The sequence below is a fragment of the Chiloscyllium plagiosum genome, unplaced genomic scaffold, assembly GCF_037043375.1.
Source record: "Chiloscyllium plagiosum isolate Xiang-an unplaced genomic scaffold, Cpla_swu_hap1 HiC_scaffold_11, whole genome shotgun sequence".
NCBI lineage: Eukaryota > Metazoa > Chordata > Chondrichthyes > Orectolobiformes > Hemiscylliidae > Chiloscyllium > Chiloscyllium plagiosum.
Window position 1 is genome coordinate 56,481,476 of NW_028270149.1, and position 576,716 is coordinate 57,058,191.

Below are 576,716 nucleotides of genomic sequence, written 5' to 3' on the forward strand. Positions count from 1 at the left end.
GTGCACCTAACCTGCACATTTTTGGATTGTGGGAGGAAACCGGGGCACCTGGAGGAAACCACGCAGACACGGGGAGAACGTGCAAACTCCACACCGAGAGTCGCCTGTAGCTATTTTAAACATTTGTATCACTTCTTCACATTAAAAATGACCTACTGTGTGACTGATGAAGCATTTACACTTACTAACTGGGCACAGTCTGTGCCTATGAGGTTTCTTTGCTCTATAATGATGGCGTGAACTGTTAGTGTCTGATAAGCAAAAGTGAGGACTGCAGATGCTGGAGATCAGAGTCTAGATTAGAGTGGTGCTGGATAAGCACAGCAGGTCAGGCAGCATCTGAGGAGCAGGAAAATTGATGTTTCGGGCAAATGCCCTTCATCAGTTAGTGTCGGATGCCTGTTCTAATTGTTACATATTGCATGCAGATATATTTTTTGCTGTTTTGTCCCTTAAGAATTGAATAGGCTCTGCTGATTTCCTGTACTAAACTTGATCTTCGTTTCCTGGATTGATCTGTGATCCATCCAGACTTATACTTCACTCACTCTTTGAATGGCTTCCTCTAGAGTGAGGTCTTCTTTGGAACATTGTAAATCTGACAAAAAAAACATCAGACATTCATATAACAATTCTGTCCCTAAAGAATTCTGACTTGAAAGCACACAATTACATTTGTCCAATAATATTTAGAGATCATTAATTAAATCATCCACAGCTGCTCTGGAATTTTTTTTCTATTACATCTAGCTGTTTCAAGAATTTTATTGATTACTGGTAAAGGTTTTTAGTGCCTTATCAAAAATGTACTTTATTCCTTGCTGAGCCATTAATATCATCATCATATGTTCTTCCAATATGTGTACAGAGCATATTTGCTTGTTCAACTTCTGACTTAACATCTTATTTGAAGTCATTTTGTATCTCAAAAAATATTTTCTTCAAGATGTCCACTTTTGTGCTCTTTTTAGCCCACTTCTAGAATTAATTGTTCTTGATAATACTATTACGGATTTCTTGTAATTCTAAAGTGAAATGTAACAATGTGATTGTATATTTTCATAGTAATAGCGATTCTGCTGATGTTTATTGCTGTATTGGAGGTTTTCTATGTTTTGCAGGTAAAATGGTTGATTTACCCCTCACATTTAAAATTATTATTGCTGTTTTGCTATAGAAATTCTACTGTTCATAGCATTAATAAATGATCCTTCCTTTAATTGAATGATACCTGTTCTTCATAGTCTAAGAATAATTGCTGTTTTTATCATGACTCTTACAAAAGATTTTCTGCCTTTTCTGCAACTTGAACAAAACCCTCAAACTCTTTGTCTCTGTTAGATCAGCTCTGCCGAGGCTGTTAATCTGCCCAATGTTACATATTTAATTATCATGATTCGCAGTGTTCACAGATCTGTGATCTCAGATGAATATTTCTTCCTGGCTCTTCACGTCAATTTTTGTAGTCATGTCTCATGGTGCCTGATCGCAGCAACATTTGAATGGAACAATAATTTTAAGAAAAATTGTTGCTTCTTAGGAGTTGGATTACTGCATTATTTTAAAGTTACTCCTGCCAGCCAGGGATTTTAAACTTTACACATTGAAGTACGTATGTCTGATCATTTGCCACTGAGTTCTGAGTTGGGGATGTTCCCACAGATGATAGCCTTATGTAGCCTGTATCTGCTTTGGAGTTACTAATTCTCTTTCAGAGAGTTGTTAAATCTCTGTTGCAGCACATTCTTGCCAGGTCTGAAATGCTTTTACCATTTACTGGAATATTCTTCCTTGATGAGGATTGTCATGAGGGGTTTTGTCTGTAAGGTTTTTAAATTTTCAACTCTTTCCCATTACTGAATGTGCTGTATGAGCAGATGACTCAAAACTGGATCTGAAGATCTCACACTGCCATTCTCTGTATATTATATGAGCAGTCAAATCAAATCCACACCACTGCCTACCATGTGATGCTTAGGTATGCCAGTTCACTACGCTGTGTGACAAAAGGTGTATTTTTCAAACCATGATTTTAAACCAGTATTTGTAGTTGCAGGTGGAAGGAATATACACAATTTTAATTGTGTTGCTTATGTCTCTTCATTGAGAGTTAGTGGAAAATAACAAGGTATAATAGATTGCGGTAGAATACAGTTATCTAGTGTTGGTCATGGCATCAGTATAAAATCGGTTAAAAGTTAAATGCTATTCAGATCTTTATATCTCATTGTCATCAACTTGCTTAAATCTGTATTTTTCTGTGATTGTCAAAAATTGTCTTAGATCTCAAACTTCTTTTTACCTCCTGCTGTTAGCTGCAGGTTGTTTTTTGGCGGACTCTTTCATCTTAGCAAAAACTGTTAGGCAGCGCAGTGCACTTATCATTTCTCTGAGAGGGAAACAGATCTGTAGCAAACGAAGAACAGTGAATGATGATTACAGTATTTGTCAGGCAGTTTTTATTTCTTACACATTCACCAAACATATTCTATCTTTGATCATTGTTTCGATAGGAAACTGAAAACAGATTAGTGCTGAAATGCCGCTGGAAACAATTGTTTGCTGTTAGCCTGAGGGTAGAGTATCGGACAGACTTGTCTATTTATTGTTTGATTTTATGGCATGTGGGTGGCAGATGTTTGGGAAGATGTGCTCTCATAGCATCAGTCCGGTTAAATATTGATGTTGCAACAAAGTGAAAATATCACTTCATTGTGATGTCCCATCTTATCCTGAATGGTTCTGTTACTGCTTTCTAAAATGTCTATGTAAACCAAAAGTCATTCAACATATTCCTAACAGCAAACTGTACATTTATGGTGAAAAAGAAGACATTTCTGACTATAATGATTGAAATAATAAAACATTAACCTTCTCCCCTCTTACAATAAAGTCAAAACTGTTTCCTCTCCATGTACAATAAAGACTGGTATTTCACTTTTATAAATGGAGAGAACATGGGAATCGTTGAAGTTCCTACTTAGTATTAATTACCAATATTTTTCTAGTGTTTTTCTGCTTGTAAAGTAAAACTCAAATTTCGGCTCTGTCTCCCTTCATAGAGTTTGTTTAGAATTTGCATATCTGACTAGTTGAAGTGTTATGACAAGGGGTTGCAGATGCAAGGGGTTGCAGGTTCTGAAAAGACCACTCCCTCCGTGACTCCCTTCTGAGGTCCACATCCCCCACCAACCCAACCTCACCTCTCGGCACCTTCCCCTGCGACCGCAAGAAATGCAAAATTTGCGCCCACACCTCCCCCCTTACTTCCGTCCAAGGCCCCAAGGGATTCTTCCATACCCGCCACAAATTCACCTCCACCTCCACACACATCATTTGCTGCACCCGATGTGGCCTCCTCTATATTGGGGAGACAGGCCGCCTACTTGCGGAACGTTTCAGAGAACACCTCTGGGACACCCAGACCAACTAACCCAACCACCCCGTGGCTCAACACTTCAACTCCCCCTCCTGCTCCACTAAGGACATGCAGGTCCTTGGACTCCTCCATCGCCAGACCATAGCAACATGACGGCTGGAGAAAGAGCACCTCATCTTCCGCCTAGGAACCCTCCAACCACAAGGGATGAACTCAGATTTCTCCAGTTTCCTCATTTCCTCTCCCCCCACCTTGTCTCAGTCCCAACCCTCGAACTCAGCACCACCTTCCTAACCTGCAATCTTTTTCCTGACCTCTCTGCCCCCACCCCCACTCCGGCCTATCACCCTCACCTTAACCTCCTTCCACCTATCGCATTTCCAACGCTCCTCCCCCAAGTCCCTCCTCCCTACCTTTTATCTTAGCCCGCTTGGCACTTTCCTCATTCCTGATGAAGGGCTTTTGCCCAAAACATCAATTTTCCTGCTTCTCGGATGCTGCCTGACCTGCTGTGCTTTTCCAGCACCACATTCTCGACTCTAATCTCCAGCATTTGCAGTCCTCACTTTCGCCTGGCAACAAATAGCTGATTGGTCTGTGGAGTTGAGATAATTTGTTGATGCCAAAGGCTTTCTGCCTTCCAACAACTATGTGGTTGGCTCCCAGGTAACTGAACAGCTTGTGGGTGTGAATGAGATAACCAGAAGCCTTCACACCTCCAAAAGGAGAGGTGGTGTCCTTTTCTCTGCAGTGGAAGAATATACAAAGCCTGAAGAAAGTTATTTTCACCAACAAGTCAGAAACTTTATAAGTTGTGAATTAGTCCCTCTGTACCTCCTGCAAACAAGTGAAAATACCTGGAGGTGTCAGGTGGGTGACCAGACTCAGCCCAGTTGAGATTCTTACATTGGAATTAATGTCTCATTAAAGGCTTTACCCTTCTACTGCTCTGAATCGAACAATGGTGATAAAGGCAAGCTTAACCCTTAGGCTGCTGGAAAATAATAGTGGGCCTGAAAGGAAGATTAGATTTAGATTTAGATTTTAGTATCACATGTACTCAAGTGCAGGACTACAGTGAAAAGTATACAAAGTCACCATTCTCCAGCATCATCTTAGTGGACATAAGACAGAATTAAAAACAGAAACAGAAATAAAAGAAACAGCTATAAGAAAAGGAAATGTCTAGATCACTCCCCTGACTCTGCCATGAGTCCTCACTGCCAGAAGAACAAAATCACAAAGTCCATCCCACAGTTTGTGAACACTCAGGTGCCCTGAATCCCTGCAGTGTCAACAGAGACACTTATCATATTTATATCTCCCCACTCGCATCCTCAAACTCTGTCGTCCCAAAAAGTCTCATCCTCTCCCCAGCCTTCACAGGGGTCTGTTAGCCTGGCCCCCATGAGATTCCAGATGTACTTGAATGTTTCGTCCATCAGTGACCACCATCTCTTTGTCTCACCTGCAGTACCAGCAGTGGGCACTGTTTCTGTTGGTGTTGTTGATTTTTTTTCTTTTTTCTTTCTTTTTTTTATCTTTTTCTTTTTTTTATTTTAACCCCCACACTACTACCTAAGTGCGGTAGTGCTTATTTTATCCCCAGCACCCATGGTGTGTGTGTGCAGGTGTGAGACACAGTGAAAGACACAAAGTGTTGGTGTTGTTGATTTTTTTTTTCAGGAAATCAAAAAGGGAGTGCAAACGCCCACACCCAATGTATACGTGGTCCACAGACTCCACAGCGCCACAGAACAAGCAGTTGGGCTGGGAGTCCGTGAACCACCGCAAACTGCGGTTGCAGGGGACTGCTGCGTGCAGCACCCTCCACCCCAGATCCCCGAGAGAAAGGGGGAGGACTCCCGCGTAGAGAGCCATCCACTGGGGATCCCCACCGCCCGGTGGCAAATGGGGGTATAGCAATTTTTTTTTCTCTCTCCTGAAAATAGACATCTGTTTCTTTTTTTTAATATATATTAACCCCCACACTACCACCTAAGTGCGGTAGTGCTTATTTTATCCCCAGAACCCATGGTGTGTGTGTGCAGGTGTGAAACACAGTGAAAGACACAAAGTGTTGGTGTTGTTGATTTTTTTTTTCTTTTTTTTTTCTTTTTTTTTACAGTGGAAGACACAAAGTGCACGAATCTTTATTCAAATTCCCACTCCTGTTTATATATATATATTTTTTTTAACCCCCACACTACCACCTAAGTGCAGTAGTGCTTATTTTATCCCCAGCACCCATGGTGTGTGTGTGTGCAGGTGGGAGACACAGTGAAAGACACAAAGTGCACCAATCTTTATTCAATTTCCACCACCAGGAAGATAGGAAAACACCCGGGTGGCCAGTGACAAACACTGCCCTTCACATCAAGGGACAGTGCTGTGTGATCAAAACAGTGAGGGGGAGGGTAGGGACTAAATCAAAATAGAGTTGGAGGGAGAAATAATGCACTCCACTCCCTGCGGCGCCCACCTCTCCCTGAACAACTCCAGGGTGTTGGTCGACACCGCGTGCTCCTTCTCCAAGGACACCCGGGCCCTAACGTAACCGCGGAAGAGGGGCAGGCAGTCGGCCTTAACGACCCCCTCCACGGCCCGCTGCCTGGACCTGTTGATGGCCAGTTTGGCCAGGCCCAGGAGCAGACCCACGAGGAGGTCTTCAGACCTGCCCTCCTTCCTCCGTACCGGGTGCCCAAAGATCAGGAGCGTGGGACTGAAGTGCAGCCAAAAACAGAGGAGAAGGTTTTTAAGGAAATCAAAAAGGGAGTGCAAACGCCCACACCCAATATATACATGGTCCACGGACTCCACAGCACCACAGAACAAGCAGTTGGGCTGGGAGTCCGTGAACCACCGCAAACTGCGGTTGCAGGGGACTGCTGCGTGCAGCACCCTCCACCCCAGATCCCCGAGAGAAAGGGGGAGGACTCCCGCGTAGAGAGCCATCCACTGGGGATCCCCACCGCCCGGTGGCAAATGGGGGTATAGCAATTTTTTTTTTTCTCTCCTGAAAATAGACATCTGTTTCTTTTTTTAAAAATATATATTAACCCCCACACTACCACCTAAGTGCGGTAGTGCTTATTTTATCCCCAGAACCCATGGTGTGTGTGTGCAGGTGTGAGACACAGTGAAAGACACAAAGTGTTGGTGTTGTTGATTTATATTTTTTCCCCTTTAACCCCCACACTACCACCTAAGTGCGGTAGTGCTTATTTTATCCCCAGCACCCATGGTGCATGTGTGCAGGTGTGAGACACAGTGGAAGACACAAAGTGCACCAATTCTCCTGGTTATATTTTTTTTTCTTTCTTTTTTTTTCTTTTTATCCCCCACACTACCACCTAAGTGCGGTAGTGCTTATTTTATCCCCAGAACCCATGGTGTGTGTGTGCAGGTGTGAGACACAGTGAAAGACACAAAGTGTTGGTGTTGTTGATTTTTTTTTTTTCTTAGGGACTAAATCAAAATAGAATTGGAGGGAGAAATGATTCACTCCACTCCCTGCGGCGCCCACCTCTCCCTGAACAACTCCAGGGTTTTGGTCGACACCGCGTGCTCCTTCTCCAAGGACACCCGGGAAGGGGCTGTTTATTTTTTTTTTTTTGCTTTTTTTTTCTTTTTAAATTTTAACCCCCACACTACCACCTAAGTGCGGTAGTGCTTATTTTATCCCCAGCACCCATGTTGTGTGTGTGCAGGTGTGAGACACAGTGAAAGACACAAAGTGCACTAATCTTTATTCAATTTCCACCACCAGGAAGATAGGAAAACACCCGGGTGGCCAGTGACAAGCACTGCCCTTCACATCAAAGGGCAGTGCTGTGTGGTTGGTGTTGTTGATGTGCAAAGCTACTGGCCTCCAATTAGCTGGCAGCTCAATGAGGCAGAACCTCTTTCTGATGATGATAGAAATCCCACTTAACACTAATTAAAGAGCCACCATCTGAAAACTTAAAGCAGAATCAGACACAAATTTTTAATGCAAGCTGCTTATATAAACTGCCACACATGTTAAACCTAGTCCCCTGGGCCGGATGTGATTTATCCTAGGATCCTCTGGGAAGCCAGGAAGGAGATTGCTGAGCCTTTAACATTGATCTTTAAATCGTCATTGTCTACAGGAATAGTGCCAGAAGACTGGAGGATAGCAAATGTGGTTCCCCTGTTCAAGAAGGGGAGTAGAGACAACCCTGGTAACTATAGACCAGTGAGCCTTATTTCAGTTGTCGGTAAAGTGTTGGGAAAGGTTATAAGAGATAGGATTTATAATCATCTAGAAAAGAATAACTTGATTAGGAATACTTAGCACGGTTTCGTGAAGGGTAGGTTGTGCCTCACAAAACTTATTGAGTTCTTTGAGAAGTTGACCAAACAGGTAGATGAGAGTAAACCGGTTGATGTGGTGTATATGGATTTCAGAAAAGTGTTCGATAAGGTTCCCCATATGTTGTAGAAAATGCGGAGGAATGGGATTGTGGGAGATAGAGCAGTTTGGATCAGTAATTGGCTTGCTGAAAGAAGACAGAGGGTGGTGGTTGATGGGAAATGTTCATCCTGAAGTCCAGTTACTCGTGGTGTACCGCAAGGGTCGGTGTTGGGTCCACTGCTGTTCGTCATTTTTATAAACGACCTGGATGAGGCCGTAGAAAGGTGGGTTAGTAAATTTGGAGACGACACTAAGGTCGGTGGAGTTGTGGATAGTGAGGAAGGATGTTGTAGGTTACAGAGAGACATAGATAAGCTGCAGAGCTGAGGTGAGAGGTGGCAAATGGAGTTTAATGCTGACAAGTGTGAGGTGATTCACTTTGGTCGGAGTAACTGGAATGCAAAGTACTGGGCTAATGGTAAGATTCTTGGTAGTGTAGATGAGCAGAGAGATCTCGGTGTCCAGGTACACAGATCCCTGAAAGTTGCCACCCAGGTTGACAGGGTCATTAAGAAGGCATACAGTGTTTTAGCTTTTATTAATAGAGGGATCGAGTTCCGGAACCATGAGGTTATGCTGCAGCTGTACAAAACTCTGGTGCGGCTGCACTTGGAGTATTGTGTACAGTTCTGGTCACCACATTATAAGAAGGATGTGGAAGCTTTGGAAAGGGTGCAGAGGAGGTTTATTAGGATGTTGCCTAGGGAGGGAAGGTCTTACGAGGAAAGGCTGAGGGACTTGAGGCTGTTTTCGTTGGAGAGAAGAAGGTTGAGAGGTGACTTAATAGAGACATATAAGATAATCAGGGGGTTAGATAGGGTGGACAGGGAGAGCCTTTTTCCAAGTATGGTGATAGTGAGCATGAGGAGGCATAGCTTTAAATTGAGGGGGGATAGATATAGGACAGATGTCAGAGGTAGTTTATTTACTCAGAGAGTAGTAAGGGTATGGAATGCTTTTCCTGCAACGGTAGTAGATTTGCCAACTTTAAGTGCATTTAAGTTGTCATTGGACAAACATATGGACATACATGGAATATTGTAGGTTAGATAGGCTTCAGATTGGTCTGACATTGAGGGCCAACATCGAGGGCCGATGGGCCTGTACTGTGCTGTAATGTTCTATGTTCATTGTCCTTCCCCAGCCCTGGTGCCAATGTCACATGAATTTGAAGCAGTTTCTCCCACACCAATCTTTGCTTTGTGTTGTTGATCTAGTGCATATTAGCTAGTGGTTTAAGCAGTAATCCAGAGATTACTACCTCTTTGATTTTGCTTTTCAATTTAACCCCTGTTTGCTCAGCAGAACATCTTTCCTCTATTTACCTCTCACATTAGATTGATGTGTCTTTGGCTACAGTACAGTTGATGTTGATTCTATTCTGAAAGTGTTTAAAATCTCTGTCCACTGGATAACTTGGATTCTTCATTGGGGGGATAACTCCTACTCCCAAAAATTGGTCCTTGACATTATTTGGAGAACCCTTAATCTTATGAATTTTTTATGCAGAGTTACTTTCTGTTGAAACAAGCAACTAACTACCTCTTAATTTCATCCTGAGTTCATTTAATCATATGAACTTCCTTCATGGAAGATGTCCACTCTGATGAAATCAGTTATTTGTTTTGGCAGAATCCTGGATCTTTAATCCAGGTAATTTCTTCTTCAAAGTATCATGGATATCTGTGCCAATTAGTTCTCCTTGACTATGTCCTAACTCACTGAACATTGGTCACCCCAGCTCAGTGAGGCTTCCCTGAAGCCTTATAAGGCCATCTTCAATCTGTGCAAGGAAGTATTTATTCTCAAACTGCTGTGTTGAAGTATATAAACTCGTTATCACCACTTGCAGCACCATTTGGTTGAGTTGCTTGTGAATGTAACATGTTCATTTTCTCACTCATGCTACTCTGTGGATTGTTAGTTATTTAGCATGATTTCTGTCATTGATACTGATGATTCTTCCTTGGAAAACAAATAAATGAAACTTTTCTCTTGAACTTGTGTGTACCATCTTCGGACTTTAATTCAAATTTACCATAAAAACCTGTTTGCCATGGTGTGTTTCTGTCTGAATAATGTCAGTTAAAGATTCATCAATGAGCTCAAATGTTACACTGCTTATTGTTTCTCATGACTAAGGTGTTCTCATAAATGTCACGGATTTTTGTCTTCTGAACTTTCTTCAGTGAAAATAGGATTTGAAAACATTCATGCCAACCATGTATAGTTACAGATTTTCATTCTGTTGCTGGTATGATATAATTCCCCTTGGCCAACTCGGGTAATCCCAATGGATACCCCCTTGTTTTTGGGCTTCACTATGAGTCTAGGAAGCCTCATGAAGTCTAACAGTTGTCCATCTCTGTATAATGAAGGCAAAGATATTAATTGGAGGTGTACATGGAAGTTGTAAACAAGTCACATTTGATTAAAGGTGATTTGGTAAAAGGAAATGTTGCCATTAGAGTTGTGAAACAAATTCCTATTGAAAGGATTTGCTTTTATATTGAACAATAACCTGGCTGGTTTAAAAATATTAGCTTCATCAAGGGTAGTGGAACAATCTGTAGAGGTGAAAGAAACAAAGGTACTACAGAAGGAACACATTGCATATTCTTCTTGCTGTGCTATAACTAGATCTGAGATATGTAGAATTAGATAGGAAGAGGAGGAACCTGACAAAAGAATGACTTGGAAATTAATTTTTCAGCATAAGTTTTGAAAATGTAAATTTAAAAAAGGTGAAGGTAAATAGAATGAGACTGATGTTGAGAAGGTTATAGCAAGCTGCCACTCAGAAATTTAATCACAGCCAATACTTAAGTATTATTTAAAAGACAAGGAAATGGAGACCACCTCAAATCCAGCCGATGAGAAGTGGACTTATTGTTCTAATGACTGGGATAAAAACAATTCCTTTGCTACAGTTTACCATTTTGGATGTTCTTAATAAATCCATAGGATTCAGTCTTTTTGAACTGATATATGAACATTTGGTGACAGGACCCCTTAAACTGATTGAAGATTATAAATTAAAGCTTGGAGACTATACAGCCAACCTGTATTCTCATTTCAGAGACCAAAGTTTGCATGTTGGCCAAAAAGCTTTTGAAAAGTTCTCAACATTGAAAACTAGAGCAGGTAAAATAATCCAAAATTCAAAATTTTATGCTGGAAACAAGTTTTTAGTAATACTGTAAAGGAAAGAACTTCAAATGTTGTAAATAAAAAAAAAAAAGCAGTTGCTGCAGAGACTCAACAGGTCTGGCAGCATCTGTGGAGAGAAAGCAGGATTAGTGTTTTGGTCCAGTGATACTTCTTCAGAATTTGAGAGGCTGGTCATTGATGGTGCCCATAGAGATGTTGGTGCCTGGTTCCAACATGGAAGCCTGTTGGAGCAAGCCGTGACCTGAAGTTATAAGGTTCCTGCTCTGACTTCCATGTCATGAGGTTGGAGCTGAGTTGAGTTGAGTTGAGTTCAGAGGAAACCTATCACTGCGGCTGTTGTGTTTTTCTCTAATTTGTGAAGTTTTTCAAGACAGGAAAATTTGGGACAGAACTCCTAAGGTTGTCAAAATTGAAAAGATTCAGTGAATCAGACTTGTCTAAGCTCATGCCATCAGACTTGCCGAGGAACATTGTCTCCATGGTTTAAGAGTAGAAACTGGAAGGAGTGAGTTAAGTAGAAACTTAAGGAGTTGAGACAGGATTTATTTATTTGGATTTGAATCTCTGTCATGAATTGTGCTAGGAATCAAGTGAAACTTTTATTTTCATATTTGTGTTAAAATCTTTTTAATTGCAACATATTTATTGCCTGTTTTGTTTGTTTTCTTTCTTTTGCATAATACACCTCTGTATTTAAAAAAAAACTGCAGACTTATGAAAACATATTTAGTGACTAACCCTAAAGTTAACTAACTAAATAGATATAAGTTAAACATGCAATATATTAAGTCATGTTTCATCTCTGGTTAGTCAGTACAAGTGGTTTAGTCAGCACTGACCAATCTTTGCTACTAGATGGAGCCTGGTCAATTAAAACTTCATTAGGAGAGTTCAATTTTAAGATTGATTTATAGTAATGACACATTATTTTATTTCTTCAATATTTTAAAATTTACTTTTGATGTTATTGTATTTATAAAGATAGGCACTATTTATAAATAGTGCATATTTAGAAATATGCACTATTTCAACTTAGAGTCATAGACATGTACAGCACGGGATGGAGTGTAGATCATCAAAGGCCTCACGCTCCAAGGCCCAGGGAGGAGGCTTCGAGGAGAAAAGGCAGCCTTAGCATGCCAGTGGTTTTCCTTTCAATCAGCGGGATCTTCCGCCCCTTGCCTTCGACATTTACTTGCCTGAGGTTTTAATACCACATTTTTTATTTTTCATTGTGGACTGAATAGAGAAAGTGACTGTTGTACAACAAAGAATTGAGAAAGGAATTGCTATTAAAGAACAAGTTATTGAAATTCATTGTGGGTTGTATTTACACAGTTGCTTGAAAAGCAGTGGGAAAAGATGGAAGGAGAGATGGCAATCATGGACGTTTGTGTGCAAAGTCAGATTCAGCCGGCAACAATAACTGATTGGTTATAACTGCACAAACCAATCATGAATATCAAAGATCATCAGCTTGAGGTGAGCTCTCCAATTAGTTCCAGGGCAGCTGAAGAGTTTGTGGGTGTGAACAATACAGTGAGAAGTGCTTGGACATTTGGAAGGGGAGATGTTGTGTCTATCTTTCCCCAGTAAAATACCTGAAACTATTTAAAGCCAGGTGCTTTCTCCCACCAGTTGCTGTTAGCTGCTGCTTTTAACCAATAAGTCAGAGCCTTTATAACCTGTGAGCCAGTCCCTCTGTGCCTCCTGTGAAGAAGTGAATGAATTCACTTGAATAGAAAGCTCAGAGAACTAAAGGACGTGGGAAAGAAAAGGAATCCCTCCATCGAATCCTGAGAGCTGATGACATTGAACTGGATTCCCCAGGATTTTCTTTGTGCTCCATCCATAGCACCAATCTTTCTTTGCCTGTCTGTATCAGAAACAGCACTACTCTGAAGTTTTCACTTCAGAGCTGGTGAAGACCACATCAGAAACAGTGTGAACTGGTAACAGTCTAACTCTCGGTTGGCTGCTAAAGCTCTGGAGCTGCAATGTCTGTGAGTGGGCAGCATTGAGATCCTGTCCTCTGTCTTTAGTTGGAAGGATCAGCAACAGGCAGCTAATTAAGAATGGCCTTCGGGACAGTCACTCAGCAGCTCCCACTGTCTGTATATGTGGGCACAGGATTCCCATTTTTTTCCAGACGCCATTGTCCTGAAGCATGCTAAATTCAGCTAAATGCTACTTGCAGATAGAAGATCATTTTTCACAACTTTTATTTCCACTGAAAGTGGTCAAAAAGTGTAGCACTGGAAAAGCACAGCAGGTCAGGCAGCATCCAAGGAGCAGGAGAACTGAAGGTTCGGGCATAAGCCCTTCATCAGGAATGTGCCAGAAATGTTGACCCTCCTGCTCCTTGGGTGCTGCCTGACCAGCTGTGCTTTTCTGGTGCCACACTTTTCGACTTTGATCTCCAGCATCTGCAGTCCTCACTTTCTCCTTTCACTGAAAGTAGTCTACTTAATAACTATTGATCAGAATTTATCTAATCCTCACACCATTCTGTGGTAAATACTGCATTGATGAACAATATGAAACCAAGGCAACATAACTATGCAAACATGAAATTATCTTGTGGATATATAAACAAGTTAATTAAACCAATCCTGTTTGGAATTTTAAAGGTTTGAGTTGAGTGATGAAAACAACTGATGAAATGTGAAGACTGATACGAATATTGCAGAAGTCACTGGAAAAAATCCCTGAAAATCAGTTTGAAGTTCCACAAAACACAGCGGAAAAATATCCTTTTATCCAACACTGAAGGGAATTTCAGAGATGCAAACTGAATACAGATCACATCATCTCCATTTGCTGGGCATCAGACTGCATTCAAACCTCATTAGAGAACGGCCCTGAGGATTCAAGTATTATGTGTTATAGGGCTACATGCAGCAGTAAATCCAATAATATTAACAGCAGCATAATGCAATAGGAAACATCAAGGGCTGAAGTCTACTAGGTTTATAAGCACAAAAGCTGAATTATGTGGGATGTACGGCATGGCAAGTGTTGTAGCCAAGAACTTTATAACGAAGATAGATGTACAGCTAACATTTGAACTGAGATCTTGCAATTAAAGTGTGTAATCTATGTTGCTGTTAAATTATTACTAATTTGTAAAGTTGTTAACAAAAGTAAAATGGAGTGGAGTAAGTGCTGAGAGTTTCCTAATTACAGTAAAGCATATTAAAACTGAAAACCTCTAAGGAAAATGCAATGTATCAGATTAAAAACAAAGCCTTATAATGGAAGTTGGGAGTATAGCAAAAAGAGTTATCACTGAACATTTTATATTGAAGGTAAAGTATAACAGAGAGAGAGAGAGACCATTATTATTAAGGCTCACACGATAAGGGCAGAGATATTTAAGGAATAATTTAATAAGACTATTATAATGAGTATGTCTGTACAAATAACAGAGTGAGGTGATAAGTGGGGCAGAGGTTTTCACTCTTAAGCCTGGCTTGAATTCAAACCGAGAGCAAATGTTAAAATCCACTTAACCCTTCAAGTGTGAACTTTGAGAGAAATTCTAATTTGTGAAAACATTAATAGAAATGTATGCATTACAATTAATTAATTTCATCCAGCTTTTCTTCAAAGAGTGACTTTGGTGAGTGCAAAAATAAAATATTGCTGAGATTCGAAATCCAAAGAATTGAAACCTTCCAGTTCTGCTCATATCTCTGACAAATGCGCATAATAAAAATGCTGAGCTTCAATCCAACTTGAGTTTTTTTTCAAGAAAAGACCTAGCATGAATGAGATGTACAATAGAATTAAGATGTAGATTTTATTTTATACTGATAATATCCTCTAAAGGATGGTTTTGAGTAGTTAGTGACAACGTGTATTTGTAAAGGTGCTGATCTAAAGAAATCCTAATGATCTATGTCTGGAAGAGAGATTTTATAATTCAGACACAAAACCTTGCGAGTTTTAGAGATCTCATCTGAATATCATTTTTGTTCCTCAAAATTCTAAAGTTTTGATGCTTCACAAAGGAGAAGTGAATGCTGAGTAGTAGTAGCAGCATTAAGGGAAAATTGTGGTTAAAATGCAGTTATTCAGAAAACAGAACAAGTGGCAAAGTAGAATAGTTTAGACAATAAGTTTCAGCAGGTAAGGTCCATCTAGCTGGAGTTTCAATAACATATGTTGGAGCAGAAAAGGAGGGGAGAAACAGAGGGAGTTAGAGTCTGAGAGCTAACAAGTGGGTGGCACGGTGGCACAGTAGTTAGCACTGCTGCCTCACAGCGCCAGAGACCTGAGTTCAATTCCCACCTCAGGCGACTGACTGTGTGGAGTTTGCACATTCTCCCCGTGTCTGCGTGGGTTTGCTCTGGTTTCCTCCCACAGTCCAAAAATGTGCAGGTTAGGTGAATTGGCCATTCTAATTGCCCATAGTGTTAGGTGCAGGGGTAAATGTAGGGGAATGTGTCTGGGTAAATGTAGGGGAATGTGTCTGGGTGGGTTGAGCTTCGGCGGGTCGGTGTGAATTTGTTGGGCCGAAGGGCCTGTTTCCACACTGTAAGTAATCTAATCTAATCTAAAAAACTGTCACAGCCTGGGTTTTTGTGCTGGAATATGCTACAGGGCTAAAGGTGTGATGCTGTCCTAGGATTTGTAAATGACGACGAGAATTTTAAACTGAATGCATAATGGAACAGGTAATTTATCAAGTTTGGTGGCCTCAGTTGATAGCCACCTTAATGTGGTGGAGAGGCTTGCATGGAGTGGTAAACACTAAAGCTACTTGCTCCTGATAGGGCCACCTATAGCAGAACATTGATGTTAGGTGCCAAACAAGCTACATTTCAAAATGTCCTCAACAGAACCTTCAAATAAAGAGTATAATTTTCACTGGCTGTGAAGGAAGAAAAACATTAACATGGCAAAAATTGACTAAGAGGTCATTATGTCATATCATCAGAATCTGACACCAAGCCATCAAGATCATGTGGATAATGATGACTCCCCAAATCCAAAATTAAATTATATGCAGATTCCATCAGGATCCATTTTCCAACTCCAGAAACAATGGAGAAGTGACAATGAGATGGGTTTTGAACCTGGGAATACCTAGTCAATAATCAGCCGATTCATTTTGGTTTTTGGCATTGGGACAGTGGTGTTTTAGGGCAGCAGCATCAGTGACCGAGCAGTTCTCTTCACAATACTCTCTGCTCATCCTAAATGGTGAAGGGACTAGGAAAGGTGTCCTAAAAATCAGCTGTCCCATTTTCGCCTGGGTCAGGAACTATCCCCGGTGGGAACACTATCTTCATGGTTAAAGAAAGAAAACTTCACTTCTACAATTTGGAACATTAGAACATTCATTGGACAATCTCAAGGGGGACTGTCTGGAAAGAAGAATCACAATCATTTCATGTGGACCATCAAGACTGCAAATTGACATTGCTGCCCTCAGTGTGATGGTCTTCCTGGGGAGGGGCGGCTGAAGAATCAGGCAAGGCATACACCTTCTAACATAAACGCAAGACTGACAGCGACCCTCCTGTTCACACAGTTGGTTTTTCCAATTAGAATAGCATCTTGGATATACTCCCCAATTACGAAACACTGATAGAACATATAACATAGAACATTACAGCGCAGTACAGGCCTTTCAGCCCTCGATGTTGCGCCGACCAGTCATACCAATCTGAAGCCTATCTAACCTACACTATTCCATGTACATCCATATGCTTGTCCAATGACGACTTAAATGTACAAGGTTGGTGAATCTACTACCGTTGCAGGCAAAGCATTCCATACCCTTACTACTCTCTGAGTAAATAAACTACCTCTGACATCTGAGCTATGTCTATCACCCCTCAATTTAAAGCTATGCGCTCTCGTGCTCACCATCACCATACTTAGAAAAAGGCTCTCCCTGTCCACCCTATCTAACTCTCTAATTATCTTATACGTCTCTATTAAGTCACCTCTCAACCTTCTTCTCTCAAACGAAAACAGCCTCAAGTCCCTCAGCCTTTCCTCATAAGACCTTCCCTCCATACCAGGCAACATCCTAGTAAATCTCCTCTGCACCCTTTCCAAAGCTTCCACATTCTTCTTATAATGTGGTGACCAGAACTGTACACAATACTCCAAGTGCAGCCGCACCAGAGTTTTGTACAGCTGCAGCATAACCTCATGGTTCCGGAACTCGATCCCTCTATTAATAAAAGCTAAAACACTGTATGTCTTCTTAACAACCCTGTCAACCTGGGTGGCAACTTTCAAGGATCTGTGTACCTGGACACCGAGATCTCTCTGCTCATCTACACTACCAAGAATCTTACCATTAGCCCAGTACTTTGCATTCCAGTTACTCCGCCCAAAGTGAATCATCTCACACTTGTCTGCATTAAACTCCATTTGCCACCTCTCAGCCCAGCTCTGCAGCTTATCTATGTCTCTCTGCAACCTACAACATCCTTCGTCACTATCCACAACTCATGATTCTACATTTTAAGCTGAGCCACGATCAAAGAGCCACAGTCACTAGAGATAATGCTCTAACACTTGATTCACATGAAGATTTTAAGGAAAAGTTTCTGTTTTGATTTTGCTTAACTCCTCATGCCCTCTCAGCAGAATCAAAATACATAATCCTTCTTGGGCACATTAGTGCTAGCATTAACCATGACTCTGATATACTAGCGAAGGATCATTGGGAAAAATGGCAAGAAAAGCCATTGGAAATTGTGTTCTCTTGCTGACAAAGTGAGGTCAGTATGACTTCATTATAACAACACTGTCTCTCACCAGAAGGACAAATTCAAAACCACATGGACATATCCTGGATGAACATATTAACACATCTCAGATTAGTGTTATTCATTCAAAGATCAAATTGATGTGTGTATCGCTTCCTCCTGTTTATAAGCTAATAGTTTTGAAAGGGTTGGTTCTGCAGACTGTCTTAAGCTTCTTCCAATCTAATGATGTCACACAGTGTAGGATGGTGAACGGAGGAGTCTTGTTCATGATCCTGATGGAGACAAGATTGTTATTAGTTTATCTTGATAGTCTTAGTTACTATGTACAACTGGTCAATATAACTTGTGGCTAATGCTATCAAGCAAGAAAGTATATCTTATAAAGACAAATGCTTCTTTTTGTTAAAACGCATAATGATTCACCCTTTGTTGCTGTTAATCAAATAGGCCTTTAGGTTTTAGTCTAGAAAAGGGGGCAGTGATAATTTTCCTACCTCAGGACCAAAAGATCCCAGTTTAACTCTTGCCTTTTGCAGAGGTGTGTAATAATATGGCTGGATAGATTAATTAAAACTAAATGCTTAGAAAGGTAGATTGTAATATTCCACCTATGACCGTTACCTGTTGATTGTTTGTTCTGCAGTTCATACAATATGGTGATCAGTGGTGGATATCATTACTTAAATGCCAAAAGGTATCAATGGATGGAAAAAAAAGTCATTGGACCCAGGAGAAAAGATTTTCAGAAGACAAGTGATTTTATCACTTTAAATACATTGCTGCTTTAAGGATATGCAGGCAGTTGGTCAGCAGTTGTAAGCACTTGAACAAACAGTTAACAGAATTCATGGAAGGACCAATATGCCAGAAACAACAGTCCAGGATAAAATCATTACTTCAGAGCTGTTAAGCAGTACAGGAGAAGCAGTATGGGCTGGTATCAGTTTACAAAAACAAGTTGCTCCTGGCAGTTACAAAGTTGTTAGAGAGACTGGAGCAAGTAGGAACAGAGAAAGCAGGAACAGAGAAAGTGAGACTGGGGAAAGTCATCAAATGAAACAAGATCTCTGACTTCTGAGCTAATTGGGCGCGAGGGCAGGAGGGAAGCAAGGCAAGCAAGGACAGAAGCAGGAGGCAAAGTGAGTCAGCAAATGGAAAAAAGGACAGCAAATTGAGAAGAGGGTCAATAAAGAAGAGAAAGGGGGAAGGTAACACATGTCGGGAGTGGAACACCAAATGTCGAGAGGATCAACAAAGTTGGAAATAAACCGAAAAGGGATGAAAGGGTCTGGAAGGAATATGAGGGACTACAGAAAGGTGTCGGCATGTGGCTGTTAAAGGGAGAGAGCAGTTTTAAACATTCACATTTATCAGGTTTACATTTGGGTGTTATGATATCTCAATGGGTCCCATAGACCGTGAATTATTGCAAGTGCATTAATTTGTTCCTAAATTATGCCTGTCATCACATGTCAATTTAAATGCCGTGGTAATTTGAAGCTAATATTTGCCTTGTGTGCTGTGGCTTCATGTTGAATGGAGCATTGCTGATTATTGAAAATAATGTTGGATTCTTCTAGTTCTGCTTCTGTGTGAGTTCAAGTGTGACATATGTCAACATTAAAATGGAAGGTACCATTAATGTATGATGACACACTTAATAAAGGAATAAATGAGAATGAAAACGGAGCCCCTGAAAATCAAAAAGTAATGTCCAAAAAAATCAAAAAATGGTCCTCAAAAAAGAGAAATCCCTTGAAAAAGTGACATATTTTGACCCCTGAGCATAAGTATTGCAGGATGGATTTAATGTAACAATTGAACAATTTAAGAGATAAAAGAAGAGTCAAACAGAAAAAGATAGTTAGATGACTTTTAAGATTACGATAGAAATGGACATTAATAATTTAAATCACAATTTTGGCAGAAAGATTTATTTAGTCCACAGCCACACGACCTTATTTGGAAAATTGTAGAGGAATCATGCAATGTGTTTTATCCTGTGAAAGGTGAAGAAGTGCTCTTTTTGCCTGCAAAAAAAATCAGAAAACCTTTCTCTTGACTGCAGAACGTGAAGAAGGCAAGAAACCACCAATCTGGCCTCAAAATAGCAGGAAGATATCCAGAAACCATACAGAGATATAGCATTGATATTTAACAGAATTGAAAGCTTTGAAAGAAGTAAAATAATGCAACAATATTTTAATACATAATCAAAAGTTTGAAAGAAGAAAACAAAAACCTGTATTGCTATGCTTCACAGTTTAAAAGCTTATAAAACAAAAAAATGGTAAAGCAACATTACTATTGTCCAAAATTAGCCATCTGCTTGATAAAGGTAGAATACTGCAGCACTCAGACAGAGTAGAATTCAAAATATTTGCAAAATAAGAAAACAAATGATCATTCTAAGAAGAAAATGCAGGAGAAATAATGCTGTCAAAAAGATTCAACATCAGAGATGTGCCAAACAGAATCAAGACTGGACATTTTGCAGGAAATAATTCTTATACAGACACAGAATTGCTCGAAACTGAAATTCTAAATCTCAAACTGAGGAAGTAAATCATCTGTTGTATGGCTAATGGTATTATACATTGTCAAAGCATATAAGAAGGCACAAGTATTTTTGAAGAAGTTCTTTAAACTTTTGCCAATGATATGACAACATGTAAAATTCTTGGAAGTGCAAGATTTTAGAGAAGTTTTCAGTGGAATTCATTGATAATTAATAACTTGAACAGATTTGTGGAAAATTGTGACCATGTGTAATGTTGAAATCAAAATTCAGAACTGAGTTACTAAACAGGTATTTACAATCAGTGTTAACTGCGAAGAAGGACACGGAAGATACAGAATGTGGGGAAAAAGAAGGTGACATTAAGTGGGCTAAAAGGAGTCATGAAATATCTTTGGCAAACATGGTTAAGAAAATCCCAAAGCCTTTATTCATATGAAAGGAGGAAGAGGCTAACGAGACAAAGGGTTGGTCCACTCAAGGGCAAAGGAGGAAAGTTACGCATGGAGTCAGAGAAAATTGGTGAGATTCTTAACGAGTACTTTGCATCTGTATTCACCGAGGAGAGGAACATGATGGATCTTGAGGTTAGGGATAGACTTTTGATTACTCTATATCAAGTCAACATAAGGAGGGAGGACGTGTTGGGTATTCTAAAAGGCATTAAGGTGGACAAGTCCCCAGATCTGGATGGGATCTATCCCAGGTTACTGAGGGAAGCGAGAGAAGAAATAGCTGGGGTCTTAACAGGTATTTTTGCAGCATCCTTGAACATGGGTGTGGTCCCAGGGACTGGAGAATTGCTAATACTATCCCCTTGTTTCAGAAGGGTAGCAATGATAATCCAGGTAATTATAGACTGGTGAGCCTGATGCCAGTGGTAGAGAAGCTGCTGGAGAAAATACTGAGGGATAGGATCCATTTACATTTGGAAGAAAATTGGCTTACCAGTGACAGGCAACATGGTTTTGTGCAGGGAAAGTCATGTCTCACCAACTTAATAGAATTCTTTGAGCAGGTGACAAAGTTGATTGATGAGGGAAGGGCTATAAATGTCATATACATGGACTTCAGTAAGGTGTTTGATAAGGTTCCCTATGGTAGGCTGATGGAGAAAGTGAAAATGCATGGGCTTCAGGGTGTACTAGCTAGATGGATAGAGAATTGGCTGGGTAGCAGGAGACAGAGAGTAAAGTGGAAAGGAGTTTCCTAAAATGGAGACCTGTGACCATTGGTGTTCCAAAGGGATCCGTGTTGGGACCACTATTTGTAATATACATAAATGATCTGGAGGAAGTTATAGATGGTCTGATTAGCAAGTTTGCAGATGACACTAAGATTGGTGGAGTAGCAGATAGTGAAGGGGACGGTCAAAGAATGCAGCAGAATATAGATAGATTGGGCAGTTGGACAGAAAAATGGCAGATGGAGTTCAATCCAGCCAAATGTGAGGTGATGCATTTTGGAAGATCCAATTCAAGAGAAAATATATGGTAAATGGAAAAGCGCTGTGAAAAATAGATGTACAGAGAGATCTGGGTGTTCAGGTTCATTGTACCCTAAAGGTACCAACGCAGATTGATAGATTGGTCAAGAAGGAATACGGCATGCTTTCCTTCATCAGACAGGATATTGAGTACAAGAGTTGGCAGGTCATGTTACAGCTGTATAGGACTTTGATTCGGCCACATTTGGAATACTGCATACAGTTCTGGTTGCTACAATGCCAAAAGGATGTGTATGCTTTGGAGAGCGTGCAGAGGAAGTTCACCAGAATGTTGCTTGGTATGGAGGGTGCTAGCTATGAAGAGAGGCTGAGTAGATTAGGATTATTTTCATTAGAAAAATGGAGGCTGGGGGGGGGGGGGGGGGGGGAACCTGTTTGAGGTGTGCAAAATCATGAGATGGAGAGACAAGGTGAATAGAAATAAGCTTTTTCCCAGAGTGGGGGTCTCAATTACTAGGGGTCACAAGTTCAAAGTGAGGGGGAAAGGTTTAAGGGAGATATGCATAGAAAGTTCTTTACACAGATGGTGGTACGTGTCTGGTATGTGTTGCCAGTGGAGGTGGTAGAGGTGGCCGCATTAGCTTCCTGAAGAAGGGCTTATGACCGAAACATCAATTCTCCTGCTCCTTGGATGCTACCTGACCTGCTGCGCTTTTCCAGCAACACATTTTTCAGCCCACATTAGCATCATCAAAGATGTATCTAGACAGATACATGAATGGACAGGCAACAGAGGGATACAGATCCTTAGAAAATAGGTGACAGGTTTAGATAGAGGATCTGGATTGGCGCAGGCTATGGAGGGAATCCTGAGGGATAGGATTTACATGCATTTGGAAAGACAAGGACCGATTAAGGATAGTCAACCTGTCTTTGTGCATGGGAAACCATGTCTCCCTAACTTTATTGAATCTTTTGAAAAAGTAACAAAGAGGATTGATTAGGACAGAGTAGTGGAGATGATCTATATGGTGTTCAATAAGGTGTTCGACAAAGTTCCTCATGATAGACTGGTTAGCAAGGTTAGGTCACATGGAATACAGGGAGAACTAGCCATTTGGATACAGAACTGGCTTGAAGGTAGAAGACAGAGTGTTGTGGTGGAGAGTTGCTTTTCAGACAGGAGGACTGTGGCCAGTGATGTGCCACAAGGATCGGTGCTGGGTTCACTGCTTTTCCTCATTTCTATAAATGATTTGGATGTGAGCATAAGAGATATAGTTAGTAAGTTTGCAGTTGACACCAAAATTGTAAGTGAAGTAGATAGAGAGGAAGACCCTACCTGTCCATCTTCCTTCCCACCTATCCGCTTCACCCTCCTATCTGACCTATCACCATTACCCCCCCACCTTCATCGATCTATTGCCTGACCAGCTACCTTCCCTCCAGCCTCACTCCCTTCTCATTTATATCTCAGTCCCCTTTGGTCCCTCCCACATTCTTGATGAAGGGCTTATGCCCAAAACTTTGACTCTCCTGTTTCTTGGACGCTGCCTGACCTGTTGTGCTTTTCCACTGCCACACTTCTTGACTCTGATCTCCAGCATCTGCAGTCTTTATTTTCTCCCAGCGAAGAAAATTACCTCAGACCAACGGGATCTTGATCAGATGGGCCAATGGGCCGAAGAGTGGCAGATGGAGTTTAACTAAGGTAAACGTGACATGCTGCATTTAGGAAGGGCAAATCAGATCAGGAATTACATACTCACTGGTAAGATCCTGGGAGTGTTGCTGCATAAAGAGACCTCAGAGTGCAGGTTCATAGTTCCTTGAAAGTGGAGTCTCTATAGATAGGATAGTGAAGAAGCAATTTAGTATGCTTTCCTTCATTAATCAGAGCATTGGGTATAGGAGTTAGGAGGTCATGTTGGAGCTATACAGGACATTGTTTAGGCCACTTTTGGAATATTGTGTGCAATGCTGGTCTCCCTCCTGTAAGCATGATGTTGTGAAACTTGAAAGGGTCCAGAAAAGATTTATGAGCATGTCGCCAGGGTTGGAGGATTTGAGCTTATATAGGAAGAAACTGAATAGGTTGGGGTTATTTTCCCTGGAGTGTCAGAGGTGGAGTGGGGAGTATAGATATGTATAAAATCAAAATGGGCATGGATTGGATAAATAGGCAGGGTCTTTTCCCTAGGGTGGGGGAGTCCATAACTAGAGGTCATAAGTTTAGGGTGAGAGGGAAAAGATTTAAAAAGGAACTAAGGGGCAACTTTTTCATGCAGAGGGTGGTAAGTGTATGGTATGAGCCGCCAGAGGACATAGTGGAGGCTGGTACAATTGCAACATTTAAGAGGCATTTGGATGAATAGGAATGGTTTAGAGGAATATGGGCCAAATGCTAGCAAATAGGACAAGATTGGGTTATGATATCTGGTCGGCATGGACAAGTTGGACTGAAAAGTCTTTTTCCGTGCTATACATCTCTATGATTCTATGACTCTACATAATTGTTATTGGAATTACAAATGAGTCTTTGTCAGATTTATTACAGTCCAACAAAGTTTGATTTTGGAGAAAGCTGTTCAGATTGTGTTACAAGCAGAAAGCAAGAAGAATCAAAAATTCTGACAGTAGGGTAATCTTACCACAGAGGAGCATTAAAATCCATTCAAATTATAAGGTATAAAACCTCAAAGACATGTGACAACCCAACACAAACAGATGGTCAAACAGAGATATAAAGAGTCAATGTCAATGCTATCGAACAAATAAAGATCCTCACAAGCAGTAGCCATCCATGTGTGGAGCCATAGGAGACGGGTGAAATAATAAACAACTATTTCATATCAGTATTTACTGCTGAGATGAACTCGGAAGCTAGAGGATTTGGGGAAATAAGCAGTGATATCTTCAAAAGCGTCCATATTACACAAGAGGAGGTGCCAGACATCCTAAAATGCTTAAAGGGGGATAAATCGCTGAGAACCTCATCAGGTGTTTATAGAACTTTGTAGTAAGCTAGAGAAGAGATTGCTGGGCCTCTTACTGACATATTTGTATCATCAATAGTCATGGTGAGGTGCTGGAAAACTGGAGGTTGGCTAACATGGTACCATTATTTAAGAAAAGTGGTAAGGAAAAGCCAGGGAACTATTGACCGGTGAGCCTGACATCAAGGGTGGGTAAGTTGTTGGAGGGGATTCTGAGGGACAGAATTTGCATACATTTAGAAAGGTAAGGACTGATTAGGGATAGGCAACTTGGTTTTGTGCGTGGGAAATTGTGTCTCTGTAACTTGATTGAGTTTTTTGAAGTAGTGAAAAAGAAGACTAATGAAGGCAGAGTGATATACGTTCTCTATATGAACTTCAGTAATCTGTTCATAAAGGTTCTGCTTGATAGACTGGTTAGCAAGGTTAGATCACATGGAATCCAGGGGGGAGCTAGCCAATTGAATACAAAATTGGCTTTTTGTATTTATATAAATGAATTGGATATGAATATGGGTGATATCGTTACTAGGTTTCCTGATGACACCAAAATAGCCAGTGTAGTAGACAGTGAAGATTATCTCAGAGTACAATGAGACCTTGATCCAATGGGCCATTGTGCCGAGGAGTGGCAGATGGAGTTTAATTTCGATAAATATGAGATATTCCATTTTAGTGAGGCAAATCGGGGCAGGATTTATAGAGTTAATGGTAGGGCTCTGGGGTGTTTTGCTGAACAAAGAGACCATGGGGTGCATCTGCATATTTCCTTGAAAGTGGAGTTGCAGGTATACAGGGTGGTGAAGAAGGCGTTCGGCACCCTTGCCTTCAATGGTCAGTGCATTGAGTAAAGGAGTTGGGAGTCATATTGCAATTGTCCAGGACATTGGTGAGACCATTTCTAGAATAAGCATTCAGTTCTGGTCTTTTTGCTTTAGGAAAGATACTGTTAAATTTGAAAGGATTCAGAAAAGATTTCTAAGTATGTTGCTGGGATTGAAGGGTTCAAGCTATAGGGAGAAGCTGAATACGCTGGGTCTTTTTTCCCTGAAATATCAGAGGCTGAGGGGTGATCTTAAAGAGGTTTATAAAATCAAGATGGGCACTGTACGGTGAAAAGCCAAGGCCTTTCTCCCAGGATAGGAGAGTTCAAAACCAGAGGGCATAGTTTTAAGGTGAGAAGGGAAAGATTAAAAGGGACCTGAGGGGTAACTTTTTCACGCAGAGGTGGTGCATATATGGAACAAACTGCCAGAGGAAGTGCTGGAGGTGGGTACAATTGCAATATTTAAAAGGCATATGAATAGGAAGCATTTAGAGGGACATGGGCCAAACACTGACTAGGTCAGTTTGGATGGCTGGTTGGCAGACAAGGGGTCTGTTTGCGGGCTGTGTAACTCTATGATTCTATGACACAGTATGACAAAAGTGTGTTACATCTCTGAAAACTAAAGGGCATGCCTCGAAGACGTCAAAAGGATGCAGTTTCCGAGCAGCAAAAAGTCAGATGTTTATTCATACAAAAACGTTGCTATCATTAGAAAAGACTCCTGAGGGGAAATTGATGATCGAAACCACTTGTGTTTGAGAGAGCATGTATGTCAATGGATATTTTAATAACCTTAATCATTTAATTCAGAGGGAAGTGCTACTGCCTCATCATTTGGAATACAATGGCTAAAGAAACAGTTGTTATAGTGTACAGATATGAAACTAAATAGTACAGGTGGCATGACTCTCAATATTAAAGGTTTCCTACAGGCAATTCTGCAACACAAATGGTATCAAACTGTAGAGAATGTAATGGTACTTCAAATGTGAATTGAAACATAGTGGAATCACTGTAATTTTGGTGAATATTGGAGTTGAATTTTAAATTTTAAGTTAACTTATTTTTATGAAATTTTACTACGCTTGCAATTAACATCTTGCTTAAATTTGCTGCCCTGAGGATTCAAGTTCTTTTCAGTTTTGAGTGGGCTAAAATAATAACCTTAAATAACAGCTTTAATCTACCCTGTGGCTGCCATGTAATAGACCCATTTGAAGCTCAGAAGTATCATTATGAGACGTTCAGTGTGGTGCACAGACAGCAGTGGGGCAGAGTAGAATCATTTGTGTGTTTGGTGAGGAAGGGAGTTTGATGCGGAGGTCAGGGAGGTACTCTTTTTGTTTTTCAATTTTCATCAGCCTCTAGAGATCAGGAGTTGAAAAGCTGCATGAAAGATTTGTGTTTCAAAAAGAGTGACTTCACAGGTGTCCATTAGGCTCTAACCTTCAGTTTATGGATGATAGTACAAAAGTAAGCTGAAGTTATGGCAAGGCAGTTCGGCCATTTGAAATGTCCATCGCATAATATGTGGATAAATGTGGACCCTTCGTGTCGCTAGGATGAGCACATGCAGAAACTGTCACTGGCTGCAGAATTTTGAGCTCCAAGTTTCTGAACTTGAGTGATGGATGGACTCACTTTAGTGCATCCATGAGTTATGTGACTATCTTATTCAGAGAGCTGGTCACATAGAAGGTTAGAGGTATGCAGGCAGATAAGAAATTGGTGACCATCAGATAGTCAAAGAGCATAAGACAGGTTGTGCAGGAGTTCCTGCAGTCCCACTAAGGATCGGCTTTCCACTCTGAATATTAGTGAAGGCAATTGCTCCACAGATGAATATGGTGAGCTCCAGGTCTGCAGCATTTTGGATGGACCAGATATACAGGAATAAATGAAGAAGAATGAAACAGCAGCAGTGATAGGGAATTCACTGGTTTGTTGCTATGAACAACATTCTGTTTGTGGTTTAGTGGTTGTTTAAAGGTGAGAAGCGGAGGCGCGGGAAAGGTCTTGGCGAGGTGCTCATCCTCATCAATAAGGTGTTGCAGGCAGTGAAGAACGTGGCGTCGTTTTTCAGTTCCTGGGAAGTACTGGACAATCAAGGGTACCCTGTAGATTGCAGCTCATGTCCGTCTCCTGAGGAGGTCATTACAGTTTCTCTCTGTGGCACATCGGAACTGGCAGTCAATGAGTTGAGCATTGTAACCCGTTCTTATGAGGGCATCCTTGAATGCCCATCACATGCCTTCTCATCTGAACAGATTCTGCATATGCATAGGCTTGTCTGTAGGGGATGGCTGTTTTAATATGTTTCAGGTGGAAGTTGGAGAAGTGTAGCATCCTGAGGTTATCAGTGGATTTGTGGTACAGTGAGGTGCTGAGAGGCCCAAGAACGAGACAGATACTAAAATGTATTCCATGCTAAGTCTGATGCTGGGATGAAACTCTTTTATATCACTGTGTAGTTGTTTCAATGATTCCTCACCATGGGTCCAGAGGAAGAAAATGTCACCAATATATCTGGTGTATAGCGTTGGTTGGAGGTTCTGTGCACAAAGACGTCTTGTTCGAACTTGTGCATGAAAATGTTGGCATATTGGGGTGCAAATTTAGTCCACACGGCTGTTCCGTGTGTCTGGATGAAGAACTAGTTGTCAAAGTTGTGGTCGAGGATAAAGCGGATGGGTTGTAGAATGGTGCTCAGACATTAGCAGTTGTTGGTTTTGATTATTGAGGCTGTTGCCCTCAATGTGGGGGATGCTGGTGTAGAGTGCTGAAAAGTCCATTGTGACGAGGAAAGTTCCCAATTTGACTAGTCCACGGGTGTTGAGTTTCTGTAAGAAATCTGTAGTGTTGGGACAGAAGCTGGGGGTAGCCTAGAATCATATACAATTGAGTACAGAAATAGGATGATAAGACAGATGAATGCAGAGCTGGAAATCTGATGCAGGTGGGAGGTCTTTGAGTTTCTGGAATATTGTGACTGGATCTGGGCAGGTTCAGGTTGTACCTGAATAGAGCTTCCTTGAGGGCATTTTGTTACCATTGTCAGGGAGGCCATTAATTAACTCTGTCAGGGTGGTGGAACCAGGAGGGGATATTCAAGAATAATAACAAAATACACAAAATACCATAAGATACAGCGAACACTAGAATAGAGAATAGAAAGTTTATGGTTTGAGTCTGAGTCAGGTAGATGTTAGAACAATCAAAATCAGGGTTACACTTCACGCATGTGAAAGCACAGAGTTTCATAAATAAAACTGGTGAGTTTCAGGGGTAGATTTCCATGTGGAATTCTGATTTTGTGATGATATATTCCAAGAACCAAGGACAGAATCAATTTGGCCAGAGCCAATGAATAAGAAGTGTGCAGTTACATTGTTCTATGTAGTCTGGAACTCACCAACCAGCAGGAAGGATGTAGGAATTTAGAATCTGGAAGGAATTTACAGAGAGGTGCAAGTTCTGTGAAGCAGTGTAATTAGAAGAAGGATATTAATTACCTGTATATAAACTCGGATCCTGGTACTGTTAAAGTCAGAAAGGGGAAAAGAATTCAAAGGAATCATTTGCAGAAGTATGTGTCAAGTCCAACAACAAAGGAGGTACTGCTAAATCTGATTCTTGGGAACAAGATGGTGTCAGGTAGATTAAGTGTCAATGGGGAAGCATTGTGGAGATGGTGATCATTGAATCACAAGGTTTAGGTTGACAGAAGAAAAGGACAATGATCATTAACAGAGGGAGAGTCAACTTCAATGTGGCAAGACCGGAGCTGTGCCAAAGGTTAACAGGAGTAACTGTAGCTGAACAGTGGGCTACCTTCAAAGAAAAGATTCTTTGGATACAGTCAAGGCAAATTCCTTCAAAAGAAGAATCCAAAAATCTTCTTAAGGCACATAAGTGGAAAACGGATGGGAAAAGGAGGAGAAGGGTCATGAATGGATCAAAAAGGAGATTTACAGATAGAAATAGGAGACATGACATCAAATGGATAATTTACTTTTATCTTCAGAAAGCAAATGTTATCCAGATCATAGTAACAGAGGTGGAAACACATTCACTAGAAGTGGTCAACATTGATAAGAATTGGATAAGCTGTTCGTACTTAGAGTTGACGAGGCACCAGCACCAGATGAGATGCAGCTGCCAGAGAGGGTTGATGTCGTGTACGTGGATTTCTAAAAGGCAGTCAATACAGTATCACACAACAGGTTTGTGGGAAAGCTGTAGCTCATGAAATTAGGGGACAGTGTAGACACAAAGTTGGCTGACGATAGAATTTATAGTAACAGTTAATGGATCATTTTAGACTGGAGGAAGGATTACAGTGCAGTTTCCCAAAGGTCAATATTGGGAATCTTTGTTTTCCTGCTTTATGTTAGTGATCTGGATCTTGGAGTTTAGGGGTCAATTTCAAAACCTGTGGATGAAACAAACCTGGAAGTATTATAAGCTGTGAGGAAGGCAGTGCAGAACTAAGCAGAACATTGAGAGGTTGGTAGATGGATGGAATGATAGATGAAGGTCATTGTGAAGAAGTGTGGGGTGATACATTTGGCAGAAAGAACAGGGAGAGACAGTACAATATAAAGGGTATGCCTTTAAAACATGTACAGAAGCAGATAAGTCTGGGTGTACATGTGCAGAAATCATTAAAACTTGTAGGACAGGTGAGAAAGTGGTGAATAAAGCATGCAGTATTCTAAACTTTATTAACAGGGGCATAGAGTACAGGAGCAGGGAAATTATGCTGAAACAGTATAGGATATCAGTTAGAGCTCAGCTGAAGTATTGTGCACAGGTCTGAGCACCATTCTTCAGGAAGGATATGAATGTATTAGTGAGAGGGCAGGAGAGGTTTGACAGCATGATTCAAGGGACGAGAAATCTCATTTTTGAAGAGAGTTTTGAGAAGTTCTGACTGTTTTTCTTGAAGAGGAGAAAGTTAAAAGGAGTCCAGATTGAAGTTTTCAAATATTGATGATATTTGATTGACATTTTCAAAATAATGATAATGATAATCTGAACAGAATATTCAGATTATGTCAGTAAACTCATCAAAGGATTGGGAATGAGACAGCACACAGACTGATGTGATTGGCTAAAGAAGTAAATGTGATGCGATGAAAACCTTTCTCATGCAGCTACCAGTTCAGGTCTGGAAGTATGGTAGCTGTAAATTCAAGCAAAGCGTACAAGAAGTATTAGATGATTACTTAACTAGAAAGAACATGCAGGACTGTGGGAAAAGAGTGGGTGAATTGCAGTAAGTCATGATGCTCATTTGGACAGCTGACATAGACACAATAACCAAGTTTAGGGGTATCTTTTTGAGCCTCCTCCACATTTGGGGAAACAGACAATAAGCGGTTCAATTGCAGATGTTAAGGGGTACACCAGTCCCACCATAGATGCCTGATGACCATCACATATTAACTTGGTTGTGGCCTCCAATTATCGCAGCCCTGCCTCTTCTATTACCTAAAGGCTTTGCCTAATGGAGGCCAGTGTGTGATATTCTTTAGTATGCGGCAATATGTCCACATAATCTTGGCAGCTGATGACTGAGTTCACTGACATGGCGAGCTGTGACTACAGGAACCAATTCGCACTACAGCGTCCATTACCTTTTCTGCCACTGAGGACGTTTTGGATTGGTCTTTGTCTTGAATCACCCATCAACATTTGTAAATTATCTTAATGCAGAATCTGGAAAGACCATCCAGCCCACTCCGAAATCATCCAAGCTAACAATGTACAGGCTCTGTATACAATCTCTTCATAGCCAACTGCCGCCGCGACATTAACCGCCTCAACTTCTCCACCCCTCTCATCCACTTCAACCTCTCACCCTGGAACGTGCAGCCCTCCACTCCCTCCGTTCCAACCCCAACCTCACTATCAAACCAGCAGACAAGGGAGACGCGGTAGTAGTTTGGCGCACCGACCTTTACACCGCTGAGGCTAAACGCCAACTCACGGACACCTCCTCCTACTGCCCCCTTGACCATAACCCCACCTCCAACCATCAAACCATCATCTCCCAGACCATATATTAACCTCATCACCCCAGGGGATCTCCCATCCACCGCCTCCAACCTCATAGTCCCACAACCCCGCACCGCCCGTTTCTACCTCCTGCCCAAAATCCACAAACCTGACTGCCCCGGCCGACCCATTGTCTCAGCCTGCTCCTGCCCCACCGAACTCATCTCTGCACACCTCGACATGGTCCTGTCCCCCTTAGTCCAAGAACTCCCCACCTACGTTTGGGACACCACCCACGCCCTCCACCTCCTCCATGATGTTTGTTTCCCCGGTCCCCAACGCCTTATCTTCACCATGGACATCCAGTCCCTGTACACCTCCATCCCCCATCACGAAGGACTCAAAGCCCTCCGCTTCTTCCTTTCCTGCCGTACCGACCAGTACCCTTCCACTGACACCCTCCTTCGACTGATTGAACTGGTCCTCACCCTGAACAACTTCTCTTTCCAATCTTCCCACTTCCTCCAAACCAAAGAAGTAGCCATGGGCACCCGCATGGGCCGCAGCTAAGCCTGCCTCTTCGTAGGATATGTGGAACCGACCATCTTCCGCAGCTACACTGGCACCAACCCCCACCTTTTCCTCCGCTACATCGATGACTGTATCGGCGCTGCCTCGTGCTCCCATTAGGAGGTTGAACAGTTCATCCACTTTACCAACACCTTCCACCCCGACCTCAAATTCACCTGGACTGTCTCAGACTCTTCCCTCCCTTTCCTAGACCTTTCCAGTTCTATCTCGGGCGACCAAATCAACACGGACATTTACTATAAACCGACCGACTCCCACAGCTACCTAGACTACACCTCCTCCCACCCTGCCCCCTGTAAAAACGCCATCCCATATTCCCAATTCCTTCGTCTCTGCCGCATCTGCTCCCAGGAGGACCAGTTCCAAATCCGTACAACCCAGATGGCCTCCTTCTTCAAGGACCGCAATTTCCCCCCAGATGTGGTCGACGATGCCCTCCACCACATCTCTTCCACTTCCCGCTCCTCCGCCCTTGAGCCCTGCCCCTCCAACCGCCACCAGGACAGAACCCCACTGGTCCGCACCTTACACCCCACCAACCTCCATGTACAGCGTATCATCTGCCGTCATTTCTGCCACCTCCAAATGGACCCCACCACCAGGGATATATTTCCCTCCCCTCCCCTATCAGCGTTCCAAAAAGACCACTCCCTCCGTGACTCCCTCGTCAGGTCCACACTCCCCACCAACCCAACCTCCACTCCCGGCACATTCCCCTGCAACCGCAAGAAATGCAAAACGTGCGCCCATATCTCCCCCCTTACTTCCCTCCAAGGCCCCAAGGGATACTTCCATATCCACCACACATTCACCTGCACCTCCACACACATCATCTATTGCATCCGCTGCACCCGATGTGGCCTCCTCTATATTGGGGAGACAGGCCGCCTACTTGCGGAACGTTTCAGAGAACACCTCTGGGACACCCGGACCAACCAACCCAACCACCCCGTGGCTCAACACTTCAACTCCCCCTCCCACTCCACCAAGGACATGCAGGTCCTTGGACTCCTCCATCGCCAGACTATAGCAACACGACGGTTGGAGGAAGAGCACCTCATCTTCCGCCTAGGAACCCTCCAACCACAAGGGATGAACTCAGATTTCTCCAGTTTCCTCATTTCCCCTCCCCCCACCTTGTCTCAGTCAAATCCCTCGAACTCAGCACCACCTTCCTAACCTGCAATCTTCTTCCGGACCTCTCCGCCCCCACCCCACTCCGGCCTATCACTCTCACCTTGACCTCCTTCCACCTATCGTATTTCCAATGCCCCTCCTTCAAGTCCCTCCTCCCTACCTTTTATCTTAGCCTGCTGGACACACTTTCCTCATTCCTGAAGAAGGGCTTATGCCCGAAACGTCGATTCTCCTGTTCCTTGGATGCTGCCTGACCTGCTGCGCTTTTCCAGCAACACATTTTCAGCTCTGTATACAATTGACCAATGTTTGGTTTCTTGAACAACTGAACTCACCCAACCACTTTGTAACCTACATCTGAGTGCTTGTGAACACTTGAATGCATGTGTTGGAGCATCTTTATTGTTTTTTCTTAGGTTGGGTGTCATGTACATAAATACCATGTTCATTTCTTCTAAATGATACAAGAAAATCTGTCTGTATGTGTATTTTACAGTTACAGAACTTAAATAGCAAGTTGGTAAATAAATATCTTGAAAAGTCCTGTGTGGTCAACTGAAGGGTGGAAAGAGAGGGGAGCCAGTTTATCACTTTTCACCTGACTGTAACACTAGCAACTCATTCATACTCACCTGGAAAGTCCCAACTTTTACATTGGGAAAATGTACCAAAATTGAACGAGCAGTTGGACAGACTAGTATTTACTGAATTATACCCTACTGTCAATGCCCAAGACCCTTTTATCAAAAGCAAGAGTGTGTCTTGTCCCACCAGCAACAGGACGCAGTCAGGCAAGAATTGCCTTTAGCGTACTAAACATTGGCACCAGAACACATGAATTTTCATGGCATCTGTTCAAACACAGGCAAGGAAATTTCCTGCTGCTTTCCCTCAGGTGATAAATCAGTGCTCCTCCATGTTGAACACCATTTGGATCTAAAATGCCAGAATTAATTCCTTCTCTGCCACTGCTCTCATTAGTAAAACATTTGGACTCGAAGATGAAACCACTTGATGAATAGATTTTGATCATTTGATCATTTTGAACAATTGGTAACAAGCTCCTCTTGGTCGTCAGTGTCAGTGTGTCTCAGTGAGAGCTTACAGACATCTTTGAAGCGTTTTCTTTATGCTGTCTAGATTGCTGGCCATTTTAGAATTGAGAAAACAGGACCTAGCAGAAGTGACGATTTTCAGCCATCCAGACATATCATCCAGGCCACTGAGATTGATTTTATACCAGTTTCTTCCTGAATGGTTGTGCAGTTGGTGAGTACTGGAGGGGAAGATGATGGTGATGATGTTCCCATATATCTGCTGCTCTTCTAGATGGAAGTGGTCATGGATTTGGAAGGAGCTACTTGAAGGTCTTTGGTGAACTTCTGCAGTGAATCTTGTGGATAGTACACACTGCTGCTGCTGGGCATTGGTGGTGGAGGGAGTGGATGCTTGTGGATGAAGTCATAGAGTCATAGAGATGTACAGCATAGAAACAGACCCTTCGGTCCAACCCATCCATGCCAACCAGATGTCCCAACCCAATCTAGTCCCACCTGCCAGCACCCGCCCCATATCCCTCCAAACCCTTTCTATTCTTACGCCCGTCCAAAAGCTTCTTAAATGTTGCAATTGCTCCAGCCTCCACCACTTCCTCTGGCAGCTCATTCCATACACGTACCATCCTCTGCGTGAAAAAGCTGCCCCATAGGTATCTTTTATATCTTTCCCCTCTCACCCTGAACATATGCCCTCTAGTTCTGGACTCTCCGACCCCAGGGAAAAGACTTTGCCTATTTATCCTATCCATGCCCCTCATAATTTTGTAAACCTCTATAAGGTCACCTCTCAGCCTCTGACACTCCAGGGAAAACAGTCCCAGCCTGTTCAGCCTCTCCCTATAGCTCAAATCCTCCAATTCTGGCAACATCCTTGTAAATCTTTTCTGAGCCCTTTCAAGTTTCACATCATCTTTCCGATTGGAAAGAGATCAGAATTGCACGCAATATTCCAACAGTGGCCTAACCAATGTCCTGTACAGCCTCAACATGACCTCCCAACTCCTGTACTCAATATTCTGACCAATAATGGAAAGCATACCAAATGCCTTCTTCACTATCCTATCTACCTGCGACTCCATTTTCAAGGAGCTATGAACCTGCACTCCAAGGTCTCTTTGTTCAGCAACGCTCCCTAGGACCTTTCCATTAAGTGTATAAGTCCTGCTAAGATTTGCTTTCCCAAAGTGCAGCACCTCACATTTATCTGAATTAAACTCCATCTGCCACTTCTCAGCCCATTGGTCCATCTAGTTCAGACCCTGTTGTAATCTGAGGTAACCCTCTTCGCTGTCCACTACACCTCCAATTTTGGTGTCATCTGCAAACTTACTAACTGTACCTCTTATGTTCACATCCAAATCATTTATGTAAATGACAAAAAGTAGAGGACCCAGCACCGATCCGTGTGGCACTCCACTGGTCAGAGGCCTCCAATCTGAAAAACAACCCTCCACCACCACCCTCTGTCTTCTACCTATGAGCCAGTTCTGGATCCAAATAGCTAGTTCTCCCTGTATTCCATGAGATCTAAGCTTGCTAATCAGTCTCCCATGGGGAACCTTGTCAAACGCCTAGTAAGTCCACATAGATCACATCTACTGCTCTGCCCTCATCAATCCTCTTTGTTATTTCTTCAAAAAACTCAATCAAGTTTGTGAGACATGATTTCCCATGTACAAAGCCATGTTGACTATCCCTAATCAGTACTTGCCTTTCCAAATACATGTACATCCTGTCCCTCAGGATTCCCTCCAACAGCTTTCCCCTCACTGAGGTCAGGCTCACCGGTCTATAGTTCCCTGGCTTGTCCTTACCGCCCTTCTTAAACAGTGGCACCACGTTTGCCAACCTCCAGTCATCCAGCACCTCACCTGTGACTATCGATGATACAAATATCTCAGCAAGAGGCCCAGCAATTACTCCTCTCGCTTCCCACAGAGTTCTCGGGTACACCTGATCAGGTCCTAGGGATTGATCCACCTTTAACCATTTCAAGACATCCAGCACTTCCTCCTCTGTAATTTGGACTTTTTGCCAGATGTCACCATCTATTTCCCTGCAGTCTATATCTTCCATGTCCTTTTCTACAGTAAATCCTGATGCAAAATATTCATTTAGTATTTCCTCCATTTTCTATGGCTCCACACAAAGGCCGCCTTGCTGATCTTTGAGGGGCCCTATTCTCTCCCTAGTTACCCTTTTGTTCTTAATATATTTGTAAAAGCCCTTTGGATTCTCCTTCATTCTATTTGCCAAAGCTATCTCATGTCCCCATTTTGCCCTCCTGATTTCCCTCTTAAGTATATTCCTACTTCCTTTATACTCTTCTAAGGATTCACTCAATCTATCCTGTCTATACCTAACATATGCTTCCTTCTTTTTCTTAACCAAACCCTCAATTTCTGTAGTCATTCGGCATTCCCTATAGCTACCAGCCTTCCCTTTCACCCTAACAGGAATATACTTTCTCTGGATTTTCGTTATCTCATTTCTGAAGGCTTCCCATTTTCCAGCTGCTCCTTTACCTGCGAACATCTGCCCCCAGTTAGCTTTTGAAAGTTCTTGCCTAATGCCGTCAAAATTGGCCTTTCTCCAATTTAGAACTTCAACTTTTAGTTCTGGTCTATCCTTTTCCATCACTATTTTAAAACGAATAGAATTATGGTCCCTGGCCCCAAAGTGCTCCCCCACTGACACCTCAGTCACCTCAGCCTTATTTCCCAAGAGTAGGTCAGGTTTTGCACCTTCTCTAGTAGGTACATCCACAGACTGAATCAGAAAATTGTCTTGTACACACTTAAGAAATTCCTCTCCATCTAAACCTTTAACACTATGGCAGTCCCAGTCGATGTTTGGAAAGTTAAAATCCCCTACCAGAACTACCCTATTATTCTTGCTGATAGCTGAGATCTCCTTACGTTTGTTTTTCAATTTCCCTCTGACTATTGGGGGGTCTATAATACAATCCCAATAAGGTGATCATCCCTTTCTTATTTCTCAGTACCACCCAAATAACTTCCCTGGATGTATTTCCGGGAATATCCTCCCTCAGCACAGCTGCAATGCTATCCCTTATCAAAAATGCCACTCCCCCTCCTCTCTTGCCTCCCTTTCTATCCTTCCTGTAGCATTTCTATCCTGGAACATTAAGCAGCCAGTCCGGCCCATCCCTGAGTCATGTTTTCGTAATTGCTATGACATCTCAGTCCCATGTTCCTAACCATGCCCTGAGTTCATCTGCCTTCCCTGTTAGGCCCCTTGCATTGAAATAAATGCAGTTTAATTTATTAGTCCTACCCTGTCCCTGCTTGCCCTGGCTGTTTGACTCACTTCTGTTCTCCACTGTACCAGACTCAGTTCGATCTCTTTCCTCACTATCTCCCTGCGTTCCCCCCCCCGCCCGACCTTATTAGTTTAAATCCTCCCAAGAAGTTCTAGCAAATTTCCCTGCCAGTATATTAGTTCCCTTTCAATTTAGGTGCAATCCGTCCTTCTTGTAGAGGTCACTCCTACTCCAAAAGAGATTCCAATGATCAAAAAATGTGAATCCTTCTCCCATACACCAGCTCCTCAGCCATGCATTCATCTGCTCTGTCCTCCTATTCCTGCCCTCACTAGCTCGTAGCACCGGGAGTACTCCAGATATTACTACCCTTGAGGACCTCCTTTTTAAATTTCTGCCTAACTCTCTGTAATCTCCCTTCAGAATCTCAACCTTTTCCCTTCCTATATCGTTGGTTCCAATGTGGACAATGACCTCTTCCTGCCCCTCTTCCCTGTGAGAACATTCTGCACCCTCTCTGAGACATCATTGATCCTGGCACCAGGGAAACAACACACCATTCTGCTTTTTCTCTGCTGGCCACAGAAACGTCTGTCTGTACCTCTAACTACAGAATCTCCTTACACAATTGATCCCTTGGAAGCCGACGTACCCTTCATTGCATTAGAGCCAGTCTCAATACCAGAAACTTGGCTGGTCGTGCTACGTTCCCCTGAGAACCTATCATCCACTATATTTTCCAAAACAGCATACCTGTTTGAAATGGGTATATCCACAAAAGACTCCTGCCCTAGGTGCCTACGTCTCTTACCCTTCCTGAAGTTAACCCATCTATGTGACTGTATCTGAGACATTCCCCCCTTCCTATAACTGCCATCCATGACATACTGTTGCTGTTGCAAAGTCCTCATTGCTCCTGATAAGATTTGCTTTCTCAAAATGCAGCACCTCGCATTTATCTAAATTAAACTCCCATTCCAGATCTCATTTGCCCATCTGATCAAGATCCCATTGTAATCTGTGGTAACCTTCTTCGCTGTCCACTACACCTCCAATAACAAGGGCTGTCACTCTTACCTCACCTCTGGAATTCAGTTCTTTTTTCCACATTTGAACCAAGGCTGTAATGAGGTCAGGAGCTGGCCTGGCAGGATCCAAACTGGGCGTGACTGAGCAGGTTATTGCTGCGCAAGTGCTGCTTGATATCACTGATAATAACACCTTCCATCACTTTACTGATGATTGATATTGGACGGGTGGGGTGGTAATCGGCTGGGTTGTCCTGCTTTTTATGTACAGGACATACGTGGGCAATTTTCCACATTCGAAGAATGTGGTGCTGGAAAAGCACAGCCGAGGAGCAGGAGAATCATTAGGAATGAGGCTTGTGGCCCAAGGGGGCTGAGAGATAAATGGGAGGGGGCTGGGGTTGGGAGGAAGGTAGCTGGGAATGTGATAGGAAGATAGAGGTGGGGGTAGAAGGTGATAGGTCGCAGAGGAGGGAGGAGCAGATAGGTGGGAAGGAAGATAGGACAGGTAGGTGATAGGTCGCAGAGGAGGGACAGGTAGGACAGGCCATGAGGGTGGTGCTGAGTTGGAATGTTGGATCTGGGATAAGGTGGGGGGAGCGGAAATGAGGAAACTGGTGAAATCCGCATTGATCACATGTGATTAGAGGGTCCAGAGCAGACGATGAGGCGTTCTTTCTCCAGGCATAAATAGTTAGAGTTTGGCAATGGAGGAGGCCCAGGACTTGCATGCCCTTGGCAGAGTGGGAGGGGGAATCAAAGTGTTCGGTCACTGAGTGGTGCGGTTGTTTATCGAGTGTGTCCGAGAGATGTTCTCTGAAACGTTCTGCAAGCTGGCATCCTGTCTCCCCGATGTACTGGAGACCACATCGGGAACAATGGCTACAGTAGATGACGTGTGAGGACGTACAGGTAAGTCTCTGGCGGATGTAGAAGGATCCTTTGGGGCCTTGGATAGAGGTAAGGGGGGAGGTGTGGGTGCAGGTTTTTCACTTTGTGTGGTTGCAGGGGGAGGTGACAGGAGTGGAGGGTGGGTTGGTGGCGAGTGTAGACCTAAAAAGGGAGTCGCAGAGGGAATGGTCTCTCTGGAACGTAGATAGGGGTGGGGAGGGAAATATATCCCTGATGGGGGGGGCCTGTTTGTAGATGGTGGAAATGGCGGAGGATGATGCAATGTGGTGGGGTGGAAGGTGAGGACTGGCGTGTTCTGTCCTTATTGCAATTGGAGGCGTGGGGTTCAAGGGAAGAGGTGCGGGGAGTGGAAGAATGCATTGTCGATCGCGTGGGCAGGGAAATTGCAATCTTTGAAGAAGGAGGCATAAAAGCTAGGATGTTCTATGGTGGAACTAGTCCTCTTGGGAGCAGATGCAGTGAAGGCAGAGGAATTGGGAATAAGGGATAGCACTTTTACAGGAAGCAGGGTGGGTGTGTAGTAGATATCCATGTTGAGTCGGTTGCCAGAAATAGAGATGGAGAGGTCCAGGAAGGGGAGGGAGGTGTCTAAGATGGTCCAGGTGAACTTGAAGTCGGGGTGGAAGTTGATGAACCTCCTCATGGAAGCACGAAGTGAAGCCCATACAGTCATCGATGTAGCGGAGGAAAAGGTAGGAAATGATGCCCATGCAGCTGTGGAAGATGGACTGTTCCACAGACCCGATGAAGAGGCAGGCATACCAAGGCCCATGCAGGTGCCCATGTGGGTGTCTCAGCCCCCTTGGGCCACAAGCCTCATTCCTGATGAAGGTCTTATGTTCAAAATGTCAATTCTCCTGCTCCACGAATGCTGCCTGACCGTGGTGCTTTTCCAACACCACTCTCTTCAACTCTGATCTCCAGCATCTGCACTCCTCTGTTTCTTCCAATTTTCCGGTGTCGGATAGATGCTTGTGGTGTACTTGTACTGAAATAACTTGGTCTGGAAGTGGCGAGTTCTGGAGAACAAGTCTTCAGTTCCCGGAATGTTGTCAGGACCCATAGCCTTTGTATCCCGTGTTTCCAATTGTTCCTTGACATTAGGTGGAATGAATTGAGTTGGCTGAAGACTGGTATCTATAATGCTGGCAATCACTGGAGGAGGCTGAGATGGATCATCCACTTGGCATTTGTGACTGAAGATTGCTGTGAAAGCTTCAGCCTTATCTTTTGCACTGATATGGTGGGCTCGTCCATCATTGAGGATGGGGATATTTGTAGAGCCTCTTCCTCCAAGGAGTTGTTTAATCTTCCACTACCATTCATGACAGAATATGGCAATACTGCAGAGCTTAGATCTGATCTATTGGTTGTGGGATCACTTAGCTCTGTCCGTCACTTGCTGTATATGTTGTTTGACATGCAAGTAGTCCTGTTTGCTGGTTTCACCAGGTTGACACCTCATCTTCGGGGATACCTGGTGCTGCTCCTAACCTGCCCTCATGCACTGTCCATTGAACCAGTGTTGATCCCCTGGCTTGATGGTAATGGGTGAGTTGGGGATGTGCTAGGCCATGAGATTACGGATTATGCTGGAGTACAATTCTGCTGCTGTTGATGGCCCACAGTGTCTCTTGGATGCCCAGTCTTGACTTGCTAGATGTTCAAAGTCTGTCCCATTTAGCATGGTGATAGTGCCACACAATGGACATTACTTTCTGTGTGAAGGCGGGACTTTGTCTCTTCAAGGACTATGCAACGGTCACTCTTACCGATACTGTCATGGACAGATGCATCTGCAGCTGGCAGATTGGTAAGGATGAGGTCAAGTATATTATTCTCTTTTGTTTATTCCCTCACCACCTGCCACAGATCAGGTCTCGCAGCTATATCCTAGTGGAGTGTAACATGGATCAGTGCTAGGGCCACAATTATTTGCAATATATGTAAATAACTGGGATCAGTAAAAGGAATGTACTAAACTAAGGTTTGCAGATAACATAAAAATAGGTGGGAAGGCAGATAGTGAGGATCACATAAAGAGTCTGCAATGAGATCGCGACAGGTTAAGCAAGTGGGCAAAAACTTGGTAGATGGAATATGATGTTGTAAAATGTGAAGTTGTGCACTTTGGCAGGAAGAATTTGGCTGCTTATCTATGGAAAGATATACTGGCTTTGGAGGCCATCTAGAAAGGTTTCCTGGATTGATACCAGATATGGAAGGATTAATTTATGAAGACAGGTTGAATAGGTTTAAGCTGTACTCGAAGGAATTTAGAAGAATGAGAGGTGGACTTATTGAAAGCTATATGATTTTTAGGGGACTTGACAGGTTAGATGCAGAAAGATTACACCCCCTTGTGAAAGAGTCTAGGACCCGAGGGCATGATCTCAGAATAAGAAGTTGCCTGTTTAAGATGGAGGTGAAGAGGAATTTCTTCTCTTAGATGATGGCGAATCTGTGGAATTCTTTACCACAGAGGGATGTCAAGGCTGGGTCATTAAGTATTATAAAGGCTGATAGAGACAGATTCTTAACAGTATGGGAATCAAGGCTGGGCAAAAGGTTGGAAAGTGGAGTTGAGCATTAACAGATCAGCCATATTGTCATGGAATGGCAGAGTGGACTTGATGAGCTAAATGGCCTACTTCTGCTTCTGCATCTTATGTTGTACGATGTTTGGAGCAGATATCTTAGACATGCTTCAGGATAAAACCAGAATAGAGGCACCAGGAATGGAATGTTGCTAAAAATCAGTTACTTTAAGATATGAAGCTATATGTATGTTGTGTGAACAGAAATAGCAGAGCATAACCATTATGAAGTATAGTGTTCTGAAAAGTGACTATTTCCTTCTTGTTCCTTGTACTCAACAGAATATTTAGAGCATAATCTTTAATGGAACATTTATTTCCTTCACCAGTTCTTACTAAGCCATTCCATCTATCGTCAATTCCCTTCTGATACATTACTGAGTGAGCATGGTAAGCTGTAATTTCCTTGCTGATGGTCTTCTCATTTGGTGTGACCTTATCCTATGCCATTCTTTCATTTCATCTTTCTCCTGCTCCTGCTCTGCCTCCATCACGAGGAGATTAAGCAGGTATAACTTTGTCATATCTGACTTAAGCTCCAAATTCCAGACCTTTGTGTTGGATTTTAACCACTTTTGACTCAAAAGAAATGTGGAATTTTAAATCATCCTTCATAAGGAATAGAAGACGAGTGATTTCTCATTGAATCATGCTGTGCATATCCAGGATTGATAAATGCTGATACTGGGGTTCTGAAATGGAAAGTATTTCATGCCTCAGAACTAACATGCTATATTGTGATGGGCACAAGATTCACAAAAATAAAAATTAATTTGGAACAACTTTGTGAAGGCAATAGTGTGCTTCACACAATAAATTACTTTTTGACTTGCAGCAACTGTTATTTAGCCAACAATTCTGAATCAATTTTATAAATTCAAAGTCGACCAACCTGAACAGTCGACGTATGCTGAATGCCAAGGATGTAAGCAGACCAGTGAGCTGAAGGAAATTCAAACACACTTCTCAAAAATTCTCAGGTGAAATAAGTACAAGGGCAAAAATGAATCTGATCCCAAGCATGAGAAAAAGAATGTTGTAATTTCACTGAGGGATCTACCCAAGTTCAGTAACAGTGGTGGATAACACTTACAAGTGTGGAATGTTTCTATTAGTCTGATTTGGAAAGTCAAAGTAGGAAGACATCTAAACAGATGTTGGTGGAAAAAATGCAAGCATGCATGTTAATGAGCATGGTACTGAGGAGCTGGTCTCCCTGGTCTCTGTTTACAGCAGGTTTTTATGGTGTGGTTTGTTGCTAGTTCTATTTGGGAGGCTTCTGTTCTTTTCAAATATATTTTATGATTAGCAAATTTTAATTGGGCAAGCAAACAGTGTACTCTCTGGGCCGTCAAATCAACATGAACATCTTGTAAGTAATTTGTTGAACATTGTCAGTAATAAGCTACACGAAGCAGCCAGGACATAAATGGGTTCTGCTCTTTGTTTTTCTCTTCACTGAGAAACTATGAATCATTCATGTGGTCCAGAAAGAAAGCAAGCTTCAAAGTGGATGATGCTGATTGGATGTCCTGCGTGATTTGCTGGGGTAGGCCTACTATCCACCAGGGACCCTCCTCTGCAGTAAATAGGGCCTCCAAAGCAGCCAGGGGCACAGTTCACCATCACATAATGATGCAAAGGGTACTCTGAATCAACGTGAGTGGCATGTGTTGGTGCGCCTTGCCATCCCAAGTGATTTCAAGAAGTCTGGCATGTTGATGTGATACAGTTGTTAATGGGTAAACAAAACTGAAGGAACTCTTTGATTCTGAATATTAAAGCAGTTTATTAGCAGGACGAACAAGACAAATTTAAGTAAACTGCCTTAATTTGAATTCAGAAAGTGTCTCAGACATGATCTATTTTGGAGTACTTCAGTGCTTTTATTTCAGGGTTCAATGATATTCAAATAATGCTGACAATTAACTATCATTTAATTAAATTATCCTAATTGTATTTAAAGGAACGCAATAATTTTGATTAGCAGAGTTTAAAGTGTGTGTAAGGGTGAGCATGTGCTTGTTAATGCAAGAGGTATTTCAGTAACATGTCAGGTAGCCGAAGCAATCTGTCTCAGCTTACAATATAGATGCAACGTTGTCTGGTAGTTCCATTTGGAGGAGGAGCTGGAGTGAGATGTATCATAGAATTTTTGACCGAAGTTGGAATTGGTACAAATCAGAAATATCTGATTCAATTCAACATTGTTCACGCGTTGTTACAAAAATCATTTGTGCCTGTCAATAGGATTCCTGTTCGATTCAGAAAGGATATGGCAGTGCTTGTTCTTAAAGTATATGCATATCTTGGCTCCTGAATTCTTTTTACGCAATGGAGGATTTTTATTAAAATTACAACTTGCAGGAAAATAGTCTTCAAGAAACATAAAATGGAAGTTTAATGTCAAATAGCTGTCAGTATACAAATTAAACAGACATAAAAGGAAAGAAAAAGCAGCATTTTGAAACACTTTCAATGAAATGCGAGGAGGATTTATTTATATGGTAATGTAATAGAACCACCAACTGGGTAAATGAGAGCATTTTGTTTTGGTTATCAGTTTCATCTATCTATTGTCTAAGTCCAGCAAGAACTTCAAGTCTTTATCATTCTGAAGTTCCTCTACTGTCAGGGTGTACTGCCATACCATCATGATATTCTCCTATTTTAAAGCTGCATGTGCACCCTATGTTACCTCTTTCCCTCTGTTGTACCATTGGTGATCATGGGTTCAGTTCATCTTTTCAGGAATCTGTTGCTTGTTTACCTTACTTTCCACTCTCCTCTTTATTCAAAAAAGCTTGGTGAACCCAATCCCTTCTCTACTTGCAACCACACATGGTTCACAGTCCCGCACTGTTTCTTCATCACCATTGTAATCTTTTCCTTCACATTCTAAAGTGTTTTGCATATTCTGGCTTGTAGGAGTATTTTCATATATATATGTGTGTATTACACACAGACATATTTATATACGTATGAATGGTAATGTTTTGTTAACACTTCATTATGTTTGCGCTCCTGATTCCTGTTTGATTGCTCTATAAATGTTTTGTGTTTATTTCCAACTATTGATTGCCTAATTAAATAAAGTTGAAGCTGGTGCGAAGTGAAATTAAAAGTTATGTTTTGGAAAATATTCCACATCAAAAAAATGCAAAACACACTGGTAAATAGATCATGAGGAGGACTGGGGTTGATTTTGCTCTCTTTCCCTCCTCCACACCTGTGCAGCCTGTTTGACAGTTGTGCCTTGCCTGTCGAGGCATCTCCATTCCCTGTTTTGATGTCCTAAAATATTAGCATAACTTGAATGTTGCCTGCTCTTTGTTAATGTGGTATGCTGTGAGCAAGAGGTGGAAACAGTCAGAGCATTTTGTTGCTGAACAACATGTTCCCAGGACCTCTTCAAGATGGCATGGTGGCTCAGTGGTTAGCACTGCTACCTCACAGCACCAGGGACCCAGGTTCGATTCCAGCCTCGGGCGTCTGCCTGTGTGGAGTTTGCACATCTTTCCCGTGTCTTCGTGGGTTTCCTCCGGGTGCTCCCGGTTTCCTCCCACAATCCAAAGATTTGCAGGTCAGGTGAATTGGCCATGCTAAATTGCCCATAGTGTTAGGTGCATTAGTCAGAGGGAAAATGGGTCTGGGTGGGTTACTCTTTGGAGGGTCGGTGTGGACTTGTTGGGCCGAAGGGCCTGTTTCCACAGTGTAGGGAATCTAAACAAAAGACCATTGAACTGAGGATTGTGCCGACGTGAACAAATTTCCAGGTTTTCTGACATGCTAGAGTCTTCTTACATTTGTTCTCATGATATTGGTAATATTGTCAATATTACATCTGATTGTTCATTTTGAAAAGATGGTGAATCAGAAGAATATTTACAATAAACTAGTTTTGATTGCCATTTTTCCACTTTCCAAAAATGTAATGGTTCCAAATTCACACTTGGCTACTGTGACATTAAACTGTCAAGTTATGGTATGTTTGTTCCCTATTTTAATAAGGAGATCCACTCATTGTGTGCTCCACGGACATAAAAAAAGAGGAAACTGAAATTTAAAAAGGCTGAAATAATTGATATTGTCTCAATTAGCCCCTTCCGGAGTCCCCCAGCATCACAGATGTTAGGTTTTAGCTAATTTGATTCACTTCACATGAACTCAAGTAAATAGATTAGATTCTATAGATTAGATTCTATAGATTAGATTAGATTAGATTTCCTACAGTGCGGAAACAGGCCCTTCAGCCCAACTAGTCCACACCGACCATCCGAAGAGTAACCCACCAGACCTATTCCCCCTAACTAATGCACCTAATTCTACGGGCAATTTAGCATGACCAATTCACCTGACCTGCACATCTTTGGGCTGTGGGAGGAAACCCACGCAGACACGGGGAGAACGTGCAAACTCCACACAGACAGTCACCTGAGGCTGGAATCAAACCCAGGTCCCTGGCACTGTGAGGCAGTAGTGCTAACCACTGAGCCACTAATAGTACTAGTCATTACAAAGGCTAAGAACTCTGACAATATTCTGACCATAGTACTGAAGACCCTCACTGTAGAACTAGCTGTGGTCTGAGCCATGATGTTCCAATGCATTGCCACCTAATTGCCAAAGTGGGAAGTTTCCCAGGTACATCGAGCAAGATAAATTCAACTTAGCCAATTAGCGCCTTGACATTGGCCTACTGATGGAATGTATCCTTGCCTGTGCCAACTAGTGGTACTTGCTCAGCAACAACCTGCTTACTGATGCTCAGTATAGATTCCACCAGGACTGCACAGCTTTTGACTTTATTACAACATTGGTTCAAGTATGTGCAAAAGAACTAAACTTGAGAGGGAGGGTGACTGACCTTGACAAGGGTCTGGCGGGGGGCGTCCTTTGGATGGTCAGTGCAATATCACCAGCTGAATAGCTTCTTTATGCACTGTGGGGATTCTATAACTCTATGACATCACAACAGCATTTGATTGAGTGTGGCATCAAGAAACCCTAACAAAATTGGAGTCAGTGGGAATCAAATTAAAACTCTCTGCCTGTTTGAGTCATACCTAGCATAAAGAAACATAGTTGTGGTCATTGAAGATCACCCAATCCTAAGACATCAGTACCAGGGCATCTCAGGCTAGTGTCTGAAGCCCAACTATCTTCAACTGCTCCATCAATGACATTCCATCAACATCAGGTCAGAAGTGGAGAGGTTTGCTGACGTTTGCTCAATATTCAGCGTCATTTGCATCTCCTCAGATACAGAAGCAGTCAATGGCCATATGGAGCAAGAACTGGACAACATTCGGGATTCAGACTGATAAATGCCAGGTAACATTTGCGACACATATCTGCCAGGCAATGGCCATCTCCAACAAGGGACTATTTATCTCTTGCCTAAAGGCTAATTGTTGGCTACACAACCATTTTCAACACTGACTCTTTCACAAAAGCAGGTGTAAGGGTGCCAAGATGGAGGTCAGGTTATATATGAATTTTCCATAATAATTCACTAACTCAAGGTAAGACCTAATCTTTGGGAGCTGGGAGCTGGGGTTCCTTTAATCAGCCTCACTTTATTATCCAACTGATTTAACCCAGTTTTGTCAATTCTGTAACCCAAGGAGGTCACTTGGAGCACCAGGAACACATATTTTTCCCTTCTAAGGCACATGCCAACTGGGAGAAACAGTTAAGCACCATATCCAAGTTCTCCACATGCCCTTTATTGGTTTTCCAGTTATCAACGTCATTCAGATTAATGGCAAGCTGGCATGGCCCCTGTAAAATGTTCTGTAAAGTCCACTGGAAAAGGGTGCAGGTTGATGGTACCCCAAATGGCAGTCTTGTACTTTGGTACAAACTGTTATGGTATTAATTATAGTTTACTTCTAGGACTCCTCATCCAGTCACAATTGCAGGCTCATGTCCAGCTTCATAAAGGACAGTTCCCCTGCCAACTTTGCATACAATTCCTCTATGCAAGGAATTGGGTATTTATCCAGCTGGTTTACTGTTTGCTTACAATCCCCACAACTGAGCCATCAGGCTTCTCAAATCAGTATGTCCAATGCATCCCATTCCACAAACTGCCCCAGTGTCACTTGCCCAGAAAATATATCACATTCTTTACACATACTGGGCCCAGTCTTCGACAGAAGGACTGAATGATTCAAGCTTCCCAAATGAAGGCATGATGCCAGAAATACCTATCCCAACTATAAGAATAATTATTGTGAGCAAATGTTCTTCAGGCATACACTGTTTACTCCTGTCATCACTGAAATTACTGCAAGGTATCCCATCACCAAGTCACCCTTAATTTACTTGTACACAGTAGACTGGCTGTAGCCAGCCAGCTCAGAGTCCGTCCTTGACCTGAGGGGATTCTAAATTCCCTGGTTATACTTATTTTTTTCAGAGTGAATAGAACCCCCAACCCTCCTGTTTCCTTTTTTTTGTTTTCTTTTTTAGCAGCCATGTTGTGTTGCGCAGGTGTGGGACACAGTGAGAGACACAAGGTACACGAATCTTTATTCGGTTTCCACCACCAGGAAGAAAAGAAACACCCGAGTGGCCAGTGACAAGCAGTGCCATTCACATCAAAGAGCAATGCTGTGTGATCAAACAGTGAGGGGGAGGGCAGGGATTAAATCAAAATAGAGTTGGAATTGCCTGGTTATTTTTTTTCCCTGGTTATCTTTTCTTTTTTTTTCCTTTTTTCTCTTTTTTAACCCCCACACTACCGCCTAACTGCGGTAGTGCTTATTTTTCCCCAGCACCCATGATGTGTGCGTGCAGGTGTGAGACACAGTGAGAGACACAAGGTGTACAAATCTTTATTCAATTTCCATCACTAGGAAGAAAGGAAACACCCGAGTGGCCAATGACAAGCAGTGCCCTTCACATCATAGGGCAATACTGTGTGATGAAACAGTGAAGGGGAGGGCAGGGATTAAATCAAAATAGAGTTGGAATTCCCTAGTTTTTTTTCCCTGGTTATTTTTTTTTCTCCTCTGACATTCCTGTTTTTTTTTCTGATTTTTTTCTTTTTTTTTAACCCCCACACTACTGCCTAACTGCGGTAGTGCTTATTTTTTCCCCAGCACCCATGGTGCGTGTGTGTAGGTGTGAGACACAGTGGGAGACACAAGGTGCACAAATCTTTATTAATTTCCACCACCAGGAAGATAGGAAACACCCGAGTGGCCAGTGACAAGCACTGCCCTTCACAAAAGGGCAATGTTGTGCGATCAAACAGTGAAGGGGAGGGCAGCGATTAAATCAAAATAGAGTTGGAATTTCCTGGTTATTTTTTTTTCCCTGGTTGGTCAGCCAGGGCTTTCCTGATTGGCTCAGGTTAACAACCCCAATCAGTGACCTCAAAGTCAATGAGGTCTACCATTAGTTCCAATCATGACATATATATAAAAAATTAAAGTTCAGGTCCAGACTTGCCGGTTAGAAAAACTGTAAATGATTGTAGTACGGCAAGGTGAATATTTTTGTCAGTAACCATTCACAAGTATAATTAAACATATCTGTTTACAAGGAATCATTAGTGAAGACATCCTCTGAAATCTAACAGAATAAGGCGCAAGGTCCAGATGTTCTCAAGTCACTATCACAAAGCTCCTTTTGCACGTGCTCAGTAGCCATTGTTAGAGTAAAGGAATAATTAAGCATTTACTTCACATTTCCTTCAAGTTCTTTTTAGGATATTGTATTTAATAATTAAACTGTAACTCTGAACATATCCAAAAATGTGCAGGTTAAATGAATTGGCTATGCTAAATTGCCTATAGTGTTCAGGGCAACAAAATTAGGGCATTAGTCAACAGTAAATGTGGAGTAATAGGGTAGGGGAATGTGTATGGGTGGGTTACTCTTCAGTGGGTCAGTGTGAACTTTGGCTAATTTGGCCTGTTTCACACTGTAGGGATTCTATGATGATATAAGTATTCACTCCCAGTTGTGCTCCACTATTCCAGCAAAGTGTCTTTCCTTTGAGTCATTTAATCTCTAAAAAACACTGTTGACTCTATTGGAGGAACTGAAGAACTTATGGAATTCCTTGTCATTGTTGGGGTCAGTGAATGCAGGAGTCAAGTGAATTGGTGAGCTCTCCGTAGAAAAGAATGTATCTGTAACTCCATCAAAAAGTAAATATGCATCAGTGTTAGGAAGGAGCCATGCCTCTGGACCAGGATCTGTAAGAGGTCCTTGCCCAGCACAATGGGCTACAGGCTGGAGACCAATCTGATTCAATTCCCCATTACTTTTTAAGCTTTTTTTTCCAAATGATCACCCTTATTTTGCAGGTGATCTCCATCCTCAACATAATTTGTTTTTCCAAGACAGTCTCCTGTGAGCTTAAATAAAGGCATTTGTTATGTCCATCAAGATTATATTTGTTTAAACATAACATCATCACTGATTAATTGCAACAGAAAGCTTTTCTCAGAAAATAGTTCAGAGTGACTTGGAACTCTGAATATTTCTGTGAAAGCAAGATTTTTTCCTCCATCACTACACTTCTTTTATGTTGAAAATCTGCTGTAACTTTCTCTTTTTCAGTCTCCAAGGCTTGATTGTATTGTGTGATTGCTAACTGCTGAGCTTTTAAGTCAGCTATCTCATTAAGGTAGTTAAACTACTCCAATTCTTGTTAAACTTTAGTCTGTTTGTGGTCCTTTCCTTTCTTGATTTTAAGCTCTGCCAAGGCATTCTACACCCCTCGAAACCTTGCTGTTTAATCCCTTGCGTTAAATGGAAAATATTTCAAATATGTGCGTTGCACTTTGATGAGCTACAGTTAAAGATTCTAACTACCATTTATGCAGATCAGTGATTTCTGAATGTTGACTGTTCGCACAGTACAATTTGGATTTAAGCATATCCTTTTCCAGGATAGTTTTTTTTAATTAGCTGCTTATAGTTGTCTCACTCCTAATTTCTTTTTGACAGTCTGTTTTTGAGGTTTCAAACTTTTAAGTTCATGTTGATGTTTGCTAAGCATGATTATACAGATGCATACATACAATTTTCTCCTGTCAAAGCACCTCAGGCATCATCCATTCTGCTTGGAGCTTCAGTCATCACGATTCAGCACTGGAGTTGTGAGATGATGATTGAATAATGGCATGATTGAAGATTTCTTTCTAACTCCATAATCTGAGATACCTCAGATGTTGTGGTCACTTTGCTGGCTGTATAATGTTTTAAAGCTCTCTTTGTTTTTATTTATGACAGAACTGGCATAACATCTTATTCTTGTTTTCTTGTAGTGGTCTGGCCTTCTGCACAAGAGAATTTTCTATATTTAAGTGAGTTGTAATTTCTGTTGTTGCATCTCCTTGGTAGGTTTTGTGAAATAAATGCACAATGAATTCCATAATGGAGTTAGTAGGTTTCTGGAGGATGAATTTCAATAGATCAAAGATCTTTGCTAATCTACTATTTCTTGTAATTGATGGTCACAAGCGGCTAACTCATTGTCCTCTTATTTTGTGCCAAAACATTATCACTTTTATTATAAATAAATTTCTTCAATATTCTCACAATAGATATGAAAGTGTGAAAGCAAGAATTGTTTATATTCCAGCTATCTTCTTCCTTTTCCTTTCCAAATGCCAATAATCATCCAAATATAAGTTGCCACCGTCACCAATAGCTGTCCATTGCCAAAGTCCATGTGGCCGCTTGTCACAGATGAGCAGACAGTGAGTAAAGGCAACATAACTGACTGTGGGCAAACAGCCATCCTCAAGGCTAGCCAAGCCTCAAACTGTCCTCATCTGACAATTACAGATCAATTGGGGTTGAATGGGTTCATTGAAAGTTTAGGAGACTAGCTTACTTTTCCCCTCCTAGACAAGGATGTCAAATGCACTTCCATACCATTCTGTCTGTAAGGAATTAGATTGACATAGCTCAAAATTTGATCCTGGAACCTTAACAATGGGTAACTAATATTAACTATGTTACTTCTCAAACAAGCAAATTACTATGTAACATAGATTTTCAAATAAGATGTTGAATTTTCAGATGAACGAACTTTCATAAATGAACTGAGAGAACATTTGAATAAGAGCAGGGAACTTATCCTGAACTCATGAAAAACATTTATCCCCAAAGCTGCAACACTTAAAAAAAAGATTTGATTATTTATTTCATTGCTCTTTGTAGGAATTTGCTGTATACTATTAGTTTTCATATCTTCTTCAACAGTGAAGACCCCTTATTTTTAAGAATAAAGTACCTTTTTGGTCAATTTTACAGTTTGAGACATCTGAGGTTGTGAAAATGGTTGTAAAGATGCAAGTTTGTTGGTTCTTTTTTCTCAAGCTAACATATAGTCTTACCGTTTATCTTTAGATTGTCTGCTAACCCTGTTTCTGGTCTTTCTGATCTCCCTTTACACCCTCCTACTGTTGTGGTGGATTCGTATTTAATATTTTGTTTGGACCTGAACTTGAAGGATTGTGAAAATACCTGGATTGGGTTTTTTTAAAAGGTCAATAAAAGAACTACTCATAAGTCAGATATTCATAAATTGAGCATTGCCTGTACAGATTAAGTGTGTTAAGCAGTTTTGCATCTTCATTAATTAAGTTTTGTTTCATAATGACTCAATAATTTCACACTTATTGAAGAAACCTGGTTGATAGATAAGACTTATACAACAAAAGTATGTAATTGACTATAGGGGATCGGGTAATAAATTAAATTTATGTTCTGACCCATGGAGTAGTCGAACAGGAGAACACAGTACACTTCTCCCAACTTGATCATAACATAAAAGAGAGGCTGGCAGTGGGCTACCTGACTATGACGAGCTGCAATTAGAAACTGGGTAATAGTAATTTGTGAAGGATAATGGAAAAGACACCAGGTTTCTTGTGCATAATTTACAAAATGGCTTTGGCAGTTACTAACACATTTCTGGGGATAGAAGATCTTCCCCTGAATGATTTACAGAAGGTAACTAAGAATAGTCTGGTTAATGATTATAATATTTTTTTCTTATAGAGTCATATAGTGTGTACAGCATGAAAAGAGACTATTCAACCCATGGTATCTTCACCAGTCATCAAATATCCATTTATTTTAATATCATTTTCCAGCACTTGATCCATTGCCTTAAATACTAGTGTTCATTTACAGTTTATTGTTCTTAAATCTCTTAAAGGTTCCCATCTTGACTACCCTTTTAGGCAGTGAGTTTCAGATACCTACAATCCTCTGGATAAAAATAAATCATCAAGAAACCCAATGGACTGTGTATCATATTCTAATCTCTATTTTCAGACTATTGGTCAATATGGGTGTTTGTTTCTTTTGCCCTTTCTGCAGAATCTTTGTTCTCTTCTGTGCTGTGTGTCTGTTTTCAGTTTAATAGGTTATGTCGTTCTAATTAGAGATAACATTTTTGATGTTAACCAGTTTATCCAACTGTTTTTAAGAGTGAGTTTTGTTTTATAATAAACAAAGTATTTTCAGATAATTAAAATATACAAGTGAAAGTCTCTTTTATTCTAGATATCAAAACAAAAGGGAAATAATTGATCAATATTGTGGTTGAATCAAAACATTTATAGTAATGATGTGACTCACGGAGTACTGGATCTTGACTTCCAGTGCATTCCTCCCGTCGCAGTCATAATAATATTTTCCCTTCAGATTACTGGAAAAATTTTAAATTTCTCATTCATTCTTAAACTGCTTTGATATTTTGATTTTACTCCCTTCCTCCTTGACCATTATGAATAGACATCTCTCCTGACTATCCTCCCTGTCATATTTCCTAAGAAAAATAATATCAGGGGAAGCCGAGTAGGCCATTTAGCCCTTCAAGTCTGCTGCATCATTCAGTAAAATCATTGCTAATCAGTTTTACCACATTCTCTCCATTTTCCTTTGTGTCATTGGTATTCAGAAATCTATTGACGTCCACTTTATAAATTGTTTATGTTTCAGCTTCCACAATTCTTTGGGAGACAGAATTCCAAAGATTAATAATCCTCTGACTTAAACAAAAATTGGTCTTAAGTGGCTTCTCCCCTTTTTTGATCTTGAGTCTCTTGGTTTCAGACTTTGAAATAGGTATAACATCTTACCTGCATTTAGCTTGTATATTCCTTTAAAGATTTTGTCGGTTTCAATTAGATCATCTTTCACCCTTTAAGGGTTATATCCAAAACGTTGACTTCTCCACCTACTGATGCTGCTCAGCTTGCTGTGTTCTCCCAGCCTCCTGCTTATCTCCCAAGTACTTTAACCATGAAAGCAAAGAAGGTGGTCTTGACGCCATAATGCTGCTTTGAATGCTTTTCTCTTCTTCTTAGACTCTGTTGGTTCGTGAGGCAAAAGACCAAGTGCAGATAAGATTGCTAGGCAACTATCAGCAAAGGCCTACCCATAGTTGTGAATAAAGCCAGATTTTCCAGCAAATAAAGCTTATAAGAACTTACCCTAATGACTTTGTCTCCCTAAAGGCTTTGGTTGATAATTTTTCACAATTCATTTTACTTCATTTTAGTTAAGTTTAATTTAATTTATTTAACCAGTTGCAATATGGATATTTTGTTTGGAAGATCTTCCATTAGTCTATGGCATCATCATTTTGATTTAATCCAAAAGAAATCCGGTCAATTGTAAGAAGTCATCAAAATTCTATGTTTTATTTTTCAGACCATTAGCCAATAAGGATATTTTTATTTTATTGTTGGCCAATAAACTTGTTGTTATTTCATGATTTTAAAAACATCATCTCTGAAGAGTTCTTTTTCTCATTTGTGTTGAGTGAGTGTATCTGTTTTGGTGTTAAAAGAAGCTACAATTCTAATTCTGGATTACATATTAAATGTTAATCAATACTGCTATTAGTTTTAAAAGTGAGTACTGTTTTGTAATGAAATAAATGGAGCACAGACTGGGGCAACTGTTCTGAAGAACACCTACATTCTGCTCACAAAAAGGACCCGGAACTTCCAGTTGCCTGCCATGCCAACATACCACCATGTTCCCTGGTCGACATCTCTGTCTCAGGTTTGTTGCAGTGCCCCGGTGAAGCTCAGTGCAAGCTAAAAGAACAATACCTCATTCTCTGCTTGGGAACCCTTCAGCCTTAATATCGAATTCAACAATTTGAAGGCGATGAGAACCTTCTCCCACGTTCTTACCCCAACCTTCATCCACCAGGCCTTGTTATCACATTGGCTGCTACCACAAACATTTTCAGCTACTAATAGTCCCCATTGTCAGCCACTAATGGTCCCCATGATCAGCTATTCATTTTCCCAGGCTGACCTTTACCAATTCCTTTGTCTGCCCAACTGTATTTGTTCTCTCGTTCTGTGCTCCATCTCCACATATCATTTACTCCTTCCCCCTTCCCCACCCCTTCTTTACCAAACAGACCAATCTATCCTGAGCTACAATCAGTTCTGAAGAAGGGTCGCTGAGCCTGAAATGTTAATTCTGCTTTCTCTCCACAGATACAGCGAGACTGCTGAGCTTTTCCAGCAAATGCTGTTTTAATTTCCAAGATAAGATGATTAGCAAGATTATTGTAGGTGGAATTTCCTGAAAATGTGGGAGCTAATTGAGGAATCAGCACACTGTTTAAGATTGCTGGAGATACAAGAGGGACCACTTACTCCAAGTAGTGAGTTAGATATAATAAATGTGATTGAGTTGCTATTAAAGCAGCTTGAACATGAAAAAGACATGAAGCAGTTAGAAATGGAATTCCAAAAATACAGAAGGAAACAGAAAGAACTTTGGAATTGAAAAAGCTGGAAAATAAAGCCCAAATATTATCAAACAATGTCAGTTCATAAAATTCCTTTGACAGGACACGTAGGAATATGAAAGACCCAACCCTATAGAAGTCAAGGATTTTATTAGCCAGGTCTTCATGACAATCTGTTGCATTTTGTAACATGCACCAGAAAACTACACAAGAAAACTACGGCATGATATAAAACGGACATCTTTAATTCCCATGCGGTTTTTGAGGAATCATTAAGGGTGTTGGTGGAACAATTACTGGAAACAAAAGTCGGCCACCAAATATCTTTGCAATGAGGGAAATGGCTACTCCATTGTCAAGGACCCACCCTTTAAAACAATCATGGTTAAGGTTGTGGTAGGGAAGCTAGCCCATTTCTTCACTTGACATTGATTAGTAATGGAGGTCCAATCAGATTGAAGTAAAATATCATATCAGGATGATATGAGTTGTCTAAATATAACATAATTAGAGTCTTCTGCATATCACCACAGACATGAGGAACTTTTAAAAGGTGCCAATAAACCATAAGACCATAAGACATAGAAGTAGAAATAAGGTCATTCAGTCCATCAAGTTTGCTCTGTCATTCAATCATGGCTGATACATTTCTCAATCTCATTCTCCCACTTTTTCCTCATGACCCTTGATCCCCTTGATACTCAAAAACCTATCTATCTCAGTCTTAAATATACTAAATGACCTGGCCTCCACAGCCTTCTGTGGCAGTGATTTCCATAGATTCACCACTCTCTGGCTGAAGCAGTTTATCCTTTCTCCATTCTAAAAGGTCTTCCCTTTATCTAAGGTTGTGCCCTCAGATCCTAGTCTCTCTTACCAATGGATCTACTTTGTCCAGACCATTCAGTGTTCTGTATGTTTCAGTTAGATCCCCCCTCATCCTTCTAAACTCATCAAGTATAAACCCAGAATTCCCAAACGTTCCTCATATGTTAAGCTTTTCATTCCTGGGACCATTCTTATGAACATCCACTGAACACACTCTAGAGCCAATAAATCCTTCCTGACATATGGGGCCCAAATCTCTGCACAATACTCCAAATGTGGTCTGACCAGAGCCAGTTCCTGGACTTTCAGAAAGCTTTTGATAAAGTACCACATAGGAGGTTAGTGAGCAAAATCAGGGCACATGGTATTGGGGCAAAGTACTAGATTGGATTGAAAATTGGTTGGCTGACAGGAAACAAAGGATAGTGGTAAACGGCTCCATTTCGGAATGGCAGGCAGTGACCACTGGGGTACCGCAGGGATCAGTGCTGGGACCGCAGCTTTTTACAATATATACTAATGATATAGAAGATGGTATTAGTAATAACATTAGCAAATTTGCTGATGATACTAAGCTGGATGGCAGGGTGAAATGTGATGAAGATGTTAGGAGATTACAGGGTGACCTGGACAGGTTAGGTGAGTGGTCAGATGCAAGGCAGATGCAGTTTAATGTGGATAAATCCATTTTGGTGGCAAGAACAGGAAGGCAGATTACTACCTAAATGGAATCAATTTAGGTAAAGGGGCAGTACAGAGAGATCTGGATGTTCTTGTACACCAGTCAATGAAGGTAAGCATGCAGGTCCAACAGGTAGTGAAGAAGGCTAATAGCATGCTGGCCTTCATAATAAGAGGGATTGAGTATAGAAGCAAAGAGCTTCTTCTGCAGCTGTGCAGGGCCCTGGTGAGACCATACCTGGAGTATTGTATGCAGTTCTGGTCTCCAAATTTGAGGAAAGACATTCTGGCTATTGAGGGAGTGCAGTGTAGGTTCACGAGGTCAATTCCTGGAATGGCGGGACTACCTTACGCTGAAAGACTGGAGCGACTGGGCTTGTATACCCTTGAGTTTGGAAGACTGAGAGGGGATCCAATTGAGACATATAAGATTATTAAAGGATTGGACACTCTGGAGGCAGGAAACATGTTTCCACTGATGGGTGAGTGCCAAACCAGAGGACACAGCTTAAAAATACGGGATAGACCATTTAGGACAGAGATGAGGAGAAACTTCTTCACCCAGAGAGTGGTGGCTGTGTGAAATGCTCTGCCCCAGAGGGCAGTGGAGGCCCAGTTTCTGGATTCATTTAAGAAAGAGTTGGATAGAGCTCTCAAGGATAGTGGAATCAAGGGTTATGGAGATAAGGCAGGAACAGGATACTGATTAAGGATGATCAGCCATGATCATATTGAATGGTGGTGCAGGCTTGAAGGACAGAATGGCCTACTCCTGTACCTATTGTCTATTGTCTATAGATCCTCAGAAATACATCCCTGCTTTTATATTGAAGCCAATTCAAAATAAATGCCATCATTGCATTTGCCTTCCCAACTACTGACTTAACCTGCAAGTTCAACCTGAGAGAATCCTGGACTCAATTCACTTTGCACTTCAGACTTCTGAATTTTCTCTCTATTTAGAATATAGTCCATGCCTCTATTCTTCCGACCAAAGTGCATGACCTCACACTTTCCCACATTGTACTCTATCTGCCACTTCTTTGCCCACTCTCCTAACCTGTCCAATCCTTCTGCAGCCTCGCTGCCTCGTCAGTGCTACCTGTCCCTCTACTTATCTTTGTATTGTCTGCAAACTTAGCCAGAATGCCCTCAGTTCCTTCAGCTAGGTCATTAATGTATAAAGTGAACAGTTGTGGTCTCTTAAGGTGATGATCAAGGCATAATGTGATGAATGTCCTCATGTTTGGGAAAAGGATTGGACTAATGAATCCACTTGTTTTAATCCTTTTGAACTAGTTGATCAACTGAGATAAGAAGCCTCTGAACCTCATCAAGAAAAAGTTTGTAGGAGAGGGGAACAAATTTGCTATCAGAGTCAAAACGTGTGGTGGTGGAAAAGCACAGCTGGTCAGGCAGCATCCGAGGAGCAGGAGAGTCGATGTTTCGAGCATGTGGTCTTCATCAGGAATATGGGACCCCACATTCCTGATGAAGAGCACATGCTTGAAACATTGACTCTCCTGCTACTCAGGAGCTGCCTAACCTGCTGTGCTTTTCCAGCACCACACTTTTTGACTCTGATCTCCAGCATCTGCAGTCCTCACTTTCTCCCGAACAAATGTGCTATGTTAGACTATGTATTTGTGTTCCAGAAGTGGCTCACAGGACCGTGCAAAGAACGAGAACACCTCAAGAATACCTTAGAGCATTACAAACAACTGTGAAGAAATGGGCTGACAAGCATGCCAACTCCTGAACATTTGAACCTGGGATGAGATGTTATTATTACTGCTGAACTGTGTTGAATACACAGTAGAGTAGTCCATATAAGGTAGTCAGAAGAATTGGTAAGGTAAATTAATTGATGAACACCCTTAACTGACAGTAGAACAATCAGATCTGTCATATCAATATGTCAAAACAATATGGGAAGATAAGCCAACTCATGTATATCAGGTAGTATAGACTGTGGAGGATGAAAGCAGTAGTGAGAATAAATAGTGAGGGGAAGTCTGGACAATTTCTACATTGATCCATTGCTGCCAAGAGAAATCTGTTTTTTTGTTCCCCTTGCCGAGTGTTTGTGTCTGCTTTGGGTTATGCAGAGTAGCAAATGTTTATATTTCCTTCTTATAAATGTAGTATATTAACTAGCTTTGTATTCTCATTGAATAATATGTTTCATGTTAAATCAACAATTTTGTGTTCATTGAAGAAACCTGGTTGATGGATTATTTTATTTTAAATTTTATATAAAGAAATTATACAAGTAGCATAGCAGGAATTGGGAAAAACCATTATTACTTTCTTGTGATCTGGGGAGCAGAAAACTGTAAAAAGATAGTGCATTTGTCTCAGCTCAGCTGATGCGTTACAACAATTTCAATAAGCCACATAATTTTCCTTAATATTATAAGGTACAGTTTGAGTATACACTTCCCTTTAAACTTCCAGGTTTAGTTTTCATGTCTTTATTGGTTCATAATGAAACTTCATCCTTTGATAAACCCTTTGTACCTTACAGGAATATATAAGTTTTATACACTTCTTCACCTCTCCACTGAAGATTATCCGTTACTGATTTATTTATTGAAAACAATTAATCTCTCTGCTTTAATTTGTTTTTTAGAAGGCAGATTTCGTTTTACTTTCCAACATTCAAACAAGAGGAAAAGAAATAGAAGCTATTGTGCAAATTAAACAGTTCCAGTGCAAGTAAAGGAGTTCAATTAAATCTGCTTTTTCTATGATTTTAATAGAGCCTTTTCATGTGTGTCATGGGAGGTAGGGAGCAGGGGGATTGCAATATGGTTCACTCAGTAACATTCCCTTGCTTGCTTTCATTCAAAAGTAAGAGGAAGAAAACAAGAGTAGCAGCCTGGGCATGTATGTTTTAAGAGATAGAAAGAGGAATACGGAATATTAATGCCTTTTCATATCAGACTGAATATCAGCCTCACTTTGACAGTGGTGTAAGTAGGGATTCATATTCTTGATGCCTGTTTGATTTGGGGAATCTAGGAAAACCAAAGCTCTGTGCATACATATTTAACTCCCTCTTCACAAAGTCATTCTTATTGACTCTCTATCATGAATCCAATTTAAAACCTTTGTAAGAGAATTGAACATCTTGATATGTTTGTTGATGTTGCTGTTAAGACTATTTGGTGTTTTTTAAATGTTCTAACTATTATTCTCTATTCTATCAAGTTAGTTTCAAATGTCTTATTTATATATTGTACAGCCTGTTCAACCCTGCCCTCGTCTCATGCTCATGCATAATCTATATAACAGTAAGTATTGGAACTCCAGTACACAAGGATTGGGAGGAGGATTAGACATTCAGTCCCTCAAGCCTGCTTCACCATTTAATAAGGCCAGCGCTAATCTGATTGTGTCCTCAACTTCACTTCCCTGTCTGTCCCATCAAGCTGGATCGAGATCAAACAAATAAATCATGGCTGATTTTCCTTCCTTCAACTGTTGCACTGGCTGAGATCAGTTATAGAGCCATAGACCAAAGATCAAATCTGAAACATTTTTGGTCTCTACAAATCTGCAACAAACAGATCCATCAACAACTAAATAGCTTCTACTATTATTAATGCAGGTATTACTGCTAAATTCCATGGGCTATATTAAGATAAATGCTTTTCTGTTGCTACTGATATTGATACACTTTTTTTATTGTTTACTCATGGAATGTGAGTGTCATGGACTGTCACAGCATTTATTGTCCATCCCTAGTTGCCCCAGAGAAGGGAGTAGTGAGTTACCTTCTTGAAACCCTGCAGTCCAAGTTCTGTCGAGACATACAATGCCCTTAGGGAGGGAATTCCAGGATTTTGACACAGTAATAGTGAAGGAGCAGTGATATATGTCCAAGTCAGAATGGTGAGTGGCATGGAGGGAATGTGCATGTGGTGTGTTCCTGTGTATTGCTGCTCTTGTCCTTCTAGACAGAAGTATTTGTTAGTCTGAAGGTGCAGTCCAAAGAATTTTGGTGCATCTTATAGATAGTGCTACTGAGTGTCACAGATGGAGGGAATGGAATGTGTATGTAATACCAATCAAATGGATTGCTTTGCTCTGGATGGTGACAAACTGTTTCAGTTGTTGTTGGAGCTGCATTCATTGGCTAATTAGAGAGTATTCCATCACATTCCTGACTTGTGCCTTGTAGGCTTTGGGTAGTTAGGAGGTGAGTTATTTGCTGCAGTTTTCCTAGCCTTTGACATTCTCTTTTAGCTACTGTATTTTTATGACAAGCCCAGTTGAGTTTCTAGTCAATGGTAACCCTAGAATGTTGTTAGTGGAGGATTTAATGATGGTAACACCATTGAATTCAAAGGGCAATGATTAGATTGTCTCTTATTGGAGATGGTCATTGCCTGGCATTTGTGTGGCATAAATGTTACTTGCCAGTTTTCAGCCCAAGCCTGGATATTGTTTGGGTCTTGTTGCATTTGAACATAGACTGCTCCAGTATCTCAGGAGTCACAAATAATGCGGAATATTGTACCATCAGCCCATTTCTAACCTTATGATGTCATTGATGAAGCAGCTGAAGATGGTTGGACGTCAGACACTACCCTGAGGAACTCCTGTTGAGGTATCCTAGAACTGAGATGACTACCTCCAGCAATCATAACCATCCTCCTAAGTGTCAGATTTGATTCCAATTAGCAGAGAGATTGCCTCATAATTTTCAATAATTCCAGTTTTGCGAAGGCTGCTTCTCCCAAAGGGTTCTGAATTTGTGGAATTCTGCGGATGCAGGGACAGTGAGTATATTTAAGGAGGACCTAGCCAGATTTTTAATTGGTAAAGGGGTTGAAGGCATATGCAGAGAGGCAGGAAAATGGGGGTGAAGAGCATATCAGCCATGATCGAATGGTAGAGCAGACTTTAGATTAGATTACTTAGATTACTTACAGTGCGGAAACAAGCCCTTCGGCCCAACAAGTCCACACTGACCCGCCGGAGCACAACCCACCCAGTCCCCTACATTGAACCCTTCACCTAACACTACGGGCAATTTAGCATGGCCAATTCACCTAACCTGTACATTTTTGGACTGTGGGAGGAAACCGGAGCACCCGGAGGAAACCCACGCAGACACGGGGAGAATGTGCAAACTTCACACTTGATGGGTCGTATGGCCTGTTTCTTATGAACTTATTGTGAACTTATGATGACTAAGTTGATTACCTTTACTGACATCAGACTGTGATCATTGTGAGCCTGGTATGTATCATGCCTTTAAGTTGAAATCATAAGTTTGATATGAGAAGTCACCAAATAAAAATATTGCAACTTTGTCTGTCATCCTCATCTTACAAGTAACCACCATCATGAAATTCACAAAGCACTGAAAATGGATAATTCTCATCATGATGACATGAGAATATTATGTCCTACACTAGGACACTATTCATCTCCTGCTAAAGAAAACAATTTTAGGCCACTAAATGCATACCCAGCTGCAGAAAAAAAAGATTGCAGCAAAAGAAACTCCAAAGGTCTGAGTGTTGTGGACAGAATAACGGTCTGTTATAACATGCACATACTTTGGCTGTGGACTTAGACAGGACCCAAAAAATCAGCTGCACAGATCAGAATATAAAATTAACCTGCTTCTGTTAAGTTTAATGGGGTATTCATACTGAGGAGTCATTTGCATATATTCACTGCTAAATGTGCTGCTGAGCAGTTGCAAGCCTCAGCTGGGCCCAAGATTATGCAATGCCAGCACAACTTTAGGTGAAACTGCATTACATAACATTCCTGATGAAGGGCTTTTGCCCGAAACGTCGATTTTACTGCTCCTCGGATGCTGCCTGAACTGCTGTGCTTTTCCAGCACCACTAATCCAGAATCTGGTTTCCAGCATCTGCAGTCATTGTTTTTACCCTGCATTACATAAAGACAACCTTAATCTCTTTAAGAAGAAGGGCATTCTAGTTGCTGCATGCGTCGGAACCATTTGCAGAAGAAAGAAGAGGAAATGATGGTGCAACAGGACACAAAATATGCTTCAAGATTTTCTGATGCTGTTTTTGGCACCTTGATGGAGAATAAGGCATATGGTTGCATAATTGGAGATAGCAGGAGCTGACCAACAGGGAGAGGTATGTTTTTAGTCCCATGGAGGAGATGGCCATCATTAGAGAGTTCACAACTGAGGCTGAGGGACAGGCTGAAACCAATGAAGATCAAAGAATCACAGACGTGTTCCAGCACAGAAGGAAGCTATTTGGCCCATCATATCTCCATGGCTTTTCCACTGATCATCATTATCTACTGCCACCCCTTGCTTTCTCCCCATTTCTTTGCACATTATTTAAATCCAAGTATTCATCCAACGTCCTCTTTATGCTTCAGCTGAGTCTGCAATCACCACACTTCTATGCTGTATGCGTGAAAAGGATTTTCTTGTATCACATTTGCTTCATTTGCAAATCACTTTAAATCTGTGCCCTATGGTTCTTGAACCTTTTATAAGTGGAAACTGTTTCTGTCCATCTACACTATCAAGCCTGCTCAAGATATTGATGTGCAGAGTACTTTCTAACTGATAAGAGGTTAGACAATCTACCAAAAGACTTAGGTGTCCTTGCTGATAAGTCTTTGAAGGATAACTTACAAGTGCACGAAATTTTAGGAAGGCTAATGGTATGTTAGCCTTTATTACAATCGGGATTAAGTACAGATGTAGTGAATTCTTGCTTCAGTTGGACTGTACCTGAAGTTTTATATGCAAAATCAGAACTCTTTTGGCACACAACTCCCTATGATTTTAACAACCTTAAACAACTCTGGAAAGCATCAAATGTTTTTGCAATCACATTAATCAATATAACTCAGTCAAAAAGTAGCAGTGATGGACATTCCTTTTGCTGCTGAGTGCCAATTAAGCTGGTCAAGGTTGCGAAGGCATTGACTGAAATATTGAGTTCTAAAATTACACCTCTTACATCAAATCAGTGTTATGCTCTGATTGGCATCATGACCTTCCTATTGTGCTGTAGATGACCTGTCCAGAAGCAGTGGCAGCATTATCCTGGAGCAACGTGATAGATCAACTATAAGAAAGTGAGGACTGCAGATGCTAGAGATCAGCTGGAGATCCTCTCCCACCTATCATCTTCTGCCCCACCGTCATCTACCTATCGCATTCTCAGTTACCTTCCCCCCAACCCCTCCCATTTATCTCTCAGTCCCCCGGCCCACTAGCCTCATTCCTGATGAAAGGCTTATGCCCAAAATGTCAAATCTCCTGGTCCTCAGATACTGCCTGAGCTCTTATGCTTTCCCAGCACCATACTCTCAGCAAGTGGATAGATGTCAGAAAATAAAAGTGGATGATTCTTGAGCCCAATTTCTTTTTGATTACAGGAAAGCCTTAAGAAACCCAGGGTGTTTCTGAACTGGCATGGTGCAGACAAAAACTGTTAGAGATTGACTGCATCCAGATTATGGGAGAAACCAGGAGTTTTCCCACTTTGTTGTGTGTTGCTCCTACCTGTTAGACTGTTTCCTTACTCTGGTCTGGAGAATCAGCTTTGTAAACACCTGCATCAAAATGGGCAGTGTAGAGTGGAGAGAGAGAGAGAGGAGAGGGATGCTGTCTGAGTGATTGCATGCAGTGTTAGTGCTTTAGGAGTTGTGATGCTCTAAAAACTGGAATGCTAATAAGCCAAAGACCAGGATGAAACCACATGACCAACTGCCACATGCAGTCCAGCAGAGGCACTCTGGAAGCAATATAGATCGAAGGGCTGCTGAGTAAGTAATTATTTGGACGGGAGGGTTCTGACAAGAGGGATTTTCATCTGGGTATGTGTGTAAGTGTCTGTGTGTAGTGGGGAAGAGGAATGAGTTGAATGGCCAGATATTCTGAGGGATTGACTAGATTTGCACATCAAGATATTGCAGAATCCCAGATATAGGCAGAAGTGGGTACTGCAAATGCTGGAGATTAGAGTTAAGATTAGTGTGGTGCTGGAAAAGCGCAGCACGTCAGGCAGCATCCGAGGAGCAGGAAAATCGACGTTTTGGGCAAAAGCCCGATTTGATGAAGGGCCTTTGCCCAAAACATCGATTGTCCTGCTCCTTGAATGCTACCTGACCTGCTGTGCTTTTCCAGCAGAATCCCAGATATGTCAGATTCCATGGAAATTGCCTGGGAGATCAAAACTTATAAGTTACAAAAACAAGACGGATGTCAGCAGCAATGATGACTCCTCATACTTTGTATCAGATGCTATTGGGTTCTGCCAGTCTGACTGCTGACTAAATTGGGAGGGTACTTTCAAGTAAGCCATAGTGCTCATAGGCACAATCGTGTTATTCTGTGGGACACTTGATATTATGGATGGATTATACAGACTCATGACTTGCAGACAGATAGATTCTCTCCTGGCTTACAGATTCCTCTTCACACAGAAGAGATGAATGTCACAACTGAAAGGTCAGCTTTTGGAGATGGGAAGGATTCAACTTGAAAAGATTTCAACTTGAAAGACAGTGAAAATCATGCTGAGCATCCTCTATCTTTCTGGGAGCATTCTCTATTTTTCTGAGACTGTTATGCTGCTATTCTGTTGTGCTGAAATGTTCCCATGTCTGGCTGGGGTCATAGATTGGTTGATAACACTGGGAGTTGTATCATCTAGTAATGAGATGTGTCTCCGAGCTGGGAAACATATTGCAAGCTATCTATGAAACTCAGCATTTCATCCTTGACCACAATCTGTGCCCTTGACTTATGTCTCCAACAAGAATATGGTTGTTGATGACTTGTAAAATTCCTCTTCAACATGTGCTTACTCTCAGCCATTATTTTTTCAGCTGAGGATGAGTATAGTGGAACATGAGGCAACTCCCTCTGCTAGAAAAGGAACTGGATCGGCAGATGGAAGTTTGCTTAATTGCACAGTTAATGAAGATGACCCACTTTGCTCTATAGGTCCCCCAGGACAATGTTGGAAAATGCATTATGAGCATTAACACTTGTGGTCAGCCATGTTTTTTCTGGAGAATATCTGAATGACTTGAAACACCTCATTGAGTTGTACTGCCCTTCTTACGAAACATCTCTGCACTTGTTATGAAACCACATCACTAGAGTGAGTGCTCAAGTTTCACAGGTTTGACAATCATTGTGACTATCATATTATCCAATATACAAATCCCAGGTGTGATAGGTTGCTACTCTTTTTCGAAGTGCCCGTTAAAGAACAGCTGAAGAGCCTAATCTTTATCAGCATCCCCTACAGATGGGAAAAAAAGTGACATCTATGTACTAGTGACATTTCCAGCCTAGAATTTTTGTCCAGCTGAAATCATGTTTCTTCCATAGGTTGATAGAACACAGAGTTGAAATCTAGCAAAGGTTACTTTTTTATTTTGCTATCAGTGAGCTTCTTAGTGCAAAGAGAATAATCCCAAACAGTATCGTCATTGGTCTCTGGTTACAGGGAAGTAAACCATGCATGAATTCTGACCTGGAGGATTTTGTAAAGCCCTGGAAAATTGTATCTGTTTGGTTTTGATGTGAGCTCGAGAAAGAGAAGTCAATATAAAACAGCATCTCTGGTGCAAATTATGGCAAAAATGTGGTGGAAAGGTTAGTTCAAAAGTGAATGAGATGTGGATTACCCACTCAGGTCTGGGTCAAAATATTATATCACAAGCATTCACCAAATTAATAGTTTGGGAATAAAATAGTTTGTGTTTTCAGTTTGTCCTCTAAAGTTTTACTCAACTTTGGAAACATGGCATCAAACTTTGAAGACCATGATGAGAGGATATTTTCAGGAATGTCCTAATGACTGGAATTCCCTTGTTACTGTTTAGATTAGATTAGATTCTCTACAGTGTGCAAACAGGCCCTTCGGCCCAACCAGTCCACACTGACCCTCCAAAGAGTAACTCACCCAGACCCATTTCCCTCTGACTAATGCACCTAACATTATGGGCAATTTAACATGGCCAATTCACCTGAACTGCACATCTTTGGACTGTGGGAGGAAACCGGAGGAAACCAATGCAGACATGGGGAGAATGTGCAAACTCCACATAGACAGTTGCCTGGAACCAGATCGAACCTAGGACCCACGTGCTGTGAGGCAGCAGTGCTACCACTGAGCCACCGTGCCACACTATGTTGTTAGGGTTACCTCTTCAGAGTCAAGATCTGATACTTTGACATAAAATGAGAGAACCCCCTGAAATTGATTAAAGAGAATTTTATAAATCAAAGCTCAAAGCTTATGGTAGGGCGTTGGGGAGTGTGAGAGACCTGTGAGTGCAGGTACATAGTTTCTGCAAAGTGGCATCACTGGTAGGCAGGGTGATGAAGAAGGTGTTTGCCACACTTGTCTTTATTAGTTAGAGCACTGAGTATAGAAGTTAGGACATCATGTTACAGCTGTACAAGGTATTGGAAAGGCCATGTATGGAGTACTTCATAAAATTCTGATTGCCCTGCTGTAGGAAGGATGTTATTAAACTGGAAAGGGTGCAAAAAGATTTACAAGGATGTTAGAGGGTTTTGGTTATAAGCAGAGGCTGGATAGATTGGGATTTTTTTTCCTTGCAGCAAAGGAGGCTGAGGAGTGACATTATAGAGGTTCATAAACCAGATGCACCAATGGGCTGAGAAGTGACAGATGGAGTTGAATTCAGATAAATGTGAGCTGCTGCATTTTGGGAAAGCAATTCTGAGCAGGACTTATACACTTAATGGTAAGGTCCTAGGGAGTGTTGCTGAACAAAGAGACCTTGGAGTGCAGATTCATAGCTCCTTGAAAGTGGAGTCGCAAGTAGATAGGATAGTAAAGAAGGTGTTTGGTATGCTTTCCTTTATTGGTCAGAGTACAGGAATTGGGAGGTCATGTTGCGGCTGTACAAGACATTGGTTAGGCCACTATTGGAATATTGTGTGCAATTCTGTTCTCCTTCCTATCGGAAAGATGTTGTGAAACTTGAAAGGGTTCGGAAAAGATTTACACGGATGTTGCCAGGGTTGGAGGATTTGAGCTATAGGGAGAGGCTGAACAGGCTGGAGCTATTTTCCCTGGAGCGTTGGAGACTGAGGGGTGATCTTATAGAGGTTTACAAAATTATAAGGGGCATGGATAGCGTAAATAGGCAAAGTCTTTTCCCTGGGGTGGGGGCGCGGGCGGGTCCAGAACAAGAGGCCATATGTTTAGGGTGAGAGGGGAAAGAGAAATAAGAGACTTACGGGGCAACTTTTTCACGCAGAGGGTGGTACATGTATGGAATGAGCTGCCAGAGGAAGTGATGGAGGCTGGTACAATTGCAACATTTAAGAGGCATTTGGATGGGTATATGAATAGGAAGGTTTTGGAGGTATATAGGCCCGGTGCTGGCAGGTGGGACTAGATTAGGTTGGGTTATCTGGTCGGCATGGATGAGTTGCACCAAAGGGTCTGTTTCCATGCTGTACATCTCTATGACTCTATGACTCAATGAGAGGTATAGATAACGTGAATAATCAAAGGTAGGGGAGACCAAAACTAGAGGGCACAGGTTTAAGGTGAGAGGGGAAAGATTTAAAAGGGACCTGAGGGGCAATGTTTTCACACAGAAGGTGCAGTGTGAATAGCAAGAGCTGCAGAGGAAGTAGAGAGGCAAGTACAATTACAACATTAAAAGGATTTTGGACAGGTACATAGATAGGAATGGGTTAGAGGGATATAGGCCAGGTGCAGGCAAATGGGACTGGTTTGGTTCATGAAACCTGGTCAGCATGGATGATTTGGGCTGAAGGGTCAGTTTCCGTGCTGTATGACTCTATGACACTTCCACCCTATGTTTTGAGTTTCTGAGACAAACTAACTGAAGCACATGAGTTGACTGAAAAGCATTTCAAAAGTGTTCAGCAAACAATGAGAACTAGAGCTGTTAAAAGGCTAGAGTTCTGAATTTTGTTGCTAGAAACAACGTGTTAGCATTATTATTTATCACTGGAGAACCATTAAAAGTGATGGTCGCTGGACTTTATCAAATCAAAAGGAAACTCAAAGATAGAAATAGATAGGAAAAACCGAATGCTGGAGAAATTCAGCAAGTCTCGGCAGCATCTGTAGGGAGAGAGACAGAATGAATGTTTCAAGTCTCATAAGCATCGTCTTTAGAACTCTGTTTACAGACCTGCCAGACCTGCTAAATTTAACCAGAATTTTCTGTGTTTAGTTCAGATTTCCAACACTAGAGTATTTTGTTTTTATTTAATATGAGTTATGTGTAGACAGGAAGATAAATCAACAAATGTGACGTAATACTTTGACAGGAAGGATAGTCAAAGGTAACATATCTTTATGGTAGTGAAAGATTTAGGGAGTGAAATAACTATATCAGAACAATTGGAGAATGAATCATAAATCTAAAATTCAAAAAATGTTTTCCTTCAGTACATAACATTATATAATAGGAGGATGCTTAAAAAGATAACTAGCAGAATATTCTATCTTAAAGAAAAATGAAGTGACTGACAAAGGTGAAAGCAAACTCAAAAATTGATATGTAAGAATAGGGCAAGAAAAACATGATGTTAATGCAGGGGATGCATTGTCTATGAAACATCTTTACATGGTCAATCCACAGAATTTAGCTTCAATAAGTCAAAGACTTAATTTCACCAACTTCCAAAAATTCAAGAGATTATGATCAAAAATGCTATTGAAATAAGTCACAGTCATTGGAACTTATCTACCACAATGGTTCTGAAACCAGTGGATCATGAAGATTCTGCATTGACTATGATGAAATCAATTTGATATCAAAAGCAGATTTGTACCCAGTTCCACAACTCAAAGACTACATTAAAGAACTGGATTGAAATAACTCCACAGAGGCTGATATCTCATCATGAAGCCACCCTTTATTTACACGTGGAAAGTCCTTGACACCGATCCAGCTCCCTCGAAGCCAGCTCCCAGAGTTAACAGAACCTCTGACTCTCCTGTTTTTTTTTTCCTTTTTTTTAAACCCCCACACTCCCGCCTAACTGCAGTAGTGCTTATTTATTCCCCAGCACCCATGTTGTGTGTGTGCAGGTGTGAGACACAGTGAGAGACACAAGGTGCATGAATTCTTTATTCAGTTTCCACCACCAGGAAGATAGGAAACACCCGAGTGGTCAGTGACAAGCAGTGCCCTTCACACCAAAGGGCAAACAGTGAAGGGGAGGGCAGGGACTAAATCAAAATAGAGTTGGAGGGGGAAATAATGCACTCCACTCCCTGCGGCGCCCACCTCTCCCAGAACAACTCCAGAGTGTTGGTGGACACGGCGTGCTCCTTCTCCAAGGACGCCCAGGCCCTAACGTAACCGCGGAAGAGGGGCAGGCATCGGCCCTAACAACCCCCTCCACGGCCCGCTGCCTCGACCTGTTTCTGGCCAGTTTGTCCAGGCCAGTTTGTCCAGGCCCAGGAGCAGACCCAAGAGGAGGTCTTCAGACCTGCCCTCCCTCTTCCGTACCGGGTGCCCGAAGATCAGGAGCGTGGGACTGAAGTGCAACCAAAAGCAGAGGAGGAGGTTTTTAAGAAAATCAAAAAGGGAGTGCAAACATCCACACCCAATATATACATGGTCCACGGACTCCACAGCACCACAGAACAAGCAGTTGGGCTGGGAGTCCGTGAACCACCACAATCTGCGGTTGCAGGGGACCGTTGCATGCAGCACCCTCCACCCCAGTTCCCCGAGAGAAAGGGGAGGACTCCCGCGTAGAGAGCCCTCTGTCTGTATGTGTCAGCTAGGGCTCCCTCATTGGACCAGGTTAACAGCCCCAATCAGGGAACTGATATTCCATGAGGTCCACCTGGTTGACCTTGTTACAATCACTGCTGGAAATGTGTTGCTGGAAAAGCGCAGCAGGTCAGGCAGCATCCAGGGAACAGGAGAATCGACGTTTCGGGCATAAGGCCTTCTTCAGGATTCCTGAAGAAGGGCTTATGCCCGAAACGTCGATTCTCCTGTTCCCTGGATGCTGCCTGACCTGCTGCGCTTTTCCAGCAACACATTTCCAGCTCTGATCTCCAGCATCTGCAGACCTCACTTTCTCCTTGTTACAATCACTACAGGATATAAAAAACATGTCACCAAATTGAACTTGTAATAGGAAATTGTACATTTCATTAACCGATAGAGATAAAGGTTAATTGGATTTTGTAATAATAGTTGGATTTTATCAATGTACAGTCATGCTATTTGGAATAAAAAATGCACCAGGAGGTTTCCAACATTTAACCAAGAAAATTGTTGGAGAAATATGCAACTGCATTGTTACCATTGCTGGCTTGATTGCATTCAGCCAAAGCTTGGAACAACAGTTACAGCATTTTAATTGACTCCAAAGGTCTAATTTAATCATAGACATAGACATATAGACATAGAGATGTACAGATTGGAAACAGATCCTTCGGTCCAACCCGTCCATGCCGACCAGATATCCCAACCCAATCTAGTCCCACTTGCCAGCACCTAGCCCATATCCCTCCAAACATTTCCTATTCTTATACCCATCCAAATGCCTTTTAAATGTTTCAATTGTATCAGCCTCCACCACTTCCTCTGACAGCTTCCTCTTCCATACACATACCACCCTCTTCGTGAAAACGTTGCCCCTTGGGCTCTTTTATATCTTTCCCCTTTCACCCTAAACCTATGCCCTCTAGTTCTGGACTCCCCCATCTCAGGGAAAAGACCTTGTCTATTTATCCTATCCATGCCCCTCATAATTTTGTAAACTTCTATAAGGTCACCCCCTCATAGATTTGGCTGAAAGTGAATTTGCCTAAGCAAAAGTGACTTACTTGGACCATAATGTGTGATAACACAAAGTAATAAGCAGAGAATTGACAATAAGGGCTATTTTAGGATTCTGCTCAAGCCAAAACACAAAATTTTGTGATATAGACTCGTAGAGTATTAGAGATGTTCAACACGGAAACAGACCCTCTAGTCCAATTCGTCCATGGCAACCAGATATCCTAAATTAATCTGGACCCATTTGCTAGCACTTGGCCCATAACCCTCAAAACCATTCCTATTCATATACCCATCCAGATGCCTTTTAAATGTTGTAATTGCAACAGCCTCCAACACTTCCTCTGGCAGCTCATTGCATACACATACCATACTCTGAGTGAAAACATTGACCCTAAGGTAGATATATTAGATTGAGTAGGTTATAATTAGAATTTACTATGAATTTCAGCACTGTAGTGGCTCCTTTAACACATTTATTGAAGAAAGGCAAAAAAATTGAATGGAAGGAAATAATGCCAGTCCTTTTAATAATCTGAAATCTCTGCTGGCAGTTGCAGAGAAACCATTCAAACCGATTCCAGCCACATTGATGTAATTGCAATTTTACTTCAAGAAAATAAGGTGGGGATTGAATAACCAGTCTGTTATTTTTGAGGGAATGGAATATTTTTGAGAAATAGTCATTGAGTTGGCTTACATTAATTTGCAAATTACATATCCAACAACTTTGAAGAGACTGGTATTTATTTGTACTGCAATCCTTTAACTTCTTGGTGAATTCTGTAATGAAAACTCAAGGCTGCCTGAGCTTAATATTGAAGCAACACAATTTAAAAATCATTCAATATTGTAGTGGACACTTTGTCAAGAACGTATGTGAAGGAAACAAATGTGATCATAATGGGCTTGCATAAAATATGATCGATGTGGAACTCACTGTGTGTTTAATGTGAATATATTATTTCTGTTAGGTAACAAGAATATTGTCAAGAAGAACCTTTTGATAGAATATGGGAGTGCTCCTTAACCTTAGTTTTCTTTAGGGCGAGGATTAGCAAAAGGCATATAAAATAGTTAACAATTTTGGAATTGTTATAAGAGGGATTTGAAAATCTTTAGAGCACTAGACTTGTGAAAGGCTCAGACCATCAGACTCAGTAAGGAATCGTAAAATGTCTTCACATTCCAAAATTGGAAACTGGAAGGAATTAGTTAAGTAGCAAATAAAAGAGTTGAGACAGGAGTATAATTTTGCTATCCTTAAGTCTCTGTGACAAATAGTGTTGGAAAATATTAAAAGCATTAAGATCTTTTTAATTGTAATATTTACATTACATTGTTTATTTCTTTCTTTTGTGTAATAGATTATGAAGGTACTGTAGCCACACCATAACACATGGAATCATGAGGTGCAACAAGTAGCATTCACACTATACTCAAGCAAGTTGTGTGGTAAGTATAGTTATGACACTCACCTTGAAATTGTATTGCATTCCAAGATCTAATCAAAGTAGCAGCTCACAAACATATTAGGCCCATCTGTGCAAAGATGCTCTCCAAAGATGCAGCCAAAGGCTACAACATGGTACAACCAACCAGAAAACAACCATAGCGGGTCAGGAACAGCAGAAACGAAGGTGCCAGTACAGAGTATTCTTAAGACAGATTCAAGTCAAGACTCAGAGTGGAGCAATATGCAACCAGAAGATGAACAGGTTTTCTACAATGTGAGTGTAATACATTGTGTGGATGAAGTTAATGGAAGCTTTTGCCAGTCAACATCATTTGGATGAAGAAAATTGGCAAATGTACACTCAATTTGGACAGCCACATAAATAAGAAAGGTTTAGAGGGATATGGGCCAAATGAAGGCAAATGGGACTAGTTCAGGTTTGGATATCTGACCGGCATACATGAATTGGATCTGAAGGTCTGTTTCCATGCTATATGACGATATAACTCTGGATGATTGTATGACTCTGTGACTCTATAAAATCAAAATTGCTCCTGAAGCTAGTGTATCTTACCCGTAAAGTCTGAAGGACATGTACCTGAATCATTGGAACTCAAAAGTACAAATGAAAATTGCACAATTAATTGCATAGAACGGATCATAAATCCATTAGTAACTAACAATGCAGTGCAGCCATGGCTCTTGACAGGCATCATCTTCAAAGGAAAACCAAGTACTCATGCCCAAAGTTCTCCACCAGTGCATATTGTTGCAACAAAGACATATGAATATAAGGTGGATGAGACAAATAGTAGGTTTATTGGCCTGGGAGTAATGATGACATTCAAAAGATAGACATGCTAAGCAAGACATACCAGCAACAACAATGTAGAGAACATCTGCACACATATGAGAGTCCATTAGTCTCTTGTTTCAAAGTTCCCACTGATCTATTTACCATAAATGGACAAAGCTTCACCTTAATTGCCAAATATTTCTCCAAATGTCCAGTTACCAGACAGGTAAAAAACACTTCGGGCGCATTCTTTGCCAGGTATTTAGTATAATATTCAATCTGTCTGGTACACCTGAAACAATCATTTCTTGCAATCTACTGATAGACCTATCAGGGATATATGTGCCAGTTGGTGCCTGCACTTTGTCATACCATCACCACTGAGGTGGGAGGTGGCACGGGACAGGCTGATACGAGGTACATGAACACACGAGATGGCCGCTGAGCCATAAGTTGGCCACTTGACACACAAGATGGCTGTTGGGCCACAATATGGAGAGAGACAGCAGAACAAACTCAGAAACTGCCTGGGGCCACCAGAATGCCAGCACAATGCATTCACAACCTAACTGATTAGTTTAAGGTATGTGGGGTGAGAATACACATGAGTAGCATATACTGCCTGCCGAAGTGTCTGGGTCCAGCCAACACCTTTGATAGAAATGCTAACTGTTTGATATGGACTCAATATAAAGTGCTAATAGGCAGGGCTGCAGTTATTGTCCTTCTCAGGAAGAACGATTAGTGCACATTACTACAGCAATGGACGTCCGTGCAGACATTGAAACTGACAATGCCTGTGCTGAAACTGACAATGACTCATTGAAATAAACAAAGAATGCACTGGAACTGACAATGACTACCGAAACTATCTGTAATGTTTACAATAAACAAACTATGTTACAGAGACAATAACCTCATCACTGAACTATTATATTACAAAATGTATAAAAGTATCTTGACATGTGCTCCGCGTTGAGAGAAAACTCGCAGCTGACCACTGTGCTGTTGGTGTCTTTCTCTCCCTGGAGCTCCGGTATTTCCTTGCACAATAAACTCTGTCATTGAACCCCGACACTGACCCAAGGCTGTCTGTGGAGAATAAGTATTAACTATATTAACTGTTGTAAGAATCTGCTGCTGTGTTGAAACAACTAAAGGACAAGGTAGTGTCTGTCTCACAAACTCTGCCCTAAACTGGTTGTTAAGAGGGGTAGCCCCCATCATTCCCCCCACCACCACCCCCCGCCCCCAGTGTGAAGTTTGGGATTTGAAGTGGGAATTGAGGCGCCAAGGACACTAGGAGTTGAGAAGCACAAGTGGCAAAGTCAGGAAACATTGGGCTCTGTAGGGGTGAACAACGCAGAGTCCAGTTAGACTTTAAGTTAAAAGTTGGGTGCTGTTTTGTAATTTTCAGTGTGGTGTGGAAGAGGAGCTGATCACTCTGACCAAGAGTCAAACCTCAGTGGAGCGCACGTAACCAAGGTGGGGAACGTGGACACTGTGAGTAACCATGATACCCTGTCAGTCCGTAGTAGAACGACAGAGCTTGAATAGCAGTGGTGGCCGGGAGGGTAAAGAGTACCACTGGTAGAGAGCACACCGGGTTAGAGGTAGGTTTTTGGGTCTATTTGGAGGCATTGGTTCAGTAGAGGTGGCTGGGAGGGTAACAAGTTCTAATGGTAGAGAGCACACCCTATTGAACCAGCATTCCCAGCTGACAGGTAGGTACCGACTAGTAATGATGGCCGGGAGGATAGAGAAGTCCCACGGTAGAGAGCACACCTTGCTAGGAGGATGCTACAGCTGTACAGACGGTGCTGGGACAGTATTATTGGCCGGGAGTAGAGAAGTTCCCACTGACTAGGAACACTTTGCTGTTGGTGGTATCTGGGGGTACACAAGCTGCTAAATGGCAGATCAAAGTTTAAAGAGAGAATACTGCAGGTTCCCTTATTGAGGGATACAAGGCAGACAGACAGGGTTGACAAAGCAAAGGAAGAAAAGTGGTTGGGATCCGTCCAAGACATTAGCACAACAGAGAGTGTGGATAGATAAACAGAAACGGAATAAAACTAAAAAGATAGGGGTAATGTTAGTGTACCAATTAGCAGGCCTAATTGAACAAATAGGTGCCTCCACTAGCAGGTAGAGAAAAGCCCAAAAATGAATTGAGGAGTGGGAGGATAGGATAAAGGAGCTAGAGCAAGGATTAGAAAAAGTACAGGAGGAAAGGGAGATTGACTGTCTCCCCTCCTATGAAACCGTCCAGCAGATCAACTCTGTTGGACGAACCGTGCAAGAGTATAACTTAGCGCATGTTACCAGAGGAGAAATAGACTCACAGCCCAAAGTGAATCATAAACCCTTCATCCCAGGGAAAAGGCAGCAAATTATGACCTCCCTAGGCAAATTACAGCCCCAGAGTGCAAACATCAGGTTCTGGGAAGAGCTGGATAGTGTATGGGTAGGGCACCAACTATACCTGAGGGATATACATCAGCTGGTCCGGGCAGCCTGCCCAGCGGACAAGTGGAGACAGGTAGCTGGCAGACTGGATGCCACAGTGGCCCGACACTTCAGCGGAGAGCGGTGGACACATGCCGTCACCCTTACAGCTGAGATAGATGCCCAGCAGGCCCCCTTCACCAATTTTAAAGAAGAAATCCAGAGGGTGCTAGGAAATGCTCCCACAAACTGGAGCAAGATCACGAACACTAAGTAACTTAAAGGGGAAGGAGCCTCTGTGTGTGGGGAATGATTATTTAGGGTCTATCAGGAATGCTCAGGGCAAGTAGACCCAGATTGTGGGGTCTAGCCATTCATCCAAGCTTTTAAAGATGGGCTCTCTAGTGCCCAACAAGCCATCCTGAAAATGGGAGTAATAATGTCCCAGGAGTATGATGATCTAGTTGAGTGGGCTAGTAGGATGCAGGAGGCAGAAGCTCCTGAGATAAAGCCAAGACCTGACAAAGCAGCCTACCGGAATGGAGGTGAGAATAAAATAAAATGATCCTGCCACCACTGTGGCCGACAGGAGTACTTTGCTAGAGAATGTAGGGCCCCATGAGCAGGGAATAGAGCAGGGAACAATGTAAAATACTGCAGCCACTGCAGCAGAATAGGACACATAGAAGCGGTGTGCTGGGGAAAGCATAGGGCATCCCCAAACACCACCTGGAACACTGTGGAACCGCGGGAATCCCGAGGTCAGCAGAACTGACAACCAGCTGCCCCCATTCGTGAGGATAAGGGAGAGGGGAGAATTTACGTACCCGCAGTAATAGGAGGGAGGAAATGTGAGATACTAGTGGACACAGGAGCTGCTGTATCCATCACAAACCTACCCTTACACCACACAAACAAAATGATTCACTTAACTGGGGTAGGAGGGGTTAAAACACCAGCTTACCTAAGCAAAACTACCCTCGTAGAAATAAATAACATATATATCCCCATGAAATTCTATGTGTGCCAAAATAAGGAGGGCACCATAATGGGCAATGACCTCATGAGAGAATATAATGTTCTAATTGATTGTGCAAAAGGGAAATTGATTTGTCCCAGACAGGATGGTCAGAAGACTGAGATTGGGAAACTTACAAGCCACGTTGAAACTATTGAAATGGCTACAGTCACCAGTAGGGACTAGAACCTCAAAAAAGGGGGGATTCGGAGCCATCTGTGCCTCCATCCCCGGAGCCTGGGCAGAAACAAAGTTAGATACAGGTCTAATTAACATAGTCCTGATAGGGGTTCCCAGGACGGAGCATAAGCCCCCCACCCTGGCAATAACCAATAAAACCTGAAGCAGAAAAAGCAGTTTTGAAGATGGTGCTTAGATTAGATTCTCTACAGTGTGGAAACAAGCCCTTCAGCTCAACAAGTCCACACCACCCCTCTGAAGAGAAACCCATCCAAACCCATTTCCCTACCCTATATTTACCCCTGACTAACGCACCTAACACTGTGGGCAATTTAGCATGGCCAACTCACCTGACCTGCACATCTTTGGATTGTGGGAGGAAACCGGAGCACCCAGAGGAAACCCATGCAGACAGAGGGAGAATGTGCAAACTCCACACAGACAGGCAGGAATCGAACCCAGGACCCTGGTGCTGTGAGGCAGCAGAGCTAACCACTGAGCCAACGTGCTGCCCAGTACTAGTGAGACAGGGAATCCTGAAGCAACCGGAAGTACAATAATTCCCCAACATGGCCAGTAATAAAGTCTGATGGGAGCTACAGGCTCACCATTGATTATACAGGACTAAATAAGGTCACCCCCAAATTGCACCCCATTGTAGCAGACTCATTTAAATGGCTTGTCCCGTACACAAGATTTTCACTGTTTAGTCATAGCAAATAGATTTTGGTTTATCCCGTTACACCCTGAGTCCCAGAATAAATGTGCTTTTACTGTCAGGGACAGGCAGTACACATGGACTTGCCTGCCACAAGGGTTCCACAACAGCCCCATTATTTTTCACTGGGTGATGAGAGACATTCTGAAGAGAATAGATTTACCAGAGGGTAGCACTGTCCTCCATTATGTCGATGATATCCTAATTGCCTCAGAGTCTGAGTCAGGACACTAGGAAGCTTTAGGGCTAGTATTCCAGGAATTGGCAATCTCAGGGTTAAAAGTTAGTCCCACAAAGGCACAAATTGGCAAAACACAAATCTTTTCCCTGGGACACCTTTATATTCCAGGGACTCCAAGAAATGCCCAACGATTATAAGAAGGCAATCCAAAAGATACCACGATCCACCACTGTCAGGGGAGACAGAAACTTCTGGGGCTATTCAACTACAGTCGGAGCGTAACATCGATTTTCCTGCTCGTCGGATGCTGCCTAACCTGCTATGCATTTCCGGCACCACTCTAATCTTAGCCCATAGTAATGACAGGGGATGTCGTCCTCCACACTAAACACACCCTAGTAGAGATGCTAAACACAGGGAAGCTGAGGGCCATTTCCAATATGAAAAGGGTAAAGTGGGAGGCAGTTCTTTTACCCCAAGTCAGTCTGTGGTAATTGTCAGGGATACAGGAGAAAACCCAGCTAAGGGAATTCTAGACACAGGGGAACCGCCCAACTGTGGGGATATAGATGGGGATGAGGATAGGGAGCGAGTAAAAGATAACCCGCTCAAGACAGCCGAGGAGACCCTCTTCATGAATGGGTCACGAAAATGTGTAGCTGGGTCACCCCAAACAGGATGGGCTGTGATAAATGATAAGTTAGAAACAGTTATATCTGGGAGGATCGATGGACGTCTGTCCGCACAGGTAACAGAACAGCTGTCAGTCACCAAAGCACTGGAACAAGCAAAAGGAAAAATCATGAATATATTATACCGACAGTCAATATGCCTTCGGTATAGTCCATGACTACATGGTGGCATGGGGTACAAGAGGATTCACTACTGCAGGGGGAACCCCTATCAGACACCAGTTAGGAATTCAGGCACTATTGCGTGCCAGTGTACAGCCAAAAAAGGCTGCAGTAATAAAAATAAAAGCCCATCAAAAAGAGCCTATGAAAGAGAGTCCAGGTTGGCTAAAATTCAAAGGAAACCAGGCAGCAGACCGAACAGCTCAGAAAACCCTCAAACAAGAAGCCATTGACGTGGCTGCAATAGCCTCTATTGAATTAGCAAAAGACGCTATCCAAATTCAGCAGCTGCAGGAGAACACCCCGCAGGAAGAGAGAGAATGGAGACTGCAGGGGGCATTCAAAGGGGAGGGTGGTGTCTGGAGGTGAGCAGACAAGGTGCTAGCACCTGTATGTAAACAGAACACATTGCTTGAACTACACCATGAACTCTCCCATACAGGTAGAGAGGCCATGATAGCAAGCCTAAGGAGAGAATGGTGGTAGAAGGGAATGGGAAGAGACATGGCCAAGTCCTGCCACAGATGCATGGTTTATAATTGATAAACAGGACAAAAAGGACAAGGCAAGGTGACCCAAAATCTTCCCTGCAGCGGGAAGCCATGTCCTGACAAACCAGGCTTTGCCCCAAAATGGAATGGGCCATATGATATTTGGGGACACGTGTGCCTGCCTAGATATTGAAGGAAAAGGCACATGGAAGCACTGGACCCAACTAAAACTGTTTAAAGACTCCCGTGACCAAACTAAAGTCATTCCCCATTCCCCAGGTGCAGGTAGGAACGGCGGTCATCCTGGGGGAGAGGGGGGGGGTACTGAAAATCCAACAGGACAAATCACACAGAAGCATGACTGCACCTCCTGACAAAAACAAAGACTTTGACTGATTACTTTATTATAACTATAAAATCTATATACCTGTTATTTATTTTACTGTGTTTAAGTGACTGTTGGGAGCATGTCAGGATTTGAAGATAACCTCTTCTATAAAACTTAAGTTTACATAGGAACCAAACTGCCTGCTACCTACTGGCATGATCAGTAGAATCCCTGCTTGTGGCCAAGCCCGGTGTGGACCCCTCACGACTTGTATACAGTAGACACCTCGGGAATGCCGTGTAAGGGGCAGATAGGAAAATAAAACAGGGACTCCAGGGTAGGTGTGTGCAGCTGGGCAGGACCATCGGCCCATGGGGCTCGGTCCCCCAGCCCAGGGAAGGGAAGGCCCATTTAAAAGCCGGTAATTACCAACTCTGTTTCACAGGGCAGGGTTGGGGGTGCGTTTATGCCCTCGTTCCCAAAAATGACTCATGCGTCCAGACACAGTGCACTCATCAGCACTGTAGAGTCAACAGGGGACAGTTTACCTGTACTTGTAGCGAACAGACTTGAATGGAATGCGCCATACGACGTGGTGATATTTGCGGACACCTGTGCTGCCTAGACATTGAAGGAAAAGGCACATGGAAGCACTGGACAGCAGGCAAACAATTCATATGGATGTAGGTTTGCAAGCTAAGCTGGAAGGTTCATTTTCAGATGTTTCATCACCGTACTAGGTAACATCTTCAGTGAGCCTCCGAATGAAGCACCGGTGGTGTAGCCCGCTTTTTATTTATATGTTTGAGTTTTCTTGAGTTGGTGATGTCATTTCCTGTGGTGACATCATTTCTTATGGTGATGGTACCACCCCCTGAGAAAAAAGAACAGGAAATGACATCACTATAGGAAATGACACCACCAACCCAAGAAAACACAAACATATAAATACAAAGTGAGCTACACCACCACCACACAACAGACACCCCACACCTCCCAAACCTGTTCACGGTAGGGACAATTTGCACCCTTACTGTACCATGTCCCAGCAGGGGACATGTTCAGAGAAGGACAGTGACCCATTCCATCAGTCAGGAGTTTTGTGCTTACTGGCAGATTCCCACCACATTGAGGTTATCATCGGGATATGGATTATTCTTGGGATCTCTATCTTTTGTGGGCGGGGGAGTGGGGGGTAGTGCAGCAGAGGTTGTCAGCGCTAAAAACTGAAATTACCTTGGTGGCCTGACTATCTTAGGCAATAATACCTCGAAAGCTCTGGAAGCAATTAACACAGAGCTGGCTGAACTCAGACTCTACACACAGCAGATACGTTACACGGAGGATTATCAATTAGCACAGCAAGGGGGAGTTTGTACAATCATTGGTGACAATTGTATCACTCATGTTATTCATGCCTCTTATAACATTACAGAACCCATCAAAAATATCTGAGAACAGTGAGATAATTTTCAACAGGAAGCCACAATAACAGACAGCTGGCTAAATTGGTTGCTGGGTAAATCTTGGGGGCTCTAGTTGGCACAAGGGATAGTTCTCCTCATTGCACTCATGCTGGTATTCTGTGTGGGCCTCAGGTGTTTAAAGCTCTGCTGTAAGGCACTACTCACGAGAACTGTACCAGCAGTGAGTGTCACCACGGAAGAGCTACCAATGAAATTGGCACTCTCTAATACCCCTCAGGAGGAGGAGCTCCTAGGGATGACCTACCTCTACATGTAAATTGGGTGGTCTGCAGGAGATCTCCGAAGTCACCTCCTGGACCATAAAGGGGGGGGGGGGGGGAAGAGGGAGATAGCACGAGACAGGGTGACACTAGACACACGGACACACAAAATGGCCGCTGAGCCATATGTTGGCCACTTGACTACATGATGGCTGCCGGACCACAATATGGAGAGAGACAGCAGAGCAAAAACAGACACAGCCTGGGGCCACCAGAATATCAACACACTGCACTCACAACCTAGTTGATTAGTTTAAGGCAGGTGGGAGAGAGAATACATGTGAGTAGCATATACTGTCTGCTGAAGTGTCTGGGTCCAGCCAACATCTTTGATAGAATTGCTAACAGTTTGATATGGACTCAATGCAAAATGCTAATAGCCAGGGCTGCAGTAATCGTCTTTCTCAGGAAGAGCGATTAGTGCACATTACTACAGCAATGGACGTCTGTGCAGACATTGAAACTGACAATGTCTGTGCTGAAACTGACAATGACTGCACTGAAATCAACAAAGGCTGCGCTGGATCTGACAATGACTTCATCGAAACTAAGAATGTTTACAACAAACAAACTATGTTACAGAGACAATAACCTCATCATTGACTTATTATATCACAAAATGTATAAATGTATCTTGACATGTGCTCCAGATCAAGAGAAGACTCGCAGCTGACCACTGTGCTGTTGGTGTCTTTCTCTCCCCGGAGCTCCGGTATTTCTTTGTACAATTAACTCTGTCATTGAACCCCCGACTCTGAATCTGAGGCTGGTGATTTTGCACAACACCACAATACCCTCGCTCATTCAGTTTCACTAATTGAATGATTTACACTATTAAATCAATCAGTCTGAAGTTTAGGACAACAAAGACCTTTGTGTCACCATATTATATTTCAGAATTACATCTCAGGATATGAAGTTCCCATTGCCAAAAGGTATCACTTTTGGAAAACATGACATTGCCAAGCCAACCCAATTCCAAACTAAGTTGCAGGACATAATCTTCCCAAATAAGGAAGAATGAAGATGGCGCATGTTTGGCACATAGGTACAGAATTGCATGAACTACATATAGTACAAAGGGTCAGAGTCAACATGCTGCCATGAGTACATGCTTACTCACACAAGTTTCCAACATACACAGTGAGCTCCTGTTTCATGAAGTCTCTAAACCTAATGAGCACCACTGAGAATGAACAGAAGGGAGCTAAGGGAAGTGTACAATAACGCCAATTGTGCACAACATTATACCCAGACGATGGCAGAGTGATGAATCAACCAACACGCTGATGACATATTCAGTCACTAAGAGCAGATTAAGATGAAATTCGTGTTTCCAGGGGGCTACGACACAACGAGATCCAGAAGTGTTCCACTGAAATGATATATGGGCTTTGAGACTTGTCTACTTTTATTCTAAATTTTACAATCCCCACCTTTGTGTAATTAATTTTGCTCTTATCAAGTATTTATGTTTTTACATTTGTAGCATACAAAAACAATGTTTAGGAAACTTTGGGGGATGTCGTGTTTTTCCCTTTGGAGTGAAAACACAATGCACAGTGCAGAGAACGCATGACCTGTTGTCATGCAGCATCGGAGACACAGACCACATCTGGACATTAATCCATTGTTGTATATATTCGTTCAGCTGTAAAACAAGCTGCTAGAGAATATCAAGTGAAAAAAAAATCTACATAGCTCATTTGTGTTAATCTTAGATAACACAGGAATATTATTATCAAGAATTATACAGTGGTGATACACTCCAGGCTTTAAGCATCCGTGAGTTTTGTTTACAATATTTATAAAATATCTGCTTCCATCCCTATAGCATCCAACTTCAGTTTAGTCTGTTTTTCTCCCTCTAAGTGGCCATAATCCAGGATTAAGTAGACATGCACTGTGAGCAGGCTACAGGTATACATAGGAGAAAGTGAAGAATGCAGATACTGGAGATCAGAGCTGAAAAATGTGTTGCTGGAAAAGCGCAGCAGGTCAGGCAGCATCCAAGGAGCAGGAGAATCGACGTTTCGGGCACAGGCCCTTCTTTAGTTATGAGGAAGCCATGCCAAGCACGTTAAGATAAAAGGTAGGGAGGAGGGACTTGGGGGAGGGGCGTTGGGAATGTGATAGGTAGACGGAGGTTAAGGTGAGGGTGATTGGCCGGAGAGGGGGTGGGGGCGGAGAGGTCGGGAAGAAGATTGCAGGTCAAGAAGGCGGTGCTGAGTCCGAGGGTTAGGACTGAGACAAGGTGGGGGGGAGGGGAAATGAGGAAGCTGGAGAAATCTGCATTCATTTGGAGGGTTCCTAGACGGAAGATGAGGTGCTCTTCCTCCAGGCGTCGTGTTGCCATGGGCTGGCGACGGAGGAGGCCAAGGACCTGCATGTCCTTGGCAGAGCAGGAGGGGGAGTTAAAGTGTTCAGCCACGGGGTGGTTGGGTTGGTTGGTCCGGGTGTCCCAGAGGTGTTCTCTGAAATGTTCGGCAAGTAGACGGCCTGTCTCCCCAATGTAGAGGAGGACACATCGGGTGCAGCGGATGCAGTAAATGATGTGTGTGGAGGTGCAGGTGAAGGATATGGAAGGATCCCTTGGGGCCTTGGAGGGAAGTAAGGGGGGAGGTGTGGGCGCAAGTTTTGCATTTCTTGAGTTGCAGGGGAAGGTGCCGGGAGTGGAGGTTGGGTTGGTGGAGTGTGTGGAGCTGACGAGGGAGTCGCGGAGTGAGTGGTCTTTCCAGAACGCTGATAGGGGTGGGGAGGGAAATATATCCTTGGTGATGGGGTCCATTTGGAGGTGGCGGAAATGACGGCGGATGATACGCTGTATATGGAGGTTGGTGGGGTGGTAGGTCAGGACCAGTGGGGTTCTGTCCTGGTGGCGATTGGAGGGACGGGGTTCAAGGGCAGAGGAGCGGGAAGTGGAGGAGATGCAGTGGAGAGCATCGTCAGCTACGTCTGAGGGGAAATTGCGGTCTTTGAAGAAGGAGGCCATCTGGGTTGTTCGGTATTGGAATTGGTCCTTCTGGGAGCAGATGCGGCGGAGGTGAAGGAATTGGGAATATGGGATGGTGTTTTTACAATGGGCAGGGTGGGAGGAGGTGCAATCTAGGTAGCTGTGGGAGTCGGTCGGTTTATAGTAAATGTCCGTGTTGAGTCGGTCGCCCGAGATAGAAATGGAGAGGTCTAGGAAGGGGAGGGAGGAGTCTGAGATGGTCCAGGTAAATTTGAGGTCGGGGTGGAAGGTGTTAGTAAAGTGGATGAACTGTTCAACTTCCTTGTGGGAGCACAAGGTAGTGCCGATACAGTCATCGATGTAGCGGAGGAAAACAAGGCAGACAAGGGAGGCACGGTGGTAGTTTGGCGCACCAACTTTTACACCGCTGAGGCTAAACGCCAACTCACGGACACCTCCTCCTACTGCCCCCTTGACCATGACCCCACCTCCCACCACCAAACCAGGCCATCCATAACCTCATCACCTCAGGGGATCTCCCATCCACCGCCTCCAACCTCATAGTCCCACAACCCTGCACCACCCATTTCTATCTCCTGCCCAAAATCCACAAACCTGACTGCCTGGCCGACCCATTGTCTCAGCCTGCTCCTGTCCCACTGAACTCATCTCTGCATACCTCGACATGGTCCTGTCCCACTTAGTCCAAGAACTCCCCACTTACGTTCGGGACACCACCCACGCCTTCCACCTCCTCCATGATTTTTGCTTCCCCGGCCCCCAACGCCTTATCTTCACCATGGATATCCAGTCCCTATACACCTCCATCCCCCATCACAAAGTCCTCAAAGCGCTCCGCTTCTTCCTTTCCCGCCGAACCAACCAGTATCCTTCCACTGACACCCTCCTTCAACTGACTGAATTGGTCCTCACTCTGAACAACTTCTCTTTCCAATCCTCCCACTTCCTCCAAACCAAAGGAGTAGCCATGGGCACCCACATGGGCCCCAGCTATGCCTGCCTCTTCGTCGGATACGTGGAACAGTCCATCTTCCGCAGCTACAGTGGCACCACCCCCCACCTTTTCCTCCGCTACATCGATGACTGTATCGGTGCTACCTTGTGCTCCCACGAGGAGGTTGAACAGTTTATCCACTTTACTAACACCTTCCACCCCGACCTCAAATTTACCTGGACCATCTCAGACTCCTCCCTCCCCTTCCTCGACCTCTCCATTTCTATCTCGGACGACCGAATCAACATGGACATTGACTATAAACCGACCGACTCCCACAGCTACCTCAATTACACCTCCTCCCATCCTGCCCCCTGTAAAAACACCATCCCATATTCCCAATTCCTTCGCCTCCGCCGCATCTGCTCCCAGGAGGACCAATTCCAATACCGAACAACCCAGATGGCCTTCTTCAAAAACCGCAATTTCCCCTCAGACATGGTCGACGATGCCCTCCACCGCATCTCCTCCACTTCCCGCTCCTCCGCCCTTGAACCCCGCCCCTCCAATTGCCACCAGGACAGAACCCCACTGGTCCTGACCTACCACCCCACCAACCTCCAGATACATCGTATCATCCCTCGTCATTTCCGCCACCTCCAAACAGACCCCACCACCAAGGATATATGTCCCTTTCCTTCCCTATCAGCGTTCTGGAAAGACCACTCCCTCTGCGACTCCCTTGTCAGGTCCACACCCTCCACCGACCCAACCTCCTCTCCCGGCACCTTCCCCTGCAACCGCAAGAAATGCAAAACTTGCGCCAACACTTCCCCCCTTACTTCCCTCCAAGGCCCCAAGGGATCCTTCCATATCCTTCACCTGCACCTCCACACACATCATTTACTGCATCCGCTGCACCCAATGTGGCCTCCTCTACATTGGGGAGACAGGCCGCCTACTTGCGGAACGTTTCAGAGAAAACCTCTGGGACACCCGGACCAACCAACCCAACCACCCCGTGGCTCAACACTTCAACTCCCCCTCCCACTCCACCAAGGACATGCAGGTCCTTGGACTCTTCCTTCGCCAGACCATGGCAACATGACGCCTGGAGGAAGAGTGCCTCATCTTCCGCCTAGGAACCCTCCAGCCACAAGGGATGAATGCAGATTTCTCCATTTTCCTCATTTCCCCTCCCCCCACCTTATCTCAGTTCCAACCCTCAGACTCAGTACCGCCTTCTTGACCTGCAATCTTCTTCCCGACCTCTCCGCCCTCACCCCCTCTCCGGCCTATCACCCTCACCTTAACCTCCTTCCACCTATGGCATTCCCAACGCCCCTTCCCCAAGTCCCTCCTCCCTACCTTTTATCTTAGCCTGCTTGGCACACCTTCCTCATTCCTGAAGAAGGGCTTATGTCCGAAACGTCGATTCTCCTGCTCCTTGGATGCTGCCTGACCTGCTGCACTTTTCCAGCAACACATTTTTCAGCTACAGGTATACATAGTCAAATACCAGATAATTAAAGACTATAGCCTGACTACAAACGCCACTCTTTATTTTGAAGAGCACTCTCAGTCGGTTACCTGTATGACATCCTTCTGCTACTTTCATGGTGGAAAACCACTGATGGACCTTCCAGTTGTGAGAGCCAACATACTCTCTTTACTTGGCAAGTGGGTTTACCCTCCGACTAATAACTGGCCACAACCGGAAAAATGACAATGAGTGACTGTTTTCCAAACTGCGTGGGCATCTGAGCCCCATTTCTATTTGACAGTGGGATTTAAAAGCCTGCAGAGAAAATCTGGTCCAGGAGATTGGCTCACTTGTCAAGTGCATCGTTAGGATCATTCTTAGACATATCATATTAATGATAATTGTATAACTTCAAAGAAGTGCAGCAAGTTCCCTGACCAAGTTCCAATTAAAAGAGAGAAAGACTTGCATTTATACAGTGCCATTCATGATAACAGGATGTCCTGTAGTGCTTGGAGAAAGTGAGAACTGCAGATGCTGGAGATCAGAGCTGAAAATGTGTTGCTGGAAAAGCGCAGCAGATCAGGCAGCATCCAAGGAGTAGGAGAATCGACGTTTCGGGCATGAGCCCTTCTTCAGGAATGTTGGTGCTTCAGGAATGTCCTGTAGTGCTTTGCAACCAATGAACTGCTTTTGAAATGTTATCGCTGTAATGATTGAAATGGGGGCATGCAATATTTGCAAAGAAAGTTCCTACAAATGGCAATGTGATCGATACCACATTGAATGGTGAATTAATGGCTTTTCGTGAGATTAGGGTGTCAAAGTACATGGAGCTGGTGGATAAATGACGTTAAGGTACAAATCTCCCAGATAATTCATTCCCATTTTGAGGCTGCCACCTGTCTATTTGAATGCTCATTTTTTCATTGTCCATATGCTTATCTTATTTTTTTCAAAACGTATTTGGTTTTGAATTGGCTCAGTGGAAGGCTTATGATTACCTAAAACAGCCCAATGTATAACAAGGAAACTACAGTCTCATAAAATTTGTTGCTAAAATCTCTTTTGAATGAAGTGAATAGAAATCATAGTAGAACATGCTAATTTTTGATTTAGAAATAAAACAGTGCAACATAATGCTAGTGACAACTGTAATGATTTGAAAGTTATATTAAATAATTAATTTTCCTGTAGTGAACCAGGATGAACTTGTTTAATACTAGAAACAAAGAGTTAATTACTGATAAATTCTTGAACTGTGGTTGCAAAATGCAATAATTACTACAATTCTTATGCATAAAACTCTGTTGTTTTCAACAAATTGGAGTTGAAGATTTTGTAACTTCCTGGAAATAAGCAAAAGCAGTTCAGAACTCAGAGATCACTGTGTTCAGTGTTGGATGTCATTATTTCACTTGCCTTAGTATCTCACCCGTGGATTACAGCCTGGGTCTGTCTCTGTTCTCTTGGCCACGGTTCCGCTTCAGTGCCTCAGCAGCCTTTCAAAGTCACAAGCATCATGTTAATGGAAAGACGGCTTCACACATGAGACCACTTTGAGTTGAATTAAAAAAGCCAACGGAGCCTGTAGTCACAGGAGATTCTGACAACTGTTTCCTCTTTTTGCACGTCAGCATCGTTTTGTCTGAGTATCATTCGCATCACTTTGCCTGCAGACTTTACATAGATACATAAAGATCCTGCATTTGTTAGTCATTATTTAAATGTATCTCAGAAAGAAAACCCAAGAAAGTGCTGCAGTTGCTTTTTTTTGAAGTAATATGATTTTTTATCACTCTTTCTCTTTCATACACCAAGCAGGGTACCTTGTTTAACTAAATAGGACAGCTACTGCCATTAAAAATATATAACAATTCTCTTTTACTGTAGCTCCCTCTCAAGAGGGTAAAAAAAACCTAAAATCGTTGTGTGTAATTAATTCAGTCATAAATGAAATTTGGTAAAATGCTTGTCCATATCCAGAGCTTGGTCAAGCAGCAGATTATGTCTGAAATATTAATCAGTGCGTTTCCACATTTCACCATTAAGTCAGTTCAAGATAGGATGCTTTATTTTAATTTTTTATAAACAGCACAAGCCCAGTCACAGTTGCACACACTCTACTGGTCATGTTACAGACTTCACTGCACTATTGGGATGGAGGGCTGGCCTGGGGGTTGGCCCAAGTGATTCAGGATCTAACAGTAAGTGGAAATGGAAGTAGAAGTAAGTCCAGCCTGCTCTAGATGTTGCAGACAAAGATCGTTAAAGTTGTTGACTCCAATCTGGGAGTTCTTGTGGATGGCTTGCCAACTCAATTTGCTCAGATTTTATGAACATTTATTCAGAAATTCCAAGAGGAAGAAAACCAAATTTAAAAAAATCAGGCAACCAGGAGAGGGTCAGCCAAGGGTCAATGGCACTGACCCTTCCTGATGTATCTATGTTTAATGCAATAGTTTGAGGGAAAGCTGGTGGTATTGATTTTGTGGAGTTATCAAGAGACACCTTAGATTGCAAATCAATAAAGGCTTAGAATGTGATTCAAACTTTTCTTCCTTGCGAAATTGTTGTAGATAAACAGAGAAATAAGTGTAGAGGCTGTTGCATGTTACTTGATGACAGTGTCTCATCAAATATCAATAAAGAGCTCACTGAGATGCCTCACCACTTGTGTTAATTTGCCACAAACCAGCTAAAGTATCTGAAAGATCCTTAGTTATGGACATCTGTCTTTAAATGTTTTATTCAATGAGACAATCATCTTACATCACAAATTGATTTAATTGTTCATGCCCAAATCACGATTTGATGGAAATCTGAGCCTGAATCATGTGAGCACCTTGCATTATTGTGCATAACTCAGACATGTGCATAAATCGGTAACAATGGTTTGAATCTTTACATATTTTTGACCAAGTGCAAGTTGTCTGATTTTTTTGGAAGGATTCTCACCACAAGGTCCACTGAAATTCCTCACTGAATCTTAGCCAACGTAACTCATTAACCTCACCCTGTGGCGCCCCTCATTTCTGTTTCCATCCCCATCTTATGATACGCTGTTCCCGGAATAACTGCCATTCACCTGATATCTGCTGAAAGACAGGGATTCCTTTCATCTATGCCATCTTTGAAAGGTTGCTGTGCATCCAAATAAGTGTTAGCAATCTGAAGTTGCCCCTCAACAGTAAAATAATGGCACAACAGCCACAAAGACATCTTATCCATGGCACATAAATAGCATCCACCAGTTTATACATACAACTCTATTTTCTCACTTCTATTGTCATGTAACCACCAAGGTACACAGTTTCCCTGTCTTTAGTTACATTCCATCTTAACACCCAAGGTGGCATTTGCCCTGGACATTTGACTAACTTCAACCAGAAGCCTTTAGGTATTACAGATAAGACCCCTGACCACCATGTTTGCAGCTCACAAGCTGAAGTTACACAATTCCCCTGACTGTCACTGATAACCCTCCAGAACAGAATATTGCCCACTCCCCAGATGGATCCCTTGACAGAGAGTGTCACAAACTGATGACTGATCATGGCCGAGTCTTTCGGCGGTTTGCAGAGTGTGCCTGTGACTGATGGTACAAGGATGCCCTGGCACCCCACTAAGGCTACTGAGGATATAGTTCCTCTGCATGCATAGGTCTTGGGATGGGTGGAGTACTCGGTATAGCCTGGACAGAATACACCACATTAATCTGGTATTCTGTTTTCTGTAAAATTGCAGCAGGCAATGTGATGGTGGCTGGCTGTTGAGGAACTGGGAGAAGTGAAGCAGTCTTCCAAGAAGTAGGATGAGGACCTTGGAGTTGAGGAAACTGTCTTTTAACAAGACAGAGCTCAGCTGTGCCAGACGCTATATGACTGATTGGATCCTGGGATCCAGGGCTGGGTGCAGAAGAACATCATGGGACAGGCTAGATGCAGGAAGGATATTCTCAATTTTGGAGAAATCCACAACTAGGGGTCACAGTCTCAGACTAAGGGATAAGCCATTCAGGACTGAGATGAGGAAGAATTTCTTCACTCAGAGAGTTGTGAACCGGTGAAAGTTTCAACCACAGGAAGCTGTTGGCACAAGTTCATTAGATATATTCAAGAGGGAGCTGGATGTGGCCTTTGCAGCTAAAGGGATCCAGGGGTATGGAGAGAAAGCAGGAGTGGGCTACTGATCATATTAAATAACATTGCAGGCTTGAAGGGCCCGACAGCCTGTTCCTGCACCTATTTTCTATGTTTCTATGGACTGTCAATTACTGTTGGCCATGATGCTCACATTTGGTTAGCATTGTGGGGTGACCTGCAGTCCTTTCTAGTTTTGTTTGTTTTTCCTCTGGTGATTGCAAATGAAACCTCTTGTTTGAAATTGTCTGATTGTTTGCCTGCATATGATGTTCCCCTACTGGACAGTGACAAGATGCAGATCTATAGTGGCATTGGTGACAGAGTAGCAGTAGGTGGTTTTAGCCCTAAGAATGTTCTTCTTGAAAACATTTAGTGTTCTGACCTCAACTGTTTACTCTGGCAAAGAATTACACAGCCTCACCACTCTGGGTGAAGAAATGCTTTCCTCGTGTCAGTCCTAAATGTACTTCCCATATTTTTAGACTGTGACTCTAATTCTAGACTCCCTGGTCAACAGGAACATCCTTCCTGCATTTGCCTTTCTAGTCTTGCTAGAGTCTATCGGACTCTCATGCTTCTAAACTCCACTAAATATAGTCTTAACCGAACCAATCTCTCTTTATACATCATTCCTGCTATCCCAGGAATCAGCCTGGTAAACCTTTGTTGCTCTCTCTCCATAGCCAGAACATTCTTCCTCAGATAAGGAGACTAAAACTTCAAACAATACTCGAGGTGTGGTCTCACCAAGGCCCTGTACAAATGCAGCAAGATCCCTTTGGGACAGCTTGTGAAAAATGCTTGTTCAAAGTATTTCATTTCATTATGACATAGATGGGGTTTCTTTTTCTTAGCCTTGCATCTATGTGCAAAGAAAATATCACTGTTTTCATTGAACTATTTAGAGTGTGGTCAGTTATTGTAGCGCTCGATTATGGAACTAGGAGATAATGGTATCTTGAAACTCTAGGCTGAACTAATGGCTAACCTGTTTTGACAGATCAATACTCTAATTGTTACAGAATACAATGCCACCTCTGAACTCTATACCTACCAACAATGCCCTCTGCTATAAATAATGCATAGATTATTGACTTGGCCCAGTGGAAGTTTCTTCATTGTTAACAATAAAAAGTAACTCAACTGAATAGGAATCAATAATTTTGAAAATGATTCACATGTTCTCTAACCAATACTCACAAGATGGGGCTAAAACTCTTCCTCTTCTAAGCAAAATTTCTATACTTTGCCCTATTGTTTCATAAATTTATTAATATTTAGCAAAGTCCTTAGAATTTTGTGATAGAAGTGCCTAGCTTTCTATCTATATGTAATATGTTCCAAAAGTGATAGTATTTTGCAGAGGGAGTGTGACTTCCAATACAATGTTCAGGAAATGCATTAACTGCCTAGATATTGCAGAGTTAATGCAGACATTTAATTGGATGGAATAAAAGTGCAAATATATGGAAATGTACACTCCAGCAAATGGAAATAAAACTACACAAAACGTTTAATTTTTTATCGTAAAAACAAATATCCAGTTTGGTAAGGTTCAGGATAAATAAGCCAAAATTATTTACAAAATAGGACCATAATATTAGAGAGCATTTAAATGCACCTAGAATTTTCACCCTTTGTTTTGAGTTTCAAGCATGAACCTATATGACAATCTTGCCCATTACCTGTATTTTGGTCCTGCTGTTACTCGTTACCCCTGTATGCTGGTCACAGATGAATTAACATGATGCATCTAACAGCCCACAGGTATTTCTCAGCCAAAATGAAACATAGTTCTGCCAAACTCCCATAAGATAAACTATCCACTTAAATAAAGGCAAAATGCTGAAAATGATAGAGATATTTAATAAAATAAAAGAAAGTGCTAGAGAAACTCAGCAGGTCTGGGAGCAACTTTGGAGAGAGAATCAGAGTTAATATTTTCAGTCTAATGATTTTTCTTTCAGTGTTTAATTGAGCATTTAGTTCAATGCCATTTCTCTTCCCATGCCCACTTTGAAAAAGTTCCGCTCTTTTCTCTGACTGGATTTCAGTTCAAATCTTTCAGCTTGTTCACCTTCATTACTTTCTGTATCCGTCCTGAATTTTGATAAAGTGTTTGCAAGAACTTGTTTTCACAGCTCCATCTCCTTCCTCAGTGACTGCCCAATTCCAAAATTATTCATTGAGCTGGAAACTGTTTTAGAAGCTCACTGATTCTGCACAAGGATTAATCATATTTCAGTACTGTTTGCAGTTTAATCAAATATATTGATTCTGCCACTGTCTTTCCATGACTTCTATTTTTTACAGTTTCACAACTAAGGACATTTTTTGGTTCAATTGCTGTGGGCATCCAGTGGTTGGCTAAGCAGCAATTATTGCCTATCTCTAATGGCCTTTGAGAAGGTGAGGATGAGCTGCCTTCTTGAGTCAGTGCAATACTTAGGGTGCAAGACACCCAATGCTTTTAGTGAGAGAGCTCCAGAGTTTTGACCAAGCAATATTAACTGGAGGAACAGTGAATTATTTCCAAACAACGATGTTGTAGTGCTTGGAGGGTAACTAGCAGTTGGCTGTATTCCCATGCATCTGCTGCCCTTGTCCTTCTAGATGGGAGACGTTGCAGGCCTGGAAGGTCCAATCAGAGTAGCCTAGGTGAGTTAATGTTGTGCAACATATAAGTGGTACACACTGTTGTCACTTTGTTTCAGTAGTGAAAGGAGTGAATGTTGAAGGTATTAGCTGGTTGTCAACTAAGTTGGATGCATGGTTGGATGGTGTTGAGCATCTTGAGTATTGTTGGAGCTACATCCATTCAGAAAATTGGACAGTATTCCATTATACTTCTCACTTGCAGTGACTAAAAAAGGCAATTCACAAACACCTTCTTAAGGGCCATTAGGGGTGGATAATAAGTCATGACCTAGTCATTGATGCTATCATCCCATGAACAGTTGATAAAAGAAAAACCCAACAGCTCTTCATTGCTTAAAAGCAAGCAGGTCGTTGCTGCTACTCATATTTACACCCACCTCAGGCTCATGATCACTGGGATTCAGGCACAGGTAAGTGATGAGGGGAGGATGGAGTAGAGGTCATGGGTGTTTGAGGGGTCAGTCACAAGGTCAGGGAGTTACTCTCAATTGGCATGCTCTTCCTGATGTCAGGTCCCTTTATCGGGCACTGAATGCCTTTGCATCAGAGACGACCCATTGTCCTCACCCAGGGAGCCACAGTCAATTACTTTTCATTCCCCCTGTTTAGTGAGTCTCCCATCTATGTTTGAATACCAGCAATGGTGGGAAAGGCTCTTAATGAGACATTAATTGACTGCTTCAGGGTCTCAATTGGCAGTGGGACAGGATGGCCATCCTTCCTGCCATGAACTTAATTAGGTTAAAGACAGCAAGCTGTCAGGGTCCCCATTGGCTGCTTTCTGATTTGATTTAATCCCACCTGCTGCTACTTGTATGGAGGGAGGAAGCATTCCATTCAGTTCAGGAATCACAGATCCCAATCACTGAACAGCAGTGTTATTGCAAGGTCTCCCAATCTAGACCTGAGGGCAGGATAATTGAAACAAAGATAAGGGGCATTTTCAGACAGTCAGGATTTAAAGAGAAAGCTGTGAGTTTGTTCAGCCTCAGAGGCAGAATGAGGTATCATAGTTGAGTATTTTTATTAAGTTAAAATCAAGACAACCTGCTGACGTATTAAAACATAGAATTTCATTACTTAGTATTGTTAATTGAAGTGCTATTCAATTGAAAATTCAATTGATGTCAAATAAGACAGTTTGATGGTTTAACACTATGTATTGGACTAGAAAATATATACCTGCTTTAAATATCTGATTCAAGTCATTGCCACATCTTGGCATACCCAGTCCTATAAGTAAAACATGTCTACTCCATGGGGTGTACTAATGGAGTGACTGATATTCTATATAAAAAAGTTATTTATTGCATAGCCAAATTTTTCAGTTTCTAGTCATAAGGACTACATTTAAGTTAAATGGTGCATCTTGCTAATATTCAGAATCTCTGAGCTATAAGATAACCATTCAAGATATTTTAATTGACTGAACACATGCATCCCCCAAAGTCCAACAATAAGTCAGGAACAATTATCTAATGGTATCTGAATGAGGAAGGAATTAGAAACTCAATCTGGAACTGTAAAGGATTTTTAGAAATTTCCTCTCTTGAAAACGCACAATAACACATAATGTAAAGGATAAAATTGATCTGAAGATTCCTTTAGTGCTCATCCTAAATCATGGAGGGAAAAAGGTGAGGCATATCCCTAGCTGATTAGATATTACAAATGTCAGAAATCCTGTTCTGTGTCTGGAAGAAATCATGAGGAAGCAATATTGACTGTTCTATTGTCAGATTGAAGGAAAGTCTTAATTTGTTACAAAGGAAGAAGATTTGAAAAAAGCATATTTTTAATATTCAGAATTCCAATATTCTGACCCAAGCATTAATGAACAGACAAATAAGATAATAACTACATTGTCAATGATCCCAGACTAGATGATTTGCAATGGCTGAGAATGGCTAAGAATAGAGGATCAAAAGGCCTGGATCACAAAAGAAAATCATGAGGAGTCATAGATAGGGTAAACAGCCAAGGTCTTTTCCCCAGGGTAGTGAAGTCCAAAACTAGAGAGCATGAGTTTAGGGTGACAGGGGAAAGATTTAAAAAGGACCTAAGGGCAACTTTTTAGCACAGAAGCTGGTGCATGTATGGAATGAGCTACCAGAGGAAGTGGTGGAGATTGTATGATTACAAAATTAAAAGGCCTCTAGATGAGTACATGAATAGGAAGAGTTTAGAGGGATGTGGGCCAAATGCTGGCAAATGAGATGAGATTAATTTAGGATATCTGGTCGGCATGGATGAGTTGAACTGAAGGGTCTATTTCCACACTGTACAGCTCTACGACTTTTAAGTAATCCTTATTATGAAATTGAATATATATTTCATTATTCTATTTACCTATTGATGAAGTAAAAGTTTTAACAAGACATGAGCTGGATTTGGAACAAGTTTTCAATTAAAATGCTTGAATATCAATCACCCTGTCAGGCAGCTTGTAGTTGTGAAAGGTTAGTGTATAAGGGTTAATCAGTTGCCCATACAAAGGCATTAAGATTTTTTATCACTGTTATAAATGAGAAAGAATTGCATAAATACTTTAGTAAAATCCAACCACGTCTCTCATTGTTTATTTTGAAAATGTAAAATAAAGTTGCATATGATGATGATTAAAGCAGGGAGTCATGTTAGATTTTACACTGCATATAGTAGTTACCTCCTTTCATATGTTATGATGTTTATGAATTATGTAGAGAAGAACAGAGCTGAGAATGTTAGAAAAGTGTTGAGCTGCAGGCTAATTCTGATTCAAATGAGTTATAATTGTCTTATAGGCTCATTCTGACAGGGACTCTTTTCTCCTCTAAATTAATTATATCTATAAGTGATCTTTGTTTAAATTTTCCAAATGAGTGCATTCTTAAGAGAAAAGCAAAATACTGCAGGTTCTGGAAGTCTGAATGATCAATGTAAAATGCTGGAAATATTCAGTAGCAGAGGCAAACAGAGTTAATGTTTCAGGTTTGTGACCTTTCACATCTTTCTATCTCCACAAATGCTGCCAGATTTGCTGAGAATTTTCAGTATTTTCTATCGTATATACTCGTGTAAAAGTCAAATTTTTTAGACTATTTTAAAGGTTCAATTTATAGGGTCGACTATTACATGGGCACTGGTTTTGAGGGGCTGAGATGCATGCTGTAGTTCAAAATACCGTATTATTAGCAGAAGTTGATTTGATCACTCAACTAATCCCGGGTAAAGAAGAAAAACACAATGAATTCCGATAAAGGTAATTACTGGATAAAAGCAAGAGAAACAAGAATAAATTACTGGTAGTAAATTTTATTTATACATACTGGTATGAAAATTTAACATGTCAAAAGATTCATTTAAATTCTGCAAAATTACACTGTTCAACATCATCATGGCCTGGTATAATGGCACACTTAAAATGAAACATTTATTAAATGCTGAATGTGTAAATGTCTTGAACTTGCCCGCCAAATTCTTCCGTTTCCCTCCCATTTACTCTCGTATGTAATGAACCTTAGCAACATTAACAAACTGTCAAAGAATTCATTTTCTCGGCGGCAGTTGCAGGGGGAGGGATTGAATTGAATTGAATTGAATTTATTGTCATGTGTACCGAGGCACAGTGAAAGCAATACAGGCAGCTCAAAAAGTTAAGTAGCATAGATAAGTAAATAATAGGCAAACAGCGGCAAAAAACTAAAACACGGGTACAGGCGGATGTTAACAGTTTGTGACTCCATTCAGTATTCGAACAACAGTAGGGCAGAAACTGTTTCAAAACTGGCTGGTGCGTGTACTGAGGCTTCTGTACCTTTTTCCCGATGGTAGAGGTTGTAGAAAAATGTTGCCAGGGTGTGATGGACCTTTGAGACTGCTGGCGGCCTTCCTTGACAGCAGGCCTGGTAGATGAATTCTTTCAATGGGAGGTTGGTCTTTATAATTGGCTGGTCCGAGTTCACCACTCTCTGTAACTGTCTCCGATCTTGAATGGTACAGTTGCCATACCTCGTAGTGATACATCCAGACAGAATGCTCTCAATGGTGCACCTATAGAAATTATTGAGAGTATTTGCCGTCATGTCAAATTTCCTCAACTGCCAGAGGAAGAAGAGACATTGTTGGGTCTATGTAACCAGTGCATCCACAAGAAGAGTCCAAGAAAGCTTGTTGTGGATGACCACTTCCAGGAGCTTGACACTCCACTTGTTCCACTGATTTTGGCCTGTGGGTCTGGAAACGGAGGATCCAGTTGCAGAGAGTGGGGCATAATCTAAGATCATTAAGTTCAATTATCAGTCTCGAGGGGATATTAGCATTGAAGGCTGAATTGTAGTCAATGAATATGATTCTTCCATAGCTGTTCTTGGTGTCAATATGTTCTAGGGAGGAGTGAAGGGCAAGTGATATGTCATCTGACATGCATCTGTTGGTCTGTTAGGCAAATTGGCATGAGTCAAGAATAGTGGGGAGGCTGGAGTTGGTTTATGCCATGACCAGCCTTTCAAAGCACTTCATGACCACTGGAGCAACAACGAGGACCAGTGGTCTAATGGAAAGGTAAAGTTAAAGTATAAAAACTTACCTCATGTATAGGCGAAGTGCATGCTGAGCGGGAGTGGATATAGATCTGCTGGGTAAGTGAGGTTATATATTTGGGTGGTTGCTTTACCTGAAACACTACTCAGGCAATGTCTCCCACCCATCCACCTCTATACAAATACAGGTTTTGTGTGTCAGATTGGTTAGGTGACTAGTTTTTTTTTTAGTTTTCAGTGGTCTCTTTGGGAATTTAGAATAGTGGGAATGGACGTTAGGGCAGTTAAATGTCTCTCCTGTGGAATGTGGGAGTTAAGAGTCTCCACTAGTGTTCCTGCTGACTACATCTGTGGCAACCCCAGTTCCTCGAAACCGCTTTAGGGAACTGGAGATGGAGCCGGATGAACTTCGGATTATTTGGGAGATGGAGGGGGTTATTGAGAGGAGTTACAGGGAGATAGTTAGACCGCAGGTACAAGAACAAGGTAGATGGGTTACCGTGAGGGAACGGAAAGGGAATGGACAGGCAGTGCAGATATCCCCTGTGGCCATTCCCCTCAACAACAAGTATACTGTTTTGGATACTGTTTGGGGGGGATGACTTAGCAGGGGTAAGCCATGGGGTACACATTTCTGACATAGACTCTGTCCCTGTTGCTCAGAAGGGAAGGGGGAAGAGGAGCAGAGTATTAGTCATTGGGGACTCCATAGTTAGGGGTAGAGATAGGTTCTGTGGGAACGAGAGAGACTCACAGTTGGGGTGTTGCCTTCCAGGTGCGAGGGTTCATGATGTCTCTGATTGTGTTTTCAGGATCCTTGAAGAGGAGAGGGATTAGCCCCAAGTCGTTGTCCACAAAGGCACCAATGATATTAGTAGGAAGAGAAATGGGGATTTAAGGCAGAAGTTCAATGAGCCAGGTTGGAAGCTTAGAGCTAGAACAAACAGAGTTGTTATCTCTGGTTTGTTGCCCGTGCCACCTGCTAATGAAGTGAGGAATAGGGAGAGAGAAGAGTTGAATACATGGTTACAGGGGTGGTGCAGGAGGGAGGGTTTGGATTCCTGGATAATTGGGGATCTTTCTGGCGTAGGTGGGACATTTACAAACCGGATGGTCTTCACCCGAACCAGAGGGGTACCAATATCCTGGAAGGGGTGGGGGGGGAGATTTGCTAATGCTCTCCAGGTGGGTTTAAACTCATTCAGCAGGGGGATGGGAACTTAAATTGTAGTTCCAGTTTACAGGAGGTTGAGGTCAGAAATAAGTTTTCAAGGTCGCAAGAGGGCATCAGCAAGCAAGAAGTTGGTTTGAAGTGTGTCTGCTTCAATGCTATGAGCATCTGGATGAACTTGGGTGAACTTGTAGCATGAGTAGGTACCTGGGATTTCGATGTTGTGGCCATTTCGGAGACATTGGTAGAGCAGGGACAGGAATGCTTGTTGCAGGTTCCGGGACTTGGACGTTTCAGTAAGAACAGAGAAAATGAAGGCGTGATGGGGCACTGTTAATCAAGGACAATATTATGGTGGCAGAAAGGATATTTGAGGATTCGTCTACTGAGGTAGTATGGGCTGAGGTTAGAAACAGGAAAGGAGAGGCCACCTTGTTGGCCTCTGAATAGTTCCAGAGATGTAGAGGAATGGATGGCAAAGATGATTCTCGATAGGAGTGAGAGTGACAGGTAGTTGTTATGGGGAACTTTAACTTTCCAAATATTGAGTGGGAATACTGTAGTTCAAGTACTTTAGATGGTTCAGTTTTTATCCAATGTGTGCAGGACAGTTTCCTGACACAGTGTGTAGACAGTCCAACAATGGGTGAGGCCACTTAAATTTGGTACTGTGTAATGGCCAGGTGTTAGATTTGGAGATAGGTGAGCACTTTGGGTGATAGTGACCACAATTCGGTTATGTTTACTTTAGCAATGGAAAAGGATAGATATATACTGCAGGACAAGAGTTATAGCTGGGCTAAAAGGCAATTATGATGTAATTAGGCAAGTTTTAGGTTGCATAGGGTGGGGTAGGAAACTGCAGGGGATAGGCACAATTGAAATGTGGAGCTTATTCAAGGAACAGCTACTGCATGTCCTTGACAATTATGTACCTGTCAGGCAGGGAGGAAGTTGTCAAGTGCGGGAGCCGTGGTTTACTAAAAACATTGAAGCTCTTGTCAAGAGGAAGAAGGCTCATGTTAGGATGAGACATGAAAGCTCAGTTAGGGCATTTGAGAGTTACAAGTTAACCAAGAAAGACCTAAAGAGAGAGCTAAGAAGATCCAGGAGAGGATGTGAGAAGTCATTGGTGGATAGGATCAAGGAAAATCCTAAAGCTAACTACAGGTATATCAGGAATAAATGACTGACTGGAGAAAGATTAGGGCCAATCAACAATAGTAGTGGGAAGTTGGAGTCCGAGAAGGTAGGGGAAGTACTAAATGAATATTTTTGTCAGTATTCACACAGGAGAAGGACAATGTTATCGAGGAGATGCTGAGATACAGGCGACTAGACTAGATGGGATTGAGGTTCACAAGGAGGAGGTGTTAGCAATTCTGGAAAGGGTAAAAATAGATAAGTCCCATGGGCCAGATGGGATGTATCCTAGTATTCTCTGGGAATCCAGGGAGGAGATTGGTGAGCCTTTGGTTTTAATCTTTATGTCATCATTGTCTACAGGAATAATGCTGGAAGACTGGGGGATAGCAAATGTTGTTCCCTTGCTCAAGAAGAGGTGTAGAGACAACCCTGGTAATTTTAGACCAGTGAGCCTTACTTTGGTTTTAGTAAAGTGTTGGAAAAGGTTATAAGAGATAGGATTTACAATCATCTAGAAAGGAATAAATTGATTTGGTATAGTAAACGTGGTTTTGTGAAGGGTAGGTGGTGCCTCACAAACCTTATTGACTACTTTGAGAAGGTGACCAAACAGATGGATCTAGGTAAAGTGGTTGATGAGGTGTACGTGGATTTCAGTAAGGTGTTTGATAAGGTTCCCCATGGTTGGCTATTGCACAAAATACAGAGCATGGGATTGAGGGCGATTTAGCAGTTTGGATAAGAAATTGGCTAGCTGAACGAAGACAGAAGGTGGTGGTTGATGGGAAATATTCATCTTTGAGTTCAGTTACTACAAGGATCTGTTTTGGAGCCACTGCTGTTTGTTATTTTTATAAATGACCTAGATGAGGGCATAGAAGGATGGGTGAGTAAATTTGCAGATGACACTAAGGTTGGTAGAGTTGTGGATAGTGCCAAAGGATGTTGTAAATTACAGAGAGACATAGATAAGCTGCAGAGCTGGGCTGAGAGGTAGCAAATGGAGTTTACTGCAGAAAAGTGTGAGGTGATTCACTTTAGAAGGAGTAACGGGAATGCAGAGTACTGGGTTAGTTGTTGTGGTTCTGTTCGCCGAGCTGGAAGTTTTTGTTGCAAACGTTTCGTGCCCTGGCTAGGCGACATCATCAGTGCTTGGGAGCCTCCTGTGAAGCGCTTCTTTGATGTTTCCTCCGGTGTTTATAGTGGTCTGTCCCTGCCGCTTCCGGTTGTCAGTTTCAGCTGTCCGCTGTAGTGGTTGGTATATTGGGTCCAGGTCGATGTGTTTGTTGATGGAGTTTGTTGATGGATTAACTAAAGTACACAAACCAGACATCCCACTCAGACCCATAGTATCACTACCAGGGACACCATCATACAAACTGGCCAAAGAACTACAACAGAAACTGAAACACCTGATCAGCGGATCCAAACACTCTATACAATCAACACAGGAATTCTTGGACATCATCAGAAATATACACATAGACAAAGAAGAAACCATGGTCTCATTCGACGTGACGGCACTGTTCACTTCGATTAACAAAACCCTAGCCAGAGAAACAATAGCCAACCTACTGGACATACAGAACAGAAAACAGAATGCTGAACCTATCAACAAAGACGGCATACTTAAATTACTGGACTTGTGCCTCACAACACACTTCACATTCAACAACCAGATATACGAACAAATCAACGGAACACCCATGGGATCACCAATCTCGGAACTCATAGCAGAGGCAGTTATGCAAAGGTTAGAACAAACAGTCCTACCACAAATTCAACCCAAACTCTGGGTCAGATATGTCGATGACACATTTGTAATCATTAAAAACACGGAAGTAGAAAAAACACACTGGATCATCAACGCCACACTTACAGGAATCCGATTCACGAGAGAAGAAGAAAAGGATAGCCAACTCCCATTCCTAGACGTGATGGTACAGAGAACACCGAACGGAGAATTCACTACAAGGGTATACCGGAAAGCCACACACACAGACCAAGTCCTAAACTATGAAAGTAACCACCCCAACACACACAAACAAAGCTGCATCAGGACACTATTCAAAAGGGCCTCAACACACTGCAGTACACCAGAACTGCAAAAAGAAGAAGAGGAACACCTATACAAGGTATTCGCCAAAAACGGATACCCGCGCAACTTCATCAATAGATGCCTAAGAGAAAGACCACGGAACGAGAACATACCACAACCAAAAGGACTAGCCACACTACCATACATCAGGAGCATCTCAGAACTGACAGCCAGACTACTGCGACCCCTAGGACTCATAATGGCACACAAACCAACAGCCACGCTCAGACAACAACTCACCAGAACGAAGGACCCGATGCCCAACATGAGCAAAACTAATGTAGTGTACAAAATACCATGCAAGGACTGCACAAAACGCTATATAGGACAAACAGGAAGACAGCTAACAATCCGCATACATGAACATCAACTAGCCATGAAACTACACGACCAGCTATCCTTAGTAGCCACACACGCAGACAACAAGCAACATGAATTCGACTGGGACAACACTACTATCATAGGGCAAGCCAGACAGAGAACAGCCAGGGAATTCCTAGAGGCATGGCATTCATCCACAAACTTCATCCACAAACTCCATCAACAAACACATCGACCTGGACCCAATATACCAACCACTACAGCGGACAGCTGAAACTGACAACCGGAAGCGGCAGGGACAGACCACTATAAACACCGGAGGAAACATCAAAGAAGCGTTTCGCAGGAGGCTCCCAAGCACTGATGATGTCGCCTAGCCAGGGGACGAAACGTTTGCAACAAAAACTTCCAGCTCGGCGAACAGAACCACAACAACGAGCACCCAAGCTACAAATCTTCGCACAAATTTTGAACTGGGTTAGTGGTAAGATTCTTGTTAGCGTAGATAAACAGAAAAATCTTGGTGTCCATGTACATAGATCCCTGAAAGTTGCCACCCAGGTTGATAGGGTTGTGAAGAAAGCATACAGTGTGTTAGCTTTAATTAGTAGAGGGATTGCGTTTCGGAGCCATGAGGTCTTGTTGCAGGTGTATAAAACTCTGATGCGGCCACACTTGGAGTATTGCGTACAGTTCTGGTCACTGCATTATACAAAAGATGTGGAATCTTTGGAAAAGGTTCAAAGGAAATTTACTAGGATGTTGCCTGGTATGGAGGGAAGGTCTTACGAGGAAAGGCTGAGGGACTTGAGGCTGTTTTCATTAGAGAGAAGAAGTTGAGAGGTGACTTAATTGAGACCTATAAGATAATCAGAGGGTTAGATAGAGTAGACAGTGAGAACCTTTTTCCTCAGATGGTGATGGCTAGCAAGAGGGGACATAGCTTTAAATTGAGGGTTGATAGGTATAGGACAACTGTCAGGGGTAGTTTCTTTACTTAGAGTAGTAGGGGTGTGGAATGGCCTGCCTACGACTGTAGTAGACTCGTCAACTTTAAGGGCATTTAAATGGTCATTGGATAGACATAGGGATGAAAATGGAATAGTGTAGGATAGATGGGCTTCAGATTGGTTTCACAGGTCGGCGCAACACCGAGGGCCAAAGGGCCTAAATAGCGCTGCATTGTTCTATGTTCTAATTAAAGATATATGTAGCTGATATATCTCACATTTATTCAGATACAACGGCACAATTCAAATCATTAATTTTTTAACAACATTAACCTTTGAATGTATAGTGATCAAAGTGCAATAAATACCGATAGACTTAGTACTGGTCTGAATGAATGAATGAATGAATCAAAATGGGCTGTAGTAAACCAAGTGGGCTAAGTAGAGTTATGAATGAATAGAGATGCAATATAGTAAACAAAGAGCAATGAGTAGAGTTACCGGTGTGAATGAATGCGATTTCATTGAAGTGGGTTAATGGAGCATGCAGTTGCCTTTGTAAGAGGTTTATAATGTGATACAGTAAGGTCGACTTTTACATGAGATATATGGAAAATACAAGATGTTTTGGCCAAAAATAAGAGGTCAACTTTTACACAAGTACATATCGTATTTTTATTATAATTATGAGAGCCTCAGGTCTGGATTTTCCATAAAATCACCAAAATTGCATTTGAAATTTCCTAACTGTACTTCCAAACTAGCATCCATTTTCACTGCCTTACCTAAGTCAGGTCAAGTGGACATTAACAAAGTTCGTACTGGGTAAGATGCTGAACAAGCTGACTACTAGATTTTAAAGTGCCGATACATGTGAATTTAATCCAGGTTCTGTTAAACCTTGTTGTTAACTAGTAAGATATGGCAGGGATGCTTTACACTAAATGGAATTAGCTTACAGATAATACTTAAATGTTAAAGAATAACTGGGTGAGAACTTGGCAAAAATGAGGACTGCAGATGCTGGAGATTTGAGTTGAGAATGTGGTGCTGGAAAAGCACAGCAAATCAGGCAGCATCGAAGGAGCAGGAAAATCGACATTTCGGGCAAAAGCACTGAGTATTTACAGGGGCCAATAATTAGTGGGTGGGAATGTTGTAAAGTGGAAATGGAAATAAAACTCTGAGTAGTGAAGCATATACCAGGACACTGTCCATCCAACCTTTACCCTTTAGTGTCTTTCAGTGGTGGCAGAGGATGTATAGCTATTTGTAGGTCAACAATTGCAAATATGCTTTATTCTAACTTAAGAATGATTTAGCAAAAGCTTCACTAAGATGACTGAATAAAAATCTACAGTATTTGGATATGATTACCCATTCCTGTTTCCTGAATATAAACCTTATGACCAGTGGAAGAATAAGCATCAGTGTGGAAAAACAGGGCAAAAAGAAAAGTTTTTTTTCAGAATTGGAGATTAATGATATGAACAAGAATGAATGTCTGGACAAATGGTTAACTTGCATGGATATGTATTTTCAAAAAGATGTTTTTGAGGTTGGTCGTATTTTGACAAATTCATAAAGAGTGGAGATAGATTCATAGAAGAATAAATAAGGAAGTCAGTGGATTTAATGCAAGACTACTAAAATTCCTTTTGGAAGTTCCATAGTCTGTAGTGGGATTTACATTATTAATGCCTCGGCATTGTGTTTAGGCAGACTTCTAGTTTTGATGGGAGTCAAATTTCCAGGTAAACACATTGCTGCAACAAATATCAGAAGTAAAGAGGAGATTTCTTTGGAAAACTATCATTTCTTGTGGCACAAATAAGCAACTGACCACGTGACAGAAAGTGGAGGGCACGATGTCAGCAGGCAAGCAAGACTGTTTAAAAATAGGTCGCAGATTACAGTGCAAAGGGAGAAACTTTAATTATGAGAAATGAAGACAGATTTTAAAATTTTGAGATAAAAAGAATTTTGGACTCCCAATAAAATAATGAACAGAAATGCCCAGTGTGTGTCAATTAATACTTCTGATGAGATTCAAAATATCATTAGATCACGAATTGTCCAAAATGGCATATGAGATTATTTAAAACTAAATATGAACCAGAAGAGGAAAATGAAAATATGGAACAGTTGTATTCATTACAAGAAGCTTCAGCCTAATCTCCAATGTGGTAGTAGTGGAATATTTCAATTGTACAGTATTAGACAGTCGATGTGTATCCAGAGTGCGGGAATAGACTGGCTAAAATACTAACGAGTCTCTTGGAGTAACTAGGATCAGAATAAAGTTAAGACATTTGGGAGTTCCACCAGTTTCAGATTTGGGATGAAAAGACACTGAAATCTTGAAGAGGAGTAATTCCTTGTAAAATGTGAAACAATCATTTTATTATCATGGATGTAGTATCCAGTGAAAAACAATTGGTGTTCGGCAGGACATTGATGAAAAATGCAGATGAAACTGGATAGGGAAAATTACAAAGGTATTGTATTAGGAAAATCTGCATTGCATTAATAGAGCATAGCCTCTCCACTGAAGAATTAAAGATGTGTTATTAATACCAGGGGCACAAATGTGGAAGGCAAAAAATTCATGTTAGTTGTGTTAAAACTGCACAGGAAATTTACCCATTCATCCTCCAAAAGTATTTTAGTAAAGAATGCAGGAATAAGGGATAGGAATATAATAAGCAGGAAGAGGTGTGATATTTGTGAGATTGATAAGAAATACTGAAGGACACTATGATAGCCGATGCGAAGTCTGTTCATAGTGTGGGGTTTCAAGGAGATAAAGGCTACAGATTTAACCACAACCACCTGATGAAGGAGCATCACTCCGAAAGCTGGTGCGCTTCCAATTAAACCTGTTGGACTATAACCTGCTGTTGTGTGATATTTAACTTTGTACAGATTTAAAAGTATGAATAAAGAAAACATTCAATTTAAAATTTCATAGATGTGGCAACCAGGTTTAGTCAATTGACAATAATACATAACAAAGTTTTTTTTTAAAAATGTGTATAAGGTAATGAAAAGGTAGATAGGGATTGGATTTGTACCCTAGCAAAATTTCTCAATGACAAAGGGAGTGTAATTTACTCATGATAAATTAAGAAATATGTGTGCATGTAATATGAACATAATAGTTGTGAATACAGCAGCAGAAAGCTTTTTGTCATCAGGGTATGTGAAAGGAATCATACAGTAGTAAACAAAGTAGTTAATAAAATTTTGGCAGACCAAGCAAACTGTAAATTGTTGCCAGCACTGGTATGGGCTGTCCATGCTCAGAATTTGTCACAGACAGAAGTTAAAGTCCACATCAGTTAGTTCTCGATATGAATCTTAATGTTCCATCGGTAATAACTGATTAGTTCCCAGTTTGGGAAGGGTCACAGTTAGCTGTACTTTGTTTGTGCATTTGAATGTGCTATGCACGGGCAGAAAGGCTTTCTTTAAAGTTGAAATCTTATGCCTTAAGACATATAGTGAGGCAATTGTAAAATATGTTTCAATGTGGGAGACATGATTTATTATAAAAGAGAGGGGCTTAAAGAGTGGAGGGGCCTGGGAAAGGCTATTAGTAAATATGCAAAAATAATAATTTTATCATCGGAACCAAATTGTTCAGGTACACTCTTTGAAAAAACTCCACAAAGGTCGTTATCCCGTCACCAAGTTACTCTTTATTTATTTACACTTGCATAGTACTTGACACTGGTCAAGCCAGCTCTCAGAGTCATAGAACCTCTGACATTCCTGTTTGTTTTTTCATTTTTTTATCTTTTTTTGCAGGTGCTGGACACAGTGAAAAACAACAAGTGCATAAATCTTTATTTATATTCCACCACCAGGAAGAAAGGAAACACTCGAGCGACCAGTGACAAGCAGTGCCCTTCTCAACAAATGGCAATGCTGCGTGATCAAAAAGTAAAGGGGAGGGCAGGGATGACATCCCAGTTTTATTTTTCTTTCTTTTTGGGTTTTTGTTGTGGGCTAACCTTAGAGTCCCTCTGTTCAGGATTTGCCTTGAATGAGGCTATGCAATTGCTTTCACTGAAGTGGTGTTCCCCAAGCTCACTTGGACAGGCGAGGCTGTCCACTTCCGTTGGAATACCCTGCAACTCATATGCTCCACATACCACACTTTCAAATGAAAAAGCCAATTGTAGTACCTGTTTGAAGTCCAGTTGGACTTCAGGCGCTTTTGCATGGTTACGTCATTTATCCCTCTCTCGTCACCACTGAAATAACTCCACAGAGACTGGTATCCCATCACCAAGTCACCCTTAATTTACACATGGAGAATCCTTGACAATGATCCATCCATCTCAGACCCAGCTCCTAGAGTGAGTTGAACCTCTGACTTTCTAATCAATTTTTGTTCCGCACCCATGTTGTGTGTGTGCAGGTGTGAGACACAGCGAAAGACACAAGATGCACAAATCTTTATTCAATTTCCACCACCAGGAAGAAAAGAAACACCCAAGTGCCAGTAACAAGCAGTGCCCTTCACATCAAAGGGCAATGCTGACACTCCTGTTTATATCTGTTAGTCAGGGCTGCCTGATTAGACTAGGTTAACAGCCCCGATCAGGGAAGTCATATTTTATAAGGTACATCTGGCTGACCTTGTTGCTGTCACTACATCCCTCCTCCTCTAAGTCCAGGGACATAGGCCTATTCTTTGTCTTGTAGCCTCTCCTGAAGCATTTTCACACGGGTCAGGTTCCTCTAACTCAGCCTTGGATATAGGTGGTGTGTACTAGACCGTGTCCAGCCTCTTGCACCTGGAGTGTCTTGGAAGAAATTAATCCTCTTCTTCAGGCGGTAGAGGCATTGAGGCTGCGACATCTGCCGTGTCCATCCATGGGTTTGGACAGCCTTACTGGCTGTTTTAAGGGCCAGGGCATGTTTTGCTCCTGCCCCGTTCATGAGTTTGCAGCTTTCCTGTGATCCACGTGCTTGTTCAGGACCCTTCACCTACCTGAACTCTATATGTCATGGGCTCTGACCTCACATTGACCATGCCTCTTACCCATGCAGGGCCATTTCCCTGGTTTTGGCACTGCACAAACTTGGTCCACTGAAGTAAACTGTCTCTCTTGCTTAGAGAAGTCTCACGTCTGGTATTGAAATTCCTGATGCCATTTTATTCTTCAAGGCAACTTGGTATGGATTACGTGTGTACATTCGAAAGGAGTCATAGAAAGTAACATGGAATTAGGAATTTCTCATTACCATTTGTTACACAGCGATGATTATAAGACTGTCACAATTTATCTGGTTTTCACATTATAGGAAGGATGTGACTGCATTAGAGAGGGTGCAGAGGAGATTTACCAGCATGTTTTCTGGATTGGACGGTCTGAGCTATAAGGAAAGATTGGATAGGTTGTTTCTTTGGAGCAGTGAAGTTTGGGAGGGAACCTGACAGAGGTGTACAAGATTAGATTTAGATTAGATTACAGTATGGAAACAGGCCCTTCGGCCCAACAAGTCCACACCGACCCGCCGAAGTGCAACCCACCTATACCCCTATACCTAACACTACGGTCAACTTAGCATGGCCAATTCACCTGACCTGCACATCTTTGGACTGTGGGAGGAAACCGGAGCACACGGAGGAAACCCACGCAGACACGGGGAGAACGTGCAAACTCCACACAGTCAGTCGCCTGAGGCGGGAATTGAACCCGGGTCTCTGGCGCTGTGAGGCAACAGTGCTAACCACTGTGCCACCGTGCCGCCCGTACAAGATTATGATGGGCACTGATAGAGTAGATGGAAGGCACTTTTTCTATTAGTATACTATCCAGGGGAGATAGATTTAGGGTAAGAGATCAAATGATAACAGGAGACTTAAAGAGAAATGTTTTCATCCAAAGAATGTAGTCAGATCATGGTTGACTGGTATGGATGTGATGGCTGTAAATAAGTTTAAATCTGTTTATGAGTCTCAGGCCTACGTCTTATCTTTCTTGCAAAGTCTGAGCTGTGAGAGTTTTTTTTCTAAGGGGTATGTCAGTGTGAGGCTTAGCAGATTCTCTCACCATATCTTACTAAATTTGTCACATTAATTAACTTAGCCAGCCCTATAGCACCCATCACATCCATTTCCAGCTCTAACTTACCAGGTGCCATTCCAGAACAAGTCACCATCACATCTATTGAGAGACCAGTATCACTTGGGTCCGTGCCACTATTAAAAGGCCCTGTGACTCCAAGTGAGCACTGATATCTGGACACAGCCTTGCTCAGTGATGGACAGGATCACAACATACTGGAGAAGGAAAATGGGACTGCGATTTTCCAATGTGGACCTGCAGGACCTGGTGTACAGAATGGTTCAAAGGAAAGAAGTCATCTTTCCAGAGGACCCGCAAAGGAGACCACGCTAATAGACTCTGACAGCTTGATCCAAGGTTACCACCCAGGTCAGTGCTGTCTTCAAGATGTGGAAGAATGGCCAGCATTGTTGAAAGCAAGTCACTGACCTGCTCTGCTGTGCAAATGTTAGAACCACATGTGGTAGTTGGGGTAGTTAAGAAATTATCTGTGAAAGGAATAAGTTTCTTCCTGGGAAATAGTTTAGATGGAGTAAAAGATATAGTTTCACCTATGGTGATGGAAAGTCCAGTTGCGGCTAAAGTTATAGAACTTTTGCAACAACAGGTTTTGGGTATATTTTCATTTTGTGTAGTGACCAGAGAATTGTTCATTACCAGAAGTCACAGTAATACCACAAGCAGATGTTAGGAAGCTGAAATTCAGTTTAAGAATCAGAATCATTCAAAAGAAGTGTTTGACATGTCTTCATTAATTGAGGCAGAAGAAGCAGATCCAGAATTACATTCATTAGTACAGACAGCTCACATTAAAGCCGAAAGTGAAGGAGTTCCAGAGTGCTATTCTATTAGAAACTGAGTTCTGATGAAGAGTTGGAGATATCTTCACAAACCTGTGGAGGAAGAATGGAAAGTTATTCATCAAATAGTAGAGCCACCTTGAAATTATAAGGAATTATTATGATTAGTACATGAAGTTCAAATGGGAGAACATGTAGGGAAATGGAAAAAAAAATCAATGAGTAGGTATTTCATAAATACTTAGTGCAGTTCTGTGAAATGTGTCATATTTGTCAAGTAGTAGGAAAACCTCAACATGTAAAACATCTTTGAGTGTTAGCAGGTTATGTAGGGCCATCCCTGAAAATTAAAACAGGGCTTTAGCATATCCTTACCATTTTGGATATGACAACCTAATTCCCAAAAGCCATTTCTTTAAGGACCATCACATCCAAGGCAGTAGCAGAAAAGATAACAGTTTTTTTTTTCACTTGTTATGGACACTAATTGGGATACAATCTGTTCTAACTTTATGTCTAAAATTTACCAGGAAATCATTAGCTGTTTTGGATATAAGACAATTGATGTCAACAAACATGAGGAGAGCATTGGAGCGATACCATCAGATTCACAAACAACACGAATACTCACAGATTGGGAAAAAGGATTTGATTTCTCACTGTTTGCTACCAGAGGTTGCCTAAATTAATCTATTCTGTTTAGTTCATTTGAATTGATTTATGGCCATTAGATTAGAGATCCATTAAAATTGATTAGGGTGAAGTTCTTGAAACAAAATGACAAGACTTCAGTGTTAGATTATGTGTTCGATGATTCTAGAAAAAGACCTGTAGGAACATGTACGGTGGCATAGGAGCATTTGAAGATTTTGCAAGCGATAATGAAAGAATAGACTGATAAGCATTCAGCAACGAAAACATTTTAAAGCAGGAGATGAAGTATTGGCCTTTGCAAGATGATCTTCCTGAAACTAAAATTCATTCATTAGGCAAGGTAATTAAGAATGTTAGTAAAATGATTGATCTAATAAGCACTCCTGGTCATAGAACAAATGATCAATTATGTCATGAAAACATATTCACTTTCCAGTGTACTACTCCAGTAAAACATGACACTATCTATATATAACGAACAATGTGTCAACACAGGTGGAGTTGTATGATGTGTATTTTGAAATAAAACTCTAACTTGAAACTTGAAACTTGAAAAGTGAGACTGTCTCACCAATCTTTAACCTCTTTGACAAAGGGTCAGTGAGACTCGAAACATCAGCTCTTTTCTCTCCTTACAGATGCTGCCAGACTTGCTGAGATTTTCCAGCATTTTCTCTTTTTTGGTTTCAGATTCCAGCATCCGCAGTAATTTGCTTTTAACCTCTGGTGTTTGACAATCCTGGGCACAGAGCTGAAAAAGCTGAGAGAGCTGTGGAGCATTCCACAAAATGCTTACATCATCAGAACACCCTGAGAAACTAGCATGTATGAACTTTTGCTGGTGATCTCAGACCAGTTGTATGTTCAAAGAGTGTAAGACTTTGCAATCTATAAATGCTACAGTGAACACAATGGCAATTACTGCTTACTTTCCAGATAGATGAATGAACGGCACAAAACCCATTGCCGAGGGCACATGGATGGTATCATCTGTGTAATTAATGAATTGATTTGTATGATGAAAGAGGGAATTGGTGACCTTCTCAATATACTTCTGTGTGGCAATCTGTGATTATCATGCAGGTTGCTCATTAAAATTCAGAAAGAACCATGTCAAAATAAATGAACTGTCACCGTTAGGGTCACTACATATATTTCCAGCTGAATCCACAAAGCTGGACAACCTCCTTGGACAGTCTCTGACATCTCTGGCATTGCCTTTCCAGCATCTGCACATTTTTAGCTCTTGTTCTGAAGACACAGTGATAAGCCCATCTTCCATCTTCCCTGAACCCTGACCAGCCTCGTCCAAAGGTATATCCTGCTACTGGCTTTTCAACCTCTGTTGTAAACTGGATGAGAATCCTGCTTTGATGCATCTTAGAGTCATAGAGATGTACAGCATGGAAACAGACACTTCAGTCCAACCTGTCCATGCTGACCAGATATCCCAACCCAATCTAGTCCCACCTGCCAGCACCCGGCCCATATCTCTCCAAACCCTTCCTATTCGTATACCCATCCAAATGCCTTTTAAATGTTGCAATTGTACCAGCCTCCACTACATCCTCTGGCAGTTCATTCCATACACATACAATGCTCTGCGTAAAAAAGGTTGCCCCTTAGGTCTCTTTTATATCTTTCCCCTCTCACCCTGAACCTATACTCTCTAGTTCTGGACTCCACGACCCCAGGGAAAAGACTTTGTCTATTTATCCGATCCATGCCCCTCATAATTTTGTAAACCTCTATAAGGTCACGCCTCAACCTTCGACGCTCCAGGGAAAACAGCCCCAGCCTGTTCAGCCTCGCCTTGTAGCTCAGATCCTCCAACCCTGGCAACATCCTTGTAAATCTTTACTGAACCCTTTCAAGTTTCACAACATCTTTCCGATAGGAAGGAGACCAGAATGACATGCAATATTCCAACAGTGGCCTAACCAATGTCCTGTACAGCCACAACATGACCTCCCAACTCCTGTACTCAATACTCTGACCAATAAAGGAAAGCATACCAAACGCATTCTTCACTATCCTATCTACCTGCGACTCCACTTTCAAGGAGCTATGAACCTGCACTCCAAGGTCTCTTTGTTCAGCAACACTTCCTAGGACCTTACCATTAAGTGTATAAGTCCTGCTAAGATTTGCTTTCCCAAAATGCAGCACCTCGCATTTATCTGAATTAAACACCATCTGCCACTTCTCAGCCCATTGGCCCATCTGGTCCAGATTCTGTTGTAATCTGATCCTCTTCGCTGTCCATTACACCTTCAATTTTGGTGTCATCTGCAAACTTACTAACTGTACCTCTTACGCTCGCATCCAAATCATTTACGTAAATGACAAAAAGTAGAAGACCCAGCACCGATCTTTGTGGCACTCCACTGGTCACAGGCCTCCAGTCTGAAAAACAACCCTCCACCACCACCTTCTGTCTTCTACCTTTGAGCCAGTTCTGTATCCAAATGGCTAGTTCTCCCTGTATTCCATGAGATCTAAGCTTGCTAATCAGTCTCCCATGGGGAACCTTGTTGAACGCCTTACTGAAGTCCATATAGATCACATTTACTGCTCTGCCCTCATCAATCTTCTTTGTTACTTCTTCAAAAAACTCTATCAAGTTTGTGAGACATGATTTCCCATGCACAAAGCCATGTTGACTATCCTGAATCAGTCCTTGCCTTTCCAAATACTTGTACATCCTGTCCCTCAGGATTCCCTCCAACAACTTGCCCACCACCGAGGTCAGACTCACCGGTCTATAGTTCCCTGGCTTGTCTTTATTGCCCTTCTTAAACAGTGGCACCATGTTTGTAACCTCCAGTCTTCCGGCACCTCACCTTTGACTATCGATGATACAAATGTTTCAGCAAGCAGCCCAGCAATCACTTCTCTAGCTTCCCACAGAGTTCTTGGGTATACCTCATCAGATCCTGTGGATTTATCCGCTTTTAACCATTTCAAGACATCCAGCACTTCCTCCTCAGTAATCTGGACATTTTACAAGATGTTACCATCTATTTCCCTACAATCTATATCTTCCATATCCTTTTCCACAGTAAATACTGATGCAAAACATTCATTTAGTATCTCCCCCATTTTCTGTGGTTCCACACAAAGGCCGCCTTGCTGATCTTTGAGGGGCCCTCTTCTCTCCCGAGTTACCCTTTTGTCCTTAATATATTTGTAAAAACCCTTTAGATTCTTCTTAATTCTTTTTGCCAAAGCTATCTCATGTCCCCATTTTGCCCTCCTGATTTCCCTCTTAAGTATATTCCTACTTCCTTTATACTCTTCTAAGGATTCACTCGATCTATCCTGTCTATACCAGACATATGCTTCCTTCTTTTTCTTAACCAAATCCTCAATTTCTTTAGTCATCCAGCATTCCCTATAGCTACCAGCTTTCCCTTTCACCCTGACAGGAATATGCTTTCTCTGGATTCTTGTTATCTCATTTCTGAAGACTTCCCATTTTCCAGCTGTCTCTTTACCTGCGAACATCTGCCCCCAATCAGCTTTCGAAAGTTCTGGCCTTTCTCCAATTTAGAACTTCAACTTTTAGATCTGGTCTATCCTTTTCCATCACTATTTTAAAAAGAATAGAATTATGGTCGCTGGCCCCAAAGTGCTCCCCCACTGAAACCTCAGTCACCTGCCCTGCCTTATTTCCCAAGAGTAGATCAAGTTTTGCACCTTCTCTAGTCGGTACATCCACATACTGAATCAGAAAATCGTACACACTTAAGAAATTCCTCTCCATCTAAACCTTTAACACTATGGCAGTCCCAGTTGATGTTTGGAAAGTTGAAATCCCCTACCATAACTACCCTATTATTCTTACAGATAGCTGAGATCTCTTTAAAAGTTTGTTTCTCAATTTCCCTCTGACTATTGGAGGGTCTATAATACAATCCCAATAAGGTGATCATCCCTTTCTTATTTCTCAGTTCCTCCCAAATAACTTCCCTGGATGTATTTCGGGGAATATCCTCCCTCAGCACAGCTGTAATGCTATCCCTTATCAAAAATACCACTCCCCCTCCTCTCTTGCTTCCCTTTCTATCCTTCCTGTAGCATTTGTATCCTGGAACATTAAGCTGCCAATCCTGCCCATCCCTGAGCCATGTTTTCGTAATTGCTATGATATCCCAGTCCCATGTTCCTAACCATGCCCTGAGTTCATTTGCCTTCCCTGTTAGGCCCCTTGCATTGAAATAAATGCAGTTTAATTTATTAGTCCTACCTTGCCCCTGCCTGCCCTGACTGTTTGACTCACTTCTGTTCTCAGCTGTACTAGTCTCAGATCGATCTCTTTCCTCACTATCTCCCTGGCTCCCACCCCCCCACCTTACTAGTTTAAATCCTCCCAAGCAGTTCTAGCAAATTTCCCTGCCAGTATATTAGTCCCCTTCCAATTAAGGTGCAATCCGTCCTTCTTGTACAGGTCACTTCTACCCCAAAAAAGATTCCAATGATCTAAAAATGTGAATTCTTCTCCCACACACCAGCTCCTCAGTCATGCATTCATCTGCTCTGTCCTCCTATTCCTGCCCTCACTATCTTGTAGCACTGGGAGTAATCCAGATATTACCACCCTTGAGGACCTCCTTTTTAAATTTCTGCCTAACTCTCTGTAATCTCCCTTCAGAGTCTCAACCTTTTCCCTTCCAATGTCGTTGGTTCAAATATGGACAATGACCTCCTGCTGGCCACTCTCCCCTGTGAGAACATTCTGCACCCTCTCTGAGACATCCTTGATCCTGGCACCAGGGAAACAACACACCATTCTGCTTTTTCTCTGCTGGCCACAGAAACGTCTGTCTGTACCTCTGACTACAGAATCCCCTAACACAATTGATCTCTTGGAAGCCGACATACTCCTCATTTCATTAGAGCCAGTTTCGATACCAGAAACTTGGCTGTTCGTGCTACGTTCCCCTGAGAATCCATCACCCCCTACATTTTCCAAAACAGCATACCTGTTTGAAATGGGTATATCCACAAAAGACTCCTGCCCTAGGTGCCGACCTCTTTCACCCTTCCTGGAGTTAACCCATCTTTGTGACTGTATCTGAGACTTCCCCCCCTTCCTATAACTGCCATCCATCACATACTGTTGCTGTTGCAAAGTCCTCATTGCTTCTATCTGTCTCTCCAACCGATCCACTCAATCTGATAAGATTCGCATGCAACAGCATTTATGGCAGATGTAATCCGCAGTAACCCGTAAACTCTCTTTAAACTCCCACATCTGAGAAGAAGTACATATCACTGCAAAGGCCATTTTTGCTCCTTCACAATCTACAGACCCAGAAAATAACACCGTCTTATTCCTCTACAAACACTGGCCCAGGTTAAATTAATAGCTATGGCTTATATTTTAAGTTTAATCAAGAGACTTATCTCCAGAAACATAATCAAGAAAGAATCCACTATACACACTAATACAGCCTTTCTCTTGGACAGACTTAAAACAACAATTAACTTATGTGATTTCTCTCTCTCTCTCTCTCCTTCAAAAAAACTTGCCAAAGTTAATGTTTTGAGTCAACTGTTCATCAAAACTGAAGGAAGTTTGATATGTGATAAGCTTTGTTCTGTCAAGGAAAATGCACGATAATGAACAAGAGAGGAGACAGGAGAGATTAAATTACAAAGGTGTCATGGGCAAAAGTAAAGGGAGTGGTAATATTTGTAGTAAAGAAACAAAACATACTTGTCCTGAATGAAGGTGAATAGGAGAATACAAGGAAGCTCTGTCCAAAATAAAAGATCTGAAAATCAAGATTCATACTGGCATGTAATGATAAAACAGAATGAAAATAGGGGACACAATTCATCATCTAAAATTCTTGAACTAGGTCTTGTTTCCATAAGACTGTAAATTGCTTCACTGGAAGATAAGGGTCTGTTCTTGCAAGAATATTCTTGTGTTACTTCAATGTAACATAAATGAGTATGTGAGTTCTCTTCACTTGAAGCTCTCTGGTGGATTTATTTACAGCTTTAAAAAGTACAATACAGAATAATCTCCAGACCTGGCTTGTGCCTCAAAGACAACATTGTACAGAGACTGTGGACTTGATTTAATTGCATGTTGTCCTCTTAAAGAGGCATCAGTCCAAATGTGATAACCCAATAGTTACTTCAATTTACATTGAAATTCATTGGAACACTGCAGCAGGCTGAGGACAGTGCTGGGTCCACTACTTTTCATCATTTATATAAATGATTTGAATGTGAACATAGGAGGTACAGTTAGTAAGTTTGTAGATGACACCAAAATTGCAGGTGTAGTGGACAGCAAAGAAAGTTACCTCAGAGTACAACGGGATCTTGATCAGATGGGCCAATGGGCTGAGAAGTGGCAGATGGCGTTTAATTTAGATAAATGGGAGGTGCTGCATTTTGGAAAAGCAAATCTTAGCAGGACTTATACATTTAATGGTAATGTCCTAACGAGTGCAGGTTCATACCTCCTTGAATGTAGAGTCGCAGGTAGATAGGATAGTGAAGAAGGCATTTGGTATGCTTTCCTTTATTGGTCAGAGCATTGAGTATAGGAGTTGGGAGGTCATGATGCAGCTGTATTGGACATTGGTTAAGCCACTTTTGTAATATTGCATGCAATTCTGGTCTTCTTCCTATCGGAAAGATGTAGTGAAACTTGAAAGGGTTCTTAAAAGATTTACAGGGATGTTGCCAGTGTTGGAGGATTTGTGCTTAAGGGAGAGGCTGAACAGGCTAGAGCTGTTTTCCCTGGAACGTCAGAGGCTGAGGGGTAACCTTACAGAGGTTTATAAAATCATGAGGGGCATGGATAGAATAAATAGACAAGGTTTTTTCCCTGGGGTAGGGGACTCCAGAACTAGAGAGTATAGGTTTAAGGTGAGCGGGGAAAGATATAAAAGGGACCTAAGGGGCAACTTTTTCATACTGAGGGTGGTGCATGTGTGGAATGAGCTGCCAGAGGAAGTGGGGGAGACCAGTACAATTGCAACATTTAAAAGGCATCTGGATGGGTATATGAATAGGAAGGGTTTAGAGGGATATTGGCCAAGTCCTGGCAAATGAGACTAGATTAGGTTAGGATATCTAGTCGGCATGGACAAATTGGACTGAAAGGTCTGTTTCTGTGCTGTACCTCTCTTTGACTCTATGACTCTATGTAATTGAGAATAAGGTGGTAAATTAAAATGGCAAGTATGCGGAAATATAAAATCATGTTTGCAGACTATATGGCGGAGTTCACACGTCAGTCACCCAATTTACATTTTTTAATAATTCAGAAGAATAAAAACAATAATCATACCCTACTATTGTACCAGCTGTCGCAAATGTTTAACCACCAATTAAATTCCAAGGTGATCAACTTTCATAACAAAGCACCACCCAGCCCAAAGATTATTCACACTAGGATTCATCTTTCATTTGAAAATAGCTGTATTTATTGTGAACAAACATTTTCTTTAACAAATAAATTATGAATTTACTACTAAGTAACTTAAGCCATACACCTTTAAAACCCCATTCATTTACAAAAAAGACTAACAAAAGAAAAGATAATTTGACACAAGTAACATGGATTGATGGGGAAAACCATCTCTGTGGACCAAGGGTGGAGATTCACTTCTCAATTCTTTTGTATTAGTGATGATGACACAATGTTATCTATGAAGTTTGTGTCTATACTTTACAGCTGGTCAGGTAGATCTAGGTTTTTTTTCTTGCATTAGTATTATTTCTTTAGATTCTCTATTTATTGATACGTTCATTTGCAGAACGAGATGGTGAGAGATACATCTTTTTTGCAAAGTTAAAAATTACACAACACCAGGTTATAGTCCAACAGGTTTGTTTGGAAGTACTAGCTTTCAGAGGGCTGCTCCTTTATCAGGTAGCTCTTTTGCAGGCTTCTGGCTGCACTGCACTCATAGGTCTGCAACAAATTATAGCTGCACCAAGCTAGGTGCTTCATTTCATTAACTTAAAGACTCCTAGTGTCATTACGTCTCATAATGTATCCACATCACAGCTTCAAACATAATCTTGTAGAGCTAAAATGGATACCATGCAATCCAACTCAATCTTCAAGTTGCATGGACTCTTCAGGTACCTTTTAACTATATAGCAGTTTTCAACTTCCAATTTGTAGTTCATACTCCAAAAGTCAAAATATATAGTCCCTCAGAATTTTGTCTCCCTGGTGTAAAGGGGACTACATTATGAACAATGAATACAATAGCCCATTTTGAAAGAAGTAGAGCTAAATGCTACTTCACCTGGAACAAATATTTAGGCATAGGCAGTGAGGAATGATGAGTAGAATGGAAGATATTACACCTCTTACAATTGTATGGAAAGGTATCATTAGAAGAGGATGAGGTACTGAGATTATTGTGGAGTAGAGCAAGATGTCACAGAGTTTACAGTCCTTCCAGGATGCTGATAGCAGAGGCATGGAAAAAGACTTTAGCAGTAGCATCATCCGAAGGTGGTGAAAATGATAGAGAATGATTCTTAGAATGTGGACTAGTGGATAGAGTATGACGACAAAGGGAAATGGTGTGAAGGGAGAGAGGGGAATGTCTGAGAGCAGAGATATGGAAAGCGGTTCAGGCACTTGTGGGCTGTGTCAATCACAACAGGGAGTTACTGAAATGGTTTGGGATCTTAGAATCATGGATGTCAATGGGAAAAGACTTGATTGGGAGAAATTTTACAGACTAGATAAGTAGAATTAAGTTCAGTGGGGCAGGAACCGGCTGAGATAATGGGTGTACCAGGGCAGTCACGTTTGTAGAATTTGTTTCCCTCCAAACGGATGGACCTCTGGTTAGCATTATTGCCCTGTCGGACCTGGTAGAAAGCTTAAGTTGAATGTCAAGAACCTAGAGACCACTGGTACCAGCTTTGCAAAAAGCTTTGGATAGATCTTGTAGTTCATCTTGTAGTTCACCGTGGGCGGCATGGTGGCACAGTGGTTAGCACTGCTGCCTCACAGCGCCGGAGACCCGGGTTCAATTCCCGCCTCAGGCGACTGACTGTGTGGAGTTTGCACGTTCTCTCCGTGTCTGCGTGGGTTTCCTCCAGGTGCTCTGGTTTCCTCCCACAGTCCAAAGAAGTGCAGGTCAGGTGAACTGGCCATGCTAAATTGCCCGTAGTGTTAGGTAAGGGGTAAATGTAGGGTATGGGTGAGCCGCGCTTCGGCGGGTCGGTGTGAACTTGTTGAGCCGAAGGGCCTGTTTCCACACTGTGATGTAATCTAATCTGTAATGGAATCTAATCTAATCTCTTCCCCCATAGAAGTGGTGGCCAACTCCATTTGTTGATAGATACTTTGACTAATGTCTCAACTTTCATTGCCATATGAGCAGAAGCCAGCCCATAGAAGTACTGACTGCTCTTATACAAGTTTAGCTTGCTGCCACCAACCTTAGGCTGCTCCCAACATGACTGTGCATAACAAAATTCAATTGGTGAAACAAATTCCAAAGTATTTCACAGCAAGTGAAGTATTTTTGGAATTACTGTTGTTATGTATTTAAAAATGGCAGCCCAATATGTATGCAACAAGTTTCCACCAACAGCTGCGAGATTAATGACTAGAATGATATGTGCTAATTATGATCATTATTTGTGAGGCTACTGGAAAATTTTCCTTGCTGTTCTTTGGATAGTACTATAGGATCTTCTCTGTGATACAGTTGATAGATCCTTATTTTGATATCTCATTAAAAGATTGCATGTTAATTATATTTTAGTCACTGTAATAAGGCTGGAATACTTACCTTCTGGTACAGGGATGATAATGCTGCCTCTGAGTCAAGTCTCACATAACAGTCATGTCCCTACAGTGTGGAAGTAGGCCATTTTGCCCATACCAACCCCTTGAAGAGTATCCCACCCAGACCCACATCCTAACTGTATTCTTCTAATCCTGCATTTCCCATTTCTGCCTGGCCTGCACATCCCTGGACACTATGGGCAATTTAGCATGGGTCCCTGGCACTGCGAGGCAGTAGTGCTAACCACTGAGCCACTGTGCCACCCAGAGACACTACTGTGTAAAGATCACTGACATTCTCTTTGGTCAAATCATTATCTGTAGAGCCAGAGAAACAAGGAAGATCCCTCTGATCCTACAGGGCTTCTGTCTTCAACTTTGAGCTGTTCAAGTCATTGTAAATTGAGATCACCTAACACTGCTGACCACCAGTCAAATTTGGATCTTTTTAGTGCCCTATTGATCTCTATCACAGGAGCTGATACATAGCATTTAGACATTGAAAGTCAGTCTTCACAATTTAGAAATAAATGTAAAAGCTTGTTCAGAATAAAACATAATGTCTTAAGTTAGTGAGTTCCAGTTGATCATGTCCGCAAACCCGACTCCAGAACACTTGTTCTGACCTTGTCAGTCAATATTTCCTTTCTCTCACAATCCTGAGGGCGTACGTCTTGTTAATTCTTACCTCTGTGAACTGGAAACATTGATGGTAACATCAGCCAAGGGTAGACAAGTAAAATCTAATGCACAGTTTTATTTTTACTATGGAATTTGGAAGATGATACACAACACTTTGATCCGTCAGCGCTACCAGAGGGAACTCAAGAGAGGGAGAGAGTCCGGCTTCACTGTTAATTAGACAGCAATGGCTCTCAGCTGTGACAAGGGAAGCATTTTGTTGCAACACATACCTTCAAGGAATCAGTAGTCGAGGAAACCTGAACTGGAGCTACTTTTAATATGACAAAGTGTCTCCTTGCTTTTTTTGTGATGAGCTATTATTTAGCTAAGTTAAAATTTGAAACGTGGATACAATGCTCGCCGTTACGTACACACTTGTATCAAGCCTGGTTAAGGCTGTGTACCGATTAGAACTGAATGTACATTAATAATAATATATGGGTTAGCTTTAAAGAGAAACTAAGTAGTTTCATCTTGATTTTTACCCATTACTTTTAGGTCTTTCATTATCACAATCCATCCTTATAAAAGACGAAGACATTCTGTCTTAGAAACTCTGTAACATATTATTTCTTACAATGCATTGATGAAGATTATTTGAATCGAATTGATTGGATCCTGTTTGTTCTTCTTTTGAAATCTGATAGATAACATGTTAACATTCTAACACAGTTGCTTGAAAACCAACCACGTTCACTCGGAAAATTAGATTGAGGCACCAGAAATTCAGGCCTTGTTATCATCTGCCTGATTATTATTGGTTATAGTCGATGTTCTATTGGTTATAGTCAATATTCTGAATCCAAGGTTCTTGAAATTCTATTTGTAATGACTTCAGTTGCTATACAGTCCCTTTCCCTTCGGGGAAAATTTGATACAAAATAAAACAATGGTTTGAATGGTCCAATTTAAAATTTAGCCAATACATTAGTATCAAAGTTCTGGAGGTGGTTTGGACCCTTTGGACTGGATCTACCTTCCCACCACCCCCACCACCACCACCTCCTCCCACCCGCTCCTACTCCCCTCGCCCAGATGGGAAAATCCAACAAAGAAATTGGAGTGAGCACCTGGTAGATACAACTCACCACTCGCTGTGAACTACCTCCATGTTAGAAACTGATGCCAATATCTCAGGGAAACCTGCATGAGCACTGGCCACATGCACCCCACAGTCAAAGAAGTGGCACCAAACAACGTCTAAGAAATGTAGAGACTACTTTTGCAATTCTGCAGCAAGGACACTATGCACTCGGGGCATGTATCCAACTCATGAACTGAACCAGACTGTCTGTTTGCGCTCATTGCAATCACTCACACTAAGCCTACTCTGTTTCTTACAGTATCCCTGCCTTCCATTGCCTTGCCTTGACTTTTTACACTTTACTCACTTAGCCAGAGACACGAGGCTCATGTTACTGTTGTTTTGTTGTTCCATTTAGTGCAGACAGGAAGCCAGGAAGCTTGTCTTCGTTGTCAGCAGGCCTCAGTCACATCAAAGGAGACAGCCTTCACTCAGGGATTCCTGGCACAATAAGTCAAGGTCAGCTTCCAATACCTGTCCAAGCTGTGCTCAGGGCTGTCAGTGTCAGAATATCTCCTCATAAGAATCAGGAATCAAATGATGACCTGCACACAATATGTCTTGACTCTTTCTGCTCTATTGTGGTTGTTTTCGTCCTGAAATGAGACAGAAGGAATTGTTTCAGGAGATAATAGTGAATGACTCAGCTATGACTGCAGGTGCAGGTGGGCAAGTGTTCTGAAGGAGTGACTGGGTAGCACAGAGGGCTTGCAGAGTTAGTGATGGCAAGGTTGAAGTGGATGAGACTGAGTGAAGGAAGATGTTGTAGGCAACAGTGAGAGTGGTAGGGACTGAGTCTTGGTGGGAGAAAATGGATACAGCAGCAGAGATAGAGTTTATGTGAGGTATCGGAGTGAAAGTGGTAGAAATTTATCCTGGCAGAGAATTGAAGCCCATTGACTTTCCACCTTCGGTGCTGGGCATTCTCCAAACAACTGAATACCTTGACCTGGATGGCAACCTTGGACCAGGCTGGCATGGTAATTCATAGAATCCCTACAGTGTGGAAACAGGCCATTTAGCCCAACAAGTCCACACCGACCTTCCAAAGAATATACCATCCAGATACATTCCCTCACCCTATTACTCTACATTTCCCCTGACTAATGCACCTAACTTGCACATTCCTGAACACTATGGGCAATTTAGTTTGGCCAATTGACCTAACCTTTACATCTTTGGACTGTGGAAGGAAACCAGAGCACTCAGAAGAAACCCACGCAGACACTAGGAGAATGTGCAAGCTCCACACAGACAGTCACCTGAGGCTGGAATTGAGCCCATGTCCCTGGCACTGTGAGGCAATAATGCCTCTGAGCCACCATTCACTGAGCCACCATTCACTGTGCCACCATTCCATCCGTGTCTGGTGTTGTGGCCTCTAATGCTGGGCCAGGGGGAGGAGGGCATCCCACATCAGTACCACCCTGTCCAGCAGGACTTTGAGGAAACTGCCCACTAAATGAGGCACCAATTTGCCCCCATCTGCCATGTCTGGGGCAAATATCATCAAACACACAGGGTGGCTCTTCACTTACCGTGCTTGCCTGGGTGCATAACAGGTTTTCAAAATGGCACAGGCACAGGGGGTGCCAGTCCCATGGTAAATATCCACTGAGTGGCAAGTTATTCTGGGAACAATACTTGGTATGCTGGGACAGAAATCAGCCAGACGTAATTAATAAGGCAAGTTTGGTAAAATATGTTGAGAAAACCCCTTAGACCACACAGTAAAAAAATCTCCAAATAAAAAATGGAACTCAGACATAGTTGAGAGTGTAGTGCTGGAAAAGCACAGCAGGTCAGGCAGCATCCAAGCAGCAGGAAAACTGGTATTTCCCCCGAAACGTTGATACTCCTGCTCATCGGATGCTTCCTGACCTGCTGTTCTTTTCCAGCAGTACACTCTCGAATCTGATATCCAGCATCTGCAGTCCTCACTTTCTCCTAGCAACTCAGACGTAGCCAAAAATCATAAGCTTCAACCCGTGAAGATTACAGTATGGAAGTCTTCATACTGTCTTGAATGCAACATTTCATTGTTGAGCCCCTAACTGGGTATGGGTTTTCTTTATTCCTGCAAGGGAGTGTTACAGACAAGGTCAGCACTTATTGCCCAGCCCAAACAATCACCTTGAACTGACTGAGAAGATTGGCCATTTCAGAGGACAGTTAAGAGTCTACCCATTGTTGTGGGTCTGGAGTCACATATAGGCCAGGAAGCAGACTTCCTTCCCTGAAAGACATTAATTAACTAAATGAGTTTTACAACAATCAATGTAGTCATCATTATATCATTACTAAGACCAGTTAGATGTTCCAGATTTTAGAAATTGAATCCTGAACCAAACAACTGTGCCCTTTTGTTCCACCTTTGTCTCACTTTACCAACCATCCTACATTTAGTTACACCATTGAAATTTACATTGCATCTTTTCTGCCTATTCTTGATAGCATTCCTGTTATGAGTCAGTCTTCCTTTCTCCCTTTGGCAGAATTTTTACCCCAGGCAGGCTTTCTTCATTACATCACGCAACAATTTCTGGCAGCACTCGTTCTGAATCATGTCCCGCCGAAGAGTTCAATTTAGTAAGAAGCATGAAGTAGCATATACTCTCCTGAGCATTCGAGAAGATTAGCTTGCCTTCTGCAAGCCTCATATATCCAATTGGGGAGAAAGTGAGGTCTGCAGATGCTGGAGATCAGAGCTGAAAATGTGTTGCTGGTAAAGCACAGCAGGTCAGGCAGCATCCAAGGAACAGGAGAATCGACGTTTCGGGCATAAGCCTGATGAAGAGCTTATGCGCGAAATGTCGATTCTCCTGTTCCTTGGATGCTGCCTGACCTGCTGTGCTTTACCAGCAACACATTTTCAGCTCATATATCCAATTGGATTTCTGAAAGTAGATAATTCTCACTTATTCCTAAGAAGTCTATGATCGTACATGTAGAACTTGTGGCCTGGAGTTTTAGTACACAATCATGACCTAATGAATGCAAAATAGCTTCTCAGACATCATTGTTGAGAGGGTGATCTGCTTGAAACTTTCTCCTAACTTAACAACAAAACTTTAACACACCATTGAATTTTGGCCTCATTCTCAATTTATGCACCCTCATGCCCTTCTACCCAAGCTGGGGTTGAAAGAAGGGTCTCAGGAAGATTTTGCCCTCTGCCTCCAGGCCTCCTGTCATTCAAGGACTGCTATCCTCCTGTTCATTTTCATGCACTAAGCTGTAAGCTGTCCAGAGTTACATCATGAACCCAGAGTTAAATCATAAAGTGCAGTCTATTTCTCCTTGAGGGAGACTCTTCTGCAACCAATTCCTGCACCTGTTGCTTCCAGACTGTGCAAACTTCACCTATAAGAAGTGCAGGCTTAAGTACTAACTTTAAGTGGTACAAGGTTTGAGGTTTAAGCTGGTAAGTGTACAATGAAAATTACCCAGAGTAAGTTACCTAGGTTGACTGCCAGTTTTTAAAACAGACAAAAATGTATTCAATGAAACTCAAAGAACAAATGATACAATCCCTACAGATTTCAGTCTATCCAAACTAGACTTAATTATGCCATTCTGAATATGCACAACAGTCCCAATAAACAAACCCCTTAAACATAGAGCAAAAATGAAACAGAGGCTTACAGGTCGAAGTTAGAAGGGCAGAAGGAGAGAGAGGCTAGCAGCCTGTTTCCACACAGCCCACTGCTGAACTGATTGACAATAAGAATTCAGCTTTCAGGACTGATCACACCCCTTTCATTATACAGGTCACTTCTAAAACATACACTTTGGCCTAAAGTCTCATTCGTTTACGTACAAAAAAAAGACCTCCCATTACCCTTTCATCTCTGTACCAAACCCAGCCCAGAGCGGTCTATGACTCTCTGAAAAAAAACAAGGACACAGTATCCTTGACAAAAGGAACAGTGTTTAGAAAAAAGGGCCAGCTTTGTGACACTACTTCCATGTAAACTAGTTGGGAGCATTACATTTGCAATGGACCTCTGGAGGTTAATTGCATATCATATTGCCCTGTCCTTTTTTTGGGCCTTATCCAAACTTTCCTCCTTCTGTGCAATGGATAACTTTGCATTCATTCACCTAGTCCTTAAACGTGAGATGAGGCTATTGTACCTTTTATCTAAAGCAAGGATTACTGATGGAAACTCAAGTCTTTGATGTTAGACCATGTGTTATTGGGATGAGAACCCAGAAACTTTATTCAGAAACTAAAAATTCCAGGTCTACACTCTCAGCTTTACACCAAAAGGTACCTGGAAGTTTTAGCTATACCATGGTAAAATAGATCTACCTCATACAAAAATGTGTTAAGATTACAGGATCCCAATGTGATATTGGATTTATAGCTTGAAGCAGTATATTAGATTTAAAGATACCTTTGCAATATTGATCTGTATTTTATTTCAAGAGTAGATTGCAAGATTACATTGCAATATTGTGCTTAGATGTAATAATTTTAAAAAAAGATTGTAATATAAACACCTGATTGTAATGTGATGTTATGTTTAAGCATTGCAATAAATTGCACTGTTTTATGATTTAAAAAATACATTTTAGCATTAAATAGTTGTTATGCGCTATTTGATATAACAATCACAGTTTAAGTTTATAGAAGTTACTGCAGTATTAAAATTGAAGACTGGAATAAGGCTTAAAATTGAATGATGATGTTAGATTTAAAGTTCAGTGTTAAAGAACTCTAATTTCATATTGATTTAATTATTGCACGGTAGGAAAATTGTAATAGTGTATATTTTATTATTAAGATAATGCCATATATTAGATATATGTAATTACATTCAAATTTAACATATTTTGTCACATTTTGGATTAAATATGATGCTAATTTTAGTTATTACAATATAACTAGTGATAAATATTTTTAAATATGACCTGAATGAGCAATCACAATGTGATAAATTAAAATATTGCATGAGACACCTATAACTTTAAATTTAGTTTTAATTATCACTGCTAATCTTAGATATAAAATAATTATGGTAATGATTTGAATAAATACAATATAATATAGAGAATTATAATGTAAATGAGAATTGTAGATTTTAATTTGATCCTAGATTTCAAATATTACATCTTTTGCTATCAAAATTATGATATGAATGCAATATTAAATTGAAATGGCAAAGCTGTAATATGTAAAATTTACCGATTTCAATGTGATATAAAATTGATAAATTGCAATGCTGGATGCTAGGGTTAAGTTTAAATAAATTATCAAATTACTGTGGTTTTCCATTTAATTATTGCTGAGTGACATTTGGTTGCTGATTTACAATTTGTTGTAAGATGTAATGATTCTGATGCGATATTAAATATAAATATTACAGCATTAGATAATTGCAGAAGTATGGTCTCACTTTAGATTCTAGGAATGCAATTTCTTGCTAGGTTGCTTGACGGTCTAATAGTCAGATTAAATGTCATCACTCGATATTAGATTATGGTGAAGTATTACATTTAAGGATTACTAAATTAGATTTAGTCATTATAACAGACTTCTGGATTTAAAGATGAGAACAGTATATTAAATGTAGTTTCAGTGTGATATCAGGGTGTAAACTGTAATGGTGTGTTGCAATTTTGGTAACAACAGATTCTTATCTCATTGTATCATTAATACTAGATTTAATGATTACAATTGTATATTAAAGATAATAAGAATGGCATGATGTTGAAATGAAAAATTGTAAATCGATGTTTGATATAAGAATTATGATATCCTACAAGGTTCTATATTTGCAGTGTGATTACACTTAAGATTTTCATGAGAGTAGATTGCAATATTACAGTATGATAAGCTCTCAGAAGATCAGTAATAATATGAATCCTTAACACAATGTTATCAATTTCTTCTCATGGTTATTTTATTGATCAGTTTGCTACATTAAAATAATAAAGAGGAATTAGGTCTGAGTACATTGAACCTTTACATATTAACACAACCGAATAAAGAATTTAAAAGGTTTTGCTTAAACATAATAGTGTTACACTTGATTTTATGATTATCATATTTTATTGCTTTGGTTTTCAATGTTTGGTAAGACTATAATGTAATAGAAGTATTCGTTTCAATTTTGTTAGATATTAGCTTTGAAGATTAGTGGAGAATATATCATTTTAGTCTTTGTTCAGAGTTCAGTAGCGATTTCAAGGAGTGCCATCTGGATTTAAATCTAAACTATAGACTGTGCAGCTGTCCAAATATTCATTTGTTACTGGGAAAGAACCTGTAATCCTGCTTCCTTTCAAAATCTTCCACATGCTACATGAGTTTCCTGAATAGAAAAAAAGTCAAGCATGTGTGCAAAATTTGACAATCCCCTTCCTAATGTACAAACAAAAACCTTTCTGGGTTTCAGTTTTGCTGTAGAGAACATCAGTAGATGTAAGGAAAGATTTTCTTAAAAAAGAGAGGTTGAGTTGATTGGTCTTATACTCATTGGCGTTTAAAGGAATGAGAGGAAACGTTATTGAAACATAAAAGGTTCTTAAGGAGAGACTTAGAAAATAGAAATAGGAGTAGGCATTCAGCCTTTCAAACCTACTCCACCTTTCATTGTGATCATGGCTGATCATACAAATAAATAGCCTGTTCCTGCTTTTCCTCCATACCCTTAGCCCCAAGTAGTATATCCAACTCCTTGAAATCATACGCTAGTTTAGCCTTGACCGCTTTCTATAGTAATGAACTCCACAGGCTCACCAGTCTCTTGGTGAAGGAATTTCTCCTCATTTCAGTCCTAAATGGTTTGCTATGTATCCTTAGACTATGAATCCTGGTTTTGGATTCCACAGTCATTGAGAGCATCCTTTCTGCATGTTTGGTGTCTAGTCCTGTTAGAATCTTATGGATTTCAATGAGATTCTCGCTCATTCTTCTTAACTCCAGCGAACCCAATCCTAAGCAATTCAGCTTCACCTCATACGTTAGACCTCCCATCTCAGGAATCAGTCTGTAGATATTAGCACTCCATCTATGGTAAAGAACATTCTTCCTCAGATAAGGAAACCAAAACTTTTATACAATATTCCAAATATGGTTTCACCAAATCCCTGTGTAACGGCAACAAGGCATCCCTGCTCTTGTACTTGAATCCTCTCGCTAAGAAGACCAACATCCATTTGTCTTCTGGATTACCTGCTGTACGTGCATGCTTACTTTCAGCAACAGGTGCACAGGGACACTAAACTTTTGTTGCACATTCCCTTCTCTCAACTTACAGCCATTCAGATTCATCTGATTCCCTGTTTTCACTCCCAAAGTGGATATTCTCACATTTATCATATTATACTGCATCTCTCATGCATTTACTCACTCACACAGTTCATCCAAATCACACTGAATCACCGCTACATCATTCTAAGTCCACTCTCCTACCCAACTTTACATCATCTGCAAATTTTGAAATATTACATTCATTACTGCCTTTTGGAAAAATGTCTGGTATATTCCCAGTCTTTATTTCTTTAGCACCCAACAGTCTTCTATCCATTTCAATACACTACCCAGTCCTACATGCTTTAATTTTACTTGCTAAGGTTTTCTGTGGGATTTGTCAAAAGCTGTCTGAAAGTCCATTTAAGCTCCGACTCACCAACTCTACACATTATATCCTCAAAGAATTCCAATAGATTTGATTAGCATGATTGCCCTTTCTTAATCTATGCTGACTTTGATGCCGTTTTCTAAGTGTTCTGCTATTAAGTCTATTATATTGAACTCCAGCATCTTCCCCATGATTGATATCAGACTGACTGGTCTATAATTCCTGCTTTTCTCTCGAACCCCGTTTTTAAAAAGGTTACATTAGCTACACTTCGAAACTATAGAACTGGTTCCAGAGTCTAAAGAATCTTGGAAGATGATCACCAATGCATCCATTATTTCCAGGGCTACTTCCATAAATACTCTGGGATGTAGATTCTCAGGCCTTGGGAGTAATCTATCTTCAATCCCATCAATTCCCTCGACGCTATTTCCCTACTGATACTGATTTGCATTCAGTTGCTCCCTCTCACTAAGCCCTGTGTTCTCTAACGTTTCTGATGTTATTTCTGTCCTCTTTTGTGAAGAATGAACCAAAATATATTTTTACTTAGTCAGCCATTTCTTTGTTCTCCATTATAAAATCCTCTGTTTATCACAGTAAACGACATACATTTGCCTTCATCAGTCTTTTTCTCTTTCCATACTATAGAAACGTTTACAGTAAATCTTTATATTCCCACAAGTGATTTTGAACTCTATTTTCCATTTCTTAATCAATATCTTTGTCCTCCTTTGCTGAATTCTAAAGTGTTCCCACTCTTAGGTTTGTTGGGTTTTTTTTGGCCAATTTGTATGCCTCTTCCTTTGATCTAATACTGCCTCTAATTTCACTTCTAAACCATGACTTGTCAACCTTTCCTGTTTTACTTTTTGCACCAGATAAGAATGAACAATTGTTGCAGTATACCAATGCACTCTTTGAATGTTTGCCATTGCCTTTTCACTGTCATCCCTTTAAGTAACATCCTCTGATTATCATAGCCAATGTGCTCCTCATACCTTCGTAACTTGCACCATTTAAATTTGAGATCCTAGTCTCAGAATTGACAACGTAAACCTTCACCTTGATGAGGAATTCTATCCTATTATGGAACTCATCCCCAAGGAGCCTCAACCAACTAGATTGCCCCATATACTTTTCCCCTGTCATTTGTTTCCTCTTGTCAGAGAGTCTCAGACCAAAGGACGTGATCTCAGACTTAGGGTTCACCCATTTAAGACAGAGATGAGAAGCACTCATTTCCTCAGATAGTAGTCAACCTGTGGAATTCTTTACTGCAGAGGGCTGTTGAGGCTGTGAAATTAAGTATATTCAAGGCTATAATAGTCAGAGTTTTAATTAGTGTGGGAATAAAGAGCTATGGTAATCAGGCAGGAAAGTGAGGACTGTCAAATCAACCATGATCCGATTGAATGGCGGAGTAAACTCAATAGGCTGACTGGCCTCCTTCTGCTTTGACAACTTATGGTCTGATTCACCTCAAGAATCAAAATTAAGCAAAATTTGATATCCTTTGTTTTTGTAGTTTCCGCTGATGGGTGAGTACCGAACCAGAGGACATAGCTTAAAAATACGGGGTAGACCATTTAGGACAGAGATGAGGAGAAACCTCTTCACCCAGAGAGTGGTGGCTGTGTGGAATGCTCTGCCCCAGAGGGCAGTGGAGGCCCAGTCTCTGGATTCATTTAAGAAAGAGTTGTATAGAGCTCTCAAGGATAGTGGAATCAAGGGTTATGGAGATAAGGCAGGAACAGGATACTGATTAAGGATGATCAGCCATGATCATATTGAATGGTGGTGCAGGCTCGAAGGTCAGAATGGCCTACTCCTACACCTATTGTCTGTTGTCTATTGTCTTAAAAAAAGGCTTATATTCACGATCCAATTTCCTTCCTTATCCCTCTTTACTGAAAATTTTATTTCATCATTTAGTATTTGGTCATTTAATCATATTTGGTATCATCGTTTCAACAGGCATCAATCTTCCTTAACATTGAGGATAAACAAGCCATTTGACAGTGGAGGCAAAACCTAAATACAATCTTATCAACACACACACAGCCATCATGGAATCCAAATAAGTAATTTGCTGTGGTGGCTCAGTGGTTAGCACTGCTGCCTCACAGCGACAGGAATCTAGGTTCAATTCCAGCTTTGGGTGACTGTCTGTATGGAGTTAGCACATTCTCCCCATGTCTGTATGGGTTTCCTCCCAGAGTCCAAAGATGTGCAGGTTGGGTGGATTGGCTATGCTAAATAATGCTCTATACAATCCAGTGAAGTGCAGGTTAGCTGGATTAGCCATGGTAAGTGTGGGGTTATGGGGATGGAGAAGGGGTTGTATCTAGGTGGGATCCTCTTCAAAGGGTCGGTGCACACTTGATGGGCTGAATGTGTAAGGATTCCATGATTCCTGATAACGATCAGAAATAAGAACCATCATTAATTTTCCTTTCTCTTCCCAAAAATGCTGAGATAAACTGTAACCTGACACTAATACTAACTGATCAACTGCCAAATTAGCAGGCGTAAACCAACTCCGCACAAACTGGGGAACTGCTTGCTCTGAGTGGTTTAGATTTAACTGCATAATTTTGCTGAAGAATAGGAGTCTAACTTGTTTGGTTGATAGCAATACTGGCATCTAATCTTTTTCAATACACACACTGGGGCATTGACCTTTGAACCTAGAATTTAACGTATGGCCCCATTGATCAGTGTGGGCAGAATCTCAAAGCTTCTGCTTGGCTGTGCAATTTAGAGGGAACGTTAGTTACTCGGCACTATGAGCTCACAATTGGAGCAAGTTAGAGATCAGAAAGAAAAGACTGAAAAGTCTGTTACAACCATTTGTTTAAGATATATACAGATAGCAAATTGACACTTTTACATTCTTTGATTTCTTCTAACAGTGTGTTTAATTCCCCAAGGCGAAGGAGAAAAGTGAACACCACTGATGAACACATGAGAAGCAATTGGCACATGCAATAAAAAAACTCAAGCAAACCTCTGCGCAATCAGAAGACTTATCAAAGTCATAAAGACCCAACAACAAAGTACAAGAGGCAGAAATGCATGGCCCAGTGAGAGGAAGCATTACCTTTCAGCAGAAAAGGATATAAACACTAACTTGGTGCTACATCTTCCACCAAAGTGCCTTTCCAGTAAGGGTGATTTTCTGTTCATTTTCTGACAGGTTTGTAGGTGGAGGCGATGGAGGATGGATTTGTAAAATCCAGTTCACACTGTATCTACTCACCTGCCTCAACTATTTGAAATTTTACAGAGTGGGGGTGGATCCTTTAGCCTACTGAGGACTATAATTGGTCAATTAATAATATTTTAACAGCAGTGGGAGAAACTTACATCATGTTAGAAAACCTGGCAGCATGAATTGCTGCCAGGAAAAATGGAAATTCTTTTGGGTGCCTTCTAGGCCCATCAGATGCATACTTACACACACTTAAGATCAATTCTCTTTAATCTTCTCCCCTAGCTTGCTGAATCTAGCTCCCACAATGCACACCACCTCCTCAACACCGATGCAGACTTACCTGAATCCTCACAGCCTGTAGTCCTACTAGAGGCTAATGTGCCCATCTAGTGTGGCTGGGATATTCTGATTTGGCCATCAGCTCTTAGAAGGTAGGACTTACTCTTGAGACAAGGATCCAAACCTTGCTTTAAAGCAATTAATGCTGCTACCATGCTGCCGTTAAATTACTGTAGGGCAATCATTGGGATTGTGGATGTGTTTCCCCATCCACATTTTAAGACAAAAGCGGAAGGACCATAGTGCCCCTAAAATTCAGCCGAGTATGTGATGTTGAAGGCCATCCAGTTTATATAACTACAATAATATTTATTCAATTCTAATACTTTAAATTTTAGCATTAGTTGATTTTCTCAAATTGGGTATTTTGATTGTCTTCTAGAGGTTTCAACTTAACGGTATCTTGGATTTAGGTGATTAGGTTGTCAGCCCCAGTGAAGCTATGAGATAAAGCAACAAGTTTTTTTTAAATGGATCTCTATAATTAATCTAGAATATAATAAATAGAATAATGGCTTTCAAACAATGCTCCCATTATTAATGTGCAGATTGACCAGCAACTTGTGGCAAACAGCATCCTGTGAATTGCAAATTGCCACAAGTCTCATTTGTGCCATTCTACTGTCAGCTTCATGAAAGTAATATCTTGACCTTCACCTTTACATGGTTTTAGGTAGTCATTGTTTTAGTACAACTGAGATAAAATTGCTCCAACCAATTAATTTAACAATTGTGATCATTACTAATGACTACCAATAAATTTTTCTGGTTTAGAATAAACAATTAAAATTTTTCAGTCATGTTTCTTCTGGTGGTGCCTTGTTGTTAAAGATTTTCAACGTAGCAAGTTTTACATTTTCACTTTCTTTTCCAATCTAATCCTTCTTTTCATCACTTTATTTCTCTCCTGATATCTGCTTTGATATACATTTACCCAGCCTAATTCAACGACTTTTTTATTCATAGAGTCATAGGATCATATAGCACAGAAACAGACACTTCAGTCCAACTTGTCCGTGTCAAACAGACAACCCAATCTGACTTAGTTCCATTTGCCATCATTTGGCAAATATCTCTCTTAAACCCTTTCTATTCATCTACCCATCCAGATGCCTTTTAATTATTGTAATTGTATCTACCTCCATTACTTCCTCTGCTAGTTTGTTCCATCCACACACCAGCCTCTGCATGAATAAGTTATCTCTCAAGTCCTTTGTAAATCTCTCCTCTCTTACCTTAAACCTATGCCCTCTAGTTTTGGATTCTCCCACCTTAGGAAAAAGACCTGGGCTCTTCACCCTATCTGTGCCCCTCATGATTTTATAAATATCTCTAAGGTCATCCTCAGCCTCTGCTCCAGAGGAAAAAGCCCCAGCCTGTAAAGCCTCTCTCTGTAACTCAAACCCTTCAACCCTAGCAACATCCTTGTAAATCTTTTCTGCACATTCTCAAGTTTAACCACATCCTTCCAATAGAAGGGGACCAGAATTATACGCAGTATTCTAAATGTGACCTCACTAATGTCCTGTATAGCCGCAACATAACATCCCAACCCCTAAACTCAATATTCTATCCAATGAAGGCAAGCATGCCAAATGCCTTATTCACCATCTTGTCTACGTGCCACTCCACTCTCAATGAACTATGAAACGGCACCCCTAGGTCTCTTTGTTCGGCAACACTTCCCAGGACCTTACCATTAAGGGTATAAGTCCTGCCCTGATCTGCCTTACCAAAATACAACACCTCCCATTTATCTAAATGAAACTCCATCTGCCATTCCCCAGCCCATTGGCCCATCTGATCAAGATCCCATTGTACTTTGGGATAGTCTTCTTTTCTGTCCCACTGCACCACCTATTTTGATGTCATCTGTAAACTTACAATGCCTCCTATATTCACACCCAAATAATTTATATAAATGATGAAAAGCAATGGACCCAGCACCAACCCTTGTGGGCACTGGTCACAAAATTCAAGCCCCTTTGAGTTTTATTCTGAATTCTTAAATCTCATTGGTTAAGGACATACACTGGGTCTATTGGACCCAGTGAATATTTAGGCTCTAGATATGCTGTTTCTTTTTGCTGCTCTGGTTTCAGATTGTACTACCAGCAGCTTTATGGCCAAAATCCCTTTGAGATGAGGTGTACAGGAATAAATTATCTAACAAGTCATGAGATTCCCCACTTTATGAAATTCTGGGCCATGCATATTAGATTTGTGAAGAACTCAAAGTAGATACACCAAATGTCTTTTGTAAAAATGTTGCTTTTACTCAAACTTAGGGTGAATTTTCCACGTAGGGCCTTTGAGCAACTGGTAACTTCAAGGTAACAAGGGTTTTGCTAATTAGAGCCTTTTATTAAAATTTGGGATTTATTCTTTAAACTTTTTTTGCAATTCTTCTAATACTTCTATCCAGGATAAAAACTTGGAAAATGACAACACTATTGCAGTAAAACCAGTAGCAGTCTGGCAGGTTGTTTTTCTTATTCTTATTATCCTTCCTCTTGTCAAAAACCATTAGTAATAAAAAGGCAGTGATTCATTTCAGTGCCTGCTGTCTGGGGTAGTGAAGGACTTGAAGAGAAAATGCAGATGCTTTTACGGTTCAAAGAGTGTGAAATTAAAAGGATGCACATCAATTCCTCCCACAATGTGGCTGAGAATCACAGAAGGCCACAATTCTGGCTATTCATTTCCAAGGCTGGCTTTATATTGCAACACATCTGTTTGCCATATTGCAACATTTCACTTCCACTTGGGAATAAGGGTGAGATTGGATAGTTCCTGTAGGTGATATTGAGATGTATCATAGCTAGGGCATACTATATTGAATTTATTAATAGAATATTTTGTGTTTGTTAGCTTTTGCACAGGTGTATGGAGGGAATCATATTATATCAATAGCTTATTACCTTTGTGTTAGACTTTGCTGTGGGTGGTTTGAGGGAATCTGCTTAAATTTAGTTTGTTTTTTTTTGAGTTACACCTCAAACATAATTGAAAGTGAACTGAAAGGGCAACAGAACAGGTAAATATAGAAAAGAAACTGACCCTCCAAAGGAAACAAAACAAACTGAGGACTGGAAAATAAAACTTGCAGCAAACTGGACTCATTTATTATAAAGGACATGAATCAGTCTAAGCTGAGATGGACTAGCTGATGAGTCCATTGATATAGTACTTGTAAGCTGAGGAAGACTGCAGAAGGCAGGTCAGATCCAGAAGCTGAGAATAAGTTACAGAGCTGTTATTGTTGCTGATAGTATTCTCGGGCCTAGCCCATTCAGCTGGTGGGATTTTATTAATTCATAGTATCTGGGCATCATCGGCAGGGCCAGAATTTATTGCCTATCTCTAATTGCACAAAACAAGGCTGGTGAGCTGCTTTCTCGAACCACTGCAGTCCATTTGGTATCGGTATGCACATAGTGCTGATGAGGAAGGAGGGGGCTCCAAGATTTTGACCCAATGACAGTGAAGGAGCATGGTAGGTAAAGTAATGGAAAGGGTACTGAGGGATAGGACTTATGAGTATCTGGAAAGGCACTGCTTGATTAGGGACAGCCAGCACGGATTTGTGAGGGGTAGGTCTTGCCTTACAAGTCTGATTGAATTCTTTGACGAGGTGACCAAGCATGTGGATGAGGGTAGAGCAGTGGATGTAGTATACATGGATTTTAGTAAGGCATTTGATAAGGTTCCCCATAGTAGGCTTATGCGGAAAGTCAGGAGGCATGGATTAGAGGGAAATTTGGCCAATTGGATAGAAAACTGGCTAACCGGTTGAAGTCAGAGAGTGGTGGTAGATGGTAAATATTCAGCCTGGAGCCCAGTTACAAGTGGAGTTCCGCAGGGATCAGTTCTGGGTCCTCTGCTGTTTGTAATTTTTATTAATGACTTGGATGAGGGAGTCAAAGGGTGGGTCAGTAAATTTGCAGATAATATGAAGATTGGTGGAGTTGTGGATAGTGAGGAGGGCTGTTGTCGGCTGCAAAGGGACTTAGATATGATGCAGAGCTGGGCTGAGGAGTGGCAGATGGAGTTCAACCCTGCCAAGTGTGAGGTTGTCCATTTTGGAAAGACAAATAAGAATGCGGAATACAGGGTTAACGGTAGGGTTCTTAGTGAGGTGGAGGAACAGAGGGATCTTGGGGTCTATGTTCATAGATCTTTGAAAGTTGCCACTCAGGTGGATAGAGCTTGTAAGAAGGCCTATGGTGTATTAGCGTTCATTAACAGAGGGATTGAATTCAAGAGTCGTGAAGTGATGTTGCAATTGTACAGGACTTTGGTTAGGCCACATTTAGAGTACTGTGTGCAGTTTTGGTCGCCTCACTTTAGGAAAGATGTGGAAGCTTTGGAGAGGGTGCAGAGAAGATTTACCAGGATGTTGCCTGGAATGGAGAATAAGTCGTATGAGAATAGGTTGAGAGTGCTAGGGCTTTTCTCGTTGGAACGGCGAAGGATGAGGGGTGACTTGATAGAGATTTATAAGATGATCAGAGGAATAGATAGACAGTCAGAAACTTTTTCCCCGGGTACAACAGCGTTTTACAAGGAGACATAAATTTAAGGTGAAGGGTGGAAGGTATAGGGGAGATGTCAGGGGTGCGTTCTTTACCCAGAGAGTGGTGGGGGCATGGAATGCGCTGCCTGTGGGAATGGCAGAGTCAGAATCTTTGGTGACCTTTAAGCGGCAATTGGATAGGTACATGGATGGGTGCTTAAGCTAGGACAAATGTTCGGCACAACATCGTGGGCCGAAGGGCCTGTTCTGTGCTGTATTGTTCTATGTTCTATATAGTTCCTAGTGGAGATGGCATGTGGCTTGGAGAAGAACTTTCAGGTGTGGTGTTCACATGTATTTGCTGGCTTTGTCCTTCTAGATGGTAATGGCCAGCGGTTTAGAAGGTACTGTTTAATGTACTACAGTGCTTCTTGTAAATAGTACACACTGCTGCTCTTGAACTTCAGTGATGAAGTGACTGAATGTTTGTGGATGTGGTACCAATCACCTGCACAATGTCTGCACCTTGTCCTGATGGTGCCAGGTTTCTTCAGTGTTGTTGAAACTGCATTCATCCAGATAAGGGTAGGAGCATTTTGTTATACTTCTGACTCGTGCCTTGTAAATGGTGGACAGGCTTTGAGGAATGAGGCAGTGAATTATTAGTACAGGATTCCTCACGTCTCTCCTGCTTTTCCAGACTCAGTACTTATATGATTAGTTTCCAGTCAATGATACCCTCGGAATGTTGATAATGGGGAATTCAGCAATGGTAATGCCATTTAATATCAAGGGCAAATGTTCCTTGCCCCTTGTCAGGCCAAACCTGGATATTGTTTGAGTTTTGTTGCATTTGGACATAGACTGCTTCAGGGTGCAAAGAGTTGCGAATGGTGCTGAATCTTGAGCAGTCATTGGCAAACATTTTCACTTCTGTCCTTAGATTGAGAAAAGGCCTTTGCTGTAGGACTGGAGTCAGATCTGTAAGCCAGATCAGGCATGGAGTACAAAATGTCAGATGGGTTTTTAATGATAATCAACAGTTGTGTCATGGTCATCATTAGACTATTAATTCCCAACTTTAGTTACTTCCAATTCTATTATCTTCCATGGTGGGATTCCAACTGGGATCTCCAAAGTCAGACTTTGTGAATGACGGTGATCACTAAAATCTGAAAGGATTGTTAAGCCAATTTATAAGATTTGTCTTAATTGCATCATTTAATGCACAAATCATAGTTCACAAATTCCTGTTCATTCATGCTTAACTCATATTGAGACCATCCAGAAAAGATCTTTGAAGCACTTCTACAAACAAAGGGTATAGAACTCTCTTCCAAAAATGGCCGTAGGTGTTGGTTTAAGTTAGTTGTTAGTTTAAATCTGAGACAAACTTTTGTTAAGCCAAGGTATTTAGGGATATGGACAAAAGGCAGGTGTATGGAGTTAGGTCACAGATCAGTGATGATCTCACTGAATGCTGGAACAGGCTCATGGGGATGAATAGCCTACTCCTGTTTCTCTGTTGCTATGTTAAATCTGCATGTTAGGGCACAAGAGAGAGATACCATTTAGTCTTTACTTTGATGACTCATCTATAGTAAAGGTTCCTTCGTTTTAAACCATGGAATCTGTGACTGTTCTTTTTGTAAATAACCGGGTTTTTATATTTCTTTTATTTACAAAATAGTTATTGGTCTCTACTGAAATTGTAACAGTGACATGATGATTGACTCCATTCCTGCAACTAACCTAACAATCAAAATAGAATTGGTCGATGTGCAATGTGACAGTTACTCCTTCACCCCTTCTGACTTGCCCTTCAGTACTGAAAATGTCAAACTTGACATGATACTCAATGACTTCACTAACTCTGGCCTTTAGTACAGTCTTGCTGTGTGTTGCTTGACTTATTAAATTTCAGTTCTGCTTCAATATTGTATCATATTTTGTGTAACATAACAATTACTGGTAACTCCTTTGCTCCAGCACACACAATGCTATGAGATTACATCATGCCATAGAGCTCTTCAGAACTCAATTTTACTCAACATGACATTAATTCTTCTATTTATTTCCAATTTGTGTTTTGACAATAGTTCTTACTGAACTGACTTATCAATCACTCTGACTCTACCCCACTGCAGGATTATACTTTGCATGAAATGACTGCTCAGGGACTTTGTTCATATTTGTGACATGTTGGTAAATGCATCTTTCCTGGGATGCACACATAAAAATAAAATCAACATGAGTTAATAGCATATGGACATCTACTATGTTGACAGGGAAGGTGAGAGGAAATTCCTGGAAAAATAAAACTGAAGTCAGATCATCACTTAATAAGTATTGACATATGGCTATGGTATTAGAATTGGGATCATTTTCTGAATTAGATTTGGCATGCAGCAGTGGAATTTTCGGGACTCGCTCAGAGATTTAGAAGCACAGGCACAGGAATGTAGGTGGGAATGAGGCATAATTTTTGTTTCTCAATGGCAAGTTAAAGCTTTGGTCATGAAATATCAGAATGTTTCAGGCAGGGCAGCTTTTCTACTGTTTGGGAACCCAATTTGAATTCATCAGAATGTCATGAATATTCACCTAGCTCAATCGATTCATATACATGGGTGCAATTTTATTAGTCAAAAATGGGAACCACTTAGGTGCACAATCCTAACTATATGTACAAGATTAGCATATGTATTCTGCAAGTTCCAATGATTAATCGATTCATCTATTGCTTAGCTCCTTCAGATACAAGCCATTTTGTTGTGTAAATGCTTCAAGTGTTAATGCTGAAGACTCGAGATATTCAGCAGCTCATGAGAAGGCACATTCCTGATCAGCCAGGCTTCTTACGACAGGATGATTACACTGTTAAGGGTGAAGTTGTATTGGGCCCACTAGCCCGACTAATTGAGTCAGCTACACTGCTCATTTAAACCTATCGGACCAGGACACACAAGTAGAAATTAAATTAAAAGGGGACTATTATGATTGAGGTTCACTTGAACCATAAATAGAACATGAGGTAGACGTGAGGGTACACTTGAACAGGGAATATTTTGAACAGCTCCACATTCCGTTTTTTGACTGCCTCCCCTAGCATCTGTTTTGGGACACCTAACTCACTCTCTTAGGGGGTAACTAACATCCAACCACATGCATAACACCCCTCCCCCATTATTTCACTATTCCCCTTAAATATCATTCAACAATTATAAGTATTATACAGGCATTGTAGCTAACATATGTATATCATCAGGAGTATTTACAAACAAAAATTGGAAAACAATCCTTTTATGGTCTACATTGACATGATCAATCTCAGGGGTATGATAATTCCTAGAAGACATTCTCCCTGGTCTCAGGAATCTTTTCTAGTGTAGTCACCTGGGATTCTGGAAGCTCCTGTTGTTCCACAGCTAGGCCTCATCTCTTGATTGGCTTTTGTTATCCTATGACGCTGCCGTTGTCCTCTCCCTGGGTGTGGTCAAACCTTGTTCAGAGATACATGATTCAGTAAACACCACTGATTCCACCTTGACTGGCTTGGTATTTTGAAAATCATTCCCCTGCTGGTGACGTGTGACAGCTCTTTTCCCAGCAACTGATACAGTGGTTTTAGAACAGTCGCCAGATCAGACGTGAACTTGCCACAGTAATTTACAAATCACAAGAACAATCTCAGATGAGATATATTTGCGGGTCTAGAGGCCTTCATGATAGCCCCCATCTTCTTGGGCATGTGTATAGTCCCTCACTATCAAGTACATAGCTCAGGTACTCAATGGAGACTCTAAAAAACTCACATTTTTCTCTTTTTACTTGTAGGCTAAGGTCATGCTAACCTTTTAGGGCTTGTAGAGTCATAGAGATGTACAGCATGGAAATAGACCCTTCGGTCCAACTCATCCATGCTGACTAGCTATCCCAATCCAATCTAGTCCAACCTGCCAACACCCGGCCCATATCCCTCCAACTCCTTCCTATTCATATACCTTTGAAATGTTGCAATTGTACCAGCCTCCACAACTTCTCTGGCAGCTCACTCCACATATGCACCATCCGCTGCGTGAAAAATTGCCCCTAAGGTCACTTTTATATCTTTCTCCTCTCATCCTAAATCCATGCCCTCTAGTCTGGACTCCCCCACCCGAGGGAAGAGCCTTTGTCTGTTTATCCTATCCACGCCCGTCATGATTTTATAAACCTCTATAAGGTCACCCCTCAGTCTCCGATGCTCCAGGAAAAACTGCCCTATTTACCATCTCCCTATAGTTCAAATCCTCCAACCCTAGCAACATCCTTGTAAAACCTTTCTGAACCCTTTCAAGTTTCACAACATTCTTCCGATAGAAAAGAGACCAGAATTGTACAGACTATTCCAAATGTGGCCTAACCAATGTCCTGTACAGATGCAACATGACCTCCTAACTCCTGTACTCATTACTCTGATCAATAAAGAAAAGCATACCAAACACCTTCTTCACTATTCTATCTACCTGTGACTCCACTTTCAAGGAGGTATGAACCTGAACTCCAAGCTTTCTTTGTTCAGTAACACTGTCAAGGACCTTACCATTAAGTGCATAAGTCCTGCTAAGATTTGCTTTCCCAAAATGCAACACCTCGCATTTATCTAAATTAAACTCCATCTGCCACTCCTCATCTCATTGGCCCATCTGATAAAGATTCCGTTGTTATCTGAGGTAACCTACTTTGCTGTCCACTATACCTCCAATTTTGTTGTCATCTGCAAACTTACTAACTATACCTCTTATGCTCACATCCAATTCATTTATATAAATGATGAAAAGCAGTGGACACAGCACCGATCATTGTGGCACTCCACTGGCCATTGGCTTCCAGTGTGAAAAACAACCCTCCATCATCACCCTCTGTCTTCTAACTTTGAGCCAGTTCTGTATCCAAATGGCTAGTTCTTCCTGGATTCCATGAGATCTAACCTTGCTAATCAGTCTCCCATGGGGAACCTTGTTGAATGCCTTACTGAAGTCGATATAGATCGCATCCACCGCTCTGCTCTCATCAATCCTCTGAGTTTTTTAACGAAGTAAGTAAATCAAGTTTGTGGGATATGATTTCTCATGCACAAAGCCATGTTGACTGTCTCTAATCAGTCCTTGCCTTTCCAAATACATGTACATCCTGTCCCTGAGGATTATCTCCAACAACCTGTCCACCACTGATGTCAGGCTCACTGGTCTATAGTTCCCTGGCTCGTCCTTACCACCCTTCTTAAACATTGGAACCACGTTAGCCAACCTCCAGTCTTCCGGCACTTCACCTGTGAATATCGATGATACAAATTTCTTAGCAAGGGGCCCAGCAATCACTTCCCTAGCTTCCCACAGAGTTCTCGGGTACACCTGATCAGGTCCTGGGGATTTATCCACTTTTATGCATTTCTTCTAGGTTTTTCAAATGCTCCTCTTCGGAGGATCCAGTAACCAAAATAACTTCCAGATAAAACTGGACACCTGAAATCCACTCACAGATTGATCTGGAATAGAGCTGGCACTGGCGTGATGCCAAAATGAAGTTGCTTGTAGTGGAACAGTCACTTGTGTGTCATTATTGTCAGCAGCGGCTGGGTCTCCTACTTCCCATCTGCAAGTAGGCCTTTGACTGATTTATGTCTGAGAATTTCTTTCCTCCTGCCAGTCTACTGAACAGGCCCTCAATGTGTGGGAGTGTATATTGATCCGCACACAGGAGTGTGACGTTAAAGTCACCACAAATCCTCAGCTGTGTTTAAGAGTTTGGAGTATGTTTGGAGTGGCCCAATCACTGGTGGTTATTGGTTCCAGTGCTCCCAGGTTCACCACCCATTCCAGTTCCGCATCCATATTTGGCCAGATGGTGTCTAGGATTGGACGCACCTTCAGTCTCCTGCTTCAACTGAAGTTTAATTTCAATTCCTTCCATCACCCCGGGTTTTCTTGAAGACATTTGTTAGCTTATTAACCACACCCTAATTTAACTTTAATTTCTGTAACCAGCAGCATCTGAATAATGCAGGGTAGCCTTTCACTACGTACAGAGGCAGTTCGGCACACTCACCTCTTGTTTGTACTTTTACCAGTACATAGCCCTTCAGTGACAACACTTGTTCCATGTATGTCCGCAGTGTAATCTTGTTTAGAGACAAAAAAAACCTGCAGATCCTGGAATCCAAGGTAAACAAACAGGAGGCTGAAAGGACACAGCAAGCCAGGCAATCATGGCAGGCTTCAATGGCAGTGCCTTTAACTTTTCCCAATATGTTAATTCAGGAATCAGATACACTGTTGTACTCGCATCCACTTCCCTGTTTACTGTCTTCCCCTCCAATTTGGGAAGAACCCAGAAACAATCAGCTTTACCTCGTACGGACAGCATGCTTAACCAAAATTCTGCCTTTTGTTTCTCCCGCAGACCCAGATGACTTGCAATCTACTCCCTAGGTGGCCACTTGTATCTTATTTCTTGTCCTCTGAAATGTCTTCTTCTGTTTGGATTGTACTAGGCAATATCTGACAATATAGTCTACTTGCTTAAACCTATGGCAATGGGCTTCTTGAGTCTAACACTTGGACATTTTGTGGCCATGCTTGTTGCTCCAGCAGCACTTTACGGTTGGTAATGCACTCTGCTGAGTTATGCACCCGAGTGTGATCACTCAACTGCAGGGGTTGCTTTTTTGGCAGCTAACACCATTGTGGTAGCAATTTTGAAAGCTAGCTTGAAATCCAGGTCTCCATGTTAGTAAATTCCATTGGATGGCTTTGGGTCAGAGACCACAAACCAAAGAGTGCCACAAGGCATCTAAGAGGAACCCTTCAAGTTTGCAATGTTCTGCTAAACTCTACAAGATGGCCACAATTTGGGCAATGGACTCTCTTTCATGCAGTACCTTTATATGAAAATGGAAATGTTCCACAATTATCAATGGCTTTAGTACAAAATAACTCCCTAACATTTTGCATAAATCTTGGTATGTCTTCTCCTCAGGCTTTTCTGGTTGCAACAGACTCCTTAAAATCGCTAAGGTCTTACTCCCAACAGTACTCAAGAAAACCATTACGTCGTCAGCCGCTTGTTCACTTTTAATTATGCATTAAAATGTTCAGTGTACAGAATCCAACTTTCTGTCCCTTCATCAAACAGTTCCATTGGCCCACCATTTTGTTTTACAGCCGGTGGGAATTTTTACTGCCACTTGAGTCTAGTAGCTGTCCACAGCCTGAGTCCTCTCAGTGAATGCTTTCCGTGTGGGTTGCTCCCTCTCCGACCGTGTTAATTTCCTGTCGTCACCTGCACCCATGTCCCCTTGTGACTGCTTTCCTCGACATTACCTTCACAATCTTGTGCCATTTAAAAGTCTGGGTTATGTCCTTCCTCTCAGCAAATAAAAACATTTGCACACAATTTGTGGGCAGGATCCCACTCTCATCACCAGTTACTATGTTTGTGATTCACTAGAACCATAAATAGAACACAAGAGATGGAGGATACATTTAAACAGGAAATAATTTATTATGCATCCTCCCAGCTTCAGAGACGTCTGAGACTGTCTCCCCTAGCTCCTGCCCCTGAGTCACCTGATCTACTCTCTTAAAGGGGCAACACATATCCAACTACATACATAACAGGGATTACATTATATTAGCCTACTTATAGGGTGCTACTTAAGGGACCATCCATAAAAAAGGTTCATAGAAAGGTGGACTGGGTGTCAAGGAAAGGAAAGAAAGGCAACTTGGAGCAATTGTCAGGGTCAGTGGGAGGATCCTGGGAAATGGAGACAGCAAACTGGAATTGAGAGTGGGGGCAAGTTAAAGTAACAGGGCAATGGGGACAATGAAGGGAGGATGTTGTATATTAAAGAGGGGGTTCAACTGTGGTTATTTGATATGATAGGGAGGAAGAAAGGAATGGAACTGAATGAGGTAGGTGTCAGCGTAAGGCTGGGCATTGAGATCCCTGTGAACTTGGGGTCAAAAACTGAGGAAGAGCGAGGAAATAATGAAAGTACTAATACTAAGAAGGTGACATTGAAGAAGGACAGGGGAGGAAAAGGGGAACAATATGGGCATTAAAAGTAATTGGTCAAAATTGTAATCGAAAGCAGGGAAGTGATGAGAAAAATTAAAACAACTTTACCCTAATGTGTTGCATAAACTTGAATACCAGAAGAGTGATTCTGAAATGGAGGGTGTTCCTTCAAAGATGGAAAACTGTAGGCATTGTGCACTTTCACTGCATTATGACAGGTGGTTTTGCTGGATACTCTGCATTAGGAAGCTTCTCTGCATACAGGGGAGTTTGCTGCTTATCCAGAGCTTTCAACTGTGTGTGTTCCTCTTCAGTTTCTGTGGTTGCTCGTAGTGCAGCCAAGTCAGTAGCTCAATACTGGGCTGAGTAGAGGCTTGTATCCTAGCACTCCTCTGAGTGTTGGAGACCTTGCCACTACTTTCTCCTTAAGCTATATGTAAAAGGCAATGCTGTGCTCACCAGTAGTGACTCTGAGATTACTCTAGATTCGTTGTCACCAAGGTGAATGACTCTACACTAGTGGAATGGTTTTACTAAGATTTACAATAACTCTGACAGGCTGGCCTATGAAAATTGCAGAGGACTAGGTCATACCTATCTCCACAACAGAATTGACCAGATCAGGGGAATCTAGAGTGCTGAGCCAGCCCACACATGTAAACAGCACTCCTAGGAATGGATTGGGAATCCCAGAGTTGGTTTTGGCTGCCATTTTCACACATCATAGAGTCTGCCCAATGACTTGAAAATCCCACTTGTCAACTGTACTTTGATAAATACATTCTCCACTTCTCTATACTTAAACTAGTTAAATTTGTGTTATCCTTATTAGTCCAGTTTAAATAGTCTGCTTATTTATTTAGTTAAAAATCACACAACACCAGGTTATAGTCCAACAGGTTTAATTGGAAGCACTAGCTTTTGGAGTGACGCTCCTTCATCAGATGGTTGTTGAAGGAACAGTGCTCCGAAAGCTAGTGCTTCCAATTAAACCTGTTGGACTATAACCTGGTGTTGTGTGATTTTTAACTTTGTACACCCTAGTCCAACATCTGCATCTCCATATATTGACTGCTTATTTATGCCTTGCAAAATTTAAAAGAACTTCTCTCTCAGTTTTCTGATCTCCAAGATAAATAAATTTGGTTTGATGAATTGTTCTTTATAAGTTGGAGTTCTAAGTCCTAAGTTCATTTCCAACACAGTTTTGAAGATGGAGCGCTCACTAACAATCTGTAAACAGTTAGGATGTATTGCCAAGTTATAATTAAAATCCTTGTTGATGTACACCTGTTTTGATTAGTCTTGCTGATAATGTTCAAGTCAATTGAATAATTTCACTGAATGATTAATAATCACTCTGAATCCTTTTACTTCTTCATTTTCTTTATTGGCTACCTTTTCAATATGAGTATATCTGATATTCTTAACGCAATCTCAATTGCATTATATTCATACATTCAGTTGCAATTTCCAAGTCCTTAGATTGTCAACCATTTTTTTACAACCCATAGATGCCCCTCTCTCCCCCGATGCTAAGAAACAGAAGCTTTCATAATTAATATTTACATTGATATAGCTAGCAATTCACAATGCTCCATTCTGTTCCATTACCATTTTAATTCTGTTCCTTTACCATTTTGAGTTTTAATATCAATCTCGCCTATACCTGACATCTGGCTAGCCATGCACTTTTATTGCCATAGGTAAATTTTGTAATATTACAGGAATCTTTACTGTTTAACTTATGATTAAAGTGAACAGATACAAATTTGAAATATGCAAAATTCACTATACTGTGCTTCTAAATTAAGCCTCTTCTTTTTTATTTCATTTTTATTGTCAAATTAATTCTCAATTTAGCTGCTAAATTGCCATTAACTCTATGAACCTTAAGCTTCCTTAAAAGTCTCAAATGTCACACATTGTCAAATGCTTTCTTGAAACTCAATTAAGTGATATCCACTAGATGGTTCCTGTTCATTAATTTAGTTAACTATTCAAAAAATCCCAGTTTGTTTGAGGTAATGTTGATAGCTTATAAATCTAAGCTCTATAATCATTATGGTCTATTGCTCTCTAATAACCATTAATAGCATTCTAGTTAAAGTTCTCAATCATTTCTACTACAAAGATTCTTCGACTAAATATTCTATAATATTCAGATAAATGGTATACTCTTTTTTGGTGACTGGGGTAATATTTGCCAGCCTCACCTATTTTTTCATTATACACAAAGTAAGCAATGTAACTTGAATTTTAAACTTATATCTTACCTTAACTAAAATCCATCTGGATATTGAATTTCTGATTTTTTTTTGGAAAATCTGATTTTAACTGATATTTGTTATTATTTAAGATGCTCATGCCTAAACAGACCTGAAATTTCTCCACACTGTTCAGACCTGGAGACTCAGATTAAGAATTATTCACTGTTTTGCATGTTTTTTCCTGTAAAATAGATGGACCCACAGGTGGATTGCAGAGGGAGTTACATGCAGGATCCCTGGGTTTGTTCATTTGTGTTCCTATTGGTTCATCAGTGATGCAATATCTGTTAAAACTGATATCAACTGCTGAATTACCTCAAAATGTCTCTACATCCCTTTGGAAAAAAATATTCAGAGGTGATGGAGGGAAAACAAGCAAGGCCAGAACATTCCACAACACTTTCACTTCATTTCTAGCTCATTTTTCTTCATATCTAAACAATATGTTTCCTATAATTAGGCAGAATTGTGATGAAATGGACATCAATCAAATATTGACAGCAGTTTACGTAAGAAAATTCTCATCAAGATAAGGAAAGGCAGGAAGCATAAACACATTGGTACATATCATAAGGCATCCAGAAATGTAACTCTTGATTCATGACTAGAATGCCACCTTCGTCATCCTGGAAAACTGTCCTGCAAAATGTTAAGCTACTTTACCAGAACTGCCAAATGCACACTTCCTGAGTATCATTGCACTCTTCACCTTCTTAAAGCAACATTACTACATTTAATCTTTCAGACTATCTTTTGGTTAAAGGAAGCTTAAGCACGGCATCTTGCACAATGATCACACAGTTCCACTAACTTAAACACACAACCCTAAAATTCATTTGTTCTGGATTTGAAGCAATGTTGATGAAGGACCTACTAAACCATTTTACAGTTGTTTCATTCTGCCTTCTCTTTCTATGCAATGATCACCTCCAGTTTACAATTTGTAGTGGTTGCTTCTTATCTCCCAGACACCAGCTCCAAAATTTTCACCTGCAATTGTATGAAGATATGCCATCTCCTTACCAACTAAAAGGAGAAGATTGCCAATGGGTTTAAGGTTAAGGTATCAAGAATTCATGGGTGCTTGCATTAAATTGGGATGATTCAGGAACTTATTAACTACAAAAAAGCTCAGAGATCAATCTTCACAAATATTTAGCAACTGACAGGTGTAATTTTCAAGTTTTTTGTCTTTTTCAAAATCTTCACAACAGTTTTGTTTTTACTTTTGGCACCAATGAAGTGACTTGCAGTTCCTGGCATATGAATAATTCTCATTGCAGACCATGAGACTGCATGAGGGTGTCTCAACTATTGCTTCCCAGGAGTTAGGTTTGCTGCTATAAACCTATTTTAGGGTCAGAATTGTTAGGGCACTGCTGATCTGGAGAGGGGCAGGAAAACCACTTGGAGGATGCACTTGTCTCAAACAAGATGTTTATTGCATGTTTGAACATGGTGGTCCATGGAAGTTGGAAATATACCAGAAAGACATTCAATAATACCTATATTTCTTCTATGATAATGATTGCCTTCGTTATATTGGGAAAAGATGAGCTGCCATGTTGTTTTGTGGACCTATTGAAATGGTTTGAGACAGTATTATTTTCTAAGTGATTGAAGTGGTAGCATTGTAGTGTCAAAGAAAGGCCTTGTTTCCTGGAAGAAAAGGCTTCAGTGATGGTGTGTGCTCTGTTAAATCTTACAGTAGCTGCTGTCTGAGTAGCTTTTATTCAATCCTGTGTGTTAACTGTCCATGTCTGATGATGACATACGGGAGGATGCCCACAGGAAATGCTATGCTGCTGAGAAATCCTGATGGGAGCTGGGAACAAAAGTCTGCTGTTGTTCAGATCCTCTGAGAAACAAACGCAGATGTCTATTGGCAGAATAACAAGAGAAGATAATACTTTGAAAAAGTGTTTTGCTGTTTAGAAACCTGTACTCTTATGTTTCAGGAACTCTCCATTTTTGCCTGTATCAGTTGATCCTAGCAGCTGTTATGCCTCGTAAATCTTAGCACAAGGCACCCAAAGTGCATTAGCACTGGAATCCCAGGAAACTTCCAGCTGCTACACATTGGTTCTCCCTCTGGCATATGCCAATGAGGTGAGTGTGGATAGAGAGTGTGGATTGCGGAATGGATAAAAACATTGTGAGAAGCACGGGGAATGGTGTTTCAAAGATGTACGAGCTATAAAAATAATTTTTAACTTCATTTTGATTTGATTTGATTTATTATTGTCACCTGTACCAAGGTACAGTGAAAAGTGGTGTCTTCTGTGCTTTTCTGGCAGGTTATACTATACAAGTGCATCAGGGTATCAGAACAGAGTGCAGGATACAATGTTACAGCTGCCAAGGAAGTGCAGAGAGAGATCAACATGAACATTAATGAGGTCCATTCAGAAGTCTGAGAAGAAGCTGTTCTTGAATGTATTCATTTTCTCACTAACCCAAATTTTCTAAAATGTTTATACGCTGCTTGTGTTGTGAAATTCACTCTCTAATTTTTAGAACTCTGTCTGCTGCTTACATAATTGAAAATTTTATTTCTATCCATCAAGCAGCTATTTCACATTCACTGAGTTCTTCTAAATAATTGTGGTCCAATATATTAGCCATATGAGAGCAATTGGGAATGCAAATGTGGGTAATTGCATTTCTAAGTAAATAGAAAATGAATAATAAACACAACTATTAAATATATGATCTCAAAACTCATTCACTCAACGTACCTTTTGCTTTTTGTGTTAAATTATGTTAATGAAATGTTAAGACTAAAAAGAGAGGTGAGAGTATTTTTAAAATTGTTGTCATTGCTTCTCTTCCTTGTCAGTGGATGGGGGTAAACGTCTGTCGGTAAGTGTGTCATGGATAAGAGGGAGAAGTAAATTAAATTATTTTATTGTTCTTTTTTCCATCTGTAAGCTGAATTTTTAATTTATTATTTTCAGTTTGAAATGGGCTGCACTTTGTTTCCTCATACTTTATGTTTGTGAAGTCCAATTTTCAAATGACCCACAATAAACTTTCTTCAGGCTTAAAAACAAAGTATTGTTTATTAAAATATTGAAACTCAGGGTATGATTGCCAAAAAAAAACCAAATAAGCATACAAGGAAGAGAACACAACAGAAAAAGAAGAGGTTATATTTAAAAATTATTTATAATTGAAAAATATGGACATTAATTTATGTGATTTTTGCCTGAGTCCCAAACATCAGTGTTCCATGAACATGAATGTCAGAGATGTTTGAGTTCTAGTGGGTGCAATTGGCTAAATTGAGAATCCATTTTAAAGTTGTTGATGGCTCTGAAATTAGTTTAGTGTCCACTTTTTTCAATGGACACAAGGTTTCCCAAACTAGGTTTCTGAAGAGATTTAGACTCAAGACAGGCTTGGCTAGGGCTGGAGTCTGGCTGCAGAGTCATCATTTTTATTCTTAGCAAGCTGACACAATGATAACAGCAAACTGCTTCTCACTAGATGATGCAAAATTTAGAAAGAAACTTTATTTTCAAAGACCAGGAAATTTTGATCATATGTCAAGGCTCCTACATCAATCAGTTAAAATCTAACAAGTATATTGATCTATGTTACAATTGGTTTCTACGTCTCTGGCCAGGACCATTGTACTTTTATATGAGATCAATGGTAAGTATTAGCACCACTTCAGGCATAATAACTTTTAGTAGCTTCCCACTGTTCGGAATTAATTGAGGGAGACCTCTCATTTGCTGGTCTTTTTGCATTTGTACAATGCAACATCCATACAAGGTGAGATTTCCAAGAGAGCTTTCCAAGAGAGCTTTGCAAAAATTCCATCCTGGTAAAAATGCTTCTAGAAATTGTTGTCAATTTGGATCATGCAGCTACTGCAGCAATGGTGGCCCTGTTTTAGTACAGCAAAGTTCATTTTAAAATTTAAAATTTGAAAATGTTTTCAAACAATTTATGACCATGTCTCTTGGACAGGTATAATTATATGGAATTTGTATTAATCTATATAACGTCAGTGTATACAGTATAAGGTGTTTTCTACTAAAATTAACACATGACTGAATTAATATTGCCTGTGATTAATCAGTAATTTATATTAAACAATGCTGTTTTAAACTCCCATTTAATACTGAAAAGATCCATACACTTTATTTGTAAGAATTGGGACAATGGTGAAGGAAATGTGTTCTTGTACTTTCAGCTTCCACAGAGTAAAATGTAGTACTATTCAATTTTGTTCTCCACAAAATGATTACACAGCACTTTGATCTTTGTATCATCCAATTATTATTTCATGAAGTCAGTCAGCTATGTATTTTAGCTCGTCCCATTCATTATCATTTCATTTTCAGCCATTATGAGATACACAAGTCTACACTTTCCTCCACTGCACTAGTTTGTCACCAATTTTTAGAGAAGAGCCATGAAAAATGGTGAATTCATGACAAATGCCAATTTTATGCACATTTTCCCATTTGTTCATTTCACCTTCACAGGGAAGGTCAGCTTGTCTGCTAAAATGTCTGATGGGCCTCTGGAAGAAAATCAGCATACTGGTAGCTTTAACAAAAGGTGTTAGGCAAGGTGATGCTTAAAGAATTTAATCCAGGCATGGAACATTATAATTTATTTATTCATGTTATTAAACAATAGGGTCACTCCTGCAATTACCTAAAGACAAACAATGTTTTAACATGATCATTGGATTTAAGACAATACTCCTCTCAACCAATTAACATAAACTATTTAAAATATTAGACTAGAGAGAATGCTGTAAAGAGTTTAGTTTTTGCTATTATTATGGTAAATGTTATACAAGATATTAGCTTTCCCACCTTTTTATTGGTGTCTGTTATACAGTGTTGCATTGTATTATGCTCTCTAAGTCTAATGGTGCAAATATATTACCCAAATATTGTCAAACTGCAACTTTCAGATTCAAAGTAGGGTAGGTATTCCGATTTGTTCTAGTTCTCCCACATCGGGAAATATTCTAAGATTGTGAGTGAATAGGAAAGATTTACCTGGGTCTTGAATGACATGGGCATTGACCCAATTATGTCACCAACAATGAGAATGGAAAAATTAGATTCTCAAAGTTGTCAAAAAAATATCCAATTTTTCATATAAGGATTCAATGGCTGGATGAAACGTCACTAGTAACAGTGAGTGGTGTATTTCTATGAAATAACATCTCATCATTATCTAATCTTGCCTCATTTTCCAAAAGAGTGAAGAGAAACCAGATGGTATTAATACATGACATGAAAGTCAGAGTATGTACCTGGCAGCTCCAATTAACTGATATCTTTTCTGGGTACTTATCTTAGTGAGCAATCCCCTTGATCTCAGGGCACACTTGAAGGGCAGTAACTGTCTGTGCCCTTCATCTACTGGAATTAGCATCAACCAAGAACTAGCTGCATCACTACTTTGAGACGCATCTCTGAGAAACTTATACAGCTCACTAGTTTAGTAATATGTTTTGAAGCACCCCAGCATGTTAGATTGTAATGTTACTGCCAGAATAGTTTGCATGGAGGGACAGGCACCCACCTCATGTACCCAAACAAGGTACATGTCAGCTCATTTAGTCTTCACTCATTTTGTGTTTACTTGAAAATTCATTGCATCTTTGCCTAACCTTTGTATGCATATTGGGAATGTCTGTTCTCGGGATTTGAGGCAATATGTTGGGCTGAAGAGGAGCCTATAATTATAACAGGAGGGCAACTCAATATATAGAGTCATAGAGATGTACAGCACAGAAACAGATCCTTCAGTCCAAATTGTCCATGCCGACCAGACATCCTAAATTAATCTAGATTCATTTGCCAGCTGTTTGCCCATATCCCTCTAAACCTATCCTATTCATATACCCTTCCAGATGCCTTTTAAATGTTGTAACTGTACCATACTCCATCACTTCCTCTAGCAACTCATTCAATACACACACCACTCTTTGCGTGAAAAGGTTGCCCCTTAGGATTCTTTTAAATCTTTCTCCTCTTACTGTAAAGCTATACCTTCTAGTTCTGGACTCCCTCAATCCAGGGAAAAGCCCTTGTCTATTTATCCTAACCATGCTTCTTGTGATTCTATATGCCTATATAAGGTCATCCCTTGTCCTGAGATGTCCAGAGAAAACAGCCCCAGCTTATTCAACCTCTCCCTATAGCTCCAACCCTCCAAACCTGGCAATATTCTTGTATATCTTTTTGGAACCCTTTCAAATTTTACAACAGCCTTCCAATAGGAGGGAGGTCAGAATTACACACAATATTCAAAAAGTAGCCTAACCAATGTCCTGTACAGCTGCAACATGACCTCCCAACTCCTGTACTCAATGCTCTGATCAATAAGGAAAGTGTACTGAACACCTTCTTCACTATCCTATCTACCTGCGACTCCACTTTCAAGAAGCTATTACTTAGAGAGTAGTAAGGCTGTGGAATGCCCTGCCTGCAACAATGGTAGACTCATCAACTTTAAGGGCATTTAAATGGTCATTGGATAAACATATGGATTATAACGGAATAGTATGGGTTAGATGGGCTTCAGATTGGTTTCACAGGTGGCGCAACATCGAGGGCCAAATGGCCTATACTGTGCTGTGTTTTATGTTCTATGTTCTGTGAACCTGCACTCCAAAGTATCTTTGTTCGGCAATACTCCTCAGGACATTACTGTTAAATGTATAATTCCTGCCCTGACTTGTCTTTCCAAAATGCAGCTCTTCACATTTATCTGAATTAAACTCAGCCCATTGACCCTTCTGATCAAGATCCCATTATACTCTGAGGTAACCTTCTTCGCTGTCAACGCCACCACCAATTTGGTGTCATCTGCAAACTTACTAACTATACCTCCTATGCTCACATCCAAATCATTTATATAAATTATGAAAAGCAGTGGACCTAGCACTGATCCTTGTGGCACTCCACTGGTCACAGGCCTCCAATCTGAAAAGCAATCCTCTACCACCACTCTCTATCTTCTACCTTCAAGTGAGTTCTGCATCCAAATGGCTAGTTTTTCCTGTATTCCATGAGATCTAACCTGGCTAACCAGTTTACCATGAAAAACCTTGTCCAACACTGTACTGAAGCCCATATAGATCACGTCCATGGAAATGATAAACATAGGAAAACAAGGGATACTACAGGCAGGAGATCATTGATGGTAACTACCACCTTCACTGATCTGTCAAAATTCCATCAAATATGAATGACTGTGGGCGTCCTTCATTTTTGTTGCATCATGAGGGACCTGAACTCTGCATAAAGGAGCTTGTCTGGGTCCACAATTGAACCAAAGAGCTAACTTTCCTTTCTGGCCAACCTGCTCTGAGATAATAGTTCAGAAGCAGAGTGTAAAGACCTGTTCCTGTCTTGGATCATCTGAAGTGCTGTGGACCTGGGTTTAAATATGGTATTGGGATTGTGAATGTTACAAAGTCCAAGTCTCAGCAGTGAGCACCTCCACCTCTGCTGCCCCACAGTTGCATGCAATGGATACCGGAGAGGCCAGTTACATTACTATTGGGATGAAGAACAGAAGTGTGTGTGAGAAAATTCATCGTGGACAATTGCAGGCCAACTGCCATGAATCTCACTGAAAGAACATTTTGCTAAAAAATGGGAATGTTCAGCCTTTATGAGATGAGAACAGGGAAATGATGGAATTGTTTAAGATTTCTGCACATAGTTCTGTTCAGAGCAATACAACCAGCATATCATTACAGTCAAGAGGCTACAGAGGAAATTTGGTAGGATGTTACCAGAAATGAAGAACTTTATTTATGATAAAAAAAATCTATGTCCTTTGTCAGAGAGATAAATATCCAGGGGATGTTGATTCAGTATTATTAGCAGTAAAATTGGAGAAGAGTTAAGGATAAAACACCTGTTGAAATAAAAATAGCATTGCCTGAAAGGATGTAAGATCATTTAAAAATTATTGGATATGTGGTTGAAGTTCTATAAACTACAGGATGATGGACCTAGAGGTGAAAACTGAAAATTGCCTGGATAGTTTTAATTTGGCTATCACAGATGATGACCTGAATGGCCTGCTTCTGTACGATACATTTTCAATGGTTCTCATTCAGACACCTAATGTCTGAAACAACAACATAAAATGCTTTTAAGAAAAATACAGCTGTTAGATAGTTTTGAGATGGAAAGCCTCTTTATTTTCATCTGGTTGAATATTTTAGTAATTTTTATTCTCTGTTTGCTTCAATTTTTAAAATAATTCTAGCTGTTTACTATGTGTTAGAAAAGATAATTCATTCAGAACAAAGAAAGTATGTTCATTAAAGGGGAATCTAAGACAAAGTTATTTGATTTTACAGCAGCCTATCCAATAGATGTTGTTAGATCATGACTTAAGATTTTTAATTTCTCCTCATTTGATAGAAATATTACTTCACTGTATTCATCAAAAAGATGTTGACTGCAGGAAATGTAAGAATTTCTAATCATTTTCTAGCTACAATTTGTCATATTGAATGTCAGAAATTCTGAATACTTTGTGCATCCATGTGCTTTGTGTGATGTGGGTACATAAAATGATATTAAAAATATCCTTCACTGTATTCTCTCTATTAGTAAGCTAAACAGTGCAAGGAGAACACAATTGTTCCATAGTTTTCCCATAAGGCCTTTGAATGCTGTCCATTAATGACATTGAGAATATGCTAAGAGCAAGTTAGTGGATTTGACCATGGACGCTAGGAGCAGTGCAAAAAAAATGCTTTAATTGCCAGTAGTTCAGAATGGCAGGTGTGTGTGTCACTTCCAATCAGGGCAGTCGTCAGCCAGTGAGTCACAAATAGCAGTGCAGTGGTAGAAATGGAGTCAGTCTCCCTTTCATTTGCTCCACACCTGTCAATTCAATTATGTGAGTTTGTCTCAAGCAGCAAAAAAAGCCTGATTTACACAAAATCATTATTATTTATATATATGTGTATAGATATCCACCTAACTGAGGAGACTCTTTTATGACAGAAATGTTACTAAATCTATTGATGGTAGTCACGAAAAAAAAGACATTCTTTTGAACTGAGATTCCAAAATGTGAAAATGTGAGCTATTATATTAATTGTATGGTTGCCCAGGAATAAAACTTTTGCACTGGGAGTGAAAAGCATGAGAAAATGGAATGGTTACTTTGGGAATGTGTTACAAGCAGCAACATATTCTGCAATGGGACTAAGAAATTTTTAAAAAGTAATGTTTTATACTGAATGTAAGGTATCTGTTTCTCATGTACTACGTTGGGTGACCTGAGTTCTTTGCATCATGTTTGTGATGTGTTCAAACACACTGTTTCGTTCTAGCTGCCTTGTGTTTTGTGGCATGTTTATTTTTATACTTGGAATTTATAGGAGCATCCTGTCTGTTACACATACTTACTGTTGGTGCCTTCAGCTTGACAATCTATACATTGGGCACACAGTACATTTGCGACTTTGTATTTCTTGCATGCAGTTTTTCCTATATGCTCCTTATAAAATGGGGAATGTGCAATATATGCTGTGTACCACATTACTCAGTTTAATCAGTGTTATACATGTTCACTCAGAATATTCTGGTGCAGGCTATCTCTTGGCATTGCCTATTTTTGCCTGTCCCTCACTGTACAACCATATTGCCAGAATGAAAAATTGCCATTTCCACAAGGCTAACATTGCATTGGCCCAAATTGTCCATCAATGTTGTGATTTACAATTCATGGCCTATCTCTTCATTGTGACAAGTTGTTGAACAATTTGCACATTAATAATGGAATGTGTGTTTAACTTTCTGTTACTCTGGGAGTTCTTTCTGGAGTATTACATTCTGCGGTACAACCTATGCATAGTCTTTGTACGCTGTAATTTATTGAAATTCAAAAAAAATGAATGTTAAGATTTTTAATGTTTGTGATCAGTTTTTCTTTCTAATTAATCACATCTCCTGAACAATCTACCACATTTAAAATTCAGAATAAATCAGAGGACAAAAAAAACACTCCAAATGAACAATTGATGTTTTAGAGATAGTTAGACTCATAGATGTCAAAATTACTCCAGGAGTGGAGACTTAGATCCATGTCCTTCCCTGAGATAGAAAGCATCTTGATTACCAGTGTTGTACACCCAATATTTTGAACAGTCAAACAATATTTATGAAAGATGAGATTTTAACATTCACCCCAGCATTAGTAAATGAGACTGCATAAGTGCAATTCAAAATATTAACATCTAATATTGCCTGAATGAACATTGTAATTCACTGCATCATCCCTTGTCTTGGTCTAATTATTATGTAACCTCTGGGATCCCAGAAAGTGCAACTGGTAGCACAGGTAGTAATAGGTGACAACTAGGATTGATCAAGATTGAAGTTAAAGAATTCTGTGGTTTGATTACTAACTGGAAAGAGGGTACTTTGGAGTGTAAGAGTGTCATATAGATAGCCAGAGTTTATTCAGTAACAATGACACCGAAAAGTATGGAAGAGCAGAGCATGTTTGATATGCTGAATGCGAAACTGTGGTTCAGGATTAGCCTTAAACTGCAATTTATAGTGTAAACAGAGTGGTGGCATGATACGTGGTACATTTACATTGCCATAGGCTGCTGTGATGATATATGACTTATGCTAGCGGTGCAGTGATTAATCATTAGCATATTTAATTCACTTTAATTGCTGTAGTTAATGACCATGTTTTTTATACCAGTGAACAAGCTTTTAAGCCTCCAGGCTCCAAGGCAGTGGGCATAAATTTTATATGCACAAAGTTAATCATTAGGTATATAATTAATATTCATGAATAATGTTTGGAGTATGAAGAAAGACAAATAGTTTGAGTACAACACTGATTCTGTTAAAGGAAGTCTTCAGAATTTTAATTATATGCTGTAATCCAGTGTATCATTATTAGAAACATTGTTGCAAAATATTTAAACATTGGGATAAATTATCACATTTTTGATGTTTTAGTACTTTTGTTGAAGACTGGTCTCTTACTGTATTTCTTGCAAATTATGCAAATAAAGTCACAATAGTCCCACTCTCTTATTAGAGGGACAACTAGTGGTGGTTTAACCTGGGGATCATCATGCCTCAGGCAGGGGAGAGCTTGAGAAAGAGAATCCTTCATAGCAACCTCAGTCAGTGCAGGAATTGAACCCGCATTGTTGGTGTAGTGATTGTAACGAGGTCAGCCAGGTTGATTCATAGAATACGAGTTCCCTGATTGGGCCTGTTAACAAAATAGACAATAGACAATAGACAATAGGTGCAGGAGTAGGCCATTCTGCCCTTCGAGCCTGCACCACCATTCAATATGATCATGGCTGATCATCCTTAATCAGTATCCTGTTCCTGCCTTATCTCCATAACCCTTGATTCCACTATCCTTGAGAGCTCTATCCAACTCTTCCTTAAATGAATCCAGAGACTGGGCCTCCACTGCCCTCTGGGGCAGAGCATTCCACACAGCCACCACTCTCTGGGTGAAGAAGTTTCTCCTCATCTCTGTCCTAAATGGTCTACCCCGTATTTTTAAGCTGTGTCCTCTGGTTCGGCACTCACCCATCAGCGGAAACATGTTTCCTGCCTCCAGAGTGTCCAATCCTTTAATAATCTTATATGTCTCAATCAGATCCCCTCTCAGTCTTCTAAACTCAAGGGTATACAAGCCCAATCCCTCCAGTCTTTCAGTGTAAGGTAATCCCGCCATTCCAGGAATTGACCTCATGAACCTACGCTGTACTCCCTCAACAGCCAGAATGTCTTTCCTCAAATTTGGAGACCAGAACGGCCCACGGTACTCCAGGTGTGGTCTCACCAGGGCCCTGTACAGCTGCAGAAGAAGCTCTTTGCTTCTATACTCAATCCCTCTTGTTATGAAGGCCAGCATGCTATTAGCCTTCTTCACTACCTGCTGTACCTGCATTCTTACCTTCATTGACTGGTATACAAGAACACCCAGATCTCTTTGTACTGCCCCTTTACCTAAATTGATTAGCCACCCTCCAATCCGCAGGAACTGATCCCGAATCTATCGAACTCTGGAAAATAATCACCAATGCATCCACGATTCTCAAGACACCTCCTTCCGTACCCTATGATGTAGACCATCAGGCCTCAGGGACTTATCAACCTTCAGATCTAACAGTGTCTCCAACACCAATTCCTGGCAAATATAAATTCCCTTAAGTTCAGGTCAAAGTGTCAGAGCTTCTGTTCACTCTGAGAGAAACCAGACCAGTGCCAAGTACTATGCACATCTAAATAAAGGGTGATAGGATACTGGCCTCTGTGGTGACAAGAGAGGGATTAATGATCTAACCATGCAAAAATGTCTACTCGCTGAAGCCCAACTGGACTTGAAACAGGCACGACAGCTGACTTTGTCATTATAAAATATGGCAAGTGGAATATGAGTTACAGGGTATACTGATGGAAGTGGACACACTTGACAGGCCAACTGAGTTTGGGGATAACACTTGAGTGAAGGCAATCGTATAGCCTCACTCAGGACATATCCTGAACAGAGGGATTCGTTGTCAGCCCACAGCAAAAACCCCTAAACAAAGCCAAGCCTCAGCCAAAACAAAGCCAAGCCTCTTCAGGATCTAGGCCGGCAAGTCATTGTAGTTGCTGCCAGTAGGGGGTCATGAGACAGCAAAGAGTCCCACTGGTAAAAGAGCTCATAGGCCAGTAACCAGGAGAGTTCACAACCTGGAAAGTCCACCTACATCTGCTTTGGAGCAGTTAAATTGCTTAGCAACATCCAAATCAGAACCAAACAAAATAAATGTTTGGTTAAATGGTCCCCAGTTCTAATAGAGGTTGATATAGGCACAACTGTATCAGTGATTGCAGAACCAGTCTTTAATAAAAATTGCTACCAGCAGTTCTCTCACATTCGTGAGAATGGCCAGGTAAACCCTGACACAGTTATGCGTCAACTATGCAGGCCATTTCATGGGCTCAGCAATCTTAGTCACTGTGGATGCCCACTCAAAGTAATTGGTCATGCATAGAGTTCATTTGTCAAACATGGGGACAATGATAGAAAAGCTACGAATATCTTTTGCAATACACAGATTCCCAGAAGTGTTGGTCATAAACAACAAGCAGGGAATTCAAATACTGCCAAAAGTCGAAAGACATTTGGCTTATAAGGACAGTTCCATACCATCCATTGTCCAATGCTCTGGCAAAAAGAGCAGTCCAAACTTTGAAGGCAGGCTTAAAAAAAGCCTACTGCTTCATTTGATACCAAACTGTCCTGCTTTCTACTTGATTTTCAGAACCAACACCACCCCCCCCACCCCCTCCCCAATGCAACTACAGGGTTAGCTCCAGCAGAGTTGCTAATGGGGAGAAGACTCTGTACCAGGTTAAGTCTGATCTTCCCAGATTTAGAGGGGAATGTGAAACAGCATTAGGAAAGCCAATGCTGGACACAAGATTCCCTTAAGCGAGAAAGACAGTTTACATCAGGGATGACGTTTGGTGTAGGAACTACAGAAATGGCCCTGCCTAGGTAAGAGGCATGGTCGACATGAGGTGACATATAAAGATTGAGTAGGTGAGGTTGTCTTGATCAAGCATGTGGACCATATGAAAGCTGCAAACTCACAAATGGGGCAGAAACAGAACATGTCTGACCCTCAGAACAGCCAGAAAGGCTGTCAGAGCCCATGAGTTCTTCCCCTCCATCTAGGGTCAAGGAACCTTTTAGTCTGAGATGAACATGTGGATGTTGCAGCCTTAATAACTTTACTACCTGAAGAAAAGGATGAATTTTCCTCTAAGCTGCTCTGTGCGCAAGAGGTGGGATATGGTCCAGTATGCGCTGCATGTATCTGAGGCTTAGTCAGAGGAAGCAGAACCGGTGTGAAAATGCTCCAGGAGAGACTACAAGAAAAGGAATCAGCCTATGTCCCTGGACATAGACGGGGAGGGACGTAGTGATTGTAATGAGGTCAGCCAGGTGGATCTCATAGAATAGGAGTTCCCTGATTGGGGCTATTAATCTGGTCCAATCAGGAAGCCCTGGATGACAGATATAAACAGGAGTGTCAGAGGTTCTGTTCACTCTGAGAGCTAGCTCTGGAGAGAGCTGGAGCCGGGACTCGCCACATGTAAATAAAGGGTGACTTGGTGACACAATACTGGCCTCTGTGGAGTTATTTTTGTTGGTGTCATTGCATTGCAGACCAGTCATCCAGCCAACCATACAAATTACCAATAGTGAGCAAAAACAGAAATTGCTGGAAAAGCTCAGCAGATCTGGCAGCATTTGGGGAGAAATCAGAATTAACATTTCGAGTCCAGTGACCCTTCTTCAGAAACAATAATAGCTAGGAATTTTTTTTGTATAAGCAGAAGATTGGGTGGGGGAGAGGTAAGAAGTAAGTGAAAGGTGAAGATAGAGCCCAAAGGGAGAGAGAAAAACAGTTGGACACACAGATGAGTGGATAAGTGGAGTGGTAATTCCTGATGAAGAGCATATGCTCGAAACGTTGGATCTCCTGATCCTCAGATGCTGCCTGACTGGCTGTATTTTTCCAGCACCACACTCTCGACTCTGATCTCCAGTATCTGCAGTCCTCACTTTCTCCCAATGGTCAGACTAGTAAATGAATGGGCTGCTAATTGGGACTAGTAGTGGCTAACAATGGATAGTGCATAATAGCAGACCATGTGATAACAATGCCTGATGTGTGGGGGTTAAGTTAAGGTTATGGGAGAAAGTAACTGAAGCCATACAATTTCTGAATTTGAAGCTCAGCGCAAGCTAGGCGAACAGCACCTCGCTATCTGTTTGGGCACCCTGCAGCCTTCTGGACTCACTATCGAATTGCACAATTTTAACACTTGATGGCTGATGGCACATGCTAATCTCTTGAACTGACACTGTGGTATATGAAAGTGCCAACTGTCAACTAAAACGCTGTGGGCTGAAAGTTTTCAGGAAGTGAAAGTCACAGTGACAGCACTGGATATGCCATTTCCACACAAGCAACATGTTAGTTTCCTGGAGGCACGAGGCATGTCCAAATGATGAGTGGGACAGACAATAGGTGCCTGTGCCAGCTCCACCTGACTCATTGTCAGGTGCTGCCTATATCACTTTTAAAAAGCAGCCAGCCCTGTGTACATCGTTGCCCTTGCTGTGAAGGATTGCCTCTGCAACAGAGCTGACAATCTCTCTGTCAGATTTGAAAACCCAAAGAGCGGACTGGGAGGCTGCTGTCTACATAACAAGGAGAAGGTTCTGGATGGTCCCATGTTTTAGTGCCACCTCCTTTGAAGGACAAGATGTGAGGCTCTCTTTCCAAGCGAAGTTAAAAATCACCCAACATCAGGTTATAGTCCAACAGGTTTATTTGGAAGCACTAGCTTTTGGAGTACTGCTCCTTCATCACTTTTATACACCACAGTATAAGTTCAAGAGAAGATCAACATGTGCCATCAGCCATAAAGAGTTAACTACTTGATGAAGGAGCAGCACTCCAAAGGCTAGTTCTTCCAAATAAATCTGTTGAACTATAACCTGGTGTTGGGTGATTTTTAACTTTGTCCAACCCAGTCCAACACCGGTTCCTCTACAACATTTCCAAGGGAAGATATAGATGGCAGACCAAGCAAGTCTCACCTGAGATCACCAAGTAGGTCCATTGCATGGGGTTAACCCCTGTACTCCTACATCTCCCAAGCTGGTACTGCATGCAGGGTGTCAAACAGGGCAATCGCCTTCTTCACTTGAACATGGTGAACTCTTCATTCTACTCCAATTTGCAGCTTGTCTGTGGCTATGCAAGACAACGTACTCGATGAGGAGGGAGGGTGCTGCTGGGTAATGGCAAGTGGATGCAGCAGCCATCATATTCTTTCATTATATGCTGCATCTCAGTGAGAACCAGTGATCTGGCATTGCTGATATCCACCACATTCTTGGGGGATTGCGAGAGAGAGTGGCACGAACCAAGGACAGTCAAAGGGAATGCAGAACTTGGTTTGTGCCACTTTCCCCACGGATTACGACCCCCGATCCTCCGCGCACCACCCCCCTCCCCCCGCCCCACCACACCTCCCGAACCCTCAGGTAACTTCCCTGTAACCGGAAAAGATGCAAAACCTGCCTCACCTCCATCCAAGGCCCCAAACAGTCCCTACAGGTGAGACAGAGTTCTCACCTGCCTCTCACCTGCCTCTCCTCCAACCTAGTTTACTGCATCAGGTGCTCCCAAATGGTCTTTTCTACATCGGGGAGACCAAATTTAAACTTAGGAACCAGTTCGCTGATCATCTCAGCTGGGCCTGCAAGGGCCGACCGGACCTCTCAGTCACCGCCCATTTCATTTCCTGTTCCCACTCCCTTTTGGACATGACCATCTTTGGTCCCCCTTCATTGCCATAATGAACCAAACTGCAAATTGGAGGAACAGCACCTCATCTTCCGCCTGGGCAGCCTATAGCCTGGAGAGCTCAACACTGAGTTCTCCAGTTGCAAATAACCTCTCTTCCCATCCCCCAACTCCCTTCCTAGGCTCACCCCCTCCCTTCCTCTCTTCCCAGCCACCAACCAGATTCATTCTTCCCATTGGCCAACCAGGTAGTGCCCTCTGCCTCTCTTCACTTATCCCCACTTCACCACCTTGCCTGTGCCTCCCCTTTTTTCTGCAGCTCCCCTTACACCCACCCCGTCCTGAAGAAGGGTTGCACCTGAAACGTTGACTTCTCTACCTCCTTGTGCTGCCTGGCTTGCTGTGATCTCCCAGCATCCTGCCTGTCTACCCTCTAAAGTATGCACAGTCCAGTTTCTCCACCAGTGGCTATGAGCATGCAACTGAGTGATGATGTTCCTTCATCATCAGGATCCAGCTCCGTATGCAACTCATGCACTCACTTATCAAGGTGGCAGCTCCTGGTATCTGAAAGGCTCAGATCGCTGGGAGGAACCTGTGGTGAAGAGAGTGGGCAGAACACAGAGGGGCATGCTTTCATCATCTAGAGCTTGTAGCAAAGAGGAGGTTCTGGCATGAAAGGTATGTGGTATGTGAGAAGGTGCCTTAGGTAAACTACTATCTCTAGTGGCTTTGGCCCTGCCCTATATATGGCTTTGGTTGAATCTGTTGTGACTGTATTTTCTTCTGTTTGATAACTCTTGAAGAACAAAATGGGCTGGGAAAAAGTTTGGAGGGGTTGTCGGATTATGAGAACATTACCTTCTAAAACCTGCCTGGGCAATTTGGGTTTTGTCATGAGGAGGAACAGCTCAGAAGCAAGGAATATAGGGAAACTAAATTGCCATGGGATTGGCATTTAGACTGTTTATTTATTTGTCAGTTCAGAAGACCTAGCATTCCTGCAAATAAAAATCAAGCAAAGCGCACTCTAAATTGGAGCAATTTTCTTTTCGGCCTTCTTTGAGTAGATCCAAGTATTGAAGCAGGGTCTCTCAGAATAGAGCCGAAAATATGGGAAGAATTTTCCCATTTGCTATTTAGGTGTAGGGGCAACATGTTAGTTGTTGGCTGACATGCCACCCTCAATACCAAGAAAACCTGCCCAAATATCCAAAAATCAGCTCATCAAGAGCCAAGGCAAACTTAGACAAGTTTCTCAGAGAATCACTTGCCTCAACACTGGCTTGCATGGCCATCAGGGCCTAGCAGTTTCTAGGCCTTAAAGTTGGCTGATTAAGGCATACTTCTCAAGAGATCCAGCAACAACAACTTTTTATACTTTTCTTGTGGGTTGGTAGTTGTAGGGAAGGGGGAATCTGTCAGATTAGAGGTACAGGCAGGGGGAATGGCCTTCAGAAGCCATTTCCTTGCATCCCACCTGTGCCTCTGATTGCCCATAGATTAGGGTAATTGGAGGCCCCCTCTCCCAGCAAGCAAGTTGCCTTGGTTTTCCAGTCATGAGCCTTACCACCTTTCTCATCCATTAGGGGCGCAGGTGATCTTGGAGCTAGCGAGTTGACACCTGTAAGTGCAGAATAAGTGATTACTTAAAGGCCATAATTGGTGGCAGGTTGAAAAAGTCACCCATGTATCTTTTTTGCACATAATTATTGAGATAGTGAGGAAGAATTAAATATGTCAAGACCACCTTGTCCAATTATTTCCCCTTCTGGTCACCTTGCCTCTTATTTCTAGGGCAAGGACAATCATATGTGTGTTGCACAGTTAGAAAATACAGAACACTGAAGTAAGAAAGAGTAAGACACTATGGATTTGACAATACAATTCCTGCTGATGAAGTGGTGCGAGAGGTCACCAGGTCAATTAATGAGTTTAGATAAGGGAGCCTCTTGGGATTCTGTGCCAGATGACGATAATGACTCACGTAAGAGAGACTTCCCAGACATGCACCTTATTGTTGGTAGCCATGTCAAGGGATTTTGATGCAAGATGGCTGCCAGTAAATGCATCTCAGGTGCTAAAACAATTGGACAGAAAGTGAGAAATTATAAAAACAGAAGCCGATTTTAGTTGGAAAGACTGAGATTGCATGTGTTTCCATATCAGTGTGAGAAAAATATGAGTGCTTCTAACTGTGTGACTTTTATCTTTGCAGTATCAACTAATTAAAATAAAATTTGCCTTTTTATTTGAATTATATTTCATCTATTAATTAATGTTTAAATTACATGAACTTTAATTGATTGTTAAAAGTTGTAAAAATGAAAACTTATTTAGTCTTTTTCTTTCCAATGATATTGTGGTGATTTGTTTCTTTTAAAAATGTTCTTTATGTCTGTAGGGATCATAGACAATTCTGGTCAGCATCTTCTCCTCAGTGGGGCTGAGAATATGCTATTAAGTTGGTTTTTCATCACTTAGATGCTGCTGACTCTGATTATGGATCGATTTCTCTGTGAAGATACATGAAGTTAAAAATCACACAACAGTAGGTTATAGTCCAAAAGGTTTAATTGGAAGCATTACCTTTCGGAGCACTGCTCCTTCATCAGGTGGTTGCTGAAAGCTAGTGTTTCCAATTAAACCTGTTGGACTTTAATCTGGTGTGTGATTTTTAACTTTGTACACCCCAGTCCAACAGCAGCATCTCCATATTAAGATACATGAACTTACATGTCAGCGAGTGGAGTACAATGTGCTTCAGTGATGTGATTGTCATAGTTTAATTGCAAGCTGAGTGAGGTAGGTGTGATACTTGCAGCAAAGGTATCTTTGTGAAGATGAAGAGGAGCTATGAATGTTTGCATTGAATCTTGCATATTGGATTCAGATAGTAAATAGTCAAAGGGGTGTGTTGAATGAAGCAGTGTGTGAGCTAACAGTTCATTGGTCAGGGTGTTGCAAAGATGTGTTTAGTGACTTGCCAAGTTTTGTGAGATCATTGAAATTTTTGCAGTGCTGCATCCAAATCCTTGAGGGCAGATGCTATAATTGACTGTAATAGCAACTGATTCCACTGCCTTTGTAATGGCTTCTGCAAATCCTCCTGACCCCTGAGAAAGATTCTGTACTCCTATTGAATTCTGTCAGCAAGACCTTTAGTGCTGCTTTGGAGATGCTTGGAGGACCATCCCCTTGCTTGTTGCACCATTTCTACTCCTCTTTCTGCTGACAAACTCTTAAATCAGTTCCAGCCTCTCTTGAGGTGGTGGTAGGCTTGCTCAAGTTTGGATTCCCTGCAGAGATGTGCAACCATTCAGTAGCACATTAACACTTCCAATTATTGTCGAGCTTTCTTGCTATCTGCGACATGATGATTGCATCTCTACCTTTGATTGTTCCCAAGGTCAATATGCATTATGGAAAATATCAATATTCCAGCCTTTTCCCAGTTTTTTTTTCTATATGCACTGGGAATCAGATCATCCCCATGTTCCTATAAATTAATTAGCAGCAAAAGGTTGTTCTTATTGACAAGGGTAACCATTCATGCTTTACCACAGACTGATGATTAATTTTCAAGTTGCGTGTATGGTTTTAACTGCTAATGTAATTCACGTATGTTAGCATTTTATTATTCTTCAAAATTGTCTGTGATATTTGTGAGGATGCTGCCCTATTAACAACGTTGTGTTGTCCTTAATTTTTTTAAAGAGTGGTTTTAAAATCAGTAGTGCTGAAATGGCTAACAGACATTGCTTAAGTCCACAATCAGAGGAGGCATTTAGGTTTTTTTTAAACACAATTGTACAATGAAAGGGGAGTGGCCAGTTCTCCTAGCTTGGGTTTATTTCTACTTTGGTTTAGTTTTAGCAGACAGTCAGAAGCTACTGTTAGCAGAGAAGCAGCTACAGTGAAAAGAGGTTCCATGCTTCAAAAGAGGTCTTTCCTGAACTTTCTCTCTGAAGTCTCTCCTGCCTGTAAGACCTGTGTTGGAATTTACCATTTGGTAAGAGGTGGGTTGATGGGATGTTGCGGGATTTGGAACAGCTCCGTTAAGTGTGATAGAGTCGGCTGGGTTTTCAACTAGCCAAGTTATTCTAAATTCTGTTTTCTTTTGTTTGTGTTACAACTGTAATGTGTAAATAAATTTTGTCTTGCTTATAGCCAAGTGGTTTGAACAGCTGCATCACTCCTGAAATATCCAACAAACATCTGCTTTTTAAATTAAAAAAATGTTAGGGTCTGGGATACCTTCTTAAAATGTTTTGAGGAGGTCTGGCATGGTCCATAAAATATTGGATGCATTTTTCTCACTTGTGCATGTTCATCTTGTTTTCAAAACAGTGTGTATCATTTCCCTTATCTGGTTGCACTTCCCAGGTGTGTGATTTTGAACAAATATCTTCTGTTTTTTTCTGATCTCCTCACAGTTTACCATATTATTACACTGATGATAATTCACACTTAACCATTGTATGAAAAACAATACTTTAACAACCAGAGGTGATTTAATAAATCAGATATCTCTTGTACTTGAACTAATTATTAGTCAAAGTGCAGAACAGCTTGGAAAATTGCATAGAGCATAATAGAGATAGGCATTGATTAGATTATGGTCTAGATTAGAGTGGTGCTGGAAGAGCACAGCAGGTCAGGCAGCATCCGAGAAGCAGGAAAATTGATGTTTCGGGCACAAGCGCTTCATCAGGAATGAGGCAGGGAGCCTCTGGGGTGGAGAGATAATTGGGAGGGGGTGGGGCTGGGGAGAAAGTAGCCAAGAGTACAATAGGTAGATGGAAGTAGGGATGAAGGTGTTAGGTCGATGAGGAGGGTGAAGCAGATAGGTGGGAAGGAAGATTGGCAGGTAGGACAGGTTCATGAGGATGGTGCTGAGCTGGAAGGTTGAAACTGGGGTAAGGTGGGGGGAGGGGAAATGAGGAAACTGTGAAGTCCACATTGATGCCACATTGAAGTGTTCTGAGGTGGAAGATGAGGTGTTCTTCCTCCAGGCGTCGGGTGGTGAGGGAGCAGCGGTGGAGGAGGCCCAGGACCTGCATGTCCTCGGCAGAGTGAGAGGGGGAGTTGAAATGTTCGGCCATGGGGTGGTGGGGTTGATTGGTGCGGGTGTCGCAGAGATGTTCCCTAAAGCGCTCTGCTAGGAGGCATCCAGTCTCCCCAATGTAGAGGAGACCACGTCGGGAGCAACACATACAATAAATGACATTCGTGGACATGCAGGTGAAACTTTGATGGATGTGGAAGGCTCCTTTGGGGCCTTGGATGAAGGTGAGAGGGGAGGTGTGGGCACAGGTTTTGCAATTCCTGCGGTGGCAGGGGAAGGTGCCAGGATGGGAGGGTGGGTTGTTGGGGCTCGTGGACCTGACCAGGTAGTCACGGAGCGAGTGGTCTTTGCGGAAGGTGGAAAGGGGTGGGAAGGGAAATATATCCCTGGTGGTGGGGTCTGTTTGGAGGTGGCAGAAATGTCTGCAGATGATGCGGTTAATGCGAAGGTTGGTAGGGTGGAAGGTGAGGACCGGGGGGGGGGGTTCTGTACTTGTTGCAGTGGGAAGGGTGGGGTTTGAGGGTAGAGGTATGGGATGTGGATGAGATGTGTTGGAGGGCATCTTCAACCACATGGGAAGGGAAATTAAAGTCTTTAAAGAATGAGGCCATCCAGTGTGTTCTGTGATTCCAACTGCTGCTGATACATTAACCGCCTCAACCTGTCTACCCCCCTCCCCCTCTACAACCTCTCACCCTCACAACACACAGACCTCCACTCCCTCTGCTCCAATCCTAACTTCACCATCAAACCAGTGGATAAAGGAGGTGCAGTGGTAGTTTGACGCACTGACTTCTACACCGCTAAAGCCAGGTGCCAACTCGAAGACACCTCCTCCTCCTGCCCCCTCGACCATGACACCACCCCTCCCCATCACCAAACCATCATCTCCCAGAGCATACACAACCTCATCCTCTCAGGAGATCTCCCACCCCAGCTTCCAACCTCATAGTCCAGTAACCCCGCACTGCCCAATTCTACCTCCTTCCCAAGATCCATAAACCTGTCCACCCCAGCCGACCTATTGTCTCAGTCTGCTCCTGCCCCACCAAACTCATCTCCGCCTACCTTGACACTGTCCTATCTCCCCTAGTCCAGGAACTCCCTACATACGTTTCAAGACACCACCCACGTCCTCCACCTTCTCCAAGACTTCTGTTTCCCCGGCCCCCAATGCCTCATCTTCACCATGGATATCCAATCCCTCTACACCTCCATCCGTCATGACCAGGCCCCCCATTTCTTCCTCTCCTGGCGTCCCCAACAGTACCCTTCCATTTACACTCTCATTCGTGGTCGTCATCCTTAACAATTTCTCCTCCGAATCCTCTCACTTCCTCCAGACGAAAGGGGTAGCCATGGATAACCGCATGGGCCCCAGCAATGCCTGTCTCTTTGCCGGCTACATAGAACAGTCCATCTTCCATAGTTATATCAGCGTCACTCTTCCTCTGTTACACTGATGACTGCATCGGTGCCACTTGTGCTCCCGTAAGGAGGTTGAGCAGTTCATCAACTTCACCAACACATTCCACCCCAACCTTAAATTCACCTGGACCATCTCTGATACCTCCCTCGCCTTCCTGGACCTCCCCATCTCCATCAATGATGAACGACTTAACACTGATATATTTTACAAACCCACCGACTCCCACAGCTACCTGGATTACACCTCCTGCAAACATGCCATCCCATATTCCCAATTCCTCTGCCTCTGCCAGGAGGACCAGTTCCACCACAGAACACACCAGATGGCCTCCTTCTTTAGAAACCACAATTTCCCTTCTCACGTGGTTGAAGATGCCCTCCAATGCATCTCATCCATGTCCTGCACCTCTGCCTTCAAACCACACCTCTCCAACTGCAACAAGGACAGAGCCCCCCTGGTCCTCACCTTCCACCCTACCAACATCCACATAAACCAAATCATCTGCTGACATTTCCTCCACTTCCAAACGGACCCCACCACCAGGGATATATTTCACTCCCCACCCCTTACCACTTTCCACAAAGATCGTTCCCTCCATAACCACCTGGTCAGGTCCACGACCCCCAAGAACCTACCCTCCTGGCACCTTCCCCTGCCACCGCAGAAATTGCAAAACCTGCACCCACATCTCCCCCCTCACCTCCATCGAAGGCCCCAAAGGAGCCTTCCACATCTATCAAAGTTTCACCTGCACATCCACTAATATAATTTATTGTATCCGTTGCTCCCGATGCAGTCTCCTCTACATTGGGGAGACTGGACGCCTCCTAGCCTAGCGCTTTAGGGAACATCTCCAGGACACCTGCACCAATCAACTCCACCGCCCCGTGGCCAAACATTTTAACTTCCCCTCCCACTCTGCCGAGGACATGCAGGTCCTAGGCCTCCACCACTGCCACTCCCTCATCACCTGATGCCTGGAGGAAGAGTGCCTTATTTTCCATCTCGGAACACTTCAACCCCAAGGCATCAATGTAGACTTCACCAGTTTCCTCATTTCCCCTCCCCCCATCTTACCCCAGTTTCAACCTTCCAGCTCAGCACCATCCTCATGATCTATCCCATCTGCCAATCTTCCTTCTCACCTATCTGCTCCACCCTCATCTCCAACCTATCACCTTCATCCCTACTTCCATACACCTATTGTACTCTTGATTACCTTCTCCCCAGCCCCACCCCTTCCCATTTATCTCTCAACCCGGAAGCTACCTGCCTCATTCTTGATGAAGGGCTTTTGCCCGAAGCGTCGATTTTCCTGCTTCTCGGACGCTGCCTGACCTGTTTTGCTCTTTCAGCACCTCTCTAATCTAGACTCTGATTTCCAGGCATCTGCAGTCCTCACTTTTGCCTGAAAGATTATATTATGTTGTTATTATGAGGCATAGTTTAACGAATGAATGTTTCAGCTTTGCTGAGTCAGTTATGGTGAATATTTTGTTTAAATTACTGCGCAAAAGGGTTGGAGTCTCATAGGCTGGAGAAGTGACAAGTGAAGCTTCATTTGTAATATGCAAATTTTTATTTTTGACAGTAAATGTTGAGGTTAACTTAACCTACTTGACACCAGCAGAGTGTTTTAGTGTAATGTTAGCAACTTCAGAGGTTCTGCTTTGGTCATGAAGTTGGTAGAGGACAAGAAGCCCTGTTGCATCACTCTGACGAATGAATACGTGGAACTTTGTAGGAAAACCATCCATTCCTCTCAAACTTACTTTCATATTAGCTTAGATCACTTCCATGGGTTTCCCTAACTCCATGGATACAGCCTATATTGTGCTGTTCTCATCAATTGTGCATACCATGAGATCTGAATGTTTTTTTCCTGCACTTGAGAAGTGATCACTTAATCTTGACTGCTCGTACTCTGAGATTGCTGCATTTCTGTTCTGCCTTATCTTAGAGAAAACATTGCCTGACTCTGGGGAGTTCCAAAACCTCTTTTATTCACACAGTAAGGTCCAGAATATCGATCTTTGAATTGCAGTTGTTATGATTCCAGCTGATGTTATTCATATGCAAGTCAAATCCCAAATGGAAACCTGGCTTGTTAGATCATATTTTGTTTTGTTTTCATTTAATTGAAGTGGCCTCTCACTGAAACATAAGTATGCAATGCTGCGGATTTTATTTTAACAATAAAACTGAAATTTAGTAACAAAACAATGAAGATTATATAAATAACCATTATATCTACTTATAACTCGAATTCAAAGATTTTAAAGCACGTGGTAAAAATATACTCACCAAACTCTCCTACTCATTCCTGACCCCTTCGGCAGTCAGAGCTCAGTTAACTGTCTTTGGAGGAATGAGTTAGCGATTGTGGCTTCCATCAAAACTTCTATGCTTTCTTCATCGTGAACACAGTATTGAGAACAGTCAGGTTCGTGTTTCTTATTAATTGTCTTAATAAATGAGAGATCAGCTCCCATTGGTCATTTGATTTAGGCTCCCATTTAACCCCTGTTCCATTGGCCATTTCTGAGGCTAGGAATCTCAAGGTGTGGACACAGTATTCCCTCATAATGACAATATTCTTTTCTTTCATTGATGCATTTTGTCCATTTTTCTGATTCAAATCTCAAGTTTCTCCAAGTGGTTTCATTGTCCGCATACTAAGTGAGTAGTGTCTTGAAAATTACAAAGCACCATGGTGTCTCATAAGAAACAGCAGTGACATTTTTTCTTTCACTTTCCACCATTGCACACTATGTCTTTAAATGTTAAAGTGCAATCTAGTAAGACTCTATAACAGTTTGGTTTCATCCATGTTAAAAATGTCCCTCAGCACCTATTTGTTTGGTATGTGGACTAAACAATTTCGCAGCTATTCATCTGTCATTACTGCTGTAACTTCTGCACCCTCACCACTAACTGCAGGGAAGAGGACACTGTTCCTTGTCTTGAAACTGTCCATTCATTCCTGCAGGTGAATTCAAGGTTCTTTGCCAGGGTGACTCGATGTTCAAGCTGGATTAGACCAGAATGGAGACATTCTCCACTTAAGTTACCTTGAATAATTTTAGCAGAGATTCTTTGAATTTGGGATAGGTGACAGTTCTTGTCCTCTTCCTTGTGGGAGAGAAAACCTGCTCGTGAAACTGTTTCAAATTGTTTACTTTGTACTTCAGAATGGTTCATAAACACTGTGGAACTGCTCACTCTTTAATGATGTCTGCTTTTTATTTCTCACCATACTTTTCCACTCAGTCAATCAACTATACCACGGATTCAGAAATATTTTGAGGATTTCACAGGTCTTGATGTTTAATGATGGTTTGCCCGTGATTTTGCACTGCAGAATGGCATAACTCTGTTCTGAGCTGTTGGTACAGTCAAGTCTGTGTGAGCTGGACCCAGAGTTATCATTCTGGAACTTCAGTTTATCTCAGGTATCCTTTGTTTGAATTTCTTATTTCCTGGCAGAACACTGATAACTTTGATATGACCGAATGTTCAGGTTATGCAATATTGATTAATTGCAATTTCTCAGTATTGTGATCGTGTTTTGTAATAATTTTTTATTAGCTTTGTTATGTTGAGCAGTAAAGATGATTGTTTGTAACTGTTAAGAGTCTAACTTTGATTTCTTGTTCGAAGTTGTAATTGCTACAGTCATTCCGATGAATAGAGTCAGAGTCATATAGTCATACAGCATGAAAGCAGGCCCTTCAGCCTAACTCAACCAGTGGACCAAGTTTCCTAAACTGAACTCGTCCCACTTGCCTGCATTTGGCCTTTGTCTCTCTAAATCTTTCCTATTCATGTATCTGTCCAAATGCCTTTTAAATGATGTCATTGTACCCACCTCTACCTGTGGCAGCTCATTCCATAAACACACCACCCTCTGCGTGAAAAAGTTACATTTCTAGTGGCTTGTAAATGATTTTCCTCTCACCTTAAATTTACACCCTCTAGTTTTGGACTCCCCTACCCTAGGGAAAAGACTTAAGCTATTTATCTTTATGTATGCCCCTCGTGATTTTATAAACTCTGTAAGATCACCCCTCAGCCTCCTACGGTCCAGAGAAAATGTCCCTGTCTATCTGATCTCTCCTTATAACTCAAACCTTCCAGTCTAAGTAACATACTTGTAAATCTTTTTGCATCCTTTCCAGTTCAGTAGCATCCTTTTTATAGTAGGGTGACCAGAATTGTATGCAGCACTCCAAATCTGGCCTTACCAATTTTATGTATAGCTGTGACATAACATTACAACTCCAAGTATGCCAAACACCTTCTCCACTAACCTGTCTAGCTCTGATGCCACTTTCAAGAAACTATGTATCAGTACCCCTTTGTCTCTCTGTTTGACAACACTCCCCAGGTACCTACCATTAACTGTATAAGTCCTGCCTTGGTTTATCTTAGCAACATACAACACCTTGCATTTATCTAAATTGAACTCCATCTGCCATTCCTGAGGCCACTGGCTTAGTTGATCAAGATCCCATTGTACACTCAGATAATCTTCTTCACTGGCCATTATACCACCAATTTTTGTGTCATTTGCAAACTTAGTAACCATGCCTTCTATATTCTTAAACAAATCGTTTGTATAAATGATGAATAACAGTGAATCCAGTCCTGATCCTTGTGACACAGTGCTGGTCACAGGTCTCCCGTCTGAACAACAACCATCTACCACCTGATTCCAAGCATCAAGCCAATTTTGTATCCAACTGGCTAACTCTCCCTGGATCCCATGTGATTTAACTTTACTAACCAGTCTACCATGAGCGACCTTGTCGAAGGTCTTAGTGAAGTCTATATAGACAATGTCTACTGCTTTGCCTTCATCCAGCTTCTTGGTCATCTCTTATAAAATTCAAATTTGTGAGACATGATTTCCCAGATGCAAAGAGGGTAGAATATAATAAAATATATGGCACAATGAAAAGGACAAACATTGGAGGTTGTGGATTTTCAAAGTTCAAATTTTTAACATTTCGTGTTGATCTGATCTCAGTCTGAGTAATTGCGTTGCCAGCACTTAAAGAGATTTGGGTATGCTAATGAAACATCAAACATAAAAATAGATTTACCAGTACTATGATAGCTGTCCAGGTACAGAATGGGTGTGATGGAACCACAAATGTTGGAGGGAATATCTCAAGCATCCTTTCTCACAAGTTTAACACATTGCATTGTGTGGCAGAGTGTAGATGTACATTATTTGTCATAGACCTATTAAGAGTATGCATCCAATTAAAAGATAACTACTTTTGTTGTCACCTAATCTGTTGAATTTTGCAGAGCAATTGCACTATTTCCTGTAAAGATCATTTTGAACAGATCCCAGGGAAGTCCATGGGTAGTGGAACTTTTTTTGCTTCCAGTCATTATTATTCAGTTACTTTCATTATTGATATTTTTTATTAATTTTCAATGTTCTTACACATAGGATACCTTTTGCAAAATATTGCACTAAATGCAATCAGCCAGAATGCCAGTGTAAATTATGACCAAAATTACTAATGTGCAGCAAAATCATCTTGGAGAGATCAGTATTAGAAACACACTAGTTAATGTTTAATATTCGTATAAAAGTCCACCTTTATCCTTAAAGATGACTATGAGAGAAATATCAGAGGACTATCAAAACAACACTTACAACAACTTGTCTTAACATTATTCAGTGTTTTTAATATAATGAAGTGCTCCGATAGACTTTATAAGAACGGTATCAAGTTCCATAAGGAAATATCAGGGTAGACTTACATATTGTCATGTACCTCTGCGGCAGTAGGAATTGAACAGACATTTTCTAGCCCAGAGGTAGATATAATATTACCACTGCATTACAATGCCTAACTGTTTTTAATTGACATGCTAAGGCATATTGTAATCCACTGCTGTAGCATGTGTGACTTGATTCGAGATCTTCTTGCCTAGCGTTTGGGACATTACCATTGCACCATTTACAATGTATATTAATGACTTGGATGAAGGCACTGGCTTATTGTAGCTAGATTTGCTGATGATACAAATATTGTTGGGAAAGCAAGTTGTGAGAAGAATACAAAGAGTCTGTAAATGATAAAAACATTTAAATAATGGACAAAAACTTAGATGAAATATAATGCAGCAAAATGTGATGTTATCCATTTTGGCGAGAAGAATGAAGCAGCAGAATATTTTAAAAATGAATAGATTGCAGAATACTGAGATACAAAAGGATCTGGGTGTTCATATACATGAATCACAGCAAAGTTAGTATGCGGGTATAGCAAGAAATAAGGAAGACAACTGGAATGTTGAGCTTTATTGCAAATGGTTGAAGTATAAACGTAAGAAAGTCATGCTACAAATCTTTAGGGCATTTCAGAAACTGCATCTAGAATATTGTATATGGTTTGGGTCAACTTCAGGAAAAATATTTGAAATTGTTCAAAGAAAGTTAACTAAGACTCCTCTTGGCAAAATAGGTAGTCTTAGATGAAAATTGGAGCCAGTTGTGCCTCTAATCATTGAACTTTATAAGAATGAGGGATGATCTTAATGAAGATTTAAGGTTCTTATGGGGCATGACAGGATTGATGCCATATTAATAGCTAAAAACATTCTGTCTCCCCTCAGCTCATTGCCAGTGAAAGGGATGGAGTCTGTGACTGAGGAATGGAGCTTGTGGCTCTTAGCAAATATGAATACAGGCAATATCCCCACAAGTCTCCTCTGTACTCTCTCTAGTGTATTTATATCTTATTGTGGTGACTAGAACTGCATTGGCGTAATGCATATTTTATACAGCAGAACTAACCAGCCATATTATTTCATGTCTTGGTTGATTTAGGCAAGCATCTGGTATAACTACTTTACCTCTTTATCTGCTTGTGTAGCCATCTTCATGGATCTGAGAACATGCACATTATCATCACATTGTTCCTCTCCACTTCCCAGTATTCTATTACGTATTGTATATTCCCTTGCCTTGTTAGCCATCATGGAATGCATTACCTCACATTGTGAATTTCAACTGACGTTTATCCTGTCACCCAACTAATCTTTTGATATCTTTGTGCAACTTACAGCTTTATTCTTCATCCACCACAAAACCAATGACAGTACCATTTGCAAGCTGTTTAATCATACCATATACAGTTAGCGAGTTTTGAGAAGATTTGTAGCTCAGGTTGAGGTGCTGCATGTAGGTTTGCTTGCTGAGCTGGAAGTTTCATTTCCAGACATTTCATCAACCTACTAGGTAACAGTGGGCCTCCAGGCGATGTCACAGTAGAGCGAACAGCCAATGGGGAACTTCAAACCAGCGTCTACAGGAAAATAACACTTACGGACCAAATATTGAACTACAGAAGCAATCATCCCAACACGCACAAACGAAGCTGCATCAGAACATTATTCCAATGAGCCAACACACACTGCAACACAGAGGAACTACGCAGAGCAAAGGAAAATCACCAATACAGTGTATTCAAAAAGAACGGGTACCCAATGAACACAGTCCACAGATTTTTCAGCAACAAACCCAAACAAGCAGACAAAACACATCCAGAAACCTCAGCCACTCTTTCCTACAACAAAGACACCTCAGAAATGACTACCAGACTACTCAAACCCCTTGGCATCATGGTAGCCCACAAACCCATCAACACACTAAAACAGACAACAAGTAAAACTAATGTCATTTGCAAATACCGTGCAAGGACTGTAACAAACACTACATTGGACAAACAGGCAAAAAACTAGCCACCAGGATACATGAACATCAAATAGCCACAAAACAACATGACCCTCTCTCACTAGTATCTTTACATACAGATGTGGAAGGACACCACTTCGACTGGGACAACACATCCATTTTAGAACAAGCCAAACAGATACATGAATAAGAATTTCTCGAAGCATGACATTCCAACTAGAACTCTATCAACAAACACATTGAGTTAGACCCCATCTACCATCCACTGAGAAAAAGAACAGGAAATGACATTACCATAGAGAATTATGTCACCACAGGAAATGACATCACCAACCCAAAGAAACCCAAACATGTAAATAGAAAACAGGAATTATAAGCAGTGCTTCACCCGGAGGCCCACTGAAGATGTTACCTAGGAGGATAGTCTGGAAATGAACCTTCCAACTCAGCGAGCAAACCTACATCCATATACTGTTAAGTCAAACTGTTCATGTATACACCAAGACTAAGTGTGAAGATGAGAAATTGATTACTGAGTGTTCCAGAAACAATTCTATGGTGGCGGAAAGGGAAGCTATTGCAGGTAATTCTTTGACTAAGACTAGTTCAGTGACATCCTCCTGGACAGTAGTAGAGATGTAATGGTGGAAAAAAGTGTGGCCAACACTGTCAAAAGCTGCAGGTGATTTGAGAAGTATGAGGAGGGATGGTTTACCTCCTCGGTGACAGAGGACACCATTTAGAAGTTTTTAAGAGTCATTCTGGTGCTGAGCAGCAGCAATAATTGGATTGGAGGGACTTGGTTATGTAGTTCTGAGAAAGGTAGGCTCATTGGTAGGCAATCACATGTTCAAGAGTATTGGAGAAATAAAGAAAGTTAGGTTTGTGGGCAGTATTCTGCAAAAGCAGGAAATAAGTGTGACATTTTTGAAGAGGGGTTTGGCAGCAGGTATGAAAGAGGGATGACAGCACCTGAGAAGAGACAACTATTAGCAATATTGACAAACATGAGGATCTAAAATCTGGATTTAGGCTGTTGTCAGGAGCAACCATTTAATAATCCAAGATGGAGGACGGGAAAAATTTCTGGCTGTAACAGCTGCTCCTTTTTTGAGGTATTTTTGGTGCTGGAGGTGATTCCAGGAGTAACAATTACTGTTTTATATACTGTTGCATTCGTTTGGAACTTTGGAAAAAAAAAGTCAAAACAACAGCAATTTTAAAAGGGAGAATAACAGACAAAGGAAGCACATGGTGAGGTCATTGGGAGAGAGAGAACCTGCACAGTTACTGCCTTTGCTGTTTGAATTCATGTATCGCTGGACATTGGAATGCATCTAGGAAAATTAACAAACAATAAAATTCACAACTGATCTTGGAGGAACTGTTGGGCGAAGTTCACAGCACAGAATCAGATAAGTTAATTGTTGTTTTAAGTGTGGCTGACAGAGAATCTGCAGTAGTGAGTAGAGTGGGTTCTTTCTTGATTATATGTTTTTGGAGATATTTGTCTTGATTAAACTTAAAATATAAGCCATAAATATTAATTTAACCTGGGGCAGTGTTTGCAGAGGAATAAGACGGTGGTATTTTCTGGGTCTGTAGATTGTGAAGAAGCAAAAATAGCCTTTAAAAGAGTATTTTGTACTTCTTGTCAGATGTGGGAGTTTAAAGAGAGTTTAAGGGTTACTGCAGATTATATCTGCCATAAATGCTGTTGCCTGCGAATCTTATCAGATTGAATGGATTGGTTGGAGAGACAGTTAGAAGCAATGAGGAATTTGCAACACCAACAGTATGTGATGGATGGCAGTTATAGAAAGGGGGGAAAGTCCCAGATGCAGTCACATAGATGGGTTAACTCCAGGAAAGGTAAGAGAGGTAGGCAGCTAGTGCAGGAGTCTTTTGTGGATGTACCCATTTCAAACAGGTATGCTGTTTTAGAAAATGTAGGGGGTGTTGGATTCTCAGAAGAATGTAACATGAACAGCCATGTTTCTGGTATTGAATCTGGCTCTAATGCAATGAGGGGTACGTTGGGTTCCAAGAGATCAATTGTATTAGGGGATTCTCTAGTCCAAGGTACAGGCAGACATTTCTGTGGCCAGCTGCGAAAAAACAGAATGGTGTGTTGCTTCCCTGGTGCTCGGATCGAGGATGTCTCAGAGAGGGTGCAGAATGATCTCATGGGGGAGAGGGGCCAGCAAGAGGTCATTGTCCATATTGGAACCAACGACATAGGAAGGGAAAAGGTTGAGAGTCTGAAGGGACATTATAGAGAGTTAGGCAGAAATTTAAAAAGGAGGTCCTCGGGAGTAGTAATACCTGGATTACTCCCAGTGCTACGAGCTAGTGAGGACAGGAATAGGATAGAGCAGATGAATCCATGGCTGAGGAGCTGGTGTTTGGGAGAAGGATTCACATTTTTGGATCATTGGAATCTCTTTTGGGGTAGAAGTGACCTGTACAAGAAGGATGGATAGTACCTAAATTGGAAGGGGGCTAATGTACTCGCAGGGAGATTTGCTAGAGCTGCTCAGAAGGATTTAAACTAGTAAGGAGGGGGGGTCCCAGGGAGATAGTGAGGAAAGATGTCAATCTAAGACGGGTACAGCTGAGAACAGAAGCGAGTCAAACAGTCAGGGCAGGCATGGACAAGGTAGGACTAATAAATTAAACTGCATTTGTTTCAATGCAAGGGGCCTAACAGGGAAGGCAGATGAACTCAGGGCATGGTTAGGAACATGCGACTGGGATATCATAGCAATTACGGAAACATGGCTCAGGGATGGGCAGGAGTGGCAGCTTAATGTTCCAGGATACAAATGCTACAGGAAGTTTAGAAAGGGAGGCAATAAAGGAGAGGGAGTGGCATTTTTGATAAGGGATAGCACTACAGCTGTGCTGAGGGAGGATATTCCCGGAAATACATCCAGGGAAGTTATTTGGGAGGAACTGAGAAATAAGAAAGGGATGATCACCTTATTGGAATTGTATTATAGACCCTCCAATAGTCAGAGGGAAATTGAGAAACAAACTTGTAAGGAGATCTCAGTTATTTATAAGAATAATAGGGTGGTTATGGGAGGGGTTTTTAACTTTCCAAACATAGACTGGGACTGCCATTGTGTTTAGGGTTTAGATGGAGAGGTCTTTTTTAAGTGTGTAGAAGAAAGTTTTCTGATTCAGTATGTGGATGTACCTACTAGAGAAGGTGCAAAACTTGACCTACTCTTGGGAAATAAGGCAGGGCAGGTGACGGAGGTGTCAGTGGGGGAGCACTTTGGGGCCAGCGAACATAATTCTATTAGATTTCAAATAATGATGGAAAAGGATAGATCAGATCTAAGTTGGAGAAAGGTCAATTTTGATGGTGTTAGTCAAGAACTTTCAAAAGCTGATTGGGGGCAGATGTTCGCTGGTAAATGGAAGGCTGGAAAATAGGAAGCCTTCACGAATGAGATAACGAGAATCCAGAGAAAGTATATTCCTGTTAAGGTGAAAGGAAATGCTGGTTGGTATAGGGAATGCTGGATGACTAAAGAAATTGAGGGTTTGGTTAAGAAAAATAAGGAAGCATATGTCAGGTATAGACAAGATAGATCGAGTGAATCCTTAGAAGAGTATAAAGGAAGTAGGAGTATACTTAAGAGGGAAATCAGGAGGGCAATAAGGGGACATGAGATAGCTTTGGCAAATAGAATTAAGGAGAATCCAAAGAGTTTTTACAAATACATTAAGGACAAAAGGGTAGCTAGGGAGAGTATAGGGCCCCTCAAAGATCATCTAGAAGAAAGTGAGGACTGCAGATGCTGGAGATCAGAGCTGAAAATGTGTTGCTGGAAAAGCGCAGCAGGTCAGGCAGCATCCAAGGAGCAGGAGAATCGACGTTTCGGGCATGAACCCTTTCCTGAAGAATGGCTCATGCCTGAAACGTCGATTCTCCTGCTCCTTGGATGTTGCCTGCCCTGCTGCACTTTTCCAGCAACACATTTTCAGCCCTCAAAGATCAGCAAGGCAGTCTTTGTGTGGAGCCGCTGAAAATGAGGGAGATACTAAATGAGTATTTTGCATCAGTATTTACTGTGGAAAAGGATAGGGAAGATATAGACTGTAGGGAAATAGATGGTGACATCTTGCAAAATGTCCAGATTACAGAGGAGGAAGTGCTGGATGTCTTGAAGTGGGTAAAGGTGGATAAATCCCCAGGACCTAATCAGGTGTACTCTAGAACTCTGTGGGAAGCTAGAGAAGTAATTGCTGGGCCTCTTGCTGAGCTATTTGTATCATCAATAGTCACAGGTGAGGTGCCGGAAGACAGGAGGTTGGCAAACGTGGTGCCACTGTTTAAGAAGGGCGGTAAGGACAAGCCAGGGAACTATAGACTGGTGAGCCTGACGTCAGTGGTGGGCAAGTTGTTGGAGGGAATCCTGAGGGACATGGTGTATATGTATTTGGAAAGGCAAGTACTGATTAGGGACAGTCAACATGGCTTTGTCCATGAGAAATCATGTCTTACAAACTTGATTGTGTTTTTTAAAGAAGTAACTAAGAGGATTGATGAGGGCAGAGTGGTAGATGTGATTTATATGGACTTCAGTAAGGCGTTCGACAAGGTTCTCCATGGGAGACTGGTTAGCAAGGTTAGATCTCATTGAATACAGGGAGAACTAGCCATTTGGATACAGAACTGGCTCAAAGGTAGAAGACAGAAGGTGGTGGTGGAGGGTTGTTTTTCAAACTGGAGGCCTGTGACCAGTGGAGTGCCACACGGATCAGTGCTGGGTCCTCTACTTTTTGTCATTTATATAAATGATTTGAATGTGAGCATAAGAGGTACCGTTAGTAAGCTTGCAGATGACATCAAAATTGGAGGTGTAATGGACAGTGAAGAGGGTTACCTCAGATTACAACAGGATCTTGATCAGATGGACCAATGGGCTGAGAAGTGGCAGATGGAGTTTAATTCAGATAAATGCGAGGTGCTGCATTTTGGGAAAGCAAATCTTAGCAGGACTTACACCAGCGGAAGTGGTGGAGGCTGGTACAATTGCAACATTTAAGAGGCATTTGGATGGGTATATGAATAGGAAGGGATTGGAGGGATATGGGCTGGGTGCTGGCAGGTGCGACTAGATTGGGTTGGGATATCTGGTCAGCAGGGACGGGTTGGACCGAAGGGTCTGTTTCCATGCTGTACATCTCTATGACTCTATAATACATGCCCTTACTAATAACAAATTGGCTTCTCAATGCAAGTAACATAAAGAAACATAACAAAATGGCTTCTCAGCTGCAAATTGACAACTCTGCTTAAAATAGTTTTTTACCCTGCTAAAAGCTGCATTCCTGAACTAACTGAATCAATGATTAGCAAACAATGCTTTCTTCACAGTACGGAATTAACTAAGTTGGATAGGACATTACTAGTCATCCTAGCTGACCTTGTAGACTCAGGTGCTGAGAGATAAAATGTGCAAAACAATGTTGATTCCCAGGAAATATGATTGGGTTAATGGGCTGTCTATAATGTCATTTTATTACCTTTTCTTGGATTTGCTCTATAATTAAGGCTGTACTATTTCTCAAGAACCATATCAAAATTATCTTTGTTTTAAGCCATTTGCACAGTTTCTCCAAAGAACACAGAAGCTTTTAACCTCTGTGTTGCTGGACAACCTGTGGCTGGCCAATATTGATTAAAGTGTGAAATCTTGCAGAACCAGATCGAATTACTAGGGTTCTTTTGATTGATCACGGAACCAAGAGACCCCTCCCGTGTGTCGAGATCTTCAAACATGGGGAGCAGGCTGTTTAGCAGTAAATGACAACATGGTTGAGACTTTAGAGATGGGGCTTATGGATAATATGAGCTCAAAAAGGGCATGAGTTGACAAGAGAAGGAAGCAAGTTGTGGGGTTGGGAGAGAAAAATCTTCAAGGAAACTTAGCCAGATGGATTATTCTCTGACTAGTGGAATGGAAGAATGTGGCAGAGAAATCTGATTGTCACAATGATTGAGATCAGCCGAAGAAATCCATGAGCTTCTTGCACTTGTTATTAGAGCGCAGGTGCAGGAGACAAGGGAGAGGATTTAAAAGGTGGTTTGAAATGGAAGAAAAAAGTCAGGGTTGTTGTTGCATTCTAGAAATATCCTGGAATAGGGAAACATTTTGTCAGAAGAGGACCTAACAGTGTTTTATGTGAGTCAGCAAATGTGATGATGAATGCTACTGTGTCCATTCCAGTCTGCATTCCTTGAATTTAAGGGAGTGAAAGGAGGACCATTCTAGAAGGGAAGCCTGGGTGAGAGGAGGAAGAGTTTAAATGTGGACTATTTTCAAGCGTGGAGGTGAAGGTGCAGTTGAGAAGCACAGTAGGTGCAGAAATATCTCAGCAAATGTTGGGTAAAGCTGGAAAGTTGGGGCTTTGAAAATAAATTATCTGACAGAGAAATGTTTCAGAGGTTGAGACAAAGTAGTACTGGGAGGGAAGAGGGGTGCTTGGTGGAAAACAATACAAAAAAGTGATCAGGGATGACTTTAGCTATCATGATTTGGAGATGCCGGTGTTGGACTGGGGTGTACAAAGTTACAAATCACACAACACCAGGTTACAGTCCAACAGGTTTAATTGGAAGCACTAGCTTTCGGAGCACTGCTCCTTCACCACAACCACCTGATGAAGGAGCAGCGCTCCAAAAGCTAGTGCTTCCAATTAAACCTGTTGGACTACAACCTGGTGTTGTGCGATTTGTGACTTTAGCTATGGTTGGTACAAGAGAAGTGGTGAGACCTTGTGAAATGATAAGGTCAAGACGTTTATGTAAAACTGGGTTGGAAAGTTAAGAGCAAGAGAGAGATTGAGGAAAGATTGCAGAGCAATGAACTTAGTGTTCCATGGGTAGCGGCTGCATGATGAATTGAGATGGAGATGAAAATCATCAAGGATGAAAAGCCAGAGATTATGGGAGGAAAACAGTGAAACAGTTTTAGTAATTCTGGGGTGGATGGTAGACAATGAGGCACTTTAAATAGAAGGCAAGAGGCGTATAACCAGCTAAGATGCTTTAGCAAGTGCCAGAGTTATAGGGACTAGGCTAGGCTAGGAACAGAGGATATATGATCCAGTAATAACCACAACACCATCACTGCTATGGTCTGGGTAGAGGATGCATTGACAGAGCCAGGTAGAGGGGTTACATTTCAGGGGATATCATTATCAATGTTCCCTTTAAGCTGTGCATGCTGCAGCCACTCTGATGTTCCACATACGGTGCTTGGTGTCAGCACACCAACTGTAACATTGACTTCAAATTCTCACTGCCGCACTGGATTTTGGAGGCCTGTAGAGCCAGTACAAAAATGAGAGGGAGTGCTGGTCAATGCATTCATCCACTATAAGCTCATGAATGTCAAGAACCTTGTTCATTTTAATTATTCATTGGATGTGGGCATTGCTAGTTTGGCCAGCATTTATTGCTCAGATGCAGTATCTAAAAGGGGAGAAAGGAAAGGAGTCATGATGACAAGCAAAAAGAACCCAAAAGTTGTAAAGGACAAAAAATGTAAAAGTGACAGTAAATTTTAAAAATAGAAGTGATGGGCTTGTAACTGGGAAAAGGAAAAAAATGAAGAAATAAGGCTAATGAGAAGGAACTCTTCCAATCCCAATTTTCACAGGTCTTCTTGGAGTTACAAGCTAGCATTGGGAAAGCTGTAAAGTTCCATGGTTAATGGTATGTGAAGGTATGGCTAATGTTAACGTCTGCCTCAAATGAAGTGAATGAAATGGAAGAAAAGAGAAGTAGCATGCTAAGGATATTAATGTGCACTTTAACCACAATACAACATATTCCTGACAGAGGAAAACTGCCTTTAGATTAGATTTTTTTTTAGATTAGATTAGATTAGAAAATGAAGTGAATGAAATGGAAGAAAAGAGAAGTAGCATGCTAAGGATATTAATGTGCACTTTAACCACAATACAACATATTCCTGACAGAGGAAAACTGCCTTTAGATTAGATTTTTTTTTAGATTAGATTAGATTACATTACATTACAGTGTGGAAACAGGCCCTTCGGCCCAACAAGTCCACACCGACCCGCCGAAGCGAACCCACCCATACCCCTACATTTACCCCTTACCTAACACTACGGGCAATTTAGTACGGCCAATTCACCTGGCCCTGCACATCTTTTGGACTGTGGGAGGAAACCGGAGCACCCGGAGGAAACCCACGCAGACACGGGGAGAACGTGCAAACTCCACACAGTCAGTCGCCTGAGGCGGGAAGTGAACCCGGGTCTCTGGCGCTGTGAGGCAACAGTGCTAACCACTGTGCCACCGTGCCGCCCACAAACTCTAGGCCAGCAGGAAGAGATTACAGACTTTCCAGTCACTTCAAGGACACATGCAACACAGACTGGATGCTGCTAATAGCAGGAGAGCTCATCACTATCCTTAACCATTTTGCTTCGAGCTACTTTCAAGCCTCTGTATCCGCTAATGTGCTGATCATGCATGCATCAATCAGCATAGCCAACATTTTCATCTTTCCTAATCAAGAACAACAGGAAGATGGTTTGCCAATTTCACGAGATTGTTGCATTTGAGGAAGTACAGGAAGCCGTGCAGTCAACAGGGATCATGTTTGCCCTCTCTAACAACTTGTCTGTTTTCTGTCACATACCAAGTGCTACTTGCTAAAGTCACAGACACCTTTCACTGAAATATCTGTGCTGCTGCTTGCAAATGTTGATGATGCCAGGTACTGTTATGCTGTGGTTCACTGCAGACAGTTTGCTGTGCGAGCCCTACAATACCTGAAAGAGAATAATTGTTACAATACTGCCTAAAAGAGAGAGCTTCAAACTGAACTCACCTTACATTATGAATACAAAATATTGTAGATGCTGGAAATCATACAAAGCAGAAAATGCTGGAATACTCCAAAGGAATGGCAGTATCTGCAGAGAGGGAAATAGAGTTAATATGATAAATTTCAATGCAGGCTTCTAGTTCCCAGTGTCAGGATGTAAAGTGGATCCTCAGCTGGTAATTGTTTAGACATTTTTTGGAAGCAGTCTTCATATAGGCAGCTGGCATGCAAGCCATCCAGTTAAGGACAGCAAGGTAGGCCTAATAATCTGCTGGCCTAATCAGAAGGCTGGTCATTCAGAAGCTGGTAGCATCAGTGAGGTACATGAGCACTGACGATTCAAGCATGAGACCTCAGGGTTGTAAAAGAATGTAGGGCTCTAATAGGATTAACACTGAGGAGTGCCTTACACACTGTCTACAATCAAAATATTATATAGACTTGGAGAAAGAACAGCTCAGGATCTTGAAGGAGTAGGACTTACCATCTGAAGGCTCCACATAATCTCCATAAAGGTGTCTTTCATATAATTTGTACATCTTACTACCATACAATCTTGTTCAAGATACCTTTTGTAGAAAAAGGAGGATGGCAGCAATTCTATCAGAATAGTGCACACAACATGGAGAGCTGTGGTGAAGTTACACTTTACAACATGGAGACAAACAGCACAGATTCCATTTAGCTGCAGCTACAAAACACTGATAGCCATGGAGATGTAAAAATTCTGCAGATACAACTTTAAGCAGACTGTTCATGCCGCTGGAATATTTGAGAGCATTTCGAACTTGTTTCCAGCAAAGATAGTGGAATTCTTTAATATTCTTTAATAGGTTCTTGATAAACAAGGGCAGACGTGTGATGAACATTGTTTAAACAGCCAGGAATATAGAGCAAACAGACCAATCATAATCTTATTATCAGCAGACCTTATGGGCTGAGTGGTCTTTTTCTGTTCATAATTTGTGGGTTTGTGTGAGAATCCTACAGCAGAGAAACCTATGGCAGGGTACAACAAGTCAATTGATGTACAATTGATGGTAGAATTCATTTTGGTAATGTTCTGGTGACCAAAGTTCAAATCCTGCCCTGGCAGATGGTAGAATTGGGGACAGCACAGTGGCTTAATGGTTATCACTGCTGCCTCACAGCGCCAGGGAGCCAGGTTCAACTCCAGCCTCAGTCAACTGTCTGTATGGAATTTACACATTTCCCTCATGTCTGCATGGGTTTCCACCATGTGCTCCGGTTTCCTCCCACAGTCTAAAGATGTGCATGTTACGTGTATTGGCCATGCTAAACTACCCATAATGTTCAGGGACACCTAGGTTAGGTGCATTAGTCAGGGATAACTATAGGGCTGGGGAATGGGTCTGGGTAGGTTACTCTTCGGAGGTTTGATGTGGACTTGTTGAGCCGAAGGGCCTGTTTCCACACTGAAGAAATTCTATAAATTTTAGAAAAAAATGCAGACCTGGCAAGCAGCAAAAGTGAGCTAAGAACTCCATGGAACAACCACCAAATGCACCAAGCCAATTACAGATATAGATTATTGGATCAATGCTGAAAAAGAGTCTGGATTCAAAATGTTGATGCTATAATAGAGTCAGAGAGTCATAGAGATGTACAGCATGGAAACAGACCCTTCGGTCCAACCTGTCCATGCCGACCAGATATCCCAACCCAATCTAGTCCCACCTGCCAGCACCTGGACCATATCCCTCCAAACCCTTCCTATTCATATACCCATCCAAATACCTCTTAAATGTTGCAATTGTACCAACTTCCATCCTGTTGTAATCTGAGGTAACCCTCTTTGCTGTCTGCTACATCTCCAATTTTGGTGTCATCTGCAAACTTACTAACTGTACCTCTTATGCTTGCATTCAAATCATTTACGTAAATGACAAAAAGTAGAGGACCCAGCACTGATCATTGTGGCACTCCACTGGTCACAGACCTCCAGTCTGAAAAACAACCCTCCACCACCACCACCCTCTGTCTTCTACCTTTGAGTCAGTTCTGTATCCAAATGGCTTGTTTTCCCTGTATTCCATGAGATTTAACCTTGCTAATTAGTCTCCCATGGGGAACCTTGTCGAAAGCCTTACTGAAGTCCATATAGATCACTTCTACTACTCTGCCCTCATCAATCCTCTTAGTTACTTCCTCAGAAAACTCAATCAAGTTTGTGAGACATGTTTTCCCATGCACAAAGCCATGTTGATTATCCCTAATCGGTCCTTGCCTTTCCAAATACTTGTACATCCTGTCCCTCAGGATTCCCTCCAACAACTTGCCCACCACCGACGTTAGGCTCACTGGTCTTTAGTTCCCTGGCTTGTCCTTATTACACTTTTTAAACAGTGGCACCACATTAGCCAACCTCCAGTTTTCTGGCACCTCACCTGTGATTATTGATGATACAAATATCTCAGCAAGAGGCCCAGCAATTACTTCTCTAGCTTCCCACAGAGTTCTCGGGTACACCTGGTCAGGTCCTGGGGATTTATCCACCTTTATCCGTTTCAAGACATCCAGCACTTCCTCCTCTGAAGTATGGACATTTTGCAAGATGTCACCATCTATTTCCCAACGTCTATATCTTCCACATCCTTTTCCATAGTAAATACTGATGCAAAATACTCATTTAGTATCTCCCCCATTTTCTGTGGTCCACACAAAGGCTGCCAATCTGATCTTTGAGGGGCCCTATTCTCTCTCTAGTTACCCTGTTGTCCTTAATGTATTTGTAAAAGCCCTTTGAATTCTCCTTAATTCTATTTGCCAAAGCTATCTCATGTCCCCATTTTGCCCTCCTGATTTCCCTCTTAAGTATACTCCTACTGCCTTTATACTCTTCTGAGAATTCACTCGATCTATCCTGTCTATACCAGACATATGCTTCCTTCTTTTTCTTAATCAAACCCTCAATTTCTTTAGTCATCCAGCATTCCCTATACCTACCAGCCTTTCCTTTCACCTTAACAGGAATATACTTTCTCTGGATTGTCGTTATCTATTTCTGAAGGCTTCCCATTTTCCAGCCGTCCCTTTACCTGCGAACATCTGCCCCCAGTTAGCTTTTGAAAGTTCTTGCCTAATACCATCAAAGTTGCCCTTTCTCCAATTTAGAACTTCAACTTTTAGATCTGGTCTATCCTTTTCCATCATTATTTGAAATCTAATAGAATTATGGTCGCTGGCCCTCAAATTGCTCCCCCACTGACACATCAGTCACCTGCCCTGCCTTATTTCCCAAGAGTAGGTCAAGTTTTGCACCTTCTCTAGTAAGTACAAATATGTTGATTTGGATGGTGGATGGTGATTGAAGGCTTTGTGAATAAAGTTGAAACCTCTGGTGAAGAAAGGGAGAACTGAAAAAAAGGCGCAGTTTACAGGTTAAAGTGATCAAAGTCCCTCCAGCTTAGATTAAGCATCACTGCTGTAATTACCAGGCTTCATGTGGTACAACTAAAGTAAGGAAAGGCAAGGCCCACGGAAGCAATTTAAAGTGAGATTACAGACACAGGAATACTGTAAAGCCAAAGTTAAAGCTATGAAGTGGCAATTTAGAAGCCCAAGATGACAAAGCCTAACATGAAGAAATTTAAGGAACTATTGAAGCTACAAAAACGTGCTTAAACTGGTAGATGTGAGATTTTTTTTTTAAACTGTAAACAATGGGACTCATCCAGAAAAAAAAACAATGAGAACAACAGGGATTATTATTATATGCAGCTGACTGTGGGAATTATCTCCAAAAAGATATGAGAGAATGAAATTCGTCTTCTGGAACCACAAAGAGCAGAATTTATTTGGTGAAGTTGTTAAGGAAATCATAATCGTTTATTAAGACCTTAGTTAATAAGATCCATAAAGAAAAGCTGTATTAAACAGAGGAACATCTACTTTACTCATCAAAGAAGGAATATTTAATTTTGCTTACCCAGAAGATTGGAATTATCCATTTTATTTTAAGGAGAAAGGAATCCTCAATTTTGACCAGAAAAGCCTGGAAAAAGCTTCAAGTTTAGTAAAACACAACAGCAAAATTGCTTTACTGCAGAATTCAAATCCTTTGAAGTAAGAAAATTAAATAATCACATTGGCAGGGGATGGTAGAAGAAATGATGTGCCCAGGAAGAGGGAGGCCAAATAGAACACAGTTGGACATCTTGTCAAAATGAATTCTTAAGATACAGAATTGCTTCCAAATCTGGTGCTAAATCAGCCGCTAAACAAGTAAGTTCATTTTTTCTGTACAATTGGGAGTACTCCTGATGACATTATAGCTGGCTAAAGTGTTAGAAAAGCTACCTTTACTGAAGTTGGCCAACCCTTTAATGATATCTTAATCTTAGAACAAACAATGTTCTTTAAAGATTCACTCTAAATGTTCAGCATGCAGGGGAATCCACAGATAATTTAATAAATTATCTCTAAAGGTTAGTGGAAAACTGTTTATTAAGATTTAAAATCAGATTATCTAAGAGATAGATTACTATTGGAATTACTGCTCAGCCTTTGTCAAATTCAATACATTTAAAAGAAGATGTGACTCCAGAGAAAACATACAGATGGTGAGTGAAGCAGAGGCTCAGAAACAACACTGAGCAAACTAAAAGAAAAATCAATCTTTTCACAGGGTATCAGCAGAATCAATTCAATGGTTAAAATACACAACCCCTAAAGACATACTGTAAAAACAGAGCAGTGAATAGGACAGACAGCAATGCTGTGGAGCAAGGAAACTTCACAGCCATGTTATTAAAAAATAATGATTTATCTGTAAAACAATAGGTCACTTTCAGAAAATGTATCAAAATAGGACTCAGCTAAAGAGCAACAAGAAATCAAATGGCTACTCATGCAAAGACGTTCATGTGGTAAAGCAGACTATAAAAGAAAAAATCTAAAGGCAGGCTATTGGAAATAAATAATGTAGAGTTTTTTTGATGAGGATATTAATGTAAATGGACATCTCATTAATTATAAGCTTTATACAGGGGTGAGAATCATCATATATAGGATTGGCAGAAATGTCATTCATTGCTATCAACATTGAAAAGAGTCAGGTTGCGAGAATCAGTAAGAAAATGTGAGTAATCAAAAGCAAATCAGGAATATATATTGCTTGGGCTCCTTGATTAATCTTGAAACAATGTAATTCAGAGTGCAAACATTATTGACAGGTTTAAGTCTGATGTCAGAAGATGCAAAGAGAAAAGTCCAAGTGAATTTTTCTTTTATATTCCCAGTATAAATTCTTATTGACAATGACAGTGACAGAGATTATGTATAGCAAAGAACAACTCTCAAATCCCAAACCTGTGGAGGTGATATATCGGATTTACAGTAATGTATTTGCCGAGAGTGAATGAAAGCGTCCGACCGAATAAATATGTCGAAATAAAGCATCTACACACTTCAACATAGATTTACTTGAGAAAGGATATCTGGTCACATAGGGTGAAGTTTTGGTGTGTACAACCCCATGGAAGGCATCTGAGACAGGATAGCCAACCTCGATAGATTTAGGATAAATTCGAGCATCATTGCCTATTTTGGAGATCCAGGCTTCTTTACAAAGAATGTGCCTTTTTAAATGGGGAGCTATCCTCAATGGAAATTCATGAGATTAAAGCTACTCTAGATATGACAATGAAACAGTTGCCTGTTTTAGCAAGAAAGACATACTCAGCAAAGGAAATCCAAGTGATAAAATGTCCGGCAGGTAGAAAAGACCTGTGGACCTCATAATGTAAGGCACAGCATTAAAATAAATGTTCTTTCATCAAGTGACCTATCAATCTTCCAAGTCTAAACAAAACAGATACTGAGAGAAATGTGAAACCTCCAAACACTTGGAATTTGTGAAGGAGAGAATTGCTGGGAATTGGGCTAGTGGTAAAAGTGATTATATACACAAATGTATACATATTTATAGTAGGAGAAAAAGCTTGAAGAAAGATGTTGCACAGGTGTAATAGGCTGACAGCATTAATGCTGAGATGTGCTTTAAGCAATACCCACTATTTTAATGTTATAAACAGTTGGTGGTAAAACAGCTCAGGATCTCAAATTTGTATCACCTACCATTTGGGTTTTCCTCATACTCTATGTAATGATGTCTACCATATTAATGTAATTTGTACCTGGTCACTATCACAGTATAAAATACACCTAGTTTGAGACGACAGCCTCTTCTCATTGGATTACTAAGTTGTTTTCCTCTACTGCACTAGACTAAACAGCCCTGTAGATCCCTAATATGAAAGACAGGAGAGGGCAGCAAATCTACTGGATAAATCATACAACACAATAAGGACTCCCCCTTACGAAACTCTGCATTTCTCAAAATAGAGGTGCTCTCATACAGGTAAGGAAAATTACAATGCAGGGTATTAAGTTGTGCTGTACCAGGATAAACCCCTACAGGAGGCTCATTGAGCTTTTGATGCCCACAGCCCCAGTTATGGGACATGGGACAACTGCAATAGCAACCACCAGCCTAGACTGCCACAGAAATGCCACTTTGAGGAGGTTTGTAGCCCCTGCATGGGGATGGAGGTTCTCTGCTACTGGCAAATGCCATAGGCTTAGTAATGTTGTCTTTAATTAGGAACTTGATTATACAGATTAACTCCATGAAGCAGGCTGCTAATCTGCCCTATAGCTCACCATTGGGAAACTTCCCATTGTTTTGCAGTCCACTAGGGCTGGTCAAGGTCAGCCCAACAGTTCAGGTCAAAGACCTTCCATCAGAATTTGTAAAGGTTAAGTTGGATGGGAAAAAGAACAGGAGGAGAAAATCTGTGATAGCAAAGAAGACAGATGATGTTAAATGACAGAAAGGGTCATAGTATAAGGCCAGAATAAATAGCAACAGGGCAATTCAATAAAAGGAAAAGGAGGTGTGAATTGATGAATACATGTCATCCAAATGCATAAGCAAGAGAAAAGAAGCTAAAACTAAAGCTTTCAATGACAAAAGGAAGCAAAGCACGTGCAAAGATTGTAATTTGAATTGAAAACAAAAAATGTGGGAAATCACAGCAGGTCAGGCAGCATCCTTGGAGAGAGAATTGTTGAACTGAGACTCTGGTGCAGAGGTTGTAAAATGTTTTATTGAGGGAAGAGCTGCTGTTCCTTGAGATTGTATTTAGATTATTGGAACACAACAGGAGGCTGAGGACAGAGAAGTCAGCAAGTGTTCAAGTGAGAGAATTATAATGACAGGTCACCAAAGCTCAGTGTCATGAGGCCAATTAAACTTGAGGTATTTTCAAAGTGCTCATCCAATCTGTATTTGAGCTCCCTGGTGTACAGCATACCACATTGTGAGCAGTGAATACAGAATATTAGATTCCAGGAAATAGAAATAAATCACCAGTTCCCAAGGAAGGACTGTTTGAACTTTAATAGTGAGAAAAAAGGAGGTAAAAAAGTAGGTGTTGCATCACCTATGCTTGGATGAAACGTCACCGTGGGAAGGGATATTATTGTTGAGGGTCATGGAACAATAGCTCAGAGTATTGCAGAGGAAGAAGTCCCTTCAGAACGATGAAGGGAAGGGACAGAATGATATGTTTTGTAGTTATATCATGTTGGAGGTGGTGGAAACGATGAAGGATCATTAATTGAACGTGAGACTGCTAGGGTAATGTGAAAGGGGAAAGGGAGCAAGGGGAATCCTATCATGGTTCTGGCAGGAAAGAGAGTATGTCAATGCAAACGTGCAGCAAATGGGAAACAAAAACAAATGTTCCTGGAAAAACTCCGCAGGTCTGGCAGCATCTATGAAGAGAAATCAAAGTTAGCATTCCTCAGAAGGGTCTCTGGACCCGAAACGTTAACTGTAATTTCTCTTCATAGATACTGCCGGACCTGCTGAGCTTTTCCAGCAATTTCTGTTTTTGTTTCTTTATTTTACAGCAGCCACAGTTCTTTCAGTTTTTATTTTGGGAAGCAAATGGCACCTGTTAACCGTAGTGTTGGAAAATAAAAGTGAAATGCTGCAGATACTAGAAATCGGAAATAAGAGAAGAAACTGGAGAACACCAGCAAGTCTGGTAGCTACTGTGGTGAGAGAAAAGCAATTAATGTTTAAATCTGATTTGACTTTTCTTTGTAAATATTCTTTTTAGAGCTTGTGCTCCTTTACATGTGAAAGGAAAAGCAAACATTTCATCTTAAGCCATTGAATGAGACAATGAATGAAATGGAACTGGGGACAGGGAGAGTTTAGGGATAGTGTGAAGCAGTGTTGTTGTAGAGAGAGTTTGAGAGTGTGCATGTGGCAAGACCAGGCCCTGAGTGTGGATCTCAGGATGCAGCAGAAGCAGTTGTCTGAGGAGTGTTTCTAAGGCTGGAGAATACTGAAGTCTGGGGCGGATTCAAAACACGTAGGATGGAACTTGAATTGGAATCCATGTGGGGCAAAGCAGAGCTGGAGGCCGTCACCAAGAAGAGAGATATACCTGGGAAAGCACATTTTGGTGAACATTTTATCAAACACTTTGAGGGAAAGAGAAAAAAATGAAGATGAACAAGCTAAAAGATTGAAATAGAAATCCCATCGGAGAGAAAAGCAGAATTTCTTTAAGGAATAGAAGTGGCAGTTATACACACAAATAAAAGTAAAATACTATGGGTGCTGGAAGCCTAAAACAATCACAGAAAGTGCTGGAGAAAACATGGAGAAAGAAATAGGGTTAACATTTCGAGTCCAATATGATTCTTCGTCAGACAGCATAGGTGAGTCCTCTGTTGAGGAAAAATAAGGCACCAATATGGAATGTTTCATCATCAGAAAAGAAACGATGGAGGCAGGGAAGTGGTGATTGAAATGGAGTTCCTACAGGGAGCAGGATGTGAGAAATTGCAGTTGTGGCAGCTGTGGGTGTCAATGGGCTTACTGTGAATATTCGTTGATTGTCTTCAGTTCAGAGAATAGACTATGAAGCAGATGACAGGAGGGGGAGAATCAGATACAGATACTGTGTGGATGAGGGAAGGGTGGAAACTGAAAGCAATGTTGATAAAATATCCACATCAGGGACTGTTGCAAGTTTCAGACCCTCAACCCATAAATTACACATACTGGCAGCTATTCAACTTTCGCAGCCATATCACCTAAACAGTTTACCCTTGCAATACATTTCTCTTCTTCTCGCAAGGTACGATACTTGGAACAGGAAGCAGCAGAAAAGAACTGGAAAGGAAGAACTGTGGTGCAATCTTAAAGGGATGGTGCTGGCTATCATGGCAAGCAGCATCTCTGAGACTGCAGCGCCTGGAGACACTGAGGTGAATTATGATCGGTGTACCTGTGTACCAAATTCTCCTCTCTCATCTCGCTTTACTCTTATTCCTCAATCTCTTCTGATTGACAAGGTGTAAGCATGTTCTTCTTACTTTCTCCTCTCCATTCATCACAACTAAACTCTTATCCCTTTTTTAGTTCAGAGTCCCAGGAATTGAAAGCTGCTCAGTTAGTGGAGGAAGGCAAAGAAATAAACATGAAAATCACTTGAGCTCATAGTGGAAGTGCTGAGCTCAGATATCATGCTATGGTTGAATCCTTCACAGCCCTGAGAAGTGACTTTTGAAGTGCAACAGCTGGGAAAATATCCAGATTTACCTTTGGCATAGTTCTCTGATGCCATCACCTTCTGTTTGAGCATATTAGTGATGGACTGCATCTGGTATTGGCATTCTGCACCTTGGCACTGGTTGTCAATCAAAATAATCAAGCCCCCTTTAAGGATCATTTTCCATATGAATGGAATTTTCCAGTATCGGATTGGTCCCTCAATGGCCTCCTGGCAGGACTTCAGAAAGCCCCCATTGGACAATGCTCTCTGAGTCCCTATGATAGAGTGGTTAGGCTGACATAACTATCACACTCTCAAAAGCATTCTTAAGGAGGAGTGATCCTTCCACACTCACAAATCTGGAAGTTCTGGGCCTTCTTTGCGATGGAACCTCTGACAGCTTCTTCAAAGCAACTTCATTTTGAGGGACCCTCATGCTCATCTTCCATCTCAGTAATGCCTACATCTCCAGGAGGAACTACCATTGGGTTAGTCCTGCAACCCATCTCATTGGGCATTCAAACTCTCAGTTCTGCCTTCTATACTGGATGATGAATGTGGAGAGAGCCTGTGACTTAGCTGTCTCCTGTGTGGCAGCAAGGTCATGCAGAGTTCAGCCACATAGAATATAGGAGCCACTTGGCCCTTTGAACCTGCTCCAACATTCAATATGATCATGGATAATTATCCAACTCATTCCCATGTTCCCACTTTCTCCCCATTTTCTTTGAGCCCTAAGGACTATATCTACATCTTTTTTGAAGGTCGTCAATGTTTTGGTCTCAACAAAAGGCCAAGTGGCCTACGTTTTACCCCAGTTCTGGACTCCCCAGTCACAAACCCTGTCTAACCCTGTTAGAATTTCATAGATTTCTATGAGAATCTCCTTATTTTTCTAAACTCCAACAAATATAGTCCTAAACGATCCAATCTTTCCCTGTTCATCAGCCCTGCCATCACAGGAATTAGTTTTGTAAACCTTCTTTGCACTTTCTTAATTGCCAGACCATGCTTCCTCTGATAATGACACCAGAACTGCACACATTACTCCCGGTGTGGTCTTACCAATGCCCATGCGCAGTTGCAGCAAGACATCCTGCCTCTGTACTCAAATTCTCTGGGCTAGGGTCCCAATTCAATGTCTAGAACATTCTGGTCTGTGCCTACTTTAGAAGCTAGGATCAAAGAATAATCTGCACACGGTGAACCAGGGGCACAAGTGTTTCAGGAAAGGATCGCATATAATTTTTCTTAAATGCCTGTAATGCACATGAGCATGGGTTCTCAAACCTGCTTAGGAGACTTGTTGCAACTGGATAATCCTTCCCAGCCTGTAACCAGCCTTTGGTTGATATGATGGCAACTGGCATAGAGAATGAGAGTGGAAAGAAAGATTTGTGATTGCTTTAGAATAGTGGGTAGTCACCTGCAGGATGAGCTGCCTGTGGTTGCCACCAGCTACATATTGTGCGGTGAAATCAATTTGGTTCTGACCAGTGATAAGGATCATATATAAAGTGTACACAAAACAATATATGAGCAGCCAATGGCACTCTCTGGCATGGGAACTCTGCAATTCATGCAAACCCTGTGCTTATTTGCCTCCTTATCTCTTGTAAGAGGTAATGAGATAAAACGCTCTCATTTTATGTGCAGGGCCTCAGTGACTTTTCTTATCCAGCTATACATTGCAAACTGCAAGCTGTTGCTTACATCTTTAGCAGCAGCCTGGAAGGACTGCAAGGGACCAGGCCAAAAAAGCTACGAGCCATGTTCACCTTGCTTAATGCAGGCAATGTAGACTATGCTCTGCTTTGAGGCATCTGTTGTCTGCTGTGGCTACAGTAGTTGGCAGATTTTCGTCATGGTTTGTTAAATTAATTGAAAATGTTTGATCATTACTGAAATTGAAATAATTGAATTGCTGCCTAAAGTCCTAGTGGATGTGGCCTTCTCCAAAGAACCATTTTCTCCCTTTCCCTCCCTCTTCTAATAGCTTGCCTCAGTTCATTCTCACATCATGTTCAATTGCCAAGAGAAAAGCCTGCTAGGCCACCCATGGAGACAAAAAGACTGCAGATGCTGAAATCCAATGTAGATCAGCCGGAGGCTGGAGGGGCACAGCAAGCTAGGCAGCATCAGGAAGTAGAGAAGTCGATGTTTCAGGTATAACCCATTTTCAGGAAGCAACTTTCAGCACTAGCTTTTAACTCATCAACAAAGTCCTTTGGCATCAGTCAGGCCACACTCTATTGGTCATGGAAACTTTAGACAAATATGGGAAAGTTCCGAAAATACACAGGATTGCTAGAAGAAATAATTCAGTGACTAACCTGTATATAGATCATGATAATTGTAAGTAGTGCTCATGGGCATCCATTCCATCATTTAACCTTGTGTTCAGCTATATGAGATTATGGCAGATCACAGGCTGCATTTGAAAAGACAGTGCTGGCACCAAATCAGCATTGCACCCTGATTTATATCATCATCTCCTTGCTGTTCATGGTGCAACATCATTTGGCACATGTGGGCATATCCCTTTACTATTGGAAATGTGCATCTCAGGCAACATCTTTGAGGATCAGGAGGCCAATTTGCACCTGAAAAAGTGGAACAAGCCACATTTTGTGCCACATAATATTTGATTGGCATCCCTCTTCAGATAAGACAAAGGTTTCCAATCACAACTTTTGAAATTCTTATGTATTCTCCTAGCTGTACTTCAGGAATTGTAAAAGCTTACTCAGGTTTAAATCTCAAATGATATAGCGCCAGCTTCTCTTGATATCATGTTGCTGCATGAAACAAACTTTCATTGACCTGTCAGTTACTTAGTTTCACTAACCTACCGAGTGATTCATACTGGTTTGATTAACATACACTATTGTTTTCCAGAAAATACAACATAACTATTCACATAACGTTTGTAATTTTTGACTTTTTTGCATTTTTGTTGTTTTTCATAGTATTCATTCAATGCTAATGCATTTCTTTTCAGTTTCCCTGTTCATGTAAACATTCCTGATTCTGTTTCTCTCAGACAGTTCAGGTTTCACATTGATATACTTTTGCTGCTTCACTCATTTATTGTTCAGAGATGTCTATTTCAGCTTGCTGTATTTATAGATACCTGTGTGTATAGATCACTATTGCTTTCTACCCTTTTGTGCAGTACCAATGTACTGTGACGTGGAAGTGCATTTACACAGCAGATACAAAGTGCATGAATAGCCAATGAATTCGCAAATTGACTGCAATTAAGGGTATGTAATCCCTAATCCTGACCTGTCTCCAGCATTCTAAACATCCCTGGTCCTGAGGGCTACAACAAGGTAGTAGAAACAAAGCAGTCGATCATTATTTATAGCAAGTTTCTGTTCACCTTTTTAAAACTCTGCTTGCCTGTCATATTTTTGAGGGTTAAATGTACAAACATGATGAGTCTGTGAGAGCTGATATGAGAGGACTTTGTACTTTGAAGAGTTCACATATTGAAAAGCAGAACAAAGGCAATATGTGTCATAAATCCTGTGCCCAATTAGTCTGTATCAATATTTAATTGGCATTTTCTGTGCAGCCTTCCTCCCTGCTCAGTTCAGAATATTAAGTTTCACCTCTCAGATATATTGTTATGACATGTAATGACTACATAATGATATTGGTAATTAATTATTCAAACGTGGCTGAGCTAAAAGAAGGCTTGTTTCTCAGAGAGATGGGACTGTTTTAAATCCAACTTCCCTCCTGTCAGAGTGATGAGATTAATTTGGTTTCGGCACCTTGTTTTGTCTGACATGGTTAACATTCCCATGAGGGTTTCAGAAAAACGGAATTCACGTTGATAATAATGACATCAATGCAGTGTCTCCAACAGCTAGGAGAATGCATCAGTTTTAAAGAGAATATTCCTATAGGATCAGATCAACAGTCTTCAAAGAGAGAAAGAAAAGTTTGCACGGGTAGAATAATTGTGTACCTCTGACAGTACCTTATAATTATGTACAATAACTCATGAATATATTAGAGTTCATTGAAACATGTTTGTGAGAGAAACAAATTAGGTCACACTGTAGTCAATGCATGATGATATAAATGAAATTACAAACTCTGTCATGCGGTTCATTCTGTTTATCTGCACAATCTTCCTATTAAAATAAAAACTAATACTGTCTTCTCTCAGTCAGGGATCCCCTTTATGATCTTACTGACTGGTACACAAATGAGCATGTAGCAACGAATTTCATTTGGTCCCCTGTTTATTAGTACATCAGTTTACAGTAGAGTTTAGATTTCAGTCCAGTTGGTTTTGGCAAGTGACAGTTAAATACCTGAGGGAAATCTAGTAGTATGGTCTTTAGTGCTACTCAAATACCCAACTTGTGACTGTGCATAGTTACCCAAACCAGTCTAGCGATCTGATATTTTCCCATCATACGAGAATGTCAAACTAATGGCCTAGAAACAGACAAACTGCTCCATCAAGCAATTAGTCTGCATCATGATCCCCAGTGTCCTTACCCACTAGTAAGTCTTCTGAGAAAGGCTGATTAAGGGGAAAGTACATAATCAAAACAAATCCCAGATTACCACAATGAAATGGGAAAGATTTATAGGTGCTGAGGATCTCATTCTATACTAATAGTAAGAGAAGAGTTTCAACTGAGCCATTCCAAAACCATACCCCAGAGGACTTCATCTTGTAGATCTTCACCTAAACCTGAGCCTAAAATGCTTAACAATGATCAAGCAATTCAACCTGTATATAGAATATATGTAATCTCCTGCATTGATAGAATTATAGAATCATAGAATCCCTACAGTGTGGAAACATTAAGCCCAACAAGTCCACACCAACCATTTGAAGAGTATCCCACACAGACCCATTCCCCTACCCTATTGCTTCACATTACCCCTGACTAATGCACCTAACATACACATCTCTGAACACTATGGGCAGTTTAACATGGCCAATTCACCTAACCTAGTCCTAATGAAGGGCTTTTGCCCGAAACATTGATTTTCCTGCTCCTCGGATGCTGCCTAACCTGCTGTGCTTTTCCAGCAGCACTCTAATCTAGACTCTGACTTCCAGCATCTGCAGTCCTCACTTTTGTCCAATCACCTAACCTGCACATCTTTGGACTGTGGGAGGAAACCGGAGCACCCGGGGGAAACCCACGCAGACACGGGGAGAATGTACAAACTCCACACAGATGCTTGAGCTACCCACCTCTTTCTCACTCAAAGATCCCATTGGCACATATCAGAGAGAGAAACAAATAGTGCCTTAAGCTCTTTAACAATAATACAGTCTTGTTTGAACATCTCATGTGAAGGATCACGCGTCTGAAAATACACTATTTCAATTCTCTAAACAATGACGCAGATCTTGGCACTCAAGTTCTGCCACATGATAATTTATTATTTGTTCATGGGAAGTGAGTGATGCTGACAAAGCTGACATTTATTACCCATCCATGATTGCCCTAGAAAGGGGAGTGGTGAGTGACCTTCATGAAGCATTACACTCCTTGGAGTGTAGGGGCACATACAGAAATGTTAGGAAGGGAATTCCAGAATTTTAACTGAGCAGCAGTGAAGGAATGGTGATATGCCTCCAAGTCAGGACAATGCATGACTTAACAGGGAACTTGTAGTTCTGTGGAAGAGTCATTGGATCTGAAATGTTAACTGTGATTTTTCTCGACAGACGCTGCAGAGCTGCTGAGTTTTCTAGCCATTTCTGTTTTTGTTTCTGTTTTACAGCATCTGCAGTTCTTTCAGTTTTTATTTTGCAGTTTGCGGTGTTCCATTGCATCCATAAGATCAAAAGAGATAGGAATATAAGTGGGCCATTCGAACCAGTGATTCTGCTCTACTATTCAATGACATCATGGCAGATTGAAAATCTGCAACTCGACTTTGCTGTCTTTTCCCATCACCCCTGATTTACTTACTGATTAAAAATCTGTCTATCTCAGCCGTGAATATACTTGGCGGCCCAGACTCTGCAATGTTTTATGATAATGAATTCCACAGATTCAGTACTCTTTGAGAGAATAAGTCCCTCCTTTTCTCTTTCCTAATTGAGTGATCCCTTCATCTAAAATCATGCTGTCTTGTCCTCAACCTTCCCACAAGGGTAACAATTTCTCAATATCTACCTTGTCAAGCCCATGAAAAGGTATGTATTTCAATAAGGCCATCTCTCATTCTTCTGAACTCAAATGAGCACAATCCCAATCTACTCAACCTCTCTTCATAAGAAAATCTCACCACACTCAGAATCAATCAAATGAACCTTCTCTCGACTGCCTTCATGTTAGTGTATATTTTCTTTGATAAGGGGAGCAAGACTCTCTACAATATTCTAGGCATGGTCTAACTAGTATCTTGAAGAGTTTTAATATGTCTTTTCCACTTATATACACCATTCCCTTTGAAATAAAGACCAACATTCCATTTGCATTCCCTATTACCTGCTGAACTTACATGACAGTTTTTTGCAACCCCTCAATACTGCAGCCTTCTGCGATTTTTCTCCATTTAAATAACGTTGACCTCCTGTATTCTTCCTGCCAAGATGCATGACCTCATATTTTCCCACATTTTATTCCATCCGGCAAGTTTCTGTTTATTTAACTGCCTGTATCCCTCTGTAGACTCTGTCTCGTCCTCACCACTTGATTTTCCAGCTGTTTTTGAGTCATCTGAAAATGTGATGATACGTTATTTCCATCATCCAATTCATTAATATGTACTGTAAATTATTGTGCCCCCAGTACTGATCCCAATGGCACTCTACTGGTTACAGATTGCCATTCTAAAAATGCCCATCCTGTCTTCTATTATGTCTTCTTTCTGTCTTATATTAGTTAGCTAATCCCCTATCCATGCCAACTTATCTTGTTACATGGCCTAACATGTAACCTTATCAAACCCTTCTGAAAATCCAAATGTATTACATTTACTAGGTCCCTTTTATCCATATGGCTTGATACCTCCTCAAAAAATACTTGCATATTTGTCAGACATAATTTCCCATTCATGAAGCCTACTGAAACTGCCTGCTGATATTCTGTGTTTTCAAATACTTACCTATTACATCATTTATAATAAACCCAAACATTTTCCTAGTAACACATGTTAGGCTAACTAATCTATGTCACCATTCTTTTTTGAATATGAATTTTATATTGGCAGTTTTCCATTCTTTTGGGACTTTTCCAGTAGCTAAGGATGCTTGGAAGATTACTACCAGTGAATTAACTATTTCTGTCACCATGTCCTTAAAATCCCAGGATACTATCCAAAAGACCATAAGACACAGGAGCAGAAATTAGGCCATTCGACCCATCGAGTCTGCTCTGCCATTCAATCATGGCTGATAACTTTCTCAAGCCCATTCTCCTGTTTTCTCCCCTTAGCCTTTGATCCCCTTGACAATCAAGAACCTATCTATCTCTGTCTCAAATATACTCAATGACCTGGCCTTCACAAACCTCTGTGGCAATGAATTCCCACAGATTCACCACTCTCTGGCTGAAGAAGTTTCTCCTCAGGTCTGTCAGGTCCAGTGGATAGTATATACCCTTAGACTCATTAGAGTAATTTTACCTTTTCTTTAGTGATAATTATTATATTTATTTCCTCCCCACATTTGGCCTTTAATTGTTTAGTTTTTTTATTAATGTTTTCTATAACAAATACTGATGCAAATTATTTATTCAACTCCTTTGCCATTTTCTGGTTCCCCATTATTATTATTTCACCAGCCTCCTTCTGTAAGGATTTTATGTTCACTTTGACCTGTTTCTCCCTTTGTATGTATTAAAAGAAAATCTTGTTGACCATTTTGATACTACTTTGTTAGTTTACCCTCAAAAGTTTGTTTTCTCTATCTTTATCTTTCTTTGGTCATCCATTGATGGCTTTTAAAACTTTTCCAATCCTCTGGTTCATCACTAATCTTTTTCATATTGTACGATTTGTAAAAGCACAACACATGAACAGGCCCTTCGACCCAACAGGTCTATGCCAACACATAGAGTCATATAGTCATAGAGATGTACAGCATGGAAACAGATCCTTCAGTCCAACCCGTCCATGCCGATCAGAAATCCCAACCCGATCTAGTCCCACCTGCCAGCACCTGGCCCATATCCCTCTAAACCCTTCCTACTCATATATTCATCCAGATGCCTTTTAAATGTTGCAATTGTACTAGTCTCCACCACTTCCTCAGGCAACCCATTCCACACACGCACAACCCTCTGCATGAAAAAGTTGCCCCTTCGGTCTCTTTTATATCTTTCCCCTCTCACCCTAAACCTATGCCCTCTAGTTCTGGAGTCCCACACCCCAGGGAAAAGATCTTGTCTATTTATACTATCCATGCCCCTCATGATTTTGTAAACCTCTATAAGGTCACCCCTCAGCCACTGATGCTCCAAGGAAAACAGCCCCAAACTATTCAACCTCTCCCCATAGCTCAAATCCTCCAACCCTGGTAACATCCTTATAAATCTTTTCTGAAGTTTTTCAAATTTCACAACATCCTTCAGAAAGGAAGGAGACCAGAATTGCATGCAATATTCCAAAAGTGGCCTAACCAATATCCTCTACAGGCACAACATGACCTTCTAGCTCCTGTACTCAATACTCTGACCAATAAAGGAAAGCATACCGAATGCCTTCTTCACTATCCTATCTACCTGCAACTCTACTTTCAAGGAGCTATGAACTTGAACACGAAGGTCTCTTTGTTCAGCAACACTCCCTAAGACCTTTCTATTAAATGTATAAGTCCTGCTAAGATTTCCCAAAATGCAGTACCTCGCATTTATCTAAATTAAACTCCATCTGCCACCCTTCAGCCCATTGGCCTATCTGATCAAGATCCCATTGTAATCCGAGGTAACCTTCTTCATTGTCCACTACACCTCCAATTTTGGTGTCATCTGCAAACTTCCTAACTATACCTCTTATGCTCACATCCAAATCATTTATATAAAAGGCAAAAAGTAGTGGACCCAGCACCGATCCTTGTAGCACTCCACTGGTAGCAGGCCTCCAGTCTGAAAAACAACCCTCCACCACCACCCTCTGTTGATGCTTTTCTGAACTAAAAAACCTTCTGCCTCTACATGGTCCATATCCCTCTATTCCCTGCCTATTCATGTATCCATCAAGATCTCTCTTAAATATTGCTATTGTAATTTCCTCCACTTCCTCTGGCAGTACATTCCTCCACTTCCTCTAGCAGTACCTCCACTGTGTAAAGGTTTCACTTCTCAAATCTCCTTTAAATTTTCCCCCTCTTACCTTAAGCCTATGTTCCCTGGTGATTGACATTTCTACCCTGACTATCAACGCCTCTCATAATTTTATAAACTTCCATCAGGCCAGCCCTCAACCTCTGCCATTCAAGTGAAAACAGAACAAGTGTGTCCAATTTCTTCTCATAGCTAACATCCTCCAAATCAGACAACGTTCTGGTAAACGCTTTTTGGACTCCCTCCAAAGCCTTCTCATTCTTCAGGTCGTGAGGTGACCAGAACTGTATGCAATATTCTAAATGTGGTTTAACTAAAGTTCCATGCAGCTTGCCATTTTTTATGCTCTATGCCCTGACTGATGAAGGTCAGAATGCCATATGCCTTCCTATACAGCATTTTTCTTTCAACTTAATGCTATCCTTATCTTCCTTGGTTAGCCATGGTTAGTTTATCCCCTTCCTCATACCCTTCTTTTTCACTGGGATATATCTTTGTTATGAATCATGAACTATTTCTTAAACATCACTCATTGCTCCTCAACTGTGTTTTCTGCTAAACTCCTTTCCCAGTCCATTCTAGCTAACTCTGTCATCACTCCTTTGTAATTATCATCATTAACATTTTACACAGTTGTTCCTGACACAAGTTGCTCACTTCCATTGAGAATGCTAAATTCTACTATATTATGGTCACTATTTTCTGGGGAATCTTTGGGATAATTTATTAAATCTACATCATTCCATATTATTAGACCTAAAATACGTGATCCCTTGTTGGTTCCACAACATATTGTTCAAGTAAGCTTTTTAAAATACATTCTATGAATTCTCCCTCATGGCTACCTCTGTCAGTTTGCTTTTACCAATTATATGAAGATTAAAGTCATTCATGATTAATGTCCTAACTTGTTATTTACATTCCCTCATTAACTCCTGACTTATTCTGTCTCCTACAGTATAGCTACTATTGGGAGGCCTAGAGACTTCTCCACCAGTGTCTTCTTTCCCTTGTTATTCGTACATTTTGAATGAAGTCATTATTTGAGGCATAAATCAAGCTCTAGTTCATCGTATGTGGTAACTTTTAGTGGGATACCTTTATTTGACAATCAACCCATCTTCATTTCAGACATTTTAGTTCCCTAGTGATGATTTCCTCAGAGGTGCTTTCAGTTTTGCATCTCAGTGAAATTACAACAGTAAGGCAGATGTAGCTCTGAGGAAATTTTCAACATTTCCCTTTTAGAACAATTTCCTTGAAAGAGGTGTTACCCTGAAAAGTGCTTGGTGTGGGGAAGTATGTAACAGAATGGCTAACAAATAAAAGGATATTGATGTCTTGGACTGCCTAGAGGCACCGTTAATGCATTCATGGCAGATCAATGGACATTAACACAAGCCTTAAGAACGTTCTTTATTATTTAATTATTTGGACATAAAATAAAGCCCCTGGATGTTTATTGCAAATCCTAATGGGCCTCCTGCATCTTGACATTGAGCACAAATGATCTTCTTTTTAGGAAATGCGTCCATAATGTTATCCTATTGGTTGCAATTTTATTTGAGACTAAGAACTCCAGGACTTTATGAATAAACTTTGGGCATGAAAGAATTTCTATGTTAATACCTATTTAAATGTGGATTTATTTAACCTTATAAAATCCAAAATCAATGCAATATCACCCTTTTCACACCTGGTGCTCATGTGACAGAGTAACTGGTGCACTTTTTGTAGTCAATGTGATGCTGTTTTTTCCACATGCGGATCAATGGTGTGCCTTACATATTACATTTTTCGACAGGGACACTCATCCCCTGGTAATTAGCTGCCCTGGGGCGTTCGATCATTGGCCGCAACCCAGTGTCCCAATGCTAATGAGGCTTGACCCTCAAAATGGATTGTAGCTCCCACTGGGACTACCGAGCTGCCAGCTAACACATTTTGCCAGCCAAACACCTTAAATCGTTTTGGGGATGAAATAAAAAATTTATCCCACTAATGGTTTAACCTTTCGAGTAAGATGTTTGTTTTAACCTTTATTTCTTTTCACCTACCATTCCCCACTCAATTCCAATTTGAAATTTTAAATTCCTTTGAGGTTCCTTTTTTTATCATATACCCATCGTCATTGAATAGAATTGATAACCTGGTAGAAGTAGAGAAAATTGGGAATGATGAATAAATATTTTTATGACAAATATTTTTGGACACACCAAAATAGAGGTCAGAAATATGAGATATAAGATTACCATGAATAAACATTTGAAGAAATTTATTATAAACTTCTTTATCCAGAAAATGTTTAGAGTATGAAATCTATTGCCACAAAGAGTAGTTGAGGTAAATTGCATTTAAAAGGAAGCTGTAGGTGCATAAGGGGGAAGAACAATCAAGGACTCACTGGTAGGGTTGGATGCATGTAAAAAAGTCATGTGCACCATAAGCACCAATATTGAACAGTTGGTCTGTTGGTCTGTCCCAGCTCCATGCAAGAGCAAATCTGTCAGTCCCACTCTCTTGTCCTTTCTTTGTAGCTCTGCAATTGCTTTCCCTTCATTTAATTCTTCAATTCCCCTTGAAATTCATGATTAAATCTGTCTCCTGTGCACTCTCAGATAGTGCATTCTAGATCCAAAACCATGCCTTGGATAGAAACATGTTTTCTCAGGTTGTCGTTAGCTCTTTTTGACAATAGTCTTTAATCAATGTCCACTGGTTCTTGACTGTTTGCCAATGGGAAGTTTTATCAGCTATCTATTCCAGATAGATCACTCATGATTTTGAACAATTCTGACAAATATCCTTTTAACATTATCTTCTCTAAGGAGAACAAACTCAACTTCACCAATCAATCCCAGATAAGTGAAGTGTCACAAACCTGGAACTATTGTCATAAATCTTTTCTGTATTTTAATTACAATCATACAAAGTACTGGCTATAAGACCAGGTCAGAAGCTAGGAATCCTGCAGCAAGTAACCCACCTCCTGACTCCAGAAATGCTGTCCACAAGGTACAAAGACACAAGTCAAGCGTATGATGGTATACTCTCTACTCACCTGGATGAGTGCAACTTCAGAAACAATCATGAAGCTTGATACCACCCAACACATAGCAGTCTGTTTTATTTCCACTCCATTTACCACCTTAAACATTCATGACTTCCACCACAGATATATAGTGGCAGCAGTGTGTACGATTTACAAGTTGCACTGCAGCATCTCACACAGTTCCTTCAACAGCACCTTTCAACTCACAAAATGTATCATCTAGGCTAAGGGTAGCAGATACATGAGAGCACCACCACTAGCCAAATGTCATCCAAGATACACACTACCTTGATTTAGAGCTATATCACTGTTACTTCACTCTTATCAGGTCAAGATCCTACAACTTTCTTCCTAACAACACAATTGGTGTTTCAGTACCCCAAGGACTGCAAAGGTTCAAGAAGACAGCTCACCACCATCTTCTCCAGGACAATTAAGAATGGACTATAAAGGTTTGACTAACCAGTGATGCCCACATCCCATGACATACTGTGCCATGCAAAGTTGCTGTCCTTCTCCTTCTATTTCTGAGGAACTGCTGGATCTAGTTAGCAAAGACAGCAGCAGACCCCAAGATGGCCACCATTTGCCTTTGTTGCTGGAGCTAGACAGGCAGAACCACCCACCAATTTGATGTCAACCTTGCCTCCTAGCCTATTAGATGATTTACATTTTAAAATCATGTCTTGGTAGTGAGTCAGCTCAGGCGTAGTGTCGGGACCCAAATTTCCTCCAGTTTCAGGTTCTCAATTTCTGCATTGAATATCTTGGCTCGTGAAAACTGATTGCACTCTTTTAACTTCTGCCGTGATGGAGTTTACGTACAGCAAAGATCAAGTTTATTTTATCTTCCCCGAATATATGGCACAATAAACAATAAGGAATTGAGAGATTCCATTTATGAGGATCAGGATTTTATTGAAATATGTCCTTGTGAAAGCCTTTGAAGTGCATGTTTAACTGTAATGAATTTAGAAGCCCCTTTAATTCTGATTCTTAGACACAATTAGAGTGTCAAGGGCCATTTTGGTCATATTACTATCACTTTGTATTCTTAAATATGGTTTTAACACAGTTGTAAATCCTTACAGCTATGAATTTAAAATGCAAATTTTGGGAATTATTAGGGATGGACTACATTAAGTTTAACTAATTTGCCTTTTTCTGATGCAGTAAATCTCTTACCGATGAGTATTGTAGGTTACAATTTGCCCAGACTTTATTACTGTTCAGAGACTTCAACTAATAGGTTTTATTTTTTTTTAAATTATAGCAGAATTTGCAATATAAAATAAATGTTTAATTCCTTCTGAAACACTATTATTCATCATCAACCAATACAAATGATCTCTTCTGGTGTTGTTATGCAGTCAAATGTATGTAGCAAACCTTTGTTTGCATATATTATATGCTTGTAATGTTCTGAATACACAATTAGGCAAAGTTAGGAGGTGCAGTTTTCAAAATAAAAATAATTTGTATATTCAAATTATCATAAGTCACATGAATGCTTTATGAATTAATTAATTACAGCAGTATCTGGAGGATGAAAGGGAGAGACATGTGCAGCAGAGCCTTCTAGAAACAGTGCGACTTATATACACAAGGGAGAACTAGCACGATGATGGAGGCCTTTTATTCTGTAGAAAAAAATGTTAATGCACATCCTGCATGTAGGAGACAAAGACACTCAATTGAAAAAAATGCAGTTTGTTACACAGTTTGATTCCTCAGAGACTGGTTTTCCATTACAAGGAGAGCCACATTTATCCGGTGTGAACTGTTCTAGATACCGTTTTGGTCACACAGGGAACATCTGCAAAAAGTATGAAGAGTAGGGACCTTGTGATGTCAGTCAGAATGTATTGCAGCAATTTTTGAGCTTCATGTTTCAGTTAACGCCATGTCTTAAAACTCACATTCAGCAGCAGAAAGCATCGGCTACTAGCATAATGTATAGTACTTTTAATTTGATTGGTGATTGATTTGTACCTGCTATTGTTTTGATTGTACAATTGTTTGGTGATTTCTAGAGACCTTTAAAGTTGCTAATGTCTACTTGTAGAACAAGTTGAAAATTTTATTAACTTCCAGAATTCTGCACAAATCACCTTCCAAATATTCTTTCTATAAGTAGGCATTGCTCTTGGATTGCAGATTGAGAGGGAAAATGAACAAAGGTGACATTGAGATGGAGTTGCCGAAGGAGATGGAATCTGACCTCATACCATTCGAACTTTGAAAGGGCATTGACACATCATTGAAGTGGGCGCATGTGTGGCAGATGGAGTTCAATTCAAAGGATCGTGAGGTGATGCAGTTTGGTACAAGGAGTGTGGAGAGACAGTATAAGTAAAAGGTACTATTCTAAAGATTGTGTAGGAGCAGAGAGACCTGGTATATAAGTACATGAATCAGTAAACGTGGCAAAACAGCTGGAAAGTAGAAGAACAAAGAAAGAACAAAGAAAATTTACAGCCCAAGAACAGGCCCTTCAGCCCTCCAAGCCTGAGCCAATCCAAATGTACTGTCTAAACCTGTCGGTCAATTCCTAAGCATCTGTATCCTTCTGCTCTCCACCTATTCCTGCATCTGTCCAGACACATCCTAAATGAATCTACCATGCCTGCCTCTACCATCTCTGCTGGCAATACATTCCAGATGCCCACCACCCTCTGTGTAAAGTACTTGTCCCATGTCTCCTCCTTAAACATTCCACCTTTCACCTTGAAAGTGTGACTTCTCGTTATTGAATCCTTCACCCTGGGAAAAAGTTTGTCTCTATCCACCCTGCCTATACCATTCATGATTTTGTAAACCTCAATCAGGTCCCCCATCAATCTCCTTTTTTCTAATGAAAATAAACCTAATCTACTCAAATCCTCAGCATAGCTAGCACCTTCCATACCTGGCAACATCCTCACAAACCCTCTCCAAAGCGTCCACATCCTTTTGGTAATGTGGCGACCAGAAGTACACACAGTATTCCAAATGTGGCCGAACTAACGTCCTGTACAATTTTAACATGACTTGCCAGCTCTTATACTCAACACCTCATCCAAAGAAGGCAAGCATACTATATGCCTTCTTGACCACTCTATCCACCTGTGCAGCAAACTTCAGGGTACAATGGACCTGCACTCCTAGATCTCTCTGCCCATCAATTTTTCCCAAGGCTCTTCCGTTCATTGTATAATTCGCTCTAGAATTAGTCTGGCCTAAATACATCACCTCACCTTTGTCTGGATTGAAAATCATCTGCCACTTTTCCACCCAACTCTCCAGTCTATCTATATCCTCCTGTATTCTTTGATAGTCCCTTACGCTTTCTGCTACTCCACCAATCTTCGTGTCATCTGCAAACTTGCTGATCATACTAACCATGCCCTCTTCCAGATCGTTTATGTATATTACAAATAACAGTGGCCCCAACACTGACCCCTGTGGAACACCACTGGTAACCTTTCTCCATGTTGAGAAACTCCCTTCAACTACTACTCTCTGTCTCCTGTTGCTCAACCCGTTCTTTACCCACCTAGCTAGAACACCCTGCACACCATGTGACTTCACTTTCTCCGTTAGTCTACCATGGGGAACCTTATCAAGTGCCTTATATATGCCTTATCAAGTGCCTTATAAAGTCCATATATATGACATCAACAGCCCTTCCTTCATCCCTCAACTTGGTCACTTTCTCGAAGAACTCTATTAAGTTGGTAAGGCACGATCTCCCCCCCAAAAATCATGTTGCCTATCACTGAGAAGCCCATTCTTTTCTAAATATAAATAGATCCTATTCCTCAGTACCCTCTCCAACAACTTCCCTACCACCGACGTCAGGCTCACTGGTCTGTAGTTATCCGGAATAACCCTACTACCCTCCTTGTACAGGGGGACAACATGAGCAACCTTCCAGTCCTCCAGCACCTCACCTCTATTTAAGTATGCCACAAAGATATCTGTCAGGGCCCCAGCTATTTCCTCTCTCGCCTCCCTCAGCAACCTGGGATAGATCCCATCCGGTCCTGGGGATTTGTCCACCTTAATAACCTCTAGCCTACCCAACTCATCTTCCCTACTTATGCCAACATGATCCAGACTAATCAAACTTCTATCTCTCATCTCAAGATTCATGTTCCTCTCCTCAGTGAATACTGATGCAAAGTAATCATTCAGAATCTCACCCATTCTCTCAGGTTCGACATGCAGCCTTCCCTCATTATCCTTTAGTGGACCAATCCTTTCTCTAGTTACCTGCTTGCTTCTTATATGACAATAAAATGCTTTGGGATTCTCCTTAATTCTGCTTGCTAAAGCTATTTCATGACTCCTTTTAGCCCGCTTGATTCCTCGTTTAAGACTTGTCCTACTCTTCCGATATTCCTCCAGGGCCTGTTCCGTTCTTAGCTGCCTAGACCTTATGTACGCTTCCATTTTCCTCTTGACTAGTCGTACAATTTCTCCTGTCATCCACGGTTCACGAATCTTGCCCTTCCTACCCTTTGCCTTCAACGGGACATGCCTATCTTGCACTATCTTTAACCTATCTTTGAAAGCCTCCCACATATAAAATGTGGACTTCCCTTCAAATAGCTATGTCCAATCCACATTTCCAAGCTCCTGCCTAATTTTGATATAATTAGTACTCTTCCCATATGACCACTCTTTTTTTTATCTACAAGTATTCTAAAACTTACAGAATTGTGGTCACTGTTCCCAAAGCAATCCCCCAGCGCAACTTCTACCACCTATCATGGCTCGTTCCCCAGTACCAGGTCCAATATGGCCCCTTCCCTCGTCGGACTATTGACATACTGCTATAGAAAACTCTCCTGGACGCTTCTTACAAATTCTATCCCATCCAGACCTCTGACGCTAAGTGTATCCCAGTCAGTATTGGGAAAATTAAAATCTCCCATCACCACTACCCTATTGCCTCTATAATCTGTTTACCTATTTGTTCTTCTACCTCACACTCACTGTTGGGAGGCCTGTAATATAGCCCCAACAATGTAACTGCACCCTTCTTATTTCTCAGCTCCACCCATAATGCCTCACTACCCAAGACCTCCATAGCGTGCTCCTTTAGCACAGCCGTGACATCATCCCTGACCAGCAATGGAACTCCAACCCCTCCTCCCCCTTACTTCCCTCCCTGTCCTGTCTGAAGCATCTATATCCTGGAACATTTAGTTGCCAATCATCATGCTCTTCCTTCAACCAAGTCTCTGTGATTGCAATAATGTCATACTCCCAGACACCAATCCAAGCCCTAAGTTCATCTGCCTTACACACCATAATCCTCACATTAAAGTATATGCATTTCAGGCCACCAGTTCTTTTGCGCTTATCTGCTCTCTGCCTACTCTTCCCTTTATTAATGCTATCTTCATGATTCTTACAGTCTCCAGTCTCCACCGCTCTGCCTACTTGTTTTCTCTTCTGGTTCCCAGTCCCCTGGCATATTAGTTTAAAACCTCACCAACAGCAGTAGCAAAACCTCCCCCAAGGACATTGGTTCCGGTCTGGTTCAGATGTAGACCATCCATTTTGTAATAGTCCCACCTTCCCCAGAACCAGTCCCAATGTCCATCAAATCTGAACCCCTCCCTCCTACACCATCTCTCAAGCCATCTCAAGTACTGCTAACAAAGCATTTAATATTCTATGGTTGATAAGTTTGGGCATTGATATATGTGAAAGGAGATTATGATGAATTTATGTAATGCACTGATTATACCTTGGGTGTGTATTTTGTACAGTTCTGTGTATCACACTCTAGAAAGTTTGTGAATGCATTGGAGACAATGTAGAAGAGGTTTATGATAATAGTTTCAGAGATGAGGCAGTTCAATCATGAGGAAAGTTTGAAGAAGTAAGGTCTGTTCCCCTTGGGGAAGAGAAGAATTGATTTGATAGAAGGTTTCAAAATAATAAGAGGCCTGAGCACCACTAGTAAATGTACCAAGAGCCAAAGGGCACAGTTTTAAAGTGTTTTGCAAAACAAGCAAATTAAAGGTTAGAATATTTTCACTCACTGAGTAGTTAGGGTCTGGAATGTGCTGTCTTGCAATGCCATGAAGGGACTAAAGAGTGTATTGAGCAATTATTTAAATAGAAACATAGGTGCAGGATTACAGGAAAAGGCAGGAGATTGGCATTAAGTCAAAATGCTTACAGAGCAGGTGCAGACACAAAGGGTCGAATGGCTTCCGTCTACACTGTAACAATTTTGTGATTCTGTGATCGTGTGAAAAAAATAATAAAAAAAGGGAGAAGTGCTACCAGCAGGGGGCCATATCCATCCAAATCACCTACCTGACCTCAGTGAAGAATCTGTTTGAAGTGTTTGTGCTATAATGAGGAAGAGAGCAGGACAAGAATGACCTTACAGTGGCTGTGTAGTGATCGTGGGAATAAAATTTTACACATTAGGCTCCTTCTAAACTGGGACTAGTGGTATTCCTATCTTCTAGTTTGTCATCCACTGGTGCATGTTTAAAGTAATTCAGACTCTGTATTACTAAAGAATGGAATGCATTTTATTTTCTCTTGCCAGAGAGAAGTAGGCTAAACAAGCATGTGATTTTCTGAAGGTTGTAGGCTTCCACTATACTGCAGAGGTGTTATTGATTGTGTGCTGGATGACAATGGTCAACTCATAAGATGTCAATATTGAAACAGATTTCACTTCCTCATTACCCAGCTGATGCGTGACACAGCATATCGTCCAGGCCAAAGACTGGATCTCAGCAGTAGCTGTGATGCCTTCATAGTGTGCCAATCTGTGGTGTCATCTGTATTTGGGTCACCGCGTAAAACTAGAGTGTGGCTCCGGGGAGACAAGACTATCTTTGGATGATGTGACTCATAATTCTTGAATGCATGCAACACATCCACACCTGGGTGCTATGTATATGGCAAAAGTCATGTTGCCATTGGTAATGTGATAGAGCACATTACTCAGAAACTGACATTAAGCTTCTTTTGTTCTGATCACTCTGGATAAATCCTGCAGTACTTGGCAGAGCAGATATTAAAATAATTTGTGCTCTGATGCATGTTGTAAAACCACAACATTGGAGACACAGCCTCCTGAAGAGCAGGAGAGATGGGAAGACGATGAAGGAGGATGAGGAGGAAGGAGAGCAGGAGGAGAAAGAAGGGAGGCAACAACAACACATCCCCTTTCTGGCCAGGCTGTCATGAACAATTCAGCTGACTGTGGTACCAGTGCTTGCAACTCCAGCTCACCCATTCACCAACAGCCCCTCACCTATTGAACAATCTAATACTACCCCAATTGGCCACAACATAAAATAAAAAGTTCCAAACCAGATTTATAAAACAAACCATGCCATATCACATGCAAACAAATTGCTCATATGCATTTTCTTAGTGCCTGCACCCTGTGTTTTCTAAGTTAAGAGCTGTGTCACAATTTGAATTGGTGACTGTTGTGTTGCTTTGTCTTCATCGTTGTCATTCTGTTCTTTCATCCATGCCTGAGGAGGTTGCTGATCTTCTGTATCTGAAGAAAGAAAAGCACAAGGATAGAGTTAAAGTGAGAGGATAAGGGTCTGCAGAATTAAGAGGTGCAAGCTCACATCATCTACAGCTTGTAACTTAGAAGAGATCATAGATGCACCCATCACATGAAGTGGGATGTGGGAAGGAGAGTTAGATATGAAGATCTTCAATGGTTCAATGGTTTCAGCCCTACATTTGGCCATAGGCTCAAGAATAGTCTGTCCATTGATGGCATACGCTCTATGACAGACTTTATGGACCAACATAAATCCTGTCTTTTAAGTAAATCCCTGTACCTCACTAATACCCAAAATGGGACAAGATTTTAGCTTTTGACTTAAGATGGTGCAATGAAAATACCACTTATTAAAAATATAAATATCTCAATATGATACTATGTCTTCCAAAATGACCTGCACTGAATAAGAGTAAAAAATATCTTCACAACATTAAAAGTGAGGGAGGCAGTATTTCATGAACTCCACATTTTATCAACTGACTTCTGTTGTTTTTCTTCAAATGTATAAATAAATAATAATAATAAAATTTTCATAAAACCTTGCATGTTAAATTGTCAATGAAATCTAGAAAGGTATCTGAAATCTTATTTCTCGGTGCACACTCTGAATTTCTGGAGTAAATAGTTTAATAGTCTCCTGGAAATAGTCATAAAAACTGTTCCAAATCGATGACAGGCAATTGATCCTTCCAAATGTCCAAAGATAATCCTTCCATTCCCACATATTTAGAGCTTATATTCATAAACAAATCAAAATTCTTATGAAACAACATTGAAATGATCATGACATTGATGAGTCATGTTGCAAATGAGACCCCAGAGATATGACAGCCTAAAAATAATATATCTCTTTAATCCGGACTCAAGAGGTTATTTTATTTGGCGGTGGGTAAGCAGATTACTTCCACTATCTTGCCTGCCTCCCCAACAACCCCTTCCCGGGGAACAAAAATTGGACAGTTAACATATCCCAGGGAGGAACTCCTGAAGCATTCAAGGCACTCCCTGAATGATGTTCACCCACTTCCTTTCCATCTTTCTGTACATTGAACTATTTAACAAAGATTCTTCACTGTCATCCACCTGCTCTTGCCTACCATATTAGCCATTGGGTGGTGGATATTTTTATTCAACCTGTCCAGATGTGTTCTTATCCATGCCTAATGCAAATGGCAAGAACCTAGTCCGGAGGAAGGTACATTACCACTGCATGTGGGCTGTCATACTGTGGTCAATAGATTGATAACAATCTCAAGTGACAGATAATTATTCATTTAAAAATGGTGTGCAGGCTTCTGGTTTTGGGAAGTCAGCTCAGGGGTGGATGTAAAGGTGGTAAACTGGACTCCCCTTACATTTCACCTGCCTGCCTGCTTTTTGTGAGAACATGCCCAGTTGGAGGGGAGAGTGGGGATGGTGTAAAATCTAGCTCTTTATGTTGTCTTTTTCCTTTCTGCTGTCTCATGATACATGTTCTGGGGGAGGCAGTGTTCGTTTCCAAGCAACACCATTCACTGGCGTTATGGCTGAATGGGAAGCTGATCCTGAGCAGTAACATGCATTGTCATGCTGAGATTGGTTATCTCCAATTCTGCTCACAGGTCAATCTGCTATGTGGTGAGCCAGAACAGTGATGGAGCAATTCTGTATTGCTCATAGCCTTGTTTAATGCAAGTCAGGAAGCAGCAGGAAAAGACAAAAATGGTGGCCTCCGTGAATTAGAAAATTCTGAAATGAGAAATTTCTCCACATAGCAAGCTTTTATTGAGTCATTAAGGGTTACCTGCCTGACTCACATGGCATATGCCTCCCAGCTCTTAATAATGGATAAATATATTTATTACTGTTTTCTCAGAATGTCATGGGACCATACTTTGAACAGACACCCCATTCTTGATATATACTGCTGCACCTTAGTTTACAGATGAAGAATTGTAGTAAATTCCAACATAGTTATTCACCACTTACTGTAAAACTGCCTTTACACCTGGGTATCTCAAATTGAAGCCCTATGGATGTTAGAAAAGCCAAAAAAATTGCATTCATAAATATGTAAAATATTATTTATCATTTAATGAAATACATTTAAATTGAATTCTCTTGGAAAGGCAGTGTCCCTTGAAGAGCTCCAGATTGTGACATTTCCAAGTAATTGAAATTTTGTTTGCTTTCATTATATATACTTTGAATGCACCAAAAGTCACAGAATGTATGCCCTACACAAGATTTCACATTGTTAAACTGTATGAGGGAATTCTTTTGGATGGCATGTAATTGGATATTACTGGGTGATTAAATTACACTGGCTACCAGGTGATTGAATTTCACTGGGTGCTTCATGCTGGGATCACATCATGTGCCTTGTGATGGGATTACACAGGGTAGTGCATGGTGGGATCACACTGGGTGCTGTTGATAGGATCACATTGGGTGTTGTGTGATGGAATTACACAGGGTGGTGTATGCTGGGATCACACTGGGTGCTGTGTAATGGGATTGCACAGGGAGTTGTACAATGGGATTACACTAGGTGCTGTGTGATGGAATTACAGAGGGTGGTGTATGATGGGATCACACTGGGTGCTGTGTAATGGGATTATACAGGGAATTGTACAATCGGATTACACTGGGTGCTGTGTGATGACTGCACCAGTTCATTTAAATAATTTGATTCTGATGTAGCAGTTTGAAAATAGTTCCCACAACATCGATTTTTTGTCAGTGTGAAATCATAAAAAGTAATAGATAAAAGTGCTTGTGTAGGAAATGCAAAGGTTAAGAGATAAGAAAGACTCTGACCTAAATGAACTGGGCAGTGAAGTTAAGAAACAAAACAATGAATCAGTCATGGAAAATCTTCAAACCATAGATGCATTTAACTAAAGTAAATTGCATTCTCTAAAATAAAAATGGATTTTTATCAAAACAAGCATACCTGTGAATAAATGTAGCTGAATACTGAACTGAAGGTTGAAATACAGGGACCTGGCAAGAGTAAGGAAATTCAAGTGAAATTTTGGAAGTGCCATAGAGAGATGAAATGGAAGATTGAAATTGAAAGTCATCTGAGAAAGGTATAGCTAAGAATGGTGAAACGAATGAAAGGATCTATTAAAATAAAAGATTAATTTTGAAGAGTAGTATATGGCTCAATGATAAGGAGGGAACTCTCGCCGTGGAAAATGAAAGAATGTTGCAGTCATTAAATAAATACTTCGCATTAGGTTGTGCAAAAACTTGCTGAAATTGACGAAGCAAGATATGAAATAATTGTTACATATAACAGAGGAAAAGGAATTAGTAAGTGGAACTAGTAAGTGGAATTAGCAAACATCAATATAAGTGAGTTACCCTAGGAACGAGGAGAGCAGATAACAAAGATTTCAAATTTTGAGTCATACTGTTTGTTTCAAAATATTGGATGGGAGCCAAGGTAATATGTGTGTTCAATGAGGGAGCTACCAAACAAATTTAATTTCTGTGATAGCATTGTTGAATTAGTGAGCAGAGGAAGTCCTTCTTCTGACACTGAGAAGAAATTATAGCATGATCAAAATAGATGGAAACCCAGCAAGAATGTGCCCACTACAAGGTCCGCTCTTCTCATTACTCCCTTACTTTCATTGTGTTGAAGGAATGTCACAAACTACGAATAAATTCGTGGTCAATATCTTTAGCTATATAATCAATAACTTCTTCAAAGCGTTCTATGTCTTTCAAACAAATCTCTGTTGATTTTCCTCATTTAGCCTATTTAGATCCTGGGAAGCAAGATGGCTAAACCACCTGATGCTTGGAGGAAGAATACCTCATCTTCCGCCCTGGGCAACAAATTGTATCAACATTGAGTTCACCAGTTTCCTCATTTCCCCTCCCTCCAACTTAGCAACACCCTTTTGAACTGTCCCCCCTGTCCACCTTCCTTCCAACCCATCCACTCCACCCTCCACTCCGACCTATCACCTATCATCATCACCCCCTCTCACTACCATCTACCTATCACCTTCTAAGTTATCTTCTCCCAAGCCCCACCCTCCCTCCTATTTATCTCCCAAGCTCCTCCCACTACCCCCACATTCCTGATGAAGGCCTTATGCCTGAGACAACCACTCTCCTGCTCCTCAGATGCTGACTGACTTGCTATGCTTTTCCAGCCACACCTTTCAACTCTGACTCTGCAGCCCTTGCTGTTCTCACTTGTAAGAGAGAGTTTGAGAACCAGGATCTAAAAACTGAGACTAAGATAATGGTCTAGTGTCAGGAAGACTCAGTCCAGGATGTAAGTGTGAAGATACAGCACAGTATTGAGTGAGCAATGCAGTCAGAGGAACGGGGCTGATTTTTCATTTCTGAGACTAAGTGTGGAGCAGGCCAAAAAAGGAGGAAGAATTTCCACCTAAGAATGGGACAGATTTATCTGTGTGCTTCCAAATGTTTTGAGCTGATAATATTTTCAAGTGAGAGTAAAACGCCAAATTGTATTGGAGTGTTGGAAGTTTTGAAGCCCAGTTGGGATCTTCCAGGCTTAAATTTTGGGAGACCATTGTTAAAAGGTAAATGGACAGCTCTTCCACTCTCTGTAACCCAGGACCGAGTCCACATCAGCCCATCACTGCTGGAGATGTTGCACACTGGGCAAAAGTCAGTACCAAATTCCAGTTACACATCCCAAGAGGGTACCCTGCAGGGCATCAGGGGGAGAAGGGATGTCCTGTTTCTGAGAGGTGGCCACAAGAGGCCATCCTGAGTCACCAAGACAACCAGGACTGTGTTAACTGCAGAGGTCAGTGTCTTTGGGAGCATCAGTGGACACTGGAAAGCGGCTGGATGATCTCTTGTACACCTCCAAGGTTAATGCCATTGTCTATTCAGTGCCTCATGCCTTATAATTGAATTGGCACAGGACTGCCACACACAAGTTTGGATGCCAAGCAAACCTATTAGCTCCTTTGTGTGTAATCCCTCATTGCATCCACCTACACTGTACTACTTAAAGCACAGTGTCCCTGCGTCTCTCCATTCTGTAAGCATTCACAATTAAAACAGAAAAGGAGCCAAAACATTTAGCAGCTCATGCAGACTCAATCAACTGAATGGCTTATTTCTACACTCTGGAGATTCTACGATTCCAGGCAGTTTCACTTGTTCTCAGATCTTGCCACAATCTGATTCTCATGAGCCAATCTGCCTTGCCTCACTTTTTCCTCAGTGTCAGTGTGTGATACCTCAACATCCCCACCAAATTCTTTTGTGGTCAAGCGACCATGGGTCCATCATTGGATATTCTAAATTGACCCAAAGCCAGAGGAATCAGGCCCAACAGAACATTGGCCAAACTAAACAGCAGCCAGCAGCTTTCAGCTGCAAGGAATCATGAAAACCAAGATCAAAGAGGTTACAATGGTTTAGGAGGAACAAGTTACTCACACAGCCTGAGGGATATACGTGGAGAGGTATCGATCAGACTTCCAAGCAGTGCTAGAGGAAGTGCGCACTGGCTTGGCAACTGTGAAGGGTACTGGTGTGACCCCATTGGATGCTTTGAACTCCACTCATAATCCTACTGGCCAAAACCAATTGGTGAGGTGGATAAAAACAGACACCTGGAAGCCACCACCTCAGCGAAGACTTACAGCAAGACTTGTGGAAGAAAACCAAGAAAACCCAGGAGAAGATCCATCCCAACCTGAAAGACCCACCTTTCAGGTGGCCCTATGTCAGAGAGGAAAAAGATTCAGATGGCCCAGCTCAAACACATAGATGATTGTGGGTAATACCCTTTCTCAGATAGATAGAGTTAGTTGGAGAATAAATATTGTGGGAATTTGGAAAATGCTGAGATGGTGTTTCTATTAAGGAAAAGTTTGTTAAAAAAATAGAATTGAACTGCAAACCGAATTCTGTGTCCCTTTGTCTGCCTCACTGAAAGGAGCGCATGGGTAAAATGTTTTAATTCATAAAGTGGTCAAAGTGTCCAAAACACAGACAACAACTTTGCCCATCTGAGGAGACAGGTGGCTGTTGGATCTCTCTGCCTCTAAATTCTCACCCTGACATTGAACGATGTGGTGTGCAGCAAATAATGACTATTCTAGAGACCCTGTCCAACAAATACTGAAGCGCTCCTCCTGAGTGCTCTTAGCAATGGAAATGCATCTTCAGAAAACCAACTGTCTGTTCAATGATGGCTCTAGCATGTGCTGCACAGTATCACTGTTTGCTATCAGTCTGAGGTCTGAACCATGCTTTGTGGTGGGTACCCCTTATTACCCATGAGCAAGATTTTGAGATGATATTGGATGCATAACATTCCAGGAACCTGGAAGTTGTGTAGAATATGAATGTTGTGACAGCTCCCTGGATAGTGCAAATACATTTCCAGGAATTATTGCCTGTGGTCACAAGCAAGCTGGAAAACATAAGAATGAAACTCTTTCATTGTTAGGAATCTAGCTGGCTGATGCCATAGAGCTCTTAATGCTATTGTGACCTAACTCAGCAATAGCTGCAGACCCCATGACTTGGGCAATTTGGCTGTTTGGGCACATGGTGAACTGGATAAACTGAATTGCTTTCCTATAAAGGGCTTTGGTAACCTCACAAATGCACCTATGTGCTGATGATTGGAAGATGCCAATGGATTTCCCAAATGAGCTTTGAAGTGAGCTGGTTGAAAAGCAGTTCAATGTTGCTGTCCCACAGACATAATGCTGCCTCCCAAACTGATCTGTCTGCCGAAAAGTTGACTGCGCATAGATTGGTACAACTTTCAGAACCCACAACTGGTTCGCCCTGATGCTGCAACATGTACCATATTTATGTTTCTACTTTGTGCTATTTGGTTGTTGCGCACAAAGCAATTTATGCACCAAGTACTTTGTGCATCCTGCACAACTCTCAGCTTCCTGACAATTGCTTTGCATGCATGTGTGAAATAGCACAAAGTGAAGCTATTTGCCCTTCATTACCTTCTGCAATGCGGCCCTTACACTTAGAAAGAATCAGAAAGCATAACGGCTTCATTGCGAAGTTATTAACTTTCACATGCAGGGACCTGTGATTGGTTCTGCAAGGCTGATTGTGCATTAGCACTACCATTATCACTGAAAGTGGATCTCAGCTTCCCTTCTTATGAAAGGTTATTGATTGACTGGATAAGGTGGGGAAGTAATGGTTTGTAATTTTTACAACTTATTTTTATCTTTCATGTTCCTTCCAAGCATGTCATTAAGGTAGTCTAAAGAAGAATCACTAGACTCAAAATGTTAACTCTGACTTCTCTGCACAGATACTGCCAGCCCCATTGAGTTTCTCCAGCAATTTCTGTTTTGTTATGTTTCAGGTTTCCAGAGTCCAGTTCTTAGTTTTGTTTCAATCATTAAAACAGAGGTAATATAAGCTATATTTCCAGTTTCTGTTTGTGTTGCTTCTCTTAGAGTGTGTTTGTTTCTCTTATCACATGCAATCAACTCTGGGATCCTTGCTTTTGCACTGTGCATTCTCAGACTCAGTCTTTTGGAACTCGATTTTGTACAACATGGTTGTGGCAAACTTCACTTTTGATTATTTTCCCCCTCTACCCTCCATTTTTCAAGCACCATTTTGACCCAGTTACTGTGGGTGGCCTGAACTCTGCCCTTCTTCAAAACCAACCTGTGCATATCTTCTATTATTTCCCTTGATATTCCTGCTCTTCCTTCTGAACCCACTGTCATAGAGATGGCAATGTCCACAGCTTCACCATTACAGCATCCCTCATTCAGTTCACAGCCTTCTTCGTCCCCAGCGTACCACATAACCTCAGTGTGTAGCTTACTTAATATCCAGCTCTCATTCGTTGTTGCCCCTTCTACAATAGCTCTGACACCCCCCTTTCAATCCCAGTTTGCTGCCTCCATTCCCCAGGATTCTTCCAACTTGACATCTTCAATTTGTTTTCCTTTTTCTTTCGCATTCCATCTACCGTTCTGTGAAACCTTTTACTGGTGTCACTTTAAGGTAGCACACCTATTTAGGTTAATTTATTTTAATCACATTTTAATATTTAGTCATGTTTACCTGCCCAGGTCAGATTTATCTTAATGAGCCACTTTGGCTGTCTCACATAGGCAGGCTATTGAGCTGGTCTGTCTAACAGTGTAATAATCCCCCAATTGCAAGAAACCTGACTGATCAGGAATGTGCCTTCTCATGAGCTGATGAACATCAAGAATCTTCAGCATCAACACTGGAGGCATTTGCACAATGAAATGTCTTGTTTCTGAAGGAATGAAGTAATAGATTAATAGATTACTCTCCGAAGCATGGAGGAAATGGACTACCATACGCAATACTCTCCTGTACATATAGTCAGAATTTTAAACACGCGTTTCCCAATTTTGACAAACAAAATTGTGCCTGTGAATGTAGTTCCAGTAGACTGGGGTGTCGATGGGTGTTCAGATGTTTTCCTTACCAACTTGCTCAGCAATGGAGCAGATGGGACTTGAACCTAGGCCTCCTGGCTCAGAGATAGTGACACTGCACCATGCCACAAGAGCCCCTGTCAATAAGTATTCATGACATTTTAGTGAAAGCAAAACCGATGCTGACTCATCTGAAACATTCTGAAAACTTTAACTTAATGTCAGGAAACAGAAATTTTGATTCCGCTCCATTAAATTCCTCTGACTTCTCTTATAAATCTTTGGGATGGACTTAGAAAATTCAGCCCACCATCTTTCAGGTGCGACATTAAACCAAGGCTCCATCTACCCTCTTATGTAAAAGATTCCAAGTTTGAAGAAGAATGCAAGATTTATTTCCAGTGTTGCGGCCAGTATTTACTCTTGATCAACATAACATCACAGGCATTTGTGATGTTGCTGCTGTGCCCAAATTGGCTGCTACATTTTCTATTTTACATTAATGGCTACACTTCAAAGGTACTTATGCTTTCTTTAAAGCACTTTCAGATTTCCTGAGCTCTTGAAAGGCACAATGTAAATTAACACTTTTTGTAAGACAGTAGCTCCTCCTACTATCATGTTGAAAACTGATGGTGACTTTAACCAGCTGCACAAGAATTATATTTCCATATAGTGACAGCTAGTTTTCTGGGCTTCAGATTGTGCTGCATGGATACTAAGAAAGGAAACAAGGATCAAAACGTCTGCTAGGTTTGTGGCTGTTTTACAGTACAGACAGGAGGACCACCCTGATACAACACCATTAATGGGAGGAGATTTCAAAGCACCATATCTGCTTCTGATTTACCATGCTAGATTTTCCTTTTAATGTGCCTTCCAGTTCTTTCGAACAAGGACATCTACCATAAAAAATTCCATGTAACATGTAACATACCTCAACGATGTTTAAATGCTTTGTCAGAATACTCAAAGTAGAGGCAATACACAAAAATGAATAATTACAAATAAAATATTCATAAGCAGCTACATTTACAAAATTTTGCATGATAAATATTTAATTTAAAAAATTCACTCGAACCAATGCATCCAGAATGAATCCTGATGCACTAATTAATAAGAACTCAGACACCAGGCTATTTATCAGGATTGTCTCTTTCATCTGATTTTGGTCAGGGTGCAATGCGATTGATGACTAATCTGTCCCATCACAGAGTGGGCTGGTTCTGAAGAGATATATATCAGAATGATGTCAGTCCAGAAGAAATTTTTTATTAAACACTAATTCATTTGCAACATGCTTGGAAAATGCAATGGAGAGATTCTGAAAGCAATAAACCGATAATGCCACTGCAGACTTAAGCTCAAGGGAGCCTGCCTTAGTTTCACTTTGAAAGGATTTCATCATGGAGGACTTTTCCTCCTTGCCAAGCAGATTTTATGTCAAGTGAGAGCATTTGTGTTGACAGGTTATTAGGAGACAGATTGTGGCAAGAGGGAATGATTTAGGGAGGCTGGAGGTTAGATGAGCTACAGCTAAAATTTGAGTCTCCATTATATCTTAGAAAATTGGAACAAATGCAGTTGGGATCTCAGCGATCAGTTGTGGTCAAGGTAAAATCCAGTAGCACAATCATCATGGCCACAAAGAATCTCTGGCTGTAAAATTTATGTATAGTATTGCAAATTCATCTCACATTTTACTGTATATCCTAATGTCACTAGCATTTGAAGTTATAGTCGAAAATATGGTGAGAGTGTGCTTTTTTTTTGGCCTTTTGGATAAGAATAGCAACAACCTTTTGCTAGAACATTTCCTAGCAATAGTTTTGCTTTGTTCAGAGTGACTGACATCTCTCCAAACAAACAAGTCTGTAAAATTAGGTCTAAAGATTAATTAGTACAGGACCACGGTTGACTTTGATATTTACATTGTTATTTACTCACAGTTTGACCTAGGAGAGGTGAAACTCCTTAAATCAGAATTTACCTAGAGCAACATTACTATATACACTTGTATAAAATTCATCTCGGAGTTATTTCAATTGAGCTATTTATACAGTTACCTAAATATATTAAAATAGAATAAATTATTGAATTTGTTAAAACAAAGGCTGGATAAGTGGGCTGTTGTTCTGGTCTCTCTACATTATGAGTTCGATATTAAAAAAATTTCAGCCAGCAGCACAGGCAATTAAATGTCTTATCTGTATCAAATTTTAAATTAAAAATCTATTAACCAGGTTTCTTAACAAATATAATTATTGGTTTATTAACAAAAAAAGCTTTTAAATGAAGATTCAATAATTAGTTAACATCACAGTCAGAAATATAAAAGTACAAATGATTACACATCTAAACATTCCCAAAATGTACACACGCATAAACACTCTTCAGGAAAAGTGAACAACAAATGGATTTTTCTGCAGTGATTTCATGTCTGTAAAAAAACCCTTTTAACAATGAGCTGCTCTTGAAAGCCTAAGGATAAAGTGTAGCATGTTCCAAAGTATGCCACTCTGATGTTCTAACACGTTTGGTCAAATGACTAGTTATGCATAGATGGCCGTGGAATCTTTCAGACAGAGCTAGCTCATAAAATGCAATATTGGAAATTCATTCTTTCAGAAAAACAAATAAGTTTCACTGTGAGCTCAGGAAAAGGGTCTTATTTTCAGAAATGTGAGAAATCAGTGTGCAGCCCTTCCTCAAAGAGTTCTTGTCCCTCCAGTGAAGACCAAATACCAAAGCATTCTCTGACAAATCATTCAAACAGCCATTGCAGGAGTCTGCAGCAAAGTAAGTAGTAATCACCAGTCAAGTGACTTCTGGGAAGTTTTGTTTAAAAAAATTCCAATGTCCACTGTTCTTTCACTGACCTCTAATGAAGAAACCACTTCAGGTGAATCTTGATACAAATCAATTCTTTTCACAATCCTTCAGATATCAAGTCCTCCAAGAAATATTAAAAATGAAGTGCATATGTAGCAAATCATAATCTCTCTAAGTGATTTCCAGGTTTTTGGACCTTTTATAGAAATTTCTAGTTTAGCATACCATTTGCAGAATGGTCTTAGCATACCCTTTTCCATGGAGTAGAGGGAGAGGTACAAAATTAACTTACTTTGTGAATTGTAGATACATGGGAGTGCAGATACTGGGCTAGCCTACTCTGAATATAAACTACAGAAATGAGTAGAAATGAAAGCAGTCATTTCAGTCAATCACTAGACTGATCTTTACCAGAAATCAGCGAGGTTTTAATTTTGGGGGCAAGAGTCTGGTGTTAGAAAAGCACAGCAGGTCAGGCAGCATCCGAGGAGCAGGAGAATCGATGCTTCGGGCATAAGCCCTTCTTCAGTGCCCTTCACTTTCTACTGGGCCTCAATTTTGGCAAATTTCACTTGGGGGAGGGGAGGTTGTGGTTTCTCTCCATGATTGCTTGTGAGATTTTCAATGCCGTTTCCTAAAACTTGCCCTCATTTGCTATGTACCACGGCTCTCTGGTGCCCCAATTGTCATATCTCCCCTCTCACCACAGGCAAAAATGTTGTCACTGTCAGGGCTTGCTAGGATACTGGCACCAGCACCCAATTTACGATATAGTTGTAGACCAGGTCAAAACGTTGAGAGTCCATAGCATTCCATACAGTTCGTGTGAACTGCCCAGGACACAAGGACAAGATAAATTGGGAGAAAGTGAGGACTGCAGATGCTGGAGATCAGAGCTGAAAAATGTTTTGCTGGAAAAGCACAGCAGGTCAGGCAGCATCCAAGGAGCAGGAGAATCAACGTTTTGGGCATAAGCCCTTCTTCAGAAATGAGGAAGGTGTGCCAAGCAGGCTAAGATAAAAGGTAGGGAGGAGGAACTTGGGGGAGGGGGGTTGGGAATGCGATAGGTGGAAGGAGGTTAAGGTGAGGGTGATAGGCCGGAGAGGGGGTGGGCACGGAGAGGTCGGGAAGAAGATTGCAGGTCAAGAAGGCGGTGCTGAGTCCGAGGGTTGGGACTGAGATAAGGTGAGGGGAGGGGAAATGAGGAAGCTGGAGAAATCTGCATTCATCCCTTGTGGTTGGAGGGTTCCTAGGCGGAAGATGAGGCGCTCTTCCTCCAGGCGTCGTGTTGCCATGGTCTGGCGATGGAGGAGGCCAAGGACCTGCATGTCCTTGGCGGAGTGGGAGGGGGAGTTAAAGTGTTTAGCCATGGGGTGGTTGGGTTGGTTGGGCGGTGTTCTCTGAAACATTCCACAAGTAGGCGGCCTGTCTCCCCAATATAGAGGAGGCCACATCGGGTGCAGCGGATGCAGTAAATGATGTGTGTGGAGGTGCAGGTGAATTTGTGACGGATATGGAAGGATCCTTTGGGGCCTTGGAGGGAAGTAAATTGGCCCTGCCTTTGTGCCAGGGATTTGGAAGTTCTGGTGAATGGGTGGTGAAAAGGAATGTCATATTTTTCCTTTAGAATTGGCAGACAGAAGACCACAACAACAGACCTTTCCAGCCTGGTCGATGTTGAAACCCAAATCAGTGCTGTTTACAAGGTCTAGAGATAAGCGCTAAAGATTCCACAAGAAGGACAATGACCTTCTGCAGTCTGCAACCATCTTCTCTCTACAACCTCTCATTTTCTCTGTTACTGCACCATGGTCTACCACTCTCACTATTATATGTAACATCTTCCCTCACTCACTTTCACTCACCCCAACCCCACACTACTAACCTTGTACGAACTTTGCTTTGTTTATTCAGGCCCTTGGGGCACATTACTGTTTATCCCCCATCTCTGCCCACATTAACAGCTACTATCATTTCACTTAATCCTTTCCTTTGTCTCAATTTCAGGGCAAAATGGCCCACAATAGGGAGAAAGAGCCAGGAAGAGTGTGTAATATTTGGCATCTCAATCCTTCTGTCCTATTTAGTGAGGATCATGTCTTTTCCTGTGGTGATGCCAAAAGTTCCATGTCCTAGTAACCAAGAAAGAATCATTGTCCATTAATGCACTGATGTTCAATTAGGACATCTACTTCACTAGGATTGTCTCTTGTCTTCTGCCAGCATCAGTGAAATTTTCACAGTCTCTGCATTCATCAGTTAGCCCACAAGATAATTCCTCCTCCACCTCTGCGCAAGAAGCTACAGATCCCTTGGAGGATGCATTAGCAAGGCTGCCTCCTGTGGGTCCCCCTTCCCAAATGAGCCAGTAAAGTGTACAAGTGTGTTATTAGTGGATCAGCGAGATGCCAAGCAGTAAAGCTGGTTAATGTCTGATACCAGGACCAGAGGATGGAGAGTGCATGCAGTGTGCCCTGAGGTGATGTTGCCTTGTATCCAAGATAATGGGCTGGAGAAGCAGGTAGCAAGACAGTCTCCAGATACCTGCTCCGACTTTCATATTTTCTATTCGATAGGTGAGACAATGGAAAACTGTATATAAATTAGGTGGGTTGGTCAGCTTAATTGGCTGGATGCCTGGTTTGCAATGTAACAGTTATGCCAACGCAATTGGGTTTAATTACTCCACCACCTGAGGTTACCATAAAGGGCTCTCCTTCTCAACTTCTCCCCTTGCAAGAAGTGCGATGACTCTCAAGTTAAGCTAATACCAGTTGTCTCCCTTCAGTGAGGGAGTGGCCCTATGGTCTGATAAGATTGTGGAAATTATATCTTTGGACACATGGAGAAGCAGTTACTGGAAGAAAGATGCCCTTGGTTTATTAATCCAGAGGTACAAATTAATGTCAATTCCTATCACAGCAACTGGTAAGATTTGAATTCAATTTGGAAATCTGGAATACTGCTAGCCTCAGTAGACAAGCAAATCTACCTGGCCTGTCCTACATGTGAATCGAGACACCCAGCAATGTGGTTGACTTTTAACTGGCATCTGAAATAGCCAAACAATACACATAATTTAAGGCAATTAGGAATGGGCAGCAAATGAAAGCCACATCTTCTTAAAGAACTAGAAATCTTTTAGCTGGTTGTTTAATGAAGTTCTTACACCCCATTGTAAGATGCAGCAGGTAAACCAAATTATTTGTTTAAAATTGTTTAGCTATTCTACAAATTGCCTGAAGTTTCGATTGAGCATTTCTTTCTTTCACAATTATTTATGCCTTGCCTCATTTAAATATTATTTCTGATAATCTTGATATGCGAAATTTCATGTTTCTTTCAATATTCTTTATTTCTTTATTTCAGTAAATCATTTACTTGAAAGTAGTTTTACAAAATGTTAGTGGAAGTATCAAGTATGATTGGGAATGTATTATAGACCCCTGAATAGTCAGAGAGAAATTGAGAAACAAATTAGTAAGGAGATCTCAGTTTTCTGCAAGAATAATAGGGTGGTTTTGGCTTTTAACTTTCCAAACATAGTCTGGGATTGCCATAGTGTTAAGGATTTAAATGGAGAGGAATTTGTTAAACGCACAAACGTGGATAAATCCCCAGGACCTGATCAGGTGTACCCGAGAACTCTGTGGGAGGGTAGGGAAGTGATTGTTGGGCCTCTTATTGAAATATTTGTATCATCGATAGTCACAGGCAAGACTGGATGTTGGCTTCCGTGGTGCCACTGTTTAAGAAAGGTCTGTTTCCGTGCTGTACATCTCTATGACTCTATAACTCTAAGTGCTAACATTCTAAGTATTGTGCAAAAGTTTTGGAAAGTTTTTGAAGTTAAACATTCTGATTGGCAGAAAAAAGAAGTATTTATAAGCGTTTTTTTTAAATGACTTTGTTTCAAGGTAATTTTATTGTGTGAAAAGCTGCACCAAGATGTCTTGATAGGTTTAGTTATCAAATAAGTAACACTTATGGTTCTTTGCTTCTCTCAGGTCTAGAAAATAAAAAGTACTATTACTAAGCATTGTATGCCATTACACTTTTTGAGAGAAAAATAGCAAAGTACTCAGTGAAAAGACATTACAATGTTGGTAAACCAAGCTATGTAGCGGTGTGGTTCCTTGAGAGTACAAATGAAAGCGAATAGTCAATGTTTATTTTGAGTTTTATATAAATGGATATGGTGTATAAGGCCAAAGTGAATAAGACAAATTTGTACATGCAATGATAAAATTCTAAATGTACCTTTTAGTATCCCATTAAATCAAGAATATTAAATTCACAGAGAATATGTAGCATTGAACCACTGCCATGATAATAAGAAAAGGAAATTATAGTTACAGCATGTTTGCAATGTTGGGATTGGTGCCAGTAGAGTGGAAGAAACTAAAAGGGAATTGAATAAACATTTTGAATGTTTGAACTTTTTTAGGGTTAATAGTGAAGATTCTATTTCCTCTGGCCAAGAAGAGGAGATCAGGTTGGAGAAATTACTTCATGCAAAGGACCATAATTGTTCCTTTTGTGATAACTAAATACAATATGACACCTCTCTCTGGCTCTTGTTGAAAAGTGGAATGCTTTTGATTGAAGGACCTTCTTTCCCATTATAAAGTGTAAAAGTTTTATGCAAGTGAAACAGGCAGAATGTGATGACGCTGTTTTGGGAGGTTAGTACAATTCTGGACTAGAGTAAGTTTTTAAATATGATGTAGTAATAGCATTCTCACCTCTAAGTTTCCTGAGCCGGAAGCTTTTCAAGAGAATACTGAAAGTCGTCAGTGGCAAGAGACTGAGCAGATTGGGATAGTCAGCATTGTTAAGTTAGGTAAGGTTGTGTCTTACTAAATTAGTTGAATATTTTTGAGGAATTAACAAGGAGAATCGATCTGGGTGTTGTCGACATGGATAATTATGAAGGCATTCGACAAGGTCCTGAATGGCAAATTGTGAAGGAAATTAAAGTCTATGGAACACAGGGTAATGTGCCAAGTTGAATCCAAAGTTGACCCATTGACAGGAAACAAATGGTCATAGTCTACAACTGATTTTCTTCCCAGAAACCAGTTTCTAGTGATGTTCCACAGAGCTTAGTGTTGGGACCCTTACTGTTTCTGCTACATATAAATTATTTCAGAATTAAATACAGGAGGCATGATTAAGAGATTTGCAGATGACACAAAAATGGCCAAGTTTTGGTAGTGGAGAGTGTAGGATTGACTGCAGGAGTTATCAATTGTTTGGTTGAGTGGGTGGAAAATGGCAAATGGAATTCAATCTAGGGAGGTGTGAGGCTGTGCACTTGACGAGGGTACTCAAAACAAGAGGTGACACAATAAATGGAAAGGTATCGAGAGATGTAGAAGAAGTGCAAAATCTTGGAATGCATGTCCACAGATCCCTGAAGGTGGAAGGACAGGTAGGTGTGGTGATTAAACAAGCATATGAAATGCTTTGATTCACTGGGGAGGTATTGAATATAGAATCAGGAATGTAATACTGGAATTGTACAAGACACTGGTTAGGCCACAGGTCAAGTTTTATGCCCAGTTCTGGTCATACATCGCAGGAAGACTGTATTGTTCTAGATAGAGTACAGAGAATATTTACAAAAAATGCTTCAAAGGTTTGAAATGACAGCTATGAGGAAAGATTGAATAAGCTAGGGTCATTTTTCTCACATCAGAGGAGGCTAAGGAGTGATTTGATCAAAGCATAATGAGTGTCTTGGATTCATTGCACAGAGAAAATCTGTTTCCCTAGCAGAGAGTTCATTTACCAAGGGTCACACATTTAAGGTAATTGGTAGAAGGATTAGCAGGGACCTGAGGGAAAACCTCTTCATGCAGAACGTAGTTGGTGTCTGGATTTCACTGCCTGGTTTGGTGATTGTGGTGAAAATCTTCAACTCAATTACAAGGAACCTGAATTTGCACTTGAAGAGCTGTCACTTACAAGGCTAAAGGCCAGAGTGCTGGAAAGTTGGTTTAGAATTAGCAGCTTAATTTATTCCGCTGGCATAGACACAATGGACTGAATGGCCTTTTCCTGTATGGTAACTTTTCAAATATTAGCATTAGACGGTATCCTTTACAATCACCACACAGGTCCACGGGTGACAAGTTATATAGGGAATTCTACATCAGAAATGTTGAGGGCATGTGCCTTTAGGCACCATGAACACTTGGCTAAATGGTTAAATGTATTTTATATAATCACACTTGATATTGTCTGTGGGGCCCTTATCCTATTTTATTAGGGAAATAACAGAGTCTGGAAATAAGTAGTGCAAGGAGGAAATCAGGAGTCTGTTCCACAACATCTTTGAATACTAAGTAGTACAGAAAGTAGACAGAGAGCACCAACCAAACTGCCTGTACTCTTCTTAGCAGCTTGTTTCTTTCATCCACTGGATACTTTCTCTTCAAGTTCCCACCTTATTAGTCTTGCTTTAGCCAAAACATTTAAAGTGACAGGAAAAACTGCAATTAATGTAAATTCCAAATCCATCCCATAAATTGCAATACATTAACAATAACTCTCCACATTTATGGATAGCTTTAGTTACAGGTCCAAGTACTTTCAACAAACCAGATGTTATCAACAATCTTTAAGCATGTATGACATTTATTAATATCACCCTTCATAGAAAATGCATGTACCTCAGCACAATGTCTCAAATCAAAATTATAAAGATACCACTTTAAGACACCAGCATATACACAAAGACATTCAGTAAGACAGAAAGTCAGAACTGAAGACAACTTTGAAAACATTCACAAGCCATTTGGAAATGTGGAATAAGGCAATCAATTTCAGTTTTAATTAGTCATTGAAATCCTTTCAGTCCTCATCTATACCTGAATTCCACTACTTTGTGTTTAAGCAGCTTACATACTTGCCTCTAACTTTGTCAGTGCTTGGTTTACCTGGATTGATGTCTCCTGTGTCTACTACTGTTTGCCTTTTGATTTATTCAAGGCCATGATTTTCTTCCTCTTGGTAAATGAAATGTATAATCAATTAAGTCCTGCCTCTGATAGTTTTGTCAAAATCTCTTCTGGTTCCAGGAAAACAAGCAAAAAAGTAGCCAATGCACTAGTCAATCACTGTGATATATCCTCACAGGCCTCCAAATGGGATTCTTAGATCTCTTTTTTGAATCAATAGCACTCCTTGCTCGACAGACTTCAAAAATTTATCTTCAACATGCTCAGGATTTGTGCCTAATCAATAACTAAGTGAAATGCAAGGAATAATTTGTTTTGTTTTAGGAAGATGTTTATCAGAATGAAGGCTATTAGATATTGTACTGAGGCAAAGCTACATTCTTAATGTCATTCTTACTCACTTATTTACCTAAATTATATTTTCGTTTCCTTAAATCAATGGATGTATATTCTGAGGCAGCTAGCAAAAAATGCAGTATTCTGTTTTTATTTATGGTCTTCCTTGGGTGATATTGTTTTCTTTTGCATGTATTTTGGTCAGGAGTTTTGGCAGTGGTCAATGTTTATTCTCATGTCTTCCAGTGCATATTTAGAAGCATAGAGTCATAGAGATGTACAGCATGGAAGACACCACCACCCTCTGTCTTCTACCTTTGAGCCAGTTCTGTATCCAAATGGCTAGTTCTCCCTGTATTCCGTGAGATCTAACCTTGCTAATCAGTCTCCCACGGGGAACCTTATTGAACACCTTACTGAAGTCTATATAGATCACATCTACTACTCTGCCCTCATCAATCCTCTTTGTTACCTCAAAAGCTCAATCAAGTTTGTGAGACATGGTTTTCCACGCACAAAGCCATGTTGACTGTCCCTAATCAGTCCTTGCCTTTCCAACTGCATGCACATGCTGCCCCTTAGGATTCCCTCCAATAACTTGCCCACCACCGACATCAGTCTCACTGGTCTATAGTTCCCTGGCTTGTCCTTACCACTCTTCTTAAACATTGGCACCACGTTAGCCAACCTCCTGTCTTCCGGCACCTCACCTGTGACTATCGATGGTACAAATGTCTCAGCAAGAGGCCCAGCAATTACTTCTCTCGCTTCCCACAGAGTTCTAGGGTACACATGATCAGGAGATTTATCCACCTTTACCCGTTTCAAGACATCCAGCACTTCCTCCTCTGTAATATGGATATTTTGCAAGATGTCACCATCTATTTCACTACAGTCTATAGCTTCCATATCCTTTTCCACAGTAAATGCTAATGCAAAATACTCATTTCGTACCTCCCCCATTTTCTGCAGCTCCACACAAAGGCCGCCTTGCTGATCTTTGAGGGGCCCTATTCTCTCCCTAGTTACCTTTTTTGTCCTTAATGTATTTGTAAACACTCTTTGGATTCTCCGTAATTCTATTTGCCAAAGCTAGCTAATGTCCCCGTTTTTGCCCCATTCCTATCTGGAAATGGGAGGTGATCTGAGTTGATTGCATCAGTGGCCATGGGTTTGTTATCTGAGGGCAAAGGGTAGTATTGGATACAGGGAGAAGTGACTGTACATCTTAATATTATATTCATAAGACATCAATACATTTCATCATAGCAACAGACTAAACAAGGAACTCCTTGTTGACATTTATTATCATTTGAATATGTGGAGCTCCAAGTCAACATGTTGATATTTAAAGAAATTAAAGTTTTCTCATAACATTTTCCTTGAAATCGTATGTCTTCATTAAAGAAGTGTTACTCATACAATCTTAATCCCATATTATGTAGCCAATTATATTCTTTTAATTTAAATGAAAGAACCATAGACTTGACATGGCCTGATGACACTGCCAAAGTTGAAAAGAAGAGGAAATCATAAAAGTATTAATTGCTATTACACTGGTTTTTAAAAGCCTCCAGGTAGTTAAAAGATGTGAAGAGAGTGAAAAGGTAAAAAAAAATCAATTATTTTGAATTTGTAGGAAAAATTGAATTCGATTACATCTTGATTTCAATGCAGTGAAAGAGGAGGAGTTGCAAAACAATGTACTAGGAACTGTGGAGGAACAAGAAGGGTGTTCAGAGGAGCACAATAATGCTGAGATGGAGAGATATAATAAATGTATAGCCAACAAGATAAAGCCCTCATGTGCTTTGGCCCGAATAAAACCTATAAATTTTTCCTAAGCATCTGGTCCTTCTGAGTGAATGAGACTGCATTCCAGAGCTACAGTGCATGAATGTTACAAAGCACAAAGACATGTTGGAGGTGTTGTGCTATCATTTATATTTTATAACTCACAGAGGTTTGAAAAGAGGATGTTGTGTGTTAGATTGTTGAAAACGGAATATTTGAGGAAGAGCAGGACCTACAAGGCAAAGCCAGACAAATGATGACTTTTTATTAGGGCTGCTTTCGGGTTTATTCCTTTCTTCACTGGTTAGTAAACATCACAGTAATAAGCTGCATGGAATCTAGCCTCAGGCACAGTCAGATTACATGAGAGGCCACAGCAATGTTTATCACCAAAGCCTGACAGGACCATGAAATACAGATTTGCTTTGAAGCCTCCAATATGTTTATGGGAGATCAAATGAAAAAGGATGTGTTCCCCTCTGCTTTGCCGTTGATTCCAATTCCTTTTAACCACGTGTAATACCAGGATGAAGATAATCCATTAGCATTGTTAAACTGAAAGAAGTAGATAATTCACTAATCAGATTATCATAGTTATAGCAAAGAGATAAAGCAACCCCTATACCAATGCCACACAAATTCTTCAAAGAAATCATGTCCTTGTTAGAGTTTAAAACAAAAGGAAAACTGCTGCACACAGTGAACACGTCAGCAGCAGCAGTACACAGAACTGAGGAGATAATATTTTGTGTATTGTGTATGGATCTTTTGTTATCTGTTCCCTCTACGACATACTGGTTCACTCTTTCATTAGCCCAACCAAGTACACTCATTAGCTACTCTCATTCTTCATTTCCCCTTAATGTTCTTGGAGGTGCAACATCTATCCATTCACCTTCTCACTCATCACTATCTAGAGCTCCAAATTCACATCCAGGTAAGACAGTACTTCCTCGTATTCTCCAATATAATATTTTTGTTCATTCTTTCATTGATTTTAAGTGTCACTGGCAAGACTAGCATTTACTGCTATTCCAACTTATCCTTGGGTTGGATGCTGCGGTTCATTGGGTTTAGGTACATCTATAGTGCTGCTAAGTAAGGAATACACTGTATTCCCTACTGGTACAAGTATTGAAGTAAGAATACTTAATTCTTGGGTCCCTAAATCAGAAGGAATATTCAGGATCCTTGAAGAATCATGACAGGCACTGTCCATTCTCTCCCTACTAACTGCCTGCTATCCATTAAAACTCAAACTTGTATTAATAAAAAATGTCAGTCAATAGACTACACACTACATGAATTGTACAGCAAGTCATATCACAATATATCACAGTTAAAATACACTGTCTCTTTTTATCAAGGCCTTATTGATTCAGCCTACACTGCTGAGAAAACCAAACACAGATTAGGTGATCATTTTGAATATCTCTGTCCCACTTTAGACCCTTAAATTGGGCAGCCACTTCCATTCTGACCTCTAAGTCTTCAGTCATTTACATTGCTCCGATGAAGCTGAATGCAAGTTCGTGGAATAGTATTATATTTTTCCACCAGGCACACTGCAGCCCTCTGGTGTTAATATTGACTTTAATATCTTTGGACATTAACTCCCTCTTACTCTTTAGCAGCAAGTGCTGCTGGCAATATATTTCTGGGAAGAACAAGAAGGCAGTTTGATGGTAGGGATAGGCAGCCTTTGATGGAACAATGTATTCCCAAGTGTAGTTTTCACCTTTGGTGTTAATGTGTTTTTTTTTTACCTTCTGCCAGTCTCCTTGGTCATTCCGACCTGTTTCACTGCCTGTTTATTCATGATTACCTATCCACTCATCTTGTCCCCAACATGTTCAACTATTCATACAATCTATGTCTAATAAATGCCTTTTTTCTTTTTTGATTATTATTATTATGCTGCATATGACTTATATTAAAATGTTTTCTGCAACTTTTCCACTTTCTATTCTGAACAAGCATTCCATTCCACTTCTAAGTTTTCTCTTTCACGTTTCCAGTATCTTCAGCTTTTTCTTCTTGCTTATATTGTTAAGAGTCTGTCCTTATGGAAATTGCTTCTGTATTGAAATACTGTCAATTTACATTAACCATTCCATCTATAAAGTTATTTATATATCAATATATGAAGATCTCCAAGTGGTCTTTCTGTAGAAATTAAAAGTGTGATATTCCTCAGATAGTTCCTAACACTAGTTCACTGACAAAGACAAAAATATCAACAACAAAGAAGTAATTTATTGAGACGTACTGTCCACCCCTAAGGCAGACATTCCAGAGATAAGTAAATCAGGACCAAGAACCAGAAATTAAAGTTAGGATGCACTGGGGCTGTTATATGGCTAACTACATGTCCAGACTGCACATATCCAGTGAGCCATTGAGAACAGCACAGTGTTTGGGTTTGTAACGTGAGCAGACTACCTAATAATGTCATATTCTCATTGTGTTGCCACGCTAGCAGAAACTTCCTGCCTCTAAGTGCTCTAAGTAAAATAAATCATGATAATTAGATTTTGTTTGCATTTGCAAATTGGTTAATTTCATAATAAGCTTCTAAAATTTAAAAAGACAATCAGTGTTACTATTATTTAACTGGGAGGGTATATTTGTTAGGCTAAAAGGGGCAACATATTAACACAATCTACTAATTAGACCCAATTTACATATCAGTAGGTTGATTAGAGAATAACTTTTCTCTATAACCCAAATTCCTTAAATGCCTATTATACCTTGGGATTTCTGTGTTTTTTCACGGTAGTTTGCTACAGTTTTTCCAGGGCAGTGAGGTGGTTAGAAGATATAGTAAATAAAGCACTATTTATAATTTCAAATAATCACCTTTTCACGTTGTACTGAAACTGAAGCCTTGAAGATTTTTCATTTGTCCATGGTCAAGATTATTTCCGAGGTTTAATTACCTTTCGAGCTTTCAGATTCATTCTATATCATCACTAATGACATAATATATTAGATGGTATCCGTTGGGATGACTCAGAGACCTTGGGGATTTGAATCATCCCAAACAGAAAGGATGAAAGTCTCTTTCCTTTGATGGGGCTGCATTCTTTGACCTCTGGAAATTCAGTTTCAAACACTGACCAGAGATGATAATAAGGTTCTTCCAGTAATACGTCCAAGTGAAATGCAACTGGACTTTTGGCTTTCACCAAATTCAGTGCAATGCAATGACCGAAAATTGAAAGCATGATACTTAGGGAATTTTTTTTCTGAGACTGGGGACTGTGTATGGGTACATGAAATAGAATTGTCACAATATTGCTTCTAACCCATATTTTATATGTTATGAATAACCTTTTATATTTGCTATTGCTGTAACCCCTCTAATCAATGTATTGGGCCACATCAAAAATATTACTGACATCAGTTACACCTCACTGTTCAACACATAGCCATCACAGCAACTTTACAATCACCATATTCTGGTGAGATGACCTTATGCTGTGAAATTTAAGATTGACTACTGTGTACTACAGGATGCAAAAACAAAATCCATAGAGTAAACAAAATATTGTATATGCAAGGAATCAGAAGAGAAAAAAAATGAAAATGCTGTAAACATTCAACAAATCAATCCAGTTTCTATGGAGACAAGTCAAAAGTTAACATTTTGAGTATAATGCTTCTTCAAAACTAGATGATCTACCAGTAGAAGGTGTAGCCCATTGAATACTATACAGTTGAGACCAAGATTAACTTAATGAGTAGTGTGCAGTATTTGTAAACCACTAAAGAAAAAAGTCAGTCAAGTGCTCCACACTATCAGCAGAGATATTAACCAATCAAGTATTACCCATTCAACAATGAGGTAAACCTTTTGGGTAATGTACTTTGACAGAGATTAACTCATCAAGTATTGCTTCCTGTTAGTTGAGATATTATTTACCTGAGTGCTATTTTCAGTTCACTGAGTAACATATTAAACTTTACAAGTTATGCAAATCATTGCATACAACATCCTATAAACAGTCATTCATCAAATGAGTGCTTGTGATATCAGTTGAAATTAACACCTGTTCAATACTGCACACTATCTGCAGGCATATTAATAAATTGAGTATAACATAAGATTGGTGTGAATTAACATATTCAGTATCACAATATTATTTACCTATTGATCACTAAATAGCATCAATTAAAAGAAGAAAATGATTGAGCGCTACAATCAAAACAAATCTGAACTCATTTGCACAGATTGCTATAAACAGAGGTTTAATCAGTAACTACTATGAACTAATCAAAAACAGAAATTGCTAGAACAACTCATGCAAACCTGACAGAATCCGTAGAGTGTTAAACAAAAGAGTTAATGTTTCAAGACAATATGACTCTTCTTCAAATTTAAAATTTCCAAAATCTGAACTATTTTGTTTATTTTAATTACTATATATAAGGTTTGTAATGTTTTTGTTCACTCACTGGCCAGGTCAGCATTTATTGCCCATTCCCATTTCTTAATTTCACATTCTGTCATAGCATTATTCAAACTATGCACTACCAGCAGAAGTATTATCCCATAATGTATAGCATTTTATCAACATAGCTTGAAATCATCATTCAAAACAATTATTGCATCGTAGTTGATATATACAGCCGCATTTTTAGATTTTCAACATTACTTTAGTCTGTATTTCTTTGTTAGTCATAAATGCAGTGTAAGCAGTAGCTCCATTGATCGTTCCAATTCTGTGCTGGAGTTAATGATTTTAAAACTATCACGCTTATTTTCAACTTCCTCGAGACCTCATCCCTTCTTATCTCTGTCATTTCCTTTAGTCTGACAACACTGACGTATTTGCACTTCTGTTATTCTGGCCCCTTGTACATGTCAGATTTTAAGTCACCATTTGTGGTCTTGTCTGGGTTTGGAATTCCCTTCCTAACCTCTCCCTCTTTAAGTCACTCCCTGAAACTGATCTCTTTGCCTCAGGTCCACCCTAAAGTTTCCTATGTGTCTTGGTGTCTAATATTGTTTGTTGACACTTCTGTGAAGCTGGTTTATAAATGCAAATTGATATCATTATTAATATGCAGAGGGGATCCAAATAGGTGTGATTGCAATTGTCTACTAGTTTCAACTCCAGAACTAAGTCTGGAAAACCAACTTTATCACTGATATTTGATTAAACTTGTCACAGTAATGGTATATTCCAAAAACAATTCATTGCCAAAATCCATGCCACCTTCTTTGAATGGATCTCTGCAAGGCATTGAATACTTCAAGGAATATTGGAATTTGAAGGCCTGATATATAATATCTATGTGTAACACAGCAAGAATTGCTTCATTACTGAGACAGAATTGAAACAAAACTATTACTACCATATAGTTTAGATATCCAGAGTATATTCTAGAAACTTATTCCATTATGGGCGGCACGGTGGCACAGTGGTTAGCACTGTTGCCTCACAGCGCCAGAGACCCGGGTTCAATTCCCGCCTCAGGCGACTGACTGTGTGGAGTTTGCACATTGTCTGCGTGGGTTTCCTCTGGGTGCTCCGGTTTCCTCCCACAGTCACAAAGATGTGCAGGTCAGGTGAATTGGCCATACTAAATTGCCCGTAGTGTTAGGTAAGGGGTAAATGTAGGGGTATGGGTGGGTTACGCTTCGGTGGGTCGGTGTGGACTTGTTGGGCTGAAGGGCCTGTTTCCACACTGTAAGTAATCTAATCTAATCTAATTCTATTGAACCATTTTTTGCCAACTATACTTGTAGAAAATAATATACAATCATTAATTTAATTAGAGCTGTCACATGGGGACATGGGGATTCAAACTTGATTTAGCATTCATTCACTGGTCAGTTGATGAATTCCTCTTCCTTTTTCTTTCTCTTTCTCTCTGTCTTGTTTCTTGTGGGGTTGCATTGTATAATTTAATATATGTTAAACATTGAAAGGATCTTCTTTAAATTAATCTTGCTATAAGATAGTAATTTGTTAACATACCCTCAAATTGATATTTTTTAATTTATATAATGTGGAAATGGCACTGTAACTTGAAATAGCATATCTGGTATAGTGTGCAGTTGGTACAGTGGTTTAAATTAGCAGTGGGATCAGCATAATGTGTTTTTGAAGAGTGGGTTATCACATTATATACTGTTTATCAAAGTGTTCAATGATCGTCGTAGTACAATATCACAGGGTTATTACTGTAATGTGGATCTGAAATATTGGTGTGGGTTTAATAATGTGATGTTAGCACAGTTGATTTGGGCCACAACTGTGGAATGGAATTCATAAAATATTTGGTCAGCACTATGCTGGAGGAGATGAAATACTACAATGGAGTTGAGCTATGCTATTAAATGGAGCACATTGTATCAAAAGATTGTGGATTCAAGCCTCGATTCAGAGCTTGCCAACAAAAATCACAGCTGGCACTTCAGTTCAGAAATCAAAGAAACCTGAGGAACCATCTTTCAGATGTTAAACCAAGTTGTTGTGTATAATTCAATGAAGGTTGCCCAATACCCGTCAGGAGTGGTGACTTCTGCTAATACTTGAGGTAAAACTGAGAATTGCAGATGAGGGATCTGCTGCCAAGGAGAGAGGAGGAGAGGCATAAGAAAGGGCAAGAGGGTGACTCTCAGCAGCCCCCCTCTTCATTCCAAATGTTGAGTCCCTTGAGTTACAACCAAGTAACTTTGAATGAGGCATCTTCCCACTTGGCAGGAAGAAAACCTGACAGGGTTTATTAGACAATAGCCCCTGTCAGTCACTGGTTCAATATCAGTGGTGGCAGTATGGGGCATTCAAATACATATTCATTGCTCATTTAGGGGCCTAAATTGATATCTGGAAGGGAAGGCAGCCCAAATGTCCTCCTACACTGAATTAATCTGAAGTAACTGGCAGGTTGGGGGAATTCACCGACTCATTCTTCTATCTGACCACACAGGCCTCCCACCTCTGAACTTGCCTGGTGAAGGGCCTCAATTCTGCCCCTTGTCTGTCCTCTCCTGTGGATGTAAAAGGTCCCAAAGCATGATTTTTAAGAAGATTGGGGAAGTTATCTCTGGTCAATGTTCATTCCTCAATCAACATGACAAAAACAGATTATGTGGTCATGAATGCATTAATGTTTGTAGGGGTTTGCTGTGAAACAATTAACTGCTGTGTTTCTACATGACAATACTTTAAAAGTACTTCATAAGATGTGAACTGCTTTAGAACACCATGTGGTTGTGTGAAAGGCCCTGTATAAATGAAAGTCTTCCTTTCGATCTTATAATAATGCTGTAATCAAAGTTATACAATTTAATTTAATTATCTTAATACTTTGCATCTTAAGTTAAAGTTTATTTTAAAGATAAATTTACTGACAACATTATAGTGGCAGTTCAGTAGGTCTTTTTTTATATATTGACATATAAATTGAATACATGTATTATTTATCATAGATTCTCCCGAAGAGAGTTGGCAATTTGCCTTGTGTTCGGTTTAGAAATATCAAATTTTCATCTTATGACTCTCAATAGCTTTTATTTTAGGCATTCAAAAATGCTTTTCAGGAAAAGAAGTTGGAATTATGAAGCTCTAGTGGCTTAATTCAGGGTTATACAACACTGGAATAGTTTTCCATAGCAATATGTTTTGAATGCGACAAGTGGAAAAGTATGATTGGATCTAATAATGAACAATGAGCCTGATTAAATTAGTGGAGAAAGTGAGGTCTGCAGACGCTGGAGATCAAAGCTGAAACTTTATTGCTGGAACAGCACAGCAGGTCAGGCAGCATCTAGGGAACAGAAGATTCGACGTTTCGGGCACATGCCCTTCTTCAGGAATGAGCAGAGAGTGTTCAGCAGGAGAAGATAAAAGGTAGGGAGGAGGGACTTGGAGGAGGGGCGTTGGAAATGTGATAGGTGGAAAGAGGTCAAGGTGAGGGTGATAGGTCGGAGTAGGGTGGAGGCGGAGAGGTCAAGAAGAAGACTGCAGGTCAGGAAGGCGGTGCCGGGCTGGAGGGATTCGGCTGAGACAAGGTGGGGGGAGGGGGGATGAAGAAACTGGTGAAGTCCAAGTTCATCCCCTGTGGTTGGAGGGTTCCCAGTCGGAAGATAAGACGCTCCTCCTCCGACCGTCGCGTTGTTGTGGTTTGGCGGTGGATGAGTCCAATGACCTGCATATCCTCGGTGGAGTGGGAGGGGGAGTTGAAATGCTGTGCTACAGGGTGATTGGGTTGGTTCGTCCGGGTGGCCCAGAGGTGCTCTCTGAATCGCTCCGCAAGTAGGCGGCCTGTCTCCCCAATATAGAGGAGGCCACACCGGCTGCAGCGGATGCAGTAGATAATGTGGGTGGAGGTGCAGGTGAATCTGTGGCGGATATGGAAGTTTCCTTTGGGGCCTTGGAGAGAAGTGAGGGGGGAGGTGTGGGCGCAAGTGTTGCACCTCCTGCGGTTGCAAGGGAAGGTGCCGGGAGTGGAGGTTGGGTTGGTGGGGGGTATGGATCTGACAAGGGAGTCGCGGAGGGAGTGGTCTCTACGGAAAGCTGATAGAGGAGGGGAGGGAAATATATCCTTGGTGGTGGGGTCCGTTTGGAGGTGGCGGAAGTGACGGCGGATGATGCGCTGTACATGGAGATTGGTGGGGTGGTAGGTGAGGACCAGTGGGGTTCTGTCCTGGTGGCGGTTGAAGGGGCGGGGCTCAAGGGCGGAGGAGCGGGAAGTGGAGGAGATGCGGTGGAGGGCATCGTCGATCACGTCGGGGGGGAAATTGCGGTCCTTGAAGAAGGAGGCCGTCTGTGTTGTGAGTATTTTGAACTGCTCCTCCTGGGAGCAGATGCGGCAGAGACGAAGGAATTGGGAGAATGGGATGGCGTTTTTACAGGGGGCGGGGTGGGAGGAGGTGTAGTCCAGGTAGCTGTGGGAGTCGGTCGGTTTGTAGTAGATGTCCGTGTTGATTCGGTCGTCTGAGATAGAAACAGAAAGGTCTAGGAAGGGGAGGGAGGAGTCCGAGACTGTCCAGGTGAATTTGAGGTCGGGGTGGAAGGTGTTAGTGTAGTGGATGAACTGTTCAACCTCCTCGTGGGAGCATGAGGTAGCGCCGATACAGTCATCAATGTAGCGGAGGAAAAGATGGGGGGGTGGGGCCAGTGTAGTTGCGGAAGATGGATTGTTCCACATACCCTACGAAGAGGCAGGCATAGCTGGGGCCCATGCGGGTGCCCATGGCTACTCCTTTTGTTTGGAGAAAGTGGGAGGATTGGAAAGAAAAGTTGTTCAGGGTGAGGACCAGTTCAGTCAGTCGAAGGAGGGTGTCGGTGGAAGGGTACTGGGTGGTACGGCGGGAAAGGAAGAAGCGGAGTGCTTTGAGTCCTTCGTGATGGGGGATGGAGGTGTACAGGGACTGGATGTCCATGGTGAAGATGAGGCGTTGGGGACCGGGGAAGCGGAAATCCTGGAGGAGGTGGAGGGCGTGGGTGGTGTCACGGACGTAGGTGGGGAGTTCTTGGACTAATGGGGACAGGACCTAGTTGTTGGTGTGCATTTGTCAAATGGTGATCATTACATGATCAAGTTTCATGCAGCATTTGTAAGACATAAGCAAAGATTGTATATTAGAATTTTGGATTCAAGTAATTTTAATGGCATGAGGAAGAGACTGTGAAACTCTGGGAAACTGCTAATAGCTAAAACAACTGATGAACAATAAAGGATATTCAAAGAAACCCTTAATGCTATTCAGAAGTAGTTCGTACTCATGAGAAGGAAATGCTCCAACTCACAAAAAAAAAGCTTTGGACATCAAAGGAGGGAATGGACAGCATAAAATTAAAAGACAGAATTTACAAAAAATGCAAAGAATAGTCCAGATTCCAAAGAATGGGACAAATATAAAGGCCAACAAAAGACTACAAAGCAGTTTATAAGAGCGGCTAAAAAGGATTATGAAAGGAAACTTGCAAGGGACATTAAAGATAATAACATGAGATTCCAAAGTTATATAAAGAAGCTGGTTAAGAGTATTATTGGCCCATTGAAGACAGACATGCTGAATAATTATTTTGCTTCAATATTCACAGCTGAAAAGGAGGATAACTTGCTGCAGTCCCAAACAAATTACCAGAGGACCAGGGGTAGAGTTAATCAAGAAGAGCCAGCTTGGATTCGTGAAGGTTAGGTCATGCCTGACATACATCATAGATTCTTTGAAATCGTGGCAAAGTTGGTGGACAGAGGTAAGTCGATGTATGTTATTTATATGGACTTAGAGGAAGCTTTTAATAAAGTCCCATAAAATATACTGTTAGCTAAGGTGGAAACCCATGAATTGAGGGCAAATTACTGACATGGACAGGAAATTGGTTGAGTGGCAGGAAACAGAGAGTTGAAATAATGGATAAATACTCAAATTGGAAGGTCATGACTACTAATATCCTGTTTGGGCCTCAATTATTCACAATATTCATTATCGCCTTTGATAATGGCATAAAAATTAAATATCCAAATTTGCTGATGTAACAACATTGGGCAGAGCTGTAGACAGTGCTGGCAACAGTTTAAAATTGCAACAGAATATTGATAGATTAGTGAATGGGCAAAGCTGGGCAGGTGGCTTTTAATATAAGCAACTGTGAAGTTTTCCATTTTGGACTGAAAAAGGAAAGAACAGGACAATTTTTTTAGAAGGCACAAAGTTAAATACAGTGGATGTCCAATGAGATTTGGGGATTTAGGTGCATAGCTGTTTAAAGTTACATAAATGAGTGCAGAAAATAGTCAAGAAGCCTAATGTAATGCTGGCCTCCATGTCCACAGGGCTGGAGTGTAGGGATGCTGACGTTAGGCTGCAGTTATACAAACGCAGGTTTAGAAGGATGGTACCTGGACTTCAGGGGTTAAATTATCTGGCAAGATTAGACAAATTAAATCTTTACTCTCTAGAATTTAGAAGGCTAAGGTGTGAACTAATTGAGATCTTCGGGATATTAATAGGGAAAGACAGGGTGAATAAAGCTAAACTATTTCCACTGGTTGATGATTCTAGAACTGGGGATATTGTTTAAGTATCAGAGCCAGCCTACTTAGAAGAGATGTTAGAAGGCGCTTCTACATCCAAAGGGTAGTGGAGGTTTGGAACTTTCTTCCTCAGAGATACTAATTTGATTGTTAAATTTAAATCTGAGATGGACAATTATTTTATTGAGCAAGGTGTTATGGATCAGGCCAGACCCTCCTCAAAGTATTTCAAGAAAGTAAACTAGTTCCTAACGTTTTCTTATTTTAAAGGCAGATATGAAGTGGGTGTTCCAGGTGTAATGCAAATGTCAAACCTCTCCACTTTAAGCAAAACAGAATTTATTTAAATACTACAATTGAAATGCGAACAAAAGAAAGCAGAATTTAGAGTAACTATTAGAAAACTTAACCGATCCAATAGAGTAGCTATTATTAATTAACTGTTCCAATATAATAACATCCCATAAACATACCCCTTGGTAAAATGGTAAATACAAACACAGGTTCTTACAGGCAGGAGGGAACAACATCCAGAGAGAGATTTTAGAGAAAGTCAGAGGAATCTTTTACTGAAGCTTGCAACACTTTTGGACTCACACATCTTGTGGCTGCCACAGCTAATAAAAAAATTAGAAAGCCTGAACTGGGAGAACTGGCCCCTCCCCTTCCATTGTTAAACAGTTTTTTAAAAACTGGCCTCGTAAACATGGACTGTTCAGCACGTCTGCCTTTACAACCTCTCTTAAAAAAAAAGCCAAGGACAAAATAACCTTTTTAATTTGACAGCATTATCACAAAGGTTTTGAAGAGACATGGGACCAGGGCAGGCAGATGGAGCTAAGCCACAGATCCGATATGATCTTATTGAAAAACGGAGCAGGGTAGAGGGTTTAATGGCCTCTTCCTATTCCTATATTACTATGAACAAAGCTAAATGAGTTTAGAAAAAGCACAATGTGGAAAAAAATTTGAAGCATCCATACTTTATTCATATGAGCATAGCTGAATTTTGCATGCATATTGTGTTCTCTCTGTCTTCTGAGCAAAGATTGCTCATCATATCAGCAGATTGCCACCTATCATTTAAGTTAGAAGCTTTTGGAAAATCAGTCAGTATGACCCAAGGCCTCTTGACTCAGGTTCACAGATCCATGATTCCACTCAGTGATGGTAAGCTGCAATACATTCAAATGTGTAGAAACACACATTCTTTGAACTTTATCCAGGTTCACAGTGACTTTGCAAGCACAATGTTCAAATACAAGTATTTATCTCCTTCTATGCTCTTGAAACATTGATTGTTTTACTCTATAATCTCATAAAATGTCAACAAGTGGGTAATCACATTTATTGTAATGATATGGGTGAATTAAAAACTCAACACCAAGGGCTAATTTTGTCACTGTCATCATTATTAGTTGAGGTGTCATAGAGCCATAGAGATGTACAGCACAGAAACAGACCCTTCGGTTCAACCCGTCCATGCTGACCAGATATCCCAACCGAATCTAGTCCCACCTGCCAGCACCCGGCCCATATCCCTCCAAACCCTTCCTATTCATGTACCCATCCAAATGCCTCTTAAATGTTGCAATTGTACCAGCCTCCACCACTTCCTCTGGCAGCTCATTCCATACAGGTAACACCCTCTGAATGAAAAAGTTGCCCCATAGATCTCTTTTATATCTTTTCCCTCTCACCCTTCCCTATGCCCTCTAGTTCTGAACTCCCTGACCCCAGGGAAAAGACTTTGTCTATTTACCCTATCCATGCCCCTCATGATTTTGTAAACCTCTATAAGGTCACCCCTCAGCCTCCGACGCTCCAGGGAAAACAGCCCTAGCCTGTTCAGCCTCTCCCGATAGCTCATCCTTGTAACATCCTTGTAAATCTTTTCTGAACCCTTTCAAGTTTCACAACATCTTTCCGATAGGAAGGAGAACAGAATTGCACGCAATATTCCAACAGTGGCCTAACCAATGCCCTGTACAGCTGCAACATGACCTCCCAACTCCTGTACTCAATACTCTGACCAATAAAGGAAAGCATACCAAATGCCTTCTTCACGATCCTATCTGCGACTCCACTTTCAAGGAGCCAGGAACCTGCGCTCCAAAGTCTCTTTGTTCAGCAACATTCCCTAGGACCTTACCATTAAGTGTATAAGTCCTGCTAAGATTTGCTTTCCCAAAATGCAGCACCTCGCATTTATCTGAATTAAACTCCATCTGCCACTTCTCAGCCTATTGGCCCATCTGGTCAAGATCCTGTTGTAATCTGAAGTAACCCTCTTCGCTGTCCTCCTAGTATCTTTGTCCTCCTGGTACCTATCTAAATGTAGCAAGACACCAGAGAAAACAGTTAGCAGTTGTCTCCATATTCTAGCTTTGAGGAACATGCTGCCAAATGGCATCATCATCTTCTTTGATTTAGTGAATGTTTATGATGTCAAATTGAGTTCTAGTCCCAATTAATGCAGATATACAAGACAATAAACCAGTTTAACATTGCACAGGTAAGTGAACTCAATTCAATCCAATAGGATATTTATTTTTCAATATTTATTTCTGCAATATATCCACATACAATATTTTCTTGTGCTATTCTTCAATGTAATACTGATTGTTGCAAAGTGATTACATTTTTCTTGTTTGACCTAACATTATGATGAGACTTCATTCAGCTCAGTTTCCTTCTTGTCTTAAACTTCCTGACTGACTGTCAATCGAATAAAGCCAACTGCAATCATACCCTGCACAATTCTTTGAAAATACGTCAAAATAAAGCACATTAACAACTGAATCTATTACAAGTAAATTAGATTTAGCTACCATATACAGTTCTCAGATACAGAATAAAACTAGTTTCCTGAAGAAGGGTTTATGCCCGAAACGTCGATTCTCCTGCTTCTTGGATGCTGCCTGACCTGCTGCGCTTTTCCAGCAACACATTTTTCAGCTCTAAAACTAGTAGAATGCAAGTTTTAATTGGATAGTGTAGTAATTTAAATGTACTAACATAATTGGACAAAGTGAGAACTGCAGATGTTGGAGATTCAGAATCAAAAAGTGTGGTACTGGAAAAGCACAGCAGGTCAGGCAGCATCCAAGGAGCAAAACAGTTAATGTTTCGTGGAAAAGCCCTTCATCAGGAATGTGGGAGGAAGGGGGCTGACAGGTAATAGGAGGGTGAGGGTGGAACTCGGGGTAAGTAGCTGGGAAGGTGATAGGTGGCTGAAGATGGGGGGGTAATTGTGATAGATTGTGGGGAAGGTGGAGTGGATAGGTGGGACACACACACAAAACAGCTCCACTGCCCTGTGGCTAACCTCTTCAACTCCCCCTCCCATACCCCTAAGGACATGCAAGCCTTGGGCCTCCTCCACCACCAAATCCAAACCACCCGACAACTGGAGGAAGAACACCTCATCTTCTGCCTTGGGACTTTTCAATCACATGGCATCAACATTAACTTCACTAGTTTCCAAATCTCCCCTCCCCCCCCCCCAACTCATCCCAGATCCAACCCTCCAACTCAGCACGGCCCTCTGACCTGTCCTATCTGTTCATCTTCCTTCCCACCTATCTACTCTGCCCTCCCCACCGACCTATCACAATCACTTCCCACATGCATCCACCTCTTGCCTTTCCAATTACCTTCCCCCCATCCCCAGCCCCAACCTCTTATTAATCTCTCACTACCTTCCCTCTCGATTTTGCTGATGAAGGGTTTATGCCCGAAACATTAGCTGTCCTGCTCCTCGGATGCTGCCTGACCTGCTGTGCTTTTCCAGTGCCACACCTTTTGACTCTAACAAATTGGACTCCTATTACAATGATTCCCATTCCAGTATAAATGCACCCCTAAGTCTGTCTCTACCAAACACAATTTTGAAGTTGAAAAAATTGAATAGATTGATTCCTACAACAGAAAGATACCAGAGTATTTAGGAGGAATATTGCATCTGAAGAGAGCTTTTTTTCAATCTAGAATATGGTATATGTTCATGCGATTTATAAAAGCAAGAAGAAGAAATGACTCCAATGTGTTTCTTATGATCAACAATCGAGGAATCAGTTATTTATACAATGTTGACAAAAATGGTTTATTTTCATTATCCGTTTTTGTCACAATTATGTTATCAAATTCAAAGGGTGTTTTCTGCACAAGTACTGGAAACCAAGAAGTACGAATGGTTGCATCCAGGTGGGGATTGCTTGGCAGTATGGGACTTTTCTGAGTCATGCTGATTGTAGGAGGTCTGTGGGACATCCACAAACTGAAGGCATGACCGAAAGGTCTGGCAGTTCACATGGAAACTAATGAGCCATTTTCTTCTGAGAGTAGGAAAGAAAACAGTCAGTGATGAAAATTTAAAATGGAACTAAATGCCAAACAGATTGGATCAAGGTGTGCGGCTGCTAGCTCAATCTTCTTCTTTTTCAAATACTAACCTGCAGCGTATTCTGGGAAATGCGAACACCACTTTGTTGAACATTTTTCTAAATTAATTGCCTTTGGGAAATTAGGAATGAATCATCAACTTGAACCATTGCAGTTCATTTGATGTAGGTATTCACTGATACTTAAAGGTTCAAACCACTTTACAAATAACAAATTGCTGTCTGAAGTGCTGTCACTCATATAGGAAAATACAGCAGCTTTGAACACTAAATCCACATAATTAATTAGACAGAGGTAAAGTCACCATAATCTTACCAGACCACAGGGCTGCTCTCTCATTAAAGGGAGACAGCTGGTGGCAGCTAAACCTGAGGGTCACCACACCTCAAGCAAGGGGAGAGATTGAGAAGAATCCTTCATGGTAACCTCAGCTGGTGTGGGAATTGAACCCATGCTGTTGGCCATCATTTTACAAGGCAAACCAGCTATCCAGCCAATTGAACTAACTGACCAGTTCATCCACTCTTGCTGGTTTTGGCTATTGTTATTGTTGTAGTAGTTGAATGACAAAGGTTGATTTAGCAGTCTCTCCTTTCCTTCAGTTAGAGCCATGTATTATATTTGGCACACTGTACCATGCAGACAAGTCCATTGTTTAACATCTGAATTAAAAGAAAACATCTGTGAAACAATGCAGTAATAATTAAAAGTTCTGTTTTACTGGTTAGCTAATATAAATAAAGGTGTTTAGTTGTTAAAAGTGACAAAATACAGGCATGTGCAAAATTGTAGATAAAAAAAAAACATATTACTAATTATATTCAAATGTAAACTACAAATCATAACATACGTTACAGTAATCATGTATTAGTCTGCTTGTTGTGGACAAGGGTCAGACACAATATAAATGAGGTATAATGGCAATTATTGCAGAACCCCAGTACCTTGGAAGAAATGACACTTGAATTTCATAGGCCTGTTTGTTTGTATGTAGAAATATTCATTATGAAATCCACTCTGTGAATAAAATCAAAGACATCACTACCTGAAACGCCGGCAATGAGATGAGAGGTACTGCTCTCAATATCAAGGCACATGGCATCAAGGTGTCCCAGCAAAACTATAGTCAATGGGAACTGGAGCTATCCTAGCATTAAGGAAGGTGGTTATGGGGTGGTCAATCATTTCAGCCACAGGACAAGACTGGAGGAGTTTCTCAGAGGAGTATCCTATACACAACTATCTTCAGCTACTTCAGCAATGACCTCCTCTACATCATAAAGTCAGAAGTAGGGATGTTTGCTGATGATTGCACTACATTCACACCATTCACAACTCCTCAGGGACTGAAACAGTCTATGTCCATATACAGCAAGACAAGAACAACTCCCAGACTTGGGTTAATAATTGGTAAATAACATTTGTACCATACAAGTATCAAGCAATGACCATATCTGACAAGATACAATCTAACCATTGCCTATTGACAGTCAATGGTACTTCCATCACTGAATTCTTATTAGCAACACCCTGGACATACCGTTGTCCAGAAACTGAACTGGATCAGTCATTTAAACACTGTTGCTACAAGAGCATGTCAGAGGCTAGACAACACTCAAGAATCTTGACACCATCCTGAACAAAGTATCGCACTTGATTGGCACCCTAACCATCACTTTTGATATTCAGTCCCTTCACCACCAAGTGGCATCATGGCAGCAGTGTGTATTGTCTAAATGATGCATGGCAGTCACACACCGAGGCTCATTTAGCAGCTCCTTCTGAGTAGCTCCTTACTACCTAGAAAGAAAAGGGCAGCAAATACACAGGAACATAATCACCTTCAAGTTCCCCTTCAAATTATACATTATCCCTGCTCGATACTATGTCATTGCTTCTTCATGTCTGTTAATGAAAATATTGGCACTCCCTTTCTAATAGCAATGTAGGTATCCTACACCCCAAGGACTGCAGTAATTGAAGAGATAATTTCCACCATCTTTTGCAGGGCAATTAGTACTGGGGAGTAAATGTTGGCCGAGCCAATGACACCCATATCCCATGAATGCATTTTTTAAAATGGGATAGGCATCATACTTTTTCAGCTGAGATTGACAGTGCTCCAATGTTAAAGGAGACTGAGATGAAGATGCATATATCTGTATGTTAAACAGCTACTGATATCCCAATTGTGCTTTTCAAATAATACTGGTACAAGTGCATGTATGATCTTACCTTGCCTTTTCCGGATCCTTCAAGAAAATTGTGTGTTTTAACTTATAGCATTTTTAACTGGGAATAGCAGCAAACAATGGTCCAGGGATTGATGCATATCAGTGTGCAAGCAGGACGAGAGAGTTTGCAGTGGTCCTTGTCACCTGTTGCTTATTCTACGCTTCTGAAGGATGGAGGCTTCTGTCAAACCTATGGGATTGATAGATGAAATACCTAAGCATTGAAAAGACACTTGACTCTGTGGAGTACAGTTTGAGCATCCAACTTCATGTTAAGGAGGACTGTAAGATCCAGATGTGAAGTAAAAAGAACTGTTTCTGCCACATGTGCCGGTCAGGTATACATTGCGTTCTTTTGTCTCCGAAAGCGCACAATAATGAATCACATCTTCATTCTTACAACATAGATGGCCTAGATAATGAACATTAATTGCAACAATCGATGAAAATAGGATTAGTTTAAAATGTCTGGCAAGTGAATGGTAGATTTAGTTGAGTCACAATTGCCTCACTTGACAGTAGATCAAGTAATATCCAAAATTACAAATGGGGAGTAATTCATTTCCTGCCAGTCCTGGGACTGGTGCAAAGCCTTCAGTCGCATTTGGATACTCAGAGAGCAGATCTTTATCTGACATCTCTGAAGCTGCTTAAACTATGTAGTTTATCTCTATAACTAAATTTGAAGACATCAGACTGAATCTAATGATTCTTTAGCTAAGTGCAAGTTACTTTGAATTTGGTAGAATAATTAATTTGCAAGGTTGAGGGAGTTTAATTGTTGTATCTTACCAAACCCATCACAATTATTGATGCTTCAGCCCTATGGAGAGTACCATGTCTGATTTCTACTCCAAATTACTAAGCACTGTTCCCAAACAATTCACCACTCACTGGAGATTCGCAAATTGACTGGCATCCCTGGCACCGACACCAGAGTATAAAGGCCATTGTGCACCCAGGCAAGCACTGTCAGCCTGGACTAGCTTTGCATAGTTCTTGACATTGCCCTAGATTTAGCAAATAAAGGAAATCACATGGTCCTAGAACTTTTCCTGGATGGAATGGTGCACAGGCAGGGCTTCCTCTTGCCAAGGACCATATGTGGAGGCCAGATACCAGATCATGCCAACTTGCTCTGAGGTTAGAACAGTCTGAATCATCTTGAGGAATATCCATTAGGAAACAGGTCAGTGTTCTTCTCCACTCTGCAAGAGCAATTTCCATCATTTTTCTGATACCTTACACTCATTCCATCTCTACTAATGGACCAGTGTTCAACCAAGGCTCATGTTCCTTTAATCTCACTATTGCATGTAACATCTTCCCCACTTGACTTCACCTACCCCAACCTACAACACAATTCACTATCTGTGTTTGGGAAAACTCCCTGCCTGCACCAACATTAATAGCGATGACACCCAGTTTTATCTTCAGTAACAGTTGACTGTCCTTCAATGCCGGAGGAAAGCAGTCCACAGTAGGACAGAAAAGGTCAACACGGGTATTTTGACCCTCATTCTTCATCAGCAGTGAATCCCGACTCTGCCATATGCAGAGCCTGGGCTGGTAATAGAGGCAGCAACTGACTTACTGTCCATGGAACCTCTGTGTGATGGCTCTTCTTCTTGATTGGACTGAGATCCATTGACAACCATGTCAAGCTTCCTGGTTATATGTCTGTGCTAAATGGCATAGCACAGCAGTAGTAATATGAGCCTGGAATCTCTGGCTGTGGGGGTAATGTGCAAAAATCAATGCAAGATATTGCAAGGTAGAGATGCTGCTAGCATCCATGTAGGCTCAGAGTGATTGAACACTAGGAGAGCAAGTGAAGAGCCCAGACATGCAGCCTGGTCAGTCCATGAGCTGGGTTTGTGCCCCTAAGCACAATGTGTTCTTGCTACAGCATTAAAGGTTAGTTGCCTGTACAGTTTGAGGTGTAACACTGAAGTGCAGAAGTATCCTGTAAGTGGATCCAATATTCTATGAAGTTTCAGTGAGGCTAGCACACGTCAATGCATCTGTGGTCATGAGGTCCATGTGACTGGTGTCCATGGAGCATGCCTGAGATTTTGGTGCTCAGTGTCCAACATGGAGATTATCTTGGAACAAGCAGCAAGTTGAACCTTTGAAGAACAAATTGCAAACTTGCCAAAAAACCACACTGGTTTTCATGTTGAGTTTTCCCAATGGCTAGCTGTATGGTGAATTAACAAGGCATTTAACAAGTAATAATAAACGTCAAGTGTGAACCAGCTGCTGCTACTTGAGAAAAGTGTGCTACATGTGGCTAGACATATATAACATCAGCGTGGGACTCAGTGAACATCTAGATATTATTCCATCAATCATCTCACCACTCAGTGCCTCATAAGATTCTGCTCAATGACTGCTCTTTAAAGCCCCTGTAGATCTTGTTGGTGCTGCAGGGTGGCACAGTAGCACAGTGGTTAGCACTGCTACCTCCCAGCACCAGGGAGCTGGGTTTGATTCCACCCTGGGGTGACTGTGTGGAGTTTGCATGTTCTCCTTGTGTCTTCATGTGTTTCATCAGGGTGCTCTGGTTTACCCCCACAGTTCAAAGATGTGCAAGTTCGGTAAATTGGCCATGCTGTAATTGTCAGTAGTGTTCAGTGATGTGCAGACCAGGTGGATTAGCAATGGTAAATGCAGGGTTACAAGGATAGGGTAGGTCTTGGTGAGATGCTCTTTGGAGGGTCAGTGCAGACTCCATGGGCTGAATGACCTCTTTTCCCACTGTTGGAATTCTATGAGTAGACAAATTTACTCCTCCTGACACATTTCCTGGCAACCAACAAACCAGTGCACTCCAAATAATGCAAATTTGGTGAATCTAGAAAGATGGATATGTTTCAGGTGCATTTCAAGTTAGTTTCAATTGTCCTTTATCCAAATTAATTGGGTGTGGATACTGTTCTGTACAACTATTTTCCTTAAAAGATTAAATTAAATTTCCTTTTGCTTCAACTATAGAACTGTTAAGACGCAGACTGTTCAAGGCTGAATACATGCTGATGTATTGAAAAATGTGAACAGAGTATCTTGCACAACTCCAGTTTAATATCACAGATATTGACAAGGTCCCAAACTGGGAAGTCTAGGTGATGTGTTAATACATTTAACGTGGAATATTCAAAATGTCTTTGATAATGCAATAAGAAATTATTATATGTTAGGAAAGGATGTTCCCATTCATAGATCAAATGTATCAAATGGTAGTAATTGTTTTTTATGTTTCTAAGATCCCTCAGTTATTTTAATATCGAGCTTAGACAACTCGATCTGTAACATTTTTGTCTCTTCAACTACTCTCACCATTTCCAGAAACTGAATGCCAGAGTGCATTGAAAACAAATCATTTTTAGAAATTATAAGCATAATTAGAGGAAACAAACAAATTTGTTTCAGGGTTCAGAAGTTGTGGGAGATCAGTGGAATGAGGCTGGGTTCCCCCCCCCCCCGCCGACATTGGGGGTCGGGGTTTGGACTTTATAACTGGATGGTGGCACATTCAAACAAGGAAGAGGAAACCATTGCTGGGTCGCTGTTGGCATTCTACCTGCACTCACGGGGAAGTGGAGCGCGTCAGATTTAAAGGGAGGCCGGGGGCTGGCGAGTGGCATTCATTTCCTTTTAAATATCAGCTGGGGAGAAGCTGTCCTGCTCCCCCAGGGTTTCCGGGAACTGAACTTGATGAGCTTACTTCATATGCAGCAGGTAGTTTCAAGCTTCAGTTTTACCGAGTGAAACTGACGAAGCAATTTTAAGGGAGGGTCTCAAACCGATGTCACATCCATGAGCGGTTACAGATCGAAGTCCTAGACACTGATTCCTTCCTCGCTGACCAGGAGTCCCGAGTTTGAAATATGAAAGAACTTAGTGCCCACCAGACTGAGGACTAACTGGGTTCGATATCTGGCACACGGCGGCTGCGTGTACAGAGATTCGGCTCAGTTTAATTTCAGACCAATCCTCAAAGTGAACCCTCATCTGTATGTTCAGGTGGGAGTAAAGCATCCCATTCCTTTTTTTCAACGAAAAACGAGAAGTCCAATACCTACAATCAATCCTCGATCATCAAAAACTGATCCTTCATTTCATGATATTTGTGTAAACTTCCTGATCAAAAATAATAGCTCCAAAATAATCGTCTCAATACTTCCACAGTAAAGGGTCGTTTGTGCATCAATTTAGACTGGCTAAGGATTTAAAACATTCTTTCCTCCTCCCCTTGTTAAATGACCCTCCAATTTGAGCTTCTCCCTTCTGTGGCCATTAGTCACGTGTCATTCTTGCCGTGGTCAGTCCTGTACTGGAGGGAAAATTGGTGCCTCTATCATCACTATCTATTGCTCCAAGCTCCAATAGGCAGGTTCAGGTGTTAAGTGATCACGCCAATAGGGACTGGGCTTGGAAGCGGCGGATTGGCTGGATGGCCATTATGGGTCAGATTGGTGTCAACTGCACTGGTTCTGTCTCCGTTTCGGCTGGTCTGGGCTGAGGATCTTCCTACCTGTGGGTGGAGATCGCGGCGCCGTGAGTTGGAACCTGCCTTCCGGCAAAGAATAAAAGGAGTTGATAGGTCCTCACCTGGTATCCATCCGTGCGCCTTTCTGGATTTTACACTTGGGTGAATTAGTTGTCAGAGCCTCGGGGTCGCGAATTGCTTTCAGTTCAACATAGCATAGGAAACCCCAAGTCTATGTTTAGGTAAAATTATAAGGAGGTGTCTTCAAATGCTGAAGATGAAGAAATGTTTGATGTTCAACGCTGCATTCTGTTTGGAGTTGTTAATTATCTTACTGGGCCGTGCACTTGCGGTGCAGAAAATAACATAATGCAGCAATCATACAATAACGTGTCCTTATGAATATTGATCCACAACCTAAATCTGCCACTACACCAGGCGTTTCGTCTTGCAGACATACAAACTAATGACATGAAAGATCACTGTGTCATCTGGGGTCCTGCTGAATTTCGAGACACACTGTCTAATCATATACCCCAAACACTGCTGCCAAAGGAGCAAGGTGTCTTTTTTTCATCAGATACTAGTAAATAAAAAGTAGCCAGTTCGATGCTATCATCGACGCCAATGAATATTGCATTAAAAAATATGAGAATTGTAAATGAGAATGCTCACTCAGCTTCCTGCATGCGCAGCACAGGTTAAAAAAGGTTAATAAAGGAATCAATATTTTCCCAGCTTTTTAATTATTTTCCATCACAAGAGTGGATTATACTGCAACTGTGTGGGGGAGTCCTACCCTCTCGTGCTCAGATCAGATTCATCACTCGTTTAAAACAATTGTCTTTATTTTAAAAATCCGCTAAACAACACTTGGGGGTGACAGATGACTAGGGAGGACCACTGTGAGTTTCATCACGTTTTAATGTAGGGTCCTGTGGTCAGAATAGAAGGGCATCCGTCAGTAACTATTTTAAACGCTGAATCTACTGCATGCGTGTGTTTCTGTCAAATGAAACTGAAGCCGAAACACCATTTAGTCCCAGCCTTTACCTTAGCTGTGGTAAACCGTTGATGAATTGAAATATAATTGTAGTGCCAGGAACCAGTTCTTGGTGAAGTGAGAGACAGTGCAATGGGTGTTTCTCAGTAGTGGCACCGTCTCTCCTGGTCGCCCAGGACAGGACTGACTGGTGTCCCGTAGCCAGCGGCTGAGAGGAGGTCATCTTCAAGCAGCCGAATATTTATCTTTCTAAATGGTGGATTTATTTAAGAAATGAGTATGCCAGAGGACCCGAAACTCGGCCATTAATTTTTTATGCTAAACCAACAAAATCTCAGACCGCATGAAAGTCAACAACATTGGCGCCACCGCCGGAGATTGATGAGTAAATAAGATATTGAAATGACTGTAGATTTGGGGGATCTGCTGTGACATTTAATGCCTGACATTTCTTCACTTGATATCCATCGCCAGTGAAGCAGAGCAGCGTCTCTCGGTTAGAATTGCTTATTTCAGATAGCGGTGAGAGCAAACGAAAAATGTCTGTATTAAATACGTGCACGTTGTATAAATAGTGCTAAAACAGGGTCATATTGATCATATGGCTGCATTGAAACAAGAGTTTTTGCACTAAACCAGATAACTTGATAAAATCTAGTCGGCTGCACGTGTGTGTTATTTGTTTAAATCATACTGAAGGAACGATAAAGGCCCACATAGTATTGTAAAATGCATCCCTTAACTGACGTATAAAACTCTTAATAAAGCCTTTTGAAGAAAAATACAGTGAAGCATTTTATTCATGTTTAATGATTACTTTGAATTGCATGACAACAATTTGCTGCTGAAGTCCACAAAGCTTAGACGGACTTCTCTCCCGCCACCCACCCCTCTACCCCGTAATGAGCTGTCCAAGGTCCTGAATCGAAGGCCCGTACCCATGAACCTGGCTATGATTGGATGACCAATTTTCCTTTAACAAATGAGCTATGCAGTAATGGACTGCACGCCTCCCCTTCGCGAGCTGTCCACATCACTGGCTTTGGCCTATTGTGACCCTTCTTGAACAGTAAACTGGCCAGAGGTCATCACCTGAAACTGATAGCTGTTTTTAGCAATAAGCTCTGCAAAGCACTAAGCGGTTCAACTCAGGCCTTCTATCAATGACTGATTACTTAGGGCACTGCAATAGTGAGTGTCACGGCCTATGTTAATAGACACTCAACGAACAGCGTCATTTGACAATTTATAGGGTGGGCCGGGTGGGAGAATAGCTTATTGTAACTTGATCACTCTAATGACATTCTTCACCAAGATAAATGTGCTAGCCGCCATGGTGATAGCAGTTGTAGCATCTACCACCTTGAAATTTTCATATAATAAGGCATAAAAATCATTGTCATTCAATTTTTGTTTGACTGAAATACACACGAAAAACACATTTTCAGTAATCAGACTTCACTTATAGCCTTGGCAGTATTACTTAGCAGATGTGAGACTCCAGTCTTAAAAACTCTGCATTAACATGCTCACTAACTATATTTTGGCATTAATTGTAATGTATGGTTGCTAATTATGAGCTAAAACCTGTATTTGGAGAAAGAGGCGGTTATTAAATAAATGTTATTGCTCTGGATCTCATTACAAATTCAGGTGAAAAACAAATCACGAACTTGCACGTTTTACAAATGTGCGTGTGCGAGAAAGTCTATCTATACATCCGACTTTGTATATATCCCATTGCTTTCGATTCCCTGTGACAACAACATGACGTTCGGTCACGTGTAAATTCATGAATTATTTCATCTGTCGTCGTGTAAGATCCGTGCTTATATTCGAACAAATGAGCGATTAAAATCAAACTCGATCACAGGTTAAAGATGAAAACACGCGGAATATATAATAATAGAGGTTTTCCGGCAATTACAATGTTAAAGGAATTATCAGTGGAAGACATCCAGATTAAAAATAAATTCAGGAATAAATAATACATTAGGTGGAAGAGATGGGATCTGTATTTCGTTATATAAATAGAGTTGAATTGTATTACTCTGACGGTGATAGGTCATGTTGAAAAGTTGCATAGAGCGGGAATGGTTACAGGAATATTTACTACACCAGAATGAAACTGCGACTTTTATCGGGGAGCGATTTTTTTAACTTATGAGTTGGCCAGGAATTTGTTAATTATGGAAACTCGCCAATTTAACTGAAATATGACTGCAGTTGAATGGATCTCAAGTACTAACCAAGATAGACATTGCACAAGTGATTTAATCAATAGTTATCGGTTTTCCCGCTCTTTTTTTCTAGTCCGGGGTGATTCGTGATGTTGGGAACTCCTATAATAAAGATGTACAGTACATCCCAAAGAACAGAGGAGGGAAGCTATATTTATACAAGCGAGCACAACTATTAATGGGCTAAAGCTCCGCTTTCCAGAGGGCATAGGCAGGATCATGTAAACGTAACTGGAAATAATCGGCACAACTTCCAACTCTGAAGGAAAAGCAACAATGAGCTCTTATTCGTCAAAAGCGGACTGTCATTAGTCAATGGTTCTCTAAAGTGACGAGAGATCGACGGGCCCTACGGTTCCTCCCTGGTTCCATTTAAACGTCTTCATGTGAACTGAAGAACTTTGCGAAGCAAATTGCTGTACGGGATCTTGAAAATCTATCTGTAAGCATCTTGAAGATGCTTTCAGTACCATTCCACTCTCCTTCAAAAAAGCAACATGTTAAATAACATTGGAAATAAAGTGCATGTTACGAGTTACATTTCGCATTATAGTGGCTAACATCCTTTAAAGGGGCCCATTACTATCTCGATCAGAGGGCAGTGCGTGAGAAGACAACATTTCAGTCATTTTTGAATTCGCTTTTCCAACTGACAAGAGATTAAGTTCCATCGCTTCCGCCTTGAAGAGTCTCTAGCGCACAGTTAATTTATTGTGCTTAATTTTGTTGCCAATTAAACTATTATCGCTGAATAATGTGCTAATTACATTGTTCTAGTCACACGAGATACTAGGATGCATAATGATATTATTCCTCTGCTAATTATTTCGCCATTTCACAAAAGATGCTCAGGTTGAAGCAGCGAGGAGCATTTAGTACAAACCAAGAAATCGCGCCAGCTGGGTGTCACGTGTGGGAAATGAATGAAACACTCTCTCTCCTTACCTAGCGTCCTCGCTATGGAGCTAAACAATCGGTTTGGGATCGCATCTCTTTAAATAGTGACTGGTAGACCGGAGATTACAAGTCTGCACCCCGATTGTCAGCACGGGGACTGTGCTAGAAAATACAATCTTAACTTATATTAACGCGGTTGATTAATATTGCATTGGGTGCATTTAAAACTTTTAAAAGTAACTACGCGACTGGCTTAAATGTGGCTCGGTGACCAGCTGGGTTCATTTTTAATGGTATCTTTTCGACTTTTTGTTCTTTTCCCCCAGTTTTTTGTTGTTGTATTTTTTTTTTGTTGTGATAGAACGCGGCTGGAAGGTTAGGAGCGGCTTGTGCCTAATTCGGAGACACAAAGCGTCCAGTCCCGAGCTGTAGAGAAAGCGATGATAATGTAGTGGTTAAATTATTCTCCGATGGCCCCGAGGCTCCACTCAGGACTCAGACTTCATTAATTTTTTATAGTCATCACTTCACCAAGGTCTATTTATGAAAATGTGCTTTCCGCTTCATGGAAAGAAAGAGTCAGCAGAATCGAGTAGGCAATGGAGGGTTTTGGCTTATTTCTTATTTTTTTTTTAAAACGCCCTCCATACAAACTAGTACAAGCGAGCCTTGCGAATCTTCATCGAATGGTGAAGACAGTAAGACTGGAGACTTGGCTTGTTTAGAGGCTCTTTATTTATATTCCCTTAGCGAAACAAAACTGGGGTTCAGCACAATTTAAAACAGGCAATAGCTCCAACATTTTACATTTCACCTAAAACCTACCGATAAAAAAACGTCCACAATTGGACAACGTGCGTCTACAAATGAACAGAGACTGAAATCGGTCACCGAATTCTCCCACACTTTGTTTTTCGGTGTAATTTTGAATGATCGCCCAAGGGATATACGGGAATGTTTTTTTTTTAATCGTGTTCCTTCCAAATGACTCAGGAAGAGTGTGAACAAGGGAAAATTTGGTGTGTTTTTATACAACTGAGCCCACATGTATAATTTAAAGGCTTTAGCTGTGTCTTTTTTTTTTGCCGTCAGGTTTGCAAACATGTCCCTGGTTAGGCGGACAGGATGATCTTCCCCGCACTAGGGAACTGCTCACACATTAACGTGAAGTGCGGTGGATGAGAACCGAACGACACTCAATTGGTATTCCCGTGGAGTTTCCCTCTTTCAATCTCCTTCATGAATAGTAAAAACAATCCTAATCATATAAGTCTAATTAGCCGCTTGTCATCTTCCACTATGCAATCTATTAATTTCCAACGTGTTACTTCCATTAATGATTTCCACAAATTGGCAGGGGTAAAGTAAGGCCGAATATTGGCGTGAATGTTTCAGGCCCGCGGCGTGCAATATCTCCTCCCGTACCTTGTTAGTCATTCAGGATGGTAAAGCAGCAGACAGGGGTAGAAGATGATGATAGAAAAGATTCCTGCAGTCAGCCTCCGCAACAACTTCGGGAGTGTTACACATTTTCACCTGCCTTGCACACCACGAACTCTGTTATGCTGCAGAGAGTAGCCTAAAAAGAAGGAAAGAAGGCGTCGAAGAAAGAACTACAAGATCAATTTATCTATCGGGAATTGCCAACGAGGTGATCACTACTCAATATAATTGAGGAAGATTCCACACACTGGAATTGTTGCTTTTTCCTCCAACGTGCAGTCAACACTGTTCCAAGTTTCTATTTAAAGCACCGTTTTCTTCGGCCTTATCAGAAATTTTAAACGGACAGCAATGAAGTGAAATGTATCCCGTGCATTAGGTGTAGCCAGTGGCAGGAATTACCAGGCGATACTATGTTTTTTTTTTGGTTGTTGTTGAATGATTTAATAGTGTTTCTGACTGAGTCACTTCAAGCAGCCCGGAGCGCTAAGGGCTCACAGAGCGGCGAAGCATTGTCAGGGTAAATGAAATATTGAACGGAGGCCCAAATATGTTTCAGAGACAAAAGCACCTCATGAGGATTATATGGTAAACTCCGTTTGAAATGTGTGAACAACTGAATGTTGTAATGTTGGTTTACACGTTGGTTGAAGGGTACGTCTGGGCATCACCTCATTAAATAGTGATGAAGGTGCTGTTCCCAATTCATAGGAGTTGTGCAAATCCAAATGACAAAAAAAATCACCAGAGGGTAGAAGGTGTTTTAAAATAATTGAGGACCATCTTAGACAATTCTCCGCCGTACTTTGCAGTGACACATTGCAGCAATACCGGGAAAACTGGAGAAAAAACATTCGCTTCCTGTTCAGTGAACAGCCGAGCCTGTTTCTCTAACAAGTACCTAGACTTTCTCATGTTTAAATTGTAATACGAAGGTTGCAAGTCTTGACGCTTAGGTAGAAAATCGGGGACGAAAACATGTAAAAGTCCCCCGCACCGACGATCTAGCACAATCCGAGGAATTGTTAATGATTATTCACACTGCACGCCAGGTCTGACTCAAGATGCAATTGGTGTGTCGAACGCCCCTGTCAAAACAAACCCAGGCAGCCCCAACAAACAGAAACAAAGCCGGCTGCAACATTGATGAAGAAATTTATAGTGGTGCTTTAACTAAAGCTTTGGGTTCATCTACAGTTACTTGATGCGACGATCCACGAGGGGTTAGTCTCTTGCAGCTTACCAAAAATCAATAGTATCATAACAGCCAGAATTCATTATTCATTCATGATAGGCTTTACAAGATGAAACCAACTAGCCAACAACTGTTTGTTGATAAATTGAGTATTGCCCCATTAACAGCTCGGAAAGATGACAACTGCAACAACAGAAAATCTATTGCCTTACAAGCACCTTTAGCCCCACAATAGAAAACATGGTAAAAAGTTGCAGAAAGTGCCAATAGTGACGTTTTCCCTGACTCTCAACAAAGATAAAGCAACAACCTTCTTTTGGACCGTTAACATTGAGCTGCTACCCCCACAGTGATAAATAAAAACTTTTAAACTTCGAGATAAATCAATTAATTCATTTTCTAAAAGTTGGGCCAAGTGGATGTTTGGGTGAATTTCGTTGTCATTTATTCAGCTTTTTCAACCTAGCTTTCTTTTTTCTGTGGGTAGAAACCATCATATATTACTTTTTAAGGAAGGACGTCGATGTATTTTAAAACCCGCATCGAACCAAAAGGTGCTAATTCAATGAAAGTTTTATTCTGACTGCGGGGACTGGCTGCCCGGCCAACCTTCAATCCGGAATCTTCACCTCTTCTGTTCCTACTCGTTTTCCTTTCTCATTGTCGTTAGTAATCGGTTTTGTTGTTTGAAATTTTCTATTTTTTGAAAAAATAACAAAGCTTCACTTTTTAAAATGACAGAAACAAGAAATGATTTTAACCTGGTAAGGATGGAATGACTTGTTTTCTTGTTTCAAATCCGCACAGTTTTCGGGTCACCGTAGTTGAAGTTAAAGGGAACCGCGTGACACCTTTAACAAGGAGATGGACAGGACTGGTGATGGATTGATCCAGATCACACCCTAATGTTAAAGGCAGCGATACCGTGACAGAGCGGGGCCATAATTCCAATACGTTTGCTCATTCGTTTCCTCAGTAAATCAAAGATAAAAATCACACAATACCAGGTTATAGTACAACAGGTTTATTTGTGCTTCCAAATAAACCTGTTGGACTATAACCTGGTATTGTGTGATTTTTACCTTCGTCCATGCCAGCCCAACACCGCACCTCCAAGTCATCAGTGGATCAAGTTATTTTATTAATTACAATTGTTTGGTTATTTATGCCTGTGTCTTCATAACGACCATTAAACCTCATATATTCAATCTCAAAAATTCCCCTTGCAAATACAGGAAATAAACAGCGATTTCACTGCCCAGATCCCCGTGCAGTAAGATGAGAACGACCCTCCTGAAGACTGCTAGCGCTCATTTCAAGCGAAGTGTGTTCAGAGGGGGAATTTAAGGTGTCAGGGCACATTGTGAGTGGTTCCCTCCATCCCAAGGATGGAGCATTGTGAGTAGATTTAGTTCCTTTCTCTAATTTTCTATTAGCTATATATGCAGCCTGTTCGGGATTGTTATAATACCCTCCCACTCCGCGGCAGGTGAACTTGAACCTTAACCTGGGGTCGGGTCGTTATGACGGAGCCATAATGTCTCCCCAGCTTTTTTGCACCAATCTGAGTAATAATTCGGAGGGTCCCCTGTTTGAAACCGCTCAGGCAGACTCTGGTTAGTGTTCTTGAAGAGATCCCGAAATCTCCCTGAAAGCCGATATTTCCGAGAGCATCCACCTGTCTTTTATCTCCCACACCGAAAACCCAGATTGAGTCAAAAGAGAGAGATTGTTTTGCCCGAGTGACTGAGCAGCTGAGTGCGATCTTACCTTTTGAGTTTATTGGAAATAGTTTCTGCTGGCGGAATAACTCCGCATAGCGAGGGAACTCGAATCTAATACAGTACATCATTTGAAGTATACAGAATAGAGTATAGAAACTGATTGTTACATTGAAAAATATCTAACTACAAAAAAAGTGAACATGGCACTGGGCACCAGGCCCTCGCGTTTTGATAAAACTTTAAATGATTTATTTTAATGTAGTTGCAATTTGTATTCGAAATATGTGTCTGCATTGAGTTCACCTTGTGTAAGGTACAGTTCAAGACCGCATTCTTTCGTTTTGCAGCGTGCGGAGTTTTATTGAAAACTTTGCAGAGTCACATCTGATTAAAAATCACACATACAATCAGTAAAGTAAAATAAATAACACTTTGAGATCGGAGCTAACCGTTGGGAAAGTCAGCATCAGAGAGAAGCGTGTTGCAGGAACAGGGTAGTCTGTGAACCGGTTCCCAAAGTGCACTGTCAGCCACCGGGACAGCAGCAGCGAGTGGTGGGGAGAGAGAGCTGGGTGAAGCGGCTGCAGGTACAGGCCACACGCATTTTCTCTCTCTCTCTCACACACACACACACACACCTACACGCACACACACGGAAATTGGTCTGAGCGATAAATTTCCAGCAAATAAAAGGAGGACAGGAATTTCGCACGCGAGATAAACAAACGCAGGAAGACAGGCGATGACAGTCTCTGCAAGTTCGTAAACTGCCTTCAGACTCACTGACCTCTCGCTTCAAACTTTCCATACGGAACATTCCCCCAGTGTCTCAACTAGTCTATTGTACCACTACATACTTCTAACGTAATTTTGATTGTCAATGCATCGTGAATCCCTTTCAATCTTTTCCAAATTAAATTTATGACTGAACTAGATGGAGGGGAAGGAAAAGAACAGTGAAAACCCCCCAGGGTGGATGAGGTAGGAAACCATTCGTAAACAGTTATTGCAAAACATTTTAAACTTATTTATTATTAATTTTTACTTTTTGCTATTAATATCGTGACTGCGACATTCACTAAACTGAAATGATGTATAAATCATGCAGAGACAGACCTGTGGACTATACAAGAGGTACAATAGAATTCATATGACCCGTTCTTACATAACTAATTGTTTCTCTGCTTTTGTTTTCGAAATGACTTTGCCAAGCCCCCACCTGCCCCAGCACCGTGTCCACTTCAGCTGTAGCTCCAGCAGCCCGGATCAATGTACCAGACCAGATCACGCGAATGAAGGTTGAACGCACACAATTCATTCACATACTATGTACAACCTATTACGGTAGAAAAGCAAACAGGATCTTTTTTTCACAAGAATGTGATTAAACATTATTCAAGTCTCGTTGAGATTATTTGTTACAATATGATTGCCAGATAAGTCACTGATGTCCCATTCTAACCAAAACGTAAAGCTCGCTCCCCTCAAACTCGTACAAAATATACACAATCAAAGCTCATTCTTCAGACCGATCCTTCCGGCTCTCACTTCGTTTTGTCGGGCACCAAGAAAACACAAGTTATTAAATCCTGCTCCGCATCGTCTCAATACGATTGAGCAGTGCCCAGGATGTCTTAATGCGTGGCAGAAAATTTCATCCTCTTTTGTTTCTGTCTCTGATTGCAAAACCACACTCTCACCACATTCTTTTTCAGGTCCAATTTCTCTGCAATTGCTGCAATCTTCTCGGACGAAGGACGGGGCTGGACGGCGAAGTAAGCTTCGAGGGAGCGCTTCTCCGGGGCTGCGATGGAGGTCCGCTTGCGCTTTCTGTCCCCTCCGCTGAAGAGCTCGGGCTTGGTCATTTTCTCCCTCTGAGCCCTCTCGGCTTCGTCCAGCCAAGCCTCCAGGATGGGCTTGAGCGCAATCATGTTATTGTGCGACAGAGTCAACGATTCAAACCTGCAGATTGTGCTTTGACTTAAACAGCCCACCCCCGGGATCTTCAGGTTGGCCAAGGCTGAGCCGACATCGGCCTGTGTCACACCGAGCTTGATCCTCCGCTGTTTGAATCTCTCTGCAAACGACTCGAGCTCCCTGGGGTCGGCCTCGCCGTCGTTCGCGCCCAGGCCCATATGGGCGGACAGGGCGTGTGAATGGGAAATGTTCATAGGTTGGTGGTGGTGCGGGTGATGGGACATGTGGTTCATACCGGGCATGTGAGCATGGGCATGTGATGGTGTGGAGCCGACCTCAGGCCCGGCCATCCCACTCAGGGATAGGCCAGGGTTCAGGTGGTCCAGCAGCTCCCCATCCAGGCCTTGGGCTGTCTGGTGGTGGTGATGGTGATGATGGGGGTGAGAGGTCAGCACCGATGGATGGGGCAGGTGTACAGACGAGGAGGTAGGTGTGCAGGACACGCTGGTCATGGTGTGGTAGGTGACATCTGGCTTGAACGGGTGGCTTTTCTGCGATACAATATCCACAGCTGCCAGGGCTTCGGCTCGGGACAGCAACGTCTCATCGAATCCGGTGAAGATATTGCCTTGTAACTGGAACGGAAAAGGAGAGGGTATTAGTACCGCGACCCTGAACAACAGACTGTAGGACATGGCTGTGTAGGAACATGCCTACCGCTGGCTCCCCCCGAATCCTTGTGAGTATTCCTTCAGCATCATCATTGACAATCTCCAGTTAACGGGTCATTCTTTCCTCTCTCAGACCAACAACGCTTCATCAATTGTGAAAACACATAGAATAATTTTAAAGTGGTTTTGGTCGGATCTTGGCGCATGTGGGAAGTGTCAATTCCTACAGCGATATTTCGTAGGACTTGCAAAGCGATAAAAAGTAGTTAGATTTCACCGCGATTACCCACAGCGGGACGGGCAGTGTGCACTCTGCACCGCTACAGTGCAGCGTGAGTGACAGAGCAAGCACACATTCTGTCTACCTGGGCACTTGGGTCTGGGGCTCCTCCTGATACAATTTCCCAATTGACATCCTTCTTGGTGAGACTGCCAACATTGTACAATACTACAATATAACTCTCTGACTGGAGACCTCCGCGCCTCTTTATAACTTAAAATAGTGATGTAAAATTATAACTTTAAATGCCCACGCAATTTGACAGAGTTCCGGAGAGAAATTCCAACATGAGCTTGTTTTCCATGAGGGTGACTTACCGGAGGAGTGGGCAGGCACGCTCTCCTGATGGCCTCGGTGCTCGAGTGCAGAGTCGTGTATTTGGGTTCGTGCAAGATGGGGTGCATGCCGAAGGGCTGCTTGCTGTTCATGGACATCATGTTTGCATGTGGGTCATGTGCAGGTGAGCGCTGAACTGGCGCTGTCCCTCTCCCACTCCATCCGCTTGTCGCTGAGTTATAGCCACGCAGGCTGCAGGAACCGCCGCCCGGGCCGCCCCTCGGCCCAGATCATTGGTACAGAACCGCCCGACCTGCAGGCGCTCTGCTGGATCCGCCCATGCAGCCTCGTCATTGGCTCAGCCTGGCTCAAACCGCTCCTTCCAGCGATTCCCAGCTCGCCGATGAAATTGGATGAATGTCAGTTCTGGCACAAGAGTTCTGCATAAACCTGCTTACTGACTTTTAGGGAATTGGTGGCTAATACTTTTCCCTGCTTATTTCAAACCCGTCATATCCACGCCCAAGTGTGTGAGCATTGATTCAGCACTTTGTAAACTATGATTTAATTGTGGGACTATTAAAATTAACACACAATGGCATCCACGTTTCGCGGTAATAAAATGTCTCGGTTCTGATAAAGCTCGTTAAACGGGGAGAGAACACTTTCAGTGTCTTGACATTCAACAGAGGTAAGATTGTCAATTGAAAAGACAGGGACCGCTGCTCAGGACCTTGTCAATTCGATTGAGCTATTTAGAGTATTAATCGGATTTTTTTTTCAAGTGGAGAGAGATTGGGTTACAGGAATAACCGGGGCACTGTCAAATAGAGAGAGATAGGGTTAGAATACTAATCGGGATTTTGTCACTTCAACAACATGCATTTTATATTGTGCCCTAAAGGTTAAAAACCGTGCAAGGGCACTTCGCATTGGAAATAGACAGGGAAAGGGACGCCCAACAGAGCGCAGAGATTACAAGGATAACCAAAAGCCTGGTGGAAAGTATGGCAAGGAGCTGAGTGTAGAGAATAAGACGATCAGAGAGGAAATTCCAGTGAGTGGAGCTGCAAAAAGTCTTCTGCCAAAGCGCACGGTCAGGCTCAAAACAAATGAGCAGGTCGGATGAAGAAAACTAGGAAGAGATTCGAAAAGGAAGTCAAAGAACTTAAACTTAACATATGTTACTGAAAGGATTTCATAGTCCACTGGGACAGAGGACATAGCGCGATAGGAGTGGCTGCATTTTGAACGAGTTGGATTTTATGAAGGGGCAGACCAGAATTTCACATTGAGCACATTGGAATCACTACCGCGATGTGGCAAAAGCGACGAGAGCAGAGTTCAGAACAGAGGAGGACCATGTTGTGGCAGGTAGGACTAGGTAATCTCAGTGATAAACAGACAGCATTCCAAAGTTTTACATGATCAGTTTCAGCCTGAACAAGTGGCAAGGCTGGGGAATGAAATCAGGAACAAGTGGATGTAGTCCAGGTGACATTGATAGTACCAATTTTGAATTTATCTTTTGGTGAAGTTTATGGTTATCCCAATGGAGTATGTTAACTACAGGCAACACAGTGTTTCCCTTTCACTTTTGCCACCCAGTGTTTACATGAAGCACACCTAGATCTGTTGTTGTAGGGCCCCAAACAAGAAAGAAACCTAGTGCAGGAACCAATATAAAACCAATATAAAAGGAGTAAGCAAACACTGAGTATGGTGCCATAGAGATTATTTCAGTTCTAATTAAAAAAACTAGCAATATTCCATAATTTCTGCTGAAAAGATCTTTACTGATGTCATTTATTAAATTATGTATATCATAATTTGAACCAATTGCTAATGTTGGATCATGTTTGTAAATAATGTTCTTTTTTTTACTCTGATTCATTTGCAAGTATTTTCAATTTTTAATACCCATCAATTTATCACAAATTTATGGCACTTCCACCATTAGGCAGGAGATTGTGAATTCAAGACCAGGACTAGAGCACAAGTGCAATAGTGCAACATCTAGGCTAATATTAGATAACTATTTGAAGGATCATTGGTTTGATAAAGGTTCCATCCTTTGGATTAAATGTAAAACTTAATATTCATGTTTTAGTGATTCAGGTGTATTTTAGGAACTCCATGAAATAAAAAAAATACCTCTTCTAGTGTCTTGAGTAGCATTCCCACAAGTGCATTCAAATCAAATTAACTGTTAGATAGCTATTATGTTCACTTGCATAATAATAGTGATTGTTCTTTGAAACAATTCATCCTAGTGAGATGCTTTAGAATATTGCTAAAAAAAGTATGCTACGTCTGTTTATAAATGAAGGCTGTTTCTTTAATTGTTGTGGAATATTTTTCAAAAAGTGTTTTTCCCTGGACTCCTTAATACCTTCTGCTGTAACTCTCACTAAGTTTATTTTGAAAGGCTTGCTCAATTATTTCATCTCCCTGGTAAAGTACCTACTGTTAAATATAAAAGAATTAGTTAACTCATTTCCACTGAGATGTAAACATTGCAGTTATTAATTATTTCCATGTTTAACATGTATGAAATTAAAACAACTTATTTGCTACATAATTTTACACTGCTTTATGATGCAATTGACAGTTCAATAGCACGTCTATTTTTTGTCTATTATGTGGAAGATTGAAGAGACCCTTTAAAACTGTTTAGGTCTGGTAGGAGGTATATATGGTTGGACGTGATGTTTTTGTTATTTTTGTCTTTTGGTGAAGATAATAAGTATAAATATTCATGTTAAAGTATATGCTAGACTTAATGTAGAATCTGAAAATGTGTTGCTGGAAAAGCGCAGGAGGTCAGGCAGCATCCAAGGAGCAGGAGAATCGACGTTTCGGGCATGAGCCCTTCTTCTTGTAGAAGGGCTCATGCCCGAAATGTCGATTCTCCTGCTCCTTGGATGCTGCCCTACCTGCTGCGCTTTTCCAGCAACACATTCTCAGCTCTGATCTCCAGCATCTGCAGTCCTCACTTTCTCCTTAATGTAGAATCTCACAAGATGGCACAATCAGTTTAAGGGAAGCTGCAAGATTAGAGATCCTGGTCACATTGTGTCCATAGGAGATCCTTTGTTGATTATGTAATAAATTGATCAGTTCACTGTTGCATAATAGCTCATTCAGAAAATTGTTTTGTAAGTTTGTTGCTTCATCTAGTTATCAAATTTTCTGAAACAAGTAGAAGTGAATAGAATGCAATCACAGTACTCTGATGCACACACTGATATGATAGGAAGTCTCACTTACACTTATTCTCAATGAATGTGTAATCCACCTGTGGAACAAAATGTGAAGTCCCATGCTTCTAAGACTTGTGTATCCTTGATGTAGCAATATGAAGAGATCATTACTTTGCCTTTAGTCTCTGCTGCACTTTATCTGCAATTGCATGTGTTAGAGGGAGCATAATTTGATTTTGAGTCATGCTACACTACAACTTTAAGAAATATTCAAGAAACACTGTGCTGGGAATCTTGCTCTATATTTCACATTGCTCATGGTGTACAAAATAAGGTTTTGATAATTTAGTTTTAATTCTAAAATATGCTCTATAACAGCATTACCTAATAATGATGAAGTATTTTAATTTGAATGTTCACATCATTTTCATTGATAATGACATAAAGAACTAAAAGTTATAACAACATTGAAAGAACAGAAAATATAAGATTTGGGGAATACTTGCGAGAATTTGGGTTATTCACTTTATTACTTCTTTTTTGTGAGAATATTTGATTTCTTCTAAGCATGTTGGAAAAAAATCAAATTGTAAAAGTATTGTACAAGCACTTCCAAAATATCTGGTAGAATATGGGCATCACTAACAGAAGAGAATTTATTGTTTGTCACTAGAGAATGAGAATGTCTTAATTCAGAGATGCCGGTGTTGGACTGGGGTGTACAAAGTTAAAAATCACACAACACCAGGTTATAGTCCAACAGGTTTAATTGGAAGCACTAGCTTTAGGAACACTGGTCCTTCATCAGGGAAGGAGAAGTGCTCTGAAAGCCAGTGCTTCCAAATAAACCTGTTGGACTATAACCTGGTGCTTAGAGAATGTCTTAGTGAGCATTGTTTTTGACTTGTTGTATGCCTTGTGGTGAAGCAGTTCAATGGTTACGTTATGTAGGAAGCTACAGGATTTCAAATCAACAAAGATAATGAATGATCAAGCTATTTTTAGCTTTACTAAAAGCATTCCTCATAAATGTTATGACTTTTTTTTCCTATTATGTCATTTAATTTCTGAATATTTCTGCATTAAGTGGATTAACAAGATGCATAGGGATGCTAACAACCAAACAAAATGACAGTGACCTGAATTTCAAATATTACTTGGAATGTGTGAAGTGTAATCACAAAGTTTAAAAAACATAATGTTGCAAAGTGCAATATTACATACTTCAGAGTGCTATATGTAAGTTTTACTATTGCCAGAATAAATTGTCACAACTATCTGCAGTTAACCAGAATAATCTCACTTGTACTCTGTCACTAATGTACCATTCTCCCATTGTGTTTAAATTTATAAGACTAATAACTTCTGTGAGTAATTGTATTCAAGTGGTGGACATTAATTCGCAACTCACTTGTGCTTCTTATAAAGAAGCAAGCTGAAAGTTTGTTAGTTGGTGGTGCACAATTTTTACATGTGCCTTGTGACTGTAAAAGCACTAGTCTTCTGATCTATCCTTCACCACCTTGCTATCAAAATTCTGATATCATTCTCATCAACTACCTTGCACCGGATGTCTACAGTTGTAATAAAGTATCATTAACAGATCATCCATATGCCCATAATCTACACTACATTCTTCTCTTAAATATACCACACAAAAAATATGAATGGGTTTATGAAAAAATGTGATTACGTCCTCTATTCAGCCAGACATTTGCTGCTTTTTTTCTCCAGATGTAGAAAATCGATATGGTTTCTCCTGTAAATCCAGTTTATTTTCATGAATTTTACAGAAGGAATACTGTATTGTTTTTCTTCCATTCACATACCATATAACTCTTCCAACCAAGCTATTTTGGCTTGGTGGCTCAGTGGTTAGAGCCAGGGACCCAGGTATGATTCCAGTCTTGGGCAATTGTCTGTGCGGAGTTTGCACATTCTCCCTGCGTCTGCGTGGGTTTCCTTCCAGTGCTCTAGTTTTCTCCCACAGTCCAAAGATGTACAGGTTGGGTGAATTGGCCATTCCAAATTGTCCATAGTGTCCAGGGGTTTGCAGCTAGGTGGGTTAACCATGGAAAACGTAGGGCTACAGGGATAGGGTAGCTGGATGGGATGTTGTCTGGAGGGTGGGTATGGACTCAAAAAGTTGAATGCCATGTTTCCATGATTCTATGACTTCACATATTGACATCCATTCTTCAAATCACCACATGTACAGATATCCCTATTCTTGACATATTTGAATGTTTTCTGATACTTCCACCTGCATGTGCATGTTTTTGAACTTTTATATACTATAAGGTTTTACAACTATGTTGGCACTGGTAACTTTTTATGGGTATTTATATCCATTTCCGTTTAAAATCACAGGTGTTAATTTGAGTAACATCTGTAAATTGCTGCAAAGCGATGTTGAGAAGAACCAGTTTTGTGAAATCCTTGTTTTTACTTTTCAGAGGATGTTTGGCTTGTCACTATTGTTTGAATTCTGGCATCTCTTAACTAGCAAACTGTAGATATGCTGTCAGAGTATCTATACATTTAGATTACTGATTTAAAGCAATAGCAACAAAGATTTATTTTATTCCAAAATATTAAGGCTCTGTCTTTATCAGGCAAAGATGTGCATTTTACTCATCAATCATGATAAACAGAAGGATTAAGCATAGTCAACATATATATTTGCAAAATTGTAAAATAATATTTTGGCTGACACACATAGCTTTGTCAATTCTAAACTAAGTCAAATGATCATAGTCAAAAATAATGAGAAGGTGGCAGAGATTTAGTGCATTATGATGATCAAGTTAGCTACTAACACTAACAAGGCACTAAATGCACCAAAAATGTTCCTGAAGGGAGATAACTAAAAGTCTAAAAAAAAACTGGCATTGACACAGAACACTGGACACTCAGTGGATACTTTGCAAAGCTTTAAAGGGCATGTTTAGAGTTTGCACATGATCTGATTGACAGTCAGCATTTACCATTTTGTGGGACATATCACGTATATATCAGTATTCAGAAATAGTTCAGGAGGCTCTGCTGTGAAAATGTAGTGTCAACGGCCATGACAAATGAAGTTGTGCAAAGCATATTAGAAAAAGATAGATGGCTTCATGCTTCACAGAAAGTGTAAAAGGACTAGTCAAATAATAGTTCTGCCACTTCAGATATTGAAGTTGGTCTAGACTGACCAGAGTGAAAAGCATCATTAAAAGGATGAGTGACAAATTTGTGAAAATGACACTGTCTTCTTATACCTCACAGTTTAGAAGGTGATCTGACTGCCAGCCCTGTTTATAGAAAAGTAGATGGACTTCTTTATTAGTCAATTTCGTCCACACTGTATAGGGGTTACTTAAACACATTTATGCTTTATTTACTGAGTTGGTTCCAGGAAAACCTCATACCTGGTTTAAATTGCTATTGTATATTTCTGAATAGTAAGTACATTTAGCCAAGTACAGTCTTATATTTTCAACATACTTTTATCATTACAGGTTTTGTAGAGCAATGAGGTGATGATGATTTCAGTCTGTATTGTCAGAACAGACAGCCTTGTGTCCAATTTCATGAATCTTTAGGTACATTGACAGATGACTGATTGTCTAAAAATACAGTACACTGAATGTGCCATGATGAATCTTCATGGGAGTATTATATTTCCCGTAGACAAAGTGCTCACACTGTCATGTGGTGAGCTTTTGTTTTAGACTCTGATGTCATTGGACAAATCTAATTCTCAGAAGGACCTTGAATCAGGCACCAATCAGATTGTACCTCTTTGCATATCACTGAAATAATAATGAGTTTCATAAAGGTTTAATGAGTTCCTGTACAGGAGGCTTGTGTTATTTTACTAACTGATTATAAAGATATGGTGCCTCTTTTCTATAAAAATACATCCTTATTAAGTAAAATCTAACATCTTTATTCAGATACTTAGTTTAAAAAGGAATAAATACATTTATAAAATGGATATACAAATCATTTTTATCACACAACATGACATTTATTATTTAATTTTACATTTACAGGCCTCTGTTTTACTTTTCAGTCAGTCCTGTCATCTACATAGTTACCAAACTAAAGAGGCAAATATATATTAATACTGTAGAGACTAAGGGATAAGCAATTTTTTGACTAAACAATATGTCCAAACCATATATGCGTATTTATATTATACGTATTATGCATGGTATCGATGGACAGGAAGTGTATGTGCTTAATTGTTATGCCCGGCAAGTGAGAATGCAGTGCTGAGGTAAGGGCTGAATTGTCTGTCTTCTTCTGCTCCACACTCCCCCAAGTTGTGTAAAATATAGAATCTGAATGCCAAATCTGTGGTTCCATTCTGCTGAGCTACATGCTGTCTCAATATTAAATATTGGTGTCCACAGTTAGTGTAATCTTCATGTGCAAGTGCACCTGCAATTCAGTATGCAAAGCAAAGGCAGTCTAATTGTACAATATAAACATAAGTCTTAAGTGTTTCACCTGTGGGCACAGAACATGCATAAATTTTGCATTGATAGTCTACATGTCCAACTATTTATCTCGACTGTAAGTGTTCACATTCTTGCATGACATATTCAGCTTATTTTATTTGCTGTGTGTGTAGCTTAATTGGGTATGAAAGATAAATGTGTAGGGGGCACATAGCTATAGTCCAGACAAACTTTCAGATTAGGGATCTGTTGACTCCATACTGTTCTGCAGTAAGCATTTTACATGCATAATTGGCACACACAAAACCACAAATGTTTCCCAAACTGTGTATTTGGATATATACGACTTGGTTGCATAGTCTGTTTTGTCCAATTTATATACACACATGTTGTGTGTAGAACACAAGCATCAGAGAATAGATCTTTATGTTTATATATTGCCTAAATTTACTTCATGATTTCATGTTGGGCAAAAAAAAACAATATGGGTTTCATGGACCAAGTATTTATAGTGTTGCACATTTGCAATAGGGGAAAGAATTCTGGATGTTAAATGCAGGATAGCTTTTAATTGTTTTCTAAGTTCCCACTGATGGCTAGAGGAGGTCAAGGGAGATGGGAAAGATGGTGCTCATAAAACTTTAGAACATGATGGTGGGTAGATGATGGTGGTGGTGAGATAACAGAAGTCACAGAGATTTAGAGGGTAGCTTGTTTGGATACACCCTGATTCTTTTTGGATCACAAGCGGTGCTTTAGGGATCCCACCCTGTTTACCTCTTTTTAACTTCTGAGTTTCTCTTGGGCAGGAAAAACAAGCTGTCATGAGTTGAAAATGGAAAACATGTTAAAGTAATAAATGTTCCATTTTAATGTCTCTAAAATTTCCTCCATTAATCACCTCACAATCTATATACTGCTTTGGAGGCTTTATTATGTGCAGGTTGGCTGCAGCATTGCCCTCCTTCGTAATCATACAATCACAGAGAGAGGCCATTTCACTCCTTGTTTCTGTGTCGGTCCTTTGAAATGACTTTCCAATTAGTCCACTGCACTACTGTTTTCTAAAAGCTCTGAAAGTTTCTGGTTTCATCAAATTCTTATTTGAAAGATGTTTTGAAACCTCTACACTTTCAGGACGTACATTTCAATTTACAACTCACTGTTTATTCTTTTTTTTCCTCATTTCCCACTAGAACGTTCGGAAGATGACCTTAGGCCTGAGTTCTCTGGCTACCAATTTCTCTCTAACCAGTCTATCAAATGCCTTATAATTGTTAACATCTGAATTTTAAATCCATAACCTTTTTTTGCTTTCACAAGAATAATTATAGCTCTTCCAGTCCACTACACACACCACTGACTCGCTGCATCACTATACTGAAGCATTTTGAAATGTTCTGATAAAATGCTATATCAACATATTTTCCTGCTACTTCCAGAGTAAAGGATGTTACAGCATCTTCTGGTCTGATCTCTACTGAGATGATTTGTTGGCTGCCAGTACAATTTCTGGGGCCATAGTAACGTAGTTATATTCTGAGAGTAAAAGGAATGTTTTCCCCTGTCATTACAATATTTGATTTGTTGACAAAAACCCACTTAAATGCCACATGTCTTTGAATGATACACACATTTTATGTACTAGACTAAAACCAATAATCTAAAAACCTTGCATAATCAAATTGCATATTTTATAATTGCATAAAGGCCATTATACAAAATAAAATGGAGCTCAGAAATTTAACGTGAAAACTCTTCTCTATCCAATTTTTTCATAGTCTGATGTTCTCATTACAATTTCTATATCTGATTATTTCTCTGTACAATTCTTCATCCTCTAAGAAGTACACCTTACATCTAGGTAAAAAAACCATTGGTTTGCAATCTTAATGTCCGTTCATTTAAGTAGTTTGTTTGAAAGACAGATGAATGAGCATGAGTAACCGAGAGATAGTTGCAAAAGGTTTCAAAGGTTTAAGTGTTCGATGTTAGTTTTAGAATTGATGTCAGCCACTCACAAACATGCAAGATAATGCATAGACATAAGTCTACATGTAATTAACCAGAAAATGCATACTTTGCATTGAAGAATAACGGCATACCCTTAATATACAACCATAGAAGCTTATAGTACCAAAAGCTGCCTTTCAGGCCTCCATGTCAATGGTAATTCTACCCTAAGGCAATCCAAAATGAAGCACAGTTTCCATCTTCTCCCAATAGCTAGGCACCTTTTTAAAGCTGGAACATTTTTTGTCCCAACCACTTGTTACAGCAAAACATTTCATGGTTTATCAACCTGCAACTTAAGGACATTTTCCGAACCGTTCCCTTCATTCACAGAGTGATAAACCGGTGAACTTTCATTATTGACCTGACCCACATCCTGCCAAACAAAGAATACCTTTCTTTCCAACAGCAAAGCTTTTCATATGCTTACACATTTTGACTCATTATTATTATTTTTTGCTCCAGTGGAAATTATGGCAGTATCTCAAATCTCTTTCAAAATCATAGTTACTCATCTATGCTTGCTGAATCTACAGTTTGCATTCTGCATGATTTAATGTCCTTTCTGTAACAGGACATTCAGACCCAGAAACCCAGAACGTACCAGCATGATCCCACGGATGCAGATTTTCAGTTACATGGAGCAGTTAAAGAAATCATATATATTCCTTCTTCAAGCAAAACAGGATTAAAGGAAGATTTAAAAGATGTGTTCAAAATTATGACAGATCCTTTTAAGTAAAGAAAATCTCATCCTCTTGGCAAGGTGGTCAGTGACCAGGGGATATGGATTTAGGATAATTAACAAAGAACCATAAGTGAGATGAAGAGAATTTTGCTCTTGTTGTGAATTGTTGTGATTGGAAGTGGACTCAGGGGTGAATAGTGCAAGCAGTATCCTGAAGGGAATTAGTTATTTATTTGAAAAGGAGAAAATTATGAATCTATAACAAAAGAGTAGAGGGGCACCCTTAAATAAATAGCTCTGACATTGGCTCTACAGGCTGAATTTTGTGCTAATCTAATTATTTAATTACTTCATGAGTTCTTACTGTGATTTAGTGAACATTTTGCAAAAAAATCATGTGTTACTTTGCCCTTATCCTTGATGCACCTATCTGTAAAATCCAAAGCACTGCTGGTCTTTTTAAAGGATGTAACTATTTACACTTGCACTGTGGGGAATTATGTATTGGCACTAGAAGGGCTATCTATTAATTTTCATCCTTCAGTCGTTCAATTTTCCACAGATGCTGCCAGACATATTGAGTTTCTCCAGCACTTTCTGTTTTTGTTTAATATTTCCAGCATTCACAGTTCGTTGTTTTATTCTATGTATACTTCAATCCATGCTTTTTCCACTCACAATATATGAATCACACATTTAAACTTTAAATTGGAACTTCCACTTACTTCCCATTCCATTAACATCTCCACATTTTTTGTAAAATCGTCCTCACTGTTTATGAAACTGCCTGTGTATGCAGCATAAGACATTTTTCTGACTTCTTTCTGATATTTTGCAACACGAGAGAGACTGTGTCAACCTCCTCTTGACATTTATTGCGAATAACATTGCAGAATCTGCTATCTTCAACATCCTGAGTGTTAACCAAAAATGTAATAGGATGAGCCACATAAATACTATGGTTATAAGAGTGAGTCAGAGATTGTGAATTCTGAGAGCAGTACTGTAACTCACTTCCTGATTTGCCAAAACCCATCCATCATCAAGTCAGAAGTCTGATTGAATACTCTTCACTTTAGTGGATGAGTACATTGTGCGGCTCCAACAGCCAAAATAATCTTGACACAATCCAGGTCAAAGTAGTTTGGCTGCAATATACATCATCCGCAAAATGCATTACAGCTACTCACCAAGATTTCTAAGACAGTATTCCCCAAACCTGAAATTCTACCCTTGTAAGGAGAATGGCAACAGGCACATGGGAACACAATTACCTCCAAGATCCCTCCTTGTTATACAACATTATGGCTTGGAAATATATTGTTGTTCCCCCATTGTTGCTGGGTCAAAATGCTGGAAATTCCTACCGAACCTAAACCTCATAGTTTGCAACAGTTTATGAGAGAAATCAGATCCCCTTCTTAAAGGAGTTGAGGATGGGCAATAAACACTGTGCTTGTTGGCAATGCGCACTTCCTATAGAAGAATATTTTTTTTAAAAATTGATGATAAATTATGGACTCACATCTCAAATGAGGGATCAATCACTTTCGACCTTCTAGAGGATGGGCAAAGCTCTTATCATTAATTGCTATCTTCGTTGTCGGCCCTCCTTTCTCATCAAGAAACTCTCTTAGCATGCTGCTACATTTCTTCTTCAACCTTATGCTTGAATTCTTCTAAAATATTTGAATTAATAATAAGAATTATTATATTGAATTCTGTGTCATATTTGTAATGTGAAAACATCAATCTTATAGGCTAATTATACAACACATTTTACATTAATCATTTCAGCTTCACCTTGACAAAACCTGTTCAATGTAATTCAGGACCAAATTCAAATGAATCTAATTTAAAGTACACTGGCATTAAAGAAGTGTGAAATATGTTTGATGCTCTTGCTGTTGATTACACTTATATTTCCAACTTTTTTAAAGGTCTGTCAATGGAGTTGTCATCTCCAATTGAAAAAAGTAGAAAGATAAGGGGAGCAACACAAGTAGACTGGCATAGTGTCAGTGTCCAAAGATCTGTACTGCCATATAAAGAAGCTATGAATCGGGGTGTTTTCACACTAAGCATGTTTATGTTAGCTGCAATAAAACTGCAAATGATTCTCTTATTTGTTCTTGCTAGCTTCAACATTTTACTTGCATTTTGATGTCAGTAAACTTTACTTTTCTGACTAAAATGCTATGAATCCATCCATGGTGGCTCAGTGGTTAGCACTGCTATCTCACAGTGGCAAGGACCTGGGTTCAATTCCAGCCTTGGGTGACTGTGTGGAGTTTGGATGCTCTTCAGAGAGTTGGTGCAGACTTGGTGGGCTGAATGACCTATATCTGCAATGTAGGGGTTCTATAATTTCACATCACTTTGCTGTGCTCCACTCTAAGCAGATACTGGTATCAGCTGGTACTTGTAGTATGAAAACCTGCACATTTGAGAGACAAAGAGTCTATTGGGTTAATGAAGTGCCACTGAATTTATTTAGGTACAACTAGATCAAAAAACTGATTAAGGGCTCTTGTGATTTGGAGGTAGTGTCCCTGCCTTTTAGCTATGAGACCTGAGTTCAAAGTCCCATCTACCCCAGAGGTTGATTTTAAAAAATCAAGATATTGGTTTTGTGGGCTCTTTTAGCACAGTGGTAGCATCCCTACATCTGAGCAAGGAGGCATTGGTTCAAGTCCCATCTGCCCTGAAAACAAACGTCTGAAAAAAAGCTGATTAAAAAAAAGCTGCCAGATCCTTAAAAGGATGGAACAGAAATCAAGAGCACAAACTTAAATTAACAAAATCAAGATATTGGTTCAAACTTGTTCATTGACACACATTAAGGGCCTTTAGGCCTATCAACATTTAGGAGCCACTATAGGCACAAATTATAAGAATATCGGACTTGGCACTTACATCAAAAGAAAATCAATTTTGATTCCAACTTCCACCCTTCTCCAATCTTCACCTGTCTCTCTCTAACTCTTCATTTTTCTTCCATGTTCTGTCTGCCTCCATTTCCAGGGATAGATGGTCCATTAATATTCGTTAGATGTTGAGGCTGGGTTATTTAGCGTCATTATATCCAAAGCTGTGATAAACAATCATAGGTTGGGAGTAAAGGTGGGAAAGTAGAATTGAAGATTATCAGATAGGCCACAATCTTACTGAATGGCAGAGAAGATTTGATGGGCTGAAAGGCCTACTTCTGCTCCCATGTCTTTTTGTCCTATGGTCTTATAGAAACGTGTTGATTCCCACAGCTACGTCAATTACATTTCCTCACATCCTGCTTCCAGTATGGACTCCTTCCCATCTCTCACATTCTCTATCTTTATCACATCTTTTGTGATGCTGCTACCTTTCACAATGGTGCTTCTGACGTGTTCGGGTTTCCTCAACCAAGGATATTCCTAATTATCCCCACCACGCCACAATGTGATGGTCATGGCCATCAATTGTGTCTGACTCATGTCCAGCATGTTTTCCCTTCCTCCTAGAACCATGATACTCTTTGTCCTCAACTTCTACCCCATTAGCATCTGCATTCAAAGGGTCATCTTCTGCCACCTGCCACCACTAAACACATCTTCCCCTCACATCCCCCGTCAGCATTCTGAGGGGACCTCTAACAGCTCATCCCCTGCATGTGACATCTTCATATATAATCAAAGGAGATCTACCACTGAGCCTTTATTCTCCTTCATTTTCATTGTCCAAGGCCGCAAATGCAACTTTCAGGTGAAACAATGATTTTCTTGATGTACTTTCAATCTAGTCTACCATGTTCATTACACATAACACAGATTCCTAGGGTCATAGAGTCATGCTACATGGAAACAAACCCTTCAATCTAATTCATCAGTGCCAACCAAATTTCCCAAACTAAACTAGTCCCACTGCCTGCTTTTGGCCCATATCCTTATAAACCTTTTTTATTGATGTACCTGTCCAAATGTCTGTTCAATATTGTTATTGTACCTACATCTACCACTTCTTCTGGCAGTTCATTCCACATACAAACCACCGTCTGTCTAAAAAAAGCCCCTCAAGTCCCTTTGAAATCTTTTTTCTCTCACTTTGAAATATGCTCCTAATTTTGAACTCCCCGCACAACATTGGGAAGACAAACACACACTGGGAGATTGCTTTGCAGAACACCTCCACTCAGTCTGCGAGCATGATCCCAACGTTGCATTCACTTGCCAATTTAATACACCTTCTTTCTGTCACACTTGCATTTCTGATCTAGGTCTGCTGGTGAAACGCAGCACAAACTGGAGGTACAGCACTTCATTTTCTGTTTAGTCCTTTTTCAGCCTTCTGGATAGTGCCATGTTGATAAGATTTGCATTATGAGTATCGTACCATGGATATAAATTACTTTAAAAATAAAACCTATTTACTCAACATAAATGCATTACAATGTAACTCGCTTATCATAATAAGTGATGCAAACAGTGTCCAGCAGACATGTCAGCTGTGTTCGGACTATGATGATAATTAAAGTTTGTATAAGACTTTGAAAGATTTTTCAGGTGATAATCTGTGGTCACAAATAAATTTGCCATCATTACTGAAGATCAAGTGGATTGAAATACCATCATAACTTTGGAGCTGTAATTCAATGTATGAAAGTAGATATGGGTATATAGACCAGGATAGAGCTGGCGATCCCAAAGTGAGTTCACCTGTTAATCTTGAATACATTTTCTGAGCATGATCATAGAAATTGAGGCTGTGATCTGCCAATAAACTTGTTCATATATTTAAAAGCATGTTGGGCTCTGGTATTATTCCCAATATTGAGCGATGTGCAAGTGGCTAATCTTGAAAAGGGACAATAGGTCAAATGTGGGAACCTGCAGACTCACGAGTTTAACTTTGATCATAGATAAATGCTGGAAGGATCATTAAAGATGCATTGAATGATCACTTTAACTGAAAAAGATTATTAGAGAACAGCATGATTTCTGGAAGAGAAGATCCTGTCTCACCAACATGGATAAGTCTTTAAGGACTTTGTGCATCTTGACTTTCAAAAAGCCTTTGATAATATGTTGTGCAAAGGGCTGCTATCCAAAGTTGAGCTTTAGCACCTAACAGTGATTCTGCATTGGAGCAATAGCCAGTTGAATGCCATAGGCTTCAGTGTTAGGTGTGTTGCTTTTCCAATTCAGCTTAAGGTATTGTGCAAATTGCCCACAATTTCATAGATGATGTGTGTAAATGCCTCTTTTTGTTACATATCTTTTAATAAGAATAAATGTCATATAATGTATTTAAGTAGGGGCAACTGTAGGCATACACACCATGGACAGCTACATGCTCAAGATTGTTAAAGAAGAGCTTGGGTTTTATACAGCAATACTCATTGTAAGTCTAAGCTGATCTCATGAGGCTAGGCTACACCGAAAGTATTCTGCCATGGTTGATCTGTAAGTGATGCAAAAACCCTTGAAATGCTTGGGAGGAGGGCCCTTTGTTACCACGATAGAACAGGAGAACTGAGCTGGTACATTTATTAAAAAGAGTCTTTTTGTGGATCAGCTGGATAGGCTGTTCATACCAAACAGACTAGAAAAACATTGGAGACATAAGTGCAATTTTCATAAGCAATAGAGTAGGTTAAATGTGACAATATAATTTTAGCAGAGAGTTACCAACCTTCAGCTCAAATTGACAACACATTCTATGAGCGTGGTGTGACAGTAATAACTTGTACAAGGTTCTGGCATACATATCTATACATGGAAAAGAGGTGAATAGCTGGATGTTGTATCACTCAGTTATTGTTGGCTCCGTAATTCATTAAAAATTAAAATTCATTCATGTAATCTGGCTGTCGCTGGCTGGCCAGCATTTATTGCCCATCCCTAGTTGCCCTCGAGAAGGTGGTGTTGAGCTACCTTCCTGCCAGGTACTGGGAGGTGGGACTAGATTGGATTGAGATATGGTCAGCATGGACTAGTTGGACCAATAGGTCTGTTTCTGTGCTGTACATCTCTATGACTCTATGCTCAGTCCACTTATTGTAGGTAGACTCATAGTACTGATAGGAAGGGAGTCCCAGGATTTCAACCCAGAGACTCTGAAGGATATATTTCCAAGTGTAGATGATGAGTGACTTGGTGAGAAACTTGTAGGCAGTGGTGTCCCTGTATTCCACTGCGTTCTGGGATCAGTGCAAAATTTCAGAGCTCTCCCCAGGTTTTTCTGTTATATACCTCCTCCTAACGATTGCTTTGGGATAAAGGGAGAGTGACAGCATGTAGATTTTGCAGCATGCCAGTATAGGACAGATTAAATGGACCAGCTAGTTATGGCCAGTCTTTTTTTTTATCTTTGTGTGTTCTCACACCTTCAATTCAATATAAAGTGGATGATTCACAGAATGAACACTAAGTTGATCAGTCAAAAGAGGCTCTGGAGGGTGCAATAAGAATGTTTACAAGGAGCTGAATACCTGCAGCCTGAGGCAGTAAATTGGCTGTCTTCCCTGTGCTGCTATTGTTATAGTGGAAGATGCACTGCAGATGCATTATAAATGCTGTTTACAAACAGCATGTTGTCACTTTGTGCAACAGATGGGTGCAGTCTGTGTGTAATAAGGTTCCTGTTTCCTGCCTAGGGCAAACTGGCCCACACACAGATGACATCACATGGCCAATAAATGTGCTGCTGCTCTGTACTGTGAGGTCACTGTTTACAAGATGAACACATTGAAGGTAAACCTGATCATTTCAATTGCTTTGAGCAATACAAATCTAAAAAAAATCTCTTTGAACTACTGGCTCGCCATCACTGCAGCAGGTGCTGCTACAGAGGCACAACATGTTGTTTGTTGATAAAACCACTATTCTTACCAAGCTGTCCTTTTCTGATGGATGATACCCTTTCGAACTAATTTGTAATGCTTTAAAACTGTTGGTTGTAACAAACATGTTGTATGGCATGCAATAAATGAAATGTACTAATTACATGGATTGCATGCTGAAAAGTATTGTAATATAACCTACCATGATATTCTAAAAGTTAGTTTTTGTTGAAGAGCTAATGCTAATATCTTGCAACATGTACCAACATTCATTTACATACATACTGTAATACAGTGATTTGGAGATGCCGGTGTTGGACTGGGATGTACAAAGTTAAAAATCACACATCACCAGTTTATAGTCCAACAGGTTTAATTGGAAGCACTAGCTTTCAGAGCACTGCTTCTTGACAACCAGCTGATGAAGGAGCAGCACTCCGAAAGCTAGTGCTTCCAATTAAACCTGTTGGACTATAATATGGTGTTGTGTGATTTTTAACACTGTAGTACAAGGTATTGCAACACAATATCCTCACATATTTTACAATGCAGCATATGATAAAGTGAGTCTTCCATGGTATTGATTAAAGCCCATTTTGATGGTTTTGCCATACAAGCCAATCTTCTGATTCTTGCCTACAATGAGTGTGTCTTAGCATTGCTTAATGTGTGCTAATTATGATGGTGGTGGGTTGTTTTTCAGTCTAGACCCCTGTGACCAATGGTGTTCCATAGGGATTGGCACTGGATCCACTTTTGTTTTTTATTTATATAAATGTTTTAGATGAGAATATAGAAAGCATGATTAGTAAGTTGAAGGATGACACCAACATTGGTGATATAGTTGACAGTGACGAATGTTATGTAAGATTACAAAAGGATCTTGATCAATTGGGTCAATGGGCTGCTGAGTGGCAGATGGAGTTTAATTTGGATATAAGCAATATATGTTGGTAAAACAAACAGAGACAAGACTTATACAATTAAAAGTAGAGCCTTGAGCAGAGTTATGAAACAGAGAGACCTCGGGATTTAGGTACATAATTTTTTGAAGTTTGCATCAAATATAGATAAGATGCTTAAGAAGGCATTTAGCATGCTTGTCTTCATTGCTCAAACCTTTGAATATAGGATTTAGGACATTATGTTGAGGTTGTGCAGAAAATTGGTGAGGCCTCTTCTGGAGTACTGTGTCTAGTTCTGGTCACCCTGTTATAAGGAGTGTATTATTAACATGGAGAGGATTTAGAAGAGTTTACCAGAATGTTGTCAGGAATGGAGGGTTTGAGTTATAAGGAGAGGCTGGATCGGCTGGGATTTTATTTACTGGAGTATAGGAGGTTGAGAGGTGACCTTATATAAGATTATAAAATATTGAGGGGTATAGGCAAGCTGAATGGTAGATATCTTTTCCCTAGGGCGGGGGATTTCAAGACTAGGGAGCATATTGTTAAGGTGAGAGGAAAAAGATTTTAAGAAGATATGAGGGACAACGTTTTTACACCGAGAGTAGTTCGTACATGGAATGGACTTCCAGAAGAAGTGGTAGATGTGGCTGCCATGACAATGTGTAACAGACGTTAAGATAAGTACATGAATTAGAACTGTTTGGTGGAATATGGGCCAGACACAGGCAGGTGGGACTGGTTGGATTGAAGGGTCAGTTTCCATGTTGTATGACTTTACGACTCTATATCGCTTTAACAATAGGATGCCTGTGAGTTGTTAGAAAGAATACTGATGTTTTATTAACTACATAAATTAACTCATAGGAGTTGCAAGAACTTTGAGCCTGCTGCTTTACTTTAACACACACACATCTATAGTACATATGCCTTGGGACATTATTGGTGTCAATGTTTATTTTAGGTTAGGCATCGATCTTTATTTGTAAAACATCAAGTGCCAAACAAAAATGAAGCTCCACTCAGTTGTTACATTTCCTCTACTTTTTTTCTGCCATTGCACAGACCTTTGAGGTTCTAAGGGTAGCAGAGGCTTTCAAATTGGAAGTCAATGTGGCCACATACCAATTGCCCAAAGTGGAATCTCCGAGTAGCTGCACAGATTAAAAGTAACATTGCCCAAGTGGTACTTCGCCATCACATGTTGCCCTTTCTCAGCTGCAGGGTTGCTCAATTTTAATGCAGCCTGTTGTTAAATAGGACAATGTAAAATGATAGTGAGGACTGCAGATGCTGAAGAGTCAGATAAAGTGTGGCGATGGAAGAAGTACAGCAGGTCAGGCAGCATCTGAGGAGCAAAAGAGTCAATGTTTCAGGCACAGCTCTTCATCAGAACCCTTCCTGATGAAGGGTTATACCTGAAATGTTGACTCTTCCTCCTCAGATGCTGCCTGACCTGCTGTGCTTTTTCCAGTGCCACACTTTGTCAACAATGTAAAATGATAATGACTTGATGATGCTAGTTATTAGCTCAGCAGAAGTTTACAACTTTGCTGCCTCATTTCTTTTATCCATTTCTTGCCAATGATTCCCACAATGGGTATTTCAAATGAGCTAAGGCATTTAGGGTGAGGGGTGGGAGGATTTAAAAGGGACCCAAGGGGCAACTTTTTCATACAAAGGGTGGTGCGTGCATGGAATGAGCTGTCAGAGTAAGTGGTGGAGGCTGGTACAATTGCAACATTTAAAAGGCATTTTGATGGGTACATGAATAGGAAGGGTTCAGCAGAATATGGGCCAAATGCTGGCAAATGGGACTAGATTAATTTAGGATATCAGGTCAGCATGGATGAATTGGACCGAAGGGTCCGTTTCTGTGCTTTACATCTCTAGGACTCTATTTAACTCCTTGATTCCATTCTCAGTGCATAATCATTCATGCCACTTCAAGATAATCTTGTTTTTCAAGTAGAAGAGTGTAAATATATTTTAAAAACTTAAATGAGGATATCAGGAGAATCATACTTTGACACATTGAACTTCTGTCCAAACATTTAGTTGAGGTTAACACTTTGAATTTTTATTATGGTTGTATTTTTGTTTGGAGAAGTATGGTCAGTTACTCACACAGTTCAGCATTGCATTGTCTTAAATATATCTCTTTGTATGAATTGCATTATTTGTTTCATGCCAATACTCTTGGTGTGCTTAATTGAAGATGTCTACCAGCCTTGAATCAATTTCACATTCATCTATTATAGGAGTACAGCATACATTTTAGTATTCCTGCAAGAATTTTTCTTTGAAAGTTAATTCAAGTTGGACATCTTACAGACCACCACATCCCACCAAGTTCTGACAAATCCATAACATAATTACTTGCTGTGCTGGGTGCTTCTGATTCATACCATGCCTCTTCATCTCAAAGTTGGTGTCCTTGCTCCCTGTGTATCATCCCCAGTTTTTTTTGTTCATTAAGATCTTGCCTTAAGAGTGCCATAAGAAACAACTGCATTCTATAGAAAAAACAAGGGCCTGAAAAGGCCATTCAAATTATTGAATCTCTTACACCATTCAGTTAGATTTTGGCTGAATTGCATAACCCTACCAGCCAACTTTGGTTCTATATTCTATATTCACATACACTTACATAATAAAATTCTAGCAATCTGTTTTCAATTGCCCAAGCCTCAATAGATTTTTGGGGATATGTCACTATCTCCTTGTGAGGGATGGTCATCTGCATTGTGTACCAGATTCTCTGTCCTCGTGTTGCCACGTTTTTGGTCCTGAGGATCAATTGCTAGGGTAATGGAGTGCAGGTCTGTGCGCATATCCCGTGAACTCTGAGAGTGCTGGGCCTGGCTCTCCAGGGAGGCAACCCACACAGTTGTATGCTTGAGCCATCTTGTTCCCCATGGTGTAGCTGCAGTCCTCAGCCTCTGGGCAATGAGGGCAACTGCCTTCCACTATCTGTTTGTCACTCCTGTTCTTCTCTATGCGCATGGTTAAAGCCCCTGATCGCCAACATTACAAGGTGCTCTCCTGCCTGGTGCTGGGCAGGTTCCTGATTTCTGGTGGTTCTCTTCTGGTCTGCTCATTCACTGTTTTACAACTCTACCTGTCCTGTTCTGATACTATTAAACCAAAATGGGTAGCCATTCGAACTGAACTTCCTTTAGGTATTCTGGCAATCACTAAAGCCTACACTTTAAACAGCTTACCTTCATAACTATAATCTTCCCAAAATTAAACATTACTTTCAAATTAATAACGTGAGCCATCAACTAGATATTTGCTACACATTGCAGATGTCCTAACTACAATCTCCCAAAGTTCTCAAGAATGGTTCCTACTGATTGAAAACTTATACATCTTCTTGTCTGTTTAAGAAAGGTAAAGTGACCATAGTCTTGCCAGACTAGATGGCTACTCTCCCATTAGAGAGAGATGACTGATGTGTGGTTTAACCTGAGGGTTACCACATCTCAGGCAAAGGGAGAGGTTGAAAAATAAATTCCTTCATGGTAACTTTAGCTTGTCCATAAATTGAACCCATAATATTGGCAACACATAGCATTGCAGACCAGCTGTCCAGCTAACTCACCGAAGAGACACCATTGAGAACGATGAGAGAGGAAAAAAGGAAAACCTTGTTAATACTGTTGTTGGAAAATTATTAGCATCAAAGATTAAAGATAGGGTGATTGAGCACCTTTTAAATGTTCAGTGGATCAGGAACAGCACCATGAGAAATGGCATGAATTTTAATGACCTGATCAAAAGTTTTTGAAGAAGTGATTAAAGCAGTGGACAGAGAAATTTCTATAGATGCTAGTCATATGGAGTTCCATGAATCATTTGATAAAGTCCATCATTAGGAACACCAAATGAAAGTTGAAAATTGTGGAACTGAAGATAAATTATTGACTTAATTGGGAAATTGATGATGTCTTGCAAGAATCTTAGTGAGGTGGAGGAACAGAGGGACCTTGGGGTCTATGTTCATAGATCTTTGAAAGTTGCCACTCAGGTGGATAGAGCTTGTAAGAAGGCCTATGGTGTATTAGCGTTCATTAGCAGAGGGATTGAATTCAAGAGTCGTGAAGTGATGTTGCAACTGTACAGGACTTTGGTTAGGCCACATTTGGAGTACTGTGTGCAGTTCTGGTCGCCTCGCTTTAGGAAAGATGTGGAAGCTTTGGAGAGGGTGCAGAGAAGATTTATCAGGATGTTGCCTGGAATGGAGAATAGGTCGTACGAGGATAGGTTGAGAGTGCTAGGCCTTTTCTCGTTGGAACGGTGAAGGATGAGGGGTGACTTGATAGAGGTTTATAAGATGATCAGAGGAATAGATAGAGTAGACAGTCAGAAACTTTTTCCCGGGTACAACAGAGTGTTACAAGGGGACATAAATTTAAGGTGAAGGGTGGAAGGTATAGGGGAGATGTCAGGGGTGGGTTCTTTACCAGGGGTGGGTCAGGAGTGGTGGGGGCATGGAATGCACTGCCTGTGGGAGTGGTACAGTCAGAATCTTTGGTGACCTTTAAGTGGCAATTGGATAGGTACATGGATGGGTGCTTAAGCTGGGACAAATGTTCGGCACAACATCGTGGGCCGAAGGGCCTGTTCTGTGCTGTATTGTTCTATGTTCTATGTTCTATGTTCTAATCGACATTGTGTCCTGTGTTTATGTGAGATGATGCAACAGAGAGTGAAATATCCAAATTTTCTGTGATTATAAGGATAGACAGCATTGCAAGTAGTGTAAACTCGCAGGATAAAATTACAGAGATACTAATTGATTAAGTGAATGGGTAAAATTGTGGCAAATGGATTTCAACATAAGCATATCAAGAAATGGTTGGATGCACTGGATACAGTAAAGGCTTTAGGCCCTGACAGCATTCCAGCAATAGTAATGAAGGTCTGTGATCCAGAACTTGCTTCTCCCCTAGACAAGCTCTTCTAGTACAGTTACAATTTTGGCATCCACCCGTCAATGTGCAAGATTACCCAGGTATGTTCTGTTACACAAAAAACAGGACAAATGCAACCCAGTCAATTACTGCCCCATCAGTCTAGTCTTGATAATCAGTAAAGTGATGGAAGGTGTCATCAACAGTGCTATCAAGCAGCTCCTGCTCAGCAATAATCTGCTCAGTGACGCCCAGTTTGGATTCTGCCATGGCCACACAGCTCCTGATCTCATTACAGCCTTGGTTCAAACATGGACAAAACAGCTGAATTCCAGAATTGAGGTAAAAGTGACAGCCCTCAAGGTTGCACTTGACCAAGTGTGTCATCAAAGAGTCCCAGCAAAACTGGAATCAATCCATTGGTTGGCAAATAGGAAGTTGGTTGTGGTTGTTGGAGGTCAGTCATCTCACCTCCAGGACATCTCCGCAGGGGTTCCTCAAGGTAGTGTCCTTGGCCTAACCATCTTCAGCTGCTTCATCAATGATCTTCCCTCCATCAGAAGGTCAGAAGTGGGGATGTTTTCTGATAATTACACAATGTTCAGCACCACTCATGACTCCTCAGGTACTGAAGCAGTCTATGTTCAAATGCAGCAAGGTCTGGACAATATCTAGGCTTGGGCTGACAAGTAGTAGGTAACATTCACATCACACAAATGTCAGGCAGTGACCTTCTTCAATAGGAATCAATTTGGTCAGCGCCCTTTAATATTCACTGGTATTGCCATCACTGAGTCCCCCACCATCAATATCCCTGCAGTTACCTTTGACCAGAAGCTCAACTGGACTTGCCATGTAACTACAAGAGCAGGTCAGTAGCCAGAAATACAGCAGCAAGAACTCACCTCCTGACTCCCCAAAGCCTGACTGTCATCTACAAGGCACAAGTCAGGAGTGTGATGAAATACTCCCCACTTGCTTGGATGTGTGCAGCTTCAACAACACTTAAGAAGCTGACACCATCCAGGACAAAGCAGCCTGTTTGATTGACACCACATCCACAAGCATCCACTCGTTCCACCACTGAAGCGCAAGAGCAGCAGTAGATATATCTACAAGATACTCTACAGAAATTCACCAAAGATCCTTAGACAGAATTTTCCAAACTACGCATGACCACTTCCATCTAGAAGGACAAAGGCATCTGGTACATGGGGACACTACCAACTGCAAGTTCCCCTCCAAGCCATTCAGCATCTTGACATAGAAATATATCCCATTCATGCACTGTCGTTGGGTCAAAATCCTAGAATTCTTTCCCTAAAGGCGTTGTGGATCCATCTGCAACTCATGGACTGCAGTGGTTCAAGAAGACAGTTCACTTGCACCTTCTTAAGGGCAACTAGGGACAGGCAATAAATGCTGGCCATCCAGTGATGCCCATGTCTCAAGATTGAATATAAAAGAAGAGTGAGGTCCATTAATTTAAACATATAAAAAAAAGACATAAAAATGAAAACAAACAAGGTATTTTCTAAATGGTGAAAAAGTAGGAAGAGTGGAAACAACTTCAAAGAACTGAGGATGAGGGATGTGGACGATATACATAGATAATAAAAATATTGTTGATAGGCAAAGAAAATAATGAAAGCAGCGAATAAATTTGGTAACCTTTATATATGAATGAGCAGAATATAAGGAGATAGAAACTATAGGGAGATTGTTTGGAATACGTGATATGCTAGGAGCAGTTCCAGGCATTTCATGAAGAATCTATTAGCTTTGGAGGGAAAGTAATGTAATTTTGCCAGAATGCTACCTGAATTGTAGATATTAAATTGCAAGTAGAGATTACTCAGACTGGGGTTGTATTTCCTGGAATTTAAAGATTAAGGGATGATTTGATTAAAGTTTTTTAAGATTTTAAGGGTAAATTGGACAGATGTAGATAGACAATTTCTACTGGTTTGGGAGGTAGCACCTAGGCATAGTCTAAAAATCAGAATCAGCTCTTTCAGAGTTCCAAAAATAAATAATATTGGTCTTGAAATAGTAACTCTTTCTTTCTCCTCAGATGCTGCTGGACTTGCTGAGTTTTTCTAGCACCTTCGATTTTATTTCAGATCTCCAGTTTTCTTAGTATTTTGCTTTTGTTTATTTCAGGAATGAAATTCAGAAATATTTTTACATGCAAAAGGTGCCAGAATTTAGAAATTATCTTGTGCAAATGACAATTGATCTTAGGTCAACAGTATATTTTAAATCTGAGACTGACAGATATCCATCAAATTATTAAGGAATATGGGGAAAGAATGCTGTATGGAGTTATGTCAAAAATCAGCAATTATCTGTTTGAACGGTGACAGAACAGACTCAAACAGCTAAATGACATCTCCTGTACTTTTTCTCTCCCTGTAATCAACCTCTTCAGAGATGTCTGGAACAGGTGGGACTTGAACATAGCCTCCTGGTCTAGCTGTAGGGACACCACCAATGCACCACAAGAGGACCTCAATTCCTGTTCTAATATTCCTAGGTTCCTATCAACTCCTTTAAGCATCTTAATTGCCTCAATTAGAGCATCCCTTCATCTTCTTTACTCAAGAGAATACAAGCATTCTGCTCACAGCACAATTTCAAATCTGTAAATGGTTGGTTTGTGTTTTAAATAGGTAGTAGATAGGATTAGTGCAGTTAGTATTTCTATGCCTTCCCCATTGGGCAATTATAGTAATGCCTGCAATATCATATGAAACAAATAATGTAAAAGTATACATTTATGGATATTCTATGTAAAGAGAAATCACACAACACTGTGCAGTTAAATTGTAATTCATGTAAAACACCTGTCATGTATTTTAAATAATATAGTTTAAGTAGTAAATTGGTGGTCCTTTTATGTTGTGGAGGTAGTGTCCCTGCCCCTAGACCAAGGTACCTGGGTTCAAGTCCCACCTACTCCAGAGGTGTGTTGTAATACCTCTGATAAGGTTGATTAGAAAATAGTTTAAGTGGCAAATTACTTTCAAATGGTAACAGCCTAAAATCATATGTTGTGATGCAAAATTATCATATGCTAATATTCAGACATTCTGTAATAGACTTTATTTTTTAAAAAATACAGAACTATGATTAAAATGTACATCTGTGGTTACCCCTTTCTGTCCTTTTATACTGTTGTGCTTTTCCTTGTCTTTTTGTCCTGGTGCATCCTACACTCTCTCAGTTTTCCAAAGTGTATTCAGTAATTCTCTCTTTTGATTCTGTTTTTTTTCTTTGTTGTAATGTGTCTAGTTATTTACCAATCCCCTGGTATACAGTTGTGGTATAACAGCCTCTCCATTACCCCAAAGTCTACCAGCTATAAACCTGATCAAACTGAAATTCATCAAGACTATTTGATGGGAGCACAAATAGGGCTTTAATGGCAGTTTTCTGGATCTATATTTTATGAAACCAACTAGGGATGAAGCAAATTTAAATCTGATGTTATTTAATTGGGTGGTGCTTATTAGAAATGTCATAATAAAAGATCCACTTCAAAATGGTGATCATAATACAATTGAGTTCTACATTAATTTTAACAACAACATTTCTCAATCACAAACAAAAATTGTAACTCAAAGATAACTTAGGTGTGAGTGGAGAGTTATCTAAGGTTGATTGGTTAAATACATTGAAAGGTATGGAGACAAATAAACAGTAGGAAATATTTAAAGAAATAATTTAAAATGTTGAGGTTGAGGTTGAGTGAAGTGGTTAAGCCACAGTTGAAGAGGGTGAAGACATGACTGCAAAGCTGGTTCAGTGTGCTACATGCTTAATGTGGGAGGTCAACGACTCTGGTGTGTCTGGCTCATATAAGTGTGGAAAGTGTGTGCACGTTCAGCTACTGCAGCACTGATGAAAGAACTCGAGGACCTTAGGCTCATCCGAGAGAACGAGATCTTTCTGGATAAGACCTTCTGCGAGGTTATTACACCAATCGTACCAGAAGAGAGCAGAAGAGAGCAGACAATGAGGAAGGCAGAGAGGAGACAGGTGCAAGAGACCCCAGGGGAAGTACCTGTCAGGAACAAGTTGAATCTTTTGGAAACAGTAGAGACAGATGACACTGCCAGTCCACGAGTTGGCCAGGTCTGTCAATCAAAAGTTGGCGTGGAGACAGAACAGAAGAGTTGGACATCGCACAGAGCCGTGGTAATAGGGGACTCCATAGTGAGACGAACTGACCGGGGTTTTTGTGGCAGCAGATGGGACTTAAGGATGGTGTGTTGCCTTCCTGGTGCCAAGGTTAAAGACATCACAGACAGAGTGCAGGAAATCCTCAAGGATGAAGGTGAAGAGCCAGAGGTGGTGGTACATGTCGGCACAAATGATGTCGGGAAGAAGAGGAGGAACACACTACAGCGGGACTTCGGAGAACTAGGAAGAAGGCTGAAAAGCAGGACGTCCAAGGTGGTTATCTCCGGTTTGCTTCCAGTTCCTCGGGCTGGTGAGGCCAGAAACAAGGAGATAATGGACTTGAACGTGTGGCTCGGGAACTGGTGCAGGAAGCAAGGATTTAAATTCTTGGATCACTGGGGTATGTTTTGTGGTAAGCATAAATTCTACAAGAGAGACGGTTTGCACCTTAATAGGTTATGGACCAGCATTCTGGCAGGCAGGTTTGCTACTGCAACACAGCTACGTTTAAACTAAGTAGCGGGGGGGAGGGGACAAACTGGATGTTTACGAAAGAATTTGGAGGGAAAGTTAGAACAAGGGAAGTCAAGAAAGACAACTGTATCAATGAGGCAGAAAACTCAAAAAGGGATCATGTTGTAAGGTTGAGTGAAATAGGAATTGATGGGAAGGGTGAGGGCAGTAACAAATTAAAAATACTATACATGAATGCACGAAGCATTAGAAATAAGATGGATGAGCTTGAGGCTCTTTTGGAAATTGGCAGATACGATATTGTGGGGATAACTGAGACGTGGCTTCAAGTGGACAAGGCCTGGGAAATGAATATTCAAGGCTACACGTGCTATCGTAAGGACAGACTGACGGGCAGAGGGGGTGGGTTGGCCATGTTGGTAAGGGATGATATTCAGTCCCTTGCGCGGGGGGACCTAGAATCAGGGGATGTAGAGTCAGTGTGGATAGAGCTGAGAAATACTAAGGGTAAAAAGACCCTCTTGGGAGTTATCTACAGGCCCCCAAACAGTAGTCTGGATGTCGGATGTAAGTTAAATCAGGAGCTGAAATCGGCCTGTCGCAAAGATGTTACTATAGTTGTTATGGGGGACTTCAAAATGCAGGTAGACTGGGAGAATCAGGATGGTATTGAACCTCAAGAAAGAGACTTTGTGGAGTGCCTCAGAAATGAATTCTTAGAACAACTGGTGCTGGAGCCGACCAGGGAGAAGGCAATTCTGGATCTGGTTTTGTGCAATGAACCAGAATTGGTCAGGGACCTCGAAGTGAAGGAGCCATTGGGAAGTAGTGACCATAATACAATAAGCTTCAATCTGCAATTTGAGAGGGAGAGGGTACAATCGGAAGTGACAATATTTCTGTTGAATAAAGGGAACTATGGAGCTATGAGGGAGGAGCTGGCCAAAGTTCAATGGTGCAATACCTTAGCAGGGATGACAGTGGAGGAACAACGGCAGATATTTCTGTGTATAATGCAGAAGTTGCAGGATCAGTTCATTCCAAAAAGGAAGAAAGATCCTAGGAGGAGGCAGGGGTGGCCGTGGCTGACAAGGGAAGTTAAGAAACATATAAAGTTAAAAGAGAAAAAGTATAACATAGCAAAGATAAGTGGGAAAACGGAGGACTGGGAAGCTTTTAAAGAACAACAGAGGATTACTAAGAAGGAAATACACAGAGAAAAATTGAGGTACGAAGGTAATCTTGCCAATAATATAAAGGAGGATAGTATAAGTTTTTTTAGGTATGTGAAAGGCAAAAAAATGGTTAAGACTAAAATTGGACCCTTGAAGACAGAAACAGGGGAATATATTATGGGGAACAAAGAAATGGCAGAAGAATTGAATTCGTACTTCAGATCTGTGTTCACTGGGGAAGACACAAGCAATCTCCCTGAGGTAACAGTGGCTGAAGGACCTGCACTTAAGGGAATTTATATTTGCCAGGAATTGTTGTTGGAGAGACTGTTAGGTCTGAAGGTTGATAAGTCCCAGGGCCTGATGGTCTACATCCCAGGGTACTGAAGAAGGTGGTTTGAGAATCGTGGATGTGTTGGTGATTATTTTCCAGAGTTCGATAGATTCGGGATCAGTTCCTGCGGATTGGAGGGTGGCTAATGTTGTACCACATTTTAAGAAAGGTGGGAGAGAGAAAGCAGGAAATTATAGACCAGTCAGTCTGACCTCAGTGGTGGGAAAGATGCTGGAGTCTATTATAAAGGATGAAATTACGACACATCTGGATAGTAGTAACAGGATAGGTCAGAGTCAACATGGATTTATGAAGGGGAAATCATGCTTGACTAATCTTCTGGAATTTTTTGAGGATGTAACTCTGAAGATGGCCGAGGGAGATCCAGTAGATGTAGTGTACCTGGACTTTCAGAAAGCTTTTGATAAAGTCCCACACAGGAGGTTAGTGAGCAAAATTAGGGGGCATGGTATTGTGGGCAAGGTACTAACTTGGCTTGAAAGTTGGTTGGCTGATAGGAAATAAAGAGTAGTGATCAACGGCTCCATTTCGGAATGGCAGGCAGTGACCACTGGGGTACCGCAGGGATCAGTACTGGGACCGCAGCTTTTTACAGTATATGTTAATGATATAGAAGATGGTATTAGTAATAACATTAGCAAATTTGCTGATGATACTAAGCTGGGTGGCAGGGTGAAATGTGAGGAGGATGTTAGGAGATTACAGGGTGACCTGGACAAGTTAGGTGAGTGGTCAGATGCATGGCAGATGCAGTTTAATGTGGATAAATGTATGGTTATCCACTTTGGTGGCAAGAACAGGAAGGCAGATTACTACCTAAATGGAATCAATTTAGGTAAAGGGGCAGTACAGAGAGATCTGGGTGTTCTTGTACACCAGTCAATGAAGGTAAGCATGCAGGTACAGTAGGTATGGAAGAAGGCTCATAGCATGCTGGCCTTCATAACAAGAGGGATTGAGTATAGAAGCAAAGAGGTTCTTCTGCAGCTGTGCAGGGCCGTGGTGAGACCACACCTGGAGTACTGTGTGCAGTTTTGGTCTCCAAATTTGAGGAAAGACATTCTGGCTATTGAGGGAGTGCAGCGTAGGTTCACGAGGTCAATTCCTGGAATGGTGGGATTACCTTACACTGAAAGACTGGAGCGACTGGGCTTGTATACCCTTGAGTTTAGAAGACTGAGAGGGGATCTGATTGAGACATATAAGATTATTAAAGGATTGGACACTCTGAACGCAGGAAACATGTTTCCGCTGATGGTTGAGTGTCGAACCAGAGGACACTGCTTAAAAATATGGGTAGACCATTTAGGACAGAGATGAGGAGAAACTTCTTCACCCAGAGAGTGGTGGCTGTGTGGAATGCTCTGCCCCAGAGGGCAGTGGAGGCCCAGTCTCTGGATTCATTGAAGAAAGACTTGGATAAAGCTCTCAAGGATAGTGGAATCGAGGGTTATGGAGATAAGGCAGGAACAGGAAACTGATTAAGGATGATCAGCCATGATCATATTGAATGGTGGTGCAGGCTCGAAGGGCAGAATGGCCTACTCCTGCACCTATTGTCTATTGTCAGATTGTAAGAACTTTACAAGTATTGGCATCAACAGCTGAAAATTGCATTCCTTGTATCCTGTGAATATGTTATAAAGACCATCAGGGAGACAAGATTAAGCAAAAATGTATTTGTCTTGTTACGTTCTGACACCTCATGACAACTAGAGGATATTGTCACTGTCACCAGAGAAAAAGAGATCAGCTCCAGGTAGTGGTATCCTAATCGGTTGACTTTTCAGCTCTTCTTAGAGCTTCTAGGGAGGGAATTCGATGAAAGACTCAGAGATGTGGATGTTGGAGACAGGTGTCACGTATGAATTTGCAGCTATAACCTGATTTTTTTTTGTTTTAGTTCCTTTTCCTCTTACTGAGCCTTTAACTTTCTACCATTTTAATCAATTTCTTTGAAAAAGGAATATTCATGTTTTCAGAAAGACATATCGAACTATTAAGTCAATAGACAAATTTGTGGTAAATGGAGTTCAGTGTGGAAAAATGCAAGATTACCTACTTTGGATCTCAGAAACACAAATTGGAATATTTTCTTATATTTGGCAATTAATCATATCTATTTTTAATATTGGCCAGGACATTGAGGATAGTGTTAGACTCTTATTTCATCTCCTTTACATAGTATTGTGGATCTTTTATAGTTGGCTGAGAGGATAAACAAGATTGTGATTACATACCAATTTGAAAAATAGCTCTCAACATTACAGCACTCCTTCAGTTCAGTGTTGAGGTGTCAGTCTCAATTATGTGCTCAAGGCCCTTTTGTGGGGCTTGAACGTACTTGAAATTAGAATAAATGTTCTGCTATCGTGAAAGCAAATGTTGGCCAGCAATCTGGAAAAATTCCCCTGTTTCAGAAAAGTGTTATGGGATCTTTTATGCCTGAGAGAGCAAAGTTAAATATATCATCAAATGCTAAAGACAAATGCATCTTTTTGTGGGAACTTGGAAAATCTCACTATAGTTTACAGATTGCATATATTCCATAATGTTTAATTTAATTACATGTGTGGCATAAAGTGAAGATTATTCCAATTAACTGCATCAGGACATAGACAGTCTTGCAAAATGGGTAGACAAGTGGCAGATGAATTTAACATGAAGAAATCTGAGCTGAAGCACTTTAGCAGAAGGGATGGGGAGAGATAATAAAGAGTTAATGACAGAGCTCTAAAGAGCATGCACTTACAGAGGGACATGGGTGTTCATGTGGATAGATTTGTGAAGCTGGCAGAACATATGGAGAGGGTTAGCAAAGTAAATGATCTTTGGGCGTCAGAATTGGGCTTCTGAGTTCAAAAGCTGGGAACTTGCACTAAACTATTATAAAGCTTTGCTTAGGCCACAACAAATGTATTATAATAGTTTTGGTCACCACACTGTAGGAAAGATGAGAGTTCTTGAGGCTGTGCAGAGGTGATTTAATGCTTCCAGTGAGGAGAGACTTCTGCTACAGCAGTGCTTCCCAAACCTTTTCCTATCATGGCTCCCATTCAAAGCTCAAAAATGACGACATGGTGAAAACTTGGGACTCAGGAGAGTACTCAGGCCCAGAGAATAGGGGTTGGGATGGAGTGGGGAATAGGTGGCAGCCTTGTGGCTGCTTTGAGCTGTGTGGTCAGAGATTGAGGAACAGTAAGGCTTGGGTTTGGTATCAGGAGATGCAAAACATTTAAACCTCAGGGTTTTTGTGACTCTATCTTTTCATTGGCTTTTTTAGAGCAGGAATAAGACCTCAAAGCTACCATTAAAGTAATTATGAGGATTTAAAGGGACCTTGCTGCTCTTGACACTAAGTCAGAGCTTTACAGCAGTGATTACTGTCTCAGAGCATGTGCCTCTAAATCCACTTCTGAAATTCTTTGTTGTGTGTTTGGATCTAGCACTACCTAATCTTCCAAAAGTATGTTGTAGAGTCCATAGATCTTTCTACATAACTTTCCATTTACAGCTTCATTTGCACACACATTATCTTTATGTACATTTACAGCTTTTTCTTCCTCACTACTCAATCATGGGACTGTGATATCATTATTGCACCATCCTCTCATATGCTACTGATGTTAATTCCACAAATCTCCATCTCCGATAAAGTCTTTTGCGCTTATTATATTTATATTCTATAAATCTTCCTCAAAATCTCAGACTTGAAAAGGTTAGTCCCTATGATGTTTTAAATCATCTCCCTTATCTGGCCTTGATCTTATTCTGAGGCCATGGATAGTTTTCACTCTTCCTTCTGTAAGTGTGGTTATCGAGCTTTGCTCTACTTCTCCTGAGGCGTAAATTTATGCTTCTTGTTTAATGATATCAATGCACTATTGTTTCACCTTGTAATCCCATGATCAGTTTTAAACACATATGGCCTTAGTTGTGGAGGCTTTTTTCTATTATTATTGTTTCTCTCTGTTGATCTCTTATCCATGCTTTTTCCCTGAGTTGCAGTTCTGGAGACTTTTGTGCTCTATACATTTTATTGAGTTTAATTGTCTCTTTGCTTTTCCTCAGGCTATTTCACTTTGTTGCAATCATTCTAGTAATGTTAGGTTTTAACGTGAGACAGAGATGCAAGCTATATTTTCAATCTCTTCTCCATCAGTAACTGTCAAGGATAACCTATTCTGGAGTGCTGAGCATAAGTAACTCAACAGAACAAAATTTAGTTCCCTGTTTTGCTTCAGAAATGTATTATTGTTCACACTCCTCTCTCAGCATTTATATTCTGTTGAGGATAATTGCGTGAACTCGTAACACAGATGAAATTATATTTATTTGTGCATCCTTAAATTACTCACTTGCAAACTGTGGACCATTGTCACATTTGATGCATAGATGCACTTGAATGATTATATTACATCAGCTGTGATACAGCACAAATGATTGACTTCAATCCATTGTGAATAATAATCAATTGCAACATTCAAGATTTTCCCTTGGAACTTGAATAAATCCATTCTCAGACATTCCTATGGCCTTGATGGAATGATTTAAGATAAGAATGGTTCCATTTTCTCTTGGTTGTTTACAGCATAAGGAATGAGTTAGAAATCATTTCTGGTATAGAGTGAGTGATACCTAGTTATCAGACTGATTGTTGCACTCCGACATGACATTTGCAAATCCCAAGTGTCCTTGGTGAATTCTTTGAAGAATATTAAGTTGAAGAGCTCTTGGTATTACAAGTGTCTTGTTGAAAGCTAGTAAGTCATCAATGGCAGAAACTATTTTTGCTTATTAAATTAGAGTATTGAATTGTTAGGTGAATATTCTAGCAATCCTTAGCGAATACATTTCTTAACTTGTTCTTGGGACTTCAGGTTTCTTTTGCAACTCTCTTTCAGTAGCTAGTAGGTGGTTCCAATGTGTGAGTTTCATCGTCCTCAGTGAAGTTGATGCCATCTTGTCCTTTCCCATTTGATGGTATCTTTGTATGTGTACCTTTTTGTGTGATAAGTCCCCTGTGCCTGCTCAGTGATTGATTCATGCCTCATGTTCATATCTCTCTTAATCCACTCATCTGAGCCATTTAATCCTGGATTCTATCTTGATGACTTGTTCTGTACTCAGATAAATGATAATTTTTGGTCTGTTTCAATTTTGAAAGGTAATGCCATCACAAGTTCTTTCTTAATTGTGACATAATACTTTTCTGATTCTATTAGTGACTGTTCTACACTTTCTATTTTTCTACATCTGAAAGAATAAAGTTGTTTGATTTTCTTTTCAAAAGCACTTACTAATTGATTTTCCAGCACCATTCTAGACCCTGTCTTAAAATCTGATTCAAGGTCTTGTTAACCTCTGCTAAATTGAGTAGAAACCTAATGACTTTTTCAACAATACCAAGGAATCTTTGAAATTCTGTGAGATTCCTAGTTGGGGAAAATTCTATTATTGCTTCAGATTTATTTTGAATCAACTATGATTTCATTAGTTTGAGTGATGTGTATGAGCTATTTTATCTTGGTTTGCAAATATGCACTTCTCATTTAAAGGTGCATTCTGCTGGACTTACATCACTGTTCTGACAATGTGGTTAGGTTCCTCTCTTATGGATCAATGTATTGGTATGTCATCTGTGTGTCATATTACTCCAAACATTCCTTTCAATGTATTGAACATAATTTTCTATAAATATTTGGAGCAAACAAATTTCAAAGGTTTATCTATAAAATAATCTCATCACCAGCATAATCTTGTTAGCAAGATACTCATTATTATAACATATGTTCTATTTGTTCTTTAACTTTTCCGAAGAGTGGATGAAGAACTTTTATTGGATTGAATAAGCTAATTTATTTATGTGACATTGGGCTTTAATTCCCAATGAACTGAGGACAATTTTGAAAACTTTTTTTTCAGAATTCATATGTATCTTTAGTATCAACAATCTCAGACTTACAGATCAATTGCTGTTTTCAACTAACTCTCTTCTGCTATGTGAAAAACATTCCTGATTCTGAATAAAATGCTAAGTTTTCTCTCCCTTTGTTCCCCCCAGAGTTGCTCTTTTACTGTTAATGAAGTTCCTCCCAGACCTTGCAATATCATTGATGATGTTTGCAATTTGATTTGTTTCAGCCTTTTTAATTTCAGCTGCTAATATTGAACTAACGGCTTCAGTATCTGGTTCAAATTTTGTGAGGCATTCTTATAGTTCTACTTTGACACTTCATCATATGTTTTCATTATTAACAATTTCACCTAAGAAGGTTTATTCCTATTCCTATTGTTCTTCAGCCTCTTGTATGTGACATTATATTAAGGATTTTTCTCCTTATGCGTTGGTTGCATTTTAGAATGACAGACTAATTTAAAATGACTGAATTTTTCTGCAATTATGGCATTTGTGCCCTTCCCAAGTTTTCCCCTTGCCATTGTTTCCTTCTATGAACTTCACGTGTTCAACCATTAAATTTTGGCAGATACTGAAATGTGTGTTAAATGCCAATAAATACCTTTTCATATGATGGTGTATTCTCATCAATGTCCTAAACTGAAGGAGTTTAATTTGGATAAATGCAAGATATTTACATTTTGGTAAAACAAACAAGGGCAGGACTTATACAATTAATGGTAGGTCCCTGGTAAGGTTGTAGAATAGAGATACCTAAGGGTTCAGGTACATAATTCTTTGTAATTTGTGTCACAGGCAGACAGGATGGTTAAGAAGGCATTTAGCATGTTTGCTTCATTGCTCAGACCTTTGGTTATAGGTGTTTGGACGTCATATTTAGACTGTACTAAACATTTATGAAGCCTCTCCTGGAATACTGTGTCCAGTTCTGGTCACCCTGTTATAGGAAGGATATCATTAAATTGGAGAGGGTTCAGAAAAGATTTACCAGAATGTTGCCAGGAATGGAGGGTTTGAGTTACAAAAATAGGCTGGATTGGTTAGAACTTTTTTCATTGGAGCGTAGGAGGTTAACGTGTGACCTTATAGAGGTTTATAAAATCATGAGGGGTGTAGATAAGGTGAATATCATGGGTCTTGTCCCTAGAGTAGGGGAGTTCAAAATTTGGTGGCATATTTTTAAGGTGAGAGGATGAAGACTTAAAAAGGACATAAGGGGTAACCTTTTTTACACAGAGAGTGATTCGTGTGTGGAATGAACTGTCGGAGGAAATGATGGATGCAAGTATAGTTACAGCATTTAAAAAGCATTTGGATAAGGACATGAATAGGAAATGTTTGGAGGGACATGGGCCAAATGCAGGTAGGTGGGACTTGTTTAGATTGGAAACATGGTCAGTGTGGACTGGTTAGACAGAGGGTCTGTTTCTATGCTATATGACTCTATGACTTTAAAACTGTCAATATGGCACTTGTGATGGCCCCCACTGAATAAAATCATGTACTGACCTGATCCTTCTGGCCTTTCATGTCTAATCCTGAAGCTGTTCTGCACCTGAAAGATCTTTTCTACTAATTCTCCCACTCCAATGCTTGGTACAGTTATGGTCTCTCAGTGGTTCACAATATCTCCAGAAGTGACAGCTTGGCTTCCATGCTTCTGTTGTGCCCCAGAACATTTTCCAGATGTGCTACTCCATCTGTCCTGCACCTTGCTGCTTCAGATCTTTGATTATTTCTTAAAAGTTACTGGGTTTGTTTACCGGTTTCCTAACACTCCTACGAAATACCCAAAGTCTCAGCAATTCTTTGTTCTTCTAGATCTCATGGCTTAATTTAATTACTGACTTTACATAATTGAAGACTTGTTATGGTACAGAATGAGGCCATTTGGCCCATTGTGTCTGCAATGGCTATCCAATTGTTTGGTTCTTTTTCTTGGGATTCTTACAAACTTGATGCAACTGCAAAACACCAACTTCTGTGAACAGCCAAATTTATTAAGCGAATACAAGCTTTAGAGGAGCCCCTAATGAGGCTTTGCAATGCTTGCAATGTTTTTGAATCCGTGTCAAGAGATCTCCCTAAACAAGGGAGCAGTTCTCCTTTATAGAGGATTTGACATCACAGTCAGTCATGCATACAAGACAACCCCTGCCACTCCCCCATAGTCACATACCACCCCAAAACAGAGTAAAGTAATTAGATTATTTCCAGAAACAATGTGTGATTAGGTTATTCCTCAAAATAGTGTGTGATTAGGTTATCACATCCTGCCTGCAAGATAGAAAACACATCCCCAAAGAACATTCAATTTAGAGTCATAGAGTCATAGAGATGTACAGCACAGAAACAGACCCTACAGTCCAACCTGTCCATGCCGACCAGATATCCCAACCCAATCTAGTTCCACCTGCCAGCACCCGGCCCATATCCCTCCAAACCCTTCCTATTCATATACCCATCCAAATGCCTCTTAAATGTTGCAATTGTACCAGCCTCCATCACTTCCTCTGGCAGCTCATTCCATACACTTACCACCCTCTGCGTGAAAAACTTGCTCCTTAGGTCCCTTTTATATCTTTCCCCTCTCACCATATACCTATGCCCTCTAGTTCTTGACTCCCCCAACTCAGGGAAAAGTCTTTGTCTATTTATCCTATCCATGCCCCTCATAATTTTGTAAACCTCTATAAGGTCACCCCTCAGCCTCCGACGCTCCAGGGAAAACAGCCCCAACCTGTTCAGCCTCTCCCTATAGCTTAAATCCTCCAACCCTGGCAACATCCTTGTAGATCTTTTTTGAACCCTTTCAAGTTTCGCAACATCTTTCTGATAGGAAGGGCACCAGAATTTCACAGTGGCCTAACCAATGTCCTGTAGAGCCGCAACATGACCTCCCAACTCCTGTACTCAATACTCTGACCAATAAAGGAAAGCATACCAATCACCATCTTCACTATCCTATCTACGTGCGACTCCACTTTCAGGGAGCTACAAACTCCAAGGTCTCTTTGTTCAGCAACACTCCCTAGGATCTTACTATTAAGTGTGTAAGTCCTGCTAAGATTTGCTTTCCAAAAAACTTACATGTCAGCAGAAACTCACTGATGATATTACCTAGTATGTTGATGAAAATGAACCTTCCAGCTCAACAAGCAAATTAACCCTTTAACATCTCACAATAAGCGTTATGACTTAATGTCATTTGCCTGCCATTTTCCAATAGCCTTATATGTTGATTCTCTTTAAACAATTATCCAATGCACCTTGAATGACTCAATTTATGCCACCTCCACCATGCATTCCTGACCTGACCAGACCATTTGTTGTGTGACATAGCTTTTTCTCAGATCATATTTTCTGCATTTACAAACTTTAAATCAGTGTTCTCTCATTCTCAACCCTTTTATGAATGAGAATGGTTTCTCATTATCTGATCTATCCAGATCTCTCATGATATGGAAAACCTCCATCAGATCTCCTCTTCAGCTTCTCCTCTCCAAGGAGAAAAGTCCTAACTTCTTCAATCTATCATCATGACTGAGGTTCCCTGTCCCTGGAACTATTTTTGTAAGTCTCTTCTGTACTGCCTCCAATGCATCCACAAATCTTTTCATTCACTCATGGATATGTCCATCACTTGCTCAGCTGTCTTGTCCTTCTCTACTTGCCCTTGAGAAGGTGGAAGTGGGCAAAAGTGAGGACTTGAGATACTGGAAATCAGAGTCTAGATTAGAGTGGTGCTGGAAAAACACAGCCAATCAGGCAGCATCTGAGGAGCAGGAGAATCGACATTTTGGGCAAAAGCCCTTTATCAGGATGGATCCTGATGAAGGGCTTTTCCTGCTCCTTGGATGCTCCCTTGAGAAGGTGGAGGTGAGTTTCCTTTTTGAACTGCTGCAGTTCATTTGGTGGAGATATCCTTCTGATGCACGTTGGAAGGGTGTTCCAGGATTTTGACCCATCTACAGTAAAGGAACTGTGATACATTTCCAAGTCATAGAGTCATAGAGATGTACAGCCTGGAAACAGACCCTTCGGTCCAACCCGTCCATGTCGACCAGACATCCCAACCCAATCTAGTCCCACTGCCAGCACCCGGCCCATATCCCTCCAAACCCTTCCTATTCATATCCCTAATCAAATGCCTCTTAAATGTTGCAATTGTACCAGCCTCCACCACTTCCTCTGGCAGCTCATTCCATGCACCTACCACTCTCTGCGTGAAAAACCTGCCACTTAGGTCTCTTTTATATCTTTCCCCTCTAACCCTAAACCTCTGCCCTCTAGTTCTGGACTCCCTGGCCCCAGGGAAAGACCTTGGCTATTTACCTTATCCATGCCCCTCATAATTTTGTAAATCTCAGCTTCCGACGCTCCAGGGAAAATAGCCCCAGCTTGTTCAGCTTCTCCCTATAGCTCAAATCCTCCAACCCTGGCAACATTCTTGTAAATCTCTTCTGAATCCTTTCAAGTTTCACAACATCTTTCCAATAGGGGGATCTTGCAAATGGTGGTTTTCCTATGTATATGCAGCCTCCTTCTTGTCGAGATTTCTCCCTCTGTTGTCATGGTCTGGTAACATCTACCTCCTTGGGAAAAATAGATAGATGCAAAGCATTCATTTAACATCATAGCCATGTCTCTTCCCTCCCTGTAAATCTCCTTTTGAGTCCCCAGCCTGACTTACTTCCCATTTTATCATTTTTTTATGATTTATATCCCGAACATAGATTAGGGTTTTCCTTTATGTTGGCTACCAGCCTTTTCTCGTTATCCCTCCCTGTTTCTCATACATGCACTTTCACCTCCACTCCAAATTTTCTGTATTCCTCTTGGTTCTCAATTGTATTTTCTACCTGACACCTTTGATAAGTGTACTTTTTCTTCTTTACCGGGTATTACATTTCCACAAACTGGAAACAGAATGGATCAAACTGGATTTGTTCAATACTCCTTCCTACCTGAGAGACCCATGAAGTTTGGAGAAAAAGAATTGATGAACATTTATAGTTATAACAGCACTGAAATCAAAGCCTGTGAGACTAATAAGTGGGATTTGCAGGAAGATGTGGAGCCATTTGTTTATGATCTTCTGTCACTACCAGAACATCCATTTGAGCTGTGCAAAGAGAGGTTGAAATAGGCAAATTATGAGATCCTGAAGGAAATTCAAACCATTAAACCATGATCTTCGTCGGTAATGTCATGGGACTGAGGAAGCAGTACTGAAGTCCACCCTTAAATACGAATCTTTTTTCATGTATTTGTTGTTATACAGTTGATTATGATCATGTTTCTGTCATGTGAATTATTTTGCTGATGTGGACATAGAGAACTGAAACAATTGGCTAAAAACCTAGGCTGAGCAAGAATAGCTAATGTAGGTCTAGCAATGTTTATAGAAATGAAAACTTTACACTTGAAGGGTGGATGTTAACACACACACAAACACCCACAATCCCACACACACACACACACATATATACATACACATTAAAATTTTGAAACCTATTGCATTATTTACTCATACATTGTATTTACTCATACATTGTATTTTGAATGATATAATTGTGCTTTTATTTCTTTCCTACTATATTTACAACTCACTTCAATACAGTTTTCCACTTCAATACCACACCTTGGAGTGCACTTACACCTATAATGGTAATGCTACGGCCAGGCTGCTTTGCATGCAGGGGCAAGCAGCCATCATATAGATTGGACCAGACTGCATCTCCGAGCTGTGTTTGACCTCTTAGCAATTACTCCCTTTGAATGGTTCCAGCTTTGTCTCTGCCTTGTCTTGCCTTGCCTTTTCTACTTTGCTGCCTCATTTGTTACTTACAGGCTCACAGTCCTTCCATCTTGCCTTACTGTGTAGCACAGATGCAAAACCAGACAGCTTGCTGTTATTAGCAGGGATCGGTCAAGTGAGTGGACCTCTTGTTGTACATCAATGTCACACTTACAGAATGTGCCAGCAGTTTATGCATCAAATACACTGCAAGTGCTTCAAGCAAATGACCACATCTCAAAGCCTAAGAGCAGTAGTCCTCATTCAGGCAGTGTTCGCACAGTGAGTTAAAGATATTGTCAGGTTTCATTCCAAATTCTTGGACATGTTCATTGGTCACATCCACAGTTAGGGAGTCCATACTTCTCGAGTTCAGGGATTGGGCAGGTCCAGTTCAACTAGTCTGAGGATTTGTGGTGTCAGTCAGAGAGCTACACAGAGATCAGGCAGAAAACTGATCATCAACAAACTTGCCTCTCCAAGTTAGTCAGAAGCATTAGTCTAAGGGGTCTGTTCACTCAAAGCAAAGTTATGTTATCAGGAGGCATTGATATAGGGGTATGCTGGGAAAGTCAACTGTGGGGATCGGAGGCAGCATACTGGGTTGCAAAAAGAATAATAAATTTGAGGAGGGGGGTCAGCGACTCAACATATAAGGGTGGGAGGTAATAGAGCAAGGCAGGCCAAAAGGAATTGGGGGTGGGCGGGTGTTGGGGAGCGCTGACAGTTGCTACCATCCTGGCCTCACAACGTTTGGCATGACTAAGTTGCGGACCTTGCACATTGGGGCTAACATGAGGAAATGAGTAGTTAAATTACAGTTAGATCAGAATGTGAGGAAGATCAAAGTTGATGGATTTGACAGAACAAGGAAGAAAGGAAGATGACAGTTTTGGGGAGTCACCTAAACTGTGAGGCTGAATCCATGACTCACTCTATGAAGAATGACCTGTGTTGCCATCCTCATCCAACTTGCAAATGCCCAATGGAAAAGACCACCACCACATTCAGAGTGGATGGACTAAGTTCTTTTTCTTTGAGGAACTTTGTGCAATGTGAAGCTTTTTTAAAGGCAGTATCATTAAACAGACACCCACACAGTAGACATGAAAATCATCTGTTATCACAAAATGTTATATATGGATCTCATGCATTAACCTATTGTGTTGACCTATATCCTAGCCACAAGCACTCAGGACCACATCATTTGGCATTATAAATTAATCCTACAAGTGAGCTGTGAGGCTTAAGTAAAGAAATTCACTTTCCAAGGTCCAGAGTCTGCACAAGCTACAAGAGCTACTCACGTCAACCTTGACTATCAACATTCACACCATAATCCTATATGCAAAGCTGCCTTGATTGTGTATTGTGGGGTTTGGGGATGGGGGTAGAGTTTCTCATTATTACTGCCACACAGACAATCTGCTACTTTAAATGTGCCAAAATGTTTCAGCAACAGATAGCTAAAGCAAGTCAATAATGTGCACCTTGTCGGGGAGCTTGATGTCGCAATAGTTGAAAGACGCTATTTAAATTCTATTTGTGTGTGTTGCAACTGTTGAGTGAACAAATCACTGAGGAGCTGCTTTTATTCTCGCACTGCCTACATAGGCTCATTAGAACCAGCCCAATGGATCCAAACACTGAAACTATGATTGTCCCTGTGGCTGCTGCATTAAGAGGTGCAACATGAATGGATGGGGAGCATGTGTCTGTAAGTCTTGAGCTACTAACAAAATCCATTGGATGTGGAACATCCTCCCAAGGAGGAGTTTCCAGCTATAGTTCTCATCATATTGCAAAGAAGATGCAGGGGTCCAACAGTCACCTATCGTCCATGGAATGCCATGCTGATGACCAGGGTCAATGGCTGTATACTGTATCCAGAGATGCAGTCTCTGCAATACAACACCTTTTTCCACTGGGGCCAACAAAGGACAACACTGTCCTCACTGTCCTGATGTTGAGCAGGTTCCTGGTCTTCATTTCTTCCTCAACCAGCTGTGGGGATGTGACAATGAGGTGTTCACCAGAATGTATTCTTGTGTGTACTCTAGTAAATGTACCCACTGAATGGGTATTCATATCTGAGCTGGTAGTGGGTGCACTCTTGCTGGTGCTTTTGTGACAGATCATTTTCCTCAGAGCTGGATGGAGGATGATGTCTAGAGGAACTGCTAACTTCAGGATGGAAATGATAAACATATTGCTGTTGTCTGCAGAAAACAAGGAAGGGATTGAGTTATGAAATAAGAGTAAAAGTTTGGATTTATTAAGAATACATTCATAATGGTGATAGTGGGAGAGCAGCACAGCACTTTAGAATGGTGCTAGGACTTGGATATCTCAGCATCATCACATGAGTGGTCATGACCTTCTGCTGCTTAAGAAACCATTCTGTCTTCATAGGGAGAGAATATCGGGCACATCACCATTTGTCTTGGATTTCTCAGCTCTATTGTGGGATATTTTTGCCTAAAATGAAATGAAGAGAGGGAGTAAGTGAGATGAAAGTAGCTGGCACAGTTGTTATTTCTCATATAGGTGAGGGGAAAATGATGAGTTGTCTCAAGTGAATCTGCAGGCAACACAGACTTTAATGCAGGATTAGTCGTATTGACTGTTGGTGGGAGCTGAGATTGACTGTGGGAAGATGTTGCTTGCAATAGAGACAATGATAGATCTTGAACCACAGTGGGAGGTGGGTGCAATGGCAGAGATAGAGTGTGTGAGGTAGCATAGAGAAAATGGGGTCACCATCGCAGAATTCTGAAGATCATTCACCTTCATCCTGTATTGCTAAACATTCTTCTGAACTGAGTAGGCACTGCATTGACCCTGGTGGCAACTGGACCAGGCTGGCATAGTTGATGCTACATTCTCCTTTGTTGGTCCTTAGGGAAAAGGATCCAGTTCACATTCCATCCACTAGGACCTCCAGTTCCTGTTTATAGAACAGGATGCTAGCTTGCCCCAATTGGCCATCTCTGGGGGAAGTCCTTACAAACAGGAACTGTGAAGGGCAGCTCCAGAATGACAGATTTTGACCTGGTGCAGGGCTAAGATTTAAATATGGTGCTCCCACTGGGAATCCCAGGACACCCTGGTAGTGGCGAGTACTTAGGCTGGTGATGAATAGCATAAACGGGGCCCCATAGTGCTCTGATGCAGATATGATGAGGCAGGATGGATGAGGCATTTCATTAGCACTCATGGAGAGAAACCTGCCATGAAACTCCCCGAAATTGACACTTAGCAAGTTTTTGGCGAAGTTCAGCCCTGTCTGTCCAAGTGTCTCTTATTGTCACTGTGTAAATACTTAGTATTGTTAATAAACTTGAAGACATCCATGTCAGATCCATCCATTGAGCCATATTCCATGTGGTATATGTTATGCAGACTGACTTGTAGTAAAATATCAGCCACATTAGTGACCACTTTCCATACCATTGTCACTCCTCACTGGGATAGTACATTGACATTCAAGCCCTAATATTCCTGGAGTCATCACAAAAGTTAAATATTTGTAAAAGTTCATAAAAACCTCCAATTTGTCTGTCTTTTTTGGCACGTTGACAGAAAGCAAAGACCTTGTTTCTGTACTCAACAGGAAATTACTATTTATTACAAGCTGTAGCTAAAGGTAAATAATTATGACCCACTGACATATAACTCTACTAGTTAACACTCTAACCTTATAAAGCTCCTGCTCAGATAAGTCAGACACAACATAAAATTGCAGAGGGAAACACTGGGAAGGTAGTCCATTGGCCTCTGTCCCCAACACGGGGTAATGGGTTCATACATAAATCACTGACATATCACTAAAATCCACAGCTTACAGCAATTGCTGAGAGGAAATCAACTGGCTTTCTTCTGGCTTCAGGTGTTTCTTTGTCCTACAGAGAAACGGCTAACACTTGATGGCTTCAGACAGAACATTCACACACCCAAGCTGTTCAGCTATCTGGGAGCCAATCTCATTGTTATTTTCAGGTAGAAAATCTTTGACACCAATGACTGGTCTCCACTCCACAGAACAATTGACTACTTATTGTCAGCTGAATCTCCATCTGTACACAGCCACTGTCTTCAGCTCATCTGCAACCACCTCCCCTTACTGCTTGAACAGCAGTGTAAACAATACTTATAATGGGTTTCAGCAACTTACTTTTTAAAAGTGCAGCAATCCATTCTACAGTTTTTAGTTTTTAAAATAGTCATTATTTCATTTCACAATTCACAATCAAAAAGAGAAAATCAGATGATCGCTGTTTGGGGAGGGTTGTCTTATGAAAAAAGGTTGAACAAGTTGGCACTGTACTCACTGGAACTTAGAAGAATGAGAGGTGATCACTTAAGGGATTTGCTGAGAGGATGTTTCCCCTCATGGGAGCATCTAGGATCAGTGGGAATAGTCTCAGAATAAAATGGTGCCAATTTAAAATAGAGTAGAGGTGGATTTTCTTCTCTCAGAGAGTTGAGATCGTAAGACTTTACAACGGATAGTGAGGACAGCTGAGAAGATCATCAGGGTCTGCCTTCCCTCCATTGCAGACATTTACTGCATCCAAAAGGCTAAGAGCATTGTAAAAGACCCCACACACCTCTCACTCAAACTCTTCTCCTTCCTGCCATCTGGCAGAGGATACCGGAGCATTTGGTCGCTCATAGCCAGACTGTGCAACAGTTTCTTCCCCAAACTATTAGGCTCCTTAATACAGTATAATCTTTGCATGACTTTGAATTGCTGCTAGAAAAGTGTCTATTACTTATCATTCTTTTATTACACTGTAAGTTGCGTGTTTTGCACTTCTTATACACTTTATGCCGTGTACAATTGTGTAGTTTGTGCTGTCCATGTAGCACCTCTGGTCCTGGAGGAATGCTGTCTCGTTTTTACTGTATCAGTTGTATGTGGTAGAAATGACAAATAAAAAGCCACTCTACTCTTGAGAGTTTTTGGAACTCTTTGCAACAGTGGGGGCAAGGTTTTTCTGTATAGTTAAAGTGAGACAAATAGATTTTTGATCAGTAGGAGAATCATGGATTATGGGAGAAGGGCAGGAAAGGGGACATCAGGAATGTTAGGTCAGCCATGATCCTATTGAATGATGGAGCAGGTTTGAGGGGATGAATGGCCTACTCCTATTCCTAATTTTTATGGTCCAAAAATAAAAAGATATGGTCTATATACCCCATATGTGTGTCTTCTACTGGGAAAGTAAGAGCAATTTCAAGGCACCATAAATGATACAGCAGTCGGGAGGCATTTTGAACAAAATAAGCTTCATCTCTATTTGCAAGTTATCCACTGCAGGGATGCTCCAGGGGAGAGTGCACAAATACCTACTTTAATGTAATTGCTTTGGAGGCTTCATGCAATATTAAATATCCTGTCATCACAAATTAGGACAACTTATTGTGTGAAAGTACAAGTTATCAAATGTTTTTCACAATGTATCTTTTCCATTAAAGTGCAAATTCTCATCAGTCACTCACCCTTCATTGTGTAACTCTCAACAAAGGTAAAGGTGTGTGATAGCTCAAAACAAAATAGAAATCATCATTAGTAAATATTGGGGTCTCAGTTTTAATTAATGGAATTACCATGTTATGCTTAGGATAGGTGCTCTGTGCTAGTATTGAAGCTTTACTGCTCTGCAACAGGATCTATTCGAAGTAAAATTTAAAGATGCTGATTCAGCTGAAATGTCACAGGTCGGGCCATTGTTAACACTTACTGTGAGTTTTCCCAAGTGATGGTGGATGCCTACAAATGTTGTATGCTAAGTTATCAGCTCCAGTATTGTTGTCAATACTTCCACAACATGTGGCACAAAAACTGTTACTGTGGAAATGAGACATGATGGATGCTTGGTGGCCACCTTGCTTTAAATTACCCTCTCCATCTAACCAAAAGATATTCAGATGTGAGATGTCCAAAAAAAGAGATAGTGGACATTATATTGCTTCAAATTGGAGGGAATGAAGAGGTCAATTTTTAACTCGAGAGACAAAAGCAATCGTTAGAGAATCGAAATCCACTGTCTAGTCTGAGGTTGCCAACCCATGCACATACCTTTGGCTCAGTGTCCAATTGAAAGTAATGCAGTTTGTGCTGAAGTAGTGCTGAAGCTGCATATTTCCAATTGGTTGAGCACACCACTCCAAGTTGTAAGGTCATAGAGTCATAGAGGCACACAGCATGGAAACAGGTCCTTTGATCCAACTTGTCCATGTTGACCAGATTTCCTAAACTGAACTAAACCTATTTGCCTGCATTTGGCCAATATCCCTCTAAGTCTTTCCTATCCATGTACCTGTTCAAGTATCATTTAAATGTTGTAACTGTACCAACATCTACTACTTCCTTTGGCAGTTTATTCCATATATGCACCATTGTCTGTGTGAAAACGTTGCCCCTCAGGTCCCTTTTAAGTAGTACTTTCCTCACATTAAACCTATGCTCTCTTGTTTTGGTTTTCCATACCATGGGGAAAAGACTGTGGAGTATTCACGTTATTTATGCCCCTTACGATTTTGTAAATCTCTATAAGGTTACCCCTCACCCTCCTATGCTCCAGGAAGAAATGTCCCAGCCTTTCTCCTTATAACTTCAACCCTCCAGTCTCAGTGACATCCTTCTAAATCATTTTTGCATCCTTTCCAATTCAATAACATCCTTCCTGTAGCAGGGCAACCAGACTTGCATGCAGTACTCCAAATGTGGCCTTACCAATGTTTTGTACAGCTGTAACATGACATCCCAACTCCTGTACTCAATGCTGTGACTGATAAAGGCATGTGAGATGGTGTTGTCCAGGTTTGCATTAAGAAGATGTTTGAATTGCACTCACATTTTATGGCTAGCTGTGTTGCTCAACCAAAGGAGAGTAATACACAAGGCATTTCTGGACTCTCCCTGGACACAGTCTCAGAATAATTGGCAATCCCTTCAGATGAGGGGATATTGCTTCACTAGGAAGGTGGTAAATCTTTGGAATGCTCTACTGCAGAGAGCTGCAGAAGTTCAGTCATTGAGTAGATTCAAGTCAAAGATCAATAGGTTAATAGATACCAATGACATCAAGGGGTAGGAGATGGGAAAATGGCTTGTGGTAGATGATCAGTCTTGATCCAGAATTACAGAGCAGGCTCAAGCAGCTGAGAGGCTTACTCCAGCTCCTACGTTCCTGTACTAAAATGGTGTCCATTTCATTTCCCTCTTCTGAATGTTTCAGAATAAAACAAATTGAAGAAGGGAATGAGCTCTTCAATGCATGTCATAGAGTCATTTGTCCTCATCAGAATGGCATCTATAAAAGTTACACTTTGCAAGTAGTTTGCAATGCCTCAGGTATGAATGGTACCTCACTGGTAAGAATGAACTACAACAGTTCCCAATACAAGTTTGAAAAACCAACTCAGTTAGAATGAGAGGGCAAAGTTATTTATTCAGGAGCAAAATAATTTAATGAGCCTTGAAGATATCCTATGAGATGCTTATGTTCCAGTGCTTAATTAGCTTGAATTGTTTTGACAGCAATTTTGATGGAGGCAGTGGGTTTAATTTCAAACAAGTAGAACACTGCCAAATTTTTAAAAAATTAAATTCAAATAATTGAATTGAGTGGTTCTCCCCAAACTGGCAGGTAAGTGCAAGGAGTTTTTATGTAGATAATCAACTTGGGAAAAGCTTTACAGAATTCTGAAGGAAACTTCTGTCAACCATTAGTTGGTGCTTCATAGATTCAAGTACGGGTTCAGATTTTCACACAAGTATTAATGCAGTGCAATTACTGATGGAACAGAAATGTATCAAGGGTTTATCTGGGGGAGGGGACAGTTTTCTTCTTTCAGTCTAACATGGATCTCTCTACATGTATTCCTACCTGTCATCCTTTTAAGCCCGTGTTTGATGCCCTGTAGTTTACAGATGCTCTAGTGCTAATGGACCTTCTGTGTATATAATTAAGCTCGGTGCAGTCCCTTGCAGTGGGGCCTTCCTTCACAGTGGTGAATTTTATCTGCTCTCAGATGACAGTGCAGGGATTTGTTGATGAGGAACTCCTTCACAAGCATCACCTTCTGGCTATTCTACAAAGCCCTTGGAGGTTTGCTCGCCCAATCAGTACTCTGTGGCCAGATGTCTGACTCCCAATGGCCCCGCTGAGCCTGCCGCACCTCCTCACTCAGCCTCCCATAGGCTCAAAGATCAAAGGGATCAGCAGTGATAATATAAATTTATCATCTTTCTCTTTCTTCTCATATTTGTGCTCCCTGAAGCAATGCTAAACTCTGCTTTCTGCTTTACAGAGGGAATTACTGCCAGTGTCTGCTGTTTCATTCCAATTCCCTGCTGCCGCTCAGAGCTCAGACAACATCCCCAGCCTGCAGACCTGTACACATAGCTCACCATGTTCATTGATCACTAAAGCTCAGAATCCTGTGAGAATCCCAAGCATAAAGAAAAAGAATCACTTTATACCACAGCCCTACCACAAAAAAACAGGTACACGAGGGTGTAAACAACAAATCTTATTCTGGCAGAAAACTTAACTCTTTGAGAACCCAATACATATTTCTTCAAAAAGAATTATATTAGTTGAATATGATCATTAGATTTTATAGTGTCCTAAAAATATATTTTTTTAAAATTCCAATAAGTCTGTCAAATAAGAACTGAAAACATATGGTGAATGTTATCAGTATAGGCTGCCTCTGGGCAGTTCTTATACTTGGGTCAATTTAAAGCTCTGTTTATACATGATGAATTTGGACTGTTTATATATTATTGTAAGTTTGCAATTATTTTCTTGAAGGTCAAATCAGGACAGAGTATTTTTTGTGTCAATCTGCAATTGTGCCTATTGAGATGTTACTCTGGGGTTATGTTTATCATGGAATCATTCTGCCATTGTGTTTATATTGGAGATGTGATGGAGAGGCTGTACTTATACTAGAGAGGCTATAATGGTACTGGAGGGATGTTAGTGATTCTGTAGGAGCTTTACCAGAGGGAAAGCAAATATATTGGTGATGCTGTAATTATACTGAAGAGGTTGTAATGTTGCTGGAGGAACAATAATGACACTGCGGGTCTGTAATGATACTGGAACAGCTAAATTGATATTGGAGAGGCTGTAACGGAACTAAAAGAGCTGTAATGATATTGGACCTTATCAGATAAGAGACTGACTATATTGGAACTATAATATAATGATATGCTGCAAATGTGCTGAGAGAGAGAGAAATGCTGGGAGTCCTCCTCAGAACAGAAAGGATGATGCTCAGATGAAAGGTGAGGCCAAAAGGCCTGAACACTTTAACAATTGAAATGTAGAGCTTGTCTGAGCCAACTGCTGGGAGCCATGGGAGAAGCTAGTGGGATTGATCGGGGAACACACCCTCTGAGCAGAGAATGGGAATCAGCCTCACAACATAGCAGACCAGCTATGGCCCTGACTGAGCTTGTGAGCCCCTGTAAAGGCACTCCTGAAAATGCAGATAACATTCAACAAATCACAGAGAGCCACTGGAATTTTGTATATAAAGGAGAAGTGGCTGCATTTCCCCAGGATTATCCAATCAAGCCTGTTGTGATCCTGAAGGATACTGGCGCCAGCCAAACTCGACTGCTGGAGAAAGGCATGACCTTCCTATCAGAGAGAACAGTGAATGTCAAGGGGATTGATTGAGGTGACATGCCCATCCTCTTTACAGGCACATTGGGAGTATGATCTTGTGTGAGAACTAGCGACCATGGAAGGCATCCTCACCTTACCTGTGGACACAATCAACCTGCTCCTCAGCAGTGGCCTGACAGGATCAAAGGTAATTGCATCCCCGTGGTCTCCAACAAGCATGCTGAAGTTAGATAGCTGCAGAAGAAAGTATGTGATATTTTCCCTGACTGTATGGTCATGTGATACATGGACAGACAAGTTCAGTCAGTTGAGGTCAAGATGACACTACGAATAGAACACCCTCCAGTCTGATTATCTGAAGCCATTTTTGGAAATATGAAAAAAAAACCTTAAGGACGTAAAAACAGAATTTTCTTGATAGCAGCCAAATAAGCTGACCCACTGTTAAAAACACCCACTCAGATGGCTAACACTGAAGCTGAGGCAGAAATAATCCCTGAATATTAAAAATGAGACACTGTTGAGGAAAAGGAGACCTTCTCATCGATTATAAAGGATGAAATTATGACACATCTGGATAGTTGTAACAGGATAGGTCAGAGTCAGCATGGATTTATGAAGAGGAAATCATGCTTGACTAATCTTCTGGAATTTTTTGAGGATATAACTCTGAAGATGGACGAGGGAGATCCAGTAGATGTGTGTACCTGGACTTTCAGAAAGCTTTTGATAAAGTCCCACATAGGAGGTTAGTGAGCAAAATTAGGGCGCATGGTATTGGGGGCAAGGTACTAACTTGGATTGAAAGTTGGTTGGCTGATAGGAAATAAAGAGTAGTGATTAACGGCTCCATTTCGGAATGTCAGGCAGTGACCAGTGGGGTACTGCAGGGATCAGTACTGGGACTGCAGCTTTTTACAATGTATGTTAATGATATAGAAGATGGTATTCGTAATAACATTAGCAAATTTGCTGATGATACTAAGCTGGGTGGCAGGGTGAAATGTGAGGAGGATGTTAGGAGATTAAAGGGTGACCTGGACAAGTTAGGTGAATGGTCAGATGCATGGCAGATGCAGTTTAATGTGGATAAATGTATGGTTATCCAGTTTGGTGGCAAGAATAGAAAGGCAGATTACTACCTAAATGGAATCAATTTAGGTAAAGGGGCAGTACAAAGAGATCTGGGTGTTCTTGTACACCAGTCAATGAAGGTAAGCATGCAGGTACAGCAGGTAGTGAAGAAGGGTCATAGCATGCTGGCCTTCATAACAAGAGGGATTGAGTATAGAAGCAAAGAGATTCTTCTGCAGCTGTGCAGGGCCCTGGTGAGACCTGGCCTCCAAATTTGAGGAAAGACATTCTGGCTATTGAGGGAGTGCAGCGTAGGTTCATGAGGTCAATTCCTGGAATGGCAGGACTACCTTATGCTGAAAGACTGGAGCGACTGGGCTTGTATACCCTTGAGTTTAGAAGACTGAGAGGGGATCTGATTGAGACATATAAGATTATTAAAGGATTGGACACTTTGAAGGCAGGAAACATGTTTCCGCTGATGGGTGAGTGCCGAACCAGAGGACACAGCTTAAAAATATGGGTAGACCATTTAGGACAGAGATGAGGAGAAACTTCTTCACCCAGAGAGTGGTGGCTGTGTGGAATGCTCTGCCTCTGGATTCATTGAAGAAAGAGTTGGATAGAGCTCTCAAGGATCGTGGAATCAAGGGTTATGGAAATAAGGCAGGAACAGGATACTGATTATGGATGATCAGCCATGATCATATTGAATGGTGGTGCAGGCTCGAAGGGCAGAATGGCCTACTCCTGCACCTATTGTCTATTGTTTATTAAAGCCTGCACAAGCTAGGTGATCCCTCTGATACTCTTTGCTGGTCGTGCAAAGTCGAGTCAAAATGAGGCCCTGAACAAATTAAACACATCCTCTTTATACAGGTCAGCTGGTAATACTCTGGCCACTCCCCTCCCATAACTACATGTTACTCCAGGTACAATAGCAGGATGAGATCATCCTCAGATATAAAGCAAATATAAATGCTCTATTCCTGGGGAATCGTTATGCAGATGATTTCCTGACTCAGTGATTCACCAAGACAATGTAGGTGTGATGTGTCCTAGCTTCGGGGCAGACCTGCAAATGGGTTCTGGCTCATGCTACTTCCCCAGACTATGTAGGTGTGGTAGGCTTCAGCATCAGGGTTGATCATCAAGTGAACCTGATTGACTGGGGGATGGCTATGAAAGTATTTCTGAATGGAAGGTACCGAATGATAGTTTAATTTGATAATAGTAGGGGAGTAGTAGCAAATAACTGTCTAAATGGAGTGGGAGTCATTCGCATTCCTGCATGAATGTCGTCCCCACCCACTTTCAGAATGTTCAGTCAGTGCATTTTAACCCTTTAATATTACATTAATGTCCAGAGAGATCGCCCAATTTAATCTTTTAACATTACACTCATCTCAATGAATAACAGCCTTTCTGGATTAACCTTGGGACAACCAACAAAGGGGTGGATGTATAATGGAGAGGAGCCAGTTCATCCATCCTCTCCCAGGAGCTTATCTATTTTGGTTTTCCAGCTGGAACCATAATGAGCAGAACATTGCCCAGGGTCTGATCATAGCAGTGGTTTTAATCTAAACTACTGCTACCATCTGGGAGAGGATGCCCACACTAACTATTTCAGCAGAAATTATGTGCAATCTTGATGAAGAGTAAATAGATTAATTACATTTTACTTGGTAGCTTGTTATGTTTCACCTGGGGTGCATGAGATTTTCAGGCTCAATCGAAGATTAAAGCACACATTAGTGTTTTAGCTACGTGCAATTAACACAAAGGACCATCACTGAAGTGGTGTACACTCTGTTGAATACAAACATAACTTGTGGGCCATTCCAAATGCAGATTAGCTCCTCACAGGAATAGCCCTTGATATTCTGAAGGGCAGAGTTAATCTTGCCATGTCTGTAAACCTTTTCAGCAATTAACTCTCCTATACAACCTCTACCCTCTGCCTTTTGCCAGTTACTAAATTCTTGATATAATTGTTTCAAACAATTCAATTGCATTTATGACTATCCCCATCTCCCTATGTCTCTGACTTTATAAATGACTGACTACTTAGTTGGGTTGAAAATCTGCTGCTTGAGGATGAAGTACTCAAGCATGGTTTGTTGCTATGGAGCCTTGATGAATCTTTGATTTCCTAAATCTCCTTTGCAGCAGACACAAAATGCAAGTACAGTTAATTGTCACACTGGGCCCTTGTTGGATCTTTGATTTCTCAGGGTTCTTTACAGAGAATGTCCTCTGGTATTGATATCATTTATTTCTCTGGGAGGATCTTTATTTTCCTTAAATTCTTTCAGAGAAAATTGTTGTGTTTCTGAAAGAAGACATTTTTTCTTGTGACTGTAATGAGGTACATTGAATCCTTCCAGGCTTTCTCATATTCGTTTGGATAAAACCATAATTTGATGAGGTTCATTCAATGCTGACAGCTGTTTTGCTTCTATTTCTATTAAACAGTTGAATTGAACGTAACAAAAATCTACCATGAACTCTTAGCAGTTGTGATGTCAAGGATATCAGATGATCAGATTTTGAAGATTTTTTTGTGGTTGGAAGACAATTAACTAATTATCCCGTACCTGTGAAATCAGTGATCTCTTCTGATCTCTGTGATTAGATATTTTTTTAGATTACATTACAGTGTGGAAACAGGCCCTTCGGCCCAACAAGTCCACACTGACCTGCCGAAGCGCAACCCACCCATACCCCTACATTTACCCCTTACCTAACACTATGGACAATTTAGCATGGCCAATTCACCTGACCTGCACATCTTTGGACTGTGGGAGGAAACCGGAGCACCCGGAGGAAACCCACGCAGACAGGGGGAGAACGTGCAGACTCCACACAGTTAGTTGCCTGAGGCGGGAATTGAACCCGGGTCACAGGCACTGTGAGGCAGCAGTGCTAACCACTGTGACACCGTGCCGCCCACGGTGTCACACTGTGGTGGAAAGTTGTCATGCACCAATGTCAAGTGGTGATCTTTTAGGTTCAATAAGCATTCTTTGTGAAACTATTTAGTCTTCCTTTTGATGAATAAAGTTACACTGATCACTGGTAGTTTGCTTCTGAATTGGCTGACATTTCAAAATACTATAGAATTAGAATCATAGAGAGACACCAAGAACAGCTACATAAGAACCCTACTCATTGCCTACAGTTCAGTCTTCAACACTATTATCCCCTCGAGACTGATTAATAAACTTAGTGATCTCGGACTAAGCCCCACTCTCTGCAACTGGATCCTCAGTTTCCTGACCCACAGACCACAATCAGTGAAAATTGGGGACAATATTTCATCCTCACTAACACTCAACACTGGAGCCCCCAGGGGTGCGTACTCAGCCCCCAACTGTACTTACTGTACACCCATGACTGCGTCGCTAAATACCAGACTAATGCCATTTACAAATTCACTGATGACAACACCATAGTCGGCCGAATCTCAGATGGTGACGAAACAAACTGCAGACGGGAGGTGGAAGACCTGGAAAAATGGTGCACTGAGAAGAATCTAGGTCTCAATGCTAGCAAAACCAAGGAAGTCATTATTGACTTTTGGTGGGATGTTACTCCTGCATCCCTACACATTAACAGCACAGGGTGGAACGAGTGGAGAGTATCAAGCTCCTGGGAATGGTCATCCATAACAAGCTTTCTTGGACTCTTCATGTGGACGCATTGGATACAAAGGCCTAAAAATGTCTCTTCTTCTCAGGCAGCTGAGGAAATTTGGCTTGATGGCGAATACCCTTGCCAACCTCCTTAGTTGCGCCATTGAGAGCAGTCTGTCTGAATGTATCGCTACCTGGTATGGCAACTGTACCATTCAAGATCGGAGGCGATTACAGAGAGTGGTGAAATTGGCCCGGACAATCACAAAGGCCAACCTCCCATCTATAGAATCCATCTACCAGGCCCACTGTCAAGGAAAGGCCGGCAGTATTCTCAAAGATCCATCCCACCCTGGCAATGTTTTTCTACATCCTTTACCATCGGGGAGAAGTACAGAAGTGTGAACACATGCACCAGCAGGTTTCATAACAGTTTCTACCCTACTGTTGTTAGAATACTGAATGGACTCACAAACTCTTAACATTCGCCTGTACCTGTGTTTTTGTTTTTGCCACTGTTTACCTATTATTTATGTAGCTACTTAACTATATGATCTGCCTGTATTGCTCGCAAGACAAAACTTTTCACTGTGCCTCAGAACACATGACAACAAATTCAATTCACATCGAGATTTTACAGCATGAAAATAGGCCTTCCAGCTCTCCTTTTCCCTGCGAGTCATCAAACATCTATTCTAGTCTCATTTTCTAGTACTTAGCCCATAGTCTTGAATGTGATGACATTTCAAATATTCATCTAAATAGTTTTTAAATATCTCAAGTGGTTCTGCTTCTATCAACCTGTTAGGCAGTACTATCCAAATACCCACAATCCCTCTGGGTGAATTTGATTTTCCTCAAATCTCATCTGAGTCTCCGGCTACTTGCCTTAAAGTTTGAGAGCCCAAGCATGTGTTTTTCCTCAGAGGTGTGAAGTTTTGATTTCTAATGGCATAAGTTCCATAAACAATTGGTTTATGTATTTTAAGAGAGTTCTCAACATTCCTTTGATGTTATAGTTCCAAAATGAAATTGTCCATCAGAAGGTTGTAATTTTATTATCCTTAACCAAGAACTTTCTCAATTAATACAATAAAGTTTGCTCCAGTGTCAGGCTTGAATATAATTTGATGACCATTACTCTGTGATCTGCATCATTCTGGTTCAGGTGAATCACTTATTACCATAACATGTTCAAATGAAATGATGGCTTTATATTCTCTGCCTTCTTCCAAAAATACTTGCTGTAAGGTGTTAATCTCTGTGCAAGTAGGACTGTTAGTTCTTTGGATCAATAGTTGTTTTCAAATTTTTCACATTCTTAGGAAATGTCCCATTTTCTTACAAAGGATTCATGCATTAGCATTATAACTAGTTATGTGTTTTATAACTCTATATCTGAAACATTAACTTACAGCGTCAAAATTTAAAAGACGTTTTGTGTTGGTCTACCATGTAATGTTTTGATGTTTTTGTACCTTAGAAAGTTGACAAAGTCCAACAAACATTTTTAGTTAGGTTGATTTTTTATTACTACTTTTCCCTTGTGCAGTTTTTCGATTCAAGCTTCTACCACTACTTAGATAGTTCTTTCCAGAATGAGACCATCTTTTCTTTGTAACATAGCTGAAAGAGATAGATCAGAAATTTCAGCAACAATTATGCCTCAAATTAATTTGGATTTAAAATACCATAATTGAAATAATTCAGAAAATGTATAAAGATCATTGATAAATTTGTCTCAGGTTCTTCTGGACACCATACTTCAACTAAATGTTGGCTTTTTCATTATACAGTTGGCAAATAAATTGAAATAATTTAATCAAAGTAATTATCAAATGCTTTTATAATATCATAAAAGGTGTCTGTCCTTTTTCTTACATTCTGTCATCCTGAGACATGATCTGCAATCAAAGTGACAGAATAAAGAAACATGTGCATTTGTTCTTTTCTGTGCTTCTTCTGTCATCTTAAAGTAATTCCATAATGTATGAATTGTCTTTTCCATACCATTCAGCTTAATTCTCTGAATAAACTGCTTGGAGGTGTAAAGTCTTCTTCCATTTTTATTGTACTTAGCTTTATTGGTTTGCTCACTTAAATGATTTACTTGACAGCTGTTGCAGGATTTTATTTTTTTTTAGGTTTTACCTTTCAATATTTAAATTGTACAATCAGTTCAAGTGTATTAATGCTGAGACTTATTCAGCAAGCTTTTAAAAAAAATTGAATATTGCAATTGTTTTGAATTATCAAAGACAAATTGCAAATAATGCTTTAAAATAATATTCTCAGTTGTAATATACAATCTTGTTTCTATTTTCTTTTTACATAAATTTCTATTATCTCTGCTAATTGAAGTTGAAAAACTTCCAAATGTTTCAAGATTATCCTCCTTTTTCTGTTAAAAACAATTATTTTCAAGAATCGAAACATCATTGAAATGCTTTAAAATGAAGAAATGTTGGGTGGAATCTTCCCAGACTCTGAATGATGTGAGCATTGGTTATTAACAACGAACTTGGCCAAAATTTAGACATTACTGACTTCTGAAAAAACTGTTTGTTGTATTTTTTTTATTTTCTCCTGCTAGTTGCCCTTCTTAGAGATTGTTGTACCCTTTTTATAATTATCTATAGTTTGTTCCTTTTGTGTATCTTCTCAGTTCCTTTTAGACCATTTTACATAAAATAAAAGGCATTGACCTGCTTTCATATCTTAAAGCAATAATTCCAGTTGAATGAGAAATAATCTTTCCATCAAAAGACTGATTTTAACTAAATTGTTCTTCAGCCTTCAATCCTTTTCAGTCCAATTAGTTAAATTATATTGCTATTTTTAATGATTTCTTAACAAGCAACCTTTGTTAACAAAGATTCAGTACCTTTTCCTAATAACTAAATAATTTCAACAATGCTTATTTGCTTAACATAGCCATTCAAATTTTCCATCAGCTTCTCAGCTTGGACTTTCTCTCAAATATAATTTTCTTGTATTTCAAAAATGTGTACTTTATTTTAAAAATATCTTCAAATGTAAATATGTTTACCCTTCTAAGGAGCTGTGCTTGCTTCAGAGCTGATAGCTAGCTGTGTATCCCCAGGTTATGATTCAGATGTTTTCTTTACAGTTCATGTAAGAATCTTCATGGTCTACACCAGTGTCTTCAATATTCTTCACTCTTTCAAGCAGTCTCAAACTTCCAGCAGCAGTTTTAGTGCTGTTAATACTTTTACAGTCTTTTGAGCTGTTGCATTTGCAGAGAGTTACTGGCTGTGGGTGCATTAAGCTTCTGGATATGTAAAGATATATTCACATTTTACTGGGTGGAAATTTTTCTTCTTTCTTCTCTTTGTAGCTATAGCTTTTGTAGAACTGAAAATATTTTCCAGATATCATCAGTGTTGGCGGATCTTATAAGATGGTGGTGTCCACCACTGCTTCTATCTTGCACAATGCAGCCAAATGAAATCTTCACATGCCTAATGCTGTCATCATTTTGTATTTGTGGATTCCTGCTGGAACCATTTGGGATGTCTTACATTTGCTTCTACAAATCCTTCTTGCTACGATCTGTCTAAGCTACTGATGCCATGTGAGGAATGATGCCTACACTAACTCTTCACCAGAAGGTAGACTCAATTTTGATGAACAGAAAATAGGTTTATCACATGCTATTTGGCAGCTAGTGATATTATACCTGAGATACGGCACTTTTACTTGTGTGACTATCACACTTAAATGGTGATTATTACTTTAACTGCATGTTATCAATATTTATGACAATCACTAAAGAACCATATGCCTCTGGTGAATGCATGCAGAACTCATAGGATACATCAAACTCTGTCTTCCTCCTCCCAGGAATTGTTTGTCACATCTCATTGGGTAGAGCTTATCTTGTGATGTTAGTTAACCCTTTTTATGTATTTTAACTGTCTTTTACAACACTGGCTATTATTAGGCAGCTGTCACTAAGGACATGACCAGTGGGAGGGCTGAACTTATTGAAAGTCATAATACCTTTCTACCTCATCCTCTTTTTCACATCCCATTTCCCTTCTATCCCACAGTTACAGATAAATATAAGCTCAAGTGCCAGACATTGACAAAACAAAACAACCTAACCAGTTTCACTTGAGACTCAGCATTCCCATTGTCTCCTCAGGGTGCCCAACACCTTCCCATTCTTAAAACTGAGGGCTCAACTTAATCTGAGATATGTTTATAAGGGTGGCTTACAGTCCCAGCAGTGCCCACTACCAAGTTCTGACATTCCCAGGATTACTAAACCCACTGGCTAGCAACTGTTGAAGATGGAGGTTATCCTCCTACTGAGGGCTGGAGTTTCATTCCTGCTCATGAGGCCAATGGCAGCATGTTATCATTGTGAGGTTCCTTTCACTAAGTCAATAAGTTTGTAACTGACTTTTGGAATGGGGTTGAGTTAGCCACTGACTGCTAAAATGTAATTTTTAATAAATTTAGGAAACGCTGACATAAAGATAAAGGGATAGTTGGTAGAAAATAAAAAGCATCACGTTTCCCAGTGATAGAATGAGCATAAGCAAATTTCCTTCTGCCTGTATGTAATCAATATTTATACATAAAAATGGCATTTTCAAATGCCACAAGTATGAAACTTAATTGAAAGTCAATTGACTATTCACTTTTCTCTGCAAGATATTACCTTATGTTACATTTGACCCTGGAGTTATTGAATTGATTGTGTAAAGAATGTATTCCACTTCAAATCTTTATCCTGACTAAGATGAAATAGTATTTTTCTTTCTGATAGCTTTACATTCTTTGCTGTTACTAAATAATTTTTGCTGATTAGAAGTCCCCCAAAAGCAGCTATTTAGTGAATTGACTCCGCAGAGGCTGGTATCCCATCACCAAATCACCCTTTATTTACAAATGGAGAGTTCTTGACATTGATCCAGTTCCCTCAGAGCCAGCTCTCAGAGTGCACAGAACTCCTGACTCCTTGTTTATAACAGCCAGCCAGGACTCCCTTATTGGACCAGATTAACAGCCCCAATCAGGGAACTCATATTCTATGACATCCACCTGGCTGACCTTGTTACAAACACTACATCCCTCCACCTCTGAGTCTGAGGACACAGGCCATTCATTTTCTTGTAGCTCCTCCTGTCATGTTTTAGCACCGGGTCAGGTTCCTCCAACTCTGCCTCTGATACAGGCAGCATGTAATGCACGGTAGCTCACCTCTTGCACATGGAGTGTCTTGGAATAAATTCACTCTACTCTTTAGGCGGCAAAGGCAACAAGGTGACAACATCTACCGTGTCCATCTCAGATTCCAAGGTGCCTTCAAAGATTGACAAAGAGGGAAAACCTGTGGGTTCCTGAACATTTGGAAAGGCAGTGAAAGAGTTGGGCACATTTTGCTCTCTCACCATTTGTGAGTTTGCAGCATTCATATGGTCCATGTATTTGTTCAGGACCATCGCACTGACCCAAACTTTATGCATCACTGGACCTGACCTCATACTGACCATGCCTCTTACCCATGCAAGGCCATTCCTGTGATTCCTGCACCAGACTTCACCTCCTGAAGTAAACTGTCTCTCATGCTTAGCAGAGTCTTGTGTCTGACATTAGCATTCTTGATGCCTTTTCACCCTCACTCACTCCCAGGTCCTGGAAGAGCAGACTTAACCTGGTGTGAAGTCTTGGCTCTGTTAACAACTCTGCTGGAGATGCAGGAGTGGTGCTTGTATAATCAAATTTGAACCTGGACAATTGGTATCTAGTGAAACTTAGGCTGTTTCTTTAAGCCTGCCTTTAACATTGAGCCTGCTCTTTCTGCTAGACCATTAGATGATAGAAGGCATGGAGATGTCCTTATATGGCAAACGATAGCTCGTTATCTGTGACCAATACTTCTGGGAGTCCATGTCTTGTGAAAGATGTGCACAGATTTTCTATCAGCGTTCCCATGTTTGACGAAGAAATTCTATGCATGTCCAGCAATTTTGAGTAGGTGTCCGCAATAATTAAGAACATTGAGTCCATGAAAGGACCTGAGAAGTGTAACTGAGTGTAGGTATGGCTTGGCTACATAACTATTTCCAAGGCTGATCATTTTCTAGGAGTTGTTGCAAGGTAGTAGGATGGAGGCCAGGTTATGTCTGCACTTTCTGCAATAATTCACCAACCCAAGGTAAGACCTATGCTTTGGTAGAGACGTGGGAGTTAGGGCACCTTTGATTGCCCTCATTTTATCTTCCAACAGGTGTACCCCGGTCTTGTTGACACTGTAGCCTAAGTAGGTCACCTGGGGTGCCTGGAATACACATTTTTCTCTTCTAAAGTGTACGGCCACCTGGGAGAACCATCCAAGGACTATGTATAAGTTCTCTAAGTTCTCCTTATTGTCTTCCCTGTTTATAGCACATCATCTAGATACGTGGTGACCTTGTAAAATGTTCTCCATTGTTTGCTGAAAATTTTCACAGGCTGATGATATCCTAAACGGCAGTCTCGTATATTGGTACAAGCCCTTATGGATATTCATTCCAGCATTGTTTGGGGAATCCTCATCTAACCAAAATAGCAAGTATGCATGGCTCATGTGGGTATTTATCAAGATGCAAAAAGCAGTTTGTTTAAAATCCTCACAAAGGTGAACCATTTCATTGGGTTTCCCAGTTGGTGTAACTAGTGCTGCCCATTCCACAAACTGGACTGGTTTGATGATTCCTTTGCTATCCAGCCTTCTGATTTCTGCCTCAGCCTTTGCCCATAAGGCAAATGGAACTGGTGGGCTTTGCAGAATCATGGAATTGCTTCTTGGTCAACTTGCAAGGTAGTCCCAAGACCTTTCTGAAAAACTTCTGGGTATTTAATTAGGACTTCACTCAGGCAGCCATTCTCTAATCAAAAAATGTTCAGTCAATCTTGCTCAAGTAATTTTGCCCCATCAGGCTTGGGCCTGAGCCTTTTACTACAATCACTGGAAACTGAAGCAGTGCTTCTCATAAGAGACCGGAACCAAACTTGTACCCTGAATCTGTACGGTTTCTCCAGTATAGGTTCTCAATCTAGCCAATGTCTTGTGCAAATTTAAGGGTTGGAGTCCAGAGTGAATGTTGCTAAAGGTTGGTTCTGCGAACACTAGCTGCTACGCAGTTATCAACCTCCATTAGAACTGCGTGAGCATTTAACCAGACGTTTATTTTGATTGGTTCTGATTTGGATTTTGCTAAGCAATTTAACAGATCCAAACCAGATGTAGGCGGAGTTTCCAGGGTGTGCACTATGCTGGATACCAGCCTATGAGTTCTCTTACTCCATTTAGGTCTAGTGGGACTCTTTTTTTGTCTTGAGTCTGTATATCAGCAGCAACTAGAATGACTTACCAGCTTAGATTCTGAAGAAACTTTTAACCATTCGGCCAAGGCTTGGCTTTGTTTTGGCGTTTTGCTGTGGGTTTATCTAGAATCCCTCAGTTCAGGATATGTCCTGAGTTAGACTATGCAATTGTCTTCATGCAAGTGGTGTTCCCCAAGCTTAGTTGGACTAGTGAGAGTATCCACCTCCATTGGATTACCCTGCAACTCATGCTTCACCTGCAGTATTTTCCAATGATAAAGCCAGTTGCAGTGCCCGTTAGAAGTCCAGTTGGGTTTCAGCTAGTAGGCACTTTTGCATGTGACATCATTAATCACATTCTCATAACTACTGAAGTAACCCCACAGGGATCAGTATCTCGTTACCAAGTCACCCTTTATTTACATGTGCATAATACTTAACACTGTTCTGGCTCTGTCAGAGCCAGCTGTCAGAGTGAAAGAACTTCTGACACTCCTTTTTTTGCTTTCTTTTCTTTTGCAGATCATGGTCAGTCCCCTCCTTAACACAAAATGGAGAGTCCTTCACCACTGATCCAGTTCCCTCAGAGGCAGCTCTCAGAATGAACAGAACCCCTGACACTCCTGTTTGTTTAGTTATTTATTTATTTATTCCTTCCCCCACACTACTAACAGCCGTAGTGCTTATTTTTTCCCAGCACTCATGTTGTGTGTGTGTGTGTGTGCATGTGCGTGCATGTGCAGGTGTAGGACACAGTGAAGATCAAGTGTGTCAATCTTTATTCAGTTTTTACCACGAGGAAGAAAGGAAACACCCGAGTGGCCAGTGACAAGCAATGCCCTTCTTGACAATTGGCAATGCTGCGTGATCAAAAAGTGAAGGAGGGGAGCAGTGACTAAATCAAAATAGAGTTGGAGGGGAAAATAAAGCACTCCACTCCCTGTGGTGCTTACCGCTCCCTGAACAACTCAAGGTTGTTGGTGGACACTGCATGCTCCTTCTCCAGGAATACTCGGGCTCTAATATAACCACGGAAGAGGGGCAGGCAATCGACCCTAATGACCTCTTCCACGGCCCACTGCCTGGACCTGGGCAGTTGAGCTGGGAGTACATGAACCACCGCAATCTGTGGTTACAGGGGATTGCTGTGCGAGCACCCTCCATCCCAGATCCCTGAGAGAAAGGGGGAGACAGTCCTTTTTATTTTTTTCTCCCCACACTGCCAGCTAACTGTGGTAGTGCTTATTTTTTCCTCAGCACCCATTTTGTGTGTGTGTAGGTGTGAGACACAGTGAGAGACACAAGGTGCACGAATATTTATTCAATTTTCGCCACCAGGAAGAAAAGAAACATCCAAGTGGCCAGTGACAAGCAGTGCCCTTCATATCAAAGGGCAATGCTGTGTGATCAAACAGTGAAGGAGGGGGGCAGTGACTAAATCAAAATAGAATTGGAGGGGGAAATAATGCACTCCACTCCCTGCGGCGCCCACCTCTCCCTGAACAACTCCAGGGGGTTTGTGGACACTGTGTGCTCCTTTTCCAGAGGCACCCGGGCTCTAACGTAACCGCGGAAGAGGGGCAGGCAGTCGGCCCTAACAACCTCCTCCATAGCCCACTGCCCGGACCTGTTTCTGGCCAGTTTGGCCAGGCCTATGAACAGACTCACGAGGAGGTCTTCAGACCTGCCCTCCCCCCTCTGTACCACATGCCCGAAGATCAGGAGCATGGGACTGAAGTGCAACCAAAAGCAGAGAAGGAAGTTTTTAAGAAAATCAAAAAGGGAATGTAAATGCCCACACCCCATATGTACATGGTCCACGGACTCCACAGCACCACAGAACAAGCAATTGTGCTGGGAGTCCTTGAACCACTGCAATTTGTGGGTTACAAGGGATTGCTGTGCACAGCACCCTCCACTCCAGATCCCCGAGAGAAAGGGGGAGACAGTCCTTTTTTTTTTGTTTTTTATAGAATAAGATGTCTGACATTCCTGTTTATATTTTTCCTTTCTTTCCCCACACTACCGCCTAACTGTGGTAGTGCTCATTTTCCCCCAGCACCGATGTTGTGTGTGTGCAGGTGTGAGACACAGTGAAAGACACAAGGTGCATAAAACTTTTTTCAAATTTCCAACACCAGGAAGAAAAGAAACACCCGAGTGGTCAGTGACAAGCAGTGCCCTTCACATCAAAGGGCAATGCTGTGTGATCAAACAGTGAAGGGGAGGGTAGGGACTAAATCAAAACAGAGTTGGAGGGGGAAATAATGCACTCCACTCCCTGTGGTGCCCACCTCTCCCTGACCAACTCCAGGGGGTTGGTGGAGATCGCGTGTTCCTTCTCCAAGGATACCCAGGCTCTAACGTAACCGCGGAAGAGGGGCAGGCAGTCGGCCCTAACGACCCCCTCCACGGCCCGCTGCCTGGACCTGTTTATGGCCAGTTTGGCCAGGCCCGAGAGCAGACCCACGAGGAGGCCTTCAGACCTGCCCTCCTTCCTCCGTACCGGGTGCCCGAAGATCAGGAGCGTGGGACTGAAGTGCAACCAAAAGCAGAGGAGTAGCTTTTTGCGAAAATCAAAAAGGGAGTGCAAATGCCCACACCCCATATATATGTAAGGTCCATGGACTTCACAGCACCACAGAACAAGCAGTTGGGCTGGGGAGTCCTTGAACCACCACAATCTGTGGTTACAAGGGATGTGTAACCACCCTCCACCCCAGATCCCTGAGAGAAAGGGGGAGACAGTCCTTTTTATTTGTTTTTTTGCTTTTTTTTCACACTACTGCCTAACTGCAGTAGTGCTTATTTTTTCCCCAGCACCCACGTTGTGTGTGTGCAGGTGTGAGACACAGTGAAAGACACAAGGTGCACAAATGTTTATTCAACTTTCCACCAGACAGTCCTTTTTTTTATTTTTTATTTTTTTCAGGATGAACAGAACCTCTGACCCTCCTGCCCTTTTTTTTTGTTTGACACTCCTATTTTGTTTCCTTACCTCCACACTGCCACCTAACTGCGGTAGTGCTTATATTTTTCCCCCAGCACCCATGTGTGTGTGCAGGTTTGAGACACAGTGAGAGACACAAGATACACAAATCTTTATTCAAATATCCATCAGACAGTCCTTTTTATGTTTAGCTTCCTCAGAGCCAGCTCTCAGAGTGAACAGAACCTCTGACTCTCCTGTTCTTTTTATTTTAAACCCCCACACTACCACCTAACTGCAGTAGTGCTTATTCTTTCCCCAGTACCCATGTTGTGTGTGTCCAGGTGTGAGTCACAGTGAAAGACACAAGGTGCACAAACTTTTATTCAAATTTCCACTAGACAGTCCTTTTTATTTCTTTTTTCTTTTTTTTAGAGCCACCTGTTTTTTTTATAGTGCTTATTTTTTCCCCAGCACCCATGGTGTGTGTGTGTGCAGGTGTGATACACAGTGAAAGACACAAGGTGCACAAATCTTTATTCAGTTTCCACCACCAGGAAGACAGGAAAACACCCGAGTGGCCAGTGACAAGCAGTGCCCTTACAGTCCTTTTTATATCTGTCAGGAGGACTCCCTGATTGGGCTAGATTAATAAAGCCAACCAGGAAACTCATATCCTATGAGGTCCACCTGGCAGACTTTGTTGCAATTACTACGTTTAGTGCAAAACTCTATCTGCTGTGGTTTCACAAAGTTTAACTTTATGCAGTGAATGACAAAAATAGGTCAAGTGCGTTATTTCTTTGATAAGGTTCCAGCCAGTAACTCCCTCCCATACGTCCATTACTCTATCTATAAATCATTATTATCCTCAGTTATAATAACATCTGCAACATTTCAAGGATATTCATTGTTTTCTGTCCAAACTAAGTGAATCCATTCCTTGGTCTGCATCTCTACTGTATTATCTTTTATTTAAGCGAATGTATATGCACAGAAACTGTAGTCTTATACACCTTTTAGGCAATAGCTTCTTAAACACACTTAAATATGCCTTAGCTGAAGGTTTTTCACTGAGTGAGATTGAAGTGTCTCTTCCACAACACTGACTGTTGTTATTTTTATTCTTCACTTTATACAGTATTCCCCCCTGTACCCGCAGGAGATACATTCCAAGACTTACCATGGAAGGCCAACATCGTGGATAGGAGCCAACCCATTAATTTAAATGGGAAATTTACCTTCCAGGCAGCCCCCTGGTCCCTGGTTCTGGAAGGTTCCCTATAATATGTTCAGGCCGCGGTAAACCACAGGTAACTGAAACTGCGGAAAATGATTCCGCGGACACGGGGGTCGCCATGTATTCGGATTAGCTCTTCCTAATGCGAAGATTTGGTATTCGTAGGTTATAGAGCAGTGTGTCATATGAACAATCACATTGTAATTTTGTTGCACAATTATGACCTACAGCAGCAACTATCATATGTGAGCAATACCATATAGAATACACCTAGTAATTCGATGTTAAAATTGGAAATGAAATTTAACTTCAGCAGTGGTTTTGGCCAATTTCATTTTATGCAGATGTGTATCAATTGTATATCAACACCATGTAACAGTGTAACACGACACCACATTACTTTACTATTTACCACAGACCACCAGAGTACTCCAAATAACAATACAGTATAACATCGTACTCCCAAGCACTCTGTTGTGTGAATGAAATGAAATGAAGAGATTAGAATTGAACAGACGAGTTGAAATTCCTCAGAAAGAACTTCCTTCATACTTGTGTGGAGCAGTTATTAGAATTGTGGGACTGCTTTGGTCTGTTTTGTAACATTGGGTTGCATTGGAAGTTGGCCTGAAGGCAAAGGGTTTGGGTATCAGTTCAGAAAATTCTAGGACAGGGCTGCAAAGCACTTATAAAATCTAAGTGCTTTGGATTATTTTAGGCCTGCACATAAACCTTGGGGCTTCAAAGCCTCATCAGATGTCAAGAGACAGTGAATAGTGGGAAATCAGTGCCGGCTGCAAACAGCATTCATCATGCAGACTGGCAAGCTTTGACAGGGAAGGTTGGACAATGGAGCCATTGACACTCACAGAGAGAAGGAAAGGAAAAGATATTAGTACTCTGGGGCACATATAACCAGAGTGGCAGAGTAATGCAGATATTTGTGTTGGTGGAATAACTGAATAGAAGGATGCTCTGGATACTAAGTGAATCAACAGAGCACAGGTCTCTATCACTCAGGTTTCAACCCTCTCCAATGAGGAAAAGCAACAGAGAGGGAGAGAACTGCAGCAATAGGCAGCAACAGGGGCAGTTCGGAAGGCCAGCCTCAAAGAAGTCAAGGAGAAAGGCACAGACAAGGGCTCAACCAGCCTCCTGTCTAAAGTAATAGTTACTCACTACAGAAGGACTACACACTTGGCTCAGTTACTTCCATAAGTCAGAGCAGCAATGTTTGCCGAAGGCACAGAGCTGGATACTATGCTGGAGGATGAGGTGAACTTCACTGGAAGTGATGGCCGGCCAATGCCATTGACTAAAGCTCACTGTGGTACTGAACTTCTCAATCTCGGCGTTATTACAGGGATTCTCTGGAGATGTGTAGGATCTTCCCAATGTGGCCAATCTGAATATGCACTTTTTAACTTTTGCCAGACAAACAGAAAGAACTAGAAGATTCAGGGCCATTGCTGGGTTCCCTCAGTGCAAAGTGCCATTGACTACATGTATCTGGCCATCAGGCCTTCCACTGACAAGCCTTCGTTAATAAGAAATGCTTCTACCCACTCCATCAACAATTGGTCTATGACCATCGTGAGTGCTTCTTCCCAGTGTTGGGCAATTCCCAGGAAAAAGGCCATAATGCCTGTATTTAAAGGTAGTTTCAGGAAAGATTTTCTGAGGGGGCAGGGGTGGGGGAGTGCGGTCGGTGGCGGAGGGATTGTTCAAGGTTGGATTGGGAATAATTATGTCTGTCCATAATGAGGTAGCTACTGATGTGTAGAACCTAATAAGATACAGAGTCACAACACGGAGACAACATAACTCAAACAGCCATCCAGCAGGCTATAGAGCTTCTGAAAATGCTGCCTGCATGCTACCTAGGAAGATCTAGTGAAAGCCCTGCAATCTGCCTCAGTAAGAGCCTCACATATTGTTGTCCCTTGTGACATGACGAGAAACAGGAGCAAAATACCAGAACCACTTTCAGGCTGCACGTGGCTCACAGCACAGTTGATGGTGTTCAGGTCTGTGTACAAATCCAATATCCATGAAATGGTCTGCTACATTCTGGCTCTCCAAGAGAATTATTCATCTTTTCATGGAAGGAGCCCACCAGACAGATACCAGAGATATGGTGGCACTCATACCTGGTCGGACTCTACCATTGTGCATGCATAAATGTCCATTGCCTCTGAAATCTGCACCAATGTTTCCTCACCTCCCACTGCAGCTCCAGCATCTGCTGTCTTACTGATGAAGCCAGAGGGTTTGCACTGTACCCACCAGATTCCGATCTCAGATCTACTTGTGAGTGCATACCCAATAACATGGGAATATCTATGCTACTGAAGGGCACGGCAGAATGATATTGGCACATCCCTCTGAGAATCTCTCTTCCTTCCATGAGATACCACTCAGTTCAGTTGGCTTCTCTTTGAATGGCATGAGAGTGCAGAGAGTTCAACAGAATAATGAGCATTCCATCATGTCCAATTGTCAACTCTTTGTGTGGAGCTCCATGTGACCAGTGGTGAATTCATGTGCATGTTACTTCATGTTTTCCAAAGACTCTCTTTGACATTCAGCCATTAACTCATTCAATTCTCCAATCCCACCTCTCCATCATTGACCAGCACTATTTCAACATCCTGCCCTGTCAGCACCAGCACGTCCTCCTTACTGAGTTCAGGATTAATAGGTATGGGATAGCCTAACTGCTTCTCGTCCTTTCCTGGAATTGTGGGGGTTGTCTGTTCTTGGAATACAGGGGACATTGTTAGTAGCTCATCAAGGACATCTGCATCATCTTAATGCCGGCTGCCTGATTGCCAATGATGTTCCAGTGGAAATGCTTTTTTTCATGTGTTCATGAGTGGCAATGAGCATCCCAACATGTCTATCAGTCTGTTCCCAATGTGAACCTCTATTTACATTGGTGGGCACATGGGCACTATGTTTCAAGTTTGTCAGATTTTCTCTTGTACCAATCCATCTTGTGCTGTGGTGTCATGATGCTGTTTCCCAAGTTAAAAAAAGTCATAATTCTAAATGAAAATACTGGTTGCACTGGAGCTCCATGTTGAAGTATACAAAATGATTTAGACCAGTATGTCTCATTAGCAAATTTTAATAGTCTGACCTCCTAGAATAGTTGTCACACTCAATGCTGGTTCTTGGTTCCATTGCCATCACTTTGCTAACTAGTTTACCCTCAGGACTCATAATATGCAAGTCCCTAAGGTGAGCAAATTGTTGTACTCTTACTTTTGCAGGTTTCTTGGGAGTTTTCAAACTTTTGCTGCATTGCATTTATGTTCGAGGGATGAGCACTTAGCTGTTCACCTCCTTTGCAATCTTCAACAAGGCTTTCTTGGACTGGAGGATTGGTCATCCCCCTTTCCTTTACAGTAGAAGATGATCTCTGCCTCACTTGCACAGCCTGGAGGACAAGCTTCTAGGGGGCATCACTGCTTGAAGTTCTGCCTCAGTTATTGCCGAAAGATTCTGCTTTCTGCTCTTGTCCCCCTCAGGCTTCTCTGCTGCCATAACCATTCAACAGCATGTGGCCGACATCATCACCCCTGCTCTCTTGGACACCACTTTTATCTTTTGGCAGTGAATGGATCAGGAATCCTGCTTCATAGACCCTTCCTAGTCCCTCATGTGCAAACAACAGTGCTGAAATGTTCAGCCCAGTTATTGGAATTGTGGGACAGCCTGTATCAGACCGGATCTGGTGTGGAATGGACAGATCTGTTCTAATAAGAACTTGATCAAAACATTAAAAATACTTTCAACAGATACAAACAGTGCCCAGTGCAAGCTACAAAGCAACAAGATGCTACCACTGAAGGAACATTGACGAAGTCAGTTCTAGTCAAGTGGTTAATCTGCAGGTATTACATACTTATACTTTACTCTTTATACACTCTGTCCCATTCCATGTGGATTTCAGTGAAGGAGGAATCACATTGTGAGAACTCAACAAATTTGTAATAAAAGCAAATTCTTAACATAGGCCCAGAACAATATCAGCCCTGTAGAAAATAAATGCACAACACAAACTCTTGGGCACATGTAACAGGGCTTGGCCTTGGGATAAACTTACAGGTAACAGGACTTGACCCTGGGTTAAACTTACAGATAACAGGATTTGGTCCTAGGATAGACTTACAGGTAACAGGACTTGGCCCTGGGATAAACTTACAGGTAACAGGACTTGGCCCTGGGATAAACTTACAGATAACAGGACTTGATCCTGGGATAAACTTACAGGTAACAGCATTTGATCCTGGGATAAACCTACAGGTAATAGCACTTGACCCTAGGATAAACTTACAGATAACACAACTTGACCCTGGGATAAACCTACAAGTAATAGCACTTGGCCCTCGGATAAACTTAGAGGCAACACGACTTGACCCTGGGATAAACATACAGGTAACACAACTTGACCATGGGATAAACTTACAGGTAACATCACTTGACCCTGGGATAAACGTACAGGTAACAGGACTTGACCCTGCGATAAACTTACAGGTAACAGCACTTGACCCTGGGATAAACATACAGGTAACAGGACTTGACCCTGGGATAAACATACAGGTAACAGGACTTGACCCTGAATAAACTTACAGGTAACAGGACTTGGCCCTAGGATAAACCTGCAGGGTCAGCCACAATTTTATAGATCCCGATATGTAAGGCAATACCTTATAGGATGCAGTACACAAAACAATCTAATGGGATCTGGTATATAGCACAGGCAACTGGAACAGGTATGTAAACACTATAGATGTTTATAAACACTTACACATACACTAGAATGATCACAAATTCATGCAATAGATACACAGTTCTATCTCAAATAGCCTGGCACATGATGCAACCTCTGCAGGTTCAACACATTTATGCAAACAAAAAGTGAGGGACATGTGGGACAAGGTTACATGGAATATTACAAGCCAGAACCTCAGAATCAGACACACATGGTACAAATTCACAGGGCCTTTATAGACATATACAAACTTGCTAGAACTGAAATGATACAACTTCAATGGAACTGCCACATAACAACATTTCATGGGAAAACACAAATTGTGCATACTTACAGAACAAACGTTTATATACAGACATCAAATCCACATGAACAGGTATCAGTACACGGTACTGCACAAACTTAAAGACAGAAACATTGTCTCTTGCATAAATATACACATAAAACTGGTGAAAAGCAGTGATATTTGAGTTCATCCTACGTGTTTTAACTGAATATAACATGGTGGCTACATTTACTTCTAATCTCCTCATTGTTAGACATTATTTGTGATCAAACCCTACAGTATCAGTAATAGGAACACCACCTTATTAATACCAAAACATTAAAGCAAACGTTTGAGGATGCGATCCCAGCCAGCTGATTGGTATTTATGAGTACAACAAGGAATTACAATGAATAAAAATGATCACAGATGTGTTTCAGTATTTAGCCCCAGGCCTATATTCTTTATCAAGATCATATAATAAAGATCATAATCAAGGCTACTGCAGTAGAGCTGAAACATATTGTGACTTTGTGAAGTTGTCTGTTTATTTGGCATCACTCACACTGAATGTGGGACACATAGAATTCTACTGGGATATGAGGCCTGTTTGTTGTACCTATCCAAGGGATGAGTGTGGGTTGCTTTTTTTTGTAACACGTTCTGATACACATGATAAATGCACACTTTGCTGTGGTATGCCTGGCATTGAGTTGCAGGTTGCTAGCTCTATAGCTCCTGCTTTACAACGGAAATATGCCTTTTGACAATTCTGGGCTCCTTAGTGAATGAGTTCTGCCAAAGCTACTTCCTTTCTTAACTAAAGGGTAGAGCAAGTCAAACAATGGCTTTGACAAATTTATGATTTGGGTTCATTGGCCAATAGTCAACCTGTTTCCTCTCTGTTGATTGTGAGGTATTTACCAGAAGCAGATCCCTTGCCACGACCTCCCATCTCCCCTCCTGTCAATAGAAACCTAGATCCCATTTAGAAAGTACATTTCAGCCTGAGGGCAAGTAGTTGCTGCTAAAAGGAAAGTGAGTGCCCCTTTAAGGCTGCTGTCATTTGAATAACTGCTTCATCTGCAAGAGTGGGGCTTTTAATGTCAGCCTGATCCCCAGCACCCAGTCCACAGCTGGTGTAGCAGCAGGCTTCCCTACCAGACCATATGCTGTATGTACTGCTACAATTAACCTCCCAGTAAAAACCTGCACTTGCAAGTCTGTTGGCTCTAGTTTCACTGAGGTGAAAGGAATGAGCTGCCACTATTCGTTGGCATTGTTTCCATAACAAAAAGTATGAAGACTGAGGAGTTTAACCTCTGTGTAATGTGGCAGCCTGCAATTCTTTCTATATTGACAGCTGTGTGGGCAGCTATCATTCAATAGATTAGTGCTGGCTATTTTAACCCATACAGTTCCAGTTAGCATGACAATGTTTTATACTGTGAAACAGAAAATTAGGTCTAACTCCTTCACACACCAGATCAGCAGTGATTATATTACAGTAGTCAAAATAAGAGGGATGCCTCACTTCTAGGTAGTATCTGCAGATTGAATTCAGCTCTGGTGAATTCCTACTGGTCCATTTCATATTCCACTCCACTTTTGCCTTTTTCTTAATGCATTAAATTTGAAATCTTTGTCCTAGTTTATAAGCTCGTGTGTGGCCTTGTCTCAATTACTCTTTGAAACTTTTTATATCTCAGCCTTTGCTCTGATTTTGATGTACTAACTTCCACTCTCCCTGCATGTTTTACTGAGTGACATACTTTTTGCTATCAAGGTTCTATGTTATGGAACTCCCTCCATCATGTCTGCTTGCTAAAGCCCTTCCTGCATTACAAAGCCTCTTCAAATTCTCTACCTTCAATCATGTGCTCAGTCCACTGTCCCTATACTTCTCTCCATCATCAGAGAATTCTATGCAAAATGAAACATTATGGAGGAGTTTATTCACTTTAAGACATAATGCTAATTAAAGGTAATGTTGGTGAACAAACCATCTTGGGAATGACATGTCTGAAATGTATCTATAAAGTGCCTCATGCAAAAGCAGTGGTGCTTCTAAAGAAGTTTGTTATTCCCACTTTCTTCTATGTCAAGACTTTGCAGTATTAGTTAATAATGTAATTGTTAAGACTTATAATAGATAAACCCTAAATAAAAACAAATCTCAAACTGCATTATTTCAATTTCCGCCCTGACTTGATGTGGAGATGCTGGGGTTGGATTGGGGTGGACAAGGTCAGAAGTCACACAACACCCTGTTATAGTCTAACAGATTTACTTGAAAGCGCCTGATGAAGGAGCAGTGCTCCGAAAGCTTGTGATTTCAAATAAGCCTGTTGGACTATAACTGAGCATACTGTGACTTCTGACCTTGTCCTGACATGGACCTAGGAATATGTATTGGCTCATACTGAACCATACAACATCTGCATAAAAGAATGGCTGGCAAAAAGTGATGAGGACAAATGACAATAAGAACTACAAAAAGTCGATGGACTCCCTCTAACTTTTCAGAATTGGGAGCTTTTCCATAACTTTGAAATACTTGAGGCAAACAAAGCATGTGTTTATGTCTGTTTCTCTAGCTAGTTGTTATTAGCTTTGTTATAGGGGTACCAGTCATCAGTAAAAAGGGACTAGGGATCAGTCAAATAACTATAGGCTGGTCAGTCAGACCTTGGTGGTGAGCAAGTTACAGCAATCAATATTGAAAGGTAAGATGAAATATTATCTGGCAAGGCATTGATTAAACAGGGATAGTCAGCATGGAATAAAAACAGAAAGTGATGGAGAAACTCAGCAAGCCTGGCACCAGCTGTGCAAAGAACATTAGAAATAGCAACAGGAGGAGACCAATTAGCCCTTCAAGCCTGCCCCAATGTTGAATAAGATCATGACTGATTTGTCCCAGGCCTCTTTCCTCTTTTATATCACTCCTTTTATGATTCATCTCCTCATTATTTCAAATCCTTTCTACCTCCTCTTAAATACTTTCAATAATCTAGCTGCCATAACTTGGGATGGTATAAGGATGAGCTGTTTGGAGGATACAGAGATGCTTCAGTGTGCTTTGACAAGTTGAGTGAATGGATAAATGCATTATGGATGGACACAATATGTATGAATGTTAGGTTATCACTTTGGTAGTAAAAACAATAAGACAGATTATTATCTGAATGGTAATAGATTGGGAAAGAGAAGTTGCAACAAGACCTGGGTGTCATTCTACATCAGTCGCTGAAAGTAAGCATGCAAGTACAGCGGGCTGTCAAGAAGGCAAATGGCATGTTGGTCATCATAGAGAGAGAATTCAAGTCCAGGAACAGGGAGTTATTGCTGCATTTGCACAGGGCCTTGGTGAGGCCACACCTGGAGAATTGTGTGAAGTTTTGGTTTCCTCATCTGAAGGAGGATGTTCTGACTATGGAAGGAAAGCAACAAAGGTTTATCAGACTGGTTCCTGGAATGGAAGGATTGACATATGAAGAAAGACTGGGTCAGTCAGGACTATATTAACTGGAGTTTAGAAGAATGAGGGAGGATCTCATAGAAACCAATAAAATTCCACAGGACTAACAGGTTAAATACATGAAGGATGTTCCCAATGACCGGGGAGTCCAGACCAGGATCATATTTTAAGGATACAATGTTGGCAGTTGAGGACATAGATAAAGAAACATTTCTAAACCCAGTTAATGCTGAGACTGTGGAATTCTCTGGCAAAGAAAGTGCTTGAGACCAAAACATTGAATGTTTCCAATAAGGAGTCAGATATAGTCTTTAAGGTCAAAGGGATTGAAAGGTATAAGGAGAAAGCAGGAACAGGGTATGGAGTTGGATGATCAGTCATGATCATATTGAATTGTGGAGCAGATTCAAAGGGCCGAATTGCCTACTCCTGCTCCTATTTTCTATGTTTCTGTGGAAGTTTCTGGTGTACAAAATTCCCAACCTTCACTACCCACTGAGGGAAAAAATTCTTTCATATCTCAGTTTACTATGGGTGTTACAGTACTAGGCCACAAAATCAAAAGATATAGGAGCAGAATTTGGTCCATCAAGTCTGTTGCACCATTCCATCATGGCTGATATGTTTCTCACCCTATTCTCCTGCCTTCTCCCTTTAACCCTTAATTCCCTTACCAATCAAGAACTTATCTATCTCTGTCTTCAATACATTCAAAAGTGTCTTTTCCCTCGGGTGGGGGATTTCAAGACTAGGAGGCATACTTTTAAGGTGAGAGGAGAAAGATTTAGAAGAAACATAAGGGGAAAGTTTTTTACACAGAGAGTGGTTGGTGTATGGAATGAACTTCCAGAGGACGTGGTGGATGCAGATACAGTTACAAAGTTTAAAAGGCATTTACATACGTACATGAATAAGAAATGCCTGGAGGGATATGGGCCAAATGCAGGCAAAAGGAACTAGTTTATGATCAGCATGCACTTGTTGGACCAAAGGATCTGTTTCCATGCTGTATGACTCTGTGACTTGGCCTCTACAACTTTCTGCTGCAATGAGTTGCACAGATTCAGCACAGGTTGTTCTATAACTATTGACCTAATTTGAGATTCCCTCATTCATACATATATCTTTTGAACATCTACCCAGTGAAAGCTCCTCAAAATCCTGTATGCTTCAAACAAAAACCCTCATTCTTCTAAATTCTAATACATTAAGGCCTAACAAGTCAACAACTTTATCTCAGATATTAGCCTCGTGCATCTTTTTTGAATTGCCTATGACATCAGTATATCCTTTTATTGAATATGCGGACCAAAACTGTACACATTACTCCATAGATCACCAACACCCTGTACAGACATTATAAGAGTTCCCTATTTTTAACTCCAACGTCCTAGCAGAAAGGGTGAAAATTTTATCTGCCTTCTTAATTACTTACAGCACGTGCATGCTAACATTTATGTTTCTCGCACCAATTCACACAGACCCATCTAAGCTGCACTTTTTTGGAGTCTCTCTCCACTTAAATGTAGCCTTCCTTTTGATTTTTCCAATCAAGGTGGATGACCTCACACTTTCCTACATTAAACTTCCAACTGCCACTCTTTTTGCCCATTCATTCAAATTGTCTTTATGCCCTCATCACAACAGCAATTTTGGATGCTGTGCATTCTGGCCCCTTCTCCAATCATTAATATAAATAGTAAATAGTTGAGACTCTAGATCTTTGTGGTGGTCCAGTAACTGCATCTTTCCAATATGAGGATGACCCAATAAAACCGAATCCCTGTCTTCTGTATGTTAATCAATCCTCCATCCATGCCAATATATTACTACCAATACCATGCATTACCTTTGCCCCGCTAATTAGTTTAACCCTAGTTATACAAATCACCAAGTCACTAGTCCCAGCATAATTCAAATCAAGCCTGTCCCAACAGAACAGCTCTCTCTTTCCTGTGGACTGATGCCAGTGCCTATTCTGAAGAAATCATTGGACTCAAAAGATTCGCTCTGTTTCAGTCTCCACAGATGTTACTAGGTCTGTTGAATTTCTTCATCACCTGGTTTTTATTTCAGATCTCCATCATTTGTGGTATTTTGCCTTTGCTTAATAATCAGAATATTTTGTAAGGGAAGCTGATGTCTTACTAACTTAATTGAACATTTTGAAGAAGTAACAATGAGGCTTGATGAGTGTTGTGCTGTGGATGCTGTCTGCATTTAGAATTTAGAAAGGCATTTGACACATTCCCATATGGCAGTCTGGTCAGGAAAAAAAATTAAAGCCTATGGGATATCGGAAAATATGGAGAGCTATTGTTTCAGTCACTGGAAACAGTGGACAATGGCCATCAGATGTTTTTGCAAATGGAGAGTGGTTTCCAGTGGTGTTCCATTGGGCTGATCTGATGACTTAGACTTAAATGTCGGAGGCATAACTGGGAACTTTGTGAATGAGAGAATATTTAGCCATTAAGTTCACAGTGAAGAGAATGACTGTCAACTGCAGGATGATGTCATTAGTCTTGTTGAGTGGATGGAACAATGGCAAATGAAATTCAATCCAGAGAAGTTAAGTCATGAATTTGAGGAGGACAAACATAGTTAAGGGAATACACAACAAATGGAAGAGATATTGATGGGGTCAGAGGAAATGAAGGACATTGGTGTTCATATTCATAGATCCCTTTTGGGATATGGTCACGGTTAAGTGTAAAAAATGCAACAGGCAGAAAGCATACAGTCAACTTGCACGAAGAGGAATGTGATAACAGATAATATGTTTGCTTTTGTGATGCAGGTTAAGGGATAAATGTTGGCCAAAATGTCAAAAATAACTTGCCATAACTTCTTGTAAATAATGCCATGGAATCTATTACATCCATCCAAGCAGACAGATGGAGACTTGGTGTAATGTCTCATTTAAGACAGCACACTTCTGCGCTCACTTAGTGCTACCATGGAGTGATAGTGTTGACTTCTGTGCTCTGAATTTGTAACTGTAAAGTCTGTAAAGTGCATAGATCCAGTGGTTTGACATCTGGCGGTGGAGGTAACTGCTATATTAATGCATTTTTATTTCACAATAAACATGAATAAAGCTTTGTGGATGACTTTACAGATTACAGTTGACCTCCACTGAGTTTAACTGAATCAGATTGAGGCCCAAAGGTGTCAAAAAGATTTCATTTTGAGGATTCCCTTTACCTTCCTTGTATGGCCAGCAACAGTATGACTCCTTGATTGTCACCCTGCATATAGACTGACTGATGTAGGTTGCCTGTACAACATGTTTTTTTGTCTTAATTCTTTCATGGGATGTGGGCATTGCTGGATGGGATCAGCATTTATTGCCAAAGAAGTTGCTCTTGGATACAACTGAGTAGCTTTCTAGGCCATTTCAAAGAGCAGTTAAAAATCAAACACACTGCTATGGAGTCACACATAGGCCAGCAGTTTCCTTCCTTAAAAGGACATTATTGAAGCAGATAAGTTTTATTGACAATGATTTCATAATCACCATTCAACTTTCAATTCTAAATTTCTATTGAAATAAAATTAAATAGCGGAGGACCCGAGAACACCACTTGGGTCCCTGGAATTATTAGTCCAGCAACAATATCATTCGGTCATTAACTCCCCTGTTACAGTTTCTGTCCCTTATCTGCTGTTGACTGAGGTGCAGAGTGAATTTCTACAGCTTCCTGTCAGTCTCCTGTCCTGACTGAGTAGCAAGAAGCTGAATGGATTTCAAGTATAATACTGTAACCTTTGTTTCTGTTGTAGCTATTTCTCCCTAGCCTGCAGCCTATTCCTTGTCACAGCATGCCATGAGTCTGCAAATTGACATTTGACTTCTTTTAGAAGTTCAGCAGTGATAGAGTCTGTTGTTTGACTGAGCCTGTATGCAGGCTGGAAGGTAGCCTTCATCCAATGACCCTTTGGTGTTGGTCACTTCAGAGTGCATAAGAGGGCATTTATTCACCTTTGTGCTGTTTTTCTCCTTTCTTAAAAAACACTCTCTTATTCTTCCTTCTTCCTCACTCCTGCTCCAGAAAATTGCAATAAGAAATCCACTGTATGGACATTCAATTATTACAATTCTGTACTGTATTGCAATTTAATTCATTTTTTTTGGTTTGGAGGGCTATGGGCCAGGTGCTAGCAAGTGAGACTAGATTAGGTTGGGATGTCAGCACGGACAATTTGGGCCAATGGATCTGTATCCATGCTGTACATCTCTATGAGTCTATGGTCTGTCACAGATCTTTCTGCAATCCTAATGTAGACAACCAAGTGGATGCCTTTCCTACTCTGTAAAGTTAGAACGTTTACATCACATACCCATCAATAACAACTTATAAAATAATTTTTAAGAATGGAAAAGCTTTTGGGGCCTAAATTCATCAGACTCCAAACCTGGCCAGAATCCATGTTGTTAAATCATAGATATGTACAGCATGGAAACAGACCCTTCGGACCAACTCGTCCATGCCGACCAGATATCCTAACCTAATCTAGTCCCATTTACCAGCGCTTCACCCATATCCCTTTAAATCCTTCTTATTCATATACCCATCCAGATGCCTTTTAAATAATGCAATTGTACCAGCCTCCACCACTTCCTCTGACAGCTCATTCCATACATGCACCACCTTCTACGTGAAAAGGTTGCCCCTTAGATCCCTTTTAAATCTTTTCCCTCTCACCCTAAACCTCTGCCCTCTAGTTCTGGACACTCCCACCCCAGAGAAAATACCTTGTCTATTTACTTTGTCTATGCCCCTCATGATTTTATAAACTTCTATAAGGTCACCTCTCAGGCTACAATGCTCCAGAAAAAACAGCTTCAGCCTATTCAGCCTCTCCCTATAACTCAAATCCTCCAATCCTGGCAACATCCTTGTAAATCTTTTCTGAACCCTTTCAAGTTTCACAACATCTTTCCAATAGGAGGAAAACCAGAATTGCACGCAATATTCCAAAACTGACCAATGTCCTGTACAGCCACACAATGACCTCCCAACTCCTATACTCAATGCTCTGACCAATAAAGCATACCAAACGCCTTCTTCACTATCCTACCTCCCCCATACCTCTTTCAAGGAGCTATGAACCTGCACCCCAAGGTCTCTTTGTTCAGCAACACTCCCCAGGACCTTACCATTAAACCATTAAGTGTATAAGTCCTGCACTGATTTGCTTTTCCAAAATGCAGCACCTCGCATTTATCTAAATTAAACTCTACCTGCCACTCCTCAACCCATTGGTCCATCTGATCAAGATCCCATTGTACTCAGGGATAACCTTCTTCGCTGTCCAATTTTGGTGTCATCTGCAAATTTACTAACTATACCTCCTATGTTCACATCCAAATCATTTACATAAATGATGAAAAGTAATGGATCCAGTACCGATCCTTGTGGCACACCACTGGTCACAGTCCTCCAGTCTGAAAGACAACCCTCCATCACCACCCTCTGTCTTCTACCTTCAAGCCAATTCTGTATCCAAATGGCTAGTACTCCCTGAATTTCAAGAGATTTAACCTTGTTAACCAGTCTACCATGAGGAATCTTGTCAAACGCTTTGCTGAAGTCCATATAGATTATGTCCACCGCTCTGCCGTCATCAATCTTTTTTGTTACTTCTTCAAAAATCTCAATCATGTTCATAAGACATAATTTCCCATGCACTAAGCCATACTGACGATCCCTAATCAGTCCTTGCCTTTCCAAATACATGCAAATGCTATACAAACAAGGCATATCAGAAAGGAAAAGCCCAAAATCTATCTTATATTGTTTCTTGTGCCTCATAGAATGAAATAGCACAGAAGGAGTCCCCTTGGTCCATCATGTCAGTGTCAGCAGTTTGAATGAGTTGTAAAACTGACCAAGCTCCCTGTGCATTCTCTAGAGCACCCCAGCATTTTTGAGTCTTTGTCTAATTTCTTTTTGAAAGTCACTTTTCACAAGCTTCTCAGGCAGTGCATTTCAGATTATAACAACTTGTAAGTTTTGAAAATGTTTCTCTTGCTGTCTCAGGTTAATTGGCTATCGTAATAATTGTAGTGAGTTGTATTTGCTGTTGGTCATTTTGATAGACGGATGGCTTCGATGTTTGCAGAGGCCCTGTGTGAGCAATGTATGGAAGGGATAGGGAATGAGGTTGTGTGACTCTGCAACACCAATGTCTGCAGCATAATACGAAGACCTATGGAGCTTCATTAAATGCAACAAGCCTATGTTTTTAGGTAGTCCATGCTGGGTTTATCTCTCCCTCAATAATTTTACTCTCCATACACCTACATTCTCCAGTTTTATTAAATTGAAATATTTGGGTGAAGACACTGTTGAATGTGAAAAGTGTATAAAAGAAGAATGTGATGAATTAGGACCTTAAGCTTCATTTTAAAAACATAAAGCTTGCATGAAGAAGAAATATCTGAATATGTTTCTTGACTGGTGACACCATTCATACTTCCCATGTTTTTTGGGTTTTCCTTGTTCCCATTCAACAAATTTATGTGAGGAAAGGATTTACTTAGGTACCTGACATTGAATACTGTATGATCCTTTAGCATCTATTGACAATCCCATCATAATTGAAAAGACATAAGTTAAATCACTTCAAAAGTCTGACCTTTGTTTCAGAAAACTCAATTTCCTGATGTCCAAATCATCTTCAATTGTGGAAACGATCATTCATTTATTGTTTTGATCCACTCCAGATTCTGTAGGTCTTTCAATACTGCTGTGACAATTAATGAGAAACAGAATGACTCAGAATCCTCTCACTTAGGCTGCACTCATTTCCTTCCTAATCTCCAATTAGAGTAGATTAGATTCCCTACAGTATTGAAACTGGCACTTTAGCCCAACAGGTCCACACCGACCCTCCGAAGAGTAACCCACCCAGACCCATTCCCCTAACCTATATTTACCCCTGACTAATGTACCTAATACTATAGGCAATTTAGCATGGCCAATTCACCTGATCTGTGCATCTTTTGGATTGTGGGAGGAAATGAGAGCACCTGGAGGAAACCCACGCAGACACAGGGAGAACGTGTCTTCACAAACTTCACACTGACAGTTGCCCAAGGCTGGAATTGAACCCAGGTCCCTGGCGCTGTGAGGCAGCAGTGCTAACCACTGAGCCACCATGTCACCCATTACCTTTCTAACCTCCAATTCTACTGGCTGTCTCTAACTTTTACCCATACTCAGAAACATAAAAGCAAAATACTGCAGGGAGTGGAAATCTGAAAAAAATCAGCAAATCTGGCAGGATCTGTGGAAAGAGAAACAGTGTTATTGCTTCAAGTATGATATGACTCTTTTTCTAAAGAACCTGAGATGGACCTGAAATGATAGTGTTCCAACATTTTCTGCTTTTATACCATAAAGATACTCTGAAATAATAGGAAAATAACAAGCTGTAGTGCATAAATTGTTTGTAAAGAAAATAATGACAGAGGTTAGGAATAAAAGGCTCATTATCTAACTAACACCAAACAGACGTCAACTCAACACTCCCGGGACCTGAGAATTGATGGGTCTGATAGCTTTAGCTCAGTACATGAAAGGAAGCTTCACAGTTTATAACTGTTATTAACCTGCTTTATTGTGCTTATACAGTCAGTCAGAGTGGTCCTTTCGAATAATAGTGCCGTGTTGGGAATTATGGTGATTGCACATCAATGGTAGGAATCGCAGAGATGAACTCTTCTCTTGCTCAAAGTTTTTAATGTCTCTGTAGCTCCACATCCTTCATTCCTATTCTCCTTTGCCATTTTACCCTCCATCTTCAGCTGTATATGTTAAAGAAGCTTTACATCAATCAAATATTTTGCTTCTCGTTATGTTACAGGAGTTACTTAAACAAAAGCATTTCTGCAACATTCTGGAACTTATGGTGCAATAGTCACCATCCCAATTCCATATGGGACAGATTTTGTTTAGCACAAAGCAGCAATAGAAGTGAGCACTTTGAAAGTTTTGGGACTTCCTTCATTTCTGGTACATGTCTTGGACTGGCCAGTAAATGGAACACTTGGTGAAGGCAGAAGCAAGCTGAGTTTCATTTGTAAATCTTGGTTTCTCTGCCAAGTCCGGATTCAACTCAGCTGCTTAGTTGCTACTGCAGGATAGAAAATGGTGCATTGAGCTGGCTTCCCATAATATTAATAAGTTAGCTTTTTTTTACCAGTTACTTGTAATTGTTATCTAGTCCATGGAGAGATAACAATGTTCAAAACCTAAACGTCAGTCATCGAAAAGTAAATGGGTGCTAAAAAGAAACAATAAGTTAGATTGCCCTTTATTAGCATCCGAGCATATTGGATACCTGGGTATAGTAATTACGGATGACCTGGTGGGTACAATAATTACCAGCAAGTGCCCAGCCTGTTGCACCATCCAAGCATTTAAAAGTGTGTTCGTCCTCACTATATCTTCAGCCTCAGACTCCTCCAGTAAGATAAATTTTCAGAACAGGCAATTTTTCATAGTCCTGATGCTAAAAGGTGAGAGCTTTAAGCTGAAATTCATAGATGATGATCTCAGAAGATATTTCTACCAGTTTCTTCAGTAAAGGCTCCACCAAAGATTTTAGCATCAGTGGTCAGAAACTAATTTGCATGGAGCAGGAGGTTACTATTCTAATGGAAGTTTTTTTTCCTTAAGGGGAGATGTGGCCTAGTGGTATTCTTACTGGACTGTTATTTCAGAGACCCACATTATGTTTTGGGGACCTGGCTCCAATGGTGGGGGGGGGGGGGGGGGGGGGAAATCTTAGTTCAATAACAATCTGGAATTAAGAATCTACTGATGACGATTAATTCAATTGTCGATTGCCAGGAAAAGCCCATCTGGTTCACTAATGTCCTTTAGGGAAGGAAAGTGCCATCCTTACCTGGTCTGGCCTACGTGTGCCTCACAACAGTGTGATTGACTCTTAATTACTGTCTGGGTAATTTGGGATGGGCAATTAATGCTGACCTGGCCAGCAGCACCCTTACACTGTGAATGAATAAAGAAGAAGTGTACCTCTGGTCTGTACCTGTCCCATGCAACTGTATAATCTGGTGCTTCTCTGTTGTTTAAAGGAATGGTTTCCTAAATTATTCTGCTCAGAACTAAGCCATATCCCTTTCAGCTTCTGAAGACAAGGGACAGATAATAAATGTATATGTTTAAAAAAAATCAAGTCTTTCAGCTTTCCCTTGCCTGCTAAGTAACCAATAGCTGCCTCATCTCAGTGAGATCCACATGCCCTACTATGGAGCTGGAACTTCTCATATCAGTTCATGTCTAACAGTAGATTGGATCCAGAATTAACTGAAAAGTGGGACTCATACAACTGCAATAAATAAAACACAGAATTGAAAATCTCGAACAAAAACAAAAAGTGCTCATTCTATAGGTGAGTCCTGACTTTTAATGCAGATAATGAGTGGAGATTGAGCTCATTATGTGGGTTGTGCATACTTGTACAGGCATGATTCTGGGCACGGTGCACGGATACTGAGTACAGGTTTGTTGGAGTTTACAGTATGAATAACAAGAGCAGACATGTATGAATGTATGATTCAATAAACCATGTAGATTCAAAATGTAAAATATTGTGAGATCAAGTTGCAGTTTAAAATCCTTTATCATTTTCTGATGAGAAGAGCAACTTATATGACTCTTTGCATGTATATTGACCTGGGTCTATACTCTAACCCTTCTTATAGTTCAGGTCTGCTAACATTTCTGGTCTCTGAGGTATGATAGAGGATTAACATCATCCCAACAGCAGAGAGAAGCAAATATGTATGAAGAGAGCCCCTCAAGAGCTGGAAACCTGTTATAATTGAAAGCAGCTTTACAAAAACATAAATATTTTCCCCATGTTACACTAATGTATATAATAAACTCCAGTTGTTCGGGTGCTAGGGTCAAAGAGCTAGCCATTTGGATACTTAAGGGATAACTTTTCCATGCAGAGTGTAGTGAATATAGGGAACAAGCCACCAGTCGAGGTGATGGAAGCTGGTACAATTACAATATTTAAAAGGCATCTGGATCTGTACATGAATAAGGAGAATTTAGTGGGATATGGGCCAAATGGGACTAGGTTAATCTAGGATATCTGGTCAGCATGGACAAGTTGGACCAAAGGGTCTGTTTCCGTGCTGTACATCTCTATGACTCTATGTCTTGGAACCACTACAGGGCATTTTGCAGGGGGAGGGTGAACAGCCAGTGGTTGTGGTACGCATTGTTATATATGACAGAGGTTAAAAAAAAGATGAGATCCTAAAAGCAGGATATAAGGAGTCAGTTGAAAATCAGGATCTTAAAAGTAGCAGTGGCAGGACTACTACCAGGGTCACGTACTAGTCAGAGTAGAAACAGCAGGATATATCAGATGAATACGTGGCTGAAGAAATGGTATGAGGTGGACGGTTTCAGATTCCTGGGGCATTGGGACCAGTTCTGGGGGACATGGCACCTGTACAAACTGCATGGGTTACACTAAGGCAAGACGCCTTTGGACTAAGTATTTGGCAGAATAGTTGAGAAAGCTTTAAACTAAAATGGTGGGGGATGGAAACCTGTGGAGTCAGACAAAGGAGAATAAAGGACAGGAATAAAAGACAGAATTCCTGCAGGAATTCCTTAGGGTAATGCTCTAGACTCAGCCACTTCAGCTGCTTCATCAATGACTTTCTCTCCGTCATAAGGTCTGAAGTGGGGATGTTCACTGATGATTGCAAAATGTTCAGCACCATTCGCGACTCTTCAAATACTGAATCAGTCCAGGCCCAAATGCAAGAGCTGGACAATATCCAGGTTTGGGCTGACAAATGCCCAAAATTCACCATCTCTAATAAGATATAATCTAACTATCTTTCCTGATGAAGGGCTTTTGCCCGAAACATCGATTTTCCTGCTCCTCAGATGCTGCCTGGCTTGCTGTGCTTTTCCAGCACCACTCTAGTCTAAACTCTGGTTTCCAGCATTTGCCGATAATCTAACTACCACCCCATGATATTCAGTAGCTTTACTATCGCTGAACCACCCACTGACAATATCCTGGAGGTTACTATTGAGCAGAAACCAAACTGGACTAGACCAACAATAGAAACACAATGGTTGCAAAGCAATTAGATGATTAGAACCTTGCACTAGGTAACTCACCTTCTGATTTCTCAAAGCTGCTCACCATCTCCATCTACAAGACACAAATTAGGTGTGTGATGGCATATTCCCATTTGCCAGGATGACAGCAGCTCTTATAACACTCAAAAAACTTGATAAAATATAGGGCAATACAGCCCAATTGATTGCACCACACCCATAAACTTGCAGCCCCTCCACCTGCTCAGTAGCTATATGATGTGACATCTACAAGATGCACTGCAGAAATCCATTAAGACTACTTAGACAGTACCTTCCAAACCACAATAACTACTATCTAGAAAGGCAATGACAGCAGAATCATGGGCACATCACCATCACATCAAATTCCCCTCCAAACCACTCACCATCCTGACTTGGTAATATATTACTGTTCCTTTAGCATCATTGGGTCAAAATCCTGGAGCTCCCTCCATCATAGCTTTGTGGGTGTAACTACACCAAACAGACTCTAAGAATTTAAAGTGGTAGCTAACCACTTATCATGGGGCAGCATGGTGGCTCACAACACCAGGGACCAGGATTGATTCTGGCCTCGGGCGACTGTCTGCGTGGAGTTTGCACATTCTCCCAGTGTCTGTGTGGGTTTCCTGAGAGTGCTCCGATTTCCTCCCACAGTCCAAAGATATGCAGGTTAGGTGAATTGGCCATGCCAAATCGCCCATAGTGTTAGATGCATTAGTCAGAGGGAAATGGGTCTTGGTGGGTTACTGTTTGGAGGGTCGGTGTGGACTGGTTGGGCTAAATGGCCTGTTTCCACACTAGGGAATGGAATCTAATCTAATCTAATAACAGCTGGCCCAGCCAGCAATACTAAAATTCGATGAATTAATTTTTAAAAATGTAACAAGTGCAAATCATTCAAAGCTATTCCTGATCATGGCGCCACATTGCCAAATAACTAGACCAATATACAGCATACGAATTATGCAGGAAGAAGTTATGGAGGAAGAACGTTCTGATGATGACGATAATGATTGTGTAGTGATGTTGTATGATAGCAAATGGCAGTAAGATCACCGAGTTGTCAAATAAGTGCAACAGAGGACAATGCATACCTCTTCTGACAGCAATACGATCATCACATAGGACAATTTAACCTCTAAAGTATTACATTGAAGTTTGAAATGTGACAGTTGTAAATGCTGTTTTACAGCATATATCAATGTATATCCAGATATATCTGTTCTGAATAAGTTTTATCTATGAAAAAAGAGGGACTACGGTGTTATGTCTCACAGGCAGTATACCTTTAGGTAATATGCTTATAATATCTTTGCTGCATTATAGCATATCAGGTGAGGGGATAAAGGTCTTGTTAGAGTGATCTTACTATGGTATGGTAGCTCAGGGGGCGGAACAGTGGCTCAGTAGTTCGCACTGAGGGTGCCAGGCACCCGGGTTCGATTCCACTCTCAGTATGTGTGGAGTTTGTACATTCTCCCCGTGTCTGCATGGATTTCATCTTGGTGCTCTGGTTTCCTCCACAATCCAAAGATATGTAGGTTAGGTGAATTGGCCATGCTAAATTGCCCATAATGTTCAGGAATGCATAGGTTAGGTGCATTAGTCAGGAGTAGGTTAGGGGAATGGGTCTGGGTGGGTTATTCTTTCAAGGGTTGGTGTGGACTTGTTGGATCAAATGGCTATTTCCACACTGTAGGAATTCTATGAACTATGACATTCGACTGGAAGCACACTGCTCTCTGTTGTACTCACAATACTTAATGTTAGCACAGACACACCTGAGCCTGTACTTTGACATAATGCTTAACTTTAATAAATGTCTGCTGATTTCTTCAATATCATAATATGCAAACTCAGTGTCTAATATAACAAAGCATAACACTGCTGCATCCAGTAAGATGTGTCTGAAGGTAAACACACACCAGACATATGATGCTTGTATGTCCTTTCTTAAACATGTGAGTTTGGATGCAATATCCATTTTAATGTTTATACTGAAGTTATCATGGAGACGGTGGAAACACATATGTAAACAGTATTTATTTTAAAGTTCCCATATTTCTAGACAAACAAATCTTCTATTAGACTATCCATACAGCTGCCAACTCATAGCAACCTCTGATTAAGCAGCCATCACCCTGTGCATGCAGTGCTGTTCTCCAATCAGCCCTTGACCTTCTCTAAGTGTATGCAAATAGATGTTAACTTCCTGTTAATTTCTGATTTGAGGTTTTAATTGACATTCACTATAGGCTCTTCATGAATTTTTAACACATGTTTATTCTTTGTCTGATGATAATTAATGCATAATTAATATTTAAACATTGCCTCTTTTGTGAAAATGAACATCTGATTTATTTTAAAGTTCCATGTATTTGGGTCCAAGTTATTAAAAAGATATGTAAACAATTTGAAGTTTGAAGCAATGTTTCCAAGTGAGGGAGGAGTAAGGCGTGAGCTATGAATATTAGGGAGCTTACTATATCCCCTCTGCATCCAGACCCATTGCCTTTAGGTTTGATTACAGTATTCTAAGTAGTGAATGTGAACTTAAGTAACACGTTCTGTCAATACTTTCCTATTAACCTCCTTGGATCCATATATCATGTTATGACTGGGGAGGATGCTTTCCTCTGTCGCTTCTAGACTTACTGTGATTTAGCACAGGCCCTGGGTTAATGAGCTGTGGAGGACAGCCAAGCCCTGCAGGGAAGCTGTCATCCAAAACCAAGTTTGAACAGGAGCAAATGATAATCTATATCACAATGTAAGAAGTTGACACATCTGCAGCCACTGCTTACCAAAATTGTTCTGTGCCTTGAACAGCTTTCCTTAATCTGTCTGACATCAAAGACAGAATTGTACATCAACACCACCTTTCATAGGAAACTCTTTTAGATACTTAAAACAGTGTCACGGCACCAGGAGTGACAAGTAATTAAGGAACTTTAAACTTCCCCTAACTGGGCCCTTCACATTGGTGGCACAGGACCATCATGGTAGCAACATCTGCAGAAAAAAGATTTAAAAGAATGATGTGAGATTATAGTTGTTAAGAAAGGATGAACAGGCTGTGTCTTTATACTCTTATAAAGTTAAAAAAGGTCCTTAAAATTATACAAGATTTGATAATGTTGACACAGAGAGTATTACCACTTATGGAAAAGGCACAACTAGAGAGCATCCATACATTTAAGGGAAAACTGGATAAGCATATGATGGAAAGGGAATAGAGGATTATCCTGACAGAGTTAGGAAGGATGGAGGGAGACTCAAGTGAAACATAATCACAAGCATGGATGGTTGGGCTGTATGGTTTATTCCTGTGCTCTACATTCAATTTAGTCCTGTGTAAGATGGGACTTTCAGAGCACCAGTATGGACGTTCATTAGTTCTCTTCAGCTGAGCTATCATCTCTGTTACCCATTCATTATTCTCACTTTCTTTGGTCAAATATCTTCTGAATTCACAATTTGATTTTTAATACCTATCTTGATAATCTCTAGTTGTGGTAATATTCTCTGTGTCAATACTATCAAATCTTGTATAATTTTAACTTCTTAAGAGTGTAACTACAGCCTGTTCATCATGAGGCCCTCAGGAAGTGTGTAGAACTTTCAACAGAGTGAATATCCCATTAATACATAAAATATATAATGTTGCCATTCATTTTTTCAACCTATTTTCTTATATATGCAGCAGTGCACAACTTTATCCAGGGCTCTTTCCCGAAGTCAGGCTTCATTATAAGTAATTCACAGTTGATTATCATTCCAAAAAGCAACCACAAGAATGCAAACACATGGGTCCAAGACTAGTATTTTAAACTTAAATAAGTACAATTATTAGCAGGGCTGCTTAAAATGAACTGGCAAACTAGATAAAATTAAGGGATAGATTAATAAATATGCAGTGGCAGACATCTAAGGGGGTATTTCAGAATGCACTGAGTAGATAAATTTCAATGAAAAGGAAAATTTTCAAGAGGAGGACCCACCATCTGTGGTTATCTAAAAAAAAGGTTAAAGATAGCATTAAGCTTAAAGAAAACGAAACATGTAATTACACAAAGATGGAAGGCAGGTCAGAAGATTGAACAGAATATTAAAAAAAAGGCAAAGAATATTGTAAGAATAGGAGAGTTAAAAATTAAAGTAGGAGAGAAAACTGGTCAGAAATACATAAAATGTAAGAGTTTCCAATAGACATTTAAGAAAGAGAAGAATTAACAAAATGAGCAAAAGTATATAGAAGGCAAGTTTGGAGAATTACTAATGGGTAATAAGGAAATAGCAGATTAACTGAACAGGTATTTTGCATTTGTCTTCACTATAGAGAATTCAATTAATATCCCAGAAATAGCTGTGAATCAAGAAATAGAAAGGAAGCAGGAATTAAAGAAAATTACAATTAACGGGAATTAAGCAAATTGTTACAGCTGTGAACTGACAAGTCCCCAAATCCTGATGGACTTTATCCTGAGGTCATAAAAGAAGTGACTAGCTGAACAGTTGATGCGTTGATTTAATTTTTTTCTTAATTCTCTAATTGCAAAAAGGTTCTGTTTGTTTGGAAAACAGAAAATGTAATTCCTTTATTCAAAAGAAAGGCAAATTGAAAGCAAGAAACTATATAATGAAGATGTTAGAATCTATTACAAAAGGCTATTTCGCAGGTCATTTAGACAGCTTCAAGGTAATCAGATTTATGACCATGAATCAGAACATTGGTCAACTATGGTCATGTCAAACTTTAATTTCCACATTTTTTTTTGAAAGGAACTGATACAACCAAAATTATTGCAGATGAAAATTTAGTGGTTGTCTGGAGAGAGTGGTCCTGGAATGTCACGCCTTACACCTACAAGTGTCAAAGAAGATTCAAAGGAAGATGTACACTGTAAATTGAAGTGTAATCTCTAGCAAGTACATCAGATTGTGCACATGTTGGTTAAAAAAAGCAGTCCAGAAAAAAAGACTATTTGTGCTTGCCTTTTTCATGAATACACAGGGACAATTGTTAAAAGCAAGCTCCCTCCCTGATCTGTATGTACTGATGGTCTGATGTGCTAATGTGTAGCATCGTGTCCTGTGAAGGTCACAGTTCTGTGAGCAACTATTAAATACTCCTGCACTGCAGATATAGGAAGGGAAAACTCACATTCTCACTGTGGGTGCTGCCAGCCAGCCATTGTCAAAAAGGAACCAGGACAAAAGGATTTCAACCAACCTACAAAGTCAAGAATTTGAAATTCACTTTCATCGATCAATGTCAATGTTACTGGCAACAACCATAGAGCTTTACCACCCATTTTGCACGAATGGATCAGAGTTTGGCCTGAACATTTTCTTTTAACTTTCTCCTTTTATTGACTCACCTCTTATTTCCTATTCTGTATGTATGTGCCTATTATGTTATTACTAATTCCCACAGTTAGTAACTAATAAAGCTACTTATTTGTCAAACCTGAAAAAGCTTGTTTAAGTTGGCTCTTTTTATTGATTTGGTCTGAGAGATAGGTATACACAAGGAGAGGCTCCTTTATAAGTTAAACTTATTGTGACCAACCAAGGCAGCTGGTGAATAAAGAAGGGGGCAGGGGGCAAGTTCATCCGTTCACCACAATTGGTGTCCCATCTGGTACCTTGTCTAGGATATGGTCACAGGCAGGGTAATATTGGTTAGGTGAAAACCAATTTATTGGAGTCCTTTGAAGAAATTGTCTGGTGTAAATAAAGGAGGACAGGTGAATGCACTGTACCTAGATAGTGAGAAGACATTTAAAGATGCCACATCAAAATGTATTGCAGAAAATAAAAGTTCACGGCTAGTTAACACAAAACAGAGAGAAGGAATCAGTAGACATTTTTTGGTTGGCAAGATATGATCTTTAACAACTTAAACAAATGACATGGATGAAAGGACCAAAAAGATTGATGCTAAATTTGCTGATGTCGTGCAAAAATGTATCACTATGATCTGAATGGTGTAGTGCCTGAATCCAATTTTATGATGCTTTATTCTGCAGGTTGACTGTTGGGAAAATAAAAAAGTTTTGTTCTTCTAATTGCAGTTGAAAAATGTGGTGCTGGAAAAATACAGCAGGGCCAGACAGCATCCGAGGATCAGGGGAATCAACGTTTCGGGCATAAGCCCTTCTTCTGAAGAACCACATTTTTCAACTCTGGTTTCCAGTATCTGCAGTCCTCACTTTCTCCTTCTTCTAATTGCACCCAATTTCATGAGGCATCCACCTTCCTCTGACAAGTATGTCAGCCAAGAAGCATCTGGACAAATTGGGAACCAGATTGAAATTACATGTGACTTCAGGGACTAACCTGGGAAAACCCTTAGGCAATTCTGATAAATAAGTCATCATGTCATTTATTACATATTGACAAGACCATTAAGAATTTATGTAATTAAGAATTACCCCTTCCTCAGCTCTGAGTGTGATAAGTTTAACCTGATGTCTGGATATAATCATTTCTATCATTTGGCCTTTTGGACATTGAATACTTTTGCTGTGTTCAAAATGCTTTGTAAAACTGCAAAGCCTAAGTATCACATGCTACAAAGTGCAACACTGCATTCTGTACAGGAGGAAAGCGAGTAGTGTACAGGGGTCCCAATTGACAACTGCAGTCCAAGAAAAGTCCACATGTTGATAACTGAACTACGATTGGTCATAGCCCAGAAGATTCAAAGCAATAGTGCAAGATCAATTTTAGAAGTGGGTATTCAGTCCTCTAATGGCTAAGAATTTCCTTCAGGATGTGGTCTAAAGGAACTTTCTCCCTGAAAATGTCCATTTTTACACTACACTTGATGTTTTTGCCAACACTTAGTTCACTTTTTTCTTATGAATACATAAAGACTTTGCAATTTGTATGCTATATATTGATTATTAGAATATGAACAAAAAATTAATATAATCAATACCACTGCACGAGCTATTTAACTTATATTTAAATTTTTAAAATGTGCATTTTGATGTCTGAGTTGATTTAATCTTTGTGGTATGGGAGCTATGCACATCAATGGTTAGCTAACCTGTTCATCTGCTATTGACCCAAACAAATAACAGCCAGCCAAACCACTGCCTGCCAATACAACACTTAATAATAGCCAGTCACCAAAACTAGCCACCAACCATCAACAACAAAGGTTTATCAAATTAACCAGTCAGCACTAATTAACCAGTCGTCATCAAACAACCAACAATTATCACATAACCAGCTACCAAATAATAGTTGGTCATCATTAAGTAACCAGCGGCCATCAAATAACCAGCCACCATCAGCACCCAGCCAGAAAACAAGTCACCGGATGTGTCTCATCCCTGGGCGAGAGCTGGTTAAAGCTTAGGATTCCAGAAGAAGCTGGTCACCTCCATCCATTATCAGCAACCAATTATCCATCTTTAGCCAACAGAGCCAGTTGGCTGTCAATTTGACTACCAGACCCAAGGGTGAATGATCCCCACCAAGCAGAGATTGGTTTTGTGCTTTCTCCATTGTGAAGCAGGATTGGCATCATCTTACTCTCTTCTGAATTTCACCTGAATTGTGAATCAACTGGGGATGTCTGCACAGCTATTAGACAACTCATTAACAATTACAATGTCATCATTTTTTAGCCCAGCATTCTAACATTCACTGTCTATGCATGGGTTCCATGATGACTCTACATTTCGTCAATTTAGAGGAGGTAAGTGTGGAGTGGGAGATCATTGCCAACTAAATTCACCTAATGACAATAGTGCAAAATCTGAAATTGGCAAGCTAGTGGTTAGCCACAGTGAAATATTAGCATTGACAGGATTACTACTTTCTGTGAGAATAGCAATATTGTCCATAACTATCAGCTATCTTGGAGACCACCCAGCTGAGTCTCAGCCTCTTACTTGTGAGACTTCCCTGCAACGTGTTCATATTTCCTTGAAAGTTGAGTCACAGGTAAATAAGGTAATGAAGAAGGCATTTGGTATGCTTTCCTTTATTGGTCAGAGCACTGAGTATAGGAATTGGGAGGTCATGTTGTGGCTGTACAGGACATTGGTTAGGTCGCTTTTAGAATATTGTGTGCAATTCTGGTCTCCCTCTTATCTAAAGGATGTTGTGAAACTTGAAAGGGTTCAGAAACTATTTACATGGATTTTTACTTAGATTACTTACAGATTAGATTACTTAGATTAGATTTAGATTACTTACAGTGTGGAAACAGGCCCTTCGGCCCAACAAGTCCGCACCGACCCGCCGAAGCACAACCCACCCAGACCCATTCCTCTACATTTACCCCTTCACCTAACACTACGGGCAATTTAGCGTGGCCAATTCACTTAACCTGCACATTTTTGGACTGTGGGAGGAAACCAGAGCACCCGGAGGAAACCCACGCAGACACGGGGAGAATGTACAAACTCCACACAGACAGTCACCTGAGGCAGGAATTGAACCCAGGTCTCTGGCACTGTGAGACAGCAGTGCTAACCACAGTGCCACCGTGCCGCCCACCGTGGATGTTGCCAGGGTTGGAGAATTTGAGCTATAGGGAGAGGCTGGGGCTGTTTTCCCTGGAGCATCGGAGGCTGAGGTTTATAAAATCGTGAGGGGCATGGATAGGGTAAATAGACAAGATCTTTTTCCTCGGGTGGGGGAGTCCAGAAATAGAGGGCATAAGTTTAGGGTTAGAGGGGAAAAATTTAAAAGGGACCTAAGGTGCTACTTTTTCATGCAGAAGGTGCTGCATGTATGGATGAGCTACCAGAAGTGATGGAGGCTGGCACAATTACAACATTTAAAAGATATCTGGATGGGTATATGAATAGGAAAGGTTTAGAAGTATATGGGCCAAATGCTGGAAAATGGGACTAGATTAGGTTAGGATATGTGGTCAGCATGGACAAGTTGGACCGAAGGGTCTATTTCCGTGCTGTACATCTCTATGACTCTATATGGGGTGCAGTATCTCAAATTGCTAAGGAATTTCATCTAGCCCAGGAGCCACAGCAACAGGAGCAGCAATCTAGCAGCTGCTGTTTTATCTACAATCGCATGCATCACCATAGGACACAGGATATGGACACTGAGCACCAACTCTAAGAAGGCCACACATGCAGCATAGGAACTGTAAGCCAAGGAACAGCTTCCTTGACAAGTCCAAAAGAGAGTGCTTCAGAAGTTTCAAACTCATGGGATCAGTAACCTGAGCCAACTGTAACCTTCTGGAAGCAGAGTCGACCCAAGAGGATCAGGTGACTATGCATTGTGCATAGCTGTCGAGGTCAGCACAGACCTCAACATGTTTTGATTTGGTCCCTTCCAGGGATAGTCTGGTGACATTGTCAGAATTTCACACTTTGCAACCCAAAAACTATATCACCCAACTCACCAATGCCTTGTCTGTGAAGGTTGCAAATTAAATCCAGTTTGACCCAGATGAAGTGAGTCAAACCCAAAGGCCTGTAAGTTGCCCTGACAGGTTTTGCATAGGTTCAGACAGTGATTGATTGCACTCATGGAATTCAAGGTACCATAAGATCAGCCAGGTTTTTGTATCAATCGGAGGCACTCTCACTCTCTGAAAGTGCTGCTGGCCTGTGACCGTGACAAGGCCATCGAGCAGGTCTGTGCCATGTATCAACCAAACTATCATGACTGTTCCATCATTCTGCAATCTCAGGACTGCATGTGCTTCCTCCATTGAACAGCTTCATAGCTTGGCTTCTGGGAGGCAAGCGATACCACTGAGGAGTTGGTTGCTGACCTTAGCGACAAACCCCACCACAAAGGTATAAGAGAGTTCTAATAAGATTCATGTCAAGACCAGGGCATAATTAAGCAACAAAAGTTCAGAAGAGATTTTGCTGGAATCAAAATGGTAACTTCACTTTCTCTCCATAGATGCTGCCAAATCTGTTGAGTTTCTCTAGCAATTTCTGTTTTTATTTCAGAATTCTAGCAATTCTTTGCTTTACAATAATAAAGCAAGGTGAGGCTTGCCTGAGAAAAATTTCAGGACCTTGAAAGATGCAGCCTTTCAATAAGTCCCACTAAGGATCACCATCAAATTGTTACGGTTTGTGGTGATCTTCACCACGTTAGATACAAAGAATGTTGGAGCTAGTGTAAGAGTAAGGCAGAGAGCAGACAGCAACCTCAAGGACGAACTTGATGTGTCAGTGCTACATTCAGCAATACATGTGGCTGCTAGAGAAATTCACTGTGGACCCCTCCAGGCATGCTTCATTTCGGATGCTTTTGCAGTAATCCATCAAGACCCCTGTGCTAGGGAACATAGTCCCATCATTTATATGCTCCGCCTACACCCCATGTCTCCTTCTTACAGCCATCCTGCCCAATCGTCATAGACACACTCTCCCCTCCTTGCCAAGCCTGATCTGTTGGCAGGAAACAACTCTGTGCGATTTGGAGATACAACAGAAGTAGAAGACATGACAATGCAAATAAACTCACATTGTCAATGAAGTAAGGATCATTAATGACTCATTGAGATCATTAATTTCTCAAGTATGAGAGGCATGATTTAGAGATGCCCATGTTGGATTGGAGTCTACAAAGTTAAAAATCACACAACAATAGGTTACAGTCCAACTGGTTTATTTGGAAGCACTAACTTTCAGAGTGCTGCTCCTTCATCTGATAGTGCTGGAAGCCAAAATCAGAAAGTACAGATCAATCGTGAGAGAAAAATATTAACCTTATCACAGGAAAGGAACAGAATCCATTCAGTTGGCAAGGCACGAATACTCTAAAGACACAAGTGAGATGTCAACATAGAAGATAAGTTAGATAGCAGATACTAAGTGCCAGTTCTGTGGAACAAGGAAGCCTCACAGGCACAAGCAGTGTCAACATATTAAAATAAATGCAACATCTATAAATCAATAGGTTACTTCCAGAAGATGTATAGAAGTAGGACACATTTACAGAGCAGCAAAGGGTCAATAGTTATTCATATAAAGTGGTTGATAAGGTATAGCAATCTACTTTAGAAGTGAAATGAAATTTATTCCTGGAGAAAAATGATGATCTAAAACAATCATTTTGACAACTATTAAGAAACAAGAAGGCTTTTACGTCAATGGACACTCCCATTAATTTTAAACTTGATACTGAGGAGAGTCTCACTATGTAATCAGATCATACACCATGGGTGAAGAAACAAAGGTTGAAGCTTCCATGAGTGAAACTATTTGGTCCAAGAGGTACAGATTGCAAGAAAAAAAGTTATGCTGCAATCAATTCTGTAATACAGGGGTTGGAAGATTGAGAACGTATAGGTGTTTCAATCAAAAGTTCCCAATCTTTGCATGAATGCATGTCTTGAGCTTCACAATATTCAGAAGGTGTTAAACCGGTTTCAATAAAGAGCAAATTAGCCAAGAGATATTCAGTCATTGTTACAATTGTTCAAGGAGATACTGATCATAGGAAAACTAGCTATTGAGCAACCATGGAATCAGAGGTCAAAGAAATTTTCGTTGTTGAACAATCAAAGGACAACCGAGAGAAGATTTCACAGAGCTCCCTGGACTCATTTTCCAAGAATGAATCATCAGTACCAGTACCAGAGATTATGCTAAATTGGCAGCAATCCTTAAATAGTGTGACTAAGAAAATGACATGTTTGGTTGCCAACATCCTAATCAACAAGTTGAACTGCAGAATTTACCAATTTTTGGATACATTTACCAGTGTAATGAGAACAAAGATTTGCTTGGAGCTGGAAAATGGCTGCATATGATTCCAGGGAAACCAGCACTGAGGTGGGATGACCAATGCCCAGAGATTCTGTACACTGTCAAGAAGGAATTGTCTGGTTCAAAGATCCAGGATATTGTCAAGGAAGAAAATACCTGCTTCAACAGAGCAGCCAATGTCTATGATGGACATTCATGAGATCAAAGTTCCTCTGAATGACACTTTGGGGAAATGACCTGTTTCAGCAAGGATATTTTTCTTCTTAGAATTCATCTGTCAGTCCTTTCTTTGTACTATTGCATGCATGACTCTGGAAGCACCACGACACCAGCTCAGGGCTTTCCAGTGGGTGTCGATAGGACTGTTCGGTGAAACATTACTAGACTTGCAGTGAGATGCACAGTCATGTGGCATCCCTCCTCTGCTCTCATAAATTCTTTAGCACACCCAGTCCCCTTACTGGTCTAGTAGCACCTTCCCCCTACCACTGTCCTGCTTTTACAGGTTTCCTTTCATACTGAAGTACCCCTTAAAACTTTCACCAGGTATTGGTCACTGTGCGGAGAAAACCTGGGGACAAACTTAGAACTTGGTAAATAAAGTGATAGTAACAACATGGACATAAAATTAGCTGAGTGATCAGAAACAAATAGAAATAGTGAATTTTTGTTTGGACTAGAAGCATGTGCATACTGGAATTCCCCAGTGATCACTGTTAGGAGTCCTGCACTTCCTGATATATATATTAGTCTATATTTTTGTGAGCAGGGATCAGTTTCTAAATTTGCAGACGATGCAAAAGTTGGAAGTATTGTAAATGTGGCGATAATAGAACTTCAAAAGGATGTAGACAGGTGGGTGTGTGTTGGTAGAATGAGCAGACAAGAGATGTATTAAATTTAACACAGAGTGTAAACTAATTCATCTTGGTACAAAGAATGCAGGGACAATAGAAAATAAAGGTACAAGATTAAACAGGGCACAGGAGCAGACGGACCTGAATGTATACAAAGGAACCTCAATTATTCGAAGGACACAGGTGGGCAGTATTTTGTTCAGTTGATCGAATCCCAGGTAATCAAAGGCCGGATAACGTAGTTTAGCCAAGCTTTGGGACATTGCGATCTTGCCGGATAATCCAATATTCGGATAGGTGAAGGCCGATTAATCAAGGTTTCTCTGTATTTGTATAATTCATTGAAGGGAGGTTGGGAGACTGGTTCATAAAACATACGTACCATTGGCTTTACTAATAGGGACAGAGTACAAAAGCAATAAAGTAACCTGTAGAAAACAATGATTTGGTTTCAACTAAAGCGATGTATCCAGTCTGAGCACTGCACTTTGGGAAGGATGTGAAGGCATTGGACAGGATAGAGAGAAGATTCACAGAATGGTTCCAGCAATGAGGAAATGTGGTTATGTAGATTGGAAAGTTTAGATTAGATTTTTAAATTTGGAAAAGTTGGGCTGCTCTCCCTCGAGAAGAGAATGTTGAAGAGATTTGATTGACATTTTAAAATCATGGGGAGTTTGGATAAAGCAAATAGGGAGAAACTGTTCTCATTAGTGGAAGGATTGAGAACCAAATGGTCCACATTTAAGGTAATTAACAAAAGACGCAATGGTGTGATGGGGGGGGACAACCATTTTCCTCCAGTGAGTGGTTAGGATCTGGAATGCATTGCTTGAGAGTGTGGAAAAGCAGGGTCACTAAAGGTTTCATAAGTTATTGATTTTTTTTTGTGAAAAAGAACAATTTTCAGAGCTGTGGGGAAAAGCCAGAGGAATAGCACAAGCTGAAATGTTTTTCAGAGGGCCAGTACAGATACAACAGCCTGAATGGACTCATTTTTTTGCAGTAACTGGCTATGAACATATACTATGCTGTTAGTGTAATTGCATTGTAACAAACATTAATCCAAGGCAAAAAAAAGAGTTGGGAAAACATTAATGCAACAATTAACTATCAAATTGCTAATCTCTTTGCCAACATTGATAATTTATTCAAAAGCTTAATGAGCTGCCCTGGGTTTATTTGTTTTCTGAATAAAGACTTGTACACCTGGCACCCTGCCATCATGCCACTTTAACCCATAAATCTTTGAGGAAACCATCACCTTCAGAAGGTGTTCCACAATTAGTGGCTGGAGTCAGCAACAAAGTGCTGAAATTTACCTCACTGCAGTATTAAGTCTTATTTGTTGCCATTATTTAAAACTTGCTTTGATAAATGTTTCACCTCCTTTCTTGTCTCATCTTGGCCGTTTCCTGTGCTGTACATTATTAATTTATTACCATTATCTTGACACACATTTGAAACCTATTTTTGGTTCCAAATAAATTAATAATTCATTATTATCTCCCATTATTCTCTCTGTGTTGTTTTGTGTTGTTCAGTGAGATCAATCAATACAACTGTAGAAGAGGGAGAAAAAGAATGAGTTGGATGAAAGAAAAAAAGAAAAAAAGTTTTTTAAAAATGAAAAGACAAGAAGGAAGAGAAAAAGGAAGAATGTCTCCAGTCCTTCTGAAAATAGCACCTGGGAAAACCAATGTTTTGGAACATGCAGCTGAGAAGTGAACAATATCAATATGCTTTTGCTATATATTCACCCACAAGCACTGCCACGTAAACTATTACAACCAATCCCTGATGCACATGGCATAGTACAGCCAATCCACATTTACTCTTTTCAATAAACTATCCGCTCCACCTTCCTCATTTCGTGTACAGTTGTTGATACTCTGCATAAGCCTCCTTCCTAGCTAAAATATATCTAGCAAAATCTCTCTCTTCATACAATGGGTTAGAAATTCATTGGTGTGCATAAATAGGTGCCTCAGATTAATACCTTCTCATTCTTTGTACCCAGCTGCTGAACAGTGCACATTTCTCACCATATGCAAAACTGTACTAACAATTCTAAACGTATTTTCTTTTAAGTAGTATGCCATAATGTCCTACAGTGGTGCATCTTCCACAGGGTCAACATAAAAGCTTTGTACCCTACTGCACAAAAAGCACTGAGGAAAATTACAGTGTACCAATACAGACAGGATTACAATAAAGAAAATTTTATGGTCACACACTTCATTCCAACGTTGATAATGTCTTAAAACCGGCACATAGATACGTCAATGGGCAACCACTTTTTCTCATGGAAATAGCACGCAAATTTTGCGTTCCCTCACCAATTAAATCATTCTCTATATAGCCAGCACCAAGTATAGTGCTTATTAGCTATCTGCATGCGTGGAGGGCCCAAAATGCTCAGAGACTTGCACAACTTACCACCAACCTGCACCTTTTAAAGTAACAGTATAATCTGACTAGAACAGATGATGGAACTGGCAGCAAAGTAAAATGTAACCTCAAACAGATGACTGAATAATTGCACAAGGTGGCATAATATGGACTCTTAAGATTTTCCCAAGTTGCAATGGCACATCAGTTGCAGAGATACTAAGGAGGAAAGACTTCATCCATCCAGTGTCCCAAAAAACTCTAAAAGTGCAGTAGTGATGTGTAGCCATGGCTGTCCACTACCAGAAATGCTGCCACAAGGACCTGAATCCCTTGCTGCATAAAGTTATTTGACAGATTGCTAGTGTGTGCACTTTCAAATGCCATATTCTCTCAACTTCCCACGAACATCTGACCACACTGAATACATCAAACCTCTATAACTCACCCATCCATAATCAATTATCATTTAAACCTAACATTCAAATTCCTCATGTCACTGTCATATACGTTGTCCTGCTACACACTATTTGCATATACTGGCAGCTATTCAACCATGAATTGCACTCACTGAGACACTTCTTTTTCTCTTGGAAAACAAATTAACATATATACTGGAGAGAAATAAGCTGACAAGCAGGGGTCAGGTGCGGTTACATTTTCTCATGTAGAGGAAAATGATACTCGTCAGCATTATAGTATCAATGACTGAAGCCATGACCAACAGCGTCTCTGAAACAATTGAAGATAATAATATGCTTCTACATATCCTTCCCCCCACGTCCCACTTCTTCTTCTGATTTACAAGCATCATCTGCTTACCCCCAATCAACATCGCCCTATTCTCGTGCTTTCTCATTCCAGCTACCTCGGAACTGAGATCTGACCAGGCAATGCATTAAATGGATGTGGAAGAGAAAGGAGACACTAATGAGGAAGAAGGAGTGTCACAAACTCTTAGAATTCCAACCATCAGCTAAGCAATTACCATCGTGTATAGTTTAGATGGTTGTTTACAGATGGGATCAACTTCTGATGAGACACTTGGCAAGAGTGAGGTAAAGGAAACACAGATTCCAGTTTACCAGAAAGTGAGGTTTATGATGATACAACAGCTTTTAGGGGTGTATTTTGACCTTTTTTTCTGATGAAAGGTTGAGACAGAGGTGCTGAGCAATCTGCTCAAAACCATTAAAATAGGCAGTTTGTGAGGCCTTTTTTTTAAGTTGGAACAATAGAAGTAACCTAAGTGGGTGGGATCAAGCTTGCATAGAACCAAGTGTTTTAGTTTGAGCTTTCTTCAGTTCCTGGGGTCCTGAAATTGGATGTGGAAGCTCTTATTCCTCAGTGTGTTACAGCTAAAAGCTGGGGTTTGCTTCCTGCTGCTAGAATTGCATGTGAGAAAATCTAATTTACTGAATTTGCCTTTGCCAAGAATGTGCTTATAGGATATTATTATAATGGAAGAAATGAAGGGCTTTTGCCCGAAATGCCAATTTTCCTGCTCCTTGGATGCTGCCTGACCTGCTGTGCTTTTCCAGCACCACTCTAATCTTGATTCTAATCTCTAGCATCTGCAGTACCCACTTCCACATATATTGGAACAGTCAATTAGTAGTAGTTATACACATATTATTTTGAATAAGTGAGTGTCTAGGCTATCTTCTTAAAATATTTTGAGAGGGTATGGTCTGGTCCATCACAGATTGTACACATGTACTTCTTCAGACTTTGATGGGTTGGCTGACAAAAATGATGAATGGGTGTGCACACAGAAATGTTTGGGCATTGGAAGGCCATCTGGAAGTCCTGTGGTCACCGAATGGGCATGGTGGACTCTGCCATCAACTTTACATAAATTTTGCACAGAGCTAGGTGCCCATCTTTACCAATGTTGAAATAATGGCCAAGTCCATTCAGACATGTATAAGCTCAACCATGATGCAGCATCTAATGGCATAGGTCTCAGTTTCAATTGTAACATAACCAGAAGCAATTCATGGTACAGTGCAAGCTCAGACTGCTGCTGCCATTGCTGTGGATACTGCTACTGCCATAGCTCTGGATACTGCTGTGCACAGGGGCCAGCAGGGTCCCATGGTGATCACATATTCTGTCTTCATATTGCCAGCTTTACTGAAATACTTCCCCATGTACATGGCAATGACACCAAAGCTCTTAGGATGACAGTATTCATCCACCAATGACTACCACTCCATCCATGCCTTTACTGTTGTGAGCCCAGACCACTGCCACCTATGTCTAGGTAGTCTGGTCCAAAGCCACTAGGGCCAGAGCTGCTTGAGGTTCTACTGCAAAATCATCTGCAGCCTCCATCATGGAATGACAGTAGTCTTCCACCAGCCACGTTGCAACCAGAGGGGTACATTGTATTCAAATGTGAGGAGAGATAAAGACACAAGGGAGACAGGAACTAAAGGTGATTAGTTGACCTTTGTATGGAATATCTGATAGTTCAATTCATAAAGTTGATTTGGAAAGCTTGTTCTGTGGCAATTTTTACTTCAGCATTTTGACTACAGGACACAATGGTGATCAAAAACAGAGAGGTGGTAAATTTGCCAACTGTCAAAGAGTGTGTTTGTGTTCACTACTGTTGTAGTTCAAAAAGTAGGCAAGCAGGAGGCTGGAAAAACCTGAAGAAGGGTTATACCTAAAACATTGACTTCTCCACCTTCTGATGCTGCCTGGCTTGCTGTGTTCTTCCAGCATCTTGCTTGTCCACTTTGAAATCCAGCATCTGCAGTATTTTTGTCTCTGTTGCTGTTCAAAATGCCAATCACTGACAACCCAACTAGAAAGGCTATGTTAGTTGTGGCCTCTTTTCCCTGTCCTCTCCCTATTATTCTGCCTTTTTATGCTCTCATGATGTTATGGTTGTCTAGCATGTTGCAGACCTTAATGAATTGTTACATCCTTTTTGGCAAGTACTGCAGGACTTCTCCACAGTAATCTTTAAATAAAAGTATTTGAGTCATCCAACACAGAATTACTATAACACAGGGAAAAAAAGCCATTCAGCCTGCAAGCCAATACGAGTATTCTGCAAGAGCCATCAAACCTGTTCTACTACACTGCCTATTGTCCAGAACATAACAATATTTTTCTTTTCCTCTACCTACATAACTCCCTTTTGAAAACCTTGATTAAATATGCTTCCACCATTCTTTTCACAGTGCATTCCAAATCATTGTATTTACCATTTTTAAAAAAAGAGATTATGATCTCTTTGGCTGTGTTACCAATACGTGACACATCATATTTCTCTGCATTAAATTTCATTTTCCATATAATCAAGAGACAGCCTTGAAGTGTTCAGACTGAAAATGATACTGCTGGCATCAAACCAGCATAACACTCTGAATGCCATCAAAATGCGTTTACAGCATACTTGCAGCACATTCCTTGTGTCTTCACTAGCAGAGTCAAAAAGCGTGGTGTTGGAAAATCACAGCCGGTCAGGCAGCATCCGAGGAGCAGAACAGTCGACATTTCGAGCATCAGCCTGGCTGATGTGGAGTCTAACAGAGCCAATGCCAAAATTGTGGATTCTCTATGCATTTTGGATCTGAAAAAGGACCCATAGTGCTAAAGATGTGGGCACTACACAATTAAACTTGCCAACCTCTAATTCAGTAAAATAGCCTATATATACCAGACTATAATACTTAGCATGAAACAAGAACAAACATTAAGGCTGTACTACAGGTATATCATGAGCAATCAAACTTGGATTACAATGTTGGTGTACGTAAAGTGGATGTACACATGTATTTCTAATACTGCTATACACAATATTTATCAGGACTGCATAAAACCCTTAGTTTACAGAATAGATTAATGTTGGATTTTGCAATCTGCTGCAAAGTGATGATACTTATTACAGACCTCAAAGAAAACGCCCACAGAGGTTTAGCAATCTTTTTAACATGGATTTCCCCTTTTCTGATGTCATTTTACATTTGGCACCAAGTCAAGGGGATCATCACGTATCTATCACCAGTGGTGTCATCAAGCATATGGTAAGCAGCCAATCATAACTTTGTATTGCCACTGATAGTAAACCAGCAAGAAAAGGCACCAGGTTTTTTTTCACTTTAATTGAAATTTGGCATTCCACAAATATAAAATTAATTATTCACATCCACTGGTGCTGTTCAGCAGTAAATTATCATAACGTGTGTTGAAAACTCAGTAACACCTCATTTAACAACGTAAATGTTTTTAAGGCTGTTTTAAAGCAACTAACAGTGTAATAGGACAACTTCATTCGTTCAATAACGTCAACTTCATTGTAATCTGGGACTTTTCAATAACTCCTCTGGATGCCGAAACAAAACTCCAGGTTTTGCTGTTTGTTTCAGAGGAATTCTGATAATGAATGCCATTATTACCATCATAAAATCTTGGCTAAATATATCTGGACTCTTCATTTCACCCTCAGTATACATCAAGCCTGTATTACAATAGAACTAAGGGAACAAATTAAGACTTCAATGGCATGGATCATGTGGTCAGCAGTGAAGGGCAGTTTGCCTTTAAAGTATATTGATGTGTTTCTTGTTGTCTGTATTGCTGGAGCAGGGATCAACTGGGAAGGTGAGGAGAGAAGCCTAATGGTGAGGTGTAATTGACCTAGTGGTATTATTGCTAGACTTTTAATCTAGAAAGACAGCTAATGTTCTGGGGACTGGGGTTCGAATCGACCACAGTAGATGGTGGAATTTGAATTCAATTAAAAAAAGTCTGGAATTAAGAATCTACTGGTGACCATGAAACGTGTCACTGTGGTTCAGTGGTTAGCACTGCTGCCTAACAGTGCAGGGGCCCAGATTTAACTCCAGCCTCAGGCAACTGTCTGTGTGGAGTTTGTACATTCTCCCTGTGTCTGCATGGGTTTCTTCCGGTGCTCCAGTTTCCTCCCACAGTGCAAAGATATGCAGTTTAGATGGAATGACCATGGGAAATGTGGGGTTATGGAGATAGAGAAGGGGTGTGAGTCTGGGTGGGATGCTGAACGGAATGTTGGTGTGGACTTGATGAGCTGAGTGCCTACTTTCACACAGTAGGGATTCTCTAATTCTGTGAAAATATTGTCAATTGTCAGAAAAAACCATCTGGTTCACTAATGCCCTTCATGGAGGGAAATCTGCCTTCCTCACCTGATCTGGCCAACATGTGAGTCCAGACCCACAGCAATGTGGTTGGCTTTCAATTGTCCTCTGAAATAACCTAGCAAGCTAATCAGTTGTACCAACTGTTACAAAGTCTCAAAGAAATGACACCAGATGGATCATCTGGCATTGCCCTAGACATTGGCAAAGACAACAGCAGAAACAGCCCTGCTGACCCTGCAAAGTCCTCCTTACTAACATCTGGGGGCTAGTGCTAAAATTGGGAGAGCTATCTCACAGACTAGTCAAGCAATTGCCTAACATAGTCACACTCGCAGAATCATACCTTGTAGACAATGTCCCAGACAACACCATTAAATATCCCTGGATATGTCCTGTCCCACTGGCCAAACAAACCCAGCAGAGGTTGCGGCACAATGGTATACAAGTGGGAGAGAGCTGCCCAGGGAGTCCTCAACATTGACTCCAGACACCATGAAGGCCCATGGCTTCAGGTTAAACTAGGGTAAGGAAACCTCCTGCTACCACATATCATCACCCCATATTTGCTGAATCAGTACTCAATGTTGAACAATTGGAGGAAGCACTGAGGATGGCAATGTCTACCACCAAGAGTGGCTTAGCAACAGTATGACTGATCGAGCTGGTCGGGTCCTAATAGACATAGTTGATAGACTGAGCCTGTGGTAGATGGTGAGGGAACCAACAAGAAAATGTTTGATCTCATCCTTAACAATTTGCCAGCTGCAGATGCATCTGTCCATGACAGTATCAGTTCGAGTGACCACTACACTGTCCTTGTGGAGACAAGGTCCCACCTTCACATTGAGAATAACCTCCATCGTGTTGTGTGTATCCAATCACTGTGCCAAATGGGACAGACTTCAAACAGATCAAGTAACTCAAAACTAGGCATCCATGAGGCATTGTGGATCATCAACAGCAGCAGAATTGTACTCCCCTACAATCTGCAAAGTCAGGGTTCAGTATATCGCCCACTTGAGCACTATTCTCAAGTCAGGGGATCAATCCTGGTTCAAAGGAAAGTGCAGGAAAGCATTCCAGGAGCAGCACTGAGCATAACTGAAAATGAGGTGTCAACCTGGCCAGGCTACCAAACAGGATAACTTGCATGCCAAACAGCATTAGCCGCAAGTGATAGACAGAGATAGGAAATCCTACAACCAGTAGATCAGATCTAAGCTCTGCAGTCCTGCTACATCCAGTCATGAATGGTGGTGGACAATTGAACAATTCCTTGTAAGAGGAGGCTCCACAAATATCCTCATCCTCAATGATGGAACAGCCCAACACATCAGTGTAAAGGATAAGGCTTTCACAATCTACAGCCAGAAGTGCCATGTGGATAATTTTCCAGTGGTCCCCAGCATTACAGATACCAGCCTTCAGCCAATTTGATTCACTCTACGTAATATCAAGAAACAGTTGGAGACACTGGATACCACAAAGCCTGTGGGCCCTGACAACATTCCAGCAATAGTACTGAAGACATGTGCTCCAGAACTTGCCACTCCCCTCGCCTAGCTGTTCCAGTACAGTTACAACAGTAGCATCTGCCCAACAATGTAGAAATTTGCTCAGGTATGTCCTATACACATAAAGAAGGACATACTTGCTAACCAATTAATGCCCCATCACTCTTCTCTTAATCATCAGTAAGATGATGAAAGGTGTCATCAACAGTGCTATCAAGCAGCTCCTGCTCAGCAATAACTTGCTCAATGATGCCCAGTTTGGGTTCTGCCAGGGCTACTCAGCTTCTGACCTTATTACAGCCTTGGTTCAAACATGGACAGAACAGCTGAATTCCAGAGGGGAGGTGAGAGTGACAGCCTTCACATCAAGGTTGCATTCAACTGAGCATGGCCTCAAGGAGCCCTGGCATAATTGAATCAATGGGTATCAGGGGACAAACTCTTTGCTGGTTGCAGTGATACCTAATACATAAGAAGATGGTTGTGGTTGTTGGAGGTCAGTCATCTCAGCACTAGGATATCTCTGCAGGAGTTCCTCAGGGTACTGTCCTAGACCTAACCATCTTCAGCTGCTTCATCAATGACCTTCCCACCATCATAAGGTCAGAAGTGGGGATGTTTGCCGATGATTGCACAATGTTCAGCACCATTCATGACTCCTCAGACACTGAAGCAGTCCATATTCAAACACAACAAGATCTGGACAATATTCAGGCTTGGGCTGATAAGTGGCATGTAATATTCAGAGAGTCATAATCACAGAGTCAAACAGCATGGAAACAGACCCCTCTCAATCAGTCCAACCAGTCAATGTCAACCATAATTCCAATTAAACTAGTTCACATGACACAAATAGGAGACAGTGAGGTCTGCAGATGCTGGAGATCAGTGTTGAGCGTGTGTTGCTGGAAAAGCACAGCAGATCAGGCAGCATCCAAGGAGCAGGAAAATTGACGTTTCAGGCTGGAGCCCATCATCAAGAATGTCAGAGCCCTTCCGCATTCCTAATGAAGGGGTCCGGCCCGAAATGTCGATTTTCCTGCTGCTCAGATGCTGCCTGACCTGCTGTGCTTTTCCAGCAACACACTCTCAACACATGACACAAATGCCAGGTTATGTCCACCTCCAATAAGAGACAACCTAGCTACTGCCACTTGACATTCAACTGTATTACCACCATTAAAACTCCTACTGTCAATATCCTAAGGGTTACCATTGACCAGAAACTCAACTGGACTCGCTAGATAAACACAGTGGCTACAAGAACAGGTCAGAGGCTAGGAATACTGTGGTGAGTAACTTACCTATTGACTCTCCAAAGCCCATCCACCATCAACAAAGCACAAATCAGGAGTGTGATGGAATACTCCCCACTTGCCTGGATGGGTGCAGCTCCAACAACACTCAACATGCTTGATACCATCTAGGACAAAGCAACCCACTTGATTAGTACCACAGCCACAAGCAACTACTCTCTCCACCACTAATGCTCAGTAGCAGCATTGTCTACTATCTACAAGATGCACTGCAGAGATTCACCAAAGATCCTCAGACAGCACCTTCCAAACTTATGACCACTTCCATCTAGAAGGACAAGAGCAGCAGATCCATGCGAACACCATCACCTTTAAACTCCCCTCCAAGCCACTCACCATCCCAACTTGGAAATATATTGGCATTCATTCACTATCACTGGGTCAAAATCCTGGAATTCCCTCCCTCATGGCAGTAATTTGAGAAGGCAGCTGACCACTACCTCCATAGGTACTATATGCTGGTCTAGCCAGCGACTCTCACATCCCACAAATGAATTAAAGAAATTCTACTGAAGCCATGCATCCAATAACATCATGAGCTAAAGACATGCCTCTTCAAGACTGCCTTCCATTCAATAATAGACAAAGAATTTTAACTTTAAAAATAACAAGTTGAAGTCATTTAAAATCTTATCCTTCAACTACTTTTAGTTCTAGTTTTCTCCATTCAAATTCCACCCCTGTGGTTCTGCTCAGCCTGTCTTCCAGCACTAAAACAATCCCTGGCCTCCTGTACCAACATCCCTCACCTCTGGATGCATTTACCTCCTCAACTCCAGTCACGTCTTTATCCGACATCTATTGGAATAAAGAGCTGGGTGTGATAAGGGAGGGGTGGATTGCCAGACAGTCTGGTGTTAGATGGGGTGGGTGGCTAGGATCTGGAAATGTTTTCACACTCCTCTTGATTTAAAAAAATGCTCTCCCCAATTAGCTCAATGACAGCTGGGATAAGCCTGAAATGGAACAACATAAATATTGAGCTAAGAATTGACTAATCAGCCCAGGTTTACACAATGGCGAGTCCAGGCCTGATCATCAGCAAGGATTCCTGAGGAATCTTTTCAGGCAATGTGGCTACAGAGTCGGTTAGTCGGACTGTGCAGCCTGGAGCGGAGCTCTCGCTTCCACATGGAGTGGCTCCCTGATGGTGGCACAGCGTGGGCTGGTACAGCCCAGAGTGGAACATGCTTTTGATGGCATGATGTGGGGTGGGAATCTGGAGTGGAACTCTGGTGGTGGTGGTATGTTGTAGCAGTGGAGAAGGAAAAGTTGGGATTCCTTTAAGTTATCATTATTTATTTTATTCTGTGAATGGCGCTTACTTACAAATGGGAGAAAGTGAGGTCTGCAGCTGCTGGAGATCAAAGTTGAAACTTTATTGCTGGAACGGCACAGCAGGTCAGGCAGCATCCAGGGAACAGGAGATTCGACGTTTCGGGCACAGGCCCTTCTTCAGGAATGAGCAGAGAGTGTTCAGCAGGAGAAGATAAAAGGTAGGGAGGAGGGACTTGGAGGAGGGGCGTTGGAAATGTGATAGGTGGAAAGAGGTCAAGGTGAGGGTGATAGGTCGGAGTAGGGTGGAGGCGGAGAGGTCAAGAAGAAGACTGCAGGTCAGGAAGGCGGTGCCGGGCTGGAGGGATTCGGCTGAGACAAGGTGGGGGGAGGGGGGATGAAGAAACTGGTGAAGTCCAAGTTCATCCCCTGTGGTTGGAGGGCTCCCAGTCGGAAGATAAGACGCTCCTCCTCCGACCGTCGCGTTGTTGTGGTTTGGCGGTGGATGAGTCCAATGACCTGCATATCCTCGGTGGAGTGGGAGGGGGAGTTGAAATGCTGTGCTACAGGGTGGTTGGGTTGATATATTTCCCTCCCCTCCCCTATCAGCTTTCCGTAGAGACCACTCCCTCCGCGACTCCCTTGTCAGATCCACACCCCCCACCGACCCAACCTCCACTCCCGGCACCTTCCCTTGCAACCGCAGGAGGTGCAACACTTGCGCCCACACCTCCCCCCTCACTTCTCTCCAAGGCCCCAAAGGAAACTTCCATATCCGCCACAGATTCACCTGCACCTCCACCCACATCATCTACTGCATCCGCTGCAGCCGGTGTGGCCTCCTCTATATTGGGGAGGCAGGCCGCCTACTTGCGGAGCGATTCAGAGAGCACCTCTGGGCCACCCGGACGAACCAACCCAACCACCCTGTAGCACAGCATTTCAACTCCCCCTCCCACTCCACCGAGGATATGTAGGTCATTGGACTCATCCACCGCCAAACCACAACAACGCGACGGTCGGAGGAGGAGCGTCTTATCTTCCGACTGGGAACCCTCCAACCACAGGGGATGAACTTGGACTTCACCAGTTTCTTCATCCCCCCTCCCCCCACCTTGTCTCAGCCGAATCCCTCCAGCCCGGCACCGCCTTCCTGACCTGCAGTCTTCTTCTTGACCTCTCCGCCTCCACCCTACTCCGACCTATCACCCTCACCTTGACCTCTTTCCACCTATCACATTTCCAACGCCCCTCCTCCAGGTCCCTCCTCCCTACCTTTTATCTTCTCCTGCTGAACACTCTCTGCTCATTCCTGAAGAAGGGCCTGTGCCCGAAACGTCGAATCTCCTGTTCCCTGGATGCTTACTTACAAATGACTTACACACTTTTCACTGTATTTTATATTGAATGCATGTAGCAATAAAGGATATTCACACAAACCACAATTTCTGGATTTAAATGTAAGTGGACTGGAATATAGTGGTCACCCTCACCATAAGAGCCTCACAGAGGGCTGCAATATTATAGGCCACCGTTCCATTAATAAGGAGGCGATCATGAAGTACTCACCGTGAAGAATGCTCCCCAGGTCTTGACATTCTGTTCTCTCTTTCCCTGTACAGTCCTGTTAATATCCTCTATTTCACTACTGCAATTGCTGCACGTCCTCAGTGAGTGAACTTCCAGTAAATGTGTTGTTCAAATGGTAACAATTCCCACTCTTCTCACCATCCCCCACCCCCCAAAGCAAGGTGAGAGTCACTTCCTAGGTGTGTTGTGTCACCTCATAGACTTGTAAAGCTTATCCTGGCTTTGGATACTTCAGATAGAGAACAGATCTATAGCTCGTACATCCTGTAGATGTTAGTCACCTTTCTGCATCACTTCCATGAATTGCCTGTGAGGGGTCTGCTATGTAACTGTTTCAGGACAACTAATTTTTTATTGCATTGATGGAACTAGATATGAGTCCTTGAATGCTATCTTTGTAGCTTTGGCTCCGTTGGCCAAAGGCTAGACACATGGTTCGCTGGGTTGTGAGAGGGAGCACAGGCACATATTGCTCATACAGTGAGACAGTCAAAGGTGCCCAAGGGTAGGATTATGCCTCCTTGTAATCGAGGAAGGTGCTGAATTCGGCTTGCGAAAGAGAGGTTCTGGAGTCACTGGTAAAGAGGATAGGAAGTGACCATTCACCCTGGGAGTGCCCGAGATGACCATAGGGCTGTCTGATAATCCTCCTGCCACTCAATCCGTAATGGCACCTCGCTGTATCCCTGAGGCCAAGAGCACTTAGAAGGAAGCTCCAAGCTCAAGGATTTCCTCTTGCTTGGCTGTTGATAATTGAGATTAAGGCCAGAGTAACAGAATGCAGGTCAAGTGTGTCATATGACAGACATGTCTCTTCACGGTGGTTGCCAGTCTCTCCAGGGAGGGAAACACGCAGTCAGACGCCCGGGTCACAGGGAAATCAGAGGTTACTTCACAATGTGCACAAGGTTCTATGTAGTCTGTGGCATATCTACCAGATTTCCTCTGAATACTTTTGCATCTTTAGCAGATTCCCTGTGGCCAGGGTGAGAAAACCATCATCAGCCTGAAGTTCAGCATAGGGTCCTTCAGCTGCTGATTGCCAACATGTGAAACTGATTCTTTACCTCTCTATCCTTCTGAATCCTCTCAAATCCATCTGAATGCAACTGTGCTGTTGGAGGATGAGGGAGAACTTCTGGGTGTACTTAATCTTCATGAGAGGTAGAGTTGCTGGTTTGCACTATGGATTTTGACCTTCTTTATGAATAGCAACAGCCTGCAGCAAAGAACAACAAGAAAGATGTAATAGTCAGACAGGTCTACAGGTATTGAGAGTTTCAGAAACAAAACACAAATTGCTGGAGAAATTCAGCAGGTCTAGCAGCATCTATGGAGATGATGTGACCCTTCTTCAGAACTCCTTGTGAACTTTAATTATGTCACCATTCAATCTTCTGGGAGCAAGCTAGCCTGTCCAACCTATCTTCATAAGATAGCCCACTCATTCCAGGCATTAATCTTGTAAACCTCCCCTCCACAATCTCCAGCATATTTATATCCTTCCTTAAATAAGCGGATCAAAACTCCACACTGGATTTGAAATGTGGTATCACCAATACCCTGTATAACTGAAGCCTAACAATCTTACTTTTAGGTTCAACTGCTCTCATAACAGACAATAGCATCCTATTGATATGCCTGAATATGTTCTGTACCTTAATACAAACCTTTTCCGAATTGTATCAGTAGGCATCAAACTACTCATGCACCCAGACCATTACTGGCTACACAGTCCAACTGATACCCAACTGTCATGTGGTTTGAACTCTTTTACATTAAGGTACTCATGCTGACACATAGTTCCCAGCCAGACCTCTCTCCCCATTTGCAAAGTCCCATTGCTTGATATTCTCATGAGAGGGTCTTCCATGTGATGGCACATTGCCACGTACATTGGCTGATTGGAGGTGGCCATTCATCCAGTTGTGGCAGTGAACCCAAGGTTGTGATTGCATCCCATGGCTGCTCACTGCCTCTGTGTTCTCCATCCAGGTTACCTTGGTCAAGCAGGAGGACCTGTTCTGCCATCCCTGGAGAGAACACCTCCTGCCATTCCTCGAAGACCTGGAGAAGAACAGTCAGGAAGGCATTACTGAATTATTGCAAGGCTGGGGGGAATGGTGTGATGGGTATCCAAGAGGATGATTTGCCAGATGAAAGGAAGCAATAATGGGGGATAATTGATTGAAACTGTCAAAGTGTATAAAGGCCATAAATCATAAAATGACTGCCAAGATTGCAGATAAAAGATCAGCACCAGCTCGCCTTGCCTATAGACACTGAGTGCTCTCAGGGGCAGGACTTTTATCATTCACTCTGACGTGAAATTAAGTCAGCTAATAGCAGGGCAGTGTCTTTTGACCTCCTCATCCCTCTATCTTCCACCACCTCATTGCATTTAGGGCAAACGTCCACTGCATACATTTATGATTTGCATCATAACTGCATGCACTGCAGCTCTCAACTGCAATGCATTTAAAATTGCATTGTGCATTTTGTCCACTGAAGGGTACGACATGCATTTACCAGCAAAGGAAGTCTAGAAAGTGGATAATAGAATCCCTGCTTTTACAGCATGTGCAGCAATTCTTACATTATCTTACCGACAGTTTCAGAATAGGTGGAAGTGGAGGCCACTTCTGGTCCAGTGGTTGGTAGCCACAGTTTTTAAATTCTGTCCATAGACCGGGAATGCACCACATATTGTCTAATATGGGGTAAAGTGCAGGCATGTGCAACAAACGTGAAAGGCCACTGATCAGAATTTCATGTTGAATTCTGTTTTTATTAGAAGATGCTGGAATTTTACTACTGTTTAGCAATGCGTCTCTATTAAATTTGGATCATTAGTTCATCGTGATTAAAATGGCTAGTGTTTTATTTTTAACTGCATACAATTTTAGGTTTGTGGCAATGGGACTCAGTCTGTTTACATAAGTCAGTAGCTTTTTCCACGTGGGTATACAGAACAGAGAATGCTCACTGGCTGATTATTTCCTGACTGCTCACTGAACATTCTCTTTCATTACGTTTTTGTCTAAGTAGGAAACTGTAGCCCATCTTCCCATCTGTTGTGCTGCTGTAGGCTCAAATCACCTGTAGGCCACATGCATGCTACCATATTGTAGGTAAGCTGTTTGTCCTGAAGGGCTTGTAGTTAATTAGTATGTATAACTATTCACAGGCCAGCACCAACAGCAGGCAGCTGGATTTCTTTAGGGACTCTTTTCATTCCACTTTGCTGGTGACTAGCTCTAGGCAATGACACAACAGATGAAGGGCGACTGATTCGGACAACCCTTGGACTCCTCCAGGTCATGTGAGTCAGCGTCAGCTGTGAGGCAGACAAGCCTTGTAGAGGTTGATATCCAATTATTTAATTATTTTCTCCTCATTTAACCCAGTCGGCAGAACAGGAAAGAATTAACCAACCGGCAGCTCCTTTTAGGTAACTGAACAATATACCCACCAAGATGCCCCTCAATAGAATCTTAAACTGATCAGACACCTGAATTCTAGCTACAGCTATCTTTTAAAGCTTCATGTAACTGATCATATCGAGTGTTATTTAATTAGAGTTCAATAACACATTACTGTCACTTCCGTATTTTTCTTTACAATTTCTGATGTTTGTGAGAACCACATTTTACTGAAACTAACATATTAGTGATGGGATTTCAGAATTCATGTTGCATATATTTTTATATATGTATCTCAGGAGGTTATTGGTCTCACACTTGGTTATAATGAAATGTTGTCACACATTCTTATAATATACACATCAGCGAAATTAACATCAGAACAAATTCAATGCAGACCTCTTGTTTTTGTGAACTGCATTACAATCACCTAACATTCTCTATTATAATGTTTTTGCGTACAGTAAATTCACACAGAGCAAAAAGCACAGTCAAGTGGTCTCTATAGGCAGAGTGAGACGGGAAAATTCAATTCAAACTAACCAACATGCTTGCCCTGCTACAACTCACCTACACAGCTAGCCTGCATGGTAATGTGGCTGCCAGTCCTCCAGCATCCTCTTGGTGGATGGTAATGATGTGCTCAGAATCTCGTATTTGTGGGCAGATGCACTGTTTCCATATAGGAAGTAAAGCTCCAGGCAGTCACAATGCTTGGTTTTTCCACAGTTCCTTCCCCAGCTCTGCAGACAAGATGCATTGTTTGCCTGATAACCTCCTCACCTCCAGCCTATTTCCATCTTTTTCACCCCAGTTACTTCTAATTGCCAGGATCACCATGAGGAAGGTGGTGGTAGGTTGACTATGTAGTAAAGGCCTCTTCTCACTACATATAGAATCTGTGCCCTCCCACAGTCACTTTCTACTTAGAGCTTGGTCTCTAAATAGGCCGGTCAGTATGGGTCGTGCTTGATTTTCTGGGCAATGCTATCCTTTCAAAATGCCAGGCCACATTTGTTGATGCCAAAATAGAGGCCTGTCATACATTATTAATTAACTCCAACCTGGATAGTGGAATAGAGGGAAGCCATCAGCAAAATGACAAAGGATGAAACACAGTTCACTTATCTAAAAGAAATGACAAGCGTTATACTTGGTTTCACACAGTCATCGGCAGTTTTTAATCAGATTCCAAAAACAGACAATGTTTTTCAGCTATTTACCCTGTCGTGCTGCTATCCCACCTTGCAATGTGAATGAATGTTACTGGGTAGTTAATTGGTATTTACATTTCTTAGTATAGGTGGTATGGTAGCTTAATGGTTAGCATTGTTGCCTCACAGAACCAGGGATCCGGGTTCAATTCCAATCTTGGATGACTGTCTGTTTGGAGTTTGCATGTTCTTCCTGTATCTGCATGGGTTTCCTCTAGGTGTTCCGGTTTCCTCCAGTCCAAAGATGTACAGGTTAGCTGGCTTGGCCATGCTAAATTGCCCATTGTGTCTAGCGATGTGCAGGTTAGGTGGACTAGCAATGGGGAATGTGGGGCTATGGGGATGGGAAGCTGGGTCTGGGTGGGATGCTCTTTGGAGGGTTGCTGCAGATGTGTTGAACAAATGGCCTCCATCTGCTCTGAAGGGATTCTATGAATATGGAACTAAATCATATGGAAGATTCAATTCAGATTACCACTTAATGTGGGGTTAACCGAAACCCTAGGCTGGTGTACTGATGGTGTCTGCCAGACATGATTGCCATTGCTGATTGCTATTTAGTACTTCTTGATATGGATACAGCATTTTAAAACAAATGAGAAGAGAATTTACTTTCACGCTGATGCCCACTATAGTCAAATACCCTGCCAGAACTCAATATCTAGGTTAAGAGATGAGGATTCCCAAGTGGCTAAGGTAATTTAGGGGTGTTGGGCATTATGGAACTGTGTCTTTGTGAGTCAAGAATATGAAACAAAGGTGGGTAAATAGAGTTCAGGCAGAGATCAACCATCATCTAATTGAATGGCACAAGTGGCTCCAGGGGCTGATTGGCAGAGCACTGCTCCCATGTTCATTTCAAGAGAGAACAGATGAAAAAAAACTGCAGGATAAAAGTGCTCCTTATGGACATATCCTCTATAATACAGATACTGTACATCATTTATTTGAGATTGAATGTTAGCACACACATGTTAGAGCAAAGGGGACAAACATTTCTACCTTGCTCAGTTCAACAGAGCTCTCCCATCTTTCAGCAGATTGAAGTCGAAAACATAGAGGGGTTTGACAGCACAGAGCACTCTCTGGAACAGAATGCACACACGGGTGAGGTTCCATAATGGATTTCACTCTTACCAAGCAAGCTCTCATTTATTATTTACAGATCCCTGAGATGCTGTTAAACAAGCTGGGGGATGGTGTCAGGCTCTAGCATTTAGAAGAGGAGCTGTTCTTTCAAAGCCTGACATGGCCAAGTCATGCAATTGCCAAGAAAGAAAAGAGCCCACCTCTCCTGATGTGGAAACTCCAGTGACAATAGCCCTCCTACTTTCGACCTGTTTCAACATCTCATCACAGAACAGAAAGGCAAAAGAAGTCTTGACACTTATCACCTCAGCCTCATCCCTCTTGTCACACTTCCCTGACCTGTCAACGGATACAATTAAATACCATTCTCATATGATTTCACTACCGTGGAATAATCAAGTACAAAATTGGAATCCTCAGTACTGAAATGCATTTTTGCCGTGACATTACTGCTATTCATTGTCACTGTATCTGAATAGGATGGAAGTGATTTGGCAGAAGTTTGTGTAACACAAGAATACAAATGAAACTTGATGATCAGTGGTTCAAGCTGGAAGGGGAAGGGTTACATGTTCATTTCAGCCTCATGTTACTCTACTTTGGCTGCTATCAGACAACTGCCTGTCACCCTGAACTGCCTGTTATCGGAAAACTGCCTGTCACCCTAAACTGCTATCACTTCAAGCAGTCTGGTATTATGATGCTGATTTTACTTTAATTTGATTATGAACTTCAGTGGTCCCTTTATCTCAATTTTATGCCTGCCAAGGAGCTCGCTGATCTTTTAATTTTCTAAATTTCTCAAGATTTTCTGTAAAAGAGGTTTTGCTGTTCTTTCAACAATTGTCATTTGTGAGACTTTCCCTCTAGTTTCAGTATTAATTGTCATTTTTAATTGTGCCTCTCTTTCCATGGAATCACTAGATTTTCCCTCTGTCCCGGGACAAATCATCATGATAAACTTTGCATTATAACCCCAGAGACAATTGTCACTCTAATCATAATTCCTTTTATTTCAAAATTAAATGTCGTCTCAGACCATATCCTTTATTTTTCAATTAATTGTCAGTCTAATTTTTGTAATAAATATAAAGTGCATATAAGGTGTATGTTTAGTAGTTTGAAGTTGACTTGCCTCTGGGACCAGGAATCAAGCATCAAGACCATTTCTGAATCCTATCTCTGAAGGACAGATAGGAGAAGAAATCACAGTTCACAAGCTTTACAAATGTCTGAAAACTAGGTTGCTAGCCAATTAGTGGGTATACGTGTGAGAATGGAGATGGAATTGCTAAAATAAAGGCCCCTCTACCCCTGATTGTCAACATCAATACCATCACTGTAGGCCCTGCTATTAACATCTTGTAGGTTATCATTATTCAGAAACTGAAGCAGACCAGCCATAGAAATACCGTGGCAACAAGAACTGATCATGGATAGAGTGTCTGAGGTAAGCAGCTCAACTCCCGACTCCCCAAAATCTGTCGAATATCTACAAGACACAAGTCAGGAGTGTAATGGAAAACTATCCAAGGCAAAGCAACTCATTTTATTATACCCTAATCAGCATTTTAAGAATTTACTCCCTCCAACTGCAATGTGTACCATCTACAAGATGCACTGCATCAACTTGCCATGTGTCTATTAGCAGCACCTTCTAAACCTGGGTCCTCTACCGTTTAGAAGGCCCAGGGCAACAGATGCATAAGAAAGAACCATCTTTCAGTTCTTTCATTGCTGTTTAGTACCTTAGCCCTGCACTCATCCCTGGAACATCTGGACAACAAGGACACCTACGTCAATCTCCTGCTCATTGACTACAGCTCTGCCTTCAACACCACTATCCTCTCCAGACTGATTTCAAAACTCTGAGACATAGGTCTTGGCTCTGCCCTCTGCAACTGGATCCTCAGCTTCCTGACCCACAGACCTCAATCAGTGAAGATAGAATGACCCCCAACACTGGAGCACCCCCACCCCCCCTGCGCTCCCCCCCCCCCCCCCACACCCCCACAAGGATGCATCCTCAGCTCCCTACTGTTCTCATTACACACCCATGATTGTGTTGCCAAATTCCAAATGAACACAACATGCATCAAGCATCAAGGCCATTTCTGAATCCTATCTCTGAATGACAGATAGGAGAAGAAATCACAGTTCACAAGCTTTACAGATGTCTGAAAACTAGGTTGCTAGCCAATTAGTGGGTATACGTGTGAGAATGGAGATGGAGTTGCTGAAGTAAAGGCCCCTCTACCCCTGACTGTCAACATCAGTACCATCACTGTAGGCCCCACTATTAACATCTTGTAGGTTATCATTATTCAGAAACTGAAGCAGACCAGCCATAGAAATACTGTGGCAACAAGAACTGATCATGGACCCAAATGAACACAGCTGACGATACTGTCATGGTAAGACGAATAACAAACAACTATTGGTATTCTGACTCATCGGAGATAGAGGGGTTGGTGAAATGGTGCAATAAGAACAACCTCTCTCTCAACATTTGCAAAACTAAAGAACTGATCATTGACTTCAGAAAGAAGGGAGGAGGACACGCCCCCATCTACATCAACGGAACTGAAGTTGCGAGGATGGAGAGCATCAGGTCCTCGATAATTTATCTTGGACTTCCTGTGTAGATGCGATGGTCAAGAAGGCACAACAGCGCCTCTTCTTCCTCAGAAAATTCAGCATGTCAACAAGGACCCTCACCAACTTCTACAGATGCACCATAGAAAGGAAACAGTCTGGGTGCACAACAACCTGGTATTGCAACTGCTCTGCCCAGGACCGTAAGAAACTTCAGACGGTTGTGTGCAATCCCAGATCATCACGGAAGCCAACTTTCCATCCATAAACTCCATTTACATGACCCGCTGCTGCTGAAAGGCTGCCAACATCATCAAAGACTCATCCCAACCTGGTAATGCTCTCCTACAACCTCTTTCATCAGGCAGAAGATATAGAAGCTTGAACAAACATACCTATAGGTTCAAGAACAGCTTCTTCCCTGCTGTTATTAGACTGCTGAATGGACTCTCTAACTTCAAATAATGCTGAGCTTGCTAATGTTGATCTTGCCGAGCGCATGTCCTGTGCGCTGTAATCTGTATGCCTCACTCTATCCAAATGTTTTTTTTAACCCTATGATCTATATGTCCTTGTTTTACTATGATCTGCCTGTCTTGCTCGTAAATGAAACTTTTCACTGTACCTAGATACACGTGACAAGAGTACTCACCTCCACCATCTCGAAGGTAATTAGGGATAGACAAAATGTTGGATTTCTGGAGATGATCCTAAAATTCAATTAGAAATAAACTGGTTTGAGGGTAAGTGACCAATTCTATGGTTTACATCAATGTCTTGCTGGGGAAGAGAATTCTAAAAATGTATGACCCTCGTCCCCATCTAAAATTGGATATTTCTTGGTTGTAATCTTAGCAAGTTTTGAGACTAATGTCATTTACAAAATGCTGTGCAAGAATTGTAACAAACACTACATTGGACAAACAGGCAGAAAACTAGCCACCAGGATACAACATCAACTAGCCACAAAACGACATGACCCTCTCTCATTAGTATCTTTACATACAGATAAGGAAGGATACCATTTTGACTGGGACAACACATCCAGTCTAAGACAAGCCAAACAGAGACACGCATGAGAATGGCATTCCAACCAGAAGCATGGCATTCCAACCAGAACGCTATCAACAAACACATCGAGTTATACCCTGTCTACCACCCCCTGAGAAAATGAACAAGAAATGACGTCACCACAGGAAATGACATCACCACAGGAAATGGCATCACCACAGGAAATGGCATCACCAACCCAAAGAACCCCAAACATAGAAATAGAAAGCAGGAATTATCAGCAATGCTTTGCCTGGAGGCCCACTGAAGATGTTACCTAGTATGGTGACAAAACGTCTGGAAATGAACCCTCCAGCTCAGCGAGCAAACCTACATCCTGGTTGTAATCTGTTTCCCCAAGCTCTAGATTAACCCATCTCAGAGCAGACCAGCAATCTGTTTCAGCATATTACTCAGAGAAGGGGAGCATGGTTAACTCTCTGGTGAACAACCTTGCCTCTCAGAATGAAGTATTTGTGAACCCACTACCACCATTCTGTCAGTGACATTATTGCTGCTTTTAAGCCAGTCCTGGCCAGCTCAGACTGCTTCTGCCCTTTAATGGGATGGTGACAGCTGACATTGGGTCTTTGGGAGGCCCAGAGTTGATTCAGGTCATTCTGCAAAGCCATCCACAATCAAACCTAAAGAAAGCAGCCAGCAACAAATCACGAGGGTATCAGTGTTCAAGACTGGCATTAAGGGAAAACATATAGCTGAACAATTCAGTTTTGTATGTACTATTAGAAATGTTGTTTCAAAATGCTAATATAGAATAATTGTTTATCCAACATTTCAGGATTTTCACCAAGAGAAGACTGTGATGGTCTATAGCAGATTGATTGAAAGATGTGAAATTGTGGACTAACTGAGATGTGGGGATGACATCTCAGATGAATCAAATTTCCAAGGGAAAGATTCCTGGATTCCTCCTCCCACTGTTCACTGCTTTCCCACTCTGCTGCCTGTGTTCCACTTCCAAAGCATACTCAAGAACACAGCTATAGCCTGCATTAATGAAGTAAACTTTCTCCGACAACTCCACTGATCCAGAGACTCCAGAGTTTTGAAAATCCAAAATGAAGTGACAAGCAAGAAAGAAGAGGTTCCCAGGTTTTCTGAGGTACTGATGGAGACATTCATAAATGAGGTTGTTGTGGGCAGCAGTGGATCCTCTTAAGTCAAGGATGTCTACTTCAGGTTAGAATGAGTCTTCAGATGACTGATGAACCAAATTTTGGATCCACAGGTTTTTTTAGAGTCATAAAGCCCCACAACATGGAGGTAGGCCCTTCAGCCTAAATTGGCCCATGCTGACCAATATGTCCATCCGCGCTAATCCCACTTCCGTACATAGGGACACATTGTTGCTCGAGGAAATGGAAGTTGCAGACCCAGGTTGGCTTCCTCTCTCTGCTAATTGATTTGCGGAGACTTAAAGTAGCTTTGCCTTGATGGATCAGGAGGAGTTATGTCGAAGTTGCTTTGTCCTCGCAGTGTTGATGGCTCCACACTTTACAGTGAATGTATCCTTATTCCTTTTCCTCTCGTTGCCCTTTGACAGTTGATCAATGGAGAACTGGTCAATGGCTAAGAGAACCTGTGGAGAGAGGCTAATTTTGAGCATCTGGACACATCAATGACCTGTCTATTGGATTTGGTTCTTCAAGAAAAGGTTACACCTAGAAGTCACAGCTTCCAGAAGGGCGCTCACATTTGGTGCTTTCACAGAGTCTGAAGCAGCAAGAGTACCTGCTGCCAGGATACTCAATATTCACCATCATGATGTGCTGAGCACAATCTTCACATTCAGGGAGTGAAATCATTTGTGATTGCAATATGACTCTGCATAAGGTATGGGACCTCTAAACAGTCTACATGCACCCTGTTCCATGTGGAAATCCTTACTATAGGTGAAGCTATGTATAAGCTCTGCCTGCTTCCCTGTGAGCAGAGAATCCAAGTGTACTTCTCTCCCAGTTTAGACAGTGTCATCGAGCTCTCGTTAAGCAGTGGGTGGTGAATTGTGAGCTCCAGCCTAGAAGAATCCCGAACCAAGATGTTCATATCTGCAGTCACTTTTACAGCTATTAGTGCTACCCCTTGCCCTACTGTAAAGAAATACTGCTTCCTGCTGAGGTCAAGGTAAGCTGAATGCTCCCTAATAACTGAGTGAATACATTCTCATGATAAGAGCCTTTTTTCTCTGTCTTCAAACAACCTGTTCTTCTCTAGCTTGCCTCTGCTCAATCTCCCTGTTATGCTGCAGACCAAGTAGGATAGTAACTGCATGTCCATGGCTGGAAGTAAGTGTTGCAAGCAGAGCCCTTGAAGTAAAAACCAAGGACTTCACCACATGCAATATCACTCCCTGCAAACTTTACCAACTTTAAACAAAAGTGCAAAATTTCAAATGCTTCTAGTCACTTAGCAACAGCCAGCAGAAATCAATCAGCAACCAACTTGAAAATAGTTGTTGATCTTTGTAAATCAAATTGGAGTGTATGTGCTGTCCTCCCTGCTGCTGAATGCAAACTAGGTTGTGTAAGGTTAAGAGAGGTGTGAACTGGACTGCAGCTCACTCAAACAAATGGCAAATTGCGGGTCAAATCAGCATGACCTGCCCTCTACATACATCCAAAATCAAAACAGCAGAGGGAGAGGGAAGGGGTCATTCAGAGGCATTAGTAAGGCCAGATGGCCCAATTTGCATGTGTTACTCACTACCTAACCTGCATTGGTAAAATACCTATAGAGTTGATGGGGTGACATATGCAACAACCCTTCAACACATCTGATTTTATATACCTCCTACCTTTCCTGCCAGCCTGACAAGTCGTATTACATTTGACTAATTGTTTCCCATGGAATTTCATGCAGAGAAATTGCTTTTTGAATACTATGGGTGCATATCATCTCCTGATTACAGCTCTTGGCCCTTTCCTATGTAGCCATTCTTGCAGACATTTTTTTTCCAAGGGGAAAACCAACCATGTTTGGGAGTAAGTGCAGAATCAGGAAAATGTCCACCAGTACCTGCCACCCAATTTGTTAAAGACTGTTGCAACTGGAAGGAACAATTAAAAGCAGCAAGCACTAGTACAGTTATAGCAACAGCTATTAGAAACCAGTCAGTAAGTAACTCGAAAATTCCGCTAGCTTCAAGACAGTGTTGTCCCATGAGACAGTTGACATCATTGTCTTCATGCTTTGTTATACTAAGATGATGCAATTCACAGCAGAAGTATGCATGTGTGCACAGACACTATTCTGACCCACAGTGCAGAAAAAGACAGCCAGTTTAATGCCAATCACACAATGTATTGGTGCCAATTGTGTCTAAAGTTTACAGATGCTGTGGTTAATTCATACCAAGCATCAGCAAGGCAGGTGCCACAATTTATTGCCATTGTGAACAATCTTACCATTTCTCCACTTCTTCAGCTTCGATGGCTATTCTTTATTTTAAAATTGTACTTTACTGCACTTCAACACAGACTCATGTATGTTTGCAAACATTTGAACACACTTACATACGCCTGTGTACATTTAGATTGACAAAAACATACACACATGGACACACACATTTAAGTAGAAAATTGAATAGATTTACTAAAAAGAATGTTTCTAAGCTTTTCATTGCCCTGCTCAGCTATGAAGATCATGAGTAAAAAGAGCTAGTGAGAAGAGTGAAGCCACTTTCAATACCAAATGAACATGGACAGAATATATCCTTCAGAAGTAGAACAGAATAACTTTCATGCAGAGGGTTCAGACAAAAAAATCCATTTCAGAGGTTAAAGTTCAACAAGTGCTCTCTTCAGTCTCCCAGTTCTGATCAATAAGGCCTCTGAAAAATGTAGTTGAAAATATCGCGAAGAAGGGGAATGGGGACAAGGTAACGAGGACTCTTTCTTTTCTGAGGGAATTCTATTGATGTTGTTCTGCTTTTAAAAGACGAAAGTTGTGTAATTTTTTTTAAGCTTGCCGTGATTCCATCCTTGTGTGTATGAAACAAAGACTGCTGCATCTGCTGGAAATGTCATAGTAAATGAATTCTACCACCACGGTCACCTCTCACCTTTCAAGGAGTAGGCTTCACTCTACAATTGTCAGTTAATGTGAGCTTGACCCTGCTTGAAATGTTTCTTGTCTCCCATGCTCCCATCTCCCGCCTAGAGTAAACATAATTAACAAGAAGTCGTGACTTCAAAACCAAAATTTTATTACTTTATGATGTTGATCCATGCCATATGGTTCTTCTAATAGGACTGATGTGGGTTACTTGTCAGTGAAACAATTACAACAAACAAATCTCTATATCGGTGAGATTTACTTAAAGAGACACTTTGATTATTGCATTAAATTATTCCCTTGATTTTCACTTACACACTGACCAATGTTACAAATCCTTTCAAAGAAATGTGCTTGCAGTTTTGATCTGTGTGCACATGAAGGTGTCCTCAAATTATCACTGGAATATTATGAGATAACAGGAAAGCACAGCACATGGTCTTGACTGATTATGGTGCCTAACCACTGAATTAGTATCTATTACCTTTAGTTCTGACTGATCCTTCCCACCCATTTTCTAAAGTTTGTCCCTGTATAAAAGAAGGTGCTGGCTGGTCCCCAGTGAGTCAGTGGGCTCACAAATTGCATTATACAGACCAGAACGTAGCAGAGTGAGAATTGTATTTGGCAGCAGCTTCCCACAGTTTAAAGAGGGAGAGGAAAGACACATCAAGATTCTCATTGCTCATTCATGCCTTGTAATTCCAGCTCTAAAGTACAGCTGTGATTGTCAACATGGGTTGAGTCCAAATGTGATGCACCCCATAGTCAAACAGTTTGTCAATAATCACTATCGTAGGTTTTGGGGCTGCCAAGCTGATTCTGAACATGTTAGAATTGATTTCATTGTCATACTTTGAATCCCTGAGTATTATTTTGGAAGAAATAAATTTTGAATATGTTACAATATTCCTTTCTAAATGGAAGCATTTGAGTTTATTATTAAACTAGATTCCATCAACCTCATCAAAATCAGTCAGTTCCAAAACAGTGACTGTGCAGCATGGGCAGATAAGGTGAAAGAGGAGAGGAATAGCAGTAGAAGCCATTCACCAATTCTCAATTCATCATTGCTCATGAGGACAGCTATGACTTTATCTTTTAAACTAGCACTGCACTCATCCCTCGCACTCAGAGAGATTGACACTTTCAAGCTAAATGCACAAATTGGTAACCAAAAGACTAAAATGTGTTGCTGGAAAAGCGCAGCAGGTCAGGCAGCATCCAGGGAACAGGAGAATCGACGTTTCGGGCATAAGCCCTTCTTCAGGAATCATGCCCAAAACGTCGATTCTCCTGTTCCCTGGATGCTGCCTGACCTGCTGCGCTTTTCCAGCAACACATTTTCGGCCCTGATCTCCAGCATCTGCAGACCTCACTTTCTCAACCAAAAGACTAAGCCTGCTTAAAAATGGAGAACCGCCCCCAGAATGTTAAAAGGAAACCCTCAATCATCTCTTCCCATATGCCTGACTGTGATTCGGCCTCAGATACAGGGGCAAGATTGTAAGTTTTCAGGGAGTCACTGGGTAATGCAGAGCTAGAATATTGCTGCAAAGAGAAACAAATTGCTAAAACTTGGTAGGCAGGTTGACTCTGATTGGCTAAGGTGTTGTTATTGAGAAAGTCAACCAATCAGCATCTTTTCCTCCTGAAGTGTAATTTGTTATTTTCAGTGATATTTTGGGTTTTGAGTCAGGGTCCTAATATCAAAGTCAACTGGGGATCTTGGATTGGGAATAGTCACCCAGCAGTGATTTGCCCTGAATTGGTGAAATAGTGGTGGGAGCATGCTCCCTGTCGTTCAGCAGAATCTTGAAGCTTGAGCACTAAAAGGAGACACTCCAGCATGGAGAGGCTACAAACTATCATTGCAATTAAGGGAGAGAGAAGCCACCTGCATGCTGAAGCAGTTTTGAGGCAAATTTTTAATTAAGAAATAGCCACAGCTACTGGAAGTTCACTGTGAATAGGGAACCTCTCCACAGGCAAACCTCTGTCCTCAGCTATGTTCTGATATAGACAATGAGGAATTGAAAATTATTGTGGTGTGCTAACCTCTGATATATCTCCACAAAGCTACCATCTGTTCCTGATCCCGGTTTTGGGCTGCAAAACCATCGAGAAAACTTTATTGATCTCTGATAATTGACCTCAATTAAACTTACCTTATTTAGCTGCTCTCCACTTGAGTAGAGACAAAAAAAAGCTGCAAATGCTGGAATCCAAGGTAGACACACAGGAGGCTGGAAGAACACAGCAAGCCAGGCAACATCAGGAGGTAGAGCAGTCAATTTTCAGATATACTCCTTCCTCGGAACTGGGGATAGGATAACGGGAGCTGCAGGTAAGGTTGGGGGAGGGTTTTGGTTGGGGAGAGGGATGGAATGGTGAAGTAGTGATAAGTGAACATAGGTAGAGGGTATGGCGTGGTTGGAGGAAAGATTGGTCAGAAGAATGGAAAGGAGGGGCTGGAAAGGGAGATTAATTGGAATTGGAGAATTCAATGTTGAGTCTTCCAAGCTGTAGGCTGCTCAGGTGGAAGATAAGGTGTTGTTCCTCCAATTTGCAGTCTGATTCACTGTGGCAATGGAGGAAGCCAAGGATGGTCATATTGAAAGGGAAGTGGGAAGGGGAATTAAAAAGGGCGGTGACTGGGAGGTCAGGTCGGCCCCTGCAGGCCTGGCTGAGATGCTCGGCGAAAGGTGCCCTTAGTTTAGATGAAACATAAACTCTGGGCACATTTCACTGAGCATCTCAGCCAGGCCCGCAGGGGCCAACCTGACCTCCCAGTCATTGCCCATTTTAATTCCCCTTCCCATTCCCTTTCTGACGTGACCATCCTCGGCCTCCTCCAGTGCCACAGTGAATCAGACTGCAAATTGGAGGAGCAACACTTCATCTTTCGCCTGGGCAGCCCAGAGGACTCAACATTGAGTTCTCCAATTTCAATAACCTCCCTTCCCATCCTCCAACTCCCTTCCCAGCCCCTCCCCCCCCCTTTCATCCCTCTGACCGACCCTTCCTTCAAGCCAAATTTATTCTTCCCATCAACCAACCAGGTCATACCCTCTACCTATGTTCACTTATCACTACCTCACCACTTCACCCCTCTCCCTACCCAAAACTCTCCCCTTTATCTGCAGCTCCCCTTACCCCCAGCCCCAGTCCCGAAGAAGGGTTACACCCAAAACGTTGACTTCTCCACCTCCTGAAGCTGCTGAGCTCTTCCAATCTCCTGCTTGTCTACCTTGCTCACCACTTGAGGTCAGATAGTCCTTCTGTCTCGGATACCACCAGTAGGAACAGGCTTACAATTAGAATGGTGCTAATAAACCAGCATGCAGTCGGGATTGTGAAATTATTACACCAGCTTCCACAGCCTCCCTCAAATGGAGTCAAATGATCTGCCCTTGTCATTCAACAGATGTAATTTACTAAACTGCCATCAAAACTAAAGCCGCAGTGTTAATCCACTTCTAACTTGCTGACTTTTGCAAAGCACACAACCTAACGCAGTAATCTCGGTCTGTAACCATTTATTGCCAAGGAATTATATATTTTGAACAATATTTGTAATCATTCAAATATACAGGTTTGACCTTCTGACATTTTAATATTTTTGAATAAAATGTTTTGGCTTGCTTTAATTGAACCATGAGCTGCATCAAAAAGACCAACACAAATGGAGGCTAATGTTCACTCGAACATGTACAATATCTCATCCAAATATATCTGTGTAGTTCTAGTAGCTCTACTCCTGGATCCGATCTTGCTGCTCTACTATATCCTCCATCATAGGAGCAGGAGTAGACTGTTCAGTTATTTGAGACAGTCCGCCATTCAATATGATCATGGCTATCGAACACTTCAATGTCTTTTACCAGCCTGTCCCCAAAAGCCTGTACCTGTATTACACTGATAACCATTACCTTAAACATACCCAAAACTAAACTTCCACAGCTCTCTGTGGAACAGGACTCCAAATGTTCACAATCCTGACTAAAAAATAATTCTCTCTTAAACTTAAATGGCATGCCCACTTGTTTTTAAGTTGTGCTCCTGGTTCTAGACTCCCGAACCAAGTGAAATAGCTTACCTGAATCTATCCTGCACATTCCTTTAAATATTTTGTAAGTTTCAATGAGCTCGCCTCTCATTCTTTTAAACTCATGAGAATATATGCCCACTTTGTCTAATTTCTCCTCACAGGACAGTTTTGTCATCTTGTGAAACTTTGTTGGATTTCCTCTTTGGCTATAATATCTATTCTGAGACAAGGAGACCAACACTGCACACAATACTCTGGATGCAATCTGACCAAGCTCCTGTACAATTGAAGCAGAACTTCAGGACTCCTGTACTCAAATTCTCTCACAATAAAGGATAACATTCCGTTAGCCTTCCTAATAACTTGCTGCACCTACATGGTGGCCTTCAGTGACTTATCAATAAGGACACCGGAGAACTTTTGTACATCTATACTTACTAACCTCCTACCAATTCAGAAATATAGTCCACATCTGTTTAACCTACTAACCTGGATCTTTAATTCTGGGAGATTTCTGATAATTTCATCAGTTAAAGCAGAGACATGTAATAATTTAGTTTTCTGCCACTTCCTTAATCCCCAAGAATGCAACCATCGTGTTATAGAAGAACTACCTGTATTTTCCCAATTTATATCAGTCCATTGTTCTCATGCCTTCATAATTTCTGTTCTGAAGACCCTTGCTTCAGACATAATGTGAAATTCTACAGTATAGTGGGCACTCATCCCTAAAGGTTCTTTTAGAACAAGGAGAATTCTGTCCTACACAGGAGACTGGAAGGAATCACAAATTCTATTGTCTGTATGCTTATTTTCAATTCAATTGTACAACATTGTTACAATATTTTTTTTTCAAGTAAATACATACACACTGTATGCCATGCTACACAAAGTGACAAATATGTTATTGGCATTAAGGGTGAAACCCTGGGGCCAGATAGACCCTTATGGAAATAGTGGATGAAATATTGAGTGAACCTTTACAATCAGAAGGTGTACACATTCTCCCAATCAGAAGTTGTACAACAAGATTGGACAGAAGGGAACTTGACATCTAGATTTTAAAAATGGCAGAAGAGCTAATCTAGAAATGGCAATGAACCTGACATGGATTGCACACTAACATTGCTCTCAAATTAGTGTCATGAATGACCAAGGTGAGGCACAAGGGCAACTCAGCAAGTTTTATGGATGGAGCAGGGGTGGTGGTTGAGGTTGGGGTGAGGGGGTGAGGCTGTTGGAAGAGCAGTCGCAAAAAGCTGCTACAATTCTTTGAGGTGATACCAAAGCTTGTGAATAAAGGAAACTCCCTTGAACATTATTCGCCTTATAGAGGTTTATAAAATCATGAGGGGCATAGATACAGTGGATAGCCAAGGTCTTTTTCCCAGGGTGGAGTAGTCAGAAACTAGAGGGCATGGGTTTAAGGTGAGAGGGGAAAGTTTTAAAAGGGATCTAAGGGGGAATTTTTTCATGCAAAGGGTGGTGTGTGTATCGAACACGCTGCCAAAGGAAGTGGTGGAGGCTGGTAGAATTATAACATTTAAAAGGCATATGGATGGGTATATGTATAGGAAGGGTTTAGAGGTATATGGACCACATTCTGGCAAATGGAACTCGATCAGTTTAGGATATCCGGTCAGTATGGATGAGTTGGACAGAAGGATCTGTTTCTGTGCTGCATGACTCCGGAAAAACATAACGATTGAACAGACTCCCAACTGAATTGTGATTCTTCATCAAAGGGGGATGTAGATTGTTTTAACACAGAATTTCTTGTTTGCAACAAAAAGTGGACACTGAGACTCCCAGATTTTTTTTTTTTGCTATGCTGCATATAGAGACGGGGCGAGGACATTGGACATACATAATGAAGGAAATCCAATGCAGATATTTTAAGGGCAAATTATATGATTTATTTATGTATGTCACGTGCATTTTGTTACAAAATACAATGAAAAGTGCTGTATAGTGTCATCACCTTAAAACACTGCAAAATAAACCACAACATAGAATACAAGGGCAGAAAAATAAAGAACTAGTGTTTAGCTTTATAGTCCTTCTTGTTGAGTGTTCTACCATGGACCGTACACTTGGTGACCAGCCACAAGTTCTCTTAGCTGTGCCACTGGAACAAGCGTCACCACTCTTTGGCACCATCTCACTTCCACTGACAGGCCTGCCATTATAAGCCCTTGCTGGATCTCACCAATGCAGCCACCAATAATGCTGCCAGGTACGCAACAGCCCAAACCCGACACTAATATCACTAGAAGTCTAGTTTGGGCCCACCTCGTTGATGTAGCCACCGCTGATGCTGTCAGGTCATGTACTGAGCCCAAGCACACCTCCAACACAGCAGGTGTGAGTCGGTGCTCGGATCACCTCATTGATGCAGAAGCACTAGGCTTACTTCGAGTCCACATTGGGCCCACTCACTGAATGCCACAAGTCTGCTCTGGACCCATTCAATGCCACCAATGCTGTCACTCTTTAACAAGAAGTATATTAAAGAAAAAAACTGAGAATAGAGAAAAAAAAGAAATGAAACAAAAAGAAAAGCAGACAGAGCAGATTAGGGTCCCAGGCTCAGGAACCCTAATCCTCCTCCATTGTGATTGATGTTTTGATGCAGTAGCAGAGATGGCTGGTAAGGATAATATGGTTTGTGTGGAGCACGTGGACGAGCAAAAGGCTCTGTGGAAAGAGTTACACAGTAGAGCTGCCAACAAAGTTGGAGCTTATGAAATAAAAGCCGCTCCCCAGGGCTTGATCAATGCTTCTCCTAATTTTTACTGATGAACTAAATTCAGGTGCATGTATACAGCACTACTTCAAAAATTGAAAGTAATACAAAACTTGGTAGTATTGTGAAGTATGAGCAAGACAGTAAGGACAATAAGGACAAAACAGGTTAGTGGATTGGGCGGATACATAGCAGGTTAAACTTAATACTGAGATGTGAAATAATACAATATGGAAGATCGGTAGAAAGGCAAACAAAATGAAGGATACAATTCAAAATGAAGAGCAGGAGTAAAATGCCCTGGGATATAATTGCATAAATATTTGGCAGAGAGGTTGAGGTTAATAAACGCATATGGTATACTGAGATTTATAAATAGTAACATAAAGGGGAAGATTTACAGCTCCCCTTCCCCCACCCCTCACCACAGCAGCTGCGGTTCTGGAATATGTGGTAATCCACTGCCTTTCTGCCACTCAACCCATCCAGTCTTCATAATACTGCGGCTGGGTAAGGATCCCATGAGGCTGTCTGGCCTTAGGCCAATTAAGGCTCTTAACTGCTCAGTTAAGTACCTTCACAACCATAATATTTTGGGCAGGTGAGAATAGAAAGAAGGGTGGTGCTTCATTCAGAGGTTGACCTGAATATACCTGGGGCACCGCCCAAATACATTCCCCACTTCTGCCTTCCCAGTTGGTCTCCAGCACCCTCATCTTCCCCCCCCCCTTCTCTTGCGACCAATCCCTTCCTGACCTAGAACCCTCAGATTCATCTCATACAGAGTCCATGATGGTGTCATGATCACAATTCAAGCAGCATCCACTACTAAGTACTTCTGGCACTGCTAAGGCTACAAATTGGCCAGCAGTTCTCAAGGGCTAGGCTCCCCTCCACCAAGGGGTGAAAGTCCAACCTCCAACTTGTTAAGGCCTTTGACCGCACATTAATGTTGCAAGGGAGCCTTTTTAAAGCCATTGATTTGGAATCAAGCTTTTTGCCAGGGAGTTAGGAGAGGCAGGGGAGGGTTAAATAGTACATCCTTTTGAAAGTTGCAGATCATAGAATGCAAAAGCAGGCAACTAATGATAAATATTTATTAAACACTGCTTCAGCCTCAACAGATGTCTTCTGTCCAGTTCTAGAAATTCTGAAAAAGGTTTTGGGAGATTTGGTAGAGACATCCAAAATCATGAGGGGTCGCACAGCAGACAGTGGGAAACTGCTGCCATTCTTAGAATGGTTGAGATTCGAAGGACACTGATTCTAAGTGATTGGAAAAACATCTTTACACAGCGGCAGTTAGGATCAGGCACGTGTTGCTCGAGAGTGAGGTGAATGCAGATTCTATTGTGGGTTTCACAGGGAATTGGAACATTTTCTTAATGTGTAGGTATATGGGGGAAACACAGAGAGTCAACCTAGCCAACTTGACTTTACAGAATTCTGCAATGACTCAATGGACTGAATCTGTCCTTATTGTAACTATTCTATGATGTATGAACTATTCTAAGATACCATGAATCATGCACATGTTAATCAATGACACAGTGCTCTAAACAGATTTGGAAGCTGGACTTAGAAATAAGAAACTGAATATTACTAAGTACAATCTGTTGAGGCTATGGGCTGTTGTGAATTAGCCTCCAGCAGTGTATTTTAACCAACACCAGTAATGCATAACATAAGCAAATTGATGTCATGTTATTGAAGAATCCAATAGATATTTATTAGAACTAAGCATAATGCGCAAACCTTTCATTCACAGGCACTTAAGTATCTGAGTTAATGTTACACCAATAACTTACAACTGTCAGAAGTCACATGATGCCAGGTTATAATCCAACAGATTTATTTGAAATCACAAGCTTTTTGAGCACTGGTCCTTCATCAGGCAGAGTGAAGGGAAGTGCACAGACACAGAATTTATAGGTGGACAGGCTGAATAACAATCTCTGCAGGTGATCAAAAGTGTCAGATGGTGTGAATAAAGTGTCAACAGCTGAATAGCAAGTGATGGGATGACCTATGATCTAATTAATTGAGGCAGAGAGATAGTTACAAAAAATCAAAAGTAAGATGGTGCCAGAGACAAACCAAATGGCTGGAATGACACGATAGGCATAAGAACCGCATGACGAGGGTCAAAATAAATTAACAAGTATCCAGAACTGTACAAACTAATAAAGGTAGAGAGATCATAGCAAGTTATCAAGGTGATGGTGTAAAAACAGAACAGTAAGGAAGATTTAAAAGATACAGAACAGTATGTTGGGGTAACATGTAGCATGACATGAATCTACCATCACGGTTGAGGCCATCTTCATGGGTATGGAACTTGGCTATCAGTTTCTGCTCAGCAATTCTGCGTTATTGTGTATCTTGAAGGCCACCTTGGAGGATGCTTATCCAAAAGATCAGAGACTGAATGGCCTTGACTGCTGAAGTGTTCCCCAACTGGGAGGGAACACTCCTGCCTGGCCATTGTTGTGTGGTGTCCATTCATCTATTATTGTAGCCTCTTCAGAGTGCAGGAGAATAGCGACCTCAATGCCACACACTCACTGACTATCTCACACACACACATACTGACTGTCACACACTCATCAGCTGTCTCTCACACACACATACTGTCACACACTCACCAGCTGTCTCACACACATATATTGACTGCCACGCAAATATATTGACTGCTTCACACACCCATGCTGATTGCCACACGCTCACTGACTGTCACACATATCCCCACTGGCTGTTATATACCAACTGTCTCACACACCCCATACTGGCTGTCAAACACTCACTGTCTGTCTCACACACCTGTATTGGCTGTCACACACTCACTGTCCCACGCACACCCACACTAGCTATCACATACTCACCGACTGTTCCAAATCCCCCCCAGCTGTCTCTCACACCCACAAACTGTCCCACACACACCCACACTAGCTGTTATACACTCACCAACTGTCCCACACACCCATACTAGTTGTTACACCCCAACCAACTGTCCCACACACCCACACTAGCTGTTACACATCCCCATCAGCTATTGCACATTCACCAATTATTACATGCTGCTAGTCATCCCTGGAAAATTACCACCTGCCGATATGGACTGACCGGTGCAGACATAAAATAAACATAGTATTAACCTTTGGGATATTACCATATGACAAAGATTTGGTGGGAAAACCATTGAAAATATTTAGCCAGAGAAAAAGCAAGAAAATTATGTTCTAGAATTGTACAGTGCAATTCAAACTGGAACAAAATGCTGATTATAAGGTGAGATCTTCAGATCATACTCTCAGATATTTGTTTATTTGTTCCTATCCAGAAAAGTGAACACTGTCCTGATCATATTAGAGAAAAGACGAAAAAGCAAAGCCGCAAACAAAGAGCTACTCATCTGTATCCGGAACTATACACCCAAGTCATTAGGAGAAACTATGGAAGATTTTCTTACAAATGAACAATAGCTAAAATCTTAATTTCTCTTATCTCTCCACAGATGCTGCCTGACTTTAGAAGGAGAGGTGACCTTATTGAAACATGAGATTCTCAGGGGACCTGGCAGAATGCATGTGGGAAAGATGGTTCTCCTAGTGAAGATATAGTTTGTGAATGAGATCCCTCATTTTACAGCTGAGACAGAGAGACTATTTTTTCCAGAGTATTTTATGGTGTTGAATTCTTCTCCCCAGACAGCAGTGGAAGCTGGATCATTGAATATAATCAAGGCTGATTTAGGCAGATTTTTGATCAAGGGGTGTCAAGGGCATTGGGGCAAGGGTGTAGATAGGAAAAATGGAGTTGAGTTCATAGTCAGATCTGCCATGATCGGGGAAGCAACCTCAAAGGGCCGAATGGACTATTCCTGTTCGCACTTCTGATGTTCTTGTGACTTTGTGAAGATTTACAACATTTTCTTCTGAGAAAAACAGTTTGCTTACTGACACAAGAGCTTATTGCTTAGCACAACCAATAAACAAGATTGAGGAGTGGTGGATGGATGAAAGGATGGCGAGAGGAAGTGCAGGGAATGGACAGATCAGTTAACAACTGATAGAGAGAGCAGTGGTGGTTTGGAATGGACTAACCAGGGAGAGAACCATAGATGGTTACAGTAAAAATCTGTAGTAACAATGGTCCACATAGTGGGAATTTGTTATAGGCAGTCTCATATTTCCCAATATTTTGAGAAAACATGAAGTAAGAAACATTCCTTTAGAACCTATTTTTGGTTCCAGAATCATAAGATCATCTAATCCACCGATTTAATATGACTTCACCTCAGCAGTGATCACACTAACTAGTAATTGGTACTAATTAGCACTAAATTAATGACAGTCAGCCTTAGATGTTTGCTTGTATAAACTGCCTTGAGTAGGGTAATCATTGCACATTATTTAAAAAGTGGGGAAGAGGAATTGTTACAAGGTGTATGTAAGACTGCAATTGACAGGCAGGATACGTTCTGGGCAATTGCAAGCTAAGGTGCATCATGACATTGGCATGCCAGTGTCTGCTCTGTGAGGATGGCTCAAGGAGGAGAACGAGCTGAGATATTTTATATGCTCTGTCTGTGAGACTGAAGGACTAACCAGAAAGGGAGTTTGTACAACCAGTGATCTTAACGTGGACCCGGTTTTGTATATCTGGTTTGGACATGAGTCGGTAGAAGGAACTCCCATTTCAGGATCCATTGTGAATACATTGATGGAAAGAATAGCAATGAACTGAATGGACAGAATCTTCACTGCGAGTGAAAACTGACTGAACAGGTACAAAAGGTGACATGAGATCCAACAGTTCCAGATCACTGAATTGATCAAGTCAGCAGACAGAGTGACAACTGAGACCCATCCCCGAGAATTGAAAGCCTACCTGGAGAAAGAGGGCTTCACATCAGAACAAGTGTATAATGCAGCTGAGAGGACTCATGGTGCATTATGAAGTGACCCTAGCTCTGAACCAGGAGGCCTGTATTCAAATCCCATCCGCTCCAGAGGTGTGTCAAACATCCCTGAAGAGCTTGCTCAGACCAGTCAACTCAGGGCCTGATGCTGGTTATCATCAACAAACAAAGATCAAGTGCTAGTACAGAAGAAAGTGACTAATTTTGTTTCAAAGAATTGAGAGAGTAGAATGAATAGATTAATTATTTCAAATACAGAATGATTTTGTACTGGATATTTACTTATTTTAAGTATGAAGCTAAAATTTAAATATTGTAATAAATTTATATCTTTAGACAAAATTCGCCTCTTATTTCTCTGGGATCAGTACCTCCAGGACACCCTGGTCTATCCACACCCACCAACACATACCCCCTCCCCAAGACAACTTCCCATGTGACTGCAGAAGGTACAATACCTGCCCGTTCACCTTCCCCCTGCTTAACATCGAAGGGCCTAAACAATCTTTCCAGGTGAAGCAGCATTTCACCTGTACCTCCTCCAATCTTGTATATCGTATTCACTGCACTGAGTGTGGTCTATTCTACACTGGAGAAACCAAATACAGACTGGGTGACCGCTTTGCATACCACCTCCAGTCCGTGCGCAAGCATGACCCTGGCCTTCCCATAGTCGGTCATTTTAACACAAAGTTCTGCCTGTGTGCCCTCACGTCTGTTCTCATCGTTGTGCAATGTTCCCGTGAACCAGAGCGCAAACTGGAAGAACAATATCTCATCTTCAGACGAGGCACTTTACAGCCTTTGGACTTAATGTTGAGATCAACACCTTCAAATTATGAAGAGGCTCCCACTTCTTCCATTTCCTTAAGCTTTTTTCATACTGTTGTCATGGAGTATAGCGTGAATTTGCCATTTGGATACAGAACTGGCTCGAAGGTAGAAGACAGAGGGTGGTGGTGGAGGGGTGCCTTTCAGACTGGAGGCCTGTGACCAGTGGAGTGCGACCAAGATCGGTGCTGGGTCCTCTACTTTTTGTCATTTATGTAAATGATTTGGATGTGAATGTAGGAGGTACAGTTAATAAGTTTGCAGGTGCAAAATAGGAAGTGTAGAGAACAGCGAAGAAGATTACCTCAGAGCACAATGGGATCTTGATCAGATTGGCCAATGGGTGAAGAGTGACAGATGGAGTTTAATTTAGATAAATGTGAGGTGCTGCTTTTGGAAAGGCAAATCAGAGCAGGACTTACAAGTTTAATGGTAAGGTCCTGGGGAGTGTTGCTGAATAAAGAGACCTTGCGGTGCAGGTTCATAGGTCTTTGAAAGTGGAGTCAAAGATAGATAGGATAGTGAAGAAGGCGTTTGGTATGCTTTCCTTTATTGGTTAGAGCATTTTGTTGAGCAGTTGGGAGGTCATGTTGCGGCTGTACAGGACATTGGTTAGGCCAATGGAATATTGTGTGCAATTCTGGTTTCCCTCCTATTGAAAGGAGGTTGTGAAACTTGAAAAGGTTCAGAAAAGATGAGAAAGAATGTTGCCAGGGTTGGAGGATTTGAGCTACAGGAGATGTTGAATAAGCATGTCAGAAGCTGAGGGGGTGACCTTATAGAGGTTTATAAAATCATCAGGGGCATGGATAGGGTAAGGGGAGTGCAGAACTAGAGGACATTGGTTTAGGGTGAGAGGGGAAAAATTGAAAAAGGACCTAAGAGGCAACTTTTTCACACAGAGGGTGATGAGTGTATGGAATGAGCTGATAGAGGAAGTGATAGAGGCTGATTCAATTACAACATTTAAAAGGCATCTGGATGAGTATATGAAAAGGAAGGGTTTAGAGGGATATGTGCTAAGTGCTGGCAAATGGGACTAGGTTAGGGTAGGATATCTAATCGGGATGGATGAGTTGGACCGAAGAACATCTCTACGCCTCTGTGCTGAACATCTCTATATCTCTATGACTCTATGCCCTCTCTCCCCTCTCTCCATCCCAGTGAGACTGTCTGTCCTTTCAAGTCTGGCAGGAGACATACCACTGTTCTAGCATTCTCACATTCCGATCAGTTAATTTGAACTGTCAACATCTCTTCTCCACCAGCACCCTACACCCACTACCCCCACAAACTATAGTATAAATGTTGTCCCCTCCACACTTCACTTCAGCTCTGATGAAGAGTAATCTAGACTCAAAACCTTAGCTTGCTGTCACTCCATGGATGCTGCCTGACCCACTGTGATCTCCAGCATTGGTTGTTTTCAGTACCAGATTCCAGCATCTGCAGGAATTTGCTCCTTCACTTTTCTTAGGTTTGCTTCATCTGCATCTGTCTGCATCTGAACAACTCAATCCCATTTTGCAGACACATTATAACAGATCTTCACTGCATATCAGTCATTTTAAGAAGGTGCACAGACATTTGGCAAATCAATCAATTGGGGGAAAAAATTGATAAAACAATATATTTGTTTGAATAGAGGCATCTGCCTCGTAAACCAAAGTTCTCTATTCTACCAGAGCAAATCCATGTCTCTTGCCCAGTTAAATAAATTCTGATTCCTAATCTACTTGGAGGAGGTTTCCATCCTTCCATGTCTGTAGTGATCCTTCACCTATCAATGAAAAGAAATAACACTAAGAAATACCCAAGTTTGTCTCTGTTACAAGAAACACGTAGTTGGGCTGTGGCTCTGAGGCATTCCCTCATCTTCGAGTTTGGTTCGTGGTGCCATCTCAGCTCCTTAATATATGACAGATTACTTATTGCCTGCTACTCTGAATGTAATATTGTTAGTGTTTCTGTATCGTTGCTTGTGCGTGTGTTATATTCTGAGTTACTGCTCTACAGTTAGTCATTATACTATTAATAAAACACAAACCATTCTTGATATATTTATACCTCTGGTATGCCTCCTTGTGGCTACGTTCTGAAAATGCCATTTTGCAAACATTCACATCTTTTAGTTTCCTACCTCGAAGTTTTCTCTGTCCACAAATGAAACTGAGTGAATTCTCAGCATCTATGTTGAGGTGTTGTCATACACAATATCCTGTATTTATAATCTGCTCAGTGCTTTTGTAAATTATTGAAGATTGAAACAGTGTGAGGAGTTTTGGAGTACCCATAGTTGACTTTGCGGTTGCGAACAGTTTAAAAAAGGGCACAAATTCAAGTAACTGAAAGGCAAGTCTATAACTCATGTCAAGGAATCTTCACAGTAAAGCAAACCCTTGTAAAATAGACTTTGGAGTAGGTGGTGAGACAAAAATCACAATAATTCAAGAAATAGTTGGTTACTATGATGTGGGTTTTCAGGTCTGTCTGAGTAACTAAGCTAGAGTATACCAGAGTCTTCACATTTCATGTCTATCTTAAGATCTTATAAAGCTCACTGTGCAGGAACATTTAACTAATTTTCTTTTGAGTATTCAATGACCTGATCCTCACCTTGAAAATACATTATGTGTTTCATTATCCGCAAATATTCCATCCTTTTGCAGTGATTTGTTAAATACGTAACTTTTTAAAAAAATTAGGCAACATTTCTTCAGCAATTGTCCATTGCATGACAACAGTGTCTAATTGCTGTAATCATTTCCTCAGAGTAACAGCCCTGGCCAGGCAGTGACATTTCTAGTTCAAATGCTGAACAACTTGGCACAAATTTCTGGACAGGCAGTGACATTTCTTAAAATGAACAGGCAGCAAATGAGTTACATGTTGTAATCTCACAGATGGTATAAGAATAATATTAGCATCCATGCTAGGATAATATCATTTTTTTAAATATATAACAGACAAGGTGAAACCTAATCGAAAGGGGATGTGATGGCACAGTGGTAATGCCACTGGAATAGTAATCTAGAGGCTCAGGTTAATACCATGAAACATAGATTCAAATCCCATCTCAGTGGCTCTGTGGGAATTTAAATTCAATTTTTAAAAAATCTGGAACACATAACTAATCTGAGCAGTAGAGACCATAAAACCCATGTGGCTTACTCATGTAATTTACTGAAATCTCCTGTCCTCGCCTAGTCTCTGTTCAGCAACGTGGCTGATTCTTAACTGCCTTCTGAAAATAGACCAGCAAGTCTCTCAGTTCAAGCGAAAATTATGGCTGGCAAGAAATGTTGGCGTTACCATTGACTTGTACAGCAAAGCACTGTTAGATATTGGAAATAAAACCGGGAAGTGCTGAAGAGACACAACAGGTCTGGCGGGATCGGTGGAGTGGGAAAGTACGTTAATGTTGAGCCCAGTATGATTCTTATTTGTCACTCTTTCATGAATTAAGACGAGGGGCAAATCATTTGGTCCCTTGGGCCTGCTCTCCCATTCAAGAACATTATGGCTAGCTTGGTCACCCACACCCCTATTTCCCTGTCTACTTCCATGATTCGACTCTCTTTTAATCAATAATCTATTTCTGCCTTAAAAGATTATTACTAATGCTGCTTCTGGAGAAGAGAACTTTTAAAAATGCATTCACAGGATGTGGTTGCCACTAGCCAAGCCAGCACTTAGCACCTGTTCCAAATTGCCCAGAGGATAGTTAAGGGTCAGCCATGTTGTTGGAATCACATGTAAGACAGGCCAGGCAACACCAACAGGTTTTCTCCCAAGCGGCATTAGAGAAACAGATGAGTTTTAACAACACATCAACCATTAGTCTAGCTTTCTATTCCAGAATTTTTAAGATTGAATTCAAATTTCACTATTTGCCATGGTGGGATTTGAACTCAGGCCACCAGATGTTTGGCCTAAAGTTACTGGATTGCTGGTCCAATGATATTACCACTAATCATCAGCACCTGATGATTAGGGACTCACAGAGGCAAAAAAAATCTTCTCATCTCTGTCTGAACTGTGAGAAAAGTTATTTTAAATTGTGTTCCCTAGTCCTCTTCTATTACCGTCCCTGGGTATATCCTATCCCACTGGCAGGACAGACACAGCAGAAGTGACAGCAAAGTGACATGGAATCAGGAAGGAGTTCCCTGGGAGTCCTCAAAATGGACTCTGAATCACATGAAATTTTATGGCATCAGGACAAGCAAGGACAATCTCCTGCAGCCTACCACCTGCCACTCCACCCCCAATCTTCCGTCACTTAATTGGAAGAAGCACTAAAGTTTGCAAGAACATAGAATATATATTAGATGAGGACCTTCACTATCCATCAAAACAGTGACTTGGTAACAGCATACTGACCACGCTGGCTGAATCCTAATTGATATTATTACTAAATTGGGTATGTGACAGACAGTGAGGAAACCAACAAAAATGTATTTGTCGAAATGCATTTGTCCATGACAGTGCCAGTAAGAATGACCTGTATCAGTAAGAGTGCACACTCCTTGTGGAGATGAAGTCCCGTTGATGAAGTTGAGAATACCTTCTGTTGTTTTGTGTGGCACTGCCACCATCCTAAATGGGGAAGATTTTGAACAGATCACACAATTCAAAACTGGACACCCATAAGGCATCCACTGTGCACTGAGAAGCAGCAGAATATTATTTAATCATTATCTGTACCCTCATGGCCCACACACTGCATTACAACTGTGCTAGATCAACTCTGGACGATCCAGGAAGGTATGTCAGGAACAGTACCAGACATAGCTAAAAATGAGTTGTCAACTCAGTGAAGCTACAACACACAGAACTAAAGCACAGGACTACTTGCCAAACAGCTGACGTAGTGTATAATAAACAGGGTTAAGTGATCCCACAACCAATGAATCAGATCTAAGCTCTGCAATCCTGTTGAATCCAGTCATGAGTCACAACTATTTGATTAATAGGAGGAGGTGGCTCCACAAATATCATCATCCCCACAGACCAACATATCAGTGAAAAAAAATCATGCCTTTAGTATTTGCAACAGTCTTCAGCCAGGATGATCCAGCTTGCTCAGAAATAACATGCTCATTGACACTCAAGTTTGGCTTCCACTAGGACCACCAAAGAACACACAATCCTGACATGGAATTATACTACTGTTCCTTCACAATTCTTGGGTCAACTTCCTTCCTATTTTGGCTGTATCTACCGCCCATGGACTGCAGCAGTTCACAAAAGCAGGTCATCACTACCTCCTCAGAAATAATAAGGATGGCTGGATGCTTATCTAGCTGGTTAATCACATCTTGTGAATAAACCTTTACGACATTCCCTCAAGATATTTTATGTTTCAATTCTAGAGGTTCTCGTGAAGAGTCACTGGACTGGAAACAGTAACCCTGTTTTTCTCCCCACAAATGCTGCCAAACCTGCTGAGTTTAGTCAGCAATTTCTGTTTTTGTTTTAGTTTCAGATCTCCAGTATCCATAGTTCTTTGTTTTATTTTACTGTGGCAAGACACCCTTCCTTTCATATTCCATTCACCTTGCAAATATTAAGAATAAACTGTTATAACATGGCAGTGAACCCTTCTGTTAATTAAACCAAATATCCAGAAAAGCTCACCTCGCCTTATAATCTGTTAAAATATGAGTGACAGAGAACTCCCTAATTCCACAATTTAAAGAAAATAATATCAATTTATACTTTAACTCTAAAAGTGAATAACTATTCATAATTCTAAGTCCCCCTTTCTCTTAACTGCTTATATCTGTCTCCAACTCTATGATGATATACTGTTCCAATAAAACACTTATTAAAATGACATCAACTTAATTTCAAAACCATACAGCACTTGTCGTCTTTCTTCTTCCAGCTGAATATCTCCTTGGGTTGTCTTCTTTCTTTTACTGTGAATATGTTTCATGTGAAAAGGTACCTTTGATAGAGAGTGTTTCAATGACAGTTGCTCTGTCTGACTTTCAAACTGCCTGCCTTTTTTATACCCCCAACATCGGATTGTCTTATTGGTTCGATGTTGGTAAAAGAATGAATTCAAATGCCATTGGGTTTTAGAATCCTGGGGCATAATTTAACCTGATTGGTTACATTCAAATTGTTGTCAAAACAGCAACCAACTCAGGTATCTATTTCACAGCCAAATGTTACATATTTCCAATTTTCCAGTACATTCTGAGACTGCTAGCTAGTCATATGACAGGTGCTTGTGAGTTCTCAGTTCAGAACAACATTCACTCTCTCTTAAAAGTACAGTACATGCATTCAAATTCATAACAAAACCATCTGCTTTCCTAATCACTTGTATCTACATAAGATCTTTTTATGATTCAGGTACCAGGACACTCAGATCCCTCTGTAGCTAAGATTGCTGCCCTCTGTCTCATCATTTAAATAACATGCTGCATTTCTATTCTTTCTGCCAAAATGGGCCACAAAGTGAAATGTGGGACAGTCTATTTGATCTACAGGAGTACGGGGGGAACGGCTAAAATAAAAGTCGAAATTGGAGTGAGAGTGTTGTGTAAGGGCACAGAAGGGGAAGAGGTCTATAGCAGAGATTTAAAGCCCTGGTGATGGAGATAGAAAGAAACATATTGAACAACAATTATACTGGCAAAGAATCTTCTCATAATTCCCACATATGTAGTTGCCTCAAAGTGCAATGGCATTTCAATTAAAAATGTTCCAAATATCCAAATAATGTCAAAAGTTGAAACCAATAATTCCTAGTTCCATGTCTATACATGGAGCCTGGTGTAAATACCAAACCTTTCTGTCTATTTATACCAACACAATTTATGGCAGAAAAAGGCTTTAATGAATGCCAGGTAATTCTGGCTGTCCATTAAGAGTTTGGATTTACGACATTCCACCACTATCTCCCATCTGCTCCGGAAGAGCAGCTTCCATCCACCTGGGTTTCAAGATACTCCAGCACCATTCAGCTGGTCTCTTCTCCAGGGATAGCACTGAGCGGCTGCAGTAGCTTTATAACCAGATATCCTTTGCTGACACCGGATACCAACCATTCCAAGCATGTGGCAGACTTAATGTTTAAAGGAAGTCCTCCGTGTACAGCAAAGGCTTCCCCTATGGGGGTCAGATGACTTGCCCCCTTATCTGAGAACTAAGTATTGCTTTTACATTCAAATACAATACAATAAAATCCCATAGGATTCATGCTTTTATCTTTCAGGCAACACACATCCAGCTGTCATCTCAATTCCCTTTCTTTGTTTTTTTTTCATGTGTTTTGAGGTTTTGTTACAAAATCTTTTTTAGTCAGTCTTAATTTTATTTACTTCTGCTTTGTTCACCGCAGGAATAGCTACCTGTTCAAGTGCTGATTAAATTGGAATGCTTAAGGCTTGAACCTCCTCAGTATGGATCACAGTTGCCTGCTGATCTCTCCCATCATTCTTAATGTACAGAAATCATCAGCCTGGTACAAAAGTAAACTCTGAATGGTGTTACTGCATGTTAATAGCTTTCTGTTGCAGAGTTATAAAGAAGAATTAACATTGAGATTTTGGTGGCAAACTGATACTGTGGTGAACCATGTCAGTGTATCTTCTCTTCCCAGTGAGAAATCTTGGCCTGAACATAAAGAAATTGTCTTTGTGCTGAAAGATAAAGCAGTTTTGGAAAATCTGTAGTTTCTTTTTTCTGACTGTATTGTCCACATTAAGATCACAGATGCAACCAGCAGATGTTCAAGACACTCAATCAGCTATTTATTTCAGATTGCCTTTTCAGCCACCAATACAGTCGTCCTGATTTGGTATGGTGTTAAGCCAGGCAGACTGAAAGATGCATTTCACCCTTGCCTATATTTGTTATATTTCTCTTATATAGTAATTGAGCAATGATGACTTGTATTTATATCATCCCTTTACCATGATGCTTCCAGAGGCTTGCCAAACAAAATTCAGCATCCACAAATGGCATCAATGCCCCTGGTTTTGGAGAAAGGATCATTCTGACATTTGCTCAGTGGAACCTACTTGCATTTTGTAGAATTATGAATGCTGATAAATGACCTGGGTAGGTTTGTCAGTGATGCCTTCCAACAGTGATTTGTTCACTGATGCATGCTGCTTAGGATTACACAAGAAGAATGGGCACATGAATAAGGTGGCAGAGGGCAACTGGTGCTGTAAATGTGTAATGCAACCAGTACCTACAAAAGGGCAGGGGAGAAAATGTTGATGTGACAAAAAAGAATTATATCACTTTAAACAAGATATCATCATTGTCACTTGGCCTATGCATTTTGTCTCTTTTCTGTATAAGTGACAATTGACAGAAAACAGGCATCAGGTCAAAATCCAAAAATCTCCGTATTGAGACTAAAAGTTTCTGCTAAACCATTTACTCGATAATTATAAAATTGCTCAGCATCAAGAAGATTAAACTACACTGGCTGCTAACATGATCAGCATGTGTTTGTTTCATTTTTTTAAAAATCACACAATTGAGGACTATCACCTGACCAAAAATTATTTTCTTAACAATAGAAAAGAATGTAAACATATGGCAGGCAGAAAAAAACCAGCTGAAACATTAAGCTGGCTCTCCACTTGTGATGTCTGGTGCTTCATGATTGGCACTTCCTAGCCTCTACTCCACTTCCCCCTATCGTCTAACCCCCAAGCATCTCCTGGGAAAGGCATGAAATAATGCAAAACCCAACCTTTAAAGGCAATGAGTTCTCAAATTCCTTCCCTCAAATGTTTAATCATTTTGCTTTTCTTCATGACACTTCTTAAAATTCATCTCTTTTATCAAGCAACTACTAGATATTTTGTTACATGGCTTGATATCAAAACTTGTTTGATAACCTGCCAGTAAAGTACCTATGGATATGTCACAGCATTATGTCATTTAACAAATGTGCAGGTTGCTGTTGTGAGACAGACCTCTGTTTAAATGTAGGTCAGGCGCTAAATAGCTTATTATACTCCAACATTAATGTCATAAATTAATTGTTCTCAGGAGTTTATCACTCTCACCTTTTTAAAAGAATCCACTTAAATACGTACTTAAAGTTAGACTTCAAAATATTCTGATTGCTACAGCAGATTTTATCAACCATTAAGGTCACACAAGTTCTGGTACATTGCTGTGTTTTTACTTCTTAATTAAACAAAGTTGCCATTCAAATTCCTGTAAAAGTTGCTGAAGAACATCGGGAGGCTGGAGTTTAGGACAGTTTTTGAAAATTCCTTCTTCTGTGTTTTGGTTATAATCATAAATAAAAAAAGCTATAGGTTATCCAACTCAAAACTCATACTTTGTATTTCAATATCCGTACAGATTATATTTAGTTTCATTTATACACCGGTATCTTTATAAAGTAAAGATGCCATTATTTGGCACATCTTTAGAGCACACGACGCAATACTCAGATGCAAGTCTAAGAAATTCACATTAAACCCAACTCTGTATTTTAGTGGCTAATCTGATCTGAAGCACTGGTGTAAATGTTACTTGGTTTCACTGACATTTTTGTGCATTATCTGCTGCAATATAAACATGTGAGTGATCTTGAGAATGGGGGTCAGCCTCGAGTGTAATGCTCCCCCTATGATAGAATAATCTGAAACACTCACATTTAAGTACCCGTACTGTCATTTAGTGTTGTTGTTAATCCAAAATGTATTAAGCTGACATGGAATTAAATCAATCCAAAAATCCTTATGGTACTGCCATTGTTTGGGTTTACAAATTATAAACCACTGGGAAGTAAAAGAGGTCTGTCAGGACCCAGAGAACTGTACTCGAGTTTGCCTTAAAAATAACATGGAATAAATCTGAAAAAAAGTTACTCTACCAATAGAATTATAGTTATTATGCAAATGCATTTAAGTTTGAACTTGGTTTAAATGTTGCTGCATTCAATTTTGTTTTAAGTCAGCAGAAGTGTCATGCTGTAACCTTACAGGATGGCTGGTGAAGCCACACCTGGAGTACTGTGTAAGTTTTGATCACAGTATTTAAAAAAGGATATACTGGCATTGAAGGTTATTTAAAAGCAATTCGCTGGACTGACTCTTGGAATGAAGGGGTTGACTTATTGAGAATGACTAAACAGGTTAGGCCTTTATTTATTAAAGTTTAGCAGATTGTGGAGTAACCTGGTTGAAACATAGGATGCTTGATAGGGTAGATGATGAGAAGATGTTTCCACTAACACAGGGCATCCCATAGTTACTGAATATGGGGGCACTCATTTAAAACTGAGATGCAAAGCAAAGTTTGCTCCAGATGGTAGTCAACGTGTGGAATTCTCTATCCAAGCAAGTTGTGGAAGCTAGATCATTGAAAATATTTAAAGAGGATGGAGATAGATTTTGAAATACCAGTGAGTTAACGTCTATGATGTGCTGGTCAGATCTTGCTGAATGGTGGGGCAGGTTCGAGGGGCTGAATGGCCTATTTCTTACATTCTTTTGTTGCAATTCCTTTTTGTTTGTTGCCACAGTTAGTTTGTTCTTTGGAATAATTGGTCTAATTCATCACTTTTTTTCTCCATGAGTACAAAAAGTGGCAAATCAGCCTCAACTTGACTTGCACATACTGAATAATTTCTGGAAACATCTTTTACTCAGTAAACTCTATCTTCATCTGTATATTAATACTGCATGAGGTTTAGATTGCATTATTTCACATCCTTAATTTTAACAACATGCAGATTCAACTGTTGGCTTGCAATGCTGTTAGGAAAGTAATTTTTGCCAGATTATTTATTCAGTTAACAGTCAACCCAATAAATACAAACAACTACTTTAACAATTTTGCACATTCCATATTCAGTTTGGATTCAACATCAGAATTCATACACCAATTCAATATTTATATATTTATTGACAGAGTGACAGTCCCAATTATATAATAACAATGTCCATCATTCATGTAGCATCTTTAATCTAGAAAAGAACATTACAAGGTACTTCACAGCATCGGAAGGGGAAAAAAATTGGACACAAACCCAAACGGAGATTTTAAAAGATTTGACCAAATAAGTTAAAGGGCTGGAGGGAGAGTTTTAAAGAGAAGATTGCGGGCTTTAAGAAAGAAGTTCCAACATTTGAGAAAGTGAATACTGGCATAACAGCCAATGGTAGATCAAAGGCAAAAGGTTTTGCAAATTGCCAGCGTCAGAGAAAGAAAGAGCATTTGGACATTAGCATGGATGAGCTGGAGAAGGTTATAGAACTTGGAAGGCATGTGGCCATAGATGGATTTAGCACAAGAAAGAAAAATTCTTATTGCAGCGGTTGGGCAACACGGTAGTTTAAGAAGGATGGAAATTACATGTGACTATGACTGAGTGCAGGATCAGGCCAATTTTTACTAAAGTGGAAAGTATGAGACTGATCAGTTGAACAACAAAATAGGAAGGTGTGGAGGTGACAAAGATGGGGACAGGGGTCAGATTTGGGCAGAGGGTGGGTGCAGATGAGCAATGTTATGGAGATGGAAGTGAGCAGAGTTTTTATGATGGAGAAGATATGCTATCGGAAGCTCAGGTCAGTATCAAACAGAATGTGAAGGTTGCAAACAATGTGAAGTAGGAGAAGCTTTAGAAGCTGTCAGGTGGTGTTGGTGCCACAGTTTATTCAATTATTCCGAGGTGCTGTGACAACATGCACTTCTACATGTATGCTGTTGTCTGGAGCGATGTCTTATGAGGCATATATTCAGCTGCAGGCAAACAGGGAAAGATCAAGCTCTGTACCTAACCATTCTTCCTTTTAACTGGTCACCAGGTAATGGACATAGAGGATTGGCTTGCATTCATTCATGGTAAAAACAATAACTGCAGATGCTGGAAACCAGATTCTGGATTAGTGGTGCTGGAAGAGCACAACAGTTCAGGCAGCATCCAAGGAGCTTCGAAATCGACGTTTCGGGCAGAAGGACTTTTGCCCGAAACGTCGATTTCGAAGCTCCTTGGATGTGCCTGAACTGCTGCGCTCTTCCAGCACCACTAATCCAGAATTGCATTCATTCATTCATGCAGAAAGATTCTACTTTCCAGTTTGTATATTTATTTGTTAAATGATTCTCTTAATAATACTGTAAGGAATAGAAACTTGAGAAGGATATTTGGCTGATTGAACTAGTTCTGACATCTAATAAGGGCATAGCTGATATAATCATTTTCTAATCTTGCCCCTTCAGCCTTAAAACTCACTGGGATGTCCTGCATCCTTCGATGTGGAGCCAGGCCATGCCCTGCTGACTGGTCAATCAGCTTTCTGAATTTCTCATCATTGTGAATAAGGAACTATGGACCTACCAACTGCAAGATCTCAATGGTTATACAATCAAGGATAAGCTTCAATATGCTTAGCCAAGTGAGCCTTGTGCATTAGCCAATGTAACTGGAACCCAGCCGCTGAGGTGGCGGACCCTTTATCTCTGATTTTACAGTGACTGGACATTTTCCTGCAAACAACCTTCCACAAATGACAGATAGAGACTGTGGTATTTCCACTTTCCTGCCTCGACATTCCCACTTCTATTATGCTAATTGGGATTCAATTCCACTTCTTGGTCATATTTTATCAACTTGATAGTAAAACAGTTGGATTCTTGGAAAGGAGTTTTAAATATCCAGGAATTAGCTTTTCTTTATCTGGTGTAGCTTCATAAAATCACCTCAAGTATTTCATTGCTGTACACGTTACACAACTCAGGATTCAAATGATTCATTCATTATATACAGAATAGTAATTTAGAACAAGAATACTTCAGCACGTAACTCATTAAATCCCAAAAGTGAATGGATTTTGAGAGAAAATTTGCAGTTTTTGCTGAGGAGTAAGTGCACGCACCATCCCCACACCCCAACCTGCACATATGAATTTTAACAGTAAGTTCCTGCTCCAAACCTCTATTCACAATCTCCTGGTGATGACTGACACACTGACTGAAACTCTGCCTTCTTTTGCAAACAGAACAACATTCAAAGGGATAGCTTTTAAAGTTAGGTTTACCAAGCACCCATCTGTAAGAGATGTATTTGCCCTATAATTGTCTTTTTATCATGCCCCTTATTTTCTCTAGAGCCATGTAGCAGACAGATCCAGTTTGGAGCACTATTCATCCCTCAAGACCCCACATAAATGGCCAAGCTTTATGCATGGACCACAGCAGCTGAGTTTGTACAGTCTGCTTGACTGTAGCTGAAAATAATCTTCCTCAATATTCAAATGTTAATTTTTCATCAGCCATTACTGGATAGCAGCATGGAATCTGAATACTGGTGTATGATCTGTTTAAATCCTAGGGCACTAAAGCCAATGTAAGACTTCTAGCAACATCTTGGCTGAGATCAGCTAACTCAGCATGCAGCCAGGAATCCTAAACCTAGATGAGTTCAATGTTCCAAACCCACATCCAAGCTGCATCACCTTTGCAACACAATGTTCAAACATAGTTAGCCTGGAGATGAGCTCAGTGCCAAATCGGGAGACTGTGCCTCCAAGAAGTGGGAACTATCTGCTTGATAGTGGAAATGGAGCTTCTGTCTGTCTAATTAGAGCAGGCTCCTGAGCTCCCTGTTTATTGCATAAGCCCTTCCCCTCCCCCCACCCCATCTCCTCATCCATCCAAATCTGAAACTATCCCAGAGGTTTTGAGACCTCTGCTCTCAATCTTCTCTTCAAAAGGAAAAGACTATCTGATCAAAATGGCGAGATTGTGCAGAACTCTGAGATACTGAAGGATCTGGGTGTCCTCCTGCATGAATCACAAAAGATTATGCAGGTACAGCAAGTAATTAGGAAAGCTAACAGAATATTATTATTTATTGCAAGGGGAGCTGAATACAAAAGTAGAGGAGTTATGCTTCAATTATTCAGGGAACTGAGGAAACCACATCTGGAGTATTGCGAATTACATTGAATAATATAACCAAGGAAGGATATATATGTATCGGAAGCAGTTCAGAGAAGATCTAATAAATGGATAACCAGGAATGGGCTGGTTGTCAGATCAAAAGTTGGATAGGCAAGGCTTGCAGCCACCGGAATTTAGAAGAATAAAAACTGATTGAAACATACAAGATCCTGATAGATCTTGAAAGGATACATGCTGAGAGGATATTTCCTCTTATGGAAGAATCTAGAACTAAGGGTCACTGCTTAAAAATATGGGAGCCCCTACTTAAAACAGAGGTGCAGTATTTATTTTTCTCTCAGAGTGTCATGAGTCTTTGGAAGTCTTTTTCCTGAAATGATGGAGTCCTTGAATATTTTTAAGGCAAAGGTAGATAGACTCTTCTTAAGCAATGGGGCAAAAGGTTAACGAGTGAAGGAAGGCATACAGATTTGATGTTACAATCAGCTCAAAGGGCAGAATGACCTCTCGCTGCTCTTACTTCATGTTGAATTTATAGTACCAACTTTTCCAATGTATCCTTTCATTCCGCATCTCTGGAATCATTCTTAAAAATCTTGGGTCTGTATCCTCTACAGTTTCTTCATATTCTTCCTTCCTAAAGTGTGGCATCCAGACTTTTGACCTCATACTAATATAATGTACAGTGTATATATTTTAATATATATATATATTTTAATTATGTTTATTTTTAATCTTGGATTTTTAAAAATTTTGTAACTAGTGGTGTGTGGGTTCTTTGCATGTCTGCAGAGATTTAATGCTCATATTGTAGGTATATATCTGTAGCCATGGTGATTTCTTTTAAAATTGTTTGAGAGAGTCTCCAGGAGCTAATGGAGCTTTGTGTACATTGAGAGAGTCTATCAGCAAACAGAACACACATACATAACTCCAAATAGGTTATATCAGTGTTGAGTCATGCCATTTGGACACCAAAATGGCCCAGCCACCTTTCAAAATCAGATAACCAGATAAGTTCTGGCGTACCTAATCATGTAGCATGCATAGATGCCCTGGGAAATGTATTTAGAATGAGTGGAAGCTGTCTTGCAGAAAATACAGCCAGCTGACTTAGTGGACAATTTTGCTAAATGTGAGTTCACTAAGGCTGATTGACTTAGTTAGGACATATCAAGAACATGTACTGCCTGGGGCTGTAATAGTATGAACAGAAGCACAGTGCCCATTTCCACACCAAAACAGGAAGTCATGAGATTCTCAGGAATCGGTGAGGTCTACCTAAAGTTTGTACCAAACTTCCACACTATCTGTGCATTAATAGTCCAACTACAAAAAAGGCAAAGGTAGTATGGATAGAGAAGTGTCAAACAGGATACGAAAAGCTGAAAGCCATTTCAATAAGAGAATATGGGCTAGCAACTCTTAACTTCAATCATGTATTTAAACTAGCCATTGATACAAATAGCATCAGGGTAGGGCTATATCCTTCAGGAAGATAAGTCCAGAGTACAGAGACTTGTCATGTATTATCAAAAGTGTTAAACAACAGACAGCACTCCAGACTGGAGAAGGATGTCCTCAGATTATAACTGGCACTCAAATGCTTTTAGATAAATGTCTGGAATGTGTACAGAGAGGTCACAGTCTGCACTAATCAGAACCAATTAGCTTTTGTGGAAAAATAAAGATCCAAAATGACAGATTATTCATTTGGAGTTTATTCTTTCAACTTTACCTATTAAAATCCCCTCACATTGTTGGGAAATCAAATGTGATTGAAAACACCCTTCCCAAAACAAACAGCCAGAATATCTTATTGGTGAATCTCACCCAGGAACTTGTTGCAATACATATCCATTCATTTAAGGTGTTTTGGCCAGGTGCAGGGCCTAAGCTACAAACTACAATTATATCCAGTTAAATATTGGAAAGTCAAGCATTTTTTGTCTCAAACCCCTAACATGAACTAGCCACTGATTTTGTTTTCCTATCCAGTCACAGTCTCAGATTAATTATTCAAAGCTTCAACACCTCCTGTTTCTTTAAGACCATCTTTAAAGTCAAGTCCATTGTCAAGTCTTTGGTTAGCCTTCATAATATTTCAATCTGTATCTCAGCATCTATTACAGTCAGACTATGATTATATGAATCAAAATAGCAGAGTACTAAGGATGCTAAAAATCTTAAATACAAACTGAAAATGCTGGAAATATTGCCGCAACCAGGTAACATCTTTCCAATGAAAGCCTGACATGTTAAGTTTTACCTACATTTTCTGGTTATGCCTATGTGAAGTTCCTTTCAGCACAAACTTATATTTTTATAAAAGTGTTTTTAAAATAATAAAACATCGCAAGACACTTCATAGAAGCATTATGAAACAAAGTTTGACACTGAACCACATAAGGAGATTTTAGATCGGGTGATCAAAACATTGGCTGAAGAAGTTTGTTTTAAGACATATCTTTACTGAGGAAAGTAAAGTCAAGAGGTAGAGAGATATAGGTAGGGAATGCCAGACTTTGGGGTCTGAAACATCCATGAAATTTCCAATTTGAAAAGTACAAAAGGCCAGAATGAGAAGAATGCAGAGATCCTGAATGTTATTGGGGTTGGAGCTTTCTATGCTAAGGTAATATACAAATGCAAGTTGTTGTTGTGTATTTTTAAATTTTGAAATCTTGCTGAAGAGGGCAAGATCTGAAGTAAAAATAAATCTGAATATGTTCTAGTGTTAAAGGAATATTTATACATGCTGCAGTTACATTATTGGTGTGATATGGGATATTTATTGAGCTTCTACTCAAGTAATTGGTGGGCACAACCTAGAGTTTAATTGTTTGTGCATGTGGGCTTTTCTTTCAAAAATTAACTTTATATTTCTTATCATGTAGTATAATATTAACATCAAGACCGTACCCAAGACATTAGACTTTCAGCCTCTTTGAGAATTATATGTTTTCAAAGAGGAGTTTTATCCTGGGACCTTTCTGCTTTTATTAGCTCTCTGGCTCATTAACACAGCCATTAAAAGCAATGTTCTACTTTAGAAGTGCTTCAACCTGTTCTCAAAAGAAAGATTAACCGAATAAATCTCAGCTAAAATAGTTGTCATTGTGCACTTTAACAAACTCTCCATTGTGGCGGTCAGTGAATTGGGATTATTCAGGATGTTGTATTATGGCCCATGACCTCCTGATTGCTAATTTCCTGGTAACATGGTATTGTTGTTAGTGCTCTCAGCAGCTGAGACACTGGACCAACATTGAGACACTGAACATTGATAAAAATTAAGTATGAGAAATGCTGACTTCATTTAATGTTGATGTCACCAGGATTAGCATTCAAAGATACCGAGAGCAATAAGGCTGGAAGTTGTCAATGCACCAGCAATAATCTTCCAATCCTTCTTAAATGTACAGTGATGCTAATGGATTGGACATTTCTAAATGTTCCACCCTTAGTCAAAAAAGGCTGAGAGGATAAACCAAGCAACTACAGGCAAGTCAATTTAGCCTCAGTGATGGGAATGCCTTTAAAAACAATAATGCAAGACAAAGTAAACTGTAATTTTGACTTGTGGATTAATTAAGAAATGCCATTACAAATTCATTTAAGGCCACTAGTACTTCACGTATTTGAAACTTTTTTTTCCTGGAGGTAACAGAGAGGATTAGCGAGGGCAATGCAGTTGATTGAGTGTGGATGCATTGGGGAAATGGTAATCTCATTGGATTAGCAACCAGAAGAGTCAGGCTGGTGCTCTGGAGACAAGGATTCAGTCCCACCAAGGTAAATTTAGAATTGAAAACTATTATAACAGCAACCAAGTAACTATTGTCAGTTGTTATGAGGAAAGAAATCTGCCACCCTATTGGTCAGGCCAAATGTGACACCAGAACCACAACATCTTGCTGACTCTTAACTATCCTCTAAAATGGCCTAGTACATCACTCAATTGCATCAAAAACATGAAAGTCAATAAAAGAGGAAACTAGACACATCACCCAGCATCTGCCCAGGCACTGGAAATTACAACAGTAAACCCAGGACTGCTGACCCTGCAAAGTCAAACTTAATAATATCTGGGGGCTTGCAGCAAAATTGAGATGGCAACAGCCTGACAAAGCCAAACTCTCAGAACCATACTTCACAGACAACACTCCGCCACCATCCCAGAAGTGGTGGCACAGTAGGAAACAGTCAAGAAAGAGTTTCTTTGTGTGTTATGAATTCTGACACCACACTCCATGAAGTGGCATGCTTCAATTTTACCAACATCAAAATTAGATTTTGTTTTGGGCCCAAATCAGGAACGTGCTGGAACAATCTCCATAAAATTGAACAGGCACAACTCCAAACACATTCAAGAAACTAAATACCATCCAATTCTGTCATTGGGTCAAAATTCTGGAACTCTCTTTCTATATCAGCACTGTGGGTTTACCTCCTCCTATGGACTGCAGCAGTTCAAGAAGACAGCTCACCGGCACTCCTCCAGTGCAATTCAGGAGAGACAATCCAGTAAAGGGGAAATCACAGGAAATGTTTTCAAAATTTACTTTCCTCAAGTGAAAGGCCTTTGCAAAGACCATTGGCTGAAACTAGCTGCCTGCGGCCAGCTACATGAGGAATGTATGCACAAGTCATTTAGTTCATGGCTCTCAGTTTGAACTGTTTTCATTTTGAAGTACAAGTTGCTAATTAGTGTTATAATTATTTGTAGACTACAATAAGCTTCTTTGAAATTAAATAGAGTCAATGATTTGTCAGTCATAACTGAGCTGGATGTGCAAATTTGGCTGGACTGTGTTTTGTTTGCTCACATGTGTCACCCAACATCTCCTGGATTGTTGAAATTTCTCACATTCAGTTTGTTGAAGAATGACTGTTTGCAGAGCCAATGTGTCTGCTAACTCTCAAACATGGACCGCTCTATAACCTGCACTTTGTTTCACCCATCCTCACCAGGAATGAAAGTTCCAATCTCTAGATTGTGCTGACAGTTAAATAACTGATTTCAGAAATTGCCATGATGATGTTGAATCCACAGACAATCTATCTACTGGATAGATTAGTGGTTTAACTGCTTATTCTGTAAAGAGATTGCTTTTCTGTAAAGGTGATACACTGGTACCAGTCAAGTGTAAGTTTCACTTCTCATCTCCGATGTCAATTTCATATGACACTTATTATTCCTACAATCTGCTGTCCATGGCAAATGGGTGTTAACAGCACCAGGAAAGTATTCACATTTCATAAAAAAGCCTTACTGTACAAGTAAAATTCTGAAGAGTTATTAATTTTTCAAAACTTTTTACTAAACTACAGAAGGAAATAGTTTTCATAACTGTTAGATTAGTGATTGGCTAACAAGTAAAATAAATAAAACAAAACCTCAATAATGATGAAGGGGTGGCATGGTGGCTCAGTGGTTAGCACTGTTGCCTCACAGCACCCGGGACCTGGGATCAATTCTCTGCCTTGGGTGACTATCTGTGCGGAGTTTGCACATTCTTTCCATTTCCTCTGGGTGCTCTGGTTTCCTCCCACAATCCAAAAGATGTGCAGTTTTGGCGAATTGGCCACGCTAAATTGCCCATAATGTTCAGGGATATGTAGGTTAAGTGCATTAGTCTGGGATAAAAGTAGGTGAATGGGTCTGGGTTGGTTACTCTTCAGAGGGTTGGTGTGGACTTGTTGGGCCAAAGGGCCTGTTTCCACAATGTGGGGATTCTTTGATTTTTAAGATGGAGAAAAATATTAATAATATGTGTGCATTTCAGGGATAGGTTAAGTGAAGTGTTTTTGAGACTAGAACATATTGGTGATTTTTCTGTTGCTTAAAAGTTGATGTGAAGCAACAAAATGTTTCAGCTTACATGAGGTCTACTATCCATGAGTTACATGGCCAACACTTGACAATCTGAAATACAAGATATAGTAACTATAGAAGAAGATTCTCACATAGATCACCAATAGGTTTGAGCAAATCTTAACTACCTATGGAGGGGACTGTAGGAAATTGAACAGACCATTCATCTGACCTGCATAGAGTAGTATGGTAGCATCATGGTTTTCTTACTATACTGGTCTGGAAACATGAATTCAAAGCCCTTCGTGGTGACTATCTAGTAAAGTAAAGCTGGAATCAAAAGCTAGTCTCAGTGACAGCTGCAATGGGTGAATTCTCCATTTCTGTTGGGTATCTTGATGGCTTGTTCAAACAGTGATGAAACACCTGCCATATCTTCTTGCAAATAAGCAATTTAGAGAACAGTGGCTAGCCTTCCTCGGAAATCAAATCACTAGCAATAGAAGGCCAGCTAACAAGATCTGCTGGCTAATGAGAGGCTGTCCTGCAGTTGACAAGCAAGGCAAAGAGGATGGACAGGGTTAGTCAGAAAGAAACAGCAAAGGTAGCACTCAGCAGCTAGTCCCCTGCCCTATGTCCAGTCCTTTCATCCTACACAAATTAGAACAGACTGAAGGTCCTGCACCCATCACTGTTTACCAATTGAGTGGGTTGCCTCATATTTATCCAGTGAGGTCATTGAAGTTCTGGTGGAGATTAGCACTTAAATTATCATTGAGCATAATGTGGGAAAATGTGAAGTGTTTACTTTGGCTGAAAGAATGAAAAGACAATATTACTGAACAGAGAATGACTGCAGAATTCCGAGGTGCAAAAGGATCCAGATATTCTAATGCACAAATCACAGAAGGATAGAATTCACATACAGAAAGTAATCACCAAGTCTAATGAATTATAGCCTTTATTGTGAGAGCAATTGCAGATGAAAAGAAAGATATGGTGCTTCATTTATACAAGGCATTGATAAGACCACATCTTAAATACTGTGTGCAGTTTTGATATTATTATTTAAGAAAGGATGTAAATGCATTTCATCTTCAAAGAAGGTTTGTTAGATTGACGCCTGAGATGAGTGAATTATCTTCGAGGATAGGTTGGACAGGTCATGATTATTTTCAAAATAGTTCTGAAGAACTATTAGTGGGCGGCACGGTAGCACAGTGGTTAGCACTGCTGCTTCACAGCGCCAGAGACCCGGGTTCAATTCCCGCCTCAGGCGACTCTCTGTGTGGAGTTTGCACATTCTCCCCGTGGGTTTCCTCCGGGTGGTCCGGTTTCCTCCCACAATCCAAAAATGTGCAGGTTAGGTGAATTGGCCACGCTAAATTGCCCGTAGTGTTAGGTGAAGGGATAAATGTAGGAGAATGGGTCTGGGTTGGTTACGCTTCGGCGGGTCGGTGTGGACTTCTTGGGCCGAAGGGCCTGTTTCCACACTGTAAGTAATCTAATCTAATCTAATCTAATATAATCTAAAACTAAGATTAATATATTTGGAGGTTTATAAGATCCAGAATGACCTTCACAAATGGACATGGAAAGGATGTTTATTCTGGTGGGTGAGTTCAGAACTAGGGAATACTATTTTAAAATTTGGGGTCACCCTTTTTAAGACAGAGATGAGGGGGGCTCTTTTCTCCCAGAGAATCATGTAACTTTGGAACTCTTTCCCTTAAGAGACAGGAGATTGGGAAGTGGATAAAAGCAAATTACTGTGGACGCCGGAATTTGAAACCAAAAGAGAAAATGCTGGAAAATCTCAGCAGGTCTGGCAGCATCTGTAAGGAGAGAAAAGAGCTGATGTTTCGAGTCTAACTGAACCTTTGTCAAAGCTTGGAAAGTGGGTTGGACATTTAATATTTTAAAGGCAGAGGTAGATAGATTTTTGTTGGACAAGGGAATCAAAAGTCAATGGGATAAATGGAATGTGAAATTCAGAGTACAAATAAACCACCTTTATTGAATGGCAGTGGAAGCATCAAAGGCCCAATGCTTCTGCCCCTCATACATATATTGTATGTGCTTAAGGACCTTTATTTCCCATCCAAAACTTAATTCTGGGGGAGGAAAGATTGTCTTAAATACTCATTTGGTTCACTAATGTTCTCTGGGGAAGCAAATTTGTCACCACTACCTGGTTTGACCCATATATTTTTCCAGACCCATTGCAACATGGCAGGCTCTGAAACAGCCTAGCAAGCCATTGAGTTACTGTTGTAATATAGGGAAATAGAGCAGCTGAACTGTGCCTATAAGGTTCCAATAAATAGCAATGAGACAGAAGACCAGGTAACCTATTGCTTGGGAGAAGAATAATGGTCAATATATCAGGAAGTATTATTAAATATGCCATACAATCTTTTGCATCTGCTTGAAGCCCTTCTTTATCATATTATCAAATAAATGTTATGCCAAACAATGCAGCATTCTTCCAAATTGCACTGATGTAATGGGTTCAATCATACCCAGAATGTATACACAGTATTATCTATATCCCACTCATTTCCCACTGTTATTAACCTTTAGTGTCAAACAGAGATCACATACTTTGCCAATACTAATATCAGCTGGACCCTTCATTCAAGGGCTTAATTACTCTTCCCTACCTGAATATCCTGTTTAATACATAACTGAGTTTCTAACCTCTTATTCTAGTCATCATAATGACCTACTGACCCTTCCATAATATTGTTTTATACTCAATCCTTCCAACCATGATTCATAATGGCTTGACAACCAATACAGGTTTGACAATTTTAATGATCACCACCTCATTGGCATTCCAAGTTCACTGTTTGTAAATTGTGACTCATCAAAATTCTGTTGCCCTATCATATTAAGCACCCTCTCACATCACTTCACCTGCTGTCTATGACCCAATCTTTGGAGTTTCTTTCATAAGCCTCTCATTCATTTTCTCCATTAAAGCCTCTTTAGAACGCACCCCTTAGCTCTTCCCTTTTTTTTTCATCTGGTTCAGCAACTATTTTATCTTGGGACTTTTTAAAATGACAAAAGATTCCCTATGATTGAAAGCTATTGTTATCTCCTCCTAAATAGACTATAGAACTGCTGTAATGACAAAACTAATCGGTACTTACAGACCAATGGAAAATCCTTAAAATTTAGAGGATCTTGTTGAAAAATGGAACACCATGTCAGATCATTCTCCTAAAGGAGAAGTTTAAAGGTGAAGTTCAGTTTTCTTCTGGTCCAAATGAAGGTCCCAATTCAGAGTATGTGTGTCCTTTGGCCTTAATCTTTGCTGATCATTACATGCAATCTCTGTACTTGTAAACAGCACATTCCAGAATCCCAAGAAGCTGAGATGTGCATCTATAGCTATTGAGTCATACATTTTTAATGTGTACTATAAGACAAGACTTCAAAGGCACAGTCCCTGTGCAGGGTAATTGCCTGTTAATATGTTCCTGACGCTGTCTGGGTAATCACTTCTGCTTAATGCCATCTTTGGGGACACTTACTTTCACAAACATATGGGAGCTGATTGCAGCAGAGGCTGTCTGTTAGATAAGATGCAGAGTTCAGATACTCTTTCCATATACGGACAAATAGATATAATATGTAGCAAGAAGCACAAATCCACAGTCAGAATAGCATTCGTTCTGACAATAAACGGCAAGGGCTTTATCGATAATGAGCAAATCCATGTTAATAAGCAAACAACTGAGCTACTTTTAATCACAGCAATGTTAATTACTGATCTGTCACAGTATGGCAGCAGTAAGCATGTAAAATAATGTTATGTGCTGCAACCTAATGATTTAATTAACTAATCAAGGGAATAGAGATGAAGACAACTTTGCAACATTCAGTTTTTAACTGCTGGGTTTTAGATTTTACAATTAATTTACCATATAGGAATGAGTCAAACAGCATAAATGAGAAGAAACCTTGGAGCTGAGAAATGTTAACAAAGGGAGTGGGGCAGATTGATTGCAAGGAGAGTGTTAAAAGACCAAAACTTTGAATTGTGTTGGCTTCAACCATTCAACTTGTGGCTTTTATCAAGACGGGACAGAGGCTTCCCAGAGCTAGCAATTGAATGTGTTAATGAGGCCAGTGGTGTGACATTTAACTGCATTGAGGGTATAACTGTAGCCAGGCAGGTTTCCTGGGCATTGAAAAACTCAGCAGCTACTGCAAGACTCGGACAGGATTAGGAGCATCCCTTGTGAGCCAGGAGAAACAGAATTATTTCTTCCTGACCTCATTTTTAGTGCCAATACCCCTTCCCCCACCATAATATCACCCCAGATCAGAATAGACTCCAAACATTGGGTATCAGAGCAACTGCACCCCAGGGGTGGAGTTTGAAACCCTGATCCTGTAACCCCTCCAGCAATCCCTGCCTGAGCAAAAGCCAAGATGTCAATCAGGTTAGCATTCAAGTGTGGAACCTATCAGGTGAGCTCAAACTCCACTGTAATGAGCAATTGAGATTACAACATTTCCTGGCTCTCACTCTCAACTCCAGCACGTAAAAAGGTAAAATACCCAGCAGAAAAATTCTATATCTGGTTCTATGGGAACGTCTCTAACTGTCCTTGCACCTTGTGGTGTTCTGACGTGCATTGTTACTTGAATTGAAAGGACTACAGAGAAATGATCATGGTTTGTTGTGTAGCTAATGGTTCTGGAGGAATCAGGTCCCTGGTTCTGAGATTGGTACACATTCATGAATTCCAATTAGGTTAAAATCATACCTAGCTTTAACCTAATGTTCAACAAAAACTTAGTTTAAGTATTATTATTCCTCCAAAACTTCTTTAATTCAATAAATTTCATGAGGAAATATAATATGCAAAAATAGTTCTATCTCTTGATAGTCTGTAAATATAAGTAATGTACTTATGAAACCTAAAGAGGGAAACTGAAAGATGGAATTATTTCAGGGCAACTGCTGGACCTGAGGTGGAAGCCAGGAATGGAACAGGTACTTCAACTTGGAGGCCTGAGGCTTCATTAAAATTGAACCTGAGATTTAATTAAACATGAAACTAATAAATAATAGTGGTAGCATGATTGAATTTGATATTAGATTTAGGAACAAGGAGAAAGGATCATCACCTAGATTTATTTAAAATCATTAAGACAAAACTATTCAAGGATGAGAAATCAATTGTCCATGATTGACAGGACTGCGTACTTAATAGGCGAATCTCCAGAAAAATATTGGAAAATATTCCAAAATATTTTTCATACTAAACAAAGCCAGTAAACACACCTACAAGAAAAAGGTTTCACCTGTTTCATTAATCAACTATGATCAACAAATGAGGTAAGGTACTGTATCAATCAAGTAGGAAAGAGTTACACATTCAAGAAAATGGGAAAATGCTGCAAACTGTGAGAGTTAAAGTAATCCCTGCCTCAGGCAACTATCTGTGTGGAGTTTGCACATTGTCCCCGTGTTTGCGTGGGTTTCCTCCAGGTGCTCCGGTTTCCTCCCACAGTCCAAAAATGTGCAGGTTAGATGAATTGGCCTGGCTAAATTGCCCGTAGTGTTAGGTGAAGGGGTAAATGTAGGGGAATGGGTCTGGGTGGGTTGCGCTTCGGAGGGTCAGTGTGGACTTGTTGGGCCAAAGGGTCTGTTTCCACACTGTAAATAATCTAATCTAATCATAAAGTTATTCATAGATGGTCATAAGGGGTACAAAAGAACTGTGAAAAGAAAACTTACAATTCGCATGAAAGCAAATATCAAGAATTGCAATAAACATATAATGAGAAAGAGATGTAAAAGAAAATGTGGGCCACAGTAAAGAGAGTTGAGGCAGTTATGGAGCATTTGTTAAATAAGTACTTACTGAGAAAAATATTAGCAATACAAGAGGACTTAAGTTGTGTGTGATAAAGGAATCAGACTTGAGGTAAATCAATCTGATTGGTTCACTGAATTATAAAATAGTTACAGTGCAGATGATGGCCATTTGGCTGATCATCCCTGCACTAGCTCTCGGTATGAACATCATGGCTTAATGCCATTCTCCTGTCTTCTCCCTGTAACCCTACACATTATTTTAACTTAAACAATCATCTACTTCCCTCTTGAGTGCCTCAGTTGAAACTGCTTACACCACATTTCCTGGCCATTCATTCCAGATCCAATCCATTTGTGAAAAGTTTTTTTTTCTCATATTGCACTTACTTCTTTTGCAAATTCTCTAAATTGGTATTTCTCAATCTTGATCATTTTATGAGTGGGAATATTTCTCCCTTTCTACTCTGTTCAGATCTCTCACGATTTTGAAAACTTCATTTAACTAATCTATCCTCACAACTAAAGTTTCTCATCCTGGAATGATTCACCTCAACCTCTCCTGCACTCTCAATGATTCATTCACATTCTTCCCATTCACACAGCACTTCAGTCAAGATCGAATTGCTGTCTTCTATAGGTCCAGCATAGCCTCCCTACTTTTGTACTCTATGCCACTATGAACAGATAGTGTGGAAATGGGTGACCACCAGACATTGTAGGAGTGTCCTATCTTTCGGATATTGGCGAGAGTGATGGCTCCACAGGAGAGTAGAACCAGAGCCAATTCAGTGGCATCATGATTGATGTAGTCGCTTTGACAATGGATCAGAAGCACACAGGCTGGCCAGTAAATTAATGCCCATTGGATGCCAAATAATACGGACAGTTGAATCCAAAAGTAATTCAGTGACAGGAAACAAAGGGGAATGGAGGACAGATGGTTTTGCAAATGGAAAGCCATTTTCAGCAGTGTCCCCCAGGGCTGAGGGTTGAACCACTTGCTATTTGTGGTGTATTTCATGATTTATACTTAAATGTGGTATTGCAAAATTTGCAGATGACAAAATTTAGCCTGGTAGTTGATAGTGAAGAGGATGATTGCTGACAGTAGAAAGCTTTCAATGGCTTAGCCCTGTTGGTGGAAAAGTGGCAAATGGAATTCAATCCAGAGATATGAGAGGCTATGCATTTAGGGAGGGGAAAATAGCAAGCAAATGTACGATAGATACGGTTCGTGAGATAGTTATTATATTGGTTTTAATTTTCCAAAATTCCTTTCTTCAGGGATTGTCACATTAATTAGAAGACAGCATATGCAACTCCTTTATTAATAAAGGGAGGCAGTTGAAGGAGAAAACCACAAACCAATTACTTAACACCTGTGATATGGAAAGTTTTAGAAATGATTACTAAAAAAAAAACTATAGCAGGGCGTTTGCACAAGTTCAAAATAATCAGGCAGAGCCAACATGGTTTTGTGAAAGGCAAATCATGTTTGAACATTTTTTTTCGTTCTTTGGGAAGATAACACAAACTGTGGATAAATGAGAACCAATAGATGTAATGCATTAGATTTTGACAACACATTTCATAAAGTACCACATGAAAACTTATTGTGGAAAATAGAAATTCATGGTGTAGTGGCTAGCACATTGGCATGGATAGAAGTTTGGCTGATGAATGAAAGAACAGAATAGGCATAATGGCTTTTTCAGGTTGACAAGATGTAACGAGTGGTGTACCACAGGGCTTGTGATGGGACCTCATCTGTTTACAATTTACATAATGACTTAAGTAAAGCGATGGAAGGTTTGATTGCCAAATTTTCTGATAATATGAATACAAATAGGAAACCTAATTGTGAAGAAGACATTAGTAGGCCACAAAAAAATGCATTCAGCGAATGGGAAAAGATGTGGCAAAATGTGAAATTATCCATTTTTTCAGGAAGAACAAAAATGAATCATTTATCTGAATGGTAAGAGACTATAGGATTCTGGGGTGCGGAGGGATCTGGGTATCTAGTGCAAGAATAACCAAAGATTATTATGCAGATACAGTAGGTAATTAGGAAAGCTAATAGAAAGTTACCATTTATTGTGAAGGAAAGTGAATACAAAAGTATAATAGTTATGCTTCAGTTCTATACAGCACTGGTGAGACTCCATCTAGAATATTGTGTATAGTATTAATCACTTTATGTAGAAAGGATGTAAATTCCATTGGATAGGTCAGAGAAGGTTTATCAGACTAATATGTGGAATGGGCAGGTTGACTTCTGAGGAAACGTTAAACAGGTTAGGCTTGTGTTTGCTGGAGTTTAGAAAGGCAAAACAGTGACTTAACCAAAGCATTCACACTCCTGAGGGGTCTTGACAGGGGAGAAACAGAAAGGATGTGTTTTTCTTATGGAAAAACCGAGAACTAGCAGTTGCTGTTTAAAAATCAGCGTTCTCCATTTAAATCAGAGATCAAGTGAAAATCTTTTCTCATGAGTTGGTGAAGGTGGTGGAAGCAGAGTCCTTAATATTTTAAAGCAGAGGCAGAAATATGCTTGTTAAGTAAGGGGGTAAAAAGTTATTGGGGTGGATTGAATGAGTTACCTGAGGATTATTTATGTGATCAGTACTGACTTTTCATAATCTGCACAGGCTAAGAGCATTATACCTGTATTGCATGCACAAGAGTACACTCCACTTATATTTCTAAAAAAATACATTGTTATAGTACTTTTCATGATCCAAGGCTATTCTGAAATATTTCATAACCAATTAAGTGCTTTTGGTGTGTAATTGGTGTTGTAACACAAGAAACACAACAGCAACTTCACAAGTAAGAATTGGCACAGATATTATAACCAAATAATTTGTTTCTGTGATGTTGTGTGTTGATTAAACATTAGCCAGGACATTAAGGTGAACTCCATTTATCTTTGAAACAGAATGTTTGGCATTCACCTACTAAAGCAGATGGAGCCCTGGTTTAAAGCCTCATTTAAAAGTTTGCAGCTCCAACAGTGCAGCACTCCTTCAGGATTATGTTTATGTGCCAGCTTAGATTTTATAGCTATATCTCTGTAGTGGGCTTTGACCTTACAGTATTTAGCTCAAGTGATAGTATTAGTAGCTGAGCCACAATGGGGCATGTCTGTATAAGCTGTTTAAAGTAATGCATTGTGTGTAGGAATGCCTTTAATATCTAACCACACTGGATAATCTGATGTGGGTATATTATAACTCCATTTTTATTGCAACTCCTTAAAACATGGAAATCATACTTCAATATCCATACTTCATAATAGACTAAAAGCCAAGGACAGTCGTTACCATGGTCAGCCATATCAACATTTGTTTGTAGGCTAATAAGACAAGTAGTTCTTTATCTCCAAACACCCCACTGGTCTTACTGAGAACTTTTTTTCTTTTTACGAAGCAGGAGCATAATAGATAATATCCTGAGAGTGACAATGTTACCCTCTTTCTTGGAGCTGTGTGTCTGGTGGCTTTATAACCTCAACATAAAAATACATTAAAGTATTATTCTTAGATAGGCCATTCCTGAAGAATATTTTTTTCCTTGTGTGCTTCATCATCAACTTTCATCACTATATCCCCTTCATCTGCTTCTGGATCCCATTTCACACTGCCCTTGTCTCAGCATTATTTGCCACATAAAGTATATTTCGGATCTGGCTGCTCTGTCTGTGTGAGTTGTATATGCTACATGAGCAATCTGCAGTGATGATCTTTAACTGATATCTATCCTCCGGTGTCTCTATTCTATAGTTCCATGTGTCTCTATTGTTTAGAGCAGCATGGTTTTACTGTGTCATTTCTGGAACAGAATTCAAGCCATACTGTTACCATTATATGGTTGTGCTGCATACAACAGCTGCAGTTCACCAAATTCTCACTCCAGGATATGACACACGATCCCTTCTGCATCCTGAGAGTAGAAGAATCCATACAGATTTCAGCCTTTAGCTCTTGGGTACTTTCCACTTAAGATCATCATTTCATATTTGCTAACAGTCATAATAAATGCTGTTTGTTCAGAAATGAAAGTAGTCTTCTCATACCTGATTATCGAAGTCTTGTCAATGAAATAACTTTGGTCACTTTCCACTACCATCTGAGTTAACCAACTTTCCCTGTGACAATGTGGTGCTTCAATGTGGCAATACTCGGATTTCCTCAGCAAACTGGAGTTAAAAACTGAGCACTATGTTAGTGTTGAGAAAGCCTAAGAGACATCAAACTCACTCTCTCAACTTTAAAGATTTCAAAGGCCCGTCTAACTACTGGTACAGCACTGAATAAAAACTGAGAGCAGATTTTTCTAAATTATCCAAACTAACAGGGAGCGAAGGCATTTAATCAATATGCCATTGTTAGCATGTATTTTAAAAGCTAGGTGCTTCAATTCACAGCTCACTGGTTTGGAAAACCTTCACTTAATGCAATGTTTACCAGCAACATGCCATTAATTAGAATCCTAAAACATTGCACAAATATTGCTTAAGGAGAATTTTACAGTAATGAGATATGGCAAGGCGAGACCTGAACAAGAGTAATTTCATCCTGCACACTGCAGTGGCACATTCTGTAGAATGTGGTTGTCATTGTGTGAGCAAAATTGAAGCCTTTATCTAATGCAATCACGACCCAACAAACTTACCTGAAGGCAGTGGTACATTACAGATTGGTTTTTAAACCATCACATTTTTCATCTACGCCACACCAACTTGTTAGAGTTCTCAGATGGATCTATTTGGCTTTCCTTTGGAAAGAAGTGTGTGTGTGTGCACGAGAGAGAGAGAGACTGAGTGAGAGAGAGCCTGGTGCTGATGGCATGCCCATCCCGGTGCCAGGAACAATCATGAGGACAAGTGGGAGAGCTGGACACAAATTCCACTCTCCTTCCAATTGAGCCTAATTAAGGCCAGAAGACATAGAACCAAAATTAGACCATTCAGTCCATTAAGCCTGCTCTACTATTTGATCATCGGGAGGTGGAGCAGTTACACCCAAAACCTTGACTTCTCCATTTCCTAATGCTGCCTGGCTTGCTGTGTTCTTCCAGCCTCTTGCCTGTCTACTTTGGATTCCAACATTTGCAGTTTTTTTGTCTCTATCATTTAATCATGGCTGATAGGTTTCTCAAACCCAATACCTTGCTTTCTCCCCATAACTTTTGATCCCCTAATCAAGAATCTGTCTCTGTCTTAAATACACTCAGTGATTTGATCTCCACAGCCCTCTGCAGCAATGAGTTCCAAAGATTCACCACCCTCTGGATGAAGAAATGTTTCCTCGTCTCAGTTCTAAAGGTTAATCTCTTCGTCTGAAGCTGTGCCCTCCGGTCCTATGTTGATTCTGGAGTTGAGGGGATTGGTTTATGAGGAGAGGCTGAGTAGGTTGGGATTATATTCATTAGAATAGAGAAGAATGGGGGGGGGGGCGGATCTTGTAGAAAAATATAAAATTATGAAGGAAATTAATAAAATAGAAATAAATAGGATGTTTCCACGGGTGAGTGAGACTAGGACAAGAGGGCGTGGCCTCAAGATTAGAGGAAGCAGGTTTAGAACTGAACTGAGAAGGAATTTCTTTACCCAGAGAGTTGTTAATCGATAGAATTCCTTGCCCGGGAAAGTAGTTGACATTACTTCAGTAATCGCTTTTGAAAATAAAGGAATTGAGGAATATGGTGAAAACGCGGGTAAGTGGAGCTGAGTCCATGAAAAGATTAACCATGATCTTATTGAGTGGCGGAGCAGGCTCAAAGGGCTGGATGGCCTACTCCTGCTCCTAGTTCTTACGTTCTTATGTCTTAGTCTCTCTTACTAGTGCAAACATCTTCTCCATGTCCACTCTATCCAGGCCTCTCAGTATACTGTAAGTTTCAATGAGATCCCCCTTCATCCTTCTAAGCACCATCACGTACAGACCCAGAGTCCTCAACTGCTTCTCATATGACAAGTCCTTCATGCCTGGGATCATTCTTGCAAACCTCGTCTGGACCCCCTAAAATGTCAGCACATCCTTCCTTAGATATAGGATCCAAAACTGCTCACAATATTCCAAATGCAATCTTACCAGAACCTTATTCAGCTTCAGCAGTGCACCTCTGCTCTTGTATTCTAACCCCAAATGAATGTTAACATTGCATTTGCCTTCCTAACTGCCAACATAACCTACATGTTAACCTTCGGAGTCCTATTGTGAGTCCTAAAGATTCTCTTAAGTCCCTTTGTGCTTCAGAATTCCAATGCCTTTTCCCATTTCTAAAATAGTTTATGACCCTTTTACTTTTTACCAAAGTGCATAATCTCACACTTTGGCACATTATACTCTATCTGCCACTTTTTTGCCCACACTCCTCACTTGTGCAAATCCTTTTGCAGACTCACCAACTCCTCAACACTGCCTGTCCCTTTGTGTCATCTATAAACTTAACAACAATGCCTTCAGTTCCTTCATTCAGACCATTAATGTATATTGTACATAGTTGTGATCACAAAATGGACCTCTATGGAACTCCACTAGTCACCAGCTGCCATCCTGAAAAAGACCCCTTTGTCCCTCTTCTGTCTTTTGCCATCAGCCAATCCTCTATATATGTCAGTACCATGCCCCCAACATCATGGGTTCTCATCTTATTCAGTAGTCTCCTGTGTGGCACGTTGTTAAATTAACATTGTTTAAAAGGTTAAGGGGACACATATGCAGGTAAAGAGTAGACAGCCAGCTGTATCAGCCCATGCATCAGCTTGGCACCGTGCAAGAATTAGCGTGCCAAAGGGACTAGGCATTTGGTAAGGAGCTACCCCTGTACCAATAGCAAGGAGAATGGGCATTCAGCACCTATGCTTTAAACGTGAAAGGTACTATTCAAACGCAGAATTTACCTTCTTTAGAATTTCCTGGCCTGAAATGACCCAAACAACGCAACATTTCTGTTATTTTCATCAACCTGTCCAGATATATTAGGACACATATCCAGGGTCAGTCGGGACATGGCCACTTTGCCTTCCTGAATGTTTCTAAGATGATCACTCCTGTGGTGTGCTACAGTTATCAGCTTCACAGACCCCAGTAAATTTTCAGCTGGGAGGGGGACAGTACGGCCTACGGAAAAATTGTTTAAATGGAGAAAAAGTCTTATCCTTATTCATGTAAAGAAATGCAGTAAAACTGATTCCAGAGATATTGGCAAGTGAAAGGTACATACTTGTGTTAAGTGCTCTGTTGAGGTTCAGCACTTTCACTGTCTTACAATGATCCCACTGTTAGGGACTAGACCAGACTGAGGCAACATGACTGGAAACTCCTGAATTAGCCAGTGACAACCAGTCACTGCAGATATGTTCCTTCCAGCTCCTCAATGTCGGAGAGTGAACAAAATCAATAACCTCTCCCAGAAGGCTTAACTAAAGATTCGCTGCTAATTTTTCTTACTTATAATCTGAGTTAATGTGCCTGAATTAGTGCCACTTTCACCTACTTTCTGGGGGGAATTTAAGGAAGATTAATGGGAAAATGAACTGAATGCTCTAAATCTGCTCAAGTGTCAGACTGAGTTTTAGTTCAATGTTTTATACAACGTTCCTTGTTTTCCTTACAGCTTGCTGCCCTGTGCCAGAGTTCCCCCTATACTTCAGCAAACCTCACCATACATGCAGGAGTCTGGATAGTGGGTGTCACTGGCATGTCTGATTGTGGCCTTCATCGTGGCCAAATCAGCTTCTGTCCTGCCCCAGTATTGACTTTGTCTGCACAGCTGAGTAGCAGTGACTGAATGATGGCACGTTCAATGTAATGAAGCCTGCTTCTTCTTCCCCTCTTGTGCCAAGACTAGTTGAATTCACAAAATAGTTGCTTCAGCTTGGTGGTTTGAAAAAAAAATGACTTGAGAAATTGTTTGAAATAGCAAAGCTGCCTCATACCAGATATACGGCTTCTCAAGAAGGAGCAAGCAATCAATTTAAATTTTTTGTTCTGATTTAATTTAAATAAAGGTTTCTTGAGCTTTGAGGCACTGACCTTTTTAATGTGTGCTCATCTCATTTAAAATGCAGTATATTACACACTGTTGGTGTTCTATTCAAGGGTTTCCTCAAACAAATATCAGCAATAATTTAAACTGATATTTACATAAAATGAATAATCCCAGTTCATCTCACAGTCAAAGATGAAAACCAATCCATTCCCATTTGAACAAATTGTAATGTTTCCACTATATTTAATCAAATGGTCGAGACTTGAGAATCAAAGTACACTCGACATGTTTTATAAATAATCTAATGAAACTTTCTCAATTCCACAGCACTAGGATAAAATAACATGTTTTGTAACCCTTTATTGCCAGATATCAAGCTTCAGATCAACTTTGGGATCTTCCAATGAGTTTCTCACACTATCCTTAAGCAAGATGATGAGCAGGAATAATCAGATACATTGATATCTAAATATTATTCCAGATATGACTCACTACAGTCTGATGAATAAATGCAAATATATGATTCGAGGCCTGTAGGTGGAATCCTGTCAGTATTATTTTTAGTACGCTGGTTAATGCATTCACATCAAATTCAAATGTAAGTCCAAAAACTTAACTGGACCAGGTAACCATATACTGTGGTTACATGAGGAGATCAAAGGCTGGGAATTCTGTGGCGAGTAACTACTCCTGACTCCCAAAAACATGTCTATAAGGCTCAGATCAGGAGTTTCATCAAATATGTTACATTTCCCTGGATGTCTGCAGCTCCAACTACTTAAGAAATTTTATACCATCCAGCACAAAGCAGCTCACTTGATTGATACCCCATCCACCACTCCAAGCATTCACTCCCTCCACCACTGACCTACTGTGACTGCAGTACATACCATTCACAAAGTGCCACACAGCAACTTGCCAAACTTCCTCTGATAGCACATTCCAAATCTACAACCTGGATCACTGAAGGACAAGAACAGTTGACACATGGGTGCATCTATAGGTCTGGCCAGTAACATCCATTGGCTGCTTAATTCAGTCAGAGGTCTGGAGTGAAGGCAGCCCTGAAGGCTCAGTGTGTTTATCTTTGAGAAGGGTGCAAAAAACAGCATGGCTTACTGCCAAAGAGGTGGACGATTCAAGATTGGCAGAGGGTTAAGTGGAACTGAGGACATGGGGATAACTCAGGGTAATGGGGGTACGAGAAACAGCATTGGAGGGCATAGTAGGTTCTGGAAGAGGTTATTGGCAGAGTGACTACATCGTCACCTGCACAGGGGGAGTGTACAAGGCCAGGGTGGGTAACATTAAAGCAGAATCTTAGAGTTCAGAGGGCAGAAAGGACAATCAGAGCAAAGGTCAATGTGATATGGAGATGGGTTGAAATAAGCTGACAGGGTATTGTGAGGTAAAAGGACACATGGAGGTTCTTTGTGGATGGGGAATGTTGTGTACCTGGTGACTGACGGGAGCTATATCTTGACGGTGCCAACCATGAACTCTGTTTCCTGCCATCACTTGCCATCTACTAGATGCAAAACACAACTGGAAATTGTCTGGGACCACAGTCAGGTTCAGTGTCAGTTTCATGAATGAAGACATCATGAACTCAAAATTTGCTGGACATTGGGACACTGAAAGACAAATACAAGAAGCATATATTTGCAAACTCCAACTACAATTAGTTTCTATTAATTTCTTTTCCTGCTTCCAATGCATGTAGAATGCTAATGATGAGGCTTCAAATGTTATGGTCGGCATGGTGGCACAGTGGTTAGCACTGCTGCCTCTCAGCGCCGGAGACCCAGGTTCAATGCCTACCTCAGGCGACTGTCTGTGTGGAGTTTGCACATTCTCCTGGTGTCTGCATGGGTTTCCTCCCCCAGTCCAGAAAATGTGCAGGTTAGGTGAATTGGCCATGCTAAATTGCCTGTAGTGTTAGGTGAAGAGGGTCGGTGTGGACTTGTTGGGCCGAAGGACCGGTTTCCACACTGTAAGTAATCTAACCTAAAAAAAAGTAATCTACTTTAAACCATGTCATTGCTACTTGCAAATCTACTGCTGGCAGCTGAACGATGCAGAAATTAGCAGCAAAGAAAACGAAGAGGTGAATGCTGGCCAAAAGCATCCCATTAGTTGTGAAACTTCCAAGAGTGCTGTGGGAAAAAGGATGTCGTCAGTTTATCATACAAGATGCAAGTATGATGAGGGACACCTCTGCATGTAATGAAAAGTTGAATGGTTGATGTGGGTCTCAGAAGAGGGTCAGAACACAGCAGTCACCTCTTTCCTGATGTAATATATTGGTCACTCAGCCAACACAGCACCTTCACTGTTTTGGTGCCCATGCTGTGACAAGGACTATGGGGGAGCAGACAGTTGGGCTACTGAAGATGCGGTTCCAAAGCTTGGGAGTGATGGCTTTCACTCTCATCTGGACAGATTGTGCAGCTTTGGCCTGGCATGCGATACCATGATTAGAGCAGCAATAAGGGGATGGGCTGGATGCTGGGGAATCGGGAGAAAAGAACAGTGTTCTGAGGAGAAGGACCGGGACATCACAGAGGAGGAAACTGTCCTTGTGCATGACAGAGCTCAGCTGCATTAGGTGCTACAAGTCAGACAGAGCCTGATTGACACCTATGGGGTTCCAGTCAATGAGAGCTGGTTGCCACAGAACATTGTGGAATGTTAAATAGGTGTTGGTTAAGGTGCCAGCACCTGTAGCCTTTATTCATTTTCTTTGTGTTCCCTTTCGCTGTCTGTCAACAAAAGCTCATGTTTGGACTTGTCTGATTACTTGCCTGTACTGGACAATGACAAGCTGTGGCATCCAGTTGGCATTGAGGACAGAGTGACAGGCATTTAGAGAGAGGGATTAGTCAGGATGTAGATAAGGACAGGTAAATTGCACAGGTAAACTGGTGTTTAAAAAGTGACTGGAATTAGCAAATTTGATTTGATTGATTAGATTTACTGCTGTCACATGTACCTACATACAGTGAAAAGTTTTGTTTTACTTGCAGTACAGGCAGATGCAAGGACACACAAATCATAGGGCAATTGAACAGAGCAAGGCATACAAAGTTACGGCTGCACAGAAAATGGACTGTATGGACCAGGCCAGACTCCCTCAAAATATTTCAAGAAAGTGGCCTAGACCCTAACTTTCCTAGTTGCTTTAAGCAGGTGTAACGTGGATATTCCAGGAGTGATGTAGCTGGTCAAACCACTTAATTTTAAACAAAACAGAGTTTATTTACAAGATTACAGAATGAAACACAAACAAAAGAGTACAGAATACCAAATAATTTAACATATCTGAAAACCCAACAGATCATCCCAATTTAATGATGCTATTCCCAATTCTTGCAACAATCCCCATAAACATCCCTTGGCACAAAAGGTAAAATCAAACAAAAGTTCTTACAGGAGAGAAGTCAGAGAGAGAGGATCAGCATGGACCTGCTTCTTTGGGTCCAGCAGCTTTAAAGCTGCCTGGCTGCTTTCAGTCAATAGCCAGACTGCCCAAAACCAAATCAAACCAAAGAAAAGCTGAGCTAGGTGGACTGGCCTCTCCCCTTTCATTGTAAAATAGTTTTTTTTTAAACTGAAAAGCCTTTTGTCTGAGGCAGTAACTGTTAGATATAATCAAACCGGCCCTAAAACCCTTCAAACTTAGACTTTTCAGAGTAAGTGTGTTTTACGACCCCTCTGAAAAAAATGCCGAGGACAATATAACCATGTTAAAGGAGCAGCACCATCACACCTTAAAAAATGAACCACCAATATCCAATGATGGCTTAATTTTAAAACCCCTTAATCCTAAATTGTTAGTACACTACAACACCCATATACATTACATTGACTATAAACATGCAAACAGACACAACTATATTCTGTTTCAGTCTGTTTTACTCCTGCCAGTGAAGACATCCATTTCTCATTCAAATCTCAACAATGTGTCAGCAATTACATTTTTTCGTCCTGCCACATGCACAACTTTCAAATTGAATGGCTGTCACAACAAGCTCCATCTAAACAGTCTGGCATTTGTGTCCTTATAATTCTCCACAAACTCCAATGAGTTATGGTCAGTGTATATGATTGTCTCAGATACATTATTGGTAACATAAACATTGAAATGTTGTAATGCCAACACCAAGCTCAAAGTCTCCTTCTCCATGGTCAAATATTTATGCTGATGAATGTCCAATTTCCTGGAGAAATACCCATTAGGTCTTTCTATCTTCTCATCATCTTCCTGCAAGAGCACAGCACCAACACCCACATCGCTCACATTGATAGCCACCTTGAATGGTTTTGCGTAATTAGGTGTGGCTAATACCGGGGCAGTGGTAACACAGCTTTCAGGCTGTCAAATGCCTTCTGACAGTCCACTGTCCACTAAATCTCCTTGCCTTTTTTTGGTAATTCATTGAATGTAGCAGCCACACTGCCAGAATTTGGTACAAATTTTCAATAAAATCCACTCAATCCTAGGAACTGTAATACTGCTCTTTTTTTGTTGATGGTATGGGAAACTCCCCAATTACCTTTGTTTTTGCATCCTATGGGGCCATTTGTCCGTGTCCAATAACATGGCCCTGAAGTCAGTCGAAAACTTCTGATAAATGTTGCAAATGTTCCTTCCATGTGATAATAAATCACCAGGTCATCTACATATACAACACAACTGAGTAATCTGGCAATGACTTTACTGGCTATTCACAGGATGAAGGGCTTTTGCCCGAAATGTTGATTTTCCTGCTCCTCGGATGCTGCCTGACCTGCTTTGCTTTTCCAGCACCACTCTAATCTAGACTCTGGTTTCCAGCATCTGCTGTCCTCACTTTTGCCTAGTCACTGAAAAGTGGCTGGTGTATGTTTCATACCAAATGGCTTGACTTTAAACTGATTCAGTCGGTTTGGCATTTTAAAAGCCGAAATTATCTTTGGTCTTTTGGGCGATGGTACCTGCCAGTATCCTCAGAGCAAGTCCAACTTAGAAATATATGTTGCTTGTCCTATCTTTTCAACACAGTCTTCCAAGAGCGGAATCGAACGTGCATCAGTCTTTGTACCTGCATTGCCTTTGCTGTCGGATACCATCTCAGGCGACTGACTGTGTGGAGTTTGCACATTCTCCCCGTGGGTGCGTGGATTTCCTCCGGGTGCTTCGGTTTCCTCCCACAGTCCAAAGATGTGTAGGTCAGGTGAATTGGCCATGCTAAATTGCCCGTAGTGTTAGGTAAGGGGTAAATGTAGGGGTCTGGGTGGGTTGCGCTTCGGCGGGTCGGTGTGGACTTGTTGGGCCGAAGGGCCTGTTTCCACACTGTAAGTAATCTAATCTAATCTAATCTAATCTAACCATCTGGTTTTGGCACCATTACTATGGGTGATCTCCAGTCACTGTAACTCACTTGTCTTAGAGCATGCATTCAATATACTTTTGAACCTGTGCCATCTTTAGAGAATTACGCCTATAAGGATGTTGCTTATTCGGAACAGCATCTCCTATATCTACATCATGTATAATTAGGTTAGTACTTCCCAGCTTAGTTTCACATTACTCCTCATGTGATAGTAATTACCCTTATAGGTCATTTCAATTTTCCTCTGGAAGGTAATTCAATGCTTTATCCCAATTTTTGACAACCACATCATTGTCTGATTTAATTTGAGGAATATCCAATTCAGCATCCTCTGAACTTGGTTCTTCACTCTGTGTTGTAACCATAACACAGTCTCCTTTGGCTTTCCTTCCCTGTCAAAATATCTTTGGAGCATATTCACATGACACACTCTGTGAGATTTCTTTCTGTCTCGATGGCTTGCCAAATAGTTCATCTCACTCAATTTCCTTTCGACTTGACAAAGCCCACTAAACCTTGCATTTAAAGGTTCACCTGTCACTGGAAGTAACGCTAACATTTTACCTCCGACAGCAAAATAGTGAGTTTTTGATTTCTTGTCTGCTTCCTGTTTCATTGTATGCTGCGATACTTTTACATTCTGTCCAGCCAACTTCCCAGCTCCTTTTAATCTTTCCTGAAAATTTGACACTTCGTCCAAATATGTGTTCTTTGAATTCTGACTTACCAATTTCTCCTTAATCAATTTTAGCGGTCCTCTCACTTCATGCCCAAAAACTAATTAAATGGATTGAATTTGCTTGATACATTTGGTGCATCTCTGATCGCAAAAAGTACAAACGGAATTCCCTTATCCCAATTATCTGGATAGTCTTGGCTATAAACCCTCAACATGGTCTTTCATGTCTGATGTCACTTTTCTAGTGCTTCCTGCAATTCTGGATCGTATGCACTAGCTTTGAATTATTTTATTCCTAAACTGTCGGTAACTTCATTGAATAATTTTGATGCGAAGTTTCACCCTTGATCTGATAATATCTCTGTGGGTAGTCTGCATTTAGTGAAAGATTTGAGTAATTCCTCTACAATTCTTTTAGCTGTGATATTGCGTAGTGGAATGGCCTCTGGAACTCTAGTGGACTCATCCATGATTGTTAGCAAATACTGATTCCCACTTTTTATTTTAGGTAGGGATCCTACACAATTAAGACTCTTGTAAAAGGTTCCTGAAATGCAGGAATGGGAATTAAAGGTACGGGTTTTATTCCTGCCTGTTGTTTTCCAATTACCCGACATGTATGACATATCTGGCAAAATTCAACTACATCCTCATGCAGTCCAGGCCAGTAAAAATGTTTTTGTATTTTAGCTTGAGTTTTTCTTACTCCTAAATGACCTCCTACTGGTAGTTCATGCGTCACCTGTAACACCTCCTTTCCATAACCCACTGGCAATACGACTTGATGAACTTCTGCCCATTTCTCATCTCCCCGAATATGTGATGGTCTCCATTTCCTCATTAAGACATAATTTTTAAGATAATAACATGGAGTAATACATTTGGATTATTTTTCTGTGTATGCTTTGTGATACAATTGCTTTAAATTTTCATCATTCTGCTGTAACAGAGTTATTTATCTGAGCTAAAGATGTCTTCTGTGTCATCTATCTGTTCCTGGTTTATGCCAACCATCTGATCAAACGGGGTCTCTGCTAATTCCACTTCAACATTCTTATCTATACTGTTTAAATTCTCCTGTTTCAGCTGGTGCCTTTGTGACCTTGTTACCACACATTCTGGAAAAATTCCAGGATACATGTCCTTCAATAGTTTAGTTGCCTGAGTTTCCACTGGCAGTACTCCTACCTATGAACCATCTATATCTTTAGCAGGAAAAAATTGTATTCTTGAAGCTGCGTGTTTGTCCAGTACTCCTACCACAACTTCTCCACTCTTCACTGGACACTCTAACCTCACTTTACATAATTGAGCACTTCATGTCTCATCATGAATTCCCGTTGCTAGTATCTTTTCTGGCAATAGTCCTTCAGAGGTACATATCTCCTCATCTTTCAACATCACAAACTGAGAGGATCCTGTATCTCTTAACATTGTAACCTCTTTACCTGCTGCTCCTGGCCTATGTGAGTAAACACTACCTTTGCAGGTGTATGGTTTACGAAGATCAGGCACTTCTTCTTTAATCAACCTCCGACAAGGTTGTGCATTCTGTTGCAGTTTTATAGCCTTCACTGTGCTTTCTGTTACCACTCCAACAAAATTCACTGGCTTATCCTATTTTCCAACATCTAGCTTCCCAACCCACCAACACTGTGATTTCATGTGGCCTATTTTATTGCAATGAAAACACCAGAGGTTTTTAACCTCTCTTTCCCCTTCAATGGCTTCCTTTTTACCCTGTGCTAAATTATCCTTCTGATCTTCACTGAGATCTACCTTTCCCTTTCCATGCGAGGATTTCTCTTTTCCCCAATTTGTATCCTCAGGGATTGAAATTAATCTTGGAGGCCAAACTTTGATTTATAGCCAAACTTTGATTTATAGCCCAACTCATAACTGTCAGCTATTTAAGCTGCTAATCTTGCTGTTTTAACTCTCTGCTCTTCCCCATGAGTTCTCACTACTTCAGGAAGCGAATTTTTGAACTTCTGTCCAAGTGCCAATGTCTGAAGTTCAAACTCCCACTCTTCTTTTCTCTCACTCTTCTGCTTTTAATAGTAATTCGACTGTTTCATTTCAGTTGACCTTTCCTTGTATTTTGCCTCTAACTCAAGCTGCTTCATTTTCAAATGACTTTTAGTCATCTCTAAAGATTCTGGTGGTGTTTCCATCAAATGTACATGCTGAGATATTGCTGTAATTATCTTTCCTTTCCTCACGGAAGGAGGCAGCTCCAATCCCAGCTTGTCTGCACATTCCAGCAGCTTGACATTAATCATCTTTTGTAAAGCCTCCAAAGTCACTTCTTCCACCCCCAGAAAACTCCTGGTGACTGAAAGAGCTATTGATATCCCAAGCACTGTTTATACCAACCAAAATCAACACCCAGAACAAGGTACTAACACCTGCCACTCGCTGCGTTTGAGTCCAACAACCCTAATCCCAATTTGGAACTATAGAACAAATCCTGCAAAGAGCCCCCAATCTTCTATGGACCAGGCCAGACTCCCTCAAAACATTTCAAGAAAGTGGCCCAGACTCTAACTTTCCGAGTTATTTTAAGCAGATGTAACGTGGATATTCCAGGAATGATGCAGCTGGTCAAACCACTTAGTTCTAAACAAAACAGAATTTATTTACAAGATTACCAACTGAAAAATAAACAAAAGATAATAGAATACTGAGTAACCTAACCTATCAGAAAACCCAACAGGGGGATCCAAGATGGCGGCGACCCAGTAAGACTGAGTCTATAGTGCTCCTCCCAAGACCTGGGCACAGTGGGTCACCTACCCCCTACCAAGCTCACCAAATCATTTATAAATCATTTTTAACAGTTTAGTAACTCAATTAGTTGTGCAATATTATATTTAAGCAACTTTATCCTAAGTTAAAATGACTAAAGGGAAGGGAGCCCGCAGCTCTCAGCAAGCAGGAACCCCTCCCCCACACTCTCCAGCTGCAGCAGAGGCGTCCACAGCCACCCCGGGGGACTTACCTACAGTAGCAAGTCTTGCAGAAATGCTTTCCAAGCTTGACTCGAAGATCGATGCCTTTATCGTCGAATCCAGGAACCGTTGGGAGTCGCTGTCGGCCGCGCTGAAGAAGCACGACCGTGAAATTGAAGAAATTCAACGCCGAGTCGGAGGGGCGGAGCTAAAGGCCGCGACCTCGGAGACAACCGCTCAATCGGCCGTGGATCAGGTCCGGACTCTCGAGCAGCGAGTCCGGACCTTGGAAAATCATATTGACGACCTCGATAATCGAGGTCGTCGAAAAAATATTCGTTTGCTGGGCCTTCCCGAGCAGGAAGAGGAAGGCCAGCTTACAGCATTCCTGGAGCAGTGGCTGCCACAACTTTTAAATCTGCAAGCTGGATCAGGCCGGGTAAGGGTGGAATGGGCCTACCGGGTCGCAATACGCGGGCCCGGCTCGAACCAGCGCCCACGCCCGGTCCTGTTCCGGCTGCAGAGCTACAAGGAGAGGCAGATACTCCTAGAAGCCTCTAGAAATCTCGGAAAAGACCCCCAAGCTATGATCTACAAAGGATCCAAGATCATGCTATTTCAGGACTTTTCCCCGGCTCTGGTTCGAAAGAGGAAGGCATTCGATGAGGCGAAGAAGCGTTTAAGGGACTTAAATGTACAGTACTCCTTACGCTACCCAGCGATGTTACGCTTTAACCATGAAGGATCGGTATATAACTTTGGATCACCAGAAAAGGCTAAGGAATTCTTGGACTCTCTTAGATAAACTGTAGGACATAATGGATGTTGGTCTGCCTTCCCCCCCCCCCCGTTTTGGTTTATATCCCCTCCCTTTTTTTTCTAACCTTATTGCTTAATATTATTATGGGGGGTGGGGAGAGGGATTTGATTTTCTCCCCCCCGCCCCCCGCCTTGGAGTTGTTTTCTATTATTATTTTATGTATATATGAGAGGTGTATGTATATGTGTGTGTGTATATATATATATATATATATATATATGTATGTGTATGTATATATATGTATATATAAGCTGGGGGATTTGGTTAATGTTGGTGGGGGGAGGTGGTTACCTTATTCGATTTTACCTCTGTCTTTAGGAGCGGGGTTGTTTTTCCCTTCGTTATTTTGTATTATCATATTTAATTATTATTTGTTGAACTGGTAATTTTATAGTTATATGTTTATATATGGTATTAACATTACCAAATATACCCAGGTGTTGGTAGGGGTGGAGGTGGGGTGCTCACTGTTAACTCTAGCTTTGTATTATATTTGAATTTTCCTCATTTGATTGAGGAGTGCCTAGGTCAAGTGTGGGGCATCGGTTGGGAGAGGATATGAGGGATTTTTGGAGAGGAAGTGATGCCCCCTGGGAACAAGGGGGAAAGTCTCCACTTAGATACGTTTTATATTTTTTTTATTTAGAAATAGTTTTTTACTGTATTGTTGTGGGTGTATTAAAGAGGGTTTATTTTTGTAAATTTTACATGTTCCATGCTCGGGATGTTCTGGATAGGGTTCCCCCTCCCGAGGGGTCTCGGATTGGCCCAGAGGATTATGGTTGATCAATCGGTTAAGTGGTGCACCTGGAATGTCAAGGGGAGTAATTCGCCACTTAAAAGGAAGAAAATATTATCAAATCTTAAGAAGGAAAGAGTTGATATAGCTCTCCTACAGGAGACACACCTGTCAGATAAAGAACACTTGAAATTACAACAGGGCGGATTTGATCAGGCCTTTTTTTCTTCTTTTAGCTCAAAAAGCAGGGGAGTTGTTATTCTTGTTCGGAAGAATTTCCCTTTCAAAATCCTAAAGCAGATAAAAGACGAATCTGGACGATATATCTTGATTAAAGCTCTCATAAATGGAGAGGAATATGGGATTTTAAATTTGTACTGCCCCCCGGCACACCCCTTTAAATTTATAACGGAAGCCTTTTCAAAATTGATGGCTTTTGATGCCCGTCATATAATTATAGGGGGAGACTTTAACTGTATTATGGATCCGGAAATAGACAGGATTCCCAAGAGTACTGCAGGAGTATCTCCCAGATCTAGACAATTGATGGATCTGAACAAAGAATTAGGATTAGTAGATGTATGGAGATGTCTTCACCCACAGGGTAGAGATTTTTCTTTCTACTCTAATCCACATAAATGTCACACCAGAATTGATATTTTTTTGCCCCCTCAATTTTTTTAAATTCCATATCATCCTGTAAAATAGGTAATATAGCAATTTCTGACCACGCTGCTGTATATATGGAAACTAAGGCGAGGAACAGTGGGACATCCCCTCGGCATTGGCGTATGGACCCCTTCTTAATGAAAGATAGTAAATTTGTAAAGTACTTCTCGCAAGAATTTAAAACTTTTTTAGAAATTAATTCAGGTACAGCTAGCAACCCGTCAATGATGTGGGAGACCATCAAAGCTTACACGCGAGGCTTGATCATCTCCTACTCTGCGACCCAGAAGAAATTAAAGGGAGAACAACAGCATCTGCTTGAAGCCCGCTTAAAAGCGGCTGAAACAGCATACACTGATAGACCCTCTATTATTAAATTGCAAAGGATTACAGCTCTTAGGACAGCTCTAAATACTACACTTACTCAAACGGCTAAGAGGGAAATATTATTTGCAAAGCAAAGGTTATATGAATATGGCGACAAACCGGGTAGATACTTAGCATTTCTTGCAAAGAAAAAAAAGGCCCCTCAGACTATTATGTTTATCAAGGAAAGTACGGGTATTTTGACTCATGATCATAAAAAGATTAATGCGACCTTTAGAAAATTCTATTCTGAGTTATATAAATCACAGGATTGTGAAGATAGGACGAAGAGGATGCAGTCATTTTTTAAAAATTTGACTTTTCCAGACCTAACTCCGGAACAAGTATCAGTCCTAAATGCTCCTCTTACACCCCAAGAAATAGTTGATGCAATTAGGCACCTTCAAAATGGTAAGACGCCGGGCCCAGATGGCTTTCAAGCTGAATTCTATAAAGAATTTACAGAAATACTGGTTGGTCCACTTATGGATATGTAAAACTATGCATATAGTCAGGGCTGTCTCCCGCCTTCGTTGAAAGAGGCAAATATCTCTCTTATCCTTAAAAAAGGAAAAGACCCAGAAGATTGTACATCATACAGACCAATATCTTTGCTAAATGTAGATTTTAAAATCCTCTCTAAAACGTTAGCACTGAGATTAGAAAGAATACTGCCACATATTATAAAGGAGGATCAGACGGGTTTATTAAGGGCCGTAGATCATCCAATAATGTTAGAAGGGCTCTGAATATGATTCAAGCTTGTCATCAGGGAAAGATACCAGGAGTAGTGGTTTCATTAGACGCGGAAAAGGCATTTGATAGGGTCGAATGGTCATATTTGTTTTACACATTGGAGAGGTTTGGTGTTGGACAGGTGTTTACCAAATGGATCTCAACATTGTATAGTGATCCCAAAGCAGTTGTGGTTACCAATGGATTAGGCTCGGATAGCTTCAGTGTGGGTAGGGGCTGCCGTCAGGGATGTCCCCTCTCGCCATTGTTATTCACGCTAATAATTGAACCACTAGCAGAAGCTATACGAGCTGATCCTAATATAGTGGCCCCAAGGATTGGTACAGGTAAACATAAAATTACCCTTTATGCAGATGATGTTCTTCTATTCCTCAGTAACCCTTTGACGTCCATACCCCGCTTAATCCAAGTTATTAATACATTTAGTGCATTCTCAGGTTATAAAATTAACTTTTCAAAATCGGAGGCAATGCCAATGGGTGGCCTTGCTGTGATACCCCGCTTAGCGGACGGTTCCCTTTTTCCCTTTCGCTGGTCCCTGGAGGGTTTCTTATATTTAGGCATTTTTATTACCCCAGTATTTGGTCAGTTGTATAAGGCTAATTTTGTGTATTTATTGGAAAGGATAAGGCAGGACCTCCAGCGATGGGGAGACCTGCCAATTTCCTGGTTGGGTAGAATAGCATTAATCAAAATGAATATCCTGCCCCGTCTCCTATATCCTATGAGAATGCTTCCGGTGATGCTGCCGAGGACAGCTTTATGTAAACTATACGGCTGGCTGAGTTCCTTTATCTGGAACCATAGGCGGCCCCTTATTAAGCTGAAGAAGCTACAGCTTCCACAGGCAAGGGGTGGATTGGACTTCCCAGATTTTAGGAAATATCAATTAAGTTCCCTATTAAGTTATATAGCTGATTGGGTCTTGTCTGATCCACAATCAATCTGGTTGGACATCGAGGCTTCTCAAGTAAAATACCCACTTATTAACCTTTTATTCTCAGACAAGAGGAAAATCATTACAGATCACTGTAAAAACCCTATAATACTGAATACAATCAAGGCTTGGAATATAATGCGGCAAAATGAGGGTAATTCACATAAAACATCCCCCTATGCACCGATAGTGGGAGCATGGGGATTCAAACCGGGGTTAACAGATGCCACTTTTAAACTCTGGAGATCCAGGGGTATCTCATGTCTCGGGGATTTATTTAAGGATGGGGTCCTGATGTCTTTCGGACAGCTGCGTCAGAAATTCGGACTACCCAATGGAGACCTCTTTCGATACTTCCAAATTCGAGATTTTATACAGAAGAAGACTACGTTATTAGATAGTCTTTATAAATCCGATAGAGAATGTAGTGTCCTACGACCAGTGGGGGTATCTTCCGTCAGTACTATTTATCATTTGCTACATGATGAAGTATCGGGAGATATGGATAATCTGCTTAAAACATGGGATCAGGATCTGGGACTAGAAATCTCCACAGAAACGTGGAATGATATCTGGGAAAATGCTAGAAGAATTACTATTTGTAACAGAACCCAGGCTATCCAGCTGAAGATACTTCATAGGGCCCATATAGCACCGGTTCGATTGGCAAAATTTAAGGCAGGAGCATCTCCAATGTGTCCTAAATGCAAAATAGAGGTGGGCACTCTTGTACATTGCTTATGGACCTGTCATAAGATCCGTAGATATTGGACTAAAGTAGCAAGCACCCTGACAGAAATTTTAGGAACGGAAATAAAAGTGGACCCCGTATCTCTCCTCTTGGGCTTTTCGAACTTTCCCTCCCTGGACACGTACGGGAAGAGACTATTTTCTATTCTTTCTTTCTGTGCAAGGAAAAATATTTTGATGAACTGGGTGGCGGAGGGCCCCCCTGGACTTTCAAATTGGCACAGACTAATTATGGAATGTATTCCCCTTGACTTCCTTACAAATATGGTGCACCGAAAGACCGAATTATTTTATAAAATATGGCAGCCCTTTTTGAATTACATAAATACAGATATTTCGGCTATCCTAACAAGGGCTTTTATTTAATTGAGACTACAGACCTGGCTGGTCCGCGGCCCCTCGGGGGAGGAATCCCGCACGAATACGGGTTTTATCATATCTGATGTTAACACATCCCGAGCATGTAAGAGACTTAAATATACACCCTGGTTAGTTGTAGGTTAGATTAGTAGATAGTTGAGTTTTGTTTGTTTGTGTTTTTTTTTCTTTTCGTTTTTTTTGTTTTGTTTTTTTTTTCTATTTTTGTCAAATTATGGTTATTGTATATTTGAGCTAATTGTATATCAATGTTTATATCTGAGAGTTTTGTTTATTTTTGTAAACTTGTAAAAATGTTAAATTTCTAATAAAAATATCTATAAAAAAAAAGAAAACCCAACAGATCATCCAGACTTAAAGAGGCTGTTCCCAATATGACTCAGATCAAGTATAGTTTTTGTTCCCAATACTTGCAACAATCCCCATAAAAACCCCTTGGCACAAAAGGTAAAATCAAACACAGGGTCTTACAGGAGAGACATCAGAGAGAGTGGAGGATCAGCATGGGCCTGCTTCTTTGGGTCCAGCAGCTTTTAAACTGCTTGACTGCTTTTAGTGAATAGCCAGACTGCTAAACAAATCAAAGCAAATCAGAGAAAAGCTGAGCTGGGTGGACTGGCCACTCCCCTTTCATTGTACAAGTGTTTTTTTTTATTTAAAAGCCTTTGCCTGAGGCAGTCTGTTAGCTATAATCAAACTGACTCTAAAACACATTGAACATGGACTTCTCTGAAAAAAAGCCGAGGACACCATAGCCTTGTAAAGGAGCAGCAGCATTAAAGGACAAAAGCAAGATCAACATCAGATTTGAAATTTGAGATGTCCATGGGAGTGTATGTGCAATGGAGTGTCAGCCATGTTGGCCAAGTGCCATGAGACCATGAGGCCATAAGACATTGGAGCAGAAATTAGGCCATTCAGCCCATCAATTCTACTCTAATATTCAATCATGGCTGACAAGTTTCTCAACCTCATTTTCCCGCTTTCTCCCCATGACCTTTGATCCCCTTGACAATAAATGAGCAATGTGACTTTGTGGCTGCTATGCTTTTGCACCATCAATGAGGCACAATGTCAGATATCCAGTAATTGTCTCATTACACAGCAACCTGTTAAAGATGGTACAGGCATCAAGGATGCTGGTTTCTGGCAAATATCTACTGGTTGGTGAGTTGTTCCAGGAACAGCATGTGGTAAGATGGGGTTTGAATGGATGAGAGGGACACCAGGGTAGGTGGTAGGTGATTAATGAACTAGTTTGATAAAATACAACAAGAAATCTCACTTGGTCTTGTGATGGAAAATTGACACTTAGCAAAACAAAATGTATGATTTAGCTCTGCATCTGTAGAGAATTTCCAGAAAAGCACATTTTTTTTCTGTTATTGAGATGCAGCTCTCAAGGAGTTGAAACATGTTTGATCTTTTTAAAAAGACATCTATATCCACACAACTAAAAGGTGTAAGAATGGGGAACTATCCATCTTTGCACTGTCCTTAAAAACAAGCTATTTGTCAATTCCAGTGAGTGAGTTCTATCTACAGCTTAAGTTCTGGATACCAGGAACACTTTAGCAACATGCGCTGAGTTTATTGTCATTACCAATAATGGGTAAAAATTGAGTATTCCTTTAGTTGTACATCTTCAGTTATCCAGGCCAGAAGCTCCCAAGCTCTGAAATTCCCTCTCTACACTTCTCCGCCTCTATCTCACTTTCATCGTTTAAGACCTTAAATTTAAACCTACTTTTATGAGCAGGTACAACATTGCTTTATGAGGTGTTTACTTTGCTCCTTTGGGGCACTTTGGGACATTTATTACAATAAAGAAACTGTACAAATATAAGTAATTGTTATTGTTTCAATGGTTCAGCATTTGTAACATTACATTTTGTTTAATCCATGTTCTAGGTTTGTTTCTTAGTTCTCCTGAATGATGGCTCATGTTCCTCTTAGCTCCCTCTCCTGTATCTTTCCTGAAAGACTGCTTCATTTAGCTTGTACATCCACGGTTTCTTTCGTTCCCTTATACAACTTCATTGTTTTGCATTTTCTACATATTGATTTGCTGTGAAAGTGGAGAGTCTAGCCCTATTTAGGATACTGATGGGGAAGATATTATTGCCCTGAGCATTAGCACTATCTTGAGCTGGAGCAGGTCATATGGCTCCTTGAGCCTGCTCTGTCATTCAATAAAATCATGGTTGATCTTTGACCTCAAGCCATTTTCCTGCCCAATTGCTATAATCCCTCGATTTCCCCTAGAGTTCAAAAATCCATCTATCTCAATGCTCAATGACTGAGTGTCAACAGCACTCTCTCTCTTCAACAGAACATTCCAAACTTCATAATCTTCTGAGTGAAGAAATTCCTGTATGTCTCAATTCTAAATTATCAAGACTGTGGTCCTTAACTTCTGGACTCTTCATCCAGGGTAAACTACCTATCAGCATTTACCGTATCAAACCGTGTAAAATATTTCAAGTTACAATGAGATCACTTCTCCTTCTAAACTCCAGACAGCATTCTGCTCAAGCTTTCATTAGTTAAGACTATAAAATCTCTCTAAACATCAACATTTAAAAGTTTCTCCCCATTTTAACAAATTTGCTTATCTAACCTTTCTACTAAAGTGAATAACTTTATACATCCCCACACTAAAGTCCTTTTAAGTATAGTGGGGCTCCAACCTTTTTAAACATAGGATCATTTTAAATATTTAATTGCAACCCAGGATCTACCTTGAAGAAAATATGGAACAAACAGTTTATTTTTATTACCATATAAATCTGAAAGCAAGTGTACATTTATTTAGTCCTTTACTCACCAAGTCTCAGTGTAATTCCTGTGACCACCAGTACCTTCAATCTGGGCTGTAGTTTGAGACTGCTATTCACCTATAGTCCATCCAATGGCTGTGAGGTGGGTACAATACTTGGATTTGATTATTTTCATTTGGGAGTGTGCTATCTGACAGAGGTATGCGGACTCTAAGTAAGCTTTTACTTTAAAGCACACAATGATGGGGTGAATGTTTTCTCTGCTTATAATTCTCCAAAAATCATTGATCCTTCATCTGACTCTCAGGTCAGTATAATTTAGCCTAATAATATCGACATCTCAACGCGATTACTTTGTAAATCAAACACCTGATGGAATTTGGTCGTGCCATCATCAATGTCATCTTGAAGGACTGGATTTGAGACAAACTTGACAATTTGTTCCATCTTGTCTAAATCCTGAAATTTCCTATTGAACTGCACTGCTAACTTCCTCAGGTGTGCACAGAAGGCTTCTGGGTCTTGGCTTTTGGTTTGCTTTTCTAGTATTTTCTCCTGACTTGGGAAGTGTTGCAGCATTTAAGTTTTTAATTGGGAGGACCACAGATGCAGTTTCAGTTTAAATCCATTCATAACACTGATAATATGTGCTAAATTTCTGTCTTTTCCCTGCAATTCACAGCTCAGCTTGTGCAGTTGGGATGTTATGAGCTCAAAGTCAAGCAACCATGCAAGGTCTGGCAGCTCAGTGCACATTTCAGAACAAAGAAAATTTACAGCCCAGGAACAGACCCTGCGGTCCTCTAAGCCTGAGTTGATCCAAATGTACTGTCTAAACCTGTCGCCCAATTCCTAAGCATCTGTAACCCTCTGCTCCCCACCTACACATGCACCTGTCCAGATGCATCTTAAATGAATCTACCGTGCCTACCTCTACCATCTCTGCTGGCAACGCATTCTAAACGCCCACCACCCTCTGTCTGAAGTACTTGCCATGTGTATTCCCCTTAAACTTTCCACCTCTCACCTTGAAAGCATGACCTCTTGTTATTGAATCCTTCACCCTGCGAAAAACCTTTCTCTATCCACTCTGTCTATACCCTTCATGATTTTGTAAACCTCAAACAGGTCCCCCCTCAATCTCCTTTTTGCTAATGAAAATAAACCTAACCTACTCAACCTCTCTTCATAGCTAGTACCTTCCAGACCAGGCAACATCCTCGTAAACCTTGTCTGCACCCTCTCCAAAGCGTCCACATCCTTTTGGTAATGTGGCGACCAGGACTGTACACAGTACTCCAAATGCGGCCGAACGAATGTCTTGTACAATTTTAACATGACTTGCCAGCTGTTATACTCAATACCCCTTCCAATGCCTTCTTCACCACTCTATCCACCTGTGCGGCAAACTTCAGGATACAATGGACCTGCACTCCCAGATGTCTCTGCCCATCAACTTTTCCCAAGGCTCTTCCGTTCATTGTGTAATTCGCTCTAGAATTAGTCTGGCATAAATGCATCACCTTACATTTGTCTGGATTGAAAACCATCTGCTACTTTTCCGCCCAACTCTCCAGACTATCCATATCCTTCTGTATTCTCTGTCAGTCCCTTATGCGTTCTGCTACTCCACCAATCTACGTGTCATCTGCAAACTTGCTGATCATACCAACAGTGCCCTCTTCCAGATCGATTATGTATATTACATACAACAGTGGCCCCAACACTGACCCCTGTGGAACATCACTGGTAACCTTTCTCCATTTCAAGGAACTCCCTTCAATTACTACTCTCTGTCTCCTGTTGCTCAACCAGTTCTTTGTCCACCTAGCTGGAACACCCTGCACACCATGTGACTTCACTTTCTCCATTAGTCTATCATGGGGAACCTTATCAAATGCCTTACTAAAGTCCATATATATGACATCAACAGCCCTTCCTTCATCTATCAACTTGGTCACTTCCTCGAAGAACTCTATTAAGTTGGTAAGGCACGATCTCCCCCGCACAAAATCATGTTGCCTATCACTGATAAGCCCATTCTTTTCTAAATATAAATAGATCCTATTCCTCAGTACCTTATCCAGCAAATTTGCCACCACTGACGTCAGGCTCACTGATCTGTAGTTACCCAGAATATCCCTACTACCCTTTTTGTACAGGGGGACAACATGAGCAACCCTCCAGTCCTCCGGCACCTCACCTCTATTTAAGGATACCACAAAGATATCTGTCAGGGCCCCAGCTATTTCCTCTCTCACCTCCCTCAGCAACCTGGGATAGATCCCATCCGGTCCTGGGGATTTGTCCACCTTAATAACCTCTAGCCTACCCAACAGATCTTCCCTACTTATGTCAATGTGATCCAGACTAATCAAACCTCTATCTCTAATCTCAACATTCATCATGTTCCTCTCCTCAGTGAATACTGATGCAAAGTAATCATTCAGAATCTCACCCATTCTCTCAAGTTCGACACACAGCCTTCCTTTGTTATCCTTTAGTGGACCAATCCTTTCTCTAGTTACCCACTTGCTTCTTATATAAGAATAAAATGCTTTGGGATTCTCCTTAATTCTGCTCGCTAAAGCTATTTCATGACCCCTTTTAGCCCGTTTGATTCCTCGTTTAAGACTTGTCCTACTCTTCCGATATTCCTCCAGGGCCTGTTCCGTTCTTAGCTGCCTAGACCTTATGTACGCTTCCATTTTCCTCTTGGCTAGTTGGACAATTTCTCCTCATCCATGGTTCATCAATCTTGCCCTTCCTATCCTTTGCCTTCAACGGGACATGCCTATCCTGCACTATCTTTGAAAGCCTCCCACATCTCAAATGTGGACTTCCGTTCAAATAGCTGTGTCCAATCCACATTTCTGAGCTCTTGCCTAATTTTGATCTAATTGGCCTTGGCCCAGTTTAGTACTCTTCCCTTAGGACCACTCTCTTCTTTATCTACAAGTATTCTAAAACTTACAGAATTGTGGTCACTGTTCCCAAAGAAATCCCCCAGCGCAACTTCTACCACCTATCCTGGCTCGTTCCCCAGTACCAGGTCAAATATGGCCCCTTCCCTCATCAGATCATTGACATACTGCTCTAGAAAACTCTCTTGGATGCTTCTTACAAATTCTATCCCATCCAAACCTCTGACACTAAGTGTATCCCAGTCAATGTTGGGAAAATTAAAATCTCCCATCACCACTACTCTATTGCCTCGATAATCTGTTTACCTATTTGTTCTTCTACCTCACACTCACTGTTGGGAGGCCTGTAATACAGCCCCAACAATGTAACTGCACCCATCTTATTTCTCAGCTCCACCCATAATGCCTCACTACCCGAGACCTCCATAGTGTGCTCCTTTAGCACAGTCGTGACATCATCCCTGACCAGCAATGCAACTCCAACACCCCCCCCCCCTTACTTCCCTCCCTGTCCTGTCTGAAGCATCTATATCCTCGAACATTTAGTTGCCAATCATCATGCTCTTCCTTCAACCAAGTCTCTGTGATTGCAATAACGTCATACTCCCAGACACCAATCCAAGCCCTAAGTTCATCTGCCTTACACACTATACTCCTTGCATTAAAGTATATGCATTTCAGGCCACCAATTCTTTTGCACTCATCTGCTCTCTGCCTACTCTTCCCTTTATTAGTGCTATCTTCATGATTCTTACAGTCTCCAGTCTCCACCTCACTGCCTACTTGTTTTCTCTTCTGGTTCCAAGCCCCCTGCCACATTAGTTTAAATCCTCCCCAATAGCAGTAGCAAAAACTCCCCCAAGGACATTGGTTCTGGTCTGGTTCAGATGTACACCATCCATTTTGTAATAGTCCCACCTTCCCCAGAACCAGTCCCAATGTCCAACAAATCTGAACCCCTCCCTCCTACATCATCTCTCAAGCCACGTGTTCACCCTGCTTATTTTTTCATTTCTATGCTGGCTAGCACGTGGCACTGGTAGTAATCCCAAGATCACTACCTTTGAAGTCCTCCTCTTTGACTTCTCTCCTAGCTCCCTGAATTCTTCTTTCAGGACCTCATCTCGTTTTCTACTTATATCGTTGGTGCCTATATGCACCAAGACAACTGGCTGTTCACCCTCCCCTTTTAGAATGCTCTGCAGCCGATCAGTGACATCCCTGACCCGATCACCTGGGAGGCAACATACCATCTGGGAGTCCCGTTTTCAGCCACAGAACAGTCTATCTACTCCCCTCACAATAGAATCCCCTATGACTATGGCCCTACGAGTCTTTTTTCCGCCCTTCTGAACAGCAGTGCCCGCCACAGTGCCATGATCCTGGCAACTGCTGCCCTCCCCTGGTGAGCCATCTCCCAAAGCAGTATCCAAAACGGTATACCTGTTTTGGAGGGAGATGACTGCAGGGGACACCTGCACTGCCCTCCTACTCTTTTCTGTCTTTTGGTCACCCAATCACTGTCTCCCTCAGCAATCCTAACCTGCAATGTGACCAGTTCACTAAATGTGCTATCCACAACCTCCTCTGCTCCTACATCAAGCAAGCAGCACATGCCATGGGTCTGAGGTCCCCTGCCATTGTAAGCTTAGATTTATATGAACTAACTAAAACCAAGCAATGCACTTAAATATATGAAAAAGAAAGATAATGAAAAAATAAAAGAAAAAATAAAAGCCTTACCTTACACAGTCTTTTTCTTCTAGTTAGAGGAGGGGGGGGAGGTTGGGGGGAGGCAGGAGGGTGATACTACACATGTAGTATCTTGGGTTTAGCCACTGCCCAAATATAAATTAAGCCCTTACCTTCCCGGCAACCTTCACTTCACTCCTCCTTCTCTCCTCGCCCCTCTTAAAAATGGAGGCCCGACTCCCGAGGTAAGTGCCTTTTTAAGTGGGAAGACTTTCCCTTCCTAGCAGTCCTTGCTTCACTCCTCCTTCTCTCCTCGCCTCTCTTTGATTCAAGGGAAGTGATGACTTTGAACATTAAATCTAAAAACCTTTGCAGATCTTTCCCTCAACTTAACCATCTCACATCATTATAGAGTCATTGCAGCATCAAGGTTGTTGGATAAAGATTTATACAAGTGGTGCTGAAGGAATTTACTCAAACTGAGTTTACATTGATTTCAATAACATTCATTACATCAGAAAAGCCCATAGTTTTACTAGACAATGCTTACTACTGAATTATACAGTGCTAATTGAAAAATGGGGGAAATCAGAATTATTTCTGTAACATCCAACAGAACTTATGCTTGTGGCAAGCATAGTTGATATACCATAAGTTATGATTAGATTAGATTACTTACAGTGTGAAAACAGGCCCTTCGGCCCAACAAGTCCACACTGATCTGCCGAAGCGCAACCCACCCATACCCCTAACCTAACACTACAGGCAATTTAGCATGGCAAATTCACCTGACCTGCACATCTTTGGACTGTGAGAGGAAACCGGAGCACCCGGAGGAAACCCACGCAGACACGGGGAGAACGTGCAAACTCCACACGGTCAGTCGCCTGAGGCAGGAATTGAACCTGGGTCTCTGGCGCTGTGAGGTAGCAGTGCTAACACTGTGCCACCAATTTCTTGACTGGAATGTTTTCTCAAGCATGTACCTTTAAAAATCATTGTGGATATACTCAGCCTTGTGCTCTCTTTCAGAGATGAAATGGTAGGAATATCCTCTTTAGTTAGTTAAACATGATTTCCACTTTAAAAGTCCATGCCGGCTCTCCCTAATTAACCTGCTTATTTCCATGTGATGACTAATTATGTCCTGAAGAATTGTTCAGAGAAGCCCCCTCACTGCTTTAACTAAAGTTAAACTGACTGCCTTTAAATTGCTGAGTGATGTTTGCAAAACTCCAGTCTTTTAGCACCTCTGCCCTATGTCTAGAGAAAGCTGAAAGATTGGTGAGCACTTCTGAAATTTCCACTCTTACTTCCCTCAATATCCTTGATGTATCTTATCCAGTTGGCACCTTATCAAGCTTATCATACCAAATCCTTATCAAATTTGAATCCTTCTAGTGGCAGAGTTTACTCATCTGTTGCAATGGCCTGGACGGCATCTAATTCTTTGTGAAAGATAGATGCAAAGTAATCATTTAATGCCTCTGCCTCTATGTAGAAATTGTGGCCCCCAATCAACCCTACTCCTCTTTCTACCACTCTTCAGCCCTAACATGTTGATTCTGGTCTGAACCCTCTGGAAAGATAGTGTGCCCCCAACATTGCAATGCTCCCCTTAACCAATACAGCCACTTAACCAATACTACACAATTTGTATGTGCAATTCACCAATGTTATTTATTATGATTCAAGTATTCACACATATGCATAGTAACCCTGTTTTCGACTTCACTGATTTCTCATTTATTCTGATTTCACACACTGACTTTCTGCTCCCAATACTCGTGATATCTGTCAAGCTGAATATTTTGTGCATCCAGGCCATGTTCTCTGATATTCTCTCTTGGTTCCTACACCCTGTCAAGTCTGTTCAAATCCCTCCCAATGGCACTAGCAAAACACCCTGCAAAGACTCAATCCCAGCTCTGTTCAGCTGCAATCCACCCAGATTGTACAGGTGCCACATTCTCAGAGCCAGCCCCAGCATGCCAGGAATCTAAACCTCCAGCCAGCACCATCCTCCCAGCAATGCATTCACCTGTCTTATCCCCCTATTCCTGTACTCACTTGCACACATCACTAGGGCAAATCTAGAGACTACTATGTTTGAAGTCCTGCTTGATCATTTTCTGCCTTGCTCTGTAAATTCTGATTCCAGAACCTCATCCCCTTCCTACCCAAATTCTTGGTATAAAGGGGACCATAACCTCTAGATGTTCACCCTCCCCTAGTAGACTGTCTTGTAGGTGCCCTGTGACATCTTTAACCCTGACACTAGGGAGGGAAGATACCATCTTGGAATCATGTTTATGACCACAGAAACACCGTAAGGAATCCCAGATCATTATCCCTCCTCCTTCCTCCTTTCCTGTACAGCTGGGACACTCATGGTGCTGCAAATGTGGCTTGGGCTGCACTTCCTTGCTGATCGAGTGCCCTTATTGGCTTCCAAAATGGAAAACAAACTTGTAAGTGGGACTCCAGGGGAATTCTGCACTTTCTGCCTGTTTCTCTTGTCCTGCCTGGGAATCCCCTTTCTGCCTTCAGACCCTTAAGCTGTGGTGTGAGAAATTCTGAACGTGCTATCCCTGTAGCTCTCATTACATTACGTTTACTTTATTCTGTTTTTAGATTATTTATATTGTTTTACTTGCTATATTTACTACATAACTGACTTTCACTTATTCCTGGTATTTTTGAATTAAATTCAAGTATGGCTAATTCTCTAAAAATAATATATATTTGCTAATTTACAGCAATTTAAAGACAGTTCCAGTAGTCATCTCTTACAAACCCATGAACTTACAGAGAAAGAGCAGTGGAAGAAAAAGCACCTTCTGCCAACCCTTCACAAAACTCATGCCCTCGCCACACTTTACTTCTTACAGTAAACCTTACGAAAAATACCTCTTTCTGCCTCTGCATCCACTTCCTACTTTCCCACTTTCCCAAACGTACTCACTGGTTTCTGATTCACTCAGGCCAAGTCTTCCTCACACTGACTGTACATCCTTACTGACCATGTGCTTTAAAAATCTCTTTTTTATACAGGTCTGTGAAGAGTCATTTTCTAGCTTAGCTTCTTGCCACAATATTCAATATCTTATTCAGGCAAAGAATTTCATGTGATTGATTGATAGAACTGTGATGAGGAGGAATTTCTTCAACCAGAGGTTGGTGAATTTGTGGAACACATCACTGCAAAGGGCTGTAGAGACCTAGTCATTGAGAGTATTTAAGACAGATAGGTCTTAGATAGGTTCTTGATTGATAAGGGGATCAAGAGTTATGGAGAAAAGGCAGGAAAATGGGGTTGGGAAACTTAGCAGAAGTGATCAAATGGCAGAACACATCCAATGGGCCAAATACCTTAAATCTGCTCCTGTGCCTTATGGTCTTATAACTGCATTATTAGGCAGCTGCCTGTTCAACAAGGCTATTTTAACTTAGAGGCTTTTAGTTCTGGGTCAAAATCTGCCCTTTACTCTAAAAGTGAAGTTGGAGAAGATTTGCCGCTTGAAATGCCCTTTGATCCAAATTTCCAGGTAAACAGAGGAACCTCAATTATTCAAATGACACGGGCAGGGCGTATTTTGTTCAGATAATTGAATGTTCGGATAATTGAATGGTGAGTAACACAGCATCGGGTTTTGCCATCTTGTCTGGATAATCTGAAATTTGGATAATGGAAAGCCGGATAATTGAGTTTCCTGTGTACTGAATTAGTCCTATCAGTCAGGTGAAGGCTCCTTACTGTGCAACTTTAGTCAAAATGAATACTTTTTGGAAATTGTAATATTTTGGAATTCTGGTTCCCCTTTAACCATCTGAAATAACTCCAAAGAGGCCAGTATTCCGGCACCAAGTCATCCTTTTCTTATACCTGAACAGTCCTTGACTTTGATACCTGACTCTGAATGAGGCTGTACTAGACTGTCAGTATCTCTGGCGCTCACCCTTTTCATTTGTCAGCTAGGGTTCTTTGATTGGATCAGACTAACAGCTCCAATCAGGGAACTCATATTCTGAGGGCCAGTTGGCTGATCTTGTTACAATGACTACACCATTATTATGGTTAATCCTCAAAAACTCATTCATTTGTCCAACATTTACCCTTATGAAATCAGGTTGACTCTGCCTTACACATTATGATTTTCTGTGTGCCTTATCAACACATCCTTAATAAGAGTTTATTGCATTTTCCTGAATTTAGAACAACCATACTGGCTTTAAATGTAAATATGTCTTTCTCCCTCCAATCTGATACATTTGTTACCTTCCAATCCACTAACATTCCATAAACTAAGCCTTTTGATGAAGACACTTCTACTGGCTGATGCTCCTGAGAAGGGAAGGATATAGTGAAACTAGATTATCTTAGAGTAAAGAGTTAGTGATTGCCCCAGACCAGACTTTTTGTGAAAAGTCTTTAAAAGCTTACCTAAATTGGGGTACATTTAAAATTTGTGGGGTAATAGCACCAGGAAGAAGTAATCTGTGGTTCCAGTCAATAAGTTTAATTCAAAAAATGATCTAAACTTAATGAGGTGATAGAGACAGGGATTTTGTGACAGTGCTGGCATATTTTAATAAGGTGTGTTTTTGGTTACTGTACCAGTGGTATGTTTTGAGTCCTATACAAAAGCTATTGTTCTTCTTTTAAATTTATAAAGGAGTGTTTTAGGATTAATGGGATTATACCAAAAATCTTTGAATTTGTGTTATAAGTGGATGGTTTGGTTATTGTTTTATTTTGTTAATAAACTTCATTTTATTGTTAAAGCAACATTTGCAACAGTAAATGCCTATGTTTCAGCAAGAGATCACTTAATTAAAGTCAAAATAAACCAAAATATGATCTAACAAGCAGCTTAAGTCTGGGATCTGACTTATCTAGTAATAAAAATCAGCCGTAACCATAACACTGTTAATATTTATCATTAACAAATACAAGTTGCTAATCTATGCAATATTAGAATATTCTTTTTTTTAATCCAACTGTTTCTCTAATTTATGTAGTAACCCATGGAAGGATTGCTTTTCCCTTGGAGTTTTTGTTTCTTAATGGAATTGGTCATTTTGTTGAGAATTTTGTATTTCTTTAAATGTTACCATTATTTATTTAACTCCATATCTTGAAATGTATCTTCTGAGTAGGCCTGTCTCTCATATCAGTGTAATTGACATTATCTAGATTTAAGACTCTTCTTTCAGACTTAATTACACTACTACCAAAGTTAATGAGAAACTCCATTGGATTAAGATCACTCTTACCTACAGAATATCTTGCAGTGAGATTCTGAATTAACCCTGTTTCATTACAAGATCTAAAATAGTCTTCTATTTAATTGGTTCCCATGGTGTTGTTTTAAGAAAATGTTTTGAAGACATTCCATGAAATTACCTTCTTGCCTACTTTTGCCAATTTGATTTGTCTACTCTATTTGAGGATTAAAGTTCCTTTGTTACAAACTTCTTTTTTTCATGATGAATGTTCTGTCCAATAATTTGGCTACTGTTAGAATGCCTTAAAACTGCTCCTGCTCAAATTTTCAGTCCTTTTTAATTTCTGTCTCCACGAATTCTGATTCTGCTCTCTAATCTTCCAAATCAAGATACTCACTCACTACTGTCATATTCTCATCCCTTATTACAAAGGCAACCTTTTATTATCCCATTCTACCTGTCCTTTTGAAAGTGTGTTAGAATATTTAATTCACAACCTTGGCTACCATGTAACCATATCTCTGTAATGGTGATGAAATCAGACCTATTTGGGTTGTTTGTGCCACTATTTTGCCATGTTAAAAATTCTTCATGCATAAGGCAAAGAACATTTAATGTAATTCTTTTACCATTATCCTGAAAGGATCCAAAAGTGAGCAACTAAACTAGTTACAAATGAATAAGTTAGGAAGAGTCAGGGAAAGCATTGCTTATGCAAATGGTAATTAGGTTGTGAAAATGATGATGAGAGAAAACCATTGACCTTGTATGTTTACATGTTGCACTATTTCTGCTTAGATTGGACGATCTAGTGAAAAGGTTGCAAGGTGCGATTAAGGTCAATATGAAATAGTGGGCCTGTTGCACTAGTTACCTTTTTCTGTTCATAAAAAAATTTCTATTCTTCACTATTTTGTTCACTCCTGAAGTTCTCACAGTCGAAGCGATGCTGCCATCATGTGCTATAATAATGCCATTGCAGCAGTGGAGTCAGCTGCAAAACGCATGAAGAATTAGGGCAACTGCAATCGTCAAATGTCGCCTGTAATAGTAACATTGATTGCCCGAAATTCCCAAAGAGGAGTTTCAGCTATACAACAGGGTAGGCAGGCTATAACTATATGTAAGGGAACAGGGGAAGATGGTTCCCTGGCAGAGTGTATTGGATACAGTGTCTTTCCAGCAATTCAGGGTGCTAGTGATTACTTGAAATTTTGAATTTAATACAGTATCTGTATAGATATTGTGGGATTGAGATTAGCAACTGATGCTGCTCTGGAATAAACAGGATCACAAACAGCAGAGGTTGTGTGATTGGATTTAACTCAAAGGAACTCCAGAAGGGAAAACTAGTAAAGACGAATAATAAAAACCAGAAACAAAAACAGACATTACTGAAACAGCTCAGCAGGTCTGGCAGCAGTTGTGGAGACAAATCTTTCAGGTTGAGTGACCCTTCCTCAGAACCAGTAACAGTTGGAAATTAATGTACTGGGTGTACCGGCCCTCCATCCGAAGTATACAAGACAAGTCAGACCAGTGTTTTCCATTTGCCAGTTTTACTGCCAGTTTTGGACCAACACTTTGGCCATTAAAGGACACTGCACTTTGTACCTCAGTATTCCACTAGTGTGAACCAGCAGACATCAGATTGAAATCCAAATAATCAAATGCAGTGTATTACTGGAACCTTCAAGGCAATCCCAATTTCCTAGCAGCTGCAGCTAATGCACATTGCTTTCAGATAGTGTTCTGGAAATGCAGTTCATTAAGGAAATCAGACTGGGCTCAGGATGCTCATCATCTCACTGAATATATTCAAGAGAGAGGGAGATAGATGACATGGGGTCATGGTGCAGGAACGTGGACTCAGGTTAAAAAAAGAATCGGCCATGTTAATTGGTGGATCGTGCTTGAAGCGCCAAATGTCCTTCTCTTGGACCCAGGTCTCACATTCAGATTAAATAAAGCAAAAATGCAGTGATGCCAATGGCAGGAGTAAGCAATAATTTAGTAAATCAGCATTTGTTACCTGTGTAATTCCTGTACTGGCCACATGGTGGAGACAACACACAACAGTTCAATTCTTTGTAACTACAGCTCTCCCTCTTGTGGCCAGGGAAAGAATCGGAGAACATGACAACCTGTCTTTGGTGGTAGCAACCCTTGGTATTTTCATGACACAGGGTCTCCTTGTTCCTGCTAGAGGAAGCAGTCTTAGCAGTTTGTCCTTCCCTACTTATGGATTCAGTGCCAGGTTTTGTTTCTATTGTGTACTGCTGAAATCTGGCTGGCCTTACATCCTGCATGAGCCTAAGGTCAGCTGAAACTCTGTTGCCTATATCCTAAATGTTCACCAAGATTAAATCATCCATTATCCTACTGCTCACTGGCTTACGTTACCTCATGACTGAACAATTTCTTGACTGTAAAACTGTCATTTGTTTTTGCAAATGCCTTAATGCTCTTTCCTACCTATGTAATCCCCTCTAGCCCTAATATCCTGCAAGACATCATGAACCATCACCAGTAAGTCACCCATGTTCCCAATGGAATAATTTACGTGCAAACTCAGTGAAGGGTGATGCAAACTATCCAAGGATATCAGGGGTGGCACAGTGGTTAGCACAGTGGTTAGCACAAGGAATTAAGGGCTACGGGGAAAATGCGGGTAATTGGAGTTGAAATGCCCATCAGCCATGATTGAATGGCGGAGTGGACTCAATGGGCCAAATGGCCTTACTTCCTCTCCCATGTCTTATGGATGGCTCACAGCGCCAGGTGCTCACTATCACTGAGGAGAAAGTGAGGACTGCAGATGCTGGAGATCAGAGCTGAAAATGTGTTGCTGGAAAAGCGCAGCAGGTCGTCGATTCTCCTGCTCCTTGGATACTGCCTGACCTGCTGCACTTGTCCAGCAACACATTTTCAGCTCACTATCACTAAACTGTTCTCCCACTGCCTCCTCAAACACCCAGTAGACTTCATTCCCCAGAATTAGGTCTAGCACTATACAGTCCCTTGTTGGATCTTTTACACGTTGATATAAAAAGCCCTCCTGAATACATTTCATGAAATCTTCTCCTTCTAAACCCTTTATACTATTACTATCCCAATTAATATTCAGGAAATTGAAATCTTATATAATTACCCCTTTATTATTACAGACCACAGTGAATTGTCTACATATCTGCTTGTCTGTTGCCCACTGACTGTTTGGGAGGCCTATAATACACTCCCAGCAGTGTGAATACCTCTTCTTTATTCCTAAGTCTACTTACAAAGCCTCATTTGAAGACATCAGCCCTCATTCCTACAGTAACTGACTCTTTAATTAATAGTGTAACACCAGTTTCTTTTTTACTTCCTCCCATCTTGCCTGAAGTTCTTTTACCCTGGAATGTTGAGTTACCAGTCCTGTCCCTCCCTCAACTACATCTCTGTGAGAGCAAAAATATCACAATTTTTGTGTCAATCCATGCTCTTAATTCATCTATCCCACTATAGTACACCTTGCACTAAAGCAGACAGCATCTAGCCTCCCCTTACTCCCTTGAATCGCAACATGGCTAAATTTTTCACTTCTTGAAGACAAGTATGGCCTTTTGGATTCACAAACATATCCTCTGACAATGCAATTCTGGCACCAATGCAGTTCAAAAAGTTGAACGAAATTCAGAATTCACATGAAAGATCTGACACACAAGATCGCTGGATTTAAACTTCACGAAGCCCATTGGATGAAGTCGATTGACAAATGGTAATTCTAAAAGGACAAATGCAGTTTTAAAAACTTTCAGTATGTTACTATGAGCATGCAGAGCAGACAATGATTTAGCAAACTAAATCAAGATCTGATACATATAAATGTAATATAAATATAAAGGTATCGCAGGATTTATTCAATTGGTCCTGATGTAATCAGCTAGCTTAGCCACTCAAACATAAATTAATTATTCATCTACATCATGTGATGCAGTGATAGTAGCCCTACCAATGAGATAATAGGCTTAGGTTCAAATCTCTACTACTCCAGAGGTACGTAATAAAATCTCTGGACAGGTTGGTTAAGAAAACGTATCTACACCTACATTAGTCACAGAGAGAGAATTACATTAGAAGTGCTATATAAGTGCAAGTTATTGTTGTTGACTTGGAGTAAAAATACAAGGGAGTAACATATCCTGGGCTGAATCTATCCTAAAGAGACAAATGTTTGGATCCCAAACCTACTAATGTTGGGAAACTGGTAAAAATCAGAATTTATATGGGGCTGAGTGTTTAATTAGTAAGGAGATTGGTTTCCTGTCCAATTAAAAGGTTGCTGGGCAAGTTCTTGAAGCTGAAGGCCCTGTCAGACTCCTTTCAGCTTCTGAGGAGTGCCTGCTGTAGTCAAAGATGACTAACTGAGGGGACTTTCAACAAGAATCTGCCCGCCAGTCATATTTCCAAAAACGTACAAAGAGCAGCCAGGCTGGGAGAGAAGGGGTGGTATCAGGTCGGGGTGGAACATTCCTCTACAGAATTACTTCAGCTCTCTCCTGCCCCTTGCAGCGAGAAGCAGCAAGCCAGTTATCAGAGTCAATTTATAAGCCTCATTCACCTCCAACTCTCACGCTAGAGAACTTTGTTCACCACAGCCTCCACTACCACTGTGCATTTTGTGGGCGAGGCACCTACAGTTCCTTGTCACATATATTTTGTATATTTAGAAGTGCAGTTGCAGTAAGGGATTGTGCCCTGCACTTCTGCAAAGTTATAAAATGAAGAACATGTGGTACAGGTAGCAAAAAAAACCCACTGTATCATTGCACAATACCTTCTTCAATAACTATCGTTTCCTTTCTGTACAAAACAATGGCCTTTCAGCTGAGTTTGTCCCAGGTAATATTTGTTGCAGATTCTTTTGCATGGATTGAATTCGTAAATAATAAAATTGTCAGTCCATCTTTTTTTCTTATCTATTATAAGTGATGACATTTCCTGTGAATCAACAGCAACAAGGTTATTTCATATGTATTAGCATAAACAGTGTCAGGCAAATATCCAACTCTGGGGCCGAGATTGTTGGTTTCCTTAACACATGCACTTTTTCTAGCCTGGCCTATGGGACAATGATCCCTGACCAGTTTACATCCCTCCCTATTCGGTCGCACTTTGTGATCAGCTAACTCAGCATTAACCAAGAACTGGGTTTACTAGGTCATACAGCTAAGCACTATTTGGGGAAAGTATGTATGCCATTGGAAGCAGCACAACAATTTTGTGACAACAATTCAAGTGAGAATAACAATTGAAATAAAAGCTAAGTTCAAGATTCAGACAGCATGTTTCATGATGGTCACCCTTATTGACTGAGTATCATGTTCTGCTAATTGATTTAATTGTTTCAGTGTGTGACGCAACCAAGGTTTCTAAGCGATTCCAGTGTGCAATAGGATTCTAGTGCAGAGCATGATTTAAGCACATGGCATCAACATAACTCTGTCAAGTGACTAGTTCCAGTGCAATATGATTTGAGTATATAGTACAATTATATTACTCAATGCAATTATAGTATGAAACACAGTTTTAGCGCGTAACAGATTTTGGTGAGTTAGGCCATCCAATATTTGTTGAATCATTTATAGCATTCTGAAACCGTGCACATAACAGTGTGAAATCTTGCTGGCAGCCTTATTTCATTTGCTTACAGAGTTAACTATGTTGGAGAGATATTGATGGCAACCTTGGCCAGAATCTCCCTCAGGACTTAATAAATCAGTGTGAATCTGACACTATAGACTGCTTGCCACTCGTGTGAAATTTTAACTTGTTGAGTGAATGGATGGCCAAAATGATTCCCTGTAGCAAGAAGGAACATCAAAATATTTCACAAGTTTGAGTTATTGAGGAACTACCTTGTTTTGTCTCCTGTCCCTTCTACTGGGGTAAGAATTAAATGTATTTGAGCTTTTGTATCAGTAAGTTGTAAATTCTGCAAGAGGGCAAAACGAGGGGTTGGCCCAGAATACTGAGGTGACACCTGATGTTAGATTCGAATGAAGTGATTCTGTTCAAGCCCAGAGTAATTTCTACCTAATAGGAAAGCCAGCAGTAAGAGAGAGAATCAGAGAGTGGACGGAGAAGTAAAGAAAGAGTTTAGAGAAAAAGAAATAGAGAGTACAAGAGACATAAGGAAAGGATACAGAGGAACTAGAAAAAGAGATGGCAGAGAAGAAGTTAGCAAAAGTAAACTGAAAAAGAGAAAAAGGCTGCAAATATGTGTAAGGGAAAAAATGTGCAGACTTTTAAGGGAAAAAGATGCAGATTTTTTGAGTGTCTCTGGAAACTTCCACTTTTAGTTTAGCAGCACATTGAAACTGAACACATCATTTTGCTCTGCTAGCTTGGGAACTGCTCAAGAGTGTCCCTGCCACTCACAGTATTGCTGTTCTTTATCTAAACAATGACTCTTGAACTCTGCTCTGACCGGACGACAGCTTCTCATTCACCCCATCGTATCTGTAAAAAGCAAGAGGCGGATCTCAGCAAAAGCGAGTCGTGTAGCATCACCCTGATTGTTCCAAACTATACATTCATTTCTCAGGTCACTGAGGGACTCTTTAAGGGCTTTTCATGTGTGCTGTCCCTCTGAGCTGCACTCGTTCTCCTTCAGGAGGGCCGGGGTGAATTTATTTACAAAGGCATTCTACAGAATCAGAACTATTCTCTGGAAGCAGCCTTCCGTTTGACAGCTGGACGTGTCCTGTGAATGGCCAGAGCATGCATAACAAACAAGGTTTGGGGACAAGTGAAAGCAGTTATATGTCAGCTTCACCCAGTCCCCAAGCTGACTGAAACATACACAAAAGAAATGCTTCTGCTGCTTTAAATGTAAGCAAAGTATACAGAGGATATGAGAGCCAGGTTGAAAGCAAGAGAGAGACAGGGTTACAGAAAGTTAATAATACAGAGACTTTTCATGTTATGGAGACACTGAAATCGAAGCAGAAAGACAACTAGAGACAGTAACATGATGGTGAATGAGCACAGAGCAAGTAGAGCTCTGTGCTAGAAATAATGAATGATGGGGACAGCACATGAGAGATGGTGATCAAAAGATAGGCCATGGTGCAGAGTTAGGCAGAGGAACAGATACCGAACAAAAGGAACAATGATGGTATGAAAGGCCCAGCACCAATTGTAACCAGGGCAGCTTTATTTCAAGAACCAGTGCCCAAGGGCTCTAGGTCCCCTATTTGCAGAAGCAAGTCACTATTTCAAATAAGACTTGGATTGTGATCTGTACACCAGCCTTCACCAAAGTAATGGATTGTACACATTCAGTCACAGAATGTGCACGATTACACCATCAGCCATACTGGGTGCTGAAGTGATGTTATGTCTCTGATTCACATAATTTAGAAATAATTATGTATTTAGGCTCAGATTGTAGGAGTTTCATCAAATATATTTTTTCAAGCTCTACATGTGGCTGGTGGACTGATATTGTTCAGCACCTGATTGCAGTTCAGCAGTGAATGGGGCATCCCAAATCGCAAATCTTTACAAAAAATATCATAACATCACACAGTTTTAAAAAAACATTACATATCAACCATGGATGTACTGAAACAACTTACTAAGGCTTTTTAACAGCATCTTCCAAACCCCACTTCTACCATCTAGAAAAGTAAAGGCAGTAGATGCAAGCTGCACCTATAAGTTTTCCTCCAGGTCACACACCATTCTGACAGGAAACTATATCGCCTTTCCACCACTGTGACTGGGTCAGAATCCTGATACAAAAATAAAAAGACATGGTCCTTACATAACAATTTTCTTTCAACTTTAACAATGTCTCTGGTATATTCTGAATGGTATGATATTACCTTGTGCTCTATTATCAAGCTTCAGATTTGTGGTTGTGGCTTATTTCTCATGCTCTTCCTGATCTGAATTGCTGTGTGATTCTCTTTCCTTTGAGAACTGTTGCATTCATCTAATTCATTCAGTTGGATGGCTCTATGTTTATTGTGCTCTCAGGCTTATTGTCATCTCCCAGGGTGTACGTGTTTTGTTTGCTTTTATTTCTCATTCATTCTATAACTCTCTGTTAATTTATTTATAATCATCTTTCCTTGTTCTATATGAAAATCTTTTCCCAGTGATTGGACTTTCCGCAAGCTCTAATTTAATCCATAGTTGGGACTTTACTTTCTGTTTGTGAACTCATGAGGTTTCTCATGATGATGGATCAGAACTCCAAATTACTAAGGACATACTGAACTCTTAGACAGGGCTTTTTTTTTTCTTAAAACAAAGATTGCTCAATCCAACTCTGGCTGATAATATAATTTCAAATAATAGAAATCACTGACTGCTGAAAGATTCCTTGTGTAAACTTATAGAATGTCACACCTTGTAGACTGTCTAGAAAGCTCCAAAAAGGAACTTCAAAAGGCAGAAGTATGAGGTAATATAATTATTTCCTCTCAGCAGAGAAATATTTCTTTTAAATTATATTCCAGGTTGCGGACAAGAGACAGAAGATATATTTGTGTTTTACCCTGTACAAAAATGAGGTAAAGAAAGAAACTTGTGGACTAAAGTGCTATGAATATCACATCTCGAAGACAGATATTTGATACCCCTGCAGTACAGGTAGAAAGAAAAGGAAATGATCTCGCTCTGAGTACAGAACGTCAGCAGTCAGCAAGACAATCAACAAGGGAAGGAAAACATGAGAAAAGAATTTCAACATACCTGCAAAGCTAAGAATCTCAAAATTGACTCCTCAATTGCCAAAATCAACATGACCCGTATCAGCCAAAAATAGCCACGGTATGGTTCCATGATCTACTCGTTATGACAAATCAGAGACTGATCCCTATGTCTTATAAAACTTTATCTATTTTTGAACAGACTACTCAACTCTCATGTGTGTATACATTGTGCTACTACTTCTTTTCATGTTTCATAAACTTTTGCACAATTCACTTGGTCCTTTTCTCTCTGACACTAATTCAGGATGAAAGTATTCAATAGTTCGACATTAAGATGTTTAAAATGTTAGGGTCTTACTTATATACACTTGTCTACCACCATCTTAGGTCTTTTAGTTCTCAGAAATTCAAAATAATCACCTTGCTTAGATCAAAATGTTGGAGCTTCATCCAATGTGTAATGATCTGCATGTGACTAGTAGTTGATTCCTTGATACTTGGCACCTGACTGTAGTATAGCATTAATGTGACAGCTTTGGTGTACATTCTCAAACAAATAATTCCTAAACCTTTACTAATACTATTTTTACACTTATAAAAACAAGCTACATTTCTGAGCCATTATTTTATTGACCCTTAAATTGCAACTGTTTACAATAATGTCCAAATGCTGACATCCCATGTAAACATAGATGTGAGCAGATATCAATATAGTGGTATGCATTATATATTTCCTCTGTACATCCTTGTTGCGCTGAAATCAATGCTCAGAGTTGCCTTCTTCTGTAACTTTGGGATTTGTTTCTCTCACTTGCTTCCACCTTTTTTGACAGTCTAGCCTTTGAAACTCAAGCTTGATATTATGCAACCAATACATACTGATTTATCTGATTTCTCTTTATTATTTTTAGTCTTGTTGCTGTTTTGAACCATGACCTGTTCTATTAGGCAGCTCGTGCCAGAAAATGGTTACATGGGATCATGAGATAAGGGCATCAGGTTAGAAGAGACTATTTTTAGGAGGAGCTAAGCAGTTTTGTTTGTTACCAGAGCTGTTTAAAAAGGTTTCAACACGAGGAATGTTAAGTTACTCTTCATTTGAGGCTGTTAACATATACAAGAGGCAGTCGTGTGTCTTAAATGTAGTGTAACTAGTTAAGTAATATGTAATAAAGCTGTTTACTATTCATCAAAATTTGGTTTGTCTTCTGTTGAAGAGTTTCTGCAGGCATCCTTCTCCAAACACTATCAATAGCTTCACCTCCTCAAAATAGCTTTGAGTAATGCAACCAAGGAGAATTTAGGGCAGTTGAAACTACACAAAGCTTCTCAGCTTCACCATCCAATGTACTTGCAATATTGAGAAAGTGGTCTCAGGAGTGTGGCAATGAAATTTTGATGTAAAAGAAATGAACTGCCCTTAACACATTCACACACAAGAAGTCACTTCCCTTGTTTTGAACAATGCATATTGAAGATCAGGCTGACCTGACTGCAAAGAATCTGAGGCAGCAATCAAATTCTTAAATGATATGCTATACTCAGAATCTCAGCAAATGATCCAGAAGGAAATTAAATGAATTATAAATAGAGCAAAAAGCAATTCAGAGGTGAAATGGTCAAGAAGATTGACTCCCAAAGACAATATACCAGCAGTGCTGTGAATCCTCCTGGGAAATGCTAGGCATACAGTTTTGTGCTGGGAATGCTTTATTCATTCAGCAGAGGAATCATCTGCACAGGACACATGTTCAGCTGTATTTACACAGACAGCATCCTACACGTCTGTATATAGCAACTTGACCGGCAGGAATTCACAAATTAATAGGGTAAATATTTACTGATTATATGTCTTTGATAGCTGGCTGCTTCTTTGTGCTTTCCAATCGATCATTTCCTGTCCGGAGATTATCTCCCATCTCCTCCACTGGCTGTGACATCATCAATGTTCTTTCCACATTCTTTGAAGTAACTAGGCATCAAACAAGCTTTTCCTGACAGTGCCTGAGGGAGATCATGGGATTTCCTGTAACCTTCAGAATATAAATGGAATCCTCTGTCCACAACACTAAGGTTCTTTCCAAAATCTTTTATTGGAGACTTCAGTAAAGGAAAAGCTTCTAATTAGGCATTCTGGCATATTTTCCTGACAAAATTGAACACGATTCTATCTCTCAGATACTCACATGGCTCTTTGCCTGCTGGTGAAAAAGTGGTAATCCTCTTTTGTTTGTTGTAAATTAGCTTGTATTTCTGATCGATTGGTCCCACCCAAATAAAGGTGCAAATTGGGTGGTCCTGACCTTCCCATATTTTCACCACCCCTATGTTCTGCTGTTATTTCTGGTGACTTCTGGAAGTATCCACTTCTGTTCCATGCAAATAAAGCAACAAACATTTGCATATTTTTGCCTCATGTATGCCTCATATCTAATATATTGTTTTCTTGCCTATTAAAGGTGATATCAAGGATTGCTATGCACTTTGGAGAAAGCTAAAAAGAACTGGAAAGAACACAAAATTGCTATTAATAGTTCAATTCAAAGACAAGCTTCAGGCAGCTGAATCATTCGGGAAACAACTTCAATATAGTCTGACCAATGTCTTGAAAATTACAGCATATATTATTCTGCTGCCTAAAGCCAAACCCCTAACAAGAGGTTTTTGACAGAAATTGCACAGCATGACCCATTAGAGGAAAATGTATATTAATTCTGACTTGATTTTAACCAATTAGTTGTTGTTTTTGTGCTGCTGTGAAATACTATGACACTTGTCTTTGTGCCATTTGCTGTGTAACTGCGGACCTCTGTCATCTTGTAGAGCTCATGATAAGTGTTCATTGTGTTTTACCCTGTTGATTGGCTTTGTGAAGAAATATTGGCGAGAATCCAGGCCCCAGATATTAATTGCACCAACTTGCCTATACACCCACACCAGAACACGAAGGACACAAAGGAACTTCAGATACCTTGCTTTTTGAAAGAAGCCATTGGTGACTTACACCACATGCTGGAAGTGGACTAATAACCTACCTCTGCCATATGGTTATAGCCCAGTCAGTTGCAGGGAAGTGGCCCCTAACTGTTATGTTATCATTGCAGGCTGCCACTAGGGAAATCAGCAATGTTTGCCAGTTGTAAAAAGATGTATTAAGCAAATCAAAACATTCAGTCTTTGATAAAGCAAGTAATTTCATCTCTTTTTCTAACTGTCAATTGGAAGCAGCATGACAGACTACCGCAGTTTAAGGGGCAGGACTCCTGAAGGTCCAATAAGTAATAGATTGCACCCACATGGTTAGACATGCTCCTTTGTTTGGTACCATTACCTATGTCAACAGTTTCCACTTTCTCAAAGTGTGGCTCACTTGCAGACAGAAGCACCACATTGTATAGTTAAATGCTTCTTCATTTGGGAGCTGCAATGATGCCTTTACATTAAGGTAGTACACAATGTTGACACAGCTTGACCCAGGCAGGCAAGCTGAGAATAGCTTCTTGAAGAAAACACGATACATAGGTAGCAATGGTACCGGTATACAAATTCTTACCATGAGATCTATTTCTGTATGTACCTGAGTAATAATTGAACATTCTAGGTAATTTCTAATCAACCTGTTCAGATATGTTTGTTTCATTCCTCTGAAACAGGTGTGACTTGAACCCAAGCCTACTGACTCAGAGTCGGGGCACTACCACAGTACCACAAAAGCCCAAATTAAACACATTAGTTGTTACTTATTTTAATCAAACTGATCAGAAATGTTATTACACACCTCTGCAACAGGTGGGGTTTGAACTCATGCCTCCTGGTCAGAGTAGGGACACTACCACTGTGACGCAAGAACACTAAACTGAACATTCCATTAACACCTTGAAGACAACTTTCAGGTATTTGGATCCCTCTGAAGACAGTCATTACAGTCTGGCCAGTGGCTCGACTTACAGAATATTATATTCTTCCACCAACAGGCGAACTCTTCAGGGAGGTTTCAGACAGAAATTGCACAATACAACCTAGAAACTTAGATGTAGCCACTTTTGAGCATGCAGGGAGCACAGTGTACATATAAGTGGTGATGACTAAGGCACCCTGATATTCAGTCTCAGTCTTCATCATTATGGACTCAGTGTGGTGCAAAAAAAACCCAGCCAGCTAAATGAAGACCAAGACTGTACAGCTTTGCATTTATAAGTTAGCCATCTATTCATATTCACTGATTCATCCACTTAGCCAGTCTCAGTCTGAATGTTGGCATTGTTTCTGCCTGAACTACCAATCCTGTCAGTGAATTCTATAACTTCACAACTCACTGTATAAAAATATTTCTCTCACTTCTCTGTTCTAAATCACTTACATTTAATGTGTAAACTAAAGCAACACGTTTTCTCACTGGAAACAATCTATTCATACTGAGCCAGTCCCTTTTGGCCATAATTTTCAACACATCAACCGTGTAACCCATGACATGCAGAATCAAAACGATGAAAAGCCCCAATATTTAGAAGATTTTTTTCAGATTCTATTTCCTCATCATGCACACAACTTCTTCTAGGCTGCCACACAGCATATCAACTATATCAGTCAACCTGTAATTCATTCTTCCATTAAGCAGACAACTGATAGCATATTTGGGAGAACAAACACTATCTACATAGACATCTGGAATCACCAGGCTACTGCTTGCTCAATCTACAAGTTACCAAATCTAAGGCATCATGACATTCACCCACACTGTTTGTAGGGTTTTTCAAACAAGCCTAGTGTCCACATAAATTCATAAGCCAATAAATACATAGGTAACATGGGTGATCAGTGAGGTATCAAGTAGTTCCTGTCTTGCTATGCTCACTGTAGCCATGATGTTTTATCTTGCACAAATTCTGAAACATCCTCCGATAAATTCATCTACACGCATCAATTTTTTGATACTAAGCTCAATAATTACGTATGAAGTACATTAATACCTGCTGGTAGTTCACTGTTTGCTTTTTGTGAGAAGGTTAAAAAAAAGTAGGTGCTCTTTACCGACCAGAAGCAGGAGTTAGACAGTTTTTACATGGAAGTAAAGGGTCTTAGATCTGTTAGAGGCTCCAGGAGTTATTGCACATTAGTGCTGGCTACACCTGGTGTTCCAATATGGATTCCTTGGATCTTCATGTAAGTTAAGTCCAGAATTCAGAGTTGTTTTTAAACAACATTTATTAACAGATTGTACACAATGGTAATGTTACAGAGATGCTTTGTGCCGTACAGATTCCAACCATTTACAAGAGTATACTGTCACATGACTACTGAGAGAAAGTGGGGACTGCAGATGCTGGAGATCAGAGCTGAAAAATGTGTTGCTGGAAAAGCGCAGCAGGTCAGGCAACATCCAAGGAGCAGGAGAATCAACGTTTCAGACATAAGCCCTTCTTCAGGAATGAGGAAGGTGTGAGTTCGGTGGGGCAGGAACAGGCTGAGACAATGGGTCGGCCAGGGCAGTCAGGTTTGTGGATTTTGGGCAGGAGGTAGAAACGGGCGGTGCGAGGTTGTGGGACTATGAGGTTGGAGGCAGTGGATGGGAGATCCCTGAGGTGATGAGGTTATGGATGGTCTGGGAGATGATGGTTTGGTGGTAAGAGGTGGGGTCATGGTCAAGGGGGCAATAGGAGGAGGTGTCCGTGAGCTGGCGTTTAGCCTCAGTGGTGTAAAGATCTTCCACACCTTCGTCATTCCTGAAGAAGGGCTTATGCCCGAAACGTCGATTCTGCTGCTCCTTGGATGCTGCCTGACCTGCTGCGCTTTTCCAGCAACACATGACTACTGAGATCACAGTTACATCACAACTTACCTCAGAGGCTTATTTTCATATTCATTAAGACCTATTTCTATACTCAATCAAATCAGACTCTGTGATCTACAACATATGTTGTTATTACAAATACTTATATGAATATATATTGAAGAGTAGAGGTGGTCTTTGTGATCCCATAGTTACCACCTCCCTTGCTTCCAATTTCCATTTCTCCTGATTCCCAATCTCCAGCCTTCCCTCTAGACTCATAATCCATAGCCATATTCCAACAACCAAACCTAATCTCAACTGCAACCCCAGATTTCTTTAACTGAGGGTTGATGCAGCCCTAGCATCTTGCAGTCCTCTTTGAAGGCTGCCTGTTGTGCCTCACCTGCTCCAGACGGTTGGTCTGGCACTGTTAACTTCCTGTTACCGTAGCAACATTTGGTTGAGAAGATGCTCAGTGAGCAAGGATGTGAGTAAGGATAACAGATGATCTCATGTTATACTACCATGGAAGACCAGGGTAGTTATAGTGCTGGATTTTATGTTTGCTCACATGGAGGTTTTGAGGGTTGGATACGGGTGCACAGTAAATTCAGTGGGTGATCTGTCCCTGCCTCCATCTCAAAGATATCTACAACCTGCTAATCTAGATAAGACAGAGGTTACAGTAGAGCCCAGAGTTGGTATGGCCCCAGTATGAACATGCCTGCAATATGCTCTGATACTAGAGTCTGCACAAAGGGTCCAGGTGCAGTGTCTCCTGAAGTCATTACATCATAGTTACTTGCAGAATTTCAATAGCATATGCAGAAGCTTCCTGTTAGCCACTGATGCACAAAAATTAACATTTTGTAAAGTCTTTACCCCAAATTCTGAATATTCATCTTTTTTGACAGAATAAAGATGTGACATTGACCTCTACGCATCTAAATCATTCTTATCAATTGTACTTATATAGAATCCCCATAATGTGGAAACAGGCCATTCGACCCAACAGACCCAACAACCCTCTGAAGAGCATCCTATCCAAACCCATCCCCCTCCCTCTGTAACCCTGCTTTTCCCATAGTTGCTCCTGTTCATTTGTAATCAATGATCCAAATCACTAACTTATTATTGGTGCCTAATTGAAAATGTGAATTCGAGCTAATGGATCGGCTGTTCTGCATTGTAATGACTCTATGAGCTGAATTATAATGAGCACTGTGCTCTCTGTGTCTCCTCCCACCAGCTAGAAGTCTCCTCCCAGTGGGAGAATGGCTGTCCCCCATTCAATAAGCAGCAAATTGACAATTAGTGGGCTGGAGATGGGATTTCTTCACCTCAGGGACTGTAGCACTAGTCTGCTGGACAATCAGACTGGCAGCTTTCGTTATATCAGGAGTGCCAGCAGGAGTGGTAGCCAATGCCAATGTTGCACTCGGGTGATGACGTGGCAAGTTGCAATGGATTGGAACTTTGTAAGTGTTTGAGGTCAGTGAGCAGTATCGGAAAGAAGTGTGAGAGTTGGGGTTTGAAAGGCCATGTGTGAAGGACAACCAGGAGGTGAGTGGTAGCTGGCCCTTTGATGAGCCTAGTGAGGCCAGTTAAGGAGACCCTGTCCACCACCACAACCTGCCAGACTAGCCACATGAAGTGGGCATCTTGCCCAGGAACTGCCAATGGTGATGCAATGTGGCACTTCAAGAGAATTAAAGGGTGGTAGGCAGATTGCAGATATCATTGAGGTGGGGGCAGGGACAGGCCATTCACTGGATTTACTGTGTAACTGTATCCTACTTCAAACCCCCCCAGTATGTGAGCATAAAATCCAGCACTATAACTCTCATTGCTCCATGAGTTTCCCTAAATATTACAAATAAATTCTGCCCATGAAAATGAATTGAGACCTTTTCAATATCCAAGATGTGGGAGAACAATATGAATATTGCATCCACTCCCCTGCCTCTATCCTAATATAAATGATGTACAAAGATCGACAACTGCATCTTGAATATTTCTTACAACAGGCATTTTAAGACCTTGCTAACTCCAGCTCATTTCTATCTATTTTGAGTCAAACTTTATTTTTAGCCTATGTTTTACTCAGTAACCTCACTGATTGTTCTTGCAGTTTTGCCAGACATTATTTGGGAGACTCAGCACCATTTCAAAAATAACTTCCCTTTTGCCCATGTCATCAATTTAGTAACCACATTCCATTGCTTTTATATTTAGAACCAGTTTCCTGTCGGTGAGACGTTGTAAAGATTGTCCCTTAAGGTAATCTCCCTGAATCATACTTTTTTTGTATCTGCTCATGGTGAGATACTGAGTCAGAAACAGCCCCTGCTTCCGTCCTCTCAAAGGAAATAAAGGGTGAATAATTTGTTCAGGCAAAGGACTCTCATCAATTTTCTTTCTCCTTGTTCACTCTGAAAAACAGTTCCACAATAGAAATTAATAATTGTAGGTAAATACTTAATGGATTTGTATGAAATTCTCTTTCTAGTGTTTTAATGGAAGTGTTAATCTTTCTGTTACAAAGAAGAAAAGTGCTTATCATAAGAACATAAGAAACAGGAGCAAGAGGACTCCTTCAGGCCATTTCTGCTATTCAATGTGATCACAACTGATCTGATCATGGCCTCAACTCCATTTTCCTTCCAGGGGCTGACTCTCACCCTCTCTACTTTCAATCATAAATCCATCTAACATCATTCATTTCTCTTCTTCTTGGTGCTTCTCGCTCAGCCCTCTTGGACACCATCTTTTATACTGGTTTAGCCGTGTGTGATACTCAGCTGTTCACTCACTGACTTGGCCATGTCAACCCAAGGAAATGGTCCACACAAAGGACTGGGTATCATTCAAAGCAGAGATAGAGTGAACAGTAGCCCATGAGTGAGTATGGCCTGCTGTTATAAACAAAAACCAGGTTTTGAAAGATCTCAGGCCACTTTTGTTTACTGTCAGAGTGTAAGATGCACAAATGTTCGTAAAACCTACTGTTGAATTGGCTGCACTGTCTATTACCTTTGAGATGACAAAGGGTGGTGTGGCTCTTGGTTCTTTGACATAGCAAAGCTTTTCTAGGATCTTGCTCTCAATGCTGCAGTCCTGGTAACCTCCTCACTAATTGGTGCTGGTTTGGTGCATGTTGGGCCTTCCAGTAATGGTATGGTCTACTGAGGCTACGAACAGTTTTAGTTGTCTTAGGTCCTCTTTCAAGACACATGGCAAAGCTGAACCAGGCCATGCTCTCCATGTCTGTGCCAGTTGGGTAAGAGCAAGTTCCCTTCCTTGGTCAGTCTTCTGTCTAAAGGCATCAGCATTTGCATTCATCCTACCTGATGTACCAGGTCTGAAATCAACCTGAGAAACATCATTGTTCTACTGGGTCTGTTTCACCACGTTTCATGGATGGTGTAAGTAGGTGAATGGGTTGTTGTCTGTAAATAGTTTAAACTCTGCATCGATCAGAATGTCTCTGAATTTCTGATTTTAAAAAAAGCCCACCTCAAAGCCAGCAGTTTGCGTGTCACACTGGTGTCATTTTCCATAATCCTCTCATTCAGCTTGAGACTCTGACTGGCATAAGTGATAACCACTCCTTTCTGACCTGTGATAGAATTGCTGCTAGATCAAGGAAACCGGGATTGCTTTCCTGAATGGAAGGCAGTTTGAAATCTGGATCACCAGGAACAGAACAGCTGATGAGACAAGCTTCTGCTCAAGGGTGTAAGGAGAGCCTTCACATACTGAGGTCCAACTCCCTTTACTTTGTAAAGTATCATGCCTCGTACATCCTTTCCTAACTACTCTTTCAGCATTCTCTGATTTCTTCATCGACTTGGGGAGTGGGGCTGCCAATTGTGCATAGCCTTGCACAAACCTTCTACAGTTAGCAGTAACCCCACAGTTCCCTCCTCATCTTAGGGAGGGGTCACTCCTCCAACACTAGGATTTTCTGATTGTCAGGAGTAATGCCTTCCATGGTAACAATGTGCCCAAGGTACTGTACTTTTATCTAATAAAATTGGCACTTCACTTGTTTGTCTTTGAAACTAAAATGTGATAAATCAGCTGTGATGGAATCTAATAGAACTTCAAGGCTCTCCTTGAATGTCAAGCTGAAGATAAGTATATCATCCAGATACGTAAGGAGGGACTGAAAATTGTGGTCGACAATAGCTTTATCCATCACTTGCATGAAAAATTGTTACAGATCGCAAATAGTATTCTCATGTTTTCATAAGGTCTGCCAGTACCTGTTCAGAATGCCAACTTTTCAGTGTCTTCATCAGCGATGGGTAGTTGGTCATTACCATAAACCAAATCGAGACTGCAGAAAACCTTTGAGAACTTGTCATGATTCTTCAGTCCCAGATAAAGGATAAGCATCCTCATGTTTTTTTTTATGAGAAAAGGTCAGTAATCAACACTGGTCCTCAGTTTTGTGCCATATTTCCTCCCAAGGACTATGTGGAAGACATGTAGACTTGATGACTCTTGAATGACACCTCTCTCCAAAGACTTCTGCAAGTAATGTGGGTGGCACGTTGGCACAGTGGCTAGCACTGCTACCTCACAGTGCCAGCGACCCGGGTTCAATTCCTGCCTCAGGCAACTGTCTGTATGGAGTTTGTACATTGTCCCCGTGCCTGCGTGGGTTTCCTCTGGGTGCTCCGGTTTCCTCCCACAGTCCAAAAATGTGCAGGTTAGGTGAATTGGCCATGCTAAATTGCCTGTAGTGCTGGGTGAAGGGGTAAATACAGGGGAGTGGGTCTGGGTGGGTTGCTCTTCAGAGGGTCGGTGTGGACTTGTTGGACCGAAGGGCCTGTTTCCACACTGTAAGTAATTCCAGACTTCCTCCCAGTGATGGGATGGGATCTGGCAGGAAGCAAATTTTACTGGACTGAAATGCGGTTAGAGATGTCACCTCCAGTTGGTCCACTGCAGGTTTATATGCATCTACAGGTGTTCTTAGTTGGAAGTAAGCATTCTGTCACTTTGGCAAGTACCCTACTCTTTTCTCCACAGTGATGAGTGTGACTCCCAGAGTTGCACCAAGAGGAGCTCTGCTATACGTGAGTCCCATCTGTTGGAATTTTAATGTGCTGCTTATAGTAGTCACCACACATGCTTTCCAAGGATGCCTGGACATGTCTTAATATATTTGACCTCAACACCCCAGCTGTTCTCAACTTTCTTACTTCCACTGGAGTATTGAACACATCTCACACTACCAGGAATATCAGGCAAGAAAAATGGGATTGAGGGTGGATAGGAACATCTCAACATTGCTATGGTAGGCAATATCTGACCCTTATGTGGGGGTGGCACAGTGGCTCAATAGCTCAGTGGTTAGCACTGCTGCCTCACAGCACCAGCAACCCAGGTTCAATTCCCGCCTTGCGCGACTGTCTGTGTGGAATTTGCACATTCTCCCCGTGTCTATGTGGCTTCCCTCCGGGTGCTCCAGTTTCCTCCCACAGTCCAAAGATATGCAGGTCAGGTGGATTGGCCATGCTAAATTGCCCAAAGTGTTAGGTGCATTAGTCAGAGGAAAATGGTGGGTTACTCTTCGGAGGGTCAGTGTGGACTTGTTGGGCCAAAGGGCCTGTTTCTGTACTGTAAGGAATCTAATCTACTACACAGCAGAGATCTGGATGAGGGAAGAGTCATCAATCAGCTCACACCCCTCAGCAATATGCTCATGGAAAAACTGGTGAGCAATAGTCACCAGTTTTAGTTACATGTTAGTGGGTGAACATTTTGGTGATGGTGACCACAATTCTGTGACTTTCACCTTGGTTATGGTGAGAGATAGGTGCGTGCAACAGGGAATTTTACAATTTTACAATTGGGGAAGGGTAATTACGATGCTGTAAGACAGGATCTGAGGAGCATAAGTTGGGAGCATAGGCTATCAGGGAAGGATGTCGTGGAAATGTGGAACTTTTTCAAGGAACAGATACGACGTGTCCTTGATATGTATGTACCTGTCAGGCAGGAAAGAAATGGTCGTGTGAGGGAACCTTAGTTGACGAGGGAGGTTGAATGTCTTGTAAAGAGGAAGAAGGAGGCTTACATAAGGTTGAGGAAACAGGGTTCAGACAGAGCAGTGGAGGGATACAGGATAGCCAGAAGGGACCTGAAGAAAGGGATTAGGAGAGCTAAGAGAGGGCATGAAAAATCTTTGGCGGATAGGATCAAGGATAACCCAAAGGCATTTTATGCGTATGTGAGAAACATGAGAATGACGAGAACGAGGTTAGGTCCAATCAAGGACAGTAGTGGGAGACTGTGTATTGAGTCGGGAGAGATAGGAGAGGTCTTGAATCAGTACTTTTCTTCAGTATTTACATACGAGAGGGGCCGTATTGTTGAAGAGGAGAGTGTGAAACGGACTGGTAAGCTAGAGGAGATACTTGTTAGGAAGGAAGATGTGTTGGACATTTTGAACAACTTGAGGATAGACAAGTCCCCCGGGCCTGACGGGATGTATCCTAGGATTATGTGGGAAGCAAGAGAGGAAATTGCAGTACCGTTGGCAATGATCTTTTCATCTTCACTGTCAACGGGGGTGGTACCAGGGGACTGGAGAGTGGCGAATGTTGTGTCCCTGTTTAACAAAGGGAATAGGGATAACCCCGGGAACTACAGGCCAGTTAGTCTTACTTCAGTAGTAGGCAAAGTAATGGAAAGGGTACTGAGGGATAGGATTTATGAGTATCTGGAAAGACACTGCTTGATTAGGGACAGCCAGCACGGATTTGTGAAGGGTAGGTCTTGCCTTACAAGTCTTATTGAATTCTTTGAGGAGGTGACCAAGCATGTGGATGAGGGTAGAGCAGTGGATGTAGTATACATGGATTTTAGTAAGGCATTTGATGAGGTTCCCCATGGTAGGCTTATGTGGAAAGTCAGGAGGTATGGGATAGAGGGAAATTTGGCCAATTGGATAGAAAACTGGCTAACCGGTCGAAGTCAGAGAGTGGTAGTAGATGGCAAATATTAAGCCGGGAGCCCAGTTACAAGTGGAGTTCCGCAGGGATCAGTTCTGGGTCCTCTGTTGTTTGTAATTTTTATTAATGACTTGGATGAGGGAGTCGAAGGGTGGGTCAGTAAATTTGCAGATGATACGAAGATTGGTGGAGTTGTGGATAGTGAGGAGGGCTGTTGTCAGCTGCAAAGAGACTTAGATACGATGCAGAGCTGGGCTGAGGAGTGGCAGATGGAGTTCAACCCTGCCAAGTGTGAGGTTGTCCATTTTGGAAAGACAAATAAGAATGCAGAATACAGAGTTAACGTTAGGGTTCTTAGTGAGGTGGAGGAACAGAGGGATCTTGGGGTCTATGTTCATAGATCTTTGAAAGTTGCCACTCAGGTGGATAGAGCTTGTAAGAAGGCCTATGGTGTATTAGCGTTCGTTAGCAGAGGGTTTGAATTCAAGAGTCGTGAAGTGATGTTGCAACTGTACAGGACTTTGGTTAGGCCACATTTGGAGTACTGTGTGCAGTTCTGGTCGCCTCACTTTAGGAAAGATGTGGAAGCTTTGGAGAGGGTGCAGAGAAGATTTACCAGGATGTTGCCTGGAATGGAGAATAGGTCGTACGAGGATAGGTTGAGAGTGCTAGGCCTTTTCTCGTTGAAACGGCGAAGGATGAGGGGTGACTTGATAGAGGTTTATAAGATGATCAGAGGAATAGATAGAGTAGACAGTCAGAAACTTTTTCCCCGGGTGCAACAGAGCGTTACAAGGGGACATAAATTTAAGGTGAAGGGTGGAAGGTATAGGGGAGATGTCAGGGGTGGGTTCTTTACCCAGAGAGTGGTGGGGGCATGGAATGCGCTGCCTGTGGGAGTGGTAGAGTCAGAATCTTTGGTGACCTTTAAGCGGCAATTGGATAGGTACATGGATGGGTGCTTAAGCTAGGACAAATGTTCGGCACAACATCGTGGGCTGAAGGGCCTGTTCTGTGCTGTATTGTTCTATGTTCTATGTTCTATAGTTGATACCTCTGCTCCTGTGGCAATTAGGCATAACGCCTTTACCTTGCCAGATTTCTAGAGAACTGCCCTATCAGTCTATATAGGAAGAAAGGAAACCGGCTGGCTCTTGGTGTGGGGCCCAAACAATGTGACATCTGGTGAGAAGGGAATGGCATTGCACTGGTTGGGGTCTCTGTGCCTGAATGAAGTGATGGTTGTGCTTTTTGAGGACAGCGCCATTTGAAGTGTCCAGCCCTGTCACAATTCCACCTCCTCTTTGAAGCATCCTTTGGGTGGGATCAGGCACAAGTCAGGATAACAAAGGCCAAATCTGAACTTGCTGTGCCTCCACCTGCCTGAGGTTTACATCTAGATGTACACCTTCCTCATGGTAACCTCTTGCCTGGTCTTAGGTGTTCAATCTTTCCACATGGGCCAGATGATATCATTCCATGCATCCAAGAAAGACAACTGAGGTTGGTCACTATAAAACCTCCTCAACTCCATTCAAAGGCTCCCGCTCCTCCCCATTCCTGCTAGGTAGTACTTCAGCTGCCTGTCTCTGGTCGATTTAAAGCAGAAATCCAAGAGGACATTGCAGGGAAACAACCGGGGCTTGCTCATACTCTTAAAACCTCTGCTGTGGCTGCGTCAGAATACTGCAGTCCCCAAAAACTATTGCCAGTGCCTCAAAGAACTACTGCAGACTTCTTAGAGCATCTGTACGTCTTCCCAGTGTTTTGAGACAGGCTTTCCTGTGCAGGTTTTCCCTCACAGCTGTCACCTGATCACTCACACTGAGGTCAGTGAGCACCATAACCAGCTGTGTCTCCTCTGTTTAGTCTTCAATCATCACATCATCAGCTATTTTTGGTCTTCCCTCAATCTGACCAGCTTCCTACTCATCGGCAAGTAGAATATCCGACCTGGAGTAACATTTCCTTTCTCTATATTGTCAAAGGAACATACATGGGTACGTTTTGTTTGGGTTTAGTCTAAAAGTCTGGCTTCCTGTACCAGTAATCTCCAGTAATATCAGGGAAGCTACCTCACACAAATTACCAGTTTCAACTCCTCCACCATCTGCTCCATCTCAGCCAGGTGTCTTCCAACCGCCATGATTTAATACCGAAGCTGTGGAGTCCTGCCACCCACACCAGAAATGTAACATGATATTTGAACATGTGGACTGTCCAAAAATCATGAAGTAGAGGTTCTTTACTCCACAGAACATTACAGCATGGAGGGAAATTAAATTTAATCAAGCAAGACATAGTATCTATGCAATTGACCCTGTGATTATACATCTAGTTGAGGGAATTCTTTGTTTATCTGAGCTTTTCCCCCCCATGAGACCACCTTTCCCAAAGGCATTATTTCCTCCAGGGTTAGTCCATTCGACTGGTCCATTGCCCTGCTGGGCACCACCTACTAGCCTGATGATCTGAACATACTTGGTTCCTTCTTGCAGTCCTTATAACTTGGCAAATGCCAGTATGAAAAAATTGAGATTTTGATTTCTTTATGTTTTCCTTGTTACTTTTTCCTCATTGGTTACTATGTTTTATTAGTCAATTAGACATTTTAGATCCAACCCTAATTAGCCCTGCTCCCGTTGCTGCATTTATCAACATTTACTATTATCCGAGTTAGCTCTCATCCAAACATCTGACACTCCACCAATGGTATTGTCATCTGATCCCAATTCATCTGCATGTCCAAACTCTTGTCACCATCTCAATCAATACCATAGCAACTTTGCCAGTGTAACCGCTAAGGACCATTTATGTTTCCAGCTCTTGACAAATATTGCTCATCCTTTCACCCATCCTGACCATGAGAGCAATGTTACATCAAAATAAAATGGATAGTAGCTTAGATATTCATTATGACATTTCACTTCCACATATCACAGCGTTATACTTCATTAATACAAGCAGTTATTATATCTACACCAGTACAAGATGAAATTAATAGTAACTGTAATTCCATTCCTTTTTAATGGCTTATATATGCAATTGCTTCCATTGTGTTAGTTGTTTTAGCATGCCACTCTATAGTAAACAATAATACTAATGTGTTTAAATTCTCTTACATTCCCAGCCCCATGCCAGACTTACATTGCATAATATCAAAATCACTGTCAAGTCATTGCTTGGAAAATAATGATTGTCCCATTGGACAACTATAGATTATTTCCTGATTATTCAGTCAGTAAATATATTGTGCGACACAGCACTGTGCTATATTAACCAGATAGTGTTCAATTTGATTCCCCAAACCTAATTGAAGATAACCAGAACAATATAGACCCTGTAATAAATTTTAGAGTACGTAAAGAGATACGGAATGAATCAATGCTCCTGCTCCTCCTCTCTATACAGTAACCCTTGCTGGAAAGTGTGTACATCTTCACTTGGTGAAGACAGGAGCAGCTTTGTCAGCGTGCCTCCACTTCTGATGTCAGATCCAGAATCCCACATTAGTGGTCCTGTGGGTGATGTACCAATGGAATTTTTAGTTCCTCTGGATACATGTCTTAATTTCAATCTACACCCTCAAGAGAAGGGGTGAGGAAAAATATGTGTCACTCTTTTGGGCTGAAGGGGTTAAATTCCTTCTACAAGGCACCAGCAGTGGCACTTCTTATTGATTCATTTTAACATTAGTGCTGAAAGGCTTGAAATTCAATCTGGAGTTACGCACACTGTAGAAGGTAATAGTGGGCTGCATGTGATGGGTAGATAGAGGAGTCAAAGTACATGTACACAAATACACATTTTGCAAAGGATAAATCACAGTTTTTTTTCTAGCTGAGCCCTCCTTCATCCATTTGTGAACTTTAAATGTTACCATCTAAAATTTTCATCCAATAGATTAAAGAGAAAGCATGAAGTCAACACAGAGTTTGTTGAATCAAAAGAATGGACTGATTTTTCTTGTTCCATTGCCCTTTAAGTTTTAGCAGCAATGTTGTTTACTGGCTCCTTTGATGGATGTACAACTTGAAGTGTGAGTGATTGACGTATGGACAGCGCAGAATGTAAAAAAATAGTACATACAAAAGTTCAGAGTACACATGCAATGAAAGGAAATAGTTGACTCAGTACCAACTCACTAAAGCAAAGGTTCACTAAAGCAGGAGCATTGCAAACTTTAAAAAGACGCAAGATAATTTAGTTGTATTAGTAGGACACCTAGTATATTGCTCATGATAAGTTGTTACCAAATTTGTTTTCACCTGAGGACTCTTCTCCGCTAACAATACAGCAAGAACTATGTTTCCAATGCCATTTTTTTTAAATCAGCAACTGCCTTTTCACAATTGCTTTGCCTTTTCCATGTAGAATGTTGGTTCCCGATGTAGAAATAGGCCTCCCTAGACCTCTCAACCATTTCTGCCAACAATCTCAACCCTAGCTCAAGTGCTGCCAACAATCTCAACCCTAGCTGTAAGATTATGCCTAAAAAGTATATGGAATTTGGTGTGTGCTATGCACCTGAATAAGCTTAAGTTTAAAGAGAGTGGAAGATAGAAGTCAGTTACGCATTAGAGTAATCATGGCAAGAGGTAACAAAGATATGTGTGAACGTTTCAGTAGCAATTGAGCTAAAATGGAGTGGAAGCAATGTTATGGAGGAGGTAATGTGCAATCTCACTGATGATTATATGGTCATGAACTATCAGGTTCAGGCTTAGACTGTTGTCAGTGTGAGGGATGGAGTTTCGGATAGGGAACAAAGACAACAGTTTAACTGTTCCCAATATTTATAGTCATGGAGTCATAAAGACGTACAGCACAGAAACAGCCCTTTCAGTCCAACTCGTCCATGCTGACCAGATATCCTGAACAAATCTAGTTCCATTTGCCAGCACTTGGCTCTTATCCAACATTTCAACTCCCCCTCCCACTCTGCCGAGGATATGGAGGTGCTGGGCCTCCTCCACCGCCGCTCCCTCACCACCAGACGCCTGGAGGAAGAACGCCTCATCTTCCGCCTCGGAACACTTCAACCCCAGGGCATCAATGTGGATTTCAACAGTTTCCTCATTTCCCCTTCCCCCACCTCATCCTAGTTTCTAACCTCCAGTAACTCGACCTGTCCGGACTTGTCCGACCTGCCCAGCTCCTTTTCCACCTATCCACGCCACCCTCTCTTCCCTGACCTATCACCTTCATCTCCTTCCCCACCTACCTATTGTACTCTATGCTACTCTCTCCCCACCCCCACCCTCCTCTAGTTTATCTCTCCATGCTTCAGGCTCTCTGCCTTTATTCCTGATGAAGGGCTTTTGCCCGAAACGTCGATTTTGCCTGTCCTCGGATGCTGCCTGAATTGCTGTGCTCTTCCAGCACCACTGATCTAGAATCTGGTTTCCAGCATCTGCAGTCATTGTTTTTACCTCTTATCCCTCCAAACTCTTCCTATTCATATACCCATCCAGAAGCCTTTTAAATGTTGTAATTGTACCAGCCTCCAGCACTTCCTCTGGCAGCTCATTCCATACACATACCACCCTCTGCATGAAAAAGTTGCCCCTTAGGTCCCTTTTAAATTTTCCCTCTCTCACCCTAAACTTATGCTCTCTAGTTCTGGACTCCCCCACCCTAGGGAAAAGACATTGTCTATTTATCCTGTCCATGCCCCCCATGATTTTATAAACCTCTATAATATCACCCCTCAGCCTCAGACAGTCCAGGGAAAACAGCTCCAGCTTATTCAGCCTCTTCCTTCTGCTTAGTCCAGTACTGGCCACTGGATTAGCATCCTGATAATTTTGAAACAGCAAAGGGATTGACAGAGATAGCGGTGAGCTTGTGGTGGTATAACAACAACATACAACTTTATGTGTCTTTATTGCAGCCCAAGAAGCTTCCTGGAATGAGAAAAAATGGACACCAACCGAGAGAAAGACATAATTAGGTGGTGATCAGGTGACTGGAGTGGATAAAAAAATCATTTCTGATATCTAGAATCTGGAACCAGACAGTGTGAGGGAAGTTTATTTCAGTCAGGCACTTTTATATTCTCCTTGGCACACTTCCATGATTTTGTATCTCAGAGTCTGACTCCTGGTACCAGTTCATTGATAATTGATTGATGCTGGTTCTAATATTGTCTGCCCCATTGATTACACTCTGCTTAGCACAACAGTGAGTTAAGTATAGCATCATTTCCTATGAATGACCATACTCACTCCCACCAGAACTTGATTCATAGAACTGGGCACAGTTGACCCTCAGTTGAAAGCAAAGTTTTGCTTATCCCAGATCAAACATGACCACGGTATTAAGAAACTCCCCTTTGCTGCAGGGGCAAAGAGTCAGCCCAAGATGTTAGTCATTGTTTAGACCTTCTTCTCCCACTGGGTTTCAAAACGTTCGAGGTTATTCATAAAAATGATTCACCTGCTGTATGTGGCATGAAATCCAACTCAGCCCTCCTTCAGTTCCCACTCTGTGACTTAGTTTTATACAGCCCATCCTAAACTTACCATTCATAATCCTGTTTTGTGTTACAACTTCAACCATTTTAATGCCAACAGAAATATTTAAAACATACCACTGTAAGGAATTCCAAATGTTTCATACTTCAGATGTCTCAAACATCATTTAACTCTTTCTGTGATTAATTCATTTTCTACTTTGTTTCATATTTTCTGGGTAGATATGAAAGACCGTCTGTTTAAATGATTATTAACCGCTATATCGGTATATTCGCTTTTATATTCAATTGTTTTCCTGCAAATATCACTTATCTCGTGAAGCCATCAGGACAAGCCATTCTCCAATGTGAACACCCTGGACAATGGGTGTTAACAGACTGTTCAGTCATGAGAAACATCATAGTTCAGTTTGATCCTCTATCATTTCAGCAGCGAAGCATTCAGGTAATTAGGAGTAAGCATGATTTGGCCCAATGCACTTTAGTCAAAACAGTTAATTGTAGGATCCAAAGTGTGAAGTGTGTGAAATCACATAACCTAGTACAGACCAGAGATCAAACCTGGAACATTCTTATCCTGTGAGGCTGAGTATCCCCTTTAGAATTATACTTAATGGTCTGGCGTTTCCCGTGCTTATTAGTCCACAATTCTCCACCCATTAATATGGATGGGTGAAGAATTACAGGGTGCAAACACAGACATAGAAAATACTATCTATTATTGACTGTTACTGGCCCAGCCAAACCATTGATAGGAATTTCTGACATTGAAATTACATTAGTTAAAAGTTGAATTATAGTGCCATTCACAATATCTCCTCCACCCTAAAGCTCTTCAACCACATAAAGTCATAGACCCATGGAGATACACAGCACAGAAACAGACCCTTTGGTCCAACTCATCCATACCGACCAGACATGCCAACCCAAACGAGTCCCATTTAACAGCACGTGGCCCATATCCTTCTAAACCCTTCCTATTCATATACCCATCAGATGTCTTTTAAATGCTGTAATTTACCAGCCTCCACCAATTCCTCTGGCATCTCATTCCATACACGTACCACCCTCTGCATGAAATGGTCACCCCTTAGGTCCCTTTTATACTTTTCCCCTCTCACCCAAAAGCCTATAGCCTCTAGTTCTGGACTCCCCTATCTCAGGGAGAAGATGTTGCCTATTTACCCTATCCATGCCCCTCATGATTTTATAAACCTCTGTAAGGTCACCCCTCAGCCTCTGATGCTCTAGGGAAAACAGCCCCAGCCTATTCAGCCTCTCCCTATAGCTCAAATCCTCCAGCCCTGGCAATATCTTTGTAAATCTTTTTCTGAACTCTTTCAAGTTTCACAACATCTTTTTGATAAGAGGGAGACCATTATTGCACACAATATTCTAAAAGCGGCATAACCAATGTCCTGTACAGCCACAACATGACCTCCCAATTCCTATACTCAGTGCTCTGACCAATAAAGGAAAGCAAACCAAATGCCTTCTTCACTGTCCTATCTACCTGCGACTCCACTTTCAAGGAGTTATGGGCCTGCACTCCAAGGTCTCTTTGTTCAGCAACATTCCCTAGGACCTTACCAGTAAGTGTATAAATCCTGCTAAGGTTTTGCTTTTCCAAAATGCCGCACCTCACATTTATCTAAATTAAACTCCATCTGTCACTCCTCAGTCCATTGGCTCATCTGATCAAGATCCCATTGTAATCTGAGGTAACCTTCTTCGCTGTCCACTACACCTCCAATTTTGGTGTCATCTGCAAACTCACTAACTATACCTCCTATGTTCATATCCAAATCATTTACATAAATGAAGAAAAGTCGTGAACCCAACACCGATCCTTGTGGCACACCACTGGTCACAGGCCTCCAGTCTGAAAAACAACTCTCACCACCACCATCTATCTTCTACTTTTGACCCAGTTCTATATGCAGATGGCTAGTTCTCCCTGTATTCCATGAGATCTAACCTTGCTAATCAGTCTCCCATGTGGAACCTTTTCGGATGCCTTACTGAAGTCCATGTAGATCACATCTACCGCTCTGCCCTCATCAATCCTCTTTGTTACATCTTCAAAAAACTCAAACAATCCCATTACTACTGCCACACTGCCTTCCTCAGCCCCTGCCTATGAAACCAACCTATCCCCCAAGCACTCCAGGCAACATTCAGATCATCTCAATTTGGATCTAACCGGGACAACAACTACCTACAGCAAATCCAGAACCAACCCCACCTTCCTGTGACCATCCACTGCAACTCCCAATCCCACTCCTCCAGTGACGTGTCCCTTCTGGGCCTCCTCCACCTCCTAAACAAGGCCAACTGAAAATTGGAGGAGCAACACCTCATCTACCATCTCAGGAACCTACAACAACACTGGCTCAAAATTGAATTCACCAGTTTCCCAATCTCCCCTCCACCCCACCCTACCCCAGACTCGGCATTGACTCCTTGATCTGACCTGTCTGTCCATTTTCCTTCCCACCTATTTGCTCCACACTTCCCACTGACCTATCACAATCACCTCCTACTTTCGCCCACCTATCATCATCCCACCTACCTTTCCCCCAGCCCCAGCTCCCAACCCTATTTATTTTTCAGCCTCCTTCTCCCTCCCCAGTCCAGATGAAGGGTTAAACCTAAAAAGGCAACTCTCTTGCTCCCCAGATGCTGCCTGACCTGCTATGCTTTCTCCCGCACCACACTTTATCGACCTCCCATCCACAGTATTAACTTTAATGAAAACTATCTAGTACAGAGTAATGTTACTCCCATTCTCAGTCACTTCAAATACCTTAGCTGATAACCTCAAAGATATCTAAATCTAAATTACTGTATATAAAAGAGGGAAATGATAGGAAATCAGATCTCTGGGTGGCATGGCTGAAGATATCCCATTCTATCTCTCTACTGTTTCCTATACATAAAAGAATCCTACCATCTTGCTGCATTCCAAACTCCAGGTTGGGTGAAATTAATGCACAATCCTTTGAATCTTATGTAATTAATATCTTTACTGTGACCTCTTCTCAAACAAAATAGCATGAAAATACAATCTAAAAGATCCAAATTAGGAATGTTTGATAATTTACCAAACCACATGCTGTGGAATCCTTTTCACTCTGCTTCTTTTCTTAATTCCACAACCTACACATTCAAAATGCAAGTACATGACAACTACCACATAACTCATTTCAAAATCTCTCCTACTCTTCAAAACGGTATGAGGAACATTAGACCTTGTTAAAAATGTTGACATATATACCCTCTTGTGTGCAGTTTTTGAAGACTTTCCTATAAGCTAACCATGCTTTCTATATCTATGTTGAAAGATTTCAATAACAGGTCAAAACCTGAAATACTATTTAAAAGTTAGGAATTTCCATTTAAGATGGAGGTGAGGAGGATCTTTATTCTTCTGGGGACGTGACTCTGGCACAGTCTTCCTTAGCGAGTGGAGGAAATGGGATCACTGAATACTATTAAGACAGAGATAAATTCTTTATGAATACGGCATTAATTGTGATTGGGAATAGGCCGAAATGTGGAATTGGGGCCACAATCACATCAGGCATGATCTTATCGATCAGGTTGGAGGGGCAGATTGGCATATTCCTTCTCCTGCTTCATTTGCTTGTATGTTTGTATGAAATTTTAACGCTTTGTCTCTTCGCATATGCTGCCTGACCTGCTCAGTACTTCTTGGATGTTCTGTTCTCATTACATTTGTGAAAGTTAACTCCCAATGCCTGATATCCATTTGACTGATAGCTTGTCCCAGCGAAGTCAAACCATATCACTCTGAGATCTTAACTGGACCTTAGTGTCTTAAATGCAAATGTTTCTTCTATCACAGTGAAAATGATGAAAGTTAACGACTGGACAGATTACTTTTTAAGAAATGCATTGTCCTCTGAATTGCCCGCCAGAAATAGTACTTTCTGATGCAGTTGAGTGCATAACTCATTATTCGTACTGGCACAAGAACTGACACTAAAACTGCCCAGGCTTCATAGTGGCAATATCACCAGATTTTGGTGTTTGCCCACCTCCCCCTCATCCCCGTCCCCACCACCACCACCACCACCGTCTTATTTAAATCCAGAGTTAAAGTCAGGGCTTGTCTATCTGGTTCCCAGCTTTACACCACACTCTCTTCCATCGCCTCTATTCCATTTTCCATTTTTTTTACTATCAAGTTCTGACCTTTTGTCATGGGTTCAGTTACAAAGATCCATCTAATTAGTAGTGCTTAGCAATTTGAATCCCTGCCAGAAAATGCCAAGAATGCACTTCAGCTTCCTGTTTTCTTATTTCTTGACAAGGTCAAGTCAGGCTGATAGCAGCCAGTGCATAATCTGCCTCACACTGGGGCCTTAACCCTTTCACCAGGATAGACTAGCGAATGATTGCAGCGATATGCCAAGTTAATTAATATTCAATTACCGAACCAATTACGACTATTGTCTTTTCAGGCTCAATTTTCTTTTGAACAGGTCTGGCTTTTATTTTTATGAATAGCCCGGGTCAAGCTTCCCTGTTGGCTCTGTAAGTAAATACACCACCTGCTGTCTGCTGAGACACAGGCCAGAAAGGTTTGAGGCCCAGACATTGATGAATTTAGACAGGGTAGTGCTGAAGATTACATCCAAAGCAATATTGGGTCAGTACTCACTGACAGACTCACACATGCTCACGTGAGCAATGTACTGGAGCACTAGCCTTCCTCACTGTGTAATCAGACTCTGTATGTACATTTTCGGAAGCAGACTAAAGAAGGGATAAGGAAAAAAATCCGAAGGGAATAAAATTCAAGTGAAAAAGAATAACCATAAACACTGTTTAGAAGCTTCAGTCATCAATAAGAAATTGTGTCAGCCACTTTTGATGTCACTTAGCAGAAGCAGGTAGTTTAAAAATTGTACAGACGATAGGTGTTCATTTTAATCAGCGACAATGACTTAATTGGGCAAGTTTAGCACTTTACAAATGTACCACCTGAGCAAACATGATTTTCCTGGGCTATTTCATTAAATAGGGGCAGTGTGTCCAAAGTTATTTGTTAGGAAATGGTTGGGCTCCAGAACATCTGTAGGTGGGTGACTTGCAAGCTATTCATGGAGAAACTCCACCCCCTGAAATGAGGCTGCCATATTTGTCAAACATGAAACCTGACTCATGTCTATGATGTGATTAATTGTACATCATTACTAAGAATATAATTGCCTGTTGTTTGTTGTTGCCTTTAATTAAGCACTCCTTCTGGTGTCTACCTCCCACAGCTGTATTCCTGTTATTTCCATGTCTTTGAACGAAGCAAATTTTCCTCCCTTTTGATGGATAGCTGGAAGCATCCCCTGAGGGATATGCAATTTGCAAGAGTGGCAGTGGGCTGGGTTTAAAACTCCCACCAAAGGGCTTGAAGGTATGCCTAGCATATGAAAGCAATAGGTGGTCTGCCCACCTATACCTGCCTGCCTTACCTCCACTGCAATTATTCAAGACATCAGGTGGCATCAGGTAGTAAACTGAGACTTTTAACTCAGTAATTAATCTCCCTTAAGGCCCTCACACTATCATCATCATCCAATCAACCAGTCCAGCTGGTTGCTTAATGTGGACTTGCATTTGGCAAGGGGTTTCCTTCTTTAACTGGCTTACTAGATCCACCTGAGAGCATACTCACCAAAGTGCAACCTTCCCAGGTTTCCACCTGCTATACATTCTTCTCTCCCTCAATGCAGCTCCTCACTGACCCCCCCCCCCCCCAAGCAGTTCAACATTCTGATCTATCACAGCTCATAGCCTCATCACCACAGTGGCCACCTCATCCATTAGCATTGCCAGCCTCTGACTGGCCAGCAGCTCTCCAAGGCAGGACTTCCTGTCCTTAAAGGTCAGAAAGCCCTTCTAAAGCTCAGTCATGGTTGAGAATGACTGCAGGGGAGCTGTGTTTCTGCTGGGTACGCTCCTCTATAAATCCATCAAATATTCCTAATGTTTAAGATCGTATAACTCTCCACTTTTCACAATCCCACTAACCATTTGAGTTCAAAGGAATTATTTTCTCTGAATATTCAACATTTGTGGGACTAACATGCTAGTTTTGCAAACTGAAGCTGGTGTTCAGACATTAAACACCTCCTTTTTAAGTCAATCCACTGCCCCATCAGTAAAGGATCCAGAAGGAAAACTGCTAAGGTGAATTCTTGATGGTCAGGACGACCTTCTGAAACCATATCTCATGATAACTGCAGGAGTTGACAGCAACAACGTAAAGGAAATATAATGAGGGCCATATTTCTCCTCAAACAATCACACAGTTCTCCTGGGCCATGTTGAATAGTGTTTCAGGTATCTGTATAGATCTGTAATGGAGTCTTTCGAAAATAGGAAGCTTTACTGTAGTCTGCTCCACACTTCATATCTTCACCCAGCAAAGGGATATCATAAGGGAGGCTCTGAGGAATGTAACCAGCCAGCTGCAGCAGTGGAATCAGCAAACAAATGTGCAGAAGAAGAGGCTGCAGAAGTGAAGCCTTTGCCAACAGCAAGAGACATTCAGCAAACTCTCACAGAAGGGACCTTGTTTTAATTTGGAAATCTGCCCACCACATTAACAGACTATTTTACATCCTCCCCACGTTCTCCACAAGCATTTCTTCATTTACATTGCATTAAGAGTACCACTTAACTGCAACATTTCCCATCCCTAACAATTGCTCAAATGTGATGCAAAACTCTTGTAGGAACATTGTACACATGCAAATTCGGTGAAGCTAACTTGATAACAATCCTCATATGATGTATATGTTAGTGCTTACTGTTTGTATGGCATTTCACATTACACAACTGGATGAGCAGCAGAGGCAGTGTTCTGGTCAAAATTTATCTCTGTATCGACATAATTGAAACAGATTATTCAGTAATCCATCTCATTGCTGTATCTGAGACTCTATAGTGCACAACCTGCCTGCCAAATCTGTCCATTTTACAGCTTGGAGTACTCTTCAAAGCTACTTCATTGGCTGTAAAGGTGCTATATAAATTCAAATTATTTCTTTTCATTCCTCCCATTAGTGACTGTGTGTGTGACATGTCTCCTTGAGGCTATTCTTGCCCTTTGTGTATGTACTGACTCAGTGGCAGGAACAAATGAGGCAGCTGGTTGCTGTGTTTCCATAACAGCCACATTCTCCAGTCGTAGACAACAAAGGTCTACAATAACCATTTTGCACCACTTCACAATGTTATCAATAACCTGCCAAATACCTAAATTAGCTTAACTCCAAAAAAAAATTCTATGCCAGGACAAGCAAAGTCAGGTGTATCCAAAGCTTGCCATGCTAATTCATGTTCAAATTTCACAAAAGTGAACAATTTTGAGTGACACCTATGTGCTGGTTATTCCTATTTTAATTGTGCATTGAAGTTAGCTGGATAGGTTTTGATCAGTGACCTTGATTTTTAGTCCAATATGAAATGGTAAGTAAAACACAGAAGAAACCATGGCAAAATATACCCATTTTTCTCACAGCCGGTTCACCTACATTTTCTATTCATACCAGCGACCCATTGCCCTTAACTTTCTGATTTTCATTCTTAGTATTGTGAGTGTTTCTGCTAATAACAATTTTCACTTGTGTATGGCCTTCAATGTAGCCAATCACCCCAAAGTGCAATGACATTTTGGGATTTCAGACTATGTCACCATGTTTCGACCATGTTCTGACATACATCTTTAAAATGATACTATTGAGCTAAATTTGGTTGTCAGGGCATTAACTTCACAGACTGCAAGGCTGCCATATATACAATGGGTTTCAGACAGGACTGGAGTCAATGAAAGTTAGTTTGACATTCCAGTAATTGTTCACACTTATTGCTGCTGTATCAACTCTATTCACTTGAACTCAGCAGGTGTTGTTGCCAAGTTAGGCTGGTGAATTCCACTGTTGGAAGAGTTGGTCAAGTTGATTAACAGCTAACACTAGAGTCAAACCTTTTTATAAAGAGAGAATTGTAGCTGCTTGAGTCAGTCAGGCATCAAAGGACGACAAGAAGGATAGAATACAGCAGAGGAGTGTTAAAAAAACACATTAAGATAATCCACTGGTGAGATAGTGGAGCATATTCATTATCTTCACTGTTACATAAAGTCTCTATTTATATATTGATGGAAATGAATGATAGTTATTCAAATTCTTATTTTTACCACATTGTGGAAATCATCTGAAGAATTTGCAACCAGTCTATCTGGTTTCCAGCATCTGCAGTCATTGTTTTTACCTCATTGATTTTAACCCTACTGCAAATCCTCTTGCAAGGATGCTTGCCTTGAAGAAGTTTTCCTCCTCTCTCTACAAGAATCTCAGGGAGTCCCTCTCCCACTGCAACTCCCAGGTCATTTCCTCTGCCCTGAAGCTCTTCAACCTTGTCTCATCAACTGTTCAGTTACTTTGCCTTTGGAATGATTGAAAAAGAATGAGTGCAAAAGATACAAGCATCTGGTCCAGATCACAGGGATACCCCTAATTTGATGTGTTATTCAATCTTGTAATGTAAAGCACAAACTGGTTAATAGTGACTGACATCACTGAATCTTCAAGAATGGCAGATCAAATTCATTAACAGGTGGTTTACAAAGAGGGCAGAAATTTGGATACTAAATGGGAGATCATTCAAAGTACTGATGAAGAGGTGACTTTTAAATGAGGAACGAAATCCAAAATAGGAACAGGAGAAAGTCATTCAACCCAATAGTCTGGTCTGCCAGATGATTGATTGATTATTGTCATATGTACCATGATAGAGTGAAAAGTGTTGTATTAGGTGCTCTATAGACAGATCATACCATACAAAATGCATTAGGGTAGCAAAACAGAGTGCAGAGGATCCTCTTACAGCCACAGTGAAGCTGCACAGAGAGAGAGAGAGATGAGAATTAGCATTTGAGAGGTCCATTCAAAAACCTGATAACAGTGGGGAAGCAGCTGTTCTTCAATCTGTTGGTACGTGTATTCACACTTTTATATCTTCTGCTCAGCAGGTGAGAGTAGAAGAGAGTATAACCAGAATATAACCATATCTTTGATTATGTCATCTGCTTTCCTGAGGCAGCAGAAAATATAGATGTAGTCATAGAGTCAGAGAGATGTACAGCACTGAAAAAGACCTTTCAGTCAAACTCGTCCATGCAGGAGGTGCCGGAAGACTGGAGGTTGGCTAACGTGGTGCCACTGTTTAAGAAGGGTGGTAAGGACAAGCCAAGGAATTATAGACCAGTGAGCCTGACATCGGTGGTGCGCAAGTTGTTGGTGGGAATCCTGAGGGACAGGATGTACTTGGAAAGGCAAGGATTAATTAGGGATAGTCAACATGGCTATGTGCGTGGGAAGTCGTGTCTCACAAACTTGATTGAGTTTTTTGAAGAAGTAACAAAGAGGATTGATGAGGGCAGAGCGGTAGATGTGATCTATATGGACTTCAGTAAGGCATTCAACAAGGTTCCCCATGGGAGACTGATGCTCATCACTCCCAGGAACTTAACATTCTCGACCATTTCCACTTTAGCATCATTGCTGCAGACAGCCGCATGCCCTCCATTCTGCTTTCTGAAGTCAAAGATCATTTCCTTCATTTTGATGGAGAGATTGTAGTCTTTACATCGTGTCACTAAGCACTCAATATCTTTCTTGTATTTTGTCTCGTTGTTGTTGGAGATCCGACCTCCAAAGGTGATGTCATCAGCAAATGTGTAAATAAAATCGGGATGGAATTTGGACACATAGCCATGAGTGTATAAATGACATCCTCAGTGCTTGGGAGCCTCCTGTGAAGCGCTTCTGTGGTGTTTCCTCCGGCATTTATAGTGGCCTGTCCCTGCCGCTTCCGGTTGTCAGTTTCAGCTGTCCACTGTAGTGGCCGGTATATTGGGTCCAGGTCGATGTGTTTGTTGATGGAGTTTGTGGATGAGTGCCATGCTTCTAGGAATTCCCTGGCTGTTCTTTGTTTGGCTTGCCCTATAATGGTAGTGTTGTCCCAGTCAAATTCATGTTGCTTGTCGTCTGCGTGTGTGGCTACTAGGGATAGCTGGTCGTGTCGTTTCGTGGCTAGTTGATGTTCGTGGATGCGGATCGCTAGCTGTCTTCCTGTTTGTCCTATATAGTGTTTTGTGCAGTCCTTGCATGGGAGTTTGTACACTACATTAGTTTTGCTCATGCTGGGTATTAGGTCCTTCATTCTGTCAGACTACTGCGGCCACTAGGACTTATAACAGCACACAAACCAACAGCCACACTCAGACAAAAACTCACCAGAACGAAGGACCTGATACCCAGCATGAGCAAAACTAATGTAGTGTACAAACTCCCATGCAAGGACTGCACAAAACACTATATAGGACAAACAGGAAGACAGCTAGCGATCCGCATCCACGAACATCAACTAGCCACGAAACGACACGACCAGCTATCCCTAGTAGCCACACATGCAGATGACAAGCAACATGAATTTGACTGGGACAACACTACCATTATAGGGCAAGCCAAACAAAGAACAGCCAGGGAATTCCTAGAAGCATGGCACTCATCCACACACTCCATCAACAAACACATCGACCTGGACCCAATATACCGGCCACTACAGCAGACAGCTGAAACTGACAACCGGAAGCGGCAGGGACAGGCCACTATAAATGCCGGAGGAAACACCACAGAAGCGCTTCACAGGAGGCTCCCAAGCACTGAGGATGTCACTTAGACAGGGGACGAAACGTTTGCAACAAAAACTTCCAGCTCGGCGAACAGAACCACAGCAACGAGCATCCGAGCTACAAATCTTCTCACAAACTATGAGTGTATAAAGAATATATACTTGGGGGCTAAGTACGCAGTATTGCTGGGCACCTGTGTTAGCATTATGGTGGAGGAGGTGTGGTGTCCTATCCTCACTGACTGCACCTGTTGGTCGGGAAATTAAGGATCCAGTTGCAGACAGGGGAGCAGAGTTCTAGGTCTCAGAGTTTAGAGATCAGTTTGTTTTGAATTATGGTGTTGAAGGCAGAGCTGTAGTCAATTAGGAGCCTGACATATATATCCTTGTTATCTAGATGTTCCAAGGACGAGTGATATATCCTTGGTATCTAGATGTTATAGGGAGGTGGTGTCTGCTATAGACCTGTGTGGCAGGAGGTGAATTGTAAACAAACAAGGCAGCTTGGTAGGTTGGAATTGATGTGAGCCATGACTAACCTCTTGAAGCACTTCATGTTTATGGAGGTTAGAGTCATTGAGGCATGTGGCATTATTTCTCTTTGGCATTGGGATGGTGGTGGTCTTCTTGAAGTAATTGGGGACTTCGGACCATAGTGAGAAGAGGTTGATGATTCCTATGGACATCCCTGGGATCTGGGATCTGAGTGCAAGGCTGGGGACTTCATCCAGGCCAGTCACTTTCTGTGGATTCACCCTTAAGAAGGTCTATCTGAGGTCTGTGGCAGTGACCAACAGTGCGAACGGGATATGGAGTGGTAGCATTTGTTGAGATGTTTGGACTCTCTGGTGGGACAGAAGATGTGTTGATTGTATTTTGATAGCATGTTCTGGAGGTTGGCCTGGTTGAGGTCACTGGCTACAATGAACAAGGGGTATTCTGTAGTGTTGTAGTGTGGGATGAAGACCATAGAACATAGAACATAGAACATAGAACAATACAGCACAGAACAGGCCCTTCAGCCCACGATGTTGTGCCGAACTTCTAACCTAGATTAAGTACCCATCCATGTACCTATCCAAATGCCGCTTAAAGGTCGCCAATGATTCCGACTCCACCACTCCCACGGGCAGCGCATTCCATGCCCCCACCACTCTCTGGGTAAAGAACCCACCCCTGACATCTCCCCTATACCTTCCACCCTTCACCTTAAATTTATGTCCCCTTGTAACACTCTGTTGTACCTGGGGAAAAAGTTTCTGACTGTCTACTCTATCTATTCCTCTGATCATCTTATAAACCTCTATCAAGTCACCCCTCATCCTTCGCCGTTCCAACGAGAAAAGGCCGAGAACTCTCAACCTATCCTCGTACGACTTCCTCTCCATTCCAGGCAACATCCTGGTAAATCTTCTCTGCACCCTCTCCAAAGCTTCCACATCTTTCCTATAGTGAGGCGACCAGAACTGCACACAGTACTCCATCTGTGGCCTAACCAAAGTCCTGTACAGCTGCAACATCACTTCACGACTCTTGAATTCAATCCCTCTGCTAATGAACGATAATACTCCATAGGCCTTCTTACAAACTCTATCCACCTGAGTGGCAACCTTCAAAGATCTATGTACATAGACCCCAAGATCCCTCTGTTCCTCCACCTGACTAAGAACCCTACCATTAACCCTGTATTCCGCATTCTTATTTGTTCTTCCAAAATGGACAACCTCACACTTGGCAGGGTTGAACTCCATCTGCCACTCCTCAGCCCAGCTCTGCATCATGTCTAAGTCCCTCTGCAGCCGACAACAGCCCTCCTCACTGTCCACAACTCCACCTATCTTCGTATCATCTGCAAATTTACTGACCCACCCTTCGACTCCCTCATCTAAGTCATTAATAAAAATTACAAACAGCAGAGGACCCAGAACTGATCCCTGCGGAACTCCACTTGTAACTGGGCTCCAGGCTGAGTATTTACCATCTACCACCACTCTCTGCCTTCGACCGGTTAGCCAGTTTTCTATCCAATTGGCCAAATTTCCCTCTATCCCATGCCTCCTGACTTTCCGCATAAGCCTACCATGGGGAACCTTATCAAATGCCTTACTAAAATCCATGTACACTACATCCACTGCTCTTCCCTCATCCACATGCTTGGTCACCTCCTCGAAGAATTCAATAAGACTTGTAAGGCAAGACCTACCCTTCACAAATCCGTGCTGGCTGTCCCTAATCAAGCAGTGTCTTTCCAGATACTCATAAATCCTATCCCTCAGTACCCTTTCCATTACTTTGCCTACCACAGAAGTAAGACTAACAGGCCTGTAATTCCCGGGGTTATCCCTATTCCCTTTTTTGAACAGGGGCACAACATTCGCTACTCTCCAGTCCCCTGGTACCACCCCCTTTGCCAGTGAAGACGAGAAGATCATTGCCAACGGTACTGCAATTTCCTCTCTTGCTTCCCACATAATCCTAGGATATATCCCGTCAGGCCCGGGGGACTTGTCTATCCTCAAGTTGTTCAAAATGTCCAACACATCTTCCTTTCTAACAGGTATCTCTTCTAGCTTACCAGTCCATTTCACACTCTCCTCTTCTACAATACGGTCCCTCTCGTTCGTAAATACTGAAGAGAAGTATTTGTTCAAGACCTCTCCTATCTCTTCCGACTCAATACACAGTCTCCCACTACTGTCCTTGATCGGACCTACCCTCGTTCTCGTCATTCTCTGGTTTCTCACATACGCATAAAATGCCTTGGGGTTATCCTTGATCCTATCCGCCAACGATTTTTCATGCCCTCTCTTAGCTCTCCTAATCCCTTTCTTCAGGTCCCTTCTGGCTATCCTGTATCCCTCCACTGCTCTGTCTGAATCCTGTTTCCTCAACCTTATGTAAGCCTCCTTCTTCCTCTTTACCAGACATTCAACCTCTCTCGTCAACCAAGGCTCCTTCACACGACCATTTCTTTCCTGCCTGATAGGTACATACATATCATGGACACGTCGTATCTGCTCTTTGAAAAAGTTCCACATTTCCACCACATCCTTCCCTGACAGCCTATGCTCCCAACGTATGCTCCTCAAATCCTGCCTTACAGCATCGTAATTTCCCTTCCCCCAATTATAAAATCTACCTTGTTGTGCGCACCTATCTCTCTCCATAACCAAGGTGAAAGTCACAGAATTGTGGTCACCATCACCAAAATGTTCACCCACTAACAAGCCCACCACTTGTCCTCATGACTTGACAGGATAGTGGAGGTAAATTTATGGGGCAGGTAGTAGGGACTGCACCTTACTGTAAGATATTCTGGGTGTGGGGAGCAGTAACTCATCAGAGTTGTCACGTCTAAACACCAGAAGGTGTTGATTCGGAGGCAGACCCCACAACACCTTGCCTTGTCTGATGACAGCAATTGGTCTATTCAGTGAACTGAGAAAGCCTCAGGTTGTAAGGCACAGTCAGGTGTAGCAGGAGTGAGCCATGTCTCTGTAAAACAGAGCAAACAGCAGTCTCCCAATTCCCTTTATAAGTTGAATCTGGCTTTAGATTTGTTGATTTTGTTCTAAATGGCTTGGACATTTGTCAGTAGTGTCCAGTGGGTTTCCAACACATTCTGGGCAGGTGGCTGCTCCTAGTCGATCCCAGGTGTCTGTTCTGGAAGGTAACTGTGTGCTCCTAATGGGGTCCTGGCCACCAGTCACAGCCTTGAGCTACCCGGGAGGTCTAGTGGCCGGTTCAGTCGGGTCTCCACGATGTCGCATCACCACGGGATCAGGTCTTGTTCATGCGCTGGTCAGGCCTCAGTTCTAAGTTTGAAATTTCTCTGTGGGGTTTGTCCCTCACTATCTCTGTAACCTACTCCAACTTCGTAACTCTTGAGGGTCTCTGTATACTCCTTCAATTCCAGTCTGTGGGATAACCCCAATTTCCATTATTCTGTCCTTAGCCTTATGATTCGAAATTCCCTCTCTAAACCTTTCCACATCTGTACACCTCTCTCTTCTTTTGAAATTCTCATTTCAGCTTATTTCTTCGCCTAGTCCAAGTTTCTCTTTCTGAGGTTCAGGGTAAAATTTTATTGGATGACGTCAATTTCAATAAATGATGGTTAGCTTCTGTGTTAATTGTAGCAGTGGCAAAGAGAGAACAATGGAGCTGAAAGCAGCTTTCACTGAAGCTTGCAGTACTTCTAGGGTTAATAGCACAGGGGTGGGAAGGCAGCTAATTATAGGACATAAGTCATGAGTCTCATACAAACTAAGCACTTCCATTTAAGTATATTATGGTGTGATACAATTTAATACATCATTAATACTCTGTGTAAATATATCCATTTTTTCCTACTTTGAGTGGCATATCGGTGGAAGGTTTGGGATAGGATGGGGGCAGAACCTTGTGCCAGCATTACTGAGAGACCTGAATATTCTTCTTGTCCAAGACACTGCCAGTTCCTAATCAAGCTGTGCTATGCTATTCAAAAATATTCTCACACTCTCCACCTGTGTTAAAACTGTATCACGACTGCAGGCTAGGGGGACACAATAGTTGTGCCATTAAGATATGTAGCTTTCAGCTCAAACCATCTTGCAGCTGAGCGTGTAGCCACATATTGAAATTCTGGCTTAAGCAGCACACATAGAAACAAGGCAAGCACACACTGGAAGATGAAGAATCATAAGAAAAGCAGTCAGCGGCTTTTCATTTACTTTGCAACAGATCTTCTGAAATGGCAGTAACAGAGACCTGTACACAAATATCCCATAATGACAGTCAGGTGACAAATCAATCAGTCCAGGACAAAGCACATAATTATGATCTATTACAAACCTGCACAGACACATCTAGTTTATGTTCTTCCCCTTTTCTCATCTGAAGATGCTCACTGACTGTTACCCACTGTTTTATTTGTGCAATTCTCCACCTTTAGGTTTGGATCTAGGAAATGAGTACCAGCAGGCAATTCAACTGTGGAGTACATCTTGATGTTGGTGGGCCTGGAAAGGTCTGAAAGCATGAATACTTGATTGAGATTGTAAGAAGCACCCCCAAGTATTGTGTCACAGTGGCTCTGGTCAGATTAAAGAAGATGTTTTTGGGAGGGAAACATGGAGCTTGCAGTTTCTGTAGTAATCCTGGTCACAGTGATATAACCTGCAAATTGTTGCAGTAATGCAACTTCCTGTTGTTTACACAACAAAACTCCTCTAGCTAGACCAGAAAGGTTGACAATCTTATCTACATTATAACCACTTCAGGCTTGAAGGAACCTTTGCACAGCACATCTCACAGTAAGCCCAATGCTGTCCTCACCAACCTTCCCTCTAAACTATGAGGCAGCTCTGATGTTCCATCTCAGAGACTTGCTTGGAAGAAAAATATATTCGAGGAAATATTGCTCCTCACCTATCATTGAAGGAATCATCCTGGATAACTAATGATATTATAATGTGATATTTCGCCTCCTGTTTTGTGCAAAAGCACTGTTTAAATCTTGTAGCTTTGACGCAATCCCACTTAAGATCAGTTCACTGAGCATAGTTAGGGATATTAACATCTGTCAAGATTAGAGTGGTGCACAACGGGTCAGGCAGCATCCGAAGAGCAGGAAAACCAGCCCCACCCACCCCCTCCCATTTATCTTTCCACCCCAGAAGGTCCCTGCCTCATTCCTGATGAAGGACTTTTGCCCAAAACGTCAATTTTCGTGTTCCTCAGATGTTGCCTGACCTGCTGTGCTTTTCCAGCACCACTCTAATTTTGACTCTGATCTCCATCATCTGCAGTCCTCACTTTCACATATTAACATCTGGGCCTACCCTGGTCTGCACCAACCCACTTAATCCTTAAGAAACAATTGGCAAATCTTAAAATGTAGAAAACTATTCCATCTCACAAAATGGCTAGCTTTAATTTTATTGTTACCTGCTATTGAGAGGCTTCCAATCGAAAGTGTGCATTTTAACCTGTTGTTTTTGATGTCAAAGTTTCTTTAAGACAACATTGATATCTTCATCATAACTGTGCAAACCCAGTGTCCAGTGGTGTCATCAGCACTGTCTGACCTACTGCTGTACTTTAATGTCTTAGTTTTTTCTCTACGTACAAAAGCTCTCAACCACACAGTTGCATGAGAGTTCCCCAAGGCAGTCCAATAATCCACCTGCTTTGATTCATACACTCTGCTTAATCACTCATTGATTTATTCCGTTGCTAAATATACAGTGCTGTGTTCTGTTTACAGCATAGTATTAGTCAGAAGCTCATAGAATTGGAGACCATCTGCTTTAAATTGCTGAACATTCACTCATTGGACAATTCAGCTCCCTGTGACTGTAGCAAAGATAGGTTACTCTATGGATATGAATGCAAATGTCATAGTTTAGTAATGAGTCAGTTCACTGTCAGCACAGATGAAGAGTAATTTGCATGTGATCGCATGCATGAGTGTGTTTAGCCCTCTCTGAAAAAATGATGAGTTCTTGGTCTCAGTGAAGGAGACAATGGCATCAAGTGACAGCCTGGCACATTTCTCCTCGGACAGGGGGAGGGTTTCTGGAAAACATCCCAGACAATACTGGCAAATCTTATGGCTAACCTCAGAGCTGCACAAGAAGGCCATCAACCCAGATATCATGCAAATGCATTTTAAAAATACAGCAAGTTGTTGGCCAAAGCTCTTTTAATCTGAAAAACACAATGCCGCAGCAAATTTGTGCATGTACATTACTTCATGAGCAATATAGCTCCTAATGTTTTCTCTTCAACTTTGAAAGCATATTGATCACCTGCCTGAGAGGAAACTTCTGATGGCCCTGTGTTCTCCTGGCATTGCCCTGTCTCCTTGTGAAGAAAGGGCAGTTGAACTGCACGCAATATTCACCACAAGCACGGTTACAAGCCTTCGGTCCTGAAGACCACTGGCTGGGATGGTGGATTGTAGGTTTGTACATCTCACCAGTGGATGCTGAGGGTTCTGGATCTGGCTCTCCATGGCAGCTGCCAACCTGTCCATGGGGGCAGTCAGACATCTGCGTGACTCATCAGGCCGCTGCAGCCTCTGGGCAATGTGGGCCATACTTGATTGCTGCTCCTGTGCATGGAGTGGAATCCATGATTGCTGAATCCACAGGACCATCTCTTGCCTGAGGCTGAGCAAGTGCCTAGATTCCAAGTGCCAGCAGCCTGGGGCATTTCCTCCTCAGCCAGCAATGAGATGCTCACCAAATTGTGATCCCAAACTTCTCCAAGTTTTATTCCACCCAGGTGTCAGTATCTGAGCTGGTGGGAGTGCAGGAGGGAGCCTTGGGACTCTTCCTCAGAGGTGAAGGTGTTGGCTTCTGGTGGAGCCATCTGTTTCTCCACTAATGCCATGGACATGCTGGTGGTACTTTGAAGGCAAAAGAATGAGAAAGTATGGCAGCCAGTGGTTAGAAGTGGTGTGCAATGAATAACACTGACAGCTGGGTTAATGTGAGAGTTACTCTGGAATGATGACTGGTTCTTACTTGATTGGCAGAGAAGGATGACTCAGCATCCTTGCAGGGTCTACTCCTACAAGGGAAAAGATTCTCTCCTCAAGGAAGCTGAGGACCCTGATGATGGGCACCTCTATACACATTTAGGCACTTCCAACACTATTGTAGACTCCCTTCCCTTGGAACTTAAAAAAAATCAATTCATTTATGGGATGTGGGCATCACTGGCTAGACTAGCATTTATTTCCCATCCCTAATTGCCCAGAGGATAGTTGAGAGTCAACCACATTGCTGTTGGTCTGGAGTTACATGTTGGCCAAATCAGGTAAGGATGGCAAATTCTTTTTCACTAAAGGACATTAGTGAACGAGATGGGTTTTTCTAGCAATCGACAATAGATTCATTGTCATCAATACATTCTTAATTCCAGGTTTTGAACCGGATCCCCAGAATATTATCTGAGTCTCTAGATTAACAGGGCAGTGTTAATGCTTCAAAACAATGGACAGCCATCACTGAGATTGGGCTTCCTCCAATGCCACTCCCTAACCATCTGACGCCTGGAGGAAGAACGCCTCATCTTCCACCTCGGACCCTCCAACCCCAGGGCATCAATGTGGACTTCATCAGTTTCCTCATTTCCCCTCCCCCCACCTTATCCCCGTTCCAACCTTCCAACTCAGCACCACCCTCATGACCTGTCCATCTTCCTTCCCACCTATCCACTCCACCTTCCTCTCCAACCTATTATTTACTTCCACCTCCATCTACCTATCGCACTCTCAGCTCCCTTATCCCAGCCCCATCCCCCTGCCATTTATCTCACCAACCCCTTGGCTCACAGCCTCATTCCTAATGAAGGGCTTTTGCCCAAAACATTGATTATCCTGCTCCTCAGATGCCGCTTGACCTGCTGTGTGTTTCCAGCACCACACTCTCATCTCTAGATTAACAGTCCAGCAATAATACTACAAGGCCATCGCCTCCCCATAATGAGAGAAAAGGACGGATTGATTGGAGTGAAAGTGAATGGTATGGCTATTAGTGCTGGTGCAGGTGGTGAGATCTCCCAGCGGAGTGAGACTGGTGGTGCAGAGGCCATGTAGGGTTAGTATAGTGGGAGGTTGGGTGGTGATTACAGTGAGTAAGGGAAGATGTTGCATACAATAGAGAGAATGGCAGAGCATGCAGGTTGGGGCAGTAACAGATGTGTGATGTGCTTTTACCCTGGCTCAAGACAAAAGGTGCTGAAAATGTGTTGCTGGAAAAGCGCAGCAGGTCAGGCAGCATCCAAGGAACAGGCCCTCCCCCAAGTCCCTCCTCCCTACCTATTATCTTAGCATGCTGGGCACACTTTCCTCATTCCTGAAGAAGGGCTTATGCCCGAAACGTCGATTCTCCTGTTCCTTGGATGCTGCCTGACCTGCTGCGCTTTTCCAGCAACACATTTTCAGCTCTGATCTCCAGCATCTGCAGTCCTCACTTTCTCCTCGAAGATTTTAACCTACTGCGAATCCTCTTACAAGAATGCCTTCCTTGAAGAAGCTCTCTTCCTCCCTCTACAAGGATTTCAGTGAGTCCCTCTCTCACTGCACACCCCAGGTCATCTCCTCTGCACAGAAGCTCTTTTCCAACACCCCTCCCCCAAGTCCCTCCTCCCTACCTTTTATCTTAGCCTGCTGGGCACACTTTCCTCATTCCTGAAGAAGGGCTTATGCCCGAAACGTCGATTCTCCTGTTCCTTGGATGCTGCCTGACCTGCTGCGCTTTTCCAGCAACACATTTTCAGCTCTGATCTCCAGCATCTGCAGTCCTCACTTTCTCCTCAAGACAAAAGGTCATTGATCTTCTTGCCGCAATCCTGGCCATTCTTCTGGATCACTGAAAACACGCGGACTCTAATAGTGAACATTAGTCAACATTGACCAGGCTACCAAGGCCTCCTCCACATATCCTCTGAGAAGAGGACTCTTCTTCTTTTCACCACTCCCTCAAGTACGACCTCCAGGTCCCTGTCAGTGAATCTTGACTCCATCTTCCCCTCCTCCTGCATGTTCAGACTCCACCATTGACTGAGCTTTGGAATGCCAGTGTTTGCCAGGTAAGCAGTGGCCATTTAAAGCTGGTGGAAGTGCAGGGACACTAGTCTTTCAATGGATATATGGTTCATGGCGAGTTGTTCTGCAAACGGGCTCAGTTTGATGGGGCTAGAAGTGGATGTGAAAGCTGCAATGAGGGAGGGATAGAGAGTAACAAAGTGCATTTGGTGAGATATGGCAAGAAATCTCGCTAGACCTCATAATAAGAGTCCCTCCAAACACACAACACACCCTACATTAAAAAAACGATTCAGCCCATTGTTCACAGTCTTAAGCAAATATTTATGCAGCATTTTTTAAAACAAGTTAGTTTACATTAATTGGTTTACCTGTTACAAATATCCATAAATCTGTAGGGCAAGATATTTGTAACAGTTAGTTTATTGACTTAATTCTACGACCTGAATTCAAGAGCTCAATTTCTTCACAACTTCTGTATTTCTCAGTAGATTTCTGAAAGAATTGGGTTGTGTCATTCTTTAATCTTCTTTGTTTTGGTGAAAAGAGTTTGACTTTGTGTGAACCTCTCCTCATAAGTTATAGCTCCAAATCCCAAAATCATGATCAAGGTGTTTGAGCAGCCAAACGTTTTTATATTTTTTTTAGTTTTTTTTATTGGTTAATCTTTGCATTTCTGTGCCCCACAGAGCAATAGAGGCTCAAATATTAAATAAATTCAAGGCAGAGATCAAAGACTTTGGTATATTGAAGATCTCAAAGGGTAAAAGGATTGGAACATGTGAGCAAAAGCAGCCCATTCAGCTCCCTGAGCCTGCCCCTCCATTTTATATCATGGCTGATCATCCACCTTAATTTCCCATACTAATCTTGCCATATCTCACCAAATGCACTTTGTTACTCTCTATCCCTCCCTCATTGCAGCTTTCTAAGGCCCTCAATGATAGAGAATTCCAAAGGGTCATTGCCATCAGAATGAAGAACTTGCTCCGCATCAGAGAATAAATAGCTTGTTCTACACTTCCAACTATGGGAAACATGCCTTCTGCATCTACCCTATCTAGCCCTTATAAAATTTTGTAATTTTCAATGAGATTTCTGATTCTTTTAACTGTAAACAATACAGACACTATCTCCTCAATTTCTTTTCACAGCACAGTTCCATAATCCCAGGAATGAGTCTAGTGAACCTCCACTGCTTTTGCCTCTATGGCAAGCATATCCTTCCTTAAGTATGAAATGTAAAACTGTACGTTTTCTATCAGGAGTGCTCTCATCCATGTTCTATACAATTGAACTAAGACAACTAAGACAGGGGTTGCACGGTGGTTCAGTGGTTAGCACTGCTGCCTCACAGTACCAGGGGCCTGGATTCAATTCCCGCCTTGGGCAACTGCCTGTGTGGAGTTTGCACATTCTCCCAGTGTCTGTGTGGGTTACCTTCAGGTGCTCCAGTTTCCTTCCACAGTCCAAAGATGTGCAGGTTAGGTGAATTGGCCATACTAAATTGCCTGTAGTGTTAGGTGCATTAATTAGGGAATGGGTCTGGGTGGGTTGCTCTTCGGAGGGTTGGTGTGGACTTGTTGGGCTGAAGGACCTGTCTCCACACTGTAGGGAATCTAATCTTGTGTGTTCTAAGCTTGTTGCTGTGAAGGCCAACACACCATTCGCCATCCTAATTGCTTACTGCACTTTGTTAGCTTTCAGTGACTTTGAACAAGGACACATGGGTCCCTTTGGCATCACACTTCCAAATTTCCTCACCATTTAAGAATTGTGCAAGAAAATGGCATTGAGGTAGAAGATCAGCAGTGATCTAGTTGACTAACAGAGCAGGCTTGAGGGGCTGAATGGCCTATTGCTTCTGTGTTGCAAACCAATGCAACAAGTTTTGGAAATACAGTATTGAGAAATAGGCTGAAAAATTCTCCAGAGCTGACCTTGCTTCTTGACTGCAATTTCATTGCAAATGCTGTCAAAATATCGTATTCTAAGCATATGTGAGGTTTCTGCTAATCTCGCAGCAAAGTTGCTGTGGTGAAGTGGGAGCAGCTGAGTGGAATTTCTCAGTCCTTGCATTATAGATGGAACAGATGAACTGACTATGAGAAAGTGAGGACCGCAGATCAGAGTCGAGAGTGTAGTGCTGGAAATTGAACTCAATACTGTAAATATTGCTCAGTAATGAAATTCACCGGGGCACAGTCAGTTCACCTGTCAAGAGTGTGGTGCTGGAAAAGCACAGCAGGTCAGGCAGTATCCAGGAAGCAGGAGAATCAACATTTCAGGCATAAGCCCTTCATCAGGAATTCTTGAAACACCGATTCTCCTGCTCCTCGGATGCTGCCTGACCTGCTGTGCTTTTCCAATGCCACACTTTTGACAGGTGAACTGACTGTGTTCAAGTGAATTTTATTACTGAGCAATATTTATAGCATTGAGTCCAATTTCATCAATATATCAGATTGTTAAATTCATTCTGACTTATAGTACAACATTTATCTATCAAGTTGGTTTATCTAGTGTGCGCTGATTCTTGCTACGGTACAGGTAAGTAACCTCTGGCAGCACTTGAACGTCGCACCTGAGTGGCTCGACCTCTTAAGCAGTTAGCAGCATGTGTGAGAGACTTTGTAGCGAGTGGTGTCGGATAGTGATCAGCTACAGGACCAGAGGTTGATGTTTCCCATCTCTCGCACAAGACGTTGTGAGTAGAGCTGCTCAAAGTCTTTGAGCAAAGAGAACTGTTTGACTACTTTCACTTGGCCTTGTTTGATATTCCAGTTCCCTCTTTCCTTGGCTACTGTGTGAAGTTGGCCTGTGGCCAGCCAGGATCTGAATCAACCCATTCACTGCAATATGACTGAAATCTGCTTTCATTGGAGCCAACTTGAAACTGGCATTAGTGGTGAGAGTTCTTACTCTAACCTGACATCACAGTTATTCTACAGGATTGAAATGGATGCTTCCCTTTCAATGAAAGCAGCTGTGAATTGTGGATCTGAATTTGAAGCTGGTGTTAGCAGGGTGCCAATGGAGCTTTTGAGAACTGAATACAATCTTAGCCCAAAATCCCCAGGGATGTGTGTCCTCAGTGCAGGAGTCTGCCCTCTTTCACACTCGGCCGAAGGTTCCCACTAACTGTCTGCAATGGTATTTGCTTTTCTTTTGTGTCCATTCTTGCAGTATTTTGAGTGACAGAAACATTAAAGTGGGCAATCACCTTGCAGTGGTGGAGATGGGGGTGGGGGGGGGGGGAATATGGGGGCTGGGTTTTAACAGCAAACATCAGTTCATTGGCAGCATGCCAGCAGTCCTCTGTCAGCATTTCCTGAAGTGAAGCAGCCAGCTTCTTTCTGGCCTTGTTACCAGTATTGCAAGATTCAGTGGAAAATTTGTCAGAATTCCACCTACCACACTTTCATGAAAACAAAATACAGTACATGTTACTGGTAGAGTTTTAGATTCTCCTCAATGAATCTGGAATCAACACTTCTTTCGTATGTACCTTTTCTTCCACATGTAAAGTTTTAATAACCTAAGTTTTAAAAAATGTTTATGTTTGGCACTAAATAGTTTTGGAGTCAACAGAACTATGCCCAATACACATGCCCCAACTGTACCCAAATCACAAGACTATACAAAGTTAGCTATTTAGCTCAGTGTGTCTGCTCCACTATTCAATTAGATCATGACTGATATGATAATCCTCAACTCCATTTTCTTGCCTTTTCCCCATGACCCTTGGTTCCCTTATTGACTATAAAAGTGTTGGTCTAGAATGTATGCAATGACATTACTTCTACAGTACTATAACTTCTACAGCCCTCCGCAATAAAGATTTCCACAGATTCATCACCCTCCGGGAAAATAAGCCTTACTCTAAGATGTTGTTCTCTAGTTCTAGACTCTCCATCAAGGGGAAACAACATCTCAGCATCTACACTGACAAATCTCATAAGAATCCTATGTGTTTCAAACAGTCACCTCTCATTCTACTAAACTCTGATAAGTACAGGCCCAATCTACTCAACCTCTTCTCATTAGAAAATCCCTCCATACCCAGGAACAACCTAGAAAAGCTTTCCTGGATTGTCTCCAAAGTAAGTAAATATTTATTCAGATAAAGAGATCAGTATTTCAGTATTGTCTAACTAGTGCGTTGTATAATTTTAACAAATCCTCCCTTCTTTTAAACTCTATTCCCTTTGAAATAAAGGCCACCATTCCATTTTCCTTTTAACTGCTAAACTTGAATGCTAACTTTTTGTGATTCATGCACACAAACCTGCAGTCTTTCCTCATTTAGTTAAATGTTCAGTTTCTCCTTTCTTCCTACAAAAGTGCACAGCCTCACATTTCCCCACATTATACTCTAAAGTGACAGCTTTATACCAAAAGGGAGGGAGGCACAAACAGGTCAATAGGATCCAATTAGCTTCACATCTGCCTATGGGAAAATGGTAGAGTCTATTATAAATGGTTTAATAACAGAATATTTAGAAATATGTAACATGATCAAGCAGATCAGCATGTCCTCATGATGGGGAAATTATGCCTGACAGGTTTGTTGGAATTATTTGAAGAGGTGACAAGCCAAGTTGATAAAGGAAACCATTGGATGTTTTGTATTTGGATTTCCAAAAGGCATTAACTGAGATGCTGCATATAAGGGTATTTAATAAGATAAGAGCCCAGGCTGTTGGGGGTAGTGCATTAGCATAGATAGAATAATGACTAATTAATAGAAGATAGAGAGTTAGAACAAGAGGAGCATTTTAAGAATGGCACCTTGTAGCTAGTGGGGCAACCCAGAGATCAGTGTTGGTGTCATAATTGACTATAAAATATATTAATGGCTCAGATATGGGAAGTGAATGTAGTATTGTCATGTTTGTGGATGACACAATAATGGGTGGGAAGGTAAGTGGCGAGGATAACACGAAGAGTCTGCAGAGGGACATAAACTGGTAAAGCAAGCAGGGAAAAACTAATTGGACCCTATTTGTGCCTCCTTCCCCTTTCGGTATAAGACAGTTTCCAATCCTCTCAGATTAAACCAGCATTTAAGTCAGAGCAAGTCAAATTGGAAAATTGATCTCTATCCAATTTAACTGGGTAATAATTAATATCTCATTAAAAGTCATTTTTAAATACAAAACCAGAACAGTGAATGTTGGCAGTATTAATCTTTTCACATATTAAAATACATTGGAAAGAAGTAAGTATGAAAGTGAACATAAATCTCAAAGCTGGGAGCTCTGAAGCAGCCAAATCCATGTCTTGCATATGTACTCCTTGTCCTTGTTTCAAGGCACAAAGATCACTGCTGTCAGCTAGAATTAGCCACCTTTCCCCTAACAATAACGGGATAAATGTATCCTTGTTTATACTAACAGCTAGTATTGCCTTGATTGTTGAGATCTGATTCCAGATTGAGAGAGTAGCAGAAAGCTTTAGTGAAAAGTATTCAATTTTGGGAACATTAGGACTAGGAGTTGGCCAATCAGCCCCTCACATGGCTCATAAATTCAATTAGATCATGACTGGTCCATACGTCAACTCCATTTATCCTCATTTGCACATATTCCTGGATAATTAACTATAACAAATCTAGCAACTTCTGTCTTCACAGCTCTCCAATATCTTCTGGGTACGTGGTTGTAGATTGTGTGAGAAGATACTTTGTGACTTCACTCTTGAAAGTCTTAGCAGTAATTTGAAGATTATGTACCCCAATTGTTAATGCCTGTATCTAAATCGTTATCCACGTCAGCTTGAATATTTTAATTTTCTTAGACTCATAGAAATGTACAGCACAGAAACAGACTCTTCGGTTCAACTCGTCCATGCTGACCAGATATCTTAAATTAATCTAGTCCCATTTGCCAGCACTTGGCCCATATCCTTCTAAACCCTTCCTATTCATACACCCATGCAGACGCCTTTTAAATGATGTAATTGTACCAAAATCCACCACTTCCTCTGGCAGCTCATTCCATATATGCACCACCCTTTGTGTGGAAAAAGTTGCTCCAAAGGTCCCTTTTAGATCTTTCCCCTCTCACCCTAAAGCTATACCCTCTAGTTCTGGGCTTTATTCCCACCAGTTATGCAGTAGCAGGAATTTGTCTCTATGCTTGTTGTTACAACCAATCCCCAGACAAGATTCCCCAATTAATTGTGGTTACACACAGGATGCCGCAAAATTATCAAGTCCTGAGTGAGGAGTGATGTACGGGCTGACCTTCCTTATTCACCCAACCCCTCAGTTGGTCACAATAGAGTTCATTAAATGAAGAATAAACACAAAGCACTGGAGAAACCCAGCAGGTCTGGCAGCATCTATGAAGAAAAAAACAGAGTTAACACTTCCAGTTCCATTTCTCCTCATTGGAATTCTGCAGTTCTGAAGATATTTTAATGGACTCAAACCATTAAGTCTCTTTCTTTCTCCCCAGTACTGACAGACATGTTGGGTGTTTCCAGAATATTCTTTTTATATTTCAGATCTCTGGCATCCATAGTACTTTGCTTTTATTTGAGCGTTTAATTTAAGAAGACCCCACCTCTTGTGGATATCTATTTCCTAGAGCAAATTAGTTTGTGTATTAAAAGACCCAATTTTATCAGGCTTTCTTGCCTTAACAAAGAGTGAGTTTGTTAGTTTAATATTTGTAAATAAATGCAAGGAGAAATAATAATGCACCATATGTTCACACAGTTTAGAAATGAGAAATGAATCCATGAAAAAAGATAAAAACTATATGGATCAGTTTCAGCATTGTTTGTATAGAGCTGATAGTGGTACATTGGTAGTTGAGCAGCTTATTCAAGATTCTTGGTTTTGCAATTTAGCTAAAATCCTTTTGCCCTGTTTCCTTTTGAATGGATGTACTGACTGGCTCCCAGTGCTTAGAGCAAGAGATTCCTTAATCTGCTTCATTCCATAATGATTAGGGTGCAGTCCTTCAAGTGTGACTTTCACAGCACACTAGTGTTTGAACCAAGGCTAGTACATAAGAGAACCTCAGCTCACTATCACTTCCAGACCAGGGTTATAAATTATTTTTAACCCTTCTCTTTGTCTATTCTTGAAAGATTTAATTACAATCATCTCCCTCACCCAGACTGCTATCTCTTCTCCCTCCGTGTTCACAGCCTGAGATACTCACAGGAGATTATGGTTGAGTTTGTGGTGCATTAACTCTTTGGGAGTTTCCCTGGCTCTTTCAAATGTGATATTCTGGGCTTGCTCCACTGACAGCTACTGAATTTACTTCCAAAGTCATCTTTTACCTGTATTTCCCCTTTTTAAAAGACATATGTTTCAACTAAAAAGATCAATATGCCTGTGGTGATCCAGGGCTACCATGCATGGTCATGGCACAGTGTATAATACATTTGAGCCTTTACAAGGATGTGCAAATTTATCCACATGTTTATGAATTGATTTAGCATGCATATTTATTTCTATATATTTACATATCTATTAGGAAATCTTTGACAGCATCATTCTCAGGAGGTTGAAGAATAAATAGAGTTTTACCTGTCTCTGTCTCTTTGTGTTGTTTATTCTCACTCTCCACTGGTTTATTCACTCTTTGTTTCTCTCCCTTTCTACTTGACTTTTTGTCTCCTTTGACTTCTGCCATGTCCCGGTTCCATAACATTCTCCCTTCAACCAGCATTAGCAAATATTTTAATTTATTTGTTCCGGTGACATGAGCATTGCAGAGAAGGCCAGCATTTGTTAATTGTCCCTAATTGCCCTTGGGAAGCTGGTGGTGTGTCACCCTCTTGAACCATTGCAATTGGCAAGATGCAAGTGAGGAAATTTCCGGTTTTTTTACCTGACCACAGTGAAGGAACAACAGCATTGTTCTAAATCAGTATACTGGGTGCTTGCAGGACTGTCTCTGGTGGCATAGTTCCAATGTGTCTGCTGGTCAATTCCTCCTTGGTAATAGAGTTCACAGATTTGAAAGATTCTATAGAAGGAGCTTTGTTTAGCTGCTGCAGTGTATCTTTCAAATGTGAGCCAGTGGCTAAAGAAACGAAGGTGACAGATGGGCTACAGATCAAATGGACTTTGATGGGGTTCACTGCATGAGTGTGGTTTGGAACTGCATCATACTAGCCAGTGGTGAGTATTTCATCACATTCCTGACTTGCATCTTGTAAATGGTGGGAAGTCATTGGAGAGATGTGATGAGTTATTCACTGGAGAAGTTCCAGGCTCTGATGTACTCATCCGACCACAATATTTAATGATCAGTCCAGTCCACGGTTTCAATAAATGGTAACCCCTAGCCAAGCTCACCCACTACAGTTACAACATTGGCATTTACCTGACAATGTGGAAATTTGTCCAGGTATACCCTGTACACAAAAAGCAAGACAAATCCAGCCTAGCTAATCACCATCCCGTTAGTCTACTCTCAATCATCAGTAAAGTGACAAAGGTGTCATCAGCAGTGCTATCAAGCAGCACCTGCTCAGCAATAACCTGCTTGGTGACTCACAGTCTTGGTTCCACTAGGTCCACTCAGCTCCTGACCTCATTACAGCCTTTGTTTCAAACATGGTCAAAAGAGTTGGATTACAAAGGTAAGAGTGGCAGCCCTTGACATCAAGGCTGCATTCAGCCAAATGTGACATCAAGGAGCCCGAGCAAAATTGCAATCAAAACTGGAAGCAAAACTAGCAAAAACAGGAATTCACCCAAGATCCTCAGACAACACCTTCCAAACCCACAACCACTTCCACCTAAAAAGACAAAGGCAGCAGATATATAGCAACACCACCACCTGCAAGTTCCCCTCCAAGCCACTCACCATCTAGACTTGGCAATATATCGCTGTTCTTTCATTGGCATGGGGTGAATTCCTGGAATTTCCTCCCTAATGACAGTGTGGGTCAATCTACAGCATGTGAACTGCAGTGGTTCAAGAAGGCAGCTCACCACCACCTTTTCAAGGGCAATTAGTGATGAGTAATAAAATGCTGGCCAATCAGTGATGCCCACAAGTAAGTTAAAAAAACTCAACATGTTTCTAGTAAATTAACTGATGACGCAATTCATTCATTTTATGCAGGAATCAGTTGCAGGATTTGCCTAAATAACAACAGTGACTACACTTCAAAGATAAATAATTGCTGGTGATATACATCGTACCACACCATGGATGTTAAAGTCACTGAAAAGAAATCAAATTACTTTAAAGGACATTGTCGGCCTCACACACTCACTACTGAAAAAGTAGTCTCACAAATGATTTTGTTAAGGCTCATTATTATCTGCAAAACAAAGTTTAGTCTATTTTTTAATTGTCGTCCTTCTATTTCTATTTTGGTTTCTCTTTCTCTTCTTTCACAGTTGGTGGCAAGTGATTACAGAGACCAAACATTGTGGCTGGTGGTGAGGTATTTGGGGCATAGGATGTGGTCAGTACCTGATCGAGGTTGCAGGCTGGCTGATGTTTTTTTTTCTTTTTGAGAAGCTGGTAGATACGGGGATAGTTTGTGATAAGAATTTCCATTTTTGGACTTCAGGGAAAGAAGGGGAAATGTCCATTCTGGAAACCATAGATATGAGGTCACAATTAGCAGAAGGATGTAGCAAAGATTCTATCAGGAAGGAAGAAGTGTGAGTAAGGTGATACTATGACCACAAGTCATGGAGGTCAAAATCTCAAAGGCTTGGAGAGCAGAAGATAATAAAAACATGTACTGTATAATATAAACCTCATGATCTATAATGCATTATTCAGACATGACATCCATACTTGGTAGAAATAGTATGACCTAAACTTTATGTAACCCCAGGAAATGTGCACAATACACTAAACTTTGAACATGTTACAGATAAACAAATGGTAATATGTATGCATACGCCTGGATTTCATTCTAGTTGTTAGTAAGAGTTTGTGATTTCTTATAACCTGCCAATATGATGAAGGAGACATGTGTGAGTAACTGAGTACACATAAGTATGTAGCAATACAGAGTACAACATCTCTTTAACGAGCCTAATATATTCTCTTGGATTATTGCAGTATATTTAAAATAGTCAAAGTGAGAAAGCATCAGTGTGAAATAAAAAGGGGATAAGCAAGAAAGTGAAAACTAATGGAAGGAAAATGTGTAAGGAGTGAATGCTTCCCTTTATGCTGGCCTTGATTTCATTCAGATTCCAGGGAATTCCACTGTCTGCATTGTTCAGTCCCTTACCTTGGCAGCAAATTCATACATCCACTGTCTCACATGATGTGCAAGTTTGCCTAAAGAACACCAGAGCTGAGGTTAGTCATGTAAACACTGGGGGCAATGATACAGTGGTATGGTTGCCTTGAACCAAATTCAAACACGAGTAATTGAAAAGCAGCCGGATAAAGGAACACAGAAAAACATAAGTGCTGTCCACATAAAATGTAAACAGGAATTAATCACAATTGGCTAATTGAGAACATGCCTTATATACTTGATATTGGAGTAATAGCAGGAAATATGTGGAGGTGTTAAATGAAGAGGCCCTATACTGTTTGCAGTGCACATGTCTTCTTTGGCTAGCTCTCAGGAAGGCAGCTCTGGACTACTTGTCCACAACTGAACAGAGGCTGCCAAGCATCCTGGTGTGAACAGTTTCAATGAGCTAACAATGGAAAGGAAATTGCAGTGCTTCACACATTATTGCCATGCGATGAGAGGTAGCGAGAAAAGGCATGATGGTTTGTGATGGATATAAGCTGAAAAAAAAAGCTCAAACTAGGCACCCTTATATGACCCCTTTCATTGGTGCATGAGGACAGGAAACAGAAAAAAAATCTCCACTCACTTGCAAAGTAATAAGAGTGAGCATGACCTGTTTTCACAAAAAGCTGTGAAACAGAACGGCTGGTAGTTGTTATTTAGTGAGACCAAACAGGGGTAGTTCTGCAGACAGCTGTTGTGCACATGGCTGTGTGATGGAAATGGTTTTCTGAATGAGACTGTTTAGTCTGACAAGCACTCAATTTTTTAAAAGGGACTTTTCAGATTCCACAAAATGTCTGTTGAATTGAGGAACATATAGCTGGTTTTGAGGTCTGAGCTGCAGCCTATTCACCTACATAGAAAAAGGATGTTTTGAGGAGAGGAGCTCTTGTGATGCAGTGGTAGTATCCTTACCTCTGAGCCGGAAGGCCCAGGTTCAAGTCCTATCTGATTCAAAGGTGTGTATTAACATTTCCGAACAGGTTGATTCGAAAACCTATGAAAAGATGTTTCTGAGTGGATTTCTATACTTAGAAGACAATCAGAAAGAGAATTTTAGTTGCCTCTTCACAAAGCATGGCCCAAAACCCCAATCTCTATCAACTAAAAGACAAGAGCAAGAGTACAAGAACTTCCTTACCTATCACCAAGAGATAGGACGAGTATCATCATCATGCTGACTGCAAAAATTCAAGAAGAGACTCATCATTAGATTAGATTCCCTACAGTGTGGAAACAGGCCCTTTGGCCCAACAAGTCCACACCGACCCTCTGAAGAGTAACCCACCCAGACCCATTTCCCTCAGGTGCATTAGTCAAACACTATGGGCAATTTAGCATTGCCAATTCACCTGACCTGCACATCTTTGGACTGTGGGAGAAAACCGGAGCAAACTAACGCAGACACAAGGAGAATATGCAAATTCCACACAGACAGTCACCCGAGGCTGGAATCGAACTCTCGGACCATGGTGCTGTGAGGCTGGTACTAACCACTGAGCCACTGTGCCACCCCCAGCTCAAGGCCATTGAGCGATGGACAAAAATAATTAACCTAGCTGGCAACACTCAAATTTAGTGAATACATATTAAAAAGTTAAACTGACCCAGTCATTAAAATTACCTTTAAGTAAAAGGCTTTTAACATTAGACAAATCACATCTGTAGTCGTCACTTTCTCTCAAACCACAACATGGCCACATTCACAAAAAAAACTTCTTATCTCCTTCAAGACAGCAGTAGGGATACTGCAAGTAGTTCCTGGAGCTCTGGATTAGCTGGAGTTCCCAAAGACTGTGCTGTCATCCCTGCGAGAATACTTAGGTATGTGGTGATCAATTGAGGACAGGATAACGTACACCCTATAGTCAGACACCAGCTCACAATCATCATTTAAACTCGCACACAAAGAATGTCACTTGGAAGAGCAAATGGACAAGGAGGGTGAGTCAACAACTCCAGTTCGAGGGGAACAACAAAGAGATGATCAGATGGAATTTTCCCATTTTCAGTCGAACTGTTTTGTTGAGTAAGGTGTACAGTGCCTGGTCCGCCCTGCCTCAAAGTGATTTTTCTTATGTAATACACTTATTCCACTCGCAGCTGATCACTGGGTGTGCTTCTTGTGGAATTGCATGGCCAGAGAAGCAGAAATTCTCCCCACAGCCAGAGCGCTAATGTCACTGCAGCCGTATTTAAAGTTCAGCTGCATACCACATCAGATGCTTATCACTGAGGACATCGCCCAGAGGAGAGGAAAGCTTACTCCCTGCTTCAGGAACAGGAACCTAGAGGGATTGGTTGATGGGGTGGTAGAGAAAAGGACAGTATTATTTTCCTTTGATTCCCACAGCAGGTGACACTGTCAAATGAAACGAGTTTGGACTCAAATTTTTGCAAGGATCAGAGCTATGTCCCAGGTGAAAACTAATGCTCAATGATAAAGAAAGAAGATCAATAATCTTCTGTGCTGCATAAGAATAAATGCCATCATATTCAACCTCACATTCACAGTGCCACTGCTTGTTCTAACTCTGCCTCTGCACATGGCTCTTTTCAAAGCTCATGGACTCCAACTTTCACTATAGCATTCACTATGTCCACTCAATGGCTCTCACCCACCTCATCCTCCAAACCCTTCTACTCATGCATTGGGGTTACTTACTCAATTCTCCTGTTCAAGCATCATGGTTATTCCATCCACTTCATCAGACTCAAACTCCCTTTGCCTCATTGCATGAAAGATTGAACCACCTCCCAGATTGATCTCTCCCAGATTGATCCTGACTGATCTGCATTCAATCCCCAGATAGTTGCTCATGTCTTGCATAACTGACCAAGGCCCAGCCCTGAGACCGCAAGGTCACAGATTTCTGATGTCTGTTAGGACCAAAATCCTGACTGATTTTTGTCAACCTTTTGAATGGAAGTAGATGAGCTCCTTGACTGTAAGTATCATTACCACCTGCCTGACAAGAGTTCCCCTTGACCACATTAAGGATTAATTCCCTTTCGGTCATTTGCAATGTATTTCTCATGTAACCTGCTGACACATGCATAAGCTGCTGTAAACCAAAGGTGGTCAGTCCAAACATTCATTGAGCAGCCAGGTACCTGATTTACCTCGGGAATTTGTGCTGCCTAGTTTCTCAGGAAAGGAGATTTGAATTTCAAGTGACATATCAATAGGACGAGTTAGATGTTTAATGAGTTGCAAATGTATGCAGTCATGATAGTTCAATCATGAGATTCTAAAGTCGCCATTTAAGACTCAAAGAACAAAATTTTTTCTTGATGCTAAATTTTTTATTTTTTCACTCCCTTGATATTTTCCCTCTTTTCTCTCTTTTGCTCACAGCACACCAGAAAAGGGGAATATTGTGCCAAGGTTGTTGTTCCATTTTGAGATGGATAGAATGAATTTGGAAAATTAACTCATCGCAGCACAGCAGCAGAAGAAGACAATTCAGCCTGTCGAACCAAAAGCAGCAATAGCTAGAGAAGCTCAGCAAGCTTGGCAGATCTGTTGAGGGAAATGTTTCAGATCCAGTGACCCTTCTTTAAGACTTTGTCTAAATGGTGTTAGAACATAAGAAATAGGAGGATGAGTAAGCTATTCAGACCATCAAGTCTACCACTCCCTTCTTTAAGATCGTTGCTGACTTGTCCCAGACCTCAATTCCTTTTTCATGTCAGCTCCTGATATCCTTTAACTCCTTGATATTTCAAAAATCTATCTCCCTTCTCTTCAACTATTTTCAGTGATCTGGCCTCCTCAACTTGTGAGGAAGAAAATTCCAAGCAATCAGTACTTCCAGAGAAGAGAAATTCCTTTTCATCTCAGAATAGCCACTTATTCTGTAACTATGTCTCCCAGTTTGACATTCCTCCACTAGTGGAAGCATCTTCTCTGTTAGCCCCTACTCCCTCTGAATTTTGTATTTTTCAAGAAAGTCTCCACCCATCCTTCTAAACTCTAATAAATAGAGTTTAGCCATTCTTGATAAGTCAATCCTTCATCCCGAGACTCAGCTTAGTGAATTTCTTTTGGAGCTGCCTGCAGTGCAACTATATCATTTTTTTAAAATAAGGGGATGACAATGATATTTCAGGGGCAGTCTCACCATCATACAGTTGTACCAAGATGTCCCTATTCTTTAACTCCAATCCCCTAGAAATAAAGGCCAAAGTTCTATTTGCTTTCGTAATTACTGTTGCACCTACATGCTAACTTTTTGGGTTTCATGCACAAAACATCTAGATCCCTCTGTGCTGCATTTCTTGTAGTTTCCATTTAAATAATTATTTGTTTTTTGATTCTTTCCACCAAAGTGCATGACCTCACACTTTGCCGATATTAAATTCCACCTGCCATGTTTTTTGCCCACTCAATTCAACTATGTACCGGGCAGGTACCTTATGTCCTTTTCACAAAATGCCTTTCCATCTATTTTTGTAGCATCAGCAAATATGGATACATTGCATTCTGCCCCTTCTTCAGTTCACTAATATAGATGGTAAATAATCGAGGCCTGCAACTGATCCTTGTGGCACTCCAATAGTGCATATTTCCAATCTGATAAAGACCGATGAATCCCCTCTCTGTCTTCTATGTGTTAACTAAATATTAATATATGCTAATGCATTATAGATAATACCATGTTCCCTTATTTTGAGCTGTGTTAAACATGGAGTTCTGCTTCATCAGCAGGAGGGAGGGAGGGTATTCACTTGGTAATGTTTAATCTGATGTCAGAGACTTCTTGGGATCTGACATCAATATTGAAGACTCTGAGAATAATTCCCTCCTGACTGTATACCACTGTGTTGCCACCTTTGTTGGGTCTGTCCTGCCAGTGAGATGGGGCATACCCACGGATGATGATAGATAACTTGGGACAACGTCTGGAGGATGATTCCATCAGTATGACTACATCTGGTTATTGCTTGGACAGCCTGTGAGATAGCAAACACTCCTTTAAAGCATGATTTGGAGATGCCATTGTTGGACTGGGGTGTACAAAATTAAAAATCTCACGACACCAGATTATAGTCTAACAGGTTTAATTGGAAGCACTAGCTTTTGGAGCGCTGCTCCTTCATCAGGTGATTGTCATAACTACCTGATGAAGCAGCAGCACTCCGAAAGCTAGTGCTTCCAATTAAACCTGTTAGACTATAACCTGGTGTTGTGTGATTTTTAATCCTTTAAAGGTTATGATTTAGCTCTTTATCGATACACAAATTCAAAACAGCCCAATCTCTAGTTGGCTCTTTAACCTTCTGCTCCAAAAACCCATCTCACACACACTCAAAATCATCCTCACGAGTGCTGATTTGGTTAGCCGAGTCTATACGTAAATATGTAAATACCCATCCATGCAAACTCATGCTATTTTAGTGTAAAAACATGCTAATCAATGTCCCATTCATTCTGATTTTCTTATAACCATATTATCCATTAGTACTGTCTAGCCCATGTAACATACATTCCTAATTACACATTGGTCCACTACAGTTTGGTGGCCCATAAACGACTCCAAACAAAGTTTGACATTCCTAACTGTTTTAAACCTCCACCCAAACTGATTCTACATCTTGATCTATAATTCTAAAATCCCCTCTCACTCATGTACTGATGTTCCTCATTAAGTGTAATCCCAACTCTTTTTCCTTTTTGATTATCCTTTCTAAATGAGAAATATCCTTAAGTATTCAGTTCCCTGTCTTGGACATCCACCAACCACTTTCTGTAATGGAAATTAAATCATATTCATTTACCTCTGTTTGTATCTTCAAATCATCGACCATTTTGCAAACACTGCATTCAAGTTGAGTACCCTTAATGTTGTCTTCTTCACATCTGATCATCTATGATCTTATCTTCACTCTATCTGTCTTCTCATTTTGCTTCCTTCCAATCTGATTTCCCTTTTGTGTTCCTACCCTGTGCCAAGTTTAGTTTGAACCTTCTCCAACAATATCCACAAATTTCTCTGTCAGTCCTAGTCCAGCTAAGAAGGAGCTCATCCATTTTGAACCTACCATGTCCATTGCTATTCCTTGATAGTCCACTTGAACTTGAATCAATTTATGTTTGACCTAACAATTGTATTGAATTCCCCATCTTTCACCGATTAATTTGTCTCTCTGTGAACAAGCCACAAAGTTTTCTGTCAAATGCATTTGCAGTTCTTTGCAATTAATAGTACATTGCCTCCTAACTTGAGGAGAAAGTGAGGTCTGCAGATGCTGGAGATCAGAGTTGAAAATGTGTTGCTGGAAAAGCGCAGCAGGTCAGGCAGCATCTAAGGAACAGGAGAATCGACGTTTTGGGCATAAGCCCTTCTTCAGGATTCCTGAAGAAGGGCTTATGCCCGAAACGTCGATTCTCCTGTTCCTTGGATGCTGCCTGACCTGCTGCGCTTTTCCAGCAACACATTTTCAGCGCTGCCTCCTAACTTGTTAAAACGTAGTATACTGGGTTGAATGTTTTCAGCTATGGTGACGGATGTCAACTGTTTCTCCTGGAAACAACTTGGAGGCAGCCACAGGGGCTGCTGAATGCTGATGTGGGCAGCATAAAAGCCCACAGTCAAGTGCTCTGTGACTTTGTCCCAGGTTAAAAATCACACGACACCAGGTTATAGTCCAACAGGTTTATTTGGAAGTACAAGAGTTTGGAGAGCTGGTCCTTCATCAGGTAGCTAGTGGAGTAGGATCATAGGACACAGAATTTATAGCAAACGATCATCGTGTCATACACTGATGGAATATATTGTTCAATTTTTAACTTTGTCCACCCCAGTCCAACACCCATATCTCCACATCATTTGTCCCAGGTGTAAATGAAAAAGTAAGACCCTTTAACCTCACTGCTCACCCCCTCATCCCCCTCACTCTCACCATACCTATCCATGTTACCTCACCTCACACTCTCCACCAATCCCCTTGATCCCTCATACTCTTCATGTCAACTTACTGAACATTTATGCCGACCCATGTCCCAACCCATCCTCATTGCCCTTTATAGACCCTTTGCCAAGTTTGTGTAAACCAATCCCTCCACCCACCTTTATACCCATATGTCAATATAATGCCAATATTTATTTTAACACATTATGCCCACTTATCTTCATAGACCTTTATAGCCCTTTTGCCAAATTTGTCCCAATACATTCTAATCATTGCTCCATTCATCATGACAGTATTATAATCCTATGGGAACTCATACTTATCCTTACATCACTCATGTCAACTGACCCAGCAACCAATGCAGGCAGATCTCAGGAAATATGCTAAGATGAAGTAAAGTTCTAAGCAGACTTAGCTCTATGTAAAAAGCTCTCATTGTTAAAAATATATTTAATAGATTTGAAGCTTTTCAATTAACTAATCATTAATAAAACAAAAAAATACACCATATCTTTCCAAATCCTGCTGAACACATATACTTTTGAAATGTTTGAGATAAACTAAATCAGGATAGCCCTAAATTTTGCTGCAAAACTCTGTGACCTACTTTTTTGTGACAGAAAGAAAACCCCATTGCCAATGGTACAGGTAAATGTATGGACAGAAATCAGAAAAGTTTAAAATTGCAAAATAAACACCAGAAGTTATGGTTGAAAGGAACAAAATGGGTTAAAAAAGAAAGAGAAAAGATAGTTTAAGTAAGCAACCACAATCTAAAAATTGGTCAGCATTAGTCAAAGATTGTCAGAGTGAAATAGAGAATATTTTTGCAATCTCTCATTTTTTTCTGTGGGGAAATCTGTGAAATGATCTCCTTTAGGTTTCAACATTCCACAGCATTGAGAATTCCTTAGATTCTGCAGACTATCCCACCCCTCTACCAACAACACCCCCCCGACCCACCCACCTATCACTCCATCACTTCCTTCCTGTGGTAATTACACATACTGGAAAGCTGTGAAGTGCAGTCACTGACTCTGCAGCCACTCTTATTTCAATTCCATTCCACATGCACACAGCCTATATTTAGCTGCCTAAATGCTGACATGACTGACCCAAAGATTATGGGGACCAGCTTGGACAGGAAAGAATGACTCCCCTTCATGGTTGCGTGATAATAATCATTTCAGAAAGAAGGGCCAGCCTATATAATAATTAACATCCTCCTCTGCTGTACAATGTTGAACAACCACAGAATAATGGGTACCCACTGAGTCATTCAATTTCAGATGTTTGTACAATATATTCACTGTGACTATATACTATTTACATTGGTGAGACTGAACATGTTGTCACCTAGGTCTAAAGCACTCAAATTTATTTTGAAACTACGTTTCTTCTCTGCTGAATGCTCATAGTAAAAAAGGCTAATTCCTCAATCACATTTCTAGGACAAAAAACAGAATCAGTGAATGCAAACCAGACGCTCTAGAATTCAAAGCCAAAATCCTATCTCCAGCCCACATTCCTACAGAAGTTGCTGATTAAAGAGGGTCGTAAACAAATGGATATAAGTAGCTTTGTGGACTTCTATAGGTTCACTGGGAAAATACCTGATTCGATGGTGTGAAGTTTTAAGGCTTTACTTAAGAAACTAAAAGCAACATCAAATAAGCATTGCTCACAAGACAACTAATACTCAACAATAGAAAAGGAGACAGATATATATACACTGGAATAGCAATTTAAATCTCTACAGTGTTCATCATGTCAGAGATAGTTTTAGAGTAGTTTTAAAAGTAAACAATATAACAAAGGACAATTTTGAGCTTGGAGTGACGGGGGGAGGGGTATGTGTCAGAGCTGTGGAGGAAAGTGTTAACTATATCTTTACGTAATTAATAGGCAGTTGTTACGATGCAGAGGTCAAGCCCCTCTGCTAATTAAACTGTGAAGAAGAGAATATCGCCTTTTCTCGTAGTCTGTTAAAAGTGTGTGAATGGTGAAAGAAAACTCCTAACTTCCACTATTTATAGAAAAACCACAATTTATTTTCCTAACTCTAGTAGTGAACATGAAACAAAAGCTATTAACAAATTTCTTAACTAGTTACTATCTGACCCTAACTTTATAACAATGCTGCTCCAATAACACCATTATTAACTATTACATTAACTTCATCTCAAGTCCACACAGTCTCTTATGCTGTCTTCCTTCCGGTTTTCCGATTCTGCTGGCTTCTCCCTGCATTGTCTTCTTACCTTTCACTACTTTTAAAGGAAAAAGTACCATCTGATAGATGGTGCCTTCTGAGATTTCTTTGAGATCAAGATGTTTATTTCTTCAGATGGCAGTTGTTCTCCAGTTTGATGCTCTGGCCAATTCTCAAAAAGCCCTGGTTTAAACCACCAACATCAGACTCACTCATTGGTCTGATGTTGTCAAACAATAAATTCAAACTCAACTGAGTTTTGGTATCCTGAGCATAATTTAAATTAATTAGTTAAATTTGAATTATTGTCAAAACAGCACCAAAGCTCAGGTATCCATTTTAACGGCCAATTGTCACATGTATCTATTTTGTAAGAGCCCATTTCCCGGCTACTCTGTGCACTAGCAGCCATTGCTGCATCGTAAATTCAGAAAAGCATTTTCTATCTTAAAGTGATTGGATGTAGGATTGCTCGCTGAGTTGGAACGTTCATTTCCAGACATTTTGTTACCCTACTAGGTAACATCTTCATTGGGCCTGAGCTACAAATCTTCTCAAAACTCGCTAATCTTAAAGTGACTATACTCTTTCAGCTTCATAACACACTGAGCATGTAATTATGTCATGGTGATGTCAGATGCAGTTGGATATTGCATCTATAGAGTTTCAGAAATGTCCTTTGTTACAATCACTAATTCATAGTTATGTTCAATAAAAGTTGTTTATGCTCACTTACATGATGTAGAACTGATCTCACTATTTGAAACCATAAGCTTTCAGGGCCTCCGCTTCGTCCCGAGGCTGCCTGAAAGTTCCAAAAGCTTTCAGTTTCAAATAAACCTGTTGGACTATAATCCAGTGTCGTGTGATTTTTGACTTTGTCCACTCCAATATCAGTACCTCCACATCATTACATGTTGGCAGTGGTGACCAGATTGACAGTGCTGAAGGCAAACAGTAAGAAATACCAGGAAATAGTGCAGCCCGGCAATCTGACCACTGAAGATGAGGAAACGCCTGAAAAGCGGCACAGTAGCATTATATTGCTGGGGTGAAGGAACTCAAGTACCATCTAGGCACTGAGAGGTAATCTCCACATAATACTGTAAAAGTTTGGAAGAAGTCCACAGCAAGGAATATGGCAAATTGAAGTTGAACTTACAAAGTTTCTAGAGCTGAGGAGTGCCTTGGTGAAGCTTAAATTTAAGCAACAAAAGAAGCTCAAACATTACTAAGTTAAGCAAGTGGCTCGGTGGCTCAGTGGTTAGCACTGCTGCCCCACAGCGCCCAACCTGGGTTTGATTCCAGCCTTGGGCAGCTGTTGTGTGGAGTTTGCACATTCTCCCCATGTCTGCCTGGGTTTCCTCTGGGTGCTCCGGTTTCCTCTCACAGTCCAAAGATGTACAGGTGAGGTGAATTGGCCATGCTAAATTGCCCATAGAGTTAGGTGCATTAGTGAGAGGGAAATGAATCTGGGTGGGTTACTCTTCAGAGGGTCGGCGTGGACTTGTTGGACTGAAGGTCCTGTTTCCACACTGCAGGGAATCTAATCTAATTTTAAAAAAAGAGTTAGAGTCAAACTATCCAAAAGAGATTGCTGCACCACAAGCCCAACTATCAGTAGTCACACAACAGTATCAAATCTCAGAAACTGAGAAAGAAAGCTTACACCAACTTTTCACAAGTCATGACAGAGACAGCCCATTGCTCTTGAGAAATTGACAGAAGAAAGACGTACTGTGATGGTGGAAAAATTAATTCTTTTACTGACCTAGTTAAAGTTCAAATTTTACTGAATTATTTGTGGTGAAAATATTCTGCTATAATCAATGAGTAATGGTCATATGATTGAGAAATAAACTCCTGAGAGAGAGAACTGAAATCTTTGGTTAAATCTGGAGGAGGCTACTCTGGAATAACAAAGGCCTTGTTTATAACAAAGATCATCGACAGAATGATTATTACTTTTTTCCAAAAGAATGGGACCAAATTTATCAGAAAATGCAGACTTTACCCTGTCAACATCTCATCAGTCCAAACATTCCATTGAAATTAAAGCAAGTAGATAGGATGAATAACACAGTATTGCCCAGTCTTCCATTATGTCGGCAGACAGAAATACTGCTCAGAAACCTGCCATTGATCCTGGTCCAGGAGCCTTGTTGTTGATAATGGTGCAATCCTATTTTCTGATGGAGTTCCTGAGAAATTCATGCCTGCAGAGGAGCAACCTCATGCTGAAACAAGAAAAAAAATCCTATCCTGGGAGTACAAGGAAAGTCTTCATTTCCTGTCCTCTATAATTAGTTTCAGAATGTGTTTCATTCTTCCTTTTGTCTATCAGAATCATTCTTGGGTCAGAGTGGAAAACTGAAAAAAATACAAAGGACAGTTACAGGTTTTTGTCTTCCTTTTCAATTGGTTGTTATCATTTGAGTCCTGATGTGTTTTTTGAATCAGTTTTCCCCTTGATTGGTCTCCACTGCTGTTACTTCCAGTCTTCATAAGTGGTTCCACAGGTCAGCGCAACATCAAGGGCCGAAGGGCCTGCACTGCACTGTAATGTTCTATGTTCTATAGTGTAGGTTAGATGGGCTTCAGATTAGTTCCACAGGTCGCTGCAACATCAAGGGCCGAAGGGCAAGTAAAGTGCTGTAATGTTCTATGTTCTATGTATCACCACCCTGAAGCCAGCTCTCGTGAGAAGATTCCATCCCATTCCTTTGAAGTGCTCACCTTCCAAAACAATGATTAGAGAGCTCATCCAGAAGGGTCAAGAATACTGTCAGAGATCAGCGTCTCAGGCAAAAGTGATGAATGGGGGAGGTGCAAGTAAACAATTAAATATTAATGATTAAATGAGAATGGTTAAAACAGTACAGCCAAAGAACCTGGGGGTTATGTGGATTAAACAGTTAACTATAGCTATTGAGAATAGTTACTGAGCATGTGCATAAGCAGCTATTTCAGAGCCAGTGGCAGGGGCAGTGAAGTTCTTCTCCACCAATTCATGGCCAATGGCAACAGCAGCAGCAAAGCTCCTTCAGCCATTGGGGATGGTAGTGCCTACATCAGTAGACTATTCAAGATGGCAGTGCCAGCAAGGCAACATCAGCAGCTGAAGCAGGACTCATGGCCTCGCGGCAGCCTGGCCTGAACAGTGGAGCCAGGGAATCTTGGTTGTAGGGCAAGTGTGGGTTCAGCGGAGTCAGCAGGGAGGTGGAGGTCTTCCTTGAGGCTAGATGTCAACATGAACTGGGTCAGAAAGACTAATATTCTGAACTTTTTGACTTCTTTATTTTTCTAATTTATTCCTATGACCTATAATGCTGGACTATTTATTTCTCCACGTTTCCAATTATTTTTTATTTCCTAGGAATTTGATCTTAAGTATGCATGTTTAGGTACCTTTGTATCTAAGATGGTGTTGTAATATGACGACTGTAAACTTTTCACCATACCGTTTGGAGTACATATGCCAAAAAGCTAATTCAATTCAATTCATTTCATTGAGATGCTAGATTATATAGAACGTATACCTGAGACTGGAGGGTTCTCGAGATGATTTTTCATACCATTCCTTGAATGTAGTTATGATCAATAAAATCTGTTAATGATCAGTCACCTGAGTGTAGATTTGACATTATCACATGGGCCAATGGTGGATATAAAAGGATTGATTTCAGAAGGCAGGGAGGAATTAGTAGGATAAGGATGCTACATTTTCTAATCCCTGCATATAAACATGTGGATTATAATTGCTGAAAATGTGTTGCTGGAAAAGCACAGCAGGTCAGGCAGCATCCAAGGAGCAGGAGAATCGACGTTTTGGGCATGAGTCCTTCTTCAGTCCTTTTCCAGCAACACATTTTCAGCTCTGATCTCCAGCATCTGCAGTCCTCACTTTCTCCATGTGGATTATAATGCACAGTTAACCTTAATCTGTTCATTACTATGCAACCACACATTAAATTGCCACTCACAGCTATTTAGAATGATTTCTGCATGCAGACAGCACTGTCTATAGGGTTAATTGGTGAAATATCGCAGAAGCCCTAATAGTCCAACTGACTAGCATCTTGTAAATGTCACCTAAACAGCTGAAAGGGGTGGTGCATTTGGGCCAAAGGAGCAGCAGCAGTTTTTTTGGAAAAATTCATCTATTTCATGAAACTTTGAGGGATGCCTGAACTTGTGAGGGAGAAAGCACCAAGATTTTTGGATAACACACTGGAAGGCTTTGCGTGTGAGGTTGAGAAGAGAAAGACATCCTGTGTGTACAGGAGGGCAGATGGTCTTCCAGAGATATACAGTCATAGAGTCATAGAGATGTACAGCATGGAAACAGACCCTTTGGTCCCATTCATCCATGCCGATGAGATATCCTAAATGAATCTAGTCCCATTTGCCAGCACTTGGTGCATATTTCTCTAAACCCTTCTTATTCATATACCCATCCAGATGCCTTTTAAATGTTGTAATTGTACCAGCCTCCACCACTTCCTCTGGCAGCTCATACCATACATGCACCAACTTCTGTATGAAAAAGTTGTCTCTTCAGTACCTTTTATATCTTTCCCCTCTCACCCTAAACCTATGCCCTCTAGTTCTGGACTCCCCAACCCCAGGGAAAACACCTTACATATTTACCCTATTCATGCCTCTCATGATCTTATAAACCTCTGTAAGGTCATCCCTCAGCCTCCGATTCTCCAGGGAAAATAGCCCCAGTCTGTTGAGCTTTTCCCTATAACTCAAATCCTCCAATCCTGGCAACATCCTTGTAAGTCTTTTCTGAATCCTTTCAAGTTTCACAACATCCTTCCAATTGCAAGCAATATTCCAACAGTGGCCTAACCAATGTCCTGTACAGCCACAACGTGACCTCCCAACTTCTGTAGTCTATACTCTGACCAATAAAGGAAAGCATACCAAATGCCTTCTTCACTATCCTATCTACTGTGACTCTACTTTCAAGGAGCTATGAATCTGCACTCCAAGGTCTCTTTGTTCAGGAACACTCCTGAGGACCTTATCATTAAGTGTATAAGTCCTGCTCTGATTTGCTTTCCAAAAATGCAGCACCCTCGCATTTACCTAAATCTACCACTCCTCAGCCCATTGGCCCATTTGGTCAAGATCCTGTTGTAATCTGAGATTACCTTCTTTGCTGTCCACTAGACCTCTAATTTTTGTGTCATCTGCAAACTTACTAACTGTACCTCCTGTGTTCACATCCAAATTATTTATATAAATGACGAAAAGCAGTGGCCCCAGCACTGATCCTTGTGGCACATCACTGGTCACAGACCTCCAGTCTGAAAGGCAACCCTCCACCATAACCCTCTGTCTTCCATCTTTGAGCCAGTTCTGTATCAAGTGGCTAGTTCTCCTTGTATTCCATGAGATTTAACCTTGCTAACCAGTCTCCCATGGGGAACCTTGTCAACCTTGTTCCAAGAGGAACCTTGTCCTGCGGCTCCACACATAGGTCGCCTTGTTGATCTTTGAGGGGCCCCTTTCTCTCAATAGTTACTCTTTTGTCCTTAATGTTTTCATAAAATCCCTTTGGATTCTCCTTAACTCTATTTGCCATGGTCTATATGAAGTCCATATCGATCATGTCTATTGCTCTGCCTTCATCAATTGTCTTTGTTACTTCTTCAAAAAACGTAATCAAGTTTGTGAGACATGATTTCCCACGCACAAAGCCATGTTGACTATCCCTAATCAGTCCTTGCCTTTCCAAATACATGTACATCCTGTCCCTCAGAATTCCCTCCAGCAACTTGTCCAGACCAACGTCAGGCTCACTGGTCTATAGTTCCCTGGCTTGTCCTTACCACCTTTCTTAAATAGCTAACCAACCTCCAGTCTTCCGGCACTTCACATGTGACTACCAATAATACAAATATCTCAGCAAGGGGCACAGCAACCACTTCCCTAACTTCCCCCAGATGCTAAGGTACACCTGATCAGGTCCTGGGGATTTAACCACTTTTATGCATTCAAGACACCTAGTGCCTCCTTCTCTGTAAGAAGGGCAATTTTCAAGATGTCACCATCTATTTCCCTACAATCTATATCTTCCATGTCCTCCTCCACAGTAAACACTGATGCAAAATACTCATTTATTATCTCCCTCATGTCCTGCAGCTCCACACTTGGGCTGCCTTGCTGATCTTTGAGGGGCCCTATTCTGTCTATAGTTACCCTTTTGTCCTTAATGTATTTGTAAAATCCCTTTGGATTCTCCTTAACCCTATTTGCCAAAGTTATCTTATGTCCCCTTTTTGCCCTCTTGAATCCCCTGTTAAATATACTCCCACTGCCTTTATACTCTTCTAAGGATTCATTCCATCTCTCCTATCTATACTCGACATATGCTTCCTTCTTTTTCTTAACCAAACCTCAGTTTCTCTAGCTCAGAGGAAGTGGAAAGATGTAAAGATGGAACTGATGCCAAGAACATGACTGTACGAGAGAGATTGATGATGAGGGTATCTGTTTACCTAATCCTTTTCACATCCCACTTCTCCCTCATCCCACAATCCCATGACTCACTAGCTACAGATGGTGTAAACATACAGTTTTTACTTGCTCCTCTCCCTTTCCTACAACCCACTCCTTCTTCCTTTTTTTAATTTCAGTTTCCCAGTCAGTGGAGAAAGAGAAGAAGGCAGTGAAGAAGAAGGATCATTACCATTCAATCTTTCACTTGCAACCACCAGTTTGAATACTGACGCAAGAGTATTTTAGCAATAGCTTAAAGGTTGGGACTTTTATGATGATCCATGGACCCATGTACAGGAGCTTTGGTATAGAGAAAGTAAAGGGCAGATACCAGTTCACCACACGGCAGAGTTGCACACTAATTCTGCTGCAGAGAAATAAAATGAGGACTTTAGGGAACTGGCTACACAAGAAGTCTAATGGGTACATAACCAAATTCTCAGAAAACCAAAAAGCACAGTAGAAGATGGAAGTCTGTGTTAAGGAACATAGGGAAGTCAAGCATTATCTTGACATTGGATTTTGTACAAACTTGGTGCCCATGCTTTCTGCTATGGGGTGGGTAGGTATCTCCTTCAGCACAACTATCAAACCCATCATGATTCTGTGTCTGAGAGTGGATGTTACTCATCCATTGTAACACAAAGAGTCTCCATCAAAGGTCTAATAACTGTAAAAAAAACACCAGAATTAGGAATATGAATAGGCCATTCAGCCCCTCAAGTCTGCTCCTTTATTTTACAAGGTCATGACTGATCTGATTGTGGCCTCAACTGCACTTTGCTCCCTAGCCCAATCGGAGCAGAAGCTAGAATGTTACATCATAGTTCTGGATACTCTGCTCAAAGGAGCTTTCAGTGTTTCACAGCAGCCCACCAAAATGTCATCCGATGAATTAGAATAGATGATGGTGTGCAGTCTCAAGAGAGTTGTAGTGACTCCATGGACCATTATCATGTTATCCTTCCTCAGGATGACAACATTTGTGCTCAGACACATCCTGCTCCAGCAATGGTAATTCTATTGCCTGTTAATGTTCCAATGATGTGATGATCACTGATGGGAAAGTTAAAGAGAATTGGATTGTTGGTGAATAGCAAGGCCTGTGTGAGGTGATAGATTTTACTCATGAATTGTTTGAGCAGGAAGGAGCAGGCCATGTTATAGAGTCTATTCCTTGTCATGTTCTTCACTCCCTGTTGTAATTTCTCCTCCACTTCCTTCTCCCCCTCCTCATGCTCCTGATTCTTGGTACATGTTTAGTGACACTAGCTGATCCATCATAATGGCCAAGTTGACAAAATGCAATATACTGTAACAAACTATTAATTGAGTACTGTAGGGCTCTTCCAGATAAATCTAGGCAGTAGATATATTGTTCCAACTAGTTCATGGAGCACTGTCCAATGTTTCTTGTGGTAACCGCATTCTCATTGGAGGTGTGCTCTATACATATACATAGATTCATGAGCCATGGCAAGAATGAATAATCCTTGTTACCTAATAACCAGTCTCTGATTCTTTCTGGTGGGCCAAATGGCGATGGCATAGAGGACTACTATTGAAAAAGATATGATGACTGCTCAGACAATGGGCTTTCATCTACAGTGGGACATGTTCATGGTCATACACCAGGTCTACATTAAGTGAACTTTTGATTCATGAAAATATCAGAATTCACACGAGGTGCATTCAAACTAATTGGCATGAGTCAAAACTGCTCAGCATCATGGGGAAACCTACAATTGTGTAAACACTCATGCTCCCTCCATCTGCTTATTTTTCACGGGAAGAAATGAGATGAAATTGTTTCTCTGTGTATAAAAAGCTCAATAGAGATGGCAGACAACTGTACAGAGAGGATATAGGCATAAACAGGGACAGAGAACTTCACGGAGCCTGAACAAGTGGGAAGAGATGGTGGTGTAGTGCTAATGCCAATGAACTAGTGATCCAGTGATCCAAGCTAGCAATCTGAGGAAATGTATTCAAATACCACCATGGCAGCAGTTGAAATTCCGATTCAATTTAAAAATCTGAGACATAAAGCTCATATCAGTAGTACTAATCATCAATTGTTATGAATACCTATCTGGCTCACTGGTGTTCTTTGGGGAAGGAATTCTGCACTCCTTATTTAGCTTAGCTTACAATATGATACCTGATGTGCAGCAATATGTTTGGATCTGAAATAGCTCGCAAGCTTCAAGAGCAATTAGGGATGGTCAACAAATCCCGGCCTTTCCACAACAGAACAGAACAAATACAAATGAAGGAATAACGTACATATGTAGCTTTCCACCCAATGGGCATTACATCAAATCATTATTAGTTGTCAGGAATTGAAGCTTCACCAACCATTGATTACTGCATCTGCAAAAAATCTTCTGATGAAAGAATGAAATATTAATGTCATAGCAGTGTTGGTCCACAATAGGTTTAGTTGACATCCTGTGTATTCAGTAATGTAGTTGTCCTGTCAAAATGTCCAATGCATTGTCACTCTTAGGTTTTACTGACCACTTAAGGTTTTAAATATGTCCTCAAGAATGTTTTCTAAGTTATCTGTTTAAAGCATTATAGATATCCTTGTCACTGTTGAATCAAACAGTGATTACATTGTAATTGCACTAGAGAGGAAGTACTCAACAATAAAAGGCTCTTTTACATAGCCTGACAGGTTATCAATACCCTAAGGAAATAAATATCATCTGGCAGCCCTCTTCCGTACATAAGTACTGACACTGCAATTTATCCTTTACAATACATCTTGGGAATTTCCATTTATACATTTTGTAGTAAACCTTATAGTCTGGCAAGTCTTTAGTCTGCTCAGTATTCCCTAAACCATTAACTCATGTCATGCAGAGAATGTGCTTTAAAGTAATTAGCTGCATGTGAGTCACTTTAGGACACCTGAGAGATGTGATAAGGTCCTATAGGGTTTTTTTTCTTTCCGATGTCTGACAGTCATTTACTTCTCTCAGCATTTGCTAAATAAACATCACACTTGCCTTGATCTTGGGAATACAGAAAGTGTAGCAGACCCTCCAGCATTTGCATTGATAAGTCAGCAGCCTGAAACTCTTTAATAGATCTGGGCAGGCTAGTGTTAATATAAAATATGAAACAAAATCCTCTTATTGGGTTTTAGACATCAACCTGGCATGAGTCATGATGAAAGGCTGCATAGTTTTTGGGTAGCCTTCTCTTTTAGAATCAAGCCTGTGATTGCAACTGATAGTAATGCAGAAAGCCTCCTAATGTATGTCTTCCCATCTCATTTATATGTCTCTGAAAGACTTTCATATGCTACAGACACAAGGCAAGCTTTCCCTCCAATCCATCCCTCAGGAAAGCTTATCGGAGATAGAATGGAAGTGGTTTCAATCCAGTCCACTGCTTTTTATCCTGCGCAGCACATCCAAGGAACTGAACACTTTGTAGGGGCATGGATCTAGAAAATCAGTACTTATATCTCTTTTGGCTAAAAAAAATTGAAAGTCATCTGAAAAGCATGCCACATACAGTGGCATTCTTCATTCCTGAAGAAATGGGTCAATAAACTGAAGTAGTTTGAAATAGTCAACTGCTTTCTACATATAACAGAGGGCAATATTCTAGTAAATTCTTGAAGAGAAGCAAATCTTTTCATCTTCTGTGCCTTGCAATTGGAAATAAGAAAACCTCCAAGCAATTGCAGGATACTTATGGTCAACACACACATTATCAGATATATACAATGCATTATCTGTGTAATGATTTGTACTAATGTGTTTTACATCATGCTTCAAACAATCAATGCGTATTATTGTGGCAAATATTTCTTCATGTAATCCTCTGACCCTTGGAGATAGTGCTTGCTCAACTTAGATGTGGCTTCAGTTTCTGTGAAGACATCTTCCCGGGTGGTTTATGTTTAGCAATGATCTATAATAAGTTTATGGAAAACATAAAATGCCTTCAGAAGCATGGACATCCTTTTATGATCACATGCAGTACTACAATTGCAAAAATCTTGTACAATGTGTACTTCAGCTTATTTTCCTTTTATAGTCGAAGACATTGATCACATGACACAAAAGACAATTGACCCAGTGGGCACATTCATACACTCACATTAATACTCATTGTCTCTTCCATAAAGAATGACCTATAATCCTTGAACAATAAGTGCTACACATTCTCAGCAACAACACACTCCAGTGAAAAAAAGAGATATAATATATTAGAATCGAACTCCAAGCTTATAAAAAGAGTACAATCATTTATGGTGCCATCTACAGCTGAGGTTTGCCTAAGATGGAAACCTCTACACTTAATGGTAAGGTCCTAGGGAGTGTTGCTGAACAAAGAGACCTTGGAGTGCAGGTTCATAGCTCCTTGAAAGTGGAGTCGCAGGTAGATAGGTTAGTGAAGAAGGCGTTTGGTATGCTTTCTTTAATTGGTCAGAGTATTGAGAACAAGAGTTGGGAGGTCATGTTGCAGCTGTACAGGATGTTGGTTAGGCCACTGTTGGAATATTGCGTGCAATTCTAGTCTCCTTCCTATCAGAAAGATGTTGTGAAACTTGAAAGGGTTCAGAAAAGATTTATAAGGATATTGTCAGGGTTGGAGGATCTGAGCTACAGGGAGAGGCTGAACAGGCTGGGGCTGTTTTCCCTGGAGCGTCGGAGGTTGAAGTTTACAAAATTATGAGGGGCATGGATAGGATAAATAGACAAAGTCTTTTCCCTGCTGTCGAGGAATCCAGAACTAGAGGGCATAGGTTTAGGGTGAGGGGGCAATGATATAAAAGAGACCTAAGGAGCAACTTTTTCACGCAGAGGGTATACGTGTATAGAATGAGCTACCAGAGGATGTGGTGGAGGCTGGTACAATTGCAACATTTAAGAGGCATTTGCTTGGGTGTATGAATAGGAAGGGTTTGGAGGGATATGGGCCGGGTGCTGGCAGGTGGGACTAGATTGGGTTGGGATATCTTGTCGGCATGGACAGGTTGGACCGAAGTTTCTGTTTCCATGCTGTACATTTCTATGACTCTATGACTCTATGACTCTGAAGGGATAATTTCCAAAAGGACATTGGAACAAACTATGAGCATTGAAAAATCATGATGTGCAATTTGAGTTTATACCTATGTCTTAGATGAATGTATGACCCAGACAACTACCCACATAACAAGTGATGAAACAATGAGCATGAGACGCCTACATACGTACTAGGTCAGTGGTAATTTCATAGGTTGGACAGTTTGTTACAATACCAGCCAACTGAGATATAAGACAAGTCAGATCCCAGAATGAGAACGATCTGATTGATCTTATTTTTAAAATTTTAGTTAACTTGGTAATTATTCAATGAATCATAGTCAATGAATTCAAAGTTTTTTTTAAGACAGTTTATTATGCCAAAGAAAGAATAAAAACAAGCTATCTAAATTTACAACACAGTTTGAAAAATCTTAAAGCACACAGTAAACCAAAATCTCATCTCATTTCCTGATATAATCATCAAAAAGGCTCAGGTATGGGGAAACTATCCTCATGTCAGTTCATTAAGTTCAACTTAACTGATCCCATTTAGTTCTTTCCTAAGAACTCTGAACTCTTCTTCCAGGAATACTCAAAAAGAAAGCTTCAGAAGACTATCAAAAGACTTCTCAGCTTTTAATAGACAGCAGATTGCTAATAAAACACCCTAGCCTGGAAGCTGCACAAACCAAACTTTTCTACCGAGGCAACCATGTTTTCCCTAAACTACCCTATATTCATTTATAAGAAAGAAAATATGTTTGTATCTGACCCCTGTGTCGTCTCCCTCAAAACTACCTAAAAGTTTTCTAGGTTTTCTAAATGAAGATGAATTCTTAATTATCATGAACAAAAACAAACTAATGAAATTCAATGTTTATTTCACCTCTCATGAATTGCTGCAGTGAAAACAATTTTCCATTAACACCCCAGGGATTGTCTGTTCCCTGTCACACATTGGAGTTGGTCACTATTCCAGAAGGACTGTCTGAACTAATTATTATATTTTTAAAAGTAAAACATACACCAAAGTAACTCTCCAGATGATATTATTTTAAATTCCAAACTCTATAAATGATGTGAATATTTACATCAATCACACACTTCTCATCGTACCGCCACCTGAAGAGTACAAATGTATACTTAAGAGGTATTTTCATTTCCGATCACAATAATTATTTGTAATACTCTTTCTAAGTTATATTAACCATAATAGCATATTGATATTAAATATAGAATGAATTTCAAGGCAACCATAATTTACATAAGTCCATTTGAATCCAATATTCGTTCAGATATTTGGAAAATTAAATTTCATCAAAATAACTATAACTTTTATACAAATGTTTCTCCACAATAAACAAAGGATTGTGATTTGTACAAATAACATTTTCTTCCATATGTTTAATGGCAAAGATTTTAAACTATTATAGAGCCACACAAACTCTATGGCCCAAATGTTTCTAATAGCCAGTTAGTGATTTCTGCAGTATAGGTGGGAGTTGCTGGATCTTGTGGTAATCTTGTGGTAATCTAATGTGGCAGACCCAGGGGAATTACCTGAGAAATTGAAGATGAAGTTGATTAATTCTTCTGCATTGGGAACCCTCAGAAATTATCCATTTAAATCAGAGAATTCAGAGAGTTCTGCTGCAGTTAAATAAAAAGTTATTCACGAAAGCTTAGAATATTGAAACCTAGTCTAACTCCTGGGCAACTATTGAACCAACCCTCTAAATTACCGCACACACATACTCAATACATCTTTCCCAGATCCCTTACACACCTGAAACTTAGAGATGACACCACCCTTCTCCGTAGGAACAAATTACTGCAGATGCTGGAATCTGTGCTGAAACCAAAAAATGCTGGAGATCACACTAGATCAGGCAGCATCCATGGAACTAGAGCTAGCTAATGTTTCGAGTCTCAATGATTCTTCATCAGAGATCTCCAGTTTTTTTTTGTTTTCACCACCGTTCTCTAGTCAGGACCTGAATACCTCCAGGACCTAACGCACCTCATCACTAGACCAGACACTAACCCAAACACTTGGGACCTAACAGCCACTCTACCAGGGTCTCAACCTTCACATATGCCTGTCCAGTTCTTTAAACATCTCTAATCTTGGAATAGGGTAAGAGTCCACTTTTGTTACCATGTAACCGTGATAATTGATACAGAATCTTTGTGATTCATCTGCATTATTACAACAGGTGAGCTCCAGTAACCATGACTCAGATCAATAATCCGTTGTCTATCATGAACTTAATCATGAAAACAGGGAAAAGATGGAAATGTTAGTAGGCATTTTCTGTTGGTCTTCAGTGTAGAATCCATCCCAAAACCTTGATAAATAAGAGGGAAATGGAAGTAGGGAATTAAATCAAAATCACCAGGGAAAAAGGTGCTGAGAAAACAATTACACCTAAAGTCTGATGGGTCTCCTGAATCTGATGGCCTGCATTCCAAGGCCTTAAAAGACATCATTATCGAGATTAATTGCTCGTGATCTTCCACTACTCCCCAGATTCAGAAAAGTTCCAGCACATTGGAAAATACCTAATGAAGTACTTCCATTAAAGGAATGAAGGACACTAAAAGCAGGAAATTATCAGCCAGATAGCCTAACATCGGTCAAACAGAAAATGCTGGAATCTGTTATTAAGGAAGTAATGTCAGGGCATTTGGAAAACCATTATACAATCAGGTAGAGGTAACATGGTTTTGTGAAAGGGAAATTCAAGTTTGACTAACTAGTGGATAAAGGGAGTCTGTGGAGATGGCATCCTTAGATTATCAAAAAGCATACAATAAGATACACCATCAAATAATACTATGCAAAATAAGAGTTCATAGTGAAGGAGAAGACATATTAGCATGGATAGAGGACTGGTTAACTCACAAGAAACAGAAAGTAGGGGCAAATGGGTCATTTTCAAGTTTAGAACATAGAACTGTGCAGCACAGTATAGGTTGTTCGGCCTACAATGTTGTGCCGAGCATTTATTTTAATCTAATATCACCATAACCTACACACCCTCAATTTGCTGTTGTTCATGTGAATGTCGAGCTGTTGCTTAAATGTCCTAATGTATCTGACTCTACTACCACTGCTGGCAGTGTATTCCATGCACCCACCACTCTCTGCATAAAGAACCTACTTCTGTTATCTCCCCTATACCTTCCTCTAATCACCTTAAAACTATGACCCCTCATGACAGCCATTTCTGCCCTGGGGAAAAGTCTCTGGCTATCTACTCTATCTATGCTTCTCATTACTTTGTACACCTCTATCAAGCCACTTCTCTTCTTTCTTCTCTCCAGTGTGAAAAGCCCTAGCTCACTCAACCTCTCTTCATAAAAAAAAGCCCTCAAATCCAGCAGCATCCTGTTAAATCTCCTCTGCAGCTTCCTATAATGAGGCAACCAGAGCTGGGCACAATATTCCAAGTGCAGCCTAACCAGAGTTTTATAGAGGTGCAGCAAAACTTCACAGATCTTAAACTCAATTCCTCTTTTAATGACAGGCAAAACACCTTGCACCTTTTTAACAATCCAATCAGCTTTGAGAGATTTATGTATGTGGACCCCAAGATCCCTCTGTTCCTCTAGACTGCCAAGAACCCTATCTTTAACCCTGTATTCAGCATTCAAAATGAATCACTGCGCATTTATCCAAGTTGAACTCCATCTGCCACTTCTCAGCCCAGCTCTGCATCTGTCAATGTCTTGTTGTAGCCTGCAACAGCCCTCAAAACGATCTACAGCAACACCAACCTTTGTGTCATTAGCAAACTTACTAACCCACCCTTTCATTTCTTCATCCAAGTCAATTATAAAATATTGTAAAGGTCAGAGGCCCAAGAACAGATCCCTGTGGGACACCAATAGTCACCAACCTCTCGGCAGAATACCTTCCATCCACTAATATTTGCTTTCATCTTTCGGCCAGCCAATTCTGTATCCAGACAGTCAGCTTTCCCTGTCTCCCACGCCTCCTAACTTTCGAATGAGCCTATCATGGGGAACCTTATCAAATGCCTTAGTGAACTCCATATACACCACATCCACTGCTTCACCTTCGTCAACTTGTCTCATCAAAGAATTCAATAAGACTCTGAGGTATGATCTGCCCCTCACTAAGCCATGCTGACTATCTTTAATCCAAATATGTTTCACCATATAGTCATAAATCCTATCTTTCAGAATCCTTTCCAGTACTTTGCTTATCACAGACATAAGTCTGATTGTTCAGTAATTCCCAGGGATTTCTTTATTCCCTTTCTTGAACAGCAGAACAACATCCACCTCCCTTCAATTAGCCGGTATTATTCGCATGGAGAGTGAGGGTGCAAAGATCATCGCCAGAGGCATAGCAATCTCATTCCTCACTTCCCGTCATAACCTTGGATATATCTGGTCCGGGGAGAAAGTGAGGTCTGCAGATGCTGGAGATGCACAAACCTGAATGTCTTGTAGATCATACCTCAGAGTCTTATTGAATTGAGGTGAAGCAGTGGATGTGGTGTATATGGAGTTCACTAAGGCATTTGATAAGGTTCCCCATGATAGGCTCATTCGAAAGTTAGGAGGCGTGGGAGACAGGGAAAGCTGACTGTCTGGATACAGAATTGGCTGGCCGAAAGATGAAAGCAAATATTAGTGGATGGAAGGTATTCTGCCGAGAGGTTGGTGACTATTGGTGTCCCACAGGGATCTGTTCTTGGGCCTCTGACCTTTACAATATTTTATAATTGACTTGGATGAAGAAATGAAAGGGTGGGTTAGTAAGTTTGCTAATGACACAAAGGTTGGTGTTGCTGTAGATCGTCTTGAGGGCTGTTGCAGGCTACAACAAGACATTCAGATGCACAAACCTGAAAAACCTCTCACCCTCGGAACGCGCAGCCCTCCACTCCCTCCGTTCCAACCCCAACCTCACCATCAAACCAGTTGACAAGGGAGGCGCAGTAGTAGTTTGGCGCACTGACCTTTACACCACTGAGGCCAAACTCCAGCTCGCAGATACCTCCTCCTACCGTCCCCTTGACCATGACCCCACCCCCCACCACCAAACCATCATCTTCCAGACCATCCATAACCTCATCACCTCAGGGGACCTCCCATCCACCGCCTCCAACCTCATAGTCCCACAACCCCGCACCGCCCGTTTCTACCTCCTGCCCAAAATCCACAAACCTGACTGCCCCGGACGACCCATCGTCTCAGCCTGCTCCTGCCCAACCGAACTCATCTCGGCATACCTCGACACGGTCCTGTCCCCATTAGTTCAAGAACTCCCCACCTACGTTCGTGACACCACCCACGCCCTCCACCTCCTCCAGGATTTCCGCTTCCCCGGTCCCCAACGCCTCATCTTCACCATGGACATTCAGTCCCTGTACACCTCCATCCCCCATCACGAAGGACTCAAAGCACTCCGCTTCTTCCTTTCCCGCCGTACCACCCAGTACCCTTCCACCGACACCCTCCTTCGACTGACCGAACTGGTCCTCACCCTGAACAACTTTTCTTTCCAATCCTCCCACTTTCTCCAAACAAAAGGAGTAGCCATGGGCACCCGCATGGGCCCCAGCTATGCCTGCCTCTTCGTAGGGTATGTGGAACAATCCATCTTCCGCAACTACACTGGCCCCACCCCCCATCTTTTCCTTCGCTACATTGATGACTGTATCGGCGCTACCTCGTGCTCCCACGAGGAGGTTGAACAGTTCATCCACTACACTAACACCTTCCACCCCAACCTCAAATTCACCTGGACAGTCTCGGACTCCTCCCTCCCCTTCCTAGACCTTTCTGTTTCTATCTCAGGCGACCAAATCAACACGGACATCTACTACAAACCAACCGACTCCCACAGCTACCTGGACTACACCTCCTCCCATCCTGCCCCCTGTAAAAACGCCATCCCATTCTCCCAATTCCTTCGTCTCCGCCGCATCTGCTCCCAGGAGGACCAGTTCAAAATACGTACAACACAGATGGCCTCCTTCTTCAAGGACCGCAATTTCCCCCCCGACGTGGTCGACGGTGCCCTCCACCGCATCTCCTCCACTTCCCGCTCCTCCGCCCTTGAGCCCCGCCCCTCCAACCGCCACCAGGACAGAACCCCACTGGTCCTCACCTACCACCCCACCAATCTCCATGTACAGCGCATCATCCGCCGTCACTTCCGCCACCTCCAAACAGACCCCAGCACCAAGGATATATTTCCCTCCCCTCCCCTATCAGCTTTCCGTAGAGACCACTCCCTCTGCGACTCCCTTGTCAGATCCACACCCCCCACCGACCCAACCTCCACTCCCGGCACCTTCCCTTGCAACCGCAGGAGGTGCAACACTTGCGCCCACACCTCCCCCCTCACTTCTCTCCAAGGCCCCAAAGGAAACTTCCATATCCGCCACAGATTCACCTGCACCTCCACCCACATCATCTACTGCATCCGCTGCAGCCGGTGTGGCCTCCTCTATATTGGGGAGACAGGCCGCCTACTTGCGGAGCGATTCAGAGAGCACCTCTGGGCCACCCGGACGAACCAACCCAACCAACCTGTAGCACAGCATTTCAACTCCCCCTCCCACTCCACCGAGGATATGCAGGTCATTGGACTCATCCACCGCCAAACCACAACAACCCGACGGTCGGAGGAGGAGAGTCTTATCTTCCGACTGGGAACCCTCCAACCGCAAGGGATGAACTTGGACTTCACCAGTTTCTTCATCCCCCCTCCCCCCACCTTGTCTCAGCCGGATCCCTCCAGCCCGGCACCGCCTTCCTGACCTGCAGTCTTCTTCTTGACCTCTCCGCCTCCATCCTACTCCGACCTAATACCCTCACCTTGACCTCTTTCCACCTATCACATTTCCAACGCCCCTCCTCCAAGTCCCTCCTCCCTACCTTTTAACAATACTACCCCCCTTCCTTTTATCTTCTCCTGCTGAACACTCTCTGCTCATTCCTGAGGAAGGGCCTGTGCCCGAAACGTCGAATCTCCTGTTCCCTGGATGCTGCCTGACCTGCTGTGCCGTTCCAGCAATAAAGTTTCAACTATATCTGGTCCGGCCCTGGGGACTTATCTAACTTGATGTTTCCCAAAATTTCCAGCACATCCACTTTCTTAATATCAATTCTTTCAAGCTTATTAACCTGGTCCACTGTGTTCTCACTGTCAACAAGGTCCCTCTCTCTGGTGAATACTAAAGCAAAGATCTCATTTAGGGCCTCCTTCAGACACCAGGTACAAGTTCCCTCCACTATCCCTGATCAGCCCTACCCTTTCTCTGACCATTCTCTTATTCCTCATGTGAGTGTAGAACGTCTTTGGGTTTTCCCTAATCCTTCCCATCAAGGCTTTTTCATGCCTTCTCCTTGCTGTCCTCCGTCCATTTTTCCTAGTGACCCTGTAATCCTCTAAAGCTGTGTCAGGTCCTTGCCTCCTCAACCTTAAGTAAGCTTCCTTCTTCCTCTTGACGAAACGTTCTTCTTCGTTTGTCATCCAAGGCTCCTTCACTTTACCATTCTGTGCCTATCTCACTGGGGCAAAGTCATCCAACACTCACAACAAGTGCTCCTTAAGCACCTTTATATTTATGTTGTGCATTTTCCGTAGAACAATGGTTCCCAATTTATACTGCATTGTTCCTGTCTAATAGCGATATAATTTCCCTTCCCCCAATTAAATACCTTCCCATACTGTTTGTTTCTATCCTTCTCCATGGCTATGGTAAAGGTGAGACAGTTGTGGTCACTGTCACCGTAATGCTCTTCCACTGAGAGATCTGACACCACTGAGAGATCTGACACCTGACCTGGCTCGCTGCCTAGCACCAAATCCAATATGGCCTCCTCTCTAGTCGGCCCTTCTACATATTGAGTCAGGAATCCTTCCTGGAGACACCTAAAAAAATCAACTCCATCTAGACCATCTGCACTAAGGAGGTTCCATTCAATATTGGGAAAGCTGAAGTTGCCCATAACAATGCTGTTACATCTGCACCTTTCCAAGATCTGCTGTTCAATCTGCTTTTCCAGCTCTCTCCTGCTGTTGGTGGAGATGGGGGTTGGGGGAGGATCTATAGAAAACACCCAATAAAGTGACTTTTCCTTTCCTCTTACTGACTTCCACCCATACTGACTCAGTAGACAAACCTTTCTCAACAACCTCTTTTACTGCAGCTGTGGTGCACTAATTAACAATACTACCCCCCTTCCTTTTTTACCCCCCTCCCTGCTCTTTTTAAAAGATCTAAACCCAGGAACATCCAGCAACCATTCCTGCCCCTGTGACATTCATGTCTCCATTATGGCCACAACATCGTAGTTCCAAGGACTGATCCATGCTCTACATTTATTACTCTTATTTGAAGGATAAGAATAAAGGAGTGCAACAGAATTCAGTGTTGAAGGTTACACCATTTACAATCTATATTGTCATGGTGGTGGAGAAGCCTCAAAGTGCCTACAGGCTTTGAGTATAGGAGTTGGGGGGGTCTTGTCGCAGTTGTACAAGATATTGGTTAGGTCACTTTTTGGATATTGCATTCAATTCTGATCTCCCTGCTATAGCAAAGATGTTGTGAAACTTGAAAGGGTTTACAAGCATGTTGCCTGGATTGGAGAGTTTGATCTATAGGGAGAGTCCGAACTGGTTGAGGCTATTTTCTCTAGAGCATCAGAGGCTGAGGGGGACCTTATAGAAATTTGTAAAATCATGAGGGACATGGATAGGCTGAATAGCTGAAGTCTTCTCTCTAGGGTAGGGAAGTCTAAAACTAGAGGGCATAGGTTGAAGGTGAGAGGTGGAAAATTTAAAAGGGGCCTAAGGGGCAATGTTTTCACACAGAGTATGTATGGAATGAGCTGCCTGGAGGGAAGCTGGTACAATTATGACATTTAAAAGGCATCTGGATGGGTATATAGAGTCATAGAGATGTTCTGCACAGAAACAGACCCTTCAGTCCAACTCACCCATGCCGACCAGATATCTCAAGCTAATCTAGTCCCATTTGCGAGCACTTGGCCCATATACCTCTAAATCCTTCCTATTGATAAACCCATCCAGATGTCTTTTAAATGTTGCAATTGTACCAGCCTCCACCACTTTCTCTGGCAGCTCATTCCATACACACATAGCCATCTGTGTGAAAGAGTTGCCTCTTAGGTCCCTATTATATCTTTCCCCCTCATCCTAAACCATGGCCCTCTAGCACTGGACTTGCTCACCCCAGAGAAAAGACTTTGTCTATTTACCTTTTCCATGTCCCTCATGATTTTATAAACCTCTGTAAGGTCACCCCTCAGTGGTTTAGAAGGATATGTGCCAAATGCTGGCAAATGGGACTAGGTTCATTTAGGAGTTGGGCCAAAGGGTCTGTTTCCATATTGTACATCTCTAGAACTCTATGACATACCAAGCTTTTATCTGCAACACTCTTTTTTAAAAAGACATTGAGCCAAAGATGACTGTAGATATATGTTCAGTGGCTTTCTGGAATGTCACATCTCAGGTGTTGTCAAGGAAGCTTCAAAGAGATAGACCAAAACGGGAGAAACACATTACAAACTGAAATATAATCTCCTGGGGGTTATCCAGATTGTAAACATTGTGTGAGAGAAAAGACGACAGCCTGAGCATAAAATACATTTTGTGTTTATTTTTCTCCTCTCAAGAATAAAGGCAAAAGGCTTTAAAAACCAGCTCACTCAACATCTGTGTGTGCTTGGAAGAGTTTGTTTGTGTGAGCTGAGATGCTTATGTATGCCATTAGGCTGAGGTATTCATGTGTACGAACCTGTGCTTGAGACTGGAGTGCAGTGAAAATCACAGTCAAAGGATCACCCCTTAGTCACCCCTGTATTGCAGGTAAAATCTTTTCACTCTGACTACTTGAAGCCAGCTAGCTAGCAAGCCTTTAGCAGAATCAGACTCTTTTGCTCTAAGATTGCCAGTTACCCAACATCAAAAGGAAACAGACCAAAAAGATTTCAACTAATACATGTGTGACAAGATGTGCGTTCAACAGGGATATTTTTCTCTCTTATTTCTCATGAAGCGTGTTGTAAACTTGGTGCTGAGATGTCTGATCCATGGAAAGCAGAGCAAATTGCTTAAGGGTTTTATTTTAATTAGACAGAGGAAGCATGAGTTTGTAGAACCAGGCTCACACAGACTTTGCTTTCAGTTGGTGAAACTGGGGTTTTTTTGGAGCTGAGGTTGCTCGATACTCTGCTGCTGGATTCATACTTTCAATTTTTCCTTTCTCCTGGACTAGCAAAAATCACAAGTGAGAGACAATCTATTTTGCTGAATTTTCCTTTGCTAAAGGCTTGTTTATGAGATGCTGTTATATTGGAACAGGTGAGTAGTACTCAAATAATATATTATTTTGTTGTTTACAAGCAACTATACAGACCTCAGTAATTGCATAGAGACTTCAGAGATTCAGACTGAAGTTTAATTTTCCCCCTGTGTATGTTTGGCTTGGAGGCATTGGGGATCTCAGTGTGGGAGTTAATGCAAGGATTGAGTGTTTATCTACTTCCTGACTATCCGTGAGGTCAAGCGCAAGGAAGGTCGAGGAAAATTGCTCAAAAGTCTCACCCAACTGCTCTTGGTCCTTTGCTATCTGCAGGGGGTTCAATTTGCCACATGAGGAGGCCAGCCAGTAAAGTCTGTCAGCTGCCCTGTGGTTTGGAAGATGGGGCTGGAGGTGGGAAGATTGGATCCTGATGGATAATTGTGGTCCCCAGAATGTCCCTAATCTCAAGGGTCATTCATTCTAAAGGTTTCCCCAAACTTATATGCAACTACTTCCCTCTATCTTTGCAAAGACTGTCTAAAAATCACACAACACTAGGTTACAGTCCAGCAGGTTTATTTGGAAGCACTAGCTTTCAGAGCATTGCTCCTTCATCAGGTGATTGTGAAGGAGCAGCACTCCGAAAGCTGGTGTTTCCAAATAACCTGTTGTACTATAATTTGGCGTTGTGTGATTTTTAACTTTGTACATCCCAGTCCAACACCGGCATCTCCAAATCATAAAAACAACCCCCAGCTCGGCGAATACAACCACAACAACGAGCACCCGAGCTACAAATCTTCTCACAAACTATGAAAAACAACAGAATTCTTGTACTGATGACTACGATATCCCAGGCTGGTTCAATAGCACACAGAGGCACTGGGCCTTAATCATCGGGCAGAAAACAAAGCCAAGTCTGTGATACTTCCTCAGGGTATGATACTTTTAGACCAGAAGGAGGCTGAGAGAGATATGTAATCAAGCCTGTCCTCAAACTCCTCATTGTAATAATCCCAAATTGACAAGCAGCATGTAATGGGCAATGACTCACTCACATTCAAATTGGAAAATATAGGGGGTGATGGATTCTCAGAGGAACAAAGCACAAACAGCCAAGTTTCTGATATAGAGACTGGCACTATTGCAATGAGGGGTAAGTTGGGTTCTAAGAGATCAATTGTGTTAGGGGACTCTCTAGTCCAAGGTACAGACAGACGTTTCTGTGGCCAGCAGTGAAAAATCAGAATGGTGTGTTGCTTCCCTAGTGCCAGGATCAAGGATGTCTCAGCGAGGGTGCAGAATGTTCTCACGGGGGAGAGGAACCAGCAAGAGGTCATTGTCCACACTGGAACCAATGACATAGGAAGGGAAAAGGTTGAGATTCTGAAGGGTGATTACAGAGAGCTGGCAGGAATTTAAAAAGGAGGTCCTCGAGAGTAGTAATATCTGGAATACTCCCAGTGCTACGAGCTAGTGAGGGCAGGAATAGGAGGATAAAGCAGATGAATGCATGGCTGAGGAGCTGGTTGGGGTGGAAGGTGTTAGTGAAGTGGATGAACTGTTCAACCTCCTCGTGGGAGCACGAGGTAGCGCCGATACATTCATCAATATAGTGGAGGAAAAGGTGAGGGGTGGTGCCAGTGTAGCTGCGGAAGATGGACTGTTCCACATATCCGACGAAAAGGCAGGCATAGCTGGGGCCAATATGGCTACTCCGTTGGTTTGGAGGAAGTGGGAGGATTGGAAAAGGAAGTTGTTCAGAGTGAGGACCAGTTCAGTCAGTCGAAGGAGAGTGTCAGTGGAAGGATACTGGCCCCCACCCCTAACCCCGCCCCCACTCCAGCTCCAGCCCCACACCAGGTCCTAGTTCCCAGCCCTGCCGTATTTTCACCATCCCTCCAGACCTCGCCCTCTCTGAGGATGAAAGATCAGTCCTCAGCAGAGGCCTCACCTTCATCCCCCTACACTCCCGAATTAACGAGTTCAACACGTGGCGAGACATCGAACAATTCTTCCACCACCTTAGCCTCCGTGCCTGCTTCTTCAACCAGGATTCTCGCCCACCCTCTGACGACCCCTTTTACCACCTCCAACACACCCTATCCACCTGGACACCCCGCGCTAGCCTCTTATCCGCCCTCGATCTCTTCATAGCCAACTGCCGCTGCGACATTTACCGCCTCAATCTGTCCACCCCTCTCACCCACTCCAACCTCTCACCCTCGCAACGTGCAGCCCTCCATTCCCTCTGCTCCAACCCCAACCTCACTATCAAACCGGCAGATAAGGGAGGTGCGGTGGTAGTTTGGCGCACCAATCTTTACATTGCTGAAGCTAAACGCCAGCTCGCGGACACCTCCTCCTACTGCCCCCTTGACCATGACCCCACCCCACCACCAAACCATCATCTCCCAGACCATCCATAACCTCAGCACCACAGGGGATGTCCCATCCACCGCCTCCAACCTCATAGTCCCACAACCCCGCACTGCCCGTTTCTACCTCCTGCCCAAAATCCACAAACCTGACTGCCCAGGCCGACCCATTGTCTCAACCTGCTCCTGCCCCACTGAACTCATCTCTGCATACCTTGACATGGTCCTGTCCCCCTTTAGTCCAAGAGCTCCCCACCTATGTTTGGGACACCACCCACGCCCTTCACCTCCTCCATGATTTTTGCTTCCCCGGTCCCCAACGCCTTATCTTCACCATGGACATCCAGTCACTGTACACCTTCATCCCCCATCACGAATGACTCAAAGCCCTCCGCTTCTTCCTTTCCTGCCGTACCAACCAGTACCTTCCACTGACACCCTCCTTCGACTGACTGAACTGGTCCTCACCCTGAACAACTTCTCTTTCCAATCCTCCCACTTCCTCCAAACCAAAGGAGTAGCCATGGGCACCCGCATGGGTCTCAGCTATGCCTGCCTTTTCGTCGGATATGTGGAACAGTCCATCTTCCGCAGCTACACTGGCACCACCTCTCACCTTTTCCTCCACTACATCGATGACTGTATCGGCGCTACCTCGTGCTCCCACGAGGAGGTTGAACAGTTCATCCACTTCTCTAACACCTTCCACCCCAACCTCAAATTTACCTGGACCGTCTCAGATTCCTCCCTCCCCTTCCTAGACCTCTCCATTTCTATCTCGGGCGACCGACTCACAACGGACATTTACTACAAACCAACCAACTCCCACAGCTACCTAGATTACACCTCCTCCCACCCTGCCCCCTGTAAAAATGCCATCCCATATTCTCAATTCCTTCGCCTCCGCCGCATCTGCTCCTAGGAGGACCAATTCCAATACCGAACAACCCAGATGTCCTCCTTCTTCAAAGACCGCAATTTCCCCTCAGACGTGGTTGACGATGCTCTCCACCACATCTCCTCCACTTCCCGCTCCTTCACCCTTGAACCCCACCCCTCCAATCGCCATAAGGACAGAACCCCACTGGTCCTCACCTACCACCCCGCCAACCTCCAGATATATCGTATCATCCTTCGTCATTTCCACCACCTCCAAACAGACCCCACCTCCAAGGATATATTTCCCTCCCCTCCCATATCAGCATTCCGGAAAGACCACTCCCTCCGCTACTCCCTCGTCATGTCCGCACCCCCCACCAACCCAACCTCCACTCCCGGCACCTTCCCCTGCAACCACAAGAAATGCAAAACTTGCACCCACATTTCCCCCCTCACTTCCCTCCAGGGACCCAAGGGATCCTTCCATATCCATCACAGATTCACCTGCACCTCCACACACACATCATTTACAGAATCCGCTGCACCCAATGTGGCCTCCTCTACATTGAGGAGACAGGCCGCCTACTTGCGGAACATTTCAGAGAACACCTCTGGGACACCCGCACCAACCAACCCAACCGCCCCGTGGCAGAACACTTTAACTCCCCCTCCAACTCCGCCAAGGACATGCAGGTCCTTGGCCTCCTCCATCGCCAGACCATGGCAACACGACGCCTGGAGGAAGAGCGCCTTATCTGCCGCCTAGGAACCCACCAACCACAAAGGTTGAATGCAGATTTCTCCAGTTTCCTAATTTCCCTTCCCCCCACCTTATCTCAGTCCCAACCCTCAGACTCAGCACTGCCTTCTTGACCTGCAATCTTCTTTCCGACCTCTCCACCCCCACCCCCTCTCTGGCCTATCACCTTCCCCCAAGTCCCTCCTCCCTACCTTTTATTGTAGCCTGCTTGGCACACCTTCCTCATTCCTGAGGAAGGGCTTATGCCCAAAACATTGATTCTCTTGCTCCTTGGATGCTGCCTGACCTGCTGCGCTTTTCCAGCAACACATTTTTCAGCTCTAATATACTGGCAGGGAGATTTGCTAGAGTTGCTTGGGTGGATTTAAACTAGTAAGGTGGGGGGTGGGACCCAGGGAGATAGTGAGGAAAGAGATCAATCTGAGACTGGCACAGTTGAGAACAGAAGGGTGTCAAACAGCCAGGGAGGCCAAGGACAAGGTAAGACTAATAATTTAAACTACATTTATTTCTATGCAAGGGACCTAACAGGGAAGGCAGATGAACTTAGGGCATGGTTAGGAACATGGGACTGGGCTATCATAGCAATTACAGTAACATGGCTCAAGGATGGGCAGGACTAGCAGCTTAATGTTCCAGGATACAAATGCTACAGGAAGGATAGAAAGGGAGACAAGAGAGGAGGGGGGGTGGCATTTTTGATAAGGGATAGCATTACAGCTGTGCTGAGGGAGGATATTCCTGGAAATACATCCAGGGAAGTTATTTGGGTGGAACTGAGAAATAAGAAAGGGATGATCACCTTATTGGGATTGTATTATAGACCCCCTAATAGTCAGAGGGAAATTGAGAAACAAACTTGTAAGGAGATCTCAGCTATCTGTAAGAATAATAGGGTGGTTATGGTAGGGGATTTTAACTTTCCAAACATAGACTGGGACTGCCAGAGTGTTAAGGGTTTGGATGGAGAGGAATTTGTTAAGTGTACACAAGAAAATTTTCTGATTCAGTATGTGGATGAACATACTAGAAAACTTGCAAAACTTGACCTACTCTTGGGAAACAAAGCAGGACAGGTGACTGAGGTGTCAGTGGGGGAGCACTTTGGGGCCAGCGACCATAATTCTATTAGATTTTAAATAGTGATGGAAAAGGATAGACCAGATCTAAAAGTTGAAGTTCTAAATTGGAAAAAGACCAATTTTGACGGTATTAGGCAAGAACTTTCAAAAGCTGATTGGGCGCAGATGTTTGCAGGTAAAGGGACGGTTGGAAAACGGAAAGTTTTCCGAAATGAGATAACGAGAATCCACAGAAAGTATATTCCTGTTAGGATGAAAGGAAAGGCTGGAAGATATAGGGAATGCTGGATGACTAAAGAAATTGCGGGTTTGATTAAGAAAAAGAAGGAAGCATATGTCAGGTATAGACAGGATAGATCAAGTGAATCCTTGAAAGAATATAAAGGCAGTAGGAGTATACTTAAGAGGGAAATCAAGAGAGCAATAAGGGGACATGAGATAGCTTTGGCAAATAGAGTTAAGGTGAATCCAAAGGGTTTTTACAAATAAATTAAGGACAAAAGGGTAACTAGAGGGAGTATAGGGCCCCTCAAAGATCAGCAAGGCGGTCTTTGTGTGGAGCCACTGAAAATTGGGGAGATACTAAACGAGTATTTTGCATCAGTATTTACTGTGGAAAATGATATGGAAGTTATAGAATGTAGGGAGATAGATGGTGACACCCTGCAAAATCTCCATATTACAGAGGAGGAAGTGCTGGATGTCTTGAAATGCATAAAGGTGGATAAATCCCCAGGACCTGATCAGGTGTACCCTAGATCTCAGTGGGAAGCTAGAGAAGTGATTGCTGGGCCATTTGCTGAGATATTTGTATCATCGATAGTCACAGGTGAGGTGCCGAAAGATTGGAGGTTGGCTAACGTGGTGCCACTGTTTAAGAAGGGCGGTAAAGACAAGCCAGGGAACTATAGACCGGTGAGCCTGATGTAGGTGTGGGCAAGCTGTTGGAGAGAATCCTGAGGGACAGGATGTACATGTATTTGGAAAGGCAAGGACTGATTAGGGATAGTCAACATGGCTTTGTGCGTGGGAAATCATGTCTCACAAACTTGATTGAGTTTTTTGAAGAAGTAACAAAGCACATTGAGGGCAGAGTGGTAGATGTGATCTTCAGTAAGGTGTTCGACAAGGTTCCCCATGTGAGACTGGTTAGCAAGATTAGATCTCACGGAATACAGGGAGAACTAGCCATTTGGATACAGAACTGACTCAAAGGTAGAAGACAGAGTGTGGTGGTAGAGTTGTTTTCAGACTGGAGGCCTGTGACCAGTGGAGTGCCACAAGGATCAGTGCTGGGTCCTCTACTTTTTGTCATTTACACAAATGATTTGGATGTGAGCATAAGAGGTACAGTTAGTAAGTTTGCAGATGACACCAAAATTGGAAATGTAGTGGACAGCGAAGAAGGTTACCTCAGATTACAACAGGATCTTGACCAGATGGGCCAATGGGCTGAGAAGTGGCAGATGGAGTTTAATTCAGATAAATGCAAGGTGCTGCATTTTGGGAAAGCAAATCTTCGCAGGACTTATACACTTAATGGAAAGGTCCTAGGGAGTGTTGCTGAACAAAGAGACCTTGGAGTGCAGGTTCATAGCTCCTTGAAAGTGGAGTCGCAGGTAGATAGGATAGTGAAGACGGCGTTTGGTATGCTACTTTTATTGGTCAGAGTATTGAGTACAGGAGTTGAGAAGTCATGATGTGGTTGTACAGGACATTGGTTAGGCCACTGTTGGAATATTGCGTGCAATTCTGATCTCCTTCCTATCAGAAAGATGTTGTGAAACTTGAAAGGGTTCAGAAAAGATTTACAAGGATGTTGCCAGGGTTGGAGGATCTGAGCAATAGAGAGAGACTGAACAGGCTGAGACTGTTTTCCCTGGAGTGTCAGAGGTTGAGGGATGACCTTATAGAGGTTTACAAAATCATGAGGGGCATGGATAGGGTAAATAGGCAAAGTCTTTTCTCTGGGGTCAGGGAGTCCAGAACTAGAGGGCATAGGTTTAGGGTGAGAGGGGAAAGATATAAAAGAGACCTAAGGGGCAACATTTTTACACAGAAGGTGGTATGTGTGTGGAATGAGGTGCCAGAGGAAGTGGTTGAGGCTGGTACAACTGCTACATTTAAAAGGCATTTGGATGGGTATATATGAATAGGAAGGGTTTGGAGGGATATGGACCGGGTGCTGGCAGGTGGGTCTAGATTGGGTTGGGATATCTGGTCGGCATGGACGGGTTGGACCGAAGGGGCTGTTTCCATGCCATACATTTCTATGACTCTAAGATCCGGCAGATAGAGTATAATGTGGGAAAATGTGAAATTGTTCACTTTGATAGGGAGAATAAAAAATCTTAAATAAAGAATGACTGCAGAATTCCAAGATGCAGATGGATATAGATATTCTAGTGCATGAACCAACAGATGTTAGCATGCAAGTACAGCAAATAAATAAAAAGTTGAAAAGAATGCTATCACATATTTTGGAAGGAATTAAACATAAAAGCAAGAATGCTATATAGATATACTCTGGAAGACTGCAACACTACACTCTGAAATGGGAAAGAAGGTTAAGAGCCCTAGGTCTGAACACATGAAGAAGATCAATTCATCCTTATGTGATGTAACTAAAGTCACAGTCTGGTATACCTATGTAGCACTATTGAGTATAAATGCATAATAAAATGGCACATTGTAGTTTGAACAAGAAGATAGCTCTTGACTTTGCCTTCTCCTTGACCAGACTGTCTTGAACTCAAAACTCATAGTGTAGCATCAAACCACAAGAAATTTGTTATATCAAAAGTCTTAAATTCCGCACTGTAAGTAATCTAATCTTATCTGAAGTAAAATGTGAAAACTTTTCATATGACCATTTAAATTGGTCATTGGGAAATTCAAATTGTTAAGTTATTGATCTCTACAAAGTTAAAGAAGTACACAAGTTGGTATCTTTTCTGTTGCTGGCTTTAAATTCACTTTTGCTGTAAGGGAAAGCATTTAAATCATTAACTTCCAAAATTATCCTACTGGAATCAAATCAGTGTTGCATGCCATTTAATATCATGATCCAGCTACTCTGCATCCCTTTGACAACTGGTCACTATGTCCACACTTACTCTCTCGCAAAAAGATCAAGTGATCTGACTCACTCTAAAAGTCTATTTGTGTGGCTCAGATATTATTTGGATCAGCAAACAACATCCCTAGAACCTGAACAACGGGGGTTATTAATCCCAAAATAGATGCAGTGAGAGCTGAGTTTGCATCCGGCAAGGTGTTTTACCTGATGTGGCAATATCCATGTTATCCCTCATAACCTGAGAAAATGGACATTAATATTGCAGTATTGAAGAATCTGGCAGGCATTTAACAGCTAACTAAGATGTACAAACATCAGGCACATAAGTGTCTGGCCTAACGTTAAGCCCTTAGACTACAATTGAGAAGGATGCTGCAAACTGACTGTCTGACTTCAAGTGATCCCAGTTGATAGAGTATGAGACCTTTATGCAACAATACAGTGATGATATCATGAATAAGTCCCTTCCAATTAAACCAGTTGGACTATAACCTGGTGTTGTGGGATTTTTAACAATGTCCCTTGAAGTTATACTGACCTCTTAAAGGTATACTGACATAATACAAGATACAGTTCAGGTTGTAAGAGGGAGTGGGGTTCATTATTTCATACCGAGATCTCACTCCAATAGAAACAGATAGAGGGCAGTGTGAGTTAACTCCCATAAAAGTTAGAGACACAACCTGATTACAATTCATCAAGTTCAAAGTTATCTCCACAAATTTGTCACTGCTTTCTTAATTTTTTTTGTGCTTCAATGAAAATAGTGAAAAGCCTAAGATCTTTTATATGAAAAATAGGAAATGCAAACAAAATCAAGTCAGCCCTGAAATTAGAAGTACTTTTAGTTAATTCCCAGGAGATATACTCTCTGTTAGCTGCTATTTGACTTGAGCTTTAATAACTGGCAGTTCTAGTACAGTAATCACATTCCTTCAAGAATTCCTCCAAGTAATAGGAATTAGCAAAGGAACACAGATGCATCCCGACACCTGCATGACATCCCACTTCCAGATGCAGAAGGCATTTACCCACAATGCTTTACAACTGTCAATTTAATGTATCCTTTGAGAGTGTGATTAGAACTGAATGACCTTGTGCATAACCGGAAAACGCTTTAAGGACTTAACTGTCACATTACATTTCCATCTCCTTGATGCAATACACATTTCGGTCGAAAAGCACATCTAGCAACCTCCAAATACATTCTACAATACTTGGCTGTTGCATTGTTATTTCACACTATGTATAACAGGCATAACATTACCAGATACTATTCAGTGAGAATCTTGGTGTAGGCAGAGTATATTCAAAGGGATGCAGAGTGGGCAGATCATGGCATTAAACAGCATGTAACATTGATTTTATTCCAGCAGGATCATATTTAGGTGTAACTCTTGTTATGACTACATAGGATTTTGAGGAGACTACATCTGGAAATCTATGTGCCATCCTAGCCTCCATATTCAAGAAGATATCTTCTCACATTGGGGATGGTAAAATAAGTGTTCACCAAATTAGTCCCTGGGATGAGAGGTTAAGCAAATTGTGTCTCTCTAATCTCTGAAGTTTAGGAGAATGAGAGGCAATCTCACTGAAGTGTAAAAGGTTTGGAAGGACTTGATAGGATAGACACTGAGAGATTGCTTCTATGGTCAAGGGATCGAAAAGATATGTATACAGTATCAGGATAGACAGCTGATTATTTAGGACTGAGATAAAGGGGCATTTCTTCACTCAGAGAATTGTGAGTCTTTGAAATTCCCTGCTCCAGATTTTGTAGACTCTCTATTGTTGAATATATTTAAATCTGAAAGAAAATGATAGTTGGTCTCTGAGGAATGATGAGCTAGGAGGCAGGAAATTGGTGTTGTAGTTCAAGGTTGGATGTTGTCGTACTGAATGTTGGAGAAGGTTTGACTGGCCATGCTGTCTACTCCTGATCTTACTTTCTTCATATACTCCAAAAACAAGCCCAGCTTCAAGTCTGGAACATACTTTGTCACAAGTCACCAAGTAAAGCTGGTTTTGTTTATTGACATGTTTCAAAACTTATTCCTGCAGAGATAGGGAACATCACCTTCCAAGCTCCTTGGATAGGGTTCAGAGCAGGACTGGGAGCAACATTTGAAAACATTGTGTTGGTTTGGCTCTGCAATGTGGGTAATAAATTAAGTCAAATATGGGACCAAATGGGGCAAGTTGCTGATGCCATTTAGATCTTCCTGACATTGAAGTCCATAATCCGTCAAAAGCTGGGTGCCAGTGAGGCCTCCTCTGAGATCCTGATCACAGACTCTCTGAAATTAGAGTGCTTGTGCAACAAATAATTCCATGCAGGAGCTCCTCCTCTAAAATAATGACTGGCATCTTCCATATTCAAAGCCCTCATGTGCCCTATTCCTGCCCTAGCAGGGATTACCTCTTGCAATGGGGTTGCCAGTTATCCAAAGCTTCCAAGCTTTCATTTTGGACATAGGTCTTGGAAAACACCCCCTCAACCTGAATTCAAATTATTTTTAATCAACCTGTCCATTCATGTCATTACATACCTCTGAGGCAAGTGAGAGTTAAATGCAGGCCTCCTGTCCCACAGAACCGACACATCCACTGAGCCACAAAATCCTGCATTCTGAATTAGACGGTGACATAGAGGTTGCCTTTTGATTGGGTGCCTCCCATTAGGTTTCAATGTCATGCAAATGCCATGAGGATTGGGACCATTCTGGCTGAATAAAAATTCAAAATTGCCAAGATTCTAACCAGAAAGAACAGGACTGTATCCTAACTCTATATTATTCCCAGTGGATGCTCTACAAATAGCTATAACACTATAATCTGTATTCTATTCTATTAGCCTGATATACTTAAATAAGGTATGATTTATAGAGCCATAAAGTCACACAGCATAGAAACAGACCCTTTGGTCTAACCAATCCACGACCATGTTCCCAAACTAAACAAGCCCCACCTGCCTGCGCTTGGCTCATATCCCTCCAAACCTTTCCTGTTCATGTACTTATCCAAATGTCTTTTAAATGTTGTAACTGTACCTGTATCTACCATGTTCTCTGGTAGCTCATTCCACTTATGAACCACTCCCTGTGTAAAAAAAGTTGCTCCTTATGTCCTTTTTAAATCTTTCTTCTCTCACCTTAAAAATATGCTTCTAGTTTTGAACTTCCCCACCCTAGGGAAAAGACCCTTGTTATTCATTTTGTCTATGTTCCTCAGAGATAAAATCTATGATTTTGTAAACCTCTATAAGGTCACCCCTGAACCTCCTATGCTCCAGTGAAAAACATCCCAGATTTTCCAGTTTATTTTTACATCTCAAACCCTCCATTCTCACCAACATCCTGGTAAATCCTTTCTGAACCCTCTCCAGTTTAATAACTTCCTTCCTATGACAGGGTGACTAAAACTGCACACACCTCAACATGATGTCCCATTCCTATACTCAAAGGTTTGAGCAATGAAGACAAGCGTACTCAACGCCTTCTGAATCACCCTGTCTCCTGTGACACAAATTTCAAAGAAACCCTAGGTCTGTCTGATCTACAGTACTTCCCTGGGCCTTACCATTAGTTTGTATTACCAAAGTGCAATATCTCACATTTATCCAAATTAAACTCCAACTGCCAATGTCTTCAAATGTCTTTGTAATCTTAGATAACCTTCTTCACTGTCCATTATGACACTAATTTTGGTGTCATCTGCAAACTTACCAACCCTGCCTCCTATATTTGCACCCAAATCATTTACATAAATTACAAATACCAATGCACCCAGTATGATCTATGTGGAACACCAATGGTCACAGGCCCACAGTCTGAAAAGCACCCCTCCATCACTACCCTTTGCTACCACAAAGCCAATTTTGAATCCAATTGAGAAGATTTGAATCCCATGTGATCTGACATTAATAATTAGTCTACCATGAGGAACCTTGTCAAAGGCTTTAGTGAAGTGCAAGTAAATGACATCTACTACTTTGCCCTGATCAATCATTTTGGTTACTTTATTTAAAAAGCTCAATTAAGTTTATGAGATATGATTTTCCTCACAGAAAACCATGCTAATATTACAGAGGAGGTGGTGCTGGACATTTTGAAGTTATAAGGGTGGATAAATGTCCGAGATCTGATCAAGTGTAGCCTAGAACTCTGTGGGAAGCTAGGGAAGTGATTGCTGGATCCCTAGCTGAGATATTTGCATCATCTACAGCCATAGGTGAGGTGCTAGAAGACTGGAGTTTAGCTAATGTATAGTCTTGCCAAATGAATGTAAATCCTATCGCTCAGAATCACCACCAATGATATATCCACCACAAATATCAGATTCACACATCTATGGTTTCTAGATTTCTCCTTACAGACTTTATTAAACAATGGCACAGCATTAGCCATGCTCCCGTTCTTTGGTACTTCACTTGTATTTATAGATGATTTGCCTGAATAGCATACAAAACAATACTTTTCATGATATCTTGATACATGTGACAATAATACATTAAATCAAATCAAATTAAACACTGAATGCGAGATAAACAGTCCACTTAGAGAGCCTTGAAATGGAGTTGTGACAAATATGTTCACCAAAATAAGATGAAGGAAAACCAAGGCCCAGTTCTGAGCCTTCTTGTAAAAGGTACACCACCACTTAAATCTAACCAAGTGGAATTTTCATTCTTCATATATCATGTATGATAGCCGGTGTAGTACCAGCTAGCATCAGCTCGATTATGTACCATATAAACTAATGCTGCAGTATTTGTATTAAGTTGTACACTCAACATTCATGTTTTGGTTTAAAAAATACTACTTTCCCAGAGTGGTTTTTCAATTATTAAATAAAATATCACATTGACTGGATATAAAAGTTAAAGTTCTAAATAGGAAAAAGGTCAATTTTGATGGCATTAGACAAGAACTTTAACAAGTTGATTGGGGGTGGATGTTCGCAGGTAAAGGCATGGCTGGAAAATGGAAAGCCTTCAAAACTGAGATAACAAGAGTTGAGAGATAGTATGTTCCTGTTAGGGTGAACGGCAAGGCTGATAGGTGCAAGGAATGCTGGATGGCCGGAGAAATTGAGGCTTTCATCAAGAGAAAGAAGGAAGCATATGTCAGGTATTGGCAGCAGAAATCGAGTGAATCCCTAGAAAACTAAAAAGGCAGTAGGCATATACTTAAGAGTGAAATCAGAAGGACAAAAAGGGGACATGAAATAGATTTGGAAAATAGAGTTAAGGAGAGTCCAAAGGGATTCTACAAATAAACTTAAGACAAAAGGGAAACTAGAGAGAGGCTGGGACCCCTTAAAGATCAGCTAGATCACCCACGTGCGGAACAGCAGGAGATGGAGCAGATACGCAATGAATATTTTGCATCAGTGTTTACTGTGCAAAAGGATACAGAAAATAGAGAACGTGGGAAAATGAATAGTGACAACTTGAAAAGTGTCCATATTAAAGAGGAAGAGATGCTGGATGTCTTGAAATACATAAAAGTGGATAAATCCCTAGGGTCTGATCAGGTGTTCCCAGAACTCTGTGGGAAGCTAGGGAAGTGATTTGCTGGGCCCCTTGTTGAGATTTTTGTATCATTGATAGCCACAGGTGAGGTACTGAAAGACTGGAGGTTGGCTAACGTATTGTCATTATTTAACAAAGGTGGTAAGGAAATGCCAGAGAATTATAGACCTATGAGCCTGACATCAGTGATGGGCAAGTTGTTGAACGGAATTCTGATGGACAGGAATTAATGTATTTTGAAAGGCAAGGACTGAGAGGGGATAGTCAACATGACTTTGTGTGCGGGAAATAAAGCCCCACAAACTTGATTATGTTTTTTGAGGAAGTAACAAAGAGGATTGATGAGGGCAGAGATGTGGACATAATCTATATGAGCTTCAGTAAAGCTTTTGACAAGGTTCCTCATGGTAGGCTGGTTAGCAAGGTTAGATCACATGGAATACAGGGAGAACTAGCCATTTGGAAACACAACAGGCTCAAAGGTAGAATACAGACAGTGTGGTAGAAGGTTGCTTTTCAGACTGGAGGTCTGTGACCAATGGTGTGCCACAAGGATCGATACTGGGTCCTCTGCTTTTTGTCATTTATATAGATCATTTGAATGTGAGCATAGAAATTATGTTTAGTAAGTTTGCAGATGACACCAAAATTGGACAGCAAAGAAAGTTACCTCAGAGTACCATGGGATCTTGATAGGATAGGTCAATGGGCTGATGATTGGCAGATAGAGTTTCATTTTGATATATGTGAGGTACTGCATTTGGAAACGCAAGTCAGGGCAAGATTTGCACACTTAATGCTCCGGTTCTCGGGAGTATTGCTGAACAAAGAGACCTTGGAATGCAGGTTTGGAGTTCGTTGAAAGTGGCGTCACAGGTAGACAGGATAGTAAAAAAAGTGTTTAGTACTCTTGCCTTTATAGCTCAGTGCAAAGATAATATGAGTTGGGACATCATGTTGTGGCTGTACAGGACATTGGTTAGGCCACTTTTGGAATATTGTGTGCAATTCTGGCCTCCTCCCATAGGAAGGATGGTATGAAACTTGACCGGATCGAGAAAGAATTTACAAGGATGTTGCCAGAGCTATAGAGAGAGGTTGAATAGGCTGGGTCTATTTTCCTTGGAATGTCAGAGGCGAAGGGGTGACTTTACAGAGGTTTATAAAATCAGGAGGGGCATGGGTAAGGTGAATACACAAGGCATTTTCCCCAGGTTATGGGAGTTCAGAACTAGAGGGCATAGGTTTAAGGTGAGAGGGGAAGGACATAAAAGGGACCTAAGCAGCAACTTTTACTCACAGAGGGTGGGGCATGTATGGAATGAGTTGCCAGAGGAAGTGGTGGAGGCTGGTACAATTACAACATTTACAAGGCATCTGGATGGTTATATGAATTGGAAGGGTTTAGAGGGATATGTGCCAAATGCTGGCAAATGGGACTAGATTTATTTAGGATATCTGGTCGGCATGGATAAGTTGGACCAAAGTGTCTATTTCCGTGCTGTACATCTTTATGACACTATGACTCGAGACATATCAATAAAGAAACTTCCATAATTATCCAAATACATCTGTCTGTGAATTTTGCATCCATTAAATGAAATAAAGACATGCATTTATTTAGTGCCTTTCACAGCTTCAGGCCATTTGAAAGTGCTTTACAAGCATTGTTACTGCAGTAAGGTAGGAAATTCGCCAATTAATTTGTGTACA

General features: G+C 41.2%; 1 protein-coding gene across 1 annotated transcript; it reads right to left on the reverse strand.

The window, feature by feature from the left end:
* Window positions 1-270,073: 270,073 nt before the first annotated feature.
* LOC122557491 (brain-specific homeobox/POU domain protein 3-like) lies at window positions 270,074-273,157 on the reverse strand. Its single transcript, XM_043705239.2, has 2 exons — window positions 273,016-273,157; window positions 270,074-272,382 (listed from the first exon to the last, which is right to left on the reverse strand). Exons 1-2 carry the CDS (start codon window positions 273,133-273,135, stop codon window positions 271,465-271,467), a joined length of 1,038 nt encoding a protein of 345 aa, XP_043561174.1. The 5' UTR covers window positions 273,136-273,157; the 3' UTR covers window positions 270,074-271,464.
* Between the last annotated feature and the right edge of the window lie 303,559 nt (window positions 273,158-576,716).

Bases quoted from the DNA above. Each gene is read 5' to 3' on its own strand.
- LOC122557491 (XM_043705239.2), bottom strand. From the start codon at position 273,135: ATGATGTCCATGAACAGCAAGCAGCCCTTCGGCATGCACCCCATCTTG. The intron at 272,383-273,015 runs GTAAGTCACCCT...TTTCCGTTCCAG, and splicing joins CGTGCCTGCCCACTCCTCCG to TTACAAGGCAATATCTTCAC.